The sequence below is a fragment of the Myxocyprinus asiaticus genome, chromosome 17, assembly GCF_019703515.2.
Source record: "Myxocyprinus asiaticus isolate MX2 ecotype Aquarium Trade chromosome 17, UBuf_Myxa_2, whole genome shotgun sequence".
Lineage (NCBI taxonomy): Eukaryota > Metazoa > Chordata > Actinopteri > Cypriniformes > Catostomidae > Myxocyprinus > Myxocyprinus asiaticus.
The window spans coordinates 13,788,806-14,287,961 of NC_059360.1; the positions used below are offsets into that span (position 1 = coordinate 13,788,806).

The 499,156-nt window shown below is 39.5% G+C and overlaps 17 protein-coding genes across 25 annotated transcripts; 9 read left to right on the forward strand and 8 right to left on the reverse strand.

The window, feature by feature from the left end:
- Window positions 1-3,887: 3,887 nt before the first annotated feature.
- On the reverse strand, window positions 3,888-11,512 carry LOC127455545 (potassium channel subfamily K member 3-like). The gene is made up of 2 exons (XM_051723532.1): window positions 11,087-11,512; window positions 3,888-8,553 (listed from the first exon to the last, which is right to left on the reverse strand). Exons 1-2 carry the CDS (start codon window positions 11,367-11,369, stop codon window positions 7,685-7,687), a joined length of 1,152 nt encoding a protein of 383 aa, XP_051579492.1. The 5' UTR covers window positions 11,370-11,512; the 3' UTR covers window positions 3,888-7,684.
- Window positions 11,513-15,512: 4,000 nt separating this feature from the next.
- Window positions 15,513-61,467, reverse strand: ezra (ezrin a). Its single transcript, XM_051722171.1, has 13 exons — window positions 61,247-61,467; window positions 54,054-54,137; window positions 43,731-43,826; window positions 43,219-43,493; window positions 41,172-41,255; window positions 40,822-40,968; window positions 34,851-34,947; window positions 32,994-33,157; window positions 31,728-31,858; window positions 23,768-23,928; window positions 23,510-23,602; window positions 16,749-17,003; window positions 15,513-16,286 (listed from the first exon to the last, which is right to left on the reverse strand). The coding sequence occupies exons 1-13, from the start codon at window positions 61,256-61,258 to the stop codon at window positions 16,122-16,124; spliced, it is 1,764 nt and encodes a 587-aa protein (XP_051578131.1). The 5' UTR covers window positions 61,259-61,467; the 3' UTR covers window positions 15,513-16,121.
- Window positions 61,468-63,310: 1,843 nt separating this feature from the next.
- Window positions 63,311-67,730, reverse strand: LOC127454770 (T-cell activation Rho GTPase-activating protein-like). Its single transcript, XM_051722170.1, has 10 exons — window positions 67,631-67,730; window positions 67,329-67,407; window positions 67,130-67,183; window positions 66,679-66,748; window positions 66,317-66,480; window positions 66,026-66,187; window positions 65,789-65,898; window positions 65,503-65,671; window positions 65,163-65,271; window positions 63,311-64,782 (listed from the first exon to the last, which is right to left on the reverse strand). The coding sequence occupies exons 2-10, from the start codon at window positions 67,353-67,355 to the stop codon at window positions 63,719-63,721; spliced, it is 1,929 nt and encodes a 642-aa protein (XP_051578130.1). The 5' UTR covers window positions 67,356-67,407; window positions 67,631-67,730; the 3' UTR covers window positions 63,311-63,718.
- Window positions 67,731-69,703: 1,973 nt separating this feature from the next.
- On the reverse strand, window positions 69,704-74,003 carry LOC127454773 (neudesin-like). Its single transcript, XM_051722174.1, has 4 exons — window positions 73,743-74,003; window positions 73,548-73,608; window positions 70,806-70,909; window positions 69,704-70,549 (listed from the first exon to the last, which is right to left on the reverse strand). The coding sequence occupies exons 1-4, from the start codon at window positions 73,878-73,880 to the stop codon at window positions 70,373-70,375; spliced, it is 480 nt and encodes a 159-aa protein (XP_051578134.1). The 5' UTR covers window positions 73,881-74,003; the 3' UTR covers window positions 69,704-70,372.
- Window positions 74,004-74,370: 367 nt separating this feature from the next.
- LOC127454772 (proton-activated chloride channel) lies at window positions 74,371-81,820 on the forward strand. 2 transcript variants are annotated; one of them, XM_051722172.1, is made up of 8 exons: window positions 74,372-74,732; window positions 75,575-75,671; window positions 75,762-75,974; window positions 78,781-78,935; window positions 79,015-79,157; window positions 79,232-79,373; window positions 80,041-80,148; window positions 80,322-81,820. In XM_051722172.1, exons 1-8 carry the CDS (start codon window positions 74,697-74,699, stop codon window positions 80,481-80,483), a joined length of 1,056 nt encoding a protein of 351 aa, XP_051578132.1. In that variant the 5' UTR covers window positions 74,372-74,696; the 3' UTR covers window positions 80,484-81,820. The 2 variants fall into 2 exon arrangements, with proteins under 2 accessions (XP_051578133.1, XP_051578132.1); XM_051722173.1 differs by lacking the exon at window positions 75,575-75,671 and having other exon boundaries at window positions 74,371-74,732; window positions 75,727-75,974.
- A 620-nt stretch (window positions 81,821-82,440) lies between these two features.
- On the forward strand, window positions 82,441-108,345 carry LOC127454766 (zinc finger protein 106-like). The gene is made up of 22 exons (XM_051722165.1): window positions 82,441-82,557; window positions 88,808-88,905; window positions 89,705-89,766; window positions 91,160-91,354; window positions 92,261-94,087; window positions 94,234-94,615; window positions 95,145-95,214; window positions 95,303-95,457; window positions 95,579-95,639; window positions 96,542-96,811; window positions 96,903-97,623; window positions 98,562-98,605; window positions 99,575-99,717; window positions 99,883-100,017; window positions 100,349-100,465; window positions 100,638-100,829; window positions 100,958-101,020; window positions 102,479-102,598; window positions 102,722-102,793; window positions 102,943-103,014; window positions 103,114-103,260; window positions 106,375-108,345. Exons 2-22 carry the CDS (start codon window positions 88,840-88,842, stop codon window positions 106,429-106,431), a joined length of 4,971 nt encoding a protein of 1,656 aa, XP_051578125.1. The 5' UTR covers window positions 82,441-82,557; window positions 88,808-88,839; the 3' UTR covers window positions 106,432-108,345.
- A 12,341-nt stretch (window positions 108,346-120,686) lies between these two features.
- On the reverse strand, window positions 120,687-146,361 carry LOC127454769 (calpain-3-like). 2 transcript variants are annotated; one of them, XM_051722167.1, is made up of 21 exons: window positions 145,888-146,361; window positions 145,343-145,412; window positions 144,792-144,910; window positions 143,926-144,059; window positions 143,206-143,374; window positions 131,731-131,814; window positions 131,539-131,633; window positions 131,360-131,437; window positions 131,068-131,228; window positions 130,780-130,949; window positions 130,530-130,541; window positions 130,138-130,346; window positions 128,359-128,395; window positions 124,900-125,013; window positions 124,706-124,763; window positions 124,561-124,625; window positions 124,290-124,358; window positions 124,131-124,209; window positions 123,898-124,014; window positions 123,220-123,278; window positions 120,687-121,716 (listed from the first exon to the last, which is right to left on the reverse strand). In XM_051722167.1, exons 1-21 carry the CDS (start codon window positions 146,137-146,139, stop codon window positions 121,690-121,692), a joined length of 2,178 nt encoding a protein of 725 aa, XP_051578127.1. In that variant the 5' UTR covers window positions 146,140-146,361; the 3' UTR covers window positions 120,687-121,689. The 2 variants fall into 2 exon arrangements, with proteins under 2 accessions (XP_051578127.1, XP_051578128.1); XM_051722168.1 differs by having other exon boundaries at window positions 120,688-121,716; window positions 124,936-125,013.
- A 399-nt stretch (window positions 146,362-146,760) lies between these two features.
- Window positions 146,761-172,421, reverse strand: ganc (glucosidase, alpha; neutral C). The gene is made up of 24 exons (XM_051722166.1): window positions 172,363-172,421; window positions 172,079-172,141; window positions 171,797-171,899; window positions 170,317-170,444; window positions 170,034-170,213; window positions 169,915-169,936; window positions 169,754-169,820; window positions 168,559-168,655; window positions 168,218-168,401; window positions 167,776-167,920; window positions 164,722-164,957; window positions 164,446-164,572; window positions 164,232-164,311; window positions 163,921-164,064; window positions 163,730-163,826; window positions 163,521-163,622; window positions 160,265-160,508; window positions 153,206-153,270; window positions 151,442-151,518; window positions 149,883-149,957; window positions 149,693-149,806; window positions 149,119-149,231; window positions 147,231-147,331; window positions 146,761-147,106 (listed from the first exon to the last, which is right to left on the reverse strand). The coding sequence occupies exons 1-24, from the start codon at window positions 172,392-172,394 to the stop codon at window positions 147,000-147,002; spliced, it is 2,703 nt and encodes a 900-aa protein (XP_051578126.1). The 5' UTR covers window positions 172,395-172,421; the 3' UTR covers window positions 146,761-146,999.
- A 1,044-nt stretch (window positions 172,422-173,465) lies between these two features.
- Window positions 173,466-207,702, forward strand: ttbk2a (tau tubulin kinase 2a). The gene is made up of 16 exons (XM_051723109.1): window positions 173,466-173,695; window positions 179,874-180,024; window positions 191,161-191,308; window positions 195,419-195,492; window positions 198,248-198,388; window positions 198,580-198,684; window positions 198,785-198,850; window positions 198,965-199,057; window positions 199,146-199,271; window positions 199,378-199,535; window positions 199,645-199,849; window positions 199,942-200,153; window positions 200,256-200,817; window positions 202,568-202,900; window positions 205,274-206,169; window positions 206,680-207,702. The coding sequence occupies exons 2-16, from the start codon at window positions 179,956-179,958 to the stop codon at window positions 207,125-207,127; spliced, it is 3,636 nt and encodes a 1,211-aa protein (XP_051579069.1). The 5' UTR covers window positions 173,466-173,695; window positions 179,874-179,955; the 3' UTR covers window positions 207,128-207,702.
- Window positions 207,703-211,978: 4,276 nt separating this feature from the next.
- Window positions 211,979-215,389, forward strand: LOC127454719 (NADP-dependent oxidoreductase domain-containing protein 1-like). The gene is made up of 3 exons (XM_051722076.1): window positions 211,979-212,145; window positions 212,692-212,833; window positions 215,262-215,389. The coding sequence occupies exons 1-3, from the start codon at window positions 212,101-212,103 to the stop codon at window positions 215,387-215,389; spliced, it is 315 nt and encodes a 104-aa protein (XP_051578036.1). The 5' UTR covers window positions 211,979-212,100.
- A 2,562-nt stretch (window positions 215,390-217,951) lies between these two features.
- Window positions 217,952-226,150, forward strand: LOC127455271 (protein TMED8-like). Of its 2 annotated transcripts, XM_051723007.1 has the most exons (7): window positions 217,952-218,072; window positions 218,444-218,489; window positions 218,574-218,682; window positions 218,797-218,896; window positions 218,978-219,068; window positions 223,150-223,440; window positions 224,706-226,150. In XM_051723007.1, the coding sequence occupies exons 3-7, from the start codon at window positions 218,576-218,578 to the stop codon at window positions 224,921-224,923; spliced, it is 807 nt and encodes a 268-aa protein (XP_051578967.1). In that variant the 5' UTR covers window positions 217,952-218,072; window positions 218,444-218,489; window positions 218,574-218,575; the 3' UTR covers window positions 224,924-226,150. The 2 variants fall into 2 exon arrangements, with proteins under 2 accessions (XP_051578967.1, XP_051578969.1); XM_051723009.1 differs by lacking the exon at window positions 217,952-218,072 and having other exon boundaries at window positions 218,427-218,489.
- Window positions 226,151-234,025: 7,875 nt separating this feature from the next.
- Window positions 234,026-240,188, reverse strand: gstz1 (glutathione S-transferase zeta 1). Of its 3 annotated transcripts, XM_051722376.1 has the most exons (11): window positions 240,098-240,159; window positions 239,320-239,357; window positions 239,090-239,118; window positions 238,949-239,000; window positions 238,774-238,841; window positions 238,579-238,659; window positions 237,810-237,935; window positions 235,785-235,860; window positions 235,294-235,346; window positions 235,160-235,209; window positions 234,026-234,200 (listed from the first exon to the last, which is right to left on the reverse strand). In XM_051722376.1, the coding sequence occupies exons 1-11, from the start codon at window positions 240,142-240,144 to the stop codon at window positions 234,074-234,076; spliced, it is 747 nt and encodes a 248-aa protein (XP_051578336.1). In that variant the 5' UTR covers window positions 240,145-240,159; the 3' UTR covers window positions 234,026-234,073. The 3 variants fall into 3 exon arrangements, with proteins under 3 accessions (XP_051578336.1, XP_051578338.1, XP_051578337.1); XM_051722378.1 differs by lacking the exons at window positions 239,090-239,118; window positions 239,320-239,357 and having other exon boundaries at window positions 240,098-240,188; XM_051722377.1 differs by lacking the exons at window positions 239,090-239,118; window positions 240,098-240,159 and having other exon boundaries at window positions 239,320-239,724.
- Window positions 240,189-240,394: 206 nt separating this feature from the next.
- On the forward strand, window positions 240,395-267,753 carry aldh6a1 (aldehyde dehydrogenase 6 family, member A1). Its single transcript, XM_051722351.1, has 12 exons — window positions 240,395-240,544; window positions 241,178-241,219; window positions 244,754-244,828; window positions 245,940-246,101; window positions 247,115-247,193; window positions 248,495-248,797; window positions 248,946-249,067; window positions 249,751-249,940; window positions 254,973-255,154; window positions 255,338-255,517; window positions 264,526-264,624; window positions 267,120-267,753. The coding sequence occupies exons 1-12, from the start codon at window positions 240,506-240,508 to the stop codon at window positions 267,222-267,224; spliced, it is 1,578 nt and encodes a 525-aa protein (XP_051578311.1). The 5' UTR covers window positions 240,395-240,505; the 3' UTR covers window positions 267,225-267,753.
- Window positions 267,754-311,679: 43,926 nt separating this feature from the next.
- On the forward strand, window positions 311,680-320,729 carry entpd5a (ectonucleoside triphosphate diphosphohydrolase 5a). Its single transcript, XM_051722358.1, has 13 exons — window positions 311,680-312,196; window positions 312,929-313,008; window positions 313,607-313,750; window positions 314,264-314,339; window positions 314,884-314,919; window positions 315,260-315,348; window positions 315,435-315,514; window positions 315,620-315,681; window positions 315,801-315,902; window positions 317,106-317,249; window positions 317,329-317,385; window positions 318,499-318,614; window positions 318,830-320,729. Exons 1-13 carry the CDS (start codon window positions 311,902-311,904, stop codon window positions 318,911-318,913), a joined length of 1,365 nt encoding a protein of 454 aa, XP_051578318.1. The 5' UTR covers window positions 311,680-311,901; the 3' UTR covers window positions 318,914-320,729.
- A 614-nt stretch (window positions 320,730-321,343) lies between these two features.
- coq6 (coenzyme Q6 monooxygenase) lies at window positions 321,344-344,496 on the reverse strand. 3 transcript variants are annotated; one of them, XM_051722355.1, is made up of 12 exons: window positions 344,060-344,492; window positions 340,931-341,065; window positions 338,897-338,955; window positions 332,636-332,762; window positions 331,309-331,439; window positions 331,111-331,218; window positions 330,478-330,540; window positions 330,222-330,329; window positions 325,040-325,242; window positions 324,550-324,665; window positions 323,089-323,255; window positions 321,344-321,841 (listed from the first exon to the last, which is right to left on the reverse strand). In XM_051722355.1, exons 1-12 carry the CDS (start codon window positions 344,265-344,267, stop codon window positions 321,812-321,814), a joined length of 1,455 nt encoding a protein of 484 aa, XP_051578315.1. In that variant the 5' UTR covers window positions 344,268-344,492; the 3' UTR covers window positions 321,344-321,811. The 3 variants fall into 3 exon arrangements, with proteins under 3 accessions (XP_051578315.1, XP_051578317.1, XP_051578316.1); XM_051722357.1 differs by having other exon boundaries at window positions 340,931-341,132; window positions 344,060-344,207; XM_051722356.1 differs by lacking the exon at window positions 340,931-341,065 and having other exon boundaries at window positions 344,060-344,496.
- Window positions 344,497-345,036: 540 nt separating this feature from the next.
- On the forward strand, window positions 345,037-361,842 carry fam161b (FAM161 centrosomal protein B). Its single transcript, XM_051722350.1, is given in 10 exon segments — window positions 345,037-345,054; window positions 348,014-348,103; window positions 348,105-348,325; window positions 349,643-350,079; window positions 350,998-351,329; window positions 351,793-351,911; window positions 356,996-357,163; window positions 360,579-360,678; window positions 360,816-360,994; window positions 361,364-361,842. Coding segments are annotated over 10 exon segments (1,740 nt in total). The 3' UTR covers window positions 361,440-361,842.
- A 68,958-nt stretch (window positions 361,843-430,800) lies between these two features.
- LOC127454888 (neuroglobin-like) lies at window positions 430,801-437,330 on the forward strand. 2 transcript variants are annotated; one of them, XM_051722386.1, is made up of 5 exons: window positions 430,801-430,892; window positions 431,164-431,400; window positions 432,193-432,301; window positions 432,988-433,107; window positions 433,777-437,330. In XM_051722386.1, the coding sequence occupies exons 2-5, from the start codon at window positions 431,300-431,302 to the stop codon at window positions 433,927-433,929; spliced, it is 483 nt and encodes a 160-aa protein (XP_051578346.1). In that variant the 5' UTR covers window positions 430,801-430,892; window positions 431,164-431,299; the 3' UTR covers window positions 433,930-437,330. The 2 variants fall into 2 exon arrangements, with proteins under 2 accessions (XP_051578346.1, XP_051578345.1); XM_051722385.1 differs by having other exon boundaries at window positions 430,848-431,051.
- Window positions 437,331-499,156: the final 61,826 nt, after the last annotated feature.

Here is a 499,156-nt window from a genome sequence, read left to right on the forward strand (position 1 = left end):
TAATGTAGGCCTTCGACTCATTCATCTTAGTCAACTCAGTCATATACGGTGCTGGTCATATAATTAGAATATCATCAAAAAGTTGATTTATTTCACTAATTCCATTCAAAAAGTGAAACTTGTATATTATATTCATTCATTACACACAGACTGATATATTTCAAATGTTTATTTCTTTTAATTTTGATGATTATAACTGACAACTAAGGAAAATCCCAAATTCAGTATCTCAGAAAATTAGAATATTACTTAAGACCAATACAAAGAAAGGATTTTTAGAAATCTTGGCCAACTGAAAAGTATGAACATGAAAAGTATGAGCATGTACAGCACTCAATACTTAGTTGGGGCTCCTTTTGCCTGAATTACTGCAGCAATGCGGCGTGGCATGGAGTCGATCAGTCTGTGGCACTGCTCAGGTGTTATGAGAGCCCAGGTTGCTCTGATAGTGGCCTTCAGCTCTTCTGCATTGTTGGGTCTGGCATATCGCATCTTCCTCTTCACAATACCCCATAGATTTTCTATGGGGTTAAGGTCAGGCGAGTTTGCTGGCCAATTAAGAACAGGGATACCATGGTCCTTAAACCAGATACTGGTTGCTTTGGCACTGTGTGCAGGTGTCAAGTCCTGTTGGAAAATGAAATCTGCATCTCCATAAAGTTGGTCAGCAGCAGGAAGCATGAAGTGCTCTAAAACTTCCTGGTATACAGCTGCGTTGACCTTGGACCTCAGAAAACATAGTGGACCAACACCAGCAGATGACATGGCACCCCAAACCATCACTGACTGTGGAAACTTTACACTGGACCTCAAGCAACGTGGATTGTGTGCCTCTCCTCTCTTCCTCCAGACTCTGGGACCCTGATTTCCAAAGGAAATGCAAAATTTACTTTCATCAGAGAACATAACTTTGGACCACTCAGCAGCAGTCCAGTCCTTTTTGTCTTTAGCCCAGGCGAGACGCTTCAGATGCTGTCTGTTGTTCAAGAGTGGCTTGACACAAGGAATGCGACAGCTGAAACCCATGTCTTGCATACATCTGTGCGTAGTGGTTCTTGAAGCACTGACTCCAGCTGCAGTCCACTCTTTGTGAATCTCCCCCACATTTTTGAATGGGTTTTCTTTCACAATCCTCTCCAGGGTGCGGTTATCCCTATTGCTTGTACACTTTTTTCTACCACATCTTTTCTTTCCCTTCGCCTCTCTATTAATGTGCTTGGACACAGAGCTCTGTGAACAGCCAGACTCTTTTGCAATGACCTTTTGTGTCTTGCCCTCCTTGTGCAACGTGTCAATGGTCGTCTTTTGGACAACTGTCAAGTCAGCAGTCTTCCCCATGATTGTGTAGCGTACAGAACTAGACTGAGAGACCATTTAAAGGCCTTTGCAGGTGTTTTGAGTTAATTAGCTGATTAGAGTGTGGCACCAGGTGTCTTCAATATTGAACCTTTTCACAATATTCTAATTTTCTGAGATACTGAATTTGGGATTTTATATATATATATACTATATATACAGTGGCATGCAAAAGTTTGGGCACCCCTGGTCAAAATTTCTGTTGCTGTGAATAGTTAAGTGTGTAGAAGATGAACTGATCTCCAAAAGGCATAAAGTTAAAGATGAAACATTCTTTTCAACATTTTAAGCAATATTAGTGTATTATTTTTATTTTGTACAATTTTAGAGTGAAAAAAAGGAAAGGAGCACCATGCAAAAGTTTGGACACCCCAAGAGATTTGAGCTCTCAGATAAAATTACCAAGGTCTCAGACCTTAATTAGCTTTTTAGGGATATGGCTTGTTCACAATCATCGTTTGGAAAGGCCAGGTGATGCAAATTTAAAAAAATTCTTGTCCCAACAATCAGCAGACATGGGGTCCTCTAAGCAGCTGCTTAGCATTCTGAAAATTAAAATAATTGATGCCCATAAAGCAGGAGAAGACTATAAGAAGATAGCAAAGTGTTTTCAGGTAGCCGTTTCCTCAGTTCGTAATGTAATTAAGAAATGGCAGTTAACAGGAACGGTGGAGTTCAAGTTGAGGTCTGGAAGACCAAGAAAACTTTCAAAGAGAACTCCTAGTAGGATTGTTAGAAAGGTAAATCAAAACCCCTGTTTGACTGCAAAAGACCTTAAGGAAGATTTAGCAGACTTTGGAGTAGGGGTCACTGGTCTACTGTGCAGTGACACCTGCACAAATATGACCTTCATGGAAGAGTCATGAGAAGAAAACCTTCCCTGCATCCTGACCACAAATTTCAGCGTCAGAAGTTTGCAAATGAACATCTAAACAAGCCTGATGCTTTTTGGAAACAAGTCCTGCAGACTAAAGAATTTAAAATATAACTTTTTGGCCACAATTAGCAAAGGTATGTTTGGAGATAAAAGGGTGCAGAATTTCATGAAAAGAACACCTCTCCAACTGTTAAGCACAAGGGTGGATCGATCATACTTGGGCTTGTGTTGATGCCAATGGCACAGGGGAACATTTCACTGGTAGAGGAAAGAATGGATTAAATTAAATACTAGCAAATTCTGGAAGCAAATATCACACCATCTGTAAAAAAGCTGAAGATGAAAAGAGGATTGTTTCTACAACAGGATAATGATCATAAACACATCTCAAAATCCACAATGGACTACCTCAAGAGGCGCAAGCTGAAGGTTTTTCCATGGCCCTCACAGTCCCCCGACCTAAACATCATCGAAAATCTGTGGATAGACCTCAAAAGAGCAGTGCATGCAAGACAGCCCAAGAATCTCACAGAACTAGAAGCCTTTTGCAAGGAAGAATGGGCGAAAATCCCACAAAACAAAAATTGAAAGACACTTAGCTGGCTACAAAAAGCTTTTACAAGCTGTGATACTTGCCAGGGGGTGTTACTAAGAACTGACCATGCAGAGTACCCAAACGTTTGCTTTGGGCCCTTTTCCTTTTTTGTTATTTTGAAACTGTAAAAGATGAATATAAAAAAGTAAAATTGCTTAAAATATTAAAGAAATGTGTCATCTTTAACTTTAAGCCTTTTGGAAATCAGGCCATCTTTTGCTCGCTTAGCTGTTCACAGCAACAGAAATTTTGATCAGGGGTGCCCAAACTTTTGCATGCCACTGTAAATACAGGGTTGGGGAGTAACGGAATACATGTAGCGGATTATGTATTTAAAATACAAAATATAAGTAACTGTAATGCACTACAGTTACAGTTTAAATAATTGGTAATTAGAATACAGTTACATTCAAAAAGTATTTTGATTACTGAAGAGATTACTTTGCATTTTATTGTCATTTGTTTCATTTAATATTTAGTCCTTTCAGATGGAAAACATTTATACATATAAATGATGCGATCCAAAGTGCATTTGAACAGGTGAAACACTTTCTTATGATGTGTTACATTCATACGAGCAGACAGAGAAGTAAGTTTGAAGTAGGTTTGGAGCAGAAGAAATAGAAATAAACCTTGTGTAAACTGTCAGCTTTACGCTAAGCTAAAATGCGATTTCTAGCCATTTTACATGCACGTTACCAGGCACAATCATATTTTTTTATCAAGAAAATTAGTTAGTAAATTAGTAAATTAGTAATACCTTTGATATTAGGGCAAAAATCGTATTCTTGATAATAATTTTTGTATTGTTTTCCTGTAAAAATATCTAAAAATCCTTAAAACAAGTTCAATTTGATTTATATTGTTTTGGAAACAACACTGCATTAGATATTTAGGTTTTTCAGAGAATGTATTTTTAACATGTGTATTTTGTCTCACTGTACTGGCAGAGTTTTTATAGTCAAAACAAGTGAAAAAAATCTACCAGTGCTGAAGAAGTAATCCAAAGTATTTAGAATACGTTACTGATCTTGAGTAATCTAACGGAATACGTTACAAATTATATTTTACAGCATGTATTCTGTAATCTGTAGTGGAATACATTTCAAAAGTAACCCTACCAACCCTGACTATATATACATATATATATATACACTTAAAGCACTAGCCCCAAATAATCTGAATGGAGAACTAGACCTATCGATTTTCCTTTGATCAAATTAGGCTATAATTATACATTCCACTGACGATATATATTCTTTGGCATAGGACATCAACAGAAATTCAAAATGTGAACACTAACATTGATTAATGACGGCATAGGCCTATACCTGATGTTTCAATGAGTGGATCACATTTGACTGTTGTTGTTTAGTGATTGTATAAAATCATGTATATTTTGTAATACGTGAGTGTGTGTGACATGTTGTGATTTTGTAAATTTGCATTCAGTTGTATCTGGGTCAGTAAATTGTATTGAGAGTTAATTGTGTGTCTTTTATTGTTAGCACCTGGTGATCGTTTAATTGATTCTTGTGACAAATCATGATTGAATATATTCAATAATATATATTCAATGAATAGGTAAAGTCATGTAATGAATCTACAGAGATGTGGTTTGTATATAAAAAAGAGGGTGAATATGATGATTGTTTTACACATTGAGTAAGGCCTGTGCGCCGACACGTAATAAAATAAATATTAATAAAAACATTAGTCGTTTACTATCGGAGTGCGGATCATCTCGTCATTCTATTATGAAAGCCAAATGGATCGACGCACCCCAAAAAATACAAAGACAATATAAAACGATAGAGCGTGGTGTAAAAATAACTTTATTGGATATTGCAGAAATAGGCTACCCTTTTTTTACTTTTTCAAATTTCCTTTATATTTGTTTTGCAGATGATTTCTTATCAAAGTGCATTTATGTGACCCCTCTGACAAGAATACTCCCACAGCCATTTTAAAGAGCTCACAATAGGCTTGCAGCAAAACAAGCAATAATTACAACAAAAGCATATGCCGAAGGGGGCAGTGATATGCAAAAAAGGACCCCCCAACAACTTTTGGGCCAGTTTCTATGTAAAATCCTAGGCCGATTTCTCTTCCCAGTCTGCCCCTGATCATATATGTATTATTTGAGCAGTAAAAATGTCTAAATCATCCTTTTAGCAGTGGGCTTCTATTCTGGGTGGATGTATTTCAAGTTATATGTTATCAATGTGATTTTCTGTGCTAAAAGCAATTTGTATGGAACCCAGAACATTTCTTTAAGACCTTTTACAGTACAGACTGTGTTAAGTGAAAATACATATTAATATCTAATCCTAGTTCCATAAGTGACTCAAATTTCCAATATCTTTTTGAAGTTTTAATACAACAAAATAAACCAATACAAAAAAAGTATTAATTCATGCAAATAATGTGCCTAGTATGATGTCAAATAAGCAGGAATTTCCTCTCAGATCCATGGACAAAATAGGAATGAGTCTCAAATGAATTATTTTGAGATTCCAATCAGCAAAGAGATATTTTTGACCTGGTTTCTTAAGTAAGGATGAAAATAGAAACATAAATGCACTGTACACTATGTCCTACCCCCATTGACAAAGATATTTTTTACCTTTCTCATGGGCGTACTGTAGATGCCAAATCAAAAAAAAAAAAAAAAAAAAATATAGAAGGAAGAGCAACAGATGCCGCCACCATGGGGGGCAGTACAGGCATTTGTTGTAATGTCGTTCCTTCTGTCACTGTGTCATGCATGTTTAATAGCTGAAGGCAAAGTTTTGGGCACAAAGCGCTTTCTCCTTGGCAGGATGTGAAGATGGCACACTCTCCAGTGTGGGCCAAACATAGCCTGAGCAGCAAGGCCTCTCTGAGTCATGGGGGATTCACAGGACATGATGTCCAGATCGTTGCTGAGAGCACTTGGAGAACTGTCAGAGCACGTATGGGAGAACTGCTATTTTTCCCAGAGCCGCAGTTCAGACCGAGGTCACACTTATACTTGATCTTCAAAGCTGACATTTACTGTAGGTGCTAAACAGCAAGGGTGATTAAGTACTCCAGGTTCAATAGTCTAATACAATTCCCTTGTCCAGGTGTTGGCACTGGGCAGGATATGGTTTCTCAGTGAGATTTGCGCAAATATCATTGTGTGGAGACAACTTTGCTCTGTCGGTCTGAAATACCATTTTATCACTTCGTATGACTTCCACCCAGTTAATATACTGTAAGAGGCTTCAAAAGGTTAGATTAGATATTCCTTTAACAATCTGTACAGAGGTGGGCAAAGAGTAGGAGTCATGTTGGTGTGCCATCTGGATCAACAAATATCTAATAGGTGTTTCATTTTGTTGGTCATCTTGAAGTCTAGTACAGCACTTTACAGGAGACTAATTACAGTATTGGAGTGGGTAGAGTCTGGCAACAATATCTTTCATCATATATCACATTTAAAGACCCCATAAAATCAAAATTGATTTTAGCTTTGAGGGCATCTATATGATGGATAAAATTAAGGTTTAGTATATATATGCATTTAAAATGTAAAGTCTCTCTGTTTCGTGAAAATGGGCCAAAAATATTGATGCCGCAGCTTGCACTCACAGGCATATCTAAATATTTGTCCAATAAAGTTCTACCCTGAATGAAAACATCCCCTCCTCCTGGTACAACCTAGTTCTCATTAGAAATAGCAAAGAGCCAGGGAGTGCTGAGTGACTCCAGCCAGGTCTCCTAAGCAACCAAATTGGCCCGGTTGCTAGGGAGGGTAGTCACATGGGGTAGCCTCCTCGTGGTCGCTATAATGTGGTTCGTTCTCGGTGGGGCGCATGGTGAGTTGAGCGCGGATGCCACGGTGGATGGCGTGAAGCCTCCACACGCACTATGTCTCCGTGGCAACGCGCTCAACAAGCCACGTGTTAAGATGCGTGGGTTGATGGTCTCAGACGCGGAGGCAACTGGGATTCGTCCTCCACCACCCAGACTGAGGCGAATCACTACGTGACCACGAGGACTTAAAAAAGCACACTGGGAATTGGGCATTCCAAATTGGGTGAAAAAGGGAGAAAAAATCAAATTATGGTTCATGGCTCTGATGTCAATTAAAGGCTACTGGCTATTTTTAAAAAGGGAAAAGCACTTCGTTATATCCCTCCTGAACTTCATGTTTCAATAGGAAGTAAGTCAACACAGGAATGTACTGCGTTCGTCAGCAATGATTTCATAGGATGAGCACTTCGTTATGTCCCACATCAATTTCCTGTTTCAATAGGAAATGCGTCAACACAGGAAATATAAATGTGTTCATCAAGCGATTTCATGGGGTCATAGTATTTAATCATAGTATATTTAATAAAGGGTGTCAGATATAGTTTGGTCAACATGCCATTGTCAAATAAGTAATTTGAAAACAATCAAAAGGAATGTAAAAAATGCAAAACAAAAAAAAAAAAAAATGACAAACCAATGGCGTAATAATACCATGAGTATGCCATCTAAACAAAGTTAAATAATATTACAGATTAGATGTGTTTTTTTAGACATTCTTTTTTAGTCCAGAATGGCCAAAATACTGTATATTGCACCCTTTTAGGGTCTTATTTGAGTTATCTGAGTTATTTGAAGTAGAAGTCCACTGGAATTCTCATTAATAGTCATCAAACAAAAAGTGATATGATAGAGTATAGATGTAGGTTATAGTGTTCTTTTATAAGTTAATAACTGCAAAAAACATCTAGCGTTCCACCTCAACCTTGGGTGATCCATTCAAGCATCTGTATCTATGAAAAGAAATTATGTAAAACAATACACATTTACAGTGGCTCCTAACAAGAACCTGAGGTTATTCAGACAGAGCTGCGTCTCTTGGAAAAGAGCCTAAATGGCGAGATGTTTCTCAGGTCAGCGGACACAGTGCTAATGGTTGAGCAGCGCTGGGGGTTGCACACACAGCCCGTGGGGCCACGTTCAAAGAAGAGGTGGGGCGAAATATCTCCTTGCTCCATTAGCGCACCACTGAAGGACAGATCCTGCGGAAAGATCACTATTTTCTCCCGGCTTCGGTACCACAGGCAAGAACACACTGTTTGGAAGTGAAGCACCTCTGCATAGACACTCTTCAGTCCTCGCCTTTTGTCTCGTCCCATGGCAACAGGGGTTGGAGGGTCTGTGCGGCGTGGAGGAGGGGCTTTTTGCTTATCTTTGGAGAGGAGAGCCCTCTGCTCTGCATCCCTTCTCTCATCTTCCATGTTCATGGTCATGAACCGTAGCACCACTAGATTGAGAAAAGCACCAATTACTGTGAGGCCCATCAGGATATAGACAAAACTAAAGGCCACGTAATGAGGGTCATTCTGGAGAGCGTTGTCCTTCTGAAGGGCCACGTAGTCCCCAAAACCAATGGTGGTGAGGGTGATGAAGCAATAGTAGAAGGCATGGAAAAAACTCCAACCTTCGTAGTGGGAGAAGGCAGCTGCTCCCACACACAAGGTGCTGATGCAGGAGAAGAAGCCTATGATAACCATGTTGGCCATGGAGACTTCTGGACGCCGCAGACCAATGCATTTCTTGGCTTTGTGCAACAGGAAGCGGACGACAGTGTTGATACGTTCGCCCAGGCTTTGGAACATCACCAGGGTGAGGGGGATGCCCAGAAGTGCATACCCCATGCAGAATGCTTTCCCAGCATCCGTACTGGGGGCAGCATGGCCATAACCTTGAGATGAAGAGTAGAACAGGATAGGTTGTTTAAAGTTTTCACTGAAGACATTATGTGATTTTATGTTTGGAACATAGAATTAATGACTGCCTCGGGACTATAAAGTACCATTCCATAGCTGTACACAAAATAATGTTAGTGCTCTTTGAGGGTTTACGTCAGTTGAAATAACATTTGACCTTTAACAAGTCAGGGAGGAAAATTAATAAAGTAAACAGACTGTTCAGCAGATGTACACCCCCCAGGTTTATTTGTACTGAATGTACTTTAACATTTTGTAAATATTATTATAGACGACCAATACACTTAGCTATCCCAATTTTGTTATGATTATGATGATAAAGTAAATTCCCCAATGAGGGCAGATTAATACAGCATTAGCCTGGAGATTTTTAAAAGCTCTCTACATAGCTCTCAGTACTGAGATACCAAAAAGAACCATAGATTACTTTTTCAAAAGCAAACTGGGATAACAAAGTTTGTAAATAGTCTACTTGTCTAGTCATTTTATTATGGCATTACATAATCTCTATTCTACTCTAGAAATAGATCATTTAAGCATCATGTTCTGTTGAGACTGACTTTCTTTTCAGTCCTGTAAATGAAAAACTAATCATTTTAATTCTTAATTAACCTAATATATTCCCTTTAAGTTATTATAATATGTTTCTCTGACCTTATCAAAACCCAGATTTAGCCCTCTGCTGCATCACAAATAGTTGAATAACATTGTTCCCCTTCCTTTCAGGCCAAACTTAGTATAAACACTTGCAGAAAAATACAATAACAAAAATAAAAATAAACTGGCAGAAGTGCACACTGAAAAGAAAAATTGTGGTAAAGTTAATATAGCAGAAAAGAGGGGCTGGGTAGCTCAGCAAGTATTGATGCTGACTACCACCCTTGGAGTTGCGAGTTTGAATTCAGGGTATGCTGAGTGACTCCAGCCAGGTCTCCTAAGCAACCAAATTGGACCGGTTGCTAGGGAAGGTAGAGTCACATGGGGTAACCTCCTCGTGGTCGTGATTAGTGGTTCTCGCTCTCAATGGGTCGAGTGGTAAGTTGTGTGTGGATCGTGGAGAGTAGCATGAGCCTCCACATGCAGAGTCGCCGCGGTGTCATACACGATGAGCCACGGGATAAGATGCACGGATTGACGGTCTCAGAAGCGGAGGCAACTGAGACTTGTCCTCCGCCACCCAGATTGAGGTGAGTAATCGCACCACCACGAGGACCTACTAAAGTAGTGGGAATTGGGCATTCCAAATTGGGAGAAAAGGAGATTTTAAAAAAAAAGTAAAAAAAATATAGCAGAAAAGATTAAGTACTTTCTACATTGAATAATTTAGTTTAAGCGTGAACTAGAAAATATTAAGTAAATTCTACCTTTGTACTCAATTTAAACATGTAAATATTAATGTGCTAGCTTAATAAATATGTGAAATAATAAGTAAATATTATTCATGATTGTTTGTTCTCTTTACAATGGGCCATCATGTATCATTTCTAAAGAAGAAAACCTTGTCATATTTATTGGCTAATTTAAGTCAATTTTACAGGTAAATAAATAAGTAAATTGCACTTAACTTTTCAAAGCTGGTGTTACCAGCATGCACTGGGCTTGAATAATTTATGAGCTTGTATGGTTTACTGTTTCCAAGTTGATTTACACTGTTTTAATTGCTGATTTTGTTGATAAGTATGATAACTTTTTGTTTTTTTAAATCTGAAGTTCATTTTCTACTCAAAATTACCCGTTCATGATATAAAGTGCTACATTGCTTGAATAAAATGTACAAACATAGAGTGAGTAAAATTACAAAGTAAAATTTACTTGAGATTTTCTCATTAAAGCCACCACGAATTGTGTGTAGCCTTTACTTGAAAGTATCAGTTAAATTTACTAGCAATTTCTGCGTGAAAATTGTTTCCTAGGTTTTTTTAAGTAAACCTCACTACAATTTTTTTCTGTGTACTTGGTGATGTACTTGTAAATTCATTGCATTTAATCGTGTTTTAAACATAATATTATGAGATCTCATAATAATTCTGTTTGTATTCACTTCTCATATGATAAGGAAAAGTCCTGAAAGATTAACCTGACAGTTCAGTTATGTTTTGACATGGTCTTTGAGGGTCTCCAGACCCCAAACAGAACATGAGGGTTAAAGGGGAGTAAAACAGTATATTCTATACATGTAATGTAGTTCCAACAAGTATTGTAACATACAGAGAGTATGATCTAAAATACAGAGAGAAAACTGACAATGTCACATTATCAAAACTGCTCTTTTAAAAATAACCCATTTTCATTTAGAATTAATGAATCCACCGGAAGCAATGACCGGAATCTTTAGCATTTTTTCTTTATTTACATATTTGTCTCAGAAAAGAAATGGATGATCGTAACAGGTAGATTACCTATATTAAAAATACATACATTTAGACCCATATTCACACTGTAAGATCGAACGAAGTTAATTGAAAATTCAAAACAATTTAAAAACTTGATGACTTGAGTGAAAATTACCTATGGTCGTTATCACAGTGATGGCGAAGTAAAAAGACCCGGCGAACTTCCACTGGACTCCGGCTTTGTGAGGTTTCAGAAGCAACACAACCTTTTCAATTCGGTCAAAGTCAAATCTGGTGAGATTATATTTGTGCATGAGTTGAAATTTTCGATTATCAAGTTTGCCCTTCTGGCTTTCCTCCTGCTTTGACTCCAGAGCGTCAAAGACTCCCGCTCCAATGAGTAAATAGGACAAAGTGCAGATAATCAAGGCGAGTGTCCGCACGTTTTGCTTCCTCATCTTCTCATAGTCACCTCAAAATATCCCTCAGTTTTCAAAGCTCTGGTATTCCTCATATGGGAACTTTCGTGGTTCATAGCTCCCGTGTAAGTCTTGACTGCAAGGATCTAGCTGAAGAGGATCTCCTGGAAAACCTGTCACAAGGGACTGCTATTCAAAGAAGCCGTGTTTTGTGGGAGCTGTTCTTTCAGCACCACCCCCAGTGATTAATACACACACACACACACACACACACACACACACACACTCCATATATGGTTATATGTTCCTTGCAGTTTGCCTGGTCAACTGAGACTAAGAAACAGGGGGTTATACTTTGTATCTCTGGTCACATTTTACATTACAATGACTATGTTACATTGTAATAACATTGTAATTAATAAGTACTTAATGTGCAATTATTTTGTGGAGCTGTTTTTAAAGATACCTGATTAGTATTTTTACTACTGTAATTAATAGTAATTACATGTAAAATATAACATGGACCCAGTAATGTGATGTGTTGCATTTCCATGTAAGCATTGACAAGCTTAAAGCTGGAAACCCAGGGCAACTTTTCTGCAATTAATCACCCTCGTGTATAATGACTTTTCTATGGAGGTAAGATATATTATACTTAATTAATGCAAACATAATGTGTGGTCACAACACATGCACAATAAATGCACTTGCATTTTAAAATCAAAGAATCAAAGAGTCAGCAATTAACTGGTTTGATTCAAGACAAAAATATTATTTAACCAATGAATCAACCTGAATACATTAGGTTACACCAACAAAACTAACTTTTAAGAATTAGATCAAGTAGAAAAAGTTTGGAAATCATCGAATCATCTATGGAAGATTTCTACGGGAGGTTTACAGGAAAGTAACTCAATGCAGCAAATGGTTACTAAAACTTTTTCCGATCCTGATCACTTGCACTGTTAGCTGACACTTTGCATATTTCAACAAATGGTTTCCAGGCTTCATAAATTATTGTCTAGCAACATAATTAATGCTCTAGTTTCTGAGTAAATATCAGTGGCCCTTTGTGGGCTTGTGCAGGCGCATCCTTTGCGTAGCAGTTTGCCTTTTTACTGCCTCTCTGCGCATCATTCTGAATGAATGACAGTGGAGTTCCTTTAAATATATGTGAAGGACATCTGGGTAGTAACATTTCGAATGATTTTGCTGTCAAGACAGAGAGTGCTGTTGTCTTTGGAAAACAAGTCCCAGATTGTGGTTATTCTATTTTCTTTTAAAAATGGAACAGCTGTTTAGTCACCATAAGACAGGAAACATTATGCCATGCGTCACAGACTTCTCCAAATACATTTGACAAAAAGGTTAATTTAAAACATATATGTCTTTGACAGTATTAAGAACATTTAGTTTGCGCAAAAGTGAAAATTCTGTTATCATGTACTCACCCTGTTGTTCCAAACCCATATGACTTAATTAGGCAGAATATTAGCCTTCATTGTGAAAAAAATAGAAGATGCATAACATTCTGCCTAACACCTAATTTTGTGTTCTATGGAAGAAAGAAAGTTATATGGGTTTGGAACAACAACATAGGGATAAGTAAACCCTTGAAGCTCTGAAGGTGTTTTTAAAGATTTCCTGTTTCAGTGGCATGCCCAAAATTAAAGGCTTATAATTAAAAATAAAAACAACAACAAGAAAAGAAAAAAAAAACAAGGAGGGCAAATTGTTTGATATCAAGAAAACTTTTACATTTTTTAAATAATATAGGTTATGATAAATTATGAGACTCTCAGCATAAGAAATTGCTGAAAAATATTGAGACAAATTTGTTTTCTTATTTTTCTGATTTTACAATGTGTACTGTACAGTTGAAGTCAGAAGTTTACATACACCTTAGCCAAATACATTTAAACTCAGTTTTTCAAAATTCCTGACATTTAATGGTAGAAAGCATTCCCTGTCTTAGGTCAGTTAGGATCACTAATTTATTTTAAGAATGTGATATGTCAGAATAATAGTAGAGAGAATTATTTATTTCAGCTTTTATTTCTTTCAAAACATTCCCAGTGGGTCAGAAGTTTACATATACTTTGTTATTATTTGGTAGCATTACCATTTAAATTGTTTAACTTGGGTCAAACATTTTGGATAGCTTTCCACAAGCTTCTCACAATAAGTTGCTGGAATTTTGTCCCATTCCTCCAGACAAAACTGGTGTAACTAAGTCAGGTTTGTAGGCCTCCTTGCTCGCATGCGCCTTCTCAGTTCTGCCCACAAATTTTCTGTTAGATTGAGGTCAGGGCTTTGTGATGGCCACTCCAATATCTTGACTTTGTTGTCCTTAAGCCTTTTTGCCACAACTTTGGTGGTATGCTTGGGGTCATTGTCCATTTGGAAGACACATTTTTGACTGAGCTTTAACTTCCTGGCTGATGTCTTGAGATGTTGCTTCAATATATCCACATAATTTTCTTTCCTCGTGATGCCATCTATTTTGTGAAGTGCACCAGTCCCTCCTGCAGCAAAGTACCCCCACAACATGATGCTGCCACCCCCATCTTTCACGGTGTTCTTCGGCTTGCAAGCCTCACCCTTTTTCCTCCAAACATAATGATGGTCATAATGGCCAAACAGTAAAATTTTTGTTTCATGAGACCAGAGGACATTTCTCCAAAAAGTATGATCTTTGTCTCCACATGCACTTGCAAACTGTAGTCTGGCTTTTCTATGGTGGTTTTGGAGCAGTGGCTTCCTCCTTGCAGAGCAGCCTTTCAGGTTATGTTGATAAAGGACTCGTTTTACTGTGGATATAGATACTTGTCTACCCATTTCCTCCAGCATCTTCACAAGGTCCTTTGCTGTTGTTCTGGGGTTGATTTGCACTTTTTGCACCAAACTATGTTCATCTCTAGGAGTCAGAATGTGTCTGCTTCCTGAGCAGTATGATGGCTGCATGGTCCAATGGTGTTTATACTTGCGTACTATTGTTTGTACAGATGAACGTGGTACCTTCAGGCATTTGAAAATTGGTCCCATTTTTTCTGAGGTCTTGGCTGATTTCTTTTGATTTCCCCATGATGTCAAGCAAAGAGGCACTGAGTTTGAAGGTAGGCCTTAGAATACATCCACAGGTACACCTCCAGTTGACTCCAATTAGCCAGTTAGGCTATCAGAAGCTAATTGGCTAATTGCCTAAAGGTTTGACATCATTTTCTGAAATTTTACAAGCTGCTTAAAGGCACAGTTAACTTAGTGAATGTAAATTTCTGACCCACTGGAACTGTGATATAGTCAATTAAATGTGAAACAATCAGTCTGTAAACAATTGTTGGAAAAATTACTTGTGTCGTGCACAAAGTAGATGTCCTAAACTACTTGCCAAAACTATAGTTTACTAATATGAAATCTGTGGAGTGGTTAAAAAATGAGTTTTAATGACTTCAACCTAAGTGTATGTAAACTTCTAACTTCAACTGTAAATAAGGTAGCTCCGAAAAAACTGCTTTTGTTTTGTGACAATCATGTCACCCATAAATGAGTAAAATTTTATATTGATACTACAAAGCAATCAAAAGTTATAGCATTACAAATATAATTTATCCTAGTGTCCAAAAACGTCTCCAAGTGTCCAAAAGCCTCTCCAAACAAATAAAACATAATAATTGTACATAAGAACTAATTACACATGCAAATACAACAATAATTAAACTATGCTTTCTCTCCAGAGCATGCAGGCATGAGTAACGAGATCTCATTCAGTTCCATTCTGTGTCATTTAAGCCATCACTGAGTCTGTGTCATGTACTTGGCGCCATCTCCTGGTGGCCACATGTAATGAGAGTGAACGTCCTCTCTGCCCATATAGATGACTTTCACCTCTGGTTGCAGCAATATGAATCCTAATACGATTTATGTGGATTATCTAATGATTCATCTAATAATCTATCCGATTACATTGTGTGTGGGCTTGTTTCAACGGTAATCCCCTCCTCTAAGTAATGGTATGGTATGAAGTTCTGTTTATTTTTCATGAAGTTATAAGAAAAAACATGGTTTATAAGCAACACCTGATTACATTTAACATGTATGTCAAATCTGAGCTTAAAGGGTTAACCATGTTTGACCATCCATTTATCATTCTTAGTAACTGGACAGCAGATGGAATTCAAATCATTAAACAATTTCATATACTGTATTTATTTAAAAAGTTTACATGGAAAGATACAAATCTAATTTGCTATGCAGCATTTTTAAAACAAGTAAAAACATTGACTTGTTTGTTATGGCCTCTATTTGATCACATTTAAGATTTAAATAATCATATCATCATGGTATATTTGCACCTGCTGATTCATGGATTTGTCCTTTTCAGCTATAAACCTTTAATTTTGAGAGGAAGTTATGCTTTTCATGATATTACATGAAAAAGCAGTCAACACAATACAGCTTTCTGAAAAAAGCAAAAGAGCTTTCAAAAAGCTTCAATAAAAGATGGCAACAGATAAATACAATCTGGTACAATTAGCATAAATAGGATCTTGAGTGTCGAAGGCACACATTGACAATGTAAACATATGTTTGACATTGCACACAATGTGCACTTTTCTGGTCAAAAGAATAAAGTTACTTTTGTAGTGTGTACACAAGTATCATTTTACTGGAGTATGTATGTAAATAAGTGAGACCATGAGAGATAATTAGACAAATACACTCTTAAACAGTAATGGGGGAGATGAGCAGAGTGCTGCTGGTGGTAGAGGTTTATCAGAGAATGTATCAGCATTACAAGGCTTCAAACTCATCTATTCTCTGTTTGGTGTTGCCCATTCGGATCTGACGAAGCGTCTTGTACTTGTCCCTCCCGGCTCGTACATTTTCATTGTGCAGAATGTCATTCTGAGTCTTCTTAGAGTCATCGCGGGCATCGGCCAGCTCAGAGCTCAGGGCCTGCAAATAAATTTTAATATAGTTACTCACTAATGAAAATAACAAAAGTGGACAGTGGGAGGTGTAATCAAAGTTATGAAATTAAAATATAATCCATACTAGTAGTGTTTCGGACTTTCGTTCAAGAACAACTCTTTTGAATGAAAATTTTAAGTAAGCAACTCATTATGTTTTGTCAGGAGTCATAGTAACATCTAAATTAACTGGTTTTATTCAAATCATTATTCTGTGCATTTTTGTATCCTGCACATTTTGGCAAATGTAGCAGATCATCAGAAAATCTGCATTCTTTGCACAATATACATACTATATAATGCAGACATAGTAAGACCAGTATGTTAGTCTGCAGTACTGAACATAGCATACAGATTCAAGTCAGTGGGATAACTCAAACCCCCTACTTAAACACTCCAAAAATAATTGTAGCTGTTATGTGTGTAAATAAATGTGTGCACAAGTTACCATGAGCTGTTTCTGCACACGCTCGTTCTTCTCTGCCTCTGTGATGCGCTCCTCCTCATTGCGGTGGTCCTCTATACCCTCCACCTGGAGCTCAGCGCTGTAGGTGCTGTTGTTGTCCTCATGATCGTCATGTTCGTTCTCCATTGGAGCGGCAGGAGCAGCCATAGGCGCAGCCATGGAGGCAACCACAGGGGACGCTATCACATTCTGCAACTCCTCACGGGTTTTTAACAGGTCATCCTGCACCTCTTTAGCCTGAGAGTATTGGATTGACTTATTAAGACCATATTGTACGTAACCATATTGTCACTATTTTTGGGTAACACTTTATCTGAATAACCTTTAAGAAATGTGAATAAGAAAACCCTCTCCCAAGGTGCATTTTTAAAGGAATGTTCCGGGTTCTATACAATTTAAGCTCTATTGACAGCTTTAGTGAAATGCGGTAGATAATAAATAAATTAGTTCATGCATGCAACTCTGAATGGTGCAAGCTGAAAGGATTCTTTGAATTTGTTATCTGTTAGCCAATCAGTTCGCTCCCATGTGGTATGTCAAGCCAACTGGCTCACATGGTGTAAGTTGATAGGTCCTTTGACGTGTAATCGGTTAGCCAATCAACTTGCGTACGCTCTATTTGCTTAACATTTTACATTTGCAAGGTTTACAAGTAAGCCAGTTTTACTGCAGCATGCTGTGAGAGTTTTCTCTGAAACCCTCCACCTCCCCAGCTCCACTTGTCTAGACCTGCTAGAACGTCACTGTAAATTAAAGCAACACCTCCTCCTCGACCCTTCAGACGAGGCTCAAGTTTATAACAATAACCTGGGGGAGTAGATTCATTTAAACTAATATATTCATCCGGTTTAGGACAGGTTTCAGTCAAACAGAGCACATCCAAACTATGATCTGTAATAATTTCATTTACAATTAATGCTTTGGTTGAAAGATATCTAATGTTTAGTAGCCCTACCTTTATATGATGTTGGGTTTTTTTTGTTTGTTTTTTGTTTTTTTAGTTTTATGATTTTTGTGTTTGGTAGTTCGGGAACAGACACAGTCTCTATATGATATCTAGGTGATACAGTCTCTATGTGTTGTCATTTATATGATCTGTGTGACGTCTCAAGGCAGCTAGCAGACGTTCGGATTAGCCAGTTTTTCTGCTTCCTGACCTGGGCAAATACTATCACTATTAAGACTATGAGCCAAATTACTATAGAGGAGAGTGGCACCTTCCCTGGAGGGATGGAGTCCATCTCTCTTTAGCAGGTCAGGTCTACCCCAATAACTCTTCGAATTGTCTATAAATCCTATGCTATTCTCCGGACACCACTCAGACATCCAGCCATTCAGTGACACTAATCTACTGTAAACCTTGTCACCACAATGAGCAGGGAGGGGGCCAGAGCATATTACAGTGTCTGACATCGTTTTTGCAAGTTCACACACCTCTTTAACATTATCTCTAGTGATCTCCGACTGGCAAAGCCAGACATAGTTAGTGCCGACATGAATAACAATTTTAGAAAATCTACGTTTAGCATTTGCCAGCACTTGTAAATTTGATCTGATGTCAGATGCCCGAGCCCCCGAAATGCATTTAAACAGAGTGGCTGGAGTCTATATTTCTATGTTCCTTACAATAGAATCTCCTTATAACAAGGGCGCTTTTAACATGATTCTCAGTGGGTGCATCACTGAGTACGGAGAATCGATTGGAAACCCTAACAGGAACGGGAGAGTGTTATCGCTTTGCTGAGCGAGTATGCTGCCGAGACTTCACCCAAATGCCCTGCTGCGGGGGCTCTACAGCCGGAACCAAAGTGTGTGTGTTGCTCACTGTACAACCCGCATCTGAAACAGTATCTACCAGCTTCTCTTTCTCACTGATCTCCACTAGCGATCGGATGCGTGTCTCTAACTCATTAACCTTCTCTGTCTGCCTAATTCCTTACATTCATCACATCTAAATCCCTCACTGCTGACGGAAGCTATAGTAAACGTGGCATGTAATGCAGGTATCAATAACATGAGCGGATGACATGACTTACCGCAATTGCTTGATGTTGTTGTTGTTGTTATGGTTGTTCTTGAGCGGCGAGGGTTTGAGATTGATGTGAATCCCTCATGCAATTGTTTGTTATTATGTTTGTTCTTGATAAGCGGTGCTTTGAGATTGATGCAATAATCAGTGTAATACAAAGGAGAAAATGGGTGTGCACAGTAAAATGCATGCAGTTTAATCTCGCTAAAATTAGAAAGCGGATGCACGCGGAAAAATGCACACAGTTGAATCGCGATAAGAGAATAATGCAGAAAAAACGACCTTGAGTAATCTAACGGAATATGTTACAAATTACATTTTACAGCATGTATTCTGTAATCTGTAGTGGAACACATTTCAAAAGTAACCCTCCAAACCCTGCTAGCATGTCATGTGTTTTCTAATTGTGCAGCAGCAGCAGCATGTCCACATGCTTAATTCAGTATGTCTGTGTTTGTACTAGCAGTAATTTGCTCATACTTCCTACTGCAGCAGCAGCAGCATAGATGATCTAGTCTGCCAAGACCAATATTGTACCCACATTAACATGCTAAATCTGAGTTGTCAAGACTGAAATATAATAATTTTGACTCCAGCCTCAGTTTTGTAAAAATAAGCATAAATTGCTATGGGGCATGGCTTTGGACCCAGAGGCGCAGCTTCCTATTTACAGGAGTATATGCAATGTCACCCCCCTAAAGTTTTGCCATTCGAATGGGGGTGGGAGGCCAGTCCCCTTTATACATTTCACCATCTGATCTTGGGTCCCCCATGTCACGGTTCTTCCTGACGGGACCGTGGCAGTATCGGCCTGCCTCATTGTTTTGTGTACCCCCTTTGTGTGAGCACACGGGTCAGGTTATTTTGGACCGCCGTGCGCAAGTTTCCACCGTGCGCTCTCCCATGATGTCATGGTCCTGTCAACCTGTCATTACAACCTTCAGCTGCGAGCGGCACCTGCCCCTTGTTTGTTCCCCATTTATTTAAACCCCCTCGTGTGTCATGTCTGATGTGGGATCATTGTCACTCACCACGGTGGTTCAACAGCTCTGCCTATCTTCTGATCCCGGCTCATCTTAGGACACACCCCCATCGGCTTCGTCGATTCCCCATGCCCCTTGGCACCCAGAGGTGTGCATTCTCCCTCCAGCTCTGTTCTCAGGTGAGGGATCTTACAGCGCCTTTCTGTCCCAGTGCGTGCTGTTCTTCACTTCACAGCCTTCTGCTTTCCCGATGGAGAGAATGAAGGTGGCTTATGTCATCCTGCACCTCACCGGAAAGGCTGCTGAGTGGGAAATCACCATGTGGGACAATTAATGCCATTGTTGCACCTCATTCTTGGATTTCGGCGTGGAGCTCTGCCAAGTGTTCGACCTGGTCGCGCTGCAGTGTGATGAACCGGTCACTGCCCGGGGGAGGAGGAGGAGCCAGATGCCTGCTCCTCTGCCACCGCCAGCGTCCACAGCCATGGAGAATGTTTTCCTGCTGCTGTCAGCACCCACGGCCACTGAGGTCATTTCCCTGCCAATGTCCACGGCCACGAGGACCATTCCCCTGCCACTAATGATGTCCACGGCTACGAAGGCCGTTTCCCCGCTGCTGTCCGCCCACGCCTGCCACGGCCAATGAGCCATCGCCCACGCCTGCCATGGTTAACAAGCCAGTGACCACACCTGCCATGGCCAACAAGCCAACGCCCATACCTGCCATGGTTAACGAGCCAGTGCCCATGCCTGCCACGGTCAACGAGCCTGTTCCTGAAGTCTTGTCCATCCCAGAGCCAGTGCCTGAAGCCTCGGCCATCCCAGTGCCAAAATCCTCTGTTATAACAGCCGCTTTCACAGCAGTGCTCCCGGCCATCTGGAAGAGGAGGAGGAGAAGGGCTCCTGTTCCCCAGTTGCTGCCGCCAGCCCTCCCAGCCACGGAGGCCATTCCCCCAGTCGCTGCCAGCACTCATGGCCACGGAGGCTGTTCTGCAGTCGCTGCCAGCATTCCCGGCCACGGAGGCCATTCCCATGTTACTGCCAGTGCTAACAGCCACTGAGAATGTTCCTCTGCCACTGCCAGTGCCCACGACCATGACCACGGAGGTCATTCCCCTGTCTCTACCTGTGTTCACAGCCACAAAGGCTGTTCCCATGCCACCGCCAATGCCCACGACCATGGAGGTCCTTCCCCTGTCTCCACCTACGTTCAAAGCCACGAAGGCTGTTCCCCTGCCACTGCCAGTGCCCATGACCACAGAGGTCATTCCCCTGTCACTGCCAGTGCTCACAGCCATGGAGGCTGTTCCCCTGTTACTGCCATTGCTCACAGCCACAGAAGCTGTTCCTCAGCCACCGCCTGTGCTCAGATCCACAGAAGCTGTTCCCCAGCCACTGCCTGTGCTCACAGCCACAGAGGCTGTTCCCCCATCACTGCCAGTTCTCACAGCCACGAAGGCCATTCCCCTGCCACTATCGGCATCCACGCCTGAGCTCCCCATGGCTCCGCCCCCTGAGCCTCCCCCCCGCCCCCTGCCCTGTGACCACCACCCAGTCCTGTGTCACCTCCGCCCTGAGGCCTCCTCCCAGGCCGCCAGACCCTGCCTCCACCTTGAGGCCTCCTCCCAGGCCACCAGATCCTGCCTTTGCCCTGAGGCCTCCTCCCAGGCCGTTAGACCCTGCCTTTGCCCTGTGGCCCCCTCCCAGGCCGCCAGACCCGTCCCCTTTCCTCAAACTCCCTCCCTGGTTTCCCTCCCTTCCCTCCCTTTCTTTGATGTTTTCTGTTCTTTGTTAAGTGTTCGTGTTGTCTGTCTTTTTCTTTTGTTTGATGTTCCCATTGGGATGCCAGGAGGTGTCCCTTTGAGGTGGGGTACTGTCACGGTCCATTCACCTTGTCAGGTTGGGGTTCTGCCTGACGGGACAGTGGCAGTATCAGCCTGCCTCAGTGTTTCGTGTACGTGCTTTGTGTGAGCTCTCCGGTGACGTCATGGTCCTGTCAACCTGTCAGGTTGGGATTTGTGTGATGAGGACCATGACATCATCATCCCCTGTCTGTCTTGTGTTTCGTGTACATGCTTGTTGTGGGCCCACGGGTCCGGTGGTGGGTTACTGCAGTGCGCGAGTTGCCGCCATGCACCCTTCGGTGATGTCAAGGTCCTGTCAACCTGTCAGGTTAGGTTTTGTCTGACGAGGGCTGTGGCATCATCATTCCCTGTCTGTTTTTGTCAGTGTGTGTTTATGTTTTGCCCTTATGTGTTTCAGGTGCCACTGACATAGTCTGTATGTGATGCATGCTTCAGAACGCTCTCCTCTCTGTCATCTACTACACAAACACACACACAGTGCACGTGATGATCATGATGAGATGTTTTCAGAGTATGAGCAGCTTCAGACAATCATTTTGAAGCATGCAGCACATGCAGATTATACAGTCTATTTATTCAACTAAATCACAGCATTTTGCAGTTTTAAGACCACACTAGGATATATCACGATTTCAATTTGATTAATTGTGCATTCAAACATTCAGTTTGAATTCATTTTCGTTTTATAGCTTATGCCATTTTTAGGGCTGGATGTATTTATTGTATCACTGTTTTTCACATCGCAGAAATCATAGGGCTGTGGTTATATGTGTGGTAGCCGTGGTATAAGCAGACTCCGATCGTTGAATTATTACAAATTAATTCACATCCCGAGGTGTAAAGACCGCATCACCACGCTACCACCTCAGGGTGTGAATTTGTTTGTTTTTTAAATCAGCAGTCTGACCATTGTCATTGTCTAAAGTTTACAACTCAAATGTTTTTGTAGTTAACACAACAGCAATGTTGGAATGAAAAAAAATCATATTTTGCACTTTATCAATACTTAAACTGTTTCGTCGGAGCAAAGCAGACATGACAGCAGATGAGCAGAAAATGTACGGTACAGGGCTTCGTTCATGACACCACCGTTGATGTGCCGGCAGTGACAAAACTATTCAAATTTGTGTATTTGACACCTATCCCGAGTACCAATTGTTTTTTGTACATGTAACAAAATTATTGTTAGTGACACAGTCAAACCATTTTATTATAATAAAATATTTTCCAGGACAAATAATTATTTTCCAGGACAATTAGGTATTTTTCTCATTTTCCATGGCTTTTCCATGACTGCAGAATTCTAGATTTTCCAGGATACATGGGAACCCTATCTTTCTGAGCTGCACATTTCTGCTTTCAAACCCTCCCAAATGCCTTTAAGTAAGCACATTACTGTAAACTGAATTATTAACCAATCTATATTGTCTTCTGTGGTAATTGACAGCATGACACAGATGCCGTCAATAGAGCTTAACTTGTATCGAACCCCAAACATTCCTTTCAAGGGAAAGTTCACACACACACAAAAAAAGGAAAATTCTGTAATCATTTACTCACCCTCATGTTGTTCCAAACCAGTATGAATTTCTTTCTTTGGTGGAACACAAAAGCAGATGTTAGGCAGAATATTAGCCCCAGCCATTATTCACTTTCACTCTATAGAAAAATGCAGTGAATGGTAACTAAGGCTTGAATTCTGCCTATCCTCTCCTTTTATGTCTTATGTAAGAAAGAAAGTCATATGGGACAATATGAGGGTGGATGAAAATTTGGATGAACTATTCTTTTAAGGATGCTGTTTAAATTGTTTGTTTTCCATAATTTCATTACATATGAGCCTAAATATATCAGCTTGTAACTCACCCTGTTCTGCCATTCATTGGCTTCCTCTTCCTTCACTCTCTTGGCTTCCTCTAGCAAGACAATCTTCGCTGTGTACTCAGCCAGTTCTGCTGCCTTTAAAAACAATATCAACATGGTACCATCAGCAGCAGCAGCATCTCAATCCAGTTCACTCTAGACAGAAAATACTTTATCCAGATGTTCTGCCCCTTTACACAAATTGGCTAACAGAATAGTTGTTACTGATCTCCACTGTTTAAGGTGCATTGTGCATCTCACCAGCTGCTCCTGAGTTTTCATCTGATCTTCAGCTTTCCTGGCCAACTCTTCTTTAGCAATCAGTGCTGCCTGTCTTTCAGCCTCCAGTCGTGCCGCCTCCTCCTCTACCTTTCTCCTCTCGTCTTCCAATTTTCGGGCCCTCTCAAACTGCTCTTGCAGATCTGAGCAATACACATCCAACCAGAAGGAGGCAGCAGTCATTTAACTACAGTGCACCCGGAAAGTATTCACAGCGCTTCACTTTTTCCACATTTTGTTATGTTACAGCCTTATTCTAAAATGGATTAAATTCATTATTTTCCTCAAAATTCTACAAACAATACCCCATAATGGCAACATGAAAGAAGTTTGTTTGAAATCTTTGCAAATTTATTAAAAATAAAAAACGGGAAAAAAAATCACATGTACATAAGTATTCACAGCCTTTGCTCAATACTTTGTTGAAGCACCTTTGGCACCAATTACAGCCTCAAGTCTTTTTGAGTATGATGCTACAAGCTTGGCACACCTATTTTTGGGCAGTTTCTCCCATTCTTCTTTGCAGGACCTCTCAAGCTCCATCAGGTTGGATGGGGAGCGCCAGTGCACAGCCATTTTCAGATCTCTCCAGAGATGTTCAATCGGGTTCAAGTCTGGGCTCTGGCTGGGCCACTCAAGGACATTCACAGAGTTGTCCTGGAGCCACTCCTTTGTTATCTTTGCTGTGTGCTTAGGGTCGTTGTCCTGTTGGAAGATGAACCTTCACCCCAGTCTGAGGTCCAGAGCGCTCTGGATCAGGTTTTCATCCAGGATGTCTCTGTACATTGCTGCATTCATCTTTCCCTCGATCCTGACTAGTCTCCCAGTTCCTGCCGCTGAAAAACATCCCCACAGCATGATGCTGCCACCACCATGCTTCACTGTAGGGATGGTATTGGCCAGGTGATGAGCGGTGCCTGGTTTCCTCCAGACATGACGCTTCCCATTCAGGCCAAAGAGTTCAATCTTTGTTTCTCATGGTCTGAGAGTCCTTCAGGTGCCTTTTGGCAAACTCCAGGCAGGCTGTCATGTGCCTTTTACTGAGGAGTGGCTTCCGTCTGGCCACTCTACCATACAGGCCTGATTGGTGGAGTGCTGCAGAGATGGTTGTTCTTCTGGAAGGTTCTCCTCTCTCCACAGAGAAATGCTGGAGCTCTGTCAGAGTGACCATCGGATTCTTGGTCACCTCCCTGACTAAGGCCCTTCTCCACCGATCGCTCAGTTTGGCCAGGCAGCCAGCTCTAGGAAGAGTCCTGGTGGTTCCAAACTTCTTCCAATTACAGATGATGGAGGCCACTGTGCTCATTGGGACCTTCAATGCTGCAGAAATTTTTCTGTACCCTTCCCCAGATCTGTGCCTCAATACAATCCTGTCTCGGAGGTCTACAGACAATTCCTTGGACTTCATGGCTTGGTTTGTGCTCTGACATGCACTGTTAACTGTGGGACCTTATATAGACAGGTGTGTGCCTTTCGAAATCATGTCCAATCAACTGAATTTACCACAGGTGGACTCCAATCAAGTTGTAGAAACATCTCAAGGATGATCAGTGGAAACAGGATGCACCTGAGCTCAATTTTGATTGTCATGGCAAAGGCTGTGAATACTTATATACATGTGATTTTTTTCGTTTTTTATTTTTAATACATTTGCAAAGATTTCAAATAAACTTATTTCACATTGTCATTATGGGGTATTGTTTGTAGAATTTTGAGGAAAATAATGAATTTAATCCGTTTTGGAATAAGGCTGTAACATAACAAAATGTGGAAAAAGTGAAGCACTGTGAATACTTTCCAGATGCACTGTATAATACATCATTTGTTGCATTCATGTGGCAAGTTTGAGTAGGGTTAAACTGGCTGACATTTTGCATGTGTAAATTAAATCCAGATTTGGATCAATATAGCTACCAGGATAACAAAATATATATAACATATAGGACAAATAATCTAGCTTATTACAGGAGGTGCATCCCAAACCGCATACTTCTGCACTATTCTACGGCATTTTGTAGTGGAAGTAGTGTGAGTAGTATGTTTACACTGAAAATGCAGCAAAAAGAAGTGTACATTAAGTACCCGGATGATGCACTTTTTCAACCATCAAAACGGAGTGTGGAATGTTGGACACTTCATGCACTCAGTGCACGTGGCTTGCCATAGATAGTGGAAGGGGCGAAGTTACCTGGCTGCACTGCTGGTCTGACAAAACAATTGTAAATAATGAAGAATGTAGCAGCTGACGAAACTTCAGTGGATACAGCACCTTACAAATGTGAGTTGAATGCTACCATCACCCCACGATGTGTGAATATGTATGTTGTTTAAGATACAAGTGTTGAATTGAGGTTGGCTAACATGCTAAAGCTAGTGGCAACACATCATGTGCGTTTGAAATGTCACTTCCATCAGCTGTTAAACAGCGAATGCTTCCGTGTAGTATAAACCATTAAGTGTTCCATTTGGGATGATACTACACTTTGAAAATTCATACACTACATGGCTGAGTGCATAGTATATTTAATAAGTGCATAGTGTATAGTGTGTCTTTGGGACACAACTAAGTTTTTCTGGAACACTTGATTCTGACTGTTGAGTCACAGTCTTCTGCGGTAAAATATTTTGTATAATTTTATATAAAAATAATATACAATATAATATTTAATATTGCAATATAAAAATATATATACAGGTGCATCTCAATAAATTAGAATGTCGTGGAAAAGTTCATTTATTTCAGTAATTCAACTCAAATTGTGAAACTCGTGTATTAAATAAATTCAATGCACACAGACTGAAGTAGTTTAAGTCATTGGTTCTTTTAATTGTGATGATTTTGGCTCACATTTAACAAAAACCCACCAATTCACTATCTCAAAAAATTAGAATATGGTGACATGCCAATCAGCTAATCAACTCAAAACACCTGCAAAGGTTTCCTGAGCCTTCAAAATGGTCTCTCAGTTTGGTTCACTAGGCTACACAATCATGGGGAAGACTGCTGATCTGACAGTTGTCCAGAAGACAATCATTGACACCCTTCACAAGGAGGGTAAGCCACAAACATTCATTGCCAAAGAAGCTGGCTGTTCACAGAGTGCTGTATCCAAGCATGTTAACAGAAAGTTGAGTGGAAGGAAAAAGTGTGGCAGAAAAAGATGCACAACCAACCGAGAGAATCGCAGCCTTATGAGGATTGTCAAGCAAATTCGATTCAAGAATTTGGGTGAACTTCACAAGGAATGGACTGAGGTTGGGGTCAAGTTATCAAGAGCAAGGAATTTGGCTACAGTTGTCGTATTCCTCTTGTTAAGCCACTCCTGAACCACAGACAACGTCAGAGGCGTCTTACCTGGGCTAAGGAGAAGAAGAACTGGACTGTTGCCCAGTGGTCCAAAGTCCTCTTTTCAGATGAGAGCAAGTTTTGTATTTCATTTGGAAACCAAGGTCCTAGAATCTGGAGGAAGAATGGAGAAGCTCATAGCCCAAGTTGCTTGAAGTCCAGTGTTAAGTTTCTACAGTCTGTGATGATTTGGGGTGCAATGTCATCTGCTGGTGTTGGTCCATTGTGTTTTTTGAAAACCAAAGTCACTGCACCCGTTTACCAAGAAATTTTGGAGCACTTCATGCTTCCTTCTGCTGACCAGCTTTTTAAAGATGCTGATTTCATTTTCCAGCAGGATTTGGCACCTGCCCACACTGCCAAAAGCACCAAAAGTTGGTTAAATGACCATGGTGTTGGTGTGCTTGACTGGCCAGCAAACTCACCAGAACTGAACCCCATAGAGAATCTATGGGGTATTGTCAAGAGGAAAATGAGAAACAAGAGACCAAAAATGCAGATGAGCTGAAGGCCACTGTCAAAGAAACCTGGGCTTCCATACCACCTCGGCAGTGCCACAAACTGATCACCTCCATGCCACGCCAAATTGAGGCAGTAATTAAAGCAAAAGGAGCCCCTACCAAGTATTGAGTACATATACAGTAAATTAACATACTTTCCAGAAGGCCAACAATTCACTAAAAAAAATGTTTTTATTGGTCTTATGATGTATTCTAATTTTTTGAGATAGTGAATTGGTGGGTTTTTGTTAAATGTGAGCCAAAATCATCACAATTAAAAGAACCAAAGACTTAAACTACTTCAGTCTGTGTGCATTGAATTTATTTAATACATGAGTTTCACAATTTGAGTTGAATTATTGAAATAAATGAACTTTTCCACGACATTCTAATTTATTGAGATGCACCTGTACTATTACAGTATAATACTATAAATAATATATTGCTATACAACAATAGAAACTATATTGAGGGTTGTCTTATTTGCTAGTTTTGTGTTTCTCGTACCACTCAATGATCTCTGTCATCTCACATAATAAAATAATTTAAATTAAAATAAATATTTAACTCAACTTAATATTTATTTATTTGGTAAGTAGTCATGTAATAAGCTGGATAATATACAGTCAATCTGTCGTAATTGCAAAATAAACCTGATTACGGTGATATAAGACCTTTCTCCTTTCTCATTCGCAGCAGGGTCCTGAAAGTGATCCTAAAAGTTATTTTGCTATAATGACTAGGAAACTCCCTTACTGAATCGGGGCCTCCAGAGCTATAGTGTCAGGAGCAGTATGCTCCCATGGCGAACAGGTCTGGGGTGAAGATCCAGATTAACATGATCCAAAAACCCCCAGTGGAAGATGGTAAAAGGAGAACATTTACCCTGCCTTGAAGAGAGTCACTGGGACCTACCCCTGGAGCCAGGCCTAGGGGTAGTGCTCCTAGGCAAGTGCCCTGTGGCCAGGCAGCCCACGTAACTGGCCGGGTTCAGCCCAAACAGGCAACGTGGGGGGGCCATGTGAGCCTCCACCGACAAGGTTCAACATGGGGGTCAGGTGCAATGCCTTTTAGGCAGCAGGAAGGGGCAGGGTGGCCCGTGGCATCATGGACCCTTGCGGCAGAAACTAGCTCTTGGCACGTGGAACGTAACTTCGCCAGAGCTGGTGCAGGAGGTTGAGAGATACCAACTAGATATAGTTGGGCTCACCTCCACTCACAATGTTGGCTTTGGAACCAAACTCCTCATTAAGGGGTGGTCCCTCTCCTACCGCCAGATGGGTGTGGGGATACTCACAAGTCCCCGGCTGGCTGCCTCGCAGTTGGAGTTTCTCCTGGTAGATGAGAGGGTCGCCTCAATGTGAATTAGGGACGCAGTGAGTAAAACTTTGACTGTTGTGTGTACTTATGCACCAAACAGCAGTTAAGAGTATTCTACCTTCTTGGAGAAAGTGGGTGGGGTTCTGGATTGGGCCCCACCTACAGACTACATAGTCCTGCTGAGGGACTTCAATGCTCATGTTGGCAATGACTGGGAAATCTGAAGTGGGGTGATTGGGAAGAACAGCCTGCCTGATCTAAACACAAATGATGAAATGTTATTGGACTTCTGTGCTAGTCATGGTTTGTCCATAACAAACAACATGTTCGAACACAAGGATGCTCATAAGTGTACTTGGTACCAGAGCTCCTTAAGCTAAAGTTCAATGATTGACTTCATTTCATCTGACTTGAGGCCACATGTTCTGGACACTCGGGTGAAGAGAGGTGCTGAGCTGTCAACCGATCACCATCTGGTGGTGAGCTGGATCAGATGGTGGGAGAAACTTATAGACAGACCCTGTAGACCCAAGCACACAGTGAGGGTGTGCTGGGAATGACTGGCAGAGGACCCTATCCAGAATGATTTTAACTCCCAGCTCCGTGAGAACTTCTCCCATGTCCCGGAGGAGGTGGGGGACATGGAGTCCTAATGGACCCTGTTAAAAAACCTTCATTGTGGAAGCAGCCAGGTGCAGCTGTGGCCAAAATCTTGTTGGTGCCAGTAACAACAGCAACCTAAGAACCCACTGGTGGATACCGGTGGTGAGGGAAGCCGTCAAGCTGAAAAAGGAGGCCTTTAGGGCCTGCTTGACTCTGGGGACTCCTGACTCATCAGATAGGTACCGGCAGGCAAAAAAGGCGGCAGCAGCTGCGGTTGCAGAAGTAAAGTCCGGAGCATGAGAGAAGTTTGGGGAGGCCATGGAAAAAGACTTTCGGTTGGCCTTAAAGAGGTTCTGGAGAACCATCCAGCAGCTCAGGAGGGGTCGGAGGAGCCTCACTCAAGCTGTGTTCAGTAGAGGTGGAGAAACTCTGACTTCAAATGAGGACATTGTCGGGAGGTGGAAGGAACACTTCGAGGAACTCCTAAACCCAAGAGATATGCCTCCCTTACAGGAGGCTGGGCCAGAGTCTTCCGGGGTATCAGAGTACATTTCCTAGGTGGAAGTCATGGGGGTAGTTGGGAAGTCCCTCAGTGGCAAAGCTCCAGGGGTGGATGAGATTCGCCCCGGAACTGCTTAAGGCCCTGGATGTTGTGGGGATGTCATGGCTGACACACCTCTGCAATGTTGCATGGACCTCGGGACAGTGCATTTGGATTGGCAAACCGGGGTGATGGTCCCTATATTTAAGAAAGGGGACTGGAGAGTGTGTGCCAACTACCGGGGTATCACACTTCTCAGCCTCCCCGAGAAAGTCTATGCCAGGGTGCTGGAAAGGAGACTCCAGCCGATAGATGAACCTCAGATTGAGGAGGAACAATGCAGATTCCGTCCTGCCTGTGGAACAGTGGACCAGCTTTTCATCCTCTCACAGATAATTGAGGGTGCTTGGGAGTTTGCCAATCAAGTCTACATGTGTTTTGTGGACTTGGTGAAGGCCTATGACCCGATAAATTCTATGGGAGGTGCTTCGGGAGTATGGGGTGCCAGGGCCACTACTGCAGGCCATTCGGTCAAGTGGCGAGAGCTGTATCCGCATACTCGGCATGAAGTCAAGCTCGTTCAATGTGAGTGTTGGACTCCGCCAAGGTTGTGCCTCGTCTCCACTCCTGTTTATGATTTTCATGGACAGGATATCGAGGCGCAGCTGAGGTCAGGAGGGCATTCTATGTGGGGGCTGAAAGGTGATGTCTCTACTTTTTGCAGATGATGTTGTCCTTTTTGCACCGTCACATGGATGCCTCCAGCACGTGCTGGAACAGTTTGCAGCCGAGTGTGAAACAGTTGGTATGAGGATCAGCACCTCCAAGTCTGAGTGTATGATTCTCTCATGGAAAAGGATGGCATGCCCCCTTCAGGTAAGGGGAGAAAATTTACCCCAGGTGGAGGAGTTTAAGTATCTTGGGGTCTTATTCACAAGCGAGGGGAGAAGGGAGCATGCGATCGGCTGCAGACTGGGAACAGCGGCAGCAGTAATGCAGTCGCTGTACCGGACTGTAGTGGTGAAGGGGGAGCTGAGCCATAAGGCAAAGCTCTCTATTTACTGGTCGGTCTACATCCCTACCCTCACCTATGGTCATGAACTCTGGGTAATGACCGAAAGAATACAATCACGGATACAAGTGGCTGAAATGAGTTTTCTCTGCAGGGTGGCAGGACTCACTCTCCGTGACAGGGTAAGGAGAAACTCCGGGAGAAACTCAGAGTAGAGCCGCTACTCCTCCGCATTGAGAGAAGCCAGTTGAGTTGGTTCGGGCATCTGGTAAGGATGCCCCCTGGGCTCCTCCCGTTGGAGGTTTTCCAGGCACAGCCAACTGGGACGAGACCCCGAGGTCGGCCCAGGACCTGCTGGAGAGATTATATCTCCCAGTTGGCCTGGGTGTGGCTGGGGATCCCCCGGGTTATGCTGGAGGAAGTTGCAGGGGACAGGGATGTCTGGGCCTCTCTGCTATCTCTATTGCCACCGTGACCCTAATGGACTAAGCGGTAAAGAAAATAGATGGATGGACTAGGAAACTGTACATTATTCCTTGCTTAAATACTTCAATAAATGTTATAATTCAAAACATGAATTACTTAATCTTGGATATCATTAGCTAGTCAAATTTCCTTACCTCTCTCAACCTTTTTGGTCTGCTCCTCAAACTGGTACAGCTTCATCATCATCTCTTGCTTCTCTCTCTCCACCATCTCTTTTTCTTTCTCAATTGCTTCTCTTTTCTTCTTCTCATTTTCTAGCTGGGCTCTGGGAAGAAAACAACACAGCTAGCACACACATTTAAAAGGAATGGTACAAAGGCCCCCCTTGTTTTTGTTTATTTCTTGTCACAAAGTGTATCAGTATTGAAATATTATTGAGTATTGATGGAGCAACATCATTTGTGTAAAAATAAATAATAACAGAAGTTTGTTTTGATTAAAATTAATTTAAAAAAAAAAGGTGCTGAGGGGGCCTTTTAAAAAAAGGTGCTGGGGGGGGGTTGGTATAGTGATAAAGTGTAGATATAACGTCAATAGTTATAGTTTCATCTTGAACTTTCACTGACACCTGGTGGCATGGATGCAGCATCATTCAAAATCAACAGTTTTCAGTCATAGATGCCATTGTAGAAATTCATGCCATTGTAGAAATTCACTTTTCACAGTCAGCAAAGATAATTTTAATCAATAAGTGAAAGTGGTTACTGAGATAAAGTGAGAAGGATTTGGCTAGTCGTATGATTCCAACATGGCAGCCCCCCATGAGGGAACCTTCTTCATGTAGAATAAAACAGCTTTTATAAGGTAAATGATACTGATACGACTGCAGTCTTCATCTCATGTGAGTGTTCATAAATTTATACATTTGTTTCAAAAAGGACTTAAAAATGTATCTGTTTTGCACCCACACCTATCACATCACTTCTGAAGATATTAATTTAACTACTGGAGTCTTATGGATAACTTTTGTGTTGCCTTTATGTCCTTTTGAAACTTCTAAATTTTGATACCCATTCACTTGCATTGTAAGGACCTACAGAGCTGAGATATTCTTCTAAAAATCTTTGTTTGTGCTCAGCAGAAGAAAGAAAATCATACACATCTGGGATGGCATAAGGGTGAGTAAATTATGAGAGTACTTTCATTTTTGGGTGAACTATCCCTTTAATCTCCTTGCTGAAAAAAAACCCTAGCTAAAGCCACCCTAGGCTGGGTAGCTGGTTTCCCAGCCTTGTCAGGCCGGTCTGATATCTTATATATAATAAAAAATAATGTTATTATCAAATTATTGAAGTGGTGATGATCTGTCCTGAGCTGCCCAGTGTCTTGCTATGCTAAACAGGGCAGCTGGTCTTTGTTATATAATGATGCAGTCTGGGCAATGAATGGCATTTCCTCACCTCTCCATCTGTCTCTGGTGTTTCTCCTCCCTGGCCTGTGCCTTCATCTGCTGCACCTCAATGGTGTCAGGTTTCCTGCGCTGCATGTAAAGGTCATGGTTTCCCATGCACAACAGCAGAATGCGCTTGTTAATGCGCAAGCGTGATGCATAGAACACAAAGTCCTGAAAAAACAAGAGCGAGTACAGGATGTGACATTTAATAGTGTTGTACGCATGAATAATAGGGTAAATATGTTTTCTAAACATTCCCCTTAAAGGAATATTTCAGGTTCAATACAAGTTAAGCTCAATAAACAGCTCTTAGTGCATAATGTTGATTACAACAAAATATTAATTTTGACTCATCCCACCTTTTCTTTAAAAAGAGCAAAAATCTGGATAACAGTGAGGCACTTACAATGGAAGTAAATGGGGCCAATACGTAAACATTAAAATCCTCACTGTTTAGAGCCAGACGATGTCAACAATATGCACATTACAATATGCAATATGTTAACATGATTTTAGTGTGAAAAAATTGCTTACTAGTCTTTACAACTTTGTTGCCATGATGTTGCAACGCCGTAAACCCTAAAATGACCATAAAAACATCTATTTAAACAAATTCACAGCTCAAATAAAATGCAAGTTTTAAAATAAGAATTAATTTAAGTGATTTTATTTTAATTATAAACTTTATAAATTATACATTTTTCCCTTTAAACTCTCCAAAAACTGGCCCCAGTCATTTCCATTGTAAGTGCCTTACTGTGACCTCGATTTTTGCTTTTTTTTTTTTTTTATCTAAAAATGTTTTGTGGTAATCAACATTATGCCACAAATGCTGTCGATCGAGCTGAACTTGTATTGAACCTGGAATATTCCTTTAAATCTATACAATATATGAAAGAAAGCTGGAAATGAAAGACCACTTCCGCATTGTTAGGGAATATTTGTACAGTAATTGGAATATTTAGAGTAATAACTGGAAGTTAGCAATATGAGCCAGGAAGCTTGAGGCAAAAATCATGCAATTTTGTCATGGTTGAAAAGCAATCTCCTGTAGAGTAAAAATATGAGGTCCTTCCTGGAGATTGGTCACAAGATCTTAAAAATGTGTCTTCAGACACAACAAAAAACTATAATATGTCAAATAAACAAAATGAGATGTAGTTTTGGGAGAGAAAGAGAGAGACAGAGAGACAGAAAGAGAGAGAGTGAGAGAGAGAGAGAGAGAGAGAGAGAGAGAGAGAGAGAGAGAGAGAGAGAGAGAAAGAAAAAGAGAGAGAGAGAAAAGGGTGTAGTTTGTCCAATGGAACAGTAGCACGATCAGTGTGGTTGTTGTAAAATATGACCTAGGCTAATAACGGACATTAGTGCCACACCTATGGGCTTATTCTTCAAACTCTGCAGATATAAGAATTGATTGAGGAGGTTAAAAATATATATATATGTTTCCTATATATTTCATGGTATATGGGTATTCAAAATACTTTTGGGGAAGTTGACTTTGTGCTGTGTGACATGATATACTTCATCTAAAATTAATTCTCATTACTTTATTAATATGCATGCAATACATTGGAATATGCATATTTTAAAAAAATTTATTTATCACTCCATGTTCATTTAAAATGAACTAGTCAAGGCAAAAAGTTGAATAAAAATGGTTAAAGGCTTAAAAGAAATGGTGACCCATCACAGCACCTAAATATACTTTTCTGCTATGCATTTTAATCTAAAATCTTGATATTGATTGAAAAAAAATTATATATAATGGACATGTTGTGCATTAAATACCTATTTTATTTTAGAAAACAACACATACATTTGTTGCAGTTTAAAATTCATGCAAAGTGGGAAATGCAAGACTTACTGGGGCCTTTTTGTCAATAGGCTTGATTATGAACTTCTTGTCACTGAAAGAGATGTTCCTTATTTCACTCCATGGAAATCCAATCTTTGGCGTCAACCTACGTATGAAGCACATGAGGATTTCATGCAATTGACAATGTTAACCGTAAAGGGATAGTTTACCCCAAAATAAAAATTCACACTTTTTTTACTTACCTACATGTTGTTCGAAACCAGTATGACTTTATTTCGTTTTTGGTACAGAAAGGGAGAAATTTTGAAAAAAAATTCTGCTCAGTGATGTCATACAGTGGCAGTGGATGGTGACCACCTCTTCAAGCTTCAAAAGGACGCAAACGTATAATTCAGAAGTCTAATAAATTATTCAATGTGACTCATGCCTTTTTCCGAAGGCAAACATTAAGGTTTGGTGAGAAAAATCTAAATCCAACTTATTTAGTGAAAATCTGGACCGGCCATTGTTGTCCTGTGCACGTTCATGAGAGTGCATGAGAGCAGCAGTTACGCAGCCCCTGCTCACGAGATTGGGCGTTCAAGTGAAAACTTGCATGTTTGGTACAAGGGGACCACCACAGAGATGTTAACAACAGAAAACACAACACAGCTGCACACAAACCACATTACCGAACTTACAAAACATGTCTGAAGAGTCGAAGAGGAGATACACATACACAAAGAAGCCACAGTCAGAAAGAGAGTACTGGAAACCGCAGTGTTTAGGAGGTTTTGGATGTTTCACTTACTGAAAGTTAACTGGACGAATCGGAGAGAAAGGCAGAGGGAGCTGGTAATGTCACTTCTTCTCCATTCTGAACAGGTGTATGTGAGACAAAACTTCAACTGAAGAGAACGAGACCTCAGAGAAACAGTCGGTAGGTGTGACATTCTCAGCCAAAATCAAGTGGTTTGTTAGCTGGATAGCGAGATGCTGGCTTCAATACACAGTTATGATAAAGATTTTGGACCAGTGCCAGTACACAGTGGACGGGGCTTCAACGCGCGATGCCGCAAATAGAAACCAAGTGATCCACAGAATGTCCAGTCGCTCATCGCAGCTGGTTAGGACAAAAACATCCTGGTTACTTTCGTAACCTCCGTTCCCTGATGGAGGGAACGAGACGTTGTGTCGATGTAGTGACACTAGGGGTCACTCTTGGGGGCCCCAAACACCTCTGCTTTTTGAAAAAAGGCCGATGGGAATTGGCGAGTGGAATTTGCATGCCACTCCCCCGGACATATGGGTATAAAAGGAGCTGGTATGCAACCACTCATTCAGGTTTTGTGCTGAGGAGCCGAGACAAGGTCCCGGCCATTTCAGCGGGTAGTTCAGTGTTGTGGCAAGAGGGACACAACATCTCATTCCCTCCCTCAGGTAACAGAGGTTACAAAAGTAACCAGGACGTTCCCTATCTGTCACTCAAGCAACGTTGTGTCGTTGTGTGACACTAGGGGTCCCTATACAAAATGCCACAACTAGCTGAACTGTGTTACGTGGACTGGCAGTGCAAGATGGGCAGACTGCTGTGTGCCTCGTAGTCAGCGCACCAGGCCGTCACGTAACCTCCCCCAACACCGTTATGAGTGTCGAACGGTCCTTCGGGAACAAGTCGACTGCCCAAAAAATAGCGAAAGGCTAGCCCAGCCGTGGCCTCCTTTCCTCTTTTTTTTCTCCGGCGGCTGTGTGCCCGTAGCATACGGTGCCCCAGCCCATCTTGGGGGTGTCCGTCGTAACAACACCGTGCCTGAAGATCTGCTCTACAGGAACCCCTGCCCATAGAAATGCAAGGTCGGTCCAAGGGCTGAAGAGGCGGTGACAGATCGGTGTGATGACCACCCGATGTGTCCCATGGCGCCATGCCCATCTCGGGACTCGAGTCTGAAGCCAGTGCTGAAGTGGTCTCATATTCATCAACCCGAGCGGTGTGGCAACCGCTGAGGATGCCATATGCCCCAGGAGCCTCTGAAAAAGTTTCAGTGGAACCACTGTCTTCTGTCTGAATGCCTTCAGACAGTTCAGTACCGACTGTGCATGCTTGTTCGTGAGGCAAGCCGTCATCGAGACTGAGTCCAACTCCAAGCCGAGAAAAGAGATGCTCTGAACCGGGCAGAACTTGCTCTTTTCCCAGTTGACCCGAAGCCCCAGTCGGCTGAGGTGCGTGAGCACCAGGTCCCTGTGCGCACACAACCCATCCCGAAAGTGAGCTAGGATTAGCTAGTCATCGAGATAATTGAGGATGCGGATGCCCACTTCCCTTAGCGGGGCAAGGGCTGCCTCTGCGACCTTCGTGAAGACACGAGGGGACAAGGACAGGCCGAAGGCCCGGTTCAGGCCAAGGCCAGGTTCAGTACTCGCAGGTCTAGTATTGCCCGCAACCCACCGCCTTTCTTCGGTACGATGAAGTAGGGGCTGTAAAACCCTTTCTTCATCTCGGCCGCTGAGACAGGATCTATCGCACCCTTCCGTAGAAGGGTAGCGATCTCCGCACGCAAGGTAGCGGTGTTCTTGCCCTTCACTGAGGTGAAGCGGACGGCGCTGAACCTGGGTAGGCGCCTGGCGACCTGAATCGCATAGCCTAGTCGGACGGTCCGGGTCAGCCATCGCGACGGGTTGGAAAGCACAAGCCACACATCCAAACTCCCGGCGAGGGGGACCAAGGGGATAATCACGTCGGTCATACCGGCGGGTGGGGCCTTGCAGCGGGGTGGACCCTGAGGCGCCACGTCGAGGGGGCTCGAACCCCGTGGCCGTGCTGAGTCCAGAGACATTGAAGCACTTACCTGGCTCCTGACGCCCACCATAAGATTGGTCGAGGAGGGGGGAGGAGGAACCCGCAGTCCCCGCAGTCCATCGGAACCAACCCGGTGTGGGCATGTTTGTGCCAAAGCAGGGGCAGGGGGTCTGCCACTGCAGCGCCAAACCTGCTAAAAAGGAACGGTGGACGGTGGTCATGATGACGGCCGTGCGCACCTGACATGTGACCCAGAGAACAAGGAAACCACTCTTTTGTTGAAGTTTTGGGTACCGCAGCCTCTTGGGCATGCGGCGAAAGATGAAACAAAAGATTCTCCTCCCGGCCCTCCACCGGGGAACGGAGTGGTCTGTTTACCAGCTCCGTAGAAGCGGGTCTCCTCGTCCCTGGGTCACCCGTCTCAGGGGTGCTTCGAAGCCTTCCTAGGGTTCTTGGCGGCCGGCCGTGAGACGGGTGGCATCTGCTTCCTGCAGTGGGCTCCACGCTGGGGCCGGGCCGTGGGGGCAGGCTGCGGCGGAGCCGGTGCTGTTGCTACAGGAGGACACTCTTGGCAACGAGCAGATGGGGTGCGGGGTCTTGAGCTGCACCGGGGCAGGATGTGTTGAATGGCCTCCATCTGCTGCTTCACCGCCGAGAACTGCTGGGCAAAGTCCTCGACTGTGTCGCCAAACAGGCCAACCTGGGAGATGGGGGTGTCAAGGAACTGTACCTTGTCAGCCTCTCTCATGTCGAGCAGGTTGAGCCAAAGGTGGCTTTCCTGGAACACCAAGGTGGACATCGCCTGCCCGAGAGACCGCGCCGTGACCCTTGTCACACGGAGAGCTAGGTCGGTCACCGAGCGCAGTTCCTGCATCAATCCCGGGTCAGAACTACCCTCGTGCAGCTCTTTTAGCACCTTGACTTGGTGTACCTGAAGGAGGGCCATGGCGTGCAGGGTGGAGGCGGCTTGTCCAGCAGCACCATAGGCCTTAGCCTTCAGAGACGACGTAAACCTACAGGCCCTGGACGGGAGCCTCGGGCACCCGCGCCAGGTGGTGGCGCTCTGCGGGCACAAGTGCACTGCAAGCGCTTTATCCACCTGGGGGATCACTGAATACCCCTTGACCGCCCCACCATCGAGGGTAGTGAAAGCGAGGGAGCTGAAAGATCGGGACCGGGTAGTAAAAGGTGCCACCCATGATCTTGTCAGCTCCTCATGCACTTCCGGGAAGAAAGGAACTGGGGCGGGGCCGTGAGCGGTGCTCTGGGCCCAGGAACCAATCATCGAGCCGCAAGGGTTCAGGGGAGAGTGGAGGTTTCCACTCTAGACCGACGCTCGTGGCTGCCCGGGAAAGCATGTCCGTCATCTCCGCGTCGGCCTGAGACTTGGCGACCATGCCCGAAGGGGGAAGCCCAGCCGAAGCCTCCACATCAGAGTGGACGAGCCCGCTCTCTGATGCTGCGCTCGATAACTCATCGTCTTCCCGGGCCCCGAATAAGACGTTGAACTCGCACTGAGACGAGCCGGTGGTCTCATCCGAGAGCCCGACTGGGGCAAGCGAGCATGCTGAGGAATGGGAGGTCCGTGGGGGGTTACCCGGCGGAGGTGGTCCCATTGGAGTCCCCAAATCGCCCCCAGTGCTAACCGACGCGGTCTCATACCCGTAGGTAGAAGGACCGTGGCGGGGAGCCGCTGGGGTGGCTTGCTTTTTTACGAAGGCAAGCCGCGACCGCAACGTTGCCATGGTCATGTTCTCGCAATAAGGACAAGACCCATCCACGAAAGAAGTCTACACATGGGCAGCACCCAGACACATAAGACAGTGATCGTGGCCGTCAGAAGTGTAGAGATAACGACCGCAACGAGGAATAACACACAAACGTAAAGGCATTTTTAAAAAGACGTTCCGTGTGTGCCGCTCTTTTAGAATTTGAAAATGTACTCTTTTTTTTTAATATACTCTTTGATGTTCTGCCGAAGCCCCCGGGGCGATCTTTGCACTCCACGGGTGCAGAGGGGGAGAAGCCGCTGAAATGCACCGTAAAATCCAGCAGATGAGGTGAATGAACTCGGCGGGTGAATTCAGCTCAATAAACAGAACCACTCGGCTCCGAAGAGAAAAATCAGAATGAGTGGTTGCATACCAGCTCCTTTTATACCCGTATGTCCGGGGGAGTGGCATGCAAATTCCACTCGCCAATTCCCATTGGCCTTTTTTCAAAAAGCAGAGGTGTTTGGGGCTCCCAAGAGTGACCCCTAGTGTCACTACATCGACACAACATCGAGTGAGTGACAGATAGGGAACTAAGATCAAACATTTATAGTTTGTTGTCTCGTTAGGACACGGAGTGAGTGTGGCTGCCTAAGCATCCTCCATCTCTCAGTTTGATTTCCAAGTACTCTGGTTCATACATATAAGGCTGGTTGTTGGAATGCATCTCTTCTTCGACTTCAAACTCTTCAAAGATGTTTTATAAGTTATCTGGTTTGTGTGTAGCTGTGTTGTGTTTTTTTGTTGTTAATATCTCTGTGGATGTCCGATTGTTTCCACAGAGCGAGTTTTCGCTTGAATGCCCCATCTCACGAGCAGTGGCTGTGTAACTGCTGCTCTCGTGCACTCTCATGAATGCACACCAGAGAGCAACAGTCGGTGAAGATTTTCATTAAATAATAATTAAGATTTCTGTTTATTTCTCACCAAACCTTAGTGTATGCCTTCAGAAAAAGGCATGAGACACATTCAATAATTTATTAGACTTCTGAATTATAATTATGTGTCCTTTTAAATCTTGAAGAAGTGGTCACCATCCACTGCCATTGTATGACATCACTGAGAATTGTTTTTTCTTTCTCCCTTTGTGTACCAAAAAAGAAAGAAAGTCATATTGGTTTAGAACAACACATGGGTGAGTAAATAATAAATGAATTTTCATTTTTGGGTGAACTATCCCTTTAAAGTTTAACATCTTTTTTTGTGTGTTGTCAATAAATATCAGATAGATCACAAACATTGTGGTACATCAGTCCTTAGCTCAGTCCAATGACCTCCCAATAATAACAACCATGCGGTCATATTGACTCAGATCCCTCACAGCTCGGCTTGTTGTAGGTTTGGAGAGTGACTCCGCAAGTCATTGACCACACTGTCATGACAGCTGCCACACTGACCCCAATATCCCTGAATGATCTGGCAGCATTTCTAATTTATAACTGGTTTTCCTCACAACTCTGACAGTGCTTACCTGTCATCTTTCTCATAGATATTAAGTCCCAAAGCATCCACTCCCAACCTCAGGTCTGTTCCTTTCTTGTTCTTTATGTCGAAGTAGTTGACGCCATACATCTCCAAATCCTGTGAGATCTTCAAATATTCAAGCATGGCATCATCTCTAGTGACAAGGAATTCAAAGAGATAATAAAAATCTTGCACAGCACTAAAGAGATGTACAGTAAAAGTCAAAAGTTTGGACATTTTTTTGTGATATTTAATTTTTTACGTTTTGATGCTTATTCTAAAGAGTGGAAATTTTTAATAATAAAGAATGATTAGGTGTGTCCAAATTTTGACTGGTAGTGTATTTGTCAAACTCACTTTAGAATGCCTCTGTGCTCCTCATGCCATATCTGGATCCTCTCCTCCCATTGCTCTTTTGAGAGTTTGTGCTGGTCGAGCACTCTGTATGACAGCATATAAAATTGTCAAAACATGCGGCATACCATAGTTTGAACACACATCAAAATGTAAAGTGTCTTGGCCACAGGCATTGTTACACAATGTACTCTGGTATGTAAATGAAATAAAGTTGTCTGAACCTCAAAACTTATTCAAATACACTGTAAAAGTAATGTTATGGTATAACAACATCTTTGTTTCTATTTATTTAACTTTATAATTTACTTAATTTCTAGTTTTTAGAGTTTCAACCCAATTTTCTTGATCTGTAATGCAAAAGTGGTAAAAGAAAGTGCAATAAACTTATCACTGCAGGTTGTTACTTTGGCACCACTTTGATTTTACTTAAGAATTTAAGGCAGCAATTAAACTTAAAGGAACAGTTCACCCAAAAATGAAAGTTCTCTCATCATTTACTCACCCGCATGCCATCTCAGATGTGTATGAATTTCTGTCTTCTACAGAACACAAACAAAGATTTTTAGATGACAATCTCAGCTCTGTAGCTCCATACATTGCAAGTGAATGGTGACCGAAACTTTGAAGCTCCAAAAACACATAAAGGCAGCATAAAAGAAATCCATAAGACTCAGTTGTTTAATCCAAGTCTTTTCAAGTGATCTAAGCGATTTTGGGTGAGAACAGACCAAAATATAACTCATTTTTCACTATAAATCTTGATATCAGCAATCTCCTTGGCAATTATGATTTCAAGCTTGATTACACTTCCAAGTGCCATCTAGCACTCTGTGCATGCGTTAAGCACTAGCTTGAAATCATGATCGTGCCTAGTTACATTTTGGTCTGTTTTCACCCAAAACCGACTGGATCACTTCAGAAGACATGGATTAAATTTCACAGTCTGGGCTGGACAGTCCCTCCTGCCTGTCTGTCTTGTTGTGTGTTGGTGTGTGTGTCTGTGTCTCTCCCTCTTGTGTTTTGCAGGTTCCACGTGTAGAACATCAGCTCTGTTGCCAGGACGACTGATTGTTTCTCCACTCAGCTCATCACCATGGCACCTGCCTCCAATTATCAGTTCCTATATATTTTCTCCTTTGTTGTTTTGTCTTTGTTGGGTTGTTTTGCTAGGTTGCAACTCTGTCAGTTTGTTCTGGTCTGTTTCCAGTTTCAGTCAGTCTAGTTTCTTTTTGTTTTTGGTTGTTTATTCTTCTCCCTTGTGAGAGTTTTGTTTTGTATTTTATTTGTTTATTTAAATAAAAGCCCTATTCTGCCTTCCTGCATTTGGATCCTTCCTTACTAACCGTGACATTAAACAACTCAGAGTCAAATAGATTACATTTATGCTGCCTTTATGTGCTTTTTGGAGCTTCAAACTTTTGGTCACCTTTACTTGCATTGTAAGGACCTATAGAGCTGAGATATTCTTCCAAAAATATTTACTTTTTACCACCCCTAGTGTCGAAAGTTCGAATCCAGGGTGTGCTGAGTGACTCCTAAGCAACTAAATTGGCCCGGTTGCTAGGGAGGGTAGAGTCACATGGGGTAACCTCCTCGTGGTTGCAATAATGTGGTTCTCGCTCTCGGTGGGGCGCGTGGTGAGTTGTGCGTGGATGCCGCGGAGAATAGCGTGAAGCCTCCACACGCGCTATGTCTCCACGGTAACGCGCTCAACAAGTCACGAGATAAGATGCGCAGATTGACTGTCTCAGACCTTGAGGAAACTGAGATTTGTCCTCCGCCACACGGATTGAGGCGAGTCACTACGCCACCACGAGGACTTAGAGCACATTGGGAATTGGGCATTCCAAATTGGGGCGAAAAGGGGAGAAACTTTTTTTATTTTGTTCTGCACAAGAAAGGGGAACTTTTGGGTGAACTATTCCTTAAGATTTAAATTTTAATGGGTTGAACTTTATTGCGGTATGCAGTCTTTTTGGACAAGTGTATGCTGTTGTGTAAACATATGAGGCAAGACAGCACTTTATTTGTTTTTTTACACCATTACCTCTGGGGCAGCAGGCGCTCAGAGCTTAGGTACCCAGCTTTGTGGATTTCGCTGGAGTGGTCTCCAAACTTGGCTTGTACAGAATAGGAGGCCAGTAGCACTGCCGTCTCTGGAGGGCAGTAAATCTCATCGCTCAAGATGCTTTCCTTCACTTGCATGAAGAACAGCTTTTTCGTGATGTCCTGAATCAGTTCCTCAGCTACATCTTCGGGGTAGTACTTGGCCCTGAACCTAAACTGCAGAGGGTTCTCTTGCTTTACCTCTTGAGAGGATACCTATGAAATCAAAGAATGATGGTTGGGTATATGTGGGATGCTAGAGTAAAATAGTTGTGATGTGATTAGACACAATATAAGATGTACAATAAAATAAGACAAATATATACAATGAAGCAAACAAGCTTTAATAATTTATACTCACTTGTTGATTTATAAAGTAAATAAGAATTCAAATGTATTTCCTGTACAAAAAAACAAAAAAAAACAACATATTTATAATATCATAACATATACCTTTTTGTCCAGTTTCAGCCATGTAAGAAAGCCTTTGTTGTCCGTATACTGCAGACCAAAGTACCACACCTCACGCAAGCCCACTGTCTTAACCACCTGAATACAGTAAGACGGGACAAAATAATGATTGTTTATTGACGTTTTTAACTAATTGTAATTTCATGATAAATGTGTGAGTGCAATTGCCCTTTCTTATGTAAGGGAATGTAGTTGGTTCGTGGGATCAAGCCCTATTCATTTAAATTGCCATTGGACGCATAGTTGGTGCGATGGACCGTACCCCTTACGTGGACGCCCACTTGCCCACTAGCTTGTAGGCCAGGTGGCACTTCCCCATTACTTTGGGGTAATGTTTGGTTTCCCCCTTATCTCGCCGTATGGACACCTCTAGGGGCACTCTTGCGTTGTCATGGTCACTTTGGGGTCGGTCCACTGACCCCCTACTGCCCACGGGGCATTTAGTAATGTAAACAGCGTCCACCGAGCCTCTTTTTAACCACCTTACCCACTATTCTTGTAAAGGGGCTTCCTGTTGTCCACGAACTCACTTCCTTTGACCCCTTTCCCACTATTCTTGTAAAGGGGCTTCCTGTTGTCCACGAACTCACTTCCTGTGACCCCTTATACACTATTCTTCTATATGGGCCTCCTGTTGTCCACAGAACCACTGTCTGTCCCCTTACCCACTAAATACCACTTTGGCATGCCTTTGCCCCCAGTGTGGCCCCTGATGCCATACATCGCCCTAATTCGTGCCGGGCAGCGCCCAGGCATCCCACACGCCCCCTCTAAGTGTGTTTTTATGTGTTCCTGACACCAATTATTTTTTGTTACATTTTTTAACACATTTCATCATGGGGCACACCGTGGGGGCCTGCTGTGCCCGCCCAGAGACCAGTACTTCACCGAAATCCTTAGCACTCTTAGTATGTCTTCAAGAGTCCCACGAGGGGTCACTATGTGAAATTTGGGGTCTCTGGGACCTCTGGGCACATTGGCAGGGCACATCCCATGTGCAATTTATACCATCCATTTCTATAGGTGTTTCGTGGACACCCCTCAGAAAGCTCCAAATGACTCCAATTTGAAATCTATATCTTCTCAGGGGCCCCTTAGACAGTGTGCAAAGTTTGAAGTCTGAATGACTTCGTTAAGTGCTTAATTGGCTGACTTGTGAACGAAAAGTGACAGTTATTTTCCTTTAATATTTTTCTCGATTTTTTTTAAAGTACTTCCCAAACTCTGAGGGACACAGCTTTTTAATATGTTGTTTCTAAGGGCCCTACGATGAAGCATTCGAAGCCCCCAGGTCTTAGCACCTAATTTAAGGCGGTCCACGAAACACCTATGGAACTGCATTGGTTTAATGGTCAAGTGGGCCGTCTAGAAAAGGGGGTTCCAAAGGCCACAGGACCTTGAAATTTGAGATCCTCGACCGTCAGGGGCCCTCAAATCAGGATCTAGAATTTGGAGGCCACAGGTGCTCGCTAAGTATTAAAGCTTCTGATGAATGTACTGATGCACGTGGGCCTACGGAGCGGGCTGTCTCATTGAGTCCTATGACAAGCAGGGAGATCTGTTGAAAATAGTGAAAAATATTGTTTTTCAGCCTAGGCTTTAGTCCCCTTAGTATGTCGATAAGGGGCACGCGACGTGTCAGCGTGTGACATTTGGGGTCTCTGGGACCTCTGGGCACGCTGCCAGGGCGCATCCCACGAGCAATTTATTCCATTCATTTCTATAGGTGTATCGTGGACAACACCCAGAAAGCTCCAAATGACTCCAATTTGAAATCTAGAGCTTCTCAGGGGCCCCTCAGACAGTGTGCAAAGTTTGAAGTCTGAATGACTTCGTTAAGTGCTTAATTGGCTGACTTGTGAATGAAAAGTGACAGTTATTTTTCTTTAATATTTTTCTCGATTTTTTTTAAAGTACTTCCCAAACTCTGAGGGACACAGCCTTTTAATATGTTGTTTCTAAGGGCCCTATGATGAAGCATTCGAAGCCCCCAAGTCTTAGCACCTAATTTAAGGCGGTCCACGAAACACCTATGGACCCGCATTGGTTTAATGGTCAAGTGGGCCGTCTAGAAAAGGGGGTTCCGAAGGCCTCAGGACCTTGAAATTTGAGATCCTCGACCGCCTGGGGCCCCCTAATCGGGCCCTAAAATTTGGGGTGTCTAGATCCTTCCTGAGCGTACATCCAAACCCTACCCTAGTTGTCTCTAATCTAACTCAAAAGGCTCTGTCAAGCTATGAGTGCAAGAGGCCTGTGTGTGAGAATCTTGCATAAACTGTCAAAAATACTATTACTCTTTTCTAGAGCCTTGTGCTCTCAATATGTCTTTCGAGGGTCATCGGGCTACCACCGTGTGAAATTTGGGGGCTGCAGGACTTTTCTAGAAAAGTTCCACCTGCAATTTATTCCATTCATTTCTATAGGTGTTTCGTGGACAACACCCAGAAAGCTCCAAATGACTCCAATTTGAAATCTAGAGCTTCTCGGGGGGCCCCTTAGACAGTGTGCAAAGCTTGAAGTCTGAATGGCTCCGTTAAGTGCTTGATTGGCTGACTTGTGAATGAAAAGTGACATTTTTCTGTAATACATTTTTGATTTTTTTTTTAAAAACTTCCTAAACTCTGAGGGACGTGGCTTTTAATTATGTTGTTTCTAAGGGCCCTGTGATGAAGCACTCGAAGCCCCCAGGTCTTAGCACCTAATTTAAGGCGGTCCACGAAACACCTATGGACTTGTATTGGTTTAATGGTCAAGTGGGCCGTCTAGAAAAGGGGGTTCCGAAGGCCTCAGGACCTTGAAATTTGAGATCCTCGACCGCCTGGGGCCCCCTAATCAGGCCCTAAAATTTGGGGTGTCTAGATCCTTCCTGAGCGTACATCCAAACCCTACCCTAGTTGTCTCTAATCTAACTCAAAAGGCTCTGTCAAGCTATGAGTGCAAGAGGCCTGTGTGTGAGAATCTTGCATAAACTGCCAAAAATACTTTTCCTTTTTATTAGAGTCTCATGCTCTCGATATGTCTTTCGAGGGTCATCGGGCTACCACCGTGTGAAATTTGGGGGCTGCAGGACTTTTCTAGAAAAGTTCCACCTGCAATTTATTCCATTCATTCCTATAGGTGTTTCGTGGACAACACCCAGAAAGCTCCAAATGACTCCAATTTGAAATCTAGAGCTTCTCAGGGGCCCCTTAGACAGTGTGCAAAGCTTGAAGTCTGAATGACTTCGTTAAGCGCTTAATTGGACAACTTGTGAATGAAAAGTGACAGTTATTTTTCCTTAATATTGTTCTTGATATTTTTTAAATTACTTCCCAATATCTGAGGGACACTAAATGTAAATAAGTTGTTTATGAGAGCACAAAGATGAAGTACTCGAAGCCCCTGGTTCTTATCGTAAAATTGAAGGTTATTTTCACCAGGTCACACAGGAAGTGCCCATGTACAATTTAAATGAATGGTGGCAAATACATGGTTCGTGGACAGCCATTCTTTAGCGAATTATACATTTTAAAGAGTTGTAAGTTGCTTAAGTGGGTTCTATTGAGTATGTTGAGTGTTATACAGGATGTATTATTGATAATGTTTCGTATACATGCTACTAAAGTCATATAGAGGCCAGTACCAATCGACTTGGTGCCGAGTCTCTAAGACGTAAATGGCACTTCTTACGAGGGCCAATCAGGTCGAGGCACTTGCCGACCTCGGAGAGACGCCATTGGAAAGAGCGCCCTCGAAAATGGGGGCGTAGGACTCGGTTTCGTGCCTCTGCCACCTTCCCGGCAAAGGTTATGTCTTTGTGCAATCCCACATGACCGTGGTGGTTTTTATCCCTGTATCTCTAAGGCCTGACCCCAAGCCTGCCATGGGCCCCCCAAAAACCTCCCCACACACCTATACCGGTCGACTCCAAACGCTCCGAAACGCGCTCCTAGCACGGTCCCCCGGGGCGCCCCCTGGAAACCCACCCTCGCTGGACTTAGAATCCGGCTGTCAATTCTCGCTACGGCCCGCATCATATGTGGTGCGGGCCATAGCGAAGCCCCGTACAATTTATTTGAATGGTGAAAAATAAACGGTTCGTGGACAAACATTTTTTAGCTAAATATACATTATTATGAGTTATAAATTGCATAGATATATTACATTTACTATGATGAGTCCTCAACAGGTGGTTTCATGAATAGTATCACTTACAAATATTAATAAATGTCCTAAAACATGATTGTCAATAGAAAACATATTTGCCGTCGATAAATAGATGTATCTGGGATGATGCCATGTTCAATTTGTGACAAGGTCTTATCTTCCTGAAATTCACACCATAGACAGAGAAGTTTGAGATGAGCACAGCAGTACCAGTTTCAACTTGCTAGCTCATTCTAGAGCTGAGACATAGTGATCCCACGTACAATTTATCCCACTCAGAAATTTAGTTGGTTCATGGACAGTCGCATTTTGAGGTTTTGAAGGGTGCATGTTGTTCAGGGGGGTTCAAACACTCACCTAAATATGATATTTAGTGAATGAATCTATCCCACACATTAAAAACAGATGTCCACCAAGTGACTATTTCAGGCAATGCAAATAAATTGCCCGTGGGCCGTCCACTTACAATCTATCTAATGGGCTAAAATAGGTGTTTGGTGGACATCATTTTTATAACTCCAGGATAAAACATATGATTCAAAATCACGTTTAGATGACTCTTTGCTGCCCCCTGAACAACATACACCCTTCAAAACCTCAAAATTCGACCGTCCACGAACCACCTAAAATTTTGAATGGGATAAATTGTACGTGGGATTTGCATATCTCAGCTCTGAATTTGGCTAGGAAGTTGAAACTGGTACTTCGGTGCTCATCTCAGTCTCCTCTATCTATGGTATGAATTTCGAGGGTACCCCCTTTTGGTTTTTTCGGACGAAATTTTTGACTTTCTCTGATCCCCTCGAAATTCATACCATAGATAGAGGAGACTGAGATGAGCATAGGAGTGCAGGTCTGAAGTGTTTAAGTCATCCCAGTCTGGAGTTATGGAGATCCCACGTACAATTTATCCCATTCAAAAATTTAGTTGGTTCGTGGACGGTCGAATTTTGAGGTTTTGAAGGGTGCATGTTGTTCAGGGGGGTTCAAACACTCACCTAAATATGATATTTAGTGAATGAATCTATCCCACACATTAAAAACAGATGTCCACCAAGTGACTATTTCAGGCAATGCAAATAAATTGTACATGGGCACTTCTGTCTTTTTGCTTATTCTTGTAGGATGTGCCCACGTACAATTTATTTGAATGGTGGCAAATACATGGTTCGTGGACAGTCATTTTTTAGCGAAATATACAATATTTTGAGATGTAAGTTGCATAAATGGGTTCCATTGATGACTTTGAGTGATATTCTTGATGATTTATTGATAATTTTGCATGCATATAGCTAGAAAAACCATACAAATGACCGTCCATGAACCATGTATTTTCCACCATTCAAATAAATTGCACGTGGGCACTTTTGTGCCGTCTTCTAGGAAGTGCCCACGTACAATTTATTTCAATGGTGGCAAATACATGCTTCGTGGACAGTCATTTAATACAATAAATTGGAAATGGACATTTAGTATGTTGGTGGACACAGGGGTAATAGACCAATACAATAAATTTGAAATGGACATTTATTATGTTGGTGGATTTAGGGTAATAGACCATTATAATAAATTGAAAATGGACATTTAGTATGTTGGTTGACTTAGAGTGAATTCACCAATAAAATATATTGGAAATGGACCTTTAGTATGTTGGTGGACTTAGATTAAATACATCAATACAATAAATTGGAAATGGACATTTAATGTGTTGGTGGACACAGGGGTAATAGACCAATATAATAAATTGGAAATGGACCTTTAGTATGTTGGTGTACTTAAATTAAATACATTAATGCAATAAATTGGAAATGGACATTTAGTATGTTGGTTGACTTAGACTGAATACACCAATAAAATATATTGGAAATGGACCTTTAGTATGTTGGTGGACTTAAATAAAATACATCAATACAATACATTGGAAATGGACATTTAGTATGTCGGTGGACTTAGATTAAATTCGTTAATACAATAAATTGGAAATGGACATTAAATATGTTGGTGGACACAATAAACCAATACAATAAATTGGAAATGGACATTTAGTGTGTTGTTGGACGTAGGGTAATAGACAATTATAATAAATTGAAAATGGACATTTAGTATGTTGGTGGACACAATAGACCAATATAATAAATTGGAAATGGACCTTTAGTATGTTGGTGGACACAGGGGTAATAGACCAATATAATAAATTGGAAATAGACCTTTAGTATGTTGATGGACTTAGAGTGAATACATCAATACAATGAATTTGAAATGGACATTTAGTATGTTAGTGGACACAAGGGTAATAGACCAATACAATAAATTGAAAATGGACATTTAGTATGTTGGTGGACACAATAGACCAATACAATAAATTTGAAATGGACATTTTTATATGTTGGTGGACACAATAGACCAATACAATAAATGTGAAATGGACATTTAATGTGTTGGTGGACACAGGGGTAATAGACCAATATAATAAATTGGAAATGGACCTTTAATATGTTGATGGACTTAGATTAAATACATTAATACAATAAATTGGAAATGGACATTTAGTATGTTGGTTGACTTAGAGTGAATTCACAAATAAAATATATTGGAAATGGACCTTTAGTATGTTGGTGGACTTAGATTAAATACATCAATACAATGTTGGTTGACTTAGACTGAATACACCAATAAAATATATTGAAAATGGACCTTTAGTATGTTTGTGGACTTAGAATAAATACATCAATACAATAAATTGGAAATGGACATTTAATGTGTTGGTGGACACAGGGCTAATAGACCAATATAATAAATTGGAAATGGACCTTTAAATATGTTGATGGACTTAGATTAAATACATTAATACAATAAATTGGAAATGGACATTTATTATGTTGGTTGACTTAGATTAAATACATCAATACAATACATTGGAAATGGACATTTAGTATGTTGGTGGACTTAGATTAAATTCATTAATACAATAAATTGGAAATGGACATTAAATATGTTGGTGGACACAATAGACCAATACAATAAATTGGAAATGGACATTTAGTATGTTGTTGGACGTAGGGTAATAGACCATTATAATAAATTGAAAATGGACATTTAGTATGTTTGTGGACACAATGGACCAATACAATAAATTGGAAATGGACCTTTAGTATGTTGGTGGACACAGGGGTAATAGACCAATATAATAAATTGGAAATAGACCTTTAGTATATTGATGGACTTAGAGTGAATACATCAATACAATGAATTTGAAATGGACATTTAGTATGTTAGTGGACACAAGGGTAATAAACCAATACAATAAATTGGAAATGAACATTTAGTATGTTGGTGGACACAACAGACCAATACAATAAATTGGAAATGGACATTTAATATGTTGGTGAACACAGGAGTAATAGACCAATACAATAAATTGGAAATGGACTTTTAGTATGTTGGTGGAAGGGTAATAGACCATTATAATAAATTGAAAATGGAGATTTAGTATGTTGGTGGACACAATAGACCAATACAATAAATTGAAAATGGACCTTTAGTATGTTGGTGGACACAGGGATAATAGACCATTATAATAAATTGAAAATGGACATTTAGCATGTTGGTGGACACAGGGGTAATAGACCAATACAATAAATTGGAAATGGACATTTAGTATGTTGGTGGTGACAGCGTGTCAGAGTGTCACCTCCTCTCTTTAGGCTGTTTCGTAATTGTCATTGATTAGATCTACCACTGTCGCATCACAAGTGAATTAAATTGCTACTACACCCACTTGCAAGTCATACATATTTTAACCTGGTCAAAGGGGACAAATCATTTGTCCATGGACAGACCCACTGCCTCCCAGACACACACAGAGGGTCCTCAGACAACAGTGAGAAAGTGGTTCAATTTAGTGGGTAAATGGACAAGTAGCTGTGGTCAGCCCCGTCCCCTTCTGGACACACTCCAGGGGCCTGTGGTCCCCCAGGGACAAAGTCTTGTAATATAGCGGGAAGGTGGACAAATAGTGTGTTCATGGTCAGCCCCGCCCCCTCCGTGACACAACCCCGCGGTCCGTGCACCCCCAGGGACAAACTCCTGTAATATAGTGGGAATGTGGACAAATAGTGTGTTCGTGGTCATCCCCGCCCCCTCCCGGACATGCCCCAGCTGTCGGCCAATCAAAGGCTCGCTTCCATGGGCTTTTCCCCAAAATAGCTTGTAAGGGGCCGTTTAGAGGCTACGTGGGTCGTTGGGGCGGTCCTTGGCACCCTGAGGGGGAAGTGACGCAATAAAGTGGCCATTTGGCCCTATGGGGTTTTCGTGGTCAGCCCCCACCTTCCCCCAAAAAAGAGCCCACCTGCGGTTTATTTGACTGGGGAGGGAGCCCACTGCAATAAGCCTGAGTTGGGACGTGGTGGCGCCACCCAGCGGTCGGCTGCAGGACTGCATGTAAATGCTTTCCGTTTTTGAACGCTCGTAGCGCGGCCACCGTGGGGCGCAGACGCTCGGGGACGCCTCTGGTCGTCTTCGGGGGACCCGCCGGTCGATGCGGAGCAGCGCTGCGTGTCGGCAAAAATCATCTAGGGGGCGTCGCGCAGCGTCCACGAACCAGCGTCCACGGAGCTACCGAATAAGCGCTCCGAGGACCTCCCATCCTTACTACTTCCCTACTGTATGACATATATATTTAACACTTTACACGAATCCCCACAGCACTCGATAGACAAATATCAAGAGTGCAGCATGACGTTATTGTTGTAGGTCAAACAATGGGAGGGTTTTCCTCTTGTGAGATATGAGGAAGATTAGAATAGGAACTCTTGCCTGAGAGTTCATTGCTATATCAACAGGGAGAGAAACTACCATCCACCCAACTTGAATGTTTTATCAGTTTCATGTGTACTTATAGGCAGAAACAGTGTTCTCCACCTAGGTGTTATATTCTGTATGTCATGTCATGCCTTAAACATTACCATTTAACAAGGTTGTCCAGCATTACTAATGTGAACAGTATCTGAAAAATGATTCACACCCAGTGATTACCCCAGAATGCATTTGGGTGTGACTAAGGTGACAGTGAATGCATTTGCATTTAGTTTCAAGACTGAAGTGTTTGCAAGTCCTTACAAGTCGATAAGTCCTTGTCACTGAACCAAAGTAGTTATTTTACATTATATAGTAGTATACATATACAGCAGTAGTAGTAGTGCAAGTAGTGCAAGATCATTTCCAGATTTACTTGGTGCATCACAACCAGAGAATATTTAGCAGAGATAGGCCACTTCTATTAAAATGAATGGGCGAAAATGGAATGCTCAACGGTCAACGGATGTATTATTCGCATGCACATTAGCTATACAAGCCGGGAAATTTGCATTTTGTAGCATAATCTGAGGTAACGAAGCACAATTTATGATACCAGTGTTGTCAGATTTTACTCCTGATGTGAAATATATTCTTTGATCATAATCTTGACCAACCATTTCTGAGATTTCAGTCTTTCCCTATTCAAGTAGATGTGCTGCACTTTCATGACTGGAAATAGCTTCCTGGGAGCATTCCAAAGATGGCCGCCAGTGGACTGACTTGCTAGAAAGATTGATCTTTCATTGACATATTTAATTTATGTTGGAATAAATAAAAATCACAATAACAAATAAAATTGTTTAAAACTGTCAATGGTCATCCATGGTGGTTTGGATACAACATCGCACCCTGAATGGTTAAAAATAGCTTTTAAATACCTGTCTGTAGTGGACACCATGCATCAGAGGGTTAAAATGTTCTTTTACTTTCAAAATGGGATTGGGTTATGAACCTTAGTTAGGGTGGAAACCATATATTTGTCACCATATACATATAGTTTTTAGATTTTGCCATATACATATCGTTTTTGTGTTTGAAAATAAGGCTCTGTTCAGTTTGTCTTACTGTTGCTTACCTTGTTGTTGATTGTTCAGGTGATACAACATTGAAAATACATCTTTCCAAAAATAAAAATGACTGACACACAATCACAAAAAAAGACATCAAAACATCTAACATCAGAAAAGACATTGTGAAAAATGTAATATGGTGTCTACCCTACTATAAAAATGTTCTCCTTATCAGTTTCCCTTGTTGTTTAGGACTGACTGATTTCAGGAGTCTACGGCAGCTGAATCTCACCTGCTCAAAGAGCTGTTTGCCTGTTGTAACCGACTGGATTGCAAATTCCAGTTCGGCATCCATTGTGGTGACACGGACATTGATCTGCAGAGAACAAACATAAATCATTAAAAAAAAAATTATTCTCATTGATTTAAGTATTGGAATATTAAAGCAAAAATGACTTGGTACTTGTACTGAAATCTTAGATGACATTACCTTTGGTTAACATTGTTTGGTCAAGTCAAAAAAAAATATATATATTTTTTTAAATTATATTTCATTCAATAAACACCTGAACTTTCAAGCAGTCACCATATCCATTAGCAACCATGAGCTATTTTCACAGCATGACAAATTAGAAATGTCATAGAAATGTAATGTTAAGTAGAATGATGACATGTAATGCCAACCAAATTACATCTCATTCCATAAATTCAACGTAAGTAAAGCCTTGCTGATAGATATGTACAGTATTATGTAATATTCTCCAGATGATGACAACTATAAGTGGTTTGAACAAATTCAAGGTGTGACATTATTAATCTGTGATACTATAATATATTTTCCCATCTATGAGGTTTAGCCTTAGATTTAACAAAGTGAACATTCAAATATTCAACCTGAATATTTAAATGCTTTTGGATAGGAATGAACCGATTTGAAAATGTTTGGCCGATACCAGTTTTAACAAAACCCTATAGGCCAATAATGATACCAATACCGATATTTTGCCACTTACCTTATTTTGTCATCAGATCACTGTTTTACTTAGGAATGCTTAAAAAATTTACAAAGAGGTACAAAAACTTTTTCACTGTTTTAACAATAAATAATTTCCATTGATCATTAGATCTTCTGGCCAAAAATTTAAAGAGAGCCACAACAAGATAAAAAGATAGAAAGGATAGAAAAAGTAACTAAATATGATAACATTTCTAAAACATTTTGTAAGACGGTGGCTCAGTGGGTAGCACTGTCGTCTCACAACAAGAAGGTCCTGGGTTTGAGTCATGGCTCAACTTGGCCTTTCTGTGTGGAGTTTGTATGTTCTCCTTGGTTTGCATGGGTGTCCTCCAGGTGCTCCAGTTTCCCCCACAGTCCAAAAAGACATGCAGGTTAAGTTAAAATTAATTGCCCTAAATTGCCCATAGGTGTGAGTGTGTATGTCTGTGTGTGTTGCCCTGTGATGGGCTGGAAACCTGTGTGTTTCCCTGCTTTCAGCCCGAGACAGCTGGGATAGGCTCCAGCACTACCCGTGACCCTGCATAGTACAAGCGGCTATAGAAGATGGATGGATAGATATCGCAATTTCAGTCTTGAAATGGATGTCAAACCAATATCTCAGAAGTCAAAGTATGCTGGTTTTAAAGCGTTTTGGATGGTTTCTCTCATCATCTAGCCTATAGGTAAGTGTCCAAGTCCGTTTATGGCATTTTTTCCACCATTAAATTTAGAAAAAGAAAGTATAAAAATGTAATAAAACATGTTGTTAGGAGTGCCAACCCTTCTACATAGTGTGGCTATTATTATTTCTGGACTGTGCATTTGAATTCACTCAAATTCAGTTTTTACAATGTGTGTTACTAATTAATTATTTTAAAAAATATTTTTTTCATATCTGCGTTTTCATGCTTATTACCGATATGCCGATAGTATTAATTTGGTATTATTATATTTGGTATATATAAATATTGGCAGCCGATATATCAGTGCATCCCTACTTTTGGAACTTAACATGTATTCAAAAACTCAGCAAGTAGTGTGCACTCTATAAAACAATGAGGGTTTTCTATAAACATATGAAACAAAAAAAATCAGTTTACAGGAGAGATTCCATGATTTCAAACTAACACAGTCAGAAAGAAATTTCTTGTTCAAGATCACGTCTCAGTCCAGCACACTTTACACAACCTTTCATAACTACCAAGTGAACCTTGACAGAGCCTTACAAGTATTGTCAAAGTTACACAACCTTCATGTGAGCTTACTCTAGAGCTGTAAAGATAAACCTTTTCAACTTGTGCAACAAATGTTAGAAATGTTTTTTGAGTAACCAAGACATGTGCACCTTAAATGCGTCTTTCCTTTTGGTGCCTGTTGGCAAAGCATGGAATTCAAACTCATCTCATAACCAGAATTAATTCATATTTTAAGTATGGAAACATCAGTGCTTTAAATTATGAGAAAAGTGGCAACTGCTATAATACTCACACTACAAGGACTGTTAAACCCTGACTGGCGTATCATAGTATTTAGCCACCTCAGCAAGTAAATGATCTGCAGTTTAGACTGCAGTTTAACACTGGATGCCGAAAGCAGTTGGCACCTGTTGCGGTTGCAACAATATGCACTGCTTGATTTAAAACTCTTAAAAATCAATGCATTTTCTGTGTTGGTAACATTTAGTGTTAGTAAAGTTAAACAGAACCAAGACATATTTAAATTTGTGTGGCTTTTAGTCCATGTCTATTAACTTTGAAGCCATTCAGTTGGTTATATATGCAAGTGTGCACAAAGTTGTGTTTTTACTTTTTAGCAGATATATGCTGAATTAACAGTCTTTCTCTTCTGGGAAAATGGACCTAAATTATTGATAACTCATGCTGAACCACACAGATTTTTTTTTTTTTTTTTTTTTTTTTTGTCCAATCAAATGCTCTCTAGAAGGAAAATGTCCCTCCCCTGCAACCGACAAGCAAGTAGCAAATCATGGTAAACGGCTATAATATAACTAAAGCTTACTGGCTGTTTAAAAAACGGAAACAACCCCTCTGATACACCCAAATTTCCTTGTAAATACATCAACACAGGACAATGGGGTCTTTCATAAATCAACATATAAATCTGTCCACTAGAGATCTGATGTTACAAATACATTAAAAAAATTATTAAAAAAAAATTAAAAAATTAAAAACGTAGGTTCAAAGTGTCTAAGGTTCTGGGTTCTGAGTATGCAAGACTATTAGTATCAACTAGCCATTAGATAAAGCACGAGAAAGTCACAGCTCTCACTATTGTATCTGAACCCATGTGACCTACTTATACTATACTAACATAATACTAAAAGCACGTATGTGTCCGAAAATTAAATATCTTTTAAGTCTGAGGGTCTTGTCAAATGGCCAACAATCTGTGGCATAATGGTTTTCCTACATGTTTTGAGTGGTTTATTACTGGCACTTATACAACATTTTGTAATCCACAGGAAAACAAAAAAAAATCATAATCTCAATGCCAACCTGGAGACGTAGTCTATAATCTTCAAAGCTTTTCCTCCCGGTTGGATTTGTCCTCACAATGGAAAAGCCAGCATGAGGGCCACTGTTTAATTCAGCAGTCACCATATCCATTAGCAACCATGAGGTATTTACCAGAGCAACAAATTTTTATCTAGCCAGTAGAACAGCTCGGACTACGTCAGAACTCAGTGTGACCCAGAGACGTTCCGTGAGGGAATATTTCGGGGAGGCAAATATGTAAACCAGTATTGAAAGATCAAACAATACAAGATTGCAGTGAGTTTAAATATCTTGTTTTATTATATGTTTTTTGCTGGTAATTATGCTCCTGCACACAGATGATTTCATCTTCCTGATGTCTTAAAATAGTCTTGATAACTACTGATGTGTTATAATCTTTCTAAACACTAACCCAACATTTGTCAATACAGTAAACGAACTGAATAAATCACGCAGTGTCATCTACTGACTATAATCAATGCAAACATTTATAAATGAAGGGAGGGCCCCATTCCACAAATAGTAACACCTACTCATACAGTATCTAATACAGAATGTGTAAAGAAACTCCATCCTCCATTGTTTCAATAAGTCAAATATATATACACGATTTAATTGATATTTAGGAACATTTTGAGCATTTCCCTTTACCTGTTGTCTTAACCACAAACAATCTTGATCATACATTAACATGATACTGAAAGCTTAAATCGTTACATAGATAATGCCTGGTTATGAATGGGGAAGGAGGCAAATTTCATTTTCCCTTCGTTTTGCCTTTTTCAGAATTATTTTGGATGGAAGCAGATGATGTTGCATCATTTTAATATCCATTTTGATTATTACATTTACTAAAGAGAGAAGGATTTATGCCGTCAGCCTCTTTTGACATTCATACCCATTTATTTACTGATTAAAACTCACTTGGGCAACGGCGCATGAAAACAACCCATTTTTTTTTCCATTAAAGGCATCTGTGTTAGTACGTTAATATGTAAATTGATTAAAACAACTTTAATCTGTATCACTTTTGTTGTTGCGTTCATTTTAAATAAATGACAGGTCACCACTGGTGTGGTCGATAAACCTGCAAGTCTCATTTGCCTGTGTGGCATGAAGTACCTCATAGGATGTCAGTCACTGTATACACTCCATTCCCCTCAAAATACAGATATATCAAAGATAGGCATTTTCACTCAACACAGGCTCCCAGGACCTATTAAGTTTTAAATCAAACGAAATAAAAAAAGTATTTGGTCACTTAAAGGATTATTTTGGGTTCAATACAAGTTAATCTCAATTGACAGCATTTGTGGCATAATGTTGATTACCACAAAAATTTCAACTAAACCCTTCTTTTCTTTAAAAGAAAAGCAAAAATCATGGTTACAGTGAGGCACTTACAATGGAAGTGAATGGGGTCAATTTTTGGAGGGTTCAAAGGTAGAAATGTGAAGCTTTTAATTTTATAAAAACACTTACATTAATTCTGCTTAGGTTAGTAAGCGATTTTATCACACTAAAATCATATTAACATACATATTGTTTATGTAGCCTGGAGAAGTGAGCTGTCTAAGTCACATCAGCTACTTACTGGGGTACCTCAGGGCTCAGTGCTTGGGCCACTTCTCTTTTCTATTTACACAACATCACTGGGACCCAGGGTTCTCTTACCACTGCTACGCTGAAGTCACACAGCTCTACATGTCTTTCCAGCCCAAAGACACCACGGTGACTACTTGAATCTCGGCCTGTTTGGCAGAGATCTCAGCCTGGAAGACGGAACACCACCTTTAACTTAACCCAGCAAAGACTGAGCTCCTCGTCTTTCCAGCCAACCCTGCTGCTGAACACAACATCACCGTTCAGCTGTGTTCAGCTACCATAACGCCTTCCAAAACGGTCAGAAATCTAGGGGTAACCATCAATAGCCAACTAAATTTCACAGACCACATCTCAAAGGCAGCACGATCATGTAGATTTATCCTCTACAATATCAGGAAAATAAGACCCTTCCTCTCTGAACATGACACACAACTTCTTGTTTAGTCACTTGTCATAAACTAGAATGGACTACTGTAATGCTCTAATTGCAGGCCTCCCTGCATGTGCAATTAGGCCCCTGCAAATGATCCAGAATGCAGCAGCACGTCTGGTCTTTAATGAACCAAAGTGAGTGCATGTTACACCACTCCTTGTCTCTCTTCACTGGCTGCCGGTTGATGCACATATCAAATTCAAGACTCTGATACTGGCATACAGAACAGTCACTGGGTCTGCTCCAGCATACCTAAAATCATTTCTGCAGAGCTACGTTCCCACCAGAAGCCTGCAGTTGGCTAATGAGCAGCGCATTGTTGTACCAACAGAAAGAGGCACCAAAACACTTTACTGGACTTTCGGTTTCACTGTACCACGTTGATGGAATGACCTTCCCATCTCCATACGTGAAGCAGATTCACTCTCTGTCTTCAAAAAATGGCTAAAACACACCTTTTCCATGTGCACTTAACCGTTCACTCATAATATATATATTCTTGTTGCACGCTAATCTGTCTTGGATACTACTATTCTGATGATAGTGAAACTTTGTAATGCAGCACTTTTCATACCAATGTCTCCTTAAGATGAATCGCTTATGATGTATTATTCCTCTTTTGTAAGTCGCTTTGGATAAAAGCGTCTGCCAAATGTATAAATGTAAATGTCTTGTGGCTATACTTTTGACTGGTGAGTATTTTAACATTTAAGGATTGGCCCCCTTCACTTCCATTGTAAGTGCTTCACTGCAACCCAGATTTTTGCTTTTTTTCAAGAAAAGGAGGGATGAGTCGAAATTATTTTTTGTGTTAATTAATATTACACTCATCAAGTATACCTTAAGTGTCCAAATACTTTTTGAAGTGATTTCTAATTTTACTACATTTTTTTTAATTATTATTATTATTATCCCAAATATTAAAGGTTACCTAAAGAAAAATCCTGATCAGTTAAGTTGGATTACAAGGAACCTCTTTTGAATGTTAGTTGGCCTAGTTAAAACGACGTCACATCCTGGCATTCAAATACCATAGTCAATTCAACAAAGTATGTTCACTGTGCAGCACAATCTGCATCTAGCTAATCTTTTACTTTACACCATTCTGCGCCACGAACACAGCATGAACTCATCGCCATTGTCTAGTTACTGTTAATGTGTAAAGATCTTACTGAGGCATGTTAACCATGACTTGAATAGTTATTGTCCTCTGAAAGTTTAAGGTATCAACATTTTTTGAAAGAAGGGGTATAAAGATGCCAATATAATTTAGAAGAAAACCACTAAATATAAACATTAATAAGATAAGTTGTCATCACTGCCGGGAAAATGCTGAGGCAATATAGCAATAAAGTGCTGCTTTAACTTGCTTTAATTGCTAAAAGACCAATCTTTACTGCACAAAACAGGTTTTCTTTTCTTTTAAGATCATAGATCTTGTCAATCAGAATAGATTACCAAAACAGTAATTATGAACCTTCAAATATGGCTAAGTTCAACTAAGCTATGAAACTTGTTTGTAATGGAACGTGAGTCTTCTTCAGGCAAATATAGGCACAGGCCTATTTCAAATTTTATTATACTGTAATTAGACACAATGCAAGAAAAGCCACTAAATAACACTGTAGTAACAGGATGCCACGTATGCATCAAATCATAACACAATCTGAGAAACAAAATCATGATAGCGTTATATTAACTAAGCTTATGCATTAATATATGATATTATCTTTAATTATTCAAAACAACAATACTTTAATAATATAATTCAACAATAAATGAAGATACCACATGCCCAAAAACTCAAGCATTGTGTTAATATATAAGCAAGGCTATATACATTTTTTACCATTTATGACATGATCACAATTTCTTCTATATATGTAAGCTAATAAAAGAGCTTTATGTTTACTAAAATGAAAAGACATACTCACAGGCTTGGGCATTGTCAGTCTTATGTGGGACCCGGATCTAGTGAGGAAAGTTAACCAGAGGAAAGCGCTGGATCTTGTGCGCTCTTATGCGTCCGATGTAAGAGTAACGCAATGAACGCTGACTGTGAGGCTCATTTCTGACTCATGTTCGATAGATGGTGTCAGAGCCTCGCCCCAACGATATCTAGTACGATAAGTTAGACAAGTCGAGTTAAAGAGTGCCAGCAGCTCTCTGCTTACAGCATACCTGCGGAAACTCGACCTTTGATCGGGCTCAAACCCGGTTTTCACTTAAAGCGCGCGACGAAACTAGAACGCGCGCGCTTGACGGACACACAGCTTCGTTGATTACAGTGGAAGCGTGTTGTCGCGTCGCATCGCTAGCGGCATATATGATTGTCAAAGTAGAAATCCTGCTCTTTTAACAGACAACTTTCACATTACATCATGACAGTCTTTACGGGCTAGATGGAGAACACGTGGGTGCGGCTGAAGTCGATCCCTACCGCATGCATTGTGAATATCTGGTCAGTTCTCTTCATTTGTAGGCTACTTAAGTACAGGTACAGCAAATAAACACAAACTTCATACATCCACTAAATTTCACCTTAAAGGAATATTCCGGGTTCAATACAAGTTAAGCTCAATCGACAGCATTTGTGGCATAGTATTTATTGATTACCACACAAATTAATTTCGACTAGTACCTCTTTTTATAAAAAAAAAAAAAAAAAAAAAAAAATCTAGGTTACAGTGAGGCACTTACAATGGAAGTGAATGGGGCCAATTTTTGGAGGGTTTAAAGGCAGAAATGTGAAGCTGAAAATTTTACAAAACCACTTACATTAATTCTTCTGTTAAAACGCATGTATTATTTGAGCTGTTAAGTTGTTTAAAGTGTCACTAGGGTTTTAGGGTTTGTTGACATTACGTCGTCATGGCAACAAAGTTGTAAAATTAGCTATAACTTTACAAAGAAAATGTTAGGAAGCGATTTTATCACATAAAAATCATGTTTACACACACATTGTCTGCGTCTTGTGGCTATACTTTTGAAACAGTGAGTATTTTAACGTTTACAGATTGACCCCATTCACTTCCATAGTAAATGCCTCACTGGAACACAGATGTCACAGATTTAAGAAAAAGAGGAGCAAGTCATAATGTATTTTGGTGGAAATCAACATTATGCCACAAATGCTGTCGATTGAGCTTAACTTGTATTAAATCCGGAATATTCCTTTAAGACCACATGGTTAAAAGTAGTCGGGTAGTTGACGCATAATTTGTCCATATACATTTTTTATTATTTTTATTTTTTTTATCAACCTCATGATTTTAGATTAAATTTAAATGAAGGTGTATCCTAGGTCTGGTAACTGGAAACTTCTTTTGAATTGTTCACGATTTTTAACACCTTTTAACCTACACTTGACTTATATTGATTGCCAACAACATATAACCCTATAGCTCTCACCTGGTTAACCAGGGTTGAGCCTGGTCAGTACCTGGATGGGAGACCTCCTGGGGAAGTCTAAGGTTGCTGCTGGAAGAGGTGTTAGTGAGGCCACTATGGCTGCTGTCGCATCATCCAGATGGATGCTGCACACTGGTGGTGGTTGAGGAGATTCCCCTATACTATGTAAACACTGTCTAGAAAAGTGCTATATGTAATGAAATATTATTATTAATTATTATTAATATTACTTGTTCATTTTAAATGGTGCTGCGGTATATCAAAATATTTTTTTAAGTACAAACGTCCAAGTCTCTCAATTAATATAAGGTCATACAAGCTGAATACATAAGAATTGTAAAATAATTAGGAAAATGTTTTTACAAATAGCTTCATATGGAGTATAGCATTTCACACTGCAAGACATGACAACTTTTTAAAAATATTTAATGTCAATTTCAAGTTAGTTAGAAGTTAGAAAACGTCTAGCATCATTTGTTTGTAGATGCCATTTGGTTTAAATGTTAGTTTTTTAATGCAATGACATTCATATATTTTTTAATGTGGCTAATACTTTTAGGGGCCACTGTATTTCCAGGCAAAGGTGATTCGATTAAGTGGCAACAGGCCAGTCTTTGTTTTATGTCTTCATTTTATTTCAAAACATTACAATTTTTCAACTGTTACATTAGTTATGCAAACATTGCACAAAAAGTCATGATCCTATGTAGTGAAATTTCCTCAAAGTGCCTTTCAATTAAATTTGTTGTTGTTGGGGTCATGAAAAACAAAACTCAATCAAAAAATAAATTCAACATTCATCACAGTTCATCTATTGGGTTGTTCATCGATTCTGAATTGTACATTAAGCTCTCATCTTGTGGTCATATGCAAAATAAGCTCTGTTTCCAAACAGCAAACTGCACTAAACACTTTACTGTACAACAAAACATTTTTTTTGTCATAAACACACAATTTCTCCACAAAAAATGGAAAAAACAAGAGTAAACAATAAGTCAAACATATGTCTCTCTGACATGTTCCTGATTACACCACACTGGTGAAGAATCTTCATACATAGTTTCAGATGTCGACCTCTGTCTCAACTCTGATGAGGCTCCAATCAGTATGCTATTACAACCTGTCTCTTTATTGTCTCTGTTTTGGATATCACAACTTTCATTCCTAGAAGACAATGTCTCTTCACTTGGGGATGAGGAACGGCTGTGTGTTTGCTTTGATAAACACCTGGCATCCTGAACAGTCAATGAGCCATGGTTCGAAAGAGCGGGATGGGTATTGTTCTGAACGGCCTGATGATAACTCGGAGGATCGCTTGGTTTTCTGCTGTCCACCTGCTGGAAAACCTCCGCAGTAGGCAGACGTCTCGGCTCACATAAAGAGGAGAATGATTCTGGATTGGGATTCAGTACATCTGGTAGAGTCTGGCTATGATGCAAGGTTCTCTCGATGGCCCGCTTTGTTGAGCCACTTCTTCCAAAAACTGTCCTGCTTCTTATCTGCGCAGTCTTCATTGATTGTGAGCGTCTTTTTGGTGTCTCTGATTGGCGAGTTTGGAAGGAGTGTTTGCGTTGAAGAGCCCTTCTCTGATAGGATGAAGGGGCAATAAGAGGACTGTTGTGGATAGAGCTCTCAGAAGCACTGGAGAAACAACTCTCAAGTGAACTTGAAGAACAATAGGAGCAGTCTTTGGAGGTTGGGCGGGCCTCACATTTAGGTACCAAACCACAGCTTTTCCTCAAGCTGTTACCTGCTCTAAACAGAATACAGTCATCAGAGATTTGCTTTGTTAATAGTTTGTCATGAAAGTCCATCTCTGTCTGGCTCCTAGTAAGAGCAAGGTGCTGCTGAACACTTTGGCGGAAGACAAATGTTGGCTCTGAACGTCTGCGAATTAAAAGATTTGAAGTCCATGGTTCCACAGCACTGGGGTCTTCCTGGTTTTTCTCTTCGAGGACAGATTTGATAGAGTCCATGTCAGAAAAACTGCCCTTGTGGCCATCTGCATCAGGGTCATTACTGTCATAGGCAGAGTCAAGATGGTGTGAAGAAAAAGAATCTGAAGGAGAAAGCAAGGATAAATAAGGATCAAGGATTGCCTACATTTGCTTTGCTATGTCCATGCTACCCTATGATATAATTTAAGGAAAGTGAATAGTTGGAAGTAGGAATATAGCTAATTTGATTAATGAAAGGACAACCGAACCCGCATCGCTGAAATTCTCATTGGTCAACAGTTTACGTCAGACTGTGTTTTCACAAAAGTTACAAATTTCTCAACTTTTGGTCACATGACAGAAAGTCACTTTAGCACATTTTTGCATTTGTGACGCACCATCCCCATTGATATCAATGGATTTGTAGCGGTCTCTGACACAGCGTAAACTCTAGTGTGTAGGCACCATTAAATATGTTTTTTTACAAATGTAAAAAAGCTACCTTGGTTATCGCTGAATTCATCTTCATCAGAGTCTCCAAAGTGTGTCAGGGCTTCTTCACCAAATATTTGACAACAGTTGTCAATGAAGAACTGTGTCAGGTTAGTTACCTGGAAATACAAACCCATCAAAGTGAGAACTGAACATAAGCGACTTCAACATAAGGAAATGATACAGCGGTCTGTTTTTGGAAAATATATAAATCGAGATCCCATGAAAATAGGTCACGCAAAGGAAATATTTAGAAAAAAAGGCAATTGTTTTCTTCTGAGTTTTAGTTTTACATAGTCTATAAGGTCAAGACATTCAGAAATCACTGTACAAAAGCATTATCCACTCACTTCTTTCATCTTTTCCACATTGTCTGTTTGCAGCAAGTTGGGTGAAATGCACACCGCTAGATTTCTGGAATCCATCTTGTTTGTATCTGCATTCTCATTTATGTGGTAGAGGAGAACAATCAAATGCTTCAAGAGCTGAATATTTGGCTCAGGAAGCTTTTTGACCACTCTGAAGACAAAACAAAGAAAACCCAGGTTACAATTACAGTTCTATTTACACGAAACACACTGTGACATTAAATGAAATTCAACCCAATTGTGTCTTTTTTATTAGATAATAACTTACATTTGAATTTCTGCTCTCTTCTCAATTGTATCCTGCTTTTCCATTGCAGTAATCCAGGCTGTGTACAGGTCCACCATTAGCAAACTGCCAGGCAGGTGTCTCAGAAAGTCCTGTAATTCAAAATACATTGATACAATGGATATTAATGACCAGATATGCATATCGCTAATAAGTGGTTGACTGCATTTCTTTGAATCTCTCAAAACAACCAGCACGTAGCACAAAGTCAGTCCATACCTTGACCAGATCAGCAAGCAGAATGACTGGCTGCTCTCTCAGATCAACTTCAATCCCATCGTTGAGTTGTGCCTTGATCTCTCTCAGAGCCCTGGCATTGCCTGCTCTCCTGAACACCCCTTCAGTATACAGACCCTTTCTTAGCAGCAATGTAAGGATATCCTGCAAAGTAAATTGAGCCAAATCCAATGAACCACTGGAATGCCAAAACCATGTACTGTTTGCCCTGTGGATTTACTATTGTGGCCTATTATGGACTGAATTCTGATGAAGAAATTGGTGGAAACATACCATAATTGGTTTGGGAGGGCATCCATCTTTTTCACAGACATCAGACAAGGCTTGTCCAAACAGCGGCCTTTGGGGATGTACGTTAGCATGTTTGGAATCCATGTTATTTTTGTGGACACGTTGAAAAATGCTCCTCCAACGCCTTCGGTTGATGTTCATGTTTTCTGATAAAAATGAAAAAGGAACAGTAAAAATCTACATATTCATTACAACTGACAATAAAACTTATAGATAACATAGTTTTTAAAGTAATCTCCATGTACTTTGTCATCTGGGAGATTTTGTTTTTCTCTTTAACATCAAAAGTCACAAGAAACATATGCCATTTGAAAAAAAAAAAAAAAGTGAGATATTTATCTTACCAGTGTGGGAGGAGTTGGTCAGACTGGCATTAGTCTGCTGACTTAGGGAGAGTCCCGATTCGGTGTGAACCTAATAACAAAAGAAAAAAGATGAAGCAATGAACTAGAGAGTAATGTCAATGCCTGTTTTAGAACCAGTTCACTCAACTCATTTCAAAAGCAAAAGCAATAATGTGAAAAAAACTGAAATAATTCAAAATCCAACTGTCAGAACTAAACTTGTGGTAAATGAGGGAGGGATGTTGGGGTGGTGCAACAAGAGTTTAATAGAGCAAGCCATGTCAACATTAAACCATGTGTTGACATTTAAGAGGCTTTGAGCCATTACACTTTAGGCTGTGTTCTCAGTGCTTAACCTTCAATAAATCTATCTTTTTCACTAATCTTTCAATCAAAAGGTGTTAAGAAGATCTGTATGCAGAATATCTTGGGATCAATACTGTATACTTACAGATGAGGGTGGCATGCTGATTAGGTCCACGTTGCTTTGGATCAACGATTTAGACTGAAACATAAAGAGCAATACATGTGTTAAACTTGTCAAAGAGATTTAGGGAAGTAAGCCAATTCCATTACATACTAATCATTTTCCATGATGACATTAAGGGACAATAGGTGTGTGAAACAGATGGGTGAAGGTTATAACTTACCACGCCGTGGCCACTCAGCACCTTCATAGGTTTATTGTGTTGTGATGACCAATAGAAACAATCTTCTTGGTCAAATTATCTGTCCAATGGAAATGACTTGTGAATATACAGTAGAGCTTGCAGTTTCATTGATATGTTTGTTCAGCAAATCAATACAAAACTTAACATACATTCAAGCAATGAGGCAATATATGAATATATGTGTAATAATGCATTATCAATAAGTTAACAGCTTCAAAATATTGAACAAATAAATATGCAATAGCACAGCACTATTAAATCAAATATAATGCATTACTCACCATGTAAAACATTCAATCAGCCAGTAAATTGTTTACTGTGAGAGGACTGGAGAAAGATACATTGATTCACAAGCAGAACAGACACTACCAAGAGACTCAGACAGACTGAAGTGAAACAGCCCACGACAACACACAAAAGGAAAGTGGGCGGGCAAAGGGGAAATTCTGATGTGCAATGGAGACAGGAAGCAGCATCACGGCTCCCACCATCAACACCTTTTTAGCTACTGTATGAAAGCCAACTACGTGTTGTGGCAGAGGGTGAAAAGTGTGATATTGTACGTCACACATGCGAGCACAGACCTAACAGGTAACACATAGGTGGAACCATGAGAAAGTCCATATCAAATTACATGGCCAACATGTTAAAGAACATGCAGATCATGACATTCAAATAGTTTACCAAAGCATTCTGCATTAGTGTAAAACAATCGTGGAGACAAGGTAATAGTGAACTGAGTTTAATATCTTTCACTAAGCCGCCATCATTCAGAATTATTTGACATTTATATTTCATTATATCTACCCTACTTGCTTGATATCAAGATATATATATATATATATATATATATATATATATATATAATATATATATATATATATATATATATATATTATAGTTACTTTGAATTCACTTTCAGTTTCTTAAAAAAAGAGACTTTGTTATACTTGTGATAAATAAGATGAGATTGGATAGATGAGAATTGCTTGGACAAGAATGAAGCTTGGCGAGCATTTACTGTAAAGGCACTTTTAAAATGATTCATTATTTTGCTGTAAATGCTAATGCTACCCAGGGAATTTTTTAAAGAATCAAAAAACATCATTTTGAGACTCCAAATATTACAGTGTTTGCTAACTGACTCACTGACTCTCATGAAACCAACCAGCCCCCATGTTTTCATGTGAGCTGCATAGTGGGCAAATTCAACATGAAAATAAAGGAACGGCACTTAACTGAACACCTTGCATTCCCACCTACTGCTTACAGTCTCCATGGAAATTAGGTCACTGACTTCTCATCAGGAGCCTTTTCATGGTTTTAAAGTTAAATGTGTAGGGGTGCAATGTTAAAAAAGTTAGTCAATTCAATACCATATCAAGCTTGGATTGGTCATTTATTTCTTTATGCATGTAAATCAGTGCCATGGTCCAGTTCAAGTTCATAGAACAGTCTGACCCACATCAAGCCCTCCTTGGTTTGTGTGTTTCTAAACAACCTTTATTACAGTACATTCCATTCAAAATTAAAATATCCCAGATAACACTACCACTCAAAAAGAGGATTTTTTTTGCTGCTTGTTCAGTTTACTTAATTAAAATGAACTAAAGCAACACAATTTTAGGACATTTTGTCATGACTTGATTTCATTGCGAAGTTTAATGGAAGTTTGGGAGTTGGAAAATGGAAGTTTACTTAATCCTTTTGAGTTGAGACTACGTACATAATACATACTTTATGTGGTGTTAATGTAGCATTGATGAAACTGGGCAGGGGCTTTCCATTTCCCAGAGGGCTTTACATGGGACTCGATAGGGGGAGTAAATGTTAAAATTAAGTGTTATCTTATGTGTTTTTGTAAAAGATGAATATAAAGATTTATAATTAATCAGTATAATTAATAATACTTTTTAGTGTTTGTTATTTTGTTATGTTGAGAGGAGCTCTTCACCATAATGGTAACCCCCAAAATTCCAACATAAAATAAACCCTTCTAAATCTCAACATAACAAAACAATGAGCTGACGATGAGGACAGGTAGATGTCACACAGCAAATGCTGTGCTAACCATAGCATAGTTACTAAAGTACACTCTGTTGTGATTACAACCAGCATGTATTTAGCATGCTAACGTTCATTTTCGCTAGGTAGTACATAAAGAAATTAAAGATTTATTTGAGTTAAACTGACATGTCTGATTTTGTTGGGGTTACCCAAATCAACTAGGTTCTTTCTACACAATGTGTTTAAACAATGTGTTGTTGAGATTACATAATCATTTTAAGTAAAGAAAACTTATTTCAAACAAGTGTAACCACTGTACATAACTGAATCAAATTCAGCCAAAGAGCTATTTTTATTTTATTTTTATATATTTTTTTGTAATATTACAATACAACAAGCAAAGTCACATAGACAAACATCTCAGAGTGGTGTGATACATTTCTGGTCATCAAAGACATATCTTAGAAAATAGACACAAACACTATAATTATGACTGAGAAGGTGTTTGAGTAAAACATGTTGTTGAGCAATGACAAACATCAATACTTAACTTCTTAATATATAACACGAATGACCACAAAGCAATGTAACTGATGCGAATCACCAAACTTTCCCCTTGTGTACAGTGAAAGGAACCAAGTTATTTAATGCATGTTTACAATCATAGACACGTTTTTCACCATTTAAATGTAATTTCTTACAACAATAATGTAAAAACACCCAACAAGTCAACTATTTTTTTTTTTTTTTTTTTAAATCACACCTGTAGGTGACCTCATTTGAATGACTTTCAAGCCAGCCCACCAGGGAAAAAACCCCACGTGGGATAGTATGCATCATAGTGTTTTCTAGGTTGTGGGCTGTAAGACCACCAGGCAACACCAAATCAACACCTGCCCACTTAGAATACAGTGAGAGGTCACAAACAATTATGATATGGATTGAGAATTGCATTATGTTGTTAGGTTGTTTTATCATCAAGTCAATTTCTGTTGTACTAAGTTTAAGTCTTAGAATCAAAATTCATCTTTAATGCTAAAATTAGGTTGATCTTCAGGTTTAAAGTCTTTATTGGGGCTGCCGTCTTCATTGAGAATGCGTCTGCTGGTGTATCCCACGATTGGGTACTTTGTTTTGTATGTGCCTGTGAATATCTGCTCAAGGGACATTAGTTGGTTCTCTGTAAGGCCGGTCTGACAAATAGAAATAGGAGACAGGCAGAAGTTTAGAACAGCATAAGGCAATAGTGTAAACACTAAAGGTCTGGTGGAATCCAGTAGCCTATTCCATCAGACAACAGTTCATTTTGAGGAAACAAAAAGTGAATGTTTCTTTAAAATGCAGTTCTAAGTAGGAAAACCCCTAAAATAATTGTTTCTATTTCAAAACTACCATGACACCCTGAACTGCTGTGGCAAACTTTTGATGCTGTTAAAATCTTCAACTTACAGTATCATGTGTGAGATCTGCTGGGTCAAGGGACATTTTGGCGACAGCTCTGGATGAGTCCTTGCCCACAAGGGCATTATAGGGTGCACCCTTGCCATAAAACTCTGTAAAATCCAATAATAAATTAATAATGGTCGGAATAGGCATGTTTGCTCAGTGCACTGCTTAGATACTAAAATATCAAAATAGGGAACAAGGCTATGATATCAATTACTTATTTGCCTCTGAAAGGATACTTCCTCTAAGAGGTGTCTATGAACAGCTTTCAAAGAGTTGCATGATTAGGTGAACCTCATGGAGACATGTTCAGGTCATATTTCACCTCAAAATTAAAAAAATAAATAAACATTTTTTAAAAAAGAACAATAATAATAATAATTACAATTATATTTTGTATAAAGAAAATTGAGCCTATTTTTATATATTTTTTTGCATTATGACATTAGTTTCGTGACAAATTCTCATTACTAGAATGGGTATGGACATTTTAAATTTGACTTCTTTAATTATGATTCTAAATTGTTTCTCTTTACTGTAATACAGTAAAATCCTGTAATCCAATGTTTTTATTTTTTTATTATTAAATCCAGCATAAATTAATGGCAGAGCAACAAATACTTCCATCATGTATGACAGCTAACCATTTAAATAATAAATGCAGTAATGAGAATGTGATTCTTCCAGAAAACAAAAATGAGAAATGGGTTGTATAATTCAGAAGTCTAATAAACTATTCCATGAGACTCGGTGAGAAACAAACCTAAATCTAATGTATTTTTTTGTGAAAATGTTCACTGACCATTGATCTCCTGTGCGCGTTCATGATAGTGCATGAGAGCAGTTCACGCAGCCCCCTCGCGACATTCGGGTGTTCAAGCCCGAACAAGCCCAAAACTTGTTTTGTTTATCTAAAAACAGGTCCTCCACAGTGATAGCGACATCAGAACACAACACAGCTGCACACAAAACAGAGAACAGAACTTACTAAACATGTCAGAAGAGTTTGTAGTCGATGAATTGATGCATTTCGGTCCACAAACAATCAAAAAAATAAGGCTGGGTATAGAAATGCATTAATTCTTCAACTACGAACTCTTCAGACATGTTTAGTAAGATCTGTTCTCTGTTTTGTGTGCAGCTGTGTTGTGTTCTGTTGTCACTATCATTGTGGAGGAACTGTTTTTAGATAAACAAAACATCGGTGCTCGAATGCCCCAATGTAGCAAGGGGGCTGCGTGAATTGTTGCTCTCATGCCCTATCATAAATGTGCACAGGAGATCAACGGTCAGTGAACATTTTCACTAAATAATACATTCGATTTTGGTTTGTTTCTCACCGAAACTTATCGTATACTTTCATAACAATCATGAGTATCATGGAATAATTTATTAGACTTCTGAATTATTCTTTTGCGTTCTTTTGAAGCTTGAAGAAGTAGTCACCATAAACTGCCATTGTATGACATCACTGAGCACAACATTATTTTCACAATTTCTCCCTTTGTGTAAAGAAAAGAAAGAAAGTCATATAGGGTTATAACAATGCAGGGGTGAGTAAACAATTACTGAATTTTCATTTTTAGGTGAATTAATCCTTTAAAAGAATATTCCGGGTTCAATACAAGTTAAGCTAAATCAACAGCATTTGTGGCATAGTATTTATTGATTACCACTAAAATTAATTTCGACTTGTCCCTCCTTTTCTTAAAAAAAACCAAAAATCAAGGTAACAGTGAAGCTCTTACAATGAAAGTGAATGGGCCATTTTTTGGAGGGTTTAAAGGCAGAAATGTGAAGCTTATGATTTTATAAAAGAACTTACATTCTTCTGCGACAACTCATGTATTATTTGAGCTGTAAAGTTGTTTAAACTTGAATTTTTACAGTCATATTAGGGGTTTAGAGTTTTTTTTTTACATTACATTGTCATGGCAACGAAGTTGTAAACTTGGCTATAACTTTTAACAGAAAAGGTTAGAAAGTGATTTTATCACACTAAAATCATGTTAACCCACATATAGTCTTAAGGCAATACTTTTGAAACAGTGAATATTTTTATGTTTCAGATTGGCACCATTCACTTCCATTGTAAATGCCTCACTGGAAACTGGATTTGTGCTTTTTTTTTTTAAAGAAAAGGAGGGGCAAGTCAAATTCATTTTTTGTGGTACTCAATAATGTCACAAATGCTGTCGATTGAGCTTAACTTGTATTGAACCCTAGTCTATTTATATTTATCCAGCATACCCTACCTCTTCTGCCATACATTCCCTTGCATCTGTATATAACAGATTTGTATTTGTATTTGTACATACGCATATATATATATATATATATATATATATATATATATATATATATATATATATATATAGTCTTATTGTGTATTTCTATATATACTTATATTTTCTATTCACTTATTATTTTTATTTAAAAAAAATTATTAGTAGTAGTAGTAGTAGTAGTAGTAGTAGTATCTCTGTCTTCTCTTGTCTTGGAAGTTCTGTCACCAAGACAAATTCCTTGTATGTGTAAGCATACTTGGCAATAAAGCTCATTCTGATTCTGAACCATTCCTTTAATGGCATTCTGATTAATTAAAAAAATATGTTAAATATTAATATCCTTAAAAATAGGCTTAATTTTCTACAAACAAAATATAATTACGTTGACTTTTCGGAGTGAAATATGACCTGTTTTGTGATATTCATCCTTTCATGCTTAAGTTCAATAACATCTAACCTTTTCCAGTTGTGACGTCAAACACAACTCCTTTAATGGCCATGTAGATTGGTTGGCCGTCCTGTAAAAGGAGGAGTGGGCACGTTTAAAGCAGTTGAGTAAATGCATTTTGCAATTACTTATTACCTGAAGAGAACTTTCTCATAAAGTTCATAAAAGATCAGTACATTAGTGTTTCTTATAACACACACATACCTCGCTCCCATCGTATCTTTTCAACTCTTCCTCGGTGAACAAACGCACCGGTTTCGAGGCGGGTTTTATGTTTAACGTATCATTAGTAGAGCAAATACTAAGTAACATGAAGAATAAAACACTATATGCATAAAACATTGTGACTATTTATTAGTTGCAGGAACAAGGGGTTAGTATTCCACTTCAGTTTCCTGGTTGTCATGGAAGGGTCGGTCTGTGTGTTTCCATGCGGGCTTTCATTCTCTGATCTCGGATCAGCTTTCACAATTAGAGTAGGAAATGCTCGATTTGTTTCGGAACGGGATCATGTGATTGGTGCTATCGGACTTAATGGTTTATAAATGTAGCGTTGTTTTTGGTGCTGTGACCATGCATGATTTACAATTTATATGAAGTGTGCCCACAACTTCTGCTTCGGGAAGTTTCTAAACTTCCACTTGCCTTGAAGTTTCTGTTTTCTCATTCACGTGAGATGGACCGGAAGTGACATCCGCCACTGGTCAAGTTACTTAGCATTTAAAAGTTTTACCCATCCCTAAACCACCAGTGCTTAGCAGAAAAGAACGGGGGTTTGTTTTGTTATTCTACACGACGAAGTGCTCATGTACAGCTATACATTACAGTCTCCTCACTACTGATGAAGTGCTGTTTTTAAACGTATGGTAGTGTTAATCATATGAGACAACTGTTAAGGAAAACAAAGTGTGTTACAAAATTGCAATAAAAGATCAATCCTGGAAGATTTTACGTATACTGTTAAGCAAACGTTCAAAGAATAAGTATCACAAGCCCATCCCAAATGTAACACAGTGATGTCACGCTTGGCATGTTTTTGGCCATTGGCAGTGTGCCTCACGAGAGCTTCTGGAGGCTATCCGTTAAGATACGAGTCTAACCGTCTGGATTCCGCTCCTGCAAGACTTAAATGCCCGAAATTATCAGAGGCCAAGCAAAATGCTAAGGAGAGAAACATCTCGATCCTATCAGGAGGTAATGAAACTAATGTGTGAAATGTGGTTTGATCCAGCTCGAGCTCATTCATAGTTTCTTAGGCTGCGCGCGCTATCAGTGTTCAGATCGAGCTGTTGTGTTCACAGGAACTGTGTGCAGATGTACACTTGCAGTCATGTGATAGCAGCGGGCCGCTGTTCGGCTTATTGCCCTGAGACAACATATGTATTGTTGTTTAACCTTCAGATTTTACTTCTGCTAAATTTGAGCTATGCAAAGGATTAGTTAATTCTTCGTTTTAAGAATCAAATTTGAATAAAATAAAATGTCACTGTAAAAATGAGAAGAACCCTCAGGAGATCCTCCAGGCACCCTTTCAGTTCACTTTTAGTTTTTGCTGGAAAGACTTAGAAGGACTGTCGTTGATTCCTAACGTAATCCTATTATAAGGAAAGACTTATGAGGCACTTTAAGTTCTTTGAGCATACAACTGGTGGAACCCTTTGAAAAGCCCCTGGACACACTTTAGAAGATGATTCAAATAGCCTACAATGGACACAAGGAAATTAGAATTTGAGTTACTGAGGGAACCAATGTCAGTCTGAAGTTCTTGCAGGATTGTATAATGATTGTTACATCTTGTATGCTCTTCCTGAAAGAGGTTCTTCAAAGGGTTCTCCCAGTGTGGCAGTCTGAGGAACCCCAAATGTCTGTTGCAGCCTGTTACATATGTAGTGTGTGTACACTTATTTCACTTATGGCATGTATGGCTGCATTAGACATTTTAGTAATCAACCAATAAATAAAATGTGTAAAGAAACTGTATATGTCTGTCCATTGAGAAACTGCATGTGAGTAAAAGGTCTGTTGTTGCGTTGTAGTTTAATGGTGACGACAGTGATGGACCACTTGGATCTTGCCAGAATAATGACATCTCTGAAGTGGAGCAGGATGAATCCAGTTGTGATCCTTTACCAGGTCTGGACTTTAATTTGATGTGTTTATATCTGTATGTCTTTTGTTTTTATTGTAGACATTGCTTTGAAACAAACATTCACTGTACTGCAGATGAGGACATCGTGGACAACAACCTAATGTCCATTGCTTTCAACAAGACTTGCCTTAAGAATGTTTTCACAGCCATCCTTGTCCTTATTTACTTGCTGCTCACTACGGTGGCTGCATTCTTGGCCTACCAAACCATTTCTGACTTCATGGAGAAGCTCAACCATCCAGTGATGTCTGTTTCATACAAAGAGGTTGAGGAGTTTGCTCCACCAGGTAAGCTTCCTGTACACTGAATTTATTATTATTATTATTATTATTTTTACAGTATCTGTCAGATTTAAAGGGATAGTTCACCTAAAAATGAAAATTCTGTCATTATTTACTTTTCTTCCATGGAACACAAAAGGAGACAAACTGACAGCTTTAAAGGTGCAATATGTAGTATATTTACTGCACTAAAGCATACAATTATCATAATATATTTTCAGAGATTTAGGAAACGTGCTAAGTTGAAATACTGGCTTCTCCAAAAACAATGCTACAGCCAGTATATTCTACCTTGAAATGTCCGTTCCTGGCTGGAATTTCTGTTTGTGTTTTGGCCTGCGTGATCCCATCCACTGCCCATACCCTGGGTTGCCAGATTTGATACAAGTTAGTGGGCAAACACAGCGCGCTGCAGCCATGGAAGCCAGCAATACATCTAGCTAACATTGACCGAGTTATAAAAAATCCACATGAGATGGTTTATAATTTGCAAACAATAAAACATTGTAAACGTATACATTAGATGTAGGGATGCACCGATACCACTTTTTCTCTTCCAATCCGATTCCGATATCGGATATCTCAGTATCGGCCGATACCGATCCTGATCCGATACCAGTGTTGTTTTTTTGCATAATCAGTTTAGAATATCTTTACATTATTGTGTGGAACTAATTGGGTGTACTCTTTAATATGTAAAGAAACACAAACCTCTAACTACACATTATTTCAATATAAATGTATAGCTTATTAAGAAAAACTTTATTGTTAACTAGTATACTGGATAATGTAGCAGCAAAATTAACAGTAATTCCAGTATAAGTCATCAGTAGAAAAGAAGCCGTTTATTTTTATTTATTTTTTTGCAACATTTTTTCAACTTGTATCTGGACTTTAAAGGATTCAGATCTCTTTTTTGTTCAATTTAGTTGTAAGATATCAGCTCACTTTTCATTCACACAGTTATTTTTTGGAACCCATTCAACATAAATATTATTATCATTTGTAAACAAATGATAATAATAATAATATATTATAATAGTAATATATAGTAATATATCTCAATCGTGCACCTTTTGTCACGGATCCACCTCTTTCTTCCTCACAGCCGTCACAGCACTCACTCTCCCCTGACTTCTGATTACACTCACCTGCATATCATTAGTGGCTAATCAAGGACTGCATATATACCCCGCTTTCGCGCACACACTTTATCTGTTCTCATTGATAGTATCTCTGAGACTCCAGACCTTTCTACTATGTCAAACATACCCTTGTCTTCATTATTGCCTGCAATTATCATAAGACTGTTGTGAGTTATCTGTTCATCGTGTCTATACCCTGTCTGGATATTACTCACGTGCTGTTTGCTACTCTGCTCAGCTGGATTTACTCACAATGTTTACATCACTGTTTCAATCATCTGTTCAATAAACCCTGCTACTGAGTTCATATCTCTGCCTCTGTGAGTCTCTCTGTGACACCTTTAACTTTTAAAACCCTCATGCTTTTATTTTGACATTCTGAACACTCTAGGAAGTCTTGTATGTGTCTGTTTGTAGGCAAGTTCACATTGGTTTAATTAGCTTCTTATTCAAATTCTAGTAAAATGTACCTCTGGTGCCGTTCTAAATGCATATAAGTGAACCAAACTATTGAGCATGTACATCTGAGATGTGGTTCGTGTGTAGTGCTCAAATGTTGCGCACCGCGTGAAGGCTAAAAATAGCCATGGGTGTGTGTAAACAGAGCAGCGCCATTCAATAACGCACTGGAGCTGCGCGTGCATTTTATATATTTACTTATAAAACACAGCATTTTGTGATTCACAGAGCTATTGCACGTCTTCAAGTGGCTTTGAATAAAATGTATGAGTCATATGAACTATTTGTGTTTTAATTGTTCTTTTATGTCATTTTTTGAGCTTGACAGTAGCGAACATGATTAACACAGTATCGGATTTGGATCGGGTTCATCGGACCGATACCCGATCCATTTAATACCGTCAGTTTCGGAGCCGATACCGATCCAGGTATCAGATCGGTGCATCCCTAATTAGATGACCAACTTACAGTGTAAGTCTCATTGCTTGCCATTGTCAGTTTGCTCATTCCTGTTGTGTGTCCTCAGTCTGGCAACCCTCGTAAGCTTAGAGTCTGGGAAGGAGGGAGCGGCGGAGACAACTCTCTCCAATATTTTGAATTTGGACTGCATTACCAATTTTAAACGCTTTGTCAATGTTACACATTGCTCCTTTAAGGCCCTGATATACTTCATACGAAATTGAAGAACAAACGGGTGTGACGTAATTTAGAACAAAATCTGACCAAAAAAGTGTTTTTGAGTTTGTTTCGGTGATTTGTAACAGCTCAACTTGGTGAACTTTTAGGAAGACTTCTAACCGGCTGCTAAACACCTTCTTACTGCCATTGGTCAAAGTCATCGGAAGGTGTGACCCGAAGCTCCACCCACTTTGTTTATGTTGTTCAGTCAGTCAAGATCAGTCGACATGAACACACTGGCGTGCAGAGTTAATAGCGACCTGGTGCAAATTGACCTGTGTTCACGTAGAGACATTTTCCAAGACCATGTCATGCGATTTTTGTTTTTGATTTGTTTAAAAGTGAATGCTGATGAAAACTGTCATTCTGCCTAAAATCTTTTGTGGTCCACTGATGAAAGAAAGTAATATGCATTCGAAACAACGTAAGGGTATGTCAGTTGTTCAGTGAACTATCCCTTTAACTGATTTATTATTGGAGTGTAAAGGCATGTGCATGAAAATCATATAATATTGTTCTTTTATGAGCAGGAATTGTGCTGTATCCAGGGAAGGCACAGTTATTAAGTTGCATGCATCAATATCATGACTACATCCCACCTCCTGTTGCATCAGACAAATTAGAGAAGGGAAACTGTATAATTGAGGAGGTCATTTATTATGGGCCATATTCAAACCAAACGCAAGTAAGTTTTAGATCTTCCCCTCAAGCAATTTTTTAACCAAGTGGTACTATTAATAATCAATTTAATATGTTTGTGGCAGAAGCGAGCAATGGTGGTCAGAGGTCCGACTGATGTGAGGAACCGAGAACTTATATTCCTGCAATTCAGCCGGAATGAAACGGAGGAGGATTTCAGCGCAATCAGTTACATGATTTTTGCCAAATTCAGCGATATGCTTGAAAGGTAAATTTATTAATAAATCTGTTACTTAATGGTTAAAACCACAATCTGTACAAAATACATAATTTTTCTACCAGCCCAGATAAGGCTGCTTTTATGATGGACTGTGAAAGGAACTACTCGATGTGGACCTTCTCTGGAGGGTTTCGAACCTGGGTTAAAATGTCTTTGGTCAAGACAACAGGGAGAGGGAATGAATCAGTGGAATTTAGGCAAGAGGTAATGCATTTTCTATACAATTTGCCAGTTTTTGTCACATTTCACATGGTAATATAATCAACAGGGGCCATAACCACCTTGAGGGGGATGTTTCCCCCCAATATTCAGATTAGTGGTCAACCAATGTTGGGATTTCAATGGCTGATTCTTAAAATATTATATTTGGGGGGCCTGGGTAGCTCAGTGTTAAAATACACTGGCTACCACCCCTGGAGCTCGCTAGTTCGTTAGTTCGAATCCCAGGGTGTGCTGAGTGACTCCAGCCAGGTCTCCTAAGCAACCAAACTGGCCCGGTTGCTAGGGAGAGTAGAGTCACATGGGGTTACCTCCTCGTGATCGCTATAATGTGGTTCGTTCTCGGTGGGGCGCGTGGTGAGTTGAGCGTGGTTGCCGCAGTGAGTGGCATGAAGCCTCCTCACATGCTATGTCTCCATGGCAACGCGCTCAACAATCCACGTGATAAGATGCACGGATTGACAATCTCAGACACGGTGGCAACTGGGATTCATCCTCCGCCACCCGGACTGAGGCGAATCACTACGCAACCACGAGGACTTAAAAGCACATTGGGAATTGGGAGAAAAAGGGGGAAAAATCCAAAAAAGTTTTCCCTCTCAGTATTGAAATATTTGGTTATAGCCTTGATAATTATCAATATTTATTTCAGTCCAGTGTTGTGAAGTACATCGACAAGAGGCCCCCACTGGAGCAAGCCAATGAACTTTTCTTTGTTGTGTTCCAATGGCGAGATCCATTCATACAGCAGGTCAAAGATGTAAGTGGACACATTCAAAAAGCAATACATTTTCATTCATCAAACTTTTTGTCTCAAATGCTTTACTGGCTTGTATAGAGAGTCTTCTCTATGAGAAACAAGATCACTGTTGACCTGGATGTCCAGATACACTCAGCATATCTAATTAAATGCACCTTATTTTTTCCTAACAGATAGTCACAGCAAACGCATGGAACACCATAGCCATTTTATGTGGCGTCTTCTTGGCTCTATTTAAAGCAGCAGACTTTGCCAAACTCAGCATTAAGTGGATGATTAAAATTCGCAAAAGACACTTAAGGGCAAAAATGAGAGAAATGAGCCAAATCGGCTAATTCTTACTCTGCATCATAAAACAACAACACTGAACACTTCAAATGGAGTTTTTAATTGCAAATATTAAACACTCAGAGTTCTGCCAAACTAATTGGGAATATTATACTTTCATAATAATGTACTGATGTTATATTTAACTGGATAATGGATTTTAACTTGACATTATAAAGTACCTACTGATAGTACTGTGAAGAGGGGATGTTGAGGCACATTTTCTGCAGGTAACAGCACTACAAGGGCAAAGTGTATTTATGTGGTTGTGACACTGAAATATTAACTAAGCTGGTTGATTAGCACCCATTCTCAGTGAGATTCAGCTTGTGGAAATGATGACTAAGGTGGGTGAAACCGGTTAGGATGTGAGCTGAAATTAATAAGGATTTTGAAGAAGTGGGCCCTCGGTTATTTTGCCTTAACCATTTTAGAACGATCAATAATTGCAGAGCACATGATGTAGCAATTTTCTGAAGGTCAGAGGGGATCTGTTCTGACTGCTGCTTTCTTTAAAATTTTGCTGTCAGTGTGAATGTGATATATTTTTATTAATATGAGAAATGCTGTTTTAACCTATACAAATTGTATGCAATAATTTCATTGATTGGAAACATTATGTAAACATGTTATTATTTTACCATTCTGGACAGGGTGGTTTCTGAGCATATGGGGGCCCCTAAGTGAATTTATTCCTAACACAAAATTATCAATAAATTACCAATAAATAACAAGACAAATTAACCATAAATAACTATAAATAGCCATATTAAAAAAATTAAATAAATCAAAATGACCATGCTTTGCTGGGCCTCCTAGTGGCTCGGTGGCATTAAGCGGCTGCTTATAACTAAAAACGGCCCTGCTGATGGATCTACTCTTACAAAAGGATATTGAATTTGTATTTCGATTATTTTTATGCCCATGTCTATGGTGCTGTATTCATTTCTAATAACGAAACAAACAAAAGTATAATTCACCCAAAAATGTTCCAAACCCATATGACTTTCTATCTTCCGTGGAATGCAAATGGAGATTTTAGACAGAATGTAGGGACTGACCAGCTCCGTCACCATTCACTTTCATTGCATCCTTTTTCCTAATGTGTGAAATTGGTGACTGAGGCTGTCATTCTGCCTAATGTCTCTGTTTGTGTTCTACAGAAAAAGTCATATGCATTTGGAACAGTATGAGGCTGACTAAGTTATGACAGTTTTCATTCCTGGGTGAAATTTCCCTTTAATGTTTGTGTCCATGTTTGTTTAATGTAATGTTTGTTTGTGTTCAAATGACATGCGCTGGCCGTTTTATATATATATATATATATATATATATATATATATATATATATATATATATATATATATATATATATATATATATATATATATATATATATATATATATATATATATATATATATATATATATATATATATATATATATATATATTGATGTCTCAGGGGACAAAATATGTAGTTTAATCTACTATTCTTAATATTTTATGGGATCTTAAAATGCATTATCTAAGTATTACTGACTGTACACAAAGATTTTTACACAGTTTCTTTAATGTATTTATCCCTGTGGTTACAGTTGAATCAAGAATGTTTATGAGTGGGTTGGAAATTGTGGCGTAGACTTTTATCTCATGGAGGAAGTTTTTTTTTTTTTTTTTTTTTTTTTTTTTAACCCCTTTCTGAACATTTTTAGTTAGCATTCATGTGCACATGCTACATTTATGGAAAAATATTTGCTTATGTTACTTGAAATTTTTTTGTTTTGTGTGAGCTTTATATCTTTATTAAAAATGACTTAGAATTATTCTGACTTTTTTATTTTATATCATAAACCGTTAATGAATCTGCACAATTGTTCTTGTGTTTGTTTATATTTTTAACGTTGAGACTTTTACGTCAAAATGTTTGCCGCCATTTTTAAACTAAGCGAACGGTTTTGTTTTGTTTCTGCCTTCACACCGGATCAGAACACACAACGTTGCTAAGGAGTCTGCAATATCAATAGAAATTATGTATTTATATGGAAATCTGAAGAGATGTTTTCTCCGCTTGAATTAAGAGGTATACTTGAAAGTCGGGCTTGTCTTTATCCACGTTGTTTTGCCTCTTATATAAACACATTTTAGTCCATGCAGTCATTGGATGGCATAGGTCGTGTTCGCATCTGCACATGCTTAAAACAGCAACCTGTTTACATTATTTCAGTATCTATTTTCTATCATACATAGCTGTTATGTCAAATAACAGTAGTAGTTAAACTCGTGATGTGTTCTCAAAAGTGTTTTGTCCAGCGAGTTTAGCAACATTATCTTCAGTTGCATTAGGCTAATTGCTCGTTAGCTCGCGTGCTATCAAAACATATTGTAAACAGTTATTTTCAGATAAGAGCTGGAGACACAGTAATCATTGGACCACTTTAACAGGTTTCATTTATGATAGATTTTTAGTAACTCGCGAAGCTTATTATTAACCTTCAGTCTGTCTCACGGTCCACCCTATTATTGTATTACAGCAACAGTTTTTTTTAAATGCAGCGAAGGTCTTAATTTGTGTTGGATAGCATTTGAAGAGAGAGGACATGCATTTTTAGTGGGGGGGGGGGGAACTTAGATCATGCCTTTCATTGCACTGATATTGTGCCACATCTTTCCACTGCAAACCATTTAATCTCGCGGAATTTTTGGCTCTGAAAAAAAGTATTCCCAGTGTTTCCACTAGGATTTTTTCAGCAGCGGTGCTGTTGTGCGCGCGTCCACAAGCCCGCAACACCTGACCCGTATTAAGGCGAGTTGGTCGAAGAATATACACCGATCTGCCACAACATTAAAACCACCTGACTAATATTGTGTAGGTCCTCCTCGTGCCGCCAAAACAGCGCCAACCCGCATTCTGAGATGATATTCTTCTCACCACAATTGTGCAGAGCGGTTATCTGAGTTAACATAGACTTTGTCAGTTCGAAGCAGTCTGGCCATTCTCCTTTGACCTCTCTCATCAACAAAGCATTTCCAGCCACAGAACTGCTGCTCACTGGATGTTTTTTTTTGTTTTTGGCACCATTCTGAGTAAACTCTAGAGACTGTTGTGTGTGAAAATCCCAGGAGATCAGCAGTTACAGAAATACTCAAACCAGCCCGTCTGGCACCAACAATCATCCATGCAATTATCTAATCAGCCAATCATGTGGCAGCAGTGCAGTGCATAAAATCATTCAGATACGGGTCAGGAGCTTCAGCTAATGTTCACATCAACCATCAGAATGGGGAAAAAATGTGATCTCAATGATCTGGACTGTGGCATGATTGTTGGTGCCAGACGGGTTGGTTTGAGTATTTCTGTAACTGCTGATCTCCGGGGATTTTCAAGCACAACAGTCTCTAGAATTGACTCTGAATGGTACAAAAAACATCCAGAGAGCAGCAGTTCTGCGGCTGGAAATGCCTTGTTGATAAGAGAGATCCACAGAGAATGGCCAGACTGGTTCGAGCTGACAAAGTCTACATTAACTCAGATAAACGCTCTGTATAATTGTGGTGAGAAGAATAGCATCTCAGAATGCTATTCTGAGATGCGGGTTGGCACCTACACAATATTAGGCAGGTGTTTTGTTTTTTTGTTTGTTTTTGATTTTCTCCCTTTTTCACCCCAATTTGGGATTCCCGGTTCACAATGCGCTCTAGGTCCTCGTGGTGGCGTAGTGACTCGCCTCAATCTGGGTGGCGGAGGAAGAATCTCAGTTGCCTCCACGTCTGAGACCATCAATCCGCACATTTTATCACGTGGCTTGTTGAGCTCGTTACCGTGGAGGCTTCAGGCTATTCTGCGGCATCCACGCACAACTCACCACACGCCCCACCGAGAGCAAGAACCACATTATAGCGACCACGAGGAGGTTACCCCATGTGATTCTACCCTCCCTAGCAACCGGGCCAATTTGGTTGCTTAGGAGACCTGGCTGCAGTCACTCAGCACACCCTGGATTCGAACTTGTGACTCCAGGGGTGGTAGTCAGCGTCAGTACTCGCTGAGCTACCCAGGCCCCCTAGGCAGGTGGTTTTAATGTTGTAGCTGATCGGTGTATTAAAAAGTGGTGTCAAACTCAATTTCAGCCTGGGCCACATCATGATTTATTTGTGCCCTCAAATGGCCCGTTGAAAATGTGGCACCAGCACCTGCTTTGGTAGCACCCATGCAAATATTATTGCATGTTATGTGCATTGAAATGCACATTTGACAGTACAGCATTGATTTTGATGTTGGGATGCAGATATAAATTATGATATTAACAACAATAACATCTGTGGAAAAAATATACACCTAATTTTTATATGGCTAAATTGAAATATTCTGACAGTAACTATGTTTCCATCCGAGGTTTTTTTTTTGTGACAAAAGGTGTAGCGCATCAAAAAGTTTACCGATATAGCTGATAGAAATGCAAATTATTGCTAAAATTTCACAATTGTCAACATAATATTTTTCCATGTAACGTTAATGCATAAACTCTACTATGTCGATACTTCAGATGTTGTGAAAAACTGGTTTGGAAACACTTTTTGTCGAGAAAATTGGCATTAACACAATAATATAGTGTCACATGACAGAATTTAACCCAATCGCTAGCCCGTGTTAATCATGATGACAAGGTATTCATCCTTGAAAGTCAGTGCATTGTACGTGAAGCACTACTTGCACTGTTATGGATTGGTCTTAACGGCATACCTGCACAGATCCGGTGCTGCAAACACACCTGCGTCACATCATGACACTTCCAGGAGCGCCAACACAAATATCTCTCATGCACCTGTCATCGACAAGTGCACAGAGAACAAATGAATGGCCACTGTTTGTGATTAATCACGGTAGCCATCTGTTTATTAATTAAAGTTGCTTTTCCACACCATTCAAAATAGTAGACGACAGTCATGGAATTAGCCCACAATACAAAAAACATATTTCTGTGCACAAAGATGTTTTAAATTAAAAATAAATACACAGTACTAGGAGAAAAGCTTCAGTGTGCTTTTTTGGAACACTAACAGCCCAATTCTATAAAATTATTGTTTAGCTTACTTTTAAAAAAATGCAGGCAAAATTTCCTGTATTAAATTAAATAAATTACCAAACGAATAAAGCATTAAATTAAAAAAATAAATTAGCAAATTAAAAAAATTATATTGTTAGGCCTATATACTTGCCTTTTCTTTACACAAACTTAAATTAGCCTTACCCTGTTCTGTAGACAAAAAAAGTCGGCTGACATTCTCAATGTTCTACACTTTTCAAGACTATAAACTATCAGAACTATTTCTCCAGTGCGGAGCTCACTTTCAGAAAATTAGCTTTTGAACATTTTAAAACGTTAAAATATTTTAAATCTAATCCTCTTTACCTTGGATCGCATTTGCTGAGCTTCTTCAGAAAATGTCAATTGCATTATGACGCTAAAATTTAGATGACAATCAAGTTCAGTTGGACATTAAAAGTTGCTGGACAAATATGCGGGACATAATGCAGTTGTGATTTCAATGCTTTAGATTAGATGATTGTTCAGAATAGCCTATTAAATATCAGGAACGTATCATATGTAAACCCTGATATTACACAGCATACATTTTTCTTTAATAGCTGTGCACACAGCATATACACATCGATGGATGGTCCTTATACTAAGACCAGAAGTTTCCACCGCTACTTGGTGCAGGTTGCCAGCTTGAACAGGACCATGACGATTCACTTTCAGGTCAGAACCAGTGCGAACCTGCGATAGGCGCAACATCAGGACAAATATTATAGTCCCATCAGAAGGGCAACTGTTCCCTTTTGATTATAATTCCTCGTCTTCTGATTGCATTTATTTGTGAAATTAAAATGACAGTAAGCTGCTAATTTCAATTAATTGTCTCAATACTCTCCCCATTTTACCAAAACTTCGGGGGGGGAAATATTAGGGACATCTGGGAGGCGAAAGGTACACAATTAGCGATATACACACATTTCTGTATGGAAATGATTAAGGGTAGATTTCTTTTGCGATAAACCAAAACTTATGCGACAGTGTTTTGTTAAGCATGACGTCATCACGCACACCATTTTTATCGATAAAATGCCATTTGAATGGAAACAGGCAGAAGACGGCAAATTTCACAATTTTTAACGTATTTTCACTTTGTTGATAACAAAACAGTGCGAAAAGTGGATGGAAACTAGGTTACTGTGACTAAGTTGGGTCTTCTTTACACATTCCTTTTATCAGGCTCCTACTAATTAAACTACAGTCATGTCTTGGAATTTCTGAAGGCAAACAAAACAACGTACATTTTCCTACAATCAGAGAGCACTACAAGTGTACAGATTTTATACAGATGGAAAAAAAACTTGGTCCATAATTATGAAAATCCACCATAGTTCTTCCATAGTTTTAACAATGATAAGTGCATGTATTTGTGTGTGAATGTGGTGGGGTCTCTTTCGCAGTGTACAAAGGGCACAGCTGACTGGGGCAGGCAAGCATTATGTTGCGTCAAAAATATTATAGGAACATGTGAAATCCCAACAGCAGTGGTGCAGTGCTGCTGCAAAATGTGTATAGGGGAAACACTGGTTCCTTTTCAAAGTGTGTCAGTTCACAACCATGCCCTGAAAATTGTTGAAGAGCTGTGCAGGGGCGGTTCTAGAGGGGGGGCCGTGGCACCCCCCCACCGCCAGAAGGAATTTCTTGGCCACCACAGACTGATCACCGTACCCTACCCGGCCACCCCTGTGAAAAAAATCCTGTCACCGCCCATGGAGCTGTGTGATTCCACCCCATTCCAGAGGTTTTAAATAACTGCCACTTGCTTGAATGAATGAACAGTGGACTGATGCATATTATAAGTTATTATTGCAATAGGCATAACAACTGAAAACTCATGTATTGACCTTTATAGAATGAATCATATTTTCCATCCTTGTGTAGATTTACAGTAGGTAAATCATGTAGTTATACACTATTATACAGTTTTATGGACTATTTGTGGGCTGTTGCATGGATTTTCATGTATGCTCTGTGGTTTTTCAGAGATCTTGAACTCCTTGAAGCATATTTGCAGTGGTAGATTTACATTTTTGCCTAATGCACAAAGATGGAAATCACAATGTATAATATGTCTCATATGTCAAACTCTGCAGCTGTACTTCCATGAAAATCAGAATTTTTACATTTTCTGTAGAAAATGCTCATGCAAAACCTTCTGCCACAATGCTAGGGTGTTGTGGGTGGTTGCCAGGCCATTGCTATGCAGTTGCTAAGGTGTTCTGGGTGATTGTTTACAGGCCCAAGTCAAAAGAGCCCACCCCCAAGTATCTGCTATTCTGAGACTTGTGTCTCTGATCAAAAATGGGCGTTTCCCAAACAGTGGGCATTTTGAAACCGGGATGGGCGTTTTTTAACCACTCTACAAGATTTGCGTACTACATTGAGATTCCCTACTAATTGGATAGTTTAGAAACACCCTTCCCAGTTTGAAAACGCCCACAGACTGTGAGATGCCCATTATTGTTCCACAGAGACCTATACGTCACTGTTTTGGTCCCTACAAATAGTTTGGGTCCCTCCTTTGGTGCAAATCTATTTCCACCAGGCGAAAATGGTAAGTTCTTAGAAAAATGGTAAATTCTTAGAAAAGTAATAGCACACCTCTCCTTAACAAACCACATGATTTGAGGGATCATTCAAGTTTGTAGCATAAACAGTGAAGGACAAGTTACTTGCCTAAGTTTAAACTTGGGATTAGTGGTCAGTGATATGTCAAAGAGTGTGTATTTTTATTTAAACCGTGATTAGTATCACATAACATTAGATGCAAGAAGTTTTCCAAAACATGTTCAAGTATTGAACATGTCAAGCCACAATCCTGCAATGGATTTGCCACTGGCACAAGTGCTACACTCTCAGCATACTGCATTTAGCCTCTTGACCTGAGCTCTGTCCCTGTTTTGTGTCCTGGCATCCTGCTATTGAGCCAGAAACACTGACCCTCTTTCCTGCCTGATGGACTGCAGGTGGAGTTTGGCCAACCCCCATGCATTGCTGATCCCACACAATCTAATGTAAGATTTGGCAGAACTTCTACATAAGAGCTATTGCAGTATGAAATAAACAAGCAAGGGGAGTCATTTGTGAGCCATGTGCATGGCTGAGTTTTAGATGATGTCACTGGCTAAATTTTGTCTGATACACAGCTTGTTACAAACCCGTAGAATAGCTGACAAAATTGCTATCTATCTATCTGTCTACCTTGTGATTATTTTTTTCTGTCTCCATGTTCAGATCTCTGTATATTTGTGGTGCTCTGAGACACCATGTCATTCAACATGGGCAAAGAACAGAAATGCATTCTTTGTGAAACTGTCTACAGCTCCAAAAAGGTAAGTGTGAGTACTTAGACATACACCCTTTCCAAGTCCTTGTACAATATGATCACTTGGCCTGAGATTTTAATGGTTGTGTGACAAACTATAATTTATGCTCATGTAAGCACCTGTCTGACCTATCAAGCAAGTGCCATGCACTGTTCTGTTGTGAGATATGTTTAGGCTACAAGTAGGTATGTTCTGATACCATTTTTTTAAGTCTGTATATGACTCGTGCTAAAAAGTGAATTAGCGCTCTGCCTGCTGTCATCTGCTACAAACAGAGCATGCAATGCTCATAATGGTGTTTTCCGTGTATGAGCCAAGGATCTCTAAATGTATGAGCAGTTTGTGTCTCTGCCTGCAGAACACCAGCTCCACACATTCACAAGCACTCACATTTAAAACGCTGCACGTGCAAACTATCTATTTATCTCATTATATCGCAGCTTTTGCTGTTAAATAATCTCACTAGGGTATGACTTGATTTTAATCTGTGCGCTGAATGTTTATGTAATGAAATTCGTACGTCAGATGGTATCGGTTTTTGGTATCGGAGCATTTTTACGAGTACAAGTACATGAGTGCGGTATCGGACCCGATTCTGATATCGGTATCAGTGCATCCCTAGCTATAAGTAGCCTTTTGCTTTGGATAAAAAATAAAAAGCCTTTCGCATTTTTTAGTAAATTTGCTAGTTTAATGTGATTTTTGTAACAACACTAAGTATCTGGAATATGTCTCCCCTATATCATATCTGAAACAAATAAAAAAATATTTCACTAAGTTCTTAATGGTCTCTGTGTTTCTGTAGGAGATGGAAGAGCACATAAGAAGTATGCTGCATCATCGGGAGCTGGAGAATCTGAAAGGCCGGTAAGAACCCGTGTGCATCTCACACAAGCCAATGTTCTACACTCTCACGACAGTTGTTATAGTCTCAAATTCATGCATCATTGTATTTATGCAGTCTTCTGGGGGCTTTTGTTGTCTGTAATCTTTGTAAGTCAAACAGATGGAAATTTGTAAGCAAGTGTGATATCAAGGTAAAATTAAGTGCAATAGATGCAGAAGAATTTTTTGTTGTGTAGTCTGATCTATGATCCCCATCAAGTGAACTTCTCAAAGCATCATGACCCATTTTTGGCATGTGAGTTTAGGTTTTGTAAAATATGGTTATGACCAGTGATGAAAAGCATGTGTATTGTCAGGCACATGTATCCTATGGTCAGTGGGTGGATAAGCCGAGACAGCTGCCATAACCAGGGAGTAAATATAGGGATATTGGAAACAACTGGCAAGGCTGACAAATGACAACTGCCTCTCTCATGTGACAATTACGTAGATCTCTGGAATGTGAAAATTGAGAATGAGATTTTATGGGGAGGGTATCGAAATCTGAAGTGTCAAAGCACAGTGTCTTTTGCAGTTTTGCCACATTTTAACTAGTTGCATTCCCTCTTTATAATGATGTTTGTAAGTTTTAATGAAATTTAAAACATTAATCAGAGCAAAAGTTTATATCAATAATCATTTATTAGTTTGAATGGTCAAAGTGAACTGTAGGACATAAGTATGGTCATTTAAAGCTAATGTCAGAATCATAGTCCTCCTGAAGCATAACAAAGCTTTTAGATTTTAAATAATAAGGTCAGTGAGTGCTGACTGAAAAATGGCAAGCTGCCTTGACACCATTTTTAGGGGATAGACCAGTTGGCAGCAACAGCAATCTATCAGCTCACGAGTTTGGCACTAAATAGAGCAGCTAAACCAGGGAGGGGTCCTCAAGCCAGCAACTGTAAGCAGCTCACATTACAACTATCTCTAAAGAGTCTTGCCTCTGCTGCAGCCCTAAATAGCAGAGGAAGGTGGAGATAGGGGGTGGGTGAATGCATTTCTACACACCAAATCCAACAGCTCACCCAGCCCTTGTCTCAGAGCACAGCAGACTCCATCATGACAGCGTGCTAAGGCTCAGCCGCTGCTGAGAGGGTGGTCACCCCTCGGAGCCTTTAAACCTCACAGCCTCCCAGCACCTCCTGCTCTCGCTTGCTCGCTCTAAACCAAATGTGAAGCCTCTGAAGACGTACAAGATCAGGAAGATTGCACTCTTTTATTTAGTAACTAAGTTGGATTTATTTTCATTTCCAATATTTCAAAAGTCAGTTCGCCTCCTGATCTCTTAAAAGGACCTTAACTGATTAGACGCAGAAGCAGTAAACATGCCCGAGGGCAGTATTGAGCAGCCTTTGTCCCCCTCTGTCCCCAGGGACTGCGGACATGAGTGCCGGGTCTGTGGAGTGACAGTGGTGAGCCTGACCGACTACGCCAGTCACATTTCCAGCCCCTTACACAAACAGCGTATTGAGGATCTGAAGAACCAGCCTTTAAACGAAGACAAAGATGAGGAGTACTTTGACAAAGAGATTGTGCAACTCATTGAGAAACGCAAGGAAATTGTCAAGTAAGTACTTATTCTTTATTCACAATGCTTTTAGCGCCCAGATTATACATTGGTGTACAACATTTTGTGGGGGTTTTTATTTTTTTTAAATATTGTTTGATGGGGGCACAGTTTTCTCACATCATCAGATTCATTCTGAAAAAAAATATTGGATTGACAGTATGATATAAATTATCAAAAGCTTTCTCATTGAAGTGTGTTTCCTCTAGGATTTAATCCTCTGTTCGTTACCACAACACCTACAGTTCTATATTAAACTTTTCTACAAACTGGTCTGACATTGAAGTCAGGTGTCAGGAGGTCTAAAACAACCATTACTGCACACTTGCACTCTCACATAGACACTTGGATACATACCACGGCATGGCCTTGCAGCTAATCAACCATTAAACCGCATTTGCGGAATGCATTTAAATGGTCTGTTCATACTAACTATCTTTTTGTAAGAAGTGTTACAAAGAACGTTACACATACAATAATAACACAAACTCTTTGCTGTTCCTTATTGATACATTTATTAAATTTTTTTTGATGTTGCTATTATAAAGATTTGTTCCATTGAAGCAGTGTGATAGTTGTGTTTGTGACTTTTAATTCTCTAAAGATGAATATGAGCATTTTGCACATTAATATGCAATTTGGTTTGGTGGGGAATACTACAAGCTGTGGAATTTTCACAAGCAACGGGTCCACAACAGATGTCTTCCTACCATGTGCCAAACTTTATCCCACCATATGACCCCCTTACAATCCTAACTCCAAACGACAGGATAAGGCAGTTCTCTTAGAAGTTTTCATTATCTTATATTTCAAACAGTAAAGAAAGGTTCTTATTTGTCAATGTATCAGCCCGATTTTGTTAGTTAAATCAATTTCTGTCATTATTGTATGTTTAACTCTTATCAGAAAAGAAGAGGCTGCTGCAAAGCAGGCTAAAGAGGAGCAGGAGAACATGAGGAGGTGGCAGGAGCATCAGGCTCAGTGGCAGGGGCAGGGGCCAAGGCCTTTGATGTACCAGCAGTATGGCTCTTGGGACCGACCCTACCCCAACTTCCCTCAAATTTCCAAAAGGGGCAAAGGCTCCAACTGGCAGAATTTCAGATTTTCCTCCTCTGACTGCAGCCACTGGTCTAACCCTAACCAACAGATTAGGTGTGCCACATGGCATGCTGAAGGACCTCCTGACTTGCACAGATGGAGATTCATGGATCGACAGGGAGGGAGTTTGCACAGTCAAGGAAACTTCTGGGATGGTAGACAAGGTGGCTACGGGGTCTGCCCTCCAAAACTAAGAAATCAGTCTCCCTGGAAAAACAGTCAGTATAATTTAAGGCAGGGACAATATGTGTCACCTAAGCACTTTAAATCTCCTGCAAGAGAGCAGGCAGTGACACCCAACCACATAGATAGTCAGACAAAGGGCCAGCAGAGTGTAGAAGAATCTGGTGGAGAGCATGATCACAACAAAGGTAAGGGTCAGAAGTCAGAAAAAGCTCACAGATGGGTACCATATCCACCAGCTAAACTTGGGGATTCTTCATCTCAAATGATGCCTCAGCCAACTGCAGATAAGTCAGATGTGGAATCTCATGAAAATTGTAAGGCACAAAGTTTAATCGAGAGCAACCAGGACGTGGAGAACAAATCCATAGCAGACCAGAGAAACTGGCAGTATAAACCCGCAGAGCCCTACTATGAAGACAATGATTGCAGACAGAACCAGAAACATTCCATCAAGAACAGTGGCAGTAGTAGCACCTACTCATTCACCTCCACAACTAAACGTTTAGAGAAGCCTAGCAACCATGCTCAAAATGGGGCTTCTTGGACCCAGTGTTCAAAGGCTAATCTCAGACAAGTGGCAACTCAAGACTCTGTCAGTTCTAAAGGTTCTCTGCATTCCCATTCAAGCTCCAAATTCCCACAACATGCCATCTTTAATGCAGAGCAAGAACATCTTCTATCAGAGATGCTTCGAAAAGCCAAAGAGACCTTGCTTAATAGAAAGAGCTCAGTTCACACTTCTGGCCCAGAGGACTACCCTAAAGGAACAAAGACTGTTTCTCAGATTAAGGAACCCCTGCAAGTAGAGAGTTTAGAGCTAAATAAGATTAAAAAATTACATGAACGTAAGAAGAAACTGAACAAGCACAAGGTACAAGAGGGCCAGACTTTTGATGAGCATATTAGCAATGACAAGCAACAGTTCACCAGAACTGAAACATCACTACAGATTGGCAGTGTGCAAAATGACACTAGGCTATCTCTGCAGTCCTTGCAAGTTAGTACCTCCACTATCGACCACGAAGATGAGGAATATAGCGAAAGGGAAGAAAACCTTCCTATAACAGTCCAAGATCAAGTCATAGACACACTAGATGAAGATTTGTGCCCACTTGCTGAGGGGTCCCATAGCAGTCCATCCCAACCAACAGCAGGCTGTTCAGTGCCCTCTTTAAGCAAGCTTGCCTTGCCTGCATGTCTCAAAAGGGATCTGAACCGCCATATGGGTACCAAAGGCAAAGCAACAGCCCATGAGCCCAACTTGAATATTGCCAGACGTATTAGGAATGTGAATGACTCACGAAAGAATGAATCAGAGAAGGACTGTGGACTCAAGCCCACCTTGCGGCAGCTCATTAGCTCCTCTTGCTCCCGGCGGAATGTCAACTGGGACCAGGTCTACCAGGAAGTAAAACGCAAGAAGCAAGAGCAGGGCAAGGGCTTACCAAGGTACTGCATGAGTAATTCTTGATTTTCTGTTTACTCTTATAAAATGAACCATGAAAAAATACAGTCTGTGTTAATCTAGTACTGCATACAACTTTATTGTTACTTCATTCACACAATAATCCAATATTTGTCCTGAATCTTTTCAGATTTGGTATAGAAATGGTGCCCTGTGAGCCTGAAGGTAATAACCAAATGAGTGAAAATGATGACCCTCTTTGTGAGGGCTTCCATTGGGACTCTCTTTTGGACTTCAGTCAAGTTCCTGTCCCTTCCCGCAAGCGTAGCTTGTCTGAAAGCAGTGTGGTCAAAGATCACTCTGCTGGCACAAGCTCCCTCCTCAAAACTGTAGATCCACTGAGGGACTGTCCACCTAGCAGCCCCTCACAGCAGCTAAGGAGAGAAGATCTGCAGCCAAAAGGTCATCTTGAGATACAGGGTCCAGTGGATGTTGAAGGAGACTGTGGTTGTACATCAGAGACTGAGCTGAATGACATGCAAGGAAATGGAAAGAAACGTAGAGCACCTATGGTAAGCTTCAGACCTTCCATGTTTGTTTTAAGGCAGCATCCTAACCAAAATGAATCCTCATAAGTGACTGACTTAAAACATTCTACATGGGCAGCACTCAAATAGCACTTCTCAATTGAAATGCACGGGAGACTCAACAATTGATTCTAGAGTTAAACATAATACATCGCACACAAATATTGGGTAAAATAGTCACTTTTTAAACTATTTTTATTGATATGTTTCAGTATTGAAGGAAATGTAAGTATATTTGTATGGGGTAATCGTAGAATCTTTTGAACAGCCTTCGCATTGGGAGTGCACCTATGGTGACTTAAAATACTGTATAGTTAGGTGACTCACTAGGTTTTGAAATAGAGCTAATGAGAGGCTGGTTACTTTTATATAGAAACATTATTCTAAATGATACCCTTAATAAATGAGACATTTATTTACTTGCGTGAATCATAGAGGGTGATAATGCATGAATAACTTAATAACATACAGTAGATTTTATAATATAGATCTTACTATTGACTCTTTCCACTAGGATGTTTTGTCTCCAGAGATTCCTAATGAAGACAGGAAAAGAAAGAGGCAAAAAATCAAGGCTAAGAAAGGTAAGGAAACTGCATTTTTTATTAAACAAATCTAAACAGTTTTGTTTACGTTGGGTATTTAAATATGTCTATAAATTATATTTTGTAGAACGCTCTCAAGTGGATCAGTTGCTGGCAGTATCTCTACGTGAGGAGGAGCTTAGCAGTTCTCTTCAGGCAGTGGACAGTAGTCTTATTCAGGCACGTGCTGCCCTACAAGCCGCCTATTTGGAAGTGCAGCGCCTGCTTATGGTGAAACAGCAGGTAAGACCTTATTAAGTAGTGTCAATGCCGAGAAAAATGGATTCTGTTTACACTGTGTTTTTCACTTTCGCTGTGCTACCACTTGCATTTTTAATTTTACACCCACTCAACTATTTCACAGGTGACCACAGAGATGAACACTTTGAGAACCAGGCGAATTGAAATTCTACAAGGAATGCAAGGTACAGAAATTAGAAATAGGGGATATGTTATCATGTTCATTAAATTCATAAATTTGATTTATAAAGGGATGGTTATTTTGGGTTGGGCAAAATAACAGAAACACCATATGAAAGGGTTGCACGTGTACAAATAGGGCTGCAAAGGTGAATCGCATTAGGTTGAATGCTAATTGCACAATCTATCAGCATTTTGATTCTGAAGTGTTCAAAAGTAAGTGAAGCAACTGACAATGATCCAAAGAAGCCAAACAATCAGTGCTCAAAATGCAGGTGCATCACTTAAAAATGACATCTGGCAATACAAACAGTAATCCTAAAGTCAAACCTCACCAAAATGGTAAAAAGGGCATCACATAGTGCACTTAAGCATTTCTGTGACCCAGGCTCAATAAAACTGTTCATTCTGACTTTTACAAAGCTGGAATTTATGGCAGGATTGGCTTTCAGAAGCCTGGGGTATCCGAGGGCAATGCATAAACCTTGAATACAGAGTCTGAAACATGGTCGGAGCAAAGAGTAGTTTGATCTTATTTCCTGCATCATGACGAGCTCCTTTTGAAAAAAAAAGCCAATGCATGCGTTCATCCTAGTGTCTTTGGAAATGTTAAACTTGATAATTAATCTGAAGCTTTTCATTGTCATTTAGGAATTTAACAGGCCATTTAACATGATGAAGTGTATACTGTGGTACAAGCACTGATGGATAAGATTTATCAATGCATGCACCAGATCTAAGCATCATTGAACCTTGGGAAGTTCAAACAGATGTCCTTACTTGAGATAACAATGTTATTTCTGTTATTTTGTCCACTCCCTGTACATGATCTCAGAACATAATCCCATCTTGTTTTTGTTGATAGTGCAATTAATATTAAAATCAAAAACACCAAACTCTTTTTCAGGAGAATTTGAGTCACCAGAGAAAGAGCAGAGCAATGAGGAGGTCATGACTCCATTAACACAAGTTTCTCAGTTAACCTTCCAACCCCTTCAGCCAACCACAGCTACCCAATCACACTCTCCTTCCCCAGCCTCCCCTCTGGCTGTTACCATCAAACAGGAGCCCATTTCTCCCAGTAACCTCACCCCTGAGCACCACTTTGTCAAGAGCCCCATCCCAGGACCCAATAGCACCACATCTGTGCAAACAGGGTTTGCAGCTTGTCAGACAGGTCAGTTCCAATCATTACATTACAGAACAAAGGTAATCATTGCTCTCAGTAATTAATGATTGTATGTTCATCCCTTTGTCATTAAACACAGATCCTACCTTAAAGTACATCAGTAGGATGGACTCTTCCCAAGACAGCACAGGCATGTCTTTGACTGCAGCACAATCAGATCATATACTGCAGCCTTCTCCCCTCACAGAAAGCCTACAAAGCTCTCAAGAAGGGTTAGTCAACCCTTCTTCCCCACTCATGTCTGTAACTCTCTCCCCCAAACCGCTGTCTCTCTCAAATCACCCAGAGACTAATCCAGTTAAGCGTGTTCGGAAGTTGAAGAAGAGAAAGTGTCTTAAGAAGGCAAAGGGGAATGAACAGCCTGAAATCAGCGATTCTGAGCTTGATGCAGAGCAGCCCGTTTCTCGCCCTTTCCGCAAGTTCCGACCTCATCCGCGATCCAGTGGCACCAACAAGTCACCCTCCACGGCAGAAGAGAAGGGCGAGAAAAAAGAGTTGTTGATCACCGAAGCTTCAAAGAATGGACCACAGGAAACCAAGTTAGCACCACCACCAACGAATGAGGCTCCCGACTCAGATTCATCTGAACTAGAGATGGTGGAGCTTCCCCCACCCTTGCCCACGGAGTTTGTCAATCTAGATTCTTCAGATCCAGATGAGTTGATGCCTGATGAGAAGGTCAAGAGGTCATTCACTGCGGACACAGACCATGCAACCACAGACCTCCAAAACCTTGCATGCAATGAGGTCACTTCAACCAGTGAAATTGACACCAGCAGTACAATAAAGGCCTGTGGAAGGTAGGCATCATGGTTTGGGCTGTCAAATTTAAGGGTATTTGTTTGATGTATGGTTTGGGGTAGGGCTGGGCGATATATCGAATATTCACGGTATAATTGCAATGATTTTGCTGACGATATAAAATTAAGCAATATCGTGATGATTTCCATGCGCTTTTCATTTGTCCAGTAAGTTTTGATAAAGAGCATCAGTAGACTAAAATATACAATCTTTCATGGCTGCACAATTAATCAAAATAAAATCAAAATGTTATTATTAAACCGCAAAAGGCTGTGATGAAGACAGGTAAACATGGTCTGTGTGCGCTTCAGAATAAACCTGTGATGCACTGATCTGTGTGCATGTGCGGGCCAGCGCTCTCATAGCAGTTCACATGCATTGTAAAGTCAAAGTATGCATGTTCAAGCATTTACGCAAATTCACACATAAGTAACAGGACAGAAATATATTACTTTTGTGTAAAACAAATCTAATATAGAGACCTGCGGGGTATGAGGTGGAATCAAATCCAGAATTTGGACCAAGACGAGTGTGAATTGTGTGAAGGAGAATTTTGATACATGAAAGTAAAAAAAAAACTAATTTCTCAAAGCAATGTAAATTTTCTTGGCAAAACCCCAGGCCAGAATGACTGCTCTAACAGATTTCTTTTGTGTCAACAAGCTTTTTCACAATTAAGATGTTTAGTAAAAAGAAAACAAATCCTGAAAAATCAAAGATATTGTTCAACAAGCATTTATGTGTTAGGCTTTGTAGAGTCCGTAGAAGACTTAAAGTTTCTGATGGGCAAGAGCTCACAGACAGAACGCACAGCTGGTCTCCACGAGACAAATTTAGATGTGGGAATTTGACCTTTAGGGACCCTGACTCTACTTTCCTTGTCCACTGTCATTGGTGTTTCTCAGTATTGAAATGTCTAATGTTTTTATTTTTCCAGTGAAATAAAATCCACCGCAGTGATTGAGTCCAAGGTACCTTCAGGTATGTGAACAAATTTTGTTGCCACAAGAAGTATCTCATTTTAAACATTAAATATGAGTCATATGCCATTCTCTTACTAAATATGTTACCATTTTGTTCGTCGTGTATAGTGTGATCACAGTACATGCATTGAAATGTGTCTAGTTCTGTTCCTGCTCAATGTAAGTCATAGCAGAATGACTAAATTAAAATACTAGCATGATCAGCATACAAAAATAGTTCACTGTGTCCCCAAATTACTTTTTAAGGGCAAGGTATTTTTAGTGCCTGCTAGTTTCTGAGCAGGCACTCTTAACCTGTGCCTCTGAAAGTGGCTGGTGGAATACGAGCCCTAAGGAATGTGCCAATTAATATACAGAAGGAGCACGCCACTGCTCCTTTTCTTGGGAACTCCATTAGATGACCAAAATTAAACACATAACATACCACTTTGGCCAGTTGTACATGTTGGCTGTTTCAAAACCTAGTGAACTGCCTCCCTAGACGGAATGTTTAGGCGTCATTGCATGTCCAAATACTCAAACTTTCACGTGTCAGATATGAAATGTAGTGTTAAAAATGTACTAAAAATTATGTAATTTCAACCTCACAGATAGTAAAAGGTTATCTAATAATAAAAAAAAGCATAACTCAAAAAAAAATTTTTTTTGCACTCTTTGCCATTTTTAAATTAAAAAAAGTTTCCTTTACAGATAAATCTGAATTTTTAATTGCTGTAATCCATTTGATGCGAGGAAGGGTGTAGAGCTATTTCCAAGCAATTTAGTCAATCACATCACAATCTGAAAGATCAGTAAAAAAGTGTTTAAAAAGATGCACTTTTTAAACCGTTTACTTCACAGCAAAGTAAATCTAATATATGTACATGGAAGTAATGTGTAGAAAATACACATCTACACATATATCTATCATTGTGTTAATATTTTACTCAAATAACTGATATCTGCGTGTGTGTGTGTGTGTAATCAGATTTGTCAGATCCTGGGGAGGAGGAGTGTCCTACAGAAGGGGAGTTTGAAGGCCATAAGGAGGCAGTGAATGGAATGCAGATCCATAATGGACTGCTGTACACCTGCTCCGGGGACCGCACGATACGTGCTTTTGACCTGATTGTAAGACCCTCATACATCTGTTCCATTGAGTGGGTCTAGTTAGCATCAAGTTACCATGCCTTTTAAAATACTCCACAGGATATAAAAACAAAATGTTCTATGAATGGAACTCAAAAGTAGGTATCTGGCAAAGGTCTCATTGCTCTTTCATTATTCTTTGTACAGAGTCGGAAGTGTGTGGCTGTGTTTGAGGGTCACAGCAGTAAAGTAAACTGCCTGTTGGTGTCGTCTGGAGTAGGCCTGCGACAGCGCCTGTACTCGGGATCAAGTGACCAGACCATCCGCTGTTACAGCCTCAAGGTACTTTGGTCCGATCTACATAGCTCGTGATAGTTCACCCAAAAAGCATCTTTTTGTGGAACACAAAAGTAGACATTAAGCACAACGTCTACTCTGCTCTTTACCATATAATGAAAGTGGACGCTGGACACTATGAGGCTCCAAAAATGTACCATAAAAGTATCCATACAACCCATGCATTTGATTTAAGTCGGCTAAAACCATATGATAGCTTTGTGTGAGGAACAGACCGAAAATTTACTCTTCATTCAGTCGTTATAATATGATTGTTTTCAGATGTCTTTCTATCATTTAAAAAAATATTACAACTATTTCTGTTTGTCATCTCCAGACAGCAGAGTGTGTGAAACAGCTGTCTATCCCAGACCGAGTGCTCTGTCTTCATAACCGTTGGAAAATTCTCTACGCCGGTCTGGCCAACGGCTCTGTCATCACCTTCAGTCTCAGGGTATGAAGTGTTTAATGATCAGCACAATTCAGGTTGCTAACAAGCCTCATGAAGTGAGCTAAATTTAGACAAGCTTGCTATTGTACTGACCTGTTATCTATAGAGGTGGAATGTTGATCAGATGAGAACTGAGATCTTGCTAAAATCTTTACATTTTCCTTGTCTCCTGAAGAACAATAAGCAGTTGGACTTGTTTGAGTGCCATGGACCACGGGCCGTGAGTTGCCTGGCGACAGCTCAGGAAGGTGCTCGGCATGTGCTGCTGGTCGGATCCTACGATACCACAATCAGCGTTAGAGATGCTAAGAATGGCCTTCTGCTGCGTACTCTAGAGGGCCACACTAAAACCGTGCTCTGCATGAAGGTGTGTGCCTGATCTGAAAAAAGCATCACCACCTTTACATAATTCCAAACCATTGTAGAGGATTTCCTTTGCATGAAGCATGTAACGCCTACCTCTGAGTTTTAATTTTATATGTTGCCTCTCCGCAGGTGGTGAATGATTTGGTGTTCAGTGGCTCAAGTGACCAGTCTGTACATGCATATAATATACACGTGAGTTCCTCATTCCAGGGTTATTTTAGTTTTGAATTTTGAATTTAGTTTTTATTTCTATTTTATTTTCAATTTGTCATTTTAATGTTGCTTTTTTTTTTTTTTTTTTTTTTTTTTTAAACACTTTAAACTCTGAAGTGTTTTTAAAGATTTCCTGTTTCAGTGGCATATCCAAAATTAAAGGCTTATAAAATAAAAGAGGGTCAAGTGATTGGTATCACTGTAAAAAAAAAAAAAAAAAGGTTTCACATTTTTTAATGATACATTCTGAGACTCCCAGCCTAAGAAACTGCTGAAAAATCGCTAAAATTTAACTTTTTTTCTCTCTTATTTTTCTTATTTGACATTATATATCTCTGGGTTTAAATGAGGTGGTGTCGAAAAACTGCTTTTGTTTTGTTCCCATTCATGTCAACTGTTTCTAAGAAAACAATTGTGTTGATACAACAAAGCAATCAAAAGTTATAACATTACAAAAATAATTTATCATAGTGTCCAAAAACATCTCCACGTGTCCAAAAGCCGCTCCAAAAAAAACATAATAATTGTACGTAAGAACTAATTACGTATGCATTACAACAGTGACTAAAGGTGGGCATAGCATGGAGACATGATTTTAGTAATGAGATTTCACGGAATGAGTGCCTTTTGACTCCATGAGTCTGCATCGAGTTTGTGTTATTTACTTGGCGCCATCTCCTGGTGGCCATATGTAACATTGTGCTTCCTATGGATTATCTAATGATCTCCTCTCCTCTAAGTAATGGTATGTGATATTTTATGTTCCGTTTATTTTTCGTGAAGTTATAAGCAAAAACGCAGCATATAAGCAACACCAACATAATTGTCAAAAAACATATTGATAGCTATTACTGACTATATTTTTGTCTGTGAGTAAAACAAATGGGCTGGTTGTATTCTACTCTTTGAGAGGTTTCCAACAACATATGACACATGACTATTTGATCAGTTTGTATGTACAGTACAATATATATATATTTTTTATAAATTATAAAAACAGAACTCTTCTGATTTGTCTGCAAATTTCAAAACACTTGCTTTGGGCATAATGCCTACATGCATTGGAAAGTACAGCTTCTCAGCTTTAAATCAGTGCCTATTTTGTGTTGGTCAAGACTGTATTTGTTAATATTTTGACAATTATTTTATTTTCTCGGGGGCCCATCCAAGCTTAAAGGGTTAACTGTATGAGTGCTTAGTTTAGCTTTAGTGTTTTCAAGATTGTTTTTTAGTTTTAGTATTTTAGCTCTTAACAAGTTTGCTGGTCATTTAAATATAATTATCAGCATTACATTTCTCTGGGCCGTCTAGTGTTATTATTATCTAGTTGCATTTTCATGTTGAATGAAGGTAGGTTATAAAATCTTCACATTTTATGATATAATATGTAAGTGCCTTGTTTGAATTTAATTCACTTCTATATATCTGGCTCAACAGACAGGAGAACTGGTGAGGATCTATAAGGGTCACAGTCATGCCGTCTCTGTGGTGGCAATTTTGGGAAAGGTGATGGTCACTGCATGCCTTGACAAACTGGTCCGTGTGTACGAGCTACAGGTACAAATGATTTATGTGCTGAAAACCATTTTGACTCTACCTGGACTGTGTTGCAATTATACAATGCATTGTTTTGCTTATTAACTATTTTTATGATATTTACCAAATCTCTGGTGGTTCCAGTCTCATGACAGACTTCAGGTATATGGTGGACATTCAGACATGGTGATGTGTATGATCATCCATAAGAGCATGGTGAGTAAATCAGTGAAACATTTCCCCTGAGATCTTATTGAGGTCCAATTATGGATTCCATAAACCTCTTTAAATTGCTTTAAAATTGATTATTTGCTATGTGATCAAATGATCATCAAAATAAGGCAGTGGTGGTTTGTCTGTTGCAGATCTACACAGGCTGCTATGATGGAAGCGTGCAAGCAGTCAGATTGAACCTGATCCAGAACTACCGCTGCTGGGTAAGACACAGAGGCTCTAACATACCCAAGTCTTGGTTAGTAATAAGTTGGTAATAAATAATGTAGATAGTAATTAATCTGGTGCATGACTCTTTTCAGTGGTATGGCTGTACACTAATTTTTGGCGTGATGGAGCACCTGCAGCAGCACCTGCTAAACGACCACACCAACCCAGCACAGCAGGTGTTTAAATGTCGCTGGAGAAACTGCGACTCCTTCTTCACCACCCGTAACGGCTCCAGCCAGGTACGACAGCAACAAACCCTCAATGCTTTTTCACACTCCTAATGCAGATTTTAATAGCCACATTGCTGGAAAATGTACAGATTAACTTTTGCAGTTAAAGTACCACATCTGTTAAAGCAACAGCCACCAAAATATGATTAAAAGAATTTGTCGTAATTTGCCAGATTTAATTTAAAGGATTCTTTCACCCAAAAATGGAAATACTGTAATAATTTACTCACCCTCATGTATTTCCAAACTTGTATGCCTTTCTTTTTCGGAACACTAAAAGAGAAATTTTAATGAATCTCCCAGTCCGTCTTTTCAATACAATGGCAGGAATAGATTCACTTTCATGCTTTAAAAAGGCAAAAGTACTGATGTGTCATATTCCAAGTCTTCTGAAGGCATATGATAGGTTTTGGTGAGAAACAGCCTGAAATGTAAGTAATTTTTCAGCGAAAATATTTACATGTGTGTCGCGCTCATAAATGCTCAGAGAAAGCTTATTCACAGTGGCTTGCATTTTCACCCGAGAACTTGCGCTGTTTAACAATGCAGATTTTTTACATTTTCAGATTGTTTTTCTCCACCTATCAAATGCTTTCAAAAGACTTGGAAAATGACACATCATTGAATACTTCTATGTAGTGCTGTCGGAGTTAACATGTTAAGTTTAACGCGTACATTTTTCTTAATCGCAGTTAACACATTTACTGTTAATACAGCATAAACTAGCATAAACACTTGTTGAGAGGGCAGAATCTTTGTAATGTGTCCACCTGGAGTCATTACAGTGACGGACACACCACAACAGCGCTTCCCTGTCAGTGATAAAATGATGGAGAAAGGACCTCTTAGCACTATTATTTGATGTACATAACAAGCCCAGATGACTTGTGATAGAAATCAAGTATTTTTAGCGCATTTAAACTGCCACAGAAGCACGTCAAGTCTTAAATATCACTCCGCTTTTCCCGTGGAATTCAAAGCGACACTTGACATTGGCATTGACGCTCTGACGCGAATCATGAACGCAGCTTCACGATTGCTGTAGGAAAGATTAATATTGTGGAGGAAGAGAGTTTAAGAGATTTCATGCTCATTGCAATGAATACTAAACCTATGTGGACTAAAACCATTTTTACACTGTAAAGGTGGCACAGAAGCTGCATCTAAGTGGCAATTAGGTGTATTTTCACAGAGCAGGAATAAATGCATTTACACAGCACTTGCAAATGCATAAATAGTGTTATGAGATGAATATTTAACTGTAAAATTATGAGATATATAGATAATATAGAAATATGAAATGAATGCAAATATGAATCAATGGGGACAAATTCTTTTAATAAGTCAACCTCCCAATTAGACTTTGGGAAAAGTTTAAATTTAGATGAATTGGTGCTATTTTAGTGTCTTTATACTGTGTAAAGCTTTGTTTGGAAAATATTAATGAAGCATTATATTGTTACATGTTGTTTTGTTTTCATTCCTAAGATGGAAATAAATGCATTTTGACAGGAAAATAAGTATATATGGTGTCAAATTTCAGCATTTTCAAAATCTGCAATTAATCGTGATTAACTACAAAAAATGCGATCAATCGCAATTAAAAATTTTAATCGACTGACAGCCCTACTTTTATGATTATTTTGCATCCTTTTTGAAGCTTGAAAGTGATTCACTGTCCAATAAATAGTTGATTGATTGTGTATTTTGCAGATACCGATAACTAAGGTGGTGGAAAAGATGGATAATTTATGTTTTAAATCGATTTATAGAATGTTAAAAACATTTCTTAGTCTTTCCTTACAATGATGGGCACAAACATAGAGACTGCAAGAGTCCAAAATGAATAAAATCCCAGATGCAGTTTATTGTTCAACCAAAATCCCAATAATAACCAGAAAAAAATGAAGATTCGGTGCATAATTTCTGTAAACAAACCCAAAACACACCGGGGACTCTTTTTATAGCCTATATTTTCACCACATGAAGGGTTTGGTATTTATATATATGTTATATGTTATATGTGTGTGTGTGTGTGTGTGTGTGTATATATATATATGAAGTTGGAGACATGCTGATGGGGCACATTTCCACATAGTTGCATTTTTCTTTGCATGCCCTCGCTTTAATTTAGAACACTTGATTATCTAATCAAAATAACAAAATATGCATTGAAGGATAAAAATATGGATGAATATTGTCAGTGATGAAAGATTTAGATACAGCAAATCCCAACATGATTGTTTTTATTTCAGCTCTAGAGGCCGCTGTTATACTGTAGAACCAAACCATTCTAACTGTAAAATCTTCCATCGCCAGCCACTGGCCATCACTCCAGCGCTGGCATAGATTTTTGTCAATAACCAATAGTTCCAAAAAGCAACTGTCGGCACCGATTAATCGGTAAAGCTGATATCTATATTGGTCTGCCTCTATTGTCCACTGCCGTTGTATTGAAAAGATTGGGATATTCATTAAAGTGTTACTCTTTTGTATTGTGTAGAAGAAAGAAAGTTATATAGGTTTGCAATGACAATAAATGAGTAAAAAATGACAATTTAAATTTTTGCATTAACTATTCCTTAAATTGTTGCTCTAGAAGTTAAGTAGGCTACTGCTAGCTTGAAAACTGGCAGGACACCGTTTATTTGGAGCTGAATGCTCAGTGTCCAATGCAAAATTACGTTTGCAGTGTTTTCATGGTGAATGTTTACATTTATGCAGTTGCTTGTAAACCAACACAAGACAACAGATGTTCGACTTCCGCAATAAAAAGGCAAACAAAACAGAATAGCACCTGCTTCTTATTTCAGAGCGTCCTACTCTTGTACATGCTTGAACGATAAATGTTACCACTTTGATCACCAATACTGAACTTTTCCGGCAGAATAAGCTGGTAGTTGCCAAAGCTGATTTGCCAGCTTTTTAACAAAATAATGATTCATTTCAAAGACAGTTACTGAAAGCAAATTAATGTCTGTCTTTGTTTCAAATCTTTCATGTAATTGAATGAAATGTCAGTATTTTTGGTCAAATAATGCTGTTATAATAAATTGTTAATGCTTTTTATTATTTTCTCTCTGATTTGTATTTCAAGGATTGATATGAATCTTGTCTTTGTAGGCAGTGCATTCTCATATGCAGAAACACGCCATGGAAGACAGTAACATGGAGCCATAAGGGGCCAAGGGAGTTTGCGTCACACATCTAATCTCCTCGTTTCCCATATTGGGAATATCTCATTCAACCCTCACCAGAGGAGCCCTCTTCATGGGCATATTTTTATATGAGTCATCAGATACCAACAACTCCCACTTAGATTAAAGAAAAGATGACAGTACTCATGCCACTATCTAAATAATGATGGTCTGAATGGTTTTAATCTTACTGAGAAATTGGTTTCATGTAAAACAATATATTGTCCTTAAAAAAAAAAATCTTGAGAGGTTCGTAGAAAATTGTGGCATCAAGAGTTTTTTGATAAATAAAACAAAGAAAAGTTCTTCTCGCTAAGTGGAGTTATTGGTATTCTAATTAAAGGAAATCTTTACATATGTCTCCTCTTTTTCACTTCTCTCTATCAGAAGTGTGGAGTATGCTAGTTTATTTTATACTGACGTGGCATTGCTCTAATACTGTCCTGCAAGGGATGGATTTGTGCAGTATTAGTGTCCTCTTCTATTTTGGCTCTCATCTGATCTTACACTGTATTGTCGGCTCTGAGATTTACTGACCAAATTAAGACGACTGAAAGAAAGAAACATTGGGAAACATTTGGGTACCAGTATAGCAGAAGAGTTGCTGCAGCTCCCTCAGCACAACATATCGTTTAGAATTGTGTCTGTATTGTATGGGTTTGAAGATGCTTCTGATCTAGAGTGTTTTAAGAAAGCATATTATCTGTGTCTTGTTGAGCAACTAGATTTCATTTTTATAAAGACCACCTTCTTCCTCATGTTGCATCAGCCCCCCCCCCTCCAATATACAGAAGCCATTTTAGACAAGCTGTGTCTGGTGGTTTTGTTTTTTATTATTGTTAATTTATATGTAATTGTTGGAGTAAACCTGTGCCAAGTCAAATATGCGGATCACGGGTGGTCTGCTGTGGCGACCCCTATCGGGAGCAGCCAAAAGAAGAAGAAAAAGATATGTAATGGTTTGAGTGTAATCTTTGGCTTTTTTGTTTTTTTGGTTTCTATGTGGTTGCTCGCCAACGGTGAGGCAAAGTTGAAATCAGGCGTGACTCTAAGACTGCAGTTGAAATGGGTTTGCTGTGCTGTAGACACAGAGTGAAATGTGACAGCTGGTGTGCGTAAGCCTTTGAGAACATAGATGAATGTGTTTTATGGGTCAGTGTCATTACAAGACGACATTTTTATTTTACTTATTTTTCCCTGTTGTGAAAGAGTGGGTTGGTTTTTTTTCTTCAAAGTTGAGAGTATTTTGTAAGGGCTTTTGTGCTGTTGAGATTTTGTAATTTTATGAAAGTACAGGTGGGAAGAGTGGCATGTAGCCAAGTGCACTCCACTCTGCAGGAGAAGACTTTTATTGTGCTGTTTGAGTATGGAAGTTGCATGGGAGATAAACATGGGAGCTGTTTTTATGGAGTTGGGAACGTATTACCTTCCTTGCCGTAATCCTCAATCTATTACCAGCACACACATACAAAAACAGGCCTAAGTTAGTATAACATGAACTGCTAACATTTGGTTACATCTTAATTTCATAAAGATGGGATTTCACAGCTTTCTAATAGTCGATTTTATATACAGTAACAATAATATCTCCGCAGTGGAGGCAGACCATTTTTCTGCCTTCTGGACAACCCCTGAAGTGTTTTATTTTTAACTATACATGGTCACTTTTTTTGGTCATTTTGTGATAGATACACAGCTTATTCTACCCATTCGTGACCTTTGAAAAGCTCTTTTGCTATAATTGTGTGTTGCTGAGGAGAGAATGCAGTTAACCTCTTATCTGGTATTACCAAGTTTCTCTTATTTGTTCATTTCAAATGCTGTTAAATTGTTGTTGAGATTTTGTACGCAAATCCTATTGAGAGGAAACAAAATGGGAATAAAAAGACAAATACTGTGTCATTTTGTCAACATTTCTTTCATTCAATAAGGACATCTATTTAAAAAGTTGTCTGCTTTTGACCTTAGAGGTTATGTTTCAGTATAGTATTTGACACTTTTTATGAATAGGGTACAAATTGGAGTCCCATTGCTTTGCATAAAGGCACAAATCCCATGTTCTTTAGAGATAACTGTTAGATATGTTAGATAAACTATTATCTTATATTGTATGAAAAGTAACGAGTTTTAAATGCATCAAATGTCTGTCCTCCACCAAGTAACATCATTTTGACCTTTTCTGTATAATTTAATATAATTTAAACACATTTTTGTGTTGACTGCTTTCAGTTATTCAATCAAACAATATTTTTCTTTAAATTAGGAAAAATATAAGTTTATCAATAACTACAACAAACCAGTATTTGGTCCCAAGCTAGCAAGCCTCACCTTGAGTGAATTTAGGCAAATCTTCAATTATGGTATCCATTCTGTAATTTCTTATTTTTTTAGTAGAAAATAAAATATTTAAAATATTGAACTGTATTAAAACTTTCATTTTGGTAACAGTATTGCAAAAATCCCATATTAAACGAATAGGAAATAGCTCATATAATATTTCATTTGTCCTCCTAAGGTGCACGAACAGCATTTTGTGAAGCTTAAAAGGAATACCACAAAATTAATTTAGACTTGTTACACCTTTACTTAAAAAAAAAAAAAAAAAGCAAAAATCGAGGTTACAGTGAGTCTTATAATGGAAGTGAATGGGGCCAATTTGTAAAATTGGATATAACTTTACACAGAAAAGATTAGCAAGTGATTTTATCACTCTAAGTCATGTTAAAACATATTGTTTATGTCTTGTGTCTATACTTTTGAAACGGTGTATTTTAACGCTTACGGGTTGGCCCCCATTTAACTCCATAAGCGTGCATGTGCGTAAAAAGACTGGACAGCAAACATCATGAGATGGAGCTTAACAACAAGTCAATGAAGCAGAAAGAATTCAACATTTCTGGGAGGGAGTACAGTGGAAAAAAAATATATACACTATAAACTATACCCGTTTATACACACCCAATGTAAAATATCGACGGTCCCTCATGTTTGTATATGCACTCATACATTGGGGAAATCCTTAAGTTTTATGTAAGAGGAAAACCCCACTATTGCAGTGCAATTCCGCTGCAGGTGGCAATAGAAAGTTAAGAAAAACACAGCAACAACTCTGGAAATTAGGGCTGAAACGATTATTCGACATTATCGACAACGTTGTCATAATTGTCGACATAAATTTTCAGTGTCGTTGTCATTTGATCTCATTTAACGTAATGATGATGTGCGAGAGGAGCGCTTCAGTTCGAATGTATGAGAGGAAGAAAACACAGCTCACAGTCAAGTCACACTCCAAACTTGAGGGAATTATCCAAAATAAGTAAATACAGAAGCACTGTCATCATTAAATAAAATGGAGCCGGAGCTGGCGTTCCGATGTACAAATCTTGCATGTCAGAGCGTATAAAAAGGAAACAAACCGGCGTTATATCTTTAATGCATCCTAGATTAAAGTTCAAATAGCAAGGAAGTGGGTCACCTTAATAAGCACAAACTCTGAAACTGGCATTTATCTGTGCGGTCAGCGCCTCTTCTATGAGTCGCGTGAAAAACAGCGCGAGAGTGTTTCAAATTTCTCCCGGCTGATACACTCTTGCGGACAGAGACACAAAGCTGATTTGGAATTCCCAGTGCGCTCTAGATCCCCGCAGTGGCATAGTGACTCACCTCAATCTGGGTGGTGGAGGACGAATCTCAGTTGCCTCCACGTCTGAGGCCATCAATCCGCGCAACTTATCGCGTGGCTTGTTGAGCGCATTACCGCAGAGACCTAGTGCGTGTGGAGGCATCACGCTATTCTCCACGGCATCCACACACATCTCACCACGCGCCCCACCGAGAGCGAGAACTACACATTATAGCAACCACAAGGAGGTTAACCCAACTTAAGCCTGACTGGAGTCACTCAGCATGCCCTGGATTCGAACTTGTGACTCCAGGTGTGGTAGGCAGCGTCTTTACTCGCTGAGCTACCCAGGCCCCTGATTTGATAGATTTTAACAAAAGAATTATTCATTTCAAAGACCGTCTGTGTGAAAGTAATTAACGCAGCTTAGATGACATTGAAAACGTGGTGGCTCGCAACATATTGAATCGTAATATATACAGTGTCGCGGTCAGTGTTGGGTAACGTTACTTTTAAAAGTCATTCGAATATTGCAATAATTATAATAACGTTATTTTTTATGGAAAGTAAAGCGTTACTTTTGCGTTATTCTTTTCTCACAGCCACTTTCTCTTATACTATGCTATGCATTCCATACAAATAAGCCATGCATTGCATACAAGAGACATTACAGGTCATACTAGCTACTGTACAACACTCATGTCAAAACAACTTAGTAAACAAACAGATATTTAGAAAGTTGGTCTTCACATCATATTTATAATAAAGAATCAATAACATGAATATGCATGATTTGTTTTTCTATCAACATGGCAGCCAATTTGAATAATGAAGGATAAACACTGCCTAACCTAAAGCAGCAAAGTCTAGCACTTGAACCTGCATCCTATATGTCATCATGTGCTGTGCCCATCGACAATGCCAGAGACCACTTGAGATGTTTTTCAAAAGTCAGGATAAAATTAAGTGGGGAATGCCAAACTAACATGTTCAAGGAATAAGTCTGTTGAATAAATGAATATTTTTCACTTAAGTCATCTCAGTGCGCACTTGTTTTGAGTTGAACAGTGCGTACAGATGCCACAACTTCAAAAGCGCATTTTGATACAGCATGAATGGAATTGTTTTTAATGCTACCAAAATGTCATAAAAATGGATTGTTTCATGAATCAAACTACTTGTTTATTATAAAACAAAATTGTAGAATCTTTTTAGAAACTAAGACATTTTCTCTGTGTACACAATCGATGTAGAACATTGCTCGGAGCCACTGATCCAGAGTCAGCTTTTCTCATCCAGTTCTCCCAGATATGGGGAGCTGTAACATGGAGCAGTTCGACTGCATAAGTCAGTGAATTGAGCGAGTATTTCACCCTGTGTATCATGTCATGGCCAGTGGAAGACTAGTCTTATAATCCCTCTGCCTAAACACGTTTAATGATTTTTTTAATGCAGTGTGTATTAACACATGAATCAACCGCGTTTCACTCAACCGAATGTTGACCTCACATTATGCTGAAACACGAAATGCACATGCACATTAGCAAGTTGATTGACAGGCGATGTCTGTATCTAAAAGGTGATTGGATCTTTTACCTGCAAGGCGGGACTTCCTTTCTACATCCATTGACTGTTGGGTGCTAGAGCTTCTTGGTTGGGCGTTCCAGTTTCTCCCATACATTTAAATAGAAGTGACTCATCTCTGATAAATAGTCACTTTTACTCCTGATTTCTCGCAATACAGGGACAGGAGAGGTGTACAAAAGCAACATGTTACTTTATTTAAAAAGTAGCTCAGATGTTAAGGTCTATAATTAAAAAAAGAATGGTGTTACTTTACTCATTATCCAATAAAGTAATCTGATTATGTAAGGCGTTACTTTTAGCGCATTACCCTGGTCGCGGTGTGTATCAAATTGTGAAGAAACCGACAAAATGCAGATCTATTTAGAAGAGAGAGTTGTTTTTTGTGAGTTAAAGATGGATCGAAATCAAGTGAACAAAATATGAGTGGTCTTAGCCCATTACACACTGCAACAAAATAAGTTTTGAATGAGTCTTTTTTGGGTTGTTTTCCAATATAAATATCTAAAACGCTAATTTATTTTAGAAGCTGTACTGCAGAAGAAAAATTTGTTATCAGAGAATGTTAAATATTGTACTTAATATTTAAATATATTTAAAAAAATCTAAAAATCCTTAAAACAAGATACATTTACAGTTTAAGTCAGAAGTTTACATACACCTTGACCAAATATATTTAAACTCAGTTTTTCACAATTCCTGACATTTAATCATAGAAAACATTCCCTGTCTTAGGTCAGTTAGGATCACTACTTTATTTTAACAATGTGAAATGTCAGAATAATAGTAGAGAGAATTATTTATTTCAGCTTTTATTTCTTTCATCACATTCCCAGTGGGTCAGAAGTTTACATACACTTTCTTAGTATTTGGTAGCATTGCCTTTAAATTGTTTAACTTGGGTCAAACGTTTTGGGTAGCCTTCCACAAGCTTCTCACAATAATTTGCTGGAATTTTTGCCCATTCCTCCAGACAGAACTTGTGTAACTGAATCAGGTTTGTAGGCCTCCTTGCTCGCACATGCTTTTCAGTTCTGCCCACAAATTTTCTGTTGGACTGAGGTCAGTCCAATGCCTTGACTTTGTTGTCCCTAAGCCATTTTGCCACAACTTAGGAGGTATGCTTGTGGTCATTGTCCATTTGGAAGATTCATTTGCAACTGAGCTTTAACTTCCTGGCTGATGTCTTGAGATATTGCTTCAATATGTCCACATCATTTTCCTTCCTCATGATGCCATCTATTTTGTGAAGTGCACCAGTCCCTCCTGCAACAAAGCACCCCCACAACATGATGCTGCCACCCCCATGCTTCACGGTTGGGATGGTGTTCTTCGGCTTGCAAGCCTCACCCTTTTTCCTCCAAACATAACGATGGTCATTATGGCCAACTGGATTTTTTATGGCAGTTTTGGAGCATTGGCTTCTTCCTTGCTGAGCAGCTTTTCAGGTTATGTCGATATAGGTCTTGTTTGACTGTGGATATAGATACTTGTCTACCTGTTTCCTCCAGCATCTTCACAAGGTCCTTTGCTGTTGTTCTGGGATTGATTTGCACATTTCACACCAAACTACGTTCATCTAGGAGACAGAATGCGTCTCCTTCCTGAGCGGTATGATGGTTGTGTGGTCCCATGGTGTTTATACTTGCATACTATTATTTGTACAGATGAACGTGGTACCTTCAGGTGTTTGGAAATTGCTCCCAAGGATGAACGAGACTTGTGGAGGTCCACAATTTTTTTCTGAGGTCTTGGCTGATTTCTTTGGATTTTCCCATGATGTCAAGCAATGAGGCACTGAGTTTGAAGGTAGGCCTTAAAATACATCCACAGGTACATCTCCATTTGACTCCAATTTGCTTATCAAAAGCTAATTGGCTAATTGCCTAAAGGCTTGACATCATTTTCTGGAATTTTCCAAGCTGCTTAAAGACAGTTAACTTCTGACCCACTGGAATTGTGATATAGTCAATTTAAAGTGAAACAATCTGTCTGTAAACAATTGTTGGAAAAATTACTCATGTCATGCACAAAGTAGATGTCCTAAACAACTTGCCAAAACTATAGTTTTCTAATATGAAATCTGTGGAATGGTTAAAAAATGAGGTTTAATGGGGGGCACGTGACGCCATGCAGACGTGTGAGCGATGAGCTCTGCGCACTTTGCTAATTTTTAATTATTCTCATGTTATAATCTGGTGAAATTCGATACACCCAGTTACACATTTGCTCTTTGAGGTAAAACATGGCAAAGAAGTCAAAATCCTTGGGCTCTGGAGACATTTAAAGACACTTACGTGTTCAGGATGAAAGCCCTGACAGGCCTACAGACCGGGGACTCGATTTAGATGGTGCGGTGGGAGAGGGGATCCAGCGTCAGTTGTCCAACATGTCGGTGATGCTGATGAAGTTTCTTGCTGACTTGGAGGATCTCGCTGTAATACGTCAATCGATTACGGCGATGGAAATAAAATTCTCTGAGCTAGTCACAAGAGTGACAAATGTTGAAAAACGAATCGATTATTTGGAGTCTTCGGAGAGGGAATCATCCACTAATCCGCCCGCGACCAAAGTTGATTTGGAACGGGTTCTTGAAAAGCTTGAAGATCTTGAGAATAGAAGCCACAGCAATAACATTCGAATAGTTGGATTTCCTGAGCATGAGGAGGGCAGAGATATGGTGAAATTCCTGGACGAGCTCTTCCCGAGTCTGCTCGACATAACAGGCCACAAGCTGGAAATCGAGCGAGCTCACAGAGTCCCTGCTCGCAGATCTGCTGAGGGAGACAGGCAACGATCAATCCTGGCCAGATTTCTGAGATCAGCTGATAAAGATCTTGTGTTGCGCCAGGCAAGGAACAAAGAAAAGCTTTTTTGGAAGAATCATAATATTTTCTTGCTCCCGGACTTTGCGAGTTCGACAAGAGAAATGCGATCGGTTCAGGGAATGCAAGAAACTCTTGCATCAACGTAAAATCACTTTTGCATTGATGTTTCCGGCCAAGCTGAGAATAGAAGCGAAGGATGGTTGCAAAGTATTTACATGTCCCAATCAGGCAATGTCTTTTATAGAATCAATGGGTGAGTAAACCATCAGATGTTTCTCATGTGAGTGGGTTGACTCGCTGTACTTACTCTGGCTTTTGAGGAAGCTGGGCATCATTTTGGTTTCTTTCTGCGTTGGCTCCGCCTAGCGGCTGGAGTTTGTTTTGTGAATAACACTTTTCCTTAAAGAAACTTTTGCATTGACGGGAAGATCACTTTTACATTGAAGTTCCCGGCCACTTTGAGAGTGGACACTACGGATGACTGCAAAATATCTACATGCTACTCACACAAAAGATGTCTTTTATAAAGTTGACGGATTGAGTAAGTCATGGTATATTCTTTTATGCGGCTTCCGAGTGAATTGACTTGATCATCCGAGGAACCGGGATGCCGGATTTGTTTCTTTTTGCGTTGGTTCCACCTAGCGGCTGGAGTTTGTTCTGTTGAATAACAATCCTTTGGAACAGCTGGGGATTAATCTTTCATTCTTCATGCTTATGCCTCCTGCTGGCTGGAGTTTGTTTTGTTGAGTATTTTTACGGGACACTGGAATGACTATGTCATCTGCTGAACTCATAACAGCTGGCTCACTGACCATTCGTTTGTCTGTCCGAGGAATCTGAACGGTTTTATATCGGCTGGAATTTGTTTTGTGGAGGATCACACCTTTGAGACAGTTCTGTGAATGAATATACATGTTCTTTGTGTTCATTCTGCCTATTGGCTGGGGTTTATTTTACAAAGTATTTTCTGTTATGTAATTTTGCCTCACAAATTTGTGCATTCCGATGGCAAAGTTGTCGTGGGGGCTCGTGGGCGTTCATGGACCTTTTGAGTTTAGAGGGATCGTCGGCGGTTGGCGCTGTCGTGCATGGGGTTAATGCGCACGTTTTTCTTTTTTCTGTTTGTTTTGTTCAGGGTTTGATTGTTTCACTAATGGGGAATGTGGTCTGAATTATTTTATTTTTGACACACAATTTATTTTTTCTACTATCAAAATGTCAATTGTTAAAATGAGTGGATTGTCTCTCTCCACATGGAATGTAAATGGGTTGGGGCACCCTATAAAAAGAAGGAAGGTTATTACTTTTTTAAACGTAAGAATTATGATATTGTGTTTCTTCAAGAAACGCATCTTTTCCCGCAGGAAGCTGAAAAATTTGGGAAGATATGGGGTGGACATGTTTTCTTTAGTGCTGGCTCAAGTAAGAGCAAGGGAGTCATTATATTGGTAAATAAGCATTAATCTCAAACAGATTAAAGATAAATTAGGGAGAGTAATTATTGTTTTAGCTGAAATCTTTAGGTTTATTTTGGCTAATATTTACGCACCTAATGCTGATGACCAGGGCTTTTTTTTGGATCTTGAAGGGATGTTGCAAGCTGCTGACACCCCTCATGATATAATATTGGGAGGAGACTTTAATCTATTGATGGACTCAGTCCTTGATCATAGTGAAGCAAAAGTGTGTAAGCCCCTTAGAGCATCCCTGACGCTTCACAGGATGTGTAAATATCTTGGTCTTACAGATATTTGGAGACTTCTGAACCCTCTGGTAGGGACTATACATTTTTTTCATCAGTCCATAAGATTTATTCTAGAATAGATTTTTTTTATATATCTAAATCCCTCATTTCATCTGTTGTTGATCGCTTAATTGGAAACATTTTAGTCTCAGATCATGCCTAGTGAGTTTAGAGGTGTTGCCACATATAGAGAAAAAGAAATCATATAGTTGGTGCTTTATTGTATCCCTTTTGCAAAATCCTGATTTCCAACAAATGTTAAAGACAGAAATCAATGTTTATATGGAGACCAACTGGTCCTCAGTATCCTCTGTGGGCGTGGCTTGGGAGGCACTTAAGGTGGTTCTTAGGGGTCGGATCATACAGTATGCCTCATTCATCAGAAAATCCAAAGCACGAGAATTCGTGGAGATGGAAGGAAATATTAAAAGTGCAGAGGCAGAGCTGAAGTGCCATTTGTCACCTGATGGCCTCAGAGAATTGACTCGATTGAAATATAGATATAATACTACTTTGTCGCGGAAAGTGGAGTTTTGGTTATTTAGAGCAAGACAGTCATAGTTTGAATCAGGGGACAAAGCAGGAAAACTTTTGGCTAGATATATAAAGCAAAGAGAGTCTTTTTCTACCATTCCCTCAGTGAAATCTGCTGGTGGTGAAATGTTTACCTCAGCCATTGATATTAATAATGCTTTTAAAGAGTTCTATCTTGATCTTCCACATCTTGAACTATCTTGAGATAGTTCCACATCTTCATCTACTGATTAAGATATTAGAAACTTTGTGGAACCATTAGAACTCCCTAAATTGATGACTGAGAAAAAAAAAAATCTTGATTCTGAGATAACCTTGATGAGGTAATTAAGGCCCTGCCTACAGGCAAGGCTCCGGGGCCTGACGGCTTTGCCGCTGAGTTTTTCAAATCTTATGCTACAGAACTGGCTCCACTTTTGTTAGAAGTTTATACTGAATCATTAAAGAATGGAAAGCTCCCGCCAACCATGACGCAAGCCCGGATCAGTCTGATTCTTAAAAAGGACAAAGATCCAAGCGAGTGTAAAAGTTACCGTCCAATTTCCCTGATCCAGTTAGATGTAAAACATTTTTCAAAAATTCTGGCTAACTGACTAAGTAAAGTTATGACATCACTTATACATATAGATCAGGTGGGGTTTATTTGGGGCCGTAGCTCTTCTGATAACGTTAGGCGTTTCATCAATATCATGTGGTCATAGTGAATGAACAATCTCCGGTCGCTGCCATCTCACTTGATGCCGAAAAGGTGTTTGATATGGTAGAATGGATTATCTTTTTAAGATTTTGGAAATGTATGGGTTTGGGAGTACATTTATTGGTTGGATTAAGTTACTTTATAGACACCCTGTAGCAGCGGTACAAACAAATGGACTAATTTCAGATTATTTTACTCTGGATAGGGGCACCCGGCAGGGTTGCCCTCTTTCCCCATTATTGTTCTGACTTGCCCTGGAACCATTAGCAGCCGCAATAAGAAAGGAGGATGATTTTCCAGGGGTGATTGCAGGAGGTGTGGCGCATAAGCTTCTGCTTTACGCAGATGATATTTTATTATTTGTCTCCGACCCCACTAGATCTATGCCTTGCCTCCACAGAATTATTAATTCCTTTTCCAAGTTCTCAGGATACAAAGTCAATTGGTCTAAATCTGAAGCTTTGTCTTTGACAGCGTACTGTCCAGTAACGGCCTTCCAGCTGGGCGCATTCCAGTGGCCCAAACAGGGATTAAGTATTTGGGAATTTTATTGCCAGCAAATTTGTCTTTTTTAGTTAGAGTTAATTTTGATCCCTTAATAAAAAGGTTTTCGAATTATGTGGACAGGTGGGCTTCATTACACTTATCGATGATTGGGAAGGTTACCTGTTACAGTCTCTCCCTATAGATGTCCCCCTCTCTTATTTCAGGCAATTTGATAGCATAGCGAAGTCCTTCATTTAGAATGGAAAGCATGCCAAGTTAAATTTCAATAAGTTACATAGGCTGATGGACAAAGGTGGGCTAGGCCTACCCAAGATTTTGTTTTATTATTATGCATTCGGTCTCAGACATTTGGCTCATTGGTCGCTTCCACCTGAAAGAGCCCCTCCTTGTTTTTGCATTGAACAAGAACTTCTTGCCCCTATTTTGCCATCGCAAACCCTTTCCATCAAACTAACCAGAGAAGTTAAATCACACACTGTTATTTCACATTTGCACTTAGTATGGACAAAAGTGTCCAGAGTGTTTAATTCAGATATTTATCTAAATGTTGCCTTGAGCCTATGGCTAAACTCCAAACTATGCATTAATAAGTCCCCTTTTTGTTGGTCTGAGTGGATTGCGAGGGAGGTTAATACACTTGGTGATCCTTTGAAAATTTGGTTCAATATTTTGGGATCCCCAGATCTCTGTTTTTTAGGTATCTTCAGCTACGACACTTGCTCTGTACTATTTTTGGGAATAGCATACACCCCCTAGAGCGGCAAATACTCTGGGAGAGGTGATTTCTGCTTTTGGAAAAGGCCATGAGGCACCAGTGTATTACTCCTTATTAATTCAGAGTCTGGGGGATGGAGTCTCAGCCACTCTCAAAAGATTATGGGAGAGGGATTTAGACCTGGAATTGGAGGAGGGAGAATGGGCTAGGACTTAAAAAAACATAAAAACTGCATCTAGAGATGCAAGGGTGCGCCTTATACAATTCAAGATTTTACATCGGTTCAATTGGACCCCCTCTAAATTGTATAGGCTTGGTCTTAAAGACACACCCACCTGCTGGAGATGCCAATCAGAGTATGGAGATTTAACCCATGTTTTTTGGGGGTGTGTTGAAATTCAAAAGTTTTGGTTAACGGTGCAGAGTCTGGTATGCGAGGTGTTAGGTATTCAGGTTTTATTCTGCCCCAGACTCTGTATCTTGGGTGATGGGGCGGTCATTGATATTGTAAGTACACAAATAAAAAATTGGGTCTTAACTAGTGTCATGATCGCCAGGCAGATCATTTTGAGGGGCTGGAGCACCCTCTTTTCAGGAGTGGTGCTTGGAGATGGGAAGGGTGGTGGCCTTTGAGGAAGTTACATTCAGAGGAACGGGGAGGTATAAAGTGTTTGTGGAGAAATGGGGCAAGTATTTGTCATTTGTGGATGTGTGATTATTGTTGTTGTGTTTTTTTTTTATTTTTATTTTTTTTATGTTTTGTTATTTTTAATGTATGTGCATATGTGTCTATGTCATTTAAGACCACTGTTATGTTGCTGGGGTTAGGGTGGGATTGGGAGGGGGAGGAGTAATTGTTGCGGTTAAGTTTGATTCTATGTATATATGTTTTGTTTTATGAGGTACATTTATGTGAATCAATAAAAAATTGTTAATCAGAAAAAAAAAAAATGAGGTTTAATAACTTCAACTGTACCTGAGAAGCAACACAAAATATATTTTGACTTGCTTTGAGACAACATATCTTGAATATAAGTATATTTTATCTTTACTGCACTGAAAATAAAAAAATACACTTCTATTCAAGATACTGTATATTCTCCGAAAGCAAGTCTAAATATTTTATATGTTGCTTCTCAAGTTAATGTATCTTGTTTTAAGGATTTTTTTTATATTTTTAAATAGTAAACGACAAAAACACTCTTTAACAATAAGATTTTTTTGCAGTGATTTTATTTACTGAATTAAACGTAAAAAAAAAAAAAATGTTTTCTTCCGGTAATTCAGCGAATATCAATTAGAGGTATTTTTTAAAAGATGATTTTGTCATCTTTATTGTTAGTAAGCACGTTTAATACAACCTTCTAACTCGAGACACAAGCTGAACTGTTGGTTAAGTACTAATAAATAATCGTTGCAATAATCATCCGAATAATCTAATAATCGTTATGATAATCGTTAGATTAGTCAGTTAATTGCAGCCCTACTGGAAATTAAGCGAAGCAACGGGGAATACAAATAGTTAAGTCTTCCTAGGATGCCACGTTTGTTATTTATAGAAGCGTCGTGGAAAAATTACTTTGCTGTGAAGAAAGCTGCTTACTGACCGATCTGCGTGTATAAGGGAGTAAAGAGTATGCCGCTTATACAGTGCATGTAAACGGGAACGCTACTTTCTCACAATGTGCCGCTTTCTGGTGTCCATGTAAACGTAGTCACTGTAACCCAGATTTTCGCTTTTTTAAAGAAAATGAGAGATGAGTCGAAATTGGTTTTTGTGGTATCAACATTGTGCCACAAATGCTGTTGATTAAGCTTAACTTGTATTGAACCCAGAATATTCCTTTAAGCACCTCTTTTCACTGACCCTTTGTTGAAAAAAAAAACTTTTTTCTTTACAGTTCTGGCCATACTTTGTAATTGCAACTTATCTAATTGTGGAAAGTGCCAGTTCCGTTTGTGCAAATAATTAGGATAAAACAAATTCCAGAATCCAACTTTTTGTTTTTTCCTGGGAAAGCATTTAAACCAAGAACTACACAATTATTTATTTAAACTGGTGAAGAAGCAAGGATACCCATTTAAACAAAACGTTAAATAGAGCAAGCACAAAAAAGTTCAACCCATGTCTAAGCCCACAGTATGAAACAAAGACCCTGAACACTGCCATCCATCAGATAGTCATAAGTTCTGTGCTGTTTCCTGATGATTCTCCTCCAGCAGTTCTTGACGGTTCTCCTTCCTTATTTGGCTCTTCCTGTTTCATATTTCCCATCACATTAACTTTATAACAAAATTGTAACACATCTCTAGAAACATCCAGGATTTGAACCAAGAATGGGGAGTTCATACTGAAACAGCTAAACAGCTTGAAAACAAGCTGCTTTTGCGACAGAACCATATACATGGTCCATATGTGTTCTAAGGTTTTTTTGAATTTTGTCATTACCAATCAAAATGGGAAGGTGGGATGCAAGTAGGTCATGTCTGAGTAAAGAAGCAAAGACAATATTTTTCAAGAAAAGTGATTCAGATATAGTTGTAGTATGACGAAAAGTTGTCTCTGAGGCACTGTATATTTTTATTTAATTTTTTCGCAAAAAGAGATTCCATGTGTTTTATGCCTAAGAAAAAGATGCCAAAGAGCAAGAAGGACAGATGAAGGGAATAAGCTAATGCACCCCTAAACCAATGCTAGATGAACCATCAGGATTACCAACATAACCTTTGGTGAGACTGAAAATTGGATAGTACATGAAGGTAAAATAATGGACCGGTCTATTAATCAGCCATGTTGGTTTCACCCATCTTTCCATCCCAGAATTTTTTAACAAAGATGAGTAATCATGTATGAGATTTGAGACAGTTGTGTTGTATAGAGCTGGTGGTGAAGGTGGGCTGAGGTACAGAGAAAGAGGTAACAGTAGTCTGGCACATTGAGTGTTGAGGTAAAAGCTGGTAGTTCTGGTCCTTGCAGAGCTTGGGTTCACCTGGATCCATAGGTGGTCTATGCGTACATGGTTAGCTGGAGCCACTGTTCATTTGGAGAATTTAAACAGCTGTTTAACATTCTGGGTACAAACATGTAAATTCATCTAACCTTGTTAAACTTCCTTGTGATAAATATGTAACGGAAAGTAAACATTTCGAAATGGTGCAGCGTCTACATGGTGGCCAGGAAAGCAATAAGTTCACAAGCACATGAAATGAAGAAAATATCATTACCCTGATTATAAGTGTTGAGACTCAATTAAAGGTGCACAAGTATTTTTTACACTCCAAAAAGTTTTACACCTGAATAGTACTTATGATAAATATGGTTAAAATGAGATGAAGGCACATCACTCTCATTATATCTGTAACCATCCCACTTCAGGACTATTTCTAAAGGATGTGCAAATTGTATTTGCAATTGAGTTTTCTATTTGTGCATGCATATGTTGCGACAAAATTCAAATGCAACAACAAATTGTGTATTTGTGTTTGCATTTCCTTATTGTAAAAGCACAATGTTTCCCAAATTTCAAATGGCAGTATTGAAATAGTAATGGCAATGCCTCCATTTGGGATTTTGTTTCCTCAAAGTCACATTCCAACCCTGCCAAAATTCAAATTGAGTCGCAATCCTTTTTGCAATTGCATTTGCCAACCACGGACACCTGTCAGTTAGTCTGCATAGAAAAGTTACCTTATTAACCATACATAAATGTCTGCATAGAAAAGTTACCTTATTAACCAACAGAAACATCATGTTTGGTGGTTAAGATTTATGTCATGAAATGTCTGAAGTGGGAAGCTAATGACTAGAATATGACCCTACAAGGGATAGTTCACCCAAAAATGAAAATTGTCTCATCATTTACTCACCCTCATGACATCCCAGATGTGTATGACTTTCTTTCTTCTGCTGAACACAAACGAAGATTTTTAGATGAATATCTCAGCTCTGTAGGTACATACAATGCAAGTGAATGGTGAAAAGATATCCAAAAGCTCCAAAAAGGAGATAAAGTCAGCATAAAAGTAATCCATAAGACTCCAATGGTTTAATCGATGTTTTCTGAAGCGATCCAGTTGGTTTTGGGTGAGAACAAACCAAAATGGAACTCCTTTTTCACTATACACCTTGCCATTGCAGTCTTTAGGCATGATCATGATTACAAGCTCGATTACACTTCATAATCATGATTGCCAGGGAGACTGCTATTAAGATGTACAGTAAAAAAGGAGTTATATTTTCGTCTGTTCTTACCCAAAACCAACTGGATCGCTTCAGAAGACATTGATTAAACCACTAGAGTCTTATGGATTCTTTTATGCTGACTTTATCTCCTTTTTTGGAGTTCTGGTCACCATTCACTTGCATTGTATGGACCTATAGGGCTGAGATATTCTTCTAAAAATCTTTGTGTTCAGCAGAACAAAGAAAGTCATACACTTCTGGGATGGCATAAGGGTGAGTAAACCTTTTGTTGAACTAACCCTTTAAAATTGGCACATCCCTAAGCTCAGTGTACATGAAATGGCATCCACTTACCTCCAGTACATTAAGTCTGATGGTTCCATCTCCATCTTGATCAAAGGCCTGGAATGCTCCTACAAAGAGAACAGGTTAGCTTCAGACAGTACATGCTTACGTTGTACGATTCTTTGCATGTACAAACCACAAATCAGTTGTTGGTAAAATTTACCATAGGAAATACTTCAACCAGAACCCACTAAACCTTTTGGAACGTACTGTATGTATTTTTTTTTTTTTTAACACATACAGTGTATGTAGTTGTTCTTTAACCCGGTAATGTTCAATAAATTCCAAATGTACCATTACTGGGTTAAACTAATGTAGCACTTTAGGGTTAGTAACGATAAGTAATTAGTTGTGCTTTGCATGTATCATATTTTGGATTGGGGTAATACTTTAAGAATCGGCCATTGAAAAATCAAGTTATATGAAAACCAGCATGATTACACAGGAAATTGGTGTGTTTGTTTCAAATATTTTGCCACTCATATTCAGACCCAATGTGCTGAATTCGGGAAAAGTGCCACCGTGTGGTGAATGTTCATGTCCCGAAAATCATCCATGTTGTTCCTTTGACGTCACATCCCAGATACTACATTTGCAAAGAAGTAAGCTCTGCGTGTGCGCAGTGCATGACAACTGTAGGTTTTGCCAGTGCAAAAAGATCTGTTTGCAGGTAGTTCAACAACTTACTGAACATCCCCTCCAGTCGCACAAGACAGCTGATGAAACTGTCGAAGTCGACTTTCATGTTTTCATTGGCATAGCGCAAGGTGATGATGTCATACAGCTGGTTATTCAGACGGAACCCTGAATGGCACACAAGACACGTGACTACAGTGACAAGTTCATTAGAGTTAGTTCTTCAACATGAGAACAAATGAACATGGTCTACTCCAAAATTCTTGCAAACTATTTAACTTTACCTGCATCGTTGATGGCATTCCTCATCTCATAGCTACTGATTGTGCCAGTATGATCAAAGTCATAGCGCTTAAAGATTCCCTGCAGAGATTATTTAAATAAATGTGTGGAACAGGATTTGTTGCTTTATTTATGTAAGAAAGAATTAGTACACTTCAAACCTGCCACTGTTTAATTTTGTTCCACAAGTGTCTGAACTCTTGAAGGTTAAGTCTGCCTGTCCCATCCATCTGTTTGATTAGGGTTAAGAACACTTTGTTTGGGGCATTATACCTGTTTATACAGTAAAGCTCAGAAAGTTGAATTTATTAGAAATTCATTAGAAGTTCTAAAACTGCTTCCCTGGTCATTTCAAAACTTTGTGGAATGTCATTTTTGTTTTGATATTACCTTCAAAAAAGATTGCAAAAGCAATCCTGATACAAAGGATACGTCCATGAGGGCGATCATACTTCTACAGTTCTCTCGACTGAAGCCCTCAATGTGAATGTTCTTGTCTGTGAATAAGCAGATAGTTCCTTGAACACAGTTTACCAAATAAAACATAACCACGAAATAATCAAGCAGAGATGCTTACTTTTAGACACCACTTTGTTCAAGACATCTCTGAGCTCATTGGCTGAGATCTCCATTTGCTGTAAAATATAAGAAAGAGCCAAGTGTGGTGTTTATTATGTTTATGAGGCATAAGTCAAACTGTTATGATATTGCTGTTACCATTGTTACCACTGCATGGTCAATTTACTGGTCCCACCCAACCACCATACTCACACTCCCCCCAGCGCTTACTGGCTCCCCAGTACTCACGTCCCCCGCAATCTGCTGGAAAATGGACAGGAACTGCTGGTCCTCCTCGCTCTCTTCCCCAGTGGAAGCTGGAGCCGGCTGATCAGACACAGGAGTTATAAATTACATCTGTCAAAACTGATTTTATTCTATTTGTTTTATATGATTAATTATTTTTATTGTTTTTATTGTGTAAGAAGCTACAGAATTTGATCACCTCCGGAAATAAAAATTGGCAATACTATGTGAATTCTATGCCCTTATTCTCAATAATTCATACAGACTTTGTTTAGATTAGAATAATCAAGCGGAATATTGAGAAATAATCAAATGAACTGAAACCTTGAAATTATTGTAGATTTAATTTTATTATAAATTAGATTAGATAGATATTGGTGCATTCAGTCATGTCAGAATTACGGTAATTACAAGATTCCAACTTAAAAAGTGTTCACGTCTTCAAATACGACTTAAAATACAGTGCTAAAAAATAATGTATTTTCTGATAATTTCGATGTGCTGTGGATTTTCCGTTGTATGGCTTTATTTTGTTGTAGTGTTGCTTTATTTCCGTTGTGTTTTAGCTTTTATTTGCTTTGCTAATTTGGTTGTGTTGTGCACTTCTCTGTCATCGTACTAGCATATGCTAAAAGAAATGCTTTTATTTTGCTCCATTGTTGCTCCATTATTTTTAAATTAACAGTATTTCAAAAGATGATGTAAGGGGGGGCCTGGGTAGCTCAGCGAATATTGACGCTGACTACCACCCCTGGAGTCGCGAGTTAGAATCCAGGGTGTGCTGAGTGACTCCAGCCAGGTCTCCAACACAACCAAATTGGCCCGGCTGCTAGGGAGGGTGGAGTCAAATGGGGTAACCTCCTCATGGTTGCGATTAGGGGTTCTCGCTCTCAATGGGGTGCGTGGTAAGTTGTGCGTGGATCGCGGAGAGTAGCATGTGCCTCCCGTGCTGTGAGTCTCCACGGTGTCATGCACAACGAGCCACGTGATAAGATGCGCGGATAGACTTGTCCTCCGCCACCCGGATTAAGGTGAGTAACAGCGCCACCATGAGGACCTACCAAGTAGTGGGAATTGGATGAAAAGGGGATAAAAAAATTTTTTAAAAAAAGATGATGTAAGGTAGATACTGGAGTATACCTGAAATTGGTCAGATATTTCTCCCATTTGCTTGTAATATTTGGTGTAAGAGCACATGTCTGGAATGACCTCAGGCTTCAAACACTGTTGGCTTTTCAAACTTGAAACTGTTAAACCAGGATAATTTTTAATTGTGTTTTTTTTTTTTCATCCATTTAAATGTAACCATTTTCCAAACTGGTCACGCTTTACCCTTGGTTAACAGTTCACACTGTATACCTTTGTCACCACAATTTGACAGTAGTGTAGTCTAGCGCATACGGTGTATGCCCATCTATCTTTCGAAGGATTTTGCGTATACTTAACTAATATTAGTGAAGATACGTATAGCTGCCAGAACAAACGAGGAGGTTTTTGACCTGTAACTTTTCAATCTACTGGCGCGATGCCGCAGCACCGTTGAGTGAATTTTTTATTTTTTTAAAGTGTACAGAGTTTCTCTCTAAACGCACATGTTTCAGCCGAGATGGGATATTTGCTAACCAATCATACTTTCAAACTGATAAATTCACAGTATGCCCACCTCTTCAGTCACCACTACACCACTGCAATTTGGGGTTAGCACCAGCCCTGCTCTGGAGCAAAATGATCACATAGGAAGTCGAAATGCTGCTTCCAAATGTTCATGTACCCTAAAATCGACCTCATTCTGCTGAATTACTAACAAGCATCGTCCCCCATCTCCTAAATTACTGACAAGCGTCATCCCCAATCTCCTGAATTACTGACAAGCGTCATTCCCCATCTCCTGAATTACTGACAAGCGTCATTCCCCATCTCCTGAATTACTGACAAGTGCCATTGCCCATCTCTTGAATTACTGACAAGTGCCATTGCCCATCTCTTGAATTACTGATAGGTGTTATTCCCCATCTCCTGAATTACTGACAAGCATCATTCCTCAACTCCTGAATTACTGACAAGCGCCATTCCCCATCTCCTGAATTACTGACAAGCGTCATTCCCCATCTCCTGAATTACTGACAAGTGCCATTGCCCATCTCTTGAATTACTGATAGGTGTTATTCCCCATCTCCTGAATTACTGACAAGCATCATTCCTCAACTCCTGAATTACTGACAAGCGTCATTCCCCATCTCCTGAATTACTGACAAGCGTCATTCCCCATCTCTTGAATTACTGACAGGTGTCATTCCCCATCTCTTGAATTACTGACAAGCGTCATTCTCATCTCTTGAATTACTGACAGGCATCATTCCCCATCTCCTGAATTACTGACAGGTGCCATCCCCCATCTCCGGAATTACTGCCAAGCGCCATCCTCATCTCCTGAATTACTGACAAGCGTCATCCCCATCTCCTGAATTACTAACAAGTGCCATCCCCCATCTCCTGAATTACTCACAAATGCCATCCCCCATCTCCTGAATTACTGACAAGCTGCATCCCCCATCTCCTGAATTACTGACAAGCGCCTTCCCCCATCTCCTGAATTACTGACAAGCGCCATCCCCCATCTCCGGAATTACTGACAAGTGCCATTCCCCATCTCCTGAATTACTGAAAAGCGTCATCCCCCATCTCCTAAATTATTGACAAGCGCCATCCCCCATCTCCTGAATTACTGACAAGCGTCATCCCCAATCTCCTGAATTACTGACAAGCATCATCCCCATCTCCTGAATTACTTACAAGCGTCATCCTCATCTCCTGAATCACTGACAAGCGCCATCCCCCATATCCTGAATTACTAACAAGCGCCATCCCCCATCAGACATTTTTGCATCAGTTCAAACATGTTCAACTTTTCCTGTGGTGCTACTGACAGCGCATTGTGCTTGCAAACTCCATGATTTCTGGTTACACGTAAGCCAGGAAGTGATCGTGTCTACTCTGAGACATGGGGTTCTGTTCCCATAGAAACCAGGAAGTAATTGCGCTTACATAAAAAAATAAGTGGAATTCGGATGTTGCATTTTCACTCTAAAGTTAAATTTTACTCCACTGATGGTAAGGTCTAGGGTTGGGGTTTGGGTTAGGGTTGATAAAATATGCATCCCAGTTTACTGTATTACATTATTTACAACAAAAATGCAACCTGAATTTGCTGCCACCCTGTGGACATTTCACCTCTTCTAGCTTTTGCCACTGGGGGTGGTGATTCGGATTTTGGTAAGCACAGATCGATTTCAGCAGCAGAACTTTTGATGTCTTGCTGCCAAATTTACAGTGTGATCAGTCTGTCTGGAGCAGGGCCTCAAAACCCAAGATTAAAAGCAGTGCCAACCCTTTTTCAAAAGATGAAAAACATGATCAAGTACTTACCACTGGATGATCAGCCTCAATCCTGTTCTCTATCTCCCTAAGAAGAAACCAACAAACACTGGTCACCATTGTAAAGTATAGGTGGGGGCTAAAAAGCAGGGGCCTTTTCTGCAGACATGTTTGAGTTTATATTTAATTTGTTTTGCTTTTCCTTCCATGCACTTTTAAGTAATGGCCAAATGACCAATCCCTACTGTACTTATATCAACCATATAACCTGATGTAATATATGTGCCTGTTTTCTTTGCTAAACAAGTACAATGTAACTATGATGGATTTAATGTATTATTATCTATGATTAAAGTTAAAAGATTCTCAGTATAATACGCTGTCAGTGCGATTCACACAATGTGTGGAAATAGTGAAGTTGCATTAATGGTTATAATGATTACCACAGGGCCAAAGATACATATAGGCCACATGGAAATTGGAATGGAAACTGGAAATCATCCATATTAGCTATACTATGACATCATCCTTAATAAAATACTCCTTGATCCTTGATCATGCTTAAGGCTCCAGCTTGAACAAGCAGCATCATCAGCAGTCCTTTGTGTGTCCATGCCTTCCTTGTAGATGGTGTTTAACTGCATCAGATTGGGTCAGAACTGAAAGGAAATGTTTACCGGAGGGTCCCAATATGTGCTGTTGCTTGTCCTAAAAAAGATTCCATTACAGCCTCGAACTGGGGCCGATTTCTTCCAGGTCTACAAATCAAATTGTCATTAAAATTCTTGTCCTTTGTGGTTTTCACCCCCTTTTCCCAGTTCTTTCCTGTCACTTCACTAAAGAGAACTATTAGGTAACTTTTAAAATACCTTGTTATTCCAGTGGTAATATAACCATGCCGCTGTTAGTAACATCATGGTCTTAGAGAATTTAAGAGCCATTTCTAACCCACTGGCAACTGACCCTTTGCTAAGCCCCGCCTTAAAAGCGTTTCTGACCAATCCTATCCTAGCAACTATTGCCGACTGCCATTTCTCTGATAAGCACTTGCTTTATTCCAACGAGAGTTTACGGGAGTGATGTGTGTTTGAATAGTTTTATGGTGAATTTTATAAAAACGATCCAAAAATGTAATTGGTACCTACAGAGGCTACATGCTATGGATTAAACAATGTCAGCCCTCATTCCCAAATGAACATGTAGAACATCAGTGAGAACACCTACATTTGGTCCAAGGTAAATTAAAGCTGATAACTTAATGTTAATTCATTTAAGTAATGATTCAGGTCTTTGTTAAGGCTAAAATGTTCACAGCATCATAGTGAGTGTGTTTTGAGACGTTATGAGCAGTTCTGTTCATTTACACTAATGTTATCAGGTGTGTAATCACCATCAAATGACGCTTTTCTCTTTTCAAGTGACCGTGATAATTGTTTGCCTCAATTCTGATCATGCCATTCACAGTAAGTTCCAATTCATTCCTATGGGAAGTTCTGCAAAGCTTGTCAGAGCAAGCAACAGTAACCAGGGGGGGGGGGCGGAGCTAAGCGAAGGGTCAATTGCCCAAGCCTTTACTGAAAGTTATTTTTTAAGAGTACATAGGATGTTTAAAAACTTGACATAAGGATCAACTGATGTAACAGCTGATTTCTAGTCAGATGTTGCAGAAGTGACACATGATTTAAAGTGACTTACAAACAACTACATAAGGCAAACACCAGAAAAATTAGGAATGTGGGGTGAGGGAAAATAAACTCTGTAACACTATCTGACACCATTGCACATTTAGGAAAGTAACACCATTCCTCCTATCCCTTGTTTCCCACTCACTCAGAGGTGTTCCTCTTGTCAGAGAAGACACGGAGGATGAACTCGCCCTCTTGGTGGGGCTCATAGGTGGAGGGAACGATGACATACTCGCCAGGACTCAGACGGAAACGCTGGGTCACCTCTCGCAAGTTAATGTAGGCTCTGGAACGAGCTTTAGAGGAGTTAGAAATGAAGAACTCCTTCTGCATGTGCTGCTTGTTTCCATGCATCTGACAGCCAAAGAAAACAGAACAACAACAGATGATATCTCATCAGTTACAAAGAAGTTGATAAATCCTGTATCTATAAAACAATCATGACAAATATAGAGAAGGCACTGCATGCACAGGATAATATACACAAGCCCAGGGTAGACAGAACTCTCTGTAAGGGTCTTCTTTGCATTTTCATACCTCCTTTGGCACCTATAGAGACATGGAAAGTGTTACCAACTCAATAATGAAAAATATTTATAATTTTGTGTGTGTGTGATTTCAGTCATGAAAATTACATTTCTAACCCTCATTCATTTATTTAGCAAATAATTAATTAAATTTTGGTCTCTTTCACAAAAAGAAATAATATTGCTTCAGTAGACTTGGAATATAGCGTACAAGTCAAATGGACAATTTTTACGGTGCTTTTATGTGTGAATGTGAGTACCTCATAGATGGAAAATCCAATAGTGAAGAGATTTGCACCCAACTTGCGTTCTCTACGTCTGTTTTTCTGCATCAGAGCAACAACAAAAGTGCAGGTCACTTCATCATCCTCTGGGTCATCATCTTCCTCCAGGAGACGCAGGCGGTATTGTGGGTTTGTCCAAAATGTGTCTATAGTACACCATTCACATTATTTTTTGAATGCTTGTACATCATTGTGTTAAAAAGAAAGAAACTAGGAAAAATTAGGTATTAAATGAAAAACTACGTTTTTTAACAATGTACACACCTGGATAATTCCTGCAGCCTCCAGCAGAGCAGCCTCTTATCCAGCGTCCCTCATTAACTGACACCGTCCACTTGTGTAACTTATCGTCTTCCAGAGCGTCAGGGGTCAGGTTGCAAATCTCAATCTTGGTGTAATTTTTCTTAAAGTCCTCAAATGCCATCCTAAACATTGCATTAACATACAAATGTATCTGTATGTTTGAATAAAGGGGTACAATCATCAAATTGTAACTCTTGTTCATACCTATCGCTCTCAATATACATAATTGCAATAAGCGTTAGCTTTAACTCACCAGAACTCTCCATCTTCGGCATTCTGTTGCTGGAGTTTCTCTTTTTCAGCTTTAGAGATGGTTTCCCACTCTTTTGAACTGAGGTACAAAAGAAATTTGGGTGAGTTCAGTCAAATATACAATTTTATATATTATTTTTATTTTAATATTTTGAAATTCAGATATAACCAAAGACTCACTTATCACTCCAGGGTCCATTCCATTCCACTTGGCCCCAGGGGTTTCGCAGACGCACCAGACGTACTTTAGACTTGTTCTGCTGGGACTGTTTACACTGTCAGCACAAACATCAGTAATAATCAAATAATGGTGTTCAAAACAGGACCATTATAAAATAAATACCTATAGAAGGCACAACAAAACATCTTTACCTCCTCTACAGCAGTCACGGAGTAGGCATGTCCCTTCACAAGACCTGTTGCAGTACGGGTTTCAAAGCGGGCTGGAACCAGGGACTGTGAAAAAAATAGGATATGTAACCCCACTGTTACTTACATTATCTACAAAGTTCACTATAAACTCAACCGACAAAGTCTTTGCAACTAGGGTAAATAATAAATGGGAACAAATTGAATATGTGGTTGGACCCAAGTGTGAAAGCAGTTATTAGCTGCTTTTCCACCATAGCCTGAATGGTTCTCATTGCGAAACTATGCCATTCTGTGCTGATCTGGGCCAGTTGGCACGGTTATGGTTTTCCACTGTGGTGCTTGAATGTACGTAACAAATACTTGGACCCACTTTATATTAGATGTCTTTTACTACTATGTACTTATTGTGTACATATGCATATGTTGTTGCATTGTACTTACATTTAAAGTACCTGTAATTAAGTGCATGTGTGGTATACTGTTAACCTACCCCTAAACCTAACCCTACCACAACCCTTACCCTAAACCTAACCAGAAACAATTTAGCAGAGACAGGCCACTTCTATTAAAATGAATGGGAGAAACTGGAACACCCAACAGGGAACGGATATAGAAAGGAAGTTGCCCCTTACAGGTGAAAAAGCCAATAACCATTAGTGCCTGTCAATCAACTCGAGAAAGTGCATGCGCATTAGCTATACAAGCTGGGAAAATTGCGTTTTTTAGCGTAATCTGAGGTAAAGCACATTTTATGATTCCAGTGCTGTCAGATTTTACTGCTGATTTGAAATATGTTCTTTGATCGTAATCTTGACTAAACATTTTGGAGATTTCAGTCTTTTCCCATTCAAGTAGAAGCTGCTCTTGCATGTCGCTGTTTTACATAGAAAAATAGCTGCCTGTGAGCATTCCAAAGATGGCCGCCAGTGGACTGACTAGCTAAAAATATTTTGCCCTACCCCTGCTCCTAAACCTACCCATCCGTTAACCTCAGCAGTACCAAATTTTACAGAACAACATGTAGTTACATAATAAATGCATTGTATTGTATGTATTTTAATGTTAGTACATAGTAGTTAAAGACACCTAATATAAAGTGGAACCAAATGCGTCAGTTGGCAGCGGCGTGAAAGGTAAATATTGGAGCGAGTGTGCTATGTAGTATGATCGCATATTCCAAATTTTAGGACTGCTTTTCCCTCTGGTTTTTACTCTGCTAAAGGAAAAGACATGGCCCATGTGGCAAAAAAGGAAAGAGTGAAAGGCGAGAGGTTTACCATCATTTGCTGAGGAGTTGTGAATGTTACACAGAAAGTTAAATGTTGCCGGACTAGCTAAAGGGCACATTTATTGAAACAATATTATACGAGTAATACAATGATATATTATGAGTTTTAATGAGCTAGCTCTACCTGCGTGCATAAAAAAAAGTGTGTCAAAAAATAATGTACTATTCTAGTTAAACCATCATCATAAAATCATAAAAATCCACCAAACATACACAATTGTTTTTAATAAAATTTTATTAACCTCATCATAGCAAACTTTGCCAGCTACCTAGAAAAAAAAATTGACAATCGTGAATCACCACATACTAAAGCCATTCCACCAGCACGGTTGAGCATGGTTAAAGGGTCATGAAACCCCAAAACAATTTTTTATTTTTTTTTTCAAACTGACCTTATTTTATTCTTACTTTTTTTTTTTCAATTAACTATTTTTTTTTATTCCAATGACAAATCCAATAAACATAACAGGAAACACAGAATCACATTACATAAACCTAAATCCTTCCCACCGAACATTCCCACCCCCCACCCAACACAAACACCCCAGTGGCCTGACATCAAACTAATAATGACACAAAATAAACAATAAATCAACAGACAAAAAAAGAAAAAAAAAAGAAAAAACAATAAAAACGCGCACACACACATTCAATATTACCCATCTCCCTCCACAGTCTCCCCCCGAGAGCCCTCCACAAAATCCAAATACCTACCCCATTTTTTATTAAAAAATCCCGTGTTGCCCAGCCTTCTACAAACCATCCCCTCAAAAGCCTCCCTGCCCAACTCTGCGCACCACTCCAAAAACGAGGGTGCGCCAGCTGATTTCCATTCCCTAAGGATGACTTGCCTTCCGATCGTGACACCAGCCAGGACCCAACAATGACCGTCCCATCGCCTAGAACACAGAGCCTGGGGCAAAATGAAACCTGAGCAGCCAACACCTCACAAATAAAATTCTGAACCCTCAACTAAAAATCTTGAATCTTTACACACCCCCAAAAAAACATGTGTTATATCCCCATCTTCTGATTGGCATCGCCAGCAGGTGGGTGTGTCTTTGAGACCAAGTCTATACAATGTAGAGGGGGTCCAATAGAATCAGTGTAAAATCTTAAATTGCATCAGACGCACCTTTGCATCTCTAGATGTAGACTTGATGTTTTTTAGAATCCTAGCCCACACTCCCTCCTCCAATACCAAATATAATCTTTCTCCCATACACTCTTAAGAGAAGTTGAAGCTCCGTCACCCACTCTGAATTAGCAGGGAATAATACACTGATGCCTCATGACCTTTTCCAAAGGCAGTAATCACCACTTCCAGAGTATCTGCCACTTTAGGGGGATGTGTGCTACTCCCAAAATCAGTGCAGAGCAACTGGCGCAGCTGCAATTACCTATAGAATTGAGATCTGGGAATCCCAAAATGTTGAATCAAATTTTCAAAAGATCTCAATAATCCACCCTCATACAGGTCACCAAGTGTATTAACCCCCCTCATAATCCAGTCTGTCCAGCAGAAAGGGGACTTAGTAATACATAGTTTAGGGTTCAGCCATAAACTCGAGGCAACATTTAGATAAATATCCGAATTAAACACTCTGGACACTTTTATCCATACCGAGTGCAAATGCAAAATAACGGGGTGTGATTTAACTTCTCTGGTGAGATTGATAGAAAGGCTTTGCAATGGCAAAACAGTGGCAAGAACTTCCTGTTCAATAGAAAACCAGGGAGGGGTTCTTTCAGGTGGAAGCGACCAATGAGCCAAATGCCTGAGACCGAACACATAATAATAAAACAAATTCTTGGGTAGGCCTAGCCCACCTTTGTCAATCGGCCTATGTAATTTGTTGAAATGTAGTCTGGGACGTTTACCATTCCAAATGAAGGACTTCACTATGCTATCAAATTGTTTGAAATAAGAGAGGGGAACATCTATAGGGAGTGACGGTAGCAGGTAGCTGAATTTTGGAATACAGTTCATTTTAATAACATTAACCTTACCAATCATCGATAAATGTAATGAAGCCCACCTGTCCACATCGCTCGAAAAACTTTTTATTAAAGGGTCAAAATTAACTCAACTAAATCAGACAAATTTGCTGGGAATAAAATACCCAAATACTTAATGCCCTGTTTGGGCCACTGGAAGGCCATTACTGGACAGTACGCTGTCAGAGCCAAAGCTTCGGATTTTGACCAATTGACTTTGTATCCTGAGAACTTGGAAAAGGAATTAATAATTCTGTGGAGGCAAGGCATAGATCTAGTAGGTTCAGAGACAAATAATAAAATATCATCTGCGTAAAGCAGAAGCATATGCACCACACCTCCCGCCATCACCCCTGGAAAATCATCCTCCTTTTTTATCACGGCTGCTAATGGTTCCAGGGTAAGACAGAACAATAATGGGGAAAGAAGGCAACCCTGCCAGGTGCCCCTATTCAGAGTAAAATAAAATGAAATTAATTCATTTGTTTGTACCGCTGCTACAGGGTGTCTATAAAGTAACTTAATCCAACCAATAAATGTACTCCCGAACCCGTATGTTTCCAAAATCGTAAAAAGATAATCCCATTCTTCCATATCAAACGCCTTTTCGGTGTCAAGTGAGATGGTAGCGACCGGAGACTGATCATTCTCTATTGATATTGATGAAATGCCTAATGTTATCAGAAGAGCTACGGCCCCTTATAAACCCCACCTGATCTATATGTATAAGAGATGGCATAACTTTACTTAATCGGTTAGGCAAAATCTAGCTGGATCAGGGAAATTGGACAGTAACTTTTACACTCGCTTGGATCTTTGTCCTTTTTAAAAATCAGACTGATCCAGGCCTGTGTCATGGTTGGGGGAAGCTGTCCATTCTTTAATGATTCCATATAAAATTCTAACAAAAGTGGAGCCAATTCTGTAGCATAAGATCTCAAAAATTCTGCGGGAAAACCATCTGGCCCCGGAGCCTTGCCTGTAGGTAAGGCCTTAATTACCTCGTCAAGCTCCTCCAAGGTTATCTTAGAATCAAGATTATTTTTTTGCTCAGTTGTCAATTTAGGGAGTTCTAATGGTTCCACAAATTTTCTAATATCTTCATCAGTAGACGAAGACGTGGAACTATAAAGATCAAGATAGAACTCTTTAAAAGGCATTATTAATATCAATGGCCGAGGTAAAAATTTCACCACCAGCAGATTTCACTGAGGGAATGGTAGAAAAAGATTCTCTCTGCTTTATATATCTAGCCAAAAGCTTCCCTGCTTTGTCCCCTGACTCAAAGTATGACTGTCTTGTCCTGAATAACCAAAACTCCACTTTCCACGACAAAATAGTATTATATCTGTATTTCAATCGGGTCAATTCTCTGAGGCCATCAGATATCATTAGGCACTTCAGCTCTGCCTCTGCACTTTTAATATTTCCTTCCAACTCCACGAGTTCTCATGCTTTGGATTTTTTGATGAATGAGGCATACTGTATGATCCGACCCCTAAGAACCACCTTAAGTGCCTCCCAAGCCACGCCCACAGAAGATACTGAGGACCAGTTGGTCTCCATATAAACATTGATTTCAGTCTTTAACATTTGTTGGAAATCAGGATTTTGCAAAAGGGATACGTTAAAGCGACAACTATATGATTTCTTTTTCTCTATATGTGGCAACATCTCTAAACTCACCAGGGCATGATCTGAGACTAAGATGGTTCCAATTGAGCAATCCACAACAGATGAAATGAGGGACTTAGATATAAAAAAAAATCTATTCTAGAATAAATCTTATGGACTGATGAAAAAAATGTATAGTCCCTACCAGATGGGTTCAAAGCTGCCAAATATCTGCAAGACCAAGATTTTTACACATCCTGTGAAGCGTCAATTTTGCACTAGGAGGCTTACACACTTTTGCTTCACTATGATCAAGGACTGAGTCCATCAAAAGATTAAAGTCTCCTCCCAATATTATATCATGAGGGGTGCCAGCGGCAAGCAACATCCCTTCAAGATCAATAAAAAAGCCCTGATCATCAACATTAGGCACGTAAATATTAGCCAAAACCAACCTTTGCCCCTGAATTTCTGCTAAAACAATAATGATTCTCCCTAATTTATCTTTAATCTGTTTGAGAGATTTGAATTGTAGATGTTTACTTATCAATGTAATGACTCCCCTGCTCTTACTTGAGCCAGCACTAAAGAAAACATGCCCACCCCATATCTTCCCAAATTTTTCACCTTCCTGCGAGGATAGATGTGTTTCTTGAAGAAACACTATATAACATTTCTTATGCTTAAGAAAAGAAATAACCTTCCTTCTTTTTATGAAGGAATTCCACGTGGAGAGAGAGACAATCCACTCATATTAACATTTGACATTTTGATATAATAGAAAAAAAAAATTGTGTGTCAAAAACAAGTTTATACAGACCACATTCCAACATTAGTGCAACAATCAAACCCTGAACTCCCCCCGAACCAAACAAACAGAAAAAAGAAAAACGTGCGCGTGGTTAATGCGCACGTTTTTCTCGTCAAATGTTGACAGCACCAACCGGCTTCAGTCCCTCTAAACTCAAAAGGTCCATGTACGCCTACGAAAGTCCCCACGACAACTTTGCCATCGGATTGCTCAAGTCATTTGTGCTTCTGCACAAATGTTGTGAGGCAAAATTACATAACAGAAAATACTTTGTAAAAAATATCCCAGCCAATAGGCAGAATAAACACAAAGAATGTGTAGATTCATTCACAGAACTGTGTCGAAGGTGTGTTCCTCCACAAAACAAATATAAAGCCATTCAGTTTCCTCGGACAGACAAACAAGTGTTCAGTGAGCCGGCTGCTTATGAGTGCAGCAGGTGACGTAATCATTCCTATGATTACTCCCGGTTTGGAGAGGACGCTGGCGCACGTTAGCTGCCACTTCTCCACTCTGGTTTTAATGTTTGTTTGTTTTTACTGTTAGTTTTCATTTTAAATTGTAATTTTCTGCAGCTGGGTTGCTTTGTTATAATTTTATTTTATTGTTCAAACCTCACTTGGATCGGATGTGCTACTGTCTCTCTGACCTGTTCTGCTGCTGCTCTCTGAGTCGGGATCGGGACACTATATCGCACACCAGTCTTACTGGACAGGCTGCACAGCTGGCTTGGTCTCTCTGGGACAGTGCTGGACTGGTTCAGATCTTATCTTACAGATTGCTCTCAGTTTGTCATCTTGGGAAATAATAAGTCTGAGACTGTACCAGTGCATCAGGGTGTTCCACAGGGGTCAGTGTTGGGCCCCACTCTATTCAGCATTTATATGCTTCCCCTCAGGCAGATTATTGGGAAGTATGGCCTTGGTTATCACTGCTATCCTGATGATACACAAATCTACATCAGCACTGGCCCTGATATTAACTGCACTTTAACTGTGCTGACGGAGTGTCAGCATGAAATTATTACCTGGATGCAGCATAATTTTCTAAAGCTGAACTCTTCCAAAACTGAGCTCATGCTCATTTGTACACTGGCTGCTACACGTAAAATTGACCTAAATTTTAAATTGATGGTTGACAACAGCCTTGTGCTTCCCTCCTCTCAAGTGCAGAACCTGGGTGTCATCTTTGACGCTCAGTTGACATTTGATGCACACATTAAAAATATTTCCAAAACAGCCTTTTACCACCTTAGCAATATTGGCCGACTTAGGCCCTTCCTCTCTCTGGCTGATGCAGAAAGGCTTATCCATGCCTTTATCACCTTTAGGCTGGATTACTGCAATGCCCTCTTTTCTGGCCTACAAGCAAAAACGTTAATTAGGCTTCAGTATATTCAGAACTCTGCTGCTCGTGTTCTTACACACACCTCACCATGTCTACACATTACCCCTGTGCTCTCGCAGTTGCACTGGCTTCCCATCCATGCTCATATTGATTTTAAAACTCTCATTTTAACATAAACAGTTCATGGTATTGCACAAGAGTATCTTTGCAGTCTTGTTGCGCCCTACACTCCCTCCCGTTCTCTTCATTCTGCCAATTCATTTGCACTTCAGCAGCCCTCCTGCAAACTTAAATCTATGGGGGAAATAGCTTTCTGTTTCAGAGGCCCTAAGCTATGGAATGCTCTTCCTTTTACTATTAGAAACGCCCCAACCTTGGATTGTTTTAAGAAGTTACTTAAGACATTTATTTAAGGTAGTCTTTTAATATTTATTCATATACATTTTATGTGTGGTTGCTGCTGTATGTAAGTAATTTTGTGTTTAGTCTTTTTAAATTTGTTGGTATGGTGGTTGCTGTTGATTGTTATGTGTTTATTCCATCTTGTAGCGCTTTGAGTATAAAAAAAGCACATTATAAATAAAAGGTATTATTACTATTATTATTAATGTCCTGCAAAAATACTCCACAAAACAAACTCCAGCCAACAGGAGGCATAATCACAAAGAATGAACAGATTCATCCACAACTGTCCCGAAGCAGTGTTATTCCACAAAACAAACTCCAGCCGCTAGGCGGAACCAGCACTAAAAGAAACAAAATAGGCATCCTTGTTCCTCGGATGGTCAAGAGTGTATTGAGCGACTCAAATTCACTTGGTGGCCGCATAAAAAAATACACCATGACTTACTCAGTCCGTCAACTTTATAAAAGACAACCTTTGTGTGGGCATAGATATTTTGCAGTCATCCTTAGTGTCCACTCTCAATCTGGCTGGGAACTTCAGTGTAAAAGCGATCTTCTGTCAATGCAAAAGTTTCTTGAAGGAGTGTTATTCCACAAAACAAACTCCAGCCACTAGGCGGAACCATCACAAAAAGAAACAAAAATGGCACCCAGCTTCCTCAGACAGCCAAGAGCAAGTACAGTGAGTTAATCCACTCTGGAGCTACATGAGAAACACTAAATGGCTTACTCACCCATTGTTTCAATGAAGGAGTGTGCTTGCTTGGGACACGTAAATACTTTGCGGCCATACTTAGTATCTTTTCTCAGTTTGGCTAGAAACCTCAGTGCAAAAGCGATCTTCCATTGATGTAAGAGTTTATTACATTCCTTGAATTGATCGTGTTTCTCTTGTCGAATTCGCAATGTCCGGGAACAAAAAAATATTGTGATTCTTCTAAGAAAGCTTTCCTTTGCTCCTTGCCTCGCGCAACACGAGATCTTTATCGGATGATCTCAGAAATTTGGCCAGAACTGATCGGGGCCTGTCCCCCTCAGCAGATCTACGAGCCGGAACTCTGTGAGCTCGCTCGATTTCCAGCTTATGGCCTGTTATGTCGAGCAGACTCGGGAAGAGCTCGTCTAGGAATTTCACCATATCTCTGCCTACATGCTCAGGAATTCCAACAATCCGTACATTATATTGTCAGCTCCTATTTTCAAGATCTTCCAGTTTTTCCAAAATGCTTTCCAGGTCTATCTTGGTCGCTAGCGGATTAGTGAATAATTCCCTTTCCGATGACTCCAGATAATCTATCTGTTTCTCAACATCTGCTACTCTTGTAACCAACTCAGAGAATTTTGTTTCCATCGCCGTAATCGATCGATGTATTACAGCGAGATCCCCCAAGTCAGCAACAACCTTCATCAGCATCACCGACATGTTGGACAGTTGACGCTGGATTTCTCCCACCACACCGTCCAAACCGAGTCCCTGGTCTGTCAGAGGTTTCAGCTTGAGCACGTAAGTGTCTTTTAATGTCTCCAGAGCCCGAGGATTTTGACTTCTTTGCCATGTTTACCTCAAAGAACAAATATGTAGCTGGGTGTATCGAATCTCACCTGATTATAACATGAAAATAATAAAAAAACTAGCAAAGTGCGCAGAGCTCGCCGTTTACACGTCTGCTCCTCGCATGGCGTCACGTGACCCATCGCCCCAAAACAAATTTTTTGAGATGTGAACAGATATGTACAGGTTGCACGTCACTGAAAACAATGATAGCACTAATTCTGTTCATTGTTAAGGGGAAAGTGGTTATTTTTGGTTTTTTTTTTACTGAGCCATTTCGTTCTTCCGGTTTTGAAACGAAAGTTGAAGCAACATCACAAAAATGAGTTATATGCATAAACTCCTAGCTATGATTGGTAGGACAGCACGCATTTACGTCACTAAATTCTGAGTGTTTCTCCACATTATTCATGAGAAGGAATGCCTTCCTCCAATCACAGTGTTGCCTCACGCATGAGCTCGCATTATAGCCACAGCGGAGAATTCAAACTCATGGACATAGCCGCTGTTCCGCAGGTGCAAGACTCAACAGCACTCAGGGAACAGACATGAGAGTGGACTTTTACATTAAACACTGTGGTCAGATCAAAATCTCTCCACAAAACGCACTGCAGTCCATATCCGGACCAGTACGAGCACTTCTTGGCTGCAGTTGTGTTAGTCGCGCTCCAAGCACGCAGTTTATGAGGGAGGACTGTTATGAGCGCTGATTCCATCCCTTCTTCTCTGTGTGTCGGATAATGGACATGATGAGACTGAAATCACACGTAAGAATGGACCAGTCCACACATGAGGCAGTTGTGTATTCGAGCTGTATTTGGAGAGGCTTTTCTGTTTAGACGGTGCAAATTGTGTCTTCTTGCCATGCGTCTCATCATAAACAGAATAACACGATGGCTTGTTCCAAAACAGAAGACAATGATGAAAACCGAATACTCAAAGTCGTCAACTCTATTTTTGTCTACTTTACATCAAGTTTCCGGGATTTACGCTTATTGATTACTGGTGTTACATCGTCATGACAATGGAGTTGAAATACTGGAAAACTTTACACAGACAAGGTTAGTAAGCGATTTTATCACACTAGAGTCATGTTAAAACATAGTATTATGCTTAAGTATTGTGGCTCTACTTTTAAAAACACTGTGTATATGTTTTGTGTATCGGACCTGTTTACTTTCATAGTATGTGCCTTATTACTGCACGCAATTTGTTTCTTTAGAAAAAGTGTCGAAATTATTTTTTTGTGGCAATCAATATTATGCCACAAATACTGTCAATAGAGTTTAACTTGTATTAAACCCAGAACACTCCTTGTAAGAATAAATATCTATGAATTATTGTAAAGTCTTAAAGCAGTGCTGGTTTTGATGGTAATGTCTGCTCTGAAGTGCTGTTCTCACTTCATTCTCGAAAGTTTAAACAAAATATCCAAATATTTTTACAGATTTGCAAACTGTTTGTCACATGATTAATATACAGCCTCAAACTCTTTTGTTTTCATATTCACTCATAATGTGAGGTTCAGCCATCATTTGGAAGTAACTCTTGACCCCCTCCCATTTTCCCTGTTCCCTCCCACAATACCCGGCCACATATTTACATATTTTCCGCCCATTTCGAGTCGTTTCTCAGTCTGAGGTGTGAAAAATTGGGGCTCAACCAGGTGGTTTTCGTGACCCTTTAAAGGAATAGTAAAAAGCACTCCAAAAAGCAGTTAAAGGTGTCATAGAAGTAATCCATACGACTCTAGTGGTTTAATCCACGTCTTCTGAAGTAATCTAATCAGTTTGGGTGAGAACAGACCAAAATATAACTCCTTTTTCATTATAAATCTTGACATCAGCAGTATCATTGGCGCTCATGATTTCATGCTCGTTTACACTTGCTAGTGCTATCTAGCGCTTTACACATGTGTCAAGCACTAGGAAGTGTAATCGAGCTTGAAATCATGATCATGCTTCAAGACTGCAATGGCAAGATGTATAGTAAAAAATGAGTTACACTTTGGTCTGTTCTCACACAAAACTGATTAGATAGCTTCAGAAGACATGGATTAAACCACTAGAGTCATATGGATTACTTTTATCCTGCCTTTATGTTGTTTTTTAAACTTCAAAGTTTTGGTCACCATTCACTTGCAATTTATAGACCTAAAGAGCTCAAATATTCTTATAAAATCTTGCTTGTGTTCTGCAGAAGAAAGAAAGTCAGACAAATCTGGGATGGAATGAGGGTGAGTAAATGATGAGAGAATTTTCCGTTTTGGGTGAGCTATTCCTTTAAGCACGGTTAGCTAGCTGTGCCGAGAAATCCGGCCTGACAATGGTTTGTAATCGTGCCATGACAAACCGTGCTAAAGTGGAAATGCTCCTGGAATCGTTCCTCACCGTTCTCAAACCGTTCAGCCCGATAATGGAAAAGTGGCTTTTGATGTCTTCCTAATTCTACATAACTCACATCAATGGAGCATCCCATGAGGGATCCTCTCTCCAGAGCTTTCTTCATGATCTTATACAGCTCTTTGGGTGCCTCCTTCATCTCATAGAATTCAGTCACACCTCCAGTGAAGTCCTCCATTCCCTCAGCAGTGTTTCCACCCTTAAGAGCCTCGTAGGAACCATGAAGCCTGGGCAGATATACACACATTACAACTGAGAGAGACCTTACTTGCAAAATCAAGGACAAACACAAGGCTGGCTCTAAGCATACGTTAGAAGAGTATATCTCATTCCTTGACAACCTTTTTTTAGGTGCTACACAGTACACACAAATTAATATAATGATAATGATTTCTTGTTGTATTTTAGTTATTGTATAGTTACCATGGATATAGAGCATCGTCCAAAAAAGGAATAAAAAAAAAAAAATATTCAAAAAGTACTAATAGAACCAAGATCAAGAAAAATCCTAAAAAGATTGTTTTTCTTTAGCTAAATAAGAATATTTATTATTTGTGATACATGACCTTTTGTAATTAAAATTTAATTCAAGAAAATGTTATTGGTAAATATTTTAAGATGTGCAAGGTTGTCAGTTAGGCCAATGAACTGTGGACTTTCTTTGGTTGATTAGAAATAAAATGCTGATACTGGATTGGTTTTTGTTTCGAGTTTGACCAACTCCAAAACAGAGGAAGACTGAATTTGATTGAAATGGCATCGATTTGCAGACACTTACTTGGCATAAGCTTTTTCCAGGAGAGCGCTCCAGAATTCATTCCTCTCAGCAGACTTGGTGAACACCAACTGGTTGTTGAAGGTGGGAATGCGGTCATCAACAACAACATCCACCCAGTCTCCATAACGCCAGAACTGAATCACAAAACGGAAGGATGGTTAGAAAAGTCATAAAAGAGATAGTTCACATAAAAATGAAAAATATTTCATCATCTACCCACTCTTATGCCATCCCAGATGTGAATGACTTTCTTTCTTCTGCAGAACCCAAAGAAAGATTTTTAGAAGAATATTTCAGCACTGCAGGTCCATGCAAGTGAACGGTAACCAGATCTTTCAAGCTCCAAAAATTACATAAAGGCCACATAACAGTAATCCATAAGACTCCAGTGGTTACATCCATATCCTCTGAAGCGATTAATATTTAAATCCTTTTTTTTTCTTTTATTTTCTTTTTTTACTGTTTTTCCACTTTCTCTTTCAAAATGTGAAAGAATGTGAATGTGGAGATTTATGGTAAAAACGACTTAAATATTCATCTGTTTTTCACCCACACCTATCATATCAGTTTTGAAGATATGGATGTAACCAATGGAGTCTTATGGAATACTTTTATGTGGCCTTTGTGTGATTTTTGAAGCTTTAAAGGTCTGGTAACCATTCACTTGCATTGTAAGGACCAACAGAGCTGAGATATTCTTCTAAAAATCTTCGATTGTGTTCTGCAGAAGTAAGAAAGTCATACACACCTGGGATGGATTGAGGGTGAGTAAATGATGAGAGAATTTTCATTTGTGGGTGAACTATCCCTTTAAGAGTATTTATAAACATATGAAATCAAAAGCTGTATTGCTGAATGACACCAACTTGGAAATGGAAAATTCCAGCATAACCATCAGAGAAGCTCTGCTCTTGAGGAATAACACGATATAGCAGCTTCTCATTTAGAGTTAGAGATGCAATGGCAGCAAGCAACCAGCAGTCACCTAAAAGATCAATTATAAATTGCAAATGTTGTCAGAGAATGCTTTATATAGATAATCAATATATATATATTCATGGCATTTGCACTAAAAAGGGGCCCACACTGCTGACCTCAGCATTTTTAGATTGTCCTGGGGAACATGCCAGGTTGGTAATCTACTCTATGCATTTCAACCTTTCTGTCTTTGGTCTCTTTTATCGCCCATGTGTGGGATACAACAATAGGAAGCATGGTTAGTTGGATTCTCTTCCAACAGAGTAAACACAAAATAGAGGGGTGCCCTACTGGACTGTAAACCTGTATTCCAGGGGCCAATAAGAGGTACTCATTGCCATATGAGCTGCACTGTGACACTAAACATGTTCTAATGTTCTGACCCTAAAGACAAATATAAAATGAAAGTATGCAATGTACTGTAAAGCGTTAATCTTACCAAGGTCTCCCTGGCAGATATCTGTCCTGTTAGCGCCTCCGACAATGAACTGTGGGTTATCACATATCTCCTGCAAGATACATATCGGTCTTTAATATTTCATTTTCGATACAAGAGCTATAAAAATATCTGTCTATGTACAGAGAGACAGATAGATGCTTCACCATTGCAATAGATATAGGTACATAGATATGGTTTACTATTTGATCGATACTAATTTCCTATTCTGTCAAACTCATGTGAAAAACAATATCAAACTTGCAGTATATTGAACAACCCTATCTTTGCAATCAGCTGCAAATCATCCATTCCACAATATATTTTCACTCAATCTTATCTTTTATTTCCGAAGGTCTCATAAATACATCAGTATGTTTATATGTATGAGCAAATGCAGCATTATGATCTTCCTTTGTAGGGTTCTAAAGGAACTTCTATTTGTTGCTCTTTCATCCATAATCTCATTATAAATCCTTTCCATTTCCACATCCTGCCCACAATGAGTCCCAGTCGGCTTGAACCCCCATAGGCCCTCTTGCTCCTACCTTGGGCCGCTTCCAGACGATGTTCTTGACTTTGTTGGACTTGTGGCCCAGCTCTTTGTAGCCGAGGGAGTCCACAGTTGCAGGGAAGGTTTCATCCTCGAAAAGGGTCTTCTTCTGGAGATACTCTTGCCTAAGGGTGTTGTAGTCCTGATCACTGAAGAGGATGGGTTTGCTAAGTGATCCTTCTCCATCCCTTCTCTCCCTCTCCCGGATTAACCGGTCGCAAAAGTAACCAGCCGGCATATAGGGCATCTTGTCTCACTAGGGTTTTTTAAGGATTGAAAAAAACTGGATTTTGCCACCACAAATGAAGTCTTGTAAACCTTAAAAATCCCTGGCATAAATTCAGACAGCTGACCTCTGATTGGCTGTCCAGCTAAATGGCACACCTTTCATGAGGTCATGGAGTGAATACTAGGGTAAGAGGAAAAAGTCTATGTGTGAACACACTCCTTTTTACCAATACATGCGCAAACACACAAACACACCTAGATACCTACACATACATACACAAACCTCCACAGCCTTTGGACTGCTCCCATTGGCTGATAAACAATGAGTATTTGTCGATAGTTGTGCTCTCGTGCCATTATTGTAGGATGACACAAAGGAGAGTGGTCCTGCAAAGAGAGACCAGTGAGATGGCCTGCCTCAGCAGAAGGCATTCACAGCCTCTAAACCTGTTCTCAATGGAGTTCAGCATTAAGCACTCTCAGCATAACTACAGCAGGCTTAACCTTACTTAATAAAACGGACTCTGACATTTTATCATTTTAATGATAATTAATGACTCTAATATTGAGGATATTGTTCAATATTCAATTTTGTCATTGACACAGATCATAAAAACCCCACATTGCTTTTCTCATTGAGAATTCTTTATTTAGAAATCAAGTGTTTTCTTTTCCAAATCAAGTTTTTGTCTATTTTGAAAACAAAATATCATGCCATAATGTTATAATTTACAATTTCATTTAAGTCTGGCAAAGGAAAAATGGCTTATATTCCATTTTTCATTAAAAACTGCATTAAATATTGGCTGCTTTGTTTTAATGAACAAAACATAAAAAATAAAAAATAAAACTAATACAATTTTAAAAATAAAAGATCCACTATATTGTTATTTCCCAGTCTTGGTGTATTCCCAGGCCCAGGCCACTCAAAGTCAGTACACGTTGTTTTGGTTCAAACCTAAACATGACTGGAGTCTTTCTTGCACCTTTAAAAGAGTAACAGGAGATTTAGTAAATAAACACTCTCTGGTTTATATCTCATCATTCATGTATTCTCTGAGAAAAGCATTCCAAAAGAACAGCAAAAGTAATCTATTGACCTTTGCTCACCTGATTTGAGCTTAGGTTTCCTTTTCGAACTATTCTGACCAAGAATGACCACTGATTCCACTTTGTCATCTGAGACAAACAAGCCTTTATCATCTGCACAGCTAAAAACACAGGGGACAAGAAGAATAGCGTATTGAACTCTCTAAATACATACAGGTGCATCTCAATAAATTAGAATGTCGTGGAAAAGTTCATTTATTTCAGTAATTCAACTCAAATTGTGAAACTCGTGTATTAAATAAATTCAATGCACACAGACTGAAGTAGTTTAAGTCTTTGGTTCTTTTAATTGTGATGATTTTGGCTCACATTTAACAAAAACCCACCAATTCACTATCTCAAAAAATTAGAATACATCATAAGACCAATAAAAAAAAACATTTTTAGTGAATTGTTGGCCTTCTGGAAAGTATGTTAATTTACTGTATATGTACTCAATACTTGGTAGGGGCTCCTTTTGCTTTAATTACTGCCTCAATTCGGCGTGGCATGGAGGTGATCAGTTTGTGGCACTGCTGAGGTGGTATGGAAGCCCAGGTTTCTTTGACAGTGGCCTTCAGCTCATCTGCATTTTTTGGTCTCTTGTTTCTCATTTTCCTCTTGACAATACCCCATAGATTCTCTATGGGGTTCAGGTCTGGTGAGTTTGCTGGCCAGTCAAGCACACCAACACCATGGTCATTTAACCAACTTTTGGTGCTTTTGGCAGTGTGGGCAGGTGCCAAATCCTGCTGGAAAATGAAATCAGCATCTTTAAAAAGCTGGTCAGCAGAAGGAAGCATGAAGTGCTCCAAAATTTCTTGGTAAACGGGTGCAGTGACTTTGGTTTTCAAAAAACACAATGGACCAACACCAGCAGATGACATTGCACCTCAAATCATCACAGACTGTGGAAACTTAACACTGGACTTTAAGCAACTTGGGCTATGAGCTTCTCCACCCTTCCTCCAGACTCTAGGACCTTGGTTTCCAAATGAAATACAAAACTTGCTCTCATCTGAAAAGAGGACTTTGGAACACTGGGCAACAGTCCAGTTCTTCCTCTCCTTAGCCCAGGTAAGACGCCTCTGACATTGTCTGTGGTTCAGGAGTGGCTTAACAAGAGGAATACAACAACTGTAGCCAAATTCCTTGACACGTCTGTGTGTGGTGGCTCTTGATGCCTTGACCCCAGCCTCAGTCCATTCCTTGTGAAGTTCACCCAAATTCTTGAATCGATTTTGCTTGACAATCATAAGGCTGCGGTTCTCTTGGTTGGTTGTGCATCTTTTTCTTCCACACTTTTTCCTTCCACTCAACTTTCTGTTAACATGCTTGGATACAGCACTCTGTGAACAGCCAGCTTCTTTGGCAATGAACGTTTGTGGCTTACCCTCCTTGTGAAGGGTGTCAATGATTGTCTTCTGGACAACTGTCAGATCAGCAGTCTTCCCCATGATTGTGTAGCCTAGTGAACCAAACTGAGAGACCATTTTGAAGGCTCAGGAAACCTTTGCAGGTGTTTTGAGTTGATTAGCTGATTGGCATGTCACCATATTCAAATTTTTTGAGATAGTGAATTGGTGGGTTTTTGTTAAATGTGAGCCAAAATCATCACAATTAAAAGAACCAAAGACTTAAACTACTTCAGTCTGTGTGCACTGAATTTATTTAATACACGAGTTTCACAATTTGAGTTGAATTACTGAAATAAATGAACTTTTCCACGACATTCTAATTTATTGAGATGTACCTGTACATTCATATATAACCTGTCTACCTTGTATTATTGCATACTAAAAAACATATTTCTTTTTGTGATGCAAGTAGAGTATCTGAGGTATATCTGTATATCTGAGGATAAAAGGAAAATGAAAAAAGTGATAAAGTGATGTTGTTCAAGAGTTACCTGCTGACAAGTTTGCCTGCCCGCATGCTATAACGGCGCAAGCAGAATTGCATCCTGTCTCTGTAACTGAAAGAGTGGCCATCATCTAGATAGAGAAGTCCATCAGCATTGCCCTGTTATAAATAAAAATATAGTCTGTATATAATCTAGTTACAGTATATGTGTGTATGTGCGTGCATGCATGTGTGTGTGTCGAAATATATATATAAAAAAAAAAAGGTTTGCTGAATGTTTGATTTGAAAAAAGTTCCAAAATGTCCCATGGTAATGCCATGTTTTTTATGTTTTTTTGTAATTGTGGACATGGTGCAATAGTTATACCATAGTAATACTATGTTTTTACACATGTACCATTGGGGTACCATGGTATTCTTTGAAATAATAAATTATGACTGTTTGGTGCAAAAAAACTTTACTATCATTCTAAGTGGACCTCAGGGAAGATAATACAATTTTTTTTATATATATATATATATATATATATAGAGTATGTCATGACCCCTTTAACAGAAGGAACCTTTTGCAAGGGGCTATTTTATTGTCATGTGGTTAAGTTTGGTGTAAGCCTGGTCACCTTAGAGTCCAGGGCCACAGTGAGAGTTATTGGATGCTGCTGTAAGTCAGCTGTACTCGACCCACAACCTGCTCTCCTAGGCACCACTGTCCCCCCACGCTGGAACACGGGTACCTACCACAAATATAAGCAGATGTTGACAACTGAATAGCAGTGATGGAGATGTGATCTGAGACGGAAAGCCACTCACTGTGCTCAGAGTCACTGGGAAATCCACAGTTCTGCCTCCTTTGTGTACCTCAGTGGTGTTTGCATCATACCACAGCTTTCAAACACACAAAACAACCCTTACAAATAGTATCATTCCAAAGACATGCATAAAACATTTAGTAATATGTACACGGGTCAATGAACTGATGCTCATTTATTTTTTTTTTGTCCATTTTTATTAAAGGGATAGTTCAACCTAGTAATTATCATTAAAATAATTTACTCACCCTTATGCCATTCCAGATGTGTATGACTTTCTTTCTTTTGGAGAACATCTCAGCGCTGTAGGTCCATAAAATATAGGTGAATGGTGGCCAGAAATTTGAAGCTTCAAAAAGCACATAATGGCAGCATAAAATTAATCCATACAACTCCAGAAGTTGAATTCATATCTTCAAAAGTGATATTATAGGTGTGGGTTAGAAACAGATCAACATTTAAGTCCTTTTTTTACTATAAATACTCCTCACTGCCCAGTAGGTGGCGATATGAACAAATGTGAATCGCCATAAACAAATGAAAAACAATGTGAAAGTGGAGATTTATAGTAAAAAATGACTTAAATATTAATCTGTTTCTCACCACCACCTATCGCTTCTGAAGACTTGGATTTAACCACTGGAGTCGTTTGGATTACTTTTATGCTGCCTTTATGTGCTTTTTGGTGCTTCAAAGTTCTGGCCACCATTCACTTGCATTGTATGGACCTACAGAGCTGAAATATTCTTCTAAAAATCTTTGTTTGTGTTCTGCTGAAGAAAGAAAGTCATACACATCTGGGATGGCATGAGGGTGAGTAAATGAGAGAATTTTCATTTTGGGGTGTATTATCCCTTTAAGGTATTCAAAAATACAGAAAAAAATAAAAACAATTGAACACACCTCTACTCTGATGAATTTGTTTCAATTGAGTTCAAAGTCATTTTTATATTGTTTCCTTTTAAAGTCAAAAATATCTAAGTGGTGTAACCATCTGGATACATTAAAAATAAACAAATAAATAAACTATTACAATTCATTAAAAGCTAGGGTATATTATTATCAAATTATTTTTGAAAAATAAAATGTTAGCATAAGTAGTTTGGAATAATATTTGAAGTAATTATGTTTAAATATATTATTAATATTCGAAAAACTTTTGTCCACCAAATCAAAGTCAGGTCATGCAGTCATTACTCAAAAATTCATGATATTTTTAAAAAAATAATAATTACCATGAAAAATATGTTCGAATGTTTTTATTAATGATTTAGTTGAGTACACTCATGTGTATTCAAGGTGCAAGGAAGGTATTTTTTAATACCTTTTACTTGATAGTTACACCACTTGACATTTTTAAAGTAAATAATTTTTTTGAAGAAAATGCAAGACATTTTTTTCAAATATTTATCAAACAAACATGGACACAAAGATTACATTTTTACAAACCTGACACGTTTTAAACTAGATTTTCAAAAGATTTCTCATTTTCATCACCTTGAACAACTTGATTTGAACAATGACCCACATATTACAGTTCTTATGCAATTAAAGGCTTACCTCATCAGACCCTGGCAGCAAAACTTTGACTTCTGTGACCCCAGGGTCAGTCACAGGGCACACAAGGAGTGCACTGCCTGAAAATGAAAATGTCTGTTAGTTAGAATTAAAATGGAAAATGACACTAGACTGCTAAGGGTAAAAAGTCCAACTGTATATACAGGTGCATCTCAATAAATTAGAATGTCGTGGAAAAGTTCATTTATTTCAGTAATTCAACTCAAATTGTGAAACTCGTGTATTAAATAAATTCAGTGCACACAGACTGAAGTAGTTTAAGTCTTTGGTTCTTTTAATTGTGATGATTTTGGCTCACATTTAACAAAAACCCACCATCTCAAAAAATTAGAATATGGTGACATGCCAATCAGCTAATCAACTCAAAACACCTGCAAAGGTTTCCTGAGCCTTCAAAATGGTCTCTCAGTTTGGTTCACTAGGCTACACAATCATGGGGAAGACTGCTGATCTGACAGTTGTCCAGAAGACAATCACTGACACCCTTCACAAGGAGGGTAAGCCACAAACGTTCATTGCCAAAGAAGCTGGCTTTTCACAGAGTGCTGTATCCAAGCATGTTAACAGAAAGTTGAGTGGAAGGAAAATGTGTGGAAGAAAAAGATACACAACCAACCAAGAGAACCGCAGCCTTATGATTGTCAAGCAAAATCGATTCAAGAATTTGGGTGAACTTCACAAGGAATGGACTGAGGCTTGGGTCAAGGCATCAACCACACACAGACATGTCAAGGAATTTGGCTACAGTTGTCATATTCCTCTTGTTAAGCCACTCCTGAACCACAGACAACGTCAGAGGCTTCTTACCTGGGCTAAGGAAAAGAAGAACTGGACTGTTGCCCAGTGGTCCAAAGTCCTCTTTTCAGATGAGAGCAAGTTTTGTATTTCATTTGGAAACCAAGGTCCTAGAGTCTGGAGGAAGGGTGGAGAAGCTCATAGCCCAAGTTGCTGTTAAGTTTCCACAGTCTGTGATGATTTGGGGTGCAATGTCATCTGCTGGTGTTGGTCCATTGTGTTTTTTGAAAACCAAAGTCACTGCACCCGTTTACCAAGAAATTTTGGAGCACTTCATGCTTCCTTCTGCTGACCAGCTTTTTAAAGATGCTGATTTCATTTTCCAGCAGGATTTGGCACCTGCCCACACTGCCAAAAGCACCAAAAGTTGGTTAAATGACCATGGTGTTGGTGTGCTTGACTGGCCAGCAAACTCACCAGACCTGAACCCCATAGAGAATCTATGGGGTATTGTCAAGAGGAAAATGAGAAACAAGAGACAAAAAATGCAGATGAGCTGAAGGCCACTGTCAAAGAAACCTGGGCTTCCATACCACCTCAGCAGTGCCACAAACTGATCACCTCCATGCCACGCCGAATTGAGGCAGTAATTAAAGCAAAAGGAGCCCCTACCAAGTATTGAGTACATATACAATAAATGAACATACTTTCCAGAAGGCCAACAATTCACTAAAAATGTTTTTTTTATTGGTCTTATGATGTATTCTAATTTTTTGAGATAGTGAATTGGTGGGTTTTTGTTAAATGTGAGCCAAAATCATCACAATTAAAAGAACCAAAGACTTAAACTACTTCAGTCTGTGTGCATTGAATTTATTTAATACACGAGTTTCACAATTTGAGTTGAATTACTGAAATAAATGAACTTTTCCACGACATTCTAATTTATTGAGATGCACCTGTACTGTAGTGACATTACTGTTATTACACTGTGGATCATATCATGTTTACCAATCATGTACTGGTTCTCCACAGCATATGTGCTTGGGTCTTTAGGAAACTCTATCCAAAGAGGTCTGCAGGACACATATAGAAATATTTAAAAAAAAATATAGAAAAAAAGACAAACAACACAATGTCCAACAATATTCCTGACTGCTATAACCCAATTCAGCAAATATTGTGGTTTCTAGAAATCTGAATAAGACAGCTGGCATATTCTGTGTCAGAATTCGGAATATCCACAATAACTGAAAATGATATTTAATGGAAAAACATTCCTACAGTGTCATGGCCTACGTTTTTGCCCTTCTGTTCAATTGTTAAGGACATAAATGGGATTTTAGGATTTGAATTAATTACATTGCAATAAGTGGGAAGAGTGAGCATCTCCAATATTTCCAGAAGAGAATAGCCGGAAAGAAAGGTGCCAAGAATATCTTAGTTTATTTGGAATATACTGATTACATGTAACCTATACAGGAATATTAAAATAGCTGTGAAGCATGTAAACATTATTTTCACAATGAAGACTTAACCAGATACTGCACTGCAAATTAAAAATGTAGAATTGGGTTATGACCATAGCATAGTCTCTCAGACTATGATCTGTCCTGTGACAGACAGTTTTGGCTCAACTATGCAAAGATTCAGAGAAAACCATGACAACAATCAACATCTGACTGGACAAAAAAAAAACATTCTGAACCAATATTTTTTTCTAAGGCAGTTAGTTCTTAATCTACGGAGCCTCTTAGAGGACAGGGTGGCAATTGTTTTCCTGAAATAGTTTTGCATGCCCTCCCAATACATTTACCATAGTTTTACTATAGTAACCATATTTTAACCTTGATATTCATAGTAATATCATAGTAATAATACAGGAAAAAGAAAACTATGGTAATAAGAATAATAATTTTCTGGTTATTATGGTTTTCACAAGAATTACCATGGTTAATCTATAGTAAAACCATGGGTACTCTATGGATATAGTATACTGTATTGCAGCCATGGATTCTGCCCAAAAAAAAGAAACGATTTGATTACTTAACTTACTTTTCATAGATTCTACAATACTACTATAGAAAAACCATGATTTCCACCAAAAACAAAACATGGTTAGCCTACAACAGTCAAGGTTACAACAATATTACTATAGAAACTGATTTCCGTCTACAATATTACTATAGTAAAACCATAGTCAGACTATGGAATTTGAATAGTAAAACCATAATAACCACAATATTTTGATTTTTTTTTAACCATAGTTTTCGTTTTCCTGTATTATCACTGTGCTTTCACTACAAATAGCATGGTCAAAATATGGTTACTGCAGTAAAACCATGGTAAATTAATTGTGAGAGAAAGCAAAACTTATTGTGAGGGAACACAAAACTATTGCAAGTGAACGCAAAACTTATTGCGAGGGCCCGCAAAAAAAGAAAAATAAATAAAATAAAATTCCCACCCTGTCCTCTTAAGGGCTCCTTATTAATCAGAAAACTATGTGCATGTAAATGTGGTCTGTGTGTAAACAGCACCTCTACAAAAAAAATGTTTAGATCCTCGTATGAAATGAGCCCACCAACAATTTGTTGATGGACGATCATTAGTGAATTTGTTACAGTTTAAGCTACCTTTGCAAAGTAATTAGGTATTCTTGAAAGCATAAAGGCTTGTTCACACCAAGTCCATTTGTTCGGTGCGACTGTTCGTTCCGAATGAGCTTTTTAACAGGAACAATATATTCTGATGGTGTTATTCATACCGAGTCCAAAAAATCATCCACCGACAAGCCAAAGGTTTTTTTTATTTTTATGGAGTGGTCTGTTTTATTCGGACTGCGATGAAAACTGACTGACCAATGAGATAAGAGCTTTTTGTCATTTTTGTAGAGTTGCTGAGCCGCAGCGTGTGGGTGGAAGACCTTGTCCATGAGCCGCTGAAACGTCGCCAGGGCCCCTAACAATCTGAACGTAAGCGTTACAAATTGGTGTAAGCCGAACGGAGTGGAAAAGGCCATTTTTCTCAGGACATGGGATTCAAGGGAGTATGCCGATATACCTGTTAAATACAGTGTCGAATAAAAATGAGCCGCATACCAACCGATCAAGCAGTTTGTCAATGCGAGGCATTGGGTACGCATCAAACTTTGACACCGTGTTCACTTTTCTATAATCCACACAAAACCGGACCGACACGTCACTCTTAGGGACTAAGACTACTGGACTGGCCCAGTCACTGAGGGATTCTTCTATTACCCCCATGTCAAGCTTAGCCCTCAATTCCTCCTGCACTACCTTTTTTTGTGTTCGGGTAACCGGTACCACTACCCCTGGGAACGTTTCGATATGGTGTTGTATGAGATTCGTATGCCTGGGAAGAGGCGAGAACACATTGGAGAATTCTCTTTGCAACCTGGCAACCTCTGTGATTTGGGACGGTGAGAGCTGGTCTCCACAGGGAACCGGGGTGACTCAATTGTTGATTTTTAAACTCACCTCCAGACCAAGCTCCTCCCTGTCCGGGACCACCGTCGCCAAAGTCACGGGGACTACATCTCTCCATAGTTTTTGGAGGTTAAAGTGGTAAATCTGACAGGCTCCACCTCTATCTATACGCATTACCTCATAATCGACTTCACCGACTCGCCGTGTGACCTCAAAGGGCTCTTGACATGGGTAGTAATACAAGGACTTAATCTCCCTGTGTGGGACCCAATGTGTGGAGTTTTGCTCTCAGGTCAAGAATTAAATTTTGTTTTTGCTGGATGAAGGTCCCTCCTCCCAATTTTCCCTCACAACGTCTAAGACACCGTGAGGCTTACGCCCATACAATAATTCAAACGGGGAGAACCCCGTGGAGGCTTGTGGGATCTCTCGAACTAACAGGGGTTCAAGCCACTTACCCCAATTCTGAGCATCTTCGTACACAAACTTACGAATCCTATTCTTCAAGGTTTAATTAAACCGTTCGACCAAACTGTCTGTTTGCAGTTGGTACACGCTTGTCCGAATCAATTTAATACCTAATAATTCATACAGTTCGCGTAGTGTACGTGACGTAAAAGTAGTGCCTTGATCAGTGAGGATTTCTTTCAGAATCCCCACTCGGGAGATTATTCTGAAGAGTGCCTCCGCAACACTACGTGCTGAAATGATGCATAGAGGCACTGCTTCCGATATCGTGTTGTGTAGTCCACCAGAACCAACACAAAGTGATAGCCACGTGCCGTCCGCTCTAACGGCCCAATGAGGTCCATACCAATTCTTTCGAAGGGGTAATTAATCAAAGGAAGCAGGCGCAGAGGTGCTCCTGGGGTGGCTGGCAGATTCACCAGCTGACATTCACGGCATGCTGCACGCCACCTGCGAACATCTCTGTGAAGGCGTTGACCATCAATCGTTTTCACTTGATCAAATGCGTGCCTTAGGTTCTCGTCTTGCGTCTGCTCCAGAGGGAAATCGCCATCAGGGAAACTTCTGGGGGGGGGTGGGGGGGAGCTCCCTTGCATCATCCTGACACAGACGGCCCCGGCTGCGCCTCCCCAGCCAGCGAATCGCACACCACACACCGAGACACTTTGGTGCAGGACTCATCCGCACATAAACCCCCCATTAACTACTGAAATGCAGGCCAATTCGTACCCAAAATCAGCGGATGGGTGAGACGAGGACTAACCATCGCCTCCATTCTATATTTTTGCCCCTGAAATTGAATAGACACAGGCACTAGGGGATATTTATGAACGTCGCCATGCACACACCTCATCTTCACCTTGCACGCTGTACCCAAAGCCTCCTGTTGAACCAAGCATTGGTGAATCAAGGACTAATTACAACCCGAATCCACCAAGGCTTGGTATGTACCCCCTTGAATACTCACAGGTACCTGGTACATCCCTGCTCGGTCGGGGGCGGTATGCGGCACATCGGGGACCCGGACCGACACGGCCACCTCCATCGCTGAACATTGATCTTGGAAGTGGCCCGGCTCCCCGCAGTGGCAACACACCGGCCCAGACTTTCCCCCCACACCTGTGGCTACAGATTCTACAACCTGGCAGAAAAGGGAAGGAGACCCAGGGGGGTGGTGGTTTGAGGCGCCTGGAATGGGCCCACGGAGTGGGATGTGGGGGAATACACCCCCGTCTCCGGGAAGCAGGGACGGGAATGGGGCGAGGTTGGGGAGGGGAAGAGACAGCAGGAGAAGAGAGAGAGAGAAAGCTTGACCGTCTCCCAGATATGCCGTCAAGTGGTCCTCAGCCAGGTGGACTGCATCCTCCAGCGACGACAGGTGGTGGCACCGGACCCACTTCATGGTCCTTTTGGGCAGCAGATCGATGAACTGCTCCAGCACCACCAAGTTGACAATTCCTCCGGCGTCGCGGCCCTCCGCTAGCAACCACCTCAGGAGCTGCTGAGCGAATGGATGGCCAGATTCCCTGTAGGTCAGCGCCCAAAAGTGCTGCTGATGTTGCTCGGTGTTCCAAACGACCTGCTGTAGGATGACTCACTTCAGGTCTGGATACTCCAGCAGGTTAGCCACCAGCAGCTGTTGAGCTGCGAGCTGTGCCTTCCCCAACCCCGCAGTGGCCCGCACGAACAGCTCCATGAAAGCTTCGGGGTCGTCCTGGGGACACATCTTGGCCAGTGTGATTTGTGGTGGTGGTCCCACAGCTGGTGTCGCTGTTAGAGATCCCTGCGGCAGCAAGCTCTGGAACACCCACTGGTCCTCCACCTGGACTTGCAGAAGCGCCTCGAAACGTTGCTCCTGTACTCCTTGAAGCTTCAGGAGGACCTGGTGTTGAGTCTGGTGGATGCCAGCAAAGGTCTTGATGACTTCTGTCAATGATGAGGACTCCATGACAAAGTATTTTCCTCAGTCCTGAGTTTCCGCACCAGTGTAAACGTTTCAAAGGAATGAGGAAGCGGGAGACGGCGATTCTACTCAGGAATGAAACTTTTTTATTATATAAACAAAAACACATTTGCTTAACAGCACAATGGTACAGCTTCAATTCAGACTCAAATAGTTCAGATAAGCACACAGCATCGGCCAACACACACGAATAGCTTCTCAGCTGGGCTCTCTCTCAAATGCTGCTGTCCTCTTTCCTTAAAAGCCCCAATCACTCCTCACTGAAGCACAAGACAGATGTTAAGCACAGGTGGCAATAATTTTCCATTCATCTCCTCAGAACAGCGCTCGGCCATGCCCTCGCCTCCACAGTTAGATTTTGTTTGAATTTTTTAAACAATTTAGTATGAGATATAAACAAAAACAGAAAATCAGGCAAATACTATTTCACAGCACTTTTTTAATATAATGCATCCTATTTTATACTATAGCCTACTGTTATTCTTAATGTACATTATTCCACATGTATTTTTATCAGTGTACCTTGTGTTATATTATCCAGTCATTAATCCAGACATTATAAAAAGAGAATATTGTTCGGGAGTCTGTTTGGAATATACTCGTAGCAAAATACATGTGCAAATAAATATGCAACAGCGCTCTTTACTCATCTAAGTCGCATAACAAATACAGATTATATACTCCTCAAAATGCATCAACGCCATGGAAAAAAACAGTGGTGTAGTAGTGTCTGAAGAGGTGGGCATACTGTGAATTAATGAAGCTTGTGAATTAATGTTTTTTTTTTTTTTTTTATAAAACATGCACCCAGTCTCTAAAATTCATATATTTATATTAATACAGAGTACATATGTAAAATGTGTAAGAAATATATTTTTTGCTTAAAAAAATAATTGGCTGTTGTAATTATAGGCCCACGTGAACTTACACAATGTATATCAGGGTAAGTTTTTTGCTGGCATGGTGTAAAGAACAACTAAGTACTATGGTATAGTAACTTGATGTTAAATATGTATTTAAATGTATAGGTCTTATTAATGTTCCTTTCAATAGGCTACTATGAAAATTACTCTAATTAATAAACTAATACATTCATAATATGCAATAAATTGTTAAGCATTGTATAGCATTTATGAGTGTAGTAATGTTCACGTTAACACAATATCTTGTATTACCATAGCCTACATAAGAATTAATGGTTGTTTTATTTGTGTAGCCTATTATAATGTTTCTGTGTTTAGTGAAATTGTTTTCCTACTTAGAAATATGAATGTAATTATTTGATATCACAAGAAAAAGGCACCACCGACAGCAGTAAAAGGCAAAAAAAGAAAGACATTTGATATAGTTACGGGACACAGTTGTCCAGCATTTGCGAGGAGAATCAAAAACTAGCACGGGTTTAATAGCATGCTGTATTTTCACAAAGTTTAATTGCATAAGATCAATTTAAGTGTATATATTTACATTTAGCAGGGAAATACATTTACAGCCCAAATTATGGTTAGGCCCACTCCAGGGATGCTTGTGCATCAGACCTGGAAATGTCCCGCCCCTTACTGAAACGGAAAATATGATTGGTTAGCCAATATCCAATCAAGTCTGAAATGAACATTCTGATTAGTGGATCATCTTTGTTGGACTGTCTGTCTTGCCAGTGCTCCCAACTCCCGTAGCTCCGTGCGCATTTAGAGATAATATCTGTACACTTTAAAAAAAACAAAAAAACAAAAAACAAACACAAATCACTCAACAGTGCTGCAGCATCATGTTATTAGGCTGAAAAAGTTCCTGGTCAAAAGACTACTCGTGGCCATACTTATAACTTATTTTAGGAGGGCATATGCAAAATCCTAAGAAAGATAGGTGGGCATATGGCGACTACACTACTGGAAAGAACATAATGAAACACTTTAACAGATTTCAATATATTAATCTCTAACAGCTGAAGGTGCAGGCAGGAGACTGGTATAAATGTTTGTAGAACAGCAACAGCGCCACCTACTGTACAGGGGTGAAATAGTTTTTCCTTTCATTTGTTTACGGACTCGGTGTGAATAGACCTTCCGTCAGAGGTCCGTCTCACAAAATTGTCACGGAATTGGTGTGAACAGGTCTTAAATCTGTTATACTGTACCAGCATTCAGATGAGTTTTGCTAAATGATATTCTGTAGATTAAAGTGCTTTACCTGATTGGAGGCAGGGCTGATGTGTGTGCTTGGTGAAACAGAGTGTACCAGTACGGCAGGAGACAGTATCTCTGCTGAATAGCAGAACGGACTGCAGAGGTGACATCATTCCCAAACAGCCATGGTTCACGGCGTTTGGTGACTTTAGCTGAATGTCCTCTGAAAAATGGCTGGAGAGCCCCTGCCTGATACCAGCGGACCAGCAGCTCAGGATCCGGATCCTGAAAGAAGCCTCCTACATCAGCTACACATTTATATATGTGATCAGTGGGGGAACACTGTACGCTAGGGAAGAAGTACATTTTCAAACAGGCTAGTTGGCAGGTTGTCTGAACTACTTGTCGACTTAAAGGGGTCATGTCATGAAGAATCACATTTTCCTTGATCTTTTGACATACAGTATAAGAGGTCATTGTACTATAAAACCATTCTGTAAGTTTCAGAACTCAAAACTTCCTCCTCAATGCAAAATGAGTATTTGTTGAAGCCAAGCTGCCAGAATGACTCGTTCTCTACTTCCTCCACATTATGATGTCACACTGTGGTAGACATTTGCATCTAACCGCCTCCACAACAACACAACAAAGCCAAGTTTACCTTATTACTTCCTTAGTCCACCCAGCAGCGGTAAGCAGTGAGAGGTTGGAAAATTATCATGTTTTGAAAATTTGAGACTCTTTTTTTGTGCATAAATCTTTAATAATATTTAGAGCTGTCAAAATTAACATGTTAACACATGAGATTAATTTAAAATGTTTAACGAGTACATTTTTCTTTTTCGCGATTAACACATTTAACGGTAATAAAGCATAAACCAGCAAAACACTGGTGGGACTAGGGCAGAACCTTTGCGATGTGTCCTCCTAGAGTCACTACACTAATGGACATAACACACACAACAGCAATGGGAAAGGACCTAACTCTATTTGCATGTACAAAACGAGCCCAGATGGGACTTGCAAAGCAAGTACTTTGCAGCCTCTAAAAGGTGCAATTTAATTACCGCTGAAGCAGGTCAAGACTTAACTATCACAAACATGCAGAATGAGACATTGTCTGCACCGTTTTTCATGTTGAGATCAAAGCCGTGGTTGACGCTGGCAATGATGCCCTGATGCGAATCCTAAACGTGGCTTCACGATTGCTGCAGCAATGCGGATAGCCACAGTCTGCCGGCTAATTAAAATTGTGGAGGATGAGAGTTTAAGAGATTAAATACCCATTGCAATGAAGATGCAGCCTATGGGGACTAGTTCTTTCAATCAGTCAACCTCCCACTTAGACTTTGGGAAATGTTTAAGATTACTTAAATTGGTGCATTTCTGTCTTTATACTGTGGAATTCTTTGTTAGGAAAATGTCAATAAAGCATTATATTGTATATTATATTTTTTTACATTCTTTCCTTAAAAGGAAATAATTGCATTTAGACAAGAAAATAATTACATATAGAAAAATGTCAGCACTTTGAAAATCTGCGATTAATCGCGATTAACTACGAAAAATTATGTGATTAATCGCAATCAAAAGATTTAATCGACTGATTAGGCATGGCATGACCCTTTTAAAGCTGAAGTGTTTAACTTTTACGATGTTAAAATCCTTTCAAGTTCAGTCTTGAAAATCAACATGCCGCATAGTTAGGTCCTTTGAACATGAAATCTGTTAGCCAACTGCCTTGCGTAATCTCTCTTTGTCTAAACGTTTAAATTGTCTTAGCTTTTTGCAGTTTCACTGCCACAGGCTTTCAGAGTTTTTCTTTGAAACCCTCCACCTCCCCAGCACCACCCGTCTAGATCAGCTTCAAGGGGATTTTATGTATGCCGAATAGAGCGCAACAGTGCCCACTCAGAGGTAAATCACAACATCACAAACTTTTTTTGAGGCAAACAAGTATTTAAAAATCTGACAAAAAGACAAAGGTGCTTACTATCTTTCATGAGGGCACTGACTAAAACCCTATGAAGCATTGCGAAAGATATAATTGAATTAAAACAAAGGGAATATGTAAAACTATTGATTTTAAGTTGTTAACTATAAGTATAGAAACAATATATTTATGTTTATTGCTAAATATTCCGATGTGTACAAAGAGATAAGCAGTTTAAGGATGAAGAGACACTGACTCGATTATGTCATTCACAGTGCATCAGCTCCGAGGCACGTTTCGCGGTCTTGGTTGGCCGTGGTTCTCTGATTGGTGAAGTTTTCTCTGCTGGACCATGGGTAATGTTGTTGTTTACCAAGAATTCCACTATCAAACAAGATTTTTAAACAATGAAGTTGAAATAACGCAGACGGATGGCTTCAACTGAAGCATATACCATCGATGAACAACCTTGGTGCTCATGTTGAAGTTGGAAATCAATTAGTCTATAGAAAAAATTTATGAGATTTTACTTCCGGAACCAGACAGTTGTGCTCTATTATGCAGCAGCAGCAGCAGCATTTCTTACATGCTCAACATAGCATGTCTTATGTATGTACTTGCTCTGCAGCAGCAGCAATGTTAGCAGATCTAGTCCGCTAAGACCAAACCTACATAAACTTGTCATATCCATTTTAACACCTTGGGAAAGACTATATATTTGCTTGACCAATGGCAGATAGGGGGTGTATTTGGGAAAGCTGTTTGAAAAAAATATATATATTTTTGCAATTCCATTTGGTGGCACTAGTGGTGCGGAAATTACACACTTCAGCTTTAATGAACCCTGTATAATTAGGCTGGTTTTGGGTTATGTTCACCAGACACAGATCAGATGAATTTCTAAAGAATATGGTGTTTTGACGGTACACACAGCCCTTCAATATAACTATATAATTGTAACATTTTTTTGCCCAAAACTATTATAGTCCTCACAAAAAATTTGAGATTTTCTTTAGGTTTGATTGTAGAACATGTTGAATATTTTACAAAAGCAGGGCTTTGACTGTTTTAGCGGTAGTGCTATAAAGACGATGAATTTGGAGATGAAACTTCTTGGAGAGGATTTTACCGAGCTGACAGTCTAAAAATAAAATGTTTTGTTAGAAAAATCATGCTAAACACAACACACTAAAAACAAAAATTTACATGACGACGTCCAGCTCATCCGCTTTAAAGACAAGTCACTAAAAATATTAACGCTCAAAAAGATTGACCCATTCCAACCTTAGTTACACCCAGTTTCATATGACAGAGTATAAATATACTGTATGTTTTTAAAAAAACAATTCTGTTTGCAGCACCATGTCACTTTATTACTTGCTCTAACCTCCACAAAACTGTATTCCTGTCAAACTCAGCGACAGCAGCATCGGTATTGAAATCTTCAAGTACTCCCAAGTAGCAACATTATCCCCAGTCCATATTGCACCTGTGACATAAACAGTACTGTTTCTATGGAGCTTCAGTCTCCATCAACAAAATGTATATAGTGTTATGTCTATGGCATTTCTGTTTTGTTTGAGTTTCAGCTCTTACCCAATCTTTGAGACCCAGCAAAGAAAGAGCGTGAAAGCACAAACGGCCTCTCCATGCCACCTGAACGGGTTAATAATCCTTCAAATGTAGCCATATGCTGTGAAAATAATAAAAAAAAAAAAAAAGTATTTTCTTGGTCCATCTCTCCGTCAAATGCCTGAATGATGGTAGTTTGAATTAGTTGAGCTGACCTGATAAAACCCATACAGGTTGTGTAGCTCCCTATGCTCCCAACCTCCATGGTGCACTGCATCTTTTGGCATTGTCTGCTCTGGCCCATTAAAGACAGAAGGTTCATTCATGTCGTTCCACACGAACAAAGATTCAGTTGACCCCTGATGCACAAATGGATTTACAGAAAACAGATGTCTAGAGGAGCACAGAACCATGGCATTGTTTTGTAGGTATAAATATGCCTACCAACAACTTAACAGTGTTTCGCAACTTCTAGCAAGTAATACACTAAAAAAAAGCGAAAAGTAAACCAAAATTTAAGACTCACTTCATATGTGTTTAGAGAGAACTGTCTGGCATACCATGACCTCGTCTTTGAGCTGCTAAAGTCCAGATAACAGGATTCACCTGATGGAGCAACAAAGAAATCAACAGAATTTCTAAATTTTCTGAAGAAAATGTGAGTGGTGCTTGCCTGTTCAAAGTATTTACAGTATATGTATTTGGACTGGAAGAGAGAATATACTTCGATTAGATCTTACCTGGCCAACATGTTCCTTCATACACAGCACCTTCTCTGTTCTTCACAAAATGGCCACCTTCTTTAGCTTCACAAAAAAATGACCAGTCAGGATCAATCTTGATGTGAGGGTCACTTATAACCACCAACTAAACAGGCATATAATAAACATTAATAAAAAACTTCTAACTGGAGATTGCTCAACTTATAAACCACTCAAAGCTGTTTCTGCCTGCATGATGAAACATATAATGAGAGGCGAACAATGGACAAATCAAACATAGTTTTCACACTCTACCTTCCTCTTCTTCTCCTGCAGGTGGCGCTGTAGTTCTGCTGGATTGGGAAAGAGCTTGGAGTCCCAGGTGAAATAGCGCTTCCCATTTGTGTGCTCTATGTCCAACCATATGACATCATAGGGAATACTGTGGAGGTCAAATCCAGCATCCACAGCTTTCACGTCTGCCTCGTCCTCGTAGTTCCAGCGGCATTGATGATATCCCAAAGAGAAGAGTGGAGGAAGAGCCTGGTAACCTATCAGCAGAGAAATAATAAAGGAACTTTTGTTTACATTTGTTGGCACAATTTTTAAAGGGTAAAGTATACTTAAATTACAAAATAATGCATGATTTCAACTTTGGACACATTCAGCACTGTGGACTTCTAGAAAGTTGTTTAAAACCTCTTCAACTCTGGGGCATTTTTGGGCTGCCGTCTGCAATTTTTCTCACTGAAATTTAAAAGCTCAACATTTATACATACTGTGGACTAATCCCCAAAAATTGGTGTCATTTTTCAGAACCCCCCTCCATACTGTATATGTTTACAATCTTACAATGAATTGTTTTTTTGTTTGTTTTTTGTCCTAAATTTGTAATCATGTAATTATGGTTCTGTTCACTCTATCTCCCTCCAAAGAGTCTTGTTTTATTCCACTAGATGGCAGATAGTACTACAAATTTTTTTCTCTATCACAAAATGCAGGTGGTACCCTATTGCATTTTAGCCCTCACAGATGTGCTCGTCCATTGACATTCAGTCTAATTTTTCGTTTATGCACCGCCCCATTGTTTCATCGAATATCTCGGCCTCTGAGTGGACTTGAAGCTAGTCCACTCAGAGGTATCTAGGTGTCAGGTGCCATTAGAAAGCGGAGATCCTCCCCTTTGTGATGGCGTGTAACATTTTATCATCAATAGTCGATAACACATATTTCGATAGTCGCTAACACATATTAAAATATATTTAACATATATTTCCGATGATTTGTTAGCATGCTTTTTCTTCTGGAACGCAACTTTTTCGTGACATAGCACCCACTATTGGACCCACCGTCGGAAGAGGTTAAACATTTTTCATACTCTCACTAATTTTCTTAATTTGTCTATAAACAACGTCCAACAGTGTATGTACATGCAACACAGGAGATTTATGCTGTTTTTGTCATTTATCTGAAAGTCATAAAAATTACCAAATTTCCAGCACATCTCAAATCCTGTATTGTGTTTAATCAAATTCCGTGGTGGAAATGACGGTGATAGAAATTACATTTTTAACCTTTTAAAAGTAAAATGGCATGCTCCTTTTTCTTTCAAAGGCTACTTTCATAGCTAACGTTTAATATATCATAAATATACACAATAAAATAAAATTTTCACCATTTTTACATAATTTGCCAAAATAACAGGGAAATGATGCCCAATAAAATATTCTGTTTACAACTTGATATTTACATAGAATTTTCTTTGTTTTCTTCAAACATTACTTGTCTCATATCTCAAGCATGCTCTTCACTGACATTTTTGTCTGCTAGGTTGTAAGTACACTAACCTTTGAAAAAAATGTTTTTTAGGAGGAAATATTGTTTGGTGTGGTGGAAATGACACCATAACTGTGGGACAGTTATAAATATACAGAAATAATACATATTGAAGTGGTTTATGTTTACTTTAATCTTTGTTTAGATTGTATTTTTATAATGGATTTTTATAGTTTAATATTGAAACTCTGGGTCTAGGCTAAAACAGTAAAATCTATACATAAAGGTTATTTGAAAATAAATGATGAAGGCCTGGTAGTTTGAACTTAATACAAAAACAGTTGTAATAAAACATTTCCCCTGGGACATGATAAGCTTGAAGTTGGAAAAACACCCAAAGAATTGATTGTCTCATTGTTAATACTCCTGAAACTTTACTTCATTGACTGAAGAAAATATCATTGGTTGAAGTGTGCTTCCATTAAGTCTTTGTGGCGTCCTCATTAACCCTTATATTGTGTTCTGGTCAAAACTGACTAATTAACTTTTTTTTCTGAAAACTTCAGTTTATTTCATCCAGATGGAATAAAATTCTATGACTTTGTTTACACAGGGCATCTGAAAACACTAAAGTCTAAAGTGACTGGGAATGGATTAGACTACAAAATACAGACATATTAAGTGTTCAGGAGCATCCCAAACCTTTAGATGAGCACAAATGTGGATGTGTGTTTGCACGCACAAAGTCCTCGGACATGTGCGTGCACTCACTCACACACACGCACACAAATAAAACGTGTGTTGAGTGTCCTTTTGTGCACTGTCTTTCCATGTACACTCTTTGAGGAATGTTTCAAGATCTACTTATCATATTATGTTGTTTTTGGGCTCATTTGAATTGGGATAGTCTTCTGTAAGTTACAGTATGTAATTGTCTATGTTATATGTATAGTAATAAGGATAAACGTGACAAAAATATACTCCTGTTTATTATATTTATGTGTGTCAGTGGGAATTTCATTCACTAATACTCACTGCAGTTTGGGCTCTAAGTGAAACAAATTTGCTCATTGTATTTTACTAATTGAGACTTTTCCAATGATATATAACACATGAACATCTCATCTTTTTTATGTTTTTACCACCTCTGAATATAATTGTGGTAACAGTGCTAATTTGTCAGCCATTTAAAAATCTTTCTTTAAGAATTGGTAGGTTCAGCTATATGCATTGTAAAGTCCAGATTCTAAGCTTTAAAATGACACCTATTTTGTTTAGATCAAGCAAGTGGTTATTAATTTATTACATACAGTTGTGCTCAAAAGTTTGCATACCCTGGCAAAAATTTTGAAATTTTGGCATTGATTTTGAAAATATGACTGATCATGCAAAAAAACTGTCTTTTATTTAAGGACAGTGATACTTTTTAAATATGTAAAAAAAAAATAAAAAAAAAAAGAAGTACAAAACCTGTCATAATTACTATTCTTAGTAGGCCGGTCATTTTTGACCAGGAACACAAAAGGTGTTAGCACAAACGAACACAACACAAGGGTTAATATTATTTGGGGAATGTTTGGTTGCTAGTGCTACCTGTAAGTTGAGCGTACTGAGAGAACACATGGGCAGGTGTGGGTCCCAGCAAAATAAAACAGTCGATTGCACCACTCTCTGATATCCACCTAACATCAGTCTGAGGGGTGATCTTCCTTGTCTTCCCTGACGGTTCATCCTCTTCCTGTGTAAATAATAAAAAGAAACAATTACAACAGTACAATTGAGACTGCTGACAAAAAGGATCTGAAAAATGCATACTTATTAATTTAATCTTGCTAATTCTACTGTTTTCTGAAAGTGCTACAGAGCCACATTGTTTACACTTTACAAATAAATCAACCTTAGAATGGCTTTTTGACTTATAGTTTGTCTGCATTTTAAACTGGAATAGAAGAAAGTATTTTAACCAGGACAGAAAGTTTTACTTACAGCAAAGACTTGGACAAAAGAGTCTGAATAGAATCTAATAGGACTTCACCTTGTTTGATTTTGGATTGTACTGGATATCAACCAGAGTCTCAGACGCGTTCAGCCAGAACACTCCAATGGTTTTCTCTGGCTTGTGGGCAAGCAGGAGAGGAACAGAGCCGTAAAGGCCCAACCTGCTATTGATGTCATAGGCAAACACATCCAAGTTGTACAGCCGATATGCCTCTGTGACACTGTAAAGTAGAAAAAGAGTTGAAGATGACAACTAAATTATATTAGGAAAGATTGTATTCTGTTATGCATCCTTTAAGTATGAACTGTATCTCTATCACTACCAGTTTTTGAATGCTTCTGAGATACTTTAGGCAAGAATGTTACAAAGTACACTACCTTGTGTCCTTTAACAGCAGAGTATCGGCATGTTCAGGAAGACCATATGTATGGCTGAATCCATGGAGACGTATGTCCATACCCACAGAACTGGGACCTGAATTAAAGGCATCAGCAAAACTAAAATCTATTTACAAAATATTTACATTTGCTATGTAGTTGCTAGGTCTTCATGGTGGTTGCTAGGGTATTGCTGGGGTACAGTATTTTTTCAATGTTAAAATTCTTTCTCGTATCCCAGCTTAATATGCAGTCAACTATAAGTATGCCATTTGTAGGTTGATTTAACCTAAAAGTGTAACACTGTGGCGCTATCAAAACATTTCTTTGAGTGGGCCATCCAGCCCTATACATCAACATTGACTCGACCAATGGTGTGAGTTTAAGACAGGACTATCTGTTTGTACGACCAATTGAAGATGAGGGATGTTTTCAGGAATCTGTGTGAATACAGTGATTATTTATTGATGAAGGCCCAGTAATGACACACTTCATCTTTAAACGGATAGTTCACCCAGAAATGAAAATTATCTCATTATTTACTCACCCTCATGCCATCCCAGATAACTATGACTTTCTTTATTCTGCTGAACACAAACAAAGACTTTTAGAAGAATATTTCAATGCAATTTAATGGGTATCAAAATGTTAAAGCTCTAAAATGCACATAAAGGCAGCATAAAAGTAATCCATACAACTCCAGTGTTTAAATCTATATGTTCAGAGGCAACATGATAGGTGTGGGTGAGAAACAGATCAGTATGTAAGTCCTTTTTTACTATAAATTATCCTCCCTGCCCAGTAGGTGGCGATATGCACAAAGAATGCAAATTGACGAAAACAAAAGAAGAATGTGACAGCGGAATTGATACTTAAAAAGGACTTAATATTGATCTGTTTCACATCCACGTATATCATATTGCTTCTGAAGATATAGATTTAACCACTGGAGTCATATGGATTACTTTTTTGCTGCCTTTATATGCTATTTGGACCTTCAAAATTCTGGCCACAGTTCACTTGCATTGTATGGAACTACAGAGCTGAGATATTCTTCTAAAAATCTTCATTTGTGTTTGCAGAAGAAGGAAAGTTGTACACATCTGAGATGGCATGAGGGTGAGTAAATGATGAGTGAATTTTCATTTTCGGGTGAACTATCCCTTTAAGGTATTCTGTGGCAATGAATGTTTACCGTTTGCCTTGATGTCCTGAAATTTTCTGAATGTTTCCTTCCACAGTACATATGGATCTTCCTCACCCTTTGAGATGAAATAGCAAGATTTTTCACACAAGAAAGCTATTTATCATTCTGAAGTAGAATGCACTCTCACTCTCAACAAAACGTTTTCTCACCTGACATGAACTCGAAGATGACCTGAAAGAAGTTAAAAGTTGGTGTTATTAAATCAAAACCAGCATTAATTGTTAACAAATGGGTGCAAGTAATGACACAAATTTTAAGTCTGTAATACTTTTTTGTTGGATCCTGCAGAGTCTCAAAGTAAAGTCTGTTTCCTGGATTGAGTGTGACAATCTCTTCTGCATCACAGGAAACCTCCAGTCTAAAAGGTGAAGCTGAAATGAGGAGCTGGTACTGTCCCAGACCCCAAGTTAGACACACACAGCTTTCTCTCTTCCATTGAACTCGAAGCCTGTCAAAGAAATAATACTATGGCAATGTATAGTGCTAGGATAGAGAGAGTCCTTTATAATTTCGTTTTATCCGAAAGGAGCATTTCTAAATTGATGGCTTACCGGTCATATTTCAGCTCTCCAATCAGAACGTCTGAAACCTGGTACCGTGGTTTTATTGGCTGTAGTTCATCGATAGAAACTCTGACCATTCCATTTTGGGTCGCCCATATTTGAAGACACAGCCAGTCCTGTGAGGTGTAATGCTTCTGTTCTTTCAATGTTAACTTTCAATATTTTGTCCAAAGTCTTTCTAAATCAAGTTTCTATAACAAATATGCACATAAAAATGGTCCTGTATGTGTAATCATCTACATTACATGTCACTGCAGTTAAAGGAGTAGTTCACCCAAAAATGAAAATTCTCTCATCATTTACTTACCTAAATGCCATCCCAGATGTGTATGACTTACTTTCTTCTGCTGAACACAAATGAAGAATTTTTAGAAGAATATCTCAGCTCTGTAGGTCCATACAATGCAAGAGAATGGTGGCCAAAACTTTGAAGCTCCAAAACACGCGCAAACGCAGCATAAAAGTAATCCATATGACTGCCACTGTTTAATTCATGTCTTCTTAAGTGATTCAGTCGATTTTGGGTGAGAACAGACCAAACTTTTTCACTGTATATCTTGCCATTGCAGTCTCTAGGCACCATCATGATCAAGCTCAATTACACTTCCTATTCGCAGGGCGCTAGATGGCGCTAGGAAGTGTAATCGAGCTTGAAATCATGATCGCCAAGGAGACAGTTGATGAAGAAGAAGCATCGAAGAAGCCTTTATTTTTGTCACACATTATACATTTGCACATATACAGTGAAATTCTTTTTTTCACATATCCCAGCTAAGCTAGGGTCAGAGCGCAGGGTCAGCCATGATATGGTGCCCCTGGAGCAGATAAGGTCAAGGGCCCAACAGTGGCATCTTGGCGGTGCTGGGGTTTGAACCCCCAACCTTCTGGTCAGTAACCCAGAGCCTTAATCGCTGAGTGAAAAAGGAGTTATATTTTGGTCTGTTCTCACTCAAAACCGATTGGATTGCAGAAGACATGGATTAAACCACTTAAGTCATATGGATTACTTTTATGCTGCCTTTATATGCTTTTTAGAGCTTCAAAGTATTGGTCACCATTCACTTGCATTGTATGGACCTACAGAGCTGAGATATTCTTCCAAAAATCTTTGTTTGTGTTCAGCAGAAGAAAGAAAGTCAGACAAATCTGGGATGGCATGAGGGTGAGTAAATGATAGAATTTTCATTTTTGTGTGAACAATTCTTGTATTCCTTAAAAAAAGTACTATTGTGGTACCACAATACAGTGATGGTATCAGATGGTAATGCTGTGGAGCTCTTAATGCTATTACCATCATGCCATGTCCAAAAAACAAACAACAAAAAACTTTAAGAATACTTTTTGGTTCTTTTTCTGTGAATACAAAAGAATTCCTTGAATTGTTTTTGAATTGTGGTTGCATTTCACATAATTCAACTTTAAGTCTAGGTACACGACAGAAGGTAAGGGTGTTGGAGTGGTAGTGCACCTGAGAGTCTTGCTTACAGAGCTCCAGACTGACCCCTCTATCTGTTAGTACTAAAGTCTCCAAGAAGGCAAAGTACTGAATCACTGCTTTATCTTTCTGTCGCCTGTAGGAGTTCAATGTTCAACAATCAACAACTATAACTATGTTTAACATATGCCACTATATTACTAGCAGACTGGTCAATATATTCAGTGTTTTCAATGAATGTCCTACTTGTTTAAAGACTGATATACAGTATATATTAGATTGCGTATGTTTTAATATATGAGTAACACCAATTACCTGTAGAATAAGATGTCGTCATTTTTCTTAAACTTCTCATCACCCTCATCACCTGGCACGACGCTGTAATGTAATGTTATACTCATAAGTCCACCGCACATTACTGTTCTTTTGTGATATTTTTGAAAAAGTGATCTGCAAGAATATGGCACGTGCTGCAAAAAGTAACAGAATGATAACAGTGAACATCGCTCACAAATTCAGCAACTTGCATTTGGTCACGTGCATACGATATGTTGCAGAAATACATCTAGCGAACAATTCTGTGATGTTTTAGTGTTTACCTCTGAATGTATTCAGTAGAGACGTTCTCCATGACTCCGTCGAGTGACGGGGAAATTGTTTGACAGTATAGGAGGTGTGTTTTCGGCAACTGTTTCTCATGATACACAACGTTGTCTTCCTTCAGGGGGCGCACGTGGCTCAGAAAGCGTAATCCTGCACAGAGTAGCGTTCAAATCTCATGGTGTTTTTTGTATTTTTGAATACATTTGCACTCTAACATTTATGTTAGTTTAAATATTAATCCCACAGATATTAACCTAACATGAAATTGAAACTCGACTCAATAATCTCAGTAAATGTGTTATATAAAAAAGATCTATTCATCACAAACGAGTGTCGTTTGTAAATTCTGACCAACGCTGAGAAAAGTAACGGGAACCACGTGACAACGTCGTACAAGTACGATACTTTTAGATAATAATGTACACCTTAGTAATGACACTGAGGAACTTTAATAGCCATGGAATTAAAAATGCACTGTAAATAGTTAATACGAAAGGTTTATTATTTGGACCCATGGTACCTGACCAATTAGAATGCACTTCTGGGCCTTTAAGTCCCGCCCATGTCATGTTATCGGCAATGTATGGGAATGGCCATTCTTCTCATTCTACCCGTCTGTGATTTTTTTTTTTTTTTTTTTTTTTTTTTATTGTGCCGAAAATGTACTTAAAAAAAAAATAATAATATTTTTTTTATGTTTGTATTAAGATAATATCTGCTGCAGATGGCAAATATAAAGTGACATTTTAATTATTCTATAATTGTATACTCCTGCTTTATGTTCCAAATAAAATGTATCTGGCTTCAAATGTACAAACTTACAGATTCCGAGTTTTTTTGTCTAGTCAGTGCCCTAGCTATAACCATAACATAAACAAGAAAGAACCCATGCCAACTGTACAATTTGAGTTGATAAAATCCTGTTCTCCCAGGATTGAACCGCAGAGGGCACATGTCTGTCAGATATGACCAGCTCTGGGGCACGCGTTCGGACAGACAGTCCACGAGTACCCGCGCAGAATGGAATGCACGTTCACGCGCGTGCTGTTGCGAAGGGCAATAGCGTCGCGAACGAGCGCGCATGCAGCAGGCAGAAGGAGCCGCACGTCACGAATCTGCAGTGATGCTGCTGAACGAGCCGCGAGCATAAAGGGACATTTACAAAAACACACTGCTGTTTGTGCGTATGTCAGAGTATAGGATACCTACCCTCGTCCTCATGGATGAACAGTCCGCGTATTCATACCATTTGACGTCTTTAACATGATTTAAAAAAGCATTTTGTGAGATTTAACAACCACACCCGGCGCTGTGAGAATCGGGATTGAGGTGAGAAACATGGATACAGACACACACGGCTCTATGACATGCCGTCACTGACAGCTGCTTTGAAAGTAATGTACTAAAATGTGAATTACATGTCTGTTTTTTCAAGGTCGTTTCCAGTGAAAATAATATGTGAAGTAAGTGTGTGTGTGTGTGTGTGTGTGTGTGTGTGTGTGTGTGTATGTGTGTATGTGTGTATGTGTGTGTGTGTGTGTTGACTGTAGCAACGCAACATCGAGCAGAGCTGCGCGGATCACATTTCAGCACAGCGGGCCGCTGCTATTAAACTAGACCACCCTTTAACAGACCAAATATTCATATTTACTGTGAGGAATAAAGGGCTGTGCTATTTATTAAGAAATAAAAGTCGTCTGCCCTGAAAGCAGCATTTGCAGAGCTTAGTCTCCAGCTGTAATGGCCGGATAAAGAATTAAATTGCTCTGCAAAACACATAAAAACAGAATGTTCTTCGAGTAACAGCACAAACGTGTTACAAAAGAAGTCTGTAAACCTTGTCTACATTGGCTTCGTAGATTTCAATCATGAACGGCCTTTAGTGTGAGTATTTTAACGTGTTAAAAGCATCAATGACGGCTGTCAATCATTATAAGCTATTTAAACGTAGGAAGGCTTTATCTCACTAGTGTCACTTTCTTCTAATGCAATGAGAGAGAGAAAAAAACATGTTTGTTCATTTAGTACACGCTTATTTCCATAGTAAAACAGAGCTGTTCAGTAATTGTCATGTAAAAGTACACGTATGCAGATCAGTATCCAGCAGTTTATGTTCATGCATTATCACATGACAGTTTTTTTTTTTTATATATATATATATATTTTTTTTTCTGAAAGTCTTGAAATGTTCCACCACCAGTGTCATTTCCACCGCATTATTGTGTTTAATAGAATTCCTTGGTGGAAATGACATTTTAATGCTTTTTTATTTATTTATTTATTTTATTTTATTTTTTTATGTCCGACTCCTTTATTTGGCTAAGTCAAATTTCTTACATTTAATGTATCCTAAATACACACAAATAATATTTGAACACTTTTGAAATATTTATCAAAATGACATCTTATTATTCTCATATTTCATCTTAATCATGCTCTTCACACACACATTTGTCGACTTGGTTAGTATACTAACTTTAAAAAACAAAAAACTAACAAAAATAAAATAAACGATATTAGGGCAAAACTTGTTTGTGATTGAAATGACGCCACAGCTTTGGGATAATCGTAATTCCTTTCAAATGGATAGAAATAATTTTCACACAATAAATATTGAAATAGTTAAAGGAATATTCCGTGTTCAATACAAGATGAGCTCAATCAACAGCATGTGTGGCATAATATTGATTATCACAAAAATTTCTTTCGACTCATCCCTCTTTTTCTTTCAAAAAAACAAAAATTGGGGCCTGGGTCTCCTAAGTAAGAAATTGGCCCATTGCTAGGGAGGGTAGGGTCACATGGGGTAACCTCCTCGTGGTCGCTATAATGTGGTTCGCTCTCGGTGGGGCACGTGGTGAGTTGTGCGTGGATGCCGCGGAGAATAGCGTGAAGCCTCCACATGCGCTATGTCTAAGAGCGTCCCATGCGCAGCTTTCATGCAGAAGAATGCAAATTGTCTGCCAGTATTTTCTGATAACATGCTGCATTCATCTTGCCATCAATTTTCCAAGATTCCCCATGCCTTTAGAGCTCACACACCCCCAAAACATCAGTGAGCCACCACCATGCTTCACAGTGGGGTTGGAATTCTTTTCACTATAGGCCTTGCTGACCCCACTCCAAACATAGCGCTTATGGTTGTGACCATAAAGCTCTATTTTGGTCTCGTCACTCCAAATTACAGTGCCAGAAGCTGTGAGGCCTGTCAAGGTGTTGTCGGGCTTTTTTGTGGCATTGGCGCAGTAAAGGCTTCTTTCTGGCAACTCGACCATGCAGCTAATTTTTGTTCAAGTATGGTCGTATTGTGCTCCTTGAAACAACCACACCGTCTTTTTCCAGAACAGCCTGTATTTCTCCTGAGTTTACCTGTGGGTTTTTCTTTGTATCCCGAACAATTCTTCTGGCAGTTGTGGCTGAAATCTTTCTTGGTCTACCTGACCTTGGCTTGGCATCAAGAGATCCCCAAATTTTCCACTTCTTAATAAGTGATTGAACAGTACTGACTGGCATTTTCAAGGCTTTGGATATCTTTTTATATCCTTTTCCATCTTTATAAAGTTCCATTACCTTGTTACGCAGGTCTTTTGACAGTTCTTTTCTGCTCCCCATGGCTCAGTATCTAGCCTGCTCAGTGCATCCACGTGAGAGCTAACAAACTCATTGACTATTTATGCACAGACACTAATTGCAATATAAAAAGCCACAGGTGTGGGAAATTAACATTTAATTACCATTTATACCTGTGTGAGTCACCTTGTGTGTCTGTAACAGAGGCCAAACATTCAAGGGTATGTAAACTTTTGATCAGGGTCATTTGGGTGATTTCTGTTATCATTATGATTGAAAAAGGAGCCAAACAACCATGTGATAATAAATGACTTCATATGATCACTACCCTTAAATAAAAGACAGTTTTTTTTTTGCATGATCAGTCATATTTTCAAAATCAATGCCAAAATGTCACAATTTCTGCCAGGGTATTCAAGCTTTTGAGCACAACTGTATGTGTGCCCAATGAAACTCCATTTTTTGAACTAGTATTTACTAATTAGTGATTTAGTAATCACCAGTCACAATGTAATTCTATGGCAATATTTAATATAACTTGTAGACAGTGTTGGAAAGTTTACATTAAAAAAAAATATTCTGATTCAGATTACAGTTTACATGCTGTATTACAATGTAATTTTTTTAACATATTCCATTAAATTACTCAAGGTCAGTAATGTAATATACACACTTTGGGCAACTTTTCAGCACTGGCAGATTTTTACATTTGTTTTGACTATAAATAAAGTAAATAAGGTAAGAAAATACACTTCACTGTCAAAATACATTCTCTAAAAACAGGCCTAAATATCTGATGCAGTTTTGCTACTCAAGTAAAGTTTTTACAGGAAAACAATATTTAAATTCTCATTAAGAATAAGATTTTTGCGGTACATCTTTGCCATAATATCAAATGTCTTACTAGAGGAAAAAAAGTTATGCTCTAACATGAATTTTCTTCATAGAATTTATTATAAAATATTGCGCCTGGTAACAGATGCATGTAAAGGCGAGAAATAGCATTTTAGCTTAGCATAAAGCTCAATGTTCACATGATTCTGTTCAAAGAATGAGGCAGAAAATATATATTTTTGTTGGTTTTTTACATGATGTTAAAGGCTACATTGGTTAGCATTTCTTGTAAAAAATACTTTTAACTGCATAAAAAACATTGACAAGGCATGTAATCATGTATTTATTGGATTTATGTTTCATCTGTCAAAGCGTTTCTAACTGTTTTTTTGGTAAGATGTAGAAACAAGATGTAGCTAGTACACTCTTAAGCTCCCAAGGGAAAATAACTCAATAACATAATATCCACGCTCGTATGAATGAAAACTGTTCATAAACTCCTCGGATTGCATAATATGTATGAATGTCTAAATGTTTTCCAACTGAATAGACTAAATATTAAATTAAACAAATTACAAGAAAAGGCAAAATAATCTCTTCAGTTATCAAAATACTTTTTTTTTTAACGTAACTGTATTCTGATTACCAACTATTTAAATTGTAACTGTGGAATACAGTTACTATTATTTAGTATTTTTAATATGTAATCCCATTACATGTATTCCGTTACTCCCCAACCCTGATGTAGAAGCTTTTACTTTTTCATTCTTTTCTTAACTGCTAGAGGCCATCATTATCATGTGATTATTCTTGGGGCTTCACTGTCCATTTTTAACTTCCATAAGCATTTAGTAAGAGCTGAGCAGGCTGATATGAAGAGAGAGAAGGAGAGTTATCCCTTGAAAGCATACTAATACTCTGAACACGATTTACTGCTCTGTAATGTCAAAGAAAAGCAAACTCCTCATAAAACAGACCAGCCCCTCTTGATAGAGTATGTTGTCAAGCATCAGCTGAATACTGAGTCACGCATATTGTTGTGTCAGTTCAGTTAAATGTAGTATCCCATGAAATGAATCCTTCCTTAGTGATGTTGTGTGCATGGGACAGCTGCAAGCGTCAGGCCTGATAATCTGTGTCACTTTCTTCCATAGAACACAAAAGGATAAGCCTTTTTTCCATACAGCAAATGTAGATAGTAACCAGTGACTGTTAAACTCCAAAATAGACAAAAAGCACCATAAATGTATCATAAAAGTAGTCCATTTGACTTAGTACACTACACTACATACTCCAAGTATTAAAGCCATATGATGGCTTTATTTGAGGAACAGACTGAAATGTAATTATTCGTTGAAAATCTTCCCCTACACCATAGCTCTCATTCACATTTGACAGGTCATGCCAGGTTTGATGTCAACTGTCATTTGTTCTTGTGTAGCACGTCAACTTATCGCAACACCAGGTTTGAACATGCCAAAGCATAATTCGGTTTGACCTTTAAATACTATCTAACTTAAGTTGATTGAATCTAGGCTTTGGGGACAACTTAATTCATTTTGATTAGTTAGGCCACATCCACACTAATACGTTTTCATTTGAAAACGCATCTTTTCCTCTACGTTTTGGCCTTCCGTCCACACTGAGACTGGGTTTTTGACAGCGAAAACTGAGCTTTTTGAAAAGTGTCTTTGCGTTGTAGCGTGGACAAGGGAAACGGAGATATCTGAAAATAAAGAGGACAAAATCATCTTTTAAAAATACCTCTAAATAACTCACTGAATTAAAGGGAAAAAATACTTTTTATTAGTTTAATTCAGTAAAGAAATTCATTGCAAAAAATCCTGTTATAATGTTTTTTTGTCTTGTTTTCCATTTAAAATTGTTTAAAAATCCTTAAAACAAGATACATTTACTTGAGAAGCAACATATAAAATATTTAGACTTGCTTTACAAGAATGTATCTTAAATATAAGTGTATTTTTTCACTCGGTAATACTTCTGCAATTGCAGTAAAGATCAAATATGCTTATATTCAAGATCTATTCTCTAAAAGCCAATCTAAATATCGTATATGCTGCTTCTCAGGTGAATTTTTAATATTATATTCAACATTCTCAGATAACAATTTTTTCTTCTGCAGTATAGCTGCTAAAGAAAATGTATGTTGTTTTAAAGGAGTTTTTGATATTTATATTGGAAAACAAGCCAAAACAAAAAACAAACCAAAAATGTATTTGGTTACAGTCTATAATGGGGCGAAGACTACCCTCTCTCACCTTTCTGTTCACTTCAATCCATCTTTAACTCACAAAAAAACAAACTCTCATATTAATAAAGCTGCGTATTGCCAATTTTCTTCAAGATAAGAAATGCACAGGGACACACATATTATGATTCAGTAAGTCGCGAGCCATCACGTTATAATCTAGCTGCATTAAGCGCGCGTGCTCGAGGGATGAGCATCCCCGAGACAGAGTGTGCATCAGCTGGGTGCAGTTTCAGTCTCTCCCCCTTAGATCGGGACACTTCGCGCTACTCATAGAAGAGGTGCTGACCGCACAGAAATGCCAGTTTCAGAGTTTGTAGTTATTTACATGATCAGCTTCCTTATTATTTGAACTTTAATAAAGCTATAACGCATTAAATATAACTGCGTTAAAGATGTAATGCTGGGGTGTTTCATTAAAGATGCTCAACATGCAAGTTTTGCTTCAGCCGAGCGGCAGCTCCGGCTCCACAACGAGAGTGCTTCTGTATTTACTTATTTTGTATAATTCCCTCATAGCGATCTACATCACCCGAAGCTGTTTGGAAAGTTTAGAGTGCATCTGGACTGTGAGCTGTGTAATTCTTCCTCTCCTCAGTCAGGCGTGAGCTGCAGTGCTGCTCTCACGTGTCATCATTAGAGTTTAATGTGATCTTATGTTAAATGAGATCAAACGACTATTCAACAACGAAAATTTTTGAAAATGAAAACTTTTACAAAAGTATCTGGATTAATGTGGACGAAGTCTTAGTAAGATGCCATGGATTGTTTATTGTGAATACTGTCATAGATGAATGATATAACATAATGTTCTCTTTTGGGTATATGTTTCAGTGGGCACCCTAAGGCTCCAATGCCTGATCCAGGCTCCTGTCGTTGGCGTTAGAGGACGAGCTCGAAGCAGACCACAGACAGGATGAGTGCAGGGCTGGAGCAGACAGACATCCTGTCCACAGGCATCCTGGTCAAGGAACGATGGAAAGTAGTAAGTCTGCTGTTTTTCTAAATTATTTCAGTCTAGGACATCCCAATTGGAAAGATCAATTTCCCTGCTTGTCCAGGCATTTTATGCTGGTTTGTTGCTGGTCTAGATGGTGGACTAGTGTTTTAAAGTAGCATATTCAGAGTATTTTGCCTATACAAAGTATTTTATGCAACCAGTTTAAATAATCTGTCCACCATAACATAATAGTGTATACAAACTCTAGTCAAAGGCAGCTCCTCACATCCATACAAAAAATTAAGTTACATCACACTCCTAGTAAAATCATTCAGTCAGTTAACTGGAGAATTAGTGCTTAGCAAATGTGGGGCTCTATTTTCGTAAGTGGGCAAAGCACAGCGCTACGACCGTGTACACGTCTTATCTAATTTTCGTGAGAGCGCTAATCCTAAGCGCAGTTCTCGTCGTCTTGTTAGCCCTTGTGTATATATACCCTCTTGTTCTTTGCTCCTGTGTCGGTACCTGATTTGTATGTAGAACATTGTAGAGTTTGTGTTTCCTTCTTTTTTGAGTAATGACCTGCTTTTTTGAGTGATTTCTTTCATCGTTGTATCCCCTTCTTTTGTTCATAATTAAAGTTCTGCATTTGGATGCTGACTCTCTCGCCTCTTCCCTTCACAAACCCTGACAGTAGGAACCATCCAGCATTATAGATCCAGCAGAACAGATCGAGCAACTTTCTCAAGGGTCCAATTCTGCGGCAGAGTACTGCTTCAAATTTTGGAATCTGGCCGCTCAATTGAACTGGAATGAGAGATCCCTCAGAGCTCTGTTCTGGCTTGGACTTAATGGCCCTGTGAGGAAGTTGGTCCCTTTAGAATGTGATCGTCTGTCTCTTCAGGATTTTATCATTAAAATCATAAGGGGCTGACCTTCTGCTCTCTACTCCGGTGGTTCCGGAGACCCCCTCGACAGAGGCCCCTCTGCTCCTAGCTCCAGTGGTTCTGGAGACCCCCTCGATGGAGGCCCCTCTGCTCCTAGATCCGGTGGTTCCAGAGACTCCCTCAGTGGAAGCCCCTCAGCTCCTAGCTCCTATGGTTCTGGAGACCCCCTCGATGGAAGCCCCTCTGCTACTAGCTCCAGTGGTTCTGGAGACCCCCTCCTGTGCCCTCCCTGTGGCCTTGCCCCCTGAGCCTCTTACGGCTCCGACACCTGTGACTCCAGTCCCTGAGCCTCCTGTGGCTCCGCCTCCTGTGACTCCAGTCCCTGAGCCTCCTGTGGCTCCGCCTCCTGTGACTCCAGTCCCTGAGCCTCTTGTGGCTCCGCCTCCTGTGACTCCAGTCCCTGAGCCTCCTACGGCTCTGCCTCCTGTGACTCCATTCCCTGAGATTCCTGCGGCTCCACCCATTCCTTCACCTGAGCCCCCTGTGGCTCTGCCTCCTGTGGCTCCACCCGCTCCTTCTCCTGAGCCTTCTGTGGCTCCGTGTCCTGTGGCTCCGCCCCCTGAGCCCTGGCCTCCTGCATCTCCGCCGTGGCCTGCTAACCATTCGTCCGCTTCTGAATGTCAGCCAGCTTTGCCCTGACCTCTTGGTAGTCCACTGACTCCATAATTATAATTGTATTTATTTATCACACATTATACATTTGCACATATACAGTGAAATTCTTTTTTTTTTCACATATCCCAGTATTTTTTTACAGCTGTAGAGTTTGTGTTTCCTTCTTTTTCAAGTAATGACTTGCTTTTTTTGAGTGATTTCCTTCATCATTGTATCGCTTTCTTTTGTTCATAATTAAAATTCTGCATTTGGATCCTGACTCTCTCGCCTCTTCCTTTCACAAACCCTGACACTGTGGGTGTTAATGAAGTAACGCAAAGCACAGTTTGCTGTTTTCCTGAGAAATAGGTCATTGTGCTAAGATATTTAAAAAGCACATCTATTTTCAGTGCAAAGTCTTAACTCCATTCTCCATTTGCAGTTTGGAGATTTCACCAGCAGGTGGTAATAAAGTTAATGTCCAAACTTGTTTTATGAACCCATTTGTGTAAAACTAGCTTTAGGTCATGGTTTATTTTTCAATTATTATTATTATACTATATTGCTATTATTATATTGTATTTATGATATTATTTGTGTTGGGATTTTTAAAGTGATTTTTAAGTTACTGCAAAAGGAGATAGTTGAAGAGAGTAAAATGTTTGGAATTGATATGATTTTTTTTTACCACTTCATTATATATTTTTATATCAGTGTAATTTGAATTTAGAAATATTTTTGGTTAATTTTATTTCGTGTTTCAATAAAAGAATTTAATTGAAAAAAATCTAAATTGACCGGCAGAAGTGAAGTGTGTTCCGAAACACTCACTGTTAAAAAGCTTTCAGCCATGATTTGTATGTCAATAGATGAAAATTATTAATAACACTTACATTCTCTATAAGAGACCAGTCCTTTGGGAACAGAAGTGGTGGCAGAAACCGTCTGCGAACAGTAAACTTTTATCGTATTCCATTGTTCAAAAATGATTTCGAGGGTTCTCCTAGACGGCTGTAGCTTAAAGCCATCAACAGAGCTGACTGATCAGAGGAGTAGGGCTGAAACGATTAGTTGACGTTATCGACAACGTCGACAGTAAAAAATTGTCAACAAAAATTTTAGTTGTCAAAGTCATTTGATCTCAATTTAACGAACCATGAGATCACATTAAACTCTAATGATGACGTGGGAGTGCAGCACTGCAGTTCGCACCTAACTGAGGAGAGGAAGAAAACAGCTCACAGATGCACTCCAAACTTTCCAACCAGCTTCAGGTTATTTAGATCTCAAAGTATGAGGGAATAATACAAAAGCACAAAATAAGTAAATACAGAAGCACTCTCGTTGTGGAATAAGCAGAGCCAAAGCTGACGGTCCGCTGAAGCAAAACTTGTGTCTCGAGCGTCTTTAAAGGAAACACCCCAGCGTTACAACTTTAATGCAGTTATATTTAATACATTATAACTTTATTAAAGTTCAAATAATAAGGAAGCTGGTCATGTAAATAGCTATAAACTCCGAAACTGGCATTTCTCTGTGCGGTCAGCGCCTCTACTATGAGTTACGCGAAGTGTCCCAAACTAAGGGGGAGAGATTGAAACTGCACCCGACTGATGTACACACTGTCACGGGGACACTCATCCATCGAGCGCACGCTTAATGCAGCTAGATTATAACGTGATGGCTCGTGACTTATTGAATCATAATATATGTGTCACTGTGTGTTTATTATCATGAAGAAAATTGGCAATATGCAGCATTATTAATAAGAGAGAGTTTTTTTTTTTTTTTTTTTTGTGAGTTAAAGATGGATTGAAGTGAACAGAAAGGTGAGAGATGGTAGTCTTCGCCCCATTATACACTGCAACCAAATACATTTTTGATTTGGTTTTGTTTTGGCTTGTTTTACAATATAAATACCTAAAAACCACATTTTCCATCCGTGTAAAAGGAGCGTGTCACTGTCATAGAAATATGCCTGACATTAAACAGGTATGCAGTTAATGCACAAAAGTACGTAAGTCCATATTTATATTCTTCTAATTCATGGCATACAGTCCATTTGCAATGCTAACTTCTTCTGCATGTGATGTCTTTGTATTTTATTGCTGGTGCTTGGCAGGGAATGGACTATATAATAGGACACAGATGGTACCTGAGAAGACCTTTAGAATAAAATTTCACTTGACCCAGCCCATCTTTTGTTTGCGCATGAAATTTCACCAAACCCACTTGCGCCTAGATGTAGCGCATGCTTGCACAAAAATTCTAAAACTTCCTGGCCATGCCCATTGACTTTGCCTGTATGACCTATGGCATAGCACTGCACATAGCACTCTTAAAATGTGGCCCCGGGTTGCAAATATCAGAAACATCCATGATCGACTGTTGTTAGAGTTAATAAATCAATAGGATACAGATAGCATATGATGTCACTCATAGACTAAAAGCTGTTTATTTGGATATACATATATTTAGATATATTATAAAGAGTTGTCGCTTATTTGTCGTGTGTCAAAGAGAATATTAAAAACACATACACGATTGGTCAGTTACACACAATTACTTAAAGCAGATGCTCCCAATTAAAACATGTCCAAATAAAACAATACGAAGCATAGAACTCAGCGTAATCTTTTCAGAGCAACTTGACATGCTGAGTGCCGGAAGGGAAGTTGGTGAGTCACGGGTCCTAATGCTTGCCAGATGCAAAGAAAATGCCTTCTTTTTTTTTTAAATAACTATACATTTCATAAATAAACAAAAGGAATGTAATTTGTGGATTCAGAAGTGCTTATTAAAGTATTGTTTTATTAAAAATAAGTTAATCAAAGTATGTAGTATTTTGGTACATATTATTTATAATAACTGCTGTCATTCGATTAAAAGTTTGAATTGCGATTAATCGCATACATTTTCGTTGTTAATCACAATTAATCTCAGATTTTGAAAGTGCCAAAATTTGACTCTATATACTGTATACTTTTTCTGTCAAAATTCATTTATTTCCTTCTTAGACAAGAAAACAAAATGTAACAAAAATGTTTTTATTAACATATTCCAAACAAAGCCTTCCACAGTATAAAGATAGAAATGCACTAAAACAGCACTAATTTAAGTAAAATTAAATGTTTCCCAAAGTTTAAGTGGGAGGTTGACTAATTGAAAGAACTAGTCCCTATAAGTTGCGTGTTCATTGCAATGCCTTTTAAATCTCAACGTCCACAATATTAAACAGCCGGCAGGCTGTGGCCATCAACTTTGGATAAAGAATTCACACGATTTATGTCAGGGCGTCAAGCGCCACTTTGAACTCCATATGAAAAACTGACAGCTAACAGAAATGGCATCCTACAAATACTATTCTTACTGAGTAAGTAACTACTCTTTTATATCTATGTATAACAGAAATAGTTAGAGTAGTATGCCATTTCGAAAACGACCAATGTCTTGTTCTGTTTTAGCACTGGCACTGCCCACGTAATGATACTTCATCCAGATTGTCCTGTAATCATTAGCTGATGCTTTGAAAACTCAGTGGCAATGGTTACAAAGTCAAAATTATATGAATTTGATTGAAACTTTGGCAGACCTCATCAGTGCCATATATCGTGTTTGGCCTGTAGGTGACCGTTAAGATTTGAGGTGATCCTGTGTTAAAATTCCAATTTACAAAGGATGCAAAGTACTTTATTTTTGACAAGTCCCATCTGGGTTGTTTTGTAAGATGTTCTTTCTCCATCACTTGATCGTTCGTGCCCTATTCCAACCAGTGTACAGCACTCACACGGAGCTTAATAAAATGTCAGAATCTAATGTAAAAATTGGTAAATGCATTAATCACGATTAAGAAAAATTTACTGAAATTAACTGAATTAAATGAATCGCATTCGTTAACGTGTTAATTTTGACAGCTCTATTTATTATACATGTTGCCTGCCATGCAGAGAGAAGATAAATCAGGAATATACTTAAATATCGATTCATCGATTATTTATCGGCACGTTATTTTATCGATACGTTTTTGAGGCATCAATATATTAATATTAGCTGACATGTTAGTTAGAAGCTTAAATTGTCTGCTTTCCAATTCACTGTCAGTTGGCCTTCTGTTTGATGTTGTCTGGCATAATAGCTTTTGGAGACCACAAGGGGGTGATATAACATTTACTGAAGCAGTTTGCGGGTAAGACGAGGAGCGTCGATGTGGCAGGTGGCAGTTGTGGATCTAGTCATCATACACACAAAAGTTACGAAGGTTTTTGTACTTCTTCGAGAATGAACAAAGTGATGTTGATGAGTTTGCAGGTTAGTGGATGAAACTGGTGTAACTGCGCAAACTGAACGATTAGAAATGGCGACGTTTATTATTCTTATTAATTTCTTTGTATGTTGCCTTGGATAGATTTTATTCAAGCTGTCAAACCACAAAATGACATACTAGTAACTGAAAATACAGTGTGTAGGCTATTTAAAAAGAAACATATACACAATATATAATTCAGTAATGACTAGAGAAAATAATATTTGTCTTTTGATAATGTTTTGGTTTAAAATTAATGGAAAACCATGCATGTTGAGCTCCATTGCGTTACAAAATTTTTAGCAGCTTTCGGAGTTGCAGCTGTGTGCCGCCGACTGGGTGCTGGGTTCGAGCGGTGGCAGCTGTGTGTACATTCATAGAAAATAATTGTTTCATTTTAGAATGTGCCATATAGTCCTCCAAACGTGTCTGGTATGCAGTCCCCTTTAATTTACCCTGCCCCTCACACTTTGCCAACGTAGTGTTGAGAAATATGTTTGAAGACACTATTGTGCAAATGCAAGAGAAAACTTGGAGAAAATGCAACACTACCTCAGATATCTTTTTTGTCATCCTAAGGGACCGTCTCTGGTTACAAAGTGGACCAATCACAGCCAATTAGGTTTGCGTTGACGTGACCCATTGTTACATGTTTTGGAGAAGGTGCATGTCAGGCTACGGCGTAGGCTATGCTGTAACCGCCATATACCTATGCATAGCCTACGGTGTAGGTTTGATGCAGAATTATAAATCGGCCTTAGTCCTCATGTTGTTCCAAACCCAAATTTAATTATTTCTTCTGTGGAACACAATGGAGTTGTTAAGCCACAGTCACACTACACTTCATGCAACATTCACACCCAGTCAAACACATTCAAACACAGGAGACAGGAAACGCAAGCTCATACGAAGAAGTATTGCGCTTTATGATGGACAGAAGTTCCAATTTTAATAAACTACAACCTGGAAAATCGTATAATGAGAGGACGCGTGACCAATAGTAAATCGAAACGTCACAAGCTGACCTCTTGGCTTAATCCAAAGAATACACATTTCAAAGCTGCGTGTTTAATTGTTGCAGGAAAGTGAGTAGACAATATGTTTTAACATTTTGAATATAGGTAATATTATTTGTTTTGTGATGTATTATTTACTAAATCCAGGTCACACCTCACCCTGCTCTCGTAGTGCAGTGTGTGTCCAGTAGTACATTGCTTCCTCTGACGACACTCGTTGTATAAGCCCACTGCTGATTCTACCATGTATAATCCCCAGAGAAAGCCAGATCAGCCTCTGTATAGAGAGATCTGAGGGGAAAAGGAAGTGACACAAGATAGCAGAAGAGCTAGAGACACAAAGGCAGATGTGATGCCAAGAGAAATAAGTTATGGAATTTGGAGAAATTAATCAGAATCAGAATCAGCTTTATTGCCAAGTATGCTTACACATACAAGGAATTTGTCTTGGTGACTGGAGCCTCCAGTATACAACAATACAAAAACAATACAAAAACAGCAACAATACAGAGATAATAATAAAAAATAAATAAAAATAAAAATTTAATAGAAAATAAAGTATATATAGGATACACAATAAGACAAAAAAAAAAATATATATATATATATATATACGTAGTGCAAATACAAATCTGTTATATACAGTGCAAAGGAATGTAATGGCAGAAGAGGTAGGATGTGTTGGATAAATATAAAAAGACTAAACTGTGTATTGCACATAATTATTGCTCAATGGGGAAGTTTTAACTGTTCATGAGATGGATAGCCTGAGGGAAAAAACTGTTCCTGTGCCTGACGGTTCTGGTGCTCAGAGCTCTGTAGCGTCGGCCAGAAGGCAACAGTTCAAAAAGGTAGTGGGGAGGGTGATTGGGGTCCAGAGTGATTTTTCCAGCCTTTTTCCTCACTCTGGAAGTGTACAGTTCTTGAAGGGAGGGCAGGGGGCAACCAATAATCCTCTCAGCAGTCCGAACTGTCCTTTGTAGTCTTCTGATATCCGATTTCATAGCTGCACCAAACCAGACAGTTATTGAAGTGCAGAGGACAGACTCAATGACTGCTGAGTAGAACTGTATAAGCAGCGCCTGTGGCAGGTTGAACTTCCTCAGCTGGAGAAGGAAGTACAACCTCTGCTGGGCCTTTTTCACAGTGGAGTCAATGTGGGTCTCCCACTTCAGGTCCTGTGAGATGGTAGTGCCCAGGGGCCGGTTGCACCAGCTGTGCATAAGTTAAAACTTAGCCTAGTTGTGGCGTAAATGAGCACTAAGTCACAATTTACGCACTACTAAATATTTGAGCGTTGCACCATTAAACTTAGTTAGAATGTAACCCTACGTATAAACTAAATATTTACGGAAGCCTCCGACCAGGTGTAATGGATGGAATAAAAAAGCAGACTAATATTTAATGACATCAATGAGCTCATGTTTTGCATGACAAGCATCAATCTTTTCGACATACATTATGATGTTGACATTTACACTCGTTTACATTTACGAGAGAGAAAAAAAACTTACTTTTAAGCGTCTCTTCAGCATGAAACCGATCTAACGGTGCAGTTTTCAGGGTGCGTCACCCAGTGTTAAGTTTCAACACATTCAAAATATATATAGGATATTAAAATGAATAAATGTCTATTTTTCCAGCCTGTTGTATTAGTATTTATTTATCACCCCTTATTTATTTTAGATACAGTTCCTATATATTGTTATTTACACAGGGCAAATATATTTATCAAATCTACTTTTATTACATATCGTATTTCAGTGGGGATATAATTTATTACAGCTTACAGTTACATGAGCAAACAAGGTTTGAACATCAACCGTAACAAGATAAAACTGAAATGCAGAGCTTTTTAACATTTCAGTGTACAAATTTGAAGGCTGCTTATTGGATCGATACAGGTAAACATCATATTATGTGACTACACATTACTTTATGGAGAGCTTACGACCTGCTAGTTAAGTCTTGCCTTAAGAACAGGTGGTGCAACCAAATTAAGCACTGACTTAGTTACAAACTAACTAGTAGTTACTAAGCCCTTAGTGTGAACTTTACGTCCTAACTTATGTGAGAACTTACGCACAGCTGGTGCAACCCTGCCCAGGAACCTGAATGACTCCACTGCTGCCACAGTGCTGTTTAGAATGGTGAGCGGGGTCAGTGTTGGGGTGTTCCTCCTAAAGTCCACAATCATCTCCACCATTTTGAGTGTGTTCAGCTCCAGGTTGTTTTGACTGCACCAGACGGCCAGCTGTTCAACTTCCCTTCTGTATGCAGACTCATCATCATCTTGGATGAGGCCAATGACAGTATTGTAATCTGCAAACTTCAGGAGCTTGACAGAGGGGTGCTTGGCAGTGCAGTCGTTTGTATACAGGGAGAAGAGTAGTGGGGAGAGCACACATCCCTGGGGGGCACCTGTGCTGATTGTACATGTGCTGGAAGTGAATTTCCCCTGTCTCACTAGCTACTGCCTGTCCATCAGAAAGCTGGTAATCCACTGACAGATAGACGTGGGAACAGAGAGCTGGTAATCCACTGACAGATAGACGTGGGAACTGAGAGCTGGTGTAGTTTAGTCTGGAGAATAGCTGGGATGATGGTGTTGAAAGCCTAACCGAAGTCCACAAAAAGGATCCTTGCATAAGTCCCTGGTTTGTCCAGATGTTGCAGGATATGATGCAATCCAATGTTGATTGCATCATCCACAGAACTGTTTGCTCGATAAGCAAATTGAAGGGGATCTAGAAAGGGTCCAGTGATGTCCTTCAGGTGGGCCAACACCAGTCTCTCAAATTATTTCATGACCACAGACGTCAGGGTGACAGGTCTGTAGTCATTAAGTCCTGTGATTTTGGGTTTCTTTGGGACAGGAATGATAATTGATCGTTTGAAGCAGCATGGGATTTCACATTGCTCCAGTGATCTATTGAAGATCTGTGTGAAGATGGGGGCCAGCTGGTTAGCACAGGATTTTAGACAAGCGGGTGAAACACCATCTGGGCCCTGTGCCTTCTTTGTCTTTTTTTTTCGGAAGACATGGCATACCTCCTCTTCACAGATCTTAAGTGCAGGTTGAGTAGCAGGAGGGGGGAGGAGGGGTGTTGCAGGAGGTGTTGGTGTTTGTGTGAAGGGAAGGTCAGAGTGGGTGTGGGGTGTGAGATCAATCATACTACCTGATTAATACTACCTGTCAGGAAGGATGAGACAAAAAGTGTGGCGACAATGATCTGATATTTATTTAACAAACACAGCAATGCTGGTAAAGCTTCAATGGGGGAACTCCGGCACCGACTGCAGCGTGGAGAAGGATGGTGTGTTCATTAGCTTGTGTGCATAGTTGTTGTGTAGTGTAGAATCCAGAGAGAGTAGTATGTTTGTAGGCTTGTGTGAATAGTGGTCGTGTGCTGAGCAGTTCCGGTGCAGTGAGTTATCTCTGAGGAGAAACTTAGGAGAAGCATCAAAGGAGGCGAGGCAACAGGCAGAATGGTAACCAATAAATAGAGCACAATACTAGGGCAGAGGGAGAGAGTGGTAAGCAACAGGACTCAAACAAACAATCGAGCGATCAACACAAAACAGAGTGAGGTAGAAATAGCCAGGGAACTAATGATGATCAGGTGCATCCGCAGCAAGCTGGAATGATCAGTGTTACCATGGAAACAATCAAGGCTTCCATGGCTGATTGCGTGAGCCAGCGACACCTGAACGAAGCAGAGAGACCTAATGTAATGACAAACTGGAACAAACCAGTAGACTCACCAGGACCATGACATCTACCCATGAATGCCTTACATTTTTCCATTTTCATTTTTAGATCTTAACACAAATTTCGTTTTGAACAGCAATTATTAATCAACTCAATTTTCTAATTTTCTGAGGAACAGTAAGTGAGTGTTTGCCTGTGCAAAACTCGCCACCACAATGATGTTGTGGGTGGTTGCCAAGGTGTTGTTAAGTTTTTCTGGGTGGTTGTTAGGACGTTGCTAGGTGGTTACTTAAGTCAAAACAGCCCTCTCCCAAGTCTGTATGATATTCTGTCTCTTAGATATTTATTGTCTGCGGCAGGTAAAAATGGCTTTGAAATCACTTTGAAAAGTAATAGCACAACTCTCCTTAACAAGCGGATATGCTATGGATGTTCATAGCACTAACAGTGTGGAACGTGCTGTGTCGAAGATTAATACTTGGGGTTTGGGATTTATGAAAACAAACTTCTAACCCAAGGTATGAGCGATAGTCATAGTGACGCAAATAAGCAACAAAATCTACACATACTGGATGCAACTCTGATATTCAGTTGTTTTTCACTTCACAGATGAAAAAAATTGGTGGTGGCGGCTTTGGCGAGATCTACGAGGCACTGGACCTGATAAACCGGACCAGCGTGGCACTGAAAGCAGAGTCAGCCCAACAACCCAAGCAGGTTCTGAAGATGGAAGTGGCAGTGCTGAAGAAACTTCAAGGCAAGTTCTTAAGTAGAGCAGATAAACTGTTTATAAGTTCCTGATTGCTTGCAAACATGGTCACTAGTGTTTGGAAGTAACTTAAAATAATAAACCAGTAGTAATGCTACTAATTATCTTAGCATTTTTTAGTACCATGACAGTAGCCAAGCTGTTTTAAAAAAAGTGTAGCTTTTCCAGTAAGAGACTATTTGTCCAACAAGTTGTGGTGTAGTCTTTAAACATTACATTGCATATTTTTATGTCGCATTGCATACAAAACCCTTCAACAGAGACAGCTGCTCTCAAGTGGTGTATTTGTTTCAGCAAATTGATTTGTTTGAGTTTAAAGAAATCTAATCGTCACTTTAAGGCTGTCAAATAAAAATTCAAAATTCAAATATTCGTTGAATTTGAAGGTGCTCGTCCCATCGGTCCCATTAGTACTTGTGGTTTTGGACTGGGAGTTTGTTTATTAAACGCTGCCGCTTTACACTGAAGATGGTTGTTTATGTACTCAATGAGGGAATATGCAAAAGGGAGAATTTGCATAGAGTTTTAAATTGAGAAGAGCATGGCTGTGTTTGCCAAACAGCTCTTTGCACTGTAAGAATCTGTTGTTAATTTTGAAATCAAACTGTGTCTTCTCTTGTACTCGGCAAAAGTACAAGTACAAAAGCAAAAGTAGTGCCCTGCAATGACATTGTCATTATCCTTTTACAGTCTTCCTCCATTATATCTTCAACCTCTTCACTCTGCTTATGCAAAAATCAATGCAGTTGTATTGTGTTGGTGGTAATATGGCTGTATGATAGAACAGGGTGGTTTTATCTCTTCCTGAGGGAAAAGCCTGTAACTGGAGAGCTTTGTAAACAAAACAGACCATCACTAGCAGTGGCGCACACATGAATAGGGCTGGACAATAATGATCGACAATATCCAGAAATGGCAAAGCCATGGATCTGGGAAGACACAAGATATATTAAATAGTAGCCCAGGGTGTTAAAAAAAATGTGATGAGGCTAAATCCAGCTCCTTATTTGCAAGCTTCTCATCCAAATGCAGGTAATTCATAAGCGGGTAATTTTGCTCATCTACCCGCAAAAGTAGTGGGTGACCTGTAAGACATCTCAGAGTAACACATGACAAGAAATGCTGTTAAACACACAGCTGGCGCTACAGAACATCAAACGAGTCATTTTATTTACGCCGACATCACCGCGCAAATCGTTGGATTTGCCATGCAGAAACAGCAGGAGCAAAGTTGCATTTAACAGCCATCTTATCCCAGATGACACGGAGCATGACACTGAGCAAGACGCTCGTAAATAACAAAAACAAGCTTATTCAAAATCTGACAACGTAAGAGACCCTCATTACATGAGACTTATTATTCTCTGGTTTTGAAGTCGAAATAAAAATGGGTATGAGCATAACACTTGCACACATGTTATAAGCAGGTAATAACGGCAGTAAAGTTTACATGCAAAGTGAAACAGGAAAAGAGGGCAAAAAAATTACGTGTGCCGATTGGTTTTTGCTCAAGCTGGAAAATAATATTGGATTATATATCGTAAAACTTGAGGTCAGGTTTGTGTCGAGTTTTTTTTTTTTGTTGTTTTTTTTTACCACTAAATAACATTGAAATATGTTTTTTCCTTGCTTCAGTCACTTTAGCTTGATTACAGGGGGCTTTAAGACACTATGGCATGATTTTCTATAAAGCTGCTTTGAAACAGCGTGTATCGTGAGAAGTGATATACAAATATAAATGACTTGAGTGTAGACAAACAATTTTTTCTCAAGAAAAACATGAAAATTGTGAGTTCATATTAGTTTTTCTCATTACAATCAAACAGAATAAATGCTGTTTTATTGTTTAAGTTACTTTTTATGGAGCTTTTGCTTTTTGTTGCCAATGTCAGACACTGCTGTGTCATTTATGATTTAAAAGACATTTATGTTGAATCCTTGAATAAGTTTGAGAGAAACATTTGTGGGTGCTGTTTTTTATTTATTTAATCATATTGTATTGTATCGTATTGTGAGGTTTTGTATCATATCATATCGTATCATGAAATTTGTGTATCGTTACATGCCTAGTAAAGAGTTATCATCAAAAAATGTTTTGCAAAAATAATGTTGTCCATGAGATTGCTGCAAATGAACTAAGATCATCTCAGGAGGTGCTCGAAGTTTAGTTCGCTTTATTTCCATGGAGCAGTTCGCGCTTAACATGCGTTGTGAACGCAACTCTGCAGGTTTACTCCTATACTATATCTTTGTATTAAAGAAACAAAGATGAAAGTGATTAAATCATAAAATAATACAAGACCACGTTCACCTTGAACCTAAAATTGAGTTCTATTTTATTTTCTTTAGGCAGCATTAACTGTATTAACAGAATGCAATACAAACACAAATTAGATAAGAACACACATATGGCAGCATTATTTTGGTAACATATGGGAATTGTTTAGGCTTACACTTTAATTTGTTGAAATTTTTAAGCAAATTGAAGGGGATCTAGAAAGGGTCCAGTGATGTCCTTCAGGTGGGCCAACACCAGTCTCTCAAATTATTTCATGACCACAGACGTCAGGGTGACAGGTCTGTAGTCATTATGTCCTGTGATTTTGGGTTTCTTTGGGACAGGAATGATGATTGATCGTTTGAAGCAGCATGGGACTTCACATTGCTCCAGTGATCTATTGAAGATCTGTGTGAAGATGGGGGCCAGCTGGTTAGCACAGGATTTTAGACAAGCGGGTGAAACACCGTCTGGGCCCTGTGCTTTCCTTGTCTTTTGTTTTCGGAAAATCAATAAAACAAAATTATTCACCGACCCTTGGCAGGGGGGGGTTGACGATGTAATTGGAATTCACAATAATTTTTTCTATAAAATGTAGTGAAAATATTTTTTGCATATCACCCAGCCCTACACATGACGCGACATGCTTGGCATTGCTTTTTATTTAAAGCAATATTTACAACTCTTACTTTTGTTTTGTCAAAAAGTACTATGGCATTGACAGTTTCATTGACATGTTATTACCATGTTGTTTGGACATGGTACCATGGTAATACCGTAGTATTCATTGAAGTAACATGTACATACCTTGGTATATGAATATGATAATCATTACCATGTTATATATTATTTTACCATGCTAATACCATCACTGTACCTTGGTAACACCAAAGTAATGTTTTGTTAGGGGAATGACAATGACTAGAAAGTCATGTGAAATTATGTAATCAAAGGACATTACTCTCAAAATTGATTAATCAAAGAGAAGATTGAATACATTAAGGAAGAGGAATATAGTATAGAATTCAGGAAGAAGAGTGTGGGGGAGTCTGTCCGGGGCTATAGGGTGTGTATGGGCAGAAGACAGGAGAGTAGATCAGAGTGGAATATGGCTGAAGCCGGTTTGATCTGCTACTACAGCTCAAGAGAGTCTCAAGAGAGTATACGTAGCTGCACTAAACTCACTCCATAAATCTCCTCCACCTCTGGACAGACCTTCATCAGCAGGAGGGGTGGAGAAGCATGTGGACAGTCAAGAGAAATAAACAAACTTCCTGTTTATAGGGGCCATAGTCTACACTTTTGTAGCATTTTTGTACATTTTAGCTTATATCTATTTTGGTATGTGTATATTTTTTTGTATATTTTTGTATTTCGCGTAGTGATTCGCCTCAATCCGGGTGGCGGAGGACGAATCCCAGTTGCCTCTGTGTCTGAGACCATCAGCCCGCTCATCTTATCACGTGGCTTGTTGAGCGCTTTGCCACAGAGACATAGCGCATGTGGAGGCTTCACGCCATCCACCGCGGCATCTGTGCTCAACTCACCACGTGCCCCACCGAGAACGAACCACATTATAGCGACCACAAGGAGGTTACCCCATGTGACTCTAGCCTCCCTAGCAACCGGGCCAATTTGGTTGCTTAGGAGACCCGGCTGGAGTCACTCAGCACGCCCTGGGATTCAAACTATTGAACTAGCGAACTCCAGGGGTGGTAGCCAGCGTCTTTTACCACTGAGCTACCCAAGCATTTTTGTTCTTGTATATGAAAGTATGTGGATAAATAGTCCAATAAAGTGCTCTGTACTCATACTTTCAGGAAAAGAACACGTTTGCCGATTTGTCGGATGTGGCCGCAATGATCGCTTCAACTATGTTGTCATGGAGCTTCAGGTAATCATCTTATTTACCATTATGTTCTTGATATGTCTTTTACTTTATGTCTCTATTATTAGAGTGGATTTTAATGATCTAGTGCAGTGAATATGCTATTTAATATGAGAGTGTAGTTACATGTACAGAAATGTTAAAATAACATATTGACAATGCCGACTAATAGGGGACCTGTTATGCAAAATTCACTTTTACATGGTGTTTGAACATAAATGTGAGTCGGCAGTGTGTGTACACAACCACCCTACAATGTTAAAAGTCCACCCACTCCTCTTTCTTATATTTCTATTAATCAAAAACAGTGTCTCAAAATGACTGGTTTTCGTTTCTGCTCTAAAGTGACGTCACTTTTGAGCAGGCCACGCCCACGACTGGTGACGGACTCCACCCTATTATCATAGATCCTCCCCTGAGTGATCTACGCACAGTCCGCCATTTTTTTTCCGTGCTGGAGCAGCTATGGTGGGAAGAATAATGTCTCAGCTTCATAAGCGTCATAAGTGTTCTGTTGTTGGCTGTAAAATTGAACATAAGAGTCTTCATGTACTCCCAGCATCAGAGCCACTGAAGACGCAGTGGACAAGTTTTGTTTTTGAAGCAAATGTGCCCCAAAACATACCAAAATTTGTGTATGTTTGTGCAAATCATTTTACACCGGACTGCTTTGCGAATGAGGATCAATATTGTGAAGGTTGCACGGGAAAGGACGAGTCGGGAAGCTCAGACACCGTCAAAGTAAGGCTTTTATTTTCTGCCCTCTGCACAGCCTGTACACTCTCTCAGATAGCTTCACCAATAACAAAAACTCTCCATAAACTTCTTAAAAGACATGCAGCTTTTTTGACATTCAGGACACACGCCAACACTGGACTGATGTGTTGTTCTTTCTTTGCTTCTGGCGGTGGCGTGGCTGTTTATATGATGCTCTCCCCAGCTCACTGGAATTAGAGACAGGTGTTAGACATAATTTAGCTCCGGTGTAAGCACCCTTACCGCTTACTCTCTCTCCGGGCGCGCGCTCGACCACGCCCAGCTGCCACAAATATAAAGCAGGATTTTCCAAATATTTGATTCTCAAGCATGGATCAGTACCAACTGTTCGTGTTCCAGCTTTAGTATCGCACTTTATATTTTGTTAATGTTTGCAAATCGCCTTTCCGAATGTGCTTGTCAGCTGATTCCACGGCTAATGCAGCTAAAGTTACCATTGTCTCTGATTGTATTCACGGAGACCAGAGCTATGTCGTTATTTTCACGCTTACTGTCTGTATAATAATAGGGGGCGGGGAGCAGCAACTCATTTGCATTTAAAGAGACACACACGAAAACAGCGTGTTTTTAATTCCACATAAAAAGAGGCATTTACAACATGGTATAATAAATGATCCGTGGGGTATTTTGAGCTGAAACTTCACAGACACATTCTGGGGACACCTGAGACTTATATTACATCTTGTAAAAAGGGCAATAAAACTGACACCACTGTCATAGTACTATAAACAAACTATAGCAATTCAATTATTGTTACTTTCTTTGTTATTTTTTTTTTTTTGTACTTTAACATATTTTTCTATGTTTCTTATTTTTTACAAACACATTTTTGCATTAAATATTTATGAGCCACATATAGGGGTGGGTAAAAATAAGATTTTCTGATGCATCATGATCTTCATTTGAACTAGCTGGATATCGATTCTTAAATCCCAAGATCGATCTTTTACTTTATGCGCAACCCTCTACTACAATGAGAGGAGATCACTCGCATTTGAAATCAAATTTCATGCTATGCGACTGAAATGTATATATTTGGCAACTGGCTGTTAAATATTTAGTTTTCACTCACCAGTGATTGTGTAGTATAGTGGTGCAGTATTCAGCAGCAAAATCCTTTTACTCTCACTGTGTTGAGAGTAAAAGTTGTTCCGTGTAATGCATGTCAAAGACCACGCAACTCATTTGTCATTAAATAAAGTCTCTTTTAATACCCTTTCTGTTCTCTACAGTCAGTTGTTGATCAAAAAATAAATAAATAAACAATTCTAATCATGCATGGCACAGATGAGATAAAGCCATTCGAGTCATCTCTCGTTAACATGCGCTCATTTGTAGACACTCTTTACAGAAATGCCGGTTTTGTTGAAGAGACAGTACCGGTTTTAGCACGTGTTCAACAAATCAATGTAAATACTTGTAAACAGGACAAATTATGCAATTAAACAATAAACATGTAACAAAAAAATTATTACATCTTATTTATTGATTGAATACATGGATTTGTTCATTTTTAAAAAGCCAAAATGTGACCAAAAATAGTGAAAAACGAATAAAATATAATTGGTAAAATTTATATTTTCATAGTGTACCTAGTTAGAAGGTCCCCTGTATAATTAACAGCAATAGCAGGGAGAGAATTTCTTTCATATGTAAGCAAAAGTGACTGAAATATACCCATATAAATCTATATCAAATCGAATCGAGAGCTTGTGAATCGGAATCGAATCATATCGGGAAATGTGTATCAATACCCAGCCTTAGCCACATAATATAAGCAAGTAAGCAAGTATTCAAAACATACATAAAGTAAATGTACCACTAACTTATTTACAATAACTATTCATTATGCATTATGATATTATATTAATTTTGATTCATTTGGGTTTGCAACAGTGATGTATTCATTTATGGCTGTTTTTTAAACCTACCTTTCTATATTTGCACCCCTAATTGTTTACTGTTTTTGTTTTGGCTCTTTCAGGGCCGTAATTTAGCGGAACTGAGGAGGAGTATGAACCGAGGTACTTTCACAGTCAGCACTACACTCAGACTGGGCCTGCAGATACTGGAGGCCATCGAGAGCATCCACTCTGTGGGCTTTTTACACCGTGACATCAAACCGGTGAGAAGTGTCTTATATAGTGGTTTAAACTCTTAGCTACATATCAAAACAACAGAGTTTAACAGTGACTGACTATATTTTAACAAATATAGACAAAAAAAGTTTAAAAAATATATATTGGTCTATTTTTATCAAAAGTGCTCATGTAAAGTTCCTCATTGTAATGTATGGCTTGTCAAATCTGTCTTTAGTCCAATTTTGCAATGGGCCGATTCCCCAGCACATGTCGGACCTGCTACATGTTAGATTTTGGTTTGGCACGCCAATTTACTAATTCATGCCAAGAAGTCAGACCGGTCAGTATCAATACTCCTCTTTTATGCTGTGTTTGTCTGTGTGTGGGCATATAAACTTGTATTTGTTAATCTGAAGTTCATGTGTCACTGGCTCTCTTAGCCCCGTCCTGTTGCAGGGTTTAGGGGTACAGTACGATATGCCTCAGTCAATGCTCATAAAAACAAGGTAAGGCTCCCTCATCTTCATTATATTTTTCTGGCACAGTCTGTTTTGTCTTTAATTTTGTAATTATCCAGATGATTAGGTCTGATTAGATTTGTTTTGGTCATAATGTTACAGGAGATGGGAAGACATGATGACTTATGGTCTTTGTTCTACATGCTGGTGGAGTTCATGGTCGGGCAACTACCCTGGAGAAAGATAAAAGACAAGGTGCTGATCACGCTAGAGGAAGAAATGCTATGAAAAGCATTTTCCTGTCTGTTAGAAAATAATGATAATATTTGTATTTATTAATTAGGAGCAAGTAGGGAAGTTAAAAGAGACGTACGATCATCGTCTCATGTTGAAGCATCTGCCTCCAGATTTCAATGTCTTTCTGGACCACATCAGCAATCTGGACTACTTTACCAAACCAGACTATCAGGTAAAGATTCTGTACTTTGTGCCTTGCATTTGAGTTATTTTTGTTTGTAAATATGTAGTAGTTATTGGTCAACCTGACTTGATTATTACATATCTCCCCATTGTAGCTATTGAGGACCGTTTTTGAGAATAGCATGAGGACCTATAATGTAGTAGAGAATGACCCATATGACTGGGAAAGGATGAGCTCAGATAGTCCGCTGATGATCACTACTACGACAAACACCCCACAGCACCACACACGCTTCACACCAGCTCATATGGGGTAAATCAGAGTGACTGCTTAAGTTTGTTTGTTGAACTTAAAGTAGAAACATCTGCCATTCGGTACTAGTAGTAGGATCAGGATGAAGAGTTTTTCTGTTGTATTGCAGTATTGCAAATGCCTCCTTGGTTCCTGGAGATCTTCTGAAGGAGAACACAGATGAAGTTCTGCAGGATGAGCAGCTTAGTGATGGGGACAATGCCCAGCCGGAGGACCTTCCTGGATCTCCCAACCTTCCTCACAGGAACCAGGAGACTGATGTCTGGGAGGACCTTGACCGTAACCGCAATCGAATCTGTCCTGCTGTCTGGAAGGTACCAGAACAATGTAGCAAGTGTTACTTTATTTATAAATATCTTTGTTCAATGTGTTGGTTGTCGTATTGTAAATGGTCTTTTCCTTCTAGATTGGAACAGAGGAGGAGCATAGTAACCAAGGCAATCAGAGCCCTCATGCTGGGCCAAGCATGGGTTCTCCAGTGCGAGTCCGTTCAGAGGTGCTGCCCTCAGATAGAGAAACTCCTCTTTTGAGGAAACTGCGCAACATCCACAGCTTTGAGCTAGAGAAGAGACTAACTTTGGAGCCTAAACCTAACACGGAGCGCTTCGTGGAGGCCTGGTCAGTCTCTTCATAATCCCAATGCACAGCATTGTCTTTGTATAGAGTATATGTATGTTCTGCAGCCTTTTAATCTGTTTTTGAAACTGTTTCTGTAAACAGTTCTGGTATGCAGCCATCTGGTCCAATGAAGGAAGGGGATGGCGATGGTTTCCCTGGCCTAGCCATGTCCAAGGCAAGTCATACTGAGCGTGTTTGGCACTATGATGAGGAGTTCCGTTCTGGTGGTGGCTCACCCAAGCCTGCCTCCCCAGGCTACCTTGAGCAGGTCGATGATGCTGCTAACAGCGGCTTTGTTGCTCTAAACCTGAGCTCAGGGCTGCAAGATGTTGAATTGCGTGATTGGGTGATGGTAGAGAAGGGTTCTGACCTACAGGACTTCAGAGAGATGGCAGGGAGTATCCCTGGTTGTGAGGCCAAACTCACTAGTAGCCCATCAGATGAGTGTGAAGAGGAGCCAGAGATTTTGCAGCCAATGGATGAATCACCGGATAAAGAATTCACTCCTAATCCAGTACAAGGAGACACTCCCACAGCTCTGCATATCATGCAGGGCCCCAAAAGAATGGACCGGTTGGAGCTGATTGTGCTCCCTACTGCTGGTGGACCACCTGTTACCCCCACCAGTCCTGGTGAGGCACTGGCTGAAGGAGCACTCACACAGGTAACTACGTTTACCTCTGAAAACAGTTGTGTTCACTATTCCTCCTATGTCTAGTCATAACCAAAATTGGGCCAGATGATCTTTAGACCAAACTTCACAAAGGTTTTCCAATGGATTGTTGATTTTTGTAAACATTCCCCAGTAACGCCTAAAACAAATTTGTGGACAAAGACACCAAACAAGAAGTTGGGCTGTACCTTGGCAATGCTTTAGCCTATTGAAAACAAAATGTGTGTATCTTTGGCATGCCCTGATGGTACCAGATGGTTTAGTGACAGTGCCACCTACTGGTCAAAGTTTAGGCTTAACCTCTCCAAATCTGGGGCATTTTTGGGCTGCCATCTGCAATTTTTCACTCAAATTGAAAAGCTCTCCATTCACATGCACTGTGGACTAATTGCCAAAAATTGGTCTCATTTTTCAGAAAATCCCCACAAATAAAAAAAGAGATGAAGAGGTTAAATCTGATCATAATCTTTTAAACAAATGGCCTAAAACCATATTACTTCTTTGATATTTTGAATCATGCTAAGTAAAATGTTGGTTATGCTTGTCCCTGTAATAGCTGCTTGCAGCTTTTTTATCCATACATGTTTTGATTATGCACACGTGTTTTAGACTGCACCCACGGCTTTGATTAACGTATTAGTTTTAATTAACTTACTTATTTTTAAAACATAAATGGTATCATTGTTTTTTTTTTTTTTACTAAAACATGACTCCAGAAAATTTCCTTCAAGCTACTCTGTTCAGGATGTCTTAAAAAAAAAAAGCTAACACTTCTCATGCCACACACACACTAGTGTCAGCAGGATAAAGGTGGTCTCTGAGGGCTGCTCACCTGTCTGCCACTGTAATGAGATACAGAATGCTCACCCTCTGTCTCTGTGATGAAAGCTTACATTAGTCTGAGTTAAGCTGATCCTGTTATCGGAGCTCTTGTATCCTTATTGTCCAGGTCAAGATACTAGATCTCCTTCACTAACTGTGCATGTGCACGTATTTGTCTGTAAATCCTGTGTGTGAAAGATGTTTTTGTTGGTTTTGAGAACAGCACACTTGGCTTTACTTGAAGATCTTGCTGCATGTGCTCTCAGGCAAGAGTGTATCTTTATAGGCTGTAAAGGAGAGGTTGTGTGGAAAGCCCTTTCAGTAAATGGAGATTGTCTGGTCATGTTTTATGCAAATTATTAACTGTGGGTACACACTCCCTTATTTAGGATAATTTCGATTCATCAACATTAGAACTAGGGTAAGAACAAATTTATGTGTATGCACCTGTTGTGAATCCAGTAGAATTATTCTTTCTTGCTTACATACAGGTAAGTACACAACTTGTACACCATTATTAGTGAATGAGATTGTCTGAGGGAGGAGTGTTGAAATGTCACCACACCTGACTTATTTTATCAGTGTGCAGCCTACATAAGCACATCTGACCTTTAAAAGTTTGATGTTAATGCTGAGGTCTCTAAAGAATGTTGCTGCATTTTACAGAATCTGCATTCTTCCTACCTAGATTAATTCTGCTGAATACAACCCTTTTCTGATGTACCCATCTGCCTCCTCTTATTCCTTGATTACCTCCTCTTTCTTATATCTTTCTGCCAATTTTAATCTATCTTTTTACTATAATTTTGTTTACTCTCTCCTCCATCTTTACTACTCATTCACCTACCCTAACTCGCCTGATGCACCTCACTAAACTCTCCTCACCTCCCTTTCACCATTCTTCACCTGCCTTTTCTAGCTGCCCACCTCTCCTGCCTCCCAACCTGAAGAACTTGTAGCAAGGACGTGCAGCCCCCTGCACCTGCGCTCCCCCAGCCCACACACCCTCCTGGCCACCCTGTCGGACCCCCTGCACCAGCGCACCCCACCTGGGATGCGCCGCAGCCAGTCTGCAGACCAACCACACCACCCTTCCTCTTCCACCTCCTCGTGCCACGCATCACTTCCACTACCTTCCCAGCCCGTTGCTACCCATTCGCCTGGGCGCCGGAAACTTCCTGCCATTCCAGCAGCAGCCGCAAATGCAAAGTTTCCTTCAGTCATACGAATCACTCGCGCTCAGCTTCAGCAGGTGAATAGCCACTCCCTGTGCTCCCCATAACTCTGCCCTCTCCTAACAGACCCCGCCCACCAAACGTGTCTTCTCTCCACACCCATTTATTGCTACATTCTGGATGTCTTTGTGGTATTGCCTCTTGTTATTGTGTTTTGATTCCTCTGAATTTGTGATTAACCACCTATTATGATTTTTGATTCTCTGGCATTTTTACATTTCCTCCATGGTGAATAAAGCTGTTGTCTCACTAGCCAACTTGCAATGCAATAACAAAAATTAATAATGTCACACCCACCAATGGTTTTTGCTAAAATATTGCCTCCATTGTCAGAGGTCTGTCACAATAACAGATTTATAATGGAAGAGCGATGACGATTAAATCACTGTCGCTGATATATTCTCTGATTTCCTGTCATGGATTGTAACACCCCATTTTGGCACCAAATCAATGTGAAGCTTGCCGAAATAAGACCAGGAGCACCATGCAAACGTAAACGATAGTATAGAGACCGGGAAGCCACCTATAAGTGGAAAAAAAAATTGAGAACAGCAAATCCATGCCCACAATTTTGCAATTCGTACCCTCAGTTTATAAACCGTACTCACAGATTTGTAAACCGCACCCTCAATTTTGCAAACCATTCCCACAGATTTGTAAACTGTAGCCACGATTTCACAATTCGTACCCATGGTTTTGCAAACTGTACAGTAAAACTGTAAAAAATAATGTAAAAAAATGTAAAGACCCATTTACATACCACATAACAACTTATCCTACTTGCTGTTAAAGAATGAATGGAGGCATATGCTTCTGGGCCGGTTACTGAGTGACTTTACTGAGTAGCGTTATTATGGAAACGCTAAATATGTTTTGTATAGATGTTTGCCATTCGTAAAAGTGCGGGGGGTAAAATTTTGTTTTATTAAAAGTATGCGTGTATTCCTGGCTCTAGAAATTCAAGGGAGAATTTGAGAATATTGCAAATAAACAGATAGACAAGTCAAATCGTTGTCTATGCCATCTCCACACCATATTATGGAAAATCACTTTAAGCATGCAGCTAAGACAATTTGCAGTATTGAACTTAATACTAATCCATAATAAAACAATATACAATAAGATTTGTTAAGCACATACCTGGGAGCTTGTGCTTGTGTGTAGAGTCGGCACAGATTTCCAAAATGAGTGAGGGGCTACAAATCTGTGAATACAGTTTGCAAAACTGTGGGTACGGATTGTGAAATCGTGGGTGTGGTTTACGAATCGGAAAGTACAGATTAGTAAATTGAGGATATGATTTATAAAGCCATGGACACGATTTGTTAAAACGAGGGAACAGTTTACAAATCTTTGAGCACGGTTTAAAAACTGAGGGTACGAATTGCAAAATTGTAGGCATGGATTTGCGGTTCTTGTTTTATGTTTTTTCTCTTACGGTAACTTAAGTAAATGTTCATGCATAGCTTCAGTGAAAAAAACAAAAACATGTTTGGTGTGAAAAGCCCCTAACTTGTCTGTTTGTGTGTGTCTGAGTCAGAGTGCATGTACGAAACAAGATACATTTAAAAATATAAATATAAAAATAAATTTCACCCATATTCTATTATATATACAGTATATATATACGTACAGTATATATGACACTTCACTGACTGCCATTATATTGATATTAAGCATTTTAGATGTTGTTGGGAGAGTGACCAGGGTCGATAATTTAGCAGGGAGTTGTGGGGCTGTACACAAATCCACTGTGAGCAAGTCAGCTCAAATCAGTTGGAAGTCAGCTTAAAACTTCTTAAAATAATTACTTGTAGATTATTGTCAAGTCATTTTTATTTGTATAGCGCTTTTCACAACACACATCGTTTCAAAGCAGCTTTACAGGAAATCATGCATTAACAAAAACAAAAAAAATGAAACTGTAATATCTATAATGTCTTACAGTGATCATTGTGTAGTTTGATTCAATATGATTGTAAAATGTGTATAGAAATTAAATAATTGTATTTAGAACCCCTGTGAGCAAGCTGAAGGTGACTGTGGCAGGGAACACAAAACTCCATAAGATGTTGGTTAATGGAGAAAAATAACCTTGGCTTACATTTTCTCTTTACTATCATCATCAACATTGCCTCTTTACTATCATCAAGATGCTGCATGTGATTGGTCAAAGAGCCATTTATATCTGCATGTGTGTTTTGTAAAATTATTTGAATGTGTGTGTATACATGTACAATACATTAATTCATATACAGACTTGAATTTGTGACCCCTGGGTGTCTTTTAAAAGACTGTACTGAAAAGTTCCCACCACTCATCTTTCTCCATTAAGATCTAGGAAATGAATGTTTATGTTATACATAGTTAATTATGTCTCCCTTTCTCAGCTAACAGCTCAGCGGCCCTCTGTGCTGTCCTCCCAGTCTGCCTCTGACAGCATTCCACTCGAGAGACGTGATACTGATAATTGTAACAATGAAATGCATCCACAAGACAGCACAGCTGACATCAACTCTCCACAGGAGCAGGTCCCCTTTCAGCCCACCAGCCCCTCTAATGTTGAGGTGTATCCTTCGCTAAATGGGAACGACCCTCAGAAACCCTCCAGCCCACTGCCAAGCCTAGTGCCATCCCCACGTACACCACCTTCTCCGTGTAGCCCAGTTCTGATGAACAGACATCTTACACCTCCAGATGTTCAGAGAGATGCCAGCGAAATGCTTCCAGAACTTAAAGACCCCAAGATTGGTTCTGTCTTCCCTGACCACTATATCGAGCCCAACCTGGAGGAGGAGGGCAAGGAAAACACTCCTGCCAGAATCGGCAGTACTACCCTTTCTTCTCCAGTGTCTGCTCCCAAACAAGACCCTAGTCGACGACACAGCAGGATCCCAGTGCTAGAACCTTCTAGCCTTTTGGATCCATCACCGGGATCTGCTAAAGAGAAGTTGCTGCAGAAGAGGGTTAACCACATTCCACTTTCACCCTCCACATCCCCTTTATTGTCCTCAGAGAGGCATGTAATCTTGGCTTCCATGCAGCGGGACCAGCTTTCTTCTGCCTCTTCTGAACGCTCTCAGGACGACGAGTCGCTTTTAGCTTCTCGCTCCGATCATCAGGGTGATGATGCTCCCTCATTGTCCTCCTCCTCCAGTCCACTTTTACGGAAGAGCAAGATCCCCCGCCCTGTTATTTCGACAGCTGGCACAGAAACCGTCACGGCACACTTTGTGCCTCGCCCACCTCCAGGAAAACCTCCTAATCGCTCTGCTGTGGATGGAAGGTAATTTGTCAAGCCAACAAATAGGGCAAATTCTAAAGAGCATTTTGCGCCCTTTAAGGGCACTGCGGGAAGGGGATGCCACTCCACAGGGTTGTTCCAAATGAAAGTGAGCAACTTAATCCCTTCACAAAGGGCCATTTCACAAGGCTGTTAATGAAGGATACATTCACACAGTAATGGCATGTTCCCTTCAGAGTACCCACTTCAAGGGCTCTGCACTTCGGAATGAGTAGGACATAGGGATGCTCACTTTTGATTGGAATTCGCCCCTTGTTACTGCACTATAACCAGCCAGAGCACATTGGCAACTGCACAGCAACACCTTAGTTACCACCTAATAACTGCGTAGCAACCACCCAGAACACACAAGCAACCACATGGCAACCACCTAGCGATTCTTTTCTAGACCTCTTTTTGATCATTGTAGGATTTTTGAGGCAATCTATAAAATTTTCATCAGTGTCATGTTCCCTATCATAGTTTTTTTTTTTCATTTGGCTTCTTCTCTAGGCTTCGGCGGTACAGGATTCGTGCTGGCAGCACCAGTGACTCTGACTTGCTGACCTGTCTGGCCCAGCTAATGCACGCCAGTTCACCCCACGGCTCTCCACATCACAGCCGCTCTTCACCCCAGCACATTGGCGCAAGGCATGTGTTCGTCAGTCCCAGTAACGCTGCTCACCACCTCCACCAGCGCAGCTCTAGCGCCTCCCCCCGCAGCACCTCTTCACTGCAGCGCTCCGTCAGCTCCTCCCCGTCTCGCCATGAGCACCGTGGGGGCTGTCTGGGCCGTAATCGCTCTCCTCCCAGTTTCTCTGGCTCACCTCCTTTGCGCCGCATTCATCCTCACATGCAGGAAGGTTACTGTGGGCGACAGGCCCGCTCCGCTACTGTGCACACCCTAAGGGGCAAAGTCAGCAACCGTGAGGTCAGGTGCTCCAGCAAGCTGAGCAGATAGTTAACCACAGGTTTCAATGGTTGAGGAAGTGAACGGGTTGAAGGGAGATCTTTGAGTGCTCATCTTTGTGTAGCTTTACGATAATGTCTACTAATTCTCTTGGTAATGTCCTTTTAATTTCTAGAAGCTCCCTTGCCTTCTGTTTCTCAATGGCCTAATTTTTTATATGCTGGCTTAAATAACACTAAAGTTGTAACTAGTAACAAACCATGGGAGGTTATTTGCAGTGCTGATTGGCCAGTTCATTAGAATATATCTATATACAGTACTGTGCAAAAGTTTTAGGCACTTGTTACATAGTGAGGATGTCTTCAAAAATAATGACATAAATAGTTTAGTCCATAAATAGACAAAGTCCAGTAAACATAAAAAAAGCTAAATCAATATTCGGTGTGACCATCCTTTGCCTTTAAAACGGCACCAATTCAACAGGACACAGTTTTTCTTGGTTGTTGGCAGATAGAATGTTCCAAGCTTCTTGGAGAATTCGCCACAGTTCTTATATCTATTTAGGCTGTCTCAATTACTTCTGTCTCTTTATGTAATCTCAGACTGACACGATGTTCAGTGGGGGGGGGGGGCTCTGTGGGGGCCATGACATCTGTTGCAGTGCTCCTTGTTCGTCTATTCTAATCTTTTCTATTTGCAAAAGTAATGTTTGGGAGTCTAACATTTATATTCCTATTGACACACTAAAGCTGAAGATATAAATAACCATCTTAAGACAAATGCTTTTGTGAAACACCTTATGTGCCAAAGATTTTTGCACAGTACTGTATATATATATATTTCTTTAAAACATTCTAGAGCAGTTATGAAGATGATTGTATGTATTCATGAACCACATGAGGTTTGTCTATTTGCATCAAGCACGGCTGTATTATAGTATTTATTATGTTATTTATTTGATGCACATTGCAGCCCTCTCTTGAGTGCAGTGTCGGTTACACTGTCAGATCATGCCATCATTAACTCTTCCTTTTTACTGTCTCGCTCTTGCTCTGAGCTTTAGCTACTAGCAGCACCTTGAGGTGTCTTGTGTCCAAGGCCTGAAACAAGTATGTGACTACAGATGCTTCTAGCTATGCAAGCTTAATTTCACGTGTTGTTGCATTCCCAAATGTGTCAAAACGCAATTAAGAACGCATGTACACATTGCATTTTCCGCGTTTCCACAAAGGGTGCTAAAATCTTCTATGGCGAGGTTTTTTTTTATTTCAGGTATGCTATTATGACGAGGCAGTGGTTTGAACAGAGTCTTGCTGAGCAAGTTAAGCCAGGTGCACACTATGATTTTTATGGTCCTTTCAATTGTTGCTTGTCAAACTGTACGTTATGATCCCAGATCTTGGGTAAAAGCCATGGCAAACTGTACGGAATTATGTCAGACTGTGCAATTCACATCGTAGCCAAGACTTTGGTCCCAGTTGTCCCAAATGACAGCGCTGACCGGGTGTTTTATTTCATCTGATCGTCATTAGAGAAGTCACACTGCGCAACTGCAACGCAAAATGTCGGACACTGCCAGAACTTTGTCGTACACTAATATAGTATATTGCAAATGCATTTAATCGGCAGTTGGTGATTATGTTACACTAAGCAATCAAAGTCTATGCCCTTTAACAAGAGAAATCTTTTACAAGCAATGAAAATTGTGAAAAGTGTGAAGTTAGCTAACACATTCATCTGGCACAGACATTGAGGTTACCATCACAGTAACACAAGAATGCACGCTAAGTCAACGGTGCATGCAGTGCTTTGTCCAAGTAGTTGTGTCTGCATTTGAAAACTCTAATGGAGTATGTCTCTGGCCTTTAAGAGTTTGTAAGGCATAAGAGGAATGCCAGAACAGCAGCTCTTCCTTTTCCAAGAAATGGTAAACAATGAAACAATCAAAAAAGTGTTCTTGTGCTTTGACCTGCCTAAAGATGGTTTTCTTTGGAATATATACAGGGCAGACTCGATCTGGAGTCACAAACAAAACTGATTGTTTTTTTTTTTGTTTGTTTTTTTTTTTACCGTAGAGCACCTGATATCCCACATCATTATACTTTATATTGAACGCACCCTCACATGAGCACACATTTACGTATGTAGTACTTACGTTGTTTATATATTCTGTTTTTTTATTGGTTATTTGCTGACCCACACAAAATCTGTACCTGCAGAAGTCCTATGAATGCCTATACTTCACTAAGTTCTACAGTTCATTTAACACACTCTATCAAGTTTAAATCCATTCTGCAGATTTTACACCAAAATCATTGCCGAAAAAAAAAATCTGATGTCGTCAGGTCCTAGTTATTTTTTATTGACTCATATCAAAAAGCCCTCAGCTTAATGACTCTCTTCACATACAATGTCAAAGTCAGTGACTTTTTCGATAACGTTTTTATCGTCAAAAGAGAATGTTTTACCATGAAGGAAAAGTGGAATGTAAACTCCTACATTTATGATACTCCTGATTACTGATACAACAGCCAATAATCATCAACTAACCATATTGCTCTGTATTTTATGTGCCATGAGATGTCCAATCAATATTGAACAAAACAAAATAGATTTACATTCCAAAAAGGTAACACTTCACAATAAGGTTTCATTTGTTAACATTAGTTAAGTACATTAGTTAACATGAACTAACAATGAACAACACTTTTACAGCATTTATTAATCTTAGTTAATGGTCATTACAACATATACATTTTAAACTCTAAATTTGTATTTGTTAATGCACTATGAACTAACATAAACTAACAATGAACAATTGTATTTTTATTAACTAACATTAACAAAGGTTAATAAATACAAATACTGTATATTGTTCATTGTTAGTTCATGATACCTAATGCGTTAACTAATGTTAACAAATGGAACCTTATTGTGAAGTGTAACCTCCAAAATCTAGGCATTTTTTGGCTGCTGTTTGCTATTGGCTCATGCACTTTCACTCATATTCTAAACTCATTTAAAAAAATAAATATATTTTTAAAAGCATGCAGCTAAATCCCTCTTTGCAGTGCAGCATTATCTTGCAGAGCTCTTCATTTTCTGCTTGTAGAAACACTGTAATATAGCATCAACCTTCCACACAAGGCCAAATCTTTGCATGAGCTGTATACAAATAACCAAATACTACAATGTACAATAAAACACAGCTTACAAGTTTTCATATACCTAGAGTTTGTAGCCTGAGAAGAACTGTCAGCCTTTTTTTGTTTGTTTGTTTTTGTTTTTTGGTCTGATCTGATTCGTCTTAAATGTATTTAACCTCACTTAACCTCATTACCTATGTTTTAACTTTCTATCAGCACTTACAGAAAGATTGTGTATAAAATAACGTAATCAGTGCTTGAATGACTAATATGCATTATGCGTATGAGGGTATATTCTGGTAAATGTGGGATATCAGAAAATGGCATCATTTATGTTAATACTTTCACTGCAAATTAATTATGGGGACTGAAGAAAAGTCATTTGTAGCTAATATTTTCTTTAATTTATATAAAAATAGCTTTTCTTCGTTCACTATCTATAGTTAATTAGGCATTATATAAAACACTGTTCAATCATTGGTTAATGAGGCAGACTTAAAGCAGCTAAAACACCCACTCTGTCATAAGACACTGTCTAGTCAATCTTTTTAATGCAGTGGTTTATTAGGGTCCATCCCTGCAATAAACTTTTTAGTTTTTCGACTGAAGGAGAAAACAGGCAAACTTTCTATGTTCATCATGTCACAGCTTAATTACATACAGAAAACAGCACACATTTTCCCAGGATTCCTGGATGTGTTTCTGCAAAAGCTATGTATAAGAACTCATCAAGTACTTAAAGTAAAAGCTGTTTGAGGATATTCAGTACTATGCTGATTAGGAAAATGCCTTACAGAATCGGAAAGTTTAAGCATGTAATAGGACACTAAGAGCACTAAGTGTGCACTGAAGGAAGTTTGTTTTAAGAGTTTCATTTCATTTTGAAAAAAATAAAAAAATAAAAACTCAACTCAACAAAGCCCTTTGCCTTCTGTAAAATAAAATGTATTTCTGGAAATCAGTGTAATTATTAGTAAAACAGCACCTAGTGGATCCCAGTTGACAGACTCATCAAAAACAAAAGTCCACACACAACACACCACATATCCTCTTTCCTTTTGCTTTCTCCATCAATTTCTCTGTTTATGAAACGCTTAAACGGCACAGTATTATGTTTTTTTGGTAATGGACTTAAAGGTGTATTGTAGTACGATTTCCCTGTCCCCATTTTGCATCTCTGAGGACCTGAAGTTAAGGAATTATCAAAACTAGAATGTTGCAAATGTTCCAAAGGGTAAATTACTAAATCACTGTGGCTACTGTCACAAAATGACGAGTAATGATGTAACTGTTTAAAAATAATACATGATGATTTGTTTTGCATCTGTATAATTTATAATATAATTTATTTTATTTGTCATAATGTTGATCATAGTTTTTGAAGTTAAATGTACAATGTACAAAAGAATGGTATGGGGGAGGTACAACATTGTACATGACTGTAATTATTTGTGTTAAGTTTTATTTCATATCATAATATGCCTTGTACAGTGTTTTTAGTTTTGTGCATTCGTTGTTGTTTTTATTTTTTCATTTGAAATTGTTTTATATTTTATTTTTATAAACTTGCAATGAATAAAATGTTCATTCAGCATGCCAATAGAGGTCTTTGACTCTGAAGTGTCTGCTTTATGAATCAGGGCCGTTGGGACTTTTGTTTTGAAAAACCGACGTTAATCGAGTGCTTCATGTCTAGATGATCCTAGCTTCACAGTCTGAACTAGTTGCCATAGTAACTGGTCATGTTTACATAACTAGCATAGCACAATGTTTGACTTAACTGATAATTTTAACTCTCGGATTTGAGGCTGGACTCACTGAAGATGAGAAAAATTATCTGTATCTTCGCAGTCGGTCAGCTGGTTTGACTGTCAGTGGATGTGCGCATGCGGTGTTTGTCTGCATACTGGTCCATTTGTTAAGGTAAGAGCAGCTGTTGTGGATCTTATCTCCATAAAGATCTTAACTCCGTTTTATGCGGGCCGAATCCAGCCTCGTATGCGTTTATTTTTTATTTTATTTTTTATCCCCTCTTCTCCCAATTTGGAATGCCCAATTCCCACTACTTTGTTGGTCCTCATGGTGGCGCGGTTACTCACCTCGTGGCGGAGGACAAGTCTCTGTTGCCTCTGCTTCTGAGACAGCCAATCCGTGCATTTTATCACGTGGCTCGTTGTGCATGACACCATGGAGACTCACAGCTTGTGGAGGTTCATGCTACTCTCCACAATCCATGCACAACTTACCACATGCCCCATTGAGAGCGAGAACCCCTAATCGTGACCACGAGGAGGTTACCCCATGTAGCAACCGGGCCAATTTGTTTGCTTAGAAGACCTGGCTGGAGTCACTCAGCACACCCTGGATTCGAACTCGTGACTCCAGGGGTGGTAGTCAGCGTCAATACTTGCTGAGCTACCCAGGCCCACCTCGTATTCGTTTTTTGATGCCATGTGCATTTTCATACAGAAGGAAACTTCTAAAACACATCTGTCTGTTGGCATACTGGGTAGAGGACAGATGGGCAAACAGCTGGCTATGGTTTTACTGCAAGTGTCCAGCCTCATGCCATCTAATATGAACACCTCGACTAAAAGACCTGAGACTTTAGGTTAGTAAATATGCTTTTTTTTGTGAATGGCAAAGAATAACATGTATAAAATTATAATATATATAGCATCTTCAGCTGACAACGGTTATAAATTTGAATATGACAGAATGAACCGCATCAACTCAACACTATGACAACACGCAAAATGATTGACATGCAAAAACACATCAAAATCTTCTGACTGGCTGATCTAAAAATGTGTATGTGGTCACATTTTTGTTGTTTACAGAGTCTAGTGCTGTCACAGAGATCGGTGCGATATCTCAGGACACTTATTTCATTCATATCTTTCAAGGGAGAAGGAACATTTTCTACATAACATTCCATAAAAAATCGTTAACTGCACCTTTAAAGGAATATTCCGGGTTCAATACAAGTTAAGCTCAATCAACAGTATTTGTGGCATAATGTTGATAACCACAAAAATACATTACATTTTAAATAAAATAAGTAAATAAATTTAAAAAAAATAAAAAGCAAAGATCGAGGTTACAGTTAAGCACTTACAATGAAAGTGAATGGGGCCAGTTTTTGGAGGGTTTAAAGTCAGAAATGTGAAGCTTATAATTTTATAAAAGCACTTACATTAATTCTTCTGTTAAAACGTGTGTATTATTTGAGCTGTAAAGTTGTTTAAATTGTCATTTTTACAGCCATTTTAGGGTTTGTTGACATTAAATCGTCATGGCAACAAAATTGTAAAATTGGCTTTAACTTTACACAGAAAAGGTTAGTAAGTGATTTTATCACACTAAAATCATGTTTACACACATATCTTTTATGTTTTGTGGCTGTACTTTTCAAAAAGTGAATATTTTAACGTAAAAAACAATTGGCCCCATTCACTACCATTGTAAGTGCCTAACTGGAACCTCGATTTTTGCTTCTTTTAAATAAAAGAAGGGACGAGTCGAAATACATTTTTGTGGTAATCAACATTATGCATTATGAGCTTAACTTGTATATAATCCGGAACATTCCTTTAATGTACTTTGGTTGCATCTTGCCCATATATTGTTTTGTTGCCTAAACAGATTATTGAATGTATGATTGAACAATTTATGTCAGATTGCATTTATGAAAAATTTACACTGAAATTGGTTCTGCTTGCATTTCGAGTGAAAGGTTGCATATTCTTATGTATAACAGTAATATATTCTTCGAGTCGCATTAACTCAGCATCATGCGCACAAGCACTAGCAAGGAAACATGCGAAGGTGCACCCGCCTGGTGTCTGTCCACCCATTAAAACCCTCACCTGAGGCTGGTGTCAGACACTGATCAAAAACAACACTTTTTACACTGTGAATCAGTTTTATTGATTTCAAACACCTCACTGGAAGACCTGTCGGTCTCTTTAGGGTAATCTCTTTTTTCATTGATGTTCTAGGTGACATCTCAAAGATGGGTGTTGAGTGTTACTTTGACAACATTAGACTGGCTTAATGGGCAGATGTGTTCTTTCTCTGTGTGTTGCCTGCTCATCTACCTTAAGTCTGTGCAATCTTTCGCTCCCAAATGCCTTCACACTGCCTCGTATACAGTTTCACCTCAGCAGTGCCATTAAACAGGTATTAAACAAGACAAAGAAACAAACAAAAAAAACCTCTTTGGCTGGACTTGATTCAATTGTGGACAGTGGTTCCACGTGTTTGAAATGTGTTTTCTTAAAGGTGCACTCAGTAATTTTTTCCTCATTAACAAAGTTTAACTCCTAAAGTCGTGAATTGTAGTTTTGCAATATATGTAGGAAATCAAGACCACTCACATTAAAATGAAGACACATAATCATATTAGTAACCTTATAAAAGCTGTTTTATTCTACATGGAGAGGGTCCGCACATGGGGGCTGCCATGTTAGAGTCACACGACCAGCCAAATACTACTTGCTTTATCTCAGTCACCGTCCTGTTATTTGACACCTTAACTCATTGATTAAATAATCATGGCTGACTGGGAATACTACATTTCTACAATGGCATCTGAAACTTAAAACTATTGATTTTAAATGATGCTGCATCCAAGCCACTAGGTGTCAGTGTAAATCTAAGACAACAGAGTGCATCTTTAAATTACTATGTAATCTCAAACACTTTGTGTAGAAAGAACCTAATTGAATTGGGTAAACCTAACAAAATTAGACATGTCAGAGTAACTTAAATAAATCTATTTTATTTCTTTGCATTCTAATCAGTGAAAGTGAATGTTAGCATGCTAAATACATGTAGTTTAGTAATTATACTATGATTAGCACAGCAATTGCTCAGTGAAGCAAGCAATCGATATCATGTGCGACATCTACCTGTCGTAAACTCAAGCCTATACCATAATGATAACCCCCAAAACTCCAACATAACAGAAACTAATCTAAATCTCAATATAACAAAACATTAAACACCAACAAGTAAACTTGCGCTGTTTACTGCAGGTGGCATCTCCCTGGACCAGAGATGGGTGTCTGCTGTGCTGTACACTCTCCTCCACATGTGTATGGCAGAAAAACTGGGTTCCGGAAAGGCTCTTCAACTGCTCAATGAGTGCATTCTGTTAGTCTGATGAGTGAGTGTGATGAGGAGGAGGGCGTGGCCGGGCCGAGAGGATTCACGCCCGGCGCTTAGTTGCCCAATCAGCGGGAGAGAGATAAAAGGAGGAGCCGGGGACACCAGAGAGAGAGATCAGTGTTTTGTGTGTGCGCTTTTGTTATGTTTCAGTTAAGTGTTTTATGTTGAATTAAAGTCTTTTTGATTGTTAATCCGGTTCCTGCTTCATCCTTTTCCGATGAACAAGAGGCTTGTCTGCCACAGTGAGTCTCAAACATTTCTCATGCAAATGCATAGGTTCTGTTTGATAAATCAGGGTTAGGAAAATCTTTACCTGATGCCTGAAGTTTGACTCTGTTTTTGTCTGTTTTTGCAGCCCTTTTACCTGGATCACTTTGGTTGATGCACAAACTAAAGAGACTCCTTTATCTGATTTGGTATCAAGAAAATAAAGGCTTGCAAGGATGCATTTCACTCATGTAACAGTGTATTTTCAAACCTAGCAGAAGGAACGAAACAGACTTAACGTTTAAATTGTGCAACATTTTAGATTTACATTGTATATTTCTATTCATGTAAGATCTGTTTATCATTAACCATCTATTATGTGCTGGTGTTTGTAAAGTGCAGTCTAAAATAAGTGTTAATTAAACTCAGGGGGAAGTGGGTATGTCAGCTGTACCAACTCCTTTGAGAAGCTGAAGTGCTATATTTTGTGTGTTATTCTCTGTAGATATTTGCTACTTATGATTTTTAAATGTTCTCGAGTACATTTGAACAAGCTGAGTTAACTAGAAAATGCTGAATCAAGGAAAAGCAAGATGGTAACACTTTACAATAATCTTCAATTCGTTAACATTAGTTAACGCATTAGGTACCATGAACTAACAATGAACAATGTATATTTACAGCATTTATTAATCTTTGTTCATTGTTAGTTCATAGTGCATTAACTAGTGTTAACATATACAACTTTTAATTTTAAGAGCGTATTAGTATATTTTGAAATTAACATTAACCAAGATTAATAAATGTAAAAGTGTTCATTGTTAGTTAATGTTAACTAATGTTAACAAATGGAACCTTATTGTAGTGTTCCCAGTAAGAATATAAGATTTTGCAAAAACTTACTGTATTCTGTACAATGCTTACTTTATTCAGAATCTACTTAGAGAACATATGTACAAAAAAGTTTTAGCCTATTTTTAAGATTTATGCATTTAAATTTTAGAACAGAATTCCATCAAATTACATTTTTTAATGTTTTTCCAAAATTTATTTAATAAAACTTAAAATATTTAGTTTTTTGAGTCTACTAAAGATTACTCAATTCAATTTGATGAAATTTTGTTATGAAATTGAAATGTCTAATAATCTTAAAATTATTTTTTTAAAGTATATAATCCCTACCATGTTGATTTAGACATGATGCCAATTTTGTTATGTTATGTCCTTTCTTACAAGAGAGAATTTCAATTAGATGAGGGTCTTTTTATATTTTTTTATTTAATTTTAATAAAGAGTTATTCACAGTTTCAGATTGAAAAAAATATATAGGCAAACACAGCCAATGTAAAATAAATGCAAAATAAAATGCCACTGTTTTATATATTTATTTTTATTTTATTAAATACACTTTTAATTTAAATGTATTATATTTCAATATTGAAATACAGTAGCCAGCTATCAATTTTTGGTTCCCAGAATGTTCTGGGAACGTTAGTTTTTGGTTATAAAAATAAAATCTAAAAATAACCATTAGAGAACGATCTGTGGAGGTTCTTATTATGTTGTCACACAAAAACCTCCCTGCAACGTTCTGGGAACGTTAGTTTATTGTAACAAAAAATACAACCTAAGAGAACCTTCCTAGAACGTCAGGAATTGGTTCCCAAAAAAATTACCAAATGAGAACCAAATCCTAACGTTGGGGGAAGGTTCTGTGTTTGCTGGGTAACAGTTTGATTAATATTTCAGTACTCCTGTTAAAATTATACATGTATACATTACTTTAAAATTAATACATCTTTTTAAACGAAATTATCCTACTATAGAAATAGCTAAACATAGAACAGCTTTTTATTCCTCTTTAACTTTTTTTTAAAAACCCTCTTATTTGGGAACTTTTATTATGTAGTCGTGTGTGTCTGGTCGACATTCAGAAATACTTGTCACCAAAGATATTTTAAACGATGAAAACTCTCCCCATGACAGAGCGTAACGGTAAACTAGCTTGTTACGACAGTAAGTCACCGTTTGCGGATACCATACAAATGAATGGGGAGAGCCGTAAACTGACACCTACATGTCGCAAAATTGAGCGTGACTTCTATAAAACAGCAATTATATCGTAGAAAACCCCACATGTAGTTAACTAAAAAGGATTTTTTAGTGTAAAACATGTTGAAAATTAGCGGACAGACGGTCAGTTCACTAAGTGATAAACTGTTTCCTTGCAAAAGCAGTTTATTCAGCACACTGAAACATCTCCTCACTAGACATCCATTCAAAAAGAACGGCCTCTTGTCTCCTTGCCAGTGTACCGCCCATAGTGTAGAAAACCTTGTAGGCTCAACTTAAAAGAAGAGCTCTGTTGTCACTGCCATCACAGTAGGTATTTACAAATTAGCGGACTTCCTGGGCATCAAGCGTTCTCTGTCAACACTGTTGCGTATAACAGAATCACACTCTCGCTGGAGGTAAGTCAGTGTACATTATATTACACAACAATACTGGACGTGTAAGTTTAACACATACTTATGTTTCGGTGGGTTTGGCATGGACTATAAATGCGGCTTGTTCTCGATATTTATTCCTTCTACTGAGATTGATGGTTTGGTGGGTGATTTCACTGCAGTTCATCGACGTGTCAAAACTGTTGCTGCGATTCATCCTGTGTGTGCTTGTCAGTTGCGTTTTGTAATTTTGATTGCGCATGAAACCTATATGTATGTATGTATATATATATATATATATATATATATATATATATATATATATATATATATATCAATAATAGCAATGCCAGTTTATTTTATGTTAGAAAACAATGTGTTTTGTTATCATGCAGATTTTGTATCATTAATGAGGTTATCTGACGGGCACCTGTGAGTCAGGTAAGAGTTTTCCTGCACTTTGATTACATGAATACTGTGATGTATATATGATGATGGATATATTGAATGTGCTTGGTGCTCTAGAGATGGAGAAACTAGAGACACCAGGGCTCCAGTCTAGACTGTCATCCCTGTCCGTTTCTTCTTTCCCTGGTATAACTTCAAAAAACTGTGAAGCAAATCCTTTGAACAGGTAACAGGCTTGTGAATGCTTTGATGTAACATGCATCAAGCCTTTCTGCAGAAAGGAACTCAACAAATGGTTATTTTATAGTTAAAAGTCATCCTTACTATTTTCATTTTGAAGACTTCAAAGCACAGACCTTTCCCGGACAGTGATCCAACCAGACAACCAAACTGAAATGGATGGTATCAGCAATGACAAAGAATTTCCACAATCTACCGAGGTATTGAAATTAAGCCCATCAGATATATCTATATATCCTGTTCCTTGTGCTATGCCTGTATTGTTGTGGTGTTGTCAATAGGAGCCCAGTGTATCTCTTGGGAAAGCAGAGGCAGTTGACTCACAGGAGAGCACTACCAGTGAGGGGACCTCACCGCCTGGGGAGAAAAAAGGTTAGCGTACCCTCTATTAGAGAAGTGAAGCAAAGCTCTGGAAACCATCTCATCATCTTTCATAATTGCCCCCAGAGAATGTGATTTGTGAAAGCCTAAAATACTCTTGTCAACTGTTTGGATTAAATGATGGTCCTTAAAGGGATAGTTCACCCAAAAATGAATATTCTCTCATCATTTACTCACCCTCATGCCATCCCAGATATGTATGACTTTCTTTCTTCAGCTGAACACAAATGAAGATTTTTAGAAGAATATTTCAGCTCTGTAGGTCCATACAATGAAAGTTAATGGTGGGCAGAACTTTGTAGGTCCAGAAAGCACATAAAGGCAGCATAAAAGTAATCCACACATAAAAGGAGTCCAGTGGTTTATTCCATGTCTTCTGAAGTGATATGATAGGTGTGGGTGAGAAACAGATCAATATTTAAGACTTTTTCTTTACACTATAAATCTTCACTTTTCTTCTTCTTTTGTTTTTAGCGATTCACATTCTTTGTGCATTTCGCCACCTCCTGGACAGGGAGGAGAATAGTAAAAAAAGACTTAAATATTTATCTGTTTCTCACCCACATTTATCATATCCCTTCTTAAGATATGGATTAAACCACTGGAGATATGGATCACTTTTAAGCTGCCTTTATGTAATTCCTGATCACCATTTATTTGCATTGTATGGACCTACAGAGCTGAGATATTTTTCTAAAAATCTTCATTTATTTTCAGCAGAAGAAAGAAACTCATACACATCTGGGATGGCATGAGGGTGAGTAAATGATGAGGGAATTTTCATTTTTGGGTGAACTATCCCTTTAAATATGGGTGATCTATAAAATGATCAAATCTGACATTTGTAGTATGTCTTAAAGTAATCATAAAAAATGTGTCTGTAGGGTTGGTGTATATTCTTATAAGTCACTGTAGGATTGGTGATCATGTGACAGTTTTTCAGAATACAACACTTTGAATCGTTGGATACTGTGTACTGTGCTGTGTTGTATGCTGTCCCAAAAATAGCATGCAGTGTGCATTATATAGGCATAGTTTTGTAGCATGCAATATGCAGTACAAAAGTTGTTTTATATAACTGGATAGTTCAGACTCTGAAATCTCAGGAGCCGTAAAAGATATGATATACAGTACAATACAAATGATATACACACAACATGTGACTGCACATCAATTGGATAAATAATAAATATACCAAATGTGTCTATATATAAACTATATAAATTAATTGGTAAAATAATGGTTTATTGTGATTTTTATTATTTTTAATAATAATATTATATTAGTATTATTATATAAACAATACATTCATTTTGTTTTATCTTAATATTTATCATAATATTTATAATTTATAATTATAAATAAAATATATACAACACACACACACATTATATATATATATATATATATATATATATATATATATATATATATATATATATATATATGTATGTGTGTGTGTGTGTGTGTGTGTATATATATATATATATATATATATATATATATATATACACAGCCCTGGAAAATATTAAGAGACCACTGCAAAATTATCAGTTTCTCTGGATTTACTATTTATAGGTATGTGTTTGAGTAAAATGAACTTTTTTGTTTTATTCTATAAAGTACTGACAACATTTCTCCCAAATTAAAAATAAAAATTTTGTTATTTAGAGCATTTATTTGCAGAAATGACAACTGGTCAAAATAACAAAAAAGATGAAGTGTTTTCAGATCTTGAATAATGCAAAGAAAACAAGTTCGTATTCATTTTTAAACAACACAACACCAATGTTTTAACTTAGGAAGAGTTCAGAAATCAATATTTGGTGGAATAACCCTGATTTTCAGTCACTGCTTTCATGCGTCTTGGCATGCTCTCTACCAGTCTTTTACATTGGTGTTGCGTGATTTTATGCCACTCCTGGAGCAAAAATTCAAGCAGCTCGGCTTTGTTTGATGGCTTGTGGCCATCCATCTTCCTCTTGATCACATTCCAGAGGTTTTCAATGGGGTTCAGGTCTGGAGATTGGGCTGGCCCAGGGTCTTGATCTGGTGGTCCTCCATCCACACCTTGACTGACCTGGCTGTGTGGCATGGAGCATTGTCCTGCTGGAAAAACCAATCCTCAGAGTTGGGCAACATTGTCAGAGCAAAAGGAAGCACGTTTTGGAAGCAGTGAAACTGAAGGAAGCAGTGTACACTGGCAGCCAAAAGTTTGGAATAATGTACAGATTTTGCTGTTTTGGAAGGAAATTGTTATTTTAATTCAACAAAGTGGTATTCAACTGATCACAAAGTATAGTCAGGATATTACTGATGTAAAAACAGCACCATCGCTATTTGAAAAAAAGTCATTTTTGATCAAGTCTAGACAGGCCCCATTTCCAACAGCCATCACTCCAACACCTTATCCTTGAGTAATCATGCTAAATTGCTAATTTGGTACTAGAAAAATCACTTGCAATTATATCAAACACAGCTGAAAGCTATTTGGTTTGTTAAATGAAGCTTAACATTGTCTTTGTGTTTGTTTTTGAGTTGCCACTGTATGCAATAGACTGGCATGTCTTAAGGTCAATATTAGGTCAAAAATGGCAAAAGAAGAAACTGCTTTCTCTAGAAACTCGTCAGTCAATCATTGTTTTGAGGAATGAAGGCTATACAATGCTTGAAATTGCCAAAACAAAACCTGAAGATTTCATACAGTTTGTACGCTACAGTATTCAAAGAGAAAGGACAACTGGCTCTAACAAGGACAGAAAGAGATGTGGAAGGCCAGATGTACAACTAAACAAGAGGATAAGTACATCTTAGTCTCTAGTTTGAGAAATAGAAGCCTCACATGTCCTCAGCTGACAGCTTCATTGAATTCTACCTGCTCAACACCAGTTTCATGTACAACTATAAAGAGAAGACTCAGGGGTGCAGGCCTTATGGGAAGAATTGCAAAGAAAAGCCACTTTTGAAACAGAAAAACAAAAAGAAAAGGTTAGAGTGGGCAAACAAACACAGACATTAGACAACAGATAATTGGAAAAGAGATTTATGGATCTTAACCCCATTGAGCTTTTGTGGGATCAGCTAGACTGTAAGGTGCGTGAGAAGTGCCCGACAAGACAGCCACATCTATGGCAAGTGCTACAGGAAGTGTTGGGTGAAATGTCACCTGAGTATCTGGACAAACTGACAGCTAGAATGCCAAGGATCTGTAAAGCTGTTATTGCTGCATGTGGAGGATTTTTTGATGAGAACTCTTTGAAGTATTTTAAGAAGTTCTGAAATTTTTTTTTCAAATTGTAATAGTAATTTTTCACGTTATTAATGTCCTGACTATATATTGTGATCAGTTGAATGCCACTTTAGTGAATAAAAGTATCAATTTCTTTCCATAAGAGCAAAATCTGAACATTATTCTAGTTTTTTGGCCGCCAGTGTGTGTATGTGTGTGGGCAGGTTTAAGTGGTTTACGAGGACATTTTTTTTAGGTTACAAACTGGTAATTAATCACTTAAAAAACATACAAAATTATGTTTTATTGAAAATGCAAAAATGCAGAAAGTTTTTTGTGAGGGTTAGGTTTAGGGGTAGGGTTAGGGGATATAATCTATAGTTTATACAGTATAAAAATCATTATGTCTATGGAGAGTCCTCATAATGATAGCTGCACCAACGTGTGTGTGTGTGTATGTATGTATATATGTATATGTATATATAAATATAAAATCATTTACATATTAAACATTGTTGCCTTTTATTATATTGCTGTTGCTGTCATTTTATAAAAGCGATAATCGACCCAAAAAGGCTGTGTGTTACAGTGATTACATTTTAACATGGATGTTAGAGCCAATGTGAAATTATGCAGCTATATTTCGCTACAATTAAGTGCATCTTGGCTCACTTATTCTGCTACCTTATGTTTAAAAACATAACATTTCCAAAATGGGCTTAAGGGTCCTAAAGTTCCGTTTGTAGTACATCCTCTGTGGTGTGAACACAATGCTTCAACCTGATATTTTTAGTCAATCCATGCGTGAAATTAAAAATAATTAATTGAGGGATCTTTTTGCAGCTCTTCCGCCATTGAAACCTGCATCTACCTGGACTTCAATGGCCCTGAAAGAGCTAAAGGCTAAGATGCGTCAAGAGAAGGACAGTGTGGTGACTGTCTACCGTGGAGATATAATGACCGTCCACATGCCTACTGTTCCTGAGGCCAAGCGTGTGTGTTGGGAGTTTGCTACAGATGGTTATGACATTGGTTTTGGGGTCTACTTCGACTGGTCACCAGTCACCAGCAGAAACATTACTGTCCACATTAGTGAATCCAGTGATGACGAGGATGAAGATGATGAGCTGGAAGGTGAGGGGGCATTTCCTGTCCTGTTTCCTGCTTTTGTTCAGTCACACTAGCAGTATTTTGTGTTGATAGTGTCTTACTTGTGTCTTGAAATTGCATGGTTTATTGACACATTTCTCTTCAGTTGTAATGAACAAATCAGTAAACTGGGTGAATTTCACAAAACCTTTCATGGAATATGTCCAGGCCATATTTCTGCCCAAAATTTTAAGAAATATATAAGAGATTATATTTTGCATGTTCATGACAGTTAAGTAGGCTAAATACTGAATCTAATAATATATCACCATTTAGAACAATAGTATAAAAACTAAAAAATAGAGAACATGTCCGGACGAATATGATAATAGAATTTGCTCGACAGTTGTGCTTAATTGTCATTGAAATCATGTCACAATAAGTTAAAAAAAATAGGCTTAATTTTCTTCTTATTCAGTACTGTACTTGGACTCTCTACACATTTTCCACTATTTATCAATGTGTTTTCTATGCAGTTGCCACTCCATTATTTAAATAATTGTTTTTATTTATTTTTTTCATGGCGGACTTTTATTATGGGATAATATATCTCAAATAACCCTGCCCCTAAACGGCACATAATAACAAAACTAACTTTAATTGATCACTTTGCATATGCATATAACAGAACGCAGGTGTCTCGAGACCCACTTTTAAAAGTTTACATTATTTTTTTTTACCTGACATGGTGTCTAAAAACACTCCATTCCTGCGCACAACGCTAAAAAACAGCCGGTATGCACAACGTGTCTCGAGACCCACTTTTAAAAGTTTATGTTCTTTTTTTAATCTGACATGTCATATAAAAAAAACACACTGCTCCTGCGTGAAACACTGGGGGAAAAACAGCTGGACGCAAAGCAAATAACAGAACGCAGGTGTCTCTAGACGCGCTTTTTAAAGGTAATGTTTTACCTTACACGCCGTCTAAACAAATCCTGTGTTCCTGTGTGAGCAACAGTCCCAGACGTCCATCTAGCACATCTTTACATAGAAAAACAATGGAGTTAGGAGAGCAGATGGACACAAATACGTGTTTGGTGTGAATGGCCCTTAAGTGGGTGGTTCTTGGATAATTTAAGTTGTAGTACATCCCAGACCTTTTGTCACTGTGAAAGCTTTGGCTACGTGAGACAGTATTTGGGTTATATTTGACCTGACATGTTTTTTTGTGAGATTCACCCAACTTACACTAAATGGATTCATATAACTAATACTTTCAGTGACATGTCAATTGTTTTCTCAAACAGGCCCTGTTGTTCCTGGAGATGTAGAGAAGGGCTCTAAATCAGCAGCCAACTCGAACTTGGGAGAGATCCTTCCTGTGTACCGTCAAGATAGTCATCTGGCAGTGCAGGGTGGCAGCCATGATTTTCCAGGAGAGGGCACGTACTTAATAAAGTTTGACAACTCTTATTCACTCTGGCGGAATAAGACACTGTATTACAGAGTGTACTACAGTGCCTGAGGAATCAAGTGCATATTTAAAATGAAGGTTTTAGTGATACTTATGTTTGATCTTGTGTATTACATTACTGTTTATGTATAATTCTTGCTATTGTTGATTTGTGCTTTTATTTTATCTAAAGCCCTATCATCGATCAAAAAGTTTGCTTATATGTACAAAATGATTTTAGAAGTAAGGGAATCACAAAGCTCATGATATGTGTTATGTTTGGTGTTTTGCGTGCACTTAAGATACTATGTGCAAATAATATTTCAAGGGTCCATATATGTTTTATATTTGCATTTGCAGATACCACAACTGTGGCATCGCATATCAGGGACTATAGTAGTAATCAGGGAAGGTTTATGGGTGTTCACCCTGGTCAAATGCTTTTCAAACATTTCCATACAGATCAAATGCAAATAAGAAAACAGACCACAGTTTATTCAGGTTGTGATAAATGAGTAATTTTAAAGTCTCTATATGTATATATAGAGAGAGAGAGAGAGAGAGATTTATTGATGTGTATTGCCAATAGTCTTCTGGAGTGGTTCTTTGAGGTCAGATATATTTTTGTCTTATCAAAATTCACAGCAGAACTACAAAAACACTTGAAGCTACAACTACTGTAGTTAAGATATATTAGAAACCTCATTCACCTATATATGTTTTTATTGCAGTTGGAAGCTGTAGCAAGATGGCTATCAAATCAATCACCAGGGATACTACTTATGGCAGTGGTCACATCCCCCTTGTTTATAACTTAAAAGGAAACCATTTCCTGCCACAAAAGGCAGCTAACTTGTTACATAACTGATTCAATATTTACATGTCCCAGGCTCTGAAGGGTGGTTCAGAAAAATACAAGACAAACTCTAGCAGAGTTTCATGATTATTTCTGTTTATGTTGTGCAATATGCCACACTGAGTGCTGACAGCAAGGGTTGTAGTATAGTGTTTACTTTCATTTCAGTACTCTGTTCTTGATTGTATTAAGAATACCAAATCACACTGCAAACATGCAACCTGCACACTTGCCTCCTTTACCAGTGAATTACTTTTGTACCTTTAATTATTTGTATGTCTTAAGAGACTTGCATTGTGCTGCTCAGATACTTTATACTGCTAATGTGCTTTTTTGCCTGTCCTTCTGTGTATCTTTTTTGGATGATATGAATTTGATGTTTGTTTGTCAACCTTTTCATGTTTTTCTTTTGCTGTTTGTTCACAATAAACATTGCTAATGAATCCAGTTTGCAGTTGCGGTCTGTTTCATCAATATTCATATTTTAATGTGTTCTTTTCCTTTAAAAAACATTGACCTTAAAAGGTGCATTCAGTAATTTTTTTGAATATGTCATCTTAGACTTAGACAGTGACACCTAGTGGCGTGGAAGCAGCATCATTCAAACGCAATAGTTTTCAGTTATCAATGTTATTGTAGAAATTCACTATTCACAGTCAGCCAGGATTCATTTAATCCCTGAGTGAAAGTGTCCAATAACAGGGCGGTTACTGAAAATTAAGCGAGTAGTATTCGACTGGTCATGTGATTCAAAAATGGCTGCCCCCATGAAGGGACCCTCTCCATGTAGAATAAAATAGCTTTTATAAGGTTACTGATATCACTGGAGTCTTCATCTCATGTGAGGGCTTATCATTATATACATGTGTTTCAAAATTACAACGGATTTCTTTAGAAGTAAAACTTTTAAAATGAGGTAAAAATTAGCCTACTGAGTGCAACTTTAAGGCAATATATTGTGCTTCCATGAAAAAGCCGCCATGAAAAAGCCTTTCTCTGCATTAAAACAAAAAAGGGAAGGCCACATGCAAACCTTTTCCTCAAACAGTTCAACCTATTGACTAATAGCAGAAGTGAAAATGCCAGTTCAAGACTGGAGCAGACTCTGAATCTCTTACAGAGTGCTCTGTTAGACTGAAAATAATAATAATAAAAATGAAAACTTCATTAAAATCTGCATAGAAATTTCACAACTTTTTGGAAGACAATTATATATTTGAATTTAAATAAGAGATGCCTGTCAATGGAATTTAATGTTCGATCAATTTAACATTCAAATCCGCTGTACATGCCGATCGATTGTTAAAATATATTGCTGAATTAATGTGTTTTGTATAAATCGGCTCATTTATTCATAACATTGTTCTAACATTTATTTATTCTTACATATTAATTTCAGTGTTTATTCTTTAATATATTGTATTATGTGTATGCCTATTTAGCCAATTTATTAATTCATTAATTGTTTTTTGCATCAATTTGTAGGCGAACCCGGAAGGCTAATTTGCCATGGGCTCCCTCTGGAATTCCCTGGGTGTTTTACAAAAATGTATGCTGCTAAGGGGTTGCTAGATAAGAACTACAAATACCACAAGGATGTATATGAACATGCCTGACCAAACAGAAAACTGTAGTAGTTCTTATCTAGAAACTTGTCAGCAACATACTTTTTTAAGAAACATGGCAGCTTCAAAATTCACTTTTGGGGTGTAATTGTTACAACTGTATGTTGTAGAACAAAATGTCCAAGTATCTTCAAGTAATGTTCACCACAGACCTTATTTTACTCATAAATCCAAAACTGGCATTATAAAAACCCATATAAAAATTCCGAGGGAACCCATGTTTCAGAAATGCATATTGTCTTCGGTGGAGTACAACCTGAACATTTTCAAGCATTATATCAGATGTTAAAGGTGCACATGATAATTTTTGTGTTTGTGTCATCTTGGACTTACACTGACACCTAGTGGTGTGAATGCAGTCTCATTCAATCAAAACAGTTTTCAGTTACAGATACCATTATCCACCTTATTTTCAGTGCCCTTGTTTAACTGAAAAATAAGGCAGATAAAAATTTATTCACAGTTAGCCATGATTAATTTAATCCAAGAGTAAAAGTGTCAAATAACAGGGCGGTTACTGAGATTAAGCGAGCAGTAGTCGCTGATCATGTGATTTTAACATGGCTGCCCCCATGAGGGGACCCTCTCCATGTAGAATAAAACAGCTTCTATGAGGTTACTAATATCACTGGAGTCTTCGTCTTATGTGAGTGCTCATGATTTTATACATATGTTTCAAAAGGACTATTAATTAATTTAGGAGTAAAACTTTTTTTATAAGTTATGGCAGAGTGACAGACACTGGAGGTTATTAATGCAACCCCCATCACGCTGGTCCAACTGGTTGCAGACTGCAGGGCCACACATGGTATTTACCTGAACCTGAAAAGCAAGAGCATGCCCTTTGGTCCTTAAGTGAAACACCTCGGCAGTTTATCAGATGGGTGTTTTTATATAACCTACCGTACTTCTCCCGTTAAATTCACACGATTAATCAAACATGTCTGTTTTTGTCGTTTGTCTTTGTCGTTTCTAATGTACCCTATTTAGAAATGTCAACTGCACGATGTACCAGGTTCAGATGCCCTAACCTTTGCCAAAGCAGATGGTAGTGTTTACTTTCATTGGGACTCTTTCACCTCACTCAAGGCAAGTGAAACTGGACAGCAGCCAGTTCAAGTTGCAGTTGTTCAAATAGTGTTATTAAAGGTGTAGTTTAAGTAGTGTTCTGCTGAATATAGTTTTATCATTGATTTTATCCATTGCTTTAAGCTTGCTTTTATTAACAATATATTTTATAAAATAATGTTTGACAATAATAGGTTGTCTAGTGCTAAATTTGTAAGTCCAATCTGTTTGATTACAGACAAGGACACTGCTATAAATGACTCAGATTTCATAATTAAAGCAGCTTTGTATGTATAGTTGGATCCACTCTAGGCTTTTCTTTTGCTGTAGCTCATTTTTAAACTAATTGAATTTATCAAGGATTTATATATATATATATATATATATATATATATATATATATATATATATATATATATATTTTTTTTTATTTTTTATTTTTTATAAGGTCTTTGCCAAATACTACATAATTCTGGAGGTCTATCCCCCTCCTTGACCTACAATTTAACTGATCTCCTGTATATTAACAAGGTTAAACCCCAGGAAGTCAAGAACACATTCACCCCCAAATTCTCATTGTTCAAAGGATAATACCATTTGGTACACAATGTTTATTCTGTCTGGGTATTTAAGGAAAGTTGGCAAGAAGCTCGGGGAGTCTGTATTCAGATCTCCCATACTGTCGCTGTATGTAGTTTCTATTTGCCAAGTATGTTTCTCTGACTTATATCTTATTTTTAGGAATGTTTGTTTATTCTGATCATACACTATATTGCCAAAAGTATTCGCTCACCTGCCTTTAGACGCATATGAATTTAAGTGACATCCCATTCTTAATCCATAGGGTTTAATATGACGTCGGCCCACCCTTTGCAGCTATAACAGCTTCAACTATTCTGGGAAGGCTTTCCACAAGGTTTAGGAGTGTTTATGGGAATTTTTGACCATTCTTCCAGAAGCGCATTTGTGAGGTCAGACACTGATGTTGGACAAGAAGGCCTGGCTCACAGTCTTTGCTCAAATTCATCCCAAAGGTGCTCTATCGGGTTGAGGTCAGGACTGTCTGCAGGCCAGTCAAGTTCTTCCACACCAAACTCGCTCATCCATGTCTTTATGGACCTTGCTTTGTGCACTGGTGCGCAGTCATGTTGGAACAGGAAGGGGCCATCCCCAAACTGTTCCCACAAAGTTGGGAGCATGGAATTGTCCAAAATCTCTTGGTATGCTGAAGCATTCAGAGTTCCTTTCACTGGAACTAAGGGGCCAAGCCCAGCTCCTGAAAAACAACCCCACACCATAATCCCTCCTCCACCAAACTTCACAGTTGGCACAATGCAGTCAGACAAGTACCGTTCTCCTGGCAAGCGCCAAACCCAGACTCATCCATCAGATTGCCAGATGGAGAAGCGTGATTTGTCACTCCAGAGAACGCGTCTCCACTGCTCTAGAGTCCAGTGGCGGCGTGCTTTGCACCACTGCATCCGACGCTTTGCATTGCACTTGGTGATGTATGGCTTGGATGCAGCTGCTCGGCCATGGAAACCCATTCCATGAAGCTCTCTATGCACTGTTCTTGAGCTAATCTGAAGGCCACATGAACTTTGGAGGTCTGTAGCGATTGACTCTGCAGAAAGTTGCCGACCTCTGCGCACTATGCGCCTCAGCATCCGCTGACCCTGCTCTGTCATTTTACGTGGCCTACCACTTCGTGGCTGAGTTGCTGTCATTCCCAATCGCTTCCACTTTGTTATAATACCACTGACAGTTGACTGTGGAATATTTAGTAGTGACTGGACTTGTTGCACAGATGGCATCCTATCACAGTACCACGCTGGAATTCACTGAGCTCCTGAGAGCGGCCCATTCTTTCACAAATGTTTGTAGAAGCAGTCTACATGCCTAGGTGCTTCATTTTATACACCTGTGGCCATGGAAGTGATTGGAACACCTGAATTCAATTATTTGGATGGGTGAGCAAATACTTTTGGCAATATAGTGTATGTGAAATTGGGATTGACTGAATTCTTGTAACAATGTTTTATATACTACCTGGCAAATAAATTGTTATTATTTGATTTAGTCTGAATTTCTCTAGAATCATTGTGAGAAACCACCCAGGACAACCAGGTAGGAGAAACCACCTAGGACAACCGGGTAGGATTTTCATTAGACCAGGGTAGACCATACTGGAACTTTAATATAAGAGAAACCAGGTAGGAGAAAGCCATATAAAGACTCTCAGTCACTGCTCACCACCCATCTTAGCAAGTTGTATGTACGTGACTAAGCGGCAATATCGTCTGGTTATGAGACAAGCCAAACCAGATGATATTATTTAACCTTACAACCGCTGACTAAGAACGGAACTGGCTATCCATTTTCGGGAGGTTTACGTAATTTAATAACGGCCGGAGTAAGATTCCAAAGATCGAAAGGACAATGAATAGAAGAGGATTTAGAGTAATCAAAAGATCAAATTAAAAGAATGATCAGAAGTTAATTAGAGCTGTAATCTAGATTAGAGGTCAATTTAAAATGGAGTCAGATTAATATTAAATTGGAGTCATAAAATTAATAACAGAATCAATTTGTAAAGTGTAAATTAACAATAATTGCTTTACTTCATAGCTCAGAAAAGACGCAGAGACCTTCAAGGGGCCATTCTATTGGAATCTGACATCGGAACAAATAGTTTGGTTTTTACCCCTTTTACAGTACAGAGTGGTTATCTGAGTTACCGTAGCCTTTCTGTCAGCTCGAACCAGTCTGGCCATTCTCCGTTGACCTCTCTTATCAACAAGGCGTTTCCGTCCACAGAAATGCCGCTCACTGGAAGTTTTTTGTTTTTGTGAACTCTAGAGACTGTTGTGCGTCTCCAGTAATGAGAATTGGATCAATTTGAGATTAGTAGTTTTCAGATCAGTATTTTATTTATTTCCTATTTAACACAGATCGTCCATCAGAGCGCTGGAGTCACGCAATATGTTTGAGTTATCCTATTACAGCCGTTCTGGTTGGTGGAGAGGCTGATGACCTGGTCAGTTGTAAGACTCTCTATGGAAGCTGGAAATGTGTGCGTATAAAGTCCTTCTATATTTATATATACCCATATTGAAAAGATATTTTAAAATTTAGCAAGTTTCCCTGAAATGTCTAATGGTGATGAATGAATTATTTAACTTCATAGATCTTTTGGGCAGTGGGTATCCAAACAACGTGTACGTGTACACGTATTAACATATAAGGAAAGTATAATTTCCCCGTCCATTACATAGATTTTTTCTTATTATAGTCAGGTATGATTAATATAGGCCAGTTTTACACGTTTCATATCATGAATTGGGCCACTGTCATGCTATGAAACTTACAGTAAATATGAAAAGTTTGGCAGAATCTACAAAAATCTGAGTATACATGTGTATATACACCCACTATACAATTGTATTATTGCTGTACTCTCCTCAGATAGTGATTTCTGGTTCCCCATGGACACCTCATCATCTGATGCCAGCCCACCTAGCTCTCACTGTCACTCAGCAACCTTTGATCCTGAGTCTATTTGGGGATTTTCTACCATTCTTCTCTGCCGATCCTCTCAAGCTCTGTCAGGTTGGATGGGGATCGTCGGTGGACAGCCATTTTCAGGTCTCTCCAGAGATGTTTGATTGGGTTCAAGTCCAGGCTCTGGCTGGGCCCACCCTAAGCCACTTGTCCTGTTGGAAGGTGAACCTCCAGCCCAGTCTGAAATCCTGAGTGCTCTGGACCAGGTTTTCATTAAGGATATCTCTGTATTTTGCTGCATCCAGCTTTCTTTCAACCCTGACCAGTTCCTGAGTTCCTGCCGCTGAAAAACACCCCCACAGCATGATGCTACCACCAAAATGCTTCACTGTTGGGATGGTATTGCGCAGGTGATGAGCGTTGCCTGGTTACCTCCAGACATGACGCTTGGAATTGAGGCCAAAAGTTCAATCTTCTTTACATCAGACCAGAGAATCTTTTTTCTCACAGTCTGAGAGTTCTTTAGGTGATTTTTTGCTTTCTTGCACTGTGGAGAGGCTTCCGTCTGGCCACTCTGGCATAAAGCCCATATCGGTAGAGTGTTGCAGTGATGGTTGTCCTTCTGGAAGTTTCTCCTATCTCCACACATGATCTCTGAAGCTCAACCAGAGTGACCATCAGGTTCTTAGTCACCTCTCTTACCGAGACCCTTCTCCCCTGATTGCTCAGTTTACAGCTCTAGGAAGAGTCCTGGTTGTTCCAAACTTCTTCCTTTTAAGAATTATGGAGGCCACTGTGCTCTTAGGAACCTGCAATGCAGCCAAATTTTTTTTTGTAGCCTTCCCCAGATCTGTGCCTCTACATTCCTGTCTCTGAGCTCTGCAGGCAGTTCCTTTGACCTCATGACTTGGGTTTTGCTCTGATATGCATTTTCAGCTGTGAGACCTTCTATAGACAGGTGTGTGCCTTTCCAAATCATGTCCAATCAATTGAATTTGCCACAGGTGGATTTAAATCAAAGTGAAGAAACATCTCAGTGATGATCCAGAGAAATGGGATTCACCTGAGCTAAATTTCGAGTGTCATAGCAAAGGGTCTGAATACTTATGTCAATGTAATATTTCAGTTTTTTCTTTTTAATAAATTTGCTAAGTTATCAAAAATCTGGTTTTTGCTTTGTCATTATGGGCTATGGAGTGTAGATTGATGTGAAAAAAATAAATAATTCAAAGCATTATAGCATAAGGCTGCAACATAACAAAATGTCCAGTATACACACCCTTAGAAGGAGATCCCCTGATGTTCCCTACATTGATTTTATTGGGTCTTTATGAGGGTCAGGGGTTATTAGTCAGAAAGGTTTAGTCTAACACTGGTGCATTTTGCAGATACCAGCACATGGACATCAGTGGTGTCCCCAGTGCTTTGCTCTAAGCCTCTTGCAGGCCATAGTTTGATTAGCCTGGATTGTACAAAGACTTTATCTTCAGGCCTTAGGGATGCAAGGCACCACCGTCACACCAACCCATCTCTCCAGTGCACCAGTCTAGTGTTCGGAGGAACAGATTGTGCTGGAACATTTTACAGTGACACTGTCAAATGCATGGTTGAACTCCCTGTTTAGGATCAAGGACTACAGGACTTTTTATTTAGAGCTAAAAAGGTTATGGAATTCTTGTACAGAATTCTCAATGGAAGAATTGGAATGCAAAAATCACTTATCTTTTTTTAATTTTTAAAGTTGCATTGTTGCAGTTTTAGTGTGAACAGCTGTCTTCCAGCTACCGTTTTTATACTGATTACCTTAAAAGCAAGCAAAGCCTTCTTTTACGTTTAGTTCAGGTTTGTATTTAGTACATTCAGAGATCAATGGCAAACTCTGTGTATTTTTGTGCAATAAATGTTTCCCCTTATTTTGCACGTATTTTACACGTTTGTATTTTTGTCCCACTTTGTATGTTTTCACTTCACACATGTTCCTTTGTCACTGAGATGTATAGCATGTTCACAAATCTCTGAAAGTTGCAAAAAGTGATTACAATCTTTTCACCACCACAATAAATACAGTAGTTTGCAAAAACAGAAACTGAACTGTTTTAACTTTTTAATGAAGAGTCTGGTACAAATGTTTATCAAAGAGCTTTATTAATTTCAGTAAGGATCTTTACAAAATTATGCTGGCAAGTCATCGGGGGTATCAGGCTGACAAGATGGATGACTCACTTTGAAGGCCTCAATCTCAAGTAAGGTCTGATTTAACCTTTTGATAGTAGGGAACAGGGTCATATCCACCATGAACCTTTGGAAAAAGAAAGTAGATAGGTTTACATTTATTGGAATAGTTTACCCAAAAATAAAAATTCTGTCACAGTTTACTTACCCTCATGTTGTTCCAAACCCATATGACTGACTGTATAGGGATAGTTATCCCAAAAATGAACATTCTCTAGTCATTTACTCACCCTCATGCCATCCCAGATGTGTATGACTTTCTTTCTTCTGCAGAACACAAACAAAGATTTTTAGAAGAATATCTCAGCTTTGTAGGTCCATACAATGCAAGTGAATGGTGGCCAGAACTTTTAAGGTCCAAAAGGCATATAAAGGCAGCATAAAAGTAATCCATAAGACTCCAGTGGTTAAATCTATAACTTCAGAAGTGATATGATAGGTGTGGGTGAGAAACAGATCAATATTTAAGTTCTTTTTTTACTATAAATTCTCCTTCCTGCCTAGTTGGTGGTGATATGCACGAAGAATGCGAATTGCCAAAAACAAAAGAATGTGAAAGTGGAGATTTATAATAAGAAAATATTTCAATATTGATCTGTTTCTCACCCACACCTATCACATCGCTTCTGAAGATATGTATTTAACCACTGGAGTCTTAAGGATTACTTTTATGCTGCCTTTATGTGCTTTTTGGACCTTCAAAGTTCTGGCCACTATTTACTTGCTTTGAATGGACCTACAGAGCTGAAATATTCTTTTAAAAATCTTCATTTGTGTTCTGCTGAAGAAAGAAAGTCATGCACAGCTGGGATGGCATGAGGGTGAGTAAATGATGAGAGACAATTTCATTTACATCTCCTTATGTGTACAACGGGAAAAAAAAAGTTATACAGGTTTGAAATGACAAAACGGTAAGTAAATGGTGACCATTATCATATTTGGGTGAGCTTCCCCTTTAAGGTGCATTTTGCAAAATGCTGTGATGTTGAAAACGAGTGCAGAAAGCTTGAAAGAAAAGAGTATTACCTTTCAGCATTGTAGACTTGGGGCACAAGACAAATATCTGCCATGGATATCTATAGGGAAAATAATGTAGCAATGTTGTCACGTTTTCATAAAGTATATACTGTAGGAGGGCTCTATTGTGTTCCATTTATTACCTCATCACCTACACAGTACGTCCCTGCTGTCTGTTTTAGGATCGGCTCAAGGGCTTCAAATAAAAACACACACAGACCCAATAAAATTCAATTGTACAGCAATTAGGTTTGATGAGGACAGTTAATGTTACAATGACTGTGTTTCCATGCACATCAGTATTCCTCTGTTAATCCGAAAATGGCAATATTAGAAAAAATAAATAAATACAGCATAATAAATGGGAAGAACTAGCATTTCCAATATTTACAGAAGAGATTAACAGAAAAAGAACAAGTACATCTTAGTTTATTTAGAATATGCTGATACCATGCATTCAGGAATATTCCAAAAGCATGTGCTGTAAATGTTGTCTTCTGAATAAAAGCTTAACCAGAATATGTGCATGTAAAGTAATCACTGAGTATAGAAACATTTGTTATGGCAGATCTAAGATAAAAGCAAAATGTAACTGCATTGAAAAGACCAAAGGTGTCATTAGTTAAAAACTTACCTTCAAATCCTCTGTTGATGAAATGTTGAGCCCACTGTACCTTCTCTGCTCCAATTTTCTTAATCACATACAGGTTCTGAAGTACAGAATTGAAAGTAATGAATTATTAGAGTCTTCCCTGTAATGTAATATAATATTCTTTAAAAGCTGTATTACGTAACATTGTGCTCTCTAGCGACATCTGTGGTTGAAACTTAAAATTGCAAGCAATTTGTGAAAGAACACTTTAAGCGAGTCGTGTTTCGTCTCTGCTCTTCTGGTGGATGACTCTCATGATTTGAGCTCACCTGGACATTGCCTGTGTGTGATCATGACCGGAGCAGGAGTCATAACATGCTATTTTCATGTTGATATTATGTTAAACGATTAAAAATTTGAAACGGAAATATTACTTGCTTTGATGTAGATAATAAACACTCCTATTTACATTGTATGAGCCATTTTATTGTTTGTTTTGTATTTTATATTTTGTATGTTGTATTTTTATATTTTACTTTTAATCTTCTGTAATTCCATTGCTGGACACTGGGAAGCATGACAAGCAATATAAGCTTCAACAACCCTACCAGACAACATATCCAAGCACATCCATGCAGACTGCAGCGATGCTGTCCTGAACTGTGTGACTCACTGAACTGAACACAGTTTCTTCAGCCGGAACACGAGACAGCCGGTACTTCTTTCCTGTGTTTACGGACATGACATTTTGACGTAAGGATGAACGACATAAGATAGCAATTTTGTGCCAAATCCGACCAGACAGCTCAAAATACATAATTTTTTTAGGATAACCATAGTGAATCAGGGTAAGTTTAGGACATTGTTTTGAACACTGATTGTTTATGTACTCAACCAATAATGGACATTTTTTTTTTCTCCCAAATTTGGAATGCCCAATTCCCAATGCGCTCTAAGTCCTCGTGGTGGCGTAGTGACTTGCCTCAATCTGGGTGGCGGAGGACGAATCTCAGTTGCCTCCGCGTCTGAGACCGTCAATCCACGCATCTTATCACGTGGCTTGTTGAGTGCGTTACCGTGGAGACATAGCACGTGTGGAGGCTTCACGCTATTCTCCGCGGCATCCACGCACAACTCACCATGCGCCCCACCAAAAGTGAACCACATTATAGCAACCATGAGGTCGTGACCCTACCCTCCCTAGCAACCAGGCCAATTTGGTTGTTTTGGAGAACTCAGCACGACTGGATTCGAACTCGCGACTCAAGTGGTAGTAGCTAGCGTCAATACTCGCCGAGTTACCCAGGCCCCCAATAATGGCAATTTGTTAATTTTTAACCAAAAAATCTTACGTAGTGCAGCTTTAAGAGTAGTATGTGAAATGGCACACATTTTACAATGCTAAACAATTCAAACAGTAGTACCAAATTGATTTAACATGACCTCATAATGTTGGAATGTTTAATTTGGCAAGTGGCATCGTTATCAACTTAGAAATAAAAATAGTTATTTTGCTCTCTTTTAAAAAAAAATAAATTCTGTGCAAAATTTCTTTTTGTCACAAAGTTCAAATCAAGTGTGTTACATAGCGGGATATATGTACTCGTCTTTCCCACACAGAGTGCCCTGTTGTATACTTGACATTTTGGTAAATGTAGTATTTCATTCATGCATACAGAATATTTGCACACTGTGCACAGCATACATTCTGAAGAAATAGTACAAGTTGTTTGGTAGTTCCCTATTCCGAACATAGCCCGAGATCACAATTTTGCTCTACCACCATTGTGCCTAGAAAGGCTCTTACAATTAATTACCTCCTGTATGACTGGCCCTGTAATTACTGTTCCATAAATCATTTTACATTATTTAACGTCTATTACATGACAAAGAAAGTAAGCAAAGTTGTGTCCAGTTTATATTTACGGCACTTAGAAGTGTTCCCATTTGAACAAACACACAATTATTTGTGTTATAAAATTAATATTCCCCATTTGTATTGACAAGTTCATACTCCATATGAGCCATACACATAGCTGGTATGTGATGCTGTCAGTAATTACTCACCTGAAGGGGCTGGATCCCAGAGGAAATGATGTCACAGATCATGCGGACCTGAGCACGCTGCTTTGGGTCTGCAGGCAGGAGGCGGGTCCCTGGCCGAGTTTCCTCAATGTACTGAATGATGGCCAACTATGCAAAGGGAAAATACTCTTAAAGGGATAGTTCACCCAAAAATGAAAATTCTCCCATCATTTACTTGCCCTCATGCCATCCCAAAATATCTCAGTTCTGTCCATATAATGCAAGTGACCAAAACTTTAAAGCGCATAAAGGCAGCATAAAAGTAATCCATAAGACTCCAGTGGTTCAATACGTCTTCATAAGCAGTATAATAGGTGTGGCTGAGAAACAGATCAATATTTAAGTCCTTTTTTTACTATAACATTTTGAAAGTGAAAGTGGAGATTTATAGTAAAAAAGGAGTGAAATATTGATCTTTTTCCTCACCTAAAGTGATTGCATCGCTTCAGAAGACACATTTAACAACTGTAGTTGTATGGATTACTTTTATTCTGCCTTTATGTGATTTTTGTAGCTTCATTTTGTAAATGTTGGTCACCATTCACTTGCATTGTATGGACCTACAGAGCTGAAATATTCATCTAAAAATCTTTGTTTGTGTTCAGTAGATGAAAGAAAGTCATACACATCTGAGATGGCATGAAAGTGAGTAAATGATGAGAGGATTTTCATTTTGGAGTGAACTATCCCTTTTACATGAGATAATGTAATTTATGTGTGCTGAAAAGCAAGATGATCCATATATCCTTACCGACTGAGACAAGGTGATGCCATCTATGGTGACTGCAGGTACTTGCCGCATTGGATTTAATGCTTTAAACTGATCTGTGAGCTAATGAGTAAAAGAGAAAACTCTGAATCAGTGCCAGCATGTTACATATTATTTTCTATATTCATTTAGGTTTGAGATGTACAATTCACTGCTGAGTCTTCTCTGCAATACTACCTGTTGCCCACCATCCTTGATTAGATTTACTGGTACTTGTTCATACTCGATCCCTTTCAATGCAAATGCTAAAAAAGAAACATTTTAAAAACATTACTATAACATTTGTGAAGCTGAGACACTTACTGTATGAATTAGACGCATATGAATAGAATATGTTCACTTGGACACTCACCTATCCTGACTCTCCAAGAGCAAGAACTTCTGAAATATCCATGCAGAACAGGCTAGAATAAAAAAATAAAAAAAACACAACGGTCAAATAACTTGCAAACAATAGCTTCATTTAAGACAAGCAAAGATATGTTGTTTTAACCTTCGTTCGGTTCGCCATGGTCTTCTGGTCTAGTCAAGAAAAAGAAAAAAATACGCTACTCATGCAACCAATAGGATGCCGCTTCAAAAATCCTCCTCCTGGTTGCTATAGTTTCTCGTGACTAAGCAACTTTGATGGACTTCGGATACTTTTATGATACTGTGCATTATGTCAATCAACTCCCGTTTGCATTATTAAACCCAACCATTAGACGGGATTTATATATTTACCTTGATAAAACGTGCAGCTGAGGCACACATGTCTGTGACTGTGGGTACCCAAGAAGAAATTAGATGAGTACAGTAGAAAGGTCCGAATCACGAACGACTCGTTCTTTTGAAGACTCGGTCAAACCGATTCGCAAGGCGTTTGTCACTCGTTTGAAACAATGTTTTTGTTAACAAACGTTTTGGAACAATAAACAAAACAGCATGCGACACAATATATAGGCTATAATGTTCAGTGATAGAGTTTATAACATAAACGAACCGTAAAATACCACGCAGAGAACAGTTTTGTGTGATGACTCAAGTGAATCGATTTATTTTGAACAGGTTCATTAAGCAAACGAACCATCCGAACGAGCCGATTCGCTAAAACGATTCAGACTCATCGACGCTGCAACACAACAGTTTTAGTTCAAAATAATGCATTTACTTGATTTTGTCCTCGGATAACGGAAATAGGAAAAGCTGAAGTGTGTCGTTTCTGCGCCACTAGCGCCAACAAACGGAACTGCAAAATAAATAAATAAATAAATAGTCTTTTGTTTTCGAAATAGGTTTCTGAAAACGCCCCCGGTCGTTGGTCAAACAAAGAGATAGTCCCGCCCCCAACTCACGGCATTGGTCGAGTCAAAGTCAAAACAAACATAGGAATTTTCATAGCGCTAAAGACACACAGTGCTTACAGTTTTCAAGAAAATAAACCAACGAATGGCTTACTTATATCTGTCTCTGCATATTAAGATTGGATAGGAGAAAGTATTAAAACACAAAAGTTACATACTTCAGCTTTAACTGAGCACGTGCTGTTCGAGAAAACTGATAAAACATAGGATTTTGTCGTGTCACGCGTATTGTGCTATGTCTTCCTAGAACAAACATACCTCACTGTATGCCTTTTAAGCAATTAATGATTGACAGCCCAGAAAGAAAGCTGTCACCTATGAGCGTGTTTTGTCATTGGCGCATCATCTCAACGCAGAGCCAATAGATTTGATTAATTTAGGGGAGTATTTGGTTTTAGCCTATGATTGGCTCGTTAGACAGTAAGTCCCGCCTATTCTTAAAGAGACAGTAGGAAAACAGATCCGTTTGCAGTTGTGCAAGTCTCAGCGCACGTCCTCTGGCGGGAGTTAGACGCACATTAGGGGACTGGGGAGTAAATATACAACATTAATCTACGAATTCCATCATGGCAGCGACACTAATTCGTTCCGTTTTAAAGAAGAGGGTAAGAAACATAAAAGCATTGCCTTTTTCTTTTTGCAGCGATACACATTTTGACGTTACATAGTATCAACTTCACGGTCACACGTCACGATCAGATGCTTTGTTGCACATTAGCCACGCTGAAAGCATTAAGCTATAATGCTCTTTAAAACCAAATGTTAAAGCTTTTATAGGAGTTGCAAGGAGTTTGCAATTACCACACTGCCATGACCTTTTGATTCCTGTCTTTATAGTACAATTGGTTAACAGGTAACTTTGTCAAGTTCATTCACAAGTTGTGTTAGTTATCAAAGTCAGAGAAAGCCTTGGATACATTTCATACACTAGTGCGAACCTTATTGGCCCACTGACTCTAGATGTGTCAAATTCCCAGTCAAAAAAGCAATTATTTCAAATGCCTTTATGGTACATATTTTAGTATGCATGTTGTTTAAATGCTCCATAACACATTTCCTTTCTGTGCTGATAAATGGATCTATCATCATAAACATTTAGTTTAAGTGTATATGTGCACAGCTCCATGAGGTTCAGTATTGACTGTTTAATAGTGATATTCTCAAATGAAACGATGTGGCCAGAGGGGACAGTAAATAGATCATCAATAATTGTCCTGTTCTTTTGAACTCCTGTGCAGATTCCTCTTCAGATGGGACGCATGTGTTACTCCTCCTCGGTGGTAAGTTAATTACACTAGCAACACAGAGTCATTCAAGGAGTTTGGTGCCTATTTGTGGTTTATCAGTGTGTTCAGGGCCAAAAACAACAACAAACAAACACCAAATGCATTCACAGAAAGCCTATTTGTCACTCAGATTTTGTGTAATCCTCAAACATTGGATTAAAGTGTACAAAGTACTCTAAAAACTACAGTAGTCATGGTTTTAGGAATACCTAGCAGACTCTCAATATGCAAAGCTAGATTTTCTCTGACTCTCTTTTTAATAACTGTCATTAATATCTTTAAAACACTAACAAACATTATTACCCTCTACATATCATTGATGTTCCACATTTAGAAATACATTTATATAAATATTTCAATTAATTTTCAAGAAAATCCTATATGTGATTAAAATCTGTTCCCAGACCCCCTGCAGGACTTTCTTGGACCCCCGTTTGAAAACACCGGTTCTAGAGACGTGTTTCAAATTCTTATCCAACTCCGTTTCACTTATCATTAATGAAATGCAGCAGATTGGCATGCCTAAGTGTCAAGAAGAATGGGAGAGCACTTCAGGTTGAACTGCCTTGTACCTGAACCTTGTACTTGACACTGCACTAGTCAGATCTGACAGCGGCTTTCGTATATATCACTGTTTCTTTATAGACACATGTCTAAAACAAACTGTACTTTAGCATCTCCCTTGGCACTTACAGTTGTACTAAGAAGTTTGCATACCCTTGGAGAATTGGTAATATATGTACCATTTTTAAAGAAAACATGAGTGAGCAGGCAAAACGCATTTCTTTTATTTCTTATGGGATTCATGTTCAACTGTAGGTTATAACAGAATGGCACAATCATAAAACAAAACATGGCAACAAAGAAAAAAATGAAATGACCCCTGTTCAAAAGTCTGCATACCCTTAGTTCTTAATACTGTGTATTGGCCCCTTTAGCATCAATGACAGCGTGCAGTCTTTTGTAATATTTGTCTATGAGGCCCCAAATTCTTGCAGGTGGTATAGCTGCTCATTCATCTTGGCAAAATGCCTCCAGGTCATGCAAAGTCTTTGGTTGTCTTGCATGAACTGCATGTTTGAGATCTCCCCAGAGTGGCTCAATGATATTAAGGTCAGGAGACTGTGATGGCCACTCCAGAACCTTCACCTTTTTCTGCTGTAACCACTGGAGGGTCAACTTGGCTTTGTGCTTAGGGTCATTGTCGTGCTGGAAAGTCCAAGAGCGTCCCATGCGCAGCTTTCGTGCAGAAGAATGCAAATTGTCTGCCAGTATTTTCTGATAACATGCTGCATTCATCTTGCCATCAATTTTCACAAGATTCCCCGTGCCTTTAGAGCTCACACACCCCCAAAACATCAGTGAGCCACCACCATGCTTCACAGTGGGGATGGTATTCTTTTCACTATAGGCCTTGTTGACCCCTCTCCAAACATAGCACTTATGGTTGTGACCATAAAGCTCTATTTTGGTCTTGTCACTTCAAATTACAGTGTGCCAGAAGCTGTGAGGCGTGTCAAGGTGTTGTCGGGCATATTGTAACCGTGGATTTTTGTGGCATTGGCGCAGTTAAGGCTTCTTTCTGGCAACTCGACCATGCGGCTTATTTTTGTTCAAGTATCGTCGTATTGTGCTCCTCAAACAACCACACCATCTTTTTCCAGAGCAGCCTGTATTTCTCCTGAGGTTACCTGTGGGTTTTTCTTTGTATCCCGAACAATTCTTCTTGCAGTTGTGGCTGAAATCTTTCTTGGTCTACCTGACCTTGGCTTGATATAAAGAGATCCCTGAATTTTACACTTCTTAATAAGTGATTGAACAGTACTGACTGGCATTTTCAAGGCTTTGGATATCTTTTTATATCCTTTTCCATCTTTATAAAGTTCCATTACCTTGTTACGCAGGTCTTTTGACAGTTCTTTTCTGCTCCCCGTGGCTCAGTATCTAGCCTGCTCAGTGCATCCACGTGAGAGCTAACAAACTCATTGACTATTTATACACAGACACTAATTGCAATTTAAAAAGCTACAGGTGTGGGAAATTAACCTTTAATTGCCATTTAAACCTGTGAGTCACCTTGTGTGTCTGTAACAAGGCCAAACATTCAAGGGTATGTAAACTTTTGATCAGGGCCATTTGGGTGATTTCTGTTATCATTATGATTTAAAAAGGAGCCAAACAACCATGTGATGATAAATGGCTTCCTATGATCACTATCTTTAAATAAAAGACAGTTTTTTTGCATGATCAGTCATATTTTCAAAATCAATGCCAAAATTTCACAAATTCTGCCAGGGTATGCAAACTTTTGAGCACAAATGTATTTCATGTTTACATTTAGTTGCTTTTATCTAAAGTGACTTACAAATGAGCAACATAACATGCAAAATTTAACAGTATCTGCAGTATTGTACTGCCAAGTTCCAATAGTAGCTAGAGCAGAAGAATTATTTTTATTATTAAAGCATTATCACATGAGCAAGAGTGCTGTATGTCCAGCGATCAGCACAGCTGTGATTCGGCCGTTGGTAATCACAGCTGTGCTGATAGATGGACAAATCAACAGGATTGCAAGTGTGATATTGCAGTTTTATACAGCAGTTCATCAAACAAGTAAATAAGTAGGGAAAAACTAAGGACTTTTCCAAAAAAACGCTCTTTTGTGTGGAACTGCTTTCTTACGGCACAGGATCTGCTGTTGCTAGTTTGAAAGATGCACCCAAGCCTCAGTTACTAATCGGAAAACAACACTTTTTAGTAATGACAAATTGGGCTGTTTCTAACAAGTTATTGGAGAAACAAGGACGAGTGAGTGAGTGAGTGAGTGAGTGAGTGAGTGAGTGAGTGAGTGAGTGAGTACCTGCGTCTGTTACAGTGATGAACATGCTGCAGCTGTTAGTTTTACTCTATTCCTCAGCTGTAGTGTGGTAGTAATCTGCTCAGATCGTAGAGTGATGCTGCCATACGTGCTATCAGAATTATTCTATGAGTATTTCACTCACATTGAAGTGTTTTACTGTCTGAGAGAAAACGTGGAGGACGCCAGTTTCATTCTTGTATATTTCTTTGGGAACTCTTATTTTGACATAGAAAGAGTTCTCTCCTGCGCCATGTTGAAAGTTTACATCTTCTCCCAACTTGGAAAATTTTATCAGGTATTAGCCCTAAGCATGTTTGATTACTCCAACTGTCATGACTCAGCTGTGATCGGCAGTAATGCTGAAGCTGTTAGTTTAACTCTATTTCTCAGCTATAGTGTAGTAGTAATCCAAACGACCATGGAGTGAGTGACAATTCCAGATAAAGATGATTTTAGCAAGATAACAATATGTTCCTTTTAGAACATATGATTATATAATATCTATACTGGTATAGGGGGGTATGCTTTTACAGTTTTACTGGTGGTTAAATGATTTTCCCTGTTGTCTAGCTGTGTATCAACATGAAGGTGTATCATGTTTATTACTGTTTTTATGTTTGCCTTCTCCATTTAAAAAACTGATTTTTTTTTTCTTCTGTCTTTCCCAGCCCACCTCTAAGTTGTTCATTGATGGAAAGTTTGTAGAATCCAAGAGTTTAGAATGGTTGGACATTCACAATCCAGTAAGTTCATATTAACAGACATCTAATGCTTTTCAACAAGGTTTCATGTGGAATTTACACCAGAGGACATACAACAGCAGTTTAAAGGATTACATTCATTAACTACATTCAGGCCCAGTTAAAACCCATTAGGTTAATGCATTCTGAGTTTAAGCCTATAGACTTGACAAGACAACACATCATTACTTATATATGTTCAGTATACATTATATATGTATACTAGAACTTGAGTTATAATATTAACCACCTTTGTTGAATTACTTGCTGATTATTTAATACTACTTCCATAGCCACTTGATTCATGTTTACATAGTCTCAAGACCTATAGACCTTATTCACGCTAGCACAATCTTTGATTTTTAATGTGATTGATAACGAGGCTGTGAGGGATATACTTATATCTCTTCAATGGCACAAACAGTGTAAAGCTGTAAAAAGCTCCTAGATTACATCTGATTTTCCACAACTCATGTTGTCTGAAGTTTTATGTCCACTGAATGTTCTTGGAAAGAAGTTTTTTCAATGTTTTGTCCACGGAATGATCCAAAAACACTTTAAACTGCCGTACAATCCATTGAAGTGACTGTATGTCTGTCCCTCACCGCCTTGTTATCATTCCTGTCAAAAATCAAAGATGGTGCTGCTGTGAATAAGGTCATCTTATGATTTGCTTGGCGTAATCTGCCAAATAGATACCAAAATAATGTACAATACACTGTATTTTGACTTTATATTTTGAGAACTGTGATTAGAAAGGCAGTAGATCAGTAAAGCTGTCTGGGTTTTTGGAATGGAGGTGGTGGATATTTTTCTGAGGTTGCTTTGACACACATTGTTTGAAATAATTTCAAAATTCTGTTTATGTGGACTGCTATGAACAGGTGAATGTAATGTTTGGAACAGCTGTTCTAGTTCCAGCTTTTCTGTAAATGTTTGTTGCCAGCCTTTGTCACCAAGCAGTACAAACTTTGTAACAAACTTTACAAGGGACCTGCTGTATCTCCTCTTTGCAGGGACACTGAATTAAACCATTAGTTATAGATTAAATCACTTTGCAGCACAGAGTTTTACCATCTCATTGACTACTCTATGATACATGCTTTCTCCTCAGGCCACCAACGAGGTCATTGGCCGAGTACCAAAAGCCACACAGGATGAGATGTTGGCCGCTGTGGACTCGTGCTCAAGGGCATACCACACCTGGTCTGAAACTTCCATTCTGGCTCGCCAGCAGATCTTCCTCCGCTACCAGCAGCTCATTAAAGACAATATTGTAAGTCACTGCGGCCCTACTTCGACTCATTTGTTTTGCTTTTGAAATGTAGGTTTTATTTTGAAACGCCACCAGACTGTCTTAAGGCCCCGGCACATTTACGGAGAAATTCTTCATCGTTCTTTGGTCAGGGGTAAAAAGAAGTTCGAAACAGCTGAGCAACGTCATACATTTGGTGAACAATTAGAGACGCTTCTGGGGGATGTGTTTAGAGGTACACTTAAATATGAGGACGTTCAAGACTACATGTATGACATCAACTAATGTGATTATTAAAATGTGATATCAATGACTTCATGCCTCACTCTATGAGTAGAATTCACATTAGATCAGTAAAAGAAGCTGTTTTAACTATTCTGTGATGATTTAAAGTAATATATATGCAGTAGAAAATGTGCAATTTGTCTTTTTTACATTCTGAATTCATGATGCTAATGCGTATTGGAAATGCGGCCATAAGTATTTGCCGATTACACTGTTATTGTAATTTATGATGACACTGATACTACTGCAAAGATGGGTGTATAAAAAAAGTGTTAATTGGCAAAATACCTTACTATAGGGAGATGTATGAATGGCTGTCTGCTACAGATGGTACATGAGTGAAAGGGCACAGTAGATTCGATTCCTTTTGTAGACTAATTAAACCAAAAAAATGAATAACATGTTCTTGGAAAATTCTCTATGCAAAAGATCGTACAGATGTCGGTACATTTGCACCAGCTCGCTAATAACTCTGCACGCCGGTGTGTTCATGTTGACTGAGGGAAACGGCTAATTCCCGTTTAGTTAGTTAAGATCAAAGTAGTTGGAGCTTCATGTCACAACTACTGATGATGAGGACAAATATCAGTAAGAACGTGTTTAGCAGCCAGTAAGATGTTTTCCTAAAAGTTCACCCAGGTGAGCTTTTACGAACCACTGAAACTCAAAAACACCTTCTACCTATTTCTGAGACTCTAAAAATACATCTCAGTTTACTAAATGTATATCTAATATGATTTGTGTTTCAGAAAGAGCTGGCCAAGTTGATAACTCTGGAGCAGGGTAAAACCTTGGCTGATGCTGAGGGCGATGTATTCAGAGGACTGCGTGAGTCTTTGGTTCTCTCATAGGGTCATTATTTGTTCACTATATACTGTACAAACTAGGGTGAACCTCACAAATCCTTTCAAGAACATGTCCAGTACATATTTAATCATGAAATCAAAAGAAAGAAATAAGTACAAATTAGGCTTAAATGGATACTTCACCCAAAAATGGTTTACTAACCTTCATGCCATCCCAGATGTGTATGACTTTCTTTCTTCTGCTAAACACAAACAAAGATTTTTAGAAAAATATCTCCATTCTGTAGGTCCATTCAATGCAAGTGAATGGTGGCTTAAACTTTGAAAGTTCAAAAAGCATATTATTAGTTTACAGCATTTAACAGTTCAGACTATTTTATAGTTTAGACTGCCATTTAAGCTATCGGACATTTAATAAATGTCCTGATCTAAACTCAGCAAAAAAAGAAACGTCCCTTTTTCAGGACACTGTATTTTAAAGATAATTTGTAAAAATCCAAATAACTTTACAGATCTTTACTGTAAAGTGTTTAAACAAGGTTTTCCAACCATAAACAATTAATGAACATGCACCTGTGGAACGGTTATTAAGACACTAACAGCTTACAGACGGTAGGCAATTAAGGTCACAGTTATAAAAACTTAGGACACTAAAGAGACCTTTTTACTGACTCTGAAAAACACCAAAGATGCCCAGGGTCCCTGCTCATCTGCGTGAACGTGCCATAGGCATGCCGCATGGAGGCATGAGGACTGCAGATTTGGCCAGGGCAATAAATTGCCATGTCCGTACAGTGAGACGCCTAAGACAGCACTACAGAGAGTCCCCCCCCCCCGTTCAGGGACACATTCCATTACTGTTACTCATATGTCTGTGAAACTTGTTCAGTTTATGTCTTAGTTGTTGAATCTTTTTCTGTTCATACAAATATTTACACATGTTAAGTTTGCTGAAAATAAAAGCAGTTGAAAGTGAGAGGACCTTTCTTTTTTTGCTGAGTTTATGTATCTCATTTTGGGCCATCCCTTTGTGTATGTAAACGAACAGAAAACATGTTTCCAGTTAAAACCCTTATAATGGAAGCCTAACAGGGAAGTGGGTAGTACTGCAAATAAACTTTTTAAATTATGCAGCATTTACACTGTTAAAACATTGCATGTCTTAGTATAAGACAGGTGTGATGGAATCCCTTGTAAAGTTATATTCAATCAATCATTGTTGGCTGTTAGGGATCCAAGAAAATCTTGGGCCTCACTGTTTGCACATTATGGATTTCTGTGCTTTGCATTATTTACTCTTACATTATTTTGTTATTCTTGCAGAGGTTGTAGAGCACACATGTAGTATTACATCCCTTATGCTGGGCGAGACGCTCCCTTCTATCACTAAAGACATGGACACATACACATACCGCTTGCCAATTGGCGTGTGTGCCGGTATCGCCCCCTTCAACTTCCCTGCCATGATTCCTCTGTGGATGTTCCCAATGGGCATGGTGTGTGGCAATACCTATCTGATGAAACCTTCAGAGAGAGTCCCTGGCTGTACCATGATGCTGGCAAAACTGCTGCAGGATGCCGGAGCTCCAGACGGAACATTAAACATCATTCATGGACAGCATGCCGGTATGGACAATAATGAAATTGGAAGGGTTGTCACAAGCATTCATGGAAGAGCATTACATTTTATACTTTACCCAAAATGTGTCTATCAGTTGTTAACTATGACCCATATTCGGAGTGCAAATAACATAGTACATTTTTGTCATTATAGCTGTAAACTTCATCTGTGACCATCCTGCCATAAAAGCGATCAGTTTCGTAGGCTCCAACCAGGCTGGCGAGTACATTTACGAAAGAGGCTCCAAAAATGGCAAGAGAGTGCAGAGCAACATGGTTAGTTTTGAACATGCAATTATGCGCTCGGAAAATCACATTCAATTACAATCACTTCTTAGAATTTAGGTTTTCTTTTTAAAACTGTCTGCCAACTATCCAGCTAACTCTTCTACAGGACATCAAATACTTACCATATATGTATGTGGTGTCCTATGTTCAATTCTTTTTTTCCTTTTTTTTTTTTTTGTTTTGTTTTTTTTACGTCACTGAAAGTACATCTTAGTACAGCTGTCAGAATGGCCAGTTGGTGGCAGCATTTGGTTACAAATGAATTTGCCTCTGTAATGAGGCAGTTTTATTCTGACTCAAGACTTGGGAAGGAATTCCGAGATTACCTTGACAGTTGACATGACAGTCTCATAAATGACGGAAATCAGCAAAATATGGAAAACAGTCAGGAATATAAGCTTTCAGTATTTCCTTCTAGCAATAAAAGAACAGTTCACACCTATTAGCTAATAGTAATGCTTGTAACTGAGCATCTTTCCAATTTTTGCAAATGAACATGTAGGAGATGTCAACTCCCCAGTTGTTTCAGTTTTGTAATTCAGTTTTAGTTTTGTAGAGCAGTTTCTGCCATTAATTTTGCCTTAACCATTTTTACTCATTGCATAAGTGCTAGACTTGAATTTGGTAAAAATTAAGTTAATTCCTCAGATTAATCCCATTCTGTCCACCAGGGGGCAAAGAATCATGGTGTTGTGATGCCTGATGCCAACAAAGAGAACACACTGAACCAGCTGGTTGGTGCTGCTTTTGGAGCAGCAGGTCAGCGATGTATGGCACTCTCCACTGCTATCCTTATAGGAGAGGCACGAAACTGGTTGCCTGAACTGGTTGAACGTGCAAAGAGTCTTCGTGTCAACGCAGGTACTCAAGCTTTGTTGTGCACCGGTGTTTCTCAGTCGTGCTTCTGGCAGCCACCAGCAATACATTTAGGGCTAATCTAATGCACCCAGTTCAGGACATGCAGTGCTCTACTAATGAGCCTGATGAGTGAAATCAAGTGTTACACTGTGTCCTAAAACAACACAATCAAGCGACTTGAAGGAATATTCTGGATTCAAAACAAGTTAAGCTCAATCGACAGCATTTGTGGCATAATGTTGATTACCACAAAAATATATTTTGACTCGTCCCTTTAAAAAAAAGAAGAAAATTCTGGGTTACAGTGAGGCTCTTACTATGGAAGAAAATGGGGCCAATTTTTGTAGGGTTTAAAGGCATAAATGTGCAGCTTATAATTTGATAAAGGGACGTACATTACTATTATAATTACATAATGTTTACAGATTGGCCCCATTTACTTTTATTGTAAGTGTCTCAATGTAACCTTGATTTTGCTTTTTTTTAATTATTTTTTTTTTAAGGAGGGACGAGTCGAGATACATTATTGTGGTAATCAATAGGATTGTCCCGATACTGGTATCGGAATCGGGTCCGCAGACCGCGCTCGTACTTGTACTCATGCTTGTAAAAATGATCCGATACCAAAAACCGATACCATGTGACGTACAAATGTCATTGTGTAAACATTCAGCGCACAAATTAGAATCACATTATGTCCTAGGGAGATTATTTAGCCAGAAAAGCTAAATATATAGTTTGCATATGCTGCACTCTTTAAATGTGAGCGATTGTGTGGAGACAGTGTTGTGCCAACATCGGCAGCTCGTACCTTTTTAAAGCTCCTTGGCTCATACACGGAAAACACAATCATCAGCATCGTGTGCTCTTTTTGTAGCAGATGACAGTGAACAGAGCACAAATTTAGTGACTGGCTTTTCCAGATTGACCGTCATAACACAGAAACACTTCAAAATAAAAGCTCTGTCAAAATAAAAGCTCAATTTGAATGAAAAAAAAAAGACAAATATATCACTACTGTAAAGTTATGTAATATTCACTGTAATACTACTACTACTACTACTACTACTACTAATAATAAATCAATAGTTATTGTATTATATTTAAGCAATATCTTACATATGTGATGCTCTGTTATGCAGCACTTTATTTGACAAAATACACTGCCTGGCCAAAACAAAATTCGCATACTCTAATATTTCATTGGACCGCATTTTAGCTTTGATTACGGCACGCATTTGTCATGGCATTGTTTCGACAACCTTATGCAGCGTCACAATATTTATTTCCGTCCAGAGTTGCATTCATTTTTGGCAGAGATCTTGTATCGATGACGGGAGAGTCGAACCACTCCGTAAAGTCTTCTCCAGCACATCCCAAAGACTTTCAATGGGGTTAAGGTCAGGACTTTGTGGTGGCCAATTCATGTGTGAAAATGATTCCTCATGCTCCCTGAACCACTTTTTCAAAATTTGAGCCCGATGAATCTTGGCATTGTCATCCTGGAATATGCCTGTACCGTCAGAGAAGAAAAAATGCATTGATGGGATAACCTGGTCATTCAGTACATTCAGGTAGTCAGCTGACTTCATTTTATTGCCGCATAACGTTGCTGAGCCTATACCTGACCAATTGAAGCAACCCCAGATCATAACACTGCCTCCAGAGGCTTGTACAGTGGGCACTATGCATGGTGGGAGCATCGCTGCATGTGCTTCCCTTCTTACCCTGAGCCCATCGCTGTGGAATAGGGTAAATCTGGACTCATCAGACCACATGACCTTTTTCCATTGCTCCACAATCCAATATGTACGCTCATTAGCAAATTGAAGTAGTTTTTTCCGATAAGCCTCACTAACAAGTGGCTTTCTTGTGACCACACAGCTGTTTAGTCCCAATCCTGTAAGTTCTCGTCGCATTGTGGAAATGCTCTTACTTTCACTATTAAACGTAGCCGTGAGTTCTACTGACGATTTTTATGATGTGACTTCAAGCGTTTTCGTGATCTCTGATCACGATCATTCAAGATTTGTTTTTGACCACATTTTGTCAGCAAAGCTGATGGTTCACCACTATCCTGCCAGGTTTTAATAATGTGTTGGACACTTCTTTACCCAATTCCAGTGATTTCAGCAATTTTCTTAGTTGTTTCTTTGCTTGATGCAGACCAATAATTTGCCCCTTCTGAAACACAGTAACATATTTTCCATGACCACGGGATATGTCTTCTGACATGGTTGTTTAAGAAATGAGAAGCTACACACTGCATCAGTTAGGGTTAAAAGAATTGTTGCCAGCTGAAACATATTAATCACTGCAATAATGATCCAATCATAGGCTCATAAATATCTATATTTTTAAATCAAACGATGACTTATTTTTTGGGCCAGGCAGTGTATAACTCCAGTGTTGTATTTTGAATTGTGCTGTGATGTTCTGTATAAAAGAATTTGATCAGTTTAAACAATATTATGCTGAAAATGTATTGTTATATTTTCATTTGATAAAAGTTTTAATGAATACATTTATTTAAACACCATTTTGATGATAAAATTGAAAAACTGTTGAAATTTGTGAAACAGAAGCAAGCCTCACTAAAATACTCTTTATTTTGCAGCTAATTCTGCACAATTGTAAACGTGAATAAACTTGAATCACTAAAATAGCTGGAATTGGTGCTTTTAGCTTATTCTTTAAAAATGTTCATGGACCAGTGATTGTCTTTCCTTTTTCACCCCACCTTCAGAACAAATCTTTTTGAAAATCAAAATCAAATTTGTTGTTTTTTCATTACCCATTTATCGCTTTTGCCACCTGTGACCTCACACAGCGTTGAAAAGGAAAAATATTGACGATGGTTAGCCTATGTAGGATAGTGGTGTGCCGTAGAATTTATTAGTCATAAAAAGTGTGCCGTGGCAGAAAAAAGGTTGGGAAGCACTGGCCTAAGTCATAAGACTCTCCCGCTCTTTTCCTGCTATTCTCTTGAGGAAATACTGGAAAAGCTTGCTCTTGCCGTTATTTCAGTTATTGTTTTTTTTTATTCTGCAGTTAAAGCTGAAGTATATAACTCTTTCAGTGTTAAAATAATTTTTTTTTATCCCAGCTTAATATGCAGAGGCAACTATAAGTAAGCCATTCATTTTCTCGGAAACTGTAAACACTGTGTTTTTGTGGCGCTATAAAAATTCCTGTGTTTGTTTTGAGTGACCCACTTAGACCCGCCCCAAAAACGTTACTCAACCAATGGCGTGAGTTGTGTGTGGGACTGTCTCTTTGTTTGAGCAATGGCAGATGAGAGATGTATTCAGAAAGTTGTTTTGAAAACATTTGGGGGCGCTAGTGTCGCAGAAATGACATATCTAAGCTTTAATTAACTCCTTAATTCTTATACATGTCCTGGACAACAGCATGTCCTGTTTTCACTCGTCTCTTGATGTTCATTTTATGTTAGTAAAAAAGCCAGTGTCTCGAGGCCCTCATAATTACTTAAGTTCGGACATGTGCAGATACACATGAATATTCCAAATAATATGTTTACATTCTCGTTCATCATACTGTTCTCATTTAGATTTCTAGAGACCAGAATATTGACTTTTCATGTGAATGTAAATGCTGTTCATTTTACATAATGTCTACCTTGTATAACACATACCACATTAACATTCACATGAAAAGTCCACTTGGTGTCGTAATGTTGTCATATTGTGATTATTTCTGTCCATTTAAATGTGTCCAAAATGTGCAGTGCTGGGGTCACCAGGATTGAGAAACACTGTGCTAAACTGCTTGAATGTTTTCAATAATTTTGTCAACGATAAAGATTTTATTGTGAACACCTCACAGACCTTTTCACTGTTTCTACACTCCTGTTATTATCTTAATTTCATTGTATTCCTCAAACCCACAAAATTTAAGCGCCCCCCCCCTTTTGTTTAAACATTGCCTTCAGTTTTCACCAAGCACCACATTTTTGAAAATCTTCATTGGAGAATCTTCATCCTTATCCAAGTCCCTCACGAATGATCCCTGCTTCATGCAGTTTGCTTTATCCCTTTCTTTTTTTGCCTCCTCATAGACCACCCATGCCTTTATGACCACACCTCTCTCTGTGCTGCCCAATAGCATGTTCAGCTCACCCAAAAGGATAGACGCACTATTTGTCTTGCTCATGCTGCAAAGGAGAAGCACGTTTTGTGGTATAAAGGGACTAGAAATTAGTATGGGCCGTTCAAATGTCAAACAAAAAAAGTTTGAAGATGAAAATTGCAATTGTAAGCAGAGAAGCTAAACCGCGGCAGCTATTCTGAAACCCCATAACAACCCTCTAAGACAGATTGCCTCAGGGTATCCAAATTGTGTGTGTGAGTTCTTGGATTTGTCAGTGATGTCCAATCCCTTTTGGTTAAAATCCAGTAAAAGGGGTCAAATTAAAAGGATATCAGCCTGTATTTAATCACGAGCAACAACCTCTAGAATTTTGGATGTCTAAATTTTCAGGATGTGTAAAACAACATATTTTCATAATAAGCTTGTGGGTGGTCCTGTATAATAATGCTGGTTTAGGGATAATTCCCACCAGACATTGTTCACATGTGTTTCTTAAGGGAACTTGACAATAGTTTGTCTTACAAACGCAACACTAATAGCACGAGATGGTGAACAAACAGTGAGATGCGACAAAGCGGACTTCTGTATCCATACATGTGTCACTTAGACCAACAATTTACAAATGCTAAAGACCTGAACACCCTGACTCCCAGAAGTTGTGTAAAGGCAGCCAATCGGATTGCGATTTTTGGCAAGTGGTTGCCATATTTGTGCATTATGCGTCAGACAGTTTGTGGTCCGTGGGCATGATGGCTGAAACTAGTGTATGAATGACTCTGTCTTGTCTGCATTAAAGTTTACTTGCATTTTTCTATTCTACACACCTTTTTTTTTTTTATATCATAAAATCAAATGTTACATATGTTTCACTCACTCATGTGTATTCTTTTTTTCTGTTGTTCCCACATTCATCCTGTTCTGCTAGGTGACCAGCCTGGAGCTGACGTGGGACCTCTCATCTCCCCCCAGGCCAGAGACCGCGTTAACAGCCTTATTCAGAGTGGCGTGGATGAGGGCGCCAAGTTGCTGCTTGATGGCAGGAATGTGAAAGTCAAGGGTTATGAAAACGGGAACTTCGTAGGACCAACCATCATTGGCAATGTAACGGTGAGAGCGGATTTAGCAACCTGCATTTCTGAGGAAGCATTTATCCCACTCGATATGCAATGTCTCATTGTAACTCTGTGCAATGAGTGATAGGCTCACCCTAACTCTAGGAACAAGTTATGTCTATAGGGCGCAACACCATTATGTACAGGTCGTGACTTATACCTGTTCATTTTCTTTCAGCCGGATATGAAGTGCTATCAGGAGGAGATCTTTGGACCTGTGTTGGTAGTCCTGGAGGCTGACAGCTTGGATGATGCCATCAAAATTGTCAATAAGAACCCATATGGCAACGGAACTGCCATCTTTACCACCAATGGTGCCGCTGCACGTAAATACACCCATGAAGTTGATGTCGGTCAGGTGAGGTTATTTTTATATATATACTTGTTGTGAGGGTGTTGCCGATACATATATCACTAGGGTTGGGAACTAAGAACTGCTACTTTTTTGGAAAGGTTAAATTTATATAAAAAGTTTGATTTTCTTGACATTTCTGTTAATAGTTCTTGAATGGAACACCGTACTAAAATTCCCAAAACAATGACTCTAATGAACCAGTTCTTTTAAATCTACAGGGCACACCAAGTATATTCTAATTCCTGAATGAACGACTCTTATGAGCTGGTTCTTTTTAGTTAATCAAAACACCCCAGTCGTAGAAGTTATAAATCTCACTGACGTGGAAGTTGTGACTTCCATCATGTCCATCTCGAAATAAGCCAAGGACTGTTACCGTGTTTTGTAATGTTGTACTTAATCCTTCTGAGACTTGTAGTGCAGTGACTACTTGTTCATATGACAATGTGTAGCTAAAGATAGACCTACACATTGCAAGTTTTATTGTAAACGCTGGATTTTTTTAAATTCAAACGATGACTTATTTTTTGGGCCAGGCAGTGTATAACTCCAGTGTTGAAGATGTATTGTTATATTTTCATTTGATAAAAGTTTTAATGAATACATTTATTTAAACACCATTTTGATGCTAAAATTGAAAAACTGTTGAAATTTGTGAAACAGAAGCAAGCCTCACTAAAATACTCTTTATTTTGCAGCTAATTCTGCACAATTGTAACCGTGAATAAACTTGAATCACTAAAATAGCTGGAATTGGTGCTTATAGCTTATTCTTAAAAAAAAAATATCCCCAGAAAAAATGTTCGTGGACCAGTGATTGTCTTACCTTTTTCACCCCTCATGAGTTTGCATCCCTGTAATTTGTTGTGGCATTGCAAGAACAAATCTACAAATTAGGAAAGAAGCAAACTTGTTGTTTTTTCATTACCCATTTATCGCTCTCGCCACCTGTGACCTCACACAGCGTTGAAAAGGAAAAATATTGACGATGGTTAGCCTATGTGGGATAGTGGTGTGCCGTAGAATTTTTTAGTCGTAAAAAGTGTGCCGTGGCAGAAAAAAGGTTGGGAAGCACTGGCCTAAGACATAAGACTCTCCCGCTCTTTTCCTGCTATTCTCTTGAGGAAATACTGGAGAAGCTCGCTCTTGCCATTATTTCAGTTATTTTTTTTTATTTATTCTGCAGTTAAAGCTGAAGTATATAACTTTTTCAGTTATTTTTAGTTAATCAAAACACTTCAGTCATAGAAGTTATAAATCTCACTGATGTGGAAGTTGTGACTTCCATTATGTCCATCTCGAAATAAGCCAAGGACTGTTACCGTGTTTTGTAATGTTGTACTTAATTCTTCTGAGACTTGTAGTGCAGTGACTACTTGTTCATATGACAATATGTAGCTAAAGATAGACCTACACATTGCAAGTTTTATTGTAAACGCTGGATTTTCAATTTTTTTTTTTTTTTTTAAAGAAATTAGTGAATGAAATATGTTAGCACATTTTTGTTTAGAATTTTTTAAATATTATTTAAAGGTGCATTCAGTTTGGGGCTAATTTAAAAAGTTTTACCCATTAACAAATGAATTGTGTTTTTGTGAAGAGTGATCTGAATGGTGTACACTCACATGAGATGAAGACTGTACTGATAATAGTTTTCTATAAAAAGTGTTTTTATTATACACGGTGTGGGTCACCCCTTCAATGTGTTTCTCCATGCTGAAATTACATGACCCGCTGTGTTTCACTAAACGTTGAAGAAGAAAATTCTTGCACTCAATGGCTGCCGCCTATTTAGATACGCTTGGCGCAGTGTTTGGTGATGCGAAGAGCAAAAAGAATACAGTGGAACATATTTATTATCGTGCTTTAGCAGTGGAGACAGCAGGAGATTCAGTAGCTGTACTGCCGAAGAAGCGAAAAAGGTCCGAAGCAAGAAGACAGAAAGACCGGCAAAGGCAAAAAAATAGAGTAAACATCGGTACGGCATACACAATGTGGAAAGATTTGATGACGGAGAAAAACCTGAGTAGTGATGCCGATGCTGCTGCTTTTTTGTTATTATTTAGACCACTCTCTAAAATAGTAGCAGTGGAATTTACAGAAAACTCATACAAGTTTCCCACAAACATTTTAAAATTCAGCTACTTCCTTGCGAGGGCCAGATTATCCAGAGGAACACTCAGCTGGGGCCAAACATTTTTTCCGTATTTATCTTACCTAACACTTTTATTGTAACTAACATGATAATATGAAAAACAAAGCACTGTTAATAATATGTGTTTATTTACATTAAAATAGTATGCAATTACATTAAAATTTGGCTGAAGAACAAACATGACCTCATACCCTCAACTAACAAATAGGGATGTGACAGTATAAAAATTTTCATATCACGATAATTGCTGAGGCAATCTGTATATGTAGAATGAAACACTGTCAGGATACTGTATATGCATAGGCAGATTCAGTGTCACTTCACATAATCTGGGATATTCTATAATGCTTAACCTGAAAAAGGTTTAATGTGGCTCAAAGTACTAAAACCAAGACCAAATTCAGTATGCACCTTATTGATGACGCATACTATATACAGGTAGGCAGATGAGTGCAGAATCTGAACGCAATGTGCAAAGTTGCACTTTAATCTTTTTTCCCACATAGAAAACTGTTATAAGGAAAATGCTTATCGTGGCTTAATGTACTAAGATTTCGTTCAGATTCTGGGCTTGTGGGTTTTGTGTTGTGCATATAAGATGACATCATTTCTGTAATGGCTGTGACATTTTTAAGTCTGTAGTTTTAACTGCACCCATCAGCTAAACAATTTGAATTTAAATACATTTAAGTGAATAAGATGTAATGTGCTCATCTCAAATTTGCTGGTTCATGTTTTGGAGAAGAGTGTAACTGAACTATGCCCTGGCCAGCTTAAACATGCGCACTCCGGTCCAGAACTGGACCACGTATCGCTGATGCTGTTGCACGCGCTGAGTGTTGTTAAACTCGCCACTGAGTTTTGCACAGAGAGTGCTCAGATATTTGGAAGGTCAGATAAAAGTGATTGGCGTGTCTCATCAAATTACTGACTTACATTTAATGAAGATATTACATCATACCGGTAGACTTTGAGGAGTGGCGGTATGCAGGAAAAACTGCCGGAACTCTGTAGACACAATTAGAGAAGTGCAGGTACTGCATACCAGTAAGTACCCGCTCACTTCAAGCACTGGTAGTCAAAATATGTTAGTAATGGACAGTTTTCAGAGGTGTTTACAAACGCAACCGGAAAGCAACGTGTCATTTTCTTTTCTTTGTTGTCACAGCTATAGTAAGGGGCGGCACATCTACTTCCACTTCCACTGAAATGGCATACGTCTTCATTTGTTTAGTAGCTTGGCACAGCGATTGTTGTGGATTTTGAGTAAACCATGACGTTGGTTTGCTTGGAAACAAAATGAGTTTTTCAAATACAGTATTCATAGACATGCTAAATTTGATCATCAAAAACAATTCTAATCTTTCCTTTACCATAACATTGTTTTGCTAGATAATTGAGGTTTATTGTACGCTAAGCAGTTCTCTAATAAAGGTGATAACTGTCTTTAGAAATAACGTGGAATGTACACAGTCTCCAAAGTTTATTGACATGAGGGACAATAATAATCTGTTGTTAACTGTAGAAGTCTGTTTGCTTGAATTCTTATGTTTGTTTGTAGGCAAAGCAATTATAATACATTAGTAATATATAACTTTAGAAATTACGTCAAACTACGACATTTTCCAGATGCAAATGATATTTCAGAGCTGGCAGGGGCAGCAGAGATGATCATGCTGATCCACATCGAAAGATGGCAGTACAGCGTCTAACACAACCGTCGTATCGGTACTTAAAGTACACGAAGAAGAGCAATGCTACCGCTAGCTAGAGAGATACAACGGAATGCCCCTTTAATATATAGTTACAGTAGGATCAATTATTCCACAATGATAATGTGGTAACATAACTCAAACGTAGCTCAAAGTGTAAAATGTAAGTGTTGAAACTAGGGGTGTGCAAAACTACCAATTTTTAGTCGTTCAGTTGTTTGAATGACTAGTCTATGATAAGGAAAATATAATATAGGCTCCGTTATGGTCACGTGACCCCAATCAGACACATTTTAGAGGGAAATACGCATGCCAAGCGCTGCACTTCAAAATAACTAACGGATATTCAACAAAAATATAGGCTAAATAACTACAACATCTTATTGCACAAAACTATCAAAGTAAGGGAAGTAAGGAATGAGGCTCCAATGCAGAGTGGCACAAACCCACATCCTGATTGCAGAATGACACGCTTCAATGTAAACAAAGAGCTTGGGAGTCTCGCTGCACATTCAGAAGCGCAGAACTGCAAGATAATATTCCGGGTAAACATCTAATTCATGACATCAAGTAGTTTAAAACTTTTTTTACAGAAACTATTTATTTAAGCAGTGTCAGACAGAATCGGCACAAGACTTTAATCTCTCCTAAAGCACCTCAAAAATATGGGAACTTTACTCAACGGTCAACGGTCAAAAGTGATCATCTTGAAATGTATTGTTGATGCAGTGCTTTAATGGCAGTAACGGCATAAATAGACTACACCAGGGTTTCTCACCCAAAAGTGGTTCACGGATCATTGTCTGCTGGGTCACAAGATCTTTTCTGTCTTGAGTGCAATTTATCAATTAGAAGGATAGAACTGTATTTGCAGTGTTTGGAGCAACAGTGACCTCTATTGTCGAAATGTGTTAATATCTCCAGGTTTACGTAAACGACTGTAAGAGGCTGCATTTCTCTGATGTTAATTATTAGCTGTCCAATTACAATAATCCATTAATGCTACAGATGTTCTTTTTGGACAAAGTCTCTTTACGTAGCGCTAGCTCCATGCATTACCTGCTAGTCTTAATGCAATCCAATCTCTGGACATCATAGTTTCATAGCGGCAGTCCCAAGTAGGGTTGCCACCCATCCCGTAAATTACGTTGTAATGAGGAGGCGGCCGTGGAATTGTCCTAATCAGCCGGGAGGGGGATAAAGACGAGCCGGAGGTGCCAGTTCGAGAGAGAGCGAGACACAAGCGGCCGCTGTGTGTGTGTTTAAGTTGATTTATGTCACTAAAGTTATGTTGACTGTTCTGCCGGTTCCCGCCTCCTTGCCCATCCTGAAGCCCATTACATTGGTGCCGAAACCCGGGAGAGAGAGAGAAAAACTTGCTCGCCGGTACCTGTACACGCCGTCGCCTGGTACTCAGCCACTCCACCCTCTGGCAGACGACAGCCTCTCCTCCACTAGCAGACGGCAGTGAGTCCCCTTCCTGGCAGACGGCAGCGGTTCCTCCAACTCTCAGAGGCCAGCAGCAACTCCTCCGTCCCCTGGCGGATGGCCGCAGCTCCTCCCCTGGTGGACGGCAGCGGCGAGGACTCCACAACAGCGCATCCCTTCTCCTTCCCGGGTTTTGGCACCAGTGTAACAAGGTTCTTAAGATGGGCAAGGAGGAGGCGGGAACCAGCTGAACAGTCAACTAAAACTTTAATAACAAACTGAACTCAAATATAACATAAAATGCAAATCAAACAAAGACGCGCACACACAGCTTTGTGCGTCTCTCTCTCTCGAACTGGCATCTCCGGCCCCCTTTATCTCTATCCCACTGATTATTCAACTCAACACAAGGTGTGCGGGATTGTCCCATATTTAAATATGAAATGATGCGTCCCATATCAAATCAATACGGGATGTGATTTGTCCCGTATTTATGCTGGTCCAATGGTGTCAGTGCGAAATTGTTAAAGATAATTAATTTAACCTTGATATTTGTTGAAAATTGTGCCTACGGTAGGTAAGGGACCATCTAAAAAGTCCTCACATTGTGCTAAAATGTGCTAAAACTGTGGAGGGTGTGGTAAGGGACTGTCTGAAAACTTCAGCCAGCAGCAATAAAGCTACAAATATTGGGCTATAGATATTAGGCCGCTATATTATAAGCATATAAACATAACTAGATTAAGTACCCAAGTAACCCCACCCCTTGGTGGGTCATGGATGACTGGCAGTGGGTCGCAGTGGGCAAAAGATTGAGAAACCCGGGACTACACCTAAAGCTTTAAAGAGACAAAGCTTCTTGCAAAAGGGTTTACTGTACCAACTGCTATTCACTTTTAAGCAAAGCAAGCTATAATCACACAAAAACTTTCTCCAAGAAGTTCCATCTCCCACTAAAACCACCAGCACTAAAAATATTAATGTTATTTGTTGACCCCACTACTCGACTAGTCAATTAGTCGACCACCACTGCACATCCCTAGTTGAAACCATATGTATGTGACCTGAGAGAGGTGCATTCAAGTGTCGGACATTAGGAGACCTCGGTCAGTCTACAGCTGTGGAAAACTCCCTAATCATATATGGTGTAGACAAGTTCATATTTGGTTATGTCATATTAGGCACCTTTTTATGTATGTGTATATATATATATATATGTCATGTAGGCTTTTGACAAGCCATTGTAGGAGAAGACTTCCAGGCATTCCTCTAGAGTAAATATTAGAATGTGATGTAAATGAAATGTGTTAAATCTCTTGGCGCCACTCCCCAACCCAAAGCTGAGAACCATGGTTGAGATGTAAATGTTGCCTCTTCAGCTGCCACATATAACGCAAAGAGCAACACAACCCCTCCCTTACAAAATGTATGTGAAAACGATTTTTTTTCCCATTTGTACTTACCTTGTTTGCGACCAGATTTGAAAACATAGGAAAATACAGCTGCAACCACAAAGCATGCAGACTCCAAATAGCACATAGCAAATATGTGCTTTTTAATCAAAACAGCGCAACACTGAAATATTTTGCTGGTAAAGCTCGGAGTCTGAAATTAACTCAAAAGGGATTCCTTGCAACCTGTTGATCTGGTGGTTACACAGAAACGGGCCGCTTTTACCCCGTTTGTTTGCCTGTGGTAAGCAGCTATGCTGTGTGTTTGCAATTCACATGTTGATGTAGGGCTGGGCGATATGGCAAAAAAATAAAATCTCAATTTTTATCAAACTTATGGACGATTCACGTCGATTTTTATTTTTTTCAACTTTTAATGTACTCCAACATGATTCAAATTGTATGTTCTTTATTAGAATACAAGGCAACCTGGTTAGAGAAATCCAAGTTCTTTTCATTATAGGAAACAAAGGTGTGCAAGAAAAATGCACAGATGCACAAAATGCACCACAGGGGGAAGTTGTCAACAGAGTATAAATGTAAAATAAATGTAAATCTAATAAAGCCAGATGTTCAGAAATGATAGAATAAGAAAATGGCAAAATAATTCTTAGCCAGTGTAGGTATTCATTTTATCCAAATGGTAGGTATATCTAGAAAGTTATCTAGAAATTAATATCTATAAATTATCAAGTTTATCTAGAAAGTACTCATTGTATATCAAACAATTTGTGTGTATATTCATAAACCCCTGCAGATAGAGAGACGCCCTCTAGCAGTTCACACTGAGCAGTGCAGCAATATGAAATAATTTATCATTACAATTCAACTAGCAAAGTTTGTCAAAATGATCGCTAGCCAAATGTTGGCTATAGATGCAGTACACTTGAAACACATCATAGAACAAAGCAATAATTAGAGATCTATCAGAATCATCATGGTAAAAGGAGCAGCGGATGTTTGATTCTCCCCTATATAGCTTCTCCATGATTTGAATTGAAGCGTCTATAACTTTCTAACGCTTTTTTATGGGTAAAAAGAAAAGAAAGGAGACCGTTCATCAACATATGCACGCCGAGGCCATTTATGGTCTTAAGCCGATGTATAACTGCATGATGGACGAAACTGAGCTACAATCGTACTGGGAATATTACCGCTGTCTTTTATATCAGTCTCCGTGTTGTTAACCTTTCATGTTCATTTGGAGCGCGTCGTACACGTGCAGCTGATCAGATCGGGAGCGGCATTAAGACGAGTGCTATGAATTCTTTTTCTCTTACTATAGATGTTGGAATATTTTTTGCAAAATCTCGATTTCTCGATTTAAAAAAAAATTGAATTAATCAGCAAAATCTGAAAAAATTGCCCAGCCCTAATGGCACGGGCCATGTGCTGAGCTGGCCTCCAACAACCCCCCCACCCCCCCCCAAGATCTTCATTTTGCGCTCTCTCTCTCTCTCTCTCTCTCTCTCTCTCTCTCTCTCTCTCTCTCTCTCTCTCTCTCTCTCTCTCTCTCTCTCTCTCTCTCTCTCTCTTCCACTACCTCACAAGTCCCCTTTGGCAAAAAGGCACCACTTTTTCAACTGTGTTTTCAAACATTTCAACACACAGTGCCAGTTTCCAGCCTCACCCACCCCAAAAACAAAATGTTTTGTTTAGTTATTCTCTGCATGGATTACTTTTCTCGGCTGGTACACAAACAAATGATTGTGGCTTTCAGCTGTATGCTGACTGCCTCGTTATTGAATGAGTTGGTTGTTCCGCACTTTCCGTACACAGTTGTCGAAGACCAACAGCAGCTTGTTCTCAAAGCAAAGATGTACCTTCGGAAAAAGAGGTTAGACCGGACCGTTATGACAAGCCTGCATTCCCTTGCTATCTTGTAAATGTTAAAACTAATTTTATGACTTCTATATCTGGTATTGAAGAGCAGTGGGCATGTTTTCTTCAGTACACAATTGGAAAGGTTAAAGCTGTAGTGATATGGTGTGATTTCTAAGTATACACTGAGCAAGGAGACTAACGTGAAGAGATAATGTAAAATAATTTACAAACAGTCTCTCCCAGGTGGTGTCTAGCAATGTGAAGGGGAAAACACGCTTTCTGCGGCAGACAAAAATGCATTTGCGTCTGCTGGTTAAGTTGTTGTCTTAGCTGTCATCAGGGTGTGAGTGTGTCATATAAGTGAGATGAGGAGAACTGCTCAAGAGGGCAAATGTAGATGACCTCTATTCATGTTAATATACCATACTGCTCCTTTTACAGATTGGAGTTAATGTACCAATCCCCGTCCCCCTGCCCATGTTTTCATTCACCGGTTCCAGAGGCTCCTTTAGGGGTGACACCAATTTCTATGGAAAGCAAGTAAGTATTCATTTCTGGATATTTCAGTATTTTGCTGTGTGGAATAGGTTTATATTAGACACTGAAACGCAAAGCTTATTTTACCTCCTGAGACCCGGGCGAGACTGCTGTGTGCATTTTCCATTTCCCATTTCCCTTAATGATTCGTCATATGGGGACAGCGTGTCTATAGAAAGTTAGCTTTGTGTATAAATGTTTTCTCTACTTTGGCATAATCTCAATGTACTCTCTCTGCATTTTCAAACAAACAGGTGGTAGCACATGGTAGCCAGTGCTGTAGCATTTGAAATTCTGAATCAAAGTAATGACCAATGTAGTCCAATGGCTGCCAATCATGTTGAAATCACAGTTAATTTAATACATTCTGAAGTTATGTTCTTAATGACTGCCAATCATGTTGGTCTTAGTAAAATGCCATATGTTTAGCTGACTAATGACTAAAATGAATGCACTGATCTCAGAACAGTTTGAAAGTCACCTTATTTTCAACCTACCTCCATATACATCCACAAAAAGCAGCATTTTCAAGCTTTCGGACACAGCCATTGATTCCAAATGTTGATCACAGCCACTGGGTCTTGGTTTATTCATAAAGTCCCAATGTCCTCATACGAGGACATGATGATTAACAGTGTGCTCTCTCGTGATAAATCACTGAAATGTTCAAATTGGCACATCAGATGAAAATATAGATGTTACTCTTTTGAAACAAAAAGATTTCAATGTCAAAACTTAATGAGGTTTCTTATCAGATGCACTTTTGTTTGGTCTGCTTACATAGAACCATTTCACTGGAATTGCCGCTGTCTTGTTTTGTCAAGTGACTCCAGTCCTGGATAATTTAACCCTTAAATGAAAGCCTAGAGTTTCCTGGTACGAGGACAGTCAATTTAAATTAATTGAAATTATGTATAGGGTACAGGAAAGCCAAAATGTAATGTCCTCATATGAGGACACGGGATCGCACAAGGTTAAGAAACATTTCAACATCGTCACTAATCGATAAAAATCAACAATAATAATAAAAAAAATAAAATAAAATGGTATTATTGATCAGTTTGATATGCATGTTGTGACTTCACTTTACTGTATTGAAACAACACATTTCTATGGACTAACTCTTTAAAAAAAATGGGACCACGTAAAGCTGCAGTGCAAATTGTGCACGTTGCCTAAAGCACTTTATATTAAAGGAATATTCCAGGTTCAAAACAAAAGCTCAATCGACAGCATTTTTGGCATAATGTTGACTACCATAAAAAATTATTTTGACTTGCCCCTCCTTTTTTTTTTTTTTTTTTTTTAAAGAAAAGCACAAATCTGGGTTCCAGTGAAACACTTACAATGGAAGTGAATGGGGCCAATCTGTAAATGATAAAATACTAACGGTTTAAAAATGATAGCCACAAAACATAAACAATATGCATGTTAACATAATTTGAATGTGTTAAAATCACTTACTAACCAATTTTACAACTTTGTTGCCATGGTGATGTAATGTCAACAAACCCTAAAACGACTAAAAATTATGATTTAAACATTTTCAGCTCGAATAATGATTTTTAACAGAAGAATTAATGCAAGTATTTTTATAAAATTATAAGTTACACATTTCTGCCTATAAACCCTCCAAAAATTGGCCCCATTCATGTCCATTGTAAATGCTTCACTGGAACCTCGTTTTTTGCTGCTTTTTTTTTTTTAAAGGGGTCATGAAGTGCTATTTTTTTGTAATTTAATTATCTTTACTGATTTCCAATGATAATGTTATACGTTTTTTTAAGCACCTCCTTAAAACTTCAATGTAAACGCCCACTTTTATGATTGGCTAACATCATGCAGCCCCTCAAATTCAGCAAACTCAATTGGAAGAGAATAAACAAGCACCTCAACATTATAAAACATAAAAACAGGGTTTACTCATAACGCACATCCAACACATTGCATCCGAATATATTAAACTGTTCATCTCAAGCACAACTGTTATAACTCAGCACCATAAACTATCAAACATTCATGACATTTGAAATATTCATGAAGAAATAATTGACAGTTTCAAAATTGCTGAAAAATAGTTAGTTGCAACCCTATTATAAAGTATTTTTGTGGAAGCGAAGATGCTCTGATTTCAAGTATATATGATAAGGTGAAACACTAAACACTGAAACACTAAGTATTGTAAGGCCATGTCAAATGTACCCACCAGAGTTTTAAATTGGGTTGCGTCAGGTCCATTTGGTTTACCATTTGAATGTTTGTCTCCAAAGTTTGGCCATGAAATTTGTTTTGGTGTAAGTTTTTGTCAGCTCTAGTTGTCATGAATCAAGCAATGACTGACTGGCTCATTGGTGGTTTATTCCTCCTGCCAACATAGGGTTGCCATCCACCTGCCATTTCTCATATGATGTCATTGTCATTTTGGGAGGATAATAACAAGATAATGACTAATAATCATGACTCATTGTTTTGTATTTGCATTTTTACTTCCATCACAGGGCATCCAGTTCTACACACAGATCAAAACTGTTACTTCACAGTGGAAGGCAGAAGATGCTACATTGAAATCTCCCACTGTTACCATGCCAACAATGGGACGTTAAGTGTCATTAACCTGATAGCCCTGATCTCCAATTCTTCAATACTACAAGTTTTAACTACTGAACAGTTGGGAATTTTCAAATGAAACTGACATTTTCACAGCTAAACTAATATGTAGTGAAATAAATCTGAAAATGTGAATTTTAGTTTTTCTCATGTATTTGGAAAAGTTTAGCAATTAAACGTATTGTTTAAGATCATTGTCTGTCTGATGATAAAATTTTTGCCAGTTCTCACCATCATAACTTTTGCTAATATTTCACAATATAATGGCCCCCTGTAAATTTGCTTGGAGTGTAAAGGTGTTTTCTCAAGTCTACAAAAAGTTTGAGTGCCACATGTTCCGATATCTGTAGCTAGCTGGTTAGAGCATTAACTCTATTTTTTGAATTGTTCAACTTTAGCATTACCTCTGGTTATATTTGAATGTCTGTATACATACGCAACATTTGAAAATGTACACTTACCAACTGTGGTTGTATAGAAGACTGTTTTGGGCTGTTTGCCTCAATAAACAAGAAAATGAATTTGTTCCTGTGTTCGTTTATTTTAGTGGTGCTTGCTAAGACAAGCATCACTGTTGCTATTTCTTATACTGGGGATCTATCCATAATTATCACATTTTGTCATATAACTTGTCTCGCACCAAGTGTGCTATGGACATAAATGATACCTAACTGTGCGCTTTTTGAGGAAAGGTGTCCTGTTAGTGTTTTAAGAAATCAATCTTTCACCTCATGGAATAAAATGGGTGAAAAACAAAATCCCTTTAACTTAAACACTAAAGGAAGGAAACACATCTAGAGATCAGAATATCAGAGACTTGGGCTCTTTTTTCACTTAATCACAGTAAATAACACACCTAGGAACCAGCCAGAACACCTTAGAAACTGCATTACAATTTAGTAAAAAACACTCAGAAACCCTTATCAATAGGCAAAGCCCTGGCAACTGCCCATTAGCATCGACCCAGAACACCCTAGCATCATGGTGATGAGTTTTGCATGGGTAAGTGCCACTCAGGAAATGTAAAAATCTAGTTTGTCTGTTTCTTTCCTTTATTGTATAGCATAAGATTGTTTCTCTAATTGTGTTGTTATTGTGTTTACTTTTTGGTCGTTTTTGGTCCTCCACAATGATTTCTTTTTTTTTTTTTTTGGTTATGGTTAAGCTCATTATTAGATGTGATGAGATTCCTCAAAAAAGGGCCTCTGCAATATGCCATTAATTATGGTGAACCAGAACAGCGAAGATGCAAAACTGTGATAAATCTTTCTGGACTTTCGTCTTACAGCAGAAATATTCTGTCTGCTAAACATCAAACCTCAGATGGAGTAAATCTTGAAGATGCTTTGTAATTTGCATGGCGTCCTCTGGCATGCCAGTGTCTAACCCTGGATTGCTGCCACCCTGGTGCCTTGGAAAAAGCTGACAAAGCCAAGACATGGACTGGTTTCATATGTGGGTGAAGAAAAATGCAGAGACAACATAAAACATGTTAAACTGAGTGGATTATATACCTGTTACAACACCATATTAACTATTTGTTGCTCTTCAGAATTTCTAGAAGTGTACTCCTACTGTGATCCCAGCACTTCCATTTCAAGCTGTTCATCTTTAGTGTATATTTTTAGGGTTTTTTACAACTTGACTTATGTACAGCATTTTTGTCATACTGTCAGTTATTAAAGACAATTATTTTGACGTGTCCCCCAGTTTGTGACAAAGAGCGGAAATGCACTTACAATAAAATTCAAACTGTCAAGCAGGCAGCGCTGTGTATACACTTTTAAAATATGCAATTAATGCGCCGTTCTTATAGGCATTTGTCTGGTTTAGATTATATTTGTCAGATGCTACTATTCTGTGTATATGTAAATCATGAGCTGTTCGACCTTACACAGGTATGGTGTGTAAAAAGTATGGTGTGCCCCAAGGCTCAGTCTTTGGCCATTTATACATCTCCCTGTACATGCTCCCTTTAGGTGATATCATTTTGTAACATGCCATTAGCTTTCACTGGTATGACACACGGATTTATATCTCTTCTAGACCAGATTAAATTTGGTGGATTGCAGTAAAGATTTTTTTTTCCTGTTAAACTTATAAAACTGAATTACTATTTATAGGACCAAAAGCTTCTAGAAGTTAGATGTTTAACTACAAACTGTGCCTAGAATGGTTTGACTGTTACGACATGCTCTACTATTAATAACATGGGGCCTCATGAATAAAACTCAGCGTAGATTTCATAATATAAGTGTGCATAAACATAAAAGTTTAACCAGAGGGGAACTGGCCCCCACAGTGAGCCTGGTTTCCCCCAAGGTTATTTTTTTCCATTAATCATCATCTTATGGAGTTTTGTGTTCCTTGCCACAGTCGCCTTAAGCTTGCTCACTGGGGGTCTAAATATATATATAATTATTTTCTATTATTTATTTTAAGGCGCAATTTACAATCATGTTTTTTTTTTTTTTTTTATTAAACCACACTCAAAGACCTTACTATATCACAGCTTTTCTGTTAAAGCTGCTTTGAAATGATGTGTGTTGTAAAAAGCGCTATACAAATAAAAATGACTTGACTTGTCTTAAGATGGTTATTTATATTTTCAGCTTTAGTGTGTCAGTAGGAAATATACATTTTAGACTCCCAAACATTCCTTTTGCAAATAAATATAATAGAAGAACAGGGATCACTGCAACAGATGGCATGACCCCCACAGAGCACCCCCTCAAGGGCAACAAAGGCTATCCTGTCTGGTCCGAACCAACAAAAGGTCTACTGTGGCACAAGTTACAGAAAATGTTAATGATGGTTATGGGAGGAATGTGTCACAACACACAGTGCATCACACCCTGCTGTGTATGGGGCTGCTTAGCCGCAGACTGGTCAGAGTGCCCATGATGACCCCTGTCCACCAACGAAAGCGACTACAATAGGCATGCAAGCGTCGGAACTGGACCTTGGAGCAGTGGAAGAGGGTCGCCTGGTCCAATGAGTCCCGTTTTCTTTTACATCACGTGGACAGCCGTGTACGTGTGCACCTTTCACATGGGGAAGTGATGGCAGCAGAATGCACCAAGGGAAGATGACAAGCTGGTGGAAGGAGTGTGATGCACTATGCAATGTTCTGCTGGGAAACCCTGGGTCTGGCCATTCATGTGGATGCCAATTTGACACATGCCACCTACCTAAACATCATTGCAGACCAGGTACATCCCTTCATGGCAATATTATTCCCTGATGATGGTGGCCTCTTTCAGCAGGATAATGCGCCCTGCCACACTGCACACATTGTTCGGGAATGGTTTGAGGAACATGATGAAGAGTTCAAGGTGTTGCATTGGCCTCCAAATTCCCCAGATCTCAATCCTATTGAGCATCTGTGGGATGCACTGGACCAATAAGTCCGATCCACAGTGGCTCCACCTCGCAACTCACAGGACTTAAAGGATCTGCTGCTAATGTCTTGGTGCCAGATACCACAGTACACCTTCAGGGGTCTTGTAGAGTCCATGCCTCGGACATGTGTTGGTCATGTGTAACCATTATTCCTTTCACATACAAAAGCTGTCCCACCTCAAAAGAATGAATTGGGCAACTTTAAAGCCCTCATATAATTTTTTTAATGGCAATTCGTGCAAGTGCTTTAAAAAACTAAAAATTTAAAATTAAATTACTGCTTTTTAACCCCCTTGCCCAGTAAATACATTTTCCATTCATTTTACAAACTGATGAGTGATTTGGAATTATTTTCTGTGGTATTTGACAGCATGCTACAAATTATGTCCATAGACATTTTTTTCTGAATAACCCAGAATATTCTTTGAATATGTGAATGTCACAGACAGAGTTTTCCTATTTTCTCCAGAGAAATGCAAGAATTCAAAAGTAGTTGCAACGTACATGTGAAGCTAAGTGGTATGTTCAAACCCATCATGTGGATGTTTTTTGTGGTAGGCATGTCACTGTGGTCAGTGTAGACCTATTATTACCTTCAACTCCTGGTTTTGACGCACCCCAGTACCTCTATGCAGCTAAATAAGTTTTCAAAGCCAGCAGATATTTCAGCCACCCCCACATTTACAATGAAAAGAGTGGGTAGTCATTAAAGATAATCCAAGTTGGAGGCACTTGCAGGAGTGCAACATGTTTCACAAGACAGTCATGTAGTTTTCCCTCTTTTACATAATGACAGAAATCTCAGTGTTGATTGCAACACTGAGCTAGAAGACCTGGAAAAGTAATGTTCTCAGTGGTTCCAAATAATGGTAATGGATAACAAATTGTATGTAGGAAATGTTAGAAGAGAAATGATAGATTTGGATACACATCTATATTTAAGGCTAATCCAAAGAAGTTGTTTGTGAATAAAATTTCACCCTGTAAAACAATTTTCCATTCGGCTGCAGACAGCTCAGACATTTGAGATGAGGTGCAAAGACTGCCAGTATATTTCTGGATAACTACTCCAAGTTTAAAGTGATGATAGTTCACTCAAAAATGAAATTTCATCATTTAGTCACCCTTGTGTCGTTCCAAACCCATATGATTCTTGAAAGATTTTTTAAAGAATGTTCAGTCTCTGATTTTCATACAATGGCAGTTAAATGTGATTCTCTTCAAAGCTTAAAAAAGCATCCAAAATTATAATTAAAGTAGTCCATGTGACCTGTGTGTCATATTCCAAGTATTCTGAAGGCATTGATTGGAAATCAGGGATTGCAACATACTTTAAAATGTATCCCTTTATCTGAGAAAGTCAAAGAAACTTTGAAAACAATGGGTTTGGAATGACATAAGGGTGAGTAACTGGTGATATAATTTTATTTTTCAAACATTTCAAACATCAAAAACTATCCTTTTAATTTTTTTTATTTTTTATTTTTTGCATTAAAAGAGAAGACAGAAGAAAAACTAGCTTAGTCCATAATTCTTTAGATCTTTAAAGCATTTATTCTATGTTGCATTTTCTCTTATGAAAATCTACCATAGTTTTTATAGTTTAAAGCTACACTATGTAATTTTTTTCCTCCCAATTTGGCATACCCAATTCCCAATGTGCTTTTAAGTCCTCATAGTCGTGTAGTGATTCACCTCAATCCGGGTGGCAGAGGACGAATCCCAGCTGCCTCCGCGTCTGAGACCGTCAGCCCACGCATCTTATAACGTGACTTGTTGAGCACGTTGCCATGGAGACAAAGCACGTGTGGAGGCTTCACGCCATCCACCGCAGCATCCACCGCAGCATCCACGCTCAACAGAGAACGAACCACATTATAGCAACCACGAGGAGATTAGCCCATGTGACTCTACCCTCCCTAGCAACCGGGCCAATTTGGTTGCTTAGGAGACCTGGCTGGAGTCATTCAGCATGCCCTGGGATTCAAACTAACGAACTCCAGGGGTGGTAGCCAGCGACTTTACTACTGAGCTACCAGGCCCCCGTAACTTTTTGTTTGTAAAAAAATAAAAAAAAATTTTAATAAGAGAGTGCAACAAAAATCCATCTTCCAAACCATGTCTTTACCCAAATACACTTTGATAAACCTATAATAATGATTTATATTTTAGAGCTGTCGGGACAGATTTCGCAGGAAATTGCATACATACGTCATTCATCCATGGCAAAAATTTATATAAAGGCTTGCCAAGGACATGTGAGTCTTGAAATGATGTTGACCACTGGTTGGTAACAATGACAATCTATAAATTAGTTACTACCGTGGTCTATTTGGCCAGAATATCCTGCAGTTTTAAAAACTTTACAACGTTTGACCTTATCAGACTAGCAATCGTTATGTCTAAAATGTCATTTATTTCAAAACATCAATGTTTCCATTAAGTCAAAACATCAGCATAAGATATGACACTTACCTGCTCAGATGACATGTTTTCAGATATCCGTCTTTTCCGAGCCGAAGCACAACTTGCATCATTACCAAAACAATGTTCTTTTGCAAAACGCATGCAGTTTTATTTTTTAACCACTAGAGGGCCAAAAGTTACATAGTGTAGCTTTAAACAGTGGTATTTATTTGTAACAAAACCATGGTATCTTCAGATAAAACCAAGCATGGATCGTCATTACCATGGTAAAATGTAACATGATTTCTATAAAACAAACTTTGGCACTTTTGTAAAGAAAAACAGTATCCTAAACACATTTAAAACTATAAATACAAAACATAAACATCATATTTGTAACAAAAATTTATGATATTCCCTCACTCCCCTAATATAGCCTATTATAAATTTTATAGAGCTGTAGTAGTAATATAATATTTATTATGAATATATTTCTGAAATATATATTCTAAAATACTACAGTCAATACAGTTATTGTTACTATAGTAAATTCATGATAAAGGTGGTGATGTGTGAAAAGTCTGCTAATTTATGTCTGTGCATGTCACAGTGTTTTCTCAGCGTCAATGCTGTTTTGTCGGGCAGTTTAATGTGGTTTAAAACTAGACTGCTTACCGAGAGGTTTGCACCAGAGAATTCTGTGCCGAATTCATGTTTCCATGACTCGCGCCGTGCTTCTCACTGGTCCTTGCAGCGCTATAATGATTATGCTGTGAGGTTGAGCGCTCAATACCAGTCCGCAAGACGCGCGAACAAACCCAGCAAACACAGAGCGTTCACCTAACGTTAGTGCATGGTTCCCGTTTGGTTATTTTTGTTTGTTTTGGGAACCAATTCCTAATGTTCTAAGAATGTTCTCTTTAGGTTCTTTATTTTATAACCATAAACTAACATTCTGGGAACCAAAAATTGTTAGTTGGGAACCTGCTCTGCGCTCGTGTTGCTTTGTCCATTGATCCAGGTAGCAAATAGCGTTGTTTCATTCCACTTTGAATGCTTTTGCCGTATGATATCGCTTAGCAGAAAAGGGAGAGAGGGAGAGTTGGCAAACTCTGTAGTCACACCGGCGGGAAAAACAGTTGCAAAATGGCTTGTGTTATTCACAAGTCTATGATTTCGAGTCCAAGTCAAGTCAGGGGCAGATCTAGATTTTTTTTAATGGGGTGGCAAGAGTAGGGATGTTCGATTCCGAAATTTTTGGAGTTGACTCTGTTACCCGACTCTAGACGTAAGAGTCAATTTATTTTGAGTAAGGACAGGGTTGAGATTCAAAGCCGTCGCCAAGGGTGGCCCTTAGGGGGCAGTGCCTTCCAAAGTGACACAATGTGGCCCTTAAAAAATTGCTTGTCAGGCATGAAGGGAAAATTAATTGAATGATAAAAATCCCCAGGAGTTTTCACTCGTATTAGCTTGTTTAATCCAATAATTTAGATTGCTGCTCCATAATAATTCTGCAGTTTTTCTGTAACTGCTGATCTAGGATCAGTTTTTCTCACCCAAACCCAAACTATTAGTGGGGCAGGAAAAGCTGACTCTAAAACAGCACCAGCGGCCAACTGAAACCAAATTACTTGTGTGTATCTGCAGAGAAATTTTTTCTTCTTTTTTAAATTTTTTTTTATAATTATACATGTATAACGCATTTTAAATAAAAGTAGTGCAATTCATGGAGTAAAACATATTTATTAAATCATGGTAGCATTAAAACGAGTTCATCCCTAATTACACAGCAACCATTATAATCAACTCAAGCTATGCAGTTACACTAGAAAAAAATTAATTCACAAGATATATCCCTTGTACATGTAAAACATTGCCTACTGGATTTTATAGCAACTCCCTAAAACTCTTCAAGTTGATGCTGATATTGTTTGCAAGACTGCAAGATATGCCAGGTGCAAGTGTGATTTCGCTGCATTCAGTGGTTAGGCCTATATATTTTTCATGTTGGCTGCCATGTCGACGGAAAACAATCATGCATATGTTCTTGCTCGATTCTCTTAACTATCAATAAGGTCTGTATGTTATCATGAACAAATAACAAAATTAACTTTGACTGTTGTTTTGAATGGTAAATTATTAATGTTGTTTTAATGATGGCAGTTTTTTTTTTAAAAGTTAAAATTATTGTTTTATGAAGACAAAATATAACAGCGCACAAGTATAACTGTTCAAATTAATCCAGTTTAGAGACATTTCGCATTTTACCTCGAAATGCCTGTTGAAAACGTCAATCCCTGGTTCCCTATCTGTCACTCACTCGACGTTGGTGTCGATGTAGGGGTCACTCTTGGGAGCCCGAGACACCTCTGGTCTTTGATAAAAGGCCAATGAAAATTGGCGAGTGGTATTTGCATGCCACTCCCCCGAACATACGGGTATAAAAGGAGCTGGTATGCAACCACTCATTCAGATTTTCTCTTCGGAGCCGAACGGTCATGCTCATTGAGCTGAATACTACTGTTCATTCACCTCTGCTGGATCTGACGGCACATTTCAGCGGCTTCTCCCTCCTCTGCACTGGTGCACTGCAAAGAACGCTCCTGGGCGCTTCGGCAGAAAAACTAGAGAGTATATTTCCTGAAAGAGCATTTTTCCCCTCTAAAAGAGTATATATTTCTCTAAAAGAGCGCACACACGGAACGTCTTTTTAAAGACGCGTCTTTTTAAAGATGCTTTTCTGATGGCGTGTTATTCCTGGTTGAGCTCGTTATCTCTCGCCTGTCTTTCGTGTCTGGGCACTGCTCACGCGGAGACAGCGTTCGTGGATGGTCATGTTCTCATTGCGAGAATATGTCCATGGCAACGTTGCGGTCGCGGCTCGCCTTCGTAAGAAAGCGAGCCACCCCAGAGGCTCCCGCCTCGGTCCTTTTATCCACGGGTTTGAGGCCAGCGCGGCTAGCACTGGGGGCGATTTGGGGACCCCAATGGGACCGCCTCTGCCGGGTATCCCCCCGCGGACCTCCCATTCCCCAGCACGCTCGTCTGCCCCGATTGGGCTTCCGGGTGAGTCCGCCGGCTCGTCTCACGGCGAGTTCGACCTCTTATTCGGAGCCCGCGAAAGTGATGAGCTCTCGAGCGCAGCATCGGAGAGCGGGCTCATCCAGTTGGAAGCCTCAGCTGGGCTCCTCCCTTCGGGGTCGATCGCCCAGTCACAGGCTGACGCGGAGATGACGACATGCTTTCCTGGGCAGCTGCGAGCGTTGGTTAGAGTGGATTCACTGCTCTTCCCTGAACCCTCGCGGCTTGGTGATTGGTTCCTGGGCTCGCGGCGCCGCTCAAAGCCATGCCCCGCCCCCGTTCCTTTCTTCCCAGAAGTGCATGAAGAGCTGACAAGGTCGCGGGAGGCACTTTTTACTGCCCGGTCCCGATCTTTTCAGCTTCCCTGCCCTCACTACCCTCGATGGTGGGGCGGCCAAGGGTTATTCGGCAATCCCCCGGTGGATAAAGGCGCTCGCGGTGCACCTATGCCCGCAGAGCACCACCACCTGGCGTGGGTGCCCAAAGCCCCTGTCCAAGGCCTGTAGGTTTACGTCGTCTCTGATGGCCAAGGCCTACGGTGCTACTGGACAAGCCGCCTCCGCCCTGCACGCCATGGCTCTCCTGCAAGTCCGCCAAGGCGCTAAAGGAACTGCACGAGGGTAGTTCCGCCCTGGGATTGATGCAGGAACTGTGCTCGGCGACCGACCTCGCTCTCCGAGCGACGGAGGTCACGGCGCGGTCTCTCGGGCGGACGATGGCCACACTAGTGGTCCAGAAGCGCCACCTTTGGCTCAACCTGGTCGAGATGGGTGAGGCCGACAAGACACGATTCCTTGCTGCCCCCATTTCCCAGGCGGGCCTATTCGGCAACACCGTCGAGGACTTTGCCCAGCAGTTCTCGATGGTAGAGCAGTAGATGGATGCTAGCCGGCATATCCTGCCCCGGCGCGGCTCAAGATCCCGCACCCCGTCTACTCATCGCCAAGGGCGTCCCCCTGCGGTGACTGCACCGGCTCCGCCACAGCCCGCCCCTTCGGCCCGGCCCTGGCGTGGAGCCCACCGCAGGAAGCAGACGCCACCCGTCTCACGGCCGCCCAGAACCCGTGAAAGGCTTCAAAGTGCCCTTGAGAAGGGCGACCCAGGGACAACGAAACCTGCTGCTCTGGAGCTGGTAAGCAGATCTTCATCTTTTTGTTACCTTTTGCATTTAATTGCGCTGCATGCCCAAGTGGCTGCAGTACTCAAGAGCTCAGCAAGAGTGGTTTCCTTGTTCCCTGGGTCACGTATCCGGTGTGTACGGCTGGCATCATGACCACCGTCCACCACTCCATTTGGCAGGTTGGCACTCCAGCGGAACTTGGACGCATGGCTTGCGCCTTCCAATCCGTCACGAGGGCTGGTCCGGACCGTCCGAATCGGCTGCGCGATTCACTTCGCCAGGCATCCGCCCAGGTTCAGCGGTGTCCACTTCACCTTGGTGAAAGACGAAAACGTTGCTACCTTGCACGGAGATCGCTACCCTCCTACGGAAGGATGCGATAGAACCTGTCCCTCCAGCCGAGATGAAGAAAGGGTTTTACAGCCTCTACTTCATCGTACCAAAAAAAGGCGGTGGGTTGCGGCCAATCTTGGACTTGCGAGTACTGAACCAGGCTTTACACAGATTCCCGTTCAAGATGCTGACGCAAAGACGCATTCTAGCGAGCGTCCGGCATCAAGATTGGTTCGCGGCGGTAGACCCGAAGGATGCGTACTTTCATGTCTCGATCCTTCCTCGACACAGACTCTTCCTGCGGTTCGCGTTCGAGGGTCAGGCGTATCAGTACAAAGTCCTCCCTTTCGGCCTGTCCCTGTCTCCTCGCGTCTTTACGAAGATCGCAGAGGCTGCCCTTGCCCCGTTAAAGGAGGTGGGCATTCGCATTTTCAACTATCTCGATGACTGGCTAATCTTAGCTCACTCTTGAGATGTGTTATGCACACACAGGGACCTGGTGCTCTCACACCTCAGCCGACTAGGGCTTCGGGTCAACTGGGAAAAGAGCAAGCTCCTCCCGGTTCAGAGCATCTCTTTTCTCGGATTGGAGTTGGACTCGGTCTCCCTGACAGCGCACCTTACGAATGAGCACGGCCAGTCGGTTCTACCCGTGGTGTAGCGGCTTCTTGGGCCCTGGCCAGAGGTGCCTCTCTAACAGACATTTGCAGAGCAGCGGCCCGGGCAACACCCAACACCTTTGCAAGGTTCTACAACCTCCGGGTGGAACCGGTTTCGTCCCAGGTAGTGGCACGCAACACAAGCGGATAAGCCCGGGATAGCCGGCCGGGTGTATTGCTTGCACATAGCACCTTCCACCTCCTTTTGAGCTGAAGACGTGCGCTGTTAATTCCCAGTAGTGTTCACAAAAGTTGTTCCCTGGTTGACTACCTCCGAGCCCTGTGGCAGTCGAGTGTTCGGAGAGACTCGCTGCCGGCCCAGCACACGCGCTAACTAAGAGCCCAGTTCTGGGGTAGGTGCTCCGCATGTGGCCTGTAAGGCTAACCCCATGCGATCTATATGACGCAAACTGCGTCTTCCTTGGGCAGAGCCCCTCTGCCCCAGTCTCCATGTTGTAGTAACTCCTCCCCCATTGGGCAGGATCTACCTTGAAGGCACTCCACATGGTTGGAAAGACCATGTGATGTATTCTTCCACTTAAATATCCCCCCCTCTCTTGGGGCGAGGTGTGGTCTCCGCGGTGTCCTCCCCTTGGGAGGGACACCCCCCGACTAGACCTGGCGGCCCAGTCGGATAATCCCCCTTCTTTTTTAGGGAGTGGAAAAAGAGAAGGGGAAAGAGGCCACAACTGGGTTAAGCCTGTCTCTATCTTTGGGTAGTCGACTTGTCCCCAAAAAGGGCCGTTTGACACTCATAACTGTGTTGGGGGAGGTTACGTGTCGACCTGGTGTGCTGGCTATGAGGCACACAGCAAGTCTGCCCACCGCACACCGCCAGTTCACGTAACACCGTTCAGCCTTGTGGCGTTTTGTATAGGGACCCCTAGTGTCACTACATCGACACCAACGTCGAGTGAGTGACAGATAGGGAACGTCATGGTTACTGGTGTAACCTCCGTTCCCTGATGGAGGGAACGAGACATTGGTCCCTCCTGCCACAACGCTGAACTACCCGCTGAAATGGCCGGACCTTATATCGGCTCCTCAGCGTAAAACCTGAATGAGTGGTTGCATACCAGCTCCTTTTATACCCGTATGTTCAGGGGAGTGGCATGCAAATACCACTCGCCAATTTTCATTGGCCTTTTATCAAAGACCAGAGTTGTCTCGGGCTCCCAAGAGAGACCCCTAGTGTCACTACATCGACACCAACGTCTCGTTCCCTCCATCAGGGAACGGAGGTTACACCAGTAACCATGACGTTTCTACCAATAACCACGTTTAAAGGGGGAAAATAACAAGGCAAAGTCTGAGCCAAAAATTATTTATTTCATTTTCAAATAGAAACTAGACAAACTGAGAAACGGGGCAGGGTACGAAAGTTTTGAATCGAACAAATTGTCAGTAGTATCTAGTTGAGAGCAAAAATGACACGCACTCACATAAACACTGATAAAACCAGCATCAATTTACTTCTCAACCACTGCCCCATACATTGATATAATGCTAGAAAGTTCAGAAAGTTTCGTCTTTTGAAGTCTGTCACACACCCTCTCTCTCTTTAGGATGCACATGCATTATCAAATGGCACATGCCAACATAAAATATATATATATATATATATATATATATATATATATATATATATATATATATATATATTATTATTTTTTTGCACAATAAAAAATAAGTAACAAAATTTGTATCTCCAGAGCACCAAGACATTGTATTGTCTATTAAACACATCAACAAATCAAATTCTAAATGTTCCTTAGCTTGACATTTAGAACTGGCAGTCTGGACTAAACTTCACCACCTTGTAACACTTCATATTGATCTGGGTGCAATACGTTGTTGTGGTGGCGGGGGTGTGGTCGAGCTATCGTCCAGAGAGAGAGAAAGTGGTAAGGGTGCACACACCTGAGCGCTCTAATGTCTAACACCTGTTTCTGATTGCAGTAAGCACTGGAAACAGCGATAAGGAGGAACCACGCCAGCGACAGAGAGGAAGAGAGCTACCACACACACGCAGAGAGTGTGTCAAGCTGTGTATGCTGAAAATTGTGAATACTGAGTCTGCTGAAAAGCTATTTTGAGTTTTTGTCTAATTAAGGACCTACCTTTCTGAGTTAAAGTCCCAAGTTTCTCATTTCCTCCTTTCCCACTCAACGAACTCCTTAACACTGGTGCCGAAACCCAGGAAATACGCCGCATGGAGTCTTTGCAGTTGGAGGAAGTCATTAAGTCCCTCACCAGTATACATCATGCACAACATCAGGCTCTGCTTAAGCTACACCAGGACCAGGATCGCTGATTCCAGGAGGTGCTCTAAGCTCAAGCAGAGGACCGGCATGCGATCCGGAGCTTACTGCACAAGGAGAAAGCCCCGGCAATGACCCCGGACCCAGTTCATGAGGACAGCCGAGATCTGGGACTGGCCACATGCTCAGTGGGCGGACAGACTTATCCCACTGTTGTCCAGGGAAGCTCAACTCATAGCACAACAACTACCGGCGGCAAGCTCCTGGTGTTCAATGATCTGAGGAAGACCATCCTGCAGTGGGTCAGTCGCAGCCCTGAACAATACCAACAACACTTCCAGTCGATGAAGATGGACATGCGCAGCCGGCCATTTGCTTTCACTCAACAGCTCCAGGATGCCTGCTGGAAGTGGCTGCTGGCTGAGGACTGCAAAGCCAAGGCAGTCATCTATCTTGTGGTACTGGAACAGATTATTCGGCATCTACCGAAAGGAATGGCAGCATGTGTCCAGTGCCACTGCCCGGCGTCGCTGGAGGACCGTATGTCAACGTATCAGAGGGCAGAAGAGCCCTCCCTCTCTCTCTCCCCTCCCCCTGTGTTTCCCCCCTCTCTCTCCTTTCAGTCTCTCCCTTTACTGCAGCCCTTCCCGGATCCCTGAACGCGTGAAAATGTGCCATCGAAGCCAGCTCCCCATTTGCGGGGGTTTGCCCTGCCACCGGTGGCCCCGATGTCTCTTCGCTCTCCCACTCAGGGGGTTGAACCTGCTGACACAGGTGCGGGCATAAAGCCTGGGCTGGCCTGCTGGATTTGCTGGGATCCAGGGCATTTCTGGGACCAATGCCCAGTAATGGAGCTGGGAACTGTGGTCTGGGTCCCCGACACTCCACAGGCTGCCCCCGATCGAGCTGGAGCTTACAGAATACCGGTGAGTGCCAAGGGGAGTACACATCAAGCCTTGGAGAATATGGGCTGCAATCAGACCACTATACACCAATGTTTGGTTCAAGACGAGGCTTTGGGCACAGGTAGAAGGGTGAGGTGTGTGTATGGGGATATTCACAATTATCCTGTAGTGACACTCATTATTAAATTTTGGGGACAAAAGCATAGAGTGGAGGCTGTGGCTAGTTTCCGCCTCACCCATCCACTAATTTTGGGAACCAATTGGCCAGATTAAAAAAATTTATTAAAGGGAATATGTATGGATGGGTCCTGCGAGAAGGTTGTTAGATGTGAAATGTGTGATGCCTTGGCAGGGGAGGCGGATCTGGGGTGGTCTTCGTCAGCTCCACATAAGGATGATGAAAGGGAGGGGGAGGCTTCGGCCCCTCTTGTCCTTAGAGGATTTCCCAAAGGGGATTTCCCTCTGGAGCAGTTGTGAGATGAAACCCTTAGGCATGCCCTTGACCAAGTGAAAGTTATTGATAGTCAACAGCTCCAGCCAAACATTGCACTTTCATATCCGTTTTTTTGTGACAAGACAAAAGAGGATACAACCCAATTGTTAATACCGCAGAGCCATCGGGAAATGTTATTCCGGACAGCTCATTATAATCCGATGGCGGGTCACTTAGGGCAGGAGAAGACACTGAACTGACTAATGGCCCGTTTCTATTGGCCAGGTATTCGTGGGTATGTTCGCAGGTGGTGTGTGGCATGTCGTGAATGTCAGCTGGTGAATCTGCCGGCCATCCCAAGAGTGCCATTGCGTCCCCTTCCGTTAATTGAGGTCCCCTTTGAAATAATTGCTATGGACCTCATCGGGCCATTAGAGCAGATGGCATGCTGGCATCGCGTTCTGGTGGACTGTGCAATGCAATATCCGGAAGCAGTGCCTCTGCACATCATCTAAGCACGTAGTGTTGTGGAGGCACTCTTCAGAATAATCTCCCGAGTGGGGATTCCGAAAGAAATCCTTATTGATCAAGGCACTAAATTTATGTCACGAGCACTAAGCAAACTGTATGAATTATTAGGTATTAAATCAATTCGCACCAGTGTTTACCACCCACAAACAGATGGGTTGGTGGAACGATTTAATAAAACCCTGAAAAATATGATTCATAAGTTCGTACACGAGAATATTAGAAATTGGGATAAATGCTCGAATCCCTGTTGTTTGCAATTTGAGAAGTCCCACAAGCCTCCACAGGATTTTCCCCATTCGAGCTGCTCTATGGGCGTCGACCGCGTGGCGTGCTCAACATCATATGGGAAGCTTGTGAGGAGGGACCTTCAAACAACAAAAATGAAATTCAGTATATTCTTGATCTTAGAGCAAAACTCCACACTTTGGGTCAACTAACACAGGAGAATTTGCTCCAAGCTTAAGACCATCAAAGCCGACTGTATGATAGGGACACTTGACTATGGGAATTCGCACCGGGAGATTAAGTGCAAACCTCATTCAGCACCACATCGAGATGGCGCCCAGGGTAGTGGTACGTAGCTGTCCCTACCGACTGCCCGAGTACAGAAAAAATAGTTTGGGAAGAATTACATGCAATGCTCGATATGGGAGTAATAGAAGAATCCCACAGCGATTGGTCCAGCCCGGTTGTTCTAGTTGCTAAGAGCGACGGGTCTGTACGGTTCTGTGTGGATTATAGGAAAGTCAATGCAGTGTCTAAATTTGACGCATACCCAATACCTCGTATTGATGAGTTGCTTGATCAGTTGGGCACAGCTCGCTTTTACTCGACACTGGATTTGACAGATCCCCTTAATGCCAGTGTCCCGCGAAAAAATGGCCTTCTCCACACCGTTTGACTTACACCAAATTTTGACACTTACGTTCGGTTTGTTCGGGGCCCAGGCTACATTTCAGCACCTTATGGACCGAGTCCTCAGACCACATTCTGCTTACGCCACTACCTATCTGGATGACATAATTATATACAGTAATGATTGGCAGTGGCATATGCAGTATCTGGGGGCTGTTCTGAGGCCACTATGGTGAGCGGGACTCATGGCAAACCCCAAGAAGTGCACAGTTGGACGGGTGGAGGTACGGTATCTGGGGTTCCACTTGGGTCACGGTCAGGTGTGTCCCAAAATTCATAAGACTGCGGTGATTGCGACCTGCCCAAGACCCAAGAACAAAAAGGAGGTGAGACAGTTCCTGTTGTGTGCAGACCGGATGACTCCCCGGCCTGAGTCGGGCAGTGGGGATATGTGGCGGCATTTACCCTGTGGATTATCGAATTCTTTGAACAGCTCTGGTGAGATCGATCTTATATCTACAGAAATCTATGTACATATTATAAATGGACTCCCGAAGCAAGCAATCATTTATAGTGTCTTAATGAGAGACAAAGACTCAAAGGGTGGTGGGTTTTGATAATTCTATTGGGAGTGTGTGTATAACCTTGCTGTTGTTCACTTCTACATATTAAAAATACACAGTTTATTTACTCTTTATATCTGCGGTCTGTCTACTTTTATATACATAATTTGTGTTTGTGGTGTCAGAGGTCCGAACTCTCTAATAGTGTAACCTCTGCCTCTGGGGAGATCATTACATAGTGATGGCCCATATAGGGACCTCTTTATTTTTGTACATTGACTATTTGATATACTGAGTAGACCATTTTCTGTGTATTTATGCAATGATGGATGTTAGGAGGGGTAAAACATCTGCTAGTGTATGTACTGTTGCTAGTCAGTGACAGTTCTAGCTTGTATGGTGCCCTGTGTGAAACCCGCTTCATCACGCCCCCAAAGTTGTTGACCGGGAGGGGGGTTGTATGGTGCCTTGAGCGAAACCCATTTCAACACACCCTCAAAGTTGTTGACCAAGTGGGGGGGGGGGGGGTTTGTGGATGCCTCGTGCCGCCCCCCCGCAAGATGCTACCTGGGCCACTGCACATGTCGCCCATGCCTAAATTGCTACTGTTGCTAGTGTTTGCAGTGAAATAACGGAAGCTGTATCTAGTATGTCTGATAATTTCACTGATTTCACTACTGGTCTGTTTGTTGAGAGAAGGAATCCCACTGCTGATTTCACTTCATTGTTAAGTTCATTAATGAGGATGCGGATCATGATAATGATGTCAATGCTGAAGGGGGTTTAATTTCCACATTGCAAATAGATAATATGCAGCTGAAAGGTGAGTTATCGGTCCTAACTAAGAAGGTTCAAACGTTGGACGCAGACTTCAAAATGTCTCTCACTAGCCTTATTAACCCTCTGGGGTCGACAGACGTGCCGGCGCGTTCTGCTGGATTTTTTCCACATAACAGCGGAAAAAACTTAAAATACTCCGTCATTTTTGGGCATACAGATAATTGTAAGACATCATTAGAGACTATAAAGTGTCTACTTTTATTTATGTACACTCACAAAAACAACAAAACCTTGTGCTTTTGTAAAATAAAGAAAATAAACAGGATGTGCTTTCAACCGTCTCTGTCTCCGCGAACATCTTTCTGAAACACGTCACAAAAACGAACAGAAACTCCACAAATACTTATCAGACAAACATGAAACATACACTATATTGCCAAAAGTATTCGCTCATCTGCCTTTAGACGCATATGAACTTAAGTGACATCCCATTCTTAATCCATAGGGTTTAATATGACGTCGGCCCACCCTTTGTGGCTATAACAGCTTCAACTCTTCTGGGAAGGCTTTCCACAAGGTTTAGGAGTGTGTTTATGGGAATTTTTGACCATTCTTCCAGAAGCGCATTTGTGAGGTCAGACACTGATGTTGGACGAGAAGGCCTGGCTCGCAGTCTTCGCTCTAATTCATCCCAAAGGTGCTCTGTCGGGTTGAGGTCAGGACTCTGTGCAGGCCAGTCAAGTTCTTCCACACCAAACTCGCTCATCCATGTCTTTATGGACCTTGCTTTGTGCACTGGTGTGCATTCATGTTGGAACAGGAAAAAAAAAGTTGGGAGCATGGAATTGTCCAAAATCTCTTGGTATGCTGAAGCATTCAGAGTTCCTTTCACTGGAACTAAGGGGCCAAGCCCAGCTCCTGAAAAACAACCCCACACCATAATCCCCCCTCCACCAAACTTCACAGTTGGCACAATGCAGTCAGACAAGTACCGTTCTCCTGGCAACTGCCAAACCCAGACTCGTCCATCAGATTGCCAGATGGAGAAGCGTGATTCGTCACTCTAGAGAACGCATCTCCACTGCTCTAGAGTCCAGTGGCGGCGTGCTTTACACCACTGCATCCAACGCTTTGCATTGCACTTGGTGATGTATGGCTTGGATGCAGCTGCTCGGCCATGGAAACCCATTCCATGAAGCTCTCTGCGCACTGTTCTTGAGCTAATCTGAAGGCCACATGAACTTTGGAGGTCTGTAGCGATTGACTCTACAGAAAGTTGGCGACCTCTGTGCACTATGCGCCTCAGCATCCGCTGACCCCGCTCTGTCATTTTACGTGGCCTACCACTTCGTGGCTGAGTTGCTCTCATTCCCATTCGCTTCCACTTTGTTATAATACCACTGACAGTTGACTGTAGAATATTTAGTAGCGAGGAAATTTCACGACTGGACTTGTTGCACAGGTGGCATCCTATCACAGTACCACGCTGGAATTCACTGAGCTCCTGAGAGCGGCCCATTCTTTCACAAATGTTTGTAGAAGCAGTCTGCATGCCTAGGTGTTTCATTTTATACACCTGTGGCCATGGAAATGATTGGAACACCTGAATTCAATTATTTGGATGGGTGAGCGAATACTTTTGGCAATATAGTGTATGTCTAAAGAAAGCTTAAAATGTCTACTTTTAAATAAAACAATTCAAATTTAAAACAAATATTCTCCTGCAATGTAATCTGTATGAAACAAAGCGTTGTACAGTTTCTCCTGGCTCAGCAAATTATCCCTTATGTGATCACACCCACCAGCAGAGCGTGCTATTCATACAGTAATGTGCTGAGGCGATCAATGCAAATGGTAAATGGCCCCAACATTGCCTTAAAAAGCATCAAGTTCATTAACTTTTCTGTGTGTTTGGAAGATGGCACGCTACACAGTTGAGGAAGCTCCTGGATAGTGATGAAGACTTTACATTTTCCTCAGAAGAAGAGCGGGACTCTGATGAACGTTTGCATTTTGAAGAGTGACTTGATACAGCCGAGGATACAATTTAGTTTTACATACATATTAGTTGACATGCTATTTTATATAAACATGGACATACTTTACTAGTTGGACTATTTCCAGACTTGCCAGCCAGGATTCAGAGTATTGAAATATGTCCTAATTGGCAAGTTTAGTTACATTTAAATGTTGTTTCGGCTAAAGCAGGTATTTAAATTGTATGCTGTATGATATAAATATGATATGTAATATGATATAAAAATAATATGAATGTTTAGATTATATTTTAACTAGTGTTTATGCTGCCTCATTATCATCAACGAAGCTTGTGTAAATGTGTAAAATGTGCTGTAAATATGCCCATATTAGAAAATCAGCATATTAGAATGATTTCTGAAGGATCATGTGACACTGTAGACAGCAGTAATGATGCTGAAAATTCAGCTTTGATCACAGGAATAAATTGCATTTTACAGTATATTCAAATAGAAAAGTTATTTTAAATTGTAAAAATATTTCACAATATCACTGTTTTTGCTGTATTTTGGATCAAATAAATGCAGCCTTGGTGAGCAGAAGAGACTTCTTTTAAAAACATTAAAAAATCTTACAGATCTAAAACTTTTAAATGGTAGTGTAGGTCTAAAGTTTTTAAGTAAAGTCTTTATGTAAAGAAAATGTATAGTCAGATTACTTCTTTTAACTTAAACTACAAATAATACATTCAATCATTAAGTCTCCTCCCATTCATTCTCTCTCAGAGGAGGGGTCTTTGTCTCCTCAGGTGTGAATCATATCAATATTCATGATCATCCATGCCTCCTCACATATGGCCTTTCTAACACTAAAAGTGTCTTACAAAAGTTAAATGACTATATTGTTTTGTATGAATGAGTGATCAGGATGGTTTTCACATAATTTTTGTAGCAAAAACTCTAGGCTACAAGATCCAGTTCTCAAAAGTCTTGTGAACAAATGTTTAGTATGTGTTATATGACCTTAGTTTAGTGACTTAATATTTTTGTTTTTTCAAAAACCACGCATAAACATTATTTTTTCAAAAATACAAACATGTACATACATGTTGTTCACATATTATTGTAGCCCAGTTTGTGCTGAATACAGTGTTATCAGACTTTTATGCAACTGAAAAAAGCACAAATGTCAAGGCATCTCAAAACTTCTCCAGGGCCCAAAACACCCTCAGACCACAGAGGGTTAATAGGGAAACAACCCTAAGAGAGGCCGTTGAGGCTGATTTAGCTGGGCTGCGAGATTTACTGCAATACTCACTGGAGACACTGGAGAGAGAGGTTGTAAACTGCTTTCTTAGGAGAGATACTAAGTGGGAAAGTCAGATTAAAAAGGTAAAATATACTAATACACCTGTCTGACCAGACTACAAGCTTCTCCCCCACTTCTCCTGTTGCACCATTTGTCATACCTCAGTACTTATACACCCCCAGAAATGCAGACATTTCACCACCCATGCCTAACAACCACCTATACTGTCAATCATCCTGTTGCTGTGCAGACACACCCTTCCCACTCACAGGCCCTGGAGACCTCATTCTGCACACAACCTCCTGTACACCTTGACTTACTATCATTCGGAGCCTCCTATGAGACAGCTGATGTCCTGAATTTTGTTGAACAGTGCGAGAACTTCCTGGATATTAGTGTAGCGTTCTTGGGGACCCTCAGCACTATTCTGGAAGGATCGGCATGCAGCTGGTGGAAGGCAGAGAAGACCAAGGTGTGCGACTGGACCGCCTTCAAGGAAGCATTCTTGGCAGCTTTTCTCCCTGACGACTACATGACCAAAGTGGAGGACAAGCTCAAGACGCAAGTGCAGCAGCCAGGTCAGTGATTAAGGGACTTCGCTTATGACTACTGAGCACTGTGTCTGAAATGGAACCCTAACATCACAGAAGAGGAGTTAGTGAGTCGTATCCTGAACAACATTATCCCAAAAGTGGCAGGCTGCATAAGAGGAACAGTTACTTCCATAGAGCAGCTGGTGAAGATTGGCACATTGGCTGAAAAGGATTGCCTGGGGACAAAGGACTACTGGCAGAAGGTAAATTCACTTCAAGACCAAAGACGGCAAGAAGTCCACTGAATGCCGTAGCCAGAAAGACCTCCCCCACCTGACCATTGCCCAACATCAGGACTACAGACTCCTGACTCTGTCTCTTCTGCAGGTTCATTATCAGTGAACGGAAGGGAAGTGAAGACTATCCTCAACTCTGGAAGTACCTACTCCCTAATGCTAGAAAGACTTTCATCCTAGCAGACGGACAAATACATCACTCCCTAGCACAACGACTCTTCCTCTATGAGTGGCACAGACAAGAGTGGAATATCAACACCCATGTGATGGAAATAAACACCTGACATTCATCTTGATCCTCGGACTGGACTTTCTGAATACGATGGCGGTTGTCTTGGATGTGGCTAATAACAGATATGGAGTGGAGGCATAGCACAGCTACAACTTTCATTCGTTCACACCCAATCATCCAGACAACACCAGCACAGAAAACCTCCCATCACCAACTGCAAGCCTCGGTTACTTTGTACTGTGCTCTTCCACCTGAACAGACCTTTCCCATTCTGATGATGACCTTTGAAGCTCCTTCTTTGACCTGGGACACAGACAATGAAGAGGAACAACAGAGACTGAGGCTTAGGTGGCTGTTGGTCACTTCAGACATTTTAGGAAGAATGTCGGCTATCAAACATTATATCAAGACTGTTGACGACATACCAGCGAACGGCCAAGCATACAGAATTTCACCACTCAAGAAGAAAATCATAGAGGAACAATTTGACAAGATGCTAAGGGACGACATAATTGAGTCCTCCATCTCACCCTGGTCATCTACTGTAGTTTTAGTGGCACAACCTGATGGCTCCTACTGTTTCTGCGTAGACTACTGGAAAGCAGTAGTACCCAAAGCAGATAATCCATGAGATATTGGAATCCCTAGAAGGCGCCACTTGGTTCTCTACTTTGGATCTTCAGTCAGGTTACTGGCAGGTAGAAATGAAGGAAGAATGTAAGCAGAAGATGACATTCATTACCACCCAGGGCCACTTTCAATTCAGACACATGGCTTTTGGTCTTCAGAACTCTGCTGCCACCTTTCAACAACTCATGGAGAGGGTGTTGGCTGACCTAAGAGGAAGGATCTGCTTCGTCTATATAGATGACATCATTGTCTACTTAAAGACCCCAGAGCAGCACTCCAAGGACCTCAGCACCATCTTCAAAAGACTTGACCAAGCCAACTTCACCCTCAACATGAAAAAGTGCCACTTTTTTAAAAAGTAGTTAAAGTTCTTGAGGCATATCATCTCAGGCCAGGGAGTGGAAGTCGACATGTCCAAGACAGCAGTAATACAGAAGTACCCTGAACTGATGGACTTGTTGTCTCTCCAGCGCTTTCTTGACCTGGCAGGATGGTACCATAAGTTCATCCCCAGTTTCGCTGACCTGGCTGCTCCACTCAACAACCTAAAAAGGAAGGAAATCCAATGGAAATGGATAGCTGAGTGTCAGGCAGGATTAGAAGCACTCAAAGAGGCACTACAGAAACCACATGTACTCTCACACTCAAACCTCTCTCTACCCTATCAGGTCCACTTTGTCACCAATGACCTGGGACTGGGGGCCATATTGGGTCAGCAGATGGATGAAGGAGAGCAAGTCATAACCTATGCATCTAGAGTGATAAAGAGACCTAGCTAAACTACTCCACATCAGAAAAGGAGTGTTTGGTAGTGGTCTGGGCTGTAGAGAAATTGAGGCACTTCATCGAAGGAGTGGAGTTTAGGTCTACATAGACCATGCTGTGTTAGCCTGGGCATTTAACTGTCAAAAGATTTTGTCCAGGCAAGCAAGGTGGACACTCGGACACCAACAGTTCAACTTCAAGGTGAGATATCAAAATGGATGTCTCAACCAGGGCCCTGATGCACTGTCCAGGACCCATTTATCCCTCCAGCCTGACACTGCAGCATGTCTAGCAACTGTGCATAGACAGCAGACCAACCTACCTCACACCTTGGCTGAAATTGCTCTAGCCCAAGCACAAGACCAAGAGCTGAAACATCTAGCCACCAAGAATCAGGACCATAATTCCACAACACCTAGGATCACTTTGGAAGATCACCAGGGTGAGTTATACCAAAGATTACCGCTCTGGGACAAAGGTGAGAAGTTCCAGCTGTTGGTGCCTCGAACCTTGTTACCAGATTTCCTTCACTACTTCCACAATAATATATTAGGAGGCCACCTAGGAAGGCTAAAGACCTTACATTCACAGACTGTTTAAAAGGAAGTAGCAGCAGCTACTTCCAGAGAGCAATCAGGTTATCAAGGAGGATAACGTTCTTACACACAGCATTGCTTGCAAGGTCTAGTTTGGATTTATGCCTGTCGTGATCTGTATGGATTATATAGTTTACCTTGTGGATTATCGATTTCGTTGAACTTGGCTAAGACCATTGCATGGTCGGATATATTCATATTGAGGATCGGATTATTACCAGCAGCTCATTGAACATCGCTCCCAAGACCAGCTTACTGGTGAGATTGATCCCATATCTACAGAAATCTATGTACATATTATAAATGGACTCCTGAAGCAAGCGATCATTTATAGTGTCTTAGTAAGAGACAAAGACTCATATGGCGGTGGGTTATATAACCTTACTGTTGTTCACTTGTACATATTAATAATATTTTATTTACCCTTTACATCTGTGGTCTGTCTACTTTTATATATATATATATATACAGTTGTGCTCAAAAGTTTGCATACACTGGCAGAAATTGTGAAATTTTGGCATTAATTTTGAAAATAGGACTGATCATGCAAAAAAACTGTCTTTTATTTAAGGATAGTGATCATATGAAGCCATTTATTATCACATGGTTGTTTGGCTCCTTTTTAAATCATAATGATAAAAGAAATCACCCAAATGGCCCCGATCAATAGTTTACATACCCTTGAATGTTTGGCCTTGTTACAGACACACAAGGTGACACACACAGGTTTAAATGGCAATTAAAGGTTAATTTCACACACCTGTGGCTTTTTAAATTGCAATTAGTGTCTGTGTATAAACAGTCAATGAGTTTCTTAGCTCTCGCGTGGATGCACTGAGCAGGCTAGATACTGAGCCATGGGGAGCAGAAAAGAACTGTCAAAAGACCTGCATAACAAGGTAATGGAACTTTATAAAGATGGAAAAGGATATAAAAACATATACAAAGCCTTGAAAATGCCAGTCAGTACTGTTCAATCACTTATTAAGAAGTGGAAAATTCGGGGATCTCTTGATACCAAGCCAAGGTCAGGTAGACCAAGAAAGATTTCAGCCACAACTGCCAGAAGAATTGTTCGGGATACAAAGAAAAACCCACAGGTAACCTCAGGAGAAATACAGGCTGCTCTGGAAAAAGATGGTGTGGTTGTTTCAAGGAGCACAATACGACGATACTTGAACAAAAATGAGCTGCATGGTCGAGTTGCCAGAAAGAAGCCTTTACTGTGCCAATGCCACAAAAAAGCCCGGTTACAATATGCCTGACAACACAAAGTAATTTGGAGTGACAAGATCAAAATAGAGCTTTATGGTCACAACCATAAGCGCTATGTTTGGAGAGGGGTCAACAAGGCCTATAGTGAAAAGAATACCATCCCCACTGTGAAGCATGGTGGTGGCTCACTGATGTTTTGGGGGTGTGTGAGCTCTAAATTAATGGCAAGATGAATGCAGCATGTTGTCAGAAAATACTGGCAGACAATTTGCATTCTTCTGCACGAAAGCTGCGCATGGAACACTCTTGGACTTTCCAGCACGACAATGACCCTAAGCACAAGGCCAAGTTGACCCTCCAGTGCTTACTGCAGAAAAAGGTGAAGATTCTGGAGTGGCCATCACAGTCTCCTGACCTTAATATCATCGAGCCATCTGGGGAGATCTCAAACGTGCGGTTCATGCAAGACAACCAAAGACTTTGCATGACCTGGAGGCATTTTGCCAAGACGAATGGGCAGCTATACCACCTGCAAAAATTACAAAAGACTGCATGCTGTCATTGATGCTAAAGGGGGCATAATACACAGTATTAAGAACTAAGGGTATGCAGACTTTTGAACAGGGGTCATTTAATTTTTTTCTTTGTTGCCATGTTTTGTTTTATGATTGTGTCATTCTGTTATAACCTACAGTTGAATATGAATCCCATAAGAAATAAAATAAATGTGTTTTGCCTGCTCACTCATGTTTTCTTTAAAAATGGTACATATATTACCAATTCTCCAAGGGTATGCAAACTTTTGCACACAAATGTATATCATTTGTGTTTGTGCTGTCAGAGGTCTGAACTTTCTAATAGTGTAGCCTTTGGGGAGATCGTTAAACCCGTATGCAGGCCAATTTTTTTATTTTATTATGTGTATCGATGGATGGAAAATGCATGCATATCCCTTGTTATTCTGCTAATAAAGTCCTGTAGGCCTATCCCCTTTGTAACAGCTGGAATAACTCATTTGATAGCGAAGATAAAGTTAGGCCTAAATAAAAATAAAAACAGTATGGAAAATTGTACTGTGGGTGGCAGTGCTGCAAAACTTATGAATATTAATTATGTTATGCAGAGTATAACATTCTTTTAAATGACCTGTTTTGACCATTAGTCATTCTTAATGACTCTCCATACCAGCAGCAGGAACCCAGAAAAAAGTCAATATGTGCCTGAGCGCAAGTGAACGAGATGGAACAGTTCACGAACAACCATCTCCCATTGCACAACCCAGCCATGGAATTCTCAGTTTATATAGGGAGGAAACACACTGCGCACCGGTGTGCCCCATCAACAATCAGCTCACCTGGTTACCACACACCTGAGAGTGATTAAGAGAGAGGGAGAGAAAGAGAAAAAGACAACACACACACACACACATTCTACATACACACAAACAATACGGCCGAGAAGGCCATCACAATGGGGAACACGGAAAAGAGCGCCAGCAGTGAAAAAACTGCCGACACTAAACGACACCGATAACAGCATCAAACACTTATCATAACATTAAAAATAAAACATTCCAGCGCTGGATTGATAGTCAAAACATACACAAATGAAATAGAAACTCCTACTCAAGAACTGGAAATGTTTCATCGGGATTATACACATACCTGATGAAAGCTGCTTCAAAAAGTGGTGAGGATACGTCTCACCCATCTCAGGCCATAACTGACAGCGATGTATGTAATAATCATTCAGTAAATACTTGGAAACAACTGAGAATTTAATCTTTTTTCCACCTATTTGTCCATGTAGTCACTGTTGTTGAGGAAATAAAATCATTAGCCCACGAGAGCTCAAACATTGTACACACACTGCAATAGTAGGTACGCGATTGGTCGATGCAGTGATTGGCCGCTGCTGTAAACAGTCACGGGATTGGTCGCTGCTGTGATCAATCATGCTATGGGTCTGTAGTCATCTGTGCATTCGGTGAGAGTTTTGGCAGTTTGACATGAATAAACCCCTATGTCCCCAGAAAGTAAATCTATAATATATATAGTTATAAACTATAATATACTTACATTTATATCTAATACATATGGAAACTTATGCTGGGGTGGCTGATGGAGTGGCAAAGCTCATTTTTATGGTGGAATCTTCCACCCCATGCCACCCTTGTGGCCACGCCCCTGCTTATCATGCATCTATATGTACAAGAATGAAAAAGTAACAATTTGATCATAATTATGTTTTATTGTAATAAACTAACAATTAAGAATTTTTAACAAATAATTATATGGTCTGCACGCTCCACTTGACTTTGTGCAACTTAAGCTAGGCTCTCACTACCCGACTGTCAGACTACCTGAATTGTAGTACTGCTTGTATTAGCAGTGCTCATACTACATAACAGAATGCAGACGAGGTGCACAAACTACAAGATCTTTGACCAAGGGGCAACACCGACCAACAGCAAAACATAAATTCTCACATAAATTCATAGGAGAAATTAGAGTGATCACGAGATTATTTAGCCAGGAATGGAGGGTCATGATCAGCTTGCTGTCCAAAAGTTGTCTGTGCACTTATTTTGTCAGAAAAACAAAAGAGGAGACTAAAAAATAAAATATGGCAACAACAATGTATGGAAAGACATTGGCAGGCTGTCTGTGTCTGTTTTGGGGGAAAAATTGGAGGTAAATAAAAATGCACAATGTCAAGTGGAGTGTGCAGATTACATGGTTACTTTGTGGTTTCTGTGGAAATGCAGTTGTATTGCAAATTCATGGACATTTGTAATTTGAAAGTGACTCCAATTAATGAACTAGTACTTGTTGCAATAAAGCTTGTTGCCTTAATCCATTAGAACTACACATGGGCACTTGCTTTGGTGTTTCCACCCCTCAGAGTCTACATGCAACCCCCTTGATACCCCATAAAAAAAATTATAGATCCACCCCTGATGATAAGTTGTTATTGGCTGGAGCAGTTCGCACTTGTCCCTGCATCGCTCACACTACATGATCATGTGGAGATAATATCAAGCATGTCGTGAAAATATCCCAGCGTCTGTTACTGCTCAGGACTTGCTCAGATCACGTCGATGAACTACTCAACTACTTAACGAGGATTGCCAACCGTAGCGATCCAGCGTTTTTTTGTCGCAGATCTCGGAAATCTGTCTGTGACAGTAAAATCCGGTCAAAAATCGTGTAGAGAGAGCCCGGCGTAAAGTGCGCCTCGAGTCCAAGTCACAGATTTGAGTTTCCATCTCTGGCTACTGAGACTGAAAATGTGACAAAGTAGAGAAGTAGAGTTTCACTTTATGCAAATGAGTAGCACTAAATTTTAGCAATAACCAATGTGAGTACAAACAGAGGAGTTCATGTGATCCACCACCTGAAACAGTTCGATACTCTAGTTGATTAAGAAGACTACTAGATGGCAAATGTACAGCAACTCGGCGACCTTCAAATTGCTATCAGCATGAATGCAAATTCCACATGCCGAGTTCTCGTCCTGCATTGATACAAGGAAGAAATCACTTTCGCATAATCAGTGACGAGCATGATTTGGAGGGTCCATTTTCCTCTAAGAATACATTTTTACTCCACGACAGTTAAGATTAGGGTTGGGGTTTGGAGGTAGAGATAATAAAATATACATTCCTCGTCACTGTATTTCATCATTTACAGCTAAAAACAACTCGCAAGTTGGTGAAATTGTAAGAGTTCAGTTTTATGAATTTGTATGAATTCTAGACGTGCAAATACCCGGATGTGTAATGCGGAAGCGAAAGTTCCACGTGTCAGACATTGTGTACATGCTTATTAATTGTATACCCTAACCCAAACCCCATATCTAAACCTAACCAAAGTGTAGAGTCTGTAAGGATGATTTTAATTTGATTTGATTTGAAGCAAGTATTTTTTGTATGAGTCACCTGATTGGCTGTTCCAAAACTCTAAATTCATACGATATAGCCAACTTGTACGAATCTGTACAATTTCTCCTGTGAGACTGTGTTGGACAGAGCCTAGCTCAAAAAAAGTAAACTTACTGTTTCCGAATTCACTGTGAGATCAGTCTGTACATCTATGGTGATTAATGTCTGACACTTCAGGGTGCCAACTGGATTGTTGCCAATAATGATCTATATCCTAAATCTTTTTTTGTGATCTAATTTTGTGATCTCATTGTCGTCATCCTCAAGTCATCATTTGAACTGCATAAATAGTTACTCATTTTACCGAAGCAGGAGCAAAGTATGAATGCTACAGCAGGAAATGTATTACATAATGCAGCATTCTCTAAATAGATTAAAATCAGCAGCAGAATGTCTAAGCTCATGCAGGTTCTGGGAGCAAGATCATAATATGTTTGGTTTGTGTGTTTGTGGTGAGAGGTTGTTCATATCTCAGATTGAAGAATGTGTACAGTACCAGTGTGTCCACAATTATGGTCTCCCACATTTGCATTTCCCAGAAGTGGTCCAAGGGCAACAAAGGGATTAGAGGAACTGCCGGCCTGGAAAGTAAGAACCTTGGAAAGAGTGCTGAGCGCCAGGCCACAGCGAGACAGGAGACTGCCTCCTACTGTGGAGGTGAAGGGAAAGAGCCACCACAAGCAAAACAAATACACAGAATGGTGCAAATAAATACCTATGGAGAGAAATACCATACCTACAGCACCACCAGAGATCAAGAACTTACTGAATAAGAACATTTACTTTGGTCCCACTATGTATCTACAAGTTTTCTGTATCTCTAGTGAGTTTGTTTTTGGCACCTAGAGGACATCCCATTGTCTGGTAGAGCTTTTAAAGCGAACACTTTTTTGAACTAGCTTTATTACATTACAATTTACTTTCTAGGGACATCAGGAAGGTGTCTGGTCAAACAAACTCCAATTTACAAAAGCAGAGGTATGTGTTTTGGAATTAGAGCTTGCACACCAAGCCTGTACTTCAGGCAGTGTCCGTTCTTACCTTGATGAACAATATTTACTGAAATACTTAAACTGGTAAATTATTTACTTTTAATGTTCATTTCCGCATTAGTTTCCTCTATTCCAGCCACCTATGATCCCTCAGATCTTTTATGCAATATCCAATAGATAATACACAGAAGGCTGCAGGTGTGAACTTTGAAATTAGTGGAATACTTTTGTTTAAACTTTCACAGCAATAGCACTCACTACTCTTAAAGGAATAGTTCACCCAAAAATAACAATTCTTTACTCACCTTTATGCCGTCTTAAACTCATATGATATTCTTTTTTCTTCCCTTCTGTAAATGTATATCCTTACAATGCAAGTCAATGGGGACCAACACTTTCAAGCTCCAAAAAGGCAGCATAAATGTAATCCATAAAACTCAAGTGGATTAAAACTTGACACATGTGTATGTGATGTCAAGATTTATAGTGAAAAAGGAAGACTTGGATTAAACTAAACTGTATGGATTACTTTTATGCTGCCTATACAGTATGTCCTTTTAGGAGTGTGTTGTGCAAATAGGAGTCAAGTGTTGGACCCTATTCACTTGCATTATATGGACAAAAACATCTCATATCTATCAAAATATTTTTGCTTGTGCTCCACAAAAGAAAGAAAGTCATATGAGTTGGATAAGGGTGAGTAAATTTTTGGGTAAATTACACCTTTAAACATGAAAATGACATTTGCAACCCATTTAACATCTATAACGTGATGTATTTCTGAATGAAACAGAATAATGATCAAGAAAGAAAAATAGGGTGGGACTTGAATTTATCCATAGGGAGTTGATGGGATTGTGAAAGGAGAGTGTTTCATACCAGAATGGAGGCAGCCCTGAATACAAGTTTGCAGTCAATTGTACAGGACTACTTCCCTCCTGAATCATTGCAGGCCCCCAGTTTTGACTAGCTTTTTGATTGAAGATTGCAAGAAAACCTTTTCATTTCTTTAAATCTGTTATTTCTGTCTTAACTTTTATTACACGTTAACAGATCATTAATCAAAGTAAATTATTTTTTACTACAAATCTTTTTTTTTTTTTACTTTGATCTGTTTCTCACCCACACCTATTATATCACTTCAGAAGATATGGATTTAACTACTGTAGTTGTATGGATACATTTTATTCTGCCATTATGTGATTTTTGGAGCTTGAAAGGTCTGGTCACCATTCACTTGCATTGTATGGACTTACAGAGATGAAATATTCTTCTAAAAATCATTGTTTGTGTTCAGCAGAAGAAAGAAAGTCATACACATCTGGGATGGCATGAGGGTGAGTAAATGATGAGAGAATTTTAATTTTGGGGTGAACTAAACCTTTAAGAAAGAAAACTGGGTCATCTTGTCCAGGCCAGGCATACAAGCAAGGAAAGACATTGTTGTACATAAATCAAAATCTTAATTACCTAGGGGCTTTGGACACTTGGAAAAGTGTCAAAGAGGAGACTGGATGATTGGTACAATTGGTATGGAGCTTTACATTCCACCAGTTTACAGTTGTGAGGCACTGGGCTGGTCTTGGCTGCACTTAACTCTGACTCATCTAATTAAATTAGGCTAACCTCAAGTGCTAGGTTTGGGAAAAGCAGGTGAAGGATTGCCCTGTGGAAATACTCTAAAATACCCCTTCTCCCTGGCAAGAGGCTTCCTGCCCATTGCCACATATTGTACAGTAAATGAGCAAGATACTAGATGTTTTGCTGACATAGCTTTGGTAAACTAATCAAACTAAACTAACATAGTTCTTACTGTGGCTATGAAAAGATAAACACAATTACACAGGCTCTTACATTCGTATACATTTACACACACTTGTTGAAACACATAGCAGTACTTCCTACACTGTGTTTGGAGAACAATCCCTCCGGTGAAGATGTAATCATTGGCTTAGGTGATGCATGCTGTCTCCAAGAGGGAAAATATAGAATGGTCAAGATAATAACCTTGTTTTTTTTTAAACTAGGGTTATTTATTTTCGTTTACTGTGTGACTGTGCAGTTTGAAGCATAAAATTAGCCTATAATTGGAAAGAGGGTAGAATAGTGGGATGGAGTGCTAGCTGGGCGATCTTCCTATGCTTCTTTCTGTAAATACATTTCTATACAAATATTCTATAATTTTTTTATACACACCTCATTCACTCAGACTGCACTAGACTGTCTCTGTGAGTCTATTTTGAAGGTGAGGTGTTTTATCATTTACTGTATAAAGTGGAACAGAGCAGAAGGGACCAAAATAATTTTGTATTTATATTGCACTTCTATTGCTTTAAAGATTATATTTTAAACTGAGCCTTACTGCTGAGAAAGTCTTGTCATTACAAGAAAGTAAACATCATATAGACATTTATTTGCATACTGCTCATTTTCTTTATTGTAAACCACATGCTGGAGAAGTCCATGATGGTTAAGTGCATTTTTTGGCCCATTAAGGTCTTGCAACACCATTGCTGTAGCTGATAATTCTGCAACTTCAAGCTCACTGATCGCATCCATTAGTGTTGTGCCATGTAAAGGGAGTTGCACACCAGACATGGCAGGTGAACAACATACAGAATCCTAAAATTCAAATAACATGATCACATGGGAAATTGAGGTGGTTTTCATCATGGGCACGTTTGCTGCATTCCAAATCTGAATGCGATTGTTCTGGCGCCCCCCACAGCATTGGTCTGGTTTCACACTCACTTATGATTCCATCGAACCTCGGTTCAACTTGCGTTACCACAGTGCACATGATGGAGGACACAACGTGGGTCTATATTTGTGTGTTTATTTTTTAATTTTGTGCCATTATGTGTCACAAAGTTAACGACACTTGCGTCTCAGTGCAGACCCTAGTAAAGGTTGCGTTATCACTCTTGTGAACCGTATAACAGTTCCATTGCAACCGAACTCAGATCACCGTCTTGGGTTCAGTACCACGGTCTGCTCCCCAGTCCAAAAAACAGCTTTCATATTACAAATTTTTCATGCAAACCGTACTCTGCTTTGGACTAGACTGCTAGTGTGAAAGGCTTCTGATATGTTGCTTTCTAATATTCAATTGAAAGGTGTTTACCTTTCTCTGTGTTGCCTTTGAGACACGGTTTCTGGTCCCATAGAAACCAGAAGATGGAGGTTGAATTTTCTATACAACATTTAATTTTTAAATCCACTGATGGTAAGGTTTAGAGTCAAGGTTTGGGTTAGGGAGTAGCATTAATAAAATATGCATTCCTGTTGACTGTATTGAATCATATACAACAAAAATTGCTGGAGCTCACACAAGTCCATACTTTCAACAACACTTCTAACTTCGGCCACTGGGGGCAGAGGTTGGAATTTCTGTAAGCACAGAGTGATTCCAACAGTAGAACAGAAATCTTCTATACTGAGATAACAACCTCCGCGCTTTTACCATAAGAGAGAGCACAACAGTCAACTAGTGTGTTACGACAGTAAGTCACCTTTTGCGGATACTATACAAATGAATGGGGAGAGCCGTAAACTGACACCTACCTCTTACCTGTTGCAAAATTGTCCATGCCTTCTCTTATAAAACAGCAATTTTATCGTAGCAAACTTCACACATAGTTCATTCCAAAAGGATTGTTTAGTGTAAAACATGTTGAAGATGAGTGGACAGGCGGTCAGTTCATTAAGTGGTGAGCTGTTCCTCACAAACGCAGTTTATTCAGCACACTGAAGCATCTCCTCCACAGAAAAAATAGCATCTTGTCTCCTTGCCAGTGTACCGCCCATAGAAAGTCTATGGGATCGCCGCGTTATACTATTTTATGCTAAGCTTGTAGGCTCCCCTATGTAGAAGGGTTTTGAGCAGAATTTTCAACCTACTGTCGCAGAATTCACAGTGATATCAGCATGATTCGCAACAACTGTTTTCTATTAAATGTACACACACCGCCGCCGTTAGTCGGTGAATGGCCCAGCTCTGACTTCGGGGCTGCTTAAAATTCAACCACACCAATGAAAGCCACTCAAATTAGTTCCAAAACTTCAAAAAGTGTATTGGCAAGTTTTCAGTAGCAAGTCTGTCTTTTTGTGGTTTGATAGCTTGAATTAAGCCTAGGCTACATAGGCTACAGGGAAATTGCATAATAAACACCCCTAATGTTTCAGTTTGCACAGTTGCATGTTTTTTCCCATGTACCAACCTGCAAACTCATCTACGTCACTTTATTCATTCTTGAAGAAGTGCAACAATCTTTGTATGTAACTTTTGCCTGTATGGTAATTATGGACTGTTATGTACTGCCACCTCTATGCATCGCACCAACGCATATTTGTGCATTAACTCTGCTTTGTACTACCTGTGACATGGCGCAGTGTGGCGCCTCTCTCCCAGTGTGCAACCCACTTAATAGTTGATCATTTACAGTAAATATTCTACATTCTAAAGGGGCTGTATATGCTATATTGCTATATTTCATTGTTTTCTTTTCAAAACAATTGGCTGTTCCAGAACCTGGAAAAGAAGATGGTAGTTACTAGAACGTAACTCCCCAAAGCCAGGACAGCCCTGAGAAGTACAAAATTTGACCTATGGCCTGTTCCCGTGAATCAGACCAAAGAATACATGGTTGTCCAATAGATAAATACCAGCTACTGATTCTATTCAGACACCAGTGAGTCTGGGCTTTATAACTCTCCTTTCCAGTTGTTAAAAAATAGCAGTCTGACCTTCTGTCTCTTGGCTTATATTGACTGGATAAACAGCAGTTTAACGAAAAGTTACCCAAAAATGAAAATTCCGTCATCATTTACTCACCATATATTGCCCCAAACTAGGATGAATTTCTTTCATTCGTGGAACACAAAAGGAGACATTTTGAAGAATATGTTTTTCCCATACATTAACCAGGGGCTGTCGAGTTCCAAAGCCATGACAAATACAACAAAGAACCATGAAAGTAGTCCAGATGACTAATGGCTATATTCAAAGTCTTCCGAACCCTATGAAAGCTTTGTGTGATGAACAGCCCGAAATGTAAATTGTCTGTCACAAATCTCAAATCTTATTTATGTTTGTGTATATTCCAATATGGCATGTCAAGAAGCATCCCACCAAGATTTAATATGAGGATGTTTTTGAGACCAACTTTTGGTCTGTTACTTACACTAGGCTTTAGAAGACTTGGCATATAGAGTAGGATGGAATACTTTTATGGTGCTCCTTATAGATCTCCTTGTGTGTTCCATGGAAGATAGAAAGTTATATGGGTTTGGAATGAAATTAGTAACTGAAGACAATTCTTATTTTGCGGTGAACTACTCCTGTAAATTTTCAAATTAAATTAAATTAAATTAAATTTATTTATTTATCACACATTATACATTTGCACATATACATTGAAATTCTTTTTTTCACATATCCAAGCTAAGCTGGGGTCAGAGTGCAGGGTCAGCTATGATATGGTGCCCTTGGAGCAGTTAGGGTCAAGGGCCTTGCTCAAGGGCCCAACGGTGGCATCTTGGTGGTGCTGGGGCTTGAACCCCCAACCTTTTAATCAGCAACCCAGAGCCTTAACCGCTGAGCCACCACTCCCCCTGGTTTAAATTTTAAAATATTGTTTGGCCAGCAAAATCATATTACTGAATCAGTTCACTCAAAGGAGCATTTCAGCTTTTAACACAAGTTTTTATGCCAAATGATTTAGAAATTAAAAGCAGACCAATCAGGTAAAAAACAAGAAACAAAAAACAAACAAACAAAAAAAACACATCATTACAGCACAGTCAATGGCCTATGGGCTATAGCTGAATAATAATTTTTGCGGTTAAAAATGTTGATACACATTTAATCATAGCTTCCAGTGTCTTAAGGTTTTGACAATACTGTCAAACTGAATTAGTAGATGAATCTCCACTTCAAAGGTCAATTATCCTATGGTAGCATGTCATGCCTTTTCTCTCTTCCTTTGCCTTAGTGGCCTTTCTTAATAGCTGCCAGAAAATGGCTGGGTCACCAGGGACAGCCTGGAAAAGCCTTAATGAAATAACAGTTTGGCTGACTGAATTTCACCCTGTTTTAGTCACATGTCAGACCACTTAATAATAATAATAAAAAAGATTAAAAACAGACACTCACATTCTCTTGTCGGTTTCCATTAGCTAAGACATTTCTCAAGACAAAGTGTTTTATCACATATTGTGAAGGCCAAGGGGGGTGGGCCTCAAAATGACATCTGAGTCCACCACAACAATACATTTTCAAGGATTTTTTCAAGGTTGTCCAGACCAAGCTTTTTTTCTCTGCCCAACACTTATTGGGACCCATTTTTACCAGAATGAAGTAACGTTTTGTAAATGGAAAACAGCTGTTGACCAAAGCAGCACATTTTTTAAATAAGTTTAAAACAAAAAAACACGTGGTGTGATGTTTTACTACCATTTAGGATTATATGAAAAATCATTGCAATGCATTTTATGTATATAAAAATGGGTTTATAAGATGCTTACATCGACATTATGATAATGTTGACGTTTTTTTGTAATTTGCCAGTTGCAACCAACAGACATGTGTGGTACCTATATAGTATACTTACACTGCACATTAAGCATCACACGCTTTTAGAGATTTAAGTTCAAGTTTAGTGTTATTATGTATTGCATTTTGCCTGGCGAAGTATTCATTGAACATTCATCACGCTGAAACTTTAGGTTGTGTATGTCCCGCAGATAAAGACATGCTGTTTCCAGTACACTGCCTGGTCACTCCCTGTTCTTGGAATGTAAATGTTATATCTTACCCATCTATTATAATTGAACAAAAAAATAAAATAAAATAAATAAGAAATGGCTTAACAGAACTCGGCTGATAAAATATGCGCCCTTATTTCATTTAATAGGTCTCTACTATCTGGCTAACAGAAGCAGAAAGTGATATTCTTTAATAGTAATTATACAATCATTTATTTAAATGTATGATGTCAAAATCAGTGTAGTGTTTTTAAGTCACACATTCTACTCTTAAAGGGTGACACGTTTACATGCCACTCTACAAAAACTCCATCTAGCTGTCTTATGCATGTGATGAGAAAACTGCAGTTTGTGGGTTTAGAGACTTATTTTGGAGATGTTTGCTCTTCTGAAATAAACACTATGTGAACTTGCTGAACCAGTCAAACAAAAAATTAAGTAGAGGAAAAGTTCACCTAAAAATGAAAGTTCTGTCATCATTTACTCATCCTCTTGTCATTCCAAACCCATATGACTTTCTTTCTGAAGATAACCCTTCATCCTTTTAATGCAATGGAAGTGGATAGTGTCTCACTTCAAAGCTTAAAAAAGAACCCAAAAGTATCATAAATACTTTTATACACAGTGGCTCCAGTGTTCACGCAAGAATTTTGTTTGGGTTTGGAACGACAAGAGAATGAGTAAATTATGACAGAATTTTCATTTTGGGTTCTTTTAAAGGAATGTTCCGGGTTTAATACAAGTTAAGCTCTATCAATAGCATCTGTGGCATGCTGTCAGGCCTACTGAAAACTACAGGGCCAAACACATTTTTATTTATTTTTTAAATGAACAATAAGGAGTCTAAGGAAATTTTGAGTAATTGCCACAGTCCATAAAAAATATTGTATTTCTAATATGCATGCACTACTGCTTATAGAATAATAAGATATTACTACTGTCAGATGATTCAAATATTTAATTGCAATTAATTGCATAATGTTTTGCAGTTAATCGCGATTAATTGCAGATTTTGAAAGTGCTGACATTTGACACTATATATACTTATTTTCCTGTCAAAATGCATTTAATGCATTCCAAGATTCCATCTTTGGAAAGAAAACAAAAAAATATATAACAATATAAGACTTTATATTGTCTTATATAAGACTTTATATTCTATCTACAGTGTAAAGATAGAAATGCACTAAAATAGCACCAGTTCAAGTAACATAAAAAATTTGCAGGATGACTAATTAAAAGAACTTGTCTCCCCATAGGTTGTATTTAAATCTCTTAAACTCTCAGTCTCCACAATATTAATATGCCGGTAGACTGTAGTTATTCGATTTTCTACAGAAATCGTGAAGCCGCATTCGTGATTCGCGCCAGGGTGTCAGAGTAAACGTCAATCGCCGCTTTGAACGCCACATGAAAAGCGATTGCAGACAAAAATATCTCATTCTGCATTTTGGTGATAGTTAAGACTTGCAATGCTTCTGTGGTAATTAAAATGCACCTTACATAGGCTGAAAAATACTTGATTTCTATCACAAGTTCCATCTGGGCTTGTTTTGTACATCAAATAGCATTAAGAGGTCCATTCTCCATAATTTTATCACTGACATGGAGGCGCTGTTGTGTGTGTTTGTGAAGTGTGTGTCAGTGTAATGATTCCAGGCGGACACATCGCAAAGTTTCCGCCCTTCCAACAAGTGTTTATGCTGTATTAATGGTAAATGCATTAATCGTGATTAAGAAAAATTAACGTGTTACATTTTTTTAATTAATCGCATGCGTTAACGCATTTAATTCTGACAGCTCTATAAGATATATTTTAGAAAGCCAGCAGTGAGACAACCTAGGGTGGAGTAATGGAGGCCTAATAGTAGTAACAGTTATCAGCTAGGTAGCTAACTGCTGTGTTGTGTATAAAATCAATATAAATAAGAACGATTGCTGCTTTATTGCTGATTACTTTCTCTTAGTAAGGTGGATGGGCCTGCATTTTCTGGAGTGACTCAGTAACGAGGCTACTGTATGCAAATAAAATATCAGCTCTTGGCAGTTGCGAAAATAGGCAGAATTTAGTCAGAAATAAAACAGAAATATTAGTAATCAAATGATGAAAAGAACAATAATTTGCTCGAACGCTATTGATTGAACAGTAATTTCATGCATGTAATGTAACAAATTTACTTCTCATCAAACACTGATGTGTGACATCAAGCATGTGTGACATGGCGCCATGTCAGACGAATTATAACAAGATTTTTTCCCCCCTGCAATAAATATTAACTTGTGTACCTACAAAGGTTCCACCACAGTTTGTGAGTGTTTTTATGTAGGCTAACTAATATCTCACCTTGAAAAAATATAAAAATCGATCAAAGTGATACATTTTCATTATATCATTTTGGTTACAAACATTCTTTTTAAAATTAGTGAACATTTTGATGAATCAAAAGCCCTTTGGCAGTGAGCACCTTTCCTTTTTTGAGATACTTTTTAAAGTAAAGGTAGCAGTCTTCTATTTAGATTCTTACTTTTAGTGACAATTACTTTTGGAACTCATCAGGCCATTACCATACTTACAAAATAATACAGTTTAATAATAATATTAATAACATTACTAATATAAGTCCACACTAATTATACATACTATTTAACAATAATAAAAAACAAAATCCTTGTATATGTCTTTCCTCTACGCTAGCTTCTATACTACTCTAGCCACTTTGAGAACTTGGCAGTGTGATTTTGCAAAAAAATGGTTGAATTTTGTGTGACAAATTGCTTGATATGTTCCTCATTTGTAAGTGCTAAAAGCCTCTGCTAAATGTAAATGTAAAAATATTAAGCATATATATAATAAGTAGTGCAGTTAAGTAGAGCTTAAGTGCCCAAATACTTTTTGGGGCCACTATATTTATATATACAGTATACACTCACTGAGCACTTTATTAGGAACACCTGTACACCTGCATATTCATGTGATTATCTAATCTGCCAATCATGTTACAGCAGTGCAATGCATAAAATCATGCAGATACGGTTCAGGAGCTTCAGTTAATGTTTACATCAGTTAATGTTTACATTAATGTAAAAAAATCTCAGTTATTTTGACCGTGGCATGATTTTTGGTGCCAGATGGGCTGGTTTGAGCATTTCTGTAACTGCTGATCTCCTGGGGTTTTCACATACAACCGTCGCTAGAAATTACCCAGAATGGTGCCAAAAACAAAAAACATCCAGTGAGTGGCAGTTCTGCGGACGGAAATGCCTTGTTGAAGAGAAAGGTCAACGGAGAATGGCCAGACTGGTTTGAGCTGACAGAAAGGCTACGGTAACTCAGATAACCACTCTGTACAATTGTAGTGAGCTGAATAGCATCTCAGAATGCACAACATGTTGAACCTTGAGGAGGACCATGTCGGGTTTCACTTCTGTCAGCCAAGAACAGAAAACTGAAGCTGCAGTGGGTACAGGCTCACCAAAACTGGACAGTTAAAGACTGGAGAAACACAACCTGGTCTGATGAATCTCGAGGTACTCATGTTACTGCTGAGGTACACAGATGGTAGGCCCACTGCAGCCTCAGTTTTTTGTACACCTTTACACCTACTTATTAATGCGATATTGAACATGAAATAGAGAACAAAATATCGAACAAATGGCATTTATTGTAAAAGAAAATAACATGAGCACACTTTTCAGTGGATTTTTAGTGGATGTATAAAGTCAAGTTCACACAGGTGTCCTAGCAAAGTACCACAGATAACATCACATGTTCCACTAACATTTGACAAACAAAAATTGTCTAAAAATAAACAGTTTATCTATTGTTTTTTTTTCTTCCATTTAAAACCTAACAAACTTCTTTTTGTGAAATGTTTTGCATTAAAAGTGTGTTCATGCAACTTTTCTTTACAATAAATGACACTTTGTTTGATATTTTGTTCTCTAGCACAATGGAATTCATATATATATTTAAAATGTCAAATTGTTTCAGTTTACTCATTTATTTCCAAACTGTGATTTCTGACAATGCTTCAAAGTTTTTGGATAGTTCCTAATTGTGATATTTATGTAGAAATTGGCAGCCATCACCCTGTGATTTCCTACAGTAAAAAAAAAAAAAAATATATATATATATATATATATATATATATATATATATATATATATATATATATATATATATATATACTGTATGTTCACTCTGTAGGGATGTATAAAAAAACGGGTCACATAATGGTCTTTCCTCTCTGTTGTTTGCAACACCAGGGCATGACCTTCAGAGACCAGAATTGTGGGGTGATCTGAATAGTAACCAAGGTTGCATGAGGTTATGTAGGCAGATGGGGTTCGTTTCCAGTCCTTCTGGAAGAGAGCAATTGCAGCAAATGATTGACAGGTCGTTCAGCCACCAAACAAATTTGAGCTATATGCAAGTATTACATAAGATGTGGACTAGCCACAAAATTTAAACAAAATTGCAGTTGACTTAGCAGATTCTCAGGGGCCAAGCCTCTAAAAAACAATGTAAACTTAGCTCAGGGCAATTTTTTATCTATCCAGCAGCACCACCCTCACATAGCATGCCTTGTACTCAAGTTAGTTGCCGGCTTCCCAGCCGGTCATTTCTTTTCAGTTTTTTGATGAAACTGGAGTGTATCCATAAAACAATCCACATGCAGGACAAGGCAAAAGAACATATGTCAAAATGTCAGGGTGTAGCTAGTGTAACCTTATAGCGGCTCTTTTCTTTAGGTTCATGTATGCTGTTAGGCAACTAAATTTAAAGCTAATTGCTATGACAGAGATGAAAGCAGGCACCCCCCCCATCCCTCACCATATACAAATAAACATGAATAATTTCAAGCTGTCATTATCATCAAAACTGTAATTACAAGGTTTCAGTCTCTTCAATAGGAGATCTTGGGCAGGACCCCACAAAAAATGGCATTCCTGTGGCATGCTGTTTTAATGTATTTGTAAGATTAGTTCACAAAGAAAGGGAGTCATGTTATGTGTAAATGTAACAACAACATGCAGTCTTTCATATCTTTAGGAAATGTGTTATTGCATTGAACAAAATTGTCTCATGAATTGAAAACAGCTGGTCAATGGTTGTAGTTTATTTTTAAGAGCTTTAGAGACTCTATTCAGTATTATTTGCCATGAAGCCATTTATGTTAATTTATAAGGAATTAACTGATATTTGCATATACAACCTTTTATTAAAAATGTATTAGTATATGTTGAAATTAACATTGACCAAGATTAATAAATGCTGTAAAAGTATTCTTCTTTGTTAGTTCATGTTAGCTAATATTAATGAATACAACCTTATTGTATAGTGTTAAAAGAATAATGAATAACACATTTAATTTCAGCTCATTTTGAGCATGGTCAAACCTCATAGTTTTGTTGTCATTTTTGTTTTATGGACTGGAAAAGTAGTCTATTTTGTTCTGTTTGTTTTCACTATAAAGTAGATTAAAGGATGCATTGTACATTTTAATGGGTTGGCAACAAATTGTTTCAAATTATTATTGTTTCGTTGTGGCGAAAAATGTTAGTCTATATTGCACAAATGGTTTTAAATGTGTCAGGATTTGACTCTCATCCTGGGTCATTTTTTATTGCATCAGTTAAGCAGTGTACTGTAATTGCCTTGCGTTACGCCATAAATACTGTTTATGATGTATCGTGATAATCCCATGGATGTACAAACTGCCTTGTCAGTAATTGTCTCCAGTTATGTGTGAACATAATTATATCTTTTCATTCTTTCATAACAAAAGGGTATTTAAAACGAGGCAGCATTTTACTGCAGCAGTAACATACCACTATATTATCTAGTGCCATATAGACCTGTCCAATCTGCATACAATCTGCAAAATAGAAATCCACATGAAGAATTCCAGACTGGATATAATGATCCTTTGCAACAGGGTGAGTAATTTTTTATGACACTTGCGTAGCCAGCCATTTTTTAAATTAGCTCATTGACAGTGCAAAATACTGTTGCTATGGCACAGCTGAAAGTGTTCTCTTAAATTGTCAGAAGTCAATATGAGGGCCTGCACATGCATGCTTGGCACGGGAGAAAAGACCATAATGGGGTACCGCAGTTTGAAAAAAGAGGAAAGAACGTGTAATATTTTTAGTTCCAAATTACAACGTTGGAACTGTTGCTTTGCTCAGCCGACTGTCCGGGGACTGGAATGGCATGATGGGAGCTGCCAAACTCCACCCAGGCTCCCTCCCTCTGCCCTCTCCATGCTTCTTGTCTCCACTCTCTGCACTAAAATCGCATACTGGGCTCCACCACCCCTTATTTCTGCTCTTCCCTATGCCCGAGCTGGGTCTCACCAGCAGTGGCAGAGAGAGCTATTCTTAACTCGATGTGTGGTAAACCACTTTCATTAGTTACAAGTGAGAGAGAAAAAGACATGTCATGGTAATGAAACCCCTCCATCAGGACTAAATTTTTGTGAATTACACAAAAGCAACCCTAATTTAGTTGCGTGACCAATGTTCACAGAGTGGAGAAAACCCCTCTCTAACCCTACTGTTCAAGTTCATATTAGGTCTTCAGCAGTGTCTGCTCCTTGCACTCCTGATCACCTATGTGCTTTTCATATGTCAAAACCTGACTGAAGTCAAATAGATGGTCAAATATTCTACCTCTCATGATGAGTGAAAATACAACCACTCATAGTTTACATGTTTTCTTCATTTATAATCCTAACAACTTTTCCTGCCTAGATGAAAATCTAATAGTCTTTGCAGAGATGTAAGGTTGCACTTGCCTTCAGCTCATTTTGAAGCATTTAAAATGTTGCATTTTACTTTAAAAATAAACTTTTACATTTTTATAAGCCAATTTATTCATTTACTTTACAAGAACTGTGCAGCAGTTGGAGTCCAAAGCTTGACCCCACGTGTCCAGGGTACAGGATCTTCCACTACTCTGTGGTCACCAAAAGTACACGGACACTGGAGTTTACAATCTGCTGTGCCAAAATATCTGGCGACTGATGCGAAAACAACCCAAGTGATCGCTTGTCCTAATTCGTACTCCGTTATTCAGCTCTGAAGTTTTTAATGACAATAATGCCCTTTTATATCCTAGCCACAAAGTCCCACAATAAATTAGATAATGTCTACATCTCTTTACACCTCTTTTAAAAAGAACAAAGAAGGGAAAAGCCCTATTTTAGAAGTTAAGACACAAATAACTCATAGTAACTACAGGACAATTAGCTGTCGTAACTTGTATTACAAAATCTCAAGATTCCCATTAAATGGCCATTTAAGATTCTTTTGGAGCCAATTCATGATATCACTACTATACTTGGAAAGGAAGCTAGCTTGCAGCAATTGGAAGCTTGCATGAGTAAGTTTAAATGCTTGTTAGGAAAAAGAAAAAGTGGTGAAGTAACAAGACTGGCTTTAAGTAGAAAGTAAAGCTGTAAGTTTTAATTAAGTGCACTCATAAAATGTATTTTTAAACCAATGCATGAACTCTTAGCAGTCCCTCTGGTTTTGAAGTCTTAATATATACTCGCTTTTGTTCTTCTGAAGACACTTTTGTTGCAGTTAAGCCACTTCAGATGATCGGGGAGGGTACAAGGGGCTTTTGCCAGTTAGAGCGTCTTGTATATAATTGAAGAGTAGAAAACTGCATGGTTTAGCAGGTATTCCATGTCCATTTTTATAAGCAAGGGGAGGGGATGGTGGAGGATGGATTTTAGAGGGCTTGCAATGGACAGGCTCAGGATTGGTGGATGGCCTTGTTTGGGATGGCCCCCAGCCAAGCACTTATGTCTTTATATACTGTAAACAGATGACCAACCAGTCCCGAGTTTGTTTCTGCGTTCACCCTCTCTTTCCGGCTCTCTCCTCCATCACTATCTTCCCTTCTTCATCTCTTCTGTAGACCTCCACATCTGCATCTTTACATCCTCAAGACTTTCTCTCAACAAGACCAGGCAAAAACAGCAAACACATCCTCTTCCATAAAAAGTCTTGAGTCATAATTTAGAGAAACCACCAGTCAAGCCTTCAGCTTTTCGCAGTGCCGGCGTGGGAGAAAGAAAGCATGTCTCAGCAGATGTTGCACTTGACGGTGGTGTCCATGTGGCTTTTTGCCGGGTACTTCCTGGGAGAGGCGACATATTACAATCACCATATGTACAACCGCTATCGTGCATTCAATCACCATGCCAATCAGCATGCCAACATGGACAATCAGCTTCCTCCAGAGGTACCTGTGGTGACGGAGGTAGTGGTCCCTCGCCCAGTCAACTTCAGTCGCACCTTTTATGGGATCATGTTTGATGCTGGCAGCACTGGCACACGAATCCATATCTACAGGTTCATTCAAAAAGACCCAGGTAAGTGTCTTCATGTTCTGTTTCCATGTCCCTTTCTTTGTATTAATGTACACAGAATGTGCCACGCAGATGCCTGGATAACTTAGTTTCTTCTTTAGCCAAATTTTATTTTTATATCAGTTGCTCCACTAGTCCTGACATCCATGCTTCAGTGTAGCCTACACCATGAACTCCAAATGATCTTGAAGAGTCCCGCCTTGTTCACTTTGTGAACAGCAGCCCTCTCCATCTCTCTCTCTCTCTCTCTCTCTCTCCCTCTTTCTCTGGCTCACAGCACCGTCTGCTTAGTGCGTCTGTGTTTGCCGAGGGTTCATTCACTGTTTGGTGTAAAGGCAAACAGAAACACAGGGGCAACAGAAAAGAAGGAAGAGGATGGGTAAAAGACAGCTGCAGTTTCAATAAAAAATGGCAACCATGAGCAATCTGTTAAAAATTATGGGTTTGTGTTGATAATGCAGTAATCGGTCCTCCTAAATACAAATCAAATGGAGACATGGTATTATTCCTGATGAGGTAAACTCTGAGCCTGGAGAAACTCTTAATTTCACTGTCTGGAAAAATCTTGGTGTTCACCATTTGTGGTAAACATACAATAACCAAACGTTTCTGCTCATGCACAATAACCTTTGAGGAGATGGAGTCAAGTTGCCCACAACCCATCGCTAATGTAATCTTCTAATGGAAGACATCTTCAATTGTCCCCTCATTTCTGTCTGTCTTTGTGTCCCACAGTTGAGTTGCCAGTTCTCGACAATGAGATGTACCATGCAGTGAAGCCTGGATTGTCAGCATATGCGGATATGCCTGAAGTGGTAAGCCATTGACTTTCTCATAACATCAACAAGGAACATGCTATTTCTATTAAATTATAATGGCTTTGACATTTTCCAGAGTCTCGTCTTAATTTGCAGACAGAGAAGCATATAATTTTTAATTATATTTCCACTGAAGTTATCATGGTGAACACCAGTAATACCATACTCAGCAGTATGGAATTTGAATTCCAGACTGCGCAATGATACATTACTTTTGTGTGTGACCACATAGTTATTTCCATCTTGGCATATGTACTTTTAACGTTTGCCATTATCCTTGTAAAAGCAAACAGATTTGCTTTATGCCAGTAGTTTAACTAGTAGGTTAGTTGCCCTGTCCTCAACTGTGTAGCTCTTTGTCAAGGACACATGGAACTCAACACAGTTAACAATTCTCCTCTTCACTGAAATTCTCCTCTAGTTGTTGGTAGACTAATCAAATGCAAATTCAGCTGTTCATATATCATACTAATGAGAATCTATCTTCATTCATTATAATTGTTTGACCAGGAACAGGACAAGTGTGGTTCCCATGAGTTCACTTTGAGGAATTATTCTATACGTGTAATTAATATGTACAATTTTTCATTTCTAGGGAGGAGAATCCATTAGACAGCTACTGAAGGTGGCAAAGAAGACCATTCCCAAAGAGGAATGGATACAGACACCTGTGGTTCTGAAAGCCACCGCCGGCTTGCGCCTGCTACCTCAAGAAAAAGCCAAAGCCTTGCTGGATGAGGTAAGGCTTGCTCTCTTTCTCACATCGTTGCTTTCTTTCTCAGACAAGTTGGTAGAGAAACCAACCATCCCAAAGGGATACAAACCACGTTGTGTGGAAGACAGAGAGATGAAATGACAGGAAGTTAGAGAGAAGAGAAACCAATACTGTGCAAAAGCATCTGTTCTGAGGCTGTCTGGAGTAGAAGGGACCCAAATGGCTTTTGAATTATCGTATTTTATGCCACCACACCAGCCAAGCTTGTGGTTTTTAGCTTGCCCAGTTTCAGACAAATTTGCCGAGTACTGATTCAGTGCACTTCCCGTTGACTCCAGATAAAAAAGAACCGGCTTGAATTTTCATGTTGTAACAACCAAATGGTCCCCCCCACCCTTTTTCGTTGTTGTTGTCTATATTACAGAGGAACACGTGACTCATGAACTTTTAGAACATGTTACGTTTTATTTATTTTTTTGTAGTTCTGAAACAGAAATTGTACAATTTCCATAATACATTTCTGTTTTTTGTCCGTAGGTGAAAGAAGTTTTTGACGACTCTCCATTCTTTGTGCCAAACAACAGTGTCACTATCATGAATGGAACCAATGAGGGTAACATATAATTTCTCAAGCAAGTCAAACAAGTTAATGAAGCACAAATGTGAATTAAATCTATGATGCATTGCATAGAGATTGAATCATACCTTTTGAAACCAGTTTTTTGAGTGGTTCTTTGTGTGTCTTTAATATGGCAGTCTAGATTCACCTTGTCTGGGAGCCTCCCACACTCAATATAAAATAATCCTCCACATTTTTAATTTAAGTTGACATTGGCTTTATGCAAACTCAGACATTCACATCTTTTTCATGTGGTTTTATGAGGTGTGACTAATTCTACATCTCAGACATGTCTAATTACCTGGGCTTGTCCTTGAAGATGTATATTTCTTAAGCTTAGAAATTACATCATAATGAAGAAACAAGCAGTACATTGTCTGCCTGGCTCCTAGGAGCAATGCAAAAGCATTTTCAGGTGTCAGAGTTATTCAAAGTTTTCATATACTGAATAATATCCTTAGTCTGATTGGTTATTGATGTTTAACACAAAAGCATTATTGTGACTTTTGCATCTAACAATGGACTCTCTCTCTTACAGGGGTCTTGGCATGGGTCACAGTAAACTTCCTAACAGGTAAAGTATTGCTCATTTTGAAAAGGCTTTGTTCAACAGTACTGATGAATCTATTTAAGAACCTAGTTTACCCTAAGTGCAGGCTAGGACTTAGCCCCCACCATGTGCTCAAAGCTTGTGCTAACCTAATTTTTTGGTGTAACTCTAATGTTTAAGGTCAAGCCCTCTTTTTATAGAAGCAGAAATCTATTTGCTGTAAATTCTGCAGGTGTCTTAATGTACTAAATTAGTTCATGCAGCAATATGACAGGCAGTAAAATGGGCCATATTGGCATAAATAAAATGTTATGACTGAATTAATATTACTGAATAATAATAAAACTATACATTTGTATTGCAGGTCATTTGTATGCTAAAACAAGGAAAACCGTTGGGATCTTGGATTTGGGTGGAGGTTCAACTCAGATTACTTTCCTCCCAAAATTTAAGGTATGGCACATGACAAAAATTTAAAACCACATTTGACATACTGGGCAATATTTCCTACACTGAAACTGTTGAACTCTCTTTTACAGAAAACTGTGCTGACCGCTCCTCCAGACTACATTGCCAAAATCAACATGTTTAACAGCACTTATGAGCTGTACACCCACAGGTAACACAATTTGATAAAACACCTGTTGTTTTGTCCCTATCTATTCAAAGATCTATCATATGTTCAGGGAAAATATGCCTTTTCTAAACCTCTTGTCGTTTGTAGTTACCTTGGAAATGGACTTATTGCAGCCCGACTAGCAACTCTTGGTGCTCTTGGTGCTGATGGTAATGACAGTTAAAATGCATATAGATTTTCTATAAAGATAAATATATTTAATAATGGATGATTATTGATCGTAATGGATGTTAAAATCTCCTAATGGTCTTTTAATGTTTCTTCCCAGGTCTTGACTGGAAAGTTTTCAGAAGTTCTTGCTTACCCAAAAAATTCAAAGAAGACTGGACCTTTGGTGGACTCACCTACAAAGTCAGTGGAATCCCAGATGGTGAGTATTTTGACATTGGGAATAGAACATATCAAGCTTCAAATTTACAGTCTGAAGAAACTGACTTGAAGATGTTTATTTAACTGTACTTTAGCTAACTCTTCACAGTCTTGCCTATTTTGCACAATTCTCAGCTCCATAGTGATAATAACATAACAAACACCGTATTTAAGAGAGAAAATAGTCTGTTCACTCTTCAAATGATTCAACACTCTTTTACCACAGACGTGTAGGCAAAAGAAAGTAGATTAGTCACATGCTTGGCATAAAGCCTACTCCTTTCTGCATGTTCCTTCTATCTTGATCTTGAGGGCTTTGTTAGTCCACATGGTTTCCAACTGGTAAACCTGAGCAGCCAGTTAGTTTGCTCCAGCCCATGTGAAAGTTGCCTATTTGGAGTTTCCGGTGAGGAAACCTCTCCCTAAAGAGTTTGTTGCAAACCCTCAATCTGACCTCATTATGTAGCAAGGAGACACTCTCCTGAAATGCACGTTTCCCATTCAACATGCCAAAGATATTTAGTTTGTTTGAGAAACGTTAGACATTTCTAACTGTAAATCTAAAGAGCAACATGTACATAAAGTATAGGTTAAAGGTTAGGTTTGACTCTTAAGTGTACACCCATGGACCGCCCAAGAGCAGGCTCAAATTGCAAGTTCCAATCAGATTGGCTGGTGCTACGCAACTTCCAGGAGTTGGGAGGTTCACTAGTCCATCTGGAAATGTTGTATTTACAAGGACTGGGTTGATATGGGTCCAGCACTGGGGTGGTCTATTGTTGTGGTATCAACTATTTCACATAAACCCACACCTAAACGGCATGTACAAACAAAACAAACTGATTGGTCATGTTACATGTTAGGCAGACCTAGTAGCGGTGTTAATTGCATGGGGCCCCAGATGTTGGACAGCAAAATGTTCAAAAGGTGGACCCCCTCCCCTAGTCAGCAAACCTTTCAGGGGGCCCCTTGGTCGGATGGTAAATCGTAACATCACCCCTTGCCAGACAGACCCTTTCAGTATAAGTGGTCAGTAATTGTCTAGAATAAGCTGCAAATTAGAACAGACCCAAAACCAGCAGCAAAAAGTCTGGCTAAACAAAATGAGTGTTAGGGTTAAAGGCAATAGAAAATTACTGCAATTGCTTTCTAAGCGGTCAATTAGATAAGTAGCCTGTAAATAAATCTGCTCTTCTATTCTCAGGTTTTGCAGGGTACAAGCTGTGCTACCATGAGGTGATGCGGGTGGTGAAAGGGATTGTGCACCAGCCCTTTGAGGTGAAAGGAAGCAGCATCTTCTATGCCTTCTCCTATTACTTCGACAGAGCTGTGGAGTCTGGCCTCATTGGTGAGTGGGGTCCTTTTCATCCTCTAAAGTTCTGATACCTTAATGACAAATTGCTAATAAGAGCACTGTTAACTCTTAGATGGATCCCGTGGTGGTACTGTGGAGGTCAGGGATTTCAAAAAGAGAGCTAAAGAAGGTAAGACTTTGGATGTTCTCCCATTCTTCAAAGCACATTCAGGTCAAAGTCCTGCCGCACACATTGAACAAACATAAACCCTTGATGCTTATTTGCAGTTGAGGCTTTCAACAATCACACTGGCTTCATAAAATGATAGCTCTGCTACCACAAAAACACAGGTTGCACTTCTCCCACATAAATACTTTTGACTGTGTGTGTTCATCTTTTTTTGCACCTCTCCAAACCGCTATCTCAGCTTTTCCATTCCCTTTGGATAGAAGATGTTGTTGTATTGTATAGAATGTGATGCAAATGCTTCTCAATGCAATGACCACATATTGGTCAGTTTGACACCTGAGACTGATTCATGGAATCTGGCTCACTTGGTAGATTGTGTCAAACAATAAATGTCTGCAGAGATTAATTACTAAGGGGAATGAGTTGGCGTCCTCTTTAAGACTTTTATTTGTATGATGAGACTGTCGCATGGTCTCGATGAACCACAGTTGGCACATCGATTATCCCTGGCAGCAGCCCTGTGGGCACCCCCTCCTCTCCAACTGTGAGACAACACCTAATGCCCAATATCTAACTGGAGGGAGGCAGGGATAATGTCACACCCTTTGCGGGAACACTTGGCATTGCTTGATCCCCCTCGTGGTTTGGCGTACAATCAGCACATGTGCACAACCTAGGGTATGAAAAAGTTATTTCACACTTTCCCCCTTTCCTTCCCCTCTTCCCAAACTTTCACAAATCACCTTGTCAGCTAGAGGAAAAACAAAACATTGTGAAGGCCTGTTTCACAAAGATGTGGCAGACGGTTGTAGCAAACAAAGTATTGGTGCCTCAATGTCTTACGTAATTTTCCCAGTCTCTGACACACTGTGGCCTGACAATCAACAGTTTGACAATCTGGACCTCAGTGGATATTGTGTACACTATGCTTATCTTCTCACTTGCAAATTACTTGTGTCAAGACTTCAAGCACTGCTTTGACCTCATGATAGTTAATAGTCTTAATAGTGAAGACACTCTGGGAAACTTTAATCTTGATTGTCTTTTATGATTATGTCTTGCTTAATTCAATACAAAATAAAGGATTTATAATTATTTCCTTTTTTAATCAAGTGTGCAACAAGATGACCAAATACCGTCCCATCAGCCCATTCTTGTGCATGGACATGACCTACATCACATGCCTACTGAAAGAGGGATTCGGCTTCAAGGACAGCACCGTTCTGCAGGTGAGTGGGAAATGTGTAGATAAAACAACACAATTTAATAAACTGTGGGGGTGGATCTAAATTGGTCTCATTCCTGTTTGCTATTTTTTGTGTACATAAGTAAATTATGGGCCTAAATTAACATCCCTTTGCAGATGAAGGTCACTATTTACAGAACCACAAATTAGACAGCATAATGACTTAATAGATTAATGATCTAACTCATTTCTCCGCAGCTTACTAAAAAGGTGAATAACGTGGAGACAAGCTGGGCACTCGGCGCCATCTTCGATCACTTCCACAATCTTAACATTAATTAAGTCTGCAGTTTTGATGGTACCAGCATGAGGAGCCAAGCAGGTAGAAATCTCACCTGATCAAGCAGCCCCTCTTTTTCCTCCACACCCAAACTCATTTGAGTTTCAGACCTGCCCTGCACTGCAGCCCTGTACCACCACGCTCCCCGCTCACCAACCAAACAGCCAGAGAACTATTCACAAAGAAATCACTATATTTTTGTAAAGAAGGCCATGCCAGCCTGCTATTTCTACTGTATGTTTACATTTTTCAGCTCTCGTCTCACCTGAGACACTGTCTGTCTACTTTGGCAGTTATAAAGGTTTTAATGTTTAAAGCAACCATTCAGGGCTCTCTAAGAAGCTTGATTCAAGCAGTTGTGCAGGATATTGTGCAGTGGGATACTTTTAAAACATTGTTTTGATTAGTGTAGCTTCCAAATCCTCTCTATTGTGGTATTTGCTTTAGGCTATGGTAAATTATATCACAAATTCGCAATGCGTTAAGTGGCCCTCAATCTAGCACGTAACACTTTAAATGTAGCTGGTAGAACAACAGCCATCTGTATGTTTTGAAATGTGGTTTGGGACCACCAGCTCAAAATAGGAATGACTGGATAAGTAAGTATAGGAGCAAATTATGGTGTCACTGAAATTGATGACTATTTGAAAGTTTTTGTATGTATTAATGAATGCATTTATTTACGTATGTCAGGTTGTATGTTGAGAAGGTTTGCATAGTTAAGCTGTAGAGTTGGAACATTTTCAGATGGACATTGTTCTTGGTGAAATGCTACAGGTGCTTTTTTAAACCAAGGTCTATACAGCCGTTTTTTTTTACACTGAATGGCATGCAGTTATCAAATAAATCAACAGGTATATAAACACTTACCATACATGGCTAGATCCTGTCAATACTTTGACAAAATATAACTCTGGTTGGAGGATAATAAGACTTTGTTACTGTATTTTATGCTAAACTTACGTTGTCAAAAGCCATTCGGCAACATGGAAACAATACCTTCAACCTCATTTGTCTTAAAACTTTGGTTTGGTTTTTGTGGATGTTTTTTAATTGTTTATAGGAGTCCTTAAGTGGAGCAGAGGTAGAGCATTACTGTTTAGTGTAGGTAAAGATGCTCAGGTGTAACGTTTTGCGAACTATTAGGCCATTCAGAGATTTTAATGCAATATTGAAGGGTAACTTGTTACAGGTTAATACTGCTATAGATAGCCTGACCGATTTAGGAAAATCAGACAATTTTTGTGAATTATTGTACAAATATTTATTACAAAAGGATACTTACAGAATATGTAGTGTTACATTGTTGTTGCATTTCTTTTTAATCCAACAGCTTCTTTAAACCATCTTCAGTATACCTTTACATGTATATTTACTATGACTGTATATATCAGTAAACAACTTTGCTACCAGTTGCCACCATAGACAAACTTATGATCTGAAAAAATGACCATGTATTGCTGTCATTTTTAGAGCTTTTATTTGCAGCAAATGCTATAAATATGCTTTGCAAAACAATGTGTCACATGTTGTGTGTTAAGTGATTTTATTGTACATGTATAAATAAAAAGACATAAAACATCTATTGTTAAATAGCTTCACTTGACGCAAAGTGGATATTGAAGATATTATACATTTACAAATGTAATTTTCTCTTAAAGCTTTCACCTCAAACCCTGATGATCTAAAAGGCATGTAGATAGATTCAACTTGAGATATCGTTGAGCTCTGAATGTTTCTAAAACATTTAGGTTAGAATCATGTCCAGTCTAATGGTAAAAGCCAAATCATATTTGTAACTGTATTAACTACCCCCCCCCCAAAAAAAAAAAAAAAAAAGAAAAAGAAAAAATGTGTTCATGAATGTTGTGTATCAGAAACACAACTTTTAACGGTCGGCACAATTAAAGTACATGGCTGGTGCTGCATACCTCCTCATTGAGATGAAGGGTCTTAAATGCTTGTTCTTCAAAATTAGGAGTAATGGATATATTAACTATTAAGTCCTGCTTATTTTATCGTCAATTTCCTCGAGTGACTCGATATCTAATGCAGGCTAAATAAATGTCGGTTCGAGCTAATCTGAAAACATGCAGAGCTATTTCACGATCATCGCGAGTGTTCGTAGATTATCGCGAGATGACAAGGTTGATAATTTGGCGCAGTTGCTTGATGGGCTGATTTTATTTTATTTGCCTCACATCTGTATAAAATAGTTTAAAATCCTGACTGGATTAATTCACGAATAAACCTCCTTCAAAGCGACGATATATTTTTTCTCTCTTTAAGATTAGAAAATGCAGCTTTGAAAAACAAACATGTCAGTAGACAATTTTCCAGAACAGGCCAAATTTCGTACTCCTGAAAAATCAATTGAGGTCTCAGTTCTTATATTCAAGATAGACTACTCATTCGGAAAGATTAATAAGATACAATGTTCTACCTGAAATGTATTTGGTGATAAATACACAATTCATAGTAGTAGGTTTATATATTTGGCCAAACATTATGCAAAGGCAAGTACTGTATAGGTAGAAGTTTCCTATAAACATACAGGAAAATATATTTTCATTCACATTACAATGCATACATTTTTCTTATAATAGTTACATACAAATCATACAGGTCTGTATTTATCTTTTACAGGTTACATGCCTTGAAATGGGCAGCTTTCATAGGATGAAGCCTACAATAAATGAAATATATGACAGAACATACAAATCAAATTGTATTATATCTTGTATAACTTTTTATATGGGTATTTAAAAGCAAAGGCATAGAAAAGACAGCCAGTGTAGACTAAGGGATAAAATATTTATTAATTTACACTTTTACATTGCATGACCAAAGTTTTGACATGTCTTTAGAGATCCTGCAAACATCCAGTGTGCAGCTAGTCTTCATTTGCTAGCATAGGCCATTATCTGCTCCTGTTGATACAAGACAAAATATAACTAAATTTGAGTATGGCTGGTGAACAACATTCATAAGCCATTCATAAACAGTGATTTTCTAAGATTTCATCATGAAGGGTGACATTAGCTCTCCTTGTAGTTTTCTTATATCTAAACAATGCACACAAGACCATCTATAATAGAAATGGAATGTAGGAGATATTCCTCCAGGCTATGAAGACAGTGAAAACCCTTTTTAGTTATGGGCCCTCTGGTCAGAATCGCTTAGTAAAGGAATGGAGCCATTTCATAAGAGTGGCCTGTAATAAAAGGAGTGTGAAAACACAAGCCAACACCACCATGGGCAGCCCTACAACCCCACCCACACACTTTCGGTAACAGTAAATTTAGGGCTAAACATAGCCATAGTAGTAGCTCCTGACCATGTAAATTACAGGCACGGATAAGAGTAGAAAGGCATGTAATCAGAGGACAAGATGGGGGGATGGGGTTGAAGAGTGAAAGAGGGAGCAAAAGTTGGAGAGGTGAAAGAAGGTTAAGGGAAGCTGGAAGTAGAACAGAGAGAAGAGGAAGGCATGGATGACAGGGAGGAAGGAGTACACAAGAGGACTGCTATTGAGCTGAGGAAAAGAACATGATGCATCGGAAGGACATATGGTTGAGTAAGGGAACAAAATGAACAAGTCAATAATTTCAGAGCGGCAAATAAAACTACATTTTTACATTCTCTAAGAAAATGTGTGCGGTGCTTGCTTATGCAAAACAGAGCCACCACGCTGCTAACACCCTGTCTACACCAGACGCGAGTGACACATCGCGTCAAAAGCAATGGAACCCATTATGATCAATGATGATGTCTACACTGGAAGCATCCATTGCAGCACGTCGTTTAGACAGGGTGTAAGGTGTTGAGTGTGGTTGCCAATGTCATGCAGTTGCTAAGGTGTTCCGAATGGTTTTTAGGCATGTTGTTATGCAGTTGCTAGGCTATTCTGAGTGGTTGCTAACTGGCCCATGTCAAAAGAGCCCACCTCCAAGTGTATATGATATTTTACTTCCTAGATATGGCACTGATCCCTCTTTCAATGTAAGTCTAAGGTAGCTTTATCGCCTGCTTTATTGTCTGCGAGGCAAATATCGCTAGTCTGATCACTTACAAAAAGTAAAAGCAAGTAAAACTAATTTGAAATAAAGGAATTCAAAAAAAAATCCACAAGAGTAGCAGCTAAAAAGCAGAAGGGGAGAAGAGATGTGATAAGTACTTTAAGAGGTGGCAGTGCATTTGTAGCTTGAAGGCCAAGGGTTCGAAGCAGAACCATAGGTGCAGCATTAGTTGAGTAGAGCCTCTTCATGAGGTCAATGGCTGCCATCATGGGAAGATTGTGTCGTTGGCGCTCAGTCTCATACTCCAACAGGTGCTGCATGGCTCCTAGAGTTTAAAGAGCAAACGGTTAAACTAGATGGATTTAAAGTACATTTCCAATGCATCGTTATTTTCTTTAAAGAGCTGCCCTTTGTGATCTAACCTATTTACAATGCTTTTGGAACTTGTTGCAAGGCCTGTACAGAATCTATGCCTGCAGAGAAAGCAACGGCAATGGCAGTTTCAAGGTACATTTAACATGACACGGCAGCCTAAAAATGCAATGTTTATAATGCAACACAACCAAAGTGAGACATCCCAAAGTGTCTGTCTGACGCATGAGTACACTGACGCTTAGTGTCCTTATAATACATCTATCTCAGACAGATTGACAAATTCAATTGCAAAATGGATTGCTGTGGATTGTAGGCTAATGATAGGCTTATGTTTAGGAATATGGAAATAAACAATATATTGCCTTCTAAAGCCACTTTTTGTATTGTCTTATCAAGACAATGAACACTCATCAAGTTCTCCAAATCCCCCATTGCTTGCAGTTTCATCTACTGAATATTTTGGTTAATCTGAAAATGCTTTCAGCTGCCAATGTGAGTGTAATAGTCTCAGTTCTGTTTTACATTTTACCATGCTTATCCATTCCACAAAATTCTACAGATTTCCCCCAAATCAGTGTAGAAAATGCAAAAAGTGTGCAGATTCTGTGTAGGCTACAAAAAATACAATGTCCACTGCATAGGAAAATTATCAGATATTTCTCTTTTTTACTAGATTGGATTTTCTACTAAACTGATGTCAACAATTCATAATAATAGAATTTCCATTTGTGGTTACAAAAACATGTTTGGGCAGTTCTTGGCAGGGAGTGACAGTCAAAAACATTGTATACTGTATATGGTTATTTTTATAATAAAGATAAACCCAGTTAGACGTGGTTAGGGAAATGGAAAACATGTCACGAAAAATCAAAGGTGGCTTCAATGAGATCTAAAGAACCACAAGCCCGGTACCTCAGGTATGAAATAAGACCTCACTACAGTGAAGAAAAATTGAGGATCCTTCAAGTTTCTTGTCAAGTTTCTTCAACGTGAGGTGGTTCTTCACAATATGGCTTATATGTGAATGTCTGAATATTATCCTCTAGTCAACATTTGATTACCCACATTATTCCAAGTATTAGCTTAAATATTCACCCCATCCATAAAGCTGTGACAAAATACAATTTGCTTATGCTTATTAAATGAAAATATTTGAAGTCTATATTTAAAAATGTGCTTACAAGACAACACATCTGATGTATGGATTCATTCAGTTTAACTGCTCTTGATTTTGGAATGCTTACCAAGGTCTTTCCCATTAAATGCTGCTTGGCTAAGAACTTGCGTGAGACAGGCCACATCGCCAAAGCCTAGGTTGGCACCTTGGCCTGCTAACGGATGGACTCTGTGTGCAGCATCTCTGAAATGAGAAAGATCAGAAAACAAAGAGAGGAAACCTTGAGTCCGGAGCCATATTTCAATAAACCGACCAAACCTGGTGAAATTTCCTCCATATGGATTCTATTTTACCTTAGATCCACTGCAATATCTCCAAGAAAAACAAACCTAAATACATCCTCATTCCTTCAGTGGATTTTTAAGTCTCAGAAAACCACAAAACATTATGGCTGCACTATAAATTTAGCATATTGAGAGATTTCTCCTTTATACATACATAAACATCTTTACTTACTGACATATGGAAAAACAATAGTAAATTCTTAATGATAAATATTCACAAAACCAAAAACTGGTTTATACACTAAGTTCATTATAGACCCTTTCTAGACCTACCCAATAAGGGCCACTCTGTGGCGGATGTACTCTGTGGCATGACCCATACCCAGCGGAAACATGACCCGGCTCTTTGGGCCAATTCCTGACACACTAGGTGGAAGCTGACGTGCAGAGCCGCTGTCGGGCATGAGGACAGACAGGGCAGTCCGGAACAAAGAGCCGGCAGTCTCCACCAGCTCAGAATGGTTCTCATTACTCCACTAAAGAAAAAGCAAAACAAGGAGAACTGAACAGAGGTGTTGATGGCAACAGACGACTGAACAGATGGTGTTGATGGCAAGAAACTACACATAATAGAGTTGTTAAGTTCAAAGTGGATGGAAAGACAGCCAAAGTAGAAATAAAAAAAGACATAAGTGGAGAGGCCTGTTAAATTATTTCATCATTTACTCACCCCCATGTCATTCCAAACCCGTATGACTTTCTTTATGTGGAACATGAAAGGACATATTTTGAAGAATTCAGCTCTTTACCATCCACTGAAATAGGGCTGGATGATATGGAGGAAAAACGCTGTAGGCAATAAGTTGTTGGAGAATGGGTGGCAAGCGCTCCTCGTTGCTGCGAGTTACCCGGGCTTGCGCTCTTTTCCAGTCGATTCCCATAGAAAAATGCAAACAAATGTGTCCTTACTCAAGATATACATTCACTGAGGTGCGGATGCAAACTTTGTTAATTAAAATATAAAATTGCCTATGGGTGGATTAGAACCCTAAGCCTCTTATGCATGGGGCAAATTAGTTAACACTAGACCACCCAGATGGACTCCTACTACCGTCGCTGATTGATGTACTTCACTGACTTACAATAGCTCATGACCGACAGTAGCACAAATAGAGATGAAGTTATCAAATTTATTATGTGAAATATTTATTTTAGAGCTTGAATTGATCATCAGAAATGACTATTTATCAAACAGACAATTTAAAATAATCTTTTATTAGCACTTGTTGTTGCTGTGCGACTTCAAACGCCGTGTATAATCTGAGGTATCTCGTGAGATTGACGAAAAAGGGATCCCTTCTAGACATGACAATCAGTGTGAGAGTATTTCTATAAATAAACATTATGTTTGCTGCCTACACTGTGATTCGCTGTGTGTTCAACATAACAAGCATGCTGATCTGCTGGGTCTCCTTGTTTCATCCCAACCTCAGCTGACATCTCACCAGCACCAGTGATGGTATGTTATGTAGGCTACTGTGTTATGATTTGACGTAATAATTTTTTTAAAAATGCTTCCTGAGGTCCAAAATATCCCATGATCCACAACGTGAAGTTTTAACGATTTCAAATTTGTATCTTGTAACAGTAATTCATTAACAGTAAACAACTCACAAATTTGTACAAAACATAGCCTTAATGTATTCAAATACACTGAACAAAAAATAAGAGGAATTTTAAGAGGAAATGCCAATACTTGTATTTCTTAAGTGTATTAATTTAGATTATATTTAAGCAGTAGGCTACATGCACATATTATTTGGAGTCCTCCACGTGCGTTTTGCAGTATTAACGTTAACGATTAATCGATTAATTGATCGTTAATTTCCATGACGATTATGAAAATGTCAAAAAATATTGATAAATGCGATATATGTCATGCAGCCCTTCACTGCAAGAAGCAGTGACCAAAGGCTGTAAAGCTACCAAAAGCACAATAATAAGTAGCCCATATGACTCGTGCACTATTTTCCATTCTTTTCGCACTTTTCTTTTGGAGCCTGACAAACACTGGTCACTGCTGCTTTGACTGTATGGGAAAGAGCTGCGTGAACATTCTTCAAATGTCCTCGTTTTGTGTTTCATGAAATTAATCATACAGGTTTGATTTCAACCATTTTGAGTAATTATGAAAAAACATTATATATCTATATGGGGGGGGGGGTAAACTAATAAACTAATTTTAATAGAAATTTAGCCCATTTTCTTTTTTAAATGAAACTGGGGATATAGAATACCATCTTCCTTTATCCACTTAATACACTTAAGCCTTTGAGAAAGAAAGGGTATTTAAGCAGAAATGCAATAAGCATACCTAATTAAAGTAAAACGCTGACCAGGCCACAAATTTGCCTTTGGTCTGCAGAAAAAACATTCCATAGAGTAATGACCAACACTGGCAAACCTTGGGTTTAATTAGTAAACCATTTTTCATGGCAAGCGTGACTCATATGCAAAGGCCTGTGACCAGTAAGGCCAGTAAAAATAGCCAGCTTGGGAAAAGAGGGGTTTCTTTGACGGAAATGCAAACTAAAAGAAAAAAGGGTGTGAGGGTCAGTATGAGGCCACTCAGTCGAAATGAAGGGACATCAGGGCAAAAATATGATATTTCAATCAAAAATTAATGCTTTATGATATTCTACTTACACAATAATATGAACTGTTCTACTTACATAATGATATGCTAACAGATCATTTAATAATCGTGTATGCGCACGTACTTGTCAGTAAAACCTAACATCTTCACGCAGAAATCGCGATTCATCAGTATTATTATGTTATTATAATTAATTATTCAGTGCGATTAATTATATACAAAAATAATGCTTTAAAAAAGTTAACACAATTAATGTCTCCGGACATAATATAGAAAATTCCTACTATCTGAGCAATTCAAGCTTGAAGTACCACCTGTTTACAGAAGGGGGAAGTAAGCGGAACTCCAGCTGTATAGGCAATGCTCAGCTCTACAGAGACCAAACCAGCCACAGGCTTGCTTAACCTAGCGACAGCACAAGATGAGGACGTGCTTTTGCTTTCAAACACAAAGCGCAATTTTGAATGTAGTGATCTCGAAATGTGTTTACCTAAGTTTCAAGGTACATTTAACGTGACACAGCAGCCTAAAAATGCAATGTTTATGACGCAACACAACCAAAGTGAGACATCCCAAAGCGTCTGTCTGATGCATGTGTACACTGACGCTTAGTGTCCTTATAATACATCTATCTCTGACAGATTGACAAATTCAATTGCAAAATGGATTGCTGTGGACTGTAGGCCAATGATAGGCTTATGTTTAGGAATATGGAAATAAACAATATGTTGCCTTCGAAAGCCACTTTTTGTATTGTTTATCAATGCTTTACGTCTGCTGCAATTGTGTAATTCATTTTAATTACCTGCATTATTATTTTTATAATATATATAATATTTACAATTATTTAAATATAACTATTTATAATTATTTATTAATTATATAAAGAATTATTGTTATTTGAGGGGCTTTCTTAGCAAATATTTATATATGCGATTAATTGGATTAATTAATTGGCACATCATGTAATTAATTTGATTAAATTAGATTGACAGCCCAAATTATTATATTATATACAACAATATTATCATTAGGAATTGAATAACTAAATGACCCCACAATAAGTCCTCACATATTTAAGAGAAACAAAAATGATGTCCGTTACAGCCTGATCTGGGTTCTTCATTAAAATGCAGCCAATTACGTGAAGTCTAGGACTACATAAAAAGTGTTTATAGTGTTTCAAGTGGTTTTGAGAACAGTAAACTTCCCTTTACTCAAAGATCTTGTCAGGCGAGATCGCATTTTTAGAGAGTGCAAGGATAACTGCAAAGAGTGACGAAAGGCTGTAGAGGTGGAAGTTGTGGGAAAAGCCCTTATATAGGCATGGGCGGGTTTACGATTTCTGAGGCCCCAAGCAACCGACCAACTTGGGGCCCCATTTCTAAATATTTTGCAAACAAAATGACATAAAATTGATTTTAGATCATAATTTTAAATTCATCCTATCAGCCGTTGTAGCCAAGTACATTCAAAATGTTTAATGAAATAAAAATCTAGTTAAAGATAATTAATGCATGTTATCCAGTTTTTCCACAATACAGTGATAAAAAAAAGCAATATTTACCTACATATATTTTTACAAAAGTGAACAGGGTGTGCAAAACTACTTCACCCAGCAACATTTTGGAATTCCGTTGTTACAGTATATATTATTAAGTAACAATTATTTATTGTTGTCCAGTTTGTCATTATAATATGATACAGTATTATTATTATTACTTTGATGACTTGTATACAATAGTAATGTATTTTTGTCTTTACTTTCACCTGGAGCTTATATTCTTATGCTGCAGTGTATTGTTCACCATGTTGCAAAAGGCTGTATTTTATGTAAGTATTGTAGGCAACATTCGTAACTGTAACAGTAAACATACAAGGCACGGTGGCCCCCTCAGCACACTACAGCAGAAGGAATAAAACATTGCCGTTTATCAAACGCTGAAACTTTGCTTGATGCAGAACAATCTGGAATAAAGTTAAACATTGTAACAGTCACCTCTTTGCAACCTGAACTTGTTCAGAACGTTAAATATTTGTGACACCTGCGCTAAAAACAATCTAGACACAGCACAAAGACTGAAACAGAACGCAGGTGTCTCAACATGTCATTTTATAACCTGAAGTTCTTTTTAACTTGACAAAAGTTAAAAAGAGTCTAAAAATGTGCCAGTCCTGTGTGAGACACTGAAGAAATGGCGAGACACGGTGCAGAAGTCAAGGACGTTCGTCCAGCACACAAAAACACTTTCGGTGTGAACGGCACCTAACTCATCTGTTCGTGCATATCTGTGTGAGTGAAAGCGCGTTGGCGAAACAAGTATGGAAGGCCTGTATATTTTTTAATAAATTACAAACCCGAAACCAAAGTCCTACTGACCCGAATCCAGCGGATTTCGTGAACGACTCTGAGACAGCAGACAACAGCGTATCCGTGCATGTACTCAGAACAACATGTCACCCCTCAAGCGGTTTTTGCGGAGCTTTCCTACCCGGGGCGGAGGGGCCCCAACGTCCGGGGCCCCATGCAATTGCGTGGTTAGCATGGTGGTTAAAACCGCTACTGTATATAGGGACAGTTTGGGTGTGTTTTATGCAAATTACTAACAGTGGACACACTCCCTCATTTAGAATAATCAACATTCACTAACATTAGAATGAAAGTGAGAAAGAATTTAGCAGCTGCTGTGAATCTGGCGGAAATTTTGCGTGAGCACTTTTTCTGCGCAACTTGTATGCAGTTATTATTGAAAGAGAACCAATGTGACATCACAGCACTATAAATGTGTGTAGTTGCCCATAGCCCATGCTTAAAGAACAAGGACCAGAAGTGTGGAAACAGTCTTAGTGTTTACTCACAAACGCAGAGTTAATGGCATCCACAAAGCTCTCCTCATCCAGCAGTAGAAGTTCTTCAGCATGCTGTTGACTGGTTGACCAGACCAGTGAGCTCTCAGTGTCCGACAACTGTACAGCAGACACATAAACAAGTCTGGCTTTGAGTACCATTACAAACACATGCATTTTCCATTTGACCACTAAGCGATATCACAATAAGTCTTAAATAAAATTAAGAAAAAGATGACATAATTTACAACACTGAAGGTCAGCTCACAGGAAGCATTGCAATGGGTCCAGTTGGGAGGAACCTCTGCCAGGCCACGTTATTTTCTGTGGGCTAAAAAAAACAAAAATGCAAGTTAACAAAATCAAAGCACTGAAATGGCATTTGTGAGCCATTTTACTTCCATAATGTTCTCCATAATGTCTTTCAGAGTATATGAAAAAAAAAAAAAAAGCATTGGGTGGGACTTGATTTATCAATTGAGAATTGATTGGATCATGAAAACATTTTACTTTTGAGGCGGCTTTTTGAACGGTAGGTCGATGCTGCTTTATTACATTAACGTTAACCAGTATTAAATTATTGTTTAACTATTGGCAAGATGTTTAAAAAGATGCATTACCTACAACAGTAGCATAAAACAATGCCAAACTGCTATTTGGCTATTGGTTAGCAGTAAAGTAATTTCACAGTCAGAGCAAGTTAATACATTTTGATAAAAGATTACAAAAATACAACTTTTTGTTTTCTTTAGAATAATGTGCAATGATGAATCATGCGCAATAAAACCAGGAATGTGTATAAAGAAAGTAAATGGGATCAATTTGGATTTCATGTTGACTTTAACAAGAACTCACAATAAGAGGCAGTATCATGTGAACTTGGTCATCAGGATCATCATACCTCAGATAAATGCAAAACGGCGACAACAGCTGATTGGTCGTAATTCCATTGAACAGTGGGGATGCCGGACTCTCTCCGCACCATTGAGTTCGGCCCATCAGCTCCAATCTGAAAGAGTCCCTTTAGGTTTTAGTGGACTCCTCGTTTGAGCTGCATTGTAAGCATTACAGAATGACGCACCAAATACATTCTACTTACTAAAAGTTTGGTGTGGAGAGTCTTTCCATTAGCTAGTGTCACCTGAACCCAAGGGATGGACTCAGCAACATGGTATGGCCTGGGCCAGGTATATTTCACCACTTTTGTTCGGTACTGCACTTCAACATGGTCTGGTTGAGGAATGACAGATAATAATCACATTACAGACAAATTTTGTTAAAATCAAGGAACAAAAGCAGTTCTTCTTGGCCTGTGATAAAGTCCAAAATTAAGGATCTCCAAACCACCGAGTAAAACACAAGCTGTTTCCCTTTCTCTGGTTGAGGCCTGCTAACATTGACAATTCTCTTAACGGCTTTGGCAAGCCTCCCAGGTCTGACTAATACTGTTTATCTACAAGCAAACCATGCAATACATATGACGAGATGCCAGTACCCTACACACAACAGAGAAAGAAAGTGAAGCAAGTAGAAAACCCACTTTTCTTAGAATCACTGGCGGTCAGTCATCTAGCAAATGAAAAGATCCGGAATTACGCCTACGTTTGCAGACTTGGAGACCATTCTGTCCACAAAATTGAACACTAGTACTTGAAGAAGGGTGAGACTTGAATATTGGCTTCTTCTGCTGATTGGAAAGCAGAGTAGCTAGCTGATGCATGTGCGTTATGTGCATGTTCTTTTCGTCTTGTCCTTCGGCAGAAATAGAGGCAGAAGGTCCAAAGAAAGAAAAACCTGTTAAAGCCTAAAGCACACGTGAATATGCACGTGCTACCACACATCTGTTAAACGCAAGATGTTTTAAAAATGCCTGTTTTAAAAAAATATGCACTTTTACAGAGCATGGCTTGGAAAAGACAAGATTTCAAATGCAGAGCCTTGGAACGCTTTAGTTAATTACAACAACAAAATGTTAAAGTAAAACACTGTCCGGGCTTGTGCACCCCGAGTGAGAAGGTTCAGCTAGAAAGGAATGTGGTTTTCTTAAATGGGTCAATAGACCACTGCACGTGTCCGAACAGGGTGGCATTCTCGTGGGGCTTCTAACTCCCACCAAAAGTAATGTGCCGGATGATCGAAATAGCAGGAAAAACATGGATGCATCCAAAGAAGTGGAATCTTTAAAAAAGGGGGAAGAAAGATGTTCAAAAAGAGCGAGTACAAATAAACATAACGCCAAGACTGGAAGGAATGGCTTGTGGTGACATCATTTGCCAAGCCATCCCTAAAACTAATTAGCTGAGTGTCCGCTCAGTGCTCGAGTGTACAGTCCACTGCTGGGAAGAGCAAAGCAAAAGCAGCAGCAAATCAAATGTCATTTAATGATAAATTAATCCATACATCAAACATTAAAGTGTGTCCTTTACCAGAGAGGGTCTGCAGCTGTTTAGTAAGGGAGGCCAAAATGACATCGTTCTCAACGATGTAAGCCATCTCATCCTGCAGATTCTCCTTATCAAATGTAATCAGGGCATCTGAACAAGCATCCCAAACCTAAAGGAAAGGGACAAATTATTGCTGTGGTTTACAACTCTATCCTTAAGTCACCGCTCAAGCTCTATTTATGGATTTCCAAAAGAGCACGTGCCTCACTAAACTTGAACACATCAAAGCTGTTCTACTGAGCAAAGAGTTTTGCCAGATACTCTAACCAAACATCAAACTAGGTTCGGCAAAAGCCACCAACTGCTCTTGAGGTTGCACGGTTGACTTTGTAAATGCACTGGGGTGAGGGAGAAATGCCATTCTTTGTGGTGATTTATGCTTGTTTTTATAGTTAAGCCCAGGGACTAAAAACAAAATGTTTTTCATTTCGGTTTGTTCTGAGCAAAAACTGTATTTTTTTCGTTCCAGTTCTAAAGTTCTGCAGCCTCCTTTCCAAATGGTTACCGGTTAGAACAAAATTAAAGAATGGTTAATAACGTTCATTTTAAAATTACAGTACTCTGCGCTAAGGGGTGGGTGAAATACCAATTTCAGCATTGCCAGATCTCACAAGAGGTCTGGAAAAGGTCTGGAAAAGAAGCTCAAAATAAGCCACATGCTTTAAAATAAACAAAAAACAATAGCGATTTATTACGAAATCGTAACAAGCATACAGTTAATTAACAGTTAAGTAAAATTTTAATTAAAGATCTGCTTCTGAGTCAAAACCCGGCAGCATCAAATCCGTATTAATGCAAATATAACAATAATTGAGTGAAGACTTGGAAGCAACTGAGAAAATAATTTTTTACATCTAATAATGTTTCTCTTGTATCTGAATTAGCTGTGCATGTATATGTAGTAATTATACATATTTGTTAAAAAGGTATTCGTTTGGGGGCATGGGTAGCTCAGTGGTAAAATACACTGGCTACCACCCCTGGAGTTCGCTAGTTAGAATACCAGGGCATGCTGAGTGACTCCAGCCAGGTCTCCTAAGCAACCAAATTGGCCGGTTGCTAGGGAGGGTAGAGTCACATGGGATAACCTCCTCGTGGTCGCTATAATGTGGTTTGTTCTCGGTGGGGTGCGTGGTGAGTTGGGTGTGGTTGCCGCGGTGGATGGCATGAAGCCTCCACACTCAACAAGTTCAACAAGCCATGTGATAAGATGCGCGGGTTGACGGTCTCAGAGGTGGTGGCAACTGGGATTCGTCCTCCGCCACCCGGAATGAGGCGAATCACTACGCGACCACGAGGACTTAGAGCACATTGGGAATTGGGCATTCCAAATTGGGAGAAAAAGGTCAAAAAAAAAAAAAAAAAAAGGTATTCATTCACAGAATACAACATCCACAACGGACAATTAGGCAAAGAAGTGTGTGATGCAGCATTTTCCTTCAGGTTCAAAGCACATGTTTTATTTTTTCAGGCAACAAAAATATCCTGTGATAAACCTTTTGGCCTTTAGTTTCATGAAAAAATTATTGGAACAAAATTAACAGATTATAACCGGTTTTCAGCATTTAAAAATAACGTTTTCACTCTGGAACAATTGAAAATCACTTTGTTCCGGTTTTCGGTCATGTTTTGCTAAAAATTTAGTTTGCTTTCGGTTATCGTTTTCATTCCTTGAACTGTTTTTAGTCCCTGGTTAAGCCAAAAGTAAATAACAAATATGCGAACATTACCGTCAAGCTAAATTTTCTGTTGGCTGTCTGTTTCGACATTTGAAAGTTTTTGGTTGCACTGCAACTTTAAAGTTAATATGGCTAATTTGACATTACAAAAATGTCTTGGTGATTGACACAGCTATTTTTTGAAAACCTAAAATGACTTGTTACCAGAGGTGGGTAGTAACATGCTACATTTACTTGGGTAAATTTTTGGAGAAAATTTACTTTTAAGTAGGTTTAATAGTGGGTACTTTTTACTCTTACTCAAGTAAATTTCGAATGAATTTGTTTTTTACTTTTACTTCGTTAAAATGGACGACGTTCCTTTCATTACATTACTGTTTTTTATTAAATAAGTTTTAATAAATGTGTAATTTATTGATTGATTTTTGAATGGGACTTTACATTTTTGCACATTGTCACTTGGGTCCACCACTGCAGCAGCAGCAAGCGCTCAAAACAAACACTTTCTTTTGTCACGCAATGCCTTCATTTTACACCAAGACAAGTGGATATTTCAAGATTAGAATTGCAGCTCCAACCTAAGAAAACTTATTGCGGTGAGTTTTGCCGATTGTGATAACGTGAGCTTGTCTTTGTTGTGGTGATGGTCATTTTCAGGGTGATTCTGTAACTATATGGGCTCTTATGACCTCAGATTCTAAGTATACATTTTTTTTTTTATCAGTGCTGAAATGTATCAGTGCCTACTGTATATAAACCCATGTAAACATCCGCGTTAAGTGTAAATGCCTTTTGCTCTGCCCATCACGTGCATGCAGGTGCGGTACGTGACTACTGGAGCGCATTTCTGCGCATGCACACTGCACAGCAACTTTGCGTTTGACAGACGTGGTGCGTTTTTCTCATGGACAACAGAGAACAAGCTCTGAACTTAAATAAGCCTAACACGCTTCCCAATACAGAGATAAGGTGCAGTTTACCCTTACTGTTCAGAACTAATGATCTAAATTCTTTCTACACTGAAAATACTGTAACTACATTGAACTAAGTATCCATACAGGAAAGATGTCAAATAGCGAATGTAGCCATTACTAAAGCATGATTTTGCTTTGTTTTATTCAGCAATATAAATGATTGGGCCTGTGGAATATTGTTCATGTTTCTGACCATAATAATTACTAGAAACGGGTTTCCAAACTTCTCTTCTAATTTGTCCAAATCTGACAAGCATCCTTAAAGTGATAGTTCAGCCATAAATTAATATTGTCATAATTTCCTCGTCCTCATTTTGTTCAAAACCAGTGTGACTTTCTGTATTTTGTGGAACCCAAAAGATGTTAGACAGAATGTTAGAGACTGACGGTCTCAGTCACCATTCCCTTTTAAAATATGAAGGAAAAAAAAACATGCAGTTAAAGTAACTGGTGACTATAAGGCTAACATTCTGTCTGACATCCCCTTAATCGTGTTGCATTGAAGAAAGAAAGTCATACAGACTTTGGAACAACATGAGGGTGAATGATGAAAGAATTTAAAATAATAATAATCATCATTATTATTATTATTAAATTATTATTATTATTATTAATCTATAATACATGTTAAATGTGTATTTTGTAATGGAATATTAGAAAGTAAACGTCCATTACATTACATATGAAAGTAACTAGTTACTCGCTACTTGAGTATTCTTTTAATTGGATACTTGTTTACTCTTACTCAAGTAATTATTTACATCCTTTTATTTCTACTTGAGTAATTATTTTTTTCAAGTAATTGTACTTTTACTTGAGTACAGTTTTTGGCTGCTCTACCCACCTCTGCTTGTAACAGGACAAACAATTGTACCCATGAGCAACATAATGCAAAAAATACTATCCTACTTGTTATATGCCCATGCTAAAACCACTAATAGTAGTGGTTTTGCAATTTTTGATACATGGTTACGTGGAAGTTTTAAAATGACCAACCCACAATTATGAGGATTTTACACATAGGAAAAACACTGCTGTTGATAAGTTTTGGAGTTGCTATGTACGTTCAGTCACTGCCAAATTAAAGTGTCTTGCCAAAATGACCCATTTTTGAGATACCAGAAAAGGTTCAGACCGCTTTTGGAAAGAAATCTAGCTGATAACACTTTAGGGAACCTCCTCACTTTTAAAAACACTTTTTCTGCTACATGGCATTTCCCAAAACCTGTTTTAGTCACTTTCCTCTAACCGCTTGAATTTAATTGGAGAGTGAGAAGGAACCTAGCTAGTTCTTTTGCAATTTTTTTCCTTGCTTGGACATAAATGCACACATGAACAAAAAAAAATGGAAAGAGTACAGAAAAGGTATAATGGTGAGGTATATCACTATAAAGTGCACGCTGATGACATATTTTAGTTTGCGCAGAAACCACAGGATTTCATTTTGGAAGTGAAAAGGCCACAGCTTCTTCACAGCTTTTAACTTCTCTCCCTGCTTTTCACATGAATCTTCTTAATTAGTAGACAGGCACATGAGTTAGATTCCAAATTGAAAGAGACGCATTGATTTATGTCATCCAGCTAAATCAGACTCTAATACATAAACACTAAGCTCTGTGGTCAAGAGCAAAACCGAGCTTAACTGTCACTTTGCACTGAGAAGTTTGAGGTTCTGTGTCTTTAACATATGCTTTGTATCCTGAGGTTGTGGTTTTGTAGCATTAATTTATGAATGGCAGCTTATGGTAAGATAACACGACACAGCTGTTTGTAATGGAGATGCTTTACACCCTCTGGAAAATGAGCAGGTAAGTAAATGACTGTGCTACATTGGTGGTTGATCACAAGTGTGTTTTGCTTTAGTGTGGGAGAATAATTTTACATGATCTGAGATTTATCAAGGGTGATATCTGATTACTTTATTTACATATTTTATTCACATTTTTTTTATTTCTTTTTGCAATTACTTTTAACCAACTGGTCCCAAGATCATTTTTAGCGGATGTATGAGTGAAGTCAGTTCCCCTCAAGTTCACACAGGTTTCCTAGCAGCGTAGACTTAGGTGTAGTTTATCACATTAAAGGTGCTGTAACCGATTTTAGCTGTTCTGGAACTTACACGAGACTGTGTCATTAAAACAGACACACCCCCTCTTTTCAAAACATTGCCCTCCACAGATAGCATTGAGACCGTCACCTTCTCACAGTTGTCAAACACAACAGTAGCAAAATATAGCCCTCAGCTGACAACTGTTATGAATCTGAACATGACATTAAACCTGAATGTTCTGCTTCAACTATTACACTATGAGAATGTGCAAAATGATCAAAGTATTCTGATTGGCTGATCAAACAATGTGTCCGTGATATATGAATTGATTATTAATTTCCAAGATGATCGATTATGAAAATGTCTGAAAATTGACATCCCTAAAAGGAACATGTCAAAAATTGAGCAATGACCATTAACTAAATGACCATTAAGTCGTGATTAATGCTAAGACTTATCTGTGGCATTTTTCTCATTCACATTTGACGCTCTTGTAACCCAATGGAGAAACTGCACCAAAGAGTGACCAGGCCATTGATGCCTTTTGGCTTCCTTTTTTGTTTTGTTGCTTAATTGTGTCATTAAAGTTGTAAAGGCTATGCCTTGGTATTATGGTTTAAATGTGCTTGATTTTCATATACACTATTTGGGTGGTATTTTATACATTCGGGTGGGTTTTGAACAATTATTGGGCTGGAAATCATCAAACTAATCTGGCAACACTGGTGTCGTTGAGCTGTTGGATAATCGAAGAAGATATGATGGGGTCTGTGCTTTTGAAGGAAAAGCCTATATAGTGTAGCACTAGCAATACTTGTAATATTTTGATTCTCATTGAATTCTATTCTATTGATATTAATTTCTTGTTGAAGTCAGGCAAACCAATGGAAGAGGATTGAAATTGCGAAGCGGTACAAGAAACTCGGAAGCTTTTCACAGCATAATGTGTATGAGTGTGGTAAATCTCTAAACACCGGCAGAGAGCATTTAAGAAAAATCCAACTTTCACCAATTGTTTTCCTGAATAATAACATGTGAAATGATAAAAATGTGAAAGCCTTTGTGTAGACTCAGTGTTTATATATGTGCATTACCCTAATGCTGTAAGCATTGGTTTCTCTGTTTTTTTAAGCTCCGGGTGAGTGCAAATGTTTTTTAAATTTGTATAATTTTTTTACTATTTCATTTTTATTAATCCGTATTATTAATTTAATTTCCCAAGAGAAAAGCATAGTTTGTTGAAGTTACCTGATACCATTCTTGATAATGTTTTTGAATAAAATAAATTTCACGTGTGTGTCATACTTGTTTTAAATCAAACAAACAAAAAAGAAATTACATTTTAATTTACGAGTAATGGATTACTCGTTTTTGGCTAAGAGTACTCAACAACAAAATAACTCGAAAATGCCCATCCGTACTGTGTATATCATTGTATCATGATACCGCCACTGTCCTTTTTGGTAAAGGTTGAGAAAATACCAAAAGACTTCACAAGATGTTTATCGTAATTCTATTACAACATGCTAATTTTACTGACCTGCATTTTATTATACGGCTTGCACCTCATATTGACAACATGGTCCCATGCACCAAGACCTGTAACATAAAAGGATGAAATTAGGCCAGAACAAAGAAACTAAATTTAATGGATTCATCCTTAACCTGCCTATAAACTGTAAATTAAACTGTTCCTACAGTACAAGTGTGCCTATAATTTCCCATTTTATGTAACCACTTTTTATTGCAAATTCAGGATGTTTCTAGACCAAACTTGACAACATAAGTAGTACATATGGACATGCCACACAGCAGGGCCAAGATAAATGTATATAGTAATGAAAAGAATTACAGAGAATGCACATGCCAGCACAACCCCTGACCTACTGTGCATGAGAGAGAGAAAACTACCTACTGACCTACTTCCTGATGAGTCTTTCATATACAAACATTGCTGTAAATAGACTTAATGACAAAGAGCGTTGTATTTCAGAGATCTGATTGGAACAGATGTACTTGTCCTTACCACAAGACTTTTGATTTGATTGTGCCACTAAATTGGCCAAAGTGTTGGTTCTAAAAGATGTTTATTGTCCATAATGCAAACATGCATTCTGGGGAAAGTTGTGGAGGCATTCAAAAGCATATGTTTCAAAACAGCACACAGTGCAGCCAGGCAAAGGACGAGAGGACAGTGTTATACTGACCTTGGCATCAAATCTTCCAAGTTTTTTGAAGAAGTACAGATAAGGTCAAACCCATTTTATACTTTTTCATTTTGGATTTTGAGCAAACAGAGCATTAAAACACAGGGGTATAACATTTCTGCCAATGGTGAAAAATGAACTGCCTTTTTCAGCCAATGCTTACGGCAAATTCCTCAAAATAAGACCCTCATTAATTAAAAAAATAAAAAAAAATAAAATAATAATAATAATAATAGTAATAATAATATATATATATATATATATATAGCGATTACAGTGAGGCACTTACAATGGAAGTAAAGGGGCCAGGCCATGAACACTAAAATACACATTGTTTCAAAAGAATATCTGTGTAAAGATAAGTATCCAATAGGTTTACAGGACTTCATCATGGCAACAAAGTTGTAATATTGGACATAACTTTACACGTATAATGTAAATTAGTAAGCAATTTTTTCACAATTAAATTATGTTAACACATATAATGTTTGTCTAGTGGCTATACTTTTGAAACAGTGTGTATTTTAGTGTTCATGGACTGGCCCCATTCACTTCCATTGCAAAAGAATAGTTCACCCAATACTGAAAATATTGAAAAAATTAATAAAATTTTATTTTATTTAAATTTTGAAGCTCCAAAAGCACATAAAGGCAGCATAAAAGTAATCCATAAGACTCCAATGGTTAAATCCATATCTTCAGAAGTGATAGAGATATGATGTGTGGGTGAGAAACAGATCAATATTTAAGTTCTTTTTTTTACTATAACTTCTCCTCCCTGCCCAGTAGGTAGCGATATGCACAAAGAACGTGAATCGCCAAAAACAAAAGAAGAAGAATGTGAAAGGGAAAGTGGAGATTTATAGTAAAAAGGGATTCAATATTGATCTGTTTCTCACCCACACTTTGTTTTTGTTCAGCAGAAGAAAGAAAGTCATACACATCTGGGATGGCATGAGGGTGTGTAAATGATGAGAGAATTTTCATTTTTGGGTGAACTATCCCTTTAAGTACCTTACTGTAACCGCAATTTTTGCTGCTTCTTTTTTTTTTGTATAAATAAATAAGGGACAAAACAAAAAATTTTTTTGTAGAAATCAACATTATGCCACAAATGCTGTTAATTGAGCTTAACTTGTATTGAACCTGGACCATTCCTTTAACTGCCATGAAAAAGAAATTTTTCATCAATTCTTTCATTTCTTATAATTACTTCCTTTTGATTTTGGGGTATATTATGACTTGGATGTGTTCTTGAAAGGTTTAGTGAGACAACAAACTTTACTTAACCAAAAACCATATATGAAAGCTTTAAAAAAAAAAAAAAAAAAGAAAAAGATTAAAAAAGCTTTAAAATAAGATTGTACCACTAAGAAGTGTTGCTGAGCCTGGGCTGATGGAGCTGACCCTTGTACTGTATGTCTCTGGTACCCTGTCCATCTCTTTTTTGCGGCCAGTTTCCAGCAAAAGAATCTTCTTTCCTGCCAAATTTGGATCAAGTCCTAAAAGAAAAGAGATGTCTTTGGAGGACGTATATTTGCAATAGATTTGCATCTGGCCTCAACACACCTGGAACGGAAAAACAGTCATATCAGAATGCTGTTCATAGACTTTAGCTCAGCATTCAGTACGATCATCCCTCAGAACCTTACAGAGAAACTGAGCACACTCAACATCAGCATCTCCCTCTGTAACTGGATTCTGGACTACCTGACTGGGAGACCTCAGGCAGTCCGGATACGCAGCAACCAGTTCAGCACCATCACACTGAGCACCAGAGCCCCACAAGGCTGCGTGCTCAACCCACTGCTGTTCATCCTGCTGACCCATGACTGTACTACTATATACAGCAAAACCACATCATCAAATTCGCAGATGATACCATGGTAGTGGGGCTCATCAGCAATGATGACGAATCACCATACAGAGATGAGGTGAAGCGTCTAATGGTTTGGGGCGAGAACAACAATCTGTCTCTGAATGTTTAAAAAACAAAGGAAATAATCACTGACTTGAGGAAATCACATGCCAGCCACCCCCTCTGCTCATCAATGGGTCCCCTGTGGAGAGAGTAAGGAGCACCAAGTTTCTGGGTCTGCACATCACAGACAATCTGACTTGGTTCCTCAGCACCTCTTCACTCACTAAGAAAGCACAGCAGCATCTTCACTTTCTACGGCAACTGAAGAAGGCAAACCTTCCCCCCCCATCCCCATCCCCATCCTCATCCTCATCCTCATCACGTTCTACAGAGGAACCATTCAGAGCATTCTAACAACCTGCAACACCACCTGGTTTGGAAACTGCAATGCTTCAGACCGCAAGGCCCTGCAATGCATTGTGAAAACTCCATCCATAACAGACATTTACCAAAAACGCTGTCTGCTCAAGGCCCACAGCATCACAGTGGACCTCTCCCACCCCTCCCACAGACTCTTTGACCTGCTGCCATCTCAAAAGAGATATCGTAGCATACAGGCCAAAACACAAAGACTCCGCAACAGCTTTTTCCTTCAGGTTGTCAGGCTCCTCAACACCCTGACACCTCCTACCACCTCCAGGACAAGAACTTAAACTTAACTGAAAGAAATATTTTGCACTACTTTCAGCCTTTTGCATAACACTTTACACTTTATTGAATATCATATACTGGTATATATACACCATATGCTGCTGCTGCCACCATCAGTATTTGAGTGGACACTGTGTGTTCCCCCTCTACTTTCATTGTATTTATTATGTTTCAGTGTATATTGTCTAGAGAGTGTGGATTGTTTTTACAGTATAGGATAGTTTTTTGCGTGTATATACACTGGCGGCCAAAAGTTTGGAATAATGTACAGATTTAATCTTATGGAAAGAAATTGGTACTCTTATTCACCAAAGTGGCATTCAACTGATCACAATGTATAGTCAGGACATTAATAATGTGAAAAATGACTATTACCATTTAAAAAAAAAAAAAAAAAAAAAACTACTTAAACTACTTCAAAGAGTTCTCATCAAAAATTCCTCCACGTGCAGTAATGACCGCTTTGCAGATCTTTGGCATTCTATCTGACAGTTTGTCCAGATACTCAGGTGATATTTCACCCCACACTTCCTGTAGCACTTGCCATAGATGTGGCTGTCTTGTTGGACACTTCTCACGCACCTTACAGTCTAGCTGATCCCACAAAAGCTCAATGGGGTTAAAGATCCATAAATCTCTTTTCCAATTATCTGTTGTCCAATGTCTGTGCTTCTTTGCCCACTCTAACCTTTTCTTTTTGTTTTTCTGTTTCAAAAGTGACTTTTTCTTTGCAATTCTTCCCATAAGGCCTGCACCCCTGAGTCTTCTCTTTACTGTTGTACATGAAACTGGTGTTGAGCGGGTAGAATTCAATGAAGCTGTCAGCTGAGGACATGTGAGGTGTCTATTTCTCAAACTAGAGACTCTGATGTACTTATCCTCTTGTTTAGTTGTACATCTGGCCTTCCACATCTCTTTCTGTTCTTGTTAGAGCCAGTTGTCCTTTGTCTTTGAAGACTGTAGTGTACACCTCTGTATGAAATCTTCAGTTTTTTGGCAGTTTCAAGCATTGTATAGCCTTCATTCCTCAAAACAATGATTGACTGATGAGTTTCTAGAGAAAGCTGTTTCTTCTTTCGCCATTTTTGGCCTAATATTGACCTTAAGACATGCCAGTGAATTGCATACTGTGGCAACTCAAAAACAAACACAAAGACAATGTTAAGCTTCATTTAACGAACCAAATAGCTTTCAACTGTGTCTGATATAATGGCAAGTGATTTTCTAGTACCAAATTAGCAATTTAGCATGATTATTCAAGGATAAGGTGTTGGAGTGATGGCTGCTGGAAATGGGGCCTGTCTAGATTTGATCAAAAATGACTTTTTTCAAATAGTGATGGTGCTGTTTTTTACATCAGTAATGTCCTGACTATACTTTGTGATCAGTTGAATGCCACTTTGATTAATTAAAATAACAATTTCCTTCCAAAACAGCTAAATCTGTACATTATTCCAAACTTTTGGCCGCCAGTGTATATGTATACACACTTATGTACATATAGATTTATATTGCTCATAGTGTTTGTTTCTTCTTAAGCTCTTGTTTATTGTGTTTGTGAAGTATGCCTTGTTTTGTCTGTAATTGTGCACTGCAGACCTCGTAAATCGCCATTTCGTTCCACTGTATACTTGTATAATGGCTGGAATGACAATTAAACTTGAAACTTGATATTATTGTCGTATTTCTAAGAATTCAGATTTGTATGCAAACAAGCTGTGCGTTGATCACACACTACTTACAGTATGTGAGAGGTACATTACACTAAAACCACAATTGCACACTTCGGCTCCATCTAAATACTTTCATCAACAAACGAAGAACTCATTTTGGGGGAAAACGGGTGACGACTTCACTACGACTAGGAGGTTTGACAGCTTGGGAGAGTGAGGCTGAGGAGCAAAAGCATGTCATGGACACTCACCCAGCGAACATGCCATCGCGGTGCCCACCATTCCCCCGCCGGATATTACAATGTCATAGAGCTCATTCTCACATGTACTGGATTCATCGTCGGGCGAGGAGGACGCGAATCCTCTGCACGCAGCTCGCGCTCCATTGAGAGCCCGTCCTGCAACGCACTGCCGTCCTATCCCGAATACAGCTAGTTTAACTTTCGTGAAAGTGAACATTTTAGCGATTAGTCCCCGTTAGATTTGTCCTGTTATTGACTAACGGTATTCACTGTCACCCAACCATGTTGTTGACACGGAATACGTAACAGTTCAGATTGCGTATTGTCCTTCCGGGTTTAAAAGTCGTTCAAATATAGAAAGGGATTCAAAAACATTTATAAAAAAAATAAAAAAATATCCTTCGTCTCCACTCTACAAAACGAAACATGTATGCCAAATATTATGTGCAACTAAAGTGTTTCTTTTAAATTAATTTTACGTCACTGTTCTTCTTTAAAAGTATAACTGTTGCAGCAGTGTTATCTTTAGCGCCATGCACCGCCTTGGAGCTAAAACGAACTGCATTTGCGTTTAATTTATTTCCAGGAAAGTACAGGAGATATTTATCAGCGCCTTGCTGCTTAAAACGTCTGCTATATGCTCTACAAATAATATGCTATTTTGTCCCTGGAGATTAACCGATACTGTTGACAGTCGCGATGAGAGAAAGGTGCCTTTGGTTGTTCCTTCCGGGGTACTAAGCCTTACAGGCTCCATATGGTCAGGATTAGGGTGGGGGCGGGGTTAGGGCATATGCTGCCTGCCAGGAACAAAATGAGGCCCCTTCGTACAGTGGGCTCTATCGGTGTGTGCTCAGGCGTTGGTGGGTGGAGATTGCAATCAGCCCAGAGATCATTCCATTCCGAGGAAATGGAAGGTTTCCTGATCTCTCACAGTTAATGGAGAAGTGTTTAAATGATGTCCTCATAGCTGGTCTAATCACGCCATGGATCAGATGACACTGGTGAGAAAAAATGCAATTACACGTTGAGCAGGAAAAGAGTGTCTAATGTTTCCAGCAAATATGTTGCTTACATATATATATATATATATATATATATATATATATATATATATATATATATATATATATATATATATATTCAGCGTTTTGTAAATATGCAGTAATTTTTGCATGTTTATTTTATTGTTCTTTTGATTGATTCCGAATCGCTTTTTGCCACGGTGTCCAAAATAATAGCGCTTTAACTGCGAGCGTTTGGGGTTGCCATGGTAACAACATTTACAGCGTTGACTTGTAACACGCGCTCCCTTATAAAAATTTAGAAGAACAGGCTGTCAATATTTTGATCAAATAAAATGTCATGCTCTGCGAAGTTTTATCTAACAGTTGTATGGTCTTAAGAGCAAAATAAAATTTCCCAAGATTTTGTATACAAAACATGAAGTTGTCTTAAAAACGAGTAAACACACATATCATACAGAAACCTGATATATGGCCAAATATGAACATAAATAATAGTGCATAAAGCCTATTTGAGCACGTGTACATATAAAAATTCCACTAGTAGGCTATATGGGAAAATATCTATATTTACATATATGAAAACTTCCATTTTTGTAGTATTTTGAAATATATGTTCCATGTATGTACAGGTATGTGACTTTTGAAATCAGTGAAAAGCATTTATGAACATATTTTTCACATATGTTTTACTTATATTGCCATATATCAGATTTTTGTATGGGAAAGTATATACTATAATAACCATACATACTATAAATGTTGTAGGCTACATGAGAAAGATTTCTACCATGTTAAAGGAATGTTCCGGGTTCAATACAAGTTAAGCTCAATCGACAGCAGTTGTGGCATAATGTTGATTACTGCAAAAAATTATTTCGACTCGTCCCTCCTATTCTTAAAAAAAAAAAAAAAAAAAGCACAAATCTGGGTTACAGTGAGGCACTTATAATGGAAGTGAATGGGGCCAATCTGTAAATGTTAAAATACTCGCTTTCAAAAGTATTGCCACAATTTGTAAGCTATATGAAAGTTGACATGATTTTATTGTGATAAAATTGCTTACTAACCTTTTCTGTTTAAAGTTATATGCAATTTTATATCTTAGTTGTCATGACAATGTATCTATAAACACTAAAACCCTAAAACGACTGGTTGGACGCTAAGTGGTACTATGGGGTAATTTTCGTTAAGCAATAGCCTACACAATAAGGCAAGGCAACTTGATTTCAAACTTTGAACTTTATTTATTTTATTTTTTTTTTAACTAAAAATTCAAATGAAACTGGAAAAAAAATGAAGTGCAATTAAAATTGTGTTGTTCGACTTTTTGAAAGATGGCTTTACAACAGTTGTGAAGGGCAACATCTCTTTAGCAGGTAACCTACTTCATCTGTGCATTCTCTCCATCATGGGCTGGTTGGGTATTTAGTTGTCTGGGTAAATACATCACTTATTGTGGGTTGTTGCGGGTTTAATGTTGATGTTTTATTACCTTTTATCCCAGGACCCAGTTTAGCTGCTTCGGAAGGGAAATGACTTTGAATGTGTGTAAATAAATTTCAAATTGTTCCCTCCTAGGGCTGGGCAATAAATATGTTCACGTTATTTATATATATATATATATATATATATATATATATATATATATATATATAAAAATAAAAAAAATAAATCACAATATCCAATTACATCATCAACCCCCTGGCTGAGGGATCAGTGAATATTCTTGCTTTAGTGATTTTGCACTGAAAATTAAATTAATATATTTAAAAAACGAAAAAATTAAACCAAAGACATTACTAAATTCAAATTGCACTTCAAACAAAACAAAAAAGCAATTAAAATAACGAAGTGGTAAAAAAACATATTTAACCACCTTTCCTTTTACCATCACACAACTATCTGTCTATGACAACAGGCGAAAAATTACTAATACAAATTAAGATCTAAAAACAATTATAAATGTAAAAATAATAATTATAATGATGATAATAATCACTGAAATATAAATCATGGTTCGAGTTGAACGTGTTTTTGTATTATTTTATGATTTAATCACAGATGTATAGGCTATATATAAAGTGACCCTGCAGTTGTGGTCATAATGAACAGCTCTGTGGAAATAAAGCAAACTGAACTCAGAGCATCTCTGATGGTCTGAGGTCATTTGCAGCATTCTCATAGATGATACTATTCTTGCAAAAAACTTTCAGAAGATTGAAACAAAGAAAGAGTGAGAACCCTTTACATATGCGTGATCCACGAGACTGCACACCTCCGAACAAACAGCGCGCCAGACATGCGTATAGACGGCTTTTCTGTCATCTGTTCTTAAAAATATAATAAAGTGTGTTTCTTCAAGCGCGTCTGTGTGTCTAACAGCATTTCTTGTGTCATTCTGAATCCAAGATGTCTTACAGTTACCCATCATGCACATTTATATTCGGTACCTGTAATTAAATGTCTTCTGTCAGTGAGCGTACTTTGCTGCCTGTGTAATTTGATACGTTGGTAAAGAATATCTGGCTTTCAATGCGTTATTTAGGTTCATTTATCATGGGTCACAAACTCTTCATTAGGCAGCTATTCTTTATTTAAGGCTATTCTATTCGTTAGGCTATTGTATTGATATTGGAAGTTCCATTCATAATGTTTCCCCCTTTTACCCGGTGTTGTCCCTTGTACCAAGTAAAACCGGTAACTCTGTACACTGTGGCAACCCTAGTGACAGCATTGGTCTGCAGTGTGACAAGCTATACTTAACATTATTCTTAATTCTTATATAATTGTCAATCATGCAATCTTAAGACTTTATATTAATTGAGACTTTACATGGAAGAAAAAAACACAACTGTTCACATAACAACAGTAAGGGTTTCTTTAAGAGTCAGTCAATCAGTCCAACATTCATAACAAATAAATATTCTTTCTACAGATCTCTCCCACTTTAGATTTCACTAAATCTGTAGAGGGAGACAGTGTGGAAGTTTCCAAAAGCCATTTGTCCTTTTCTGAGGAAAGGATAGAAGATTGATCCATCTCTTGAGATGCATTTGGAGGCTCTAAAGGCCACGAACAAGCAGCAGTTGGAGAATTTAGAGCTTCAGCACCAGGCTGGCTTGGAGAAGAGGGTTCTGCAGAACTCGCTGCTCTCCACAAGCACTGAATGGATACTAAAAACCAGCTTACTGCAGGAGTGCATCAGTAACCATCCTGGCCGAGACACTGAGAAACATAGGCACCGAAGGTAGTTCCAGTCTTAGATGTGTTGTTGATGTTAGAAAAGGTACTAGTTTACTTACTTTTTCTTGTACATAAATAAGCCTCTAGAAACCAAAATTACACTGTAATGATATTCTGAACAAGAACCAATATCCTTTGAAACACAAAAGTAGAGCTTTTTGAAGAATCATTACTCAGCTCTTGCCATAAAACAAGTTCCATAAATTCCAACAAAGTAGTCCATACAACTTGTGCGCTATATTCCAAGTCTTTTGAAGCCATACAATAGGTTTGTGTGAGAAACTTACCAAAATTTAAGTCATTATTCACTGATAATCTCCCTCAATGTGGGCTAGACACAGTCAACTCAGTTAATAATGACAATCGGCTTGTTCCTCGCACAAACCTATTGGCTTCAGAAACCTTCAGATATAGCGCATGAGACATATGGTTTACTTTTTTGTGCTTTTATGGCATTTTTCTGTCATTTTTGGATCTTGACAGTCACTATGAACTTGACAAGAGCTGCATAACAATTCTTCAAAAATGTAAACTTTTGTGTTCCATTGAAAAAATTACAGCATGTGTGTTTGGAACAATATTAAAGGGATAGTTCACCCACAAATGAAAATTGTCTCATTTACTCACCCTCATTTCATCCCAGATGTGTATGACTTTCTTTCTTCTGCTGAACACAAGCAATTGTTTTTTGAAGAATAGCTCGGCTCTGTAGGTCCATACAATGCAAGTGAACGGTGGCCAGAACTTTGAAGGTCCAAAAAGCATCTAAAGGCAGCAGAAAAGTAATCTATACAACTCCAGTAGTTAAATACTGTACATATCTTCAGAAGTGATATGATAGGTATGCATGAGAAATAGATATATTTAAGTCCTTTTTTCCTATAAATTCTCCTCCCTGCCCAGTAGGTGGTGATATGCACGAAGAATGCAAAAACAAAAGAAGGAAAACTCTTAGGAGAAAAGAGCGTTTAGGAGGGCTGTTTGAAAGTGGAGATTTAGAGTAAAAAAAGAACTTAAATATTTATATGTTTCTCACCCACACCTATCACATCGCTTCTGAAGACATGGATTAAACCACTGGAGTCGTATGGATTACTTTTATGCTGCATTTATATGCTTTTTGGAGCTTCAAAGTTTTGGTCACCATTCACTTTATTGTGTGGACCTACAGAGCTGAGATATTCTTTGTGTTCAGCAGAAGAAAGAAAGTCATACACATCTGGGATGGCATGAGGGTGAGTAAATGATGAGAGAATTTTCATTTTTATGTGAACTATTCCTTGAAGGGGCCAAAGTAATCACTCTCCATTCTTTTCTTCAGCTCGAAGTTGATTCTTCAGAATTTTACCTCAAATGGGATCAAGGCTTCAAGTACTGTAACCAGTTCTAAGGGAATGGTGAGAGAGAGGCAGAAGAAGCCTCTACCACAAGAAACGAAGAAAGCCAAAGAGGAGGCAGACCTGGCGGAGTGTCAGAAACAGTTCTGCGTCGTCCCCATCCCTGAGCACATCTCAGAACCTCTTTATGATGACCTCATCCGTGAACAAGAACGCTTGAGGAAAGAAGGTCGCGAGCAGAGGAAAGATTTCCTCTTGACCATGCAGAAGCCCTTCACATTCCACAAGAGGGAGGAAAAAAAGCAAGAGAGGCTGAAGGAGATGGCCTCTTCCAATCAAAGTGAAAAAACAGAACCTGTTATTGTGAGGAAACCTATACCGCAAGCAGTCTCAGACCCCAGGTTCTCTGAACGGTTGAAAGGTGCCATGTATTTAAAATATAGAGAATTTGCATATTGTACTCACAAAGAAAATGTAATCATATTAAATGGATTAACTGATGATAAATCATATTTCAAGGAAAAGTTTGCCCCAAAATAAAACATTCTTTCATTATTTACTCACCCTCATGTGATTCCAAACCTGTATGACTTTTGTTCATCCATGGAACACAAAAGGAGATGTTTAGCAGATGTTTAGCATGTCTACGCTCCAATTTTCATACAATGAACGTGGATGGAGATTCAGACTGTTAAGCTGCAAAAAAAGTACAAAATACAAAATGCATGCAAAAGTACTATTAAAGTAGTCCATATGACTCATGTTCTATATTCCAAGTCTTCTGAAGTCAAAAGATCAAAATTTAAGTTGTTATTCGCTGAAGATATTCCCCTCTGGAGCAACTCTCAAATTGCATTCCATATTCAAGTGTGGCGCATGAAGACCTGTTGCACCAGGTTTGACATCAATGACACCAAATTGCATTAGGTCTTGCGTGTCTTGTAATGAACGTTACGGCAATTTGAATATACACATGCTTAAAAATTCATTTGAGAGCTACAGCAAAGGGAAAGATTTTCAGCGAATAACTTTTGGATCAGTTCCTCACACAATGCTATTGTTTGACTTCAGGAGACTTGGAATATACTGCAAGAGTCGTATAAACTATGTTTGGTGCTTTTAGCCTTTCTCTTTCATTGTATGGACAAAAGCACCCGGGGCATTCTGCTAAATCTCCCCTTTTGTGTTTCACAGTAGAAAGAAAGTCATATGGGTTTGGAACAACAGGAAGGGTTTTTGAACAATTAAAGATTTTTCATTTTTGGGTAAACTAACCTTTTATCTTAGCACATGGTGGCTGATTCACCTTGTAATGTTTTCTCTTGTGATGTTGGTTCAGAACAGGAGCTGCAAAGGAAGATTCGTATTCAGATGAGAGCTCAGGAGACTCTGAAAGCTTCCTCAGCTCCCATTCAAAGGCAGGAACACAGTGCAGATAGCCATTCCCGCATTGCTCAAAAGACCAAAAGCAAGATGCTGAGTTACTTGGAGCAGAATCCATCCTTCAGACCGAAGACTAACACTGCAGTGCCTGACTTTGACAAGCTGTACCAGGCCTTTCAACAAAAGGCAATGGAGAAAGCACATAGGAGAGATGTCACTCACTGTAAGCCATTCCAGCTGCGCACATCAACATTACAGCCACGCCACAGGAGCCCAGAAAACTCACTGGTTGGTTATTTTCATGTGTATCTTTGATTACTTGTTTTAGAGGTTTGATGACATTTCTTTGAAGATTGTAATTCCTTTAAAGGAATAGTTCACCCAATGTCAGCTCCAGAAATATGTATATGACTTTATTTCTTCTGAGGAACACAAAAGGAGAAGTTTTGCTGAATGTCCAAGCTGCTCTATTCCATACAGTTATAGTGGATGGTGACATGGGCTGTCAAGCTCCCAAAGTACAAAAAGAATCATAAAAGTTGTCCATAAGAATTTAACACTATATTCCAAGTCCTCTGTTGCCATATGAATTGTTCTCGTGAGTAACAGACTGAAATTTCATTTGTCATCACTGAAAATCTTGCTTGATAGTTGTAGTCACCATTCACTTTTATTGAATGAAGTAAAACAGCAAGGACATTCTGCAAACCTTCCATTTTTGAAAAGATTTTTTTTTTTTTTTGATTAACAGAAATCAGGCACAACAAGTTTAAAGAGGAGCAGTTCATTTGGAGGCTTGACATCACTGTCTCTGGATACTCTTCCAACTTATATAACAGATGCTGCCAGGAAAAGATCTATGGCTGTAAGGTAAGTTTGGAGCTGCAACTAAAAGCATAAAAGAATGACTAGTGACCAAAAAACATGAACAATTTGTCATCATGTACTCACCCTCATATTCATTTCAAAGCCTTATGAATTTTATTTTTTCCTTTAAAGACAGAAAAAGAAATATTGCTGAAAGTCCAGAGTGCTCTTTTCCATAATGGGGACATGGGCTGTCGAGCTCCAAAAATAACAAGAAAGCTTGATAAAAGAGGTCCATACAACATGTGCGATACTCCAAGTGTTCTGAAGACATACGATAGCTTTGTAGATTTGTATGAAGAAAAGTCAAATTTAAGTCAACTTAAGTCGATATTTACTCAAAATCTTCCCCTCCGCCGTTGTTCTCAAACGTCATTCTCACTTGCTTTCATATTCTACTATGATAGCGCCGCAGATGGCCGCCTCGTGTGGAGCTCTCCAATTCTTCTGTTGTTTTTGTTTGTTTGTCCTGTGTTTAGTAATTTTTTTCCAATCAGTTTTACCAGGGAGGAACTGCTAAACATTCGACAGCACATACCAGATCATCTTTTCCTGGTTTTTGACTATTAGGACGTTTGGCTGGACATTTTAGTCAGAGGCGCAGCTGTGTTGTTTAAGCGCGCTATGAGACGCAGGTGAGGGAAGCGAGCCGGCGCGCTGGTCAAGCTCCGTCAGCGCGGCTTTTGAACAGTGCTACTGAGTATTCATCTAGTAAATCTCCGCTCTCTCCCTAACAAAACGGATGAACTACATCTCCTCACCCATACAAACAAGGACTTTTCAAACTCTGCTGCCTTGTGCTTCACAGAAACCTGGCTGAGCGAAGCCATTCCGGACAGCGCGTTACATCTGCCGGGCTTTCAGCTGTTCAGTGCAGATCACATTGCGGAGTTAATGGGGGAAATTGAGAGGCGTTGGAACATGTTTTTACATCAATGAAAGTTGGTGTACAGATGTAACAACGTTAAAGAATATGTGCTGTCCTAATTTGGAAGTGCTCTTTATCAACTGTAAGCCTTTCTACTCGCCGCGAGAGTTTTCCTCGTTTATTCTGGTGAGTGTTTATATTCCTCCACACGCGTGTGTGAATGCAGTGCTGCAACAGCTGGCTGATCAGATCACAGACACGGAGCAACAACACTCGGACTCACTTATTATTATTCTCTGCGATTTCAACAAAGCCAACCTCACCCGTGAACTGCCAAAATACAGACAGCACATTACATGTCCCACCAGGGACAGAAATATACTGGACCACTGCTACACAACATTAAAGGATGCATATCGCTCTGTCCTTAGAGCAGCTTTGTGACTCTCTGATCACTGTCTGGTTCATCTTCTTCTGACCTACAGGCAGAAACTTAAATCAGCTAAACCTGTATTAAAGACTGTAAAAAGATGGACCAATGAAGCAGAGTTGGAACTACAAGCCTGCATTGACTGCTCTGATTGGAGTGTTTTTGAAGCTGCAGACATCAATCTGGATGAGCTCACAGATACTGTGACATCATATATAAGTTTCTGTGAGGATATGTGCATTTCTACTAGGACTTATTTAACATTCAACAATGACAAACCATGGTTTACAGGAAAACTTAGACAGCTTCATCATGCCAAAGAGGATGCTTACAGAACCGGGGATAAAATGTTGTATAATCAGGCCAAAAACACACTGACCAAGGAAATTAAAGTGGCTAAAAGAAGCTACTCTGAGAAGCTGAAAAACATGTTTTCAGCTAATGACCCTGCATCAGTGTGGAGAGGCCAGAAAGACATTACTAACTTCAAGACACCATCCCCCAGCACTGTAGGGAACCAACAACTGGCTGACGACTTGAATGTGTTTTTACTGTAGATTTGAAAAGCCCAGTCTCACACCCCACACCTGCTCTGACCTTCACTTCACATAAACACCAACACCTCCTGCAACCCCCCCCTTCCCTGCTACTAAACCTGCACTTAAGATCTGTGAAGTGGAGGTGTGCCGGGTCTTCCAGAAACAAAAGACAAGGAAAGCACAGGGCCCAGACGGTGTTTTACCCACTTGTCTAAAATCCTGTGCTGACCAGCTGGTTCCCATCTTCACACAGATCTTCAACAGATCACTGGAGCAGTGTGAAGTTCTCTGCTGCTTCAAATGCTCCACTATCATCCCTGTCCCAAAGAAACCCAATATCAAAGGAATTAATGACTACAAGCCCGTCGCTCTGACGTCTGTGGTCATGAAGTCATTTGTGAGACTGGTGTTGGCCCACCTGAAGGACATCACTGGACCCTTTCTAGATCCCCTTCAATTTGCTTATAGAGCAAACAGGTCTGTGGATGATGTAGTCAACATGGGATTGCATCATATCCTGCAACATCTGGACAGACCAGATATAAATGCAAGGATCTTTTTGTGGACTTCAGTTTGGCTTTCAACACCATCATCCCAGCTCTCCTATGGAATAAATTAACCCAGCTCTCTGTTCTCATGTCTATCTGTCAGCAGATCACCAGCTTTCTGACGGACAGGCAGCAGCTAGTGAGACTGGGGAAATTCACTTCCAGCACATGTACGATCAGCACTGGTGCCCCGCAGGGATGTGTGCTCTCCTCACTACTCTTCTCCATGCATACCAACGACTGCACTGCCAAGGACCCCTCTGTCAAGCTCCTGAAGTTTGCAGACAACACTACTGTCATCGGCCTCATCCAAGATGACAATGAGTCTGCATACAGAAGGGAGGTTGAATGGCTGGCTCACTTGAACTGCAGTCATAACAACCTGGAGCTCAACACGCTCAAAACAATGGAGATGATTATGGACTTTTGTGAACACCACAACATTGACCCCACTCACCATTCTAAACACCTGTGTGGCAGCAGTGGAGTCATTCAGGATCCTGGGCACTACCATCTCACAGGACCTGAAGTGGGAGACCCACATTGACCATGTGAAAAAGGCCCATCAGAGTTTGTACTTCCTTAGCCAGTTGAGGAAGTTCAACCTACCACAGGCACTGCTAATCCAGTTCTACTCAGCAGTCATTGAGTCTGTCCTCTGCACTTCAATAGCTGTCTGGTTTGGTTCAGCTACGAAATCAGACATCAGAAGACTACAAAGGACAGTTCGGACTGCTGAGCGGATTATTGGTTGCCCCTTGCCCCCCTTCAAGAACTGTACACTTCCAGAGTGAGGAAAAGGGCACCTAAAATCACTCTGGACCCCACTCACCCAGCCCACTACCTTTTTGAACTGTTGCCTTCTGGCCGACGCTACAGAGGACTGAGCACTGAACAAGAACAGTTTTTTCCCTCAGGCTATCCATCTCATGAACAGTTAAAACTATACTATATTTACACTGGTGGCCAAAAGTTTGGAATAATGTACAGATTTTGTTGTTTCGGAAGGAAATTGGTACTTTAATTCACCAAAGTGTCATTCAGTTGATCTCAAAGTATAGTCAGGATATTACTGATGTAAAAACAGCACCATCACTATTTGAAAAAAGTCATTTTTGATCAAATCTAGACAGGCCCCATTTCCAGCAGCCATCACTCCAACATCTTATCCTTGAGTAATCATGCTAAATTGCTAATTTGGTACTAGAAAATTACTTGCCATTATATCAAAATGCGGTTGAAAGCTATTTGGTTCGTAAAATGAAGCTTAACATTGTCTTTGTGTTTGTTTTTGAGTTGCCACAGTATGCAATAGACTGGCATGTCTTAAGGTCAATATTAGGTCAAAAATGGCAAAAAAGAAACAGCTTTCTCTAGAAACTCATCAGTCAATCATTGTTTTGAGGAATGGAGGCTATACAATGCTTGAAACTTCCAAAAAAAATAAAAAACTGAAGATTTCATACAAAGGTGTTTCACTACAGTATTCAAAGACATAGGACAACTGGCTCTAACAAGGACAGAAAGAGATGCGGAAGGCCAGATGTACAACTAAACAAGAGGATAAGTATATCAGAGTCTCTAGTTTGAGAAATAGACGCCTCACATGTCCTCAGCTGAGAGCTTCATTGAATTCTACCCGCTCAACACCAGTTTTATGTACAACAGTTAAGAGAAGACTCAGGGGTGCAGGCCTTATGGGAGGAATTGCAAAGAAAAAACACTTTTTAAACAGAAAAAAAAAAAGAAAAGGTTAGAGTGGGCAAAGAAACTCAGACATTGGACAACAGATGATTGGAAAAGAGTGTTATGAATCTTAACCCCATTGAGCTTTTGTGGGATCAGCTAGACTGTAAGGTGCGTGAGAAGTGCCCGACAAGACAACCACATCTATGGCAAGTGCTACAGGAAGTGTGGGGTGAAATGTCACCTGAGTATCTGGACAAACTGAGAGCTGGAATGCCAAGGATCTGCAGAGCTGTCATTGCTGCACCCTTTGAATTTTTTTTTCAAAATGTAATAGTAATTTTTCACATTATTAATGTCCTGACTATACATTGTGATCAGTTGAATGCCACTTTGGTGAATAAAAGTACCAATTTCTTTCCATAGGAGCAAAATCTGTACATTATTCTAAACTTTTGGCCACCAGTGTACATGCAATACACAGCCTAGTCAGTTATATTATTTAACATATCCTTCCTCTTCTGCATTACATTCCCTTGCACTGTATATAACAGATTTGTATTTGTACATACTGTATGTATATTTTTGTCTTATTGTGTATTTCTATATATACTTATATTTCTATTTCTATTTCGATTTTTTTTATTATTATTATCTCTATTCTTGTTGTTGTATTATTTGTGCACTGGAAGCTTCTGTTACCAAGAAAAATTACTTGTATGTGAAAGCATATTTGGCAATAAAGCTCATTCTGATTCTGATTCTTGAATTAAGAAAATAATCACACAGGAAATCGACATGTTGTTACTGAATGTCCCAATACCCTGCAATCAACCCCATACTGATAGGCAGCGTCTCCCATCACATGTTTTTGCATCAATTCAAATTAGAGCTGTCAGAAATAAAGCGTTGACGCATGCGATTAAAAAAGTATAACGCTTTAATTTTCCATAATTGTGATTTACGCATTTACGCTTAATACAACACAATCTTTTTTTTATCTGCCTTTCATGTAGAAGATCTCTAGAGCTAAAGGACCTCAAGGAGCAGGAAAATACTGAGTGGATGAGACAACACATAATTAAATCTCAAGCTATGAGCAGGGCAGTAGCAATGCGAGCAAAGGCAATGGACCCCCATAAGAGTCTGAAAGAGGTCTACCAGGAGAAACTCAAACAGCACCGGTGAGAACTTTAAGAAGAATGACCAACTGTTTGTTCATCTGCAGACTTTAAAGGAATGTTCCAGGTTTCATTCAAGTTAAGCTGTATCAACAACATCTGTGAATTGCTGTCGAGTACCACAGCATGCTATCCCTTAGTTTATAAAAACAAACAAAAATTGTGTTCACAGTATTATGCTCACTATGGAAATCTTTGGGGCAAGGTAATACACAGGAATAAACATTAAAATTGACAACGTTTCAAAAGTATAGCCACAAGACAAACTTTATATGTGTTAACATAAGATTAGTGTGATAGAATCAGTAAACAGCCTTGCATGTCCAAAGTTATTATCCAATTTTCCAACTCCTGTCATGACAATGTAAAGCCAGTAGACCTGGTAACTTTCACAGTATACATGCTAAGATACAAGAAAATGACATGACATAACTATCCACAACTATTCACAAGTCGAAATTATTTTATGATTCTAAGTTCAGTCATGAAACACTATATGGCGCAAGCTATTAGTACCTCTGTTAGCCAATTGGCTTGCATATTCTATGTTCCAAGCTGAGAGGTCCTTTGATGTTATCCGTTAGCCAATGAACTTGCGTACTCTCTCTTTGTCTCACATTTAAATTGTCTCCTCAGGTGTGAATCACATCAATATTCATGATCATCCACGCCTCCTCGCATATGGCCTTTCTAACACTAAAAGTGTCTTACAAAAGTTAAATGACTATATTGTTTTGTATGAATGAGTGATCAGGATGGTTTTCACATCATTTTTGTAGCAAAAACTCTAGGCTACAAGATCCAGTTCTCAAAAGTCTTGTGAACAAATGTTTAGTATGTGATATATGGCCTTATTTCAGTGACTTAACATTTTTGTTTTTTCAAAAACCATGCATAAACATTATTTTCTCAAAAATACAAACATGTACATACATGTTGTTCACATATTATTGTAGCCCAGTTTGTGCTGAATACAGTGTTATCAGACTTTAGCCATTAATATGTTTTTAAGCAACTGAAAAAAAATCACAAATGTCAAGGCATGTCAAAACTTCTCCAGGGCCCAAAACACCCTCAGACCCGAGAGGATTAAAGGTAAGCTGATTTCACTACAGTGCGCTACAAGAGTTTTCTCTCTTAAAAAACATTCTCCTACCCAGCACCAAACGTCTAGAGCTGCTTCAAATGTATTTTATGTTTGTCTAGTTGTGCAGCAGCAGCAGCATGTCTGTGTATGTTTTACCAGTAACGAGTCTTCATACTTGCTCTCCAGCAGCAGCGTAAGCAGATCTAGTCAACCAAGACCAAACCTACAAAATTTTTATATCAATTATAACACTTTAAAGAAATATTCCGGGTTCCATACCAGTTAAGCTCAATCGACAGCATTTGTGGCATAATGTTGATTACCATAAAAAAAAAATTTCTTTAACCTCGTGCGACCCCGTGTCCACATGCGTGGACGTTGTATTTTGGCATCGCTATACGCAACGCATAATTTAATTTCATTTAAACCAACTTATCTCAGTTCAGGAGACTCTGTGCTGTCATTAAAGGGTTAAACAATCGACGGACAGAGTCATGTGACAAAACAACAGGGCGGCGATCGCAGAGGAGTTTGTGTTTGGTTGAAACAGCAGCAAAACTATCTGGTAAGAAATGTAATTACGTCTTTACATTGAAATCTGTTTGAGTCAAAAGATTAGAGTCTATCTGATTTGCCATTTTTATAATTTGAGCAATTTATCGCTAAACAGCACAGTGTTAAACACAGTGACCACATTCGTGGACTGTGTGCTCAGTTTCAGTTAAAATATCCTATATTCCCTGTTTATTATCATATATGCATCCAAAAACTGGAAAAGTTTGCTTTCAGAGGCTTTATATGGAGTTAGGATGAAAACAAGGTGCATTTTAAACTGTTCTGCGCCCAGTGCAGACAGACAGCACACTGGAGGTTAAGTCATTCACTAAATAGGGAGCAAGGGAGCATTCTGTAGCTCTCTACACAGCTAAGAGCTTTAAACTTCCTATTTAAAGTTAAGTTTCTGGCTGCAGATGATGTTTGGACCACTCAAAATGTTTGGCAGACATTAGACAATGGTAATCAGTACATAGATTCAGTATTTTTTATGCAAAATTTTATTTTAACATGGTTGGCAGTGATTGGATGATGCTGGCCATTTCTTTGAATCAGAATTATTTATGCTAATTTCTGATGTAATGTCTGTAATGTCTCAAAAACACGAATAACCAACACTTCTGGAAACATAATAAACAATTTTATATATATATAAAAAAAGTCTGACTTACTATAGCTTTGTATTATTTGAAATGTCACAACTAAGTCCTGCTGTCCACGTATGAGGACATCAATTTTTAGGAAAACTATTTACACACATTATATATATATATATATATATATATATATATATATATATATATATATATATATATATATATATAAAATGTTATTTTTTTTTTTATTTTTTTTAATTTTTTTTTTTTTTAATGTTTCTTAGGGGCTACTAGTTACAAATCAAAAACGGGAATGGAAAATGCACACAGCAGTCACACAGGGGTCTCAGAAATTAAAAAAAGGCAAAAGAGGTTACAGTGAGGCACTTACAACAGAAGTTAATGCAACCAATTTTTTAAGGGTTTAAAGGTAGAAACACGGAACTTATCATTTTATATAATTTTTTTTGCAGTTTAGCGGCGTTTTACCGGAAATGCATGTTTTACGCCGTTAATGTCATCATGTCAACAAAGTTGTAAAATTGGATAAAACTATACTCAGAAAAGGTTGGTTAGCAGTTGTATCACTAAAATCATGTTAACACACATATTGTTTACGTCTTGTGGCTATACTTTTAAAGTATTTTGAGTATTTTAATGTTTGCAGATTCGCCCCATTTACTTCCATTGTAAGTGCCTCACTGTAAACCACATGTTTTAGATTTTTTTTAAAGAAAAGGAGGTTTATCGGTAGCCAGCTGATACGTGATAGCTGTGCAGTGTGTAAACCTCACTACCCTGGCTTTAAGAGACACACTAGCAACTGCGGCGAGAGGCCATGACTTTATAGCCCCCATGCTAGCGCATCCAACTCCTATGCTGGGGATTGCAGGTTCGAATCCCGCTCAGGGTGGGTCGAGTAGGACCGGTGACAGAGGCATAAGTCAAAATTATTTCAACATTATGCCACAAAAGCTGTCGATTGAGCTTAACTTGTATTGAACCCAGAATATTCCTTTAAATGTATTCCAAGAGTTGTCATGACTGAACTGTGGTAATTGACAGCATGTCACAGTTGCTGTTAGTATAGCTTAATTTTTTGTGAACTGTAAACATTCCTTTAATGAATGAACAAGCCATCACGCATGCAATGACTAACTGTGAGTTCTTGTGTATGTAGGCAAGCTGATCTAGAGAGGGTAAAAGATTATCAAAAAGAACTTAAAGAAATAAGAACTCGAGTGACAGCCCGTCCGTATCTCTTTGAGCAGGTGTCCCAGGTACACTACCAGCTGTTTAAACTGTTTTTTATTTTTTAATTCAGAATTCAATGTTTAATTATTCAAAATCTACATACTATATGCAAATGCTTCAGAGCACTACATTTCTTAAGAAGTACTTGTGTTCTAATTTTCAGAAAAATGCCAAAAGTAACGCAGAACGCCGATACAGGACCACATTGGAACAAGCAGGTTTGGACGAAAATTTTGTGAGATCAAAGGGAGAAACTGATAAGCCCATCCATGGATCAAAAAGTGTGGATGATGAATCTGAAGATGAGGAGCATAACAGCAATGAGAGTGAAACCCACCTGAGGTATGGAGGCAAATGAATGAAGTGGGTGGTATTTAAATGAAGAATCACAGATTACCACTTTTGATCTTTAAATCTGTTCAGTGCAAAGATTTAACAGTGTGTTGTAAAGTAATTATCACAGTTTCACTCTGAGATACTTCCTCTCTTGTATCCCATAATGTACAAACCAAAAACAATCAAGAGGGTCTTACTCACTGGAATTATAGCAACGTGGTTATTACATATGGAATGATCTATTTATTGCAATTTGTTTGCGTAACTGCAAGGCTTTATTGTCATTGACATTAGGGAAAAGTAACCATGCAGATATTATGATGTTGTGGTCATATGGATACATGGTAATCTAACATGCTGTTATTTACATTTTAGGAAGTGGGGAAGACATGTTAAAAAAGATGAGAAAAAAGAGGGGAATGTGGAAACCAAAGAGGAAGAATTGTGCTGACAAAAGACATGTTTGATGATCCATATTCCACATGTGCAAGGAAGAACAACAAATCACTGGCAGACTGTTCCTCCAATTATTTCAGTGTTTGAAACATTGTGTGTTGAGTTGTACGTATTTTGATCAGTTGATTAGTTCACCATTAATATTGCTCATACTTAGGGGTTAGGGGTTTGAACAAAACCACTTACCCAATGAAAGAAATTCTCTCTTAGCTAATACTGTTATTTATACAGGGGACCTTTTAACCTGGTACATTATGAAAATATTAATTTTACAAATTTTATTTTAGCAATATTATAATTTTTTATTTTGTTCACATTTTAGCTTTTGTAAAATGTACAAATTCCATGTATTCCAGCAATAAATGTCTTGAAAGTTATATATATATAAATTTACGGTGTGTGTGTGTGTGTGTATATATATATATATATATATATATATATACACAGGTGCATCTCAATAGATTAGAATGTCGTGGAAAAGTTCATTTATTTCAGTAATTCAACTCAAATTGTGAAACTCGTGTATTAAATAAATTCAATGCACACAGACTGAAGTAGTTTAAGTCTTTGGTTCTTTTAATTGTGATGATTTTGGCTCTCATTTAACAAAAACCCACCAATTCACTATTTCAACAAATTAGAATACATCATAAGACCAATAAAAAAAACATTTTTAGTGAATTGTTGGCCTTCTGGAAAGTATGTTCATTTATTGTATATGTACTCAATACTTGGTAGGGGCTCCTTTTGCTTTAATTACTGCCTCAATTCGGCGTGGCATGGAGGTGATCAGTTTGTGGCACTGCTGAGGTGGTATGGAAGCCCAGGTTTCTTTGACAGTGGCATTCAGCTCATCTGCATTTTTTGGTCTCTTGTTTCTCATTTTCCTCTTGACAATACCCCATAGATTCTCTATGGGGTTCAGGTCTGGTGAGTTTGCTGGCCAGTCAAGCACACCAACACCATGGTCATTTAACCAACTTTTGGTGCTTTTGGCAGTGTGGGCAGGTGCCAAATCCTGCTGGAAAATGAAATCAGCATCTTTAAAAAGCTGGTCAGCAGAAGGAAGCATGAAGTGCTCCAAAATTTCTTGGTAAAAGGGTGCAGTGACTTTGGTTTTCAAAAAACACAATGGACCAACACCAGCAGATGACATTGCATCCCAAATCATCACAGACTGTGGAAACTTAACACTGGACTTCAAGCAACTTGGGCTATGAGCTTCTCCACCCTTCCTCCAGACTCTAGGACCTTGGTTTCCAAATGAAATACAAAACTTGCTCTCATCTGAAAAGAGGACTTTGGACCACTGGGCAACAGTCCAGTTCTTCTTCTCCTTAGCCCAGGTAAGACGCCTCTGACGTTGTCTGTGGTTCAGGAGTGGCTTAACAAGAGGAATACAACAACTGTAGCCAAATTCCTTGACACGTCTGTGTGTGGTGGCTCTTGATGCCTTGACCCCAGCCTCAGTCCATTCCTTGTGAAGTTCATCCAAATTCTTGAATCGATTTTGCTTGACAATCCTCATAAGCATGCGGTTCTCTCGGTTGGTTGTGCATCTTTTTCTTCCACACTTTTTCCTTCCACTCAACTTTCTGTTAACATGCTTGGATACAGCACTCTGTGAACAGCCAGCTTCATTGGCAATGAATGTTTGTGGCTTACCCTCCTTGTGAAGTGTGTCAGTGATTGTCTTCTGGACAACTGTCAGATCAGCAGTCTTCCCCATGATTGTGTAGCCTAGTGAACCAAACTGAGAGACCATTTTGAAGGCTCAGGAAACCTTTGCAGGTGTTTTGAGTTGATTAGCTGATTGGCATGTCACCATATTCAAATTTTTTGAGATAGTGAATTGGTGGGTTTTTGTTAAATGTGAGCCAAAATCATCACAATTAAAAGAACCAAAGACTTAAACTACTTCAGTCTGTGTGCATTGAATTGATTTAATACACGAGTTTCACAATTTGAGTTGAATTACTGAAATAAATGAACTTTTCCACGACATTCTAATTTATTGAGATGCACCTGTATATATATATATATATATGTTGCCACGGTACCAATACCCATGGTTCTCTACCAATTTCGATACCACAGAAAAAATGTGCTGATATGATAATGTGCTATTGAACACACTCCTTTCTGAGAATTTGAAAGCAGTCGTGTGTCAGTAAGACAGTGCGCGGGTACTGAATTATGTCGGTGCTCGGTACTACCGTTACTGTAGAAACACTGGTATCGTTACATCTATTTTTATTTTAGTAACGACTTGGCACTGAAGTACAGGTACTTTTGACAACACTAATATATATATATATATATATATATATATATATATATATATATATATATATATATATATATATATATATAATTTGTACTATTTACAAGTATTTACACTGATATGTAAAACAAGTGCAAAAACGGCACTGTCTCTTTAAGAATAGTGTCAGTTCAGCGAGCATCTCACAAAAGTGTTTTGGTTGAGCACACATTAACGAGATGTGTGATTAGAATTAAATGTTTCTTTTGTGTGTGTGTGTGTTTGATCCACAACTGACTATAAAGAATAGAAGGGGTACTAAAAGAGACATTATTCAGTGACAGATAAATTGCATGGATCTCGTCTTTGGGCACATTACACAGAATGAGTCAAGCCAAACTTTTACTCTCAACACGCAGTGAAAGGATCTCTGTGATCTCTGTGTCAGTGGCTTATAGCAGACATTTAGTCGCATTGCGTGAAATGTGGCCATGTATGCGGGTGTTTTACTTGCATTGTAGAAGGCTGTGAATAGAGTAATCAAATCAACCTTTGATTTTCAAAATCGGTATTGAGATTTTTAAAATTAAGATAGCAATTAATCTGATAATCAATGTTTTTTATAAAGCCCATCTAGCAACCATGCAGAACACTAACCATGCCCAAGCAACCATCCAGAATGCCATAGCATCAACACCACTGCAATATACACTGATGAGCCAAAACAATATGACCACTCACAGGTGAAGCAAATAATGTTGACCATCTCCTAACAAGGCCACATGTCAAGGAAGTGATGGCACCAGGATGCATTGTGGGAAGACAACAAGCCAGTGGAGGGAGTGTGATGTCTTGGCAATGTTCTGCTGGGAAACCCTGAGTCCAGCCATTCATGTGGACATCAATTAGACACGTGCCACCTACCTTAACATTGTTGCAGACTAGGTACACCCCTTCATGGCAATGGTATTCCCTGATGGCAGTGGCCTCTTTCAGCAGGATAACGCACCCTGCCACACTGCACATATTGTTCAGGAATGTTTTGAGGAACATGATGACGAGTTCAAGGTGTTTCCGTGGCCTCCAATTCCCCAGATCTCAATTTGATAGAGCATCTGTGGGATGTGCTGGACCAACAAGTCTGATCCATAGTGGCTCCAGCTCACAACTTACAGTACTTGAAGGATCTTCTGCTAATGTCTTGGTGGCAGTTACCACAGGACCACCAGCAGATATTAGGCAGTTGGTCATAATGTTTTGGCTCATCAGTGTAAATCTATTTAGTCTTTTAAAGTTTTATCTTTTGAAAGGAGACTGCAACATAAATATTATAGTTTTATTTTGTTTTACAAATTGTGTTGGTGAAGTAACTTAGGTTTTTATACTGCTGAGTCTTCTTGTATAATGTTTTCACAGTACACAGAGGATTATGAATGTTCAAGAAATTCCATCTGGGTGTCATAACATTTTTATTAAAATAGAAAAACAAAAGCAGTTTAATTTTATGATTGTAAAAATGTTAGGGGAAAACTGACCACCCAAAAAAATAAAAATATATATATTAAAAGTAGTATATTTGCTTGAGTTCTACTTCCTCCTCATAAAATCATGTTGTAAACCACAGAAACGGTAACTGGGCGTAATGCTGAGCTCCCTCAAAGTTTGCAGACAATAAACTAGGGATGCCTTGTCTTGGCACAAACACACCATCCACCTAGAGTTTGTCAAATGTGGTTTTTGACTGACTGCTATGATTATGGACTATAACTGTCACAGAGACTAGCTTTATTCACAAAAGTCCATTACAGTAAATACACAAATATAACTCTATGACAACTCTCCTTTAGCTCAAGGGCCAACTGGAATTCTCATTCTGAAGTCAAGCTTTTTTGAAAGCCATACAATTAGTTGAGTAAACAGTTCTGGACATTTCTCTTCTATTGGAAAAGGAGTTTGTCTTAGGGCATTATGGCCCGTCTTTGGCCACATCAAGAGAATTTTACTCCAACTGGCCTTTACAGTGAACATTTCTGTAGGTCTGGTTGGATTTTCAGGGATTTTTCAGGAACTGAAGGAATTCATATTTCTGTGTAGTGATGGAAATTTCCAGTGTTTTGAGTTATTTAAAAATATATATACTGAAGAGTTACAGAGACATAATTTGCGCTTTTGCTTGAACATGATAATCTTGAGCTGAAACATAATTGCTTTAAATGAGCCATGCAGGATCCAGTGCACTTTAAGGCTTAAATCTGGCTAAACAAAATATGATTTCCAGTGCTGTCCAATTCAGGATTGCATTGTATATTCTGTGGTTGAAGGAGTTGCTTGTTGGGCTAAAATCTAAAGCTAGACAATGATTCAGTCTGTGGCAAGTGAGCTAACCACACATCTAAAGCTGACTGCCCAGTTTCACCTGATACCTGTTTAGTTTAATTTGGATGCACTTCTTTGTCTTGGATAAATGTACTTTAGAGTACACTTTAAAAATGACTATGTGATATGTTTTTCAATGCATTTATCTTCTCTCTCTTCAATGTTTTATATTTTAAACATTGCTTCCCAAGCATTTATACCTGAATATTGATACATATCAATAAATAACTTGTACAATAAGCTACCGACAAAATATGCATAGGTTATACTGTATGTCATCATGCTGCAGATGATCTCGCTGAACATCTCAATTGTCACCCTATAGAACACAAACATTTCATACCTCTCATATATTGAAAGTTTAGTATTTTAGCATTTTAACTGCATCCGATGTAACACTGCGTGAATAAACCTTTTGTTTACCTTTATATGAGGAATGAGATGCATTTCTCAAAAGGATTTAACAGCGAGTTTGCCCAAATATTGCCACTATCATCATTTATTCAGTCATATATTGTTCCAAAGCTGTATGCATTTATGTCTTCTGCTGAACACAAAAGTATGTTAGGCAGAACGTTAGGGTCCGACAGCCTCAGTCACCATTTACTTTCATTGTATGGAAAAAGAGATGAAAGTGAATGGTGACTGAGACTGTCAGTCCCTAACATTCTGGCTAACATCTCCTTTTGTGTTCCATACAAGAAAAAGTCATATGCGTTTGAAAAAACATAAGGGTGAGTAAATAATGACAGAATTATTCTGACAGGAGAGGTCAGGGGAGAACTAGTTAGATCAGTCCCTTAAAATAGTGACACATTTACAAAATTACCCAACCCAACAGCCCACTATACACAAAATGATAATAATAATAATAACAATAAAAATAATCATAAAAGACAAATCAATAAGAATAACCAAAATAACTACAAAGGTTAAAGAAATACACAAATGCAATAAAGCGTCTTCACATTAATTCAGAAGAAAAGTAAACATATGCACAAAACATCAGATTCAACAGAAAGAAAAAAAAAACAGAAGAAAGTGGTTGCCCATTTCAGCAGCTAATCCAACTCCTATAATAAAAAATAAAAAAACCTTTAATACACACCAACATCCAAACCACATTAAAACAATAAAGCACTCCATAAATAAAATACTTCATTTAAAACAATCATCATACAAATCACATACCTTGATAATAGTGCAGTTGGGGTTGCGGGGGTAATTATGTAACTTAGCTGCCTTGTCAGATGGAGAAAAGGGAGAAGTAAATATGACTCATCAGAAACTGCATGGAAAAAAAGAACTATAACAGACACAGTTAAATATTAGTTCTGCCGCACTTCTGTGCAACACATATTACATGAGTGCTGACCCAAATCACCCATCACAATAAACCAAAGTGATTACCTGACTAGCGACGGACACAATTGATTTAAAGGTTATCAAAAACCAGAGAATGCTCACAGCTCTTCCAACTCATGAATGCAGGAGAGAACAAGATCAAATGTTAACTTGTCATCTGTCCCATTACCCTCCCTGCCCCTTTAAAGCAACAATAACCTCATTCTTGTCACAGGTGCACTCAGTAATTTTTTCCTCATTAAAAGTTTAACTCCTAATGACATGAATTAAATGTTGCAATATATGTAGGAAATCATGACCACTCACATTAAAATGAAGACTCCAGTCATATCAGTAACCTTATAAAAGCTGTTTTAATCTACACGAAGAGGGTCCGCACATGGGGGCTGCCATGGTATTGTTGTGTAATTTGGAGAAAATGCAATTACCCTGCCTCCTTATTTTAGCCAATATATTAAATATAATATTTTGCTTACAAGGGATACATAAAACTATGACTGAAATGCTGTTATCTGTCAAATATGTTACACATTTAAAAAAAGAATATAACATTTGTTACCCATTAGCGTTGTATGTCTTAAATAATTTATTATATAAAGTTAAGACCAGAGTGAACATGTTGCTGTGTATAGAACATGTCTGAGCATGTCTGATCATATTGTACAGATGGGATGTTGGCAAGATGAAGAAGATCAGAGAGCGAAAATGGCTTAAAGAGTTAGATTTATGACACAGGTGCAAGATGGCTGCATAGAGTTGAATTTAAGGTCAAGGACTTTGGAGGCGTTGCAGTGGGGAATTATCTTGGAAATCCAGAAAAAAATAAAAAATCAACTGGGAAATTACTGATAGACATGTCATCTATAAAAGACTGATGCACTGATAAGAACTTCAGATGCTGCTTCGTTTTGAACAGTATCTCCGACGCTAAAGATGCCAAGCTGATCTTTGATTTTTGTACTTTGTTTTTCTTTTCTTTGTATTTACCTAGAACGTTTTTGATGGTAAGCAATAAATTGAATTTTATTGATTACAAGTAATTTGCCTATTGAGGTTTTGATTTTTGATGTTTTGAGGTCGTGAGCCAGAACATACCACGAAGGAGTCTTCTGTCCAGTTTGTAAGTATATTTTTAGATGCTTGTAATTTAGGCCAGATTTGACCTCCTTTACCTAACTTGAGAATAATAAAAATAAGGTAAATAATGTAAAAAGCATGGCCGTAAAAAAGAATTACATCTCGAATAAAAAATGAGAAATGATGACTGGCACAGATATGAATCGTAAAACTAAAGATTGTATTACTCAAAAGATAAGGTGAAATAAAATCATTACGATTGAAAGCAGATGTAACTAAATATAGAAAAACAAGAAGAACTCGTAAAAAAGAAAATTCAGCACAGTGTGAAACAGCTTTCTGAACAGTGAAATGTGCGATATTGGTGTAATAGAAAAATAAATGAAAATGTATATATTAATATTGATGGAATAGAATATTTAATTGATACAGGAGCTGAAATTTTTGTTACTGCAGAGCCACTAAAAACATAGCTAAAGAAGATATATGTGTTCAAACTTATAATGGTGAAGCAAAAATTGGGAAAAATTAGGTGAAATATATGGAATAAAAATGATTGAATGTATAGAAAAATTTGTTAGCAGCAAGAGACCTTAAAAAGAATACGTGATAAAATGAAAGGATTTGAACATCCAAATGACTAATTAACACAAGCTTTGCAGGAACTCTGTGTGTAAAATATAAAAATGACTGTAAAAGTCAATGATAAATATGCCAATAGGATAGAAAAAGCAATGAAAGTTTCAAAATTAGTCAAAATTGAATTAATGAAAGCATTGAGAATAGAAAAAACGTATGGTATGAGTAAAATTGATTAAAAAAAAAAAGTGATCTAGGTATATAAGCATATAATAGAGGGAAATATACATAAACCGTGAAAAAGTAATACCCTATCAATAAAATGGGGGTAATTTAATTAAATAAAATACCAGAATTTTAAAACAGATTAAGGGAGCAATAACTAACCGAAACCTGTAAAACTTTTAGATTAATGACTAATTACAAAGCTTTGAATGGAGTGACAATGTCCGATAGATGCTGTATAAAATGCCTATGCAATATGTGTTTATGTCTTATAAATGCTGGCGACACTGTAGAGAGAGTAAGAGAAGGAAGATTTCTCTCCAAGGTCTATACCTTTAGGGAAGGAAAGTAAAAAAAATTTTTTTTAAAAATGAAAAAAAAGTGAAGGGACTATTTTTTTTGCTATAAATAATAGTCATTATGTTTATCAAAGACTACTGCAAAGAGATATAAACTCATTGTTAGTATTTTAAACTGTGATGTTAAATATTTTAGAATATTTACCCATAGGAGTGTATATTGGCGAAGTAGTGATAGATTAGGACGTTGGAAAAAGGACATGAAAAGACTGTAAAGACAGTTTTTAAACGACTTGCTAAGGATTAAATATTAATTTTAAAAAGACAGAAATAATGAGTTTTTAGGTCATTAGATTTAGGCAGAAAATAGAGGAGTTATGAAATCTATGAAAGAACGAATAAGTAAATTAAGCCCACCTAAAAAGAGAAGTTAATGAATTACGAGAGAGATTCAAATTCCTAAGTTTAGACAGATGGCTAATCTAATATATGCGACTATAAGAGGTGGTCAGTTAAACTGAACTGAAAAAGCAGAAGCAATGCAGAAGTTAAAAAGAAGCCATTTTGTATTCCGGACAATTATAGGGTTAAAACGACAAAAAACTTAAAGTAGATTTAAATATAAATCCTTTTAGACAACAGTTAATAATAAGAAATGAGAAAAGCAACATAACGATTCAAATGATGACTGGTAGTTGGAAAATTTGGAGTGAAACGTTTCTTCCTGTGGAACAAAGATCAGCAGTATTAGACAATGGATAAGTGTAGCTTCAGAGGATGGCACGTGGCCAAAAGATTACGATATACAGATGAAACAGTAATGGCGACTAAGAATGAAGAACAAAAACTTACTAAGAACAAAGTCATAGAAGGCAAAAGATCAAAAAATAAGTTGGCAGTGGTGGAAAAACGTATTTCTAGATCCTAACTTGAAGTGTTTACACCGATGGATCAAAAAACTCACTAGGCTCACTGGGCGTGGAGTTGCCAAGAGACATCAGAGAGAAAAGAATGCTGTACCAGACAGCGCGAGTCACTGAGAATTAGGCGTGGTGAAAAACTTTGGAAAAGCTGTGAGAGCTTCAAGTTACAAGCTAAAGACAGCAAATATGAGACAGGAATAAATGAAAATTTGGAAGGAAAATGGATATACTGTATTTAATGGAAAACTGATTGAACACGGTAAGCTTTGGAAAAAATGATGAATTGAACATTTGAACTTAATAGTTATTTATCAGACAGGCCACTTTAAAGAAAGCAGTGAAATAGCACAAGTAAATAATGAGTTGTACAGATTAGCTCGAATAAGAAGAAGAATTGAAATAAATGGACGCCATGAGAGAGACAGACGTGTGAATGACGTGCTCTGCGAACTTTGCTAGTTTTTTAATTATTTTCATGTTGTGATCCGGTGAGATTCGATACACCCAATTACATACTTGCTCTTTGAGGTAAATATGGCAAAGAAGTCATAATTCTCAGACTCTGGAGACATTAAAAGACACTTACGTGTTCAAGCTGAGGCCTCTGACGGGACTGCGGACCGGAGACACGATTTGGACGGCACGTCGGGAGAAGATATTCAGCGTCAGTTGTCCAACATGTCGGTGATGCTGATGAAGGTTCTTGCTGACTTGGAGTATCTTGCTGTAATACGTCGATTGATTACGGCGATGGAAACAAAATTCTCAGAGTTGGTTACAAGAGTGACAGAAGTTGAAAAACGAATCAATTATCTTGAGTCATCGGAAAGGGAATTAACCACCAATCCTCCCGCGTACAAAACAGATTTGGAATTAATTTAGGAAAAACTGGAATATTTCGAAAATATGAGCTGAAGGAATAACATACGAATTGTTGGAATTCCTGAGCATGAAGAGGGCAGAGATATGGTGAAATTCCTGGACGAGTTTTTCCCGAGTCTGCTCGACATAACAGGCCATAAACTGGAAATCGAGCGAGCTCACAGAGTGCCTGCTCGCAGATCTGCTGAGGGAGAAAGGCCTCGATGCATTCTGGCCAAATTTCTGAAATCATCCGATAAAGATCTTGTGTTGCGCCAGACGAGGAGCAAAGGGAAGCTTTCTTGGAAGAACCATAATATTTTCTTGTTCCTGGACTTTGCGAATTCCACAAGAGAGAAATGCGATCGGTTCAAAGAATGCAAGAAACTCTTACATCAGAAAAAGATCTCGTTTGCTCTGATGTTCCTGGCCAAACTGAGAATAGAAACGAAGAATGGTTGCAAAGTATTTACTTGTCCAAAACAGGCACTCTCCTTTATAAATACATTGGAGTAAGCCATTTGATGTTTCTTAAATTAGTGGACTGACTCGCGGTTTAGGTACTCTATTATCTGAGGAAGCTGGGTGCCATTTTTGTTTCTTTTTGTGTTGACTCCACCTAGCGGCTGGAGTTTGTTTTATGGCATGACTCCAAGAAATTTTGAGATTGAGAGATTTTGCATTGACAGAAGATTTTTTGTTACACTGAAGTTTCCGGCCAGATCGAGAATGGACACTTTGGATGACCACAAAATATCTATATGCTCACATAAAGGATGTCTTTTATAAAGTTGACGGGCTGAGTAAGATATGGTGGTTTTTTTTTCGCGGCCTCCAAGTTAGTTTGGCTCTTGATCATCCGAGGAACCGGGATGCCGGTTTTGTTTTTCGCGCTGGCTCTGCCTAACGGCTGGAGCTTGTTTTGTGGAATTACACTACTTCGGGACAGTTGTGGTTAAATATGTTTGTTCTTTGTGCTTATGCCTCCTAGTAGAATGATTACCTCATCTGCTGCACTCATAACAGCCAGTTCACTGAACAACTGTTTGTCTGTCTGAGGAAACTGAACGGTTTTATATCAGCTGGAGTTTATTTTGAGGAGGAACACACCTTCGAGACAGTTTTGTGAATGAATCTACATGTTTTTTCTGTTATTCTGCCTGTTGGCTGGGGTATGTTTTAAAAGTATTTTCTGTTATTGTAATTGTGCCTCACAAAATTTGTGCAGAAGCACCGGACTCGAACATTCCGATGGCAAAGATGTCGCGGGGGCTTTCGTAGGTGTACATGGACTCTTTGAGTTTAGAGGGATTGTCGGCGGTTGGCGCTGTCGTGCGCGGGGTTAATGCGCACGTTTTTCTTTTTTCTATTTGTTTTGTTCCGGGGGAAGTTCGGGGTTTGATTGTTGCATTAATGGGGAATGTGGTCTGTATAATTTTGTTTTTGACACACTCATTTTTTTAATTTTTTATTATATCAATATGTCAAATGTTAATGTGAATGGGTTATCTCTCTCCACATGGAATGTAAATGGGTTGGGGCACCCTATAAAAAGAAGGAAGGTTATTTCTGTTCTTAAGCGCAAGAAATATGATATAGTGTTTCTTCAAGAAACGCATCTTTCCCCGCAAGAAGCTGAAACATTTGGGAAGATATGGGGTGGACATGTTTTCTTTAGTGCTGGCTCAAGTAAGAGCAGGGGAGTCATTATATTGATTAATAAACATCTACAATTCAAATGTCTCAAACAGATTAAAGATAAATTAGGAAGAGTCATTGCTGTGTTAGGAGAAATTCAGGGGCAAAGGTTGATTTTGGCTAATATTTACGCACCTAACGCTGATGATCAGGGCTTTTTTATAGATCTTGAAGGGATGTTGCAAGCTGCTGGCATCTCTCATGACATAATATTGGGAGGAGACTTTAATCTTTTGATGGACTCAGTCCTTGATCACAGTGAAGCAAAAGTGTGTAAACCCCCTAGAGCAACATTGACACTTCACAAGATCTGTAAAAATCTTGTCTTGTAGATATCTGGCGACTTTTGAACCCATCTGGTAGGGATTATACATTTTTTTCATCAGTTCATAAGATTTACTCTAGAATAGATTTTGTTTTGATATCGAAGTCCCTCATTTCATCTGTTGTTGATTGCTCAATTGGAAATATCTTAGTCTCAGATCACACCCTGGTGAGTTTAGAGATATTGCCACATACAGAGAAAAGGATATCATATAACTGGTGCTTTAATGTATCCCTTTTGCAAAATCCTGATTTTCAACAAATGTTAAAGACTGAAATCAGTGTATATATGGAGACCAACTGGTCCTCAGTATCCTCTGTGGGCGTGGCTTGGGAGGCACTTAAGGCGGTTCTTAGGGGTCGAATCATACAGTATGCCTCATTTATCAAAAAATTCAAAGCGCGAAAACTTGTGGAGTTGGAAGGAAATATTAAAAGTGCCGAGGCAGAGCTGAAGCGCCGTATGTCATCTGATGGCCTCAGAGAATTGACCCGATTGAAATACAGGTATAATACTATTCTGTCGCAGAAAGTGGAGTTTTGGTTGTTCAGGGCAAGACAGTCATACTTTGAGTCAGGGGACAAAGCAGGGAAGCTTTTGGCTAGATATATTAAGCAGAGAGAGTCTTTTTCTACTATTCCCTAAGTGAAATCTGCTGGTGGTGAAATTTTTACCTCAGCCATTGATATTAATAATGCTTTTAAAGAATTCTATCTTGATCTCTATAGTTCCACGTCTTCGTCTACTGATGAGGATATTAGGAACTTTGTGGAACCATTAGAACTCCCTAAACTGATGAATGAGCAAAAAAACTCTCTTGATTCTGAGATAACCTTGGAGGAACTTGATTAGGTAATCAAGTCCCTACCTACTGGTAAGGCTCCGGGGCCAGATGGTTTTGCCGCTGAATTATTTAGATCTTATGCTACAGAACTGGCTCCACTTTTGTTAGAAGTTTATACTGAATCATTAAAGAATGGAAAGCTTCCACCAACCATGACACAAGCCCGGATCAGTCTGATTCTTAAAAAGGACAAAGATCCAAGCGAGTGTAAAAGTTACCGTCCAATTTCCCTGATCCAGCTAGATGTAAAAATTCTAGCTAAACTTTTGGCTAACCAATTAAGTAAGGTTATGACATCTCTTATACATATAGATCAGGTGGGGTTTATTCGGGGCCGCAGCTCTTCTGACAACATTAGGCGTCTCATCAACATCATGTGGTCAGTGGCGAATGATCAGACTCCGGTCGCTGCCATCTCACTTGACGCCGAAATGGTGTTTGATATGGTAGAATGGGATAATCTTTTTAAGATTTTGGAAATATATGGGTTCGGGAGTACGTTTATTGGTTGGATTAAGTTACTTTATAAACACCCTGTAGCAGCAGTACAAACAAATGGATTAATTTCAGATTATTTTACTCTGGATAGGGGCACCCGTCAGGGCTGCCTTCTTTCCCCATTATTGTTCTGTCTTGCCCTGGAACTATTAGCAGCCGCGATAAGAAAAGATTATGATTTTCCAGGGGTGATGGCGGGAGGTGTGGCGCATAAGCTTCTGCTTTATGCAGATGATATTTTATTGTTCGTCTCTGACCCCACTAGATCTATGCCTTGCCTCCACAGAATTATTAATTCCTTTTCCAAGTTCTCAGGATACAAAGTCAGTTGGTCTAAATCCAAAGCTTTGGCTTTGACAGCATACTGTCCAGTAACAGCCTTCCAGCCAGGCACCTTCCAGTGGCCCAAACAGGGCATTAAGTATTTGGGCATTTTATTCCCAACAAATTTGTCTGATTTAGTCAGAGTTAATTTTGACCCTTTAATAAATCGGTTTTCGAGTGGTGTAGACAGGTGGGTTTCATTACATTTATCGATCATTGGGAAGGTTAATTTTATTAAAATGAACTGTATTCCAAAATGTAACTACTTGCTACAGTCTCTCCCTGTAGATGTCCCCCTCTCTTATTTCAAGCAATTTGATAGCATAGCAAAGTCTTTCATTTGGAGTGGTAAGCGCCCCAGACTACATTTCAATAAATTACATAGGCTGATTGACAAAGGTGGGCTAGGCCTACCCAAGATTTTGTTTTATTATTATGCATTCGGTCTCAGACATTTGGCTCATTGGTCGCTTCTACCCAAAAGAGCCTCTCCCTGGTTCTGCATTGAACAAGAACTCCTTGCCCCTATTTTGCCATTGCACAGCCTTTCCATCAAACTAAATAGAGAAGTTAAATCACACCCCATTATTTCACATTTACACTCAGTATGGACAAAAGTGTCCAGAGTCAGATATTTATCTAAATGTTGCCTCAAGCCTATGGCTAAACCCCAAACTATGCATTAATAAGTCCCCTTTTTGTTGGTCAGAGTGGATTGCGAGGGGGCTTAATTCACTCGGTGACCTTTACGAGAGCGGTGTGATGAGATCCTTTAAAAATCTGGTTCAATATTTTGGGATCCCCAGATCTCAGTTTTTTAGGTATCTTCAGTTACGCCATTTGCTCTGTACTATTTTTGGGAGTAGCACACGCCCCCCTAAAGCAGCAGATACTCTAGGAGTGGTGATTTCTGCTTTTGGAAAGGGCCATGAGGCATCAGTATATTACTCCTTATTAATTCAGAGTCTGGGGGACGGAGTCTCAACCACTCTCAAGAGATTATGGGAGAAAGATTTAAACCTGGAATTGGAGGAGAGAGAATGGGCTAGGATTTTAAAAAACATAAAAACTGCATCGAGAGATGCAAGGGTGCGCCTTATACAATTCAAGATTTTACATCAGTTCTATTGGACCCCCTCTAAATTGTATAGGCTTGGTCTTAAAGACACACCCACCTGCTGGTGATGCCAATCAGAGGAAGGAGACATGGCCCATGTTTTTTGGTGGTACGTTGAGATTCAGGAATTTTGGTTGAAGATACAGAGTGTTCTGTGTGACGTGTTGGGCATTCGGATTTCGTTTTGCCCCAGACTCTGTGTTTTGGGTGATGGGGCGGTCATCGACGTAGGTGATAAATACATAAATAATTGGATCCTCACTAGTGCGATGATAGGCAGGCAGATTGTTTTAAGGGGTTGGAAGTCGGTGGGAGCACCCTCAATTCGGGAGTGGTGCGAAGAGATGGGAAGGGTGGCAGCCTTCGAAGTGGTATCATGTAGAAGGCTGGGGATATGGGATTCTTTTATTGGGAAATGGGGTAGATATTTGACGTTTTTGGGGGGCTCTCGCAGTGGGTCTGTGGAGAGAGAGGTATAGTTTAGAGTTGTATATTTATTATAGGTGTATGTGTATGTATATGTGTACGTGTGTATATGTATATATATATATATATGTGTGTGTGTGTGTGTGTATGTGTGTGTATATTTTTATGTATGTATGTGTATGTATGTGTATGTGTGTATGTATATGTGTGTATATATATATGTATGTGTGGATGTATGTATATGTGTGTATATATATATATGTATGTGTGGATGTATGTGTATGTATATATATATGTGTGTGTGTGTATATATATATATATATATATATATATATATATATATATATATATATATATATATATATATATATATATATAAATATATATGTATGTGTGTGTATATATATGTATATATTTATTTTATTTTTTATTCTCTGTAAATGTGTGTACTTATGTAAGACCACTGGGATGTTCGTTTGGGGTGGGGTTCTTGATCGGGGAAGGGAAGTAGTAGGTGTTAATGTCGATTCACTGTATATATGTTTTGTTTTTCTTTGTTTTGAAAATTAATAAAATGTTAATCACAAATAATTTAAATAAATGAAGCTGAAAATAATAGACAACAAAATACATATCCTAAATTAATATATATATATATATATATATATATATATATATATATATATATATATATATATGAGAAATATTTATCAGTATAAAGTAAAATGTGAAAATTGTATGCGTAAGGGATATAAACGAACTATAGGAAGCGATTATGGAACAATAGTCCAGGACAGAATTAATCAAGAGTGGCTATTAGATATTTTTAGGATGAATTTAAGCAAAATCTTAAAAAGAAACTAATGTAAAAACAATTATTGGATCAGTAGAGGAGTTAATAATTGTGTGAGAACGATCAGAGCATAAACATCGATAATAGTACATATTATAATGGAAGTTAGTTTTAAAAGTTTTTTTAACTCAAAAAACAGAGTGTTACATAAATCATTAAGATATGCTCATGAGAGTAATGGGATTACAGAAAGAGCAACAGGATATATAAACAATTTGTTTAGAGTGAATTGTAATGATTTAAGATGTGATAAATATATTGAAAATGCAATTTATGTAATTTATATTAACTTTACAGATATTACTCGAAAGACTGAGGAGAACCAAGTGTGGTTAAGAGAAAATTGTCAAGTAGGAGATTTTGATAAGGTTTGATGACAGAAATTCTAAGAAACTTTTTAAGGATTTAATTACTAGAAAAGGATCAAATAATCAAAATAATTGACAATCATACCGTTGAGTTATTAAAAATGTTTTTTGGAATAAGAGAAATTTAGTTTGGGAGAAATTAAAGTAAATCTGAAAGGGTATTTAGAATAACAGATTAGCCAATAAGAAACACAAAGAAAACTTATGAAGTGTATTGAGGTACAGTTGAAGTCAGAAGTAAAATACAGTACCTTAGCCAAATACATTTAAACTCAGTTTTTCACAATTCCTGACATTTAATCGTAGAAAACATTGCCTTAGGTCAGTTAGGATCACTACTTTATTTTAAGAATGTGAAATGTCAGAATGATAATAAAAAGAATGATTTATTTAAGCTTTTATTTCTTTCATCACATTCCCAGTGGGTCAGAAGTTTACATACACTTTGTTAGTATTTGGTAGCATTGCCTTTAAATTGTTTAACTTGGGTCAAACATTTTGGGTAGCCTTCCACAAGCTTCTCACAATAAGTTGCTGGAATTTTCGCCAATTCCTCCAGACACAACTGGTGTAACTGAGTCAGGACTGTAGGCCTCCTTGCTCACACACACTTTTTCAGTTCTGCCCACAAATTTCCTATCGGATTGAGGTCAGGGCTTTGTGATGGCCACTCCAATACCTTGGATTTGTTGTCCTTAAGCCATTTTGCCACAACTTTGGAGGTATGTTTGGGGTCATTGTCCATTTGGAAGACCCATTTGCGACCAAGCTTTAACTTCTTGGCTGATGTCTTGAGATGTTGCTTCAATATATCCACATAATTTTCCTTCCTCATGATGCCATTTATTTTGTGAAGTGCACCAGTTCCTCCTGCAGCAAAGCACCCCCACAACATGATGCTGCCACCCCTATACTTCATGGTTGGGATGGTGTTCTTCAGCTTGCAAGCTTAACCCTATTTCCTCCAAACATAATTATGATCATTATGGCCAAACAGTTAAATTTGTTTCATCAGACCAGAGGACATTTCTCCAAAAACTAAGATCTTTGTCCCCATGTGCACTTGCAAACTGTAGTCTGGCTTTTTTATGGTGGTTTTGGAGCAGTGGCTTCTTCCTTGCTGAGCAGCCTTTCAGGTTATGTCGATATAGGACTCATTTTACTGTGGATATAGATACTTGTCTACCTGTTTCCTTCAGCATCTTCACAAGGTCCTTTGCTGTTGTTCTGGGATTTATTTGCACTTTTTGCACCAAACTACATTCATCTCTAGGAGACAGAATGCGTCTCCTTCCTGAGCGGTATGATGGCTGCGTGGTCCCTTGGTGTTTACTTGCGTACTATTGTTTGTACAGATGAACGTGGTACCTTCAGACATTTGGAAATTGCTCCTAAGGGTGAACCAGACATGTAGAGGTCCACAATTTTTTTTCTGAGGTCTTGGCTGATTTCTTTTGATTTTCACATGATGTCAAGCAAAGAGGCACTGAGTTTGAAGGTAAGCCTTAAAATACATCCACAGGTACAACTCCAATTCAGTACACCTCCTATCAGAAGCATATTGGCTAATTGTCTAAAGGCTTGACATAATTTTCTAGAATTTTCCAAGATGCTTAAAGGCACATAATGTAGTGTAGTGTATGTAAATTCTGACCCACTGGAATTGTGATATAGTCAATTTAAAGTGAAACAATCTGTCTGTAAACAATTGTTGGAAAAATTACTTGTGTCATGCACAAAGTAGATGTCCTAAACGACTTGCAAAAACTACAGTTTGCTAATATTAAATCTGTGGAGTGGTTAAAAAATGAGTTTTGATGACTTTAATGACAATCTAAGAGTATGTAAACTTCTGACTTCAATTGTACATAGCCAAAAATGAATTATTAGAACTAAGACTAATTTAATAACAAAATAAAAAGCTAATTATATGTCCAGAAATGTTGTACATGAAAAAGTTAGACAAATTAAACATTGCTGTCACCAGTAAAGCTAAACTTACCTGTAGCATTGAGGATCTTGTAGATCAGTATTTTTAAACTGCAGGACAAATAAACTAAAAGCAGTATGCCAAGAATTCAGGCTCAGCAAAGTTGAAGTGATAATTTTTCGAGAGATAGGAGGCAGTAAGATTGAGGCTTGTGAGTGTGACTAAATGAAATCAAAGTGGATTAAGTGTTTTGAATATTAGAAAGATTCTCAAAGCAGGGCATGGAGAAGAGAAAACCTTTGGTGATTTGAGTAGCAGAGGTAAAACAAAAAGAATCAAAGGAATATGTGAATAATTTGAATTATTCAAAACAGCTTGGCACTAGCGTTGTTAAATTTATGGTCATGCCGTATTGAAATAACTATGGATGACATACAAGGCAAGTGTTTACTAGCCGAACCCAAGGGCCCTGGGAGAAAGCTAGAGAGCCTTAAATCTTGTTTTAATGGAAAAAGAGCAAAATGTTCTGAACAGATAAAGAAAAAGGAATTAATTGGTCAAAATGAACAATTGCTAGAATGCTAATAGAGAATAGCGTGGGAAACGCAGAATACCATCACTAAAATTTGACCTTATAAGAAGGGAAATGTGATGGAAGAAATTCTAACATGCGTTGTTAATTTGGTCAAACTGGATGAACAACAATGGCCAAATATAATTATAATTAAGCAAAGCTGAATGTTTGAAAAATTGAAGCATGTTTCAGAAAAAAACTAGAGAGAGAGCAATAGGTTAGCATGAATTTGGCATTTAGTTGATTTCACTATGCAATTAATAGTAGTGGACTAAATTACTGAAAGAAAAGTTTTTGTACTGCAAATTGTGATGCAATTGTACTTGAGAACAGATATTTTTCTAGTGCATGTGAACATAATACACTGGAAAAATGTAGCCAGTGTGAGGAAATAATTGTTTAAGAAAATACTGTAGGAGAATCTGCATGTATAAAATGTAGAAGTGTGAGAAAATATATATTTTATATCGCACAAAATAATGAAAATTTGAATTTGGCTTATAATGCAAGAAATACAGTGAACTGGCCCTAGAGAAAAGCATGAATGTTATCGAAGATGAAATTATTATTGAAAATAAGGAATAACAAATTGATTCAACAATGGTAACAATAGATAATACAAGGTCTGGAAAAGAAAAATGGACACTTTATAATCCTAAAAGAAACTTTCAAATAAATTGTGAAAAATATTATAAATATACAGTTTATGAAAGGTTATAAAAAGTTTATAAAATGTTATGGGAATAGTGAGAACAGTAGGCTAGATAAAATAAATGAAGTGGAAAACTCTTTACTGAGACAGTGTTACAGCAAAGATATTTTGGAGAGAATATACAGATAGGAATACAAGTAAATGTAATGGAACACAATGTGATTGTAGTTTACGCACCATTTGGAGAAAAGGTTTTTGGGAAGCATATAGTAAAACTATAGCAAATCATGACTGTGTAGATAAGAAAAAAGAATATCATAGTTTGTACCCATTTAATCAAAAAAGGTTAAAAATGGGGTTATAGAGAAAATTATTTGGCTAGAACTTGATTAAATTGGGAAAAGGAAAACAAACTCTAGTTAGTTTATTGGCAAAATATTAAAAGACAGACCTGGCAAGGTTTAAGAATTATGTAGAAAAATATTGAATTGTGGGAAAATATAATTAAAGAGAATGGTATTGAAACAGATGAAATGGTAATAATGAAGGTTATGAGATTTAATAGGAGACATTGGAATTAATACTTTGGAAAGTATTATTGTCAAAAGCAGAGAGATCTTGATCAGTTAAGAACACAAGAAAAGGGGGACGTTAAAACGCATAGAACAGGGCTCTTCATCTATTTTCTTGCAGGGGCCAGATTATCCGGATGAAAACTTTGCGGGGGCCAACATATTTTTCAGTATTCATCTTAGCTAGTACTTTCATTGCCAGTAACAACAACAACAACAACAACAACAACAACAAAAAACACCTTTAATACTGTGCATTTATTCATATTAAAATAGTCACAGGTTATCCTGTATAATGAATTATACTTTTTGAAGGTCTGGCCATAAATTCCTTCATAAGATTTGGCTGAAAAATAAACATGACTTATACTTTAACTAACAAATAATTTTTGATAAAAAAAAAATAAAAATAAAAAAAACAATCATTTCATTGCTATTGTTTACAAATTATGAAAACTGAGAAGAAACATTTAGATCTGCTAAAGCCCTTGCACAATATCAACCCACATATGAAAACAATGGTCATATAAAAATGTCATGTTTATTTAAGAATGCGTTTAAAGTACAATTTTCTTTTTGGGAAAAAAATACAAATAAAATAAAATGTCTATTCTTCCATTTTCTCTATAAAGTATCATCCTATTCAGTGAAAAAAATGTGTCCTGCAAATATTGTAAATTTGCACACAATAGCCAGTACAGGCACAATAGCCAGATATCTGTGCAGATGATCACTGGCAAAAGAAGAAAAAAACTGAGCTGGTGCTGTTCGTGATTGAGAGGGCTGACTCACAGCTGTATAGAACCAAATATAATCATGATATTTGCAGGCTCAGTTTCACGTATCACTGTTTTTATGAGCCATAAAGACCATGAACAGATGAGATGCCCATTTGACACTTCAAGACTAGTGAATAAAAGCAAAATTTTCAGCACATTTTCTTTGAACGTTAAGTTTTCATCATCGATTTCTCTTTTGTTGCCTAAGATGTGCCTATGTGCTGACAACACTTCTATAACAATTGCAGTGATGATTGTTTTTACATCTGTAGGTTTGACCACACTCCACACAACTAGGCAATTTATATAAATACATTTGATTGAAAAAGACACTTTCAAATGCTCACCTAAATGGTGCGTTCCATGTTTAGCAAAGCAGTGTAACTAAACTATCACCAGAAAAGTTTAAACACGCGCTCCGGCCTGGACAACTGATGACGGCTGAATGCTGTTACACGTTCCAATGAGCGCTTTTAAACCAAAGTTTTTCTAGCAAGTCAGTCCACTGTCGGCCATCTTTGGAATGCTCCTGGGAGACTATTTCCAGTCATGCCAGTGCAGCTCCTATCTACTTGAATGGAGAAACACCGAAATCTCAAAAACGGTTGGTCAAGATTACGATCAAAGAACATATTTCAAATCAGCAGTAAAATCTGACAATGCTGGTATCATAAATTGTGTTTCTTTATCTCAGATTACCCTAAAAATGCAATTTTCCCAGCTTGTATAGCCTAAGCGCATGCACGTTCTCGAGATGACTGACAGGTGATATCTGTATTTAAAAGAAGACTGGCTCTTTTACCTGTAAGGCGGGACTTCCTTTCAACATCTAGAGCTTCTTGGTTGGGCATTCCAATTTCTTCCATTCATTTTAATAGAAGTGGCCCGTCTCTGCTAAATACTCTCTGGTTAAACTCACCATTGATTGCTAAGGCTTGAGCCTGCAAATGCTGAGTTTTGCACAGAGCGCGCTCTGGTATTTTAGGTGGTGAGGCAATTTTATCAAAAATCAGTCGGAGGGCCAGACAAATATGACAGGCCTGATTTGGTCCACGAGCTGCCAGTTGACTAGCCCTGGTATAGAATATAGCATTAGAATGATTCAGTTACAGATAGACTGAAATTGCAATTGAACCATTGATGAGACCAGTCAGAATGGCAAGCAGTTTTACTTACTGATTGACTGTTGCGGCTAACAGCACTGAAACAGTGGCTTAATTTAGTGAAGACAATGGGAGATTTTGATAAACAAGATAAGTTTATTATTTTGGAAATCTTTGGGAAAGGCGTAGAGCTAAAAGTACTAGTTTATTAACATCATTAATAAGTTGAAGATAATTTATAGTAAGAAATTATTGGGAAGTAGTATGTTTCCTTGAAGTCCTTAAATGGATTACAGAAGTTGTTAGTTTTATAAAACATAGAATTATGTGTTATATTATGGAGATTAAAGTCTATGATATGTTATTTGAAGAAGTATTTCTTATAATGGCTGTAGTATCTGTTATTGAGAGAATTAAAGGTAAAATGCAGAAAATATAAATTATGATATTTGGAAAAACCTGGAAGGTTATTAAGCTTACTGAATGTATAATGGAGATTATAATGTTTGAAATAAATGGATTTGTTGATAAAGAAGGGAAAAATGTTTAGTTATAATTGATTTAAATTTCATAGGATCTTAGAAGAATAATAAGATGCCAACTGTTGTTCTGCCAGCATAATTACTGAATTGTTGTTGAACCTGATGTATGCATGTATTAACATTAATTTGTTAACAGACAGAAAATGTATTTTGTGATGGGAGATTTATGCAACAATTGTTATAAAAAGAACTTGTTTCATTTTATGGTACAATGACATGATACATGGGAATTTTGTGTGAATGCAAGAGTTAATTACTGAATTAAGAGTGTTTTGAAAATACTCAACCCAGTGGCAAAAGACCGGTACAGTGATTTGGATGTTCAACAAATTTGGCAAAGCAGAGGATTGATTATTTGTGCATGCTTATACGGCAAAAACAATCGTGAAGTTTTGAGAATTGTTAAACATGATGGGGTGTTTTATTTTATAGACGAGAACATTGATGGAATCCCTAGAAGGGGAGACAAATAACCCTAGACACACTTTTTTGTTTAAGCTTTGCAGTGAAGCAAGCGGCCCATGGGAAGGTAATTCTGCTGGAAACCATGATCCCTGCCTGGGAGGGGCTGTACATTTCTATGTGAAGAACCTAAAAGGGTGATTGATTGGTGTTTATCACCATGAAATTACTAATGAGATATACATTTTGCCAGAATTTGACCGTAATAAAGCAGAGTACAAGAATTTAGCCAATGTATTAAATATAATATTTTGCTTACAAGAGATACATAAAAATGTGACTGAACTGCTGTTATCTGTCAAATATGTTACACATTTAAAAAAAGAATATAACATTTGTTACCCATTAGCGTTGAATGTCTTAAATAATTTATTATATAAAGTTAAGACCAGAGTGAACATGTTGCTGTGTATAGAACATGTCTGAGCATGTCTGATCATATTGTACAGATGGGATGTTGGCAAGATGAAGGAAGAAGATCAGAGAGAGAAAATGGCTTAAAGAGTTAGATTTATGACACAGGTGCAAGATGGCTGCATAGAGCTGAATTTAAGGTCAAGGACTTTGGAGGCGTTGCAGTGGGGCATTATTTGGTAAAGTCCAGAAAAAACCAACTGGGAAATTACCGATTACAATTGTTTTTCTTTTCTTTGTATTTACCTAGAATGTTTTTGATGGCTAGAAAATAAACTGTAACCATTAAATTGAATTTGATTGATTACAAGTAATTTGCCTATTGAGGTTTTTATTTTTTATGTTTTGAGGTTGTGAGCCAGAACATACCACGAAGGGGTCTTCTGTCCAGTTTGTAAGTATATTTTTAGATGCTTGTAATTTAGGCCAGATTTGACTTCCTTTACCTAACCTGAGAATAATAAAGTTAAGGTAAAAGGTGTTAGGTTACGCACCGAATAACAGCAGAATCACATGACCAGCCGAATACTACTTGCTTAATCTCAGTAACCATCCTGTATTTTGACACTTTCACTCATTGATTAAAGTAATCATGACTGACTGTGACTGTGAATGCTTCATCCAAGCCACTAGGTGTCAGTGTAAGTCCAAGATGATATAAAAACAAAGGTTACTGAGTGAATCGTTAAGCAAAATATTAGGGGCTGACAGCCTGATTCACCATTCACATTCACTGCATCTTTTTTCTATACACTGAAAAGGAATGGTAACTGAGGCTATAAGTCACTAAAATATTGCCTAACTTATTTTGTGTTACACAGAAGAAACTAGGTCATATGGGTTTGGAACAATATGAGGGTGAGAAAATAGAAAGACATTTCAGAATTTAATTGTTTTAAAGGTCTTGGCTCTGGGTCACATAAGTAAACAAATTAGTTGGAAAAGCTCATCCAAATAACTCATCCAGGTGAGCTATCTAGGTTTCATCTTGCAACTGACATTCAAGTTCATTCAGTGCAGTTAAAAAAAAAAAAAAAGACTAGCTAGGTACAGTACATCACATCAAATGGTTTTTTGTCATTAACAATTTTTATTGATTCCATACACAAATTTAAACAAACAGCACATGAATACACAGAATCAACTTTTATCTATACAATCTAGAGGGAGCAGATTCTTAAACTGAATGAGGTGCACCCTTGCATCTCTAGACATAGACTTTACATTTTTTTTAAATCCTACCCCATTCTCCATCTTCTAGTACTAAATTCAAGTCTCTCTCTCATAACTTCTAAAGAGATGTTAAAACCCCGTCCCCTAGACTCTGAAATAGCCAGGAATAGTACGCTGAAGCTTCATGACCTTTTCTAAAAGCAGCAAGCACCATCTCAAGAGTGTCTGCCGCTTTAGGGGGCTGCGTACTACACCCAAAGGTGGTACAGAGTAGATGGCACAGCTGTAAGTACCTGAAGAATTGAGATCTGGGAATTCCAAACAGCTGTATTATATTTTCAAAGGATCTCAGTGCTCCATTTTCATACAGGTCACCCAGCATACAACATCCTTCTCAATCCATTCTGTCCAGCAGAAAGGGGAATGGTTAATGCACAATTTAGGGTTCAACCAAATACTTAAGGCAACATTCAGGTAAATGTCCGAATTGAACATGCGGGAAACTTTTGTCCACACTAAATGCATGTGCAAGATAACGGGATGTGTCTTTACTTTTCTGGGCAGCTTGGTAGAAAGACTTTGCAATGGCAATATAGGGGCAAGGAACTCCTGTTCAATAAAGAGCCAGGGAGGGGCTCTCTCAGGTGGAAGCGACCAATGTGCCAAATGTCTGAGACCAAAAGCATAATAGTAAAACAAAATCTTGGGGAGACCTAACCCACCTTTGTCAATTGGCCTATGTAACTTACTGGAATGCAACCGAGGGCATTTACCATTTCCAATAAAGGATTTAACTATACTATCAAATTGAGATAGTATAGAAATTGAGATGGTGAGAGACTGTAGTAGGTAGTTGCATTTTGGAATACAATTCATTTTTGTAACATTAACCTTCCCAGTCATAGATAAATGTAGTTGATCCCACCTGATCACATCACTCGAAAACCTTTTTATTAAAGGGTCAAAATTAACCAACTAAATCACTCAAATTTGCTGGAAATAAAATGCCCAAATACCACTGGAAGGCACCCGGTTGAAAAGCTGTTACAGGGCAATACTCCGTCAGAGCCAAAGCTTTGGATTTAGACCAATTCACTCTGTATCCTGAGAACTTAGAAAAGGAATTAATAATTCTGTGGAGGCAAGGCATAGATCTAGTAGGATCAAATAATAATATAGCATCTGCGTAAAGCAAAAGCTTATGCGCCACACCTCGCGCCATCACCCCTGGAAAATCATCATCCTTTCTTATCATGGCTGCTAATGGTTCCAGGGCAAGACAGAACAATAAGGGGGAAAGAGGGCAACCCTGCTGGGTGCCCCTATCCAGAATAAAATAATCTGAAATTAATCCAGTCATTTAAACAGCTGCTACCAGGTGTCTATAAAGTAATTTAATCCACCCAATAAAAGTATTCCTGAACCCATACATTTCCAAAATCTTAAAAAGATAATCCCATTCTACCATATCAAATGCCTTTTTGGTATCAAGTGAAATGGCAGTGATCATACAGTATGCCTCATTCACCTAAAAATCCAAAGCACAAGAACTCGTGGAATTGGAAGGGAATATTAAAAGTGCCAAGGCAGAGCTGAAGTGCCAAATGTCGTCTAATGACCTCAGAGAATTGACAACCTTGCCGTCGGATTGCGGCAGTCCGGTGTTTCTATAAAAATTTTGTGAGACAAAATTACACAGCAAAAGATAATCTATAAAACAAACTCCAGCCAATAGGCGGAATAAGCACAAAAAGCATGTAGATTCATCCATAGAACTGTCCTGAAGGTGTGTTACTCTACAAAATAAACTCCAGCCGATAGGCAGAACCAGCACAAAAAGAGCACGCAGATTCCTCAAACATTTAAGTGAATGTTCAGTGAGCCTGATCACTTGGCTGCAACATGAGTACAAACAAATGACTTACTCACTCCAATGTCATTGCAAGAAATACTCCATGAAACAAACTCCAGCCAATAGGCGGAATAAGCACAAAGAGCTTGTAGATTCGTCCATAAAACTGTCCTGAAGGTGTGATACTCTACAAAATAAAGTCCAGCCGCCAGGCAGTTCAGTGAGCTGACCCACTCAGCTGCACATGAGTACAACAAGATGACTTACTCCACTGACTTTATGAAGAACATTGCTTGCTGTGGGCATGTGAATGTTTTACAGCAATCCTTAGCATCTACTCTCAATTTGGCCAGGAATATCAGTGCAAAAGCGAACTTCCGTTGATGTAAATGTTTCTTGCATTCCTTGAATTGATCACGTTTCTCTCTTGTTGAATTCGCAAAGTCTAGGAGCAAGAAAATGCTGCGGTTCTTCCAAGAAAGACTTCCTTTACTCCTTGCCTCATGGAACACAAGATATTTATTGGATGATCTCAGAAATTTGGCTAGAATTGATGGGGGCCTGTCTCTCACCACGGATCGCCAAGCAGGAACCCTGTGAGCTCGCTCGATTTCCAGCTTATGGCCTGCTATGTCGAGCAGATTCGGAAAGAGCCCATCCAGGAACTTCATCATATCCTGCCCCTCTTCTCCTTCAGGAACTCCAACGATACGGACGTTATTCCGCCAGCTACGGTTCTCCATGTCCTCCAACTTCTCCCAGACACGCTCTAAATCCACCTTGGTCGCTAGTGGATTAGCAGATAATACCCTCTCCGATGACTCCAGGTAATCAGTCCATTTCTCGACATCCCCCATTCTTGTAACCACATCAGAGAACTTTGCCTCCATGGCAGTGATCGATTGACCTATAACAGAAAGATCCTCCAAGTCAGCAATGACCTTCGTCAGCATTGCCGACATGTTCAGCATCTCTCACCGCATTTCCCACACCTCCCTGACTAAGTGGACTCCCAGGCTTGCGGCTTGTTCGGGGGCATCAGCTTGAGCACGTAAATATCTTTTAATGTCTCCAGAGCCCGAATATTTTGAATTCTTTGACATATTGTCCTCCTAGAACAGTTATGAAACAAATTGTATAGAATCTCACCAGTTTATGTCATTAAAAGTATTAAAACAAGCAAAGTGTGCAGAACTCGCCATTCACACGTCCAAACCTCACATGGTGTCACGTGACCCTGTCACATTGAAAGGTTTTAAATACATGCACAATGACCACACAAATAACCTTAACACAGAAAGCACACATTTAACATTAGTTAACAAGGTATCATTTACAAAGCTTGCGTCAAATGAAAAAGAGAGAATGAACAGCTTACATTAGCTTGTCAATTTAATTTATAATAAAAATTTGGATGACGTAAATAGCTTAGCACCATCCATAACTTATTTCTATCACTGTGGTTTTCAAACCATTCCTGGAGCACATCGCACATTTTCATCTTCTTCAGTTTACTGACAATCAAGATGAGTGTTCTACTGGTTCATGTGAGTTGTAATTTTAGCTGAAAACACCTAGATGTTTGACCTCCTCATGAACAGGCCCATGAGCATCATGTGGGCCCAGAGACACCCTGAGTTGAGGAACAGTGGTGTCGGCAACATTTTCATTTAGGGCCTGGCAAAGACATCACCAGCCTGACTCTGTATAATTTTTTCTCTGTCTTTGGCACCATCTTATCCTGCAAGGTAATGGCTGTGATTTGCCTTTTGTTATCAAATAGTAAAAGGGTATGGAATTTATGTAAATGCATCACATTTCTTTGTTTTAAATCACAATTAAAACAATATAATGAATTTTGAACTCTGGTTGTTCTCAAAAGTGGTATTGATTAAATTGTTAATAAAATAATCAACTTAAGTCTATACTCAACTCTTAAGTATCAATATGGTTGAATATTGCTAGATTAAACATTATTTACATACCTGCAGAAAGTGACAAGAAATAACACAGATTTGGGTCTGCAGCATTCTGGCGATTGGCGCTTTCTTTAAAGCTGCATTACGTAACTTTGTACTCTCTAGCGACATCTGTTATTGAAACTTAAAATCGCAAGCAATTTGTGGAAGAACACTAAACGTGATTCGTGTTTCGGCACTGCTCTTCTTGTTTTGGATGAATCTCATGATATGAGTTTTGCCTGTGTGTGATCATGATTGGAGATATTCAGAGCCAAGTCATAACATGCTATTTTCATGTTGATATAATGTTATACGATTAAACATTTAAAACTGAAATATTACTTGCTTTGATGAAGATAAACAACACTCGTATTCACATATTTTGAATGAATTAATTTGACACTTAACGCTTTTCTGACACTGCACTCAAAGCACTTTTATATAGAGAACAGGGGACTCAATCACCTCAATCACTACCAGTATATTTTAATATAATTTTCAAGTGTTTTATCTACTATTAATGCTTGTATTGTACTACACTTATAAATTTAAGAGGTGATACTCGTGATATAGCTGATACAAGTTCAATTGAAGACTTTGTTATTTTATATTGTACAGACTCAGTTGATAATGCAAGTGAACCGTAATACTAAAGTAGTATGTCTATGAATGCACACAATAACACAGAAAACTAACATAAAACGAGGATTCAATAATGATGGGAATAAAATAAACTTGATTAAACATGAAAATAATATGTTTAAAAATGCAATATAACAGTTAACAATCAATTTCTGAAGTCATAAATATTAGTAAACATGTCACAGTAACTCCTCCTGACAATGTACTGTAGATACATTGTGATCGGTTAACACACAAGTATTGTTTGATTCATACAAGCATGGCAAGCAATATAAGCTTCAACAACCCTAACAGACAACATATCCACACTTTAAAGCAGGCAAATAACTTCACCAAATGGATAACAGATAAACATCCATCCATATTGTTGCGATGCTGTCCAGGACAGTGTGAGTGTGACTGAACTGAACTGTATATAGTTTCATCCATCTTTTAACGGCTACTCGCAAACAAAAACAGTACTGCCATCTACTGTTTACATGGGAACGAGACAGCTGGCTCTTCTTTCTTATGTTCACGGACATAACAGTGACGCAAGGATGTATGTCATAAGCCAGCAAGCTCACACCAAATCGACCCTGACATCTCAAAATACTAATAATTTTTATAGGCTTACCTTAGTGAATCGGGGTAAGGTAAAACATTGTTTTGAACACTGATTGTTTATGTACTCCAGGGGTCGGCAACCTATGGAACGCATGCCAGCATTGGCACCAGTGGCGTAGCCAAGGGTGGGCATGTGTGGGCCTGAGCCCACCCAAATTAGACCCAGGCCCACCCATAATATCAGTGTCATGATTCACTGTTGTGTTGCCTTGTCTTCTGTCCTCTGTCTTCTGTTTTCCCTGGACTACACTTCCCAAAATGCACTGCCCTCATCTCTGTCAGCTGTTCCCAATTGTTCTCACCTCTGTTCCATTCCCTCGTTAGTCCTTGTGTATAAAATGCCCTGATTTCTGTTCAGTCTTTGTCAGTTGTTGTTTTCTCCATTTCTTGTACCGGCTCCTATCGTGGTTGTAACGTTTGTTTTATTTCCTATTTCCCAGTTTTGCCTTGTTCCAGTGTTTAACTTGTTTTTGTACTTTGATTTATTTCTTATTAAACTTCACACTGCACCTAGATCCTGCTTTCATACTTCCTTCAAATGTTATAGAACAACTGACCAAATGGATCTAGCGGCTATGTTCGTCCAGTTGAGCCAGGAGGATTTACCCATAAAGGAATACTCCCAACGTTTCAGCGCCATTGACAGCTTCACTGGATTTGCTGATTCCCACCTTAAGTCAATTTACCGGATCGGACTAACAGCTCACCGGTGGAGGGAATTGCCGGAGATGGGAGACTACACGTGGGAGGAATACGTAAATTTGACACTAGAAATTCTGGCTTCAGAGGATCCTCCTCTCCCTACCCCGATCCCGGCTTCCAAGCCTTCCATGCCTGAGTCTGCTCCATGCCTTGTCAAAGCCATGCCTGTGTCTGCTCCACGCCATGTCACAGCTATGCCTAAGTCTGCTCCACACCAGGTCACAGCCAAGTCTGAGTCTGCTCAATGCCAGGTCACAGCCAAGTCTGAGTCTGCTCCACACCAAGTCACAGCCAAGTCTGAGTCTGCTCCACGCCAGGTCACAGCCAAGTCTGAGCCAACACCCACGCCTGCCACGACCAACGAGCCAATGCCCAGGCCTGCCATGGCCAATGAGCCAATGCCCACACCTGTCATGGCCAACGAGATTGAAGCCTCGTCCTTCCCAGAGGCAGCGTTGCCAGCCTCGTCCATCCCAGAGCCAGCGTTGCCAGCCTCATCCTTCCCAGAGCCAGTGCCAGTGTACATGACCACAGAGGTCATTTTCAAGACTCTGCCCATGCCCACGACCACAGAGGTTGTTCCCGAGTCTCTGCCAGTGTTCACAACCACAGAGGTCATTCCCGAGTCTCTTCCCATGTTCGTGACCATGGAGGTCGTTTCCTAGTCATCCATGATTCTTCGTCTCGAGCCTCCCACAGCTCCGCCTCCCATGGCTTCGCCCCTCGAGCCTCCCATGGCTTCGCCCCTTGGGCCTCCCATGGCTTGGCCCCTCGAGCATGCCACGACTCCGCCTTCCATGGATTCGCCTCTCGAACCTCCCACAGCTCTGCCTTCCATGGCTTTGCCCCTCGAGCCTCACACTGAACCTAGATCCTGCTTTCTTACTTCCTTCAAACATTATAATCAGAGTTATCAGAAATATTCTTTGACTTCAAATATATATTTATAAAATAGTTTATAAAAATACATAAATTCTGATTTCTGAAAGTGTGAAGAACTGTTTGAATGCATCTCTTCTCTGTTCTTAAGAAAAATTTGATAAAAAAAACAGTTGGGCAAAAACTTGGCCCATCCATTTTTATTAAGGCCCACCCAAAAGTAATTTCCTGGCTACGTCCTTGATTGGCACGTGGAGAGGTAATCAATGGCACGCCAGCAACGGCGAGAGAGTAGACTTTAATTCATATGAAATTCCGCACCTGCATTCCAATCTACATCTTGATGTAATCCTTCCTCATGATCACGCAGCATATTTTCATGAGCTGAATGGGAGGCTAAACAAACAGTAAAAATGTGACGAGACTGCAGTATACCCAACAGACTTGTGTAGCGCGTGCAAGCCATTCGCACATCATGCTGGGTTCACACATCCCCCGTTGGCGAGGCATTAGCGACGCATTTTTTTTCAGTGCCCATATTAACAGATGACACAGTTTACACTGCAAGCGTGAGTCGCGAGGTGACACGTCCCAGAAGCGGCAGTGAGCGGATAGTTTCTGCATTGAGCCTATTTTTGCCACACAGCTCACGCTGAGCTCAGCGGCTCTGGGTGCAGTACAACACTAAAATAATCAGGAGATTATTGAAAAGACACAAAAGCAAATTAAAATTATTCAAACCGAACCTATAGTACAATTCAAATATGGCTGCATGCAAGTAAACTGAATAAAATAATGTAATAAAGGAAAGAATTAATAAACTCAGACATTTTGTCATTCTGTGTGTATATAGAAGGGCACATGACTGGCACTGTTGTCCTTGAAGCAGCAATAACCTCAGCTTATTATGACCTTATTAAAGAAAAAAATGGACTTGGGCCCCATAGATAATTTTATTTTCTGCGCAGAAGTGCTGCTGTTTCTCGCGGAAGAAACGTGGCCAATGTGAATGTCCAATGTGACCGCCCCGCTCACGTGCTGCTCGCGCCTTGCTCACACCATGCTCACAGAGGATGTGTGAACCCAGCGTCATGAGCCGGCAGCACTTCACTTTTGGTTAATTGCTCGAGTAAACGTGCCCGCTTTGCTTCGGTCAGGCTGCGCGGATGACAGCCTACATTCTGTGTTTCATTTGTTTCTTTTTGCTTTCAGAACAACATGTCATGTTATAAGGAAAACACCGCTATTAATCCTTGTGATTTCCAACCCAGCATACAGGTACACTGTCCTTAAAACATGGTCACATTCAAAGTTACATTAAAAGAGAAAACATAAACCCACACCATGGGGTTCAAAAATCTGAGTCTATTCAAAATATAAATTAAATCTGGAAATAAAGTTTAGCATTTTTTGCGATTCACTGAAAAGGTCTAAATAGTAGAACGGATTGTGATGCGCGAGTCTCCTCACACTATCATGAGGAAGGATTACATCAAGATGTGGATTGGAATGCAGGTGCGAAAAATGTCATATACATAAAATAGCCCGCTCCTCTCTCGCTGTTGCTTGCGTGCTAGTGATTAAATGATACAATGACATAAGAAATATTTAAGATTCCACACAATTTCATGATCAGTAATCAAATAAGCAAATTTGTGACATTAACTGTGTTAACTCATTTTGTACAAAAGGACAGGTTTTCTTTCATTAAAACACTTTCACATGATGCTCTGTGAAAATTCACATGCAAGATTTTTCACATGGGGGTTTTATACAAATTTTTCACTCAAACTGTTATGCTGATAATATTATTTGTAATGAAAAATAAACGATTAAAATGAAAAATGCAAAATAGAAACATTTTCACAAGTTGACTCAAACTTACATACAGTTGAAGTCAGAAGTTTACATACACTTAGGCTGAAGTCATTAAAACTAATTTTTTAACCACTCCACAGATTTCATATTAGAAAACGTCCTGGTTACTTTCATAACCTCCGTTCCCTGATGGAGGAAATTAGATGTTGTGTCGATGTAGTGACACTAGGGGTCACTCTTGGGAGCCCCAAACACCTCTTTTTGAAAAAAGGCCAATGGGAATTGGCGAGTGGATATCAATGGGTAGTTCAATGTTACGAAAGTAACCAGGACACTCCCAAGGGGAAGACACGGTGGAGACCACACCCCGCTCGGGGGGGGGGGGGGGGGTGTTTGAGTGGAAATACGTCACATGGTCTTACCGAGTCCCATGGTAGGTCCTACCCGAGGGGGGAGGAGTTTCTACAAACATAGTGACCGGGGGCAGAGGACCTCTGCCCAAGGAAGATGCCGTTTACCGATAGGGTAACAATTTAGTGGAAGATATCACATGGGATCACCTACAGGGAACCACCACATGTGGAGCACCAATCTCAGTACAGGGCCTAATTAGCACACGTACTGGGCCAGCAGCGAGTTTCTCCGCAAAATCGTCTGCCACAGGGCTAAGGAGGAAAGTCATCCAGGGATCACAACTTGTAAACACGACTGGGAATCAAAAGTGCACGTCTTCACCTCATGGGAGGGGAAGTCACTATGCGCAAGCGGTACACCCAGCCAGCTGTCTCTGAACTTACCTGTTCGGACCTGACAACACACGGGACAAAACTGGCTCAACCCAGAGATTATAGAACCTCACAAAGGTGTTGGGTGTTGCCCAGCCCACTGCTCTGCAGATGTCTGCCAAAGAGGCACCACTGGTAAGGGCCCAGGAGGCCGCCACACTCCTAGTAGAGTGGGCTCATAGCCCCACGGGGGTGGCACATCCTGGGTGTGATATGCCATCACGATGGTATCAATGACCCAGTGGGTAATCCTCTGTTTGGAAACAGTGCTTCCATTCCGTTGTCCACCAAAGCAGACAAAGAGCTGTTCGGAGCTTCTAAAGCTCTGCGTGCAATCCAAATAGATGCGTAAAGCATGCACTGGACACAGCAAGCCAAAGCTGGGTCTGCCTCCTCCTGGGGCAGCGCTTGCAGGTTCACCACCTGATCCCTAAATGGGGTCGTGGGAACCTTGGGCACATAGCCCGGTCGGGGTCTCAGGATCAGGTGAGAGTAACCCGGACTGAACTCCAGGCGCGATTCGCTGACAGAGAACACCTGCAGGTCCCCTACCCTCTTGATGGAAGTGAGCGCAGTCAGGAGGAGAGAGTGCCTTAAGCTCAACTGACTCCAGGGGCTCAAAGAGCATCCCATAGTCCCCGAAGGACTACAGAGAGGTCCCACGAGGGCATGAGGCACAGTCTGGAGGGATTCAACCTCCTAGCGCCTCTCAGGAACCTGATGATCAAGTCATGTTTCCCCAAATACTTACCATCCACTGCCTCATGATGTGCCGAAATGGCGGCTACATACACCTTCAAGGTGGATGGGGACAGCTCCCCTTCAGCATCTCCTGCAGAAAGGAAAGAACCGATCCAACTGCGCATCTCTGGGGGTCTTTGCGTTGGGAAGAACACCACTTAGCGAACAGACGCCACTTTAAGGCATAAGGGCACCTCGTAGAGGGAGCTCTAACCTGAGTGATCATGTCTACCACCGCGGGTGGTAGGCCACTTAGGTCTTCCGTGTCCCGTCCAAGGGCCAGACGTGGAGATTCCAGAGATCTGGTCGCGGGTGCCAGATGGTGCCCCGTCCCTGAGAAAGAAGGTCCTTCCTCAGGGGAATTTGCCAGGGGGTGAGGCTGTCGCGAGGAGCGTGAGGTCTGAGAACCACATCTGGGTGGGCCAGTAGGGTGCTACTAGGATGATCTGCTCCTTGTCCTCCCTGACCTTGCACAGGGTCTGTGCAAGTAGGCTCACTGGGGAAACACGTATTTGCATAGTCCAGGGGGCCAGCTGTGTGCCAGCGCATCTATACCGAGGGGTGCCTCGGTCAGGGCGTACCAAAGCGGGCAGTGGGAGGATTCAGCAAACAGGTCTACCTGTGCTCGACTGAATCGACTCCAAATCAGCTGGACCACCTGGGGGTGGAGTCTCCACTCTCCCCTGAGCGTAACCTGTTGTGACAGTGCATCCGCTGCGGTGTTGAGGTCGCTCGGGATATGAGTGGCTTGTAGTGACTTGAGGCGCTGCTGACTCCAGAGGAGGAGACGGTGGGCGAGTTGTGACATGCAACGGGAGCGTAGACCGCCTTGACGGTTGATGTATACTACAGTCATCATGTTGTCTGTCTGGAACAACACGTGCTTGCCCTGGATCAATGGCCAGAACCTCCGCAGGGTGAGCAGTACTGCCAACAACTCGAGGCAGTTGATGTGCCAACGCAGCCACGGGCCAGTCCAGGAGCCGGCGGCTGTGTGCCCATTGCATATGGTGCCCCAGCCCATCTTGGAGGCATCCGTTGTAACCACGACGTGCCTGGAGACCTGCTCTAGGGGAACCCCTGCCCGTAGAAATGCAAGGTCGGTCCAAGGGCTGAAGAGGCAGTGACAAATCGGCGTAATGACCACATGATGTGTCCTGCAGTGCCATGCCCATCTCGGGACTCGAGTCTGAAGCCAATACTGAAGTGGTCTCATATGCATCAACCCAAGCGGTGTGGCAACCGCTGAGGATGCCATATGCCCCAGAAGCCTCTGAAAAAGTTTCAGTGGAACCACTGTCTTTTGTCTGAATGCCTTCAGACAGTTCAGCACTGACTGTGCACGCTCGTTCGTGAGGTGCGCCATCATCGAGACTGAGTTCAACTCCAAGCCGAGAAAAGAGATGCTCTGAACTTGAGCTTGCTCTTTTCCCAGTTGACCCGAAGCTCCAGTAGGCTGAAGTGTGTGGGCACCAGGTCCCTGTGCGCACACAACACATCCTGAGAGTGAGCTAGGAATAGCCAGTCATTGAGATAATTGAGGATGCGGACGCCCACTTCCCCAAAGGGCTGCCTCTGCGACCTTCGTGAAGACGCGAGGGGACAAGGACAGGCCGAAGAGGAGGACCTTGTACTGGTACGCCCGGCTCTCGAAAGCAAACCGCAGGAAGGGTCTGTGTCGAGGTAAGACCGAGACTTGGAAGTACGCGTCATTCAGGTCTACCGCCGCGAACCAATCTTAATGCCGGACGCTCGCTAAAATGCATTTTTGCATCAGCATCTTGAACGGTAGTCTGTGCAAGGCCCGGTTCAGTACTCGCAGGTCCAAGATTGGCCGCGACCCACTGCCTTTCTTCGGTACGATGAAGTAGGGGCTGTAAAACCCCTTCTTCATATCGGCTGGAGGGACAGGCTCTATCGCACCCTTCCATAGAAGGGTAGTGATCTCCGCACGCAAGGTAGTGGCATTCTCGCCCTTCACCGAGGTGATGCAGATGCCGCTGAACCTAGGCGGGCGCCTGGCGAACAGAATCGCGTAGCCGAGTCGGACGGTCCGTGTCAGCCATCGCGACAGGTTGGAAAGCGCGAGCCACATGTCCAAACTCCAGGTGAGGGGGACCAAGGGGATAATCACGTTGGACGTACTGGCGGGTGGGGCCTCGCGGTGGGGCGAAGCCTGAGGTGCCACGTCGAGGGGGCTCGAACCCCGTGGCCGTGCTGAGTCCAGAGACATCGAAGCACTTACCTGGCTCCTGATGCCCACAATAAGATTGGTCGAGGAGGGTTCCACTCTAGCCTGACGCTCGTGGGTGCCCGGGAAAACATGTCTGTCATCTCAGTGTCGGCCTGAGACTGGGCAACTACACCTGAAGGGGGAAGCCAAGCCGAAGCCTCCGCATCAGAGTGGACGAGCCCGCTCTCCGATGCTACGCTCGATAACTCATCGTCTTCCCGGGCCCTGAATAAGAGGTCGAACTCGCCTTGAGGCGAGCTGGCGGTCTCATCCGAGAGCCCAACCGGGGCAAGCGAGCGTGCTGAGGAATGGGAGGTCCGTGGGGGGTTACCCGGCGGAGGTGGTCCCATTGGAGTCCCCAAATCGCCCCCGCGGCCTCATACCCATAGGTAGAAGGACCGAGGCGGGGAGCTGCTGGGGTGGCTTGCTTTCTTACGAAGGCAAGCCGCGACCACAACATTGCCCAAATACGTAAAACAGCGATCATGGCCATCAGATGTGGAGAGATAATGACCGCAACCAGGAATAATACACAAATGGCAAGGCATCTTTAAAAAGACGTTTTGTGTGTGCCACTCTTTTAAAATTTGAAAATAAACTCTTTTTTTAGAATATACTCTTTGATGTTCTGCCAAAGCACCCAGGGGCGATTGGTGCCATAAAATTCAGAGAAGCCGCTGAAATGTGCCATAAAATCCAGCAGATGAGGTGAATGAACTCGCCGGGTGAATTCAGCTCAATTAATAGAACCACTTGGCTCCGAAGAGAAAATCTGAATGAGTGATTGCATACCAGCTCCTTTTATACCCGTATGTCCTGAGAAGTGGCATGCAAATTCCACTCGCCAATTCCCATTGGCCTTTTTTCAAAAAGCAGAGGTGTTTGGGGCTCCCAAGAGTGACCCCTAGTGTCACTACATCAACACAATGTTGAGTGAGAGACAGATAGGGAACTATAGTTTTGGCAAGTCGTTTAGGACATCTACTTTGTGCATGACATGAGTAATTTTTCCAACAATTGTTTACAGACAGATTGTTTAACTTTTAATAGTCTATATCACAATTCCAGTGGGTCAGAAGTTCACATACAAGTTAACTGTGCCTTTATGTAGCTTGAAAAATTCCAGAAAATGATGTCAAGCCTTTAGGCAATTAGCCAATTAGGTTCTGATAGGCTAATTGGAGTCAATTGGAGGTGTACCTGTGGATGTATTTTAAGGCCAACCTTCAAACTCAGTGCCTCTTTGCTTGACATCATGGGAAAATCAAAAGAAATTAGCCAAGACTTCAGAAAACAAATTGTGAACCTCCACAAATCTGGTTCATCCTTGGAAGTAATTTCCAAATACCTGAAAGTACCACGTTCATCTGTACAAACAATAGTACGCAAGTATAAACATCATGGGACCACACAGCCATCATACCGCTCAGGAAGGAGACATTCTGTCTCTTAGAGATGAACGTAGTTTGGTGCAAAAAGTGCAAATCAATCCCAGAACTACAGCAAAGGACCTTGTGAAGATGCTGGAGGAAACAGGCAGACAAGTATCTATATCCACAGTAAAATGAGTCCTATATCGACATAACCTGAAAAGCTGCTCAGCAAGGAAGCCACTGCTCCAAAACTGCCATAAAAAAGCCAGACTACTGTTTGCAAGTGTACATGGGGAAAAATATCTTACTTTTTGGAGAAATGTCCTCTGGTCTGATGAAACAAAAATTTTACTGTATGGCCATAATGTCGTTATGTTTGGAGGAAAAAGGGGGATGCTTGCAAGCCGAAGAACACCATCCCAACTGTGAAGCATGGAGGTGGCAGCATCATATTGTGGGGGTGCGTTGCTGCAGGAGGGACTGGTGCACTTCATAAAATAGATGGCATCATGAGGAAGGAAAATTATGTGGATATATTGAAGCAACATCAAGACATTGACAAGGAAGTTAAAGCTCGGTTGCAAATGGGTTTTCCAAATGGACAATGACCCCAAGCATACCTCCAAAGTTGTGTCAAAATGTCTTAAGGACAACAAAGTCAAGGTATTGGAGTGGCCATCAGAAAGCCCTGACCTCAATCCGATAGAAAATTTGTGGGCAGAACTGAAAAAGCGTGTGCGAGCGAGGAGGCCTACAAACCTGACTCAGTTACACCAGTTCTGTCTGGAGGAATGGGCATCGGAACAGCCATTGACCAGGAAAATAAAAAATGCCACTCCATGTCAAAAAGGTTGCCGACCCCTGATGTACTCAATCAATAATGGCAATTTTTTCATTTTTAATCAAAAAATCTCACATAGTGCAGCTTTAATTACATTGGCCTTTTGCCTGAACATAACTTTCCCATCACTACAGTGTAATATGCCACCTACAGGCAACTAATAAAACACACTGAACTTGAATCCATGTAACTCTGGAACACATATAAAGACTCTGATGTATAATAAAATTGAAAAATAAATAAATAATAATAATAATAATAATTGGGGTTCTGTTTTTAATCAACATTAATTTTGTCTTTCACTATCAGATTTATTTTCCAGTCCATCACACCACTCCAAATGCTGCTTTCTGCAGTGCTTATGGATGACAGGGCCAGTTCTCATTCAATCTTCCTCCCACTGACTAAACGTTCAAAATAGGCAGTGTTTGGTTTGGTTGTAATTAGAAACAAGGCCACTGCTGGGTATTCTGGACCCCCTGACTGTATATTGCTCTGGGCCCCTTTCCTATTAAAAATAGTTTAGAATTTGTGGGGCCCCCAGAATCTATACCACCTTTCATCCCACTAGCTATGGCCCTGATTAGATATAAGACCAGCTCCAAGGTAGGAGAAAATCCCTTCATTTTTCTGAACAATATGCACTTGTTTACTTAATGCCTAATCTTGAAGTATGTTCTCTACAGAATGTCTTTGAAAAGCAATCACAGAAATTACCAAAGTTCAGCCATGCAACTCTATGTGGCGTAACCCGATATGTTCTTTGACTTGTTATCTGTTAGCTAATCGGCTTGTTCACATGTGACATGTTAAGCCAAATGGCTCGCATGGCTCAAGCTGATTCTCTGGTTCTCTGACTTGTTATCGGGTAGCCAATCATCTTGCTCTTCTATCCTTTACTTTTATTTAAATGGCTCAGTTCTGCAATTAAGTTGGTTTCTCTGTTGCATGCTGGGAGTTGGGAAACGCAATTTGCTCACGTGGTTTGCTGGGGGTTCCTTCTATCATCTTGTCTGCTTTGGCCATAACACATAGAAGCACATCTAAATAAGTAAGCCTTAGCCAAATCTGGCTGACACACATTGCTATCTTAGGTCGTTAGATTAAATAAATCAACACATAGCTAGTTTAAATCACTAGTTATATAATCTCTGGGCTTTCCTAGCTCAGATACACATTGTGGGCTAGGTCACTAGCATTTAAGCTATTCAGCTAAGCAGACCGAGACAAACATAAATGGGGGTGTTGCCATCCCATTATTAGCACTGGTGGGGGGGGGGTGTCAGATTGCGCCCCCTTTAGTGAGACGCCCTACATGGCGCCCCTATGCATGTATGATTTTGCGCCTCTGCTTGCTCTGCAGCTGCAGCAGCGTAGCAGATCTAGTCTGCCAAGACCACTATCCTATCATATCCACATTCACATGCTAAATCTTTCAGAGAGTTGGCATGACTGAACTTTAGTAAAGCACATGAATTTTGTTTTCTTCTCAGGTGATGGTGATCATCGATGATGCTGAGAGTTGGGCCTTTGTGTTGATGCTCTTCTGCTAAGGATACCACCATGACCATAAACATCAATCAAGATCTTCTCCTTCGTGGTGTGTCTCTGTCTCTGGAGGTTCTCTCTGCACTTTCCGTCTTCTACATATAGCAGAAAAAATTGGAAAATGCTTTCTCTAACCACTAAGCGCAAATCTGATTGGTTGACTTCTACAAGATTTCCGGGAGCCTATTGTGCGCTAGTCTTGATCGGTCTGCTAGGAAACTAAATGTGTTTACGAATTCCAACACTGCAACAATGAGCACTTCAGAGGAGCAACTAGTCGCTGGATTTTCCAAGGTTTGTGAAGTTCACAGCATTGAAACTTTAAAAGGCATTCAAGAGTTTTGTTTGAGGCACTTAGTGGAACATAAAAGGGATATTTATGCATGTTTACAGACGGGATATGGTAAAAGTATTATTTTTCAAGCTTGGCCAACCATTTGCAAACATATGAGTGGGTTCCTGAGTGATCCTATTTTGTTTTTTGTGTGTCCTTTTTTTGTTAGTTTTGTGTCTCATATCAGTAATGGAAGATCAGGTGAAGTACCTCACAGACAAGGGAATATAATGATTGTGGACACCAAAATGTGGACAGACATGCTTCAAACAGAAGTGTACCATGAGCGATTTATTGGAATAACAGTTGACAAAGTGCACACCATTGCACAATTGTAAGATATAGTTTTCTTGGTTCATTTACTGGGGTGGTTGTCTTTAAAATCTTTGTGCATATTAACGACCTCCAGCTGGCAGATTCTAATGCATGCTTCGTCTCTCACCTACTGGCCGGCGATTATGTTAATGAAGCATACACCTGAAAATCACTGGAAAAATCAACTAGTGTGGTGCCGGCTTAAAATAAATAGAAAGGATAATGAAAAAGAATGAAAGACAGAGAAAATAGATGAGTCACATTAACAGAAAAGAGGTACAAAAGGTATTATGAAGACAGCAGTTGCGGGTGTTAAGGGCAGTGCTGTTCCCATACCAGGTGGAGAAGCAACCAGCCAGGATGTTGTCCTCTGTGCAGTTATAAAGGATGTCAGGATGCAAGAGTGTCCATATTCACCACATATCCCAAAGGAATCATTTGTGATTTTTCATATGATTACATATTTTTCATCATTTAGATTATACTTTATAACGGTGTAATTGTATTTAATCTTGTAAATATAATTGGCATGTAAAGGCATTGAATGTCTGTGACAGCCTCACTCAATCAACCCCTCTTTCGGTGCAGGTCAGAAATATCTGACTATCTATCTACACTGTATGGCCAAAAGGACACTAGGGCTGGGCGATAAAACAATATCGATATTCATCTGAATTTTTTTTCCCGATAAACTTTTGAGTAACTTTCGATATATAGGCTATGTTCTTAATCTAGACGATTGGATCAGGTATATCTCACTAAAAATGCAAACGATTCAGCAAAATTATACACACAACAAGCTTACTCAAACACAGTCATGAAACCAGCCTGTTAGGAAGCAAGGATAACACTAGCACTAGTGTTGTAGGATCCTACACGGAGTATATTTTAAAGGTATCTTACCCTCTAAGGTTTACTGGTATACAAATCAGTTCTATTTACATTAATTCTTGAGGTCTAAAAACATGTGGTCTCTGATAAGCTTTTCAAAGCACTTGCTGATGATGGGAGTTAGAGCAACAGGACGCCAGTCATTTAGGCAAGTTATCTTTGACTGTTTTGGTATGGGCATAATGGTGGATGTCTTAAAGCATGTAGGAACCACAGACAGGGAGAGGGAGAGATTGAAAATGTCCTTTAAAATACCCGCTAGTTGATCCATGCATGCTGTGAGAGCACGGCCTGGAATGCCGTCTGGACCCACAGCTTTGCAAATATTCACCCATTTGAGAGATCGGGTTACATCCGCTGCAGAGACAGTAAGTGAATTAACCTCGCTGTGTCGGGCACAGGAGTTCCCTCCATGGAGGAGATGTTGTTTTCCTCAAAACGAGCGTAAAATGTGTTTAGCTTGTCCAAAAGAGAGGCGGTGGTGTTCACAGTGGAGTGATTAGTTGCTTTGAAGTTTGTGATTATGTTAATTCCCTGCCACATACTTCTTGTGTTGGTGGAGTTGAACTGTGCTTCCACTTTGTTTTTGTATTGGTGTTTGGCTGCTTCGATGGTTTTGCGGAGAGTATAACTGGCATGTTTATATTCCTCAGTGTTCCCGGAATTAAAAGCGGAGGTCCGCACATCAAGTGCCGCACAAACATCGCCGTTGATCTACGGTTTCTGGTTCGGGTAGATCCATAGTGTTTTGGTCGACACCATGTCTTCTATGCACTTCTGATGAAACAAGTTACGGTATCAGTGTAGACCTCGATGTCGTCATCAGAGGCGGACCAGAACATCTCCCAGTCCACGTGTTCAAAACAGTCCTGTAGCATGGAATCCGATTGGTCTGACCAGCACTGGATCATTCTGAGGGCGGATGTTTCCTGTTTCAGTTTCTGCCTGTAAGCGGGCAGAAGGAGAATGGAAGAGTGGTCCGATTTGCCAAAAGGTGGGCGGAGGAGGGATTTGTAAGCATCCCAGAAGGGAGAGTAGCAGTGATCTAAAACCCATTCCCCACGTGTGCTGCATGTGATGTGTTGGTAGTATTTAGGCAAGATTGTCCTGAGATTGGCTTTGTTAAAGTCCCCTGTAACAATGAACGCGGCCTCAGTGTGCGTGGTTTCCTGCTCACTTATACTCCCATACAGTTCCCTTAGCACTTGCTCTGTGTCGGCTTGTGGAGGAATGTACACGGCTGTGATGATGACCGCCGTGGATTCCCTCGGTATCCAGAATGGTCAACACAGTAGCGTGAGGTATTCCAGATCAGGGGAACAAAAAGACTTGATAGAGTGTACGTTCCTTCGCTCACACCATGAATCGTTGATCATAAAACATATGCCCCCTCCTCTGCTTTTCCCCGAGAGATCTTTAGTTCTGTCCATGCGATGCACAGAGAACCCCGTAGGCTCGATTACTGAGTCTGGGACCTCAGTAGACATCCAAGTTTCTGTAAGGCAGATAATGCAGCAGTCTCATGTCTCTCATTGGTAGGAGATTCGTGCCCTAAGTTCACAGAGCTTGTTGTCCAGAGACTGGACATTCGCCATAAAATTGATGGGTAGTGGAGGTCGATTGGCGCGGCATCTGACCCTGATGAGGACGCCGGCTCTCCTTCCCCTTTTTCGGCTGTGCTTTCATGTTTGCGGCTACGCGTTCCAAATAAAGGGCTCCGTTGCTGTGTTTGTAAACAGAGCATCATCGGCACTGTGGAACTCAAAGCTTGGTTTCCAATGTGTTAATGAAAAGCCAATGTCCAGAATAGTTTGTCTGTCATATATAATAACACTGATGACATCTAACACAAAAATAACATGAACTAAGAACATTGAAAACAAAAAACTGTTGTGTTGGAGCTTGCAACATGGCTGCCATCCTCGGCGCCATCTTGGTTCTCACATTTCCTCCCCTATTAATGATATGGAATATATATTGTGATAAATATTGATATAAAAAAAAAAACATTGTGATTAAATTTTTGGCCAACCCTAGTGGACACTAGAGGTCTGCAATCCGACCAGGGCCTGAAGGGACCCGAAAACCCGATGGGTTGCGTTCTCATTGTTTTCCTATGCAAACACATGCTGGACAATTGTCTTTGACTGTTGTGCCATGTCTCGCTGTTTCTTCAGCGTCTCGTGCAGGACCGGCACTGTTTAAACACCGTGTCAAGTTAAAAAGAACTTCAAATTTTAAAAAACGAATGTTGAGGCACCTGTGCTCTATTTCATTCTTTGCACTGCGTCTAGAATGTTTTTTAGCGCAGTTGTCACAAAGATTCAATGTTCTGAAAAAGTTCAGGCTGTAACGAGGGGACTGTTGCATTGTTTAATATTAGGAATAATATTAATGTTCTGCACCAAAGTTTCAGCGCATAAATGGTAAGTCAATGCTTTTTTCCGTTCTGCTCTTGTGTATTGATGGGCTGCCATGCCTTGTTAAAACTGTATGTTTACTGTTTCAATACTTTTATGAATGTTGCCTATGTATATGCTTACATAAAATATAGCCTATTGCAACAGACCTTGCTAGGAGAAGAAATTATAAAGATAGTGAGCGATTTCGGGTTCGGGTCGGGTTCGGGCTTATAATCTGACGGCATCTTTCGGGCCGGGTTGGGTTGGGCCACACGGTCTTGTGAACGGGTTGGGTTCTGGTTTCATTTTAAGGCCCGTTCAGACCTCTAGTGGACACTATGGGTTTGGTTTTCTTATAAACACTTCACTTATATTTAACCTCTTTCCCATACTATATCACACACTTTTTTATTTCTCACTGGGACAGCATCTTTACGTTTACAAATATGCATACACACATACACAAACTCTATGTGTGTGTGCAAAACAGACACGACAGATGTAACAAACATAACAAATAAACTAAATCAAAGGTACTACGGCTTAAAGGGGTGTGGCTTGAGCAAATGTTCATGCATACATTAGTCTAAACAGGGCTTGAAATCGGAAATTGTCTACATTTTACTCTGCAGACGTCTGATGCTGAACCAGCTTGCAGCATACTCGCACGTCGACATTCGGCAGTTCATGCAGGGAAATAGAACCAATTTTGCTTAAAAGCATAGTAAAGAAGTATTAATGTTGTATACTTGAGTTGTACAGTTGTTTTGATGATGTTTATTTGAAAAGAATGTTTTTGGTTTCATAACTTTTGACCACCAAGTTGTTTTTAGCAGTTATGAGTAATAGGAAATGTATTAAAATTACTAGTAAATCTCACATTAAATGCTCATATAAATTGCATATTATGTCATATTAAGAAAATAAATGTCTTCACATTTATCACACTGGTTTTGCTGAGTTAATGTATATTTTGAAATGTCAAAGAATTTCTACAATTTATTATTTCTAAAAAAATTATTAATAACTTTTATATTTGTCAGTTAACACGCCAAAAATATCAGTCTTTTTACATGTACGAACAGTTAAGAACTTATTAATGACTTACAATATAGTTTTAGATGAAAACCATCAGGTTATGAAAAATGACCTGCGAATGCAAAAGGTGTATGCAGATTCTGAATGCAATAGGAGAGTTAAATATACATTTTGTACGTTATACAGGGTTCGTACAGCTTTTTAAGAGTGAAATTCAAGCACCTTAGGGACCTTAATTTTTTTTTCAAGCACCTTGAAGCTTTAAATATGATCCAATTCTAAATGTGAATTGACAAAAATGCAATGATAATAAAAGTATCCTCTGTGATTTCAAACACTGCCCAATCTATAAAAATGAAAGTTTCAAGAATTCCTTTCAACCCAAAGACAGCTAAGACTGAAACCCTTAATATGATTACAACCAAAGTCGAACATTAAAACATAGAGACAGTAGGCAACACCGGTTATCTATAGGGTATGAATTACCATGAGGGAAAACAAATCCTGGTTACTGTAGTTACTTATTCATTATCATGTGGAAAAAGAAAATAAATATATAATAGATTTGGCTATTTTAAAGAAAGTTTGTGTATGTGTGTGTTTTTCACTTCAAATAAAAGCAAAAATTCTACATCTGATATTTGTCCCCAGCTATTTGAATAAAGGCTAAAAGAAGACACCATGGATTGCCACCTTACAGTAGTGGAGGGGTATGAGTGCCCCAGTGACCCTGGGAGCTGTATTGTCTGGAGTACTAGCTCCTGGTAGGGCCTCCCTTGGCAAATTGGACCCAGGCGAGAGGCCAGACAAAGAGCGATCCCACCTACCCCCTATGATGTGGTCATCAAGAAGAAATATAGTCACCTCTTCTGGATTAGGGAGTCCGGGGGCCCTCTTCTGGAGCCAGGCCTGGGAGAGGAGCTCACATGTTTGTCGCACATGTTCCTTGTTTTGGTCGCTGTGAATCATTATCCCTTCATTGGTCTACTTATGTAGCCTTTTCCTTGGGAAATTGTCACATTATGTTTGTGAAGTGCATCTTTATCATCACCACCATTTTAAAATTGAGCTAAACTGCATCTACACAGGGGATGGACCGGGAAACCCAATCGCCACGCTGCATGCCACTAGACCAGAGCAACGCCAAATCAACAGGTGAGTGGCCTTTCTCTGGGCGACTCCTAGCTGCACACACACACACACACACACACACACACACACACACACACACACACATCCATCCATCCATTTTGATAGGACTGACTCCCACGTTACATTGCATCACATAGGGACAGTTGAGTTTGCACGTTACATGCGGAAGCCGGTTCAGTGTATTCCCTAGACATAAACATTTGTAGTGTGTTTGCTGACAGTGTTCCAAGTCGTAACATCTTGGGTTGCTTGTCTGGGATTGAAACGGTGTGTGTAGTCTGCAGGGTGCGTGCGTTGTTGATTTGTTTGTTGTGGTGTAAACGGGCTGTGTATTCGATAGAGGTGTTGTATGTGATCGGTAGAGATTTTGTGTTTCTATCTGTGTAAGTAGACTTTCGACAGGGTTTTACTGCATTTGTGCGGTATTATCTGACTTTCAGTGGGGTTTCACTGCGTGCGTGCAGTAGTAGAAGTGCTTTTGGGTTTTTGTCACGGTGAAGCAAGTGCCTGGGCTAAAAAAGCGTTTGTTTTGACACTGGTAGAGTTTGTGAACGGTGAAAGTCGTTCACTGTGCTAAATGTGGTTAATACAATGTATCATTGCATGATGGTGTTTATATTGGTGTTGCCCCCTTGTTGCTTTCACTTTGCAGCTGTAATTATGGCAGATTCCGATGTGGAAAGGTTTTGTGCTGATGAAATCACTCGTGGGTAGCTTTCTAGGCTCAGTAGATCCGAATTGCTGAAGATAGTGCAGCATTATGAGGTGGATGAGGTTAAAGAAGACTTGAAAAACTCTAGTTTAATTAGTGCTCTTTTGATGTATTTTGGTATACCAGATGTGTCTGCTGAAGTGGCTGAAGGAATCTAGAAAGGAGCGTGAATCGCTTTTGAGGAGTAGAGAGCAAGAGCTGGAAATAGTTTCGAATAAGTTGGCTGAAGCCAGGGCAGACATACTGAATGTTGACTTGGCATGACAGCAACAAGTTCTTTTTGACAAATGGCTGTGGGCTATGGAAACCTTTTCCTTTCAAGAATTGAAGCAACTAATAGTGCTTGAACAGTTTAAGGAAAGTATTCCAAAGCATATTGCTGTGCATCTTAATGACCAAGATGTGGCAGAGTTTCATACAGCAGCAGAAATAGTTTATAACTACATACTGGTTCACCAAGAGTCTTGGGTGACAGAGAGAAAGTTAGTTCCTCAGAGGCAGCAGAGGGAGGAAATGCCCAAGGAGGAAGGTAAGGCTATTTAGTGGGTTTGTGGAAATTTTGCTATTCACTTAAATTGCCATATTTTGTGCGAAGGATCGTATACAGTTTTTGGATGCCCGATTTCCCACTAGCTTGAAGGAACGGACGGACACTTTCATTTTACCAGGGTAATTCTCAAAGATCCCCTCATAATGGGCACGTGTCACCTCGATGGGGGGCACCGTTGAGTCACGGGTGGTCTTCCTCATCCCACAGAACCCCTATAAGCCCACTTACCCACTAGGTTTCCTCAGTGGTCTTCCTTGTGTCCAGGAACCCTCTATTATGCCCACTTACCCACTAGTCTTCCTCGGCAGTCTACCTCATGCCCACAAAACCACTAGCGTGCCCACTTACCAACTATTCTTCATTGGTGGTCTTCCACGGTAGTGTTACCTCATGCCCACGAAACCACTAGCATGCCTCCTTTCCCACTAAATGCCACTTTTGCATGCCTTTGCCCTCTGTGTGTTCCCAGATGCCACACATGGTCATGACTCATGCCAGTTGGTGCCCAGGCACCCCCCAGACCCACTCTTAAGTGTGTTGCCAGTCATTCCCGGGACTAAATTTTTTTGTGTGCATTTTTTCACTTGATTTCATCACAGGGCACACAGTCCGTGCCTGCTAATGCACCTTTAAATGCATATTTAAACGTTCGACCAAAACGTGGTCAGAATCGTTTGTCCACTTACGTACGTGATCCAAGGGCCCATGGGGTGCCTCCCTGTCAAATTTGGACACGACTCAGAAAGGTACAAATTACTCAAATTTTAAATATATGGCTTCTCAGGGGCCCCTTAGACAGTGTGCAATGTTTGAAGGCTCTGTGACTTGTGAAGTATTCATTTGACCCACCCTGGGATTGTATATATCTATTTTTCACTGAATATTTTTGCACATTTTTTAAAAAGTACTTCCCAATCACTGAGGGACACAGATTTTTAACATGATGATTCTGAAGGCCCAGCGATGAAGCATTTGAAGCTCCCAGGTCTTTGCACCAATTTTAAGACTGTCCACAAAACCTCTGTGGAAATACATTGGTTTAATGGGCAAGTGGGATGTCTAGAAAAGAGACCTTCAAATTTGAGATCCCCGACCGTCAAGGGCCCCCGAATCAGATTCTAGAATTTGGGGGCTCTAGATGCTTGCCAAGTGTTTTAGCTTCAGATGAGTGTACTGCTGCACACTGGCCTATCAGGCAGTATGTCTCGTTGATTCCTATGGCAGACAGAGAGATCTATTGAAAATAATGAAAAATACTTTTTTGCATACTAGGCCTTAATCCTCTTAGTATGTTGATAAAGGGCGCTGGACGTGCCACTGCAATTTGGGGTCTGTAGGACCTCTGGGTGCGATGCAAGGGCGATGCCCATGTACAATTTATACCATTCATTTTCAGTAACTACTTGGCGGACACCCCTCAGAAAGCTCCAAACAACTCAAATTTGAAATCTTTATCTTTTCAGGGGGCCATCAGACAGTGCGCAAAGTTTGATGTCTGAATTGCTTCGTTAAGTGTTTAACTGGATGACCTTTGTGTGTAATGTGACAGTAATTTTTCATTAATATCTTTCTTGATTTTTTTAAGTACTTGCCAAAGTCTGAAAACAACTTTTTAATATGTCGTTTCTGAAGGCCCAACAATCATGCATTCGAAGCCCCTAGGTTTTAGCACTAAATTTAAGGATATTTTCACTGAGTCTTACAGGAAGTGCCCATGTACAATCTATATAATGTTCTATGGACTGATGAGTCAAAAATGGAACTGTTTGGAAGACAGGGGTCCCATTACATCTGGCATAAATCAAACACAGAATTCCACAAAAAGAACATCATACCTATGGTCAAATATGGTGGTGGTTGTGTGATGGTGTGGGGATGCTTTGCTGCTTCAGGGCCAGGGCGACTTGCAATAATTTAGGGAAACAATAATTCTTCTCTCTACCAGAAAATCCTAAAGGAGAATGTCTGGTCATCAGTCTATGAGTTGAAGCTCAAGTGCAATTGGATTATGCAGCAAATTCATGCTCGAAAACCCTCCAGTGTGGCTGAACTAAAGCAGTTCTGCAAAGAAGAATGGGCCAAAATTGTGAAAGACTGATCTCCAGTTATCGGAAGCATTTGGTTGCAGTTGTTGCTGCTAAATGTGGCACAACCAGCTATTAAGTTTAAGGGGGCAGTTGGTTTTTCACATGGGTGATAAAGGTGTTGGATAACTTTTTTGCTTCAATAAATAACATTATCATTTAAAACTGCATTTTGTGTTTACTCAGATTGCCTTTATGTTAGATTTTGTTTGAATATTTGAGAAATTTAGTATGAGAAGAAATCAAGTACTTTTTCACAGCACTGTATGGTGGCTCATGGCTGTAGCACTTGGAGCATTCGCTTTGTTTGGTCTGATGAATGTATCAAGGTATTTGCTCAGATTAAGGCCATTTTAGCCTGTGTGCCAGTTCTTGTCGCTCCAGTTTTTGAGAGACCATTCAAGCTGGCAGTGGATGCCTGTGAGGTGGGAATAGGAGCTGTCTTAATTCAACCAGATGTGTCTGGAGTTGATAGGCTGGTTGCCTATTTCTCTAAGAAGATGAATAAACACAAAAGTGTATTCCAACATTGCGAAAGAGGCACTAGCTCTTGTTTTAGCTATTCGTCACTTTGAAATTTACGTGTCCAGTGCACCTGGAGATCTCGTGGTGTATACCAGTGATAATCCTCTAGTGTTCCTTTCAAAGTTTCAGACATCCAATCAACGTGTGTTCTGATGGAATCTGGTCTTTCAGCCGTATAATCTGGTTATACAGCATGTGGCTGTTAAAGATAACATTATGGCAGACACATTGTCAAGGATACCTGTTCTCTCCTAAATTTTAAGTGATCAGTAGTTTTCTGTTATTGTTTCCTTCATGTTTCCCACAGTCTAAATTATTATCTATTAAGTTATGTTTTGTTTTTGGGCTTCTGTGCAATGGGAAGGAGATAAAAGAGGAGTGTTTTTTTCATCTGACATGCGGGGGTTTGTCACGCATGTTCTGTGTTTTTGTCACTGTGAATCATTTTCCCTTCAATGGACTACTGATGTCGCCTTTTTCTTGAGAAATTGTCACTTTATGTTTGTGGAGTGCATCTTTATCATCACCACCATTTTAAAATTGAACTAAATGACATCTACACTGGGGCTGGACCGGGAAACCCGATCTCCACACAACACGCCACCGGGCCAGAGCGACGCCAAATCAACAGGTGAGTGGCCTCTCTCTGGGTGACTCCTAGCTGACACACACACACACATCCATGCATACATTTTCATAGAACTGACTCCCATGTTATATTGCATCACGTAGAGACATTTGAGTTTGCACATTACATACGGAAGCCAATTCAGCATATTCCCTAGACATAAACTTTTGCAGCCTGTTTGCTGGCAGTTTTCGGCATTGTGGCAGTTGGACTCTCTCCTTCTCCGGAGTCCCCCAGGGTGAGAGGTGGCAAGCAGGCGTGGCGATACTAACAAGTCCTCAGCTCGATTTGTGTTTTGCTTTTGGGCTTCTGTGCTAGTCATGGATTGTCCATAACAAACATCATGTTCAAACATAAGGTTGTTCATAAGTGTACTTGGTACCAGAGCACCTTAGGCCAAAGGTCGATGATTGACTTTATTGTTGTATCATCAGACCTGCAGCCATATGTTTTGAACACTTAAGGAAAGAAAGGAGCAGAGCTGTCAACTGATCACCACCTGGTGGTGAGTTGGATCAGATTGCGGGCGAGGCTGTCGGGCAGACCTGGCAAGCCTAAGTGAATTGTGAGGGTGAACTGGGAACTTCTGTCCAGAAGATCTTTAACTACCACCTCCAAAGGAGCTTTTCCCACATCCTGAGGGTTCTGGGGACATGGAGTACGAATGGGCCCTGTTTAAATCCTCCATCATGGAAGTAGCTGCTTGGAGCTGTGGCTTGAAGGTTGTTGGTGCCTGTCATGGGACCCGTTGGTGGACACCAGCAGTGAAGGAAGCTGTCATGTTGAAGAAGGAGGCCTTTCAGGATTGGTTAGCCCGTGGGAGTCCTGATTCAGCTGATAGATACTGGCAGGCCAGAAAGACTGCAACTGCAACAATTTCAGAATCAAAAACTTGGGTGTGGGAGGAGTTTAAGGGGCCATGGATAAGGACTTTTTGTTGGCCTCATAGAGGTTCTGGAAAACTTTTCAAATTATACTAAATAATTTAAATTATTAAGTGCTGATAAGTCCAAAGTCCACTGATGTCTTTTTTGCACACTTAGACTTATGATTTCCTTTTTGTTGATCGCTCCTCCGCATAGAGATATTTTATTTCTTCTCTTCCAGCCAGCTGACATTGAAACGGCACTCCAGCATGTTGATGGAAGCAGGAGATGCAGGGATAATTTCTTTGGCACCAATCTACCACAGTGGAGACGTGCAGTACTCCCGTGTGCGCGACAAAGCAAGAGAAAGATGCGGAGCTGCACACGTTTAGAAAAAAATCCATAGAGTCGGCAAATTCAACACAAACAATATTTAATTTTATAAACAAACAAACTCGCTTTTCAGCATAATCTTAAAGGGGCTCAAAGGCACAGCACAGTCTCCGGGTGTGTGCGTAGCTCTCTCTGCTTTACTGGTGTCTGGCTCGCTCCTAAATCCATCTCCAACTCTCACTGCAATGACAAACAGCTGTTAGAGACAATCATTGCCAGGTGATGATCCTTGCCTAATCTCTCTATCTCACTCTCCATTCACAAGCCGGCACTCAACCACACCCCTGCCACCACAGATGGCTTTTCAGGGGGCTTTACTGTCAGCACTCTGAGGTGTTATTCACCTCCAGGCCACCAGAGGCGGTCAGTGAACTGCTAGTGCAATTTTCCTCTACCTATTGAGTTAATTATTTCCACCTGTTCCTTCTTTCATTGGTTGTATTTATATATGGCCCTTTGTGAGTCTCTATGCTGAGTTCTCCAGTCTCCCTTGTGTGTTACCTGGAAAGTAATCCTTGCTATTTTTTGCCTCTTTAATCTCTGTTTTTTGTTTTCCTTTTTTAACTGTTCTGGGCCCTGTTTTGGATTTTTCCTTTGGACTATTGTTAGAATTGTTAACCCTGTATTATTGTTTTTGGCTTGGACTGATTTTTGGCTTTTCTCAGTGCTCATAATTTAACTTATGGACTAACATTTTGTGTCCAGTCAATTAAATAAGAGCCCTGATATCTGCTTATCTTTTGGGTGGTCTAGTGGTAGCGTGTTGCTATTTCATGACAGAGACCAGGGTTCAAATCCCAGCATTGACAGTAGAACTCAGCAATGGAGTTGAACACAGCAAAGAACCTTCCTGAAACAATGGAGTTGAATCCAACAGAAAATCCTCCTGCATCAGTGCCTTCAGACCTCGAGTGTCTTGTAACAGCCCTCACAATCATGGAGCTACTACAGATCATCATGAGCAGATACTAGTCAGACAGGAGGTGATGGTCGCAAGACATGAACGGATACTGGGTGAGATCTTACAGGCCTTGCAGTCTTTATCTACATCTACTATATATGCCCCCTCCTGCTACACCTCCTGCACCCGAACCCTCCAATCCTGCTCTGACTCCTGGTCCCATCTACCTGCTTCCCAGAGGTATTATGGTAACCTGGTGAGGTGCCGTGGTTTCCTGAACAAGTGCACACTTACCTTCGATCTACAGCCCTCTGATTTATCCACTGATCGTTCCCAGGTAAACTATGTCATCATTCTTCTAACTGGTAAAGCCTTGGATTGGGTTATTCTGATGAGTTGAGATGCAACTTTGATCAGTCTGCCAGTGGCCGCGAGGCAGGCAATAAGCTCCTCCATATTCGTCAGGGAACCAGGAGTGCTGCAGACTATGCCATCCATTTCAGAACTCTTGCAGCAGAGTGTGGTTGGGACAAGGAAGTGCTCATTGCAATAGGATATCTAATTACATAAAGGATTAACTGGCCTCCTGGGAGCAACTAAATGACCTGGAACCCCTGGTGTCTGATGACTCCGTGAATGACAGCGTGACCGATTACCAGCAAGGTCCACCTGCTCTGAATTGTCAACCAGCTCTGGACTACTTCCCCAGTTACCCACTGATGATCCGGAGCCCATGCAGTTGGGGTGGAACTCGGCTTTTATGGTCAGAGTGTAACTGTCAGATGAGGGAGCGATTCTGTCTATACTGTGAGAAACCCAGACATTTCTGAGCTACTTGCCAAGCCCTGTCCAGCTGGTGTAGGGCTGTGACGGAGGTGACTTCTTCCATATCAATGACTGCCGGGGTCTTCCTTTCCATCACAATTTCCTGGGGAGAACAGGAGCATCCTCTACTGGCTTCCGTAGATTCTGGAGCAGCAGGTAACTTTATTGATTGTTCATTAGCCCAAAGTCTTTCTGTTGCCTTGACTGCACTACATATGCCCCTCTCAGTTACAGCCCTTGACTGTAGGCCTCTGGGTGATGGTTATGTTTGCCAGATGACCGCTCCAGTTTGGATGCTTGTTAATAACCATCAGAAGGAGATATATTTTCATCTGATTCACTCACCCGAGTTCCCTGTGGTCCTTGGTTTCCCCTGGTTATCTCAACATAGTCCTCATGTGGACTGGGCATCCAGCTCTATTTTGAAGTGGGGTTCTGCTTGCCATGCCTCTTGCCTTCTCTCGAGTCCTGTGCCTGCATCTTCTGAGTTCACCTACTTGAACCTGAATCTCTCGAGCCTCCTGATTTGTCCTGAGTACCCCCTGAATACCTGGACTTAAGGATGGTGTTCAGTAAGTGGAGGGCTACTGCTCTTCCCCCACATTGGCCGTATGACTGTGGGATTGATCTGCTGCCAGGTACTTGCCCTCCTAGAGGTAGGATCTTCTCCCTTTCCACCCCTGAACTTGTAGCCATGAACAGGTACATTAAGGAGGCCCTCCTCCTCATCTTTTTTACCCACAAAAAAGAAGCCAGACCCTGAAAGATGGTGGATTGCGGCTCTGTATCGACTATAGAGGACTAAAAAAAATCACAGTCAGGAACCATTACCCACTTCCCCTCATGTCATCAGCTTTCAAGTTATTCCAGGAGGCCTCTATCTTCTCAAAGTTAGACCCTTGGAATGCCTATTACCTGGTCAGAATTCGTGAAGGGGGTGAGTGGAAGACCACATTTAACACTCCCACTGGGCATTATGAGTACCATGCTATGCCATTCGGCCTAACCAATGCCCCAGCCATATTCCATGCCCTAATCAATGATGTCCCTAGAGACATGCTGAACAGGCTTGTTTTTCATCTATCTGGACGATATCTTGGTTTTCTCTAAACCTCGCCAGGAACATATTCAACATGTGTGTCAGGTCCTTCAGCATCTCCTCTAGAACCATCTCTTTGTCATACCAGAAAAATTTGAGTTTCATGTAACAGAAGTTTAATTCCTGGGTTTCATAATAAGGTAGGGCAGCAACAAAAATGGACCTTGGGAAGACACAAGCTGTTTGTGATTGGCCTCGACCAAATTGCATCAAGTAGTGCAACAGTTTCTTGGCTTTGCCAACTTTTATCGCAGATTAATTCGAGACTTCAGCTCTGTGGCTGCTCCTATCTCTGCTCCTACCAAGAAAGCCAATAACCCCTTTGTCTGGACATCTGAGGCAGAGAAAGCTTTTGGGGTTCTCAAGCATGCTTCACCACTGCAACAATCCTGAGTTTGCCCGACCCAACTTGCCTATTCATTGCAGAGGTGGATGCTTCTAATGTGGGAGTCGGGCGGTGTTGTCTCAGAAGTCTGCTGATAATAAGCTCCACCCATGTGCCTTCCTCTAATGCAAACTAAAATCTACAGAGAACTGTGATGTCAGAGACCGAGAGTAGCTTGTGGTGAAATTTGCCCTTGAGGAATGGAGGCACTGGATGGAGGGGGCACAACATCCTTTCATGGTATGGACAGTTCATTAAAACTTGACATACATTCAATAGGCTAAACATTTAAATCCTTGACAGTCTCATTGGGCTTTGTTTTTTAATCACTTCAATTTTACACTCTCCTATCGCCCTGGAACCAAGAACCAGAAACCAGATACCTTGTCACGTCAGTTCCAGTCCGACACCCAGGAGAGCAGTCCCGAGCCCATAATCCCAAGCTCCTGGCTAGTGTCTTCTGTTCATTGGGGCATTATCTCCACTGTACTACAAGCGCAGCAAGATGACCCAGATCCAGGAACTGAGCCTGCAGGCCGTCTTTTTGTCCCTGAACAAGAACGCTCCCATGTACTCCAGTGGGGACACACTTCCCAGCTGACAGCCCACCCAGGGTCTTTTAGAACCTTGGAATTACTTAAACGACAGTTCTGGTGGCCAACTATGGAGAAGAATGTAAAGACCTTTGTGGCAGTATGCCCCACCTGTGCCAGTAATAAGAATCCCAGCCAGAGGCCCCATGGTTTCCTCCTGCCACTACCCATTACCTGAAGGCCATGGTCACACATATCTTGGACTTCATTACCGGCTTGCCTCCCTCTCAAGGTAACACTGTCATCTTCTGGTTTCCACCTTGAGTCTAATGGGCAAACTGAGAGGGTAAATCAGGACCTGGAAACCACCCTTAGATGTCTAGTCACATCCAATACAGCTTCCTGGATGTCTCAGCTACCCTGAGCTGAATATGCGCACAACACTCTGAAGTGTTCCTCCTATGGTATGTCCTCTTTCAAGTACCAGTTTTGTTACCAACCACCCTTGTTTCCTGAACAGGAGGAAGAGGCCAGTGTTCTTTCTGCCCAGGCATTTGTGAGATGCTGCAGACGTACCTGGAGAAGAGCCCAACGAGCTCTACAACAAGCTTCCTAGAGGTACCAGACCCAGGCCAATCGTCAATGCAGGCCAACGCCTTTCTTCAGATCAGGGCAAAGAGTTTGGCTTGCCGCTCAGAACCTTCCCTTGTGATTGAAGAGCCGCAAGCTCACACCTCGTTTTGTTGGCCCTTTGAAGGTGGTTCAGAGGGTCAACTCAGTGGCCTACATTCTCCAGCTGCCCCGTTCCTAGAGAATTAATCCCACCTTTCATGTTTCCCATCTCACAGTTCACCACCTTGCTATTTTTTGACTCCTGAATCTCTGTGTTTTTTTTTTTTCATTTTTTAACTGTTCTGGGCCCTGATTTGGATATTTCAATTGGACTGTTGTTAGAATTATTGGCCCTGTATTATTGTTTTTAGCTTGGACTGATTTTTGAGAATTTATGGATTACCTTTTTGTGACCAGTCAATAAACTGAGAGCCCTGATATCTGCTGAAGTTTCTTTGTGTGTGTGTGTGCTCTAGTGGTAGTGTGTTGCTATTTCACGCCAGAGATCGGGGTTCTTATCCCAGCACTGACATTTACACATTATTGCAGTAGGCCTGCACCTCAAAAATGCAGCAAAGGAATTGGCTAATGATTTGTTACAGTCATCTAATTTTGAGATACATCATGCAGGATGTTTATTCCTAGCTCAAAATAAAAAAAATCTAATAGTGGAGGATATTCAGATTATACGTATGGGTCAAGTTCCTGACTGAATAGCAGAATCCTTGTCCCACGTTTTAGGTGATCAGCCTAATTTAATTTCTGCTAAACATGCTCCACTAGTTAAAATAGCTATCAATAGCTATGAATGAAAATTTCTTGTCAGGGTCTGGAATATTATCCTTAGTAATGGTATGGCCACAATATGGGAAGCGTATTATAATGACAGTTAGACGTTTCCAATCAATGGGTGTTAGACAAGGAGAATCAGTGATCAGATTAGGAAAGAATGGATATTGGGCTGGAGGTGAATCACCAATGCTTTCTACCAGATTGTTGTGTTGAGGAACACAAGTGTGTAATTTCCTTGTGTTATACAATGTTCCGTTTTCTCTTAACAGATCTTCAGTTTGGGAGGTAGTTCCTCCAGACCAAGTTACAGGTGGATGGCAGATATCAGAAGCACAGTGGTGCATATTACATGATGGAATGAGTAATGAGTACATGCTCAGAGAGAACATTCAAAAGAATATGTGTGGAACACGTGATGTTAGTTTTTTCCCCATGGATGTTCTTAAATACGCCCTGTACAGTTGGCATCCTTAGAGAAAGATGGGGAGACCATCAGAAGACACCACTCTCCAATTGAAATTTAACTTTCTCTTCTATGTCTGATAACAAAAAGAACAAATAAATTCACCAATTCTTGGCAAGTAAATTTGTGTCTGGCTCCAAGACTTTTCAACGAGGAAAGATAGAAGTGCTATGTCTTCAAGTATACCTGCTCTACAGTTTCAAAGCCAGTCGCAAGTTTTCAAGAATTGTCCCTAGAGTTGTCAGGGATGCAGTTTGTTCAACGGCTCTGTGGTGGGGTTAGCAAGAGACAGAAACAGTGGGAGCGGGAGTGGTGTCAAGTCTCGGAGAGGCATTTATTGAAATAATAATAATAAACATAAAATGTTAAATAAATTTGGAAAATAGTGTCCAGGGGTTGGTGTTAAAAATACAGGGGGATCTGGCATCCTCACAGTGAAACAGGCTCAGTGAAGGTCGGGGGGAGTGTCCATGGAATGGCCCAGGCGTTAGCGGGGTCCAACGGCCACAAGTGCTACCTCCTGGGTCCGAGGCGTGGTGGCATCCTTGGTGGCCTGTCTTCCCAGGGCTGTGGCAGGTGAGAAGGGAAGGCTGTCCGGCCTTTAGCCCATCGACCGCAATGCGTGCTGCAACTCGCGCAGGGGGTCCAAGGAGTGGGTCTGGCGACGCATCTAACATGCGCCGGGGGTCCGAGGAGCGGGTCCGGCTACGCATTTAACTCTGCCAAACCCTCCCCGCTCTGATCCTGGGCCTGCGAGGATGCCAGTGTGGGCACACATCGAGAATAGAAGCCAGTTCCCCGAGAAGAGGGATGCTCTACGTTTATTTGGCAGTGGTGATGAGGCTAAACACACAATCAGGTCTGCCGCATTCCCCCTGCTGCCCAAACGAGGCTTATTAATTATGCGCCTCTTCTCTTCTCCTGCCCAACTCCCATCGTAAGCCTGGCTGAAGGACAACCCTGAAAGGCGGGGCGACGATAACGAGAGGGAGGCATGGGTCATTCCACCACAGCTCTCTCTCAGGAAATTCGTTATCTGTTGGTGAAGGGAGCCATAAAAAAGTTCACGCCCTCGTTTTGAGGGATGGTTTTTATTCAACTTATTTTCTCACCTGAAGCATCTGCCCAGTTCTCAATTTGAAGCTTCTGAATTTGGTTTTGAAGGCCCTTCCTTCACGAATGTTGCACACAGCCGATGTTCTTTAGTCTGTGACGAGGGACAGGATGCATAATTTCATGTTCCTATTGCAGTTTTTGGAAACTTGAACAAGCCTACTAGTTCAAGTTTCCACCATTCGGTCTGTCCCTTGCTCCTCGTGTCTTTGCAAGGTGCATGAGTGCAGCACTCTCTCCCCTATGGGCAAGGGGAATACAAATTTTGCCTGATCTGGATGACTGTCTGCTTTGTTCCCCCAAAAACCTCTCTGTGAATGAGATGAAGAGCTGCCTAATTCCAGCACATTCCACTACATTCATAGGAGTGACTTTTAATTCTCTTTTAAGTCTGCCACCCTGTCACATGTGCAGGCAACCAACATCCTACAGCTCCTAGATCATTTCCATATGGGAGTGTCTCTACAGTGTGGGGTGCTCCTACAACTAATAGGGATGCTGACGGCTGCCACAGCAGTGATTCCTCTGGGCTTGCTCCACCTCAGACAACTCCAGAGGTGGAACAACAGTTTGCGTTTTAATCACACCAGACAACGGCATCGGATTATCATAATTTCTCACTGTTTCCATTGCACAATGAGGCGGTGGAGACGGTTGGAGTGCCTGATGGCTAGGGTGCCCCTGGGATTGATGCTTTTCTCATGGCCTATCAGGTGACGTGGAATCAGAGGGGTATTTGCATTCGCTGGACACCGGTTCAGTCCACATATTGTATAAATCTGCTGGAGCTGCGTGCAGTTTACATGGGGTTTACAGGTATTTCTTTCCAGTCCTGGCAGGCCGCCACATCCTTGTTTGGTCCGACACACTGTCTCACAAATGGCCGAACTGCCTACTCTATGCATTTTCTCCTATTCCACTGTTGTGGGAGACTTTGAACAGGGTTCCCCTGCGATGGCAGGCCAGGACTTGGTTTCCTCTGCTTCTGAGGCTCATAGTAGGCAGTCCATGGCAGCTTTCCCACAGAAAGGATCTCTTTTCCCAGATGGAGGGCTGTATCTGTCATCCGGACCCAGTCCACCTGCAGCTTTGGGTCTGGCCTCTGGGTTAAACCCCCTTCTAGAGGATTGCGACCCTGCGGTGGTTCACAATATCTCCAGTGCTAGGGCTACTTCCACACGGCAGCTCTATGCTTCAAGTTGGAAGCTTTTTTCTGCATGGTGTATGGTACGTGGAGGTGATCCTGTAAAATATGATATTTCAAGAGTCTTGAGCTTTCTTTAACATCTTTTAGATGATGGTTAAGGAGCCTCTACACTGAAATTTGTTTGTTGCTGCCATTTCAGCCTATCACATCCCGATTGGTGGCTCTACTCTTGGCACTCATAGCCTTGTCTGCAGCTTTTAAAAAAGATGCAAGACATTTGAGACCAGCCCGGAATCCCCATTTTCCTATGTGGGATTTTCCTCTCCTGCTTACATACCTGTGGTAATCTCTGTCTGAGCCTTGCAGAGTGCTGATCTTAAATGGATATCCCTGAAGACTGTTTTCCTGCTGGCTATTGATTCTGCAAAAGAGTTAGTGAGTTACATGCACTGTCTGTTAGCGAATCGTGCTAGCTTTGGTTGTTGGAGGTCTCCGGGGTTTCCCTTCGGCCCAATCCATCTTTTCTTACTAAAGTCCTTGTTCCTCAGTTCATAAATCAGTCCATTGACCTGGCTGCTACATTTAATTTAACCTGATATTTTTTGACAGATATTACAGAAAAAACTATGATTTTAAAATGCAGAGATTTATCTGTATTTATTTTTTTCAGTTATGTAAATGTCCAACACCTACACTGTTACCATGTGCTGACATAATAGTTAATTTAAATGGCTAATGGATCATTCATAACAACTGGCTAATGGATCATTCATAACAACTGCCTAAAGCATTTGGTCAATAGCCATGATCACTTGGTCAGAAAATATCAACCAAACTGTACTGAAAATAACATAAGATTTTTTCTTAAAGTATGAAAAAAAAAAAAAAAGAAAACTTTAGGAATCATATAGGCCTAAATCTCAAACATTATGCACATTGGTATTACTTTTGATACCTTCTCTTTTGTCTGGCATTAAGGTGTGTGTGGCTATATAGAAAATACTTAAAAAACTAAACCTCCTTACTGGAGTATTAAGGCCCAAATATACTTCAAACGAAATTAATGAACGAATGGGTGTGAGGTCATTTAGAACAAAATTAGGCCAAAAAGACGATGTTTTTTGCGTTTGTTTCGGTGATTTGTAACAGCTCGCCTTGGAAAACTTCTAACTGACTGCTTCTTACTGCCACTGGTCCACTTCATCAGCAGGTGTGACCTGGAGCTATCACCTACCTTGACACTGACAGGTCATTCTGTTTATGTTGTTCAGTCAGTCAAAATCAGTAAACAAGTACACACCAGTGTGTAGAGTTATTAGCGAGCTGGTGCAAATTTACTTACGTACATCTGTATGATTGTTCATGTAGATACATTTTCCAAGACCATGACATGAGATTTTTTGTTTTGTTTAATTAGTCCACAAAAGAAATCAAATATTCTCAAATATTCTCAAGTGCCCATTCACCCATGTGCCATCTGCAGTGAAGGCCATTTACACATCTGCCCAAAGCAAGCCTATCATTCTTTTGTCTTTATTCTGCACATTAACACATTTATACACTGATCTTTGCAGCAGTATCAGTGTCATCATAAATTACAATAACAGAGTGTAACTGCTGCATATTATGGCCGCATATAGCATGTTAGCGCATTAGTGCTATGAATTCAAAATGTAAACAAGACAAATTAAATATTTTCTACTGGATATATATTACTTTAAATCATCATCAAGTGGTTAAAACAGCTTCTTTTACTGACCACGTGTAAATTCTACTCATAGAATGAGGCATAAAGCCATTGATAACACATTTAGTTTAGGTTTTACATGTAGCATCCTCATATTTAAATGCTCCTCTAAATGCCTTCCACAACGGTGTGGCCGGTGTCTGAATGTTCGGGAACAGTATACCGTTGCTCGGCTGTTTAGAACTTCTTTTTACCCCTGAACGAAGAACAAATAAGAATTTCTCCAGAAGTATATTGAGGTCTTAAAGTTTAGCAACTAGCACCGGTTTCCCCCATTGTTGATCATTCGTGATTGACCCCCCTCCACACCCACCATACCCACATACACACATCCACCTCACACCCCACCCCCTCCTGCACAAACTTTTGTTGTTCTGATCTCTGGTCATACTTGAGTCATTTCAAACACAGCTACAGATGCTACAGACAGACAATCAGGCTGCAACATTCAAAAAAGAATCTTCATTCAAATAATCCACTAAGCAAGTAAAAATTATTTTTACTGTATTAAATACCAATTCTGTATTTAACTTCATCTTATTTTAACTGCATTATAATCTCTCACATAATGGTTCCTCTTTTCCACATAATGGTTTACTCACACAACCAGACTCAACTCATCTTCAGAGATTATATAAGGTAACATTCAAACTGTTGTTGTAATCTTTTTATATCCATTTTTTTTGTTTTTTTTTTTGTTTACCTATCCAGTCTTCTGTTACTAACAATATTTTATGTCTTTTAAGCATCCTGCAAGACTTATATTGAGACTATAAAAAGAAGTTTTCCTACTTTCATCCTGGAAAAAGCAGAGCTGAGAGACAATCAACATTGTGGCAAAAATAAAAGTTTAAAATCTATTATACAGTTGATGTATCTTTTTTTAGTGCATATGTTATTAGGAGCTCTTTAAGTGGGTGTTTTCAGTGGTTAAATGACTGTTATGTTTACCAGTTGCTGGAGACCAGGTCAACAGAGACAGACACAGGAGTACTGTGTATTCAGTGGACATGATGTCTGATGATGAAGATGTTGTTGTCTATGGGAGGCCAGTGTTAGTTGAAAAACCAGCAGCTTTATGAAGCTCAGTTTCAAAAGCTAAAGAAGAGACTTGATGCAGACTCACACTATACTGGGTGATGGCAAGTAACAGAGTCAAATGCCAGTCCATTTACTGAACTCTAATTTGAAGGTTCACACTGTGTTTCAGATGTTTGTATATTTTATTACTGTTATATTTTGTATATTTCATATTTTCCTTTTAATAAAGATCTTTAAACCCAATTATTGTCTCTGCATTTATGTTGTGTCAACACTGACTAAAGGCCTGCAATAAGATGCAGAAGCTATATGCTGTTTGGGATTGGGTGGGCTAAATTTTAAAGGAATATTTCACCCAAAAATGAAAATTCTCTCATTATTCACTTACCCTGATGCCATCCCAGATGTGTATTACTGTCTTTCTTCATCAGACCACAAATGAAGATTTTTAGAAGAGGATAGAGCTCTGTCATGTCCTTATAATGGAGTACATGGGTGCCAGCACTTTGATGGTCTAAAAGTCACATTTAGTCTGCATAAAAGTAATCTATTCAACTCCAGTCAATCAATGAATGTCTTCTGAAGCGAACTGATAAGTTTATGTAAGTTGATAATTAAAACATTTTTAACTTTAAATCGGCGATTCCATCCAGGTCTCTGATGCTGTTTGAAATGACCAAACTCTCGTGAGACATTCATTCTTCTGTTGTAAATAAGTGCCGCTTCCGAATTCTCACGTGAACTCACCGACGCGCTTACGTCACACTTCGTGTCAGCTTCTGGCAGGAAGCGCTTTTTAAAGAAAGAGCTCTGTCTACTTCTAAAAATCTTCATTTGTGTTCTGTTGAAGAAAGACAGTCATACACATCTGGGATGGCATCAGGGTAAGTGAATAATGAGAGAATTAGCATTTTTGGGTGAACAATTCCTTTAAGTTCAACCCATAAAATTAAAGCCAATTCATGCAGTGGCCCAACAGCTGTCAAGATTTAGAGATGTGCTAAATAAATTGTAAACAATAAAATGAAAGCCAGTGTATGCAATGACCCAATGGTTGTCAAGATTTAAGGGTAGGTTAAGTTTAATGGCAGCCAATCCAGTTTGAGATAAATGACCAATAGGGGTGACCATTTTAACCAAAAGGTGAGAAATGCAAATGTGACACAGGTGTGAAAAAAATCTCCTGACAGACAGACTGAGCTACTCCAATGTATAACCTCCCAGGGCTTGGTAGTATCTCTTGAGCTATCTGGCTGGCGTGGCAATAATCCACTTGTACTTACACTGTCTCTTCCGGTCATCCAGAATTCACAGAACCACAGTTTCCATTACAGATGTATTGGTGCCTAATAGTATCCATTAGACATAACATGGCCCCAATAGAAGCCAATTAACACATTATCAGTAGAGACCCAGTGTTACAGTTCCATTAAAACCAGTACAATTCCCATTGTAATCATTACAATTTCTGTTGGGGTTTCTGTTGTTTTTGCAGCAGGGTTATACTGCAGGAATAGTAAAAGTAGTATGGTATAATGCTATTTCGAACATTGCCAAAGTACTTCACTGATGATGGGAAAGTACATACTTTTAAGTGTGTAATGAAAGGTGTTTAGTGTGATATTGGGACACACTACCATATTTCAAAATAGTGGCACCACAGACCCCATTGTATAATACTGCATTTGCATGTCAAATATAGGTAAATTGATTTCCTTAAAATCTATTATTTATTTATTATTCGTATAATTTAAAACCTTGCATTCCTCTTCACTTTTCTTTTACTGAAAATTTTTTTTAAAAAAATGTCACAAACTAATCGCCCATTGCCAGTCTGGTCTCATGGTAAGAACGTTACAAGAACTACATTCTTGCCAAATCACTTAAACGTGCCTCGTTCAGTTTTCTGGTGAAATAAACACTACAACGCTTCAACAGCAACGAGTTTCATTCACTGTCACACAAATCTCAACTAAAAAAGCAGATTAAAAGTTTTGCAAAAATATTGTAGCAGTCACGTAGTTTTCATGTAATCAGGCTGTCCAACTGCACAATGCGTGAAATGTTAGCCAAAAATGTATGAATTTGGCAGACATTGAAATGCTAATCTCTCATATTTAGGACAGATGGTATATTAATTGGGACGCGGGGTATATGTCAGAAAACGTAACGCATAATCTAATGCTTTCATTATGAAAAAATAATTACATTTTGCTGTGTCACTGGATGTTTCTGTCAAATGTCTAGATTTAATGAAGCTGACTGGAAAACTCAAGAGTCCATCCTGTCTGATTCTTACACAAACTGAAACAGACAGTCAGATCATTTAGAGAGGACAGAACGCAGTGTTGAGTGACAGGATCTATCTTGAGCTTTGAGTGTCAGATAACAGAAAGTTCAAGTGCTCCTGCAAGGTCGCCATGGCAACTGTGCTCTCTCCTGCCACACTCTCATCAAGTGCTCTGTGTCTTGCTTTCAAAACTCAATGTCCCTAAACTGATAACATGACAGATAGAGTTCTGAGAGTTCTAGGTGGGCTATAATTGTGTAAATCCTGTTCATATTTTCAACAGGAACCCTCAGGGAACAAGCTTGCCCATTTCTTGTATGTGATCATGAAAAACTAAAATTCAACAGAATTATTAAACTCAATTAAAATTAATTACTTAATTAAAATATAATTTAAAAAGAATTAAACAGCATTTTCTAACTTTCAGATGACTTTCAAAATTAATTTTGGACCTCTGATCTACTACTGTAAAAACAAAATCATGCAGTCAGTATCAAGTGTTTTGCTCATTCAACCCATCTGAGCTCATTATTAAGAGCATGCTGACTGAAATACAGCTGACACAGGTTTTAGTAGTAAAACAGTCTAGCTGCTAGCACTGACATATCTGGAGCTTTCGCACAGCCTGTGTGTTACATGGGTGTCAGACTTTAATAATAATTTGTTTTATTTATATTGTGCCTTTCCAAAGTTCAAGGATGCATTACATTATCAGTTATTGTAAGGTAGAGGGAAAACACTAGTTGAAACAATAAGATAAAAATAAATAAATGAAAAAAATAGCAGAAACAAATTTGTCAAGGCAAAACAATCAAAGCAAAAGATATAACATATATTGAAAAAAGTGGTAACCCGTAGTTGTTACCTCAAGGATCTTTTTATACTTGATCTAACTCATAAAAATTACTTTATTTTTATTTACTAATTTGTGTAACATAATTTTATTGTTAAAAAAGTTGATTTAGCCAGATTAAATTACATTTTTGGTTAATAAAACCAGTTAAAGGAATATTCTGTGTTCAAAAAATTAAGCTCAGTCGACAGCATTTGTGGCACAATCTTGATTACAATTTTCTTTTTTCGACTCGTCCCTTATTTTCTTAAAAAAAAAAAAAAAAAAGCTTAAATCTGGGTTATAGTGAGGCACTTACAATGGAAGTGAATGCGGCCAATCCCTAAACACTAAAATTCTAACTGTATTAAAACTATTGCCACAAGACGTAAACAATATGTGTGTTAACATGATTTTAGTGTGATAAAATCGTTTGCTAAACTTTTCTGTGTAAAGTTATATCCAAACTTTACAGCTCAAATAATACATGAGTTTTAACAGAAGAATAAATGTAAGTGCTTTTATAAAATTATAAGCCTCACATTTCTGTTTTTAAACTCTCCAAAAATTGTCCCATTCACTTCCACTGGAAGTGCCTCACTGTAACCTTAATTTTTTTTTTTTTTTTTTAAAGAAAAGGAGGGACCAGTCGAAATCAGTTTTTGTGGTTATCAAAATTGTGCCATAAATGCTGTTGACTGAGCTTAACTTGTATTGAACCCGGAATATTCCTTTAATGCAGATGTTACTACATAAAGCACATTTTTATGTTACCTGAAATTTTGTTTTTTAAGTATACACCTAACCAAAAGAAAAAAAAAAAAAAAAAAAAACGTTGTAAATTAACTGGTTTGATTCCAGTCAAAAATGTTATTGAACTTGTTTGAATCAACCTGGCTATGTTAAGTTACACTGGCAAAGCTAGTTTTAATGGTTATATCAAGTAGAAATAGTTCTTTAAGGTAACAACCACAGATTACAACTATTTACAGTGTATATAACAATAAATATAACAAAAAGGACAGAGTGGGTAAATGTAAAAAGGTCAAATCACTATACAATCAGATCAATACAAAATATATCACATAAAAATATACACTCACCAGCCACTTTATTAGGTACACCTGTACATCTACTTATTCATGCAATTATCTAATCAGTCAGTCATGTGGAAGCAGTGCAGTGCATAAAATCATGCAGATATGAATCAGGAGCTTAAGTTAAGGTTCACATCAACCATCAGAATGGGGAAAATTTTTATCTCAGTGATTTCAACTGTGGCATGATTGTTGGTGACAGACGGGTTTGAGTATTTCTGTAACTGCTGATCTCCTGGGATTTTCACATGCAAAAGTCTCTAAAGTGTAAAGAAAATGGTGCAAAAAACAAAAAACATCCAGTGAGCGGCAGTTCTGTGGATGAAAACGCCTTGTTGATGAGAAAGGTCAACGGAGAATGGCCCGACTGGTTCATGCTGACAGAAAGGCTACGATAACTCAGATAACCCCTCTGTACAATTGTAGTGAGCAGAATAGCATCTCAGAATGCACAACATGTCGAACCTTGTTGGACTACAACAGCAGAAGACCATGATGGATTCCACTTCTGTCAGCCAAGAACAGAAAACTGAAGCTGCAGTGGGCCTACCATTTGTGTACCTACCGTATGTAGAAATCCAGATTTGTCAGACCAGGCGATGTTTTTCCAATTGTCTACTGTCCAGTTTTGGTGAGCCTGTGCCCACTGCAGCCTCAGTTTCCTGTTCTAAGCTGACAGTAGTGGTACCCGGAGGTGTCTTCTGCTGCTGTCGCCCATCTGCCTCAATGTTCGATGTGTTGTACATTCAGAAATGCTTTTCTGCATAGCACTGTTGTAACGTGTTTATTTGGGTTACTGTCTATCTTCCTGTCAGCTTGGACCAGTCTGGCCATTCTCCACTGACCTCTGTCATTAACAAGCCGTTTCGCCCACAAAAATGCCACTCGCTGGATGTTTTTTGTTTTCCCACACCATTCTCTTTATGAAGAGAATGAAAATGCATAAAAATCCCAGGAAATCAGCCATTGCAGAAATACTCATACCAGCCCATCTGGCATCAACAATCATGCCACGGTCGAAATCACCGAGATCTCATTTATTCCCCATTCTGATGATTGGTGTGAACATTAACTGAAGCTCCTGACCCATATCTGCATGATTTTATACATTTCACTGCTGCCACGTGATCAGCTGATTAGATAATTGCATGAATATGTAGATGTACAGGTGTGCCTAATATAGTGTCCGGTGAGTGTATATAACAAAAAGGACACAGTAAGAAAGAGGGAGTGAGTTCCAGAGCTTTGGAGACATGACAGACAATGATCTACCTACAGTACCAGCCATAATAAAGAGATGGAATGGTTTTTGGATGCTTTTTTGAACATTTATTAGCATGTATACCAACCTTATACATAACTTGTTTGTTTATTCATTAGAGTTATTTATTTAGTTAGTTTTTACATATTTCACATGTTTACCTTTGTACCATCTTTTTGTTTCATATTTCTTCACTCTAAATTTGGTCTTTAATTAGTAGTACCTGGAGGTGTTTTTATTGTCTTGAAGGCCAGGCTGTCACCTGTAGGAGGAGCTGTGGGTCATAACATAATTCAGTGGAGATCTTTACATTCAGTCTTTGTTTGCTGTTCAAATGAGCACAGTGTCACAGTGGTGAATGCATTAAGGAGTGTTAGAATGTGATTGAAAGAGTCAACATTGTAAAATAATGTGGTCAGGGTTTTTACTGTTGCAGAAGACAATAAATAAATAAATAAATGTCTTCTTCCCCTTCATCTCAGTTTCAATGCACATCAAGCAGTGTGTATGAGGTTACATGCATCAGAGAGGGGAGAGGGAACAGAGAGAGGGAGGGATAGAGATAGCCATAAAGAGAGAAAGTGTATGTATGTGTGTGAGAGTGCGGGGGGAGCAAAGAGAAAAAGAGAAAGTAAGACAGAGAGAGAGAGAGAGAGAGAGAGAGAGAGAGAGAGAGAGAGAGAGAGAGAGAGCAAACACAAGGATAGCAGGCTTGACATATACATATTCTCACTGAACAACCAGAAATCCTATTGCCAGAGAGACACACAGTCGCAGCCACTGAGAGAAGAAGAAGGTCACCTCTAGAACAGTGAAGGTACGGTGTGTCAGTTTGTGACCATAAAGTCAGAGCTAAGTTAGGTTACATTCTCATCTAGATGTTGAGTGCAGAAGCATCTGTGGGAAAACCTTTGCATACTAAAAATTCATGTCAGTGCAAGGTAAATGGATTGTTGAGCTGAGAGTTTTGTATTTGGTAAGCTTTTCTTTTAACCTATAGTTCCTCATGCACTCTCATCTGATATTATATTCTCTTTTGTCTTATTTGTCCTTGGTGAATGATGTCTGCATATACTTTCACTTCACAGGTGGGTCAAACGTGAAGACCAAAACTCAGCAGAACTCTGGACATGAGAATTTGGGAGGTCCTACTTTAAACTGAAGGACACATTTTGATACCACACCATTGAAAGTCAACAAGAGATTGCAGCAATACTGAGGGTCATGATGGAGAAACTCTCTGAAAAAGATAAAGGTCTGATCCGGGATAGCTGGGAGAGCCTGGGGAAGAACAAGGTGCCACATGGAATTGTTATGTTTAGGAGGTAATGTGTCCATCATGCTGCATGCTGGCATTGACTCAGGGTGTCATACGTACTATGCGAACGTGTCTAAATGTTTATTTAGAAAGTTACATGACAGGATGGTGTGACACTGTATTTATTTATTTTTTTACAAATACAAAGTCTTTTTAGTGTGAAAGATGCATTTTGTTAATTAAAATTAATTCTAAATAATTAAATAATAATTTAAAAAAAGTTTAATTTTATGTTATGTAAATAATATACTTTTACATAATTGGCATTGAAAATAGCCAAAAATTACCATAACCCAAGGGTATTCCAGATTATATTACGAATTGAAAATGAAAAGGTTTATCATCTTAACAAGCAAACTAAAGCATATATTTTAAATCTCTTTAAATCCATCAAAACATTCCTCATCAGTTTTCCCGCTGTCTGTTTCTCTAACCGCAGCTCAGTAAGAGGCTTGACTTGTTGCTTGGCGACAGGGAGTAGCAAGATCATTTTCATCAAAATCACTTTCTTAAAGAAAAGATGCTATAAAGTATCACTTTACTAAGTGTTCCTCTTTGAACTCCCCGTAAAGGATAAAAAGATATCACTGGCTTTCTTTGAAAAGAATAAAGGTGCTTTAAAGCTGGATACATATTGTTAGGTAATCAATTTAGGTTATATAGCTTATATTAAGTAATCTTATGTTCTTGTTTCATTTGATTGCTTGAGGATAGTATAGGATAAGCAATCATTATTGAAGATCCTTGTCAATAAAATGATCTGTAGTGTTAACTTGTGTGTAAAATGTGTCTTTGGTAGGTTATTTGAGCTGGACCCTACACTGCTCACCCTCTTCAGCTACAGCACAAACTGTGGAGTTTTACCTGAATGTCTATCCAGCCCTGAGTTTCTTGACCATGTCACCAAGGTGAGGCTAAAAGTAAAAATGATGTTCAGGAGAAAACCTTTTGTGGGGTTTTGTGTTGTAGTGGAGTCAGATGGTTGCTGGTGACAGGGAGCAAGTGTCGTATTTAGATGGTAACCCTTGTGCTGCGAAACTCTCAAATGATTAAGCCTAACCTGATGCCTTGGTAGCAGGAAATGAGCTTTTGCAAGAGTTAGCGCAGAACGAGGGTAACCATCTAGACATTACCATGAATAACCCAAAAGCCATCACCATTATGCCCTTGCACAAGGCATGTAAACCCAGGGAGATTGTCCTTGTAATACCTCTTACTAAAAGGACCAGCTTAAACCAGTATTAATTTCCATGCTGTTTCTGGGCGATCATGGAAGTCTTGCCAATTAAGCTACTTAAAAAGCCTTGTGGGAAAACAAACACACCAGCATCCCATGTTGGGGACCAGCATCTAAAACTGAGGACCAGCAATGCTGGTCATTTCAGCAGGGATGGCACCATTGTGTGAAAGCTGCAGTATCAAAGTCCACAGGTCTTGTGTCAATAAGGATTGTTGATTTCATTGTTCTTTGTTCAACAAGAATGAGAAGAATGAACACTCAAATTGCTTCCTTTCATCGACTAGCTTTGGTCCAAACATCTGATTTTACAGAAATGTTAAAACCAGAGTTATGGATGGTTATATGTATGTCCAGGTAATGTTGGTGATTGATGCAGCTGTGAGCCATCTTGATGACCTACATACTTTGGAGGACTTCTTGTTGAACTTAGGCCGGAAGCACCAGACAGTTGGGGTCAAGATCCAGTCCTTTACTGTGAGTACGCCTTGTTACAATCAAAGTCCCAAGGCAAGTCAGTCCATTTGGTGGCCATCTTTGGAACGCTCCCGGGCAGGCTAGGCAGCTATTTTCTATGTAAACAAACAGTATAAAAGTAAAGCTCCTATCTACTTGAATGGGGAAAGACTGGTCACGCTTAAAAAAAGCTTTTTTTCAGGCAGGCTTAGCTAATGCCAGTGCGCCTTCTCGAGTTTATTGACAGCCGATCCCTATATCTAAAAGCTTACTGGCCCTTCTACCTGTAAGGTAGGACTTCCTTTTCTACAACTGTTGGGCATTCCAATTTCTCCCATTCATTTTATTACAAGTGGTTCGTCTCTGCTAAATAGTCTCTGTTACAACCCATAAGGTCATCTTGTCATCAGTTAATTAGCAATCTTTGGTGTTCCTGTAGCTAAACTGGTAGAGCATGGGACCCATATGCTGATAAAGTCTATATCTTGAATGCACTTTTGGATAAAAGCAACTGCCGAGTCCATAAATAAAAATATAATTCTTTGTATGACAGATGATATAAATTAAAAATTGCAGCCATGATGCTCAAATGTCAAAACAACAATGAGATTGACAATGGGTTAAAAAAAAGTCACAGTGAGTTGTCAAACCATTGGTGGACTGATTGGATTGTTTTGATGTGTTTATCAGGTGGTTGGAGAGTCCCTACTCTATATGCTTCAATGCAGTTTGGGTCCAGCATACACAGCACCACTGCGTCAGGCCTGGCTCAATATGTACAGCAGTGTGGTATCAGCCATGACCCGAGGCTGGGCCAAGAATGGAGAACATAAGTCCAACTGAGTAGGAGGTAGAAGATTCACACTGAAAAACACCATACTGTATGTAACATGATTGCTATAGAGGTCCACCAAATGTAACTACACAAAAACTCCTTTGAAAGAGTGAGGGGCTTGTTAATGGGACCGCCAAAGTTAATATCTGTTCAGTTGAGTTGAGTGTGTTGGCTACCTGAACAGTCTAAGCTTAGTTTGGTCTAACTGTAGTCTGAGATTGTAGTTATGGATAACAAAGCAGTAATGAGGTTGATGGTCTGTATGATTTTTAAGATAGGAAAAGTTCAGGACAGATAGTTTATGGTTTAAATTTTAAAAGCAACATTTGCTTTGTACATATAATAATGACTAAATGTATTTCCTCGAATTATCTTAAATGACTGTTTAGATGTAGTGATATTTCATGTGAGCGTGCTAAAACAGAGGTTTGACTATGCACCTGTGAGCTTGGTCAGCTTGAAAAATAAGACCTAAATAACACTTTTAAGAATCAATCTACCAGAAAATAAGATAATTAAAACCATCTAAATTTCACTTTAATTTTAAATGACACAGGAATGGTATTAATTCTTCTTTAAACTTGCTATAAATTCTTCTGTAAATTAATAATTCGATAATCTACTGGTAGTTTAAGTTTAGTTGAAGTTTGTGATGCTCAGTAAATTACTTGAGCACAACCATAGTAATATTTAATAATATGACCCAAATGGTAGTATCAAAGACCGCTAAGTATTTTTGAAAGACAAATAAGCAATCAGTAGCCATATAATACATTATTGTAACCATTTATTTTTTTATGCCATCAAAATGTTCTTGCCAAACTTTTTTTGACACCTTCTTGTACCATTATCAGTATTTCTGGCGATGAAAGTAATTGACGATAACTGTTACATCCTAAATAGCTTTTGGAATTTTTAGACTGTTAATTTATCAACCGTGCCATGTCATACGTTTACATTTCCATTGTATGGGATTATACTCTTAGCACTCTACTCAAAGGCTTACTTACAAAACACTTGTGTAGACTGTTACTTAACATTAAGTGACTGTTATATCATATTAACTAGATATCTATTCACATATTTAGAATTGTAGATAATAAGTTTTTATGTCAAATGATCTGCTTCAGTGGACATAAAATAAAAGTTTTTATTAAAATGTGGTTTATCGCCTTTTTGCAGTTTTTGTTAGCAATTATTCTGAATATTTTAAAACAGTAAATTGTATTACTTTGCTTATTATTATTATTATTATTATTATTATTATTATTAAAACCTCGTTAGTTAAGAGAATACAGACTCTTATCTCAAGAGATAAGAACACTTGTCATAATTATGAGCTATAGAACATTTTTAAAATCTATGATAACCATTTTGCTGCTATTGTTTAAAAAATTTAAATAGATTTCTCCATTTGAGTGGTCCTGGCTAAGTATCTCAAAATGTGTAGAGGTAGCTGTGTGTGATGTCATCACAACCCTATATCTAAACTGCCAATACATTACATGTCATGTGTTTATATGACAATACCTACTTTAGGTACTGTATATAGCCTTTTGTTTATATTTTGGTGTATGTGGATTTATAATTGTATGTATTGCTTAATGGTGCTTATGCAGTGTTGTGTGCCACTTAGAATTCAATTGAGATACCTTTTAAATTCCACTTCAGTTCTTGAATTGAATTTAAACTGAGGTATTAGGATGCAGAACTGTAATTTGCTTTTGGAGAAGTAAAAAACTGAGTGAAATTTAAAGAAATTCATAAACTACTGTACTGCATATGTGGAGTTTTAAGTAAAACATTAAATTTTTCAGTATGAATTACCCATAAACATGGTGATGTTAATAATCATTTATTGAAATGCCACCTATAGAAATGAGTATTTATGTATTTTTGATGATATGTAATAATGTAAATGTAATTTTATGGACCATAGTGGAAGAACACTTCAATTCCCAGAATGGTCTATTTTACTCAAAATGTTGATGTCAGTATTTATTTTATTAAGTTTACATGAAAGCAATGTGGTGGACATTTTGTGATACTGGATGGCAAAATCAGTTTTGAAGGTGGTCAATAGGCTAACTGTTTTAACAGTATTAAACTTAGTTTAGAGTAGAATAGGCTATCTGTACTGTATATCAGGGAATAAATAGGCATAATTAATTATGTAATTAATTATATTTAGTTACAAAACGGTCTTACTCTGTTGAATTTATTTGAATTACATTTCAGTAAATTCCTCTCCTTGTCATTTAAATTCAAATTCAACATCTTGTGGAATGTGGTCAATTAAATTCAAATTTCAATTTATGAATTAAAAGGGAACTAAAAACTTGGAATTTTGCCCAATCCTGGCCTATGATACTTTTTGTGTAATATATATATCTATATATATATATATATATACAAAAGTTTGGGGTCACTTGCCTGAAATGTTTCTCATGATCTTAAAAACCTTTTGATCTGAAGGCGTATGCTTAAATGTTTGAAATTAGTTTTATAGACAAAAATATAATTGTGCCAACATATACATTTATTTAATTACAAAACTAAAATGTTATTAAAAAAAAAATAAATAAAAAAATAAAAAGACTTGGACCAAATAATTAAGAAAAGCAGCCACTAAGTGCCCAGCATATAGATGGGAACTCCTTCAGTACTGTTTAAAAAGCATCCCAGGGTGATACCTCAAGAAGTTGAAGATGCTAAAATATAACACAGTTTTGATTTATTTTGGATTTCTTTAGTCACAACATAATTCCCATATTTCCATTTCTATGATTCCATAGTTTTGATGACTTTACTATTATTCTAAAATGTGAAAATAAAATAAAATAATAATAATAATAAAATTAAATTAAAATTACAATAAAGAATGAGTAAGTGACCCTAAACTTTTGAACGGTAGTGTATATATATATATATATATATATATATATTTCTCTCTAAGAGACTTTTTTCTCTTTTGCTGAAAATGTACCACCTAATGGCTTTCCAATAACATGTTTATGGAATGATAAGCTTTATATAATAAGCTGATTAATCTTAAACATCTTTTACAAAGATGCAATGGTTACAACATTTTCAAGTGAAAGTGTTTCCTTGTGATAATCTCTGTTTATTGACCACTGAAGTTCTGTGTGTGTGCAGTGTTTGCCTCTGTGATTTTTCTCTTGATATTCTGTAACTGAAGTGTCTCAATGTCTACCTCACTGAAGCAGCTGCTACTACAGTAAACAGCGATGTTATGACCTGACTCCTCAGTATAACCAAAAAAAGTGATACACTGTACATCCTGTTTCCTTAGCCAGTCATCAATCCTATAAGTATCAGGATCATTCAAACTCTATGTCAGCATATGTGTTTGAAGCTTATTTGTAATAAATTACATAAATAAAGAAAATCTCACACATGTGGCTCTGACAGAAATCAATTAATTTATGTTAAATATAATGTGAGATTTACATCTCAACATGTTTGCTCTCTCTAAATCTTCTTTTCCAAAGAATCTAATAGAGTTTTGTGTTATTCTCAGGAAATGGTGGCATTTTATTTATTTATTTATTTGTTTGTCATTGCATTTGCAAAGGATAACTGCTGAACTTTGAAGAAATCACATTTTCCCACCGCCCTACAATATTACAGTAACATTAGTTGTTAAAGGCATCATTTACATGTGGGACTGGTGGGACATGTCCCTACCAAATTTTGCCTTTGCCAATTTTGTCCACATCATTTTTTGAAATAGCTTTCGTCAGGTAAGTGTCTAATGCAGAAGAAACATCTCCTGTTTTTGAGCAGGAGTTTCCATTTCGTTCATGTGTGTTACAATAAGTGGTAATCCAGCACTGGAGTTTGTTATTTTTTATGTTATGATGAGTGCTGGTTACAGCTGTTATCAGTGGCATTGAGTTGCCTTCAGTGGCGATGTTCTCTCGTGCATTCAGATGCCTTCTCTACTTGCTCCGCACCTTGCACTCCTTTCCAGTTAAATGAAATACATCCACTGACGTACAGATATACTAAATTAAAGTTATATTAGGCCGGATTTGAACCCGGAACTCACTGAACCATGTATTTAATAAAAATCACAGTACTAACAGTGTTAGATGTACTGACATTACCTATACATTACCTAATTAATATTTGAGTTTCACCACTTTGTGACATCACCCCCCAAATGTCCCCACCATTTTTTTTTTTAAACAAAGTGACACCCATGTTAGTTGTAAATACATACCTGTATATTTTTTTCAAGATTGTTTAAAACTCTAAATTAGAACCAATATAAGCTACTTATTATCTGACTAGATAACTGGTAACTTGTAGTATCAATCAGTTTTGTTGTGCCTTGTAAAAAGGCACATTATTATTATTGTAAAACAATATGAATAATCCATGTCATTTTTCTTTACAAACAAAATGTTTAAATCAGGGACTAAAAACAAACAAAATAATAATAATAATTTCAGTTCGTTCTGAGCAGAACCTGTATTTTTTCCGTTCTGGTGCAACAGTGCCCGCCCACTTGTTCAGCCATGTCAGTACCGGAAGTTTTTTCCCATTGACTTCTCAAAAAATCCTTCACAAAAGAGTTGTAAGCTATGAACCAAACCAACCAGCTCTGAGGTAAATCACATTACAATCTTTGATTTGAAGCAAAAAGGTATTTTAAAATCAGATAAAAAGACAAAGGTACAACATTGTGTACTTACCATCTTTCACGAGGGCACAAACTACAATCCCATGAAGCATTGCGAATGACGTAATCGGATAAAAACCAATGGGAATATATAAAAACAATTGATTTTAGGTTGTTGGTTAGAAGTATAGAAACAATATATTTACATTTATTGTAAAATATTCCAATATATACAAATAAATAAGTAGTTTGAGGGTGAAGGAAGACCGACTCTAATGCGTCACTCAGAGTGCATCATGGAAGTGGGTGGTCTTTTCGTGGGCTTGCTTGGACGCAGTTCTCTGATTGGTGGATCTTTCACTGCTGTACCACGTGTAGTCACCAGGAATTCCGCTATTAAATGCAACTATTAAACAATGTTAAAAGTTAAAATAGTGCGGACTGATAGCTTCAACAGAGGCATAGATTAACAACCTCGGAGCTCACGGTAGATCTGTCTTTTAAGGTTTATAAGTGATTGTTAAAAATCAATTAGTTTATGCAAAAAAATTATGGGATTTTTACTTCTGGAACCTGACAGTTGTGCTTTATTGGTAACCGGTTAGAACGAAATTAAAGAAAGGTTAATAAAGTTCTTTTTTTTTTTTTTTTTAAATGACAGTACTCTGTGCTAAGAGTGAGTAATGTACCACCAGCTGCAGTGTTACCAGATCTCTCAAGAAAAAAGGTACCTGGTCTGGAAAAACACACTTCGAATAAGGATTATTATTTAATAATTATTTTATTATTTTATTTTAATTATTTGTTTTAATTACAAATGGGTTCTCGGTCAGAATCTGGTGCATCAAATCTGTATCAATGCATCATATCTAACAATAATTCAGTGAAGACAACTGAGAAATTTATTTTTTACCTCAATATTTTTCCTTGTATCTGGATTAGACGTGCATGAATGTAGTAATTACATAAAAGGTCTTCTGCATGTCACAGAAGGCTATATCCACATCATGCATTAAGGAACAGAAATGTGTGAAAGGGAATTTGTTCCCATTCACATGTTCGCAAAACATTCCGTTCATTTTCGATTTTCATTTCCTTGGAACGTTTTCAGTCCCTGGTTTAAATGCTACAGGGTTGGAGGTCAGGTGCAAAAATGGTTAAAAATAGCCTTAGTTCACAAATATCATTGCACCACACAACTTTATTTACAGTCAGTGCTGTTGTGCTTTGTGCCAAGAACAACATTTTGTCTGTTAGAAAACATGTAGCATATTTTAATTTTAACCAATAAAAATGTTTTGGTAGAATTTCTGGAACTTTAAAATATATTTTCCTTTACACATTAAACAGAGTTAAATCTAGTAAATAATGTGACTGATTTTAGTATTCTGTTATTTATACCAGTAATAAGTCATGGGGACACAGATAGCACACAAATGGTACCATTTCCAAAGACTGATCCTTATATAACACTGGCACACTAGATTGAAAATCAAAGAAATTGTATTTGTCCTGTGTTCTTCACATGTCACAATTCCAACAATCAGAAGGTTATAAAAGAAAAACTGTTCAAGGCCTTGCACTCTCTATTTTTCTTTCTCTCTCTGATGTGACACTGTCAGAATGGATGAGATATTGAGGCCAAACAAAACTGCAGAAGCGAGAGCTGCTTGCTGGATTTCTGAATCAGATGAGACATTACTAGATTCAATTACATTGCATTATTGTAAATGTCCTGAAGGCTGACTGTCAAGTCTAGGGACAATCTGCCTTGCTTATGAGGGGAAAAAACCTGCCTTCCACATAGCCTATACAGAATATCAGTGTGCTAGGACATTGTGGAGTAAATTAAAAGGCTAGCCCAGGTTTTGGCAAACTAAGACACCAGTGCCACCACTGGTATATAGAGTGGAGCACCAAACACATATCTACACTTTTAGTGGGTGAAACAAGTATAGGTTAGATAAGGTTCGGATTTGCGTTGTTTGCTTCGCGCAGTTGAGTTGATGATAGGGGTATGGTCTCTCACTGGCAGGCAGAAGCTGCGACAGACAGACAACATTTGTCAAGTCAAGTCATTTTTATTTGTATAGTGCTTTTCACAACACACATCGTTTCAAAGCAGCTTTTCAGAAAATCATGCATTAACAGAAAATGAAACTGTAATATTTATGAAGTCTTAGAGTCATCATTGTGTAGTTTGATTAAATATGATTGTAAATTGTGTATAAAAATAAATAATTAAATAATAATCATATTTAGAACCCCATTGAGCAAGCCGAAGGTGACTGTGACAAGGAACACAAAACTCCATTAGATGTTGGTTAATGGAGAAAAATAACCTTGGGAGAAACTAGGCTCACTGTGGGGGCCAGTTCCCCTCTGGCTAAACAGATATAACTTATTTATGTGCAGTGCTAGTCATGGTTTAAAATTAGTTAACTAAGTAAGTGTTAAGGGCCAGTGTTTAAACAAATATTTTGTAAGAACTGTAAGATTAATGACTAATCCTGGATAAATCAGAATCAGAATCAGAATCAGAATCAGAATGAGCTTTATTGCCAAGTATGCTTACACATACAAGGAATTTGTCTTGGTGACAGGAGCTTCCAGTGTACAACTATACAAAAACAGCAACAAGACTTTTAAAAAATAATTAAAATTGAATAAAATATAGATAAATATTGAAAAGAAAAAAGTATATATAGAATACACAATAGACAATATATATATATATATATATATATATATATATATATATATATATATATATATATATATATATATACATACATACATACACACACACATACACATACGTACACATTAACATACACATTAACTGCAGAAGTTCACATAGATGCATTGTCCTTTGTTAGTTGGCTGCTGAAGGCTTTAGTTGGCAATTCATTGATAGTCTATGGATTCCATTTCAAGAGTGTAGTCCATCATTAGACCGAGGTGATGCAGGCAGAGATGAGTGAGGTGCATCGCAGTTAAACCTGCCGGTCATTTCAGTGAAGTCTATGTTAAGTCCAAGGTTCAGGCAATGGCATATGAAGTATCCCACGTCTTATGGTTGGAGTTGGCAACAGTTCATCCTCTGAAGTCCATCGTAATAGACTTAAGTGATGTCTGGCTGGCACTGACTGCATTTTGTTGTCATCACTCAGAAACACATAGCAGTGGAGAACACCAAGCAGGAACGGTGCTGGATCTGGCCGGTTCTGGTGAGACAGGGATATAAACAGAATAATATTAGCGTTGTAGTGAAATTATATCAAATAACTAATTTAGATCTTTGCACGCATTCTCCACCATTATATGTAGCAAATTTATATGTAAATTATTAATTAATTTGTTTACGAAACTTGGCCACATTCGACCACCAATATATGTTGGGAAACAGAATGTGTGAGCTAGGAATTCAATTAAACTGTCCCTATTCTACATTACGTAAGGAAATTTATAATGGAATTAGTCGCGTTCGACAACCATTATAAATTAGATAAATTACAAATAACTAGATTCATTTATAAAATTCTCCACCATTAAAATCGTAATACAACGCCTCGTTGTATCCGCTCAAAATTTCTATTGAAAGGAATTAGCTTTAATAAGGGAATTATGATTAATTCACTTATTGGAGTAATATTATTCTCATGGCTTATTGAAAATAATATTACACATATTTAGGTACAGCTTTGAAGTGAAATCTTTTAAAAACAGGGATGAGATTATTTATCAGATTATACCACAGTCAAATTATCCTTGAATACAGACAAACTTTATTGCTATTCTAAAACTAATCTAACACATACAACATGAAACAGGTTGGTGAGTAGTGACAGAATATGAAATAAATGATCAATACATAGAGTCTGTTGACAATGCCTTAAGAACCATCTATCCTTCTTTGAGTCTACATCGATTTGCAATCGGATTACCCAAAGTATTTAACTAGAACAACAGCACTTTGAGCAAAAGTCTGGAGATGTACTTGTGTGTTGTTGCGTTTCCTTGTGTTGCTTGGTTCTTTGGCGTTTGAAGAAAGTTCGTTTCGTCGATGTCATAGACTCTGTTATGATCACTGATAGTTTGTTGTCTAGATGAAGCGAGACTTTCTGCAAGGAGGACTCGCGACTCCCGTTGGGTGTCTGAACCGTAGAGCAGAGTGAGAGGCTTCCTTGGGACTCCAAGTCCCGAGTTTTACGGAACTCTATATGGCACGGAGGGTCTGGAGCTGAAGAGCTACAGTGAAAAGCAAGAGACGAGTAGAGAAGAAGCAGCGAAGAAGGTAAGAGAGAGTGTTCTTCCTGTTTAGGAACTTTTGAACTGAAATTGGCCGCACCCCAAAGGCGTCCTGAGCCAATCAGTTTGAATGCTTTCACAAAAAAATCAGCCCCTGGCCCCTAACCCCACGAGACAAGAAGAAACCGGTAATCAGCAACAACGACAACTTATCAGAGCCCACTTCCAAGTATGTTGACTTTTATATTAAATCTCTAGTTCCTGAACTTCCTTCTTTTCTCCATGGCACTACTCATCCATTAAATAAATTGACAGCATTTGAAAATATTGGATCTGTATTTTTAGTGACTATGGATATTGAATCTTTGTATAGTAACATTGTACATAGTGAAGGCTTGGAAGCTCTTAAATATTACCTTGATCGTAGAACTGAAGGAAACATTCACCCCACTGATTTCCTGTTAGAATTGACTGAATGGATACTTAACAGACAAGTTAAGACAAGTTAAAGGGACTGCCATGGGAGCCTGTTTTGCTCCTAACTATGCAAACCTTTTCCTGAGTCTATAGAAGGCAGGGGTGGACTGGCCATCGGGTGCACCGGGAGTTTTCCCAGTGGGCTGCTGGGTAATTTGGACTGGCCTGTCCTACAGGCGAAATAGACAGCCGTCCTGAGCTCACACATGCCCGTTAGTGCGCATTCACTCCATACCTCGTGTGGACCTAATTTTTTAACATACAAATCACAATAATGCTGACAACCAAAGACAAAATATAAGTATAAGATGAGCTCTGAATAATCACAAAATGACTGTGGTGATGGGGGCGTGGTCGTGTGTCTGTCTGTGGGAGAGAGGGAGTGGTGTGGCTCGTCAAGCTGGTTGACATAATTTCTAACAGCTGTTTCTCGTTACAGTGATAGCGGAGAGACACTTTAAAACAGCCAAGCGCCAGAGGAGGGGAGAGAGAGAACAACACCAGAGAGCAGTGACTGGCTTGCCCTATTGTGTGTTTTATATCATCATTATTATTGTTGTGAAGCTGAAGTGTTCAAAAAACTATTTGAGACTTTTTGTTGCTTTGAACTGAGGAATAAGAAAGCCCTGCAAAGGTGGCACTCAAACGAACTGAAAAGAGAGAATAAAAGCTACCTGAAGCATGTCACTGCTCCCCGTCTCCTCCTTTTCCATATCTGAACCCGTAGATCCCTTACAATGACAAATAACTGAAAGTTACAACAAATACAAAAACAGCAGCATATAAAATCTGCAAATAGTAAAGCTATGAGCAGTACATAGTAATTTGTATCATTTATTCATAACGCAGGGAGCTGAAGTGCGGCTTGCTGAATAATGCCCACGCCTGATAAAAATTCTGAAAATAAGTCATTAAAAATATTACTTTGTGGAGAGAATAAAAGCTACCTGAAGCGTGTCACTGCTCCCCGTCTCCTCCTTTTCCATACCCTTACCCGTAGATCCCTTACACTGGTGCCGAAACCCAGGAACTGAGGAGACATGTTGTCATTGGAATCCTCACCACTGGGCGAGGTGATCAAGACCCTCGCCGGCATCCAGCAGACCCAAAATCAGGCCCTCATCGAGCTGTGGCTGGAGCAGGAGCAGCATTTTCAACTCCTGTTCCAGGCCCAAACGGAGGACCGACAGGCATTCTGGAGCCTGGTCAGACAAGAGGGGGTGGCTGCTGCAGCCCCAGAGCCCTCCCCGGCTGTCCAACTGGTCACCCTCATCAAAATGGGGCCAGCCAATGATCCTGAAGCGTACCTCGATCTCTTTGAGAAGACAGCCGAGGTGTGGGAATGGCCACCTGACCAGTGGGCAGCCCGACTGTTACCACTGCTCTCTGGGGAAGTGCAGCTTGTGGCCCAACACATCCCTGCAGCCAACCTCCTTGTGTATGCAGACTTGAAGAGAGCCATTCTGCAATGGGTTGGCCGGACCCCTGAACAGAGCCGACAGCACTACCATGCCCTTATGTTGGGCAAACATGGCCGCCCGTTCATCTTTGCACAGCAGCTCTGGGACACCTGTAGGAAATGGTTGCTGGCGGGGGAACCCTGCGGCACTCAGGACATTGTAGACAAAGTGGTACTGGAACAGTTTGTCAACCAGCTGCCCTGTGGGATGACTGAGTGTGTCCAGTGCCACCGTCCGGCGTCACTGGAGGAAGTGATTCAGCTGGCCGAGGACTACATGGCAGCGTTTCTGAGAAGAAGTGATCTGGAGTCTCTCTCTCTCTCTCTCTCTCTCTCTCTCTCTCTCTCTCTGTCTTCTCTCTTTCTCTCCTACCCCCAAACCCTGCTTCTGCACCTCCTCTTTCCATCCCGTTCCTGCCCCCAGGAGGCTGGGCGGTCTGATGCCCAGGTTTTCTCCCCGCATAGGGAGGTCTTCTTCTCTGCCTCTCTCCGCTATCACTCCCAGGTTGGCGAGTCCCAGGTTATTTTCCGCCTCACCCATCCACTGATTTTGGGGATGAATTGGCCTGATTTTAAGAATTTATTTAGGGAAATTTGTGCGGATGGGTCCTGTGAAATAATGTCTCGGTGTGTGACGTGCGATGCTATGGCCAGAGAGGCAGTGCCAGGGCCGCCTACATCTGTTCTGCATCAGGATGATGCAAGGGAGGAGGTCTCCACCCCCAGGGAATTCCCTGAGGGGGATTTCCCTCTGGAGCAGTTGTGTGACGAGTCCCTCAAACATGCATTTGACCAAGTGAGAGTAAATGATGGTCAACGTTCCGGACTGACATCGCATTCACATACCCTTATTTTTCAATTATCAAAGATAGGTTGTATCGAGTGACGCAGGATTTGAGCTGCTGTATGGGCGTCAGCCATGCGGCATGCTCAACGTCATACTGGAAGCTTGGGAGAAGGGACCTTCAAACAGTATAAACAAAATTCAGTACGTTCTTGATCTTAGAGCAAAACTCCACACTTTGGGTCAATTAATACAGGGGAATTTGCTCCAAGCTCAGGAACGTCAAAGCCGGCTGTATGACAGGGGCACTCGACTATGGGAATTCACACCGGGAGATAAAGTGCTTGTATTACTGCCCACCTCAAGCTCTAAATTACTTGCCAAGTGGCAAGGGCCCTTTGAGGTCACACTGTGAGTCGTAGATCTCGATTATGAGGTTAAGCGAACGGATAGGGGCGGAGCACGCCAAGTTTACCATCTCAAGTCTCCTAAAATCATGGAGGGAGGCCGTTCCTGTGGCCTTGGTGACGGTAGTTCCCGAGAGGGCGGAGTTCGGGCCACAGGTGATGCTCAAACCTAATCGGTTCACCCCAGTCCCATGTCCCCAGTCCCAACACAAAAAAGGTAGTTCAGGAAGAATTAGAGGCAATGCTCGAGATGGGCATAATAGAAGAGTCACACAGCAATTGGGCCAGCCCGGTGGTTCTGGTACCTAAGAGCGATGGGTCAGTACGATTCTGTGTAGACTATCGAAAAGTGAATGCAGTGTCTGAATTTGACGCATACCCAATGCCCCGGATTGACGAATTGCTTGATTGGCTGGGCGCGGCTCAATTTTATTCAACACTGGATTTAACAAACGGTTATTGGCAGATCCACTTAACTCCAATCTCCTGAGAAAAAACTGCATTTTCCACACCGTTCGGCTTACACCAATTTGTGGCTCTTCTGTTCGGTTTGTTCGGGGCTCCCACCACGTTCCAGCGTCTCATGGACAAAATTCTCAGGCCACATACGGCATATGCCGGCGCTTATCTAGCTGTCCTGAGATCACTGTGGAGGGCGGGGCTCACGGCCAACCCGAAGAAGTGCACAATTGGGCGGGTGGAAGTTCGGTATCTGGGGTTTCACTTGGGTCATGGGCAGATGCATCCCCAAATTAACAAAACCGCAGCGATCAAGGCCTGCCTGGCACCCAAGACCAAAAAGGAGGTGAGACAGTTTCTGGGGTTGGCTGGCTACTAACGAAGCTTTGTGCCTAGTTACTCTGACGTCACCAGCCCGCTGACTGATCTCACTCGAAAGGGGGCTCCCGATCTGGTCCAGTGGACAGAGTCGTGCCAACAGGCTTTTCTAAAAGTTAAATCTGCACTTTGTGGGGGACCGCTCTTATATGCTCCAAACTTCTCTCTCCCCTGTATTTTTGCAGACGGATGCATCGGACAGGGGGTGGTGCTCTCACAGGAGGTGGAGGGGGTGGGGGGGAGTGACCAGTGCTGTGCATTAGTTGTAAACTCTTGCTGAGGAAAACTAAGTACAGCACCATTGAAAAGGAGTGTTTGGTGATCAAGTGGGCGGTCCTCACCCTCCGCTTCTTCCTGCTGGGGTGGGCCTTCACCCTCTGTTCAGATCACATCCCACTCCAGTGGCTCCACCGCATGAAGGATACCAATTCACAGATCACCTTTTGGTACCTGGCACTTCAGCCATTCAAATTTTAGGTGATCCACAGATGGGGGGCACAGATGGCTCTGGCTGACTTTCTCTCCAGAAATGGGGGGAGTTGGGAGGTTGGATGTTGCCCCTGCCTGCGTCAGGCGGTGGGGTATGTGGTAATGGGGGGCGTGGTCGTGAGTCTGTCTGCAGGAGAGAGGGAGTGGTGTGGCTCATCAAGCTGGTTGACATAATTTCTAACAGCTGTTTCTCATTACAGTGATAGCGGAGAGACGCTTTAATACAGCCGAACGCCAGAGGAAGGGAGAGGGAGAACGACACCAAAGCGCAGTGACTGGCGTGCCCTATTGTGTGTTTTTTATCATCATTATTATTGTTGTGAAGCTGAAGTGTTCGAAAAACTATTTGAGACATTTTGTTGCTTTGAACTGAGGAATAAGAAAGCCCTGCAAAGGTGGCACTCAAATGAACTGAAAAGAGAGAATAAAAGCAACCTGAAGCATGTCACTGCTCCCCGTCTCCTCCTTTTCCATATCTGAACCCGTAGATCCCTTACAATGACAAATAACTGATAGTTACAACAAATACAATAACAGCAGTGTATATAAATTCTGCAAACAGTAAAGCTATGAGCAGTACTTAGTAATTTGCATAATTTATTTATAACACACCTGATAAAAATGCAGAAAACAAGTCATTAAAAATATTACTTTGTGGCTAGTTGAGGCTTACTTTGTTTAAAGCATAGCAGAAACAGCGCTTGTCAAAGTATAGGGCTTTTCACTTTTTCTTAAGAATAATCTGGGGAAGGGATTAAAACACTGCAGATATAAAGACGCAACAAACTCACATAGAGTGAAAATATGAGCAATTAATCTGCAAAATATCTGCAAAGAGCTACACTTTAAGAGGTATGTTTATTTATTTTTTATTTTTTTACATATATTTATATTTGTATATATTTACATATGTACATATTTAGGCTAACTTGTTTTCATTGATTTTTTTTAAAATAAACATTTACACATAGTCATTAGTCAATTATGCATGTCATTTGTGTCCTGCTGTGTGACACTTTCTCCATTTAACTATTTAAAAAATATTTTTATGATCATTTATAACTATATATACATAAATAATATAGTATTATCAAACTTGTTGTTTCCACAATCTCATATTAACTAAGACAATAGTTTATTTGCACTTCTAGAAAAAAGCTGAAAGATGATTAAGATCTTTAAAAACTTTGAATAAAAGCTGACTTGTCACAGCACATAAAATACAGATTTTCCCTTGAACTTTCATGTACATTTTAACCAAACATCTGTATGTTGGGTAAAAAGTTTTTGGACATGTTATTTGTCTGAGCTATAAAGTGCTTATTTTTAGTGCTTTCTCTAAAAAATGTTTTAAAGTTATGACAATTTTTGCACTGGTGGGGCCCGTTGTCATGACAAGCAGTCAATAAAAATGTATTCTTTTTTTTTTATTTTTCACAAAATGTTATATTGAGCCGGAAAATGAAATGAATGAGCCGGTGTGTTATGGTGTGGTGTGTTGCGGGCCGGATTTGGTGGGCCGCTCTGGGCCAGAAAGTCCAGGGCCACTTTTTAGTCCCAGTCCGCCCCTGATGGGAGGAACGATATGTTCTTAATAATATTTAAAGAAATATTATGTGGTATGCCAGGTACATTGATGATATAATTGTATTTTTTGATTCAAATGAACAAGACTTTGAACAAACAAGTTGCTTTTTCATCATGTATATTAACATAAATACAAATTTGAAACTAACTATGGCATATAGTCAAACAGAAATAAATGTTTTTGATTTAAAAATGATTAAGAGTTACGATGGGCAACTTCATACCACAATTTTCCAAAAAAGTTCCGATATTATTTTAAGAGCAGATAGTTTCCATAAAGGTAGCCTAATAGTAATATCCCATTTGGGCAGTTTCTACGATTACGTTGTATTTGTGAATAGAATGAAGATTTTGTGGAAAAAGTAGAGGAAATGAAGGACAGATTTAAACAAAGAGGGTATAAACAGGGATCCCTTAATCAACAATTTCAAAAAACGAGACTTGTAGATAGAAAAAATTATTAAAGAAAAATCACAGACCCTTTAAAACAAATCAACTTTATTTTGTTACTCAATATAGTACAGAGGCATACAAAATAAAAAACACCATAAAAAGAAATTGGGATATAGTACAAAGTGATCCTATATTAAGGTAAGTGTTTCCTGAGCCACGAACAATCAGTTTTAGATGAGCACCTTACATTCGGGACATCTTCGTACGTAGTTATCTTCCTCCTCCTTTGTCGCAAAACTGGCTCACACAACCTGTAGGTACATACCCATGTGGACATAGTAATCATTGTCCTAATGTATTAAAAACAAAATCTTCCCTGATGTACATAAGGGTATTACTTATTATATGAGACATATAAGTTTTTGTAAATGTATTTTGTTGTTGATTGATCATTGTATTATGTGGTTATTGATATACTCACTGTTTTGCGACTAATTGTACTAATTTGAATGATTGATCAATGACTGAAGCTCATTGGCTGCTGCCAATTGAGTATCACTTAAATAAGGAACTGGTGTATGTGTATTCTCATGCCCTGACAAAGGCAGCTAGTCAGCCAATACGCGTTGGCTTTTTAATGTTTTGTTGCCTATGAAATAAACACTCTGCATTGGAGATTGAGTGCCTTGCTCTTTTGCTATCAACTGGCATTTGATGTTTTGACAGTAACCCCATGTGGCAATGAGCACCTCTCCTCGTGATTCTTTTTGGATACATTTTTAAGCCTAAGTAGCAGTCTTCATTTTCTATTCCTATTACAATAATCTAGTCTTGAGGTCATGAACGCATTAATTAGTTTTTCAGCATCAGCAACAGAGAGCATGTGTTGTAACTTAGCAATATTTCTGAGGCAGAAGAATGCTGTTCTACAAACATTGGAAGTTTGATTTTCAAAGGACAGACTGGTATCAAATACCATAAGTTCTTTGCTTTAGAAGACGATGTAACAATACATCCATTGAGAGTCAAATTATATTTTAGCAGCTTATTTTTAGAGGTTTTACGTCCAATAATTAGTACCTCTGTTTTATCGGAATTGAATAGAAGGACATTTCTGGACATCATTGAAACACTTGTGAAATTTTGTCGGGTTTCAAAGAAATATAAAGTTGGGTATCGTCGGCATGACAGTGAAAACTAATTCCACGATTCCTGATAATATCTCCCAGGGGAAGCATATATAAGGAGAAAAGTATAGGCCCTAAAACTGATCCCTGTGGCACTACTTACTTAACTTTTGTTTGATTTGGCAATTCCTTGTTTTCATAGAAAAAGTGGTAGCGGCCTGCTAAATAGGAGCTAAACCATGCTAATGCAAGTCCATAAATGCCATCATAATTCCCAAACCTATTCAAGAGAATGTTGTGGTCTTTGGTGTCGAAGGCAGCATTAAGATCTAAAAGCACTAAAAGATAAATGCAGCTGCGATCAGATGATAAGAGCAAGTTTGTAACTATGATAAGTGCAGTCTCTATATTATGGTGGGGCCTAAATCCTGACTGAAATTGTTCATATATACTATTTCTCTGTAGAAATGAACATAGTTGGGAGGACACTACCTTTTCTAGTATTTTTACATAAATGGGAGATTTGAAATCAGTCTATAATTTGCCAGTTCTCCAGGATCAAGCTGTGGCTTCTTAATAAGCGGTTTGATAACTTTAAAATAATTCTAAAGTTTCTTGGGAAATGTCCTAAGGATAACGAAGAGTTAATAATATTAAGAAGAGGTTCTGAGATTACAGGGAATACCTCTTTTAAGAGCTTAGTTGGTATTGGATCTAACATACATGTTGTGGCTTTTGAAGTTTCGATACGTTTTTGTAAAGAGGAGGCGAGAAGCAGCTTTCCTGGTTCAGGTAAGTGTTTTATTCTCCTTACTGCAGCAAATACACTCTTTCAGGGCTTTCCCAATGTTCATTAATTCACTCTCAAAGTAAACAAACTACTTTACAAAAATAAACTCTCAGCTATGCAATAATACACTCCTGACTTCACAATAGGGTCACTGGTGCCCAGGCTCTCTCTCTCGTCTACTTGCGGTCTGGCTCTATTTATGCCGCTCTCCCCATACTCACTGAAATTAGAGACAGGTGTTAGACATAATTTAGCTCAGGTGTAAGCGCCCTTACCACTTTCTCTCTCTCCGGATAGATGCTTGACCACGCCCCCGCTGCCACATATCCCCACCGCCCGACTCAGGCCGGGGCGGCATCCGGCCTGCCTACCACTCCCCCCATTCCTGGAAAGGAAGTCGGCGACAGCCATCTGCGCCCCCGCTCTGTGGACTACCTTGAACTTAAACAGCTGAAGAGCCAGATACCAACGGGTGATCCGGGCGTTAGTATCTTTCATGCGGTGGAGCCACTGGAGTGGGGCGTGATCCGAGCAGAGGGTGAAGGCCCGCCCCAGCAGGTAGTGTCGGAGAGTGAGGACCGCCCACTTGATGGCGAGACACTCCTTTTCCACAGTGCTGTACTTAGTTTCCCTTAACGAGAGCTTATGGCTAATGTACAGCACCAGGCGCTCCTCCCCCTCCACCACCTGCGAGAGTACGGCCCCCAGCCCCCTGTCTGAAGCATCTGTCTGTAAAACAAAAGGGAGAGAGAAGTCAGGTGAATGTAAAAGCGGCCCCCCGCAAAGTGCGGCTTTAACTTGCGTGAACGCCCGTTGACACTGCTCCGTCCACTGGACCGGATCTGGAGCTCCCTTTTTAGTGAGATCAGTCAGCGGGCTGGTGACATCCGAATAATTAGGCACGAACCTTCTATAATAGCCAGCCAGCCCCAAGAACTGTCTCACCCCCTTTTTGGTCTTGGGTCTCGGGCAGGTCGCAATCGCCGCTGTCTTGTCAGTTTGGGGACGCACCTGCCCGTGGCCCAAGTGGAACCCCAGATACCGTACCTCCACCCGTCCAATCGCGCACTTCTTTGGATTCGCTGTGAGTCCCGCTTGGCGCAGCGATCTCAGAACCGCCCTCAGATGTTGCATATGCCGCTGCCAATCATTGCTATAAATGATGATGTCGTCTAAATAGGCAGCGGCGTAAGCTGAATGCGGTCTGAGGATTCGGTCCATGAGACGCTGAAATGTAGCCGGGGCTCCAAACAAACCAAATGGAAGTGTCACAAATTGGTGTAATCCAAACGGTGTGGAGAAGGCGGTTTTCTCACGGGAAATTGGTGTCAAGGGGATCTGCCAATAACCCTTCGTCAAATCCAATGTCGAATAAAAACGAGCAGTGCCCAACCGATCGAGCAACTCATCAACACGAGGCATTGGATACGCATCCAATTTAGACACCGCGTTGACTTTTCTATAATCCACACAGAATCGCACAGACCCGTTGCTCTTAGGCACTAGAACAACTGGACTGGACCAATCGCTGTGGGATTCTTCTATTACCCCCATATCAAGCATCACATCCAATTCTTCCCGACAATTTTCTTTTTGTGTTCGGGTAGTCGATAGGGGCGGCTACGTACCACGACCCCCGGCTCGGTCACAATGTGGCGATGGACGAGGTTTGTACGTCCCGGTAGAGGGGAGAACACATCTGCAAACTCCTGTTGCAACCTAGCAACCTCCGCGAGTTGGCTCGGTGAGAGGTGGTCTCCGCAAATGACTGGGGTGAACTGTTTATGTTTTGAACTCACCTCCAGTCTGAGCTCCGCCTTCTCGGGAACTACCATAGCCAACGTCACAGGAACCGCCTCCCTCCACAATTTCAGGAGATTGAGGTGGTATATTTGACGAGCGTCCCCTCTATCGGTTCGTTTAACCTCATAATCGAGATCTCCCACTCGTCGTGTGACCTCAAAGGGTCCTTGCCACTTGGCGAGTAATTTAGAGCTCGATGTGGGAAGCAATACAAGCACTTTATCTCCTGGTGCAAATTCCCTTAGCTGAGTTCTCCTGTCATACAGTCGGCGCTGTCGTTCTTGAGCTTGGAGCAAATTCTCCTGTGTTAGTTGTCCCAAAGTGTGGAGTTTTGCTCTAAGATCAAGAATGTACTGAATTTAATTTTTACTGTTTGAAGGTCCTTCCTCCCAGGCCTCTCACAATACATCAAGCATGCCGCGTGGGCGTCGCCCATACAGCAGCTCGAATGGGGAGAAGCCAGTGGAGGCTTGCGGGCCCTCTCGTACTGTAAATAACAGGGGGTCGAGCCATTTATCTCAGTTTCTAGAATCATCGTGCACAAACTTACGAATCATGTTTTTGAGGGTTTTATTAAATAGTTCCGCCAGGCCATCCATTTGAGGATGGCATACACTGGTGCGAATCGATTTAATATTTAACAACTCGTACAGTTCGCGTAGTGTCCGTGACATAAATGTTGTGCCCTGATCGGTGAGGATTTCTTTCGGAATCCCCACCCGGGAGATTATTTTGAAGAGTGCCTCCGCAACACTGCGTGCTGAGATGTTGCGAAGAGGCACGGCTTCCGGATATCGCGTTGCATAGTCCACTAGGACCAATACAAAGCGATGTCCGCGTGCTGACCGTTCTAATGGCCCGACGAGGTCCATTCCAATTTTCTCAAAGGGGACCTCGATAAAAGGGAGAGGGCGCAATGGCGCTTTTGGGGTGGCCGGTGGGTTAACCAGTTGGCATTTGCGGCAAGCTGCACACCACCTGCGGACATTGCCACCAATGCCCGGCCAATAGAAACGGGCTATTAGACAGTTCAGTGTTTTCCTTTCTCCTAGGTGACCCACCATGGGATTATAATGAGCCTCCTGGAATACCGTTTCCCGACGGCTCCTTGGAATCAAAAGTTGGGTTGTAACCTCTTTGGTCCGAGTGTCCTGTGTCACTCGATACAACCACTCATTTATAATTGCAAAATAGGGGTATGAAAGGGCGATGTCAGGCTGGAGTCGCTGACCATCGATAACTCTCACTTGGTCAAAGGCGTGTTTGAGGGTTTCGTCTCGCGACTGCTCCAAAGGGAAATCCCCCTCAGGGAATTCCCTGAGAAGGGGAGGGGCTGCAGCCTCTCCCCCTCTCTCGTCATTATGACATGGAGCTGTCGAGGACGGCCCCGGCTCCGCCTCCCCTGCCAGAGCATTGCACATTGCACATCTCCCTAACTTTATACAGGACCCATCCATGCAAATTCCCTTTAATAAAGCTCTAAAGTCAGGCCAATCAGTCCCCAAAATCAGCGGATGGGTGAGGCGGGAACTAACCGCGGCCTCCACTCTATGCTTTTTCCCCCGGAATTTAATCGTCAGGATCACCACCGGATACTTGTGAATATCCCCGTGTACACATTTCACCTTCACCATTTTAGTTGTGACCAATGCCTCGTGTTGAATCAAGCGTTGGTGGATAGTGGTTTGATTACACCCGGTGTCCACCAATGCTTGGTGAGTACCCCCCTTGACACTTACCGGTATCCGGTACGCTCTGGCCCGGTCGGGGGCAGCCTGTGGGAGGTCAGAGACCCACACCACCGCCCCCAGCTCCATCAGAGGGCACTGATCTCGGAAGTGTCCTGGGTCTCCGCACCTCCGGCAGGCCGGCTCAGGCGCTACGGCCGCACTTGCATCGGCAGGTGCCCCCCCCTGAGGGGGAGAGCGGTGGGGCATTGGAACAGAGGAAGGTGTCGCCTCCCACACCTGGGGAACTGGTCTCCATGGCTGAAGTCCTCCTCGTCCACGTGGGGCAGGAATGGGACCTGGAGAGAGAGCAGAACGAGAGGAGATAGGGGAGGGGAATGAGACAGGGGGAAGAGAGAGAGAGAGGGAGGGCTCTTCCGCCCTCGGGATCGCCACCATGTGGTCCTCCGCAAGCTGGATAGCTTCCTCCAGCGACGCTGGGCGGTGGCACTGGACCCACTCCGCCATCCCTTTTGGCAGTTGATGTGTTAATTGCTCCAGTACCACCTGGTCAATGATCGCGTCGACGCCTCGGTCCCCCGCTAGCAACCATCTTCGGCAGGCGTTGTGGAGCCGTTGGGCGAAGGCAAACGGGCGGTCGGAGTTCTCCAACTTCAGGCTCCGGAAGAGCTGACGACTTTCTTCCGGACTCCGACCAACTCGTTGCAGGATGGCTTTTTTTAAGTCTCCGTAGGCCAGGAGGCTCATCGCTGGTAGTTGTTGAGCCGCAAGCTGGGCTTCCCCGGACAGTAGCAGAATGAGTCGGGCCGCCCACTGGTCGAGCGGCCGGCCCCAGATCTCAGCAGTGCATTCAAAGAGATCCAGGAACGCCTCTGGGTCGTCCGCCGCCCCCATCTTTTGTAACGCAGGCAGGGGTAACGGCGTGTGGGTGTCCGGGGTCGCGGCTGGGGATGCCTCCTGGCTGAGAAGGCTCCGGATCGCCTGTCGGTCCTCTGCTTGAGCGCGCATGAGCTCCACAAACCGGCGGTCTTGATCTTGCTGAAGCTCAAGCAGGGATTGCTGGTGGCTCCGATGTAGGCCAGCGAGGGCCTGGAGGATCTCCGCCAACTGGGAGGACTCTACAGGGTGACTTCCATCCATCTTTAACCAAACTTCAGTCCTGGGTTTTGGCACCAGTGCAAAGAGGAGGCAAGAAGCAGCTTTCCTGGTTCAGGTAAGTGTTTTATTCTCCTTACTGCAGCAAATACACTCTTTCAGGGCTTTCCCAATGTTCATTAATTCACTCTCAAAGTAAATTAAACTACTTTACAAAAATAAACTCTCAGCTACGCGATAATAAACTCCTGACTTCACAATAGGGTCTCTGGTGCCCAGGCTCTCTCTCTCGTCTACTTGCGGTCTGGATCTATTTATGCCGCTCTCCCCGTACTCACTGAAATTAGAGACAGGTGTTAGACATAATTTAGCTCAGGTGTAAGCGCCCTTACTGCTTTCTCTCTCTCCGGAGAGATGCTTGACCATGCCCCCACTGCCACAGTTTTGTTAGCTCTTCATGACCTATGACAGTGGAGGATTGAATTTGCTCATGAGGAAAATTATGAGACACTGTTTTCTGAGGTACTGTGACAGACAATTGCATAATTCCAATTTTATTTAGGATTATTTCAATTCTATCAGTAAAGAAATTCATGAAGTCATTACTATTGTGCTGCGATGGAATATCTGGTTCAGTCAAGGCTTCATTCCTAACCAATTTAGCCACAGTACTGAATAAACACCTAGGATTGTTGTGGTTATTTTCTATATAAAATTAAATATGTTGACTTGGCAGCTTTTAGTGCCTGTCTGTAACTACAGACACTATCCTTCCATGCACCATGAAATGCCTCTAATTTTGTATTCTTCCACTTGCGCTCTATTTTCCAAACTGCTCTCTTGACAGCATGAGTGTGATCAATGTACCATGGTGCGGGGCTTTTTTCTTTAACTTTCTTTAATCGAAGGGGGGCGACACTATCAAGAGTACTAGAGAAGAATTTATTTATATTTTCTGTTATTACATCAAGTTCTTCTAGACTTTGTGGCTTACAGAGAATATGAGATAGATCTTGAAGATTATTAGTGAAGCTATCTTTAGTGATTGAAAGAAAAGTTCTACCTGAATGATAGTGTGGAGTAGATTGAGTAACATTAGCTAATCGCAACATACAAAAATGAGGTAATGATCTGAGATGTCATCGCTCTGCGGCAGAATTTCAGTAGTATCAACATCAGCTCCATATGACAGAATTAAATCTAGCGTATGATTGTGGCAATGAGTTGGTCCTGTCACATTTTGTCTGACTCCAAGAAAGTTGAAAATATCGATAAATGCTAATCCCAATGTGTCATTTTCATGGTCTATGTGAATGTTGAAGTCACATACAATTAAAGCTCTATCCACAGTAACTACTAGATGTGATAGAAAATTTGCAAATTCACCAAGGAAATCAGAATGTGGTCCAGGAGATCTATATGCTGTAGCAAGGGCAAAAGACGACAGAGATTTTTTATTTGTATCTGATGGTGTCACATTAAGCATTATTAATTCAAAAGACTTAAACATATATCCTGTCCTCTGAGTAACACAAAAAACTTCACTGTAAATTGTAACAACACCTCCTCCTCGACCCTTCAGATGAGGCTCATGTTTATAACAATAACCTCTGGGAGTAGATTCATTTAAACTAATGTATTCATCCGGTTTAAGCCAGGTTTCAGTCAAACAGAGAACATCCAAAGTATGATCTGTAATAATTTCATTTACAATTAGTACTTGAAAGAGATCTAATGTTTAGTAGCCCTACCTTTTTATATGATGATTATCTTCATTTTTTTTTATTTTCAAGTTTTACCGTAATCAAATTTTTTCTAAATTAATTAGTGAGAGTTTTGTGTTTGATAGTTAGGGGAACAGACACAGTCTCTATATAATATCTAGGTGATACAGTCTCTGTTTGTTGTAGTTTATGTGACCTGTGTGACGTCTCAAGGCAGCTAGAGATGTTCGGATTAGCCAGTTTCTCTGCTTCCTGACCTGGGCCCCAGTTAGTCAAATACTATCACTATTAAGACAATGAGCCAAATTACTAGAGAGGAGAGTGGCACCTTCCCTGGAGGGATGGAATCCATCTCTCTTTAGCAGGTCAGGTCTACCCCAAAAACTCTACCAATTGTCTATAAATCCTATGCTATTCTCTAGACACCACTCAGACATCCAGCCATTCAGTGACACTAATCTACTATAAACCTCATCACCACGATTGATGTGAATCAATAACCATAACAAAAAACAATTGCATGAGGGATTCACATCAATCTCAAACCCTCGCCGCTCAGGTACAACCATAACAACAACAACAAACAATTGCGGTAAGTCATGGCATCTGCTCATGTTATTGATTCCTGCATTACATGCCACATGTTTACTATAGCTTCTTCTGTCAGCAGTGAGGGATTTACATGTGAAAAATGTAAGGAATAAGTCAGGCTGACAGAGAACTTTAATGAGCAAGAGACACGTATCTGAACGCTAGTGGAGGTCAATGAGAAAGAGAAGCCAGTAGATACTGTTTCGGAATGCGGGTAGAACAGCGAACATGAAATGAATAATATGCTGTAGTGGAACCATTATTAAGCGCAAAACATAACCCCCCAAATTGGGTGAAGGAAAACACCAAATTGAAGGCTGACAGAAGTACTAGATCGTAGTAAAACTGCATTGGAACAGCTGGCTTTTGGAGGCAGCCTCATGCGAGGGCCTTCTCTGGGTGGAAGGTTTGGACAAAGGACCTTTATGCGGCTATAGAGGGCTGTAGTATTTTTCATCTACCATAGGTATACTGTCAGATCGGCTGGCTTGCGGAGGTAGCCTCACTCAAAGTCTACCCAGCGGGAAATATGGTGCTTGAGAAGAACAGGAGGGGGTGGTGACCACCATCTCCTGTAATGGTCAATGTAGCTGCTGAGAAGTGAAGACAAAAGGCTTCAGCGGAAGCATGGTAAAATGCTGCTGCAGCTATAGAGTAAGTGGGCCTCCTGCGGGAGCGGAGTTTAAAGTACTGTTGCCGCAGTGGATTGAGTATTTGGGGGCATGGTAAAGGGAGCTCCTGTGGGAGCGCTGCTGTATTTCCATTGCTGTAGATGCACATCTATAAATTCATGGAACTTAGGAATTGAAATTCCCTGTGTAGAAAATAAAAATAACTCTGTGTACACACCTGCAAGGGAAACCGAAGGTTAGTTAAGATAAACATGACGATTACAGTTGTGCACGCCAAGCAAGTGCTTAGATAGGAATACATGACTTAGTTACGTTTGGTATGGATGGGGCACTGCTGCAGCAGTGTCAGGTGGGCACTGTTGCTGCGGTATCAAGTAGGGCACAAATGACTTTACAAATTTATCAACACCTGTAAGGGAAGGAAAGGTTTGTTTGTACTTACCTGTGGGGGGAGCAAATGGTTAGTTAGGAATACATAAATGTATTACCTTTTATACACGTCTGTAAGGAAAGCAAAAGGTTAGTTATGGAAAACATGTCAATTACATTTGTATGCGGCTTTAAGGAAAGCAAAAGTTTAGTTAAGAAAACAACTTTATTACGTTTGTCGTGGCAGGGCACTGCTGCAGCAATATCAAAATGCAAAAGGGGTGCTGCTGTGGCATTATCGAGAGTATGCGGGTAATGCTGTGGCAGTATCGAGTGTGGGCGGGCGCTGCAGCACATTATCTGGTGGGGCACTGCGGCAGCAGTATCGAATAGGGCACACATGGTTTTATTACATTTAGGCACACCTTATTGTGTGTCGGGCTCGTTTCAACCATGAGCAAAGGAAATGCCAATGCGAAGGTTAAAAGGAAAAGCTAAAAGGCTCTTAAGATTACTGCACCACCAATGCACTCGAATGGGAGAGCTCATACTGCATTCGAACCTCTGGCCCAAATTGCATAGGTTCACGCTGCGTTCAAACAGAAGAGCCCACACTGCATTTGAATGGCAGGTGGCGCCGAGTAGAGAACTTGCAGAGTTGTGGTTTGCGATGAGTATACACTACCGGTCAAAAGTTTTGAAACACTTACTCATTCTTTACTATTATTCTAAAATATATAATAAAGTCAACAAAACTATGGAATAACATAAATGGAGCTATGGGAATTATGTTGAGACTAAACAAAATCCAAAATAAATCAAAACTGTGTTCCTATCTGTCACTTACTCGATGTTGTGTCGATGTAGTGACACTAGGGGTCACTCTTGGGAGCCCCAAACACCTCTGCTTTTTTGAAAAAAATTAGTTTGACATCTCGTTCAGAGCCCGGGAAGAAGATGAGTTATCAAGCGCAGCATCGGAGAGCGGGCTTATCCAATCGGACGCAGAGGCTTAGACTGGGCTTCCTCCTTCGGGAGTGGTCGCCCAGTCCCAGGCCGACGTGGAAATGACGGACACGCTTTCCTGGGTGGCCGCGAGTGTCGGCTAGAGTGGAACCCTCCGCTCTCCCCTGAACCCTCGCGGCTCGACGCGCCTCCCACGGCCATGTCCCGCTCCCGTTCCTTTCTTCCCGGAAGTGCATGAGGAGCTGACAAGATCGTGGGAGGCACATTTTACTGCCCGGTCCCGGTCTTTCAGCTCCCCTGCTCTCGCTACCCTCGATGGCGGAGCGGCCAGGAGGTATTCGGTGATCACCCAGGTGGATAAAGCGCTCGCGGTGCACATATGTCTGCAGAGCGCCGCCACCTGGCGTGGGCACCCGAAACTCCCGTCCAGGGCCTGTAGGTTTACGTCGTCCCTGATGGCTAGAGCCTACGGTGCCGCTGGACAAGCCACCTCTGCCCTGCACACCATGGCTCTCCTGCAAGCACACCAAGCCAAGGTGCTAAAAGAACTGCACGAGGGTAGTTCTGACCCGGGATTGATGCAGGAACTGCGCTCGGTGACCGACCTCGCTTTCTGGGCGACGAAGGTCACGTCGCGGTCTTTTGGGCAGGCGATGTCCACCCTGGTGGTCCAGGAGCGCTACCTTTGGCTCAACTTGGTTGAGATGCGAGAGGCTGACAAGGCACGGTTCCTTGACGCCCCCATCTCCCAGGTTGGCCTATTCGGCGACACCGTCAAGGACTTTGCCCAGCAGTTCTCAGTGGTGAAGCAGCAGACGGAGGCCATGCAGCACATCCTGCCCCGGCGTGGCTCAAGACCCCGCACCCCATCTGCTCGTCGCCAAGGGCATCCTCCTGAAACTACAACACCGGCTCTGCCGCAGCCCGCCCCCGTGGCCCGGCCCCGGCATGGAGCCCAGTGCAGGAAGCAGACGCCACCCATTTCACGGCCGGCTGCCAAGAACCCGAGGAAGGCTTCGAAGCGCCCCTGAGATGGGTGACCCAGGGGCAAGGAGACCCGCTTCTCTGGAGCTGGTGAGTAGACCACTCCATCACCTGGTGGAGGGCCGGGAGGAGAATCTTTTGTTTCGTTTTCATTTAATTTCGCCGCATGTCCAAGAGGCTGCAGTACCCAAAAATTCAACAAAAAAGCGGTTTACTTGTTCCCTGGATCACATGTTCGGTGCACACAGCCGTTGTCACGACCAATGTCCACTGTCCCATCTTTGCAGGTATAACGCCCCCTGGCCCTGTGCGCTCAGCTGTGGCACAAACACGCCCATGCAGGATTGGGACCGGTGGATTATGGGGACGAGACTACTCCTCCCCCCTCCTCGGCCAATCTTATGGTGGGCAGCAGGAGCCAGGTAAGTGCTTCAATGTCCCTGGACTCAGCACAGCCATGGGGCTCGAGTCCCTTCGATGTGGCACCTCGAGCTCTGCCCCACCCTGAGGCCCACCCGCCGGTATGTCAGAGATGACCATTCCCTTGGTCCCCCTCGCCCAGAGTTTGGACGCGTGGCTCGTGCTTTCCAACCCGTCGCAGTGGCTGACCCGGACCGTCTGACTCGGCTACATGATTCAGTTCGCCAGGCACCTACCCAGGTTCAGCGGTGTCCACTTCACCTTGCGTGCGGAGATCACTACCCTCTGCGCAAGGGCGTGATAGAGCCTGTCCCTCCAGCTGAGATGAAGAAAGGGTTCTACAGCTCTTACTTCATAGTACCGAAGAAAGGCGGTGGGTTGCAACCAATCCTGGACCTGCGAGTACTGAACTGGGCTTTGCACAGGCTCCCGTTCAAGATGCTGACGCAAAAACGCATTCTAGTGAGCGTCCGGCATCAAGATTGGTTCACGGCGGAAGACCTGAATGATGCGTACTTTCACGTCTCGGTCTTACCTCGACACAGACCCTTCCTGCGGTTTGCCTTTCGAAGGCCAGGTGTACCAGTACAAGGTCCTCCCCTTAGGCCTGTCCCTGTCCCCTCGCGTCTTCACGAAGGTCCCTTGCCCCGCTAAGGGAAGTGGGCATCCGTATCCTCAACTATCTCGATGACTGGCTAATCCTAGCTCACTCTCGAGAGTTGCTGTGCGCACACAAGGACCTCATGCTCTGGCACCTCAGCCGACTGGGGCTTCGGGTCAACTGGGAAAAGAGGAAGCTCTTCCCGGTTCAGAGCATCTCTTTTCTCGGTCTGGAGTTGGACTCAGTCTCGATGACTCCTCTGGAGTCAGCAGCGCCTCAAGTCGCTACGAGCCACTCACATCCCAGGTGACCTCAACACCGCATCGGACATGCTGTCACGTCAGGTTACCCTCAGGGGAGAGTGGAGACTCCACCCTGAGGTGGTTCAGCTTATTTGGAGTCAATTCGGTCGAGCACAGGTAGACCTGTTTGCTTCCCGGGAATCCTCCCACTGCCCGCTTTGGTATGCCCTGACCGAGGCACCCCTTGGTACAGATGCGCTGGCACACAGCTGGCCCCCTGGACTACGCAAATACGCGTTTCCCCCAGTGCAAGGTCAGGGAAGACGAGGAGCAGATCATCCTAGTAGCACCCTACTGGCCCACCCAGACACGGTTCTCGGATCTCACGCTCCTCACGACAGCTCCCCCCCCACCGAATTCCCCTGAGGAAGGACCTTCTTTCTCAGGGATGGCACCCGCAACCAGACCTCTGGAATCTCCACGTCTGGCCCCTGGATGGGACGCGAAAGACCTAAGTGGCCTACCACCCGCTGTGGTAGACACGATCACTCAGGCTAGGGCTCCCTCTACGAGGCGCCTGTATGCCTTGAAGCATCTGTTCGCTAAGTGGTGTTCTTCCCAACGCGAAGACCCCCAGAGATGCGCAGTCAGATCAGTGCTTTCCTTCCTGCAGGAGAGGCTGGAAGGGCAGCTGTCCTCCTACACCCTGAAGGTGTATGTAGCCGCTATTTCGGCGCATCACGATGCAGTAGATGGTAAGTATTTGGGGAAGCATGACTTGATCATCAGGTTCCTGAGAGGTGCTAGGTTGAATCCCTCCAGACCGCACCTTGTCCCCTCATGGGACCTCTCCGTAGTCCTTCAGGGGTCTACAGGGAGCTCCCTTTGAGCCCTTAGAGTCAGCTGAGCTTAAGGCACTCTCTTTGAAGACTGCCCTCCTGACTGCGCTCACTTCCATCAAAAGGGTAGGGGACCTGCAGGCCTTCTCTGTCAGCGAATTGTGCCTGGAGTTCAGTCCGGGTTACTCTCACGTGATGCTGAGACCCTGACCGGGCTATGTGCCCAAGGTTCCCACGACTCCTTTTAGGGATCAGGTGGTGAACCTGCAAGCACTGCCCCAGGAGGAGGCAGACCCAGCCTTGGCATTGCTGTGTCCGGTGCGAGCTTTACGCATCTATTTGGATCGCACTCAGAGCCTTAGAAGCTCCGAGCAGCTCTTTGTTTGCTTTGGTGGACAGCGGAAAGGAAACGCTGTCTCCAAACAGAGGATCGCCCACTGGGTCATCGACGCCATCACGATGGCATATCAGGCTCAGGACGTGCCACACCCTGCGGGGTTATGAGCCCACTCCACCAGGAGTGTGGCGGCCTCCTGGGCCCTGGCCAGTGGCACCTCTTTGGCAGACATCTGCAGAGCAGCGGGCTGGGCAACACCCAACACCTCTGTGAGGTTCTACAATCTCCAGGTTGAGCCGGTCTCGTCCCGTGTATTGGCAGGCACAAGCAGGTAAGTTCCGGGACAACTGGCTGGGTGTACCGCTTGTGCATAGTGCCTTTCCCCTCCCTTGAGGTGAAGACGTGCGCTCTTGACTCCCAGTCGTGTTCACAGACTGTGATCCCTGGATGACTTTCCTCCTTAGCCCTCTGGCAGCTGAGTTTGCGGAGAAACTCGCTGACCGGCCCAGTACGTGCGCTAATGAGCCCCTGTACTGAGGTAGATGCTCCACATGTGCTGGTTCCCCGAAGGCGACCCCATGTGATATCTTCCTCAAAATTGTTTCCCTGATGGCAAACTGCGTCTTCCTTGGGTAGAGGCCCCTCTGCCCCCAGTCGCCATGCTCTGTAGAAACTCCTCCCCCTTCGGGTAGGACCTATCTTGGGACCTCTCCTCATGACATACTTCAGACAAGACTCGGTAAGACCATGTGACATATTCCACTCAAAATACCCCCCCCCCCCTTTTTGGGCGGGTGTCTTCCCCTTGGGAGTGACACCCCCTGACACAGACACTTATGGCTCCCAGTCAGTTAACAAATTCCACTCTTTTTGGGGAGAAAAGAGAGTGAAAATAGGCCTCAGCTGGGCTAGACTGTCCCTATGGTTGGGCAGTTGACTTGTTCCTGATGGACCGTTCGATGCTAATAAGAGCATTGGGGGAGGTTACGTGACGGCCTGGTGCGCTGGCTACGAGGCACACAGCAGTCTGCCTGTCACACACCGCCAGTTCACGCAACACAGTTCAGCTAGTTGTGGCGTTTTGTATAGGGACTCCTAGTATCACTACATCGACACAACGTTAATGAGTGGTTGCATACCAGCTCCTTTTATACCCGTATGTCCGGGGGAGTGGCATGCAAATTCCACTCGCAAATTCTCATTGGCCTTTTTAAAAAAAAGCAGAGGTGTTTGGGGCTCCCAAGAGTGACCCCTAGTGTCACTACATCGACACAACGTCTCATTCCCTCCATCAGGGAACGGAGGTTACGAAAGTAACCAGGACATTATATTTTAGCATCTTCAAAGTAGTCACCCTTTGCCTAGAATTTGCAGACATGTACTCTTGACATTTTCTCAACCAACTTCTTGAGGTATCAACCTGGGATGCTTTTTAAACAGTATTGAAGGAGTTCCCATCTATGTTGGGCACTTATTGGCTGCTTTTCTTTATTATTTGGTCCAAGTCATCAATTTCAAAAACTTTTTTTTTTTTTATTAAATTTGAGTTTTATAATGAAATAAATTAATATGGTGGCACAATTATATTTTTGTCTACAAAACTAATTTCAAACATTTAAGCATACACCTTCAGATCAAAAGATTTTTAAGATAATGAGAAACATTTCAGTCAAGTGTTTCAAAACTTTTGACCGGTAGTGTATATATTTATGAGCTACGCCCCCAGACTTTGATAAGAGGAAAACAAGCCCATGAATGCGGTGCTTGGACAGTGCATTTGCGGCATTTGCAGGAATGATGCCACAGTTGTGGCACCTGTACAGCATGTTTAAGGAGTCGGGGGAGTTGTCGTATGGCCCAAGAGATGCCGCGGTTGGCACCTGGACAGCCCATTTGTGCTGCTTAGGGATGTTTGAGCCAATGGTAGGAGCATCGCAGCTGTGCTTTCTAGCAACTTAAATGTTTGCCGTCTTTGGCTCCTTGGAAGGTAATAGTGAAGTCTTGGAATGATACCTAGATAGCGAAAGCAGGAGGAAAACCTCTTAACAATCCCTTGGAAGGGATTTTAGATGGGTTCTCGTAGAGACCTGCTGGAAGTAATATTGGTGAAATCCTTGCGGATAGCGCAATTTCAGGAGTTTCTGTAGAAACGACAAAATATTCATATTTAGGTGAAACTTACACACACACACACACACACAAACACACACACAAACTTAGAAGTTTGCATCCTCCTTGCAGAATCTGAAAGATCATCAATCTTTTGCATATTTTTTTAAAGAGGGTTCATAAAAATTGCATTTTGTTTTTTAATTGTACCTCCCTAACAAAGCTGTTTGACAACGGAATTTTACATATATTCCACAAGTCAAAGTAATAGCTGAATTTACACAAATGATCCAGTTCAAAAGTTTACATCCCCTTGTTTTTTTTTGTTTTTTTTAATAAAGGTGTGTTGCTTACTCAGTGATCAATGTCTGTATGTTTTGTGAGAGTTATACATACTGTAACTGTTATAAAAGGTGAAAACATTCATTAAAGCTCATCAGGGAAGCACACTATATTATGAAGCAAGGGGATGCAAACGTATGCACTCAACTGTATATCCTGTCTCAAAAGTATGCATCCCATTGCCTTGAGCTTTAAATAATTGTTGCACCTTTTGTAATAGTTGTATATGAGCCCATCAATTGTTCTTAGTGTCAAAAGCTTGATGTCAACATCATAGCCACTGTTAGGCAGAACTCAATATGTGCAGAAGATGCTGGAAACCAAAGAATGTGTAGTACCTAGAGGATTTTCCTTAAAGGGATAGTTCACCCAAAAATTGACTCACCTTTAAAGCAGACTGATCTCACAGTGAGATCGGAAAGAGTAGGTCGACTTTTCTTTATCTAAAATTGGTGTATACTTACCGAAATTCGGAACAGTGCCCAATGTGGCCAAAGCGGTAAGTGTTCTTGGGCGAAGGGTCACGTGTGAGCGCCATTTTCTGGGAGTAATGCCCGCGAAGCAAGTTGTTTTCTGCTGTACAGGCACATATGAGGAATGACTGTTTTATAAAGTCTACAACCCAACCTAAATCTATACCTAACCTTAACCATTAGTGTATGAAAAATTTTATGTTAGATGTGAAAATGCAACATCTGCAGTGCAGCCATCGCTGATTATGCGATCATGATCGCTCCCTGATCACAACGGGATTTGATCCATGGTGTGACGTGCATCCAGATGCGACACACTTCTGGGTGCGCCACAGGAAAGTAATTGAGTTGGAACTGTTGCAGACATGTCTGTGAGGACATGACGGCGGTCCGTGAGTCGGCATAATTTCGCCGATCCTTGTGTATTGGAACATGTGACCTCCCGTGTGATCATGTTGTTTAAAGCCCCGTACACACATGCAGCGACTTTATTGCTAGTCACTAGTCTCTGTACTTTGAAGTCGCTCCTGGGTGTTCCTACTGCTGATGCTCTAATGTTATTGGTGGACTGCACGTCTGGCCATATCTTTAAAAACTGTGATCACAGATAAGATATATTGCCAGTAAAACTAAGATAATTCTAATTTGAAAAGGAATTTGTTTTCTTGTCACTAAAAGTAAACATTCTGCAGGGGAGAGTGTTTTAAAGTGAACTGTGGCAGTGCTCATTGCATCATATCATTAACAAGATAAATGATCTATCAATGTGACTCTACCCTCCCTAGCAACTGGGCCAGTTTGGTTGCTTAGGGGACCTGGCTGGGGTCACTCAGCACGCCCTGGGATTTGAACTAGTGAACTCCAGGGGTGGTAGCCAGTGTATTTTACTACTGAGCTACCCAGGCCCCCCACATGCACAGCCTTACCTGTGGATAATAAGGCACAGATAAATATGGAAGCACTGCATGCCTTCAGTTCATCCAACATCTACAGTGGTACATAGAATACAATCATCCTAGACTGTAATTGTAATGATGCACTGTGCTATTTTATATTGTGATGTTTTGCAGGAGTTCACATGACTCAAGTTAGTTAACGTTAGCTCTTTATTAGTTTTTGATTAGTTAATTCTTTAACTCATCATTATTTCATACTAAAGTTTCTCTGAAATAGATAAATATGTAAAACTGGCCTTATTAAACATTATTATTAAAAAGTCCTATTACTAATCATCATCATAAAGTTGATATTTAAGCATTTAGTTAAAACACAAAAGACCGACTGTTTCTCAGCACAATTTATTGGTACGGCAGATAATAATGTATTTCAAATGTATGTTATACTGTTGTTAGATATTTAATTGTAATATCATTAAGACAACTTGACACTTCTACCTTTGCGATGCTCATTTGGACCTCTTTGGAGAACATTGTTGCAGACAATGCCACAGGGCTCTGAAATAAAAACACAGTCTTCAAGAATGTAATGGGGCAGTGGTGGCTCAGCAGTTAAGGCTCTGAGTTACTGATCAGAAGGTCAGGGGTTCAAGCCCCAGCACTGCCAAGATGCCACTGTTGGGCCCTTGAGCAAGGCCCTTGACCCTATCTGCTCCAGGGGCACTGTATCATGGCTGACCCTGCACTCTGACCCCAGCCTAGCTGGGATATGTAAAAAAGAAGAATTTCACTGTATATGTGCAAATGTGTGATAAATAAAGAAAATTATTATTAATTAATGACATTTTTAATATCTTTTAACCTTGTGTATTATTTAATCAGTATGTTGCATGCTGCACCACTGCAGGCTCGCTCGCGTGAGCATCATAGGATATTTGGGAGCGGTCAGATAAATGGATGAACTAAAGTTGAAGTTTAGAAAATTTGAAAATGATTGTGAAATAGATCATGTGGCAGTTGCCAATATCCAATAACTGAAATTAATCCAACAGGGTGACATAAATTTACCTCAGTTACCTGTTGCCTCACAAAAGGCTGGCCGAGGACAAACATGGCATTTATTAACAAAATTAAGAAGCGGGAACATTTTAAAAACAATAAAGGACAAAACATTTAAACTCTAAAGTTTTAATCAACAATATATGGACAAACCACTGTGTAAAATGATGAATAAAAATATATGTATGCTTACCTTTTTTCCAGCGACGCGTCCACTAACAGTTGGCCGCTGTAAATTCAAAAATATGCATGGTCAGACCTCTGACATCTTTAGCCAATTTTCAACATAGAACAAACGTTAAGATTTCGACCAGATGGGTCGGCGGTACATTTTGATGAATCAACCTCATTTCGACGTTGAATAGATGTTCTGTTTTCTACCTAACAACGTTCTGATGTATCGACCATATAGTGAACGTTGATTCAACATTAAAAATTAATCGACGACTGATCCCGACCTTTACAACTAAAAATAGACGTTGAAATCGATGTCGCCTTGATATCTGGGATTTTTTTGAAATATGTTGAAAATTATATACACTCACATAAGATGAAGTCTGAAGTCATATCAGAAAACCTATAAAAGCTGTTTAGTTTTACATGGAGAGGGTCGCCCCCTCATGGGCGCTGCCATGTTGACATCACATGACACTGTATCAAGGTCATCAGTGGTACCAATGTAATCAAATTTATAAGAATGTATCTAGAATAGCAAAGAATAGAATCCGCAAACACTTGTGCTATATCTGTCCTCAAAGCTAAAGAAAGTGTAGAATGGAGAGATGGTGAGAGAGGAGGAGAGAGACAATGAGAGGGAGAGACAGAGAAAATAACAATAACAATAATATATGAAAAAACAATACAGACTAGAGATCATTATTTTTAGAAAGTCTGCAATGTGTTTTGGAAGCAGGGCATTGGAAATTACCACAACAACCATGACAAGCACAGTGAGAGAGTGTGTGGAGTGTTTGTATTTTGAGACAGTACAGAAGAGGAGTTGAGGACAGGAGTGTGTTGAAGTGTGACTTTGGGATTTTTTAAAGGGTTTATTGCATTCACTTCAGATACAATTGTCACGGGGGTGTGTCAGTTCAGATATAGCCTAATTTTCTTGTTTTACTCATCCTATCCTATCAAATTTAACAAATCTAAAGTTTTCTTTTTCAAATATTTATCACATTTAAAGCTTTCTTTGTTTCATAATGGCAAGTCTTTATTCTACACAATTTCTGGCTAATTTAAAGGAATATTTCATCTTAAATTAGAAGGTCTTAAAAGGAGAGTTAACTCAACAATGAAAGAACAATTCTGCATTATTTATCTACCCTTATGCTATTCCAAACATACTGTTTCTGACTTTTTTCTTCTATAGAACACAAAAAGAGATTTAGGCAGAATGTTAATGCTGCTCATTTTCTAGCAATGAAAGTGAGTGAGGATGGGTGCTGTTGGGCAAAAATAACAAAACAGCACCATAAAGTTATCATAAAAATTGTTCATATGACTCATGTGATATATTCCATGTTTTATGGGGATTTTTTAAATGGTGAAGTACCTTATTTACGTCAATATTTGCTGAACTTTTCATTTACAATTTCATTAGCATATATTCAAATGTGCTATCAGCTTTGGTTTTTCGAAATCTGATTACTTTTAAATCAAAGTAGTGTAATGCAATACATTGTAAATTCTTGTAATTAGATTAGTTACAGACTTACAATTAAGGTTACACATATTTCTGAAATCATATTATTTATGTAAAACATTAATTATGTTCATATGTACGTTATTTTTAATAGTTAATCGCGATAATTGCAAATTTTGAAAGTGCTTAAAGATACTTATTTTCCTGTCAATGCATTTATTTCCTTCTTAGGAAAGAAAACAAAATTGTAACAAAACCGCTTTATTATCATTTTCTAAACAAAGCCTTCCAAAGTATAAAGATAGAAATACATTAAAATAGCACCAATGCAAGTAACATTAAACGTTTCCCAAAGTTTAGTGGGAGGTTGACTAATTGAAATATCTTGTCCCCATAGGTTGCGTATTCATTGCAACGTGCATTAAATCTCTGAAACCCTTATCGTTCACAATATTAAACGGCCGGCAGGCTGTGGCTATCCACTTTGGATATAGAATTCACATGATTCACGTCAGGGCGTCAAGCTCCGCTTTGAACTCCACATGAAAAGCGTTGCAGACAGTGGCGTGTCCGGAATGGTATCCTACCCATAATACACTTACTGCTTTTTTTATGTCTATGTAAAAAAAATGAAATAGGAAGACTAGAATGGCAGAATGCCATTCCGAAAATGGCCAACATCTTACACTGACACTGCTCATGTAATGATGCTTCATCCGAATTGTCCGGTAATCATTAGATGACGCTTCGAAAACTCAGCAGCTATGGGTACAAAGTTGAAATTATTTGAACTTTGAGCACCAACAGACTCTCCACTGGAGAACTCCAACAAGCTGTGCAGAAGTCCCTCATCAATACCATATATCCTGTTTGGCATGTAGGTGATAGTTAAGAGGTGATTCTGTGGTAAAATTCCAATTTACAAAGGACACAAAGGACTTTATTTTTGTCACAAGTCGCATCTGGGTTTGTTTTGTAAGAGGTAGTTTCTGAATCATTTTTGAAGGTACTCCCCATTCTAAAATTGGTAAATGTGTTAAACGTGTTAAACATTTGAAATTAATTGAAGTCTAGTCATTTGTAATGGATTACTTTTTTGAGTACCCAACACTAGGCATCAATGTTTCTCATGTGTCTTGTAACCGAATGGGACATACATGTGCTGAAGTGCGAATAAGTCAAATTTAGTTCTGTTCCTCACAGAAAGCTATCGCATGGCTTCAGAACACATGGAATATAGCGTACATGTCATATGGATTGCTTTTGTGGTGCTGTCTTTGGTCACTTTGGAGCTCAAATGCATCAGTGCCCTTTCACTTTTATTGTATGTAAAAGAGTTTCGGTTTGGCTTGACTTGCCAACCGATTGGTAAATGAGTAAATGATGACAGAATTTCATTTGTGGGTGAACTATCCCTTTAATTGCATTTTAGTTTGTTTGTTTGTTTTTAAATTTATGAGATTGCACATTTCTCAGTGCCTTGAAGTACTATGTAGACATACATACAGTACGTGCTTGGCCAATCACAGGCTGAAGCACCTTCCACAGTTCTTCTATTCCCAAAAAAATACCAACCCTGGTGTAGGAGCTACAAATGCCCTTCTAAACGGCTAAGAGAAACTATTGTTCCTCACGTGCAAAAGCGTACCATAGGATCAGTTCCCATATCGTTCATTCAGCACCTTCTGCAGAGTTTGTGGCACCTTACTGTACATGTCAGTCTTTAGTGTTGATATTCCTTCTTCTAATAAGAGTCCTTCTGTGTCACAGCCTCTGCCAAAGTTTTCACACCTTACTTCGACATCTCCACTAGTTTCCCTAGGTCCCCAGTAATGACAGGAAATGCAAGACTGAACACAGTGAGCGGTCACATAGTTATCAGAAACTCTCTGCACATTTAAAGTTGTCATTGGGTATTCGCCAAGAAATTTGCAGCAGACTGTACCAGTAATTCCCAGGAAGAGTTCATACATTTATGCCAGAATTCAACGAGCAGTGTGCCTCCACATACCCAGGACAAGATGAAAATTAAATAATCTTTAAAATTATTAAAGGGGATATATCATGGAAACCATATTTTTCCTAAACTCTTAAAATGTAAGACTTTGATGTACTATGTAGACATACTCTAACGCTCATTATTCAAAGTTTTCAACCCAGTCCATTCAGACCATTTATAGAAATGTAACTGCAAAAATTGGTTTAAAATTCATTCAATCAAGCGCTTTAAGATAAGACTGCCCTCATTTACCAATTGTCTGTTAAGTAACTTGGCCACTATGATGAACGTCAAGGTGAGAAACGCTGCTACGGAGGGGTTAGCCAATCATAACAGGGGTCATTTACATAAAGAAGTTTTAAAGGTATTGTAGCAAAGCAGCCTGTTTAGGGTCAGAGAGAGGGTGAAAATTGCTCATGTAAAACTAAATTATGACCTCAAGTGGATTAAAATGGTAGAATATGGCACTTTTAACATCAATATGAAATTTAAATAGACCTCTTTATTTTCTTGATATACATTTGTGGTCTTATTATGCATGATTCATCACACAGAAGACAAAGAAAATGTCTTTTTAATCTGACATCAAAACATAATAACTTGTTGTGCCCCTTAAATGACATTCCTTAGGTATATAACACAAACTTTAACAATACAATCAGTTCTTTTTTTCAATTTCTCTCTTTCATTGAATATCCCATTTCATTTGGAAATACATCACATTATGGAAGTATAATGGTTTGTGAATGCATTTAATATTAAAGCTGAAGTATGTAACTTTTTCAGTGTTTAAATACTTTCTTTTATCCCTGCTTAATCTGCAGAGACAACAAGTAAGCCATTCATATGTACATTTTCTCAAAAACTGTAAACACTGTGTCTTTGTGGTGCTATAAAAATGTATGTGTTTGTTTTGAGCGACTGCATAGACCCGCCCCAGCAATGTTACTCAACCAATGGCGTGAGTTGAGGTGGGACTATCTGACAGTTTGAACAACTGCAGGTGAGGGGCGTATTCAGAAAGCTGTTTTGAATACATTATTTATTTGTGTAATTCTGTTCGGTGGTGCTAGTGTCACAGAAAGTACATACTTCAGCTTTAACTATAAAGTGTACTGAAGAATATATAGTAAAACGCTATGGTGCAAAATGTATGCAAGCTGTTCTGTTGCACAGGCACAGCAGGGTGGATAAAGCACAGGTATTGTAGTAGTCAAAAAAGGGGAAACAGCAGCTGCAGCTCTATTACAAGCTCAGAGGAGGAGGAAGAAACGTGTTCTGTTCCCAGGGGTATTCACCTTCTGAAGACTGCCATCTCAGTAAGGTTGCTTAGGAGACAGCAGAAAATGTCAAGCAGGTTTCTTTTTTTCTTTCTCTTGTGTTGACACTTGCAGCTGCGGCAGGTGTGTGGTCGTATGAAAGATTGCTTTCTCCACAGTTCCATCGAGTGTGCACATGATGAAACGTACTGGAGATGGGGGCTTGGTCTTAAATGCAATAATTAATACTATACGTAATGATTTTTCATCCTCATATGCTGTATGATGAAATTGGAGGTTGTCTGTAACTAGATATTTTTCAAATAATCCACCAGTCTATTGGTATCTATAGACTGCAGAGTTAAGTTGACTCTGAGGTTCTGTGCTGCATCCATCTTCTGTGTAAAGATCCAATGCTGCATAGAAGCCGTCTTTGCATGAAAGGGATCAAGATTTTGCTTGTTAGCATGGCCCAGTTAGCCCCTGCCCATAGATGCCATAAATGACTAAGTTCAGGCATGAAACTCTTTTGAACTTGTTATCTGTTACCCAATCAGCTCGCTCACATGTGATATGTCAAGCCAATCTGCTCACATGGTGTAAGCTAATAGGTCTTATGACATGTAATAGAGTTAACATTTAAATTTGCTCAGTTTGCCAGTAATCCGGTTTTACTGCAGCCAGAGTATTCTCTGAAAATGTAATTTTCTCAGGTGGTTACTGGGGCTTTTTCTTCTATAAACTTGTGCAGTAAGGTCTGCTTTTGGCCATGACACATAGAAGCATGCTTTTATCAAGGTAAGCCATAGTCAAATCAGGCACTGGCACAGATTGCTATCTTAAGTAATTAGTTTAAATAAATCATCACATAGCTAGGCTAAGTCACTAGTTAGATAAGCTCTGGGCTTTCCTAGTCCAAATACACATTATTAGTCAGGTCACTAGCCATTTAAGCCTTTTGGCTAAGCAGACCCAGGCACACATAGAAATTTAGTTAATTAGCGGTATGCCATTCAGCCAAGCAGGCCAAGGCACACCTAACTAGCATAAACTCAGTGCACAAGGCTCTTCGGAGCAGCAACAGTACACACATCTTGTTGGTAGATCTGCTTGCTTGGGGGGGTTATGTTTTGTGTTATGCATTTTTGCAGCTTCCCTGCTTAGTTGGGGATTGTATTTATGTCTAATTGTGTAGAAGAAATCAACTAGCCAATCAACTTGCATACTCTTTCTTTTTCTAACCTTGAAATTTGCTCAGTTTGCAAGTAAGCTGGTTTCACTGCAGTGCGCTGAAAATGTTTTCTCTGAAACCCTCCACCTCCCAAGCTTCACTAGTCTAGATCTGCTATGGGGGTGATTGTATTTATGTCTAATTGTGTAGCAGCATGCTACACATACATAATCCAGTATGTTTTGTGTTTTTTTAATTGTGTAACAGCAGCAGCATGTCCAAATGCTTAACTCAGTATGTCTGTGTATGTTCTAGAAGTAGTAAGTCTCCATGTAGCAGTAGCAGCTGCGTAGCAGATCTAGTCTGCCAAGACCTATATCCTATTAATGTCATAGCCACATTAGCATGCTAAATCTTTCCAAGAGTTGTCATGACTGAAATGACTAAGTTCAGGCATGCAACTCTGAATAGCGCAAGCTTATAGGTTCTTTAAACTTGTTAACTGATTGCCAATCAGCTCGCTCACATGTGATATATCAAGCCAATTGGCTCACATGGTATGAGCCGATGATGATACCTTTGACATGTAATCGGGTAGCCAATCAACTTGCATACTCTTTCTTTTTTAACCTTGAAATTAGCTCAGCTTGCAAGTAAGCTGGTTTCACTGCAGCATGCTGCAAGTGTTTTCTCAAGCTTCACTTGTCTAGATCTGCTATGGGGGGATTGTATTTATGACTAATTATGCAGCAGCATGTCATACATACTTGATGCAGCATGTCTTGTGTTTTTCTAATTGTGCAGAAGCAGCATGTCCACATGATTAACTCAGGATGTCTGTGTTTGTTCTAGCAGTAGCAAGTCTCCATACTTGTGACCTGTTTTACATCACATGCCGAAGCAGTGCGTGAGCCGAACTGAAGCAGTGCGTCACGACAATTTCGCAGCAAACAAGGCATGTGCTTTTACACCAGCAGCGTTTCTGCTGCAGAGACTGCTGCACTCTATTCAGAAAATAAAGTTATTAAGTTTTGGCTTTCAGGAGTTATTGATAAGTTTTACAAGCTTGATCATCATGAAATCTTATTTACATGATGCTGGTGTTATCTAATGCAGTCTTGTAGAATTATTTAATGTAGTGACAGCCAACACAATGAGTTCTGCTCATTTTTAAACATCATTATTTAGTGGAGGGGGTCAGTGGAGGTTTTGCACTACAGAGGATGGGTTGATCACTTGGTTTGGCTCGATCACACTTAATAATATAGCTTAATAATATAGTTAGAAAAAAGTAATTATGTACAACCACTGAAAAGCGATATCTCTTTTTTTTCAAACACCAGCCAAAACATATAAGTGTTGAGTACTTTCTTCACAAAAAGGACACTCTTCCAATATGTTTACTTACCATCTTCACCACCAACAGCCAGGTAAAGCATCCCACATTTTTTGCTTTGTTAATTAATCCTTTTAAAAAGTTGAGGGCAACAGAGCACTTTAATACAAGTGTCTTTCAGTCAAGGGCATAGATTTGGGGGGGGGGGGGGGTGGTGGTTGCAGCATGAAGCATTTACATGTTTCCATTGATCATGGTATAAATAATGGGGGGTGGGGGGTTGTACTTGCTTGTTTTGATTCCACCCCCCCTTTCAGTACAAGACTGAGGTAAGTTCTGCATGTATATCAGCTCTGTTGTTGGAAAACGAGAGTCAACTGTGTTTAGCTTAGAAAGGGAAGTAACTTCACATTAAACCTCTCTCAGGTGAACTGCAGGTGATCTCCATTAGTAGCAAGTAACACAAGCTTGCCTGCCTTTCGCATTCATTTGTTTACAGTTGGTAGCACACTCGGCTGTATGTGGGTATTACTGTTAACCCTTTAGACCTGCTCTCAGTGTAATAGTATATAAAAGGGCAGTTTTATTTTGTTTGTTTAAGGTTATGACTTGTAGTAAACTGTAGTTTACAAAACCAAATGTCTGCTTAAGATAAATAATTAAAATAATTACATTTTGTTTTTGTGTCATTACATTTTTTTTATTTATTTTTTTTTGTTTCCCTACGAGCTGTAATTAAAATAAAAACACACTAGGCTACAAATATATGCTTAATCTGTGGAATATCTACTTTTTTTTTGGTCGACTCATCTTCATGATGTCCATCAATAGTGCACTTTTACTTTAATTCTTTAATATTCATGTTGTTTAGTCAGAGGGGAACAGGTCCCCACAGTGAGCCTGGTTTCTAAATACAATTACTAATTAATTATTTAATTATTTATTTTTATACACAATTTACAATCATATTTAATCAAACTACACAATGATGACTAAGACTTTATAGATAATACAGTTTAATTTTCTGTTAATGCATGATTTTCTGTAAAGTTGCTTTGAAACGATGTGTGTTGTGAAAAGCACTATAAAAATAAAAATGACTTGACTAATTCAGCTTGAGCAGCACAGCAAAAATAGACTGCTGCTCATGCGCTGCTTCTGCCTTGCACTGACGTGCTGCTTCTGCTTCCAATGTAAATACACTCATTTGTTAATATGGACGTCGAAAAAAATATACACTGCTTCTGTCCTGTTTCGGCATGCCATGTAAAACAGGCATTACTCAGCAGCAGCGTAGCAGATCTAGTCCGGTGTCCTGAAAATATATGCTACATATCAGGATGTGCTACCAACACTATATTCGTATAGTTTTAGAGTTGGGGTTAGGGTCTGGGCTTAGTACAGCCTCACACCATATCACACTATCTCATAGTTATCCTAGTAGCACATCCTGATAGGTATTATCTGCCTGACAAGATGTGCTACCTAGGTTTTTAACACATTTTATGCTGTTGTAGTACATACCGACAGGTACTCCCGTGCCTCCCGACATGTGCTACCCATGTTTAAACTTTACATATCATTGTTTTTACTGCTGGTAGCACATCCTGGGCAGGTAGCACAGATTGTCAGAACACCGGCAAGACCAATACCCTTTCAGTATGTCAGTATGTAACCACATTAACATGCAAAGGGCCCTATTTTAAGAGCGCAAACTTTACGCGCAACGCAATGCTTTAAGTCATAAGCGCAAAGTCAATGGGAAGTTTTGGTATTTTCATGAAAGCATGCGTTAAAGGTGCAATATGTAACAATTTTCGTGTAATATTCACCTGTTTTTTTACCAATGCGTGAATGGCTTGTAACACAACTTAAAAAATGAGCCCTTCCCAGACTTCCTAGATTGCCTATTAAAGCCTGTAGACTGATTTTCATGTGAAGGGAGCAGGTCGCTTTTGCCGGGAAAATTCAAAGCATGTGACGTTTATGCGTGCTCCCGAGAGCCTTGCCTCAGACAGTAATAGATTCTCTTCCACTATTCAACAGCAACAACAAACTGCAACACTATAATGTTATCTTAGAGATGGAATCCAGCAAATGTCTGGCTCCCAGCACAACACTGACTCCTACACAAACTCAGAGTAAGCCAAAAAAAAAAAAAAAAAAACTTTTATCTACTGAATCCCGTGTGGCTAATTGGGAACGTGAATGTGATTGCAAGCTACCTTGCTTCGTAACTTTCAAATAATTTCAACGATCTTCTCTTTATACTAAAAGTCAGGTTAATGTTGTGCTGGCTTCTGCTGCCTCTGTGAAGAATTACTCTCAAGTCTTGGAGTTTTGGTGCCAGAAGATAGACTTTATTATCAGAGATAGAAAAGCCAAGTCATCTGCAGATGAACTCAAGCAACTGGGTTTCTTCCCACTTATATATGATCTACCCAGGTGTGGCATGTCACTATTATCTATCATTTTGAACAGAAAACATCTGTGGAGGAGCCACATCATATATTATCTCTAGTGTCAAAACAGGAAACTCAGTTTATCATATGTAAGCACATTCTATTCCTACACAGGCCTCTGCATAGACGCACACAGCAAGATACATGCTTGACCAGAAGAAATAATTGTAGAATAAAATGGCTATATTTACATTGAATATACTTGATTAGTTTATATTCAACTTGATAAAAAAAAATATTCCACATTATCCCCCCTTTGGGACTTACTTAAGCCCCACCTTCACTGTCTTTACCCAGAGTGCAGTTTCATAATTCAGTCGCCTCAGTTATGCTATTTAGTGACTAAGTTAAATCACACAGTTTCACTACCAATGACCAGATCATGCAGCCGCACTCCGGCGGAGATTTCAGAACCAAACATCTCCATTCAAGTTTGATTAAGAACGGATTAAATGATTCTGTCTCTTTATACATTCATTCAATAAATTAAACATATAAGCATGTTATAAGCATGAGCGTGCAATTGGTTCAGCCTTGCCTGTGGTTGTCACAGTTATGTAGAGTATATCAAACATAAAACAAAATATTCATCATCATATTAAGAGTTCTCTTTTGTAATGTAGATATCTTCAACCCAGATATTTTGCACATCGTAGAGAGTCACTTCCGGGGAGAGGTTAGGCTAGCACTTTCATCCCAGGGCATGGCTCATCATTCATCTCCTCATATATATTCATTGGAGGAATCAATTTCCTCCCAATTTGGTCTTTCTGCCCATCCAGGGTAGTTGTCATTGCATTGGACCATTTACATTGATCAATGTCATCTGCTTCATTGTTGCTCAGATCAAGAATGATTTTACCAATGGTAACACACAACAGAATATTATTCCTCCTACAAGGATTGTTATTCTAATCATTATACCAATTTTAGCCAATCATGCACCCCATTTCTTAAATAAATTCTACTTAAATGTATAAACAAGACAAGAAATGTTAATCTTTAGTCACCACCATGTTTTCTTTTTCCATTCTTCATTAATTTTAAATTGTACATGAGTTAAATAAAAGCACGAGTAAAAGTAATAAATCATCTTTCAATCTTAATTATTCATTATACAAACATTCTTAAGTTTGTTTAATACTTTTTTAATAAGTCAGGCACTCCTTGTCTGTAATGGTTCTCAAAACTTTACCCCCAAAATCTATAAATAATCTTTTACACAGGGTATGATCCCCTGATGGCAAAGTGACAGAATGCTTAGTATTTAACACTGTGATAAGATGTTTTAATAAAGCGGTTTTTAAAATGCAGCCGGATTGAGTGGAACTCACAATTTTCGAGCAGGTTTCTTCTAGACCTCCCTTTTGATGCTTCCGACCTAAAAGCATCCATCCACTTCCTTAAACCCATCTCACTCCTTCTTGGGCAGGCTTCCAGGGTGGTGATGCCCTGCCTTAGGTTGCCCCCCACCCCCCTTTTGCCATTGGAAAGTCTTACCCATCATTGGGTCATCACCTCTTGCCACTAGTCTCGATACTGCTCAGTCCTATTAGCCAATCCTTAATAATTTGGTATCAGTAAACAGTTATTTTCTTTTGTTTCAGGAAGTATCACCTGAGAACCGTCACAGCCAATGGAACCATCTACAACTGCTTAAATATAGAGACAGTTCAAAACATGGTTAAATTCACAAAGCATAATTCAAAATTTAACAATCTATTAAAATTGTCCAAATTAAAAGTAAGAATGCTAAAACTGAACTCATTCACAGATCACTAATTTCCACTCAAGTTTTATTTCTGCTGCTTTAGCAAACATCACAAAAGACCATGTATCATGGTGGGATATAACATCAGAACAAAACAAAATAAAGGTAGCCTCTGTCAAGCTTCTAGGAAGCCTAATTTAAAAACATCACCTTAATTCAATAATAATCTCTAGATTGTTTTGTACCTACATTAAGTGTGTCAAATCAACTTTCAACTGAATCTCTTGTCTTTAGTATAAACCCTTAATTTTAGATTGCCCTCTGAATATATAAAATCTTTAATCATGATGAGGAAGGCTGTTTGAACCTCTCCTTCATATTACTGTATCTAACATTATTGTCAAATTACATAATTTTCCATATAAAATAAAATAAAATAAAAAGAATATAAAACAATTTAGAGATGTGCCTTTAGCACACACTTCAAAATCTGCTCTTGCATTTCTGTCTCAAATAGACACTTATCAAACTTAAACTGAGAGTGTGAGAGGAATTCAGAGAGGGACATTCCACTCCTTCACACTGTTTCTAATCTTGTTACAGTTATTCCTTCTTTTTCATTTTAGAATCTCACAATAATATATTTAAGTTACTCTTCAACAGTAAAAATAGTGATAATTATAATAATTCATTACATTAACTGCTTTCAAACTTTCCCATCATAAACCATCTTCAAGAAAACCTCTTCCAGAATTTCAACCTACTCATTCCCTACTTTCTTTTGTCCATTCAAAGAACATACATCAAAAACTGCAGAACCTTTCTTTTTCAACATTCCCTTTTCATTCAATACAACTTACTTTAGCCTTCTGAGCTTTACATTTACAACACCTATCTTGTAGTCCTGTCATCTTATTGTAGTCCTGTCATTTTATTACTAATATAACCCCCTCTTTTTAAAAAAAAAAAAAGTCAATTAACTCTCTTATGATTACTTTCTCCCTTTTCTCCCTTTCATCCTATCTAATGAAGCAACACAAATCACCTTTTTAAACAAACAGAAAAGTAATTAAAATTTTAAACAAAATAAAGTAGTAAAGAGGCACAATGGAAATTCAGACAAATCTCGTGTTTTTAAATATTTGGTCAATATCATACACTATGTCCTTTTAATTTTTCATTTCTCTTATTTTTTTAAAATATATATTCTTCTGTTTCAGCATCATTTAACAATAAGAGTTTTCAGTTTTTATTCTGTTATACTTCTCAGACTTTCTTGACAAATGATTCATTTAAATAGCAAAATCAAAATTCACAGTGCATAAACTGTATGCCTCTAAAGTGATACTTTCATGGATTAATCTAAAAAATAGAAATAATTTAATAGAAAAAGACACTCAATCAACTCTTTGTAGCACCCACTAAAAATTTTTTTTAATGTGAGGGTACTCTCTGGAAAATTTGGGGGAGTAACCAATCCCATCAATGCCATCAAGTTTTAATATTTACTCTTTAACTCAATAAGTCAACGGTTAGATGCTGGATTTAAATTTAGACCCTCAGAAAAATTTAGACATGGGAATTTAACCCATGGATGGCAATCTGGAAAATCATACATTCAATTGATGGTATAAGATTTAAATCAACTTATCCAGAGAAATTTGAATCCACATTTGAAATGGCAAATCAGTAATGATTACCAGCAGCAATGAGAGCGGGAGGACCAGTCGAATAACAGCCTACATAATTTTCAGTCTTTTTTCCTTCTGCAGTATTACCAGCTTCAATAAATCATCTGGCCCAGCCATCTGCAATGGTGAGAGACTTGTTCCAGAATGAGTTAGTGAAACAACATACACATAATTATGACAATAGAAAGAGTAAAACATAGTTAGTATCAAAGACACACAGAATAGATGCATGAATTTGAAGTTATTAACATTCATAGTTGAGAAATTTACGATGTTCAATTTAATCTTAATGTTTCTCCATGTGTTTCACCTGCTACCAATGACCGATTTTTTCCTTAGCATTTTCAATAATTTTTTACAATCAAATATGTCAAAGATATTTCTTAAATAATAAAATCAGAACTTCTAGCATGAATAACATTTTCCATTTTATGCACTTCCAAAAGGAAAAAAACTTCTATTTTGTTAAATATCAGAGCATCTGAGCAAAACTGTTCACAATGTTTGCTTAGTTCTGCCTCCTTATTGAAGGTTGGGACTTTATTTTCCATTTTATCTGGCATGATTGGTCACATAAAAAACCCAAGAAAAAGCATCACAATGTTGGCAAGGCTGCTACACATAAAATCAGAAAACCAGATATTAAGAGCAAAAACTTCAGTAAATTAAAAAAAACAGAGAACATGAAATTATCCAAATCATTCTTATTTTTTTTCCTTTAATTCTAGTCTCAAAGGCAGCTCTCAGTGTACCCATGATCAACCAATGCCTACACTGTGTATATAAAACAAGAAAATAAAATAAAATTATCTAATCTTATCTAAAACAATCTGCTACCTATCTTTTCTAAATTTGGGGCACCCATGTCTGAGTGGAGACACCAAAAGAGACGAGCTCTCACATTCAATGTCTGCAGCCTATCATTTGTGCACCATCCTTACAGAGCATGGGGTGTAACCCCTCCCGCCCAATCTGCTTACAGAGCAGTGTCTCACCTAATCTCTCCATCAGATGGTCCCTAACAAAATAAACTCTACCTATCTGATTTTTGTTGGTTGATCAAGTTTACACTGATAAAGTTGCAACTCACATGTAAATTTGTTCTCCAGACATATTGTAACACATAGAAAATCAAAAATAAAACAAATAATCATGAGTTCTTACATTTAGATACCAAGACTTTATAGTGTTTAATTATTATTGTTATTAAATTTTATTCTTTCATAAACTGGACCAGACAGAACATAAAACAGACACACGAATGTGAAGTTTTCACATTTAAGGTTTACTTTTCATACTCAAGTTATAAAATATAATTTTCTTATGTCAATTTCACCTTTCTTCATCTTTTTAATTTCTCTTTCCCTGTGCCCACCTTCCTCCATCAAATGATGACTCCTCTTCCCTTTCTCTCTCCCTACTGTCCAACAGTCTACTTAAATTTCTCACCAATTTATGTGTGTCTCGTATAATTTTTTCTGTTTCTCTAATTTTTTTCTATCCTGTCCCTTCGGTCTCACCCCCAGCCTTGTTTGTTTTTCTTTTCTAACTCCACATGTCCCTCCATCTGCATTTCTCATAAAACTTCTACAGTTCCCTTGAGTATTGGGAACTTTCCTTCTGAGGGAACATATGGAAGTGGTTTGACAAGGACCTCTCCTTTTTTACTTATGTCTTTTTCTGCATCCTTCAGTATTTTTTTTGCCTGTATTATATTTTTCAGAGAATCTTCTCCTTTCAGTGCTAGCACTTTTCTCTTTTTCCTTTTTGTTTCTCTCTTTTTATTTTTTTTTTACTCTTATCTTCAGTTTTATAATTTTTTATCAATGTTTCCATTTTCTCGCACAATGCTACATCAAATGTCCCTTCCTTTGGCCATTTTGTCATCATATCTTTGGTTCTCTTTTGCCATTTCCTTGAAAGCTTATCTATAAGTTCTTTACACAATGGATATTTCAATCCTAATATGTCCACAGGAGTGGCAGCCATGATTTTTCTTATAATACAACAAACCCTATCTTTGGAGGTCATGTGACGCCATGCAAGAAGCAGATGTGTGAACGACGAGCTCTGTGCACTTTGCTAAATTTTTTATTATTCTCATGTTATAATTTGGTGAAATTCGATACACCCAGTTACACATTTGCTCTTTGAGGTAAAACATGGCAAAGAAGTCAAAATCATCGGGCTCTGGAGACATTAAAAGACACTTACATGTTCAGGATGAAAGCCCTGATAGACCTACAGACTGGGGACTCGATTTGGATGGCACGGCGGGAGAGGAGATCCAGCGTCAGTTGTCCAACATGTCGGTGATGTTGACGAAGGTTCTTGCTGACTTGGAGGATCTCGCTGTAATATGTCGATCGATTAAGGCGATGGAAATAAAATTCTCTGAGTTAGTTACAAGAGTGTCGGATGCTGAGAAACTAATCGATTATTTGGAGTCTTCGGAAAGAGAATTAACCGCTAATCCGCCCGCGACCAAAGTTCATCTGGAACGTATTTTTGAAAAGCTTGAAGATCTTGAGAATAGAAACCGCAGGAATAACGTTAGAATTTTTGGAATTCCTGAGCATGAGGAGGGCAGAGATATGGTGAAATTCCTAGACGAGCTCTTCCCAAGTCTGCTCGACATAACAGGCCACAAGCTGGAAATCGAGCGAGCTCACAGAGTCCCAGCTCACAGATCTGCTGAGGGAGACAGGCCCCGATCGATTCTGGCCAAATTTCTGAGGTCATCCGATAAGGATCTCGTGTTGCACCAGGCGAGGAGCAAAGGGAAGCTTTCTTGGAGGAATCATAATATTTTCTTGTTCCCGGACTTTGCGAGTTTGACAAGAGAGAAACGCGATCGGTTCAAGGAATGCAAGAAACTCTTACATCGGCAAAAGATCTTGTTTGCTCTCATGTTTCCGGCCAAACTGAGAATAGAAACGAAGAACGGTCGCAAAGTATTTACATGCCCCAATCAGGCAATATCTTTTATTGAATTAATGGGTGAGTAAACCATTGGATGTTTCTCATATGAGTGGGTCGACTCGATGTACTTACTCTGGCTTTTGAGGAAGCTGGGCGTCATTTTGGTATCTTTTTGCATTGGCTCCGCCTAGCGGCTGGAGTTTGTTTTGTGAATAACACTTTCCTTAAAGAAGTTTTTGCATTGATGAAAGATTATTTTTGCATTGAAGTTCCCGGCCAGTTTGAGAGTGGACACTACGGATGACCGCAAAATATCTACATGCTCACACAAAGGATGTCCTTTATAAAGTTGACGGTTTGAGTAAGTCATGGTATATACTTTTATGCGGCCTCCGAGTGAATTGACTTGACCATCCGGGGAACCGGGATGTCGGTTTTGTTTCTTTTTGTGTTGGCTCCGCCTAGCGGCTGGAACTTGTGCCGTTTACGGGACACTGGAATGATTACGTCATCTGCTGAACTCATAACAGCTGGCTCACTGAACATTTGTTTGTCTATCTGTGAAACTGAATGGTTTTATTTCAGCTGAAATTTGTTTTGTGGGAGATCACACCTTTAAAACAATTCTGTGAATTAATCTACATGTTCTGTGTTCATTCTTCCTTTTGACTGGGCGTTATTTTACAAAGTATTTTCTGTTATGTAATTTTGCTTCACAAATTTGTGAGGCAAAATTGAGCAATCCGATGGCAAAATTGTCATGGGGGCTCGTGGGTGTTCATGGACCTTTTGAGTTTAAAGGGATTGTTGCCGGTTGGCGCTTTCGTGCGCGGGGTTAATGCACACATTTTTCTTTTTTCTGTTTGTTTTGTTCGGGGGGGAAGTTCGGGGTTTGATTGTTTCACTAATGGGGAATGTGGTCTGTATAATTTTGTTTTTGACACACAGTTTATTTTTTTATTATATCAATATGTCAATTGTTAATATGAGTGTACTATCTCTCTCCACATGGAATATAAATGGGTTGGAGCACCCCATAAAAAGAAGGAAGGTTATTACTTTTCTTAAACGTAAGAAATATGATATAGTGTTTCTTCAAGAAATGCATCTTTCCCCGCAGGAAGCTGAAAATTTTTGGAAGATATGGGGTGGACATGTTTTCTTTAGTGTTGGCTCAAGTAAGAGCAAGGGAGTCATTATATTGGTAAATAAACATTTACAATTCAAATTTCTCAAACAGATTAAAGATAAATTAGGAAGAGTCATTATTGTTTTAGCTGAAATTCAAGGGCAAAGGTTGATTTTGGCTAATATTTACGCACCTAACGCTGATGATCAGGGCTTTTTTATAGATCCTGAAGGGATGTTGCAAACCGCTGGCACCCCTCATGATATAATACTGGGAGGAGACTTTAATCTTTTGATGGACTCAGTCCTTGATCACAGTGAAGCAAAAGTGTGTAAGCCCCCTAGAGCAACCTTGACGCTTCACAGGATGTGTAAAAATCTTGGTCTTACAGATATTTGGAGACTTTTGAACCCATCTGGTAGGGACTATACATTTTTTTCATCAGTCCATAAAATTTATTTTAGAATAGATTTTTTTTTTATATCCAAGTCCCTCATTTCATCTGTTGTTGATTGCTCAGTTGGAAATATCTTAGTCTCTGGTGAGTTTAGAGGTGGTGCCACATACGGAGAAAAAGAAATCATATAGTTGGTGCCTTAATGTGTCCCTTTTGCAAAATCCTGATTTCCAACAAATCCTAAAGGCTGAAATCAGTGTTTATATGGAGACCAATTGGTCCTCAGTATCCACTGTGGGTGTGACTTGTGGCTCTTTTTCTACCATTCCCTCAGTGAAATCTGCTGGTGGTGAAATATTTACCTCAGCCATTGATATTAATCATACTTTTAAAGAATTCTACTTTGATCTCTATAGTTTATTAAGGTTATTCAGGCCTTACCTACAGGCAAGATTCCGGGGCCTGACGGCTTTGCTGCTGAGTTTTTCAAATCTTATGCTACTGGCTCCACTTTTGTTAGAAGTTTATACTGAATCATTAAAGAATGGAAAGCTTCCGCCAACCATGACACAAGCCCGGATCAGTCTGATTCTTAAAAAGGACAAAGACCCAAGCGAGTGTAAAAGTTACCGTCCAATTTCCCTGATCCAGTTAGATGTAAAGATTTTGTCCAAAATTTTGGCTAATCGATTAAGTAAAGTTATGACATCTCTTATACATATAGATCAGGTGGGGTTTATTTGGGGCCGTAGCTCTTCTGATAACATTAGGCGTCTCATCAATATCATGTGGTCATAGTGAATGAACAATCTCCAGTCACTGCCATCTCACTTGATGCCGAAAAGGCGTTTGTTATGGTAGAATGGGATTATCTTTTTAAGGTTTTGGAAATATACGGGTTCAGGAGTATGTTTATTGGATGGATTAAGTTACTTTATAGACACCCAGTAGCAGCAGTACAAACAAATGGACTAATTTCAGATTATTTTACTTTGGATAGGGGCACTCGGCAGGGTTGCCCTCTTTCCCCATTATTGTTCTGTCTTGCCCTGGAACCATTAGCAACCACGATAAGAAAGGAGGATGATTTTCCAGGGGTGGTGGCGGGAGGTATGGCACATAAGCTTTTGCTTTACACAGATGATATTTTATTATTTGTCTCTGACCCCAGTAGATCTATGCCTTGCCTCCACAGAATTATTAATTCCTTTTCTAAGTTTTCAGGATATAGAGTCAATTGGTCTAAATCCGAAGCTTTGGCTCTGACAGCATACTGCCCAGAAACGGCTTTCCAGCCGGATGCTTTCCAGTGGCCCAAACAGGGCATTAAGTATTTGGGTATTTTATTTCCAGCAAATTTGTGTGATTTAGTTAGAGTTCATTTTGACCCCTTAATAAAACGGTTTTCGAGCGATGTGGGCAGGTGGGCTTCATTACATTTATTGATGATTGGAAAGGTTAATGTTATTAAAATTAATTGTATTCCAAAATTAAATTACTTACTGCAGTCTCTCCCTGTAGATGTCCCCCTCTCTTATTTCAAGCAATTTATTAGCATAGCAAAGTCTTTCATTTGGAATGGTAAGCGTCCCAAATTACATTTCAATAAGTTACATAGGCCGATTGACAAAGGTGGGCTAGGCCTACCCAAGATTTTATTTTATTATTATGCATTTGGTCACAGACATTTGGCTCATTAGTCGCTTCCACCTGAGAGAGCCCCTCCCTGGTTCTGTATAGAACAGGAAGTTCTTGCCCCTATTTTGCCACTGCAGAGCCTTTCTATCAAATTAATTGGAGAATCTAAGTTGCATCCCGTTATCTCGCACTTGAACTCGGTATGGACTAAAGTGTCTAGACTGTTTAATTCTGAAATTTTTTTAAATGTTGCCTCGAGCATATGGCTGAACCCCAAACTATGCATCAACAAGTCCCCTTTTTGCTGGTCAGAGTGGATTGGGAGGGGGGTTACTACACTCAGTGACCTGTATGAGAATGGAGTGTTGAGATCCTTTCAAAATTTGGTTAAACTTTTTGGGATTCCTAGACTTCAGTTCTATAAGTATTTACAGCTGCGCCACCTGCTCTATACTGTTTTTGGGAGTGGTTTACACGCTCCTAAAGCGGCAAACACTCTGGGAGAGGTGATTACTGCTTTTGGAAAAGGTCATGAGGCATCGGTGTATTATTCCCTACTAATTCAGAGTCTGGGAGACGGAACTTCAACTTCTCTTAAGAGATTATGGGAGAAAGATCTAATTTTGGTATTGGAGGAGGGAGAGTGGGCTGGGATTCTAAAAAATGTCAAATCTGCATCCAGAGACGCAAGGGTTCGCCTCATGCAATTTAAGATTTTATATAGAGTCTATTGGACCCCCTCTAGATTGCATAGGCTTGGTCTTAAAGACACACCCACCTGCTGACTATGTCAATTAGAAGATGGAGACACAACCCATGTCTTTTGGGGATGTGTTAAGATGCAGGAATTTGTATATTGATTCTGTATATGTGTGTTCTGCTATGTATATATTTAATGGTTGAATCAATAAAAATATTTAATCGGAAAAAAACAAACAAACCCTATCTTTATGAAAAATGTATCAATGTATCAATTTTTGTAAAAAAATAAAATAAAATTATTTGTTCAAATAAAATGATTTTCAAAAAGAAATTCAATTATTTTCATTTATTAATCAATTTTCCATATCTTCTTCTATAACATGCACTTTAATTGTATTTATTATAATACCATCTACATGAACAAATTTTCCTATATGTTGTCAGTTTACTTTTAGGATCACTCTGTATCCAAATAATGCCAAAAAACAATAAAAGCTGCTTTTTCTTAGATAAGCTGAGTCTTTATTTCTTTCACTGTTATTTATACTTGGCATACAAAGAATGAAAAATTATTTATCACCCTTCATTTAGATAAATCATTACATTTAGAGGATGAACATATATCTTATTATTTTAATTTATTTCCTACTACAATAATCTGCAAAGCCAATATCTTGAAAAAAAAATCAAATTTCTTTCACCTTCACTTTTTAATACACAACATTCATACAAGTCCCTTTATTATTTTGTGGGGCTCAAATTCTCATACATACCTATTTTCATACATACTTGTCCCCTTTTTTGGGCTCATACACTCATTCTTTGTCCTTTTATTATTTAAGGCTTATTCTCTCATCCTTTGCCCCTTTTATTATTTAGGGTTCATTCTCTCATCCACTCCTCTCAAGTGTGACAATAACTGTGCCCCTCTGTTTAGTCACACTCACGTAACGGTCCAGGAGGCACCCACTGTCCACAAGATACAGAGTATATTTTCTCATACAGCCACAGTCACAGATATACTCACACAGACACAAACACCGACACAGACAAATACACATATATATATACACTTTTCCTATTCTACACTCCCTTGAGTGACATATAAGTTCTGCCATTCAATGATGCACTTTTTGCCTACACGGTCAAACCTGTGATTCACTTCCTCAACACAGCAGAGCAATGCCCTGCAAGATTTCTGCCTACCCGGTCAAAAACCTGTGATTCTTGCCTACCTGGCTTCTTTAAACTTTATCTGCTTTCATTTACTGCTATCTGTCAAGGCCCTCTTAACAGTGAAAACAGATCCTCAACACAGCAGAGCAATGCCCTGCAGGATTTTTGCCTACCCGGCTTCTTTAAACTTTATCTGCTTTCATTTACTGCTATCCGTCAAAGCCCTCTTAACAGTAAAAACAGATCATTGCATGCAAGTATTTCTTCTGGAATCAAAACCCTTTTATTCTTTTTGCTTTTTAAATTTGGAGAAGCTTTTTGAGTGTCCTTACCACCACGGGCAAACTCTGGCAAGCACCACAAATTAATTATAAGCAAAAATGCTAACTTTTAGGTGGCCACCTATTTGTTTTGCCTGTCCAGCCAGCCCTCTGTGGAAGACCCTCTTCTGCTCCTTTCCAGTCCCATCTGGGGTGCCAATTTATGGTGGATTCTCCTGCCTCTGTGAAGAATTACTCTCAAGTCTTGGGGTTTTGGTGCCAGAAGATAGACTTTATTATCAGAGATAGAAAAGCCGAGTCATCTGCAGATGAACTCAAGCAACTGGGTTTCTTCCTGCTTATATATGATCTACGCAGGCGTGGCATGTCACTATAATCTATCATTTTGTTCTGTGACTCCAGTCTGTTTCTTTAAGAAGTGAACGGAAAACATCTGTGGTGGGGCCACATCATATATTATCTCTAGTGTCAAAACAGGAAACTCAGTTTATCATATGTAAGCACATTCTATTCCTACACAGGCCTCTGCATAGACACACACAGTAAGATACATGCTTGACCAGAAGAAATAATTGTAGAATAAAATTGCTATATTTACATTGATTATACTTGATTAATTTATATTCAACTTGATAAAAAAAATTCCACATTGTCAATGTTAATCTGTATTTATTCAGCAAGGTAAACTACAATAACACGTGAAATGAATGCTAGACAATGTTAAAGATAATGCGAAAAGACCTATTCATTAGTGTAACGTAACTTGGTTATAAAGAAAATATATACATTATATTATTATAAAACAATAGCGCATCGATATATCAAAATGACAGTTGTGATGGAATCACATCAACACTGAATTGTGTCAACATATTTATAATGTACAGTCTATTTTATAAACAGATACTGTCATCATCTACCAAATTTAGCTAACAGCTATTGATAAAGCTGGCTAGCTAACTAACGCTGACATCGTATAAATGCAGTTAAAGTATCATGCAAAGAAAAGTGATTACTTCAAACTACAGTCTCGCATAGTCAGACCTATATCCACACTTTGTTTTAGCCCTGTTCCAGCACTGGAGAGTCAAATATAATATACAGTCTCAAAGTTTGTAGTAAAACAATCATAACTGTGTAATTTCAATTATGCTACCTCATCTGTCAGCATGATGCCGGTGGATCACGTTCAGTCTCTTTGTACGTTACATCAGTGTTTTGGTCGATGCTTGCTCACTCGTGTCCCTATGGAGTGTGTGCACGAGCATGAGCACGAGCAACAGGTAGCTGGCTGCAGTTCACTTAACGGCTATAGGTGTCATTAATAACAAGGGTTTCTGAATCTTACATACTGCACCTTTATGTCTAGGTGCAAATGGGTTTGGTGAAATCATGCACGCAACACACAAAAGGCTGGACCAAGTGCAATTTAATTCGTAGGTTCTTCTCTGGTAATTCCAGGGTCTGAGTCCTATTATATGGTCCACTCCCTCAAGAACAATTTAAACAAAGACAGCACATTAATAAGAAGTTGGTAGTGTAAATGGACCGTATGCAATGAATTAGACTGTGCATTAACTGCGTCCTTGATGAATGTCAGGCATATTTCTATGGCAGCGACACACTCCTTTTATACGCATGGAAAATGTCATTCACATCAGAATTTGGATGTATGCTCTGTTAAATTAAATAATAATTATTAATCATTTTCATCTACTGACACACAAATCATGGCTAGTATTAACAGTGATTGTATCAGTGTGCACTTGTACATACATGTCGATTCTGATTTTAAAAACTTTTATTCATTTATTGAAACATGAAAAAATTAAACAAAAAATATTTCTAAATTCAAATTACACTTCAAACAAAACTAAAATATATTAAAAACAACAAAGTGATCAAAAAAATCATACTCAATCCAAACATTTTACTCTCTCCAACTTCTTCCATCTGCTTCTTCTAGTCAAAATTAAATCATAAATACAATTGTAAATATACAAGAATAATAATACATATAAACATCACAATAAAAATAATAATAATAATTGAAATAATAAACTATGACCTCTAGAAAGTTTAACACAAATCTCATAAATATTTCAACAGCGATTGAAGGGACATAATTTGATGTTCTGTACTTTTAGAATTTGGACATTAAATGTATTACCACATGCTCGTGAAATCTCCAAACTGCAAATGCAGGAACTGAATTTGGACTTTGCGCTGAGTTAAGAGGTGGTATTGAAACGTCTTAGCGCAATGACATATTTCTTAGGAAAATTGCGCTTTGCGCCACTTCATTTACATACAATACACCATTAGTTTGCGTGCCTCCACCCATAGTAGCGCAAACGTTTCCACCCACGCCCATTTGCGCTTTGCGCTGGCACAATTGCATTTAGAATTAGCGCTCCCACAAAAATTGGATAAGACGTTGCGCACGGTCTTAGCGCGTTGCTCTGCGCTTTGCACACTCACAAAAATAGAGCCCTAAATCATTTAGAGAGTTGTCATGACTGAACTACACTATTATGAGTGCAAAAAAAATCTTTCTCCTACAGCCATTTAAAATTCGTTTTGAAAAGGATAATTTACTTGAGCCATGGAATCGGACCTCCCAGTTCTACTTATAAATCAATTGGTGCGCCGTATTTTTTAACTGGTTCATGACTTCGAAATGCTATATATGAAAGAGAGAGGATGGTATTGGTGAGCACTGAGCACTTTTGATAACTGCCTCAGCTCGCTCGGCCGTGAAGCTGTGTATATGCAGGCTGACATTATAAAAAGTTATGCTATGTTTTGTGATGCTACACTGCTACTTGTTATTGGAAGTAGCTTGTTACTGGAAAATCTACACTATTGAGAAAATAGCTGAACTACTGTCACACTACTCAAAAATGAAGTTAAGTTAGTAGCGATGCTGCTTCTCGTAAGTTACTTTCCATCATTGTCGATTAGCATGTTAACCGTAAGCTAACTGAAAATGCAAAGAAAGAGAAATGTTTAATTTGTAGATTCAGTTATATTAATAGAAATAAGCTATCCAAAAGTTCTGTCAACAAATTAACATGCTTTGAGGTCCAAGGGAAATAGAGTTTGTAGGGGTGATTTGGCATTACACTGCCTTAAGGTGTTTTCACACTGACAGAGATTAAATCACTGGAGGTCACCAACTTACTGTACTGTTGGTTGCTTGCAGACATTTTTACTCGACTGCAGTATCCAAGTGTATCTCATTAGTAGTCACATCACTGCTCATTTGCATAAAATTTAACGCTGCTCAACTTTGTTGCATTGCCAGTGGTCACTGTCTCTCAAATCACCTCAAACAAAATTAATTGTTTAGTATACACATTAGTGTCATGTAACATATCTCAACAGTAGCTTCTACTAAACCATGAATCTTACAATCACTAAAATGACAACTCGCCGCTTCTCTCTCATACACACTCACACACACATGAATAATAAGGTTGACTATATGCAGAGCCAGTCCAAACTGCAGTTATTAGTATGCATAGTCACTGCTCTTCACAGCCTGTCATTAGAGAGGTGATCTCCAGCATATACTCAGACACATTTGACTCCTCCAACATATTAATCACTGCAACCATCAGGGAATTCTCACCCCACTGAAAGATAAACATCAGTGTAATTGAGCCCAAAAACTCCTGGCAATGGCCAGTTGTTACTTTATGTCTATGGAGAATCATCTGTCTGTCTGTCTATACCATGGTTCAGTGATGGGATTAAACACACAACAATGGCACTAAATAATTACAATTAGGGCTGTGAACCGATTAAAATTTTTTATCAAGTTAATTACACGACATGCTGATTATTTAATCAAATTTATCACATATCAATATTTGCTGAGAAAGGCCCCCAAATAAAGATAATTAAATATAAATAATCCATAATAATTTAAATAATTATAAATGTAATGTAATAAATATAATAATTTAGATATTCAGATTAAAATATATTCCATTATTGTGGTAGACAAGTAAAGAATTGATTAGACAATACAAAAAGTGGCTTTAGAAGCCAATATATTGTTTGTTTTATTCCCATATCATTGAATATAAGCCTACAGTCAACAGCAATAAATGTTGCAATTTAGTTTGTCGGTCTGTCCTGTTTTCACAGGACGTGTTCTTGTGTTCCATCTGTGCTATTTTTAATTGTTGGTCTTATGTACATATGCATCAGACAGATGCTTTTGGAGTGTCTCACTGGTTTTATGCATTATAAGAGCTGCATTTTTAGGATCCTGTGTCAAAGTTAAAAGTAGTTGAAACTTGGAAAATCATGTCTCGAAATCCCTGCATTCTGTTCTGCTTCGTCCACCTATTAACACGTCCTGTGTGACCGGCTCTCATTCTGTGGCTGTACTGCGTGTGAAGTTTTTTAAGGTGCGCTGACTGCCCCCTGCTGACGCAGCATATAAAAACATAAAGTTACATGTACTTTAAACTTGAATTGCCCAACAAAATGTTTACTTTTATTATGAATTTACATACAGGTCAGGAGGCATGATTAATTGCGTTAATTTTTTAACACGTTATTTTTTATATATTTAATTGCATTAAAATGTAAGAGACTGGGGCAGCCAGTATTGCATATTTGACCAAATATCGCACTATGTGACTAAAAAAATTTATTTTTGTTAGCCATTGGCTACTAAATATTCAGATTTCACTTGCCAGCGAAAACTGTGTTGTGGCTGAGAAGAACTTTATGCACTGAGATCCTTTCACTGCATGTTGTGTCTCATAAGTGCACGCTCTAAGGAAATTTTCCTTATTTGGCTGCAGTGGGTCCTGAGTTGCCACATCGCTGTAATTGAGCTGTGATATGCCATAGTTAAATTTTCATTGGATTTAAAGACGTCAGTGCTGATTTTGCTTACTGTTCCACGGTTTTCACACCATTCTTCGTTTTATAGCTACATACCAGTGTAATGTGCCTGTTGGATGCCTGTTAGAAGGTAAAAAGTGTTGCAAAACTTGAGAGCTTGTAGATTTGAAATTGATAACTTATACAAGAAATATTTGTACATGTAAGTAAATACATAATATGTGAGTAAAGTGACTTGTTTTGACTCGTTCCGTGTAATGTGTGTCCAAATATGAGATCCCCATAATCCATTTTCATTTCATAACATCCTTTCTGTTATTTACAGTGAGTTGTTGATCAAAAAGTAAAAAGAAACATTCATTATATTCACACATTGCACGGATGAGGTAAAAAGCATCTAGCAACTTCTCTCATTAATGTGCGCCCAACCAACACTTTCTTGTTTGAGAAACTGCCAGGTACTCTTAAAGAAACCATTTTAGCGCTTGTTATACCGATCAATGTAAACTCAATGTAAATACTTGTAAATTGTACAAATTATGCATATAAACAAACATGTAACAAAATGTAGTAATGTAGTAAGTGTAATAAATGCTTGATTTTATGCACCTGCTAGTAAAGGTAATAGATGAAATAGCCAAATTAGAAAGTGTCCACATACTTTTTGGTCATACAATGCAAATTCACTTAGCTGCTAATAAGCATTTTGACCGTGAAACATACAGATTTGTGTTGAAAAACCACAATAAGAAAGCCATGTTTATGTAATCCTGGGTCAGTGTCCTCATATGAGCATGTTCCATGCGGACAGACCAGCAGTGGTAGAAACAAATAGCCCAAATTAGAATTGCAGAATGTTTCTGTCTCCTGATTGTGTCTTCTGGAAAAATGTTTAGAGATTTAGATGTATACGTATTTTAGCTTTACTGTCAGAGATTCCTGCCAATTCCGCAAAAGACAGGAAAATAATAGCATAGGCAAGAACCACTGAATATGCTAAATAAACCAAAGGCCGGTTGCAAATGGGCACTCAAAGGGCAAATCAATTAAATATCAAACCTCCTTTCCTTTTTTTACGGGTTTATTTTATAATTCCACAGGCATCTTTTGGGAGGACACATGGAATACCATTTTTCTTCAACACTCAATCTATCAGACTTTTCATATCGAACTGGAAACTTCCATAACTGAGAATCTGGAATATCACTTGCTTCCTTCCTTTGGTAACATACTGTTGTGGTCTTTATGTTCCAGATATTTACAAGGAAAGAAATCATGAATTTTAAAAGGCTGTGTAGAAGCTGAGTGAAGCAAAACTCCAGAGTTCACATTTTGTATGGCACCATAATGACTGAATGTGCATGTTCTGTGCTTTGGAAAGCTTTCTTATGTGCTGCTTCAGTTGTTGTGCTGCTGTGGTGTCTCGTAACACTAGCACTCAGATGGTAATGACATATAGTGTGCAGGAAAAAAAATAATTGGCAGTTTTCAAGTGTCAAGCAGTTTTCAAGTGACCACTGGCCTGTCTTCTGGCACTGCAGGAAATTTAATTAAGGGGCGATGCTTCAATTTCTAAGACTGGCGCTGAAAAATACTTTGAAAGGAGTCAATAATAAAAAAAAGCTTTTTACACTTTGAGGAAAATGTCAGAGATGCTTGTCTCTGCAAAAGTTGCCACCATGATGTTAAGATATTGTCAACAAGTCGTAATAATAGTACAGGATGGCGAAACCATAAGAAATCGAGTTGCTTGTACAAAAACTTTTACTTCCATATAGAGAAAAATAAACTAACCAACAAACAAAGTTATAATGATATTTCCTAAGATAACTGGAGAAGAACTTTATGCACCAACATCCGAGATCCTTTGACACAAACCTACACCTAACCATAAATTCTAACCCGTTACCCAAACTTAGACTTATCGAATCAAATCCAATTTTTGTGTGTGTGTTCAAATAGCAAGTGGAGGTAAAGTCATTAAAGTCTTGTACCGCTCAGATAAACGTATAAAACCATTTTTATTACATTAGAAAAATGTATTTGACTGAACAGAATAGGAAGGTTAAAGAGTGTTACGTGTAACTGTTAAAGAATTACTACAGAATTCAGAAACAAAAGATGCTTGATACTTAACAACGGACACCTTTTCGGATAAACCTTTTTTAAGTTATTTTTTCAAGTTAAACTTACAGGCAACACCAAAAACATCAGTCCTGACTGATCACCTTTATGAGCGTCTAATAAACTAAAAACATTTTGATGACACTTATTTTATACTTCCATTTGCCAGTAACAAACATTATACTGGTAATTCTTAACAGACTAGTTCACTCAAATATATCAAATCAAACTTTGATGACATCCATAACTATTTGAATGTATTTTCAGCTGTAACTATCTCTGTTAAGCGATATACACTCACTGAGCACTTTATTAGGAACACATGTACACCTACTTATCATGCAATCATCTAATCAGCCAATTGTGTGGCTGCAGTGCAATGCATGATAGGGGTCAGGAGCTTCAGTTAATGGTCACATCAACCAGCTGAATGAGGAAATCTCAGTGATTTCGACCGTTGCATGATTGTTAGTGCCGGATGGGCTGGTTTGAGTATTTCTGTAACTGCTGATCTCCTGAGATTTTCACAAACAAAAGTCTCTAGAGTTTATTCAGAATGGTGCCAAAAACAAAAAAACATCCAGTGAGCGGCAGTTCTGCAGACGGAAACACCTTGTTGATGAGAGAGGTCAGTGGAGAATGGCCAGACTGGTTCGAGCTGACAGAAATGCTATGGTTACTCAGATAACCACTCTGTACAATTCTAGTGAGCAGAATAGCATTTCAGAATGCACAACATGTCGAACCTTGAGGCGGATGGGCTACAACAGCAGAAGACCATGTCAGGCACTTTATTAGGACCATAGTGTTTGCAATAATGCTTAATGTTATTCATGAAAGTTATACAATTTGAACAATATATTTTCTATGACGTGCACATAAACTACCTCACGTTTTATTGAAGATGCGTTTCTGCATCCGAGTCCTGATTTTAAAAAGTTTTTCTATGAAAATCTACTCTAGATGGAGGTCTTTAACCGATGCACAGCATCTTGCTGTTTTTCTCAGAATCTTGTGCATGAGTGCCGTAAGACAAAAAAAAAAAAAAAAAAAGCAAGAACCTCTGCTTAAACCATCTTTACGTGGTATATCTGCCTTTGTGGCCTCACTAGGGCTGTTTCTTAATGTGTATTCTTTTGTGTTCTTACATTCTCGTGGACTCATTTGACGTCATCATCCACTGCCAAAGTTCAATTCTAATAGGCTTCTCAAGAACGCAAGTACAGAGAATGCATAAAATTACCCGGATGTGTTCTTTATCAGGCCAGATATCGAGGATGCATCGAATGGTGACTTGTGATCAAGGTGGCAGACGAAGGACATTTATCGTTGTTTACCCACTGATGTATCAGTGGTTTTACCTCAAGAGTTTCCCACTGTAAGGTCGCGAATTCTGACTAGCGAGGACACCGAGGCAGGTGTGTTAAGATCCATGTGCAGTTTTAATAACAGTATAAATAGTCAAACAAAGTAGCAAAATAAAGGGAAAACAAAAAGACAGGCAATGGTAAACAAAAGGCAGGCAAGGGTTCGATACACAGGCAGACAGTCCAGAAAGGCAAACCAAGTAAATCCGAGAGGCTGAGGGGTAAACAAGAGGCAGGCAATAGTTCGGTACACAGGCGAACAGTCCAGAAAGGCAAACTAAGTAAATCCGAAAGGCAGAGGGATAATCCAATAAACAGGCAATACATCCACAGCAGGCTGGGAAATACGAGGAACAGGCAGGAGTCAAAACACAGGGTAAACAGGATAGATAAATAACACTCAGAAATGTTGACAAAGCAAACAGGACTTCGCACTGAATGCAAGAAATCAGGGAACTTAAATAACCAGAGTTGATATGGATCAGGTGTGAGAGTAATCAGTCTGAATGGAGGATTATGGGAAATGTATTTCGTGAGATGTTAGTACTCCAGGGATGGCGACCTCTGGCGCCGTACAGGAGAGGTAGCAGGCGCCGCAGGCGTAACACTGACGGCTCGTTAGAGTCATTATACTCTGTCAACATTTGTTGTTTTTTTGGGCATCATTTTAATATAGAAATAAACACACGAAGGAAACGAGTGGGGGGTATTCTGATGATAAGCTACAGTATAAGATAATAAGTTTGGGTGTTAGATCAACTGTCACTCACACCAGTGTGACGAAATAATTTTCCACATTCGCACACAGTAATTTTCTCTCGCAAATGCAAAGATCAAACAGTGATTCATTGATATTCTTGAAGCCCTATTCAAATGAACACAATAAAACAAAGACACCACTGGACCACATAGAATTTTTGCAAATTTAGTTTTATAC

What these genes read in the sequence shown, in the direction of transcription:
- LOC127455545 (XM_051723532.1), bottom strand. Translation starts at nt 11,369, where the DNA reads ATGAGGAAGCAAAACGTGCGGACACTCGCCTTGATTATCTGCACTTTG. An exon ending in CACTGTGATAACGACCATAG is followed by an intron (nt 8,554 to 11,086) that starts GTAATTTTCACT and finishes CTTCATCTCAAG; the next exon opens with GTTATGGCCATGCTGCCCCC.
- ezra (XM_051722171.1), bottom strand. An exon ending in CTATTGACAAAAAGGCCCCA is followed by an intron (nt 33,158 to 34,850) that starts GTAAGTCTTGCA and finishes TTGTTTTTTCAG; the next exon opens with GACTTTGTGTTCTATGCATC. An exon ending in GACCAAAAAGGTTGAGAGAG is followed by an intron (nt 23,929 to 31,727) that starts GTAAGGAAATTT and finishes TGTATTGCTCAG; the next exon opens with ATCTGCAAGAGCAGTTTGAG.
- LOC127454770 (XM_051722170.1), bottom strand. Translation starts at nt 67,355, where the DNA reads ATGAAGGTGCTGAGTGGCCACGGCGTG. An exon ending in TGCTGAGTGGCCACGGCGTG is followed by an intron (nt 67,184 to 67,328) that starts GTAAGTTATAAC and finishes TTTATGTTTCAG; the next exon opens with TCTAAATCGTTGATCCAAAG. An exon ending in TGCTTGCTGATCTGGTCAAG is followed by an intron (nt 65,899 to 66,025) that starts GTATGGACTGAC and finishes TTTGAATTACAG; the next exon opens with GACTTTCTGAGACACCTGCC.
- LOC127454773 (XM_051722174.1), bottom strand. Translation starts at nt 73,880, where the DNA reads ATGTTTTATGCATATAGTGTTTTATTCTTCATGTTACTTAGTATTTGC. An exon ending in TGACGTCACAACTGGAAAAG is followed by an intron (nt 70,910 to 73,547) that starts GTTAGATGTTAT and finishes TGGATTTTACAG; the next exon opens with AGTTTTATGGCAAGGGTGCA. An exon ending in CAGATCTCACACATGATACT is followed by an intron (nt 70,550 to 70,805) that starts GTAAGTTGAAGA and finishes TCTATTTGTCAG; the next exon opens with ACCGGCCTTACAGAGAACCA.
- LOC127454772 (XM_051722172.1), top strand. Translation starts at nt 74,697, where the DNA reads ATGCTAAGGAGAGAAACATCTCGATCCTATCAGGAG. An exon ending in TGAGGAGTTTGCTCCACCAG is followed by an intron (nt 75,975 to 78,780) that starts GTAAGCTTCCTG and finishes TTTTATGAGCAG; the next exon opens with GAATTGTGCTGTATCCAGGG. An exon ending in CAGTGGAATTTAGGCAAGAG is followed by an intron (nt 79,374 to 80,040) that starts GTAATGCATTTT and finishes TATTTATTTCAG; the next exon opens with TCCAGTGTTGTGAAGTACAT.
- LOC127454766 (XM_051722165.1), top strand. Translation starts at nt 88,840, where the DNA reads ATGTCATTCAACATGGGCAAAGAACAGAAATGCATTCTTTGTGAAACT. An exon ending in ACAATAAAGGCCTGTGGAAG is followed by an intron (nt 97,624 to 98,561) that starts GTAGGCATCATG and finishes TTATTTTTCCAG; the next exon opens with TGAAATAAAATCCACCGCAG. An exon ending in TCATCACCTTCAGTCTCAGG is followed by an intron (nt 100,466 to 100,637) that starts GTATGAAGTGTT and finishes TGTCTCCTGAAG; the next exon opens with AACAATAAGCAGTTGGACTT.
- LOC127454769 (XM_051722167.1), bottom strand. Translation starts at nt 146,139, where the DNA reads ATGCCCTATATGCCGGCTGGTTACTTTTGCGACCGGTTAATCCGGGAG. An exon ending in TATCTGCCAGGGAGACCTTG is followed by an intron (nt 144,911 to 145,342) that starts GTAAGATTAACG and finishes TTGATCTTTTAG; the next exon opens with GTGACTGCTGGTTGCTTGCT. An exon ending in ACAAAATTAAACAGTGGCAG is followed by an intron (nt 124,210 to 124,289) that starts GTTTGAAGTGTA and finishes TAATCTCTGCAG; the next exon opens with GGAATCTTTAAGCGCTATGA.
- ganc (XM_051722166.1), bottom strand. Translation starts at nt 172,394, where the DNA reads ATGGAGAACGTCTCTACTGAATACATTCAGAG. An exon ending in AGGAATACAGTTTTGTGGAG is followed by an intron (nt 160,509 to 163,520) that starts GTTAGAGCAAGT and finishes ATAAATGTGTAG; the next exon opens with CTGATGTAGGAGGCTTCTTT. An exon ending in TCAGCCCTGCCTCCAATCAG is followed by an intron (nt 153,271 to 160,264) that starts GTAAAGCACTTT and finishes TGTGTCCTGCAG; the next exon opens with ACCTCTTTGGATAGAGTTTC.
- ttbk2a (XM_051723109.1), top strand. Translation starts at nt 179,956, where the DNA reads ATGAGTGCAGGGCTGGAGCAGACAGACATCCTGTCCACAGGCATCCTG. An exon ending in CATGCCAAGAAGTCAGACCG is followed by an intron (nt 198,685 to 198,784) that starts GTCAGTATCAAT and finishes TGGCTCTCTTAG; the next exon opens with CCCCGTCCTGTTGCAGGGTT. An exon ending in TCAATGCTCATAAAAACAAG is followed by an intron (nt 198,851 to 198,964) that starts GTAAGGCTCCCT and finishes ATAATGTTACAG; the next exon opens with GAGATGGGAAGACATGATGA.
- LOC127454719 (XM_051722076.1), top strand. Translation starts at nt 212,101, where the DNA reads ATGTGCGCATGCGGTGTTTGTCTGCATACTGGTCCATTTGTTAAG. An exon ending in ATACTGGTCCATTTGTTAAG is followed by an intron (nt 212,146 to 212,691) that starts GTAAGAGCAGCT and finishes ATTTTCATACAG; the next exon opens with AAGGAAACTTCTAAAACACA. An exon ending in TAAAAGACCTGAGACTTTAG is followed by an intron (nt 212,834 to 215,261) that starts GTTAGTAAATAT and finishes TGTTTACTGCAG; the next exon opens with GTGGCATCTCCCTGGACCAG.
- LOC127455271 (XM_051723007.1), top strand. Translation starts at nt 218,576, where the DNA reads ATGGAGAAACTAGAGACACCAGGGCTCCAGTCTAGACTGTCATCCCTG. An exon ending in AATTTCCACAATCTACCGAG is followed by an intron (nt 218,897 to 218,977) that starts GTATTGAAATTA and finishes TGTTGTCAATAG; the next exon opens with GAGCCCAGTGTATCTCTTGG. An exon ending in ACCGCCTGGGGAGAAAAAAG is followed by an intron (nt 219,069 to 223,149) that starts GTTAGCGTACCC and finishes ATCTTTTTGCAG; the next exon opens with CTCTTCCGCCATTGAAACCT.
- gstz1 (XM_051722376.1), bottom strand. Translation starts at nt 240,144, where the DNA reads ATGTTTTATCAGTTTTCTCGAACAGCACGTGCTCAGTTAAAGCTGAA. An exon ending in CGTGCTCAGTTAAAGCTGAA is followed by an intron (nt 239,358 to 240,097) that starts GTATGTAACTTT and finishes GGGTACCCACAG; the next exon opens with TCACAGACATGTGTGCCTCA. An exon ending in GCATCACCTTGTCTCAGTCG is followed by an intron (nt 237,936 to 238,578) that starts GTAAGGATATAT and finishes CCCTTTGCATAG; the next exon opens with TTGGCCATCATTCAGTACAT.
- aldh6a1 (XM_051722351.1), top strand. Translation starts at nt 240,506, where the DNA reads ATGGCAGCGACACTAATTCGTTCCGTTTTAAAGAAGAGG. An exon ending in ATGAAGTTGATGTCGGTCAG is followed by an intron (nt 255,518 to 264,525) that starts GTGAGGTTATTT and finishes CTCCTTTTACAG; the next exon opens with ATTGGAGTTAATGTACCAAT. An exon ending in CCAATTTCTATGGAAAGCAA is followed by an intron (nt 264,625 to 267,119) that starts GTAAGTATTCAT and finishes CTTCCATCACAG; the next exon opens with GGCATCCAGTTCTACACACA.
- entpd5a (XM_051722358.1), top strand. Translation starts at nt 311,902, where the DNA reads ATGTCTCAGCAGATGTTGCACTTGACGGTGGTGTCCATGTGGCTTTTT. An exon ending in CCAAAGCCTTGCTGGATGAG is followed by an intron (nt 313,751 to 314,263) that starts GTAAGGCTTGCT and finishes TTTTGTCCGTAG; the next exon opens with GTGAAAGAAGTTTTTGACGA. An exon ending in CAAAAAGAGAGCTAAAGAAG is followed by an intron (nt 317,386 to 318,498) that starts GTAAGACTTTGG and finishes TTTTTAATCAAG; the next exon opens with TGTGCAACAAGATGACCAAA.
- coq6 (XM_051722355.1), bottom strand. Translation starts at nt 344,267, where the DNA reads ATGTTCACTTTCACGAAAGTTAAACTAGCTGTATTCGGGATAGGACGG. An exon ending in CTCTCCACACCAAACTTTTA is followed by an intron (nt 331,219 to 331,308) that starts GTAAGTAGAATG and finishes GGACTCTTTCAG; the next exon opens with ATTGGAGCTGATGGGCCGAA. An exon ending in CACAGAGTGGCCCTTATTGG is followed by an intron (nt 324,666 to 325,039) that starts GTAGGTCTAGAA and finishes TTCTCATTTCAG; the next exon opens with AGATGCTGCACACAGAGTCC.
- LOC127454888 (XM_051722386.1), top strand. Translation starts at nt 431,300, where the DNA reads ATGATGGAGAAACTCTCTGAAAAAGATAAAGGTCTGATCCGGGATAGC. An exon ending in GGAATTGTTATGTTTAGGAG is followed by an intron (nt 431,401 to 432,192) that starts GTAATGTGTCCA and finishes TGTCTTTGGTAG; the next exon opens with GTTATTTGAGCTGGACCCTA. An exon ending in TCAAGATCCAGTCCTTTACT is followed by an intron (nt 433,108 to 433,776) that starts GTGAGTACGCCT and finishes TGTGTTTATCAG; the next exon opens with GTGGTTGGAGAGTCCCTACT.